At 41.6% G+C, this 576,716-nt stretch overlaps 8 protein-coding genes, 1 long non-coding RNA gene and 1 other non-coding gene across 15 annotated transcripts in view; 6 read left to right on the forward strand and 4 right to left on the reverse strand.

Annotated features, from left to right (window-relative positions):
• Positions 1-67,063: 67,063 nt before the first annotated feature.
• On the forward strand, positions 67,064-320,598 carry SEZ6L (seizure related 6 homolog like). Of its 2 annotated transcripts, XM_031948811.1 has the most exons (17): positions 67,064-67,425; positions 207,648-208,373; positions 215,717-215,850; positions 224,786-224,978; positions 227,569-227,754; positions 233,142-233,307; positions 239,094-239,260; positions 240,603-240,797; positions 246,477-246,615; positions 277,250-277,446; positions 285,567-285,761; positions 289,104-289,295; positions 300,022-300,216; positions 306,296-306,328; positions 308,343-308,457; positions 310,211-310,313; positions 312,737-320,598. In XM_031948811.1, exons 1-17 carry the CDS (start codon positions 67,335-67,337, stop codon positions 312,764-312,766), a joined length of 3,057 nt encoding a protein of 1,018 aa, XP_031804671.1. In that variant the 5' UTR covers positions 67,064-67,334; the 3' UTR covers positions 312,767-320,598. The 2 variants fall into 2 exon arrangements, with proteins under 2 accessions (XP_031804671.1, XP_031804672.1); XM_031948812.1 differs by lacking the exon at positions 306,296-306,328.
• Positions 219,315-219,421, forward strand: LOC111719279. The gene has a single exon (XR_002769480.1). It is a non-coding gene; the product is annotated as a U6 spliceosomal RNA (small nuclear RNA).
• A 27,543-nt stretch (positions 320,599-348,141) lies between the features above and the next one.
• ASPHD2 (aspartate beta-hydroxylase domain containing 2) lies at positions 348,142-366,403 on the forward strand. The gene is made up of 4 exons (XM_031948816.1): positions 348,142-348,270; positions 354,458-355,585; positions 362,450-362,563; positions 363,613-366,403. The coding sequence occupies exons 2-4, from the start codon at positions 354,700-354,702 to the stop codon at positions 363,720-363,722; spliced, it is 1,110 nt and encodes a 369-aa protein (XP_031804676.1). The 5' UTR covers positions 348,142-348,270; positions 354,458-354,699; the 3' UTR covers positions 363,723-366,403.
• Positions 366,404-368,259: 1,856 nt separating this feature from the next.
• HPS4 (HPS4 biogenesis of lysosomal organelles complex 3 subunit 2) lies at positions 368,260-399,453 on the reverse strand. The gene is made up of 14 exons (XM_031948813.1): positions 399,391-399,453; positions 397,038-397,603; positions 392,058-392,148; positions 391,219-391,362; positions 389,727-389,834; positions 389,206-389,322; positions 387,147-387,241; positions 380,544-380,616; positions 378,340-378,376; positions 377,625-377,727; positions 376,243-377,107; positions 372,605-372,737; positions 372,127-372,235; positions 368,260-369,602 (listed from the first exon to the last, which is right to left on the reverse strand). Exons 2-14 carry the CDS (start codon positions 397,076-397,078, stop codon positions 369,431-369,433), a joined length of 2,088 nt encoding a protein of 695 aa, XP_031804673.1. The 5' UTR covers positions 397,079-397,603; positions 399,391-399,453; the 3' UTR covers positions 368,260-369,430.
• Positions 399,454-399,580: 127 nt separating this feature from the next.
• SRRD (SRR1 domain containing) lies at positions 399,581-406,201 on the forward strand. The gene is made up of 7 exons (XM_031948817.1): positions 399,581-399,757; positions 400,344-400,384; positions 403,239-403,492; positions 403,582-403,680; positions 404,209-404,363; positions 405,079-405,124; positions 405,559-406,201. Exons 1-7 carry the CDS (start codon positions 399,612-399,614, stop codon positions 405,742-405,744), a joined length of 927 nt encoding a protein of 308 aa, XP_031804677.1. The 5' UTR covers positions 399,581-399,611; the 3' UTR covers positions 405,745-406,201.
• Positions 406,202-406,527: 326 nt separating this feature from the next.
• TFIP11 (tuftelin interacting protein 11) lies at positions 406,528-422,966 on the reverse strand. The gene is made up of 13 exons (XM_003761158.4): positions 422,785-422,966; positions 420,215-420,433; positions 418,604-418,754; positions 418,165-418,321; positions 416,830-416,957; positions 416,069-416,221; positions 414,486-415,007; positions 414,249-414,355; positions 411,636-411,804; positions 410,404-410,647; positions 408,651-408,793; positions 408,179-408,344; positions 406,528-406,943 (listed from the first exon to the last, which is right to left on the reverse strand). Exons 2-13 carry the CDS (start codon positions 420,421-420,423, stop codon positions 406,588-406,590), a joined length of 2,505 nt encoding a protein of 834 aa, XP_003761206.1. The 5' UTR covers positions 420,424-420,433; positions 422,785-422,966; the 3' UTR covers positions 406,528-406,587.
• A 3,919-nt stretch (positions 422,967-426,885) lies between these two features.
• TPST2 (tyrosylprotein sulfotransferase 2) lies at positions 426,886-488,126 on the reverse strand. 4 transcript variants are annotated; one of them, XM_031948819.1, is made up of 8 exons: positions 488,004-488,126; positions 457,080-457,226; positions 449,515-449,590; positions 437,306-438,227; positions 432,558-432,756; positions 430,394-430,444; positions 428,473-428,520; positions 426,886-427,426 (listed from the first exon to the last, which is right to left on the reverse strand). In XM_031948819.1, the coding sequence occupies exons 4-7, from the start codon at positions 438,142-438,144 to the stop codon at positions 428,479-428,481; spliced, it is 1,131 nt and encodes a 376-aa protein (XP_031804679.1). In that variant the 5' UTR covers positions 438,145-438,227; positions 449,515-449,590; positions 457,080-457,226; positions 488,004-488,126; the 3' UTR covers positions 426,886-427,426; positions 428,473-428,478. The 4 variants fall into 4 exon arrangements, with proteins under 4 accessions (XP_031804679.1, XP_031804678.1, XP_031804680.1 ...); XM_031948818.1 differs by lacking the exon at positions 457,080-457,226; XM_031948820.1 differs by lacking the exons at positions 457,080-457,226; positions 488,004-488,126 and adding an exon at positions 467,889-468,453.
• Positions 488,127-492,940: 4,814 nt separating this feature from the next.
• Positions 492,941-504,336, reverse strand: CRYBB1 (crystallin beta B1). The gene is made up of 5 exons (XM_031951124.1): positions 504,156-504,336; positions 500,933-501,051; positions 496,746-496,878; positions 494,049-494,191; positions 492,941-493,271 (listed from the first exon to the last, which is right to left on the reverse strand). Exons 1-5 carry the CDS (start codon positions 504,333-504,335, stop codon positions 493,091-493,093), a joined length of 756 nt encoding a protein of 251 aa, XP_031806984.1. The 5' UTR covers position 504,336; the 3' UTR covers positions 492,941-493,090.
• An 11,434-nt stretch (positions 504,337-515,770) lies between these two features.
• CRYBA4 (crystallin beta A4) lies at positions 515,771-520,277 on the forward strand. Its single transcript, XM_031948780.1, has 4 exons — positions 515,771-515,928; positions 516,859-517,000; positions 519,242-519,384; positions 520,002-520,277. Exons 1-4 carry the CDS (start codon positions 515,771-515,773, stop codon positions 520,147-520,149), a joined length of 591 nt encoding a protein of 196 aa, XP_031804640.1. The 3' UTR covers positions 520,150-520,277.
• A 48,252-nt stretch (positions 520,278-568,529) lies between these two features.
• LOC111719278 overlaps positions 568,530-576,716 on the forward strand; it is a 19,120-nt gene continuing 10,933 nt past the window's right edge. Inside the window, exons 1-2 of one of the 2 annotated variants that reach the window (XR_004231309.1) lie at positions 568,530-568,926; positions 573,264-573,356. This is a non-coding gene — a long non-coding RNA (uncharacterized LOC111719278). The remainder of the gene's footprint in view (positions 568,927-573,263; positions 573,357-576,716) is intronic. The other variant, XR_004231310.1, reaches the window with a different exon arrangement.

The raw sequence follows: 576,716 nt of genomic DNA on the forward strand, positions 1-576,716 counted from the left end.
CCCTTCACCTTTGGCAGAGAGATATAATGGATAGAGATGCAGCTTTTGTGGCAAGAAGACTTCAGTTCAAGTCTCACCTCTGCCCCAGCCTGACTGTGTAGCCTTGTTCAAATTATTTAACCTCCAATCCCCTTACCACATCTGGGCTAATGGTCTTCAAAGCTTCTGGTGGTGCTGTTGGCATGGATTCCTCCAAGACTCACTAGTTGTGCTCCTGACATCTTGCAGGCCTGTGCCCATCTTTGTATTGTAAATCTATCCTATGGACCTCCTAATTCTTAGACTGAAAAAAATTAGTCCCTCTGATCTTTTCTTTGTTTTGTGTTTCAAAATTAGGTTTGAAGTGCTATTTTCAAGTAGTTAAGAGGGGAATATTGAGAGTATTCATCTGGGTCCTGGCCAGTAATCTGACATTTTGTGCCCAAAAGTTATTAAATAGTTTTCATGAGATTTTTAGGAATTGGAAGAGACTTTAAGACATGGAATGAGGTAAATTTCAAATTCTCCAGATTTCCCCCACAAACAGAACAAATTCATGCCATAGGGATACATAGACTGGTAAAAACCAAAACAAAAAAGATTTGGGACAGAACAGAGGTCCTCCTGGGAAAATCCAACAAAATTCAAAGAAAGACCCCAGACCTAGGATTAACCAGTGTGAAGTGCAAACACCTCCAGGCTAATTCCAAGAAAGAGCCAGCAGCGAGCCCTGGGACTAGCCAGGTTTGGCTAGAACCTCAGCTGTTACTACAGGAACTTTCACCTCCCAGACAGCTTGAGGAATTAGGACTCTGAATTCAGGAAGACTTAGAGAACCTCTGCTAATTAGATATGGCAGGTCCATTTGCTGAGCCCTGAGTAAGAAGGAACCAATATAGTGAGAATGCAGAGGCAGTGGAACAAGGACAGTCCTGGATGTAGGTATTTGGAAGAGGATGGAGCTCTTGGTTTGGGGTTCCAGATCAGAGCAGAGAGCTGAAGTGAAGCCAAAGGCACCATCCTCCCCATCCCAGGTTAGAAGTGCTTACCCTAATACTTCTCATTTAAAAAAAAAAAAAAAGAACACACAAAGTAGAAAGACCCCAAACATAGAAACTTACTATAAGAATAGGGAAGGTCAAGGTTCATCTTCTGTCTAGGAAAAGATATATATATATATATATATAACATGGAGGATATAGCAGCCTTCAAAATCTATAAAGAAATAAGGGGGAAAGGAAATAGGATAAGGTCAAGGTACAGAAGAATATTTAGATTAATAGGAATGGGTTAAAGTGTGTAAATTAATAGGATGAAGAGGGAAGAAGGAAGGGTGGTGGGAGAAGATAAGGGAAGGATACATAGGATGGGGGGAGTTAAGTAATAGCAAGCAAGTTAAGGAACAGAATTAAAATAGAAGATTTAGCAGATATAGGAAATAAGAGATATACACAAACTTTACAACAAGGATCAGGATAGAAAATATTTTTAAAAATAGGACTAGTAACCATTGATTTTATGCAAGATCAAGCTTAAAGATTTAATCATGTGAGAAATATACATTATGTCGGCCCTATTAATATTGCTTTAGATACATGTTTACAAAGAGTCAATGTATATGTATATAAATGTGTGTCTGAATAGATATGAATATGTATGTATGTGTGTTTGTAGATATATGTATATGTGTGGGTGCATTGGTGAGTGTAAATATATATGTGTGTATATATACACATATATACATATATATATATGTATATATATATATATGTATGTATATGTACACATATACATATGCTTAATTGTAGCCTGTTTAAGCGAAGTGGGGGGAATGAAAGAGGAAAAAAAGAATACAATAAAAAGTGCTCAACAGAGTACAAAAGAATAACCTACCTGGAAGCAAAGGAAAGATGGACATTCATGAATATAATCTCTTCTATTATTATTTATGCGTTCTTGAAAGGGAAATTTAGTTAAACATTTTGAATTCTCTCTGATGTTTTGCTGGGCACATGGCAATATTTTGTTTTGTTTTTCTTTTTTTGTCTTTCTTTTTCTATTCGTTTTTTCTTATTTTCACTTCAATGGAAAAGATTTTAAAATTATATGAAAATAAAATATTATATAAATAATATATATTATATAAATATAAAAATAAACATTTCAAGGTTAAAAAAGAGGTCATTTAGGCTAACATTCTCATGATATAGATAAGAAAAATGAGACCCAGAGAAGCTGAATCTGTGAGTCAGCAAACATTTATTAAGAATCTACTAGAAAGCATTCCAGTATCCTTGCTAGGAAAATTCCAAATAGGATCACAAATAGTCTGAAATGACTGGATAACAAGCACCAGGAATTGACTAAGGATCCAAAAAAAAAAAAAAAAAGGCAAAAATTAGCTGATTCAGGATTTGAATTCAAATTCAGTGTAATGACTAAATCCATGTCTTGATTCTCTCCTTTCTAAAAGTCAAGCTCTCCAAGAATCCCTTGAAACTCTAAGGCAGGGGTCCTCAAACTAGGCCCATGGACCAGATGCGGCAGCTGAGGACGTTTATCCCCCTCACCCAGGGCTATGAAGTTTCTTTATTTAAAGGCCCACAAAACAAAGGTTTTGTTTTTACTATAGCTTGGCCCTCCAACAGTCTGAGGGACAGTGAATTGGCCCCCTAGTTAAAAAGTTTGAGGACCCCTGCTCTAAGACAATAGTTGAAGCTACAATTGAACAATAGGCAGGAGCTCAGGAACTGGTCGTTTCTAAAAGAAACCCAAAGAGCTGGGGCTTCCTGGCTTGGAGGAGGGTTTCCCTCTCTGTATTAATGCAATGACTCAGATCCTCCTAGAGGAACAGAGGGAGTTCTTCTCCCACCGATTATTACAGGAGTGTGAGAACAATTCAACTGCTAAAGTAATTAAAAACATAATCTGTGCTATTAAATTCTTCATTTATTTTTCCAGTGTTCTCTCTCCTCCTGTGAACCATTATCTGCCTTCCCTAATCACTCCTGACATGTCAGCTCTTCCCAACTCCCTCCAAAGTGCCATCAATGACAGGGTTCTAGACAGTTTGTTTTAATGTCATCATCGACAGCTCCTGTAATTACATACACACATGCCCGACCGCCCTTATTCTCAGAAATTTACTGCTGAGGAAGGTGTGGGCTTGACAGTTCTGAGCGATTCAGGGGCCCTGGTGAAATCTGAAAAATGCACACGCTGATGTGAAGGGCCTCGATGAATGTTAGAGGATGCTCTGAAAGGGCTTGATTCTTGACTGGGAATCTAGACTGGATTCTGGAACCCCAACTGCCCCAGCCTCAAACTCATCAGGCAAACATTAAATAATTATTTGCCAGACACTGGAGACATGAAGGCACGATTGAAATGCTCCCTGCACTCAAGGAACTTCCATTCTCTCTGGGGAGACAAGAATATGAGTATGCAAAAATAAATTGAAAGCAATTAATGGGGAGCAGTGGAAGGGGAATTAACATTTAATTCAATTTGGTAATGGACATGTCTTCTTCCCATGGAGATTTTCACCTACTCTGTAATGTCAAGTCTTGGAGGGTTTGGGATACTAGATTTGGATTTCTCCAAAGTCACACAAGCACAATGCATCAAAGGTAGGAATTGAATCCAGAGATTTCTGGATCTGGTAGTTTGCTTTTTACACATTACCCTTTCAGTTAGATGAAATGGTAGTAGTAGCAGTAATAGTAGTAATAGCAGAGTAGTGGCAGTGGTAATAGTAGTAGTGCCAGCAGTAGTAGTAGCTATAGTAGTTGAAATAGTAGCAGTAGTAGAAGGAGTAACAACAATAGTAGTAAAAGTAATAATAATAGCAGTAGCAGTAATAATAATAATAGTAGAAGAATAGTAGTAGCAGCAGCAATAGTAGCAGTAACAATAGCAACAACAAAAATTGTAGCTGCAACAGCATTGACAATAGCAGTAATAGTAGCAACAGTAACAGTGGTAGCAATAGAAGTAGTAGTAGTAGCAGCAAAGCAATAGTAGTAGCAGCAGTAGCAACAGCAGTGGCAGCAGCAGCAGCAAAAGTATAGTAGCAGCAACAGTAACAATAGTAGCAATAGTAATAGTAGCAGCAATAATAGTAAGAGTAGCGTAATAGTAGTAATAGTTGTAATAGTAATAGTAGCAGCAGTAGCAGCAACAGTAGTAATATTAGTAAGAGTAGCAGCAGTAGCAGTAACAGTAACAACAGTAGCAGCAGCAGAATAGTAGTAATAGTAGTAGCAGCAGAATAAAAATAGTAACAATAATATTTACATAGCATCTAGTATTGTGCTGAGCAATGTGCACAGATATGATTTCATTCGATCCTCACAAAAACCATGGGAAGTAGGGACTATTAATATTCCCATTTTATGTTTGAGAAAATGGAGAAAATGGAGAAAAAAAAGGTAAATGACCTGCCCAAGAGCACATCCCCACTAAGTGTTTGGCTCCCAGCTGTGAACTCCATCCACTGCTCTTCCTTAGCTTCCAACCAAATAAGGCCATGTTATGGACCAGAACTTGAAATAAGGTACTAAGTCACTGGAAATGATAGACAATGCTTATGTACTTAGTTCACACTAAGTTTATATAAGTATGGGAGTTTATATAAGGAGGAGCCCATTAAAGGACAAGCCCACTAGAGATTCTGGGAGATTCACAAGTCAAGGTTCAGGTGGGAGATTCACAAGTCCAGGAGATTCACAAGTCAGAAAGACAAGCCCACTAGAAGAGGAGCCCACTCTTGGAGGCAAGACAGATTCATTCCATATTCCACCTTTGTGCTGGCTGGAGGCTTTGGATTCGGAGGGAGCTAGAAGCTGAAGCTGGAAGAGACAAAGGACTAGCTGCAAGAGCTCTCGGAACCAAGGAGAGAGATAGGTCTCTAAGAAAACTAATTGGGCTATTTTGAAGGAGACAATAAAGGATCTAGACTTTAACTGCTGACTGAATTTGGGGTGATTATTACACTGAACTAAAAGGAAGGCTGCTCTCAGAAGCCCCACCAGAAATCTGCTCTCAGAGAACATTATATTTTAGAGAAGAGAACAGTACAAGCCCACACTTGCAGAAGGAAGTAGTAATCATAAATAATAATGGAGTCTTATTAAAACAGGAGAAGGCCCAGTGGAAAGAAGGCCCTGGGAGTCAGGAAACCTTGGCCTTAAGTCTTGTTTTTAGCACACACTAACTGTGTGGCCCTGGAAGACTCATTTAATTTTTCAGTTCCCTAAGGCAACTTTCCAAGAGAATTAAGTAGCCTGCTTCCTCCCCAAGCTGACACTGCACTGAGGGTGAAGAAAAATCTTTTGATCCTTCGATTCTCAGTTTATGGCCATTGCTGAAGTCATAGTGAAAAGAGCTCTATGAGTGTCGTTTTCCCCATTTAAGAAATATGGAAATTGAGGCCCAGGAAGAAGACAAAATAAGTGAAGACAAAGTTAGAAAACTGATTTAAATCCCATTTATGAAACTTACTACCTGTATGACCTGGAGCAAAGTGCTTAGCATTCCTGGGACTCAGTTTCCCCATCTGTAAAAGGAGAGGCTTAAGAAAAATAGCTTTAGAGTCTCATCCAGCTGTAAATCTAGAAGCCCCTGTCATGTTACCAAGAAATTTTCAGGCTGCATTGGTGAAGGGAGTTTCCACACATGACAAAATTAGAAGTCTATATTCAGTCCATCAGGGAAACGGAATTATAAGGAAGATTCCCTCAGCCCATAAACTCAGACTCTTCATGGGGAGGCAAGAAGTTTTTTTTAATTCTTTCTGTCTATTTTCCCACTTCTCTAAAGCTCTGGAAACGGGCAGCCTAAAACACTGAGCTTATTGGGATTGTCCAGCATTGTAGATTCATCCTGGGGCCTGGCAGCCTTGACTTCTGTAACTAATTTGCTTTATCCATCAATTTTAGGATCAGTGAAGCTTCCTCAGGGCCATTACCTTGTTTCTCTAAAGGCCAGATCATAAGTATCTCTGAGCCAATAACCTGCCTCACCTCTCTGATGATAAAAGTAAATATAATTAAAAAGTGATTATAATCCGGCAGCAGATACCTAAGCTTTCCCAGGCCTAATTAATAAAAAGCATACTAGCCTTTGCATGGGAGAATTGCTTTTTATCCAATTCAGTGTGATTCAACAAGCATTTGGAGAAGCACGTACTGTGTGTCAGGCATTGTAATGGGCACCGGAGAGGGCACTAACCCTCAGCTGGATGGAATAGGAGATAGATTGCTGGATCTAGAGTCAGGGAGACCTAGATTCAAATTCAGTCTCAGATACTTGCTAGCTGTGTGACTCTAGCTAAGTCACTTGAGCATGTTTGCCTCAGTTTCCTCATCTGTAAAATGAGCTGGAGAAGAAAACGGCAGACCATTCTGGCATCTCTGTCAAGGAAACCCAAATGGAGTCAGGAAGAGTCAGAAGAAACTGAAAGGAATGGACCACAAACCTGTCCTCAAGGAGCTTACATTCTGTCATGTAATTTACTAATATTGTGTAAATTATTAACCACTTATTAAAGCAAAATTAGTACTGTGTGGCTTTCTCACCACAAAGTATGAAAAACTATCGGAACAACACATTGTATGATAGCGTCAGAGTCCAAAAAATAGCCCAGTGAATGGGATCATTAGGTCAAATTTGGTAAAAATCGGAGGCTAGGGACTGAACTTATGATTTCATCAGTGTCGGAAATTCCCTCTGCTACTCGAGGGTGGCCCTTCTCTACAAATTACAGTCTTTCAGAATTGCCTGGAATACAGTGGAGTTCAGTGATTTCTCTAGATTTGTGGTCCATATATGTGACAGGCAGGATTTGAACCCAGGTTTTCTTGGTTCTGAGGATGGGTCTCTATCCACTATGCCAGGGATTCCTAACTTTTTTGTGTCATGGATTCCTTTGCCAGTCTGATGAAGCCTTTCAATCCTTCAGAAAATATCTTTAAATACAGAAAATACACAAGGTTAATATTAAAACACAGTCATAACAAAGTTTACAGACCCCAAGTTATGAACTCCTGCACTATCTATACCCTGCTGCCTCCAGCTTCAATGTCATGGGGATAAATTTAAGCCTCAGGTTTAAGTTTAAAGAATTGGCTTCTCTTGTAGAGGATGAAAGAAGTCTTTTTTTTTTTTTTGAAAGGAGAAAATAAACGTTTTTTTTTTTAATTTTATTATATTATTTTATCAGCTGGCTGCGTTTGAAGTGATTATTACTCTGAACTGAAACTAAGGCTGCCTCCAGAAAACCTCCCCAAGAAACCTGCTCCCAGAGAACCATCATATATTATACAAAAGAAGAACACCACAGACTACTTATTTTATACAAATAACACATGTAAACATATGTATATGTAATTATATATTTGTGAATATGAAGAGAGAAAGAGAAAGAAAGGAGGACAATGGAAAATAAAATGAAAGGAAAAAAGAGTGAGAGGGAGGAGGAGGAAGAGGAGAGAGGATAGGGGAAGGAAGCGAGACAGAGACAGAGACAAGATAGAAGAGAGAGAGACACACACACACATAAGGAGAGAAACTGAGAGACATGAGATGAGAGATGACATCCAAGTGATGATATGAATAAAGTCCTGATCTTGGTGTCAAGAAGACGAGCTCCTTTTTTTTTGACTTATATATATATTTTTATTATAATAACTTTTTATTGACAGAACCCATGCCAGGATGATGTTTTACAACATGATTCCTTGCACTCACTTCTGTGATGAAAGAAGTCTTAGCTAGGAAGAAATTTGTCCAAAAAGATCAAGAGGTTACAGTGGACCAGAAACTCAGTATGAATCAATGGTGTGGTTTGAGAATGAAGAAAAGGCAAATGTGATCTTGGGCTTCATTAATATGACAATCGCTTCCAGAAAGGACATAATCATCCTGCTGTATCCTGCACTGATCTTGCCACGTCTGAAGTACTTCTGAACGCCATGTTTTGGGAGAATCCAGACTTAGGATACAAATTAGGAATCCCATGCTACAAGATTACTTGGAATATAGACTTTTCTCTCTAAAGAAAAGATTCCGCTTTCCATAATAGCTGCCTTCAAGTATTTGAAGAGCTCTCATATGAGGAAGGGATTAACCTTGTTCTACTAGGGATAGATGAGCTTTGTTCTCATAAGGTGGAACCAGGAGCAGTGGATGCAAAGACTTGATGTGAGAAACAACTTCCTCACAATTTGAGATGTCGCAAAGTGGAACACGCTATCTTAAAGAAGTAGTGATTTCCCTTTCACTGGAAGTCTTGGAGCCAAGACTGGAGGATCACTTGTCACGTACATCATAGCAGAGATTCTTTTCAGTTACAGTATAGAGTAGGTGGCCACTAAGGAGCTTTCTAGCTGATATTCTGGGATTCTGAGACAATCACATCACGTGATTCTGCCCCACAACTTCATAGTCTTCACCAGTGGCAAGATAGCATGGTGAATGGAGAGCCAAGTCATGAAGACAGAAAGACCTAAGTTCAAGTACTGTCTCTGAATGGTATTAACTGGATGGCCATGAATTGGCCATGGACTACTTAATCTCTCAGGGCCCCAGACGGCTCTTTGAGTCCATAAATTATGATGAACCCCTGATCTGTACCTGTGGTGGTCATTTCCTTACCAGGATCAATGATGGCACTCATTGTAAATATTACAGAAGACAAAAAGAAGCTACATCTAAGCTAAAGAATTACCACTGGGGGGCAGCTAAGTGGTGCAGTGCATAGAGCACCAGCCCTGAAGTCAGGAGGATCCGAATTCAAATTTCGTCTCAGACACTTAATACTTCCTAGCTGTGTGATCCTGGGCAAATCACTTAACCTCAATTGCTTCAGGGAAAAAAAAAAGAATTATCACTGGTTCCTTTAGAATATATACCCATTTGTAAAATATTTTAGAAGGGAATGGTGGACAATTATGAATCATATCTTATAAAACAGCAAAAAGTGGTCTTAGGGAAAATAAGCTTACAGAAGGCTTAGTGAGAGACCCAATTAAGCCTGCTCATCCCAAGAGCATTTAAGGATGATACTGGAAAGAGGAAAACAAACAGACAAAAGTGGAAAAGATCTGTAGGGATTTCTATAACAAACTCTTTTCTTTAACAAGAAAAATAGAACTGCCACAGCTTGACTCTAACAGAGTCCTTGATGTGCTACAAGGGAAATAAAAGAGGGGTAAGTGAGCAGGAGAGGTCTAGTTTGGAGGGGACAATTTTCAGGACACTCCATACTGATTCTTAATATACCTAAAAAAGAGGAAAATACCAAAAGCCCCAGTCTCACAATTCAGACATTGTAATCACCAAAAGACTAGTTAAAATAGCAATAATCACTTGTCTCGATGCTTATGTAGCAATCTCTACAAAATCTTTATAAGAATAATCTACTTTCTTCATGAAGCTTTCCAGCATTTCCTCAACTGCTAATGCCTTCCTTCCCCAAAGTAGCTTGTATTTAACTACTTTGTGTGCATAGGAGTATATATGCAGATACATATATGTATGTATATGTGTGCATGGGAGTATATATATACATACATATGTATATATATATATATATGTTTATACACACACACACACACACACACACACACACACACACGCAGTCTAAATATAAAGTCTATGTTGTTGCTGAAATGCAACAAAGTTTGATTCTCTGTTGCTTGGGCTAATTTTGGTCTAACAATCAGCACCAAAAAATACAGGTACCCATCAGGCAACACTCTACCATCCCTATGTGCAAACATTGGTTACAGTAAATTGAAAAGTTTTAAATGCTGTAGATAAGTTTATTTACCTTGGCAGATACTTGACAGAAATGTCCAAATTGATAGTGAGGTGGATAGACACATTTCCAGAGCTAGCTCAGTGTTTGGGAAACTTCAAAGGAAAGTGTGGGAGAGGAGAGGTCTTAGTTTGAGTACCAACTGAAGTTTTATAAAGTTGTTGTGCTGAACAGTGTGTCTGTGAAAACTGGACAATCTATCAGCGCTGTGCCAGGAAATGGAATCGCTTCCATTTGAATGTCTTAAGAAGATTCTGAAGATCTCCTGGCAGGAGAAAGTACCAGACCCTGAGGTCCCTTCTCGAACTAAATTGCCAAGTATTCCAACTCTCCTGCAGAGAGCACAGCTCCACCGGGCAGGCCACATTGTTCAAATGTCAAACATACACCTGAGAAAAAGACTATTTTATGGAGAATTCACCCATGGCAAGTGCTCACAAGGTGGTCAGAAAAAGTGATACAAGGACACTCTGTTAAGAACTTTAGATTGATTGTATGACATGGGAGACACTGGCCAAGATGGTGTACCTTTATAGTCCTGTGCTTCATGAGCAAAACAGAATTGAATTAGCTCAGAAAAAGTCACCTCAAATGCTTGTAGGGACTATTTGTGTCCAACAAAAAAATTCTGAGCTTAGTCGGATCAGCCACTGTCAAACACAGTGTTACTTGATTGTAAGCCCAGTAGTAACACTGCTGGATCAAAGGGTGTGCACAGCAATCAAACATTTACTGATAATAAATCACAATTTTGTGATCCCCTTATTCAGTTATATAACCCTGTATTGGGTTGCAACCCACAATTTAAGAGGCTTTGGCCAAGTGGACAGAGTCCTAGAGCTAAGAGTTCAGATGGGACCTCAGATACTTAATGTGGCCAAGGAATAGCAATGGGCAGCCCAGGATTTTAAGAGAATATTACCTGCCAAAGATGAAGGCCATGGTTTCCTCCAACTTCCTCAGATCCAATCTCTGTTTTCATCAAGAGTTTTTCATGGAGGATTCAAGCTACAGTATACTTCACCAAGCTGTATGATCTTAGGCAAGTCACTTAATCTCTCTCTGTTTCCCTCAGTTTCCTCAGCTGTAAAAGGTGATAATAACAGCACTTACCTCCTAGGAGTGTTGTGATGACCAAATGAGATAATAATTTTATCACACCTGGAACACAGTAGGTATTATACTGTGCTTATTTTCTCTTTCATGGATTGATTGATTGTACATGACTTGAAAGGTTATGTGGAGCGATCTACCGCCTGCCATACTTTAGAAAGAACATTGAATTGGGACTCCAAAGTGCTGGATTTTAATCATGTTTTTCCCCACTTCAATTTGATGCAAACCTTTATTTTGTGCCCCCTAAGGGTTGAATGAGAAGATCTCAAAAACCAATTCCAGCTTCAAATCTATAATCCTATAATCCTATAAGGGATGGTTGACCAATTATTTCTACATTGCAGAAGTTCTAGTCTAATAGAAAGCATACTAAGTTTAGGCACTTGTATTCAAGTCTGGGTCTCCTATCTTTGTGAGATGGGGTAGTCAATATCTGGTTCTAAAATTCCTAAACTGCAATAAACAAACAAACAAATAAATGAATGAATGAATAAAATAAATAAACGAATGAATGAATGAATAAAATAAACAAATAAGTAAATAAAATAAATAGATAAATGAATGAATCAATGAATAAATAAATAAATGAAATTCGTTGAACTATATGTTTCTAAGACCATTCAACTCTAAATGGCTCAGCTTTCTCATTTATAAAATGAAGTGGGAGAGCAAGACTGTCTTTCAAATATCTTCTAGTTTATATTCCATGATTCTAACAAAGGATTGAGGGGGAAAAAGAAAGTCACCAGTTGCTTAAAGGATTTCTGCAGAATCTTCATGCTTTAATGACTCCTGTCCTAGTCCTTTCTGAATAGGGGAAGTTTTCTTTAATATTTTCCTCCCTGCCATCACTTTTTATGTTGCCTTCTATTCTCCATTAACTTTAATTAATTTAATTCAATTAATTTCTGAATCATGTCAAGGCAAGTTCTGGGATTGAGAAAAGAATTTCCAAACTATTCATGTTTTATGACTGTTTCAAAACTGGAACCTGCTTTCTGCTACTATTTTAAAAAACCAAACAAATATCAGCTGAATTAGTAAGTGGCAATATATTTTCATTTTTCAAAAATTACCACAAGATTCCTTTAAATAGTAAGATTCCCATGTGTGTTCAAAAGAGAATCTTGAAAAAACAGACATACCAAAGCCACTTTCAGTGGACATATGAATTCCCAAACTTCCATTTTGGAAAGAAATTCGAAATTATGGGGGAAAAAGAAATGATTCACACATTTGTATTCTTCGATCTAGAAATTTCACTAGTAAGCATAAACTTCAAGGGGGCCAGATATAAAGAAGAATATATATCAAGTCCATAGCAACACTCTTTTAAGGACTTAGAAACCATGAAAATGCCCATTGATTGGGGAATGGTTAAATAAGCTTGGTATGTGATGCTATATATAATGTCAAACTCAAACAGAAATGGGGGTCACTAATCTGTATACAATGAACCTTGTGAGCCATATGTTGACTTAGTTTTAAAATCTAACAATATCCATCTTTTTATTGTGCTTCTATTTATTTCACTAAATGGCCCTCAATGACAACTTAATTCAGTTTGTGCTTAGTCTGGGGAATGTTGGCCAACTAGTGTAGTGGATAGTATTGAACCCGAAATCAGGAAGAGGTGTTCAAGTTTTCCTTGAATCAATTTATCAGCTGTGGGATCCTGAGCAAACCACTTAATTTCTCTATGCTTCATTTTCCCCAACTGTAAAATGGGGGAAAAAACCAAGATTTCCACCTACCTCACAGAACTATTGAAAAGATCAAATGGAATAATTTGTATTAAACACTTCGTAAACCTTCAAGTACTGGATAAATATAAGCTATTGTAATCATGACAAAAAAATCATTTGGTATTTCCTTTCTCATTTTAATGAATTACTGCATCTCCTTAATTAAATTGATGAGTACTAGATTGTGTCATTAGAAGAAACATCCTCCTTTTTGTTAATGTTGTTTAAGATGAATTCTTCAAATTTATAAACTAAGGTTGATGGTTTTTCTCTGGACTAATAGGAAATAAAAATGTATCTTAAGTATCCAAAGCAATAAAAAGCCCATCCCTTCCTACCTTTCAGTCCTCCTGGGCCTTATTAGGAGATGGCATTCTACTGTACTCCACTGAGAATCCCAGAAAAGTTGTTTTCTGGGAATTCAGAGGTCCAAGAGTCCTGGAAGCAAGCAGCCAGACAGGTAAAAAGCTGTTTTACTTTTCAAAACAGATACTGGTGAAAGAGGATGTGAGATTGGCCCTATTAATTATCTGAAACCAAAAGTCTTTGGCAGACAATAAGGAGATACTAGAGGGTCTCTGGAAGTCTAGTATTCAGAGCCCTTCTTGCACAAAATGGCTTCTCCTTCATTTCCCAGTCTATGTGCCTCATGACTCTCATTTATAGCCCAATGGGCTTGTTGAATTTGATTGGTTAATCCCCATCCATAGGCTCATAAAATGTCAGATCTGGGAGGCAACTTAGAACAAAGAATTTTAGAACCAAATAACACCTGAGAATCAACGATTCATTGAATGTCACATTTGGGGGGAACTTACAATGCAAACTAAAACATTTCATGTAAAAGTTTAAACCTTAAAACATAGAATGTCACGGTTGTGAGGAATCTTAGAAGACAGAACATCAGAGTTCGAAGGAAACTTAGAATGTAAAATATCAGAGCTTGCAGAGACCTTAGGACATTAAACATTGACTTGTCAGAACTGAAAGTCTGGCCCTTAACTGAATAAGGATCTTTGCTATTATATCTTCAACAAGTGATCATGTTTCTTCATTGGAAAACCTCAAAGAAGGAATTGTCAAAGCAGACAATCCTACTTCTGGATGGTTCTCATCGTTAAAAAGCATTTTTCTTATAATGAATCACATAAGTAGAAGAGCTGATATTTAAATCCAGGTCTTCTGAATAAAATTCTAACACAGGAGTTCTTAAGTTTTGTGGTATTGTGAATCCCATCACCAGTCAGTCTGATGAAACTTTGGGACTCCTTTTCCACATGTATTTTTAAGTGCATAAAATGTAATACAAAGATTACAAAGGAAACTAATTATATTGAAATAGAACTACACATGTAACAGGCAGCTAGGTGGGATCATAGATAGAGTGCACGGTCTGGAGTCAAGAAGATTCCTCTTCCTGAGTTCAAAACTGGCCTTAGACACTTACTATGTGAATCTTGAGCAAGTCACTTAACTGTGTTTGCCTCAGTTTCCTCATCTGCAAAATGAGTTAGAGAAAGAAATGGCAAATCACTTCAGTATTTTTACCAAGAAAATCCCCAATTAAGTCACAAAGAGTCAGACATAACTGAAAATATGACTGAACAAAATAACAAATATATATATAATATATGCATCTCTATCTATTTACATATATAAAGATATAGACTTCCTATATATAAACATGTGTATATATGTATATGTACATATATATGTATAGTAATTACATCTATATTTATACATTACATTTACTTTTACTTTACATTTACATAAATGTAGATAGATAGATAGATAGATGGACACAGACAGGATAAATAGAATAGATAGATGGCTAGATGGATGGATGAATAGATAGACAGATAGATAGGTAGATAGGAAAATAGACTCCAGGTTAAAAGCCTTTGCTCCAATAGTACAATTTGATGACTCAGCCTGAGGGAAGGAGGATTTCTGTCACTCTTGAAATCACCCTGTAAAACAGGAGGCAAGCTCTTTTCTCAGGCCTAAGTTGATCCTAGCCCTGTTTCAATCCAGGAGGAGTAATATCCTGTCAAACATGGGCCTCTTTGGTCATCAGCTTCTCCGGGTCTCCCTGCTAGGTTAATTGCTAGAATCCATTTGCCAAAATGCTCCTTCCTCCTTCATCTCCTGCTGGGTCCTGTTTGTCAATCTGATGATACTGAAATTGACCACAGGTAAGAGAGGCAGTTAGTGAAAAGTTCATTATTATAGCAAAGCACAGACAGATGCCCCAAATCTGGGAGGCTGGCCCAACTCCTGCTGAGATTCATCCTCAAATGATGATGTTTAAATGGCCCAGAAGTAATGAAAGCAATTATGGGAAGAAGAAGAAGAATCTCAGACTTCATCCTACCTTTTCAGGCATTTTAACTCTGGTCCACTGTCTTATGCATCTGAGTCCAGTGCTCTTTTGACAATGTCAAACTATTTCGTGTCAAGAGTAGCCAGAAATCACATGCCCCACCATGTCACTATCTTGCTCTAAAAACTTCAGTGATTCCATAAGATTTCTAAGATGAAATAGAAAATCCCTGATTTGGAAAGTGACCAATGTCACAGGCTTTTGTTGTGTGAGATCAGGAAAGAATATGTTTGGAGTGTCAAGAGAATCGCCACTAAGGCCAATCAAAAAGAGTGGGTCATGGGAGAAACTTACCAATAAGAACAATGCAGACCCCAATGGAAGTTGTAGAGCTAAACAGATCTAGTTCCAGGGCACAGAAGCTGGTGTATAGGATTTAACAACTGCTCATCAGGAAATAAGAGAGCTAAGGTGTTCGGATACCATCAGATGATAATGGCAGTTCTATAGCATTGGAGGTTTGCATTATCCAACCATGTGTTCCATGGCACTTTCCCTTGTAAGAAACATGTGTGTCCTGATATGTGTATCATTGTACATGCTTCTACATTATCTTTATCTGGCCACATGTATTCCCACATGTATGTTCTCCATGTGTTTCTTTGTTTGCCTGAACTGGTGATTTAGCAATCTATGGAAGAACATGTCTAATGTCCATAGTGAGAATCTAACCTTGTCCCTTTATCTTCTCTGCTGTTGATTAATTTTTTTGAGGGAGAAGGGGATTAAGAGCACATATGTTTCTTACATGGATAAGTGCCATATGTCTCCAAGAAACGTAGGGCAACACAGGTCTTCAATGCTAAAGAATTCCCAATGTTCTCTACTAATGTCATAGCATCTTTTGCTGGTTGGGCATTTGCTGAATCCTATTTGGGATTTGTGACTTGTGACAAATCCCTGTGACCCTTGAAAAATGCTCCAAAAGAATGGTCTTCTAATGGCCTCGGGTTTAGATATGCCTTCTCTAGTTGTTGTTGTTCCTGTTGTGTTGACTTATTTCAATCTGACTCTCCATAACTCCATATGGGATTTTCTTGGTAGAGATACTGGAATCCTTTGTCATTTCCTCCTCCAGTTCTTTTTATACATGAAGAAGCTGAAGCCAGTTGGGTTAAGTGATTTGTCCAGGGTCACACAATAAGTGTCTGAGGTCACATTTTAACTTAGGAAGAGAAGTCTTCCAAACTTCAGGACTGACATCCTATCCACTATACCACTGGCTGGATTATTTCATTGTCCTCAGTGACTTCTGGGGGAAGAAGGGATTTGTCCCTATTTTGTGTTGGGCTTAGCCATGCATCATGAATTCCTCCCAAAAAGATGAACTGGAGAAATCAATGGAAAACACTTACTCCACATTCAGAGCAAAAACCTAATCCACAGCCCAGAGAAATATACCTATTTTGTACCTGATTTGAATCTTCCCCATTAGTGTTGTCTACAGTCACACTTACCTACTGAAGAGTTTCAGACTTAACATTTCTCTATTGAAGTCTGAATGAGGTGTAGAGTGAATCTGGGTTATAATATAAGAATAAGAAAAAAACAAGCATATATATATCTATATATATATATATATATTCATTTTATTCATTCATTTGTTTGCTTTAATCTTGGTGCTTGAAAATCTGCAAAGCATCTAACATACACAGGATCTTAGGGGCATAGATTTAGACCTGGAAGAGACCCCCAAGGGCAATTTAATTAACCCCTCTTGTTTTTCAGAGACCTAAACAAGTGTGGTAATTTGTCCAAGGTCACCCAGGTAGCTAATGTCAGAAGTGGAATTTAAACCCACCTCTCTAACTCCAGAGCATGTCTACATCTGGCCACTGGACACAGATGGCTCTGGAGGGGAAAGTGAGGCAGGTGCCCTTGCCCAGCCCTCCCTTACTTAAATCCAATTCACTTGCATGTCATGGCATTACCTCTCTGACATCATGGTCCTCTTTAAGAATGAAGGACAAACAACAACAATAATAGCCCTTCTATCACTATATCCCATACATGATCTTACTTGAACTTCACCATAAAGGAGGTGCTGTTATTATACTAATTTTTCCAAAGAATAATCCAGAACTCAGAGGGTATATGACTAGTCCAGTGTCACAGAATCTGGAAAGTGGTAGAGTTGGAGTTAAAATCTAATTCAATTCAATTAACAAATTATACTTAGAAAAAACAAAAGTGACTTGTCGTAATCCTATTTTGAGTTCTTTTGGCAAAGATACTGGAGTGTTTTGTCATGTATATAGTCAACTCATTGTATAGATGAAGAAACTGAGGCAATCAAGGTGAAGTGACTTGCTCAGGGTCACACAAAAATGTCAGAGGCCAGATTTGAACTTAGTTATTTCTAGCTCCAGGCTCAGTGTTCTTTCCATTGAATCACCTAGCTACCCCATGAATGCAGATTAGTTAAATACAAATGTAATCCTCTCCCTACTACCTTTGGTGTATACTTAATTGACACTTTTGAGTGTTCTTATGAAAGCCTGGAGCATTGAGGAAGCATACAGTAATGAATGGCTCATTACTGGTTTGAATCCCCATGCATGGCTACTGAGTAATTTCCAAGGAGGAGGTCACAGGTCTAATAGGAAGGACAGATGCTCCAGAGGGCATAACTGGAAGGATCCTCCCAGCTCTGAAATTCTCTAGCCCTCTAATTCTAATACCCACGATAGAATATAGGTTTATGGGATAAGCATGAGGGGTAAGAGGATAGAGGGAAGGGAGTAGTTATTTAAGCAAAGGAGATTTTCCTGGAACTTTTCTAGGCTACACTAATTCTACTACACATAAAAAACTGCCCCTCCATGAAGCCTTCCAATTTCTTTTTCCCTTCATTGTAATCAACTTTTTTTTTTTCACTACAGACCACTCCAGAGGGCTTCTCAACACCTAAAGATTTTTTCATCTCTAATGGTATAGAACATCTGTGGGTATATTTTATCAGATTCAATGACACCTTCTGACCAGAGATTCCTTTAGTTCAGGACCTAGAGCCATAGTCTGTCCATCAGAAACACAGGCTGCCAGGTAGAAAAGGAGAAATATACATCCAGCCTGCAAAAACTCTTTCCCGAATCTTCTGATTGACCTCCAAATCATGAATTTGTAGTCTGGGAGCATTCATCTCATGAAAATGAAAACTAAAATCAGAGGCATTGAAAGCTTCAAAGAATCTTAGCCCTCCTTTATTAGAGTACAATTCTTTATTTTTACAGAGGAGGGAACAAGATGTTTGTTTTATTCACCCTAAAATGGACTTTTTAGATTATGATTTCTTTTCAAATGCTAGAAATTACAAGGCACTTTAAGATTTGAAAATTGCTTTGTAAACATTATCTCATTTTATCCTCAGAAATAATCCTGAGAGGGAGACGCTATCATTATCTCCATTTTACAGTTGAGGAAATGGAGACAGATATTAAATGACTTTTCCAGAATTACAGACACCCAGTAAGCTTCTGAGGCCAGATTTAAACATAGGAATTTCTGATCTGTAGAGGGCCACAGATAGTGGGGAACCCTGAGCAAGGGATAAGACCTTTAGTCCAGTAAAAAGAACCCTGCTGACAGTGTCTGGTTTGGCTTGCCATCTCCCCCTAAGGGCTCTTGTTCTTCCTGAGAAGTCAAGGGGTGGTGAGTTGTAATTAAAGCAGAGTGATACCAAGTGGCAAAGAGACATTTACACACAATAGCAAGTTGTTTGTCTGATCCTTTAGTTAGCACATGCACAGTGTGCTATAGTTATGTAAGGGTATTAAAGTATATAAGATTAAGAGAATTTGGAATAAAAGGACTCCATGTTTGACCATCCCATGTGAGTCCTTCTTCATCACTCCTTTTCTAAGATGAAAGACTCGGATAGGTACCAAGAGCCTGCGGAGATCTAGTCTGGACATTACACTGACCAGATGCAACACTTTATCTACTACATATTTGAGCTGCCTCTGATTTCATTCATGAAGGTATGATTACAGAATTGCTTTTTAGCTATGGACCAATGGCACTAACAGATAACTGCGCCCTAATCAAAATAAGCAAACCAAGGAGAGGCTCATAGTACTTACACTCTCCAAAAAAAAATTATCCCTTCCCCATTAGCTTGTCACTCATGTCTAGCATTCAGAAATTAGACATGAATTATCTCTGAATTATTGTAAAAATCAGATCCAGGTACTGGGAGCACTTTCAGGGGTTACCTGACTATTAGGATGGCCTTAAAGTTCAATAGTCTTGATGAAGATGAACTTCCTACCCCAAGCTTCTCTTGGAAATAATAGAGATCATTGTAGGAACAAAGATATGTTTATGACTAGGTGAACTATTACTGTCTGTGGAAAAATAGACAACTAAGTACAAATTGAGTATGCTTGCCATAACTTTACTGTTATGGACTTCCTTCACCTCATACACCAACTACTTGGTTGTCAGTGTAACACTAGGCATCTCCGAGAAAAAAAAATGGTTTAAGTCAGTTTTCCCTGGTCCAGCTAAAGATTATGGTTGCAGCGGAATGAACCCACATCACTCCAACATCTGTGTAGAAGGCACACTTTCCACAAAGGGTGACCCTAGTGTCATCACAGCTAAAGAATGATAGTCATTCATGGGGAAAGAGAAAAGGAAATAGTAAGTTCTTGATTCTAGGGGTCCTTCAGGCTGAGGCTAGATGACCTGCTGTGAGGGACAGTGTCAGCATTTGTAATGAAGATGTGTTGGATGTCTCAAGAGTTGCTGTTAATCATAGTCATGCTATAGTTAATATAAAGCCGATATCGTCAATTCAGTTATAGAGGAGGGCTTATAGGGCAGCAGTGTTTGCATCCTGCCCAAGTCTTTGTTACACAAGATGCCCTCTGAGAACATGGCCTTTCCAATTGTTAGAATCTATGATTCCATGACCTTCACTTCCTTAAGAATAAAAACTATTACCCTGGACTCCTTATGGTCCATCAGGAGAGATCCATCCCCCCCTTTTGACTACAACATAATTCAGGGGAAACAGCAGACTTTTTCTTGTGCTGTTTTCTAAAATGAATAACCTTTTGGTTCACTGCAAAGCAATAATGTCTCCAACATTGTGACAAGACAAAACCTTGAGAGACAGAAGGGAAAAAAAATAAAGCATTGTCAGGGCAAAATGGGATGCCTGCAAAGTTGCCTGGAGCCAGTTTCTTCAGAAGGAAAGCAGAATCCCTGCCTGTGGGGAAAGCAAAGGACACATCGAATTCATCTGCTTCTTGGAAGGCTGGGTGAAAACTGTCATTTGGCCCAGACTGATGAGCGGCGTTATTAGATTCTTTGGGCTTCTCTGCCCAGACTCTGAGGGACCTCATCTGCCCACGCCAGAGAGAGAGAGATGAGCTGCCGATGCATTGTGACAACGCATTAGTGGGGGAGACCTGAGCTGCTTTGAAAGGAGGAACATCAACTGGAAGCTGGGACTGAGGGAGGAAGGTTGAGCCATTTGAATTTCTGAGACTAGGACTTCAAAATTCATTTGGAGCCAGTGAAGTATCCATAGATTTGGAGTCAGAAACTTGCCTTTCTTAATTGCAGCAATGTAAGAGGGTCATTTAAGATATCTAAGTCTCAGTTTCCCAATCTGAAAAAAATAGGGATAATAATTTAGGCACCCTACATTAGAGTATGTAGATAAAAGTATGTATATAACAGACAGTTATTATTAAGAAATACATTTAGAACTGTATTTGAAGTGAAGCATAGTAACTTTGGATTTGTTAAGAAAGATCTTGAATAGCTTTGCAGGAATGACTTTGATACCAAGGTGGAAACTTTCTTTTTTTTATAATGACTTATTTACAGGATATATCTGGTAACTTTACAGATTAACAATTCAAACTGTTCCAAAGCCTTTTCCTCCTAAATTGGAAACTTCAAAACTCTATATGAGGTATTATTAACCTATGGTTTCAATAGTTTCATTGAAGACTTAGAAAATCTAAAGTATTAATCTTGTTATTGGACTGAGTCAGATTGACTTACCCTTTTACCTATGGTTACAGAGTTGAGTTACTAGATATCACAAGAGGGATTTGAACCTGGATATCTCAGACTCTTAAGTCCAGACTTCATCCCATTATCCCATACTGGTTTCCAATGATAATGTAACATTTATGAAGAAATTAAATTAATAAATAGAAATACAAGGGGAGAGAGAGAGAGTGAGGGAGAGAGAGAGAGAGATGGAGAGAGATCTGGGTTTGAATCCTACCTCTGACTCTTTAGGTGTGTAAACATTGGTAAGTCCCTTAGCATTTCTGATCCTTGATTGCATGATCTGCAAAATAGAAAAATCAAATTCTGACATCTAAAACCCCTTCTAGGTCTTAATCTGGGATCTTATGATGTCTAAAATGAAAGGTTAAAATATCTGGAGTGCTCACTTCCCAAATTAGTTGCCTCTTTGGAATCACCATATCATGAAAGGAGCAAAGATGGCTGCCTTTATTCTCCTTCCCATCATGTCCCTGATATTTAAATCATGCCCCTCCTCCAACCCACATTGGACCCTCACTTTTCAGCTACCTTTGGATGCTATTTCCCTTAAGAATGGAAGCTCCTTGAGGTCAGGAGTAAGGTTTTTTCCCCTTATTATCTTCTCATCAGTTAGCATAGTGCTATAGCATATAGCATATAGTAAGTACTTTAAAAAGATTTGTTTCCTTTTTTCCTTGTGAGCCTTAAATAAGATCATCTGCATAAAGTGATTTGGAGATTTTAACCCAAATGTCAATTGTTATTATTGTCCCCAGCCTTCCCTTTTTTTGTCCAACTTGCATTCTCCCCACCAGCTGGCAGGACCCCTAGAATATACCTTACCTGCCTCCATAATTGCTTACATGATTTCTCTTCCCTCAAATGCTCTCTCTGTTTCTTTTTAATCCCTATTCAATCTTCAAAGCCCAGTCCAAATCCATTTCCTCCACGAAGGCTCTCAGCTCTCAGTAATATTTGCCTCCTCTCATTTCTTTTTGCCTTATTGGCTGCACAGACATACCTCTCCTCTCCTGACTGCCTGAAATGGTCATCAGTTTCTCTATGATCCATTTTCCTTATCTGACAGTGAGCCCCATGAGGTCAGGGGCTTTTATATCTCTCACAGCCCCCCAATAAGGTTCATGGTAGATGCTCAAAAAGTACTTTGTTGATGGGCTGATGAACAGGTAATTTATTTCATCCCACCCACTATCACTTAGTGGGGCTTCTTTAATTTCCCCAAGGCGATGCACCTCCTCAGAATGGAGCTGAATTTCAGAAGTAAAGGATCTTTTTTTTTTTAATGACTCTCTGTCAGACTATACCACTACTCTAGTCACAGTGCAGATCAAATCATGTCCCCCTCAGACACAGTGCCCTGCCATACCTCTTCACTCTGAGACATAAAAAACCAATAATGCAGGTATTAACCTTGTCCCTGGCTCACATTTCTTTAACGGGGTGTTGACTGACTCAGAATTCCATGAAAACTGTGGAGTGTTTTATCAGAGAGAATAGCCCAGAGTCCTTCTGTAAGAGCCTCCTTTCCCATCCCACCCTTTCCTAAAATTCATGTATATTGCAAACTTCAGACTCAGCTCAAAACTTATATTAAAATCATAGGACTGAAAACTTTGAGTAGCTGTCTGGTTTTAAAGAAGAGAAACAGAGACCGTGAGAGGGAAAGAGACTTGTCCAGTGTCATACACGTAGTGAGCAACAGAGCTGAGACTTAATCCTAACTCCTCTTAGAGACAGTATGTCCAAAAAAATAAAGCATTGTATTTGAAGTCAATAAGGCCTAAATTTGAATCACATCTCTGTCATATACAAGCTGTACCACCTAGGGACAGTCATGTAATCTTGCTCAGCCTCAGGTTCTTTTTCTGTAAAATTGAGATAAGAAATAATAGTGTGAACTTCCCAGAGATCTGGTGAGAATGGAGCCGGATGATGTATCTTTCTTTAAATTGCTATATAAATGTGAGCTTTTGTTAGTGTTCTGACTCTAAATTCAAGATTCTTTCCACTATACCACAATGCTTTCTCCAGGAAGCTTTTTTTTTTCATTAATTTAACCACTATCTAGTCATTAGGACAGACCCTGATACAAGAGGAATGGTATAGGGTGAAAAGACTTGAGTTCAGATCTCAGATCTGTCAATTTATGTGAGCTCATGGGCACATTATTTCCTGCCCTTCAGCATCCCTTTAAGGTTCAATACAGCATTAAGCAAGTTACTTCCTACTTTGCTCCTTTCTTGATTTAATGTAAAAAAAACAACTTCTTAATCAGAACTATTGAAAAGTGGAATGGTTTTCCAAAAGATAAATGGTCAATGGATATGAACAGACAATTTTCAGATGAAGAAATTAAAACCATTTCTAGTCATAGGTGCTCTAAATCACTATTGATCAGAGAAATGAAAATTAAGACAACTCAGAAGTACTACTGCACACCTCTCAAATTGGCTAAGATGATACGATGAGATAATGATGAATGTTGGAGGGGATGTGGGAAAACTGGGATACTTATACATTGTTGATGGAGTTGTGAACTGATCTAACCATTCTGGAGATCAATTTGAAACTATGCTCAAAGGGCTATCAAAATGTGCATACCCTTTGATCTAGCAGTGTTTCTACTGGGCTTATATCCCAAAGAGATCTTAAAGGAAGGATTGGGACCTACATGTGCAAAAATATTTGTGGCTGACCTTTCTGTGGTGGCAAGAAACTGGAAACTGAGTGGATGCCCATCAGTTGGAGAATGGCTGGATAAGTTATGGTATATGAATGTTATGGAATATTATTGAAACCATCAGCAGGATGATCTCAGAGAGACCTGTAGAGACTTGCGTGAACTGATGTTAAGGGAAATAAGCAGAACCAGGAGATCATTGTACACAGTAGCAGTAAAATTATACGATGATCAATTCTGATGGACGTGGCTCTTTTCAACAATGACATGATTTATGCCAGTTCCATCTTATGATGAAGAGAGCCATCTATACCCAGAGACAGGACTGTGGGAATTGAGTATGGATCACAACATAGCATTTTCCCTCTTTTTGTTGTTGTTTGCATTTTATTTTCTTTCTCGTTTTTTTTCTTTTTTGACTTGATTTTTCTTGTGCAGCAAAATAATTGTATAAATACGCATGCATACATCAGATTTAATATGTACATTTACCATGTTTAACATATATTGGATTAATTGCCAGCTAGAGGAGGGAATGGAGGAGGAGGGAAAAATTAGAACACAAGGTTTTGCAAGGGTTAATGTTGATTTTGCTGGCTCTTGCAAGTTTCAGCTAAAATAACAACCCTCAGCAACTAGAGCAGTGCATACACTGGAGTAGATGCCTTAAAATGTTTGTTGATTTATTAATGCTCCTTTGTCTTCCATGTCTAAAGCATAAGGTCCTTGAAGGCAGACACTTTAGTATCTTGATTTTTGCTTGATTTGGTCTTTGCCCTGTAACTATTTAATAAATATTGTTTTTTGTTTAATGTACATGTTACCCCCTTTGGCTAGATTTTAAGTTTTTGAGGACATGAACTATTTTGTTTTGGTATTTTGATCCTCAGTCTTTAGAACAGTATAAAGGGGTGCTTAATAAATACTAGATTATTGATTTAGGGCTAGAAAAGAGCTTAAAAGCTATCTTGTCCAATTTCTCTTCATTTTTAATAGATGAGTTTCATAGAGGTTAAATGATTTCATTCAGATCATACAGTTAGGGACAGAACAGGGCTTTGAACCCAGATCCTCTGCTAACTTTCTACCATACTGATTTTCATTACCCCATATTGTCTCTTTCTTGAGAAGAGTGAAGTCAGTCACTGGGGAAGAGCAAATCTTAAGAACATTTTTTAAAAGTAGTGTTATATTTTTTCCCAATTACATGTCAATACAATTTTTAGCATTCATTTTTACAAGATTTTGAGTTCTAAATTATTCTCCCTCATTTCTTCCCCTTCTCTCTTCAAAATGGTAGGCAATTTGATGTAGATTATATATGTACTATCATGTAAAACATATTTCTATATTACTCACAGTTGCAAAAGAAGAAACATCAAAATTTTTAAAATCATGAAAAATAACAAAGCAAATGAAAAATGTATCCTTTGTTCTGCGTTCAATATCCATTCCTACTTTATTTGAATGTAGATGACCTTTCCTTTGTATTTGTCTTAGATCATTATGTTTTTGAATAAAGTTGAATCATTCATAGTTGACCATCACACAATGCTGCTACTCATTTTACTATCAGTTCATGTGTCAGTTCATACAAGCCTTTGTCCACACAAAGCAACCTTTCCAGGGTTTTCTGAAATCTGTCTGTTCATCATTACTTATTGCACAATATTCCTCCATTACATTCATATACCACAACTTGTTCAGATATTCCCAATTGAGAAGCCCCTCAATTTCCAATATTTTGCTACCACAAAAAGGGCTTTATAGGTATTTTTCCACATGTAGGCCATTTTTCCTTGTTTAATTATCTCTTTGGGATATAAACCTAATAGTGATATTGTTTGATCAAAAGGTACACACATAGTTTGGTTGCCCTTTGGAATAGTTCCAAACTGCTCTTCAGAATGATTGGATCAATTTTCAACTTCACCAACAATGAGTTGGTATCCAATATCCCCACACCCTCTCCAACATTTGTCATTTTCCTTTTTGTTATATTAACCAATCTGATAGGTGGAAGGTGGTACTGCAGCGTTATTTTAATTTGCATTTTTCTAATCAAAAGTGATTTAAAGCACTTATTTACATGCATGTTCATATCCTTTGACCTTTCATTAATTTAGGAATGGCTTGTACTCTTATAAATTTGACTCCATTTCCTATATATTTGAGAAATGAGGCCTTTATAAAGACATTTGTGGTAAAGATGTTTTCCCAGTTTTCTGCTTTCTTTCTTTCTTTCTTTAATTATAGCTTTTTATTTACAAGTTATATGCACGGGTAATTTTACAGCATTGACAGCTGCCAAACCTTTTGTTCCAATTTTTCCCCTCTTTCCCCCCATCTCCTCCCCGAGATGACAGGTTGACCTATACATGTTAAATATATTAAAATAGAAATTAAATGCAATATAAGTATGCATGCATACAGTTATTTTGCTGTACAAAAACAATCGAACTTTGAAATAGTGTACTATTAGCCTATGAAGGAAATAAAAAAAGTTCTGCTTTCTTTCTAATCTTGGTTGTGTCAGTTTTGTTTGTGCTGAAGCTTTTTAGTTTAACATGATTAAAATGACTTACTTTACATTATATAATTATTTTTATCCTTTGTTCGGTCATGAACCTGTATTTCACTTAACTTCTGCTCTAAGAATTTAGATGTGCCACCAATGAAGAGGAAATTAGAGCAATACTTAGGAGCTATTTTGTTCAGTTGTGTGCCAATAAATCTGATAATCCAAATGAAATGGATGAATACTTACAAAAATATAGACTGGCCACATGAACAGAGAAGGAAATAAATTATTTAAACAGTCTTAGAAAAAGAAATTGAACCCGCTATTAATCAACTTTCTAAGAAGAAATCTCCAGGAACAGATGGAGTAACATATGAATTCTACCAAACATTTAAAGAACAATTAATTCCAATAGTATGCAAACTATTTGGAAAAATAGAAAAAGAAGATATGTTGCTGATACATAAACCAGGTAGGGCCAAAACAGAGAAAGAAAATTATCTATTATAAAATTTTTCTAAGGAATATTGATGCAAAAATCTTAAATAAAATATTGGCAAAGAGATTACAGGAAATTATCACCAGAATAATACACCATGACCAAGTAGGATTTATACCAGGAAGGCAGGGCTGGCCCAATATTAGGAAAACTATTAGAATAGTTGACTATGTCAATAACTAAATTAACAGAAATCTCATGATTATGTCAATAGATGCAGAAAAAGCATTTAACAAAATCCAGGACTCATTTCTATTAAAAACACTAGAAAGTATTAGAATAAATGGAGTTTTCCTTAAAATGATCAGTAGCATGTACTTAAAACCTTCAGCAAGCACCATATATGTTGGAGATAAACTAGAACCATTCCCAAGATCAGGGGTGAAATAAGGTTGTCCACTATCACCATCACTATTCAATTATGTAATAGAAATTTTAGCTTTAGTAATAAGAGAAGAAAAAGACATTAAAGGAATTAGAATAGGTAATGAGGAAACCAAATTATCATTTTATGCACATGGTATGATGGTATATTCAGAAAATCCTAGAGAATAAACTAAAAAAACTACTAGAAGCAATTCACAGGAACTTTAGCAAAGTTGCAGGATACAAAATAAATCCACATAAATCATTAGTATTTCTATATGTTACCAACAAAGTCCAGCAACAAGAGATGCAATGAGAAATTCCATTTAAAATTACTATAGCTAATATAATATATTTGGGAGTCTACATGCAAGACCAAGTGAGGAAATAACTATATGAACACAATTACAAAGCATTTTCCACACAAATAAAGTCAGATCTAATCAATTGGAAGAATATAAAGTGCTCATGGGTAAGCCACGCTAATATAATAAAAATGACAATTCTATCTAAATTAATCTAGTTATTTAGTGCCATGACAATCAAATTCCCAAGAAATTATTTTACAGACCTAGAAAAAAATAATAAATTTCATCTGGAAGAAGAAACGGTCAAGAATTTCAAAGGAACTAATGTAAAAAAAAAAAAAAAAAGCAAATGAAGGTGGCCTTGTTATACCAGACCTAAAATTATATTATAAAGCAGTCATAAAAACCATTTGGTACTGGATAAGAAAAAAAGTAGTCAATCAATGGAATAGATTAGGTTCGTAAGACACAATAGCCAATGACTATAGTAATCTAGTGTTTGATAAACCCAAAGGCCCCAGCTTCTGGAACAAGAACTCACTATTTGAAAAACAATTGCTGGGAAAATTAGAAATTAGTATGGCAGAAACTAGGCATTGACCCACATCTAACACTATATACCCAAGATAAGGTCGAAACGGGTTCATGATTTAGACATAAAAAGCAATACTATAAGCAAATTAGAAGAAAAAAGGATAGTCTACCTCTCAAATCTGTGGAGAAAGAAGGAATCTGTGGCCAAAGAAGAACTGGAGTACAATATGGAATACAAAATGCATACTTTTGAATATTTTAAGTGTAGAGGGCTGAAACTCCAAAAAGGTATGCTTGAATCAGACAACCAAGCCCTTAAGGCTAATTACCTATTCAATGTGAGACAATGACTGTAATATTCTCTTTAAAATGTAATGTTCTCTGTTGAGGTTTTCTTGGGGTCTCTGGGAGCAGCCTTTGTTTCAGTTCAGTAATCACCACAAGTGCAGCCAGGTGTCCAAATACTTTATTGTCTCTTTCAAAGTCCTATCTCCTTTACATGGGCCTTTGCTAGTTTTTCTGAAGGCCCATCTCTCTCCTTGGTTCCGAGAGCTTGAGGTCCTGCTGCCTTCTCTGGCTCCCGAATCTCCCTGAATTCAAAGGTTTGTGCTTCAGCCTCCAGCCACTACAAAGGAGGATGATGGAATGAATCTGTCTCAGCCTCCTAGAGCTTCTAGTACACTTGTCCTTTTTTGACCCTGAGAGCTTCTCTCTTATATGCTCTACACTGAGTATACACCAATTATTGTATCACTAGGAAATCATTATTTGTTGTAGGATTAAATCAATGCTAAACTAGATTAAACATTGTCTCCTCAATTCCACTTAGTAATTCCACTTATTATCTTGTTTCAAATTCTGGCCCATAACATCTCCTTGTAGGATTAAATCAATCATACTGAACCCTGCTAAATTAGATAACTATTGTCTCTATCAATTCCACTGACTTAGTACCTTGTAAGAATCCTTTGTTTCAAGTTCTGGCCCATAACAAATGACTCTATTAACATATGTTTGGATAAATGGCTCTTCTCACCGTTGGCCCTTGCTGAATGTTTGGTGTTAAGATAATGATAGGCAAGGATTGGAGGGCACAGGGAGAGGGGCCAGAGAGTCACTTGGTGGCAGGAAGAGGAGGAGAGAGGCTGGTGACTCAGGACTCCAGAACCTTTGGCAAGCCCAGTGGCAGTTTGCCTGCCTCACTTACTTCTCCCTCTAAAGACCAAGGTCTTTAATTTATCCTGATTCTGGTTGACCCTGAGAACCCTGAATCCAAGGAATTAGCCCATATTCTACATTAAGTTCAAAAGTTTTTGTACAAACAAAATCAATGTGGACGAGATTAGAAGGAAAGCAGTCAATTGGGAAAAAAAAATTCACATTCATGAGTTCTGATAAAGGCCTCAATTCTAAAACATATAGAGAATTGACTAAAATTTATAAGACTATAATCCATTTTTCTACTGATAAATGATCAAAAGATATGAACAATTTTTAGATGAAGAAATTAAAGTCATTTCTAGTCATATGAAAAAAAGTTTTAAATCACTATTGATCAGAGAAATGCAAATTAAGGCAACTCTGAGGTACCACTTCTCACCACTCAGATTGGTTAAGATGACAGGAAAAGATAATGGTGAATGTTGGAGGGGATGTGGGAAAACTGGAACATTAATACATTATTGATGAAGCTGCGAACTGCTCTAACCATTTTAGGGAGCAATATAAAAAAAAAAAAACTTTGATCCAGCAGTGTTTCAATTGGGTCTGTATGCCAAAGAGAAAATAAAAAAAAGAGAAAAAGACCCATGTGTGCAAAAATGTTTGTAACAGTCCTTTTTGAAGTGGCAAGGAATTAGAAACTATGGAATATTGTTCTATATGAAACAATCAACAGGATGTGAACTGATGATGAGTGAAGTGAGTAGAACTAAGTGATCATTATACATAGCAACAATGAGATTATAGGATGATCAATTCTGATGGATGTGGCTCTTTTCGACAACAAGGTAATTTAGGCCAGGTCCAATGTTCTTGTGATGAAGAGAGCCATCTGTACCCAGAGAGGAGACTGTAGGGACTGAGTGTGAATCACAACATAGTATTTTCACCTTTTTTTTATTGTTGTTTGCTTGCATTTTGTTTTCTTTCTCATTCTTTTTTCCTTTTTGATCTGATTTTTCTTGTGAAGCATAATAATTTTGGAAATATGTATAAAACAATTGCACATGTTTAACATATATTGTTACTTATTATCTAGAGGAGGGGATGGGGAAGAGGAGGGAGAAAAAATTGTTATACAAGGTTTTGCAAGGGTGAATGTTGAAAACTATCTATGCATATGTTTTGAAAATAAAAAGCTTTACAAAAAAGAATTTAGATGTAAGACTTCAGGGGGTGGAGCCAAGATGGTGGAGTAAAGCCAGAAAGCAGCTTAAATTTTTTCAGTTTCCCTCAAAAGTCACATGAACTGAGTCTGACGGAATGAAACCACTCTTCAGCTCAAGATAGACTGGGAAAACATCAAGGAAGATCATTTTCACTGGGGTGAAAAGGGTGTTCATTCGAACTCAGACAGACTCTGGGAAAGCCAGTGAGAGGGTCTTAACCACAGCAAATCATCAAATGAGCAACTGAGACATAAAAGAAAAAAGCAAGGGCAGCAATTCTGATTTCAGATAAAGCAAATGTAAAAATAGATCTAATTAAAAGAGATAAGGAAGGAAAGTACATCTTGATAAAGGGTACCATAAACAATAAAATCGTAATACTAAATGTATATGCACCAAGTGGCAGAGCTGCCAAATTCCTAGAGAAGATTTTAAGCCAGTTACAGTAAGAAATAGACAACAAAACTATACTAGTGGGAGACCTCAACCTTCCCCTCTCAGTATCAGACAAATCTAACCATAAAAAAATAATTTAGATGTGATACCTCTTGGAACATATATGTTTAGTGTTGATATTACTTATTTCTTTGTCTATGGTACCTTTTATCAAGATGTGGTTTTCTTTCTTATCTCCTTTAATTAGGTGTATTTTGCTTTTACTTTGTCTACAATCAGTATTGCTGTCTCTGCTTTTTTTTTTTTTTTCACTTCAATTGAAGCATAGTAAATTCTGTTCCAGTCTGCTATCTTTATTTTATGTGTGTCTTTCTGCTTTAAGTGTGTATCTTATAAATAACATTGTGTAGATTCTGGTTTTGGCTCCCCTCTGCTATCCACTTCTATTTTCTTGGAGAGTTCATTCCATTCACATTCTATTTCCCTCCATCCTATTTTCCCTCCTGTTTGTCTTCTCTCCTTTCATCTTTCCCTTATCAGGATTTTTCTTCTGACTACAGATTCCCTCAATCTGCTTTCTCTTTTATCAGTCCTTTCCCCTTTTACTAAATCTCCTTTCCTCCTACTTTTATATGGGGTAAGATGGATTCTATATTCAACTGTTTGTTCCTATCATTTCCTCTTTACATCAGTGCTGATGAGAGTAAGGTTCAAGCAATATTCATCACCCATACTCCCATTTTCCTTTTACTATAATAGATTTTTTGTGCCTCTTCATGTAAAATAATTTACCCTATTCTATATGTCCCTTCCTTCTGCACCCAGGGTATTCCTCTTTCTCATCCCTTAATGTTTTTATGTCAGTCTTTTTTTTCTTTTTATACTTGTATTCTGTGTCTATGTATATTCCTTCTAATTGTACTATTGGTGGAACAATTTTAAAAATCATAAGAATCATCTTTCCATGTAAGAATATAAACAGCTCAGCTCCATTGAATCTTTTATGTTGTACTTTTCCCTTTTCAGCTTCTCTTGGGTCTGAATATTGGAGATCAATTTTTTTATTCAATTATGATCTTCTCCTTATGAAAGTTTGAAATGCTTCTACTTCAATGAGTGACCATTTCTCCCTTGAAGTATTATGATTAATTTCATAGAGTAGCGATTTTTGTAAGGTTCTTTTACCTTCCAAAATATTATATTTCATGATCTCTTGTCCTTTCATGTTGCAGCTGCTCAATCCTGTGTAATCCTGATTGTGGTTCCCCATATTTGAATTATTTCTTTCTGGCCACTTGCAATATTTTTTCCTTGACCTGATGGTTCTGTAATTTTGTCTATAATTGCTTTGGGGGGAGTTTCTTTGGGGGGAGTTTTTTCCTAACTGATCACTTTTGAATCTCCTTTTTCATTTGGCTAATTTTCCTTTTTAAGCAGTTGTTTTCTTTTTGAAGTTGTTGACTCTTTTTTATATAATTCTTTTGTGTCACTCTCATCTCTTTCCCTAGATTTTCTTCCACTTCTCTTTTATGATTTTAAGCCTCTTTTTGAGCTTTTCTTGAAATCATTTGTCATTTCTCTTTGGGATTTTGCCCATAGGTGCTTTGATATTATTGTCGCTTTCTAAGTTTGTATCTTGATCTTTTCTATCATCATAGTAACTTTCTATGGTCAGATTCCTTTTTTATTGTTGTCTTTGCTCATCTTTTTTGCCCCTTTTCCTTTCTTTTAAATTCAAGCTCTGCTTCTGGGGTGGCAGGGGCACCATCTCAGGATTTTTGTGCCAGGGGGATCACAGGCCTGGGCTGTTTACCTGATGCTGAATTGATGTGGCTCTGAGACCCATGGGGGGGCCTTTGTGTCCGGTACTGCTGCACTAAGGTGAGATAGTGGTAGTAGTGGTGGCAGCTGCCACTGCTGGAGACCACAGGGGTCTGGAAGTCCACTTGGTACTGAACTAGGATCCTAGTATCTGACATATTCTGAGGCTTGTGAGTTTCCCTAGGGCTTTAGAGAAGCAGGGCAGCTGCCTGTTTGCCTGAGGCTATGCTAAAACATGTGGTTCTCAGAGCTGAAGTCTGCCCATTCCCCTGGCTATGCTAATGCATGTGGGGGGTCCTAGTGTTGGCATTTGCCTGATCTACCACTGGGGCTCAAGATCTTCTTCAGGTTGGCTTAGATGGGGTTTCCTGCTGGCTTACTGTGATGTTTCCTGGATTTCTTTCCCCTTTTACCCAAGTGAAGCAGACGTTTCTTACCAACCTTCCAAATTTCTTGAGCTAAAAGAATTTCACCTTTTCTTTCTGTTTTCTGTTGTTCCTGGATTTGTTTGGGGACACAATTTTATAGTTGTTTGGACTTGAATATGGAATTATGAATAGCATTGTGGTGATTTACTGTTTACTCCACCATTTTCCTCCAGAACATTTTTGAAGTAAAGCTTGCTTGAATTCAGGCTCCTCTCTGTCCCTCTCTCCACAGATTCGCCCTCTCCAATATCTGTTCTAATGATGTGAGCCACCTTAAAATTCTATTAGTTCAACAAGCATAAGCATTTACTGTATACACGGCACACTTGCTGCTGAGGACGTGAAAAAAAAATTTAAATTGTTACTTTTGAGGTTTTAATGATATGCAGATGAGAGGCTTGGGGATGATACAGCATGTCAAGATCTTTGAAGAGCACTCACTCTGGACTGAGGCAGAAGTGCCATCTGGCTTAGGAGTGATCATGGTTAGATCATTGTCAGATGTTGGAGAACTACACAGTGACAGACAGTGCACTATCCATTGTGCCCCCTAGCTGCCTGGTGTTGGGGATCAAAACACCAGAAGGACAGTGAATAGAGCATCAGCCCTGAAGTCAGGAAGACCTGAGTTCAAATTCAGCCTCAGACACTTAACACTTCCTAGCTGTGTGATCCTGGACAAGTTACTTAATCCCAATTGCCTCAGCAAAACAAACAAACAAACAAAAACTAAAAGGAAATAGTACCTGTCCACAAGAAGCTTACATTCTATGGGAGGAGACAATATGTACACATATAAGATATACATAGGATTTGGTGACCTGACATAAAATGCTAGGTCTGATACTTACTAACAATGTAACCAAAACCAAATCATTTTCTTGTTTTGAGCCTTGATTTCCTCATTTGTAAAATATTCGTCAAAATTTAAGTTCTCTTCCTTGTACCTTCTAGGGTACTTAGAAGAACAATGATTTTTAAACCTAAAAAGGTTAGAGAAATCGAAGTGATTACAATTATTTACTGGGCAATTTGCCCTGCGAAGGTGGCAGACTCAATGGCTTCTGCCAGAGAGGGCTGAATGGGCTGTCTGGCCCTGTCTTGGAGCCTTTGATAAGGTTAACTTCATTGCTAAGAAAATGAGATCCTGCTTCTAGCTTTTATTGGTAATTTTTTCTTTTCTAATGCAGCTGGTTGGTACCCACCAAAGCCCTTCTGTGGGGTCAGCACTGTTCACCCAGCACCAGGGTGCTAAGCAGTCTTGTCTGCAGCAGCTGCCAGACTACCCCTCCCCACCCACTGTTTTGGAAACTCCTCAATTGAAGCAGTCCATCCGAAGAAGGCAGGGGGTGAGAAATCAGAAGTCACACTTCATCAAGGCTTACAGGGCTTCCAGTCTGAAAGGAAAAGGAGAAAAGAAAAAGAAAGAACTCAGGGAAACAGTTCTAACCTTCTCAAATGTTGAAGGGGTTCACACCTTGTGTTAGAATCAGTCTAGGAGTATCAAGGGGAAGACTGGAGGAGAATAACTTCTCTTGGTCTTCTGTCACTTACAGGCTGTGTTAATATGATCAATCACTTAATCCCTCTGAGTCTCAGTTTCCTCATCTGTTAAATGAACAAAATAATATTTGAAGTGCTTAATTGTTACATAGTTCAGTTGTTTTTATTGATCATCATCATCAGACAGCATGGTACAATAATTAAAGATTTTGACATCAGAATCAAGAAGACTGTTTCATATATTGTATCTAACGATTACTGTCTGGATGATCCTCAGCAAATCATAAGTTCTCAATGCCCCCCAAATCCCTTTAAAATTGCAACTTGAAGTGACATATCTGCATTGATAAGGGGAGGTTCTTCACTGGAAGTTCCCTACACTAATAAAATCATAGGTCCTCCCTCCCAACGTTTTATTATTATTATTGTTGTTGTTAATTCATCCATCTCTAGGCTGCACTCTTGATTTATCCATGTGAGACTCATGCCACAAAAATCTCCTCACCCTGATAGCTCACTCCACAGCTGGACAGATCACATTGCAAGTGCCTTTTGTCCCTGTGGCCTCTCTCTCTGATTGGCTGGTTCCTCCCCAGACTTCCATTTTAAGAAGGAGCTCTGATGGCCAAATCTCATTACTGATACTCCTGGATTTTCTCTCCAATACTTTCAATGGATAAGAGCTGGATATCTTCATCTCTTCCCCATCCCATTCTCCTTTTTTGTTTCCTTTTATATATTGTCTCCCCCTCCTTAGACTGTCAGATTCCCAAGGGCATGAACCACCTTCCTTTCTGCTTGTATTTGTATTCCCAATATTTAGCACAGTGTCTGGCACATATAAGAGCTTGTTTTCCTTGACTCTGATGATGATGATGATACATAGGGGAGAGATAGGACTTCCTGTGGGATTTCAAAATAAATAAAAAATCAAAATGTTATGCCCAGAGAGAATCTCAGAAGCCATCTAGTGTAACTTCCCTCAATTTTAAAATGAGGACATTAAGACTAAGAGGGATGAAATGTTTAGTTCTAGATCACATGGGTGCTAAGCATCTGAAGGAGGGTGTGAATCCAAATCCTCTAACTCCAAAGACATGGTTCATTCCACTGTACCCTGAAAAGAAGTAGCACAGAATACTGAAGGAAAAGCTGGCTCTACAGACCAACACTAGTACTGATGTGTCATCTGCCTGTGAGACCTTGGGTCAGTCATTGGATTTCTCTCCCTCTGGAAAAGGAATGGGTTGGACTGGGTAACCTCTGAGGTCATTGCTCTTTAAGGAGCCAGGATGTGGTAAAGCCTTCACAGAGTTATAATAAAGCCCATGTATAATTTTGTGAACAATGTTGGAGAAACTCTCTGGTCAAAAAAAGCCTCCTAGTTATAACATGGTTCCACACACAGAGGCAGCTTGGTCCTTGGTAACAGCCATAAGGCCTGTCACATATGCAAAGTCTAACGTGTTTCAATGTTGCTGCTGTTTATATACCACACACATATATATAGTACATATATAGCATATACTATAGTATATAGAACATATATGTACATATATACATATAGTATAGTACATATATATAGTATATATTTATACATAAATACTATATATATGCTATATGTGTGTATTATGTGCATAAATGTATCTAAACCCAATATACATGTGTGTGCATGTAATAGCACAAATGTGCACATATTATGTATGTTTTACTAAAATTTGCATACGTGTGCATAAACAATAAGTGTATATATGTTTGTGGGCAGCAAGACCTCATACGTGTGGGATGTATAGACACACATGTATGCATGTATTGTATATGTCTATCATCTCCCTACATATATACACGTGATTGCATATACATAATCTATATCTCTATTTGTGTGTATCTCTCTGTATAGTGTGTGTGTGTGTGTGTGTGTGTGTGTGCAGCTTCCCCTCTCAGTTGCAGCCCAAGCTCTCCATCTCCATCTTGCAGACAGAAATTCTTATAAGCACACCTTGTATCTAGCCCAGCCTGGCTTATCTTGCAATTTATAGGAGCTACAATGAGCAAAAGCCTGCAGCCTCTTCGTATGAATACCAATCCCAGAATAAACACACTTGCTCTCGGATGCAACTTAGCCAAGAACAATATTCCTCCTGCATCAGCACAGAGAGGGCCCAGGAGCAGAATTCTTTATCCACAGAGCCAAGGCTAGACAAAGGTACAGCTGACTCCAAGGAGACGCTGCTCTCGGGGAGCAAGGAAATTCTTTGAGACATGAGACCCTTGCTGGTGAACAGGAAATGTCAAAGGGAGACAGAGACCTCCCCACAATTAAAGTGAGAGGAGGATCAGGTGAGGGCAGAATTTGGCAAGAGCTGAGGTTGAGGGGATGGGGAGGAGGGGAGATCATTAGCAATGTTTTACTAGGAGGCAAACACAATTGTATTGGATTTCTGTGGGCTCTGCCAGTTCTGCCAGTTAATGTTGTTAATGTTGTGCCAACAGCTCTTCCTGTACTCACGTTCTAGTCTAAGGCTTCTTCACCTTTTGTGTGTATGTGTCAAGGACACACAAAACTTCCCCCTTTGACAGCCTCATGAAGCCCATGGATTTCTTCTTATTTTAAAAAGAAATTTAATGCATAGAATTAAATGCACACAATTGCAAAGGTAACAAAAATTGAATGAAATTAAAGATGTAATTCTTCCCCATCCATGATTCTAAAGAATCCTTTTTATTTATTCTCATTTCCCTTTTTTCTGTGTTATTACCTATTCTTTTATTCATTCAAGAGGCTCTTGATGAAGAGCCCACTGGTTGCAAAATATTGTTAGTTCTCTGTTCTAGAGTCTCTCCCAAATCTAACACTCAGTTCTGCATCCCAAAGTCTGTTCTCTCTCTGGTTATATTCTCAAGTTCTAAGGTATTCTGCTAGATTTATGTTCTAAAGTTCCTTCCAGTTCAAATATTCAAGTATTCCAAGTGTCTTTCCACCTTAATCTTCTATTTTTATACAGCCTTCCAGCTCTTATAATCTATGTTCTAAGGTCTCTTCTAGCTCTCACATTCCCTTTTTCTAAAGTTTCCTTTCCCCCAGCTCCAGAAATCTATGATGCTGTTACCTTTCTTCCCTGTCTCTCTCTGTCTCTGTCTGTCTGTCTCTCTCTGTATCTCTCTCTGTTTGTCTCTGCCTGTCTGTCTGTCTGTCTCTCTTCCTCTCTCTCCATCTCTTTGTCTTTCTCAGTCTCTCTCTCTCTGTCTCTGTCTCTTTCTGTCTCTCTGTCTCTTTGTGTGTCTGTGTCTCTCTCACACACACAAACATACATTTCTCACAAGCATACACACCCAAACACACATTTCAATAATCTAAGACATAACTTGATTAAATGAAGAGAGGATGATAGGATTTTAATAGAGGTAGAGAAAACTTCCAGCTCCTAGAAGAATTGAGCTTTAAGTGAAGGCATGGAGTAGGACAAAGGGAGTCCCCCAAAGGAGAGAGGGTGGGATTAGGGAAGCATGAGCAAGGACCCTGGGAGCACTGCTGGGAATGAATGAGCATGGTATGCTTAGGGCATGGTCATTGGATGTGTCTGGCTGGATCACAGGCACATCACAGACTGAGGCCAGACTGTAAAGGACCAGACAAGGTAACTATGGCAACTAGGCTTAGTATCTTCCTCAGTAATCCTGACAGTGAATCAAGGACGGGACTAGTAATTCATACATTAAAGAAAAACTAAGGGTGTCTCATTCATTCTCCCCCCTCACACCTCAGTGCTTCTCTGTCTTACTGGAGTGTTCAGGAGGACGGGCACCTCTGGCATGAGGAAGGGCAAGTCCTTTTCATTGCTCTTTATCCACCTTTGGAGTTCACCTGTCACTCAACTTGCACCTGTGGCTCCAAGAAGCTGTAGCGTGCACAGCAGCCACACCCTATAAAACCATTTTGACAAACTAAGCCAGGGTAAAGGTAACTATCAGTTCTCAAACCCAGCAGTGACTAAAGAGGGTGTCTACCCTGAGCATGTGAAGACTTTTCCAGCAGAATGGGTGGATGAGAACAATTAGTTCCAGTGGCCATGAGGACAGGCAATGTGGAATGTTTAGAGTCTGATCAGATGACCAAAATCAGCCACAGGATCCTGATTTTTGTTACTACCACTGGACTTCAGTGACCCTGAAAGAGAGAGTGAGGCTGATGACTTTGCCCAGCTCCAGCTCACTTAAATCCAGTTCGTGTCCAAGTCAAAATATTACCCTGCAATGACACTTGTCCTCTCTGAAAATGAAGGACAAACACTAGACCTCCTCTAGATCATGTTTAGTTCTCTGATCAGGCTGGGACTGCTTGTTAAGGAACACTCTGGCCCTTCCTACCTACTCCAACCAGGCCAGATCTCTGGCTTCTCAAGATAAGACTTTTTTCATTCAAGCCAGCCATTATTGTTTGGAAACTTGCTACAGGCAAAGTCCCTACTTAAATATTGTAGTAAACATTATGAAGAAATGCCCACTGTCCCAAAGAGCTTTACAAGTTAGCTACCAACCAATTAGGAAACATTTATTAAGCACCTACTATATGCTAAAGGGTGGGGAGAAAGACAAGAATGAAGTAGTCTAGTTTACTTCTCTCCCAGCTCTGTTCCTAACTCGACTGAGTTTTACATTGCTGCTTTTATACCACCCTCCTCATATTCATAAGACTCTGTCAAAAACCTCCATTTTAGAAAATATTCAGGGCAGATTTGCTCACTTCTGTTTCAGCTCTATTTTTGGCTCTCTGGACTTTTTAGTCACTCCTCCCACACTTCAGTTTGTAGCTCCCCCTCTCCCCCATTAGAATGTAAGTTCTTTGAGAGTAGAAATTGTCTTTCTTTTGCTTTTGCTTTTATTTGTATTCCTACTATTTAGTTCCTAAGTTCCTGTCACACACTAAGAGCTTAAAAAATACTATGTATTTATCCATCCATCCATCTATAGATAAATAAAGCTATATCTATAAACAGATGTGGTTATATACAAGTGGGGTCAGGGACAGAGATAGAGATAGGGATTTTGGTCTTAGCACTATTGTGCAAGAGAAAGATGAGGCATATGTATAAACAGCTTGACTAAACACAAATACCACCCAGCAGAGATGAAATTCCAGATCCCAGGTCACCTATAACTGAAACCTTCAGGATATTTCACCAAAAGGAAAACTGTTCCAGCTCCCCAACCTGATCCAGACTCTTTTATCTTATATAGGATATTTACTGCCATTTACTGTTTTTTGACAAAAAACATTTTGGGATGAACCCGCCTAAAATCACTTCACTTAGTTGTGTTCCATAGACCTTCTTGACATTTTGGATTCTTGACTTTCTTGGGATACTCACTGCCTGAAGCAGATTAAATTCTTAATAATGTTTGTTGAGGAAGTGATTAGTCCTCTCTTTCCCCTGCTCTTTTATCCTACAGAGAAGGTTTACAAGAGGAGGTGGGGCTTTGTCTGAGTAAGTTTTAAAGGATGGAGGGGGGGCAATTGGGTGATCAGAGGAAAGGGAATGGCTTGCCCAGTGGGGAAAGCTGGTAAAGTAATGTCATTGAAATAAGAAAAAAACAAGGAATAGGCACCAATATGAATATGAATTTGACTGGAATAGAGGGTTAATGTTGGGAAGGAAAAGGAAATAAAGCTTAAAAATTATTTAATGAGACATCCATTCATTCATGAGCAATGGAGGAAAAAAAAATCTGGATTTGAAGTCAAAGCATCTGAGGTGAAATTCCACCTTTCTCACACAGTGCTTATGATAGTTTGGGAAAGTTACTTTTTTCCTCTGGAATTCAGAAAAGGAAAAGTTAGGGAATTGGACTAGATGGTCTTCAAGGTTGTAGAACATTGGACAAGTCATTTAACATGTTGAGTTATGGCCTAACTGGTCTCTAAAGTTCCTTTCAGTTCCAGGTCTAAGCTTTTCCTTGGTTCTGTGTGTCTTGAATAGTCTAGCAAAAACTGAGCTCTCCAAGGTCCTTCCAGTAGAGAGAGTCCTGAATTTCTAAACCAAAAGATTGAGTTCCTCTCCCAGTCCTTTCATTAAATGGCTTGTGACTTTAGTTATGATATTCCTATCTCTGAGCCTCAGTTTCTTCATCTATCCAATTGAAGTGTCCAATCTTGATTTGATCCTTGCATAGAAGTTTAAAGGTTAGTGAGGCACTAATGCACAAGTAAGGGGGCATGGATAATCTCATCACCCTAAATGATCTGCCCATGGCAGAATTAAAGATTACGAGTCCTTTTGGGAAAATCTCTGTTCCCCTGCTGGTCTTCCACTGGAAAGCGAAGGATAGTTCTAGGTGACTCTATCTTCTTCCCAAGCCATCTTTTCCAACCTCTTCCTCATCCAGTTATCCAAAGGAAGGTATTACCTCCCCCTAAGGGCCATGATGAAATACTGCAGCCCTATGTCAGGCACCATCTGTAGTATTCATTGGATCATGGATCTAGAATTTGCGGTCAACTAGTCCAACTTATCATTTTTCGTATGAGAAAACTGAGATGTTTTCCAAGATCTTTTCCAAGCTTTCACAAGCTTTTCCAAGCTCTCACAGATAGTAAATGATAAATCTGGGATTTCAACTCAGGTCCTCCGACCTGATATTCTTTCACCTGAACTATCTCACTTTCAATCCTTCATCCATCCATCTATAAATTCATTTATTGATCCATCTATCCATTTGTCCAATAATGTTTGAGAAGCTAAATGTTAAAGCACGGCATTCCCTGTGCTAAAATCCATGGATTTAGAGATAAGTAAAATATTCTGTTCTCCCAAAGGTCTCACATTCTAAAAGGAGAAATAATATACAAATTACTGACCATAAAATTTATACAGGGTAAATTAGAGGCAATATTAGAAAGAAGACATTAAAAAGACGTGGGGAAGACTTCTTGTAAGAGGTGGAATTTTATCTGGGACTTATAGAAAGCCAGAGAAGCCAAAAGGAAAGATGAGGAAGAAGATCATTCCAGGTATAGGGGATGATCAGGGGAAAGGAATGGAGTATCTACTTGAAAGGAAAAGTAAAAATGTTAGTGTTGTATCATAGAATATGTGGAGGAGATCAAGTATAAGAAGACTGAAAAAGTAAGAAAGAGCCAGGTTATTAAAAATTTTAAAACCCAAACACAGGATTTTATATTAAATCCTTGAAGCAATGGGAATCATTGGAATTTATTGAGTAAGGGGATCAGAAGTCAGACCTGTATTTTAGGAAAATTCTTTTGACAGCTGAGTGAAGGATAGATTTCAAGAAGGAGAGATGTAAACAAGGACGCCAATCACAAGGCAGTTGCAATAGCCCAAATTTGAGGTGATAAGTTCATGCACCAGGAAGGTGGTATTCAGTAGAATAGAGAGACTGGGGAGAAAGGAGGAGTTTTGTGGGGAAAGATAATGAATTTTATTTTGGGCATGTTAAGTTTAAGATGATTACTGGACATCTAATTTGAGATGTATAATAAGCACTTGAAGTTTAGAAGAGAGGTTATGGCTGAATAAGTAAATCTGAGAATTATCAGCATAGAAATAGTATTGAAATCTGAGAGTTGATGAGATAATATGAAAGGAGAAGAGAGCCCAGGACAAATTTGGGATTACTCCCACTTAGTTAATGTGACTTGGATGAAGATCCAGCCAAAGATACCAAGAAGGAGTTGTCGGATTGGTAGGAAGAGAACCAGAAGAGAATGCTCTCTCTCTCTCTCTCTCTCTCTCTCTCTCTCTGTCTCTGTCTCTCTCTCTGTCCCTCTCTCCATCTCCCCATTTCCCTCTCCGCCCTCCCCTTCACACACACACAAGTATATTAAGGAGATGAGGGTGAAGGAAAGTGAATAAGTTCAAAGCAAATGAGAGATTAATAAAGTTATGTATTGAGAAAAGTTATTGGATTTGACCATTAAGAGATCACCAGTAACTTTGGAGAAAACATTATTAGCTGAATGATGAAGACAAAGACAGACAACAAGAGAGGTAAGAAGAGAATGAAAGGGAAGGAAGTGGAAGTACTGATCACAGATGGTCCTTGGAAGAAATTTAGCCAGAAAATTGAGGGGAGATATAGGACAATATTTAGCTGGCATGGACAAATCAAGCAAGTTGTTTCTTTGGTTTTGGGAGGAGGATTGGAATGATTTTTTCTTTCTTTTTCCCAATTACATATAAAATATTTTAAAATTCAAAAAATTTGAGTTCCAAATTTTCTCTCTCTCTCTCTCTCTCTCTCTCTCTCTCTCTCTCTCTCTCTCTCGATTATACTTGTGAAGTTATACAAAACACATTTCCCTATTATCCATATTCCAAAAGAAAACACAATCCTTCACCTCTCCCCAGAAAAAGAAGAAAGTCAGTTGAAAAAGATCTTCTTCAAATTGCATTCACACTCCATCAATTCTCTCTCTGGAGGTGGATAACATTTCTCATCATAAATTTTTTGGGATTGTCTTGGATCATTATACTGCTGTGCATAGCTAAACCATTCACAATCTTCACTGTACCATATTGCTGTTATTGTGCACAATGTTCTTCTGGTTCTGCTCGTTTCACTTTGTATCAATTCATATAAATCTTCCAAGATTTCCCTGTACTCATTTCTCTCATCATTTCTAGTACAATGGCATTCCATCACCACATTTTGTACAGGCATTCCCCATCTGATAAACATCCTTTAGTTTCCAATTCTTAACCGTTACAAAAAGAACTGCTGTAAAGATTTTGTACATGTGATTCATTTCCCTCTTTCTCTAATCTTTTTGGGATACATATACAGTGGTATTGCTGGATCAAATGTTTGTTTTTAAAGGCTGGAGGAGACATAAGCATGTTTGTAGGTAATAGGGAAATAAATCAGTAGACAGGGAAAAATCAAAGAGAGGCAGCTTTAAGTTACTGTAAGGAGAAAATCCCTAACAATAAAAGCTGTGCACTAGTGAAATGTTATGCATCAGGAATGAGTGAGCAAGCCCTCACTGGAAATTGTGAGGCACAGGTGGAATGCTTATTTGTTGGGTGGGTTTCAAGAGAACGCTTGATCGAGCCTGGATTAAACATTCTGGTCTTCTCATTTGCAATTGCTCTGAGTATGCACTCCATTGCCAATTCTTGTCATTTCTTCCCCAGTATAAACTGATCACCTAAAATTTCACTGCCATGCAAATAGACTCAGTGTTTGTTACTCAACATCACAAATCCTTCAATTTCTTTTCCCTTCTGATTGGATAATTGGAAGGTGGACCAATAAACTCTTCCCACAGTCTTTTTTATAAAAAAGCTTTCTTATAAAAGCTAAGAACTTTGCTGGAAACTCCATCGGATACCTGCTTCTCAGCTTGGTTTCTGGTTCCTTTCCTCTTCCCCTCCCTGCCCCGCCACTGCTGGCTTTTTGACTCTTTTGTGTGTTGCTTTGTGTGTAAGCTCCTTGAAAGTAGGGAATAGCTTTCTTTTTATTTATATCACCAATGCTTAACACAGTGCCTGGTGTATAGAAGGTGCTTATTGAATGCTAACTGAGTTGAAATCAATTTCTATCTTCATAACATCCCTGTTATATGTCTTCCATATTTCCTTTACCACTCCTACCACCCTACATGCCTTCAACTCCTCTTCCCTGAACCACTGCAAGAGCCTTCTAATTGGTCTTAATGCCTCAAATACTCCTCCCTCAACCTAATCCATCTTCCAGTCAGCTGCCAAAATGATTTTTTCTAAAGCATATCTAACCATCTCTACTCCTCACTTCCTCCTTCCTTCTCTCTCTGTCTCTCTCTCTTTGTCTCTCTCTCTCTTTCTCTCTCTCACTCTCTCTTTCTCTCTCTCTCTCTCTCTCTCTCTCTCTCACACACACACACACACACACACACACACACACACACACACTCATAATCTATTCAATAAAATCCAGTGGTTCCCTAGTAGCTCCAGTTTCATATATGATGTCCTTCAGTTGGCATTTACAATTCCTCATGACCTTGTCACTTCTTACTTTTCCAGTCTTCTTACATCTTATTCCCCTCCACAAACTCTATGATCCAGCAACAATGGCCTATTTTTGTTTCTTCAAACAAGTCATCTCCCATCTCCTTTCCTTTATCCTCGTTCTTCTCTATGTTTGGAATAACTTATTTTTTCACTTCCACTTTCTTGCCTCTGGACCCAGAGGGCTCCCAGATGGAGGAGATGGTGAAGCTGGTGACTTTGCACAGCCCTCCCTCACTTAAAACTAATTCACTTGCAAATCACATTGGCTCATAGATTGGAACCATCACCTTCCTGTCATGGTCCTCTTAGACAAAGAGGGGCAAACAATAACAACAAGAACAATTCATTTCTCTTTCTTCCTTCAAGACTCAGCTCAAAGCCCAACTTCTGCAGAAGGCCTTTCTGGATCTTTCTCCTACTCCATCACCCGATAGTACCTTTCTTCTGAGATTAGCTCCCATATATTCTTCATATAAACTCATCTATTTACATGTTGTTGTTGTTTTTCTCCAATAAAATGTGAACTCCTTAAAGTCAGGGACAGTTTTTTGTATCCAGAAACAAGTATCTAATATGTGCTTATTGATTAAGTGACTAGAGAGACAACTCCTTTGTTTTTCACAAGGAAAATAAATCCTAGGAAAGTGAATTAACCTGACTCTGATCACAGAGGTAGCAACTAGCAGAATCAGGATTTAAACCCAGACTTCTGATTCTAGATCCATTGCTCTTTCTTGCATTTATTTAACATTCCTATTGTGAAATGCTCTTGAGCGAATGCAAGCTCCTTGAGAGTAGATAGGCATTGCTTTATTTTATTCCTTGAATCCCCAGTGCCTCATTTAGTGTCAGCACACAGTAGGCACTTGATGAACAATTGCTGAATTAAATTGGAGTGCTACTTGCACATAACGAGTAGTTGATATGTTATTTGGCTTCCCATTGTAAATATTTGGTGAACTAAGGTCTTTTTAATTCATTATGTATTCATGCTGTCAGTCACAGATAATGTGCTTGAACTTCAGAAGTAGTTAGTGACTGGCACTAAGGAGAGACTCAGAAAATCATTGGTCTTTGAATAATTCTAATGCCAGATTCACTCAACAGTCTTAGTTGTAATGAAGGCATAGGATCTTTTAAAGCCCTTCCCCCCAAAAAATGCTCATAAATGAATGTTAATGGATGGATTTCCGAGTTTCCCTTCTCTAATTCTCTTTTTTTTTAATTTGAAGGTTTTTTATTTTCAAAACCTATGAAGGATAATTTTTCAACATTGACCCTTGAAAAATCTTGTGTTCCAATTTCTCTCCTTTTACCCCCCACTCCAGATGACAGGCAATCCAATATATGTTATATGTGGTAAAAAATATATTCAAATCCAATATAGATATACATATTTATACAATTATCTTGCTGCACAAGAAAAATCAGATCAAAAAGAGAAAAATGAAAAAGAAAGTAAAATGCAAGCAAACAACAACAGAAAGAGTGAAAATGCTACATTGTGATCCACACTCAGTTCCCACAGTCCTCTCTCTGGATATAAATGGCTCTCTCCATCACAAGATCATTGGAGCTGGCCTGAATCATCTCATTATTGAAAAGAGCCAAATCCATCAGAATTGATCATTATATCATCTTGTTGCTGTATACAATGTTTTCTTGATCTTGCTCACTTCCTTCAGCAACAGTTCATTTAAGTCTTTCCAGACCTCTCTGAAATGATGTTACTGATCGTTTCTTACAGAACAACAATACTCCGTAATATTCATATACCACAATTTACCCAACCATTCTCCAATTGATGGGCATCCATTTCCTTGCCACTACCCAAAGGGCTGCCCCAAACATTTTTGCACATGTGGGTCCCTTTCCCTCCTTTAAGATCTCTTTGGGATGTAAACCCAGTAGAAACACTGCTGGATCAAAGAGTATCCTTCTCTAATTCTTGACTTGAAATCAGAGTATGAGAGTTGGATAGTCAACCCAAAAAACACTTATTAAGTACCTACTATCTGCTTGGCATTGTGCTGTATCCCTAACCTTTAGAGAATTACATTCTTCTCCTGAAGTAGGTGGGTGGGAATGGGGGAATAAAACACATAGGAAGATCAGTTAATTCAAAATATATGGCAAGGAAACACAACTTAATTTTGTCAGTAAGGGCACTATCAATTGAGAGCATAAGAAGAGGACTTTTTTGAAGATTGTGCTTGTGTTGAGCCTCAAAATTAAAGCTTCTAAGAGGTGATGATAAAGAGGAAATACATTCAATCAACCAATCAATAAATATTTATTGATTACTATATAATAAGTATATTGATAATATAATAAGTATAGATATATAATGGATAAGTATATATGATTATATTGAATATTACACAATAAGTATATTAATTATTTAAGTATATATGATTATATTGAATATTATACAATAAGTATATTGATTATATAAGTATGTATGATTATATTGAATATTATACAATAAGTATATTGGTTATATAAGTATATATGATTATATTGATTATTATATAATAAGTATAATAATAAGAGCCTCCTACATGCCAGGTGCTAGGTTGTATGGAGGCAAGAACAAGGAATGAAAGCTCCCTCTTCCCAATCAGCTTATATCCTAATGAGGGTGAGACACACATATGAAAATACGGGGAATATAAAATGAATAAAATATAAAATATATGCAAAGCTGCTAAATACAAGGCAATTTGAAAAAAAAGGGCAGTAGCAGCTGAGGGGATCAGAAAAGAATTCATGCAGAAAATAAAAAGGCAAAAGGACTCGGAAGATGGAATACCAAATTTGAGGCTGAGCTAGTAGAACACTCTGGCTGTGAGTACACAAAGGTGGAAAAAACAAAATAAGGTTGGAAAGGACTGGAGTGAGAAATAAGGTCAGAGGCCAATCAACTCAGCTCCTTCATTTTACAGAGGAAGAAACTGAGGCTCAGAATTTAAATGACTTGCCCAAGATCATCCATGCAATCAGTCTGCGGTGAGATTTGTGCCACTGATTCCACATCGCCTCATAGATTGGAACCAGATGGGGAGGTTGGAACAAGATTGCAAAGAGCTTTCATGCCAAGCAGAAGAACTGGCATGCAAAAATGAACCACAGGAGATTTTTCAGCCAAGTGGTCAGCCTGAAACTGGGGAGGATTATTTAGGCAGTTGTGAGGACATTGCATTGGAAAAGGTCTGAGATGTTGAAAGCAGGGAGATCAAACAGGAAATTGGTTGGTTGTTGAGTCTCAAAGAGATCCAAAATGACATCACTTTGGTGGAGTCAAGGTACAGTGCACGCAATTAGATGATCAGACCAATATGAGTTCAGAATGCTCTACCACAGGTCAGGCACAAAAGACCCATATCGACATTTGGAATGGAGATATTGCTTTAAAAAAAAAGAAGCTACTGTCCAGGTAAAAGGTGAAGGGATTTTACATTCCAGACATGAGCAATAGCTGATCTGAAAACTCAAGATGAATGATGGATCAATGGATGAATGGATGGATGGATGACTGGATGGATAAATGAATGAATTGATGGATAGATGAATGAATGAATGAAAATCACTTATTGATCATTTTCTATGTTCCAGTCAGGGACTGTGTTAAGTGGTAAGGGTACAGAGAAGGGCAAAGGACAATCTCTTCTCCACGACCTCACAATCTAACGGGGAACTTTTTATGACTTTAGGGAAGTCACATTAGATCTCTAGATCACAGTTCCCTCCTTTGAAGGATTGGGGTATGAGGGAGATTTTAAGTTCTTGTTCAGTTCTAGATCTATAATCCTCTAAACCCCATGAGGCGTATGAGGAACAAGTGTATCACATGCCATTTTATGAAAGGAAATAAACTAAAACTAAGATCAAAGTGTCATCAAAGGGAGGTCACTCCTGTTTCTGAAGCTCAACATTCTTTGAACTCCACTCCTGCTAATGGGCAGTGTGGAATAGTGAAGAGTGAGTTGGACTGAACCAGGCTGAGGGAGGTTCAAATCCTGTCTCTAACACATACACAAACTATGATACCCTAGACAAGTCCCACTTCTTCAAGTAAATCTATAAAATTATAAACTGAAGGGGACAGCTAGGATAGAGCACCAATCCTGTAGTCAGGAGGATCTGAGTTCAAGTCTGACCTTAGACACAACATTTCCTGGCTGTGTGACCCTAGGCAAGTCACTTAACCCCAATTGTGGCAGCAAAAAAAAAAAAAATATATATATATATATAAAGTGAAGACATGTGTCTGTACCTTACAAGATTTTTTTTTCATCCCAGGAAATCACAGGTCAGGACTAAACCCACCATCTAATAATAATAAAAACAATAATGATAATAATATTATTTTACTCCCATCTCTGACACACACAACAATAACAACAACAATTTATTATAGAATAGCAGACTTTAAAGGGACCTCTAAGGTCAATTAGATCAACCCTCACCCAAGTGGTTAATTTTTCTACAGCATCCTGAAAAAGGGGCCATCTAGCCTCAATTCGATAACTTCTGGGAAGGGGAGCTCACCACCTTCCCAGGCTTCCTATTCCACTTTTGAAAGGTCCTAACTATTAGGACTTAGCACCCCCCCCCTTTCCCCTCTTCCCCCCCCCTCCCGGCAACACACACACCTTTTTCCTACTTTCACCTACTGTCCCTAGTTCTGTCCTCTGGGGCCAAACAGAAGAAATCTCCCACGTCAATTATTAATGTGGCTAACTCAGACCTGAGTGCACAAGGCATTCGTAAGCTTATATTTTGTTGGTTTTTCCAATCCAGTGTAAAAAAAATTGCCTTCCTTAGGCTTGGAGGGGGAAGGGAGGAGGAAAAAATTTCCTTTTTTCTCCCTTTCTTCTTTCTCCCCTTCCTGGAGGAAGAGGAGAAGGTTCTTGTCTCACTGGAGGTGGGGGGGGGGAGACTCTTTGGATGTAAACTTGCCTTTGCTCTGGCTTCAGGCAGGAAGAAATGAGAAATTACAAATGCAGCTCCCATTGGTTCCCATTGAGGGCAGCTGCCCCTGCCCTTCTCTGGGAGGTGACTCTGCAGCCTGGACTCTTGCCCAGCCTCCAGCAGGAGCGGGGGCCACATGGCCTCCCATTGGCCGCAAACAAAAGCCAGAAAGAAAATCGTTGGCACATCCAAGAATAGCTCAGGCCTGGAGAGCCAACAAAGGCGCAGGCGGCCTGGGGAGCTTGCCCGAGACTCCGAGCTTGGCTCCAGCCCCAGCTTTGCTGAAGGCCACTAGCTCTCCCTGAGGGGGGGCTGCCGAGGCCCTTCTGCAGTGGCTGGTGGAAAACTTCAGCAAAGAGCGTCCTCCCACTACATTAGACTCATCAGTCAATCACTCACAGGCATACATCTGTGGAGACTAAAGGTATACCCTACCAGGGAAACAGCATGGTATCATGGGAAGGATGTGGCTTCTAAAGCCCAAGGTCCTGGGTTTGAATTCTGCCTCCTAACTTAGCCAGTTCCCCTCTTGCATCTCATTTTCCCTATTGGAAAATTAGGGAACTAGAAAAAATGGCTTCTCCTAGTCATCTCTAGCGCTGGGTTTGTGAGCCTGTGGTCCTATGGAGATCAGTATTTGATCTCCCAGGGAAATGGTACTGTGGGTATAGTTGGGGACCGGGGTTCAAATTCTGATCTTTTGTTTCCCATCTCTCTGACCTTGACCAAATTTCCAGCAGATCATAATAAAAAGATAAATTGTATTTAAAGTAACTTAGAAACCTATTTAACAAGACACAGAAAGGAACTCTATGAATACAACTATAGAACACTGTAAAAATAAAAGTAGGTATAAATAAATAGAAAAATATTAAATGCTAATTTTTTTAAATTAAATTTTTAAATGACCATTTTTTAAAAAATGACAAGACCTTGAATAAATACCTTTTTCTCATTGGACCTCAGTTTTCCCATCTGTAAAATGACCTCTGAAATCCCCTCCAGCCAAAGATTTATCATTTATGACATCACTGACTGTGGGACTCTGAGCAAGTCACTTCCTTTGTTCAGACTCCAGTTTCACCATCTGCAAAATAATGGCCTCCAAAATTTTTTCATCTCTAGACCTAGAATCCTTAGTCCTTTGAGACTTGAGATAGAACTTCCTGTGTTGGAGGGAGGCAAATTCATCTTTGACAAGTTATCATAATGTTAGTATAAGATATTAAAACATACTTTGGGGCTAAAAATATTGAAAATATTATTGTATTTGCACAATTTGATTAATAACATAACCATGTTCATATTATATTGGATTTGATTTCGATGAAATCCCTTGAGTATTTAAAAATATATAGTGCTGATATAAGAGGGGAAATCATTTTTAACAGAGCTAACGCATGAGAGGATGACACACTTTAAGAAGAAGGGTATTATATTTCCTTGGAGGTCTTCAAACAAAATCCAGTCTATGATATGGGGATTCCTTTCAGATATGAATTACATTAAATGAGCTCTGATGTCCCTTCTGGGGATAAATCTATGACCTTATGAGCCTTTCCTGGCTGATTAAACAATGGGCATCACTGGTGGAAATAATCTGATAGCTGGCCACACATAGGCTGTCTCATCCAATAGTGATCTCTTCCTCAGTGGAGGTTTCCAAATAGAGGCTCAATGGCACTTATCTTCATGACTTCATCATCTAACCACCAGCACCATCGCCATCATTCATCACTATCTTCGTCACCTGTCCAGAGCATTTTGGTCCACCAGGACTGGGGATATTGCTCACCCCCAGGGCTGGCACTTACCTTAGAGCCACAGCCCCTCCTTATCTGTGCACTGCCCTCGCTTTCCTCCTCCTAATCCCCACAGTATTTCTCCTCCGCCAAATTGCAGGGTGCACCCCAAATCTGGAAATATCAATGACAAAGTCGCCTTAGAATAATAACAGCATCTCTTCTCTCTTCCAGCCAGCCCTGTCACATGCAGCTTAATTATGGTAATTAGGATCAGCATTAAAACATGATTATAACATAAAATCCGAATTAGCCATAGAACACATCCAAGTTTTGTTTTTTTTTTTGGTAGGCTTATTGATTTTTCCATGTTAATCTGAGGGATACAGTAAATTCCAATGGATCTTGTGGTAATTATAAAGGAGCCTGGGACCAGAGTTCCAGAGGAAAGCCTATTAAGATATATCTTTGGTAACTGAGAGAAAGATATTGATGAACATTTGAAGAGGGAATACAGTCCAGCTTTAGAGGAGGGAGCCAATGTGGAAGACAGAAGTGGGCTCAGGACCCACCTCTGACACATTTCAGTGGCAAGTCCCTTCACTGTCAGTGTCTTGGTCTGGGTAAGGTGCAGAGCAGCTGCTGATCGCCATTGGTAGATGGAATTTGCCAGTGGGATTTTCCTCTACCAATAAAGTCACAATAAATTTTCCTTTACCTAAAAAAGAAAGGGAGGGAGGCAAGAAAGGAAGAGGAAGGAGGGAGGGAAGCAAGAAAGAAGGGAAGGCAGGAAACAAGGAAGGAGGGAAGAAGGAAGCAAGCAAGGAAGGAAAGAAAAAAGAAAGGAAGGAAGGAATCAAGGAAGGAAGGAAAAAAGGAGGGAGGGAGGGAAGGAAGGGAAGAAAAGAGGGAGGAGGGAGAAAAGGAGAGAGGATAAAAGATGAAAGGAAAGAAGGGGGAAGGAAGAGAAGAAAGGGAGAGAGACAGATTATTCTGTAGTGGATAGAGTATGATGTTGGAAATCAGGAAATCCTTATTTCAATTTCTGCCACTGACACTCATTATATGATGTGCCTGACCCAGGGCTGCACAATAATTCTGGATATGGAAGGAGGATTGGGTCCAAACCCTGGATTTGACTTTATCTAAATGACCTTGAGCTTGTGGCTTCCCTTTTGTGACTCTCAATTATCTTTTCTGACTGGATTCTAAGGGTCTTTGAGACTCCTTGCCAGTAGAAACCAGTAAAAATCTATGATTTTGTGATAAATCTCTTAAATTCATTGAGGTTCCAGCTACACCCAGGGAAAGAACTCTGGGAGATGACTATGAACCACTAGATAGAATTCCCAATCCATCTATTTTTGTCTGCCTGCATTTTTGATTTCCTTCACAGGCTAATTGAACACTGTTTCAAAGTCCAGTTCTTTTTGTACAGCAAAATAACTGTTTGGACATGTATTGTACTTAACTTATACTTTAACATATTTAACATGTATTGGTCAACCTGTCATCTGGGTGAGGGGATGGGGGGAAGGAGAGGAAAAGTTGGAACAAAAGCAATTGTCAGTGCTGAAAAATTACCCATGCATATATCTTGTAAATAAAAAGCTATAAAATAAAATAAAAGAATAAAAAAAAACTTCATTGAGGTTCAGAAAACTTCATAAAACTTAGCTATGGATTTTGTAGCTATTTATAGAAGAAACTCTTATAATGAGAGAATACCTCACTAAGAAAATCATAGATCATTCACATATCTGCTTATGAGGAGGTCATTTAGGGTCAGGTGTGGGAAAAGAAATAAACTCTTCTTTGTTCCCCTCCTTTTCTTTTTTCCCTCCCTCCCTCCCTTCCTTCCTTCTTTCCTTCTTCCCCCTCCCTCCCTTCCTCCCTTCCTTCCTTCCCTCCTTCCCTCTCTCCCTACCTACCTTCCTTCCTTCCTCCCTTCCTTCCTTCCCTCCTTCCCTCTCTCCCTACTTACCTTCCTTCCTTCCTTCCTTTTTCTCTGTCTCTGTTTGTCTGTCTTTGTCTTTATCTCTGTGTCTCTATCGCTGTTCTGTGTCTCTGTCTACCTGTCTCCCTCCTTCCCACCTTCATTTCTGTCTATGTCTCTCTCTCTCTGTCTCTCTTGTGTCTCTGTCTCTGTGTCTCTGGGTCTGTCTGTCTCTGTCTCTCTCTGTCTCTGTCTCTATCTCTCTGTGTGTGTATCTGTCTGTCTCTCTGTCTCTTTGTCTCTCTCTCTCTCTCTGTCTCCCCCCCCTCTCTCCCCCTCATTTTTGGGTTTCAAACACCACCCTTCCATTTACTTCCTGTATGACTAAGATATGTCACTTTACCTTTACCTGGGTTTTAGAACATATGAGTAGAGAATTTTTTGGGTTGTTCTTATCTTTGTAATTCCAGAATCTAGCACAGGTCATGATGTACAGTAGGTTCTTCACATATACTGACTGAACTTTGACTAATTAATTGTTTAGAGCTAGCGAGTTCTTAGAACAGCAAACAGAGAATATTCATTTTGCAAACATAGAGCAGAGAATGTGTGATCTGGGAGGGACTTTAGCACAGAGAACATTCAGGGAATATCCAAACTGGGAAGAGACTTAGAACAGGGAAGATCAGGGCTGGAAGGGGTGTTAGGACATATTGCAGCTATTGTTCTTATATAAGTCCAAAATGTGTGAGACATTTTGTAAATATGATCTCTGACACTCACAGCAGCACTGAAAAGCAGGTGTGGTGCATAGACCTGTATTTTCTAGAGGAGGAAACAGTTTGAGAGGGGCTAAAGTGCCTTCCCAGGGTCTCCCACATAGTTTTAGAGATTGGATCTGGACCCAGTTCAGTGTACTATCCACAAGTACACATAGAATACAGACTGTCAAAGCTGGGGAGGGGGGTCATATTCCATCCCCATCCTTTTACAGATAGAGAAACTGAGACTCAGAGAGAAGAGATGTGCCCCAAATCACAAAACAAGTAAATGGCAGGATTCCAGAACATAGCTCTTATTTCAGCCTTTCGAGCTTCCTGGAAAAGAATCCTTTGCCTTATGAAGTTCTCCAAAAGCTATAGAAAACAAAAACTAGATATTTCCAATTCAGGAATTCCCAGACTCCTTTTCACAAGTCATTTCTCAAAGAATCCACTTGTCAGCTTCACCATAGGTTTCTGCTACCTACCAGCAAAGATTCATTTCAATCTCCTGCAGCCTTCTGTGCTGGCCTTAATTGACCAAATGTGCTCCAGTGAGTGTAATTGGTCTCTTTGGCATAGACTGTCTTGTGAACTATTATTAATCAGTTCAGACCAGGGAATAAATGATCGTTGTGGCCAATCCCAGAGGTATTGGATCTTAGTTTCTTTGTCTCAGGGAGTGAGGGAAGTGAGGGCAAATAGAAGAGCCCTCAATTTCTCACTCCTGGATGGAAATGAAATGCTCATCAGGTTGCACTCCTCTCACCCACTGCAGAAGAAAAACAATCCACAAGAGTGTGAGTGAATGTGTGTGTGTGTTGCTATGGAAGGAGGAGAGAAATGAAAATGATCAAAAAATGTTATTTGACTTTGAAGTATGTTGTATGATGAGAAAAAAAGAAATGAAGATATATGGTTAACATGAATTTCCTTAGGCTCCCAATTCTGAAATGGTGATCTCTCCATTCCTCTATCCACAGAACCATTTTCTAACTATGTGGGAAAACGAGATTTCCTAGAATCTCCAAGCTGGAAAGGACACAGAAGGAGTTGGGAGGGGCCTTAGAACATAAAATTTGTACCTGGAGGAGACCTTAGAGCACATGACACAAAATTTCAGGGCTAAGGAAGACTTTAGAAATCCCTTAGCACAAACCCATCATTTTTAGGAGACGAATTTGAGGATTAGAGAGTTGACATTGCTTAAGGTCAAATAATATGTTAGTGGCAGAGTAAGGAATCAAAGGTCTCCTGATTTCTAAACCAGGTTCCTGGACACATATAAGCAAGGGAAGAAAAGAGAAGGGAGAGAAACATACATTTATTAACTGTGCCAGACACTGAAGAATTCTATTATTTCATTTGATCTGTACAATCGCCCTTGAAGGAATTACTATCTATTATTATTTCCATTTGACAATAGAGAAAACAGACACAATCAGCAGATAGATGACTTCTTCAGGGTCACACAGCTAATATTTAAGATAGAATTTGAATTCAGGTCTTCTTCACACTAGACCAGCACTTTATTCAGTGTACCATCTAGCTGCCCCCAGAGAAATGCATATATAATAGCATCCATCATAGATATTCACTTTGCATATGTTTTGTATTTATATAGCTGCTTGCACCTCATCTCCCTCATTGGAAATTAATTAAGAACAATGTCTTTGTCTTTATTTCTATCCCTAATGATTTAGCACAGTGCCTGGCTTATAAAGTATTTGTTGACTGATTAATTACTTCAATGTTTTAATATACATGTAAATGACTTTGTGGATGAATATAATAGTACTCTTCAAATTATTTACTCTTTTCAAAATTTGTCCACATGTGTGCTTCCTCCATGTAGTGGGCTCACAGTGTAAAGTTCCACCATCATCAATGTAGATGGGCAAATTGCCTGTTACTTCTAGAAATGTTAAAGAGCTACCTAGAGCAGAGTCAGCAAATTTGTGGCCTACATGTGACCCTGCAAAACATCCATGTGAAGCTTGAACTTCATATAAACGAGAAATGTTTAATAAAATAAATGAAAATACAAAGACATAGATAATGTCAATTTGTGGTTTTCCAAGTCAGTATATGGCCTGAGGAATTTCTTCCTATCTGAGTTTGACAATACTGCCTAGAATATTGAAAAATTAAATTATTTTCCCAGGGCCATTTAATCAATATGTGCTTAAGGAAGGAAGTGAAGCTGGGTCTTCTGAATACCAAAGCTTTTTCTCTTTCCATTGTCCATACTATCTCAGCTATTTATAGACACATATATGTGTATACATATGTTCATAAAACATTGAATATTGATAGAAACAGATTCTGACACAGAATATAAAACATCAATTCCTTTTTTATTAAAACTTTTTATTTACAAAACATATACGTGAGTAATTTTTCAACATTGACCCTTGCAAAACCTTCTGTTCCAAAATTTCCCCTCCTTCCCCTCACCTCCTTCCCTAGATGGCCAATCTATCTACAATCCAATGTAATCCAATACAATAACATCAGTTTCTAATAGATGCATTGTAACAGTTCTAACATTCCATGTTCTTTTTCCCAGTTCTGACATCCCCTGTTCTAAGATCCCTCCCAGTTCTGACATTTTCTGTTCTAGGCCCCTTCTAATTCTGAAATTTTCTGTTCCAAGGTACCACTTCTTCTTCTTTTTTTTTTCTGAGGCAATTGGGGTTAAGCGACTTGCTTAGGATCACACAGCTAGGAAATGTTAAGTGTCTGAGGTCAGATTTGAACTCAGGTCCTCCTGACTTCAGGGCTGGTGCTCTATCCACTGCGCCCCCTAAGAGACTGGTTTTTTAAGACCAGGAGAAAAATCAAGGCTTCCCAGTTCAAAGGCCAAATTTCCAATGAAGTCTCCAGAAAAGTGTTACTGACTGGCTAACAGCATCTTTAGTCATTGCAGTAAAAGAATCTAATTAGTGGGGGTATTTAGGCTTGTTCCTTTTAGCCTGTCACTGTTGGACTAAGTCAGAGTAAGAAAAATAAATAGTCATTCTGTACATTTCTACACAATAAATGCATTGTTTGTTTCTCTTACAGTTACCATGGCAGTGATGTCTTCCCGATAACTTTAGCTTTCTAACATGATAGAAGCCAACAGAATAAAATTGCTCAAGGAAAATTGTTAAACAAAGACATTTCCTTTGCTTTTTACCTCCCCTCCACTACCCATAGCACATGTGTATCTTTGGGGCAGAAAATGATTTCTTCCTGCAATCTGCAATTCTCTGAGGAATCACAGAATCTAAGAACTGAGGGGGGTCTTAAAGCTATAAGCCCTTAGATTGTTAAGATGGAAAAGACTAAGAACCTAAAAAGTTAGAACCAGAAGAAATATTAGAATAGAGATTATCAAAATTGAGAAGAATGTTAGAATCTAGAGTGTTAGGAATGGAAAACATCTTAGAATAGAAATTAGAACACAGACTTTCAGATTTGGGAGAGACTTTGGAACATAGAATGTTAGAAATATAAGGGACTTTAGAACAGAGAATTAGCTTAGGAGAAGATTAGAACCTAGAAAACAGACTGTTAGAATTGGGAGAGACTTCAGAACCTAAAATGCTAGTACTGGAAAAAAATCTTAGGATAGAGATTCCCAGAGTAGGAAAAGATTTTAGAATATAGACTATCAGAAGTAAGGGACCTCAGAAACTGGAGTCTTAGAGATGAAAGGGACTTTGAACACAGGATGTCAAAATTTAGAAGAACCTTAGAACCAAGAGTATTAGAACTGGAAGACACATTAGATCAGAGAATGGCAAGGCTGAAAGAAATATTAGAACATAGACTGAAAGACCTGGAAGAGAACTTGGACTTTAGAATGTTAGAATTGGAAGGGACCTTAGGACAGAAGATGTCAGAGCTTAGGAAAACTTTTAGAATTAAGAATATTAGAACTGAAAGGGATTTTAGAACAAAGATTGTCAGAGCTGAAAAAAAATTAGAAAATAGACTGTCAGTCCTGAGAGAGCCCTTGGAACCTAAAATATTAGAACTGGAAGGGATCTTAGAACAGAGGATGTCAGAGCAGAAAGAAATATTAAAACATAGACTGTCAGACTTGGGATATACCCTGGAAACTGGAAAAATAGAACTAGAAGAGCACTTAGAACTGAAAATGTCAGAACTTAGAACAAAGAATGTTACAACTTGAAGGGTTTTAGAACAGAGAATCTTAGAGAACTGGAAGAGAGTTTAGAATAAAAATTATCAGACTTAGGAGGGTCTTTAGAAAAGAGAATACCAGAAATTAGGAGAAACTTAAATGTTAGAACTGGAAGCAATCTTAGAACATAGAATATCAGAGCTGAGATATAAAGATATTTCTAAAATATAGAAATAGTCTAGAATATTAACATGTAGAGTATAGAATCACTATGTGACTTTAAGCAAGTTGATGTATCTCTCTGAATCTTGGTTTCTTCATCCTTAAAGTATGGTCCACAGAAACATAGAATCTAAGTTCTAGAAGGAAATCTCAGAGCATAGAATGTTGGGAAGGGCCTTAAAACAAATGAAAGGACATAGGCCCAGAAAAGTCAAGATAATTATTCATTTGGTCAATACAGATTCAAAATGTACATACAATGAATCAATCACTGTGGTAAGTAAGGGGGATACAATTACACAGATAAAATATTCCTTGCCTCAAAGAGCTTACATTTTGTTGGAAATAATATTTACAGATAAAGAAATAAAGATAACATAAAATAACTAAATGGTGACGGGGTGGGGGGAGGGCACAAATCAGGAAGGAAATCAGGAAAAGCCTCTTGAAGGAAGTAGCAACTGAGCTGATTTTTGAAGAGAGCTAGGGTTTCCCAGAAGCAGGGGTGAGAAAGAAAGATATTCCAAATCAAAAATGAAACCCATTTTAGCCTCAGTTTACCTATCTGTTGAAGAAAGGAATTAGATTAGGCGATCTATGAGGACTTTCCAATTTCAATCTTATGACTCTGATATTTCCCTGATTCTAGTCAATTCACTCTTTTTTAAGCTCCTACTGTTTTCAAGGCTTTCATCCAGTGACCCTAGATGCCTTTTCCCTGCTCTAAAATGTACGATTTTATGACTGACTTCGAAGAGGGCAAACATCTGAAGGTATCATCAAGTGAAAAAAACATTAAAGCAACCCAGAATTATGTTTTATAAGGCCAGAGGTTTTTATTTGTGTTCTGAAAAATGTGTGTGTCACGTTTTATAATGAGAGAAGTCTCCATAAATATACACTACTGAACCTTTTTATTGATTTTTTTCACCCTTCTGAGGATACCCAGATCTCAATCCTTTGACAGGGCAAACTCCCCTTGACACTGGAGGGGAATTTGACTGAGGTAAGAGGGTTAGAACAGGATCATTGTATTTGTCCTTCCTTCACTAGCTCTCCCTGAGCTCCTGTTGGTACCTACCATCCTATTTCAACCTCAGCAGGCATGCCTCTGGGAATGCAAATCAACCCATCACATCAGGGCTCCTGGATTACTTTGCATTCTGTAAACTTTATTTTGGAAATTTGGGAATTGGCTTCTGGTGAAATCTTTCCCGGGCAGTAATATCTCTCATGGTCCAGAAAGAACAGAGATAACCTACCCTGCATATCAATGGGGGAACCACAAAGGCCTCAGAACATAGAATATGGGCAGATGCACTTAGCCAGGGCGTGAGCTTTCAGCGCGGATCCTGTTCTGGTGAGATAAGTTGGAGTTACTGTTCCCAATGGCACTGAGCATATCTGCTGGTTTTTAAGGACACAGAGAAAAAGGGCTGATAAGAACTTTGATCAGACCCTCCTCAAGAGACTTTTGCAGTCAAATGTCTAGTTTATTCTCATCAAAGGACCCAGAGTGGATTTCCCTCTGCAGTACTAATATTGCTGCAAAGATGGCATTCTCCCTTTTTAAAAATCTATTCCAAGGCTCCTTTGTGATTTGAAGATGAAAGTTTTCCTTTTTTCGCTTTTCTTTTTTGGTATCTAATATCCATCAGACAGTAGAAGTCTGATGAAAGATGGAGATATGGGGGCCATAGGCAGTGGGGTGTGACTTTTACTTACCAGGCATCATGTGGGGTCTACCCCAAAAAGCCTGAACTTGATATCAGAAAGTCTTGGTTTCCTAGATCAATTATATATCTTTCAGTAATTTTTAAAAGCTTTACCCCCAAAAAAAATATATGCATAAGTAGTTTCTAACATTTATTCTTGCAAAATCTTGGGTTCCAAATATTTTTCTCCCTCCCTTCCTTCTATCCCCTCCCTTAGATGGCAAATAATCCAATATATGTTAAACATGTACAATTCTTCTCTGTATATTTCCACACTTACCATGCTGCACAAGAAAAATCAAGTCAATAAGGAAAAATGAGAAAGAAAACAAAAAGCAAGCAGACAACAACAAAAAAGTGAAAATACTATGCTGTGATCCACGTTCAGTCCCCACAGTCCTCTCTCTGAGTGTAGATGGTTCTCTCCATCAGAAGTCATTGGAACTAGCCTGAATCACCTTGCTGTTGCAAAGAGCCAAGTCCATCAGAATTGATCATTGTATAATCTTATTGTTGCCGTGTTCAATGAGCTCCTGGTTCTGCTCATTTCACTTAGCATCAGTTCCTCTAAGTCTCTCCAGGCCTCTCTGAAATCATCCTGCTAATTGTTTCTTACAGAACACTAATATTCCATAAATTCATATACCATAATTTATTCAGCCACTCTCCAACTGATGGACATCCACTCAGTTTCCAGTTTCTTGCCACTACAAAAAGGGCTGCCACAAACATTTTGTATGTGTAGGTACTTTCCCTTTTGTTATGATCTTTTTGGGATACAGACCTAGTAGAAACACTGCTGGATCAAAGGGTATGCACAGTTTTATAGTCCTTTGGGACTATCCATATTGCTCTACAGAATGGTTGAATCGGTTCACAACTCCACCAACAATGCACTAGTGTCCTAGTTTTCCCACATCCCCTCTAACATTCATCATTATCTTTTCCCATCATCTTAGTCAGTCTGAGAGGTGTGTACTGGTACCTCAGAGTCGTCTTAATTTGCATTTCTCTGATCAATAATGATTTAGAGCATTTTTTCATATGACTAGAAATGATTTTAATTTCTTCATCTGAAAATTGTCTGTTGATATCCTTTGACCATTTAGCAATTGGAGAATGTCTTTAAACTATTCTTTAACCTCTCTGTGTAAAATAAGAGTCACAGAACCACAGGATCTCAGACATGTCATTTTAGAGTCTTCTAGTCCAATCAGATTTCCAACCAATTAATTAATTCACTCTTTACCAAGCATTCATTTAAGCAACCACTGTTTCCCAGTCACTGTACTAGGTACTGGGATTACAAATACAAAAATGAAAAAGTCTCTCTAGGAAAAAAAAATAGTCTATTGGAGAAGATATATAGTGTGTGTGTGTGTGTATGTGTGTGTGTGTGTGTGTGTGTCTATTGGAGAAGATATATAGTGTGTGTGTGTGTATACACACACACACACACACACACACACACACACGCACACACACAAAATAAATACAATATACAATCCAGTCTTTGCCTGATGGTCTCCAAAGGGATGAAACCCTACTACCACTGAAGATAGTCTGTATATACTCTGCTAATTCACAGGGCTAAGAAAAGATAAAATGGAGTTAGCCATATAATGACTGTGACAGGATTCTGTAAGTCACAGTATCCTATAGAAATCCAAGAAATTGTTTATATATATATATATATATATATATATATATATATATTGAAATATAGACAGTCCTTCTAGATTCTCACTGTCTTCCCTCTGCCCTGGTTAGACACATCTAGAATGCAATATTCATTTCTGGAGATTGCATTTTAGGTAGGTCACCATATCCTTACTTGTAAAGTGAAAAAGTTGATCCCTAAAGTCTATTCCAGCTCTCAGTTCTAGGAGGGAACTTACTGTAACCTAGAAGTATAATGAGGATGTCCAGGGCCTGGAGAAAATATTCAATGACGATTAGTCAAAGGATCTAGGGGTGTTTATATGAGAAAAAAATGAAGGCATAGGGATGGCAGGAGAGGTGACTACAAGTATTTGAAGTGCTGTGGGATTAGATGTGGTACCCTCAGATCCAGAGGCAGAACCAAGAACACAGCTGGATATCAAAATGACCACGTTTAGATTTGATATTAAGAACAATTCCCTTACAATGACAACTTTCCAAAATGGAATGGGCTATTCTTGTGGGGGAGAGGGGAGGGAGAGTGATTTTGCCTTTATTGGAAACCCAGTTCGATAGTGCCTGGTCCTTCCTAATTCAGGTACCACTAATACCCACCAAATAACAGCACTCCAATATCCTTTGGGTTCTCAACAACTTAGCACTTGGGGGCAGCTAGATGGTGCAGTGTATGGAGCACTAGAATCAGGAGGACACAAGTTCAAATTTAATTCAAATACTTAACACTTCCTAGCTGTGTGACCCTGAACAAATCACTTGACTTCTACTGCCTCAGCAAAAAATTAAATTAAATTAAAAACAATTCAGCACCTTTTGATATTATGATATCACATTATGATTCTTCATGATTTCATTTGGGGTTTGGTAAGATGCTGGAGTTGTTTACCATTTCTTTTTCCAGCTCACTTTAAAGATGAAGAAATTGAACCAAACAGGGTTAAAGTTCTTGCCCAAGGTCACACAGCTTGTAAGTGTTTGAGGCTGGATTTGAACTCACAAAGATGAGTCTTCATGATGCCAGGTCAGACACTCTGTCTACTGGATCAACCAGCTGCTCTTTCGGAGTCAGAAGAGTTTGATCCAAACACTACTGACTGGTCATACAAATGAACAGAGTATTAGTCTAGGAGTCAGGAAGACCTGAGTTTAGATATGACCTTAGACTCTTCCTAAAAAGTTTCCACCTTCTATCTGTCTCAATTTATTCCCAAGGTTGTTGTAAACACAAATTGAATTGATATTTGTAAATCTTTTTGCAAACCTTAAATATAAATGTTAGTTATTCATATACTTTAACATATTTAACATGTATGGGACTCTCTGCCATCCGGGGGGGGGGGGGGGGGGAAGGAGGGGAAAAGTTGGAACAGAAGGTTTTGCAAGGGTCAGTGCTGAAAAATGATCCATGCATATGTCTTGTCAATAAAAAGCTAAAAACAAACAAACAAATAAATAAATACATATTAATTATTCTTGATGATGATGATGATGATGATGATTGTGGTGGTGGTGGTGGTGATGTTGACAATGGTGATGGTATAAATCAGGGCAAATCAATAAACCTCTGGCTTTTCAATTTACTCTTTTGTAAAATGAAGACATTGGACTGGATGACATCTAAGGCAACTTTTAGCCCATAAATCTATGAACTTATGATTGCTGGGAAACCATTGCTTTTAAATTCTTTAGTCTCATCGCCTACTGATCAAATAACAAGCATTGATTAAACATCTATTATATGATAGCCACTAGAAACTGGAGATTAAAAGACAAAAAGTGAAATGAAATCATTCTTCGAGGAGTTCACTTTATGTCAGGGGGAGGGAAAGACAATATTCATGAGAGTGACAAAGATGATAAAAGACAAAAAGAATCAGAGTTGGAAGGGATGTGGAAAGACAGAACTAAGTACTATTGGTGGAGGTGTGAATTGGTACAACTATTCTAGAAAATGATTGGGAATTACATTGGAAAACTCACCAAGTCTTGTCTACCCTTTTACCTACTAATAAAACTAAGAGTATATAAACAAGATCAAAGTCAAAGGCTCTCTCTGTGTGTCTCTGTCTTTGTCTGTCTTTCTCTTTTACATATATCTGTTTATATCTTATATATTATCTGTTTAGATATTATTTATACATGTAAGATGTATAAATAATACATAAACACAATGTATGTATGCATGTATATGTGTAACACATATATACATGTGTATATGTGAACATATATATTCTATATATGTTTGTATATAATCAAAGGATATATACAAAAATTCATAGCAGTACTTTTTGTAGTAGTAAAGAAAACAAAGTAAACACCTATCGACCAGGAAATGATTTAGCAAGTTTTGATGTATTGATATAATAGAATTATAATAGCCAAAATATAGGAAGAACCCAGGGGAACTTAGGAAAACTGATTTGAAGTAGTGAAAAAAAGAAAACCAAAGCATGAAAAGAGTTTACATAAATAATTTTAAAGGTCAATAGCAACAAAAGCCATCAGAACTCTGATGATTTAGAGGAATACCTCGCTTCTCTCTACAATGGGTTAGTGGATTTGGGGCGCGAATTTAGGGTTAGGGTAAATTGTCGACCAGTCCAATACAATTGAATTATTTTGCTTACTTCTTCTTTTAAACAGATAATTTAAAATTGTAGACAAAGCTAGAAAGACACAGGGAAATCATCTAGTCTAATCTTTCCCCTATTTAAATGAGAAGGAAACTGAGGTACAGAGAGGGTAAAGGAATTTGCCCTTGGCCATACAAGTAGCAAGCAACAGAGTGAAGGTTTGCATCCAGGTCTTCTGATTCCAATTATAGCCCACGGTCCATTGCTCAACATTGCCTTTCCTGCCTCTTCCAAATATGAAAATCAAAAATGCAAGTACAGATTCACTCTGAATTGACTTTCTGCCTCTAAGCATCAGGCATTTCTCTTTCTCTGTGTATGTGCCTCTGATTTCCTCTTTTCTCCATCTGTCTCTTCTTTTATTCTGTCCCCTTTCCCCTTTTTTACACATTCAATGTTCAAATCAACAAACATTCATCAAAAGCTGGCTATTTTTGAAGTGTGAGTTCCTTGGTCCTCTATTCCTTGTGCCTACAGGTGTTTCATCCACCCAGTAGATGCCTTTATAGTTCAAGAGATTTCTTAACCATGTCTAGGAACTTTCTAGGGTCCTTCTGTTAGAGCTGAGGTCAGTAGAGAGGGAAATTACAAAGATACCAGACAATCGAATCTATTTCAGCCCTAAGGAATACTGTAGAACAGAAGCTTCTCTCTCTCTCTCTCTCTCTCTCTCTCTCTCTCTCTCTCTCTCTCTCTCTCTCTCTCTCTGTATGTGTGTGTAGGGGTTGGGCAGCATCTTATTCCATTAGTTGTTTTTGTTTTTCGGGTGCATAGCACAGCCCCTGGAACAAAGTAGCTGCTTAATCAATGCCAGTGGAATTGAATTGGGAAAAACAAATGAAATTCAGGGTTCTCCTCTTAGCACCAACAGTATATATTGAGAATGGGCTGCTATGACCCTGGGCAAGTCACTTAACCCCAATTTCCTCCAAAATAGAGAGAATGGATTTAAAAAAATGAAATTGACAGTGTTTCCATGAGAGCAGAATGACTTGAAGACTAAATCCTAAATTCAAAGTCTCTCTCCTCTACTGTGTAACTAAATGACCTTAAGCAAGTAACTTCTTCACTGTAGGCTCAGTTTCCTCTTCTATAAAATGAAAATTGAACCAGGTAACCTCTGAGATGCCTTTCAGTTTTCATCTGTGATATGGCTATGGGTCTCAGTTTCCCTATTCTATAAGGCAAATAATGAATTAGGAGCTATTAGAATGAATTCTTCAATGAAGGTAAGTGCTTCATGATGACATAAGAAATAAATTCTCTCTCTCTCTGTCTCTCTCTCTGTCTCTCTGTCTCTGTCTCTCTCTGTTTCTGTCTCTCTCTCTCTCTCTCTCTCTCTCTCTCTCTCTCTCTCTTCTCTCTCTCTCTCTCTCTCACACACACACACACACGCACACACACGCACACACACAGTCTTTAATAAGGATTTCCAGCTTCACTGCTCCTTCTAAAGTAACATTTCTCCTGTTGTTGCTTGGGAGAATGCTCTCCATCTGCTCATTCTGCCTGCTAAAGAGGCCTGTAGATATACATTCAAACAAATGAGAGGTCTTCTAAATTGGGGTGAGCAGGGATAGGAGAGACTCCATCAATTAAGAGAGAAGGCTTGACCAATGACGGATAGGTTCAAAGCCCAGAGTCTCCCTATCCGATTCCTTTCCATCCCTCAGAGACAGAGGACAAGTCATCAGTGACTCCAAATAAGGCCTTTTCCCAGCAGGGGAAGCTAAAGGCTTTAACCTTTCTAGCTTTATGTGGATGGGAGCTCGAAGTCCTTTGCTCCACCCTGGCTCTGTGGGCTGGGGAGCTGGGGTGAAAGGAAGTCTGGGAGGATGCCACCCCCGGGGAATTGTGCTAACCTGATTAGGACAGGCTACTTGATTTAAATGGGGAAGTAAAGGCTAAGGAGGGAGAGACCTTTTAAGACCAAGTGTCATAGACACTGGATCTGGAGTCAAAGCCAAGGCGTGTGACCTTGCACAAGTCATCTGCCCTCTCCAGAGCCAATTGTCTCCTTTGTAAAACCAGGTGGAACTCCGTGGTTCCGATCCCGTGATTCTATTGGGTGGAGGGGAGAGTGGAAACGGAAAGAAAGGAGGGTGAAGAGGAGAATGTGCAGAGGGGGAGCCCAGGGTGAACTTTGAAACGAGGAGAGACCTTAAAGTGAAAGTCAGAGGAGAGGGCGAGAGCCACCAACTGGGATTCCCTCCGGGGAGGCTGAGGGAGAGGGAGGGAGCCTGGGGGAGGTGGAGAGAGCCTCGAGAAAGGGGAGGAAGGCTGGGGGAGACCAGGCACAGGCTGGGGGAGACCAGGCACAGGCTGGGGGAGGGCACGCTCCGGCGGCCACGAGGAACCTCTTTCCCCCGCTCCCCCTGGCCTCCCCTCCCTCCTTCTTTCTTTCCCTTCCCTCCTTCCCTTCCTGCTCACCGTTTTGCACAGCCTCAGCCCCAGCCCGGCTCCCTCTAACTGGCTCCCTCCCTCCGCCCGTCCCTCCCTCCCTCCCTCCCTCCCTCCCTCCGGCCCTCCCCTCCTCCCTCTCCCTCCTCACTCTGCCGCCCGCCCGCCCGCGCTCGCTCCCTCGCTCTCTCTCTGGCTGCCTCGCTGGCTGGGCGCTCCACAACAGCCGCCGGGATTGCAGGGTTGAGCGCGCCTCAGTCCGCCTCCCGCACGCCTGCCCGGGCTCCCCTGGCCGGCGCCCCCCCCCCCCCCCCTCGCCCCCCCCCCAGCCCGACGTCCCCTCCCCCTCACTTCCCTCCCTCTCTCCCCACGCGCGCCGCGGGACCGACCCGGAGCCTCCGAAAGCCCGAGAGCAGGGGAGCCGGCCGAGCCCCAGCCCTCCCTCCCCCCTCGTTGTCCTCCTCCCCCCCCCCTCCTCAGTGTCTCCTTCCTCGTCTCCGTTCCTTCTGGTCAGTCCGCTCCGTGGGGCTCCCACTCGCTCGGCTGGTGAGCCCTCGCCGCCGCCGCCGCCGCCACCTCCACGGCGGTCTCCTCCAGGATGCCCGGGACCCGGCCGCCAGCCGCGGGGCTCCCGCCGCTCGCGCTGCTGCTCGTCCTTCTGCTGGGGAGCCAGGCGGCTCAGCTGGGAGGTAGGAGAGAGCTCCCCCCTCCCCCATCTGTGCCGTGCCGGGGGGCTGTGGAGGGGGCGCGGCGGGCAAAGTTCCGGAGAGTGGCGGGCATCGAGACGCCGGGGTGGGGGCGCGCTGGGGAGTCGGTCCCGACCCGGGGCTCTGCCACGAGAGGGGAATTCCCTCTTTCCCTGCGCTCGGACCCCACCGAGAGCCAGGACCGAGTCGACTTGGTGGTCCCGGGCTCCTGCCGGGTCAGGGCTGTCCCGAGCTCTCGGGATCCCTCCCCCCTCCGCTACACACCCAGGCGCGTACTCCAGGCCACGACGACCTCCCCACCCGGGGTCCCCGCGATACCAAAGCGCAAACCGGACTCGGGGCGGAGGGTGAGGCTGGTATCGAGGAAGGGTAGATGGGATCGGGACGTGCTGGAACCGTGACAGAAGGTCAAGGAGTTTACCCCGAGACCACTGGTGCTCCCGGCCAGGCGTTTTCCACGAGGAGGTCCCGGATTGGGCGTGGGGGAGGGCTCAGAGCTGGGTCCCCGCTTGCATCCCCGGGGGAATCGAGCTCTCTGCGGGGACACCTCAGCCTACGGCCTCCCAGCAACTTCTAGGGCGTAGCTTCCCGAGGGGAAGGGCTGCTGTGAGCTGGGAACTTTAGGGGAGGGGGAAGGGGGAAAGAGGGAGTCAGGTTCCTAGCTTGAAAGAACTCCCATAGCAGAGAACCCTAGTGAAACTCCATCTCTCCTCCTTTCTCACAGGCTGAGATCTCCAAGCACCACTAGCTTAGAGCGCTGAATAGAAAGTGGAGACTGCTTTCCATGACCCTGCGCTTTCCTGAGGAGATGGAAGGGTTTAAGAGAGCGCGGCTCCTTCCGACCCTCCTGTCTCCCAGTCCCTGACCCCACCCTCTTCCCTACTCTCCTTTCCCCACAGGTCCTTAGGATGGTCTCTTCAGAAAACTCGAGGGGGAGGGGGAGAGAACATTCCTAAACTCAGCCAGGGATGACCCGCAGAGTTAAGGATCTGGGACTCAAGGACTCTGAGGAGGCTCCATTATTATTTCTTTTTCAATGATCCCTAGCTACACACTCCCCGATACCGGGAACAGCGCCCCTCATGTTGAAAGAACTAGCAGGGCTGGGGCGGCCCAGGTTACGGGGAGGGGGAGGGCATCCTAAACAGAAACGGCTTGGAGACGAACATTTGTCTAGTTTCGCTTCTCGTCCGGGCTGACTCTGACCCCAGGCTGTGTTTAAGGGGCTCATCTTTTCTCTTTGGGCAGAGCCCCGGGTTCTTTCACACCTGCGTGTTCAGCACCGGAGCCTGCGGACAGCTCCCTACGCGGGGGCGCCTTGAATTTTCTCCTTCAAGTCTAATTTTTCCATCCAAAGCAGGCTTTTGAATGCATCCAACAGGCACTATTATATCCAGTTGACTCTATGACTACGTGTGCAGACTAGAGAGAAAATAATGCATAACCCTTTGTTTAACAAAGCATATCGTTAAAAGCCCCCGGGGTTGATGAGCCAGTCATATTCCCAATTTACACCAGGCTTGGACAGTCTCCCTCAAAACAATTGCTTGATTTAAATAAATCCCTTCTTGCCACAGCATGCCCCCATCCTAATTAGCCGTCTCTTTCGGCACAAAGACTTAATGCCTTTGAAATTTTCTCTAGCCCACCGGACCACCACCCCCTTTTGAAACTGGGCACTCGTGGGATAAAGAGAACCCACCCCGTAGAGTCCCAAGATCATAGAAGTCATCAACCAGAGCGCACTCTGCCCTCAAGCCATCATTATCTCTGCCCATCGACCCTTTTCTCGTTCTTCCCTGGACTCCCCTCTCACAGAAGGCAGGACTGAAAGATGAGATTATGAAAATTTGCATTAAGCCAGGAATTTTGATGGCGAGTTGCTTTTCCCTTTGGCAGATGAAGAAACTGAGTCCCAGAGAAGTGAAGTGATTTACCTTAGTGCAAACAGCAAATCGGTGGCAGAGTCAGGGATTACAAGACTCCCCAATCCAAGTTCAATGTTCTTTCCACTACAAATCCCTACTCTTCTGATGATGTCTCACATTTTGTCCAGCTTCCCAATGTTGTGTGGCTAGCCAGCATATATTTTTAATTAACTTTAGGTCAGCAACAAATTAAAGTCAACTGATGTAATACTTCCCATTAATAACCCATGCTATTCTAACTTCAAGACATTGACTCATAAGAGAGTGAGTGAAGAGAGCCAAGATATAATTCCTGCTAAGATGGTAGCATCAAAAATGGCTTTCATTGCCTTTGACCTTCATATTAAATTTCTATTTTTAATGTTAAGAGGCATAAAGAAGCAATTCTTTGATGCTATTACATGACCTTGAGAATTATATAACATGACCTTTCTGGACCCAAGTTTCCTCATTTAGCCCAGTGCTCCTTCTGGATCTGCCATCCTATGTTCTAGCTTCAGCCTTCTCTGTTTTGTGTCCTAAGGTTCCTCCCAACTATCACATTTTGTATTCCAAAGTTCCTTTCAGCTCTGACAGTATAAATTCTGTGTTCCAAGCTTCCTTCTAGGACCAATATCTCACACTGTGAGTTCTCTTCTATCTTTCACTTTTCTATCTCTTTAATAAAAGATCCCAAATCCATTCATGCTTGATCTAGAAATAGTCACTGATGGATAAAGTTTAAATCCAGGAGTCCCTTTTGGAGAAAGTTTGTAGCACTTAAAAACTACTTGCTTCCATGTGACTCCTCTTTTGTCCACATGCCATTTTATTTTAAGACATGAAAAAGCAAAATCTGACTTTTGGTAACATATCATGCCAGTGGTGGTATATCTTATGGGAAGACTTGTGGAACAAAATGGTAGAAAAATGAAAGCAGGTAGTACCATAAAGGTGAGGTTTTATTAAATGAAATAGTCCTTCATGAATCTGAAATTTGCTGTTTCTTTGTTCTGAGTTAAAATGCAAGTTCAGCTACATGTATGACCTTGGGCACATTCCTTTCTTTCTCTGGTCCTCAGTTTCCCATTCTGTAAAACGAAAGGGATGCCCTCTTAAGTTCTTTCCAGTTCTAAATCCTTTGGTGCTATAAAATGCAAATTTAAGATTTTGCGGCCACATGTTTTAGCAAAGTCATTGCGAGTTTGTGTTTACTCTATGTTTCTTTATGAGTCCCTTGGATTCCCATTTATAGTTACTTCCCCAAGAAGATCTCTGCCTTTTGGCTGATGGAATCTTACTGGTGTTCAGATGATTCAGTTGGGCACAAATAAGTCAAATGATTCATTCCCTCCCCCCTTCCAGGAATAAATGATGTATCTCATCAGGCTGGGGTGCTTTGTTCTCTACATCGTGTTCCAAGACACATCCCTGCAAGTTGCATGGTGGGGAGTGGGGAAAGCTTATTTTTAGTGACATTTGCATTTTCAACTTCCCAGTACTGATCTCCACTAGGGGGTGCTCAAGTTAAGGGGGATAATAGATTGGAGAAAGCTGGTACAGAAGGAAGACCGATGTGAGAGATTTTGACCCACTCAACCCTCAGGTACATAAATGAAACAAACCATTAAGAGAGAGCCCTGATCTGATTTCAAATTGTTTTTTGTTCCCTCTGAAGGAGCAATGTGGTCTAGGGATCAGAAAACCAAGATTCAGATCCTAACTCTCCTAATTCACTAGCTGGGGATTTTGGGTAGGTGACAACATCTCTGAACCTCAGTTTCCTCCTCTGTAAAATGGAGGGGTTGGACGAATATGATCTATGTTCCTTCTAGCTACAAGTATATTAAAGTCCTATGATCGTCAGTGTCACATTCATATGAAAAATATTCATATTCACCTTCTTCAAGACAACTCAGGTTCTACATATTTTTGAGACATCACTTATAACCAACCTGGTCCCAAATCATAAATCCTCATATTCCACAGGCTTTAATTTGTATGTCTCTTAGTACTTAGTGCTTTTATTATGGTTGTTTTCCTATGAATGATCATCTTCTATTAGACATGAAGTTCCATGAGGACAAGAATCAGGTCATGAAATGCTTAGTATAGTTCTCCAAACTCAGTAGGTGCTTAATAAATGCTTGTTGAGTTGAACAAGAATAAAGATGGTCTTTTCCGTGTCAAGGAGGAAGAAGAGAAAAAAAAGGAGATGTGGGATGGTGATTGGAATGACTATGAGGGAAGATTCTCCCAGAATGCATTTCTCTAACAGCAGGGACAGCATAAATGCACAAAGGTCCTTCTGTCCTTTCACCATTTCACAGCATGCAGTGGTTTAATGCACTGAACTGGTTGTGAAAGGCCATGAATGAGCTATTAAAGGAGCCTGGTTGGCTCTGGCTTACTTCTTAGGGGGCTCAGGTGAGTGAATGCTTTGGAACAGGCAGTCAGAGCCCATCATGAGAGTTGGACCGACACAAAGAAAGCAGACCCCTGTTGCCAGAATGAAGCAGATGGCTGGGACAATTATCTGGGTGAACTGGGCCAAAGTCACGGGGTTTGAGAAGGAGAGGGAGTTGCCTGGATTACCCCACATGCTTGCCTTTGACTGCTGAGAGTTTGGCATTGGTTAATACCGATGATCCAGTCCCTTAGTGCTCAGACTCAGAAACTGAGAGATCCCTTGTCTCAGTTTGCCTCCAAGAAGATATGGATCCTTGTGGACCCTTGCAAGGAGGCAATACACAGAGCAGGCTCATAGTATAGAAAGAGGTTCTGAGCTAGATTGTTCTTACCTGGAAGAAAAGGATAAAAATCCAGAAACATTGTTTAAAAATGCACGTAAAGTAGGAAATGTTTTGGGTACAATGAGATGGAGAGGAGGAGGAGGAGAAATATAAGTGAATATTGACTGCTGGTAAAAACACCAAGCTTAGAATCAAGCTTGTCAGTTTCTCTCATGGGTAAAATGGATAGTTTAATACCATCTATATCAAAAGACTCTTATGGGGATCAAAGATCATTTATCAAAATATTCCAAAATTCTTTTTTAATTAATTAATTTAATAGTTTTCTCCAGTTACCCAAAGTTCTTTATAAATATGAGTGATTATAATATTAAAGCTGGTAGTTTGGTAGACAGGATCTTCAAAGCCAGGTTCAAATACTGCCTCTGACATTTACTAATTGTGTGACCCTGAATGAGTCATTTAAAATTTCTGACATTTCTGAGCATCTGCCTCCAGTCTTCCACTAAAAATCCACTACCTTATTACACTAACTAACCTTCTCTCAGACTGTTTTCTCTTTTGTAAAGTGGGAAAAATAATCTCTTCTCTGCTTTTATCATTGATGGAAATATGATCTTAAAGGGCTGCAAAAATTTAATCCTTAAAGCATTATATAATGCCAACTGTCATCATCATCATTATTATTCAATTAGATAATAATCCTATATTAGACTCTAAGCTCTTTAAGATCTGAGACTATCTTTTGACTTTCTTTGTATTCCCATCATTTAGCACAGTTCTTGGCACATAGTAGGCACCTAATAAGTATTTTTTTGATTGAGATGAGGGAGAGTTTGTTCTGCTTTACAAATGCAACATACAGTAGCGATCATTATTATTCACCAACACGATACACTCAAAGTGACACATCCAAAGGAATGGGAAGGGAGGGGAGTCTAAACAGAAGGAGCGTCTCATAGAACTTGTCTGATTTTGGTCAGGGAGGTGCACTGGGCCCTCAGTTTTCTGCCTTGGATCCCCTAAGCTCAAAATGAGGAAGATGGAAAACTATCAGAACATTTGTCACAGAGGGTGATGTGGACCACTGTCCACTAGAGGTTGTGATGAGACCGCAGAAAGCCTCCTGTGCTCTGGGAATGAAGATTGAAAGAGCTCCAGAGCTGAGCTCCTGGGCCCCAGACGGTCTGTGGTTCTGGGTAAACACCACTTTATTTGTCTGCAATGGGCACCCTTGATTACTGAGTTCCTGCAAACATTATGTACTGCATGTATGTAAATGATGGCTAAAGGTGTAGATAGATGGTGGAGAAAATAGGAAGAAAATTCAGGGGGATCTGCCAGAGTCTAAATGAGAAATAATCACTCAGACTGATTAATGTCATGATTAATATTGACAAGGCGTCTCCCACCTTTCTCACCACTGCCCTCATCCCATAACAACCCTTGGAGATGGCAAACACGGGCATTATTATCCACCGTGTTATACAGAGGATCCAAGATTCAGATTCAGATTCAGATTGGACTTTATCACTTTCTACCTGTTTGTTATAAGTAACTAGATGATGCCATAAGGCATAGAGCACTGAGTCCAGCTGGAATCAGGAGGAGTCATCTTTCTGAGCTCAAATCTGGCTTCAGACACTAGCTTTCTGATCCTGGGCAAGTCACTTAAACTGTTTGCCTCAGTTTCCTCATCTGTAAAATGACTTGCAGAAAGAACCACTCCAGTATCTCTGTCAAGAGAACGCCTAATGGGGTCATGAAGAGTCGACTTGACTGAAAAGTGACTAAACAATAAAAACCTGTGTGACCTTGGGCAAGGCATTTGAATCTCTTAGCCTCCGATTTGGACAAGATTCCAAGGTTTCTTCCATCTCTAAATCTAGGACCTCTGTTTCATAGATTAGCAAACTGAGGCTCAGAGAAGGAAAGTGACTTATTCTGGATCATTCAGTAAGTGCAAGAACCAAAATTCAGGTTCAATTTCCTTATATAAAATACATGTATAAAAAATAAAATTTTATATTTTATATTTTTCTGCATACTGAAGCCAAAATCCACTGGGATAGTTTTTGTGAATCCTAATACCAGAATAAGGGCATCTGGGACTGTATCTGCATCTTGGGTTTTAGACTGAGAGTCAAGAAGATTTTGATTCATATGTCACTTTGAATACTTAAACTAGCTGTGTGGCCCTGAACAAGTTACTTAATTTCTGTTTGCCTCAGTTTCCTTATTTGGAAAATAAAGAGATTGGACTAGTTGGACTCCAAGTTTGCCTTCAAGCCCAAGGTTTTGATCTAAAAATCTAGATACCTATATTTTTATGTATCCCATGATGCTCCCTGAGTCTGCACTGGTACAAAAGAAAGCCTTGTGATTGAGAAGCAATGGCCTGACTTTACTGCTCACTGGATACCCATTGTATTGCCTCTATGAGCTTTAGTTTCCTCCTCTAAAGTGAAATGACTAAACTTGCAGAATTCTGTTCTAGGGGCTCTCCAAACTCTTTGTTCTAAAGTCTTTTCCAGTTCTCATATTCTCCATCCCCAGGTTCCTTTTGGTTCTTATACTCTTATATTTAAGCCTTCCTTTCGTTTTGACATGCCCTGTTCTAAGACTCCTCCCAGTTCTGATATGCCCTGTTCTAAGGCCCTTCCTAGTCCTGACATCCCTTCTTCTCAGGCCCTTTCTTTCCCTGATATTCCCTGTTCTAAGACTCCTGTCAGCTCTGATATTTTCTGTTCTAAGTCCCCTCCCAGATCTGACATTCTTTGATCTAAAGCCATCCCAGCTCTGACGTTCCCTATTCTAACATCCTTTGTTCCAAGGACTTTCTCAGTTCTGATGTTCTTTGAATGTTCATCCAACTTTGGCATTTTATGTTTCTGGGATTCGGATACACTTATGTACAACCCTCTGTTATCAGAGACTGAAACACATCCCTCTTCCCCTTCATACAGAAAGGCCAAAGTGTGCCCTTGCAATAAGCCAACTGCCAATCTTAGGAAACCCAGGAGAAAGAAAATCTCCCAACTCCAAACCTTCTGAAGTCAGGGCTGCAGCAAGGCTGGACTTTCCCAGCACACCACAGTCTTTCCCTATACTAAGTGACTGCATTTCCCTTGGCAGCCAGGAAATTAAGAGGCTGTCCTTGAAAAAGCAAGGCTCACACTGGCCCTTTGTTTGAGTTTCTCCTACATATACTCATCTAGCTCAAGGGATGGACTGCATAAGCATACAGGTGTAGAAATTGTGCAACCAGAGCTCCAGGCAGACTTGTAGGACATGCAGAAGCAAGCTTCCCCCAAATATACAGCAGTCTGAGAAAGCTTATAATTTGCATGACATAGTGTAATGGTTACTTAACTGGCATAGTGTCATTGGTGGGTCAGATGTTTGATTGGCAAATCAACTAGCCAGTCACAGAAGATGCAGGGACATTAACCACATCCCTCTCTCTTTTCCTCTCCTCTTTTCATCACAAGGAGAAGGTCCCAGGCAGCAGATTGAGGATGTAAAGTTTGGGCTGTTACTCCCAAAATGTGGGCTACTCCTGAAGCCTGTGATGGATGCTAAGTGAGATGCTGCAGAAAGCATGCTGGATTCGATCCTTTACTCTTCCACATATTACCTGTGAGACCTTGGTCTTTGGGGCTGGTTTTCCTCACATGCAAAATAAAAGGGATTAGATTAAATGACCTCAAGGATCCCTTCCAATTCTACTTTCTGTCTCTACTCCCCTATTCCTTCCTCTGTTATTGGGGTAGGTAGGAATAGGATCTTAACAACTGAAGTCTGGATATTCCAAAGTGTGACAACATCCCTCAAATGCCCTGGCCAGAAATCTTCATCATGACTAATGTATAATTATGTTAGTCATTAGTCTTCTCCCCCTCACTCTCAATTACATTGATTCTTCTTGGACCTTGAATAAGAACTAGGACCAATGAAAGAATTACAGAAATGCTGATTTTATCCCAGTGAAGAGACAAATGACTAATGATAAACAATGCAAAAATGGAATAGATAATAACCCGTGGGTAGGTAGTGAACTCCTTGTCACTGGGTGTATGGGGAGGGAATGTACTGGATGTGCCTTATATTACCTCTACTGTAGAAGGACTAGACTACATGTTCTTTGAGCTCTCTTCTAACTGAGACTACAGTTTTTTTGGACAGCTTTGGGGTTTTCAGGCTGGTTGCTCACCTTCCTTTGAGAATCAAGTGCCCTGATTCCACAACTAGGATACTATTAGCTGGGTTTTCTCTAGATTCCTCCCCAATTCCATAAAGGATGGAAACTACTTTGACCTTTCAGTAAGTTTGCTCTCCAACCTCTTGCCAATGTTCTGATGATGTCCTCGGAAAATTAATGCTATAGGGGAGAGATCTCCTGCTTCAGAATCATGGGGTTTAGTTCCATCTATAACATTAATGCTATGTGTTATCCCAAACAGGTTATTTTCATTCTGTGTCTTGATCTACAAAGTCATGGGGTTGACCCGGATGGACTTTTAACGGTTCTGACATTCTATTTTGAAGTCCCTCCCGACTATGTTCTAAGGCTCTCTTTAGCTTTGACCTACAGTGGTCACCGCTTAGTGGCAAACTTTTTCCACTCATGACCCTTTTTCACCAGAGAAATTTTTATGTGACCCTTGGGTACATGGGCACATCAAATCCATATACAAATAAAACAGTTACTAATAATGAATCATACTCTCACAGCCCCCAGTTACATGACCCTATGGGGGATCATGACCCCTCAGTTTAAGAAGCTTTGGGATGCATGCTAAGAAGCTCCATCAAGCTTTGCCTCTTAGAGTCACTGATGTTAAGGTCAACCAGTCAAGCAAAAATACTTATTAAGTGCCTATTATATTCTAGGCATCCTGTGGTGCTGGCAATATAAGAGGAAGCCAAAGATATTTCCTAATCTCAAGAAATTTACAATCTAATGGAGCAGACAACATATAATGAAATATATATGTAATACATATATAATAATAATAATAATAAACTATAGTTAGAATAAATTGGAAACATTTTACAAAAAAGACCCTAGGATTAATCAAGGCAGGGGAAGGTTTTCAGTAAAAGGCAGAAGTTTATTTGGGATTTAAAGGAAGCCAGGGAAGTCAGTAGTCAGACAGAATGAGGGAGAGTATTCCAGTTGTAAAGTTCTGAAGAATTCTGGCATTTTAGTTCCTAAGTTCCTTTCAAACACTTATATATGTGTGTGTGTGTGTGTGTGTGTGTGTGTGTGTGTGTGTATATATATACATATATAAAATTTATTCATTTATCAAAATATTAATAATTTAATTAATATTTTAGAATAAATATTAATGATATATTTATATATTATAGAAATATTCATAAAAATTATGTATATTTATGTTGCCTGAGGCAATTGGGGTTAAGTGACTTGCCTGGGGTCACCCAGCTAGGAAGTATTAAGTGTCTGAGGTCAAATTTGAATTCAGGTCTTCCTGACTTCAGAGCTGGTGCTCGATTTTCCACTGTACCATCTAGCTGCTCCAAAACACTAATATTTTATCAATGACATAAGAAGCCTTTATTATATACCTGCTATATACCAGGCACTGTGCAAGATTCTTAACATTTAAAAAATACGAAGAATGAAACGGTCCTTGCTCTCAAAGAGCTTCCATTCTAATACACGAGACTTGTATAAAAATATGTGTGTAAAAATAAAGTTAAGAAATATAAGTAAATAAAAGGTTTATAAGATAGACTGTAGGATACTAGCAGGGTAGCTAGGTGGTGCAGTGGCTAGAACACTGGGTCTAGAGTCAGGAAGGCTCATGAGTTCAAATCAGGCCTTAGTCACTTACTAGCTGTGAGATCTTGGACAAGTCACTTCTTCCTGTTTTCCTCAATTCTTTATCTGGAGAAGGAAATGGCAAATGATTCCCACATTTTTGCCAAGAAAACCCCAAATGAGGTCAGGAAGAGTGTGAAATGACTTAACAACAACAACAAAAGATAGTAGCAGTTGGAAGATCAGAAAAGGCTCCATATAGGTGATGATGCTAGAGCTGTGTCTTAAAGAGAGGGATTTTATGAAATAAAAGTGAAGAGTCCATTCCAGGTCCAGAGACCAGTGATGTAAGATGGAGTGTTAATGAATGAGGGATTGCAGAATAAAGGAAGGAAAAAAAATCATGCTTCAAAGCTGGGTTCAGAACAGGTGGCGAAAGATTTGAAAGTTAGAAGAGTGTGGATTTGATCCTAGGAGACCAAAGGAACTAGCTCCTGGGGTTGATTGACAAGAGTGACATGGTCAGATCTTTAATTAAGGAAAAACACTTGAGCAGTACTATAGGAGAGAGATGTCAGTTTCCCAGTATCCAATAGGCAATATCTAATGGGACTGGATACCAAGATCTTTGAGAACATTCTATGTTCTAGGCTCCAGATTCTAAAAGCCCAGGCCTGATCTGACATTCTGTGTCTTGATTCCATATTTTCTTCTATGATTCCGTTTACTCCAGAACTGTTAGTCCCTTCAAGAGCTACCTATCTTAGCAAATTTCATGACCCCTATGCATAAAAAGCAAGACAGCGCAAAGGGATCTGGGAATGGGGAAATTTCAGGCACTATCTTGGGGAAGGTGGCAAGAGAGAGCAATATCTTTTGACAGGAACTGAATGGCCCCCACAAAAGAGAAAATGGGGGGGTAGACTGGGAAAGGAGAAAGTAGCATAGTTTATTTTTTTTTATTACATATCTAACAGATACAAATGTGCATTTTCCCCCAGGGCTCTATATTTGCTTGATATCTATTTGGCTTAGTTTGCTCATCTATAAAATGGGAATAATAATAGTATCTCCTTCTCAGAGTTGTTTTGAGGAGCAAATGAAATAATATTTGTAAAGCACTTAGCACAGTGCCTGGCACATAGTAGGTGCAATATAAATGTTAGCTATCATCACCATCATTATCATTACTAACCCTAAAGCTTGAGCAAGTCATTTTATCTCCTCAGTTGTTTAGTTTACATATACAAAATGAGGTGATTGACCTGGCTGATCTCTAAGGTTGCCTTTGATCCCTCAGTAGCTAGTGTTGGGCTCAGAGTCAGAAGGACTTGGAATCCCATCTCTACTACTTGCTGAGACAGTTACTGAGCTGTGTGACTCTGGGAAGGTCAATTTCTCTCAAGTTCACTTTCTTCAGCTATAAAATGGGGCTAATAATAGCACTTTTCTCACAGGATTATTATGAGGATTAAATGAGATAATAGGGCTAATGCTTTGTAAATCTTAAAGGTCTCGCTATTATGATCATCACTGCTAAATCTCAGGCTCCAAATATCACCAAGTAGATGGCCACTTATCTTATGGAGAAGGTAGAAGGTTGACACCCCATGGGAGGTTTGAAGCTGAGTGAAAGGGGTCTTTGACCCTCTTAATTAGACTCCATTGTACTGTGTATAACTGAAGCTGACAGAGCTTGCCCATGGGAAAGGTAGACACTGGACAACTGTGTGGGAGACCCTGCCATGAAGAACCGTGCACCTTGTGAGCCCGACACCGAGCTCAGAGGTGAAACTGATTTGGTTTTTCCCAGAAGGCATGTAGCCTTTAAGAGGCAATGCTGACCATTCACTATTAAATAAGTTGTACTTGGTACTTGTCCATTTTTTCCTCTCCAACTATCAGTGTTTCAATAAGCTTCCAGTTAATCACTGGGGGTAGGGAAAAGATCCATTTAAACTTTTCCCCAACTCCCCCCCAACAGCTTCTTTCTGATCACTAAGCTGTCTTTAACCTCAACCTTTGTAATTGTTGTTGAGTCACTTCATTTGTGTCCAACCCTTTGTGACCCCATTTTTGGAGTTTTCTTAGCAAAGATACTAGAGTAATTTGCCATTTCCTTCTTCAGCTCATTTTCCAGATGGGGAAACTGAGGCAAATGGGGTTAAATGACTTGTTCAGGGTCGCACAGTTAATAAAATCTGAGACCAGATTTGAATTCATGAAGATGATTCTTCCTTATTCCAATCCAGTACTCATCCATTACAACAACTATCATTGCTTAATTAAGGAGGTCATTATTCTGGGAAGTTAGGTGACACAGGAAGTCATTTGTTCAAATGTACCCTCAGATTCTTGCTAACTGTATAACCCTAAGCAAGTCATTGCTCATTCTCTTTTAGTTTCCTTCATTGTAAAATGGGAATAATAATAGCACGTTACCTCTCGGTATTGTAAGGATCAAATGAGTTCGTCTATATAAATTGCTTAGCAAACATTAAACCATCATATAAATGATAGTTATCATCATCATCATCATCATCATCGATGGGGTCACTTCATATTTCAAAGCCTTTGCAAAAGACAATGGGTCAGTTCTGCGTAGGTTTCAAAAAGCTTGCTCCTTTCTTTCCTCCCCAGAGATGTAGTACAGATGGCTGAGACCATCCGTGGATATGAGAAGGAAGGTGATATCACAGAGCCCTTGATCTAGAGTGGAGTGTTAGATAACCTGATGTTTCATCTTTTTATTTGCTGTGTGACTTTAAGTGAGTCACTTCTTTCTGAGCCTCAGTTTTCTCTGTGTAAGGTGGGAGGTTAGATTTGACCAGGGCTTCTTGAGGCAGTGAACTTTAGATGGATAGATAGATAGGACAGAAGGATAAATATATAGATGATGGAAGGATAGATAGATGAATAGAAGGAGAGATATATGAATAGATAGATGATAGATAGATGGATAGATAGATAGGAGGATAGAAGAATAAATATATAGATGATGGATGGATGGATGAATAGATGAATAGAAGGAGAGATAGATGAATAGATAGAGAGATATATGGATAGAGAGATGGATGGATAGATACATAGATAGATAGAACAGAAGAATAAATATATAGATGATGGAAGGATAGATAGATGAATAGAAGGAGAGATATATGAATAGATAGATGAATGGATAGATGATAGATAGATGGATAGATACATGGGAGGATAGAAGAATAAATATATAGATGATAGATGGATGGATAGATAGATGAATAGAAGGAAAGATAGATGAATATATAGAAAGAGAGAGAAATGGAGAGATAGATGGAGAGATAGGAGGATAGAAGAATAAATATATAGATGATGGATAGATGGATAGATAGATGAATAGAAGGAGAGATAGATGAATAGCTAAGAAAGAGAGATATATGGATAGATAGATGGAAGGATAGGTTGATTGATGCTGTTGTGTCATTTCAGTCATTTTTGATTCTCCATGATCTCATGGGATTTTCTTGGCAGAGATACTGGAGTAGTTTGCCATCACCAGCTCATTTTATAAATGAGAGTTATGTGACTTGCTCAGGATCCCACAATAATTAAATGTGTGAGTCCAGATTTGAACTCAAGTTTGCCTAACTCCAGGGCCAGTGTTCTCTATTCACTGAATCAGATGGGTAAGATGAGATAAGATAGTTAATTATATTTCAATGAGATTGGTTTCATTTGTAATCCTATTTTATTTCATGCATTTAAAAACATGACTCTGAGATGGAGTCCATCAGCTTTGCCAGATTGCCAAAGAAGTTCATTTATGTCACAGAGAAGGAAGTCACTTCCTTTTGGGGGAGATGGTTTCTCTAATTTATGTACCACTAGTGGGAAGTGGAATATGTTGCCTGAAGAGGTAGGAAGTGAGGCCCCTCCTTGTTAGAAGTTTGTAAACAAAATCTGGTTGAGTGCTTGCCAGCCAGCTTAATGGAGTGATCACAGAATGTAAGCATAGAGCCTTTCTATTCTCTCTCGTGTTCCCTAGAAAAAAGTCAACATTTAATAAATGCTTGTTTATTGATGATGGATCATCGATTAATCAATTTGATTAATTGATCACATTTTATTGAAATTGATTAATTATCGGTCCCAACCTCCTTGCTTCCCAGATGAGGAAACTAAGTACTAGAAACTGGAGCATGCTGGAGCCAGCTCGAACTTCCAATGGATTGCTGAATTTTCAGTCTGAACATATACTCCTTGGAAATAGGCAAATGTTAAAATCAGGGCTTGATTTATCATCTTATTGATTGCCTCTACTCCTTATTGATTCATCTACTCCACAACTGCCTCTATGGCTCTGTAGTCATACGACACTCTTTAAGGGCATCCATTAAATAAAAAGACCTAAGAAAGTGATGGGGGAAATACAGATTAAACTTAAAAGTGTGTCATGCAAACTATTTTTTCTCAGAGAGCTGATTGTTAAATACTCACCAGACCACTCTTGGGTGCAAGGACTTTCCAAAGGTCACTCATATAGTAAGTTTAAAGCAGCGAGGTGGTGCAGTAAAGATAATCTTGGATGTGGCATCCAAAAGCCCTGAATTCAAATCTTGTCTCAGAATTTTACTAATTTTGTGACTCTAGGCAAGTCACCTAATGGCTGTCTGCCTCAGTTTCTTTATCTATAATAATAAGAGCATCTACCTCCCTGAACATGAATAAGATAATATTTTAAAATGACTTTACAAACTGTGAAACACTATATATTTATTAACTGCAGTTAATTGGCAAGCAGCAGAGTCAGAATTGGAACTCAGATCCAAACATGGTTTTTCCTCCATGTAACAAGGCCTTAGAGCTCTTTCTCTTCTTTGCTCTTGCTCCTTGTTTTTTTTTTTTTGTTTGTTTGTTTGTTTGTTTGTTTGTTTTCCCGTTGAATCTGGAAAAAGGAACAAATCCCAACACTGACTTTTAATATTATTGTGTCCATTGACCAACTAACTGCTAACTCTCCGAGTCTCAATTTTCATCTTTAAAATGGGGCCATATTTTGTCAACATTGTTGCCACGAAGGTCACATGAATTAGTATATGTCAATCACTTTGCATCACTTTAAAAATCACTAAAACCACTAGATGAATGTCAGTCATTTTTAACGTTTATGTCATTGAAAGGATTCTCTTTCAGGCCTGGACCAGAAAACCTCCAGGGTCCCTTTTCATTCTGAGCTTTCCAGGATTACATGGTGCTAAGTAAAATCCATTCATAGGAACTAACATGTCCCTTCTAATTCAAATATTCTCTGGTTTTTTCCCCAAGAGTCAGGAAAACAGAAGCATTATTAGTAATGCTAATTAGCATTTATATAGCACTTTATAAATATTAACTCATTTTATACTTACAACAATCTTAGGTGGTACTCTTATTACCCACATTTTACAGATGAAAAAATGGAGGCACACAAAGGTTAGCTTTACTCTAGTTATACAGATGGCAACTATCTGAGGTCAGATTTGAATTCAAGTCTTGCTCATTCCAGCTGCATCCTACCTTTATCTACTCTATTACTACCTCTGTGAACTCTTTAAGGGCATCCATTAAATAAATCAGGTATTTTAGCTATATAAATAAGAGGGATTCACCCCCCCCCAGGGCAAGATTTTCTATAAAAAGATGAATACAAGCCATCTCTGACTCCTTCCCTGTCATCTTGGCCTATGCAGCTTGGAGACCTCCATGGGCCATCTTGCAAGTGGGAATGCTGCCATCTTTACCAGATGGCCCAAATCAAAAGAAGCAAGATAGACCCAAGGAGGATCTGGATGGGCTGAGTGCCAAGGCAGGGATGATGAGCCAGGTACCCTTCCTGAGCTTCCTTGATGCCCTGCCTGAGTCCAGCTGGTGACAGGTCTAAGAAATAGGGCAGGAGGCCAGGACAGAGAAGGAAGTGATAAACACATGGAGGAGGCCTAGAGAAAGCTGGGAATCAGTTACTAAGGGCAAGGGATCCAGGATTAAAAAAAACACTTCAAGGCTGAAGCAAATAGACCGTAGGAGCTGGTGAATATAGGCTCAGAAGGTCAAACTCAGGTGTGAATTAAAAAGTAGAGGGGAAGGAAAGGAGGGAAAATAAAAGGAAAGATAGGGGAAGTGGAGAGGGGGCAGAAGAGAAGGGGAAACAAGAGGAGGGGAGAGGAGAAAAGGGGGAGGAGAGGGGAGGAAAGGGAGAGAAGAAGAGGACAGGAGAAGGGAAGGAAAGAGAGGTAAGGGGAGGGGAAGACAAGAGATGAGTAGGGAAGGAAGGGGAAGGAAGAAAAGGGGAAATATGAGAAAGAGGAAAGAATAGGGGAAGAGAGGGGAAGAGAGGGAAAAGAAAAGGAGACTGAAAAGTACGTAGCTATTGCCTCATCCAGAAAGCCTTTTAGATACTTCTAGTTGGGATCAGGAGTCAATCTCAAGAGTATGATCATTTAATGAACCCATAGCTGAGGTACAGTAAGGAAATATTAAGTGGCATAGCCTTCCTGAAATAGAAAATCAAGGGACAAGGGGCAGATCTTGACATCTGTTGATGGGAGAAGATATCATACACTCCCAGATTAGGCTTTCACCTGAGGTATCCTTGAACTTTGGGTGACAATATCATAAGTTTCAGAGCAGAAATAGTTCTTCAAGATGACCTGGTCTAATCCAGCCCTCCTCATCCTCCTAGAGGAGGAAACTGGAACTTGGAAAAGGAAAGAGATTTGCCCAGGGTCCTACAGTTGCTAAGACTATAACTATTAGCACTGGAATTAGTCCTCAATAAAATGATGGGAAAAAAAGACAAATAATAATAATAATAAATACAATGGTTGTACAGAGTGCACAGAGAGAAGGAAATTGAATTACTCTCTGAAATACTCAGGCAGGTAGTGGCAAAACAAAGTCTAGAACCTAGGTTTCTTGATATCCAGTTGAATGTTCTTTGCTGTATGTTCTGCTACCTCCTATTTTCATATCATCAACACGATTCAGGGTTGAGTATATGGTTGAGTCTATGGAGTATATGGAGAATGGAAAACATACAACTTCCAACAAGTATCAGTACTTCAAGTCCTTTTGGCTTAAAGAGGGAACAGCTATTTTGGCTAAAAGATTCTTCACAACTACCCATGCATGTTTTGTAAATAAAAAGCTTTAATAACATTTAAAAAATAAAATTAAAATTAAAAATCCTACATTTCACAAAAGGATTCAGTCTAGTTGTTTATTGTAGGAATAAGGAATAAAGAGGGAAAGGTGCCATAGCAAAAGGTCAAAGTCCCAACCAAACAAAAGAGTAGTTGTGATTGATGTAAAAGTAATGTAGAAGTAACTGTTGTAAACCATGGGGAAATGAGGCTTTGATTACAAGAAGGTGATCTGCACCCATTTCTTAGGATCACAGTAAAATTTGAAGAATGAGACACAGATGTCCCCATATTGAGTTTTCTGCTACAAAAATCTGGGTGAGCCTGAGAGGGTTTCATCTCCATTATAACTTGCCATTTATGCCCAATTGAACTAAATGGAAATTGTGCTAATTAATCTTACCACATCATTTTTATTTATTCCACAAATTAGTCATAAATCACCCTGTTCTGTTTCCACTCTCTTCATGGTCCTTTCCAGACTGGTTGGCCCTGAATTAGTTACACCAATCTGATCCATTTTCTCTAAATAGGCAATCACAATTAGGAAGCGGGAGCTGAGATCTTGGCTTCCATCTCCATCTGATCCTCAAAAAATGTTTACTGTCCTAGTTACCTGTAAGCAAGGGTTTTATGGAAAAGATAAAGAATATTCATGAGACGGGGATAGGAAAGAAAGGGTACAGGCAAAAAGAGTGGGAGGTTGATGAAACACAATACTATATTCTTGATAAAAAGATGAGAAATTTGTTCCCTTCCTTCTGCAATTCCAAGTTATCCCATAAATAGAATGTTTTTACAAAATTAGCTCCCATCTTAAACTGTGAGCTTCTTGAGGTTAGGCAGTTGGTTTTTGCCTTTTGTTATCTCCCCAGCATTCAACACATTGCTTGGCATACAATAAGTGCTTAATACATGCTTGCTGACTTCAGTTAGCATCAATAAGTGTATGCAGAGAGCATGAAAAATCTATATTTCACCCTTGAATTTGACCAGAGGAGCCCAGTATTTTAACATTACAATTACTGTCAAAGTTCTTGGCTGATGCTTCTTTGTAGTGTGAAGGTGATCCATCATTCCAAAAAGCTATGCCAGGGAAACCCTAACTCTAGCATGTCCTATAAAGATAGAAAGACTTTGAATACCATTACAGTGAAGAATAATTTGTCATTTAACTTGGGGATCGGATGAACTAATTCAGAAAGGTTCCTTGCCGTGTTTGTTCTAAAAATAGGGGTGATGGAATCGATGGCCACAACAGCTCAAGAAAGTTTTAAACTCAGCTCCCGAGAGACCGTGATCTGAACAGGTGGAAGGTGAACCTCCTCACCAAGGAAATTACAAATCACCCAACTATTGGACGAACTATTATCATCAAGGTGCAAGAGCTTCTTAAGTTAGTGATTATCATTCATCATGGAACTTAACAGGTCCCCAAACCCCCTCTAAAATAATAATTTATGTTTGTGGAGAACTTTTTGATTTTTCAATAGATTTTTAGTGGGTTTTGATAAATTTTTAAAATTTATTTTAAATTAAATTAAATTTTAATCTTAAATTCAGAATGAGAAAAGAATAAAAAACATTGTTATGTATGTGGTAGAATATAGGAGAAGATTCATGAGCTCATTTGTTAAGTTTTCTCCAGATTCTTTGTAAAGAGGCCTTTCTATTCATTATCTCATTTGATCCTTATAACAACCATGGGAGGGAGGTAGTACAATTATTATTCCCCACCCCATGACCTTCTTATTTCTTTTTTTTATTTTAAATTTATAATTATATTTTGTATTTTCATCACCACAATTTCTAAATATTTCCCTTCCTTTCCCTCTGTGGATTAAACCTTCCCTTGTAATGAGGAATAAAGAAAATAGGTCAGTTCATCAAAACTGGCAACTCATCTGAATCTAAAAATCCATGCCCATAGAATCCTATATCTTCAAAGGGAATAAAATCCCTTTTCCTTTTCCCTTCCTCTTGGTTAATATACTCACACAGTGTATAAAATGGGCATTTGTTGTTATTGTGGGTCCTTTCATTTATGCTATTATAGTCCTTCTTTGCCTACTTTGTTTCCTGATTCTACTTGCTTTATGCTACATCTGTTCAAGTCCTCCCATGCTTCTCTGAATTTTTCATAGTCACTATTTCTTATGTTGCCATAATATTCCATTATATTCATTTACCACAATTTGTTCATGTATTTCTCAATGGCTATTACCTTCCCATTTTAAAGATAAGGAAACTGAGAGCATTAGTTTGTCCAAGGCCATGTAGGTAGTAGGTGGAAGTGTTCATATCTATGTGATGTGAATCATAAATCCGGTGCCCTTCCCATAACATCAAATTGCATCCTGGCAATTTATGGTCAGCCTCTAGCAGTGACTTGTATTGTTCAGTGATTGTAATTGTGCTTCGAGTAAATTTCCCTGTATGTATGCAAGAGTGAAACTGCAGCATCTTGTTGCCATAATTAAGCAGGGAAAGTTGCTCTCAGCATGCCTGGGCAGCCTTCTATTCTCTTGCTGTGAAATTTTGAAGATTATTGATTACTCACTTAACATCATACATTTATATTTCTCTTTTTAAAAGAATTAACTCGATCTTCCTTGAAATGAGAAAAGACCGAAGCAATTAACTCACCAGTATAGGCAAATTGCCTAGACTCTCTTGCCTTGCCCCATCTCCTATGACCATGCTTTCCATAACTGAGAAAAGCTTTAGAACGGAGAATTCCAGAGCTGATAGGAGACTTAGAACTGAAAATGTCAGAGCAGGGAGAGAAGTGGATTAGAACAGAGAACGTCAAAGCTGGAAAGGACCTTAGAAGAGGAAATGTTAGAGCTGGGATGGGCTTTAGAACATGGAACGTTAGGGCTGAGAGGAGCCTTAAAATAGAACATCAGCACTAGGAGGGAATTTAGTACATAAAACGGTAATGACGTTAGAACGTAAAATGTCAGGACTAGGAAAGTTCTCAGGGCATGGAATGTCAGAACTATGAGGACTCTTAGAACAAAAAATATTAAAATGGAAAAATATAAAATATATTCTTGAGCAGAAATCCAAATATAGAGGTGTGAGATCTTACAACAATAAACAATAAAAGAATATAGCATATATTAATGAATATGTTATATATCAGATTATATTATATATTAGAATATAGAATTATAGAATATAAAAATTTTACTTGGAGAAGACCAGAGTTGTTAAGTTAGAAGGGGTTTTAGAACAAAGAGTGAAAGAACTAGGGAAAGGGGAAATGAGAGATCTTTGAACATAGAATGTCGGATCTAATGGGACTTGAGAACAGAGACAGTGGATTTGGAAAGACAGAGATTGATGTGTGTGTATATATGATTCATCTCTCTGTAAATATGTGAACTACACAGCTAAAATGATGTATATGATAATACATTTGCAAAATACGAAGCTATAGAAATATAAAGTGATGATGAGAATAATAATTTCTGGGATTTCATCAATGTGGTGATTTTCTCTTTCCACTGGGACTGGGAACCATTCTACACATGAGGAGATGATCTTTGAGAGACACCATGGCCAGGCATTTCATCCTGCTGGGGGTGACGAGGAGCCTCTCTAAAGCTCAGCAAGATAGATACCGAATCTATCATGAGGCATGTATTCAAAGCCTTTTCAGCTTGGGAAGAGGTGTGAGAGCCGCTTCCTAGTCATAACCACATCGAAATTATTGTATTTAATTCCAGGGAATCCTCTTTTATGGAGGACATTGATTTGTTAGCTCAAGAGAGCAATCAGAATGATAAAGGAACTCAATATTATGCAATCTGATGACCAACTGATGGATAGTTTGGAAAAGTTAAGGTTTTGAATACCCACAATAGCTCTTGTCAAGTCTTTGAAAGGCTGCTACATAGAAGAAAGTTAGCCTTTTTTCTGCTTGGCCCCAGAGATCAAAGCCATGAATAATGGTTAGAATTTTCAGGGAGAAAATGTGAAGTCTGATGATAGGAAAAACTTCATAACGTAGAAAACTGCCCAAAAGTGGAATGGCCTTCCTTGGGAGATAATGAGTTTCTCCTCAATGGACACATTGAAAGCTGGGTGTATCTTATGCTAAGGGAGGTGGATTTAGGGTCTCCTTTAGTTCCAGATTGGAATACCTAGCCCTGAAGTCTCTTCCAACTTTCAGATTCTGTGCTTTTCTGAAAGCTACAGGCAAACGTCATTCCATGTTGAGGCATTGGATAAGAGCATTAGAGGAAGTGACAACCCTAGCAATATTGATAATAACCGTAATAACCATGGCAATAATAGCCCACCATTCTAACATTCAACAGCCCAGCTCTCATCTGAATCATCTAATGTACTTCTTTCTTGCAGAAGATTCCATTCATCCATCAAAGTACAGACTCCTAAAGTCACTGAGAGCTCCCTTGAGGCTGTATAGAAAAATCGGCTCATGGAGATGCTTGACTTTATTTGCTATTTTCTCTTGGGGCATTGGTTAGGTTTCCTCTTTTTCCTCTCCAAGGAAAATCCAGTTAATTCTTTTTTAATGAAGAACCAAAATGGATCCCATTAAGGAGGTAATCAATAACATCCTCCCCCAACTTTGCATGAGGAGAACACCAGACCGACCAGGCCTGCTGAGAACAACTTGCCTGCCTTTAATTACTGCAACAAGATGTTTCTGTCTCACTCTCTTGCACACTGAACAGAACTGTTGAACAACATTTGTATTTCTGCTCAAGAATCTACTTTGTTAGAATTTGGGAAAAATGGGAATAACTAGTGGGCCTTTCGTGACTAAGGGGAAATCACTTTTTAGGCTGAGGGAGATCCTATGCCTTATGGTCAATTGTTATTAACTGGCTATTGATTACCAGATGGCAGGATAATGAACTTTGACTCAGTATAGACAGAAAATGGTATAGGTTAAAATGTTACCTCTGGCACTTTTTGGCTTTGGAAACACAAACGATTCCCCAATATTTCCTGCTCTTGTCTGTAAAATAAGGATTATAATAGCTGTAGAACCTCTTGCATTGACCTACTGTATTGACCCACTTCATTGACCTACTACAATTCAAACAAGATAGGGTAAAGTGCTTTGAAAACTTTAAAGTGTTATATAAATTTCAGCTGATGCTACTATTGTTATTGTTTCACTTATGCTTATTTTTCGTGTGAGCTTAGGTGATTAATTTAACCCCCCCCCTATAAAGTGAAGGATTAATCTAGGGGACTACAAGGTGCACTTATTTAAGCTCAAGATTTATGGCTCTGGGTCTCAGTTTCCTCCTCTGTAAAATGAAAGAATGGATGACATAGCTACTAAGTTCCCTTTTAGCTCCAGGTCTAGGGATGCTAATTGCTGTAGTGGATAGAATAACGAAATTGCAATCAGATAGATCTGAAGTTGAATCTTAGTAGCTGAGCAAATCATTTCATGTCTTTGTGACTCAGTAGGTTCATATGTCAAATATCAGGATTGAATTTAGTGACCTCTAGTACCCCTTCCAAGTCAAGATCCATGATTTTAAAATTCTCATACAAGAAACCACACTTTTATTGATGACTGTTCCTTTCATTAACTCAGGTCATGACTTGTCTTCATGAATTGCTATGACTGGAAAAATCCAAACTAAAAACTGAATTGGGGGCCATATTTGTGGAGGTGAGCATCTCCAGACTAGATCTAGCAGTGTTTCTCACCTTATCCTTATGGACAAGATGGGGTGATAGAAATTAAATAATGATAGTTAATGGAGTTAGAACTGGTTGAAGACTGGGCTCTTTTGTTGAAGGAGCTCTCTGGTGGAAGACACCGAGCCCTGTATTGTTTGTCATTTTGCTGATGACCTGAATGAGAGCAGGGATGATGTATTTATTGGATTTTCAGATTACGAGACCCAAGGAGGGGCAGCCAATACATGCAATGACAGAGTCCAGATCCAAAAACTCTGGACAGGTATAACAATAACCCAAGTCTTATCAAATATAATTTAACAGAGCTAAATGGAGAATGTTAGGTCTATGTTCAAAGGTACAGGATCAGGGTGGTGTGGTAAGATAATAAATAAGAAAGAAAAAAATCTGGAAGTTTTGACAATCTATAAAGGAAAAAAAGAGATGATTGTTTGAAAAGGGAATCTGAAAAGATACTTTGATAGTAAGATATATGAACAGAGCCTTTGTCTGAAAAAGACAATAGTTCTCCACTGTACACTTCCCCAAAAGGAAAGAAATATGAATTTATCAATCACCTATTATATACCCCACACTGTACTAAGCATTTTAAAAATATTATTTCAGGGGGGAGCTAGTTGGTGTAGTGGAGAGAGCATCAGCCCTGAAATCAGGAGCACCTGAGTTTGAATCTGACCTCAGACACTTAATACTTCCTAGCTGTGTGACCCTGGGCAAGTCACTTAACCCCAATTGCCTCAGCAAAAAAAAAATACATACATAGATGTGTGTGTGTGTGTGTGTGTGTGTGTGTGTGTGTGTGTGTGTGTGTATTTCATCTGACCCACACAACTGCCCTGGGAGACCTTGCTATTATTATTTTCTCTTTTCAGATGAGGGAACCGAGGCAGACAGTGTTGAAGTGACTTGCCCAGGATCCTTATTACCCAGCTAGTAAGTGTCTGAGGTCAAATTTGAACTCAGGTATTCCTGATTCCAGTCTCAGGCCTTTTTGTCACCACCAGCTTCCATGTCTCTGATAAGACTATTCTTGGATCACTGTGTTCAGTTCTTCACACCACAATTTTATAATGATATATTAATTAATACCATAATTAATATTAATATCAAATGACATTAATAATGAATCTATAGAATTTCCTAATATCCATTTATCAAAGCTAGAAGCTTCCAAAAGAGGCTAGCCAGATTACTGAGAATCTTAGAGAACATGTCATATGAGGATCATTTAAAGGAACTGAAAATCAATTATGTGACTCCAGGCAAGTCAGTTCCCTTCTGTAAGATGAAGAGATTGGTCTGTAAGACCTCTTCCAGCTACATATAGTTCCAAACTCCAAAAAGCCAATATTTGTCCTGGAGAAGAAGAGATCCTGGGGGCATGAGAACTGTCATCAAGTATTTGAAGGGCTGTCACTTGGATCAATTTCCTTCCATCCAGGCTTTATATGTGTGTGTATGTGTGTGTGTGTGTGTGTGTGTGTGTGTGTGCGTGTTTGTGTGTGTGTATAAAAGCCTGGATGGAAGGAAATTTTTGTTTTAACATTTGATAGTTAGGTGGTATAATAAATATGGAGTCGGACCGATCTGAGTTTGGATACTCCTCAGATATTCACTAGGTATGTGACCTGTGGGCAGACACAGAATAGATATCATGTTTTAAATGTTTAAATTAAAATTCACAATATTCCAACTGAAACCATATGGTTTGCTCATTGTTCAGTCTGACTCATTTGGGGTTTTCTTGTCAAAGATACTGACATGGATTGCCATTTCCTTTTCCAACTCATTTTACAGATGTGGAGACTGGGACAAACAGGGTTCAATGACTTACACAGGGTAACAAGTGTCTGAGACTAGAGTTGAATTCAAGTCTTCCTGGCTCCATATCTATTGCTCTATTCATCTATGTGCCACCTATAGTTACCAAACTGTTCACTCATCTCAGTTTAAGAACCTCTGCTCTAATTTGATCCCTCATTCTATACTCAGGCCCAAAGAGGCAAATGACTAAAAGTAGGAGGCCAGATGGAGGGTCTATTTAAGACCCTTAAAGAATCCACATGCAAACGGTCAGGTGATGGGTGATGATCCAGCAAAAAAAAAGGAAGGAGAATGGACAGACCAGGAAAGACATTGATATGGGCATCCAAGGGATGAGAGAGTATTCAGAAGGAGGATGGCAGTAAGGGTCTATTTAAGACCCTTAAAGAATCCACATGCAAACGGTCAGGTGATGGGTGATGATCCAGCAAAAAAAAAGGAAGGAGAATGGACAGACCAGGAAAGACATTGATATGGGCATCCAAGGGATGAGAGAGTATTCAGAAGGAGGATGGCAGTAAAAGAATTCAAGAATAAGATCTAAATAAGAAAACAAACAAATGGCTTGTTCGATTTAGCAGCTAATGGATTCCTGGTAACTTTGCAAAGTTCAGTTTCATTTGATTAGTGATTTTGGAAACCAAAGTATAAGGGAATGAGAAGTGAATGAGATGTAAGAAAAGAGAGGCAACAAAATAGAGATGAGATTTCTTATGAGCGTTGTCAGTGAAAGGAGATTGGACAACAGCAAGAGGGGATGACAAAGTCAATTGGTCCTGTCACAATAGGCTCATTATTGTGAGACTGGTTACCCTTTTCAGAATGATAAACCAAGGCTCACACCCTAATGGTAGAGTCTTTGAGAATCCACTGTCACTTCCTCTTCAAAATGGATCTTTAACAGGGGACAATAATAGTTTAATTAATATAATAATAATAATTAATATAATAATAATAATAGTTTAATTAATGAATTTGTTAATATTCTTTGTATAATCCAAATTTAGACTTTAGCTAAAATTTATACTCTCATGCACACATAACACATGAATCTACTTGTTACTCAAATAACAAATGCTTGTTTTTTATAGCTCAAAAGGAGAAAAACGTAGGTATCTTAATTAACAAATGCTTGTTTTTTATAGCTCAGAAGGAGAAAAATGTAGGTATCTTAAACCCCCCCCCCCAAAAGGCAGGGAAATCCTCTCACAACTTCTCTAGGATGATGATAATAATAACTACTATTTATATAGCACCTATATGTGTCAAACATTTTAAAAATATCTCATTTGATTCTCACAACTCTGGGAGGTGATGCTCTCAGTATCCCCATTTACAACTGAGGAAGCTGAGGCAGACATGATGACACAGCTAGTGAGTGTCTGAAGCTAAACTTAGTCTCAAATTTTCCCAACCCTAAGCCTAGTGCTCTAACTATTGCACTACCCACCTGACTCACAAAGATAGCATCTGCATATAGAGTATGTGGTCTTCAAAAAAAGAAACTGCCTGTTAGTCCCCTTACTAGAAGTCTTCATGCGAAGACTGGATGATTGTAAGATACATTGCAAGGGTTTTTTTTGTTTGTTTGTTTGTTTTGTTTTGTTTTGTTTGGACTAAGGAACCTCTAAAATCTTTTCAACCTATAAGATTCTGGGATACTTTGGCATCCATACTGTTAAAGAATGTTAAGAAGTCCCTTGTTGCCATATTTTCCAGAAACATTGGATCTAGAAAATGCAAAAGACCCTGAGTATATTTAGGATGAAACCTCTGGTCTTGCCATAACCGACATGGTTTTTGGGGGGGTTTGTATCCCAAGGACTGGTGTCCTTGGGAGTCAAGACAGGTGCCAGTTAGTCTGTTAAAGTAGTTAAGCTAAGAAACTGCTTATGCAGCTGGGAGTCTTGTAGATAAGCAGACCATCCTATCTTCATGGTCGGACAATCCATGGAAAGTCCAAGTCAAAATCTATGATTTTCAGATCCTAATACACAGAACCACACTTTCATTGCCACTGCCTTGCTCCTCCCCTTTGGGATGCATTTTGTACTTTTTCCATCCTTACTATTCTTTTTCCCTTTCTCTACTCCTCCCCTTTAGGAGAATTCTGCTATCTCCTACTTCCTTTCTTGTATTGTTATAAATATACAATCCTCTATATGGATTATGAACTCTGGGTTTCACATGTATGTTCATAGGTCCTGTACTCAATCTATCTATAATACGATGCCTCATGGATGTGTGATGTTGTTTTTGATTAACAATGGTGAGGTGATGGACAAAATTTTCAGCCTTTCTCTCTGAATACATGACAAGGGAGGCTGGCTATCTTAAGTAGGTACATTTATTCTTTTAGATGGTTAAAAGGGGGGAGTTTTGGGGTGATGAAAGGATATACCTTGAATGGGACCAGAGTGTAAAGGTTCGTGCCTTTCCTCTCTTTTTATTGACTGGCTAAGCTTTTTAGCCCATTATCCATTTGAAGTCTTTTTGACTTGTCTACCTGTGGCTGAGCCACCACCCTCAAACAAGACTGCAGGAGAGATGATGGTTAGATGTGCTAAGAATACATTAGAAACCAATGACTTAGAGCTTCTTGAATGCCAGCAGGGCACAGGAACATCAAACCAGAGCAAGTGGGGTGAGTGCTCGATGATTTCAAGCCTCGTACTTGGGCTGACATAAAAGGACTGGTTTTTTATTACCACGAACAAGAAAAGTTGGCAGAGCGGATGAGAATGGAAATCAGTAAACGATGATTAAAGCTGCTTCCCCCACAGCCCCAACTTGCCTGCATATTTTTTTTTAAAAAAACTATATATTATTGCAAGCTTATGGTTAACGTTGCTGTGTAAATTAAAAGGCATTTATAACAGAGCCTGACTGTAAAATTTGCTTCTGGCAAAAATTAGAAATCCCCAGTCTTACTCAGAGAAAGACATTTTTATAAATGTAAAGTTACCTGAATCAATTTCAAAACCCTCATAATTTTGATTAAAAAGAATGTGAATGTGCCTGGGCCCTGAAGAAAAAGAATGATTAGCTGAGTGAAAGAGGATTTTAATTTTCTAATTTCAATCTTTCCAGCACTCCGAGATGGTTCAGAGTTCTTCATGTTCCCACAATTTTCATTCTTTGGAGATTATAGTAGCCCATGATTTGTGGCCATAGCATATTAAATGTAATCTGGCCAGGACAGGGTAAGGCAGAACTATTTCCTCCTTAAAAATTTTTACCTGTCGTATGATCACATTAGCTTTTTTGGATTGTCCTACTGTACCATTGATCCATGCTGAATTTTGCATCCTTAAGATTCTAAGATCATATCCAGATGATCTACTGTCCAATTTCCCACATTTTACAAAAGTATACATCTTTAATCTAGCCTTCTGAAATTTCATATTATTAAATTTAGTCCAAGGTTCTGGATTGTGAATGTTTTTTTATTGGATCTATCACTGTCGATAAGAGTGTGGGCTATTCCTTCTGACTTTGTGTAATCTGGAAATTTAATGATCATCCCTTCTATACCTTTTTCCTCATCATTAATAACAATATTAAAAAGCATGGGATCAAGTAGTGATTTCTGGGGCACTCCACTCTATATGTGCTTCTAAAATACCATTGGAGGCCTTGTGACAGAGAAAGCCATCTGCATTCAGAGAGAGGACTGTGGAGACCGAGTGTGGATCACAACATAGTATTTTCACTTTTTTTGTTGTTATTGGCTTGAATTTTATTTTCTTTCTCATTTTTTCCTTTGTGATTTGATTTTTCTTGTGTAGCATGATAACTGTGGAAAAATGTATAGAAGAATTGCCCATGTTTAACATATATTGGATTACTTGATGTCTAGGGGAGGGGATGTGGGGAAGGAAGAGTAAAAAAAAATTGGAACTCAAGGTTTTGCAAGAGCGAGTGTTGAAAACTACCCATGCATATTTTGAAAAGAAAAAGCTATAAAATAAATTAAAATACCATTGGAAAATAAAATAAAATACCATTGGACCATTAATGACTACTCTTTGGATCCAGCCATTCAATCAGGTCCAAATCCACCTAATATACTATTTATACTACCCACCTTTCATTATCTCTCCCCCCCCACGCCTCCCCATCCCACCACATAAATAGAGCCTGAGAGATGTTACTATCAGACTATTTCATATCACTTTTAATCAGCATCTTGTTATGGAAAATAACCTACATCTGTACTGCAACCCAATTCATTAAATTTCACTTTAAAGCAACTGTTGTCTAGAATAAATAAATCTGGTTATAGCCACTGGATTTTGGATATTAAAGGCATAGAAAGAAAAGAAATGTCTTCAACATAATTTTTACCTCAGAATCTCAAGAGCCATAATTATAGCTAGAAATTAACTCCTAGTCCTTCCTATTTGTCAACTACCTTCAATATTCAATCAAATTTGCTGGTCGCTGCACATGAACTCCATCTCCCACCTCCATGCTTTTGCATTAGCTGTCACCCATGCCTAGAATACACTCCTTTCTCACCTGTATCTTTCAATCTCTAACTTCCTTCAAGGCCACTTCTTATACAAGGTCTTTTTCTAGTCTCTTTACTTTTTAATTTGCTTAGCCCATTCTTTCTCCAGCAAATTGATCTAGAGATAGAGGATCCCCATCTAGTCCAATTGTCTTTTACAAGTAAGGAAATGGAGGCCCAGGGAGATTGCAGGTTGCATAGGGAGTAAACATCAAAGGCAGATTTTGAACCCAGATTTTTTGACATCAGAGTCAATGTTGTTTTCATTCTGCCCTAATGCCTCTTATTTATTTTCTATATTTTTATATTTACTTCTTTGTCTGCAAGTTGTTTTCCATATAGCCCCTACAATAAAATGTAAGCTCTTTGAGAGCAGAGATTGTTTGATTTTTGCTTTGGTATCCCTAGAATCTAGTACAGTACTTGGAACATAATAGTTCCCTGATAAATGTTTGTTAGCTTGACTGAAATGGAATGGACTTTAATTGCATTTAATTGAAGGTAATCTTCAGGAAGAGTTCTGGGTTTTTCCTGCCCTGCATTTCTGAAGTTGTTCAGTCATGGAGGCAGTGTTCCCCTTCTCCACCTCCTGTTCCCTGAAAGGCACCACAGAGATGTTTGATAGGCAGCTCCCTGAGACTGAAAAGACAGGCAGATCGCCAATTTTGCAACAAGTTGTCATGAATGTCTGGGCTGTGAAATTCCACCCTATAAATATGTACACTGTATACAAAATTGGCATGTGCCAGGCTTTTCTGAGACACAAACATCTGAGCAACGCCGGCCTATTTAACAAGAGAAAGGAAGCTGCCTGACCACTTAGGCTCCTCCCTCCTCTCTGGGATTCAAGTTCTTCCTTTGGAAAGTGAACAGCTTGGATCAAATGACTTCTAAATCCATGGTTATGGAAGGAGGCAGAGACACAGAGAATAATTTTTTTTTCAAAAATAAATATTCCAGAGGGCAGAAATTCCCATATTCTTGTTTATTCTGGACCCTGCCCTTCTGTCCTTCCAGCTTGTACTCTTCTATTTTTATTAGAGCTTGTTCTTTTCAAAACATAAGCATGGATAATTTTTCAACACTGACTCTTGCAAAACTTTTTGTTTCAAATTTTCCCCTTTCCCCCCACCCCCTCCTCTAGATAGCACATAATCCAATATATGTTAAACATGGTAAAAATATACATATAGATATAGATATAGATAGATAGATGTTAAATCCAACACATGTATACATATTTATACAGCTATCTTGCTGCACAAGAAAAGTCAGGTCAAAAAGGGAAAAAAAATGAGAAAGAAAACAAACTGCAAGCAAACCACAACAAAAAGGTGAAAAATGCTATGTTGTGATCCACACTCAGTCCCCAGTCTTTTCTCTGGGTGCAGATGGCTCTCTCTATCACAAGATCATTGGAACTGGCCTAAATCACCTTATTGTTGAAAAGAGTCACTTCCATCAGAGTTGATCATCGTATAATCTTGTTGCTGCTCTTTACGATGGTTCAGCTCACTTCACTCCGCATCAGTTCCTATAGGTCTCTCCAGGCCTCTCTAAAATCATGTAGAACAATAATATTCCATAATATTCACATACCACAATTTATTCAGCCATTCTCCAACTGATGGGCAGCCACTCAGTTTCCAGCTCCTTGCCACTACAAAAAGGGCTGCCACAAACATTTTTGTACTCATGGGACCCTTTCTCCTTTATCATCTCTTTGGGATATATTGGCTTACACTCTTGATTCAGGAGTCTGAATCTCACATAGGACAGCAAATGGGAAGTTTCCAGGATAAACAAGAGTTAACCATCCATCTGTCCAAGTATTTACAGAGCACTCTTAAGTCTTAGTAACCAGAATCACAACAGATGTTGGAAAAGCCTTCTTAGACTCCCATGTGCTCCAATTCGATAATGGGCTGGTGATTTTGTCACATTGGGCCTTCCAAGACTCCTTTACTGATGCAGATAGCAACACTTCTTTGATTTGGGATCAATCAATTAATCAAAAACTAGCTAGCTATTAAGAGCCTACTGTGTGCCAGGCACTATGCTAACTGCTGGGAATACAAAGAAAGACAAAAAAATTAATCCTTAAGGAGTCATTTTGGGCAAAATGTTGGTAATACATAGTCCTTTCCCTTAAGGAGCTCGCAGTCTGATGAGAAAGATAATATGTAAACAGAAAGAAATAAGATTGGAGGGGAAGACGCTGGGTCAGGGAGGGGAATTATTGGGGGAAAGGCCTCTTGCAGAAGGTGGGATTAGGCCTGAGATGTGAAAGAACCCAGGCTATGTTTAAATCCAACCTTCTGCAAGAGATTTTTTTCCTAATCTTCCATTTTAGTGCCTTTCCCTCTGATATTACCACTCTGCACATACCTTGTATGTACCTAGTTAGTGTACTGTCTTTATGAATCACCATGGCCAAAAGATTCATCATCCGGTGGCTGACCCAGTAATGATTAGCCCCCTCTGGTCTTAAGATGACAGCCATCTTTCTTGTTTCCAGGATAATACTCAAAACATTTCCAGAGATGTAGGGCCTGCTAGATTATGTGTTTCACTTCAAAGCTTTCACAAACTCAGGATCCCTGCCTCAACATGATGAGACATCCATCTTGCTTATCTCAACTGATTGCCACAACAACCCTGTGATGGAAGGTAGATAAATAGGATCTAGTAGAAAAAGCTTCCCCAAAAGAGTTGTTTCCCAATTCCAGCTTTGGTAGGCATTGCAGGTGCGAGCCTGGCCAAGTCCCTTCTCTTGTCTAGGTTCTAATTTCCTTTCTGGGAAAATAAAAAAGTGATGACCCCTTCCAGCTCTTAATTCTGTTATTATTATTTCCATTGAACAGACAAAGGAAATGAGTATCAGAGTGTCCAAATGAATTCCCAGTGTTTAAATGAGAATCCTTTCAATAAAACACATTGGCAAGTCCCTAAAACTCACCATTTTAGAGAATTGTAGGGTATGGAGAAGTTAATTAATCAGTCCAGCAAAAACCATTTCTTAAGTGTTTCTGGGTAAACAAAAGCAAAAAACAAATCTGGCTTTGCCTTCAAGAAGCTTACATCCTTGCCAAGGTCACATAGGTAAAATATATCAAGGGCAATACATGGGGTTTTGGGGACTGTAGGTCCAGCTCTATGTTCACAAAGGCAGTGCCTCATTTCAAATGCAAAGCATGAACTAAATAAATACAAATGTAATTCCACCACACTTAAGTCTTCTCTTCTCCAGGCTAAATGTCCCCAGGCTCTTTGTATCCTTCTTCCTGTGCCAGAGCATTCAGTCTACTTCTTCATCCTCATTTAGTACTCAAGGGTTATATGTGTCTCTTACTAATCACCGTTTCAATAGAAAGGTAATAAAAAGGAGCTGTCCAGCTCCAGATAGTGCTACACAGGAAGGCACCTTAATGAGAATTGTAAACATCCCCCTGACGAGACTTCTCCATGTTCCTTTGTTCTGCCTTTAGGTATTCCCATCTTTAATGGAAACAATAACCCTGGACAGATGAGAAAGAATGATAAAGGCTTCTTCAAGTTCTCACTATAAATTGTAATGAGTACCTCATCTGGCAGGAAGCATTTTGATTACCTTCTGAAATGTGAAATAGCAGATTTATCTCCTGTGATCACATCAGGAGTGTTTTTTCCATATAAAAAGAGGTTCAAGAAATGCTGAAAGATTTAGGATAATGAAGGTAAATTGCTCTTACAACAGTAGGAAATTGTGAACAATTTGTGTCTCTTTTAACAGGGAAAAATGAGACTGTTCCCTATAGAGAACAACTCAGAGTTTGTCACCAAAGGATCTATGAGAGAGCAACATGATTCAGATATTTCAGGAATTAATGTGAACCAGGTTGTCAGAGTGGAAGAGACCTTAGTGCACCGAACATCTAAGTTGGAAAGAACCCTAAAAATGCTAAAGTTGGAAGAGAAGCTGGAACAAGGAATGGAGGCCTGAAAACAGAGAATATCGGAGCTACCAGGGGCTTTAGGACAGAATTGGAAGGGACCTGAGAACGTAGAATTCCAGAACAGGAAAAGATCTTAATTTTTTAATTTTATTCAATTTCTTCATTTTGATGGCCACAGGCCAATAACACTGGAAGGACTCATTTTAAACTTTTCAGAAATCCACTTTGTGGCTTCCTTGGCAGGTGATCATCCAGCCCCTGATGGTAAATCTCTAGGGATGGGGAATTCATACCTTTTTGGGGCAGGTCACTCTGATGCTAGACAACTTTAGTTGTCAGAAGTTCTGCCTCATAATGGGCGTAATTTGTCTTCCCACATGTTTTAGGCACTGATTTTAGTTTTGTCCTCTAGGGCCATGCAAAGTAAATATTATCTGTCTTGTTCATGAAAGCTCTTCAGGTATTCAGGAGAATCCCTTTAAACCTATCATCTGTGGTCTCTTGAGATAACAAGATAGGTTAGAGGGAGTGTTTTTTCTTTTCAAAATCCATCTGAGGATCGGTGAAATCTGAAATATCGATCCTTTGGAATAAGAAAGATGCTTTCAGGCTGCCATCAATAGAGATGTTTCCCATTGAAGGCTATCTATGCTAGAGAATATCAATCCATGGCAAACACTCCACTGGAGATGATGTCACAGCTTCATCTTTGTAAGGGAAGTGAATACATGATCTCTACATCCTCTGAAATGCAGGAACGAACAGCTAATGGTGGACTTTGAGCCCCCAAACCTGAAAAACATAAATAACTTATTCATCTGCCGGGTTATTGTCCTGTATTAAAATACTGGTTCTTATTTGATGTATTATTATGTAGCTTTTACCTTCTCCCCTATCAAAAACAAAAACAAAAAATCATCCATAGGAGCTTTCTTTTTCTAGATCAATTCAAATTAACCAATTATTATGCTCCAACTATTTACAAATCCCTGCATAGCAGTGTCTTAGCTATCTTAAGATCCCACTCAGTTTCTAGTAAAGTACTCTACAAACAGTCCTTAGTAAATTTCTCTTGAAGGAGTGTAAAGGTTCTGCTTGTTTACCTTATTTCTACCTGGCCTCATGCTTCTATTCTTGAAAATTTAAAAGCTTCCTTTAACCTCTTTTCTTTTCTTATCAGCTTAAGTTATTTTCCAGGGGTTAAAACATAATTTAAAATACCCAAACAGGATACAAAAAGGAGGGTAAAATATTGCTAACAATAATAAACAGAAAGCAGCAGCAGAGGAGCCTTAGAAAAGAGGGAAGGATTTGGAGTGAAATGTTGACTTTTCTATATAAGAGCTGTGTGAGTGACCTTGACTAAGTCAGTCTTTGTAGGAGTCCAGTTCCTCATGTCTAAAATGAAGGATTAAATTAGATAACAAGGTTTTAATCTGGATCCAAAGATAGATTTAAGGGGATCCATTATCTAGGTGGAAAAAAAGTTAATTAATCTCTGAGTCTGATTTTTTTCCTTCAATTATTTAAAAATCTGATTATGAGAAAGGATCTATAAGCTTTGACAGACTTTCAAAAGAACTTATGGCACCAAAAGGGTCAAGAGCCCCTCCATCTAGAAAGACTCTGAGATTCCCTCCAGATCTAAATATATGAACTTGTGTATTCTGGAATCATGTAGGAATGAGTTCCCTTAATGTTAGTATATGTCCTAGAACATTATCTCCAATTTATCTTATGTGTGGATATGTGTTTGTACATAATTGTTTTCATGTAGTCTCCCTCGTTAGTTCAGTGAACTCAGAGATTTAAATGTTATTTTATTTTACCTTTCTTTACAACCCCAGCACTTAGCACAGTGCCTGACACATAGTAGACACTTAACAAATGCTTGTTGTCTTAGCTTGAATTGGAAATCATTCAGTGTTTTTTTTTCCTTACCCTGAATCTCACCTGCATCTCACTTAGAAGCATCTGAGCTTTTTAAGGGCAAGAGTGGTTTTGAGTTTGTGTTAAAATCTCCTGTGCCCAGAATTGGAGCCTAGTACATAGTCTCTGTTTAATAAATGCTTATTGAATTTTATATAAATCTCTAAGGAGTTCCTATTCTTAAGAAGCTGTGATCCTAGTCTACCTAAGATGGATAAAACACAAGAGAGATTCACCAAGTCCTCCTAAGTAAATCAGGATATGCTTGGGCATTTTTTCACTTGTCCAGGAGAGATCTCTGGTTATAGACAGAAGAAGAAAGGAGAAGAGCAGGAATAAGAAAGGAAAGGAGAAGAGAGAAGAAAGGAGAGGAAAGGAAAGGGAAAGAGAACAGAGGAGAGGAGAAGAAAAGAGAGGAGATGAAAGGAGATGATAAGAAAGAATTTGGTTTCATGATAAGAAATGGAATCCTTGCTATTATTCCTTGCTATTATTGAATTGCTATATTATTATTGGCTGAATAAAGAGTTAATAAATACACTGATGGAAGCTGGCTGGGCTCTGTTGCTAAGCAACTGCCTCCATTGGGTTTTATCCCATGTAAGATAAAGACTTCTTTTTTAATGGAGCATTGGCCTTCTCTGTGATTGGGATGCTACTTCTTAATATTTCTGATCCCCAGTTGACTTGAGAGAGGCAGGAATGGAAGTTGAGTATAGCTTTCCATCTTTGAACATCAGCAGTTCAGTCTCCTCATTGTAAAGTGCCTAGTGCATGGAAAGATGAGCTCAGGAGAGTAGCTTGAAGGAATTAAAAAAAAACCTTCTTTGCCTTTCCTCTTTGAACCCTAGATCATCTTTGTCTTTTCTCAAAGGTAAAATTTGGGAATCTCAACTCTCTACCTTTACTCTTCCTCTGCTTCTTCAATGATGCTTTGGAGGGCTTATAAAGAGTAAAGAATCTCAGCCAATAATTAGCTGGTCAGAGAACATAATTCTCAAAAGAGGAATTGCAGACTATTAACAGCCATATTAAAGATTTCTTTTTTTCATTAATAATAAGAAAAATGCAGATCAAAACAATCTTGAGGTTTCATTCATACCAATCTAATTGGCAAAGTAACAAAAGATTGGAATAGACAATACTGGCAGCACTGGAATAATACCAGTTATTGATGCTTGTGAATTACCCCAACCATTCTGGAAACCAAATTGGAATTATTCTTAGATAATTCTTAATAATAAATTATTCTTAGAAAGTTATCAAAATGTTGATCGTCTTTGATCTAAGATCTAAGTATTGGGCAAATATCCTAAAGAGATAAAAGACAGAAAGAAGTGTCCCCATATATACCAAAAAATTTACAGCAGCACTTTTTGTGATTGTGGAGAAACAAAGTAAAATTCTACCCATTAAGGAATGTTTGAACAAATTGTGGTAAATGAAAGTATCACTGTGCCATAAAAAAAGATAAATATAAATATGTGGCCAGGGTGCAGGCTTAGCACTCTAGAAGGTGCTCCAATTCAACTCTTGCTAGAAAAAGAATCCAGAGATGCATAGACAGGTTTGTGTAAACTGATATAATATGGTGTAGACAAGCCAAAGAAACACATGGAATACATATAATGTCTAAGACTGTAAATTAAAAGAATGAAAAAAAGACTTAATTCTGTTAATGCCCAAGTTTGTCATCAAGGAAGAAATGAAAAAAAAAATAAATGTATCTTCCTTGTTTTTATTTTCTTTTTTTGGTGGACTATGGGTATGGAATTTATATAGTCTATCAGATTTGTGGGTGTGTTAGTTTTGCTGAATTTCTTTTTTCTATTTATTTCTTATTCTTTCTAAAAACAGATAGCTTTTTTTTGTACCTGCTGATATTTATACAGTGATATACAATAATTTCATTACATAATGGAGCATTTTATATTATCCATATATTTTACTTTTTTTTTTTTTTTTTTTTTACTTTTTTGCTTTTTCCTTTTTTTTCCTGAAGCAATTAGGGTTAAGTGACTTGCCTTGGGTCACACAGCTAGGAAATATCAAAGTGTCTGAGACCTGATTTGAATTCAGGTCCTCCTGAATCCAGGGCTGGTACGCTATCCACTGCACCATCTAGCTGCCCCATATATTTTAAAATCATTTATTAACTAGCTTTTACAATGCAATAAGGTTAGCAATAATTTCCAAAATGAACAAAATTAAACAAATTTAAGTGTAGTAGTATTAGCAGTGGTAGAAGTAATAGTAACTGACTTTCTAATGTTCTAAATTTTGAAAAACCCTTTACATTTGTTATTTCATTTAAGCCTCAAAATAGTCCTGTGAAGTGTTATTGCCATCCAGTAACTTAAAGAATAAAAAGGAATGTTAAGTGACTTACCAAAAGTCTCATAGTTAATAAACAGCCAAAACAATATGTGAATCCAGAGATCCCTAACTCTTTTTTTTTTGTTAAAACTTTTTACTTTTCAAAACAGTGGGCAATTCTTCAATATTAATCTTTGCAAAGCCCTGTGTTCCAATTCCCTCCCTTTCCCCCACGTCCTTCCCTAGATGGCAAGTAGTCAATGTATGTTAAACGTGCTAGAAATATATGTTAAATCCAATATATGTATGCATATTTATACAATTATCATGCCATACAAGAAAAAAGAGAAGCAAAATAAAATATAAGCAGACAACAACAAAAAGAGTGAAAATGTTATGTTGCAAACCACACTCAGTTCCCTCACTTTTCTTTGGGGATGTAGATGGTTCTCTTCATCACTGAACAACTGGAACTGGTTTGAATCATCTCATTGTTGAAGAGAGCCACATTCATCAGAATTGGTCATAGTACAATCTTGTTGTTGCCATGTATAATGATCTCCTGGTTGTGCTCATTTCATTCAGCATCAGTTCATATAGGTCTCTCCAGGCCTTTCTGAAATCATCCTGTTGGTCATTTCTTACAGAACAATAATATTCCATAACATTCATATACCAGAACTTATCCAGCTTTTCTCCAATTGAGGGGTATCCATTCAGTTTCCAGTATAGAAAGGGCTGCCACAAACACTTTTGCGCATGTGGGTTCCTTTCCCTTCTTTGAGACCTCTTTGGGATATAAGCCCAGTTAAAACACTGCCAGGTCAAAGGGCATACCACACAGTTCGATAACTTTTTGAGCATAGTTCCAAATTGCTCTCGGGAATGGTTGGATCCATTCACAGTTCCACCAACAATGTATTAGTGTCCCACTTTTCCCACATCCCCTCCAACATTCGTTATTATCTTTCCCTGTCATCTTAGCCAATCCAACAGATAGCTTTCTAGGCAAAGAGATTTAGAAACACGAGTGACATAAATATAAAAAATATCAAAATTTTAAGAAAAAAATTTTTTAAAATAATATTAGAATCAGAGCTAGAAAGATTTTTAGAACATAGAATATTAGGTTGGAATGAGATTTAATCTAATTTTTAAGTTTAGAGGAACATTAGGCCATAGAATATTGAATGTTAGATCTGGAAAGGATTTTAATATATGGAATATCACAGTAAGAAATGCACTTAGGACATAGACTGAGTCATTAGCTGCCTTTAGAGGGACTTAGAACATACATTATTAGAGTGAAAAAGACTTTAGGAACATCATTTAGTGAAGTCATTTTTTTATTATTGCAAAGTCTATATTCCAAACTTACTGGTCAATTTAAAAAGTAATTAAAACAAAAAATTGCCTGCCCATCCGAGTTAAAGTCACAGAATCCTAAAATGTTAGTTTGAAGGATCACAGGGGTAGTTTCTCACACCCACGAGGACAACAAAAAAGGAATCAGAAGATGAGCTTTCACAAAGAGGGTCAAATTAGCATGCCTTCCATTGATGGTTTACTCTCTAGCTTATAAAGCTCTTCCAAGTTCATCCTCATGGTCAGTTCATTCTTCCACCCTTTGAAGTCTACCAGACAGAAATGATTAACTGCATATTACAGATGCCAGACAGGTGATAGGAAGTAACTTTATCTATTTGATCCTTCTCAAAACCTTGGGAGATACGTGCTATTATAATCCTCATTTTACAGATGAGGAAACTGAGGCATGCAGAGGGGAAGTTGACTTGCCAAGACTTATACAACTAGTGTCTGAGGCCATATTTGAACTCAGTTCTTCCTGATCTCAAACCCAGCCCTCTATTTACCATGTCACATAACAACAACATTATTAACAACGTGTCTGAGGCTGAATTTGAATTCAGATCTTCCTGACTCTACTACTGCCACATTACCTTGCATGCATTTATTAAACATCTGCATTGAGCTGTGCCTTGTGCTAAGTACCAGAAATATAAAAACAAAATGAAACAAAAAAAAACTACCCCATCCTTTAAGGAGCTTGATTCTACCAAAGCTCAGAGTTACATTCAAGAGGCACAATATTTGAGACCGGATTCTCTGATCACAAACCCACTGTCTTCATGACACCATATTTCCTTCTTTCCTTTGTCTGGGCAGGATAAGTATTTGCCACTAGCCAAAAGACCACCCTCTCCATACCTAAAATATCCAGAACCTGTGGGGGTAGGTACTGAAGAACGTATGTAGGCTATTTGCAATCCGGGAGAGTCTCAGAACTGATTAAGTTTCATGATTATTCATCTGAATCAAAACCCTGTTAGAACAGCACCAAGCATCCCTCCTTCCCAAATTAAAACTTAAGCAGAGGGCCAAAGACATTTCTTTAATTATGTTGGCTTGATTCATCTACCTGATGCTTACGGGGGGACGTTAATTTAATTGATTTTTCTATTATAAGAAGAAACATTTCCTCCAATGTTGGCAAAACATATTTATGTTCCAGAACTCAAGCTAAGGTACATTCAGTGCCCCGAGCTTGGGATTAATTCTATGCTGTCTCTGGGGCTTTGTAACAGTTTGGTGAATTTGGTTCTGCTGATTCCGGGCTCTCAGCAAATGGAGAGAAGCCTTATTTGCAGTACTGGGGAATCGTTGGATTTTGGACCTTACTGATTGAATTGTTTGTGAGAGTACATTGTTAGCTAATCTGGCCTATTTGCGGTTCCCCTTCCATAAGGTTCTAGGTCCCCCCAGATATGTGGAACACCTTCCCTCGGAATCCCTGAGTACTTCAGGCCTTCATTCTGGCAACGTCTCCTATTCAGGGAGTCTCTTGACCCTCCATTTTTAGCGATAGTGCTTTGCTAGCCCCTAAAATTAGTTGAGGCTAATTTTGGCTCTTCTTTGCCTCCCAAATGGTTTCCATGATTCATCTCTCTCCACTGCCATCTATCCTTCACAGAACTGTCAAAGTGTAGAGCAGATCATAACATCCTCCAGTAATTAAACTCCAGTAGCTTTCTCTGATCTCCAGAATAGATATCAATTCCTCTATTTGTCATTTAAAATCCTTTATAACCTGGCCCCTTTCAATAGTTGCAGTCTTCTTGCAGATTGCTCCTTTCCATGCAATCTACAGTCCAGGTTGGTGATTTTATACTCCAGTTTTGAAGGCCTGAAGGGTAACCCTTCCCTTTAGGGTTGATAGACAATTTGACCCTAGAGGATAAAAATAGCAGCACTTAGATGTCAAAGTGGTTAGAGTGCTGGGCCTGGAGTTCAAAAGACTCGTCTTTGTAGTTCAAATCTTGCCTCAGACACATATGAGTTGTGTGATCCTAGGCAAGTCATTTAACCTTGTTTGCTTCAGTTTTCTCATCTGTATTTTTTCCAAGAAAACCTTAACTGGGGTCCCAGAAAGTTGGACACAACTGAAAAACAACTCCATAACAACAAGAACATAAGATGGATTGGTTGGAAAATAAACTGGAATAAGAGAAACTAGTGAGGAAATTGTTGCAGTAATTGAGGTGGAGAGAGGATGGGTGTGAGACATAAGGGGAATGGAGAAAAGATGGGACTTAGTGAGTGGCCAAGAGCTGGTGCAATGTGGGATGAGCAGAGTGGCAATGAGAAAGTGAAGTGACCTGGGCTCCGTATTCATTTCTGAGAGTGTGGACGAAGGGTGAAGCATCCTGGGAGATGGAGATGGACAAGGGAGAGAGGGATAGGGCAGTACTGAGTATATAGAGTCATCAAAAGGTGCCAGAAGACTTGGGAGGGTAGTAGAAGGAACCAGCCATCTCTCAGGGAAGGACACTGTGGCCTCAGACTCTCATCCAAGGAGCAGGACAAGATCTGAAGGGAAGAAGGGTAGAGTGGACAGGTTTCTGGAGAAGGCCCATGGATCAGGGCAGAAGAGGAGGGTCTAGTGATTGGCCTTCATCATTTTGGGGGGATTAGACATTCAAATCAGCCCTAGGCAGAATGATGAGCTCTCTCATTATCTCTAGAACAAAAGACAAAACCTTCATGTCAGCATTCAAAGTCTTCCAATCCACTTTTATTTTTTCTTTTCTTTTGCTCTTTTTCTTCCTTCCTTACTTCTTTTTTCCTTCTTTCCCTCCTTCCTTCCCTCCTCCTTCCTTCCCACCTTCTCTCCTTTACTCCTTCCTTCCCTCCTGCCCACCTGCCCTGCTTCTCTCCTTCCTTCCTTGCTTCCTTCCCATTTTCCCATCTTCCTTCCTTTCCTCCTTCCTTGCTTGCTCCTTCCTTCCCTTCTTTCCTTCTTCCTTCCTTTCCTCTTTCCCTCCTTCCCTCTCTTCCTCTCTCCTTCCTTTCCTTCCATCCATTCTTCCTTCTTTCCTTCCCAGTGGACACAAAGACAAACATCAAACTCTCCCTGCCCTCCAGGGATGCCCAGGACATTGCAGGAAAACTACATAAACTCACATGAGTAAATTCACACTGGGCACAAAAGAATAGGAGTATGGCATTGGGAAGCCAGGATAGACTCTTTACCCTAAATTTTTGTTCCTTTAATGAACTCCACACCCTGGCAAATTGAGATGCTAACTTTTTTGTATGGAGCATTTGAGCCTTTGCATAGGCTGATTCCTCACTCCTAACATATGCTTCTTCCTCTCTGCCCCTTAGTATTCCCTAGCTGCCCTTGAGTTCAGGTCAGGTGTTTGCTGCCTCCTACAAGAAGTCTTTTCTTATCCCCAGTTCTCTCCTGTTGGATAATATTTAGAATAACTTGCGGGGTTTTTTTTTGTCTGTGTATATATTGCATCCGTGCAGTAAATTGCAACCTTTTCCAGGGAAGAGACTGTTTAATTTTTGTCTTTGCATCTCTAGAGCCCCCTACCCCTCCTGGCACACAGTAGGCACTTACCATTAAACTGAATGAAGTTGGCTTGGAAAAAGTATGTGTGTGTGTCCAAACAAGCTGATTTGGAAACTTGTTTTATGACTCCTGTTGGATCGGAGAGAGGAGGGGGGAGCTTGGGAAATTGTACCAGCTCTTCCCAGACAGAAAATTGAAAATGGCATTGAAGCATTGGCCTTAAAAGGTAATCTCCCATGCTTGATGGATTCTCTGTAATTTATTTGGAAAGCTCAGGGGTAATTGGTTCCTAAAAACAGGCTCAAAATATTCTGTGACTTCTGAACTTAAGAATTTTTCAGAAATCTTCTTTCTTGCCTTAACCCCATCACTCCTTCTCACTTTCCATTACTTCCCCTCCCCCACAGTGTATCTTATTTTTTGTTTAAATCATGATGATAGTGGAATATCAGAGGAACGAGCACCGTCCATCCCGCCAAAGAATCTGGGTTTGAATCCCTTTGCTGTCATTTATTAAATGGCATGATCTCGATTACAATTCATCAATATTTATTAAGTTCCAGACATGGTGCTAAGCCCTGCAGATATAATTCATAAAAAAGAAAGCCAGTTCCTGTTCTCAAGGAGCTTACAACCTAATGAAGGGAGACTACACACAAAAAGAGGCAGGGAGGCACCTCTGTGAGGGCATTTTGTTCCATGGAGTTGAAACTGGGCAAAGCAGCTGATATAGAGTAGAGTGAGCCTTTTCTGTGACTGTTCTTCCTTTCTAAATGGGGTCAGGAAAATGTTTAGATCAACTGATCTCTGAATTGTGTGATCCCATGATCCTATGCAGCCTTAGTAAACAGGAAAGAGCTCCTATATGGATGGGACAGGAGAACTGGGTTCAAATCTTTACAACTTCCTAACTGCGTGATCTATTTTAAGTCACTTACCTTCTCTGGGACTCAGTTTCCTCCTTTCTAAGAGGAAGGGAATAGGCTAAAAGTCTCCAACAACCTCCCACCCCAATTCTAAATGCATGTCCCTATGTTCCTCAGATTAGAAAACCTGAGCTGAAGAGAAAAAGTGGGCTGGCTAGGTCCTGGGCAGACTGGGAAAGGATAGAATGATGGAAGAAACTTTAAATTAATAATCTGATGCTCTGAAAGTTTGAGTCTGACCAGGCTACTCCCCTGCTCAAACTCCAGCTTATTCTCTGTTGCCTCTAGGATAAAATACAAACTCTTCTATTTATCATTTAAAGCCCTTCACAGTCTGGTGACCATTTACACTGGATGTATTTTGTACATGTGTAATAATTTACAGGAGGACTCCCCCATTAAAATGGAAGTTCCTTGAAGGAAGGGACATTGTTTTTGCCTTTCTTTATATTCCCAGAGAATATCATCATGCTTAATCCTAAATTAATGCTTAATAAACCTTTGTTGATTGACTTGCTGACTCACCAGTTACAACCTATGTTTGGAACTAATTGTACATTTCATGCTCTATTCATCCAATCAATCAAAAACAATCATTAAGTGACAGACATGGTGCTAAGGAGTAAGTATATAAAGACAAAAACAGTCCCTATTCTTGAGGATCTTATATACTAGTTGTAGAGACATGTATATAAATTAGTATATAAAAAAACAAGAGGTAATTTCAAGGTAAATTGAGAAGGGAAAGTAAAGGAGGAACTCATACTTAGTCTTGGATGGTTCATGAACCAGTCAATAGTCATTTATTAATCACTTTCTATTGGTTGGCCCTTCTGAGGACTGGGGATGCAAATTAAGTTAAAAATCAGTCCTTTCCCCCAAGAAGCTTATAATCTAATGGAAGGAGAAAATATGCAAGTGAGTAGGTGTATACAAGGTACATAGAGAGGAAACAGTAATCTGGTGGGTCTGCTTGTTTTTGTCCAAATAGGAAATCCCATTTCCTGTAAGGTTCTGGCTAGCTTTCTGTAGGGCCTCGGGATCAGCCCAAGTCCTTGGTCTTAGTGGAAGAGGGAAGGACACAGGAGAGCCACCACAAAGCTGGTCAAAGATGGAATGTCTCATTTCCAGTCCTTCTCAGTCCTTAAATATCTTGATGTGATTACATCATTACAGCCCACTGAGCATGTGTGAACTAGAGAACCATGACATCACCATGCAAAGTACTAAGTGTATGTGAACTAGAAATCCATCATCTCATCAGTTACACTGAGTAAACACCTTGTTGTAAGTATCCTTGTTTTAAGGATTTCTCCAAAGTTCTGGCCCTCTACAATTTCTCATCTCCAAAACTTTGCACATGTTGTTCCCTATGACTGGGACAAACTCCCTCCTCACATCTTCCTTTTAGAACCCTTTCCTTCAGGGTTGCCCTCTAAACCCATCTCCTTCAAAGGGTCTTTCCAGTTGTTAGTATTATTCCCAATGGCAATTTTTAAAAAATAAATAAATATTATATATATATATATATATATATCTTTATCTGTAAATTGCCTCTTCCTTGCCCTTTTAATGCCTCCCTATTTTTTGGTCTTTGTATTCTGAGAAGCCTGGCACACAGTAGGGACTTAATAAATGCTTATTAAATTGAAGCAAATTGAATTAGAGAGAAAAGGAGGAGTAGTTCTGGAGCTAGAGAAGTTGATAAGACTGAGGGGAGAGGAGAAATGCATCTAGGGAACATTATGGCTTCCAGAAAGCTCAGCTAACCAAATTCTACATAAATATATCAAGAAATAGGCATGTTCCTTCCTTCCTACACTCTCTCTTCAAATCAGTCGATGATTTTAGTAGTCTTTCCACATGTCTCCTTGTTGAAATCATCCCCTGCCTTCCTTCTATTTTGTGTTTGCTTATGTGAACCCTCCTAGTCTCAATAGAATATGAACCACATGAAGGCAGGGACTATTTCATTTGTGGTTTTGTATCTCTCATACCTAGCACTCAGTGCTTAACAAATAAGAAGTGACTCAGTGCTTAACAAATAAGAAGTGGATTGAATTGAATTAAAATGGTAAGACTCTCCAGCCAAACCTCCCTCAGGACAGAACCCTGAATGGTTTAAGCTGAAAAAAAAAATCCATCTTTGGTTAGAAACAATCAAGGCTTTGATGGAAAAATGGAGTACCTTACCTCAATTATGGCTCAGTTCTCAGCTGCTGGTGGAGACTTTCCACCAATTGCCCTTGAAATGGTCTGTCTTTCTATCCTACAGGACAAAACATGGGTTGTGTTATTTGCCAGGGTGGCTGATGGGAACTTGTGAGCCCCTACCACGCTATTGCATGATGAGTTTGATAGGTGGCCCTTAGCTGAGATCAGGAAACCAAATTCACTCCTAGACAAGAGAAAGGCACATCACTTTCATGACTCTCTGATCAAAAACCTGATTTCATTATTCTCTCAGCTCTCTATTCTTCTCCAAAGCCAGAAAGAGAAGGAAGAGAAAGTAATGAGATAGAGATTTAAATGAGCTGGTTTCCATGGAGGACAGAACCAGTAGTTTTCCTCTTTACAAGATTGAGATCCTTTTGCAAGGGATATTAGAACACTGCTCTCATGATTAAAAAGCTCCTACCACCCCCACCTGCACTATTCTTGAGTGTAATTCCTAAGACTGAGACATATGGTTTTAGACAGTTCTTCTAGCACTGACTCCTGACAAAATATTCTCTCTATTTCTGTGTCTGTATCTCAAAATCTCTATCTCTGTCTCTCTGTCAAACACACACACACACACACACACACACACACACACATCATACATCATTTTACCATAAGATGGGCGATCAAGTTACATTGACAATGAATTAATGAGCTCTTACTAAAAAGAAGGAGGATTCAAGAAGAAAAGAAGTTTGTTATTTAGTCTAGAGTCCCCAGTCCTGAATTCAAATTTTATCTTTTCCACTTACTGGTAATTCTCTTTCTCCCTTGTGAACGAATCCCAACTCATTTTGAGATTTAGTAGTTTGAACTATGCTCAAAAGTTAATCAAACTGCTATACCCTTTTGATCCAGTTAGTGTACTACTGGGACCTTATATCCTCCAAAGAGATTATAAAAAGGAAAGGGACCTTCATTGTGGCATGAATGTTCTGTGGCTAGCCCTTTTATATGTAGAAACTAGGTAAACTAGAATGGATGTCCACAGTTGAGAATGGAACTTCGCAACTCAGAAATTGATGGATTATGAAAATATGGAATATTACTGCTTCTGTGAATGAAATTACCTCAATTAGGATGATTTCAGAAGGCCTGAGAGACTTTCACGAATCTTGAAATGCTGACGTGACAACTGAGTCAGGTATGCCAGGAGATCATTGATATACTTCAGAGCACAATCTAGCATGATGATTAGTCCCTACTGAGATCAGGACCAATCCTCAGCTAACAAGATCAAACGCAAATCATTTCTAATTGACAGTAAACTGAAACTTCGCAACTAATCTACTCCAAGAAAAAGAACTCTGGGAGAATAGATCAATTAAAACTGGTCCATTACATTGAATTCTAGTTCTCACTCTTTATGCACATCCTGCATCTATTGATGTTCTTCATGAGTCTAAATTGTACTACCACCTATTGAGTCTGATTCTTTTGTATCCTAGCTAGACAATAATGGTTTTAGGCATGTATACTTATTGTGTACTCTGACATAATATTTATTATTTACTAGTCTACTAGTCATCCTCCAATTCTAGGGAGGTGGTGGGTAAAGAGCACACAAATTGGAACAAGACAGGTCTTGCAATTGTCCTGATGCTGAAAGTTACCATGTATATCATGAAAATTAGAAGCTATTAAATAAAAGGAATCAAGAAATAAAGAAGTTTATTACAACTCTAAAAATTATCTTTCAATTACTCATTTCTCCTCTGGGGATCAGTACATATGTGTATATAGATAGATAGATAGAGAGAGAGAGAGAGAGAGAGAGAGAGAGAGAGAGAGAAGAGAGAGAGAGAGAGAGAGAGAGAGAGAGAGAGAGAGAGAGAGAGAGAAGAGAGAGAGAGAGAGAGAGAGAGAGAATTAAAGATTGAGACTAGGTAACTCTGACCTCTAAGATATTTTACACTTGAGATTTATTATCCTAAGATCATCTTGGAACCAAATACTGCTGAACCCCTTGAAACTGCTTTTTAAGTGTAAAAGATTAACATAGAAAATAGAGAGAGGAAGTCCATTTTACTGGCTAAAAAACTGGTCCTAAAGTCAGGAAGACCTGAATTCAAGTCCTTCCCCTAAAATGTACTGACTGTGAGATCCTGAGCAAGTGCTTCATCACCTTAGGCAACTCAAAGACCGGGCATTGTACAAAAGGTCCCAACTTCCCTACAGTATGGAAGTCCTAGATTTTGGAGACAGAGACAAAGAGATAGAGAGAGACTGAAGTAGAGGGGAAAGAGTTGTTATAGTAATTAAATAGGCTGTAAATCCTAGAAACTCTAGGAAAATGAAATATCACCATCATCATGGAAAAAAAGGACTCCATTTGGTTAGAGTTAGAAGCCCTATGTTCCCAAGTTGGCTTTGGCTCTTCCTACCTGCATGATCCTGCTAGCTAAGTAACTTCCCTTCTCTAAGAGGTAGTTTTCTCACCTGTGAAATGAGGTTGCAAACACCAGGAGCTCATAGTCTAGTGGAAGATACTGTTGTTCAGTAGTTTCAGTTCTTTCTGACAAGAAAACTGGGGTTTTCTTGGCAAAGATACTGAATGGGTTTGCCATTTCTTTCTCTAGTTCATTTTACAGATGAGAAAACTGAAGCAAACAGGATGAGGTGACCTGCCCAGGGTCACATGGCTAGTAAATGTCTGAGACAGTTTGGAACTCAGGAAGATGAGTCTTCCTAACTCCAGACCCAGGGCTCTATGCACCATGGTGAGATCTCGCTGCCCAATGGGAAGACAACATGGAAATGACTACAATCATACAGGGCAAATTGGAGATGCTCATCTGAAGGAAGGCACTGACTTCGAGGGGAATCCTGGGTATTGAGCGCCTGAGGGCAATGCCTTGGGCACTCTTCTGAAGATATGACTGTATAGTGTGTCTGTAAGAGACCTGGACATTTAAAGTTTATGGAAACGGCACCAGTTCCTTCAGACAAAAACTGTACGCACAACATTTAAATGTCTTTTATAATTTAAAAACAACTACCATGAAAATAAATGAGGTCATGTGTGTAAAAAGCATTTGGAGGCTCTGGCTTTCCAAGGTGTTGGGAATGTCTGGCACAGTATCCTTCCTTCGTCAGATTTTGCTTTTCTGCCCTCTCTTGCCCACTGCCTGGAGGAATGGGAGCACAGAAAAGGAGGGGTTTGAGCATATTTGAAAAGAAACTACAAAGTGATTTTCTTGGCATTATCCCTACTCTCTGTACCACAGTACTCACTAGAATTAGCCCCAGGGTCCCCCAATCCCCCAATCCTAGTATCCAATTCCACCTACACCAAGTATCAGGCAGAAAAGCAGAGTCCAGCAGTTGGGTTTGAAAATAAAAATCAATCTTAGAGAAACAAGGGCCTGGAAGCCAGGGGCTCTGAGTTCTAATTCATCTCTGGCTGAGTGATCAGTGGTATGTTATTAACCTTTTTGAGGTTAGACACACAATGAGGTAGTGCTGAGTATAATTTTAGACCTAGAGTTAGGAAGTCCCGAGTTCAAATGTGACCTCAAACACTTATTAGCTGTGTGACTTCACCCTGTTTGCCTCAGTTTCCTCATCTGTAAAATGGGCTGGAAAAGGAAGTGATAAACTGCTCCAGTATTTTTTCTAAGAAACTGCCAAAATGGATTACAAAGAGTTGAACATGACTGGAAGCTATTAAATAATAAAAATGAATGGGAACCAAATTTGGAGTCAGAATATTTGACTTCAGATTTCAGTTCTTACCTTCCTGGCTATGGGACTACCCATCTCTGCATCTTAACTTCCTCCTGTTTAAACAAAATAAAGAAGCTGGACTATGTGATCACCGAAGGTCAACCTAATCTATCTATCCAGCTACTCTATCAGTCTAATCTACAAGCATTTGGTAAATGTGTAGCTTGTGCCAGGTACTATACTAAGTGTGAGAGGGAAACAGTCCCTGCCTTCAAGGGGTTTACATTCTAATAGGGGAAGACAACTTAACACATATAAAATTAATATAAAGTAATTTGTCGGGCAGTTTTAGCAGCAAGGGAGATTGGGAAAATCTTAATTATCATGAATTGGAGCTGAGTCTAGAAGGAAATTAGAGATTTCGGGAGGTACAGCTGAGGAGGAAGAATATTTCATTCATGGAATACAGCCAGTGCTAAGACACAGAGATGGGGGGTGGATATGTGTGAGTGTGTAAGGGTTTGTGTGAGTGTGTAGGAGTATATGTGTGAATGTATGTAAGGGCTGTCTATGAATTGTATGAGTCTGATATGAATATATGTGTAAGTACAAGCATGCGAGAGGTGTATGTGAATGTGAACACATGTGTGAGTGTGTAGATGTGAATGTGTGTATAATAAAGAATGGGCCAAAAAAAAAACCTGGGTAGAGTATGAGGTGACTGAGGAGGTACAAATGAGTTAAATTGGGAAGGGTCTTAAATGTCAGATGATGGATGCAAATAAAAGCAAAAACCTTCCCTACCTTCAAGGATTTTTCATTCTAATAAGGGAAGATAACACATCAAAGGGACCTAAAGGAATTGGAGTGGGAGGGTAAGGACCATCAACTTATCTTGGTGGTGAAGTGCAAAGAGTCAGAAAAATAGACAAAAGGAGAATGAAATGGCCAACTTAGGCCCCCAGATGGAGGCCCCCACACGGAACTCATCAGTGGAAGAAGGAGTTTGGCCTGGTGGAGGGAGGCAATGGGGAGTCGATGGAGTTTGTTGATTGGAAGGTGGTCAGACCCACACTTTAGGAAAATCGCTATGGCAACTGGATGGAGGTTGGATTGGATTTGGGAGAGACTTGATCCATGGAGACCAATGATTAGGCTATTGTAGTTTTTTTTAGACAAGAGCTAAAGATAGCCTAGATTAGGGCAGCAGCTGGATGAGTGGAGAGAAGAGGACATCGATGTGATGGTATAGAGACAAAATGACTAGAATATATGGAAAATCAGCATGAGGAGCCTTGGTGGAAATCTTAGTGACCCAAAGGATTATATTTGGGAGACAGGTGATTGGGAGGAAAAGCTGATGGAGATGGGTTTTGAATACAGTGTGTTTGAGATGCCTATAGGTCATCTGGTTGGAAATGTCCAATATATTGTCTGTGAGTTTAGGGAGGAGTGTAGGAGAAAAATCAGGCTGGACATATAGATCTGGAAATCGATTGCATAGAGATTGTAATTGAACTCTTGAGAGTTAATGAGGCCATCAAGGGAGAGACCAGAGAGAGAAAATAGAAAGTGGCCCAGGATGGAGCCTTGGGGAATATCCACAGTTTGGGATGAGATGTGAATAATGATTCAGCAACACAGAGGGATAAGGCGAATAGTGTCATGAAGACCCTTAAAGAAGAGGAGCCATACAGGAAGAATGGGTGGTCTACAACATCAAGGGCTGCCGGAATGATAAGAAGAATGAAGCCAGAGAAAGAGTCTTTAGATTTAACGACAGAGATCACTGCTAAAGTTTAAAAAGAATAGTGTCATTTAAATAATGAGGTCAGAAGTCAGACTGTAAGATTTAATGAAAAAGAGAGAGATGAGCAATAAAGGCATTGGATGGAGACGGCTTTTTCAAGGAGTTTGTCTGAGATTTCAGAACATGGAAATGTCAAGAGAGGAAGTCTAAATTCTATTAGATTAATGCTCTGACACAGGAAGTGACTAACTCTAGTGTAAATAGGTAATGGATGGCAAAGCCAGCACTGGAACCTTTGATTCTAAAGCCTGAGAATCGACCACAGATCCAGAGATAGAAGGAACTTTGAAAGCAATTGAATCATAGGATTAAAGGATCATAGATCTGGAAGTGAAAGTTTTCAGGGGCTCTACTTCTCCCCCGCATTTTGTAGATGAAGAAACTGAGGACTAAGGAAGTTAAGCACTGAAATTTATAGGTTCATAGATTTAAAATGAACTTTAGCGACTATTTGGACCTACATCCTCATTTCACAAATGAAGAAACTGAGACTCAGGGAAATTAAATTAGCAGGTTCACACAGTTAGCATGTGGCAGAACTGGGTATTTGAACCAAGGTCTTCTGCCTTTATCTCAGCATCTATCCCATCATCCCATCTTCCTCAATCCTCAAGCCCAAAAAAGAGTGATTTGATCATTATCACAGAGGTATCAACCAATTAATGCAACAAACATTTTTTGAAAGCCTATTCTATTCCATAGCCTATGTTAAATCTATTTACATGCAAATACAAAAAAAATGGAATAACAGGGAGAAGGTAGAAGAACCAGGTCTTTGAATCCAGGTGATTGACTATGAATCCAGTAGTCCCACACCTTTTGCAAGATCCTTTGAAATGTTTTCTTTCTTTGTATCCCTGGTGCTTAGTACAGTGCTTGGCACATGGTAGGTATTTAATAAATGTTGATTGACAGACTTTGGGCAGTTAGGTGGTACAGTGAATAGAGTACTGGACCCAGAGTCCAGAAGACTAATATCCCCGAATGTGAATCTGGCCTCAGACACTTATTAGTTGTGTGACCCTGGATAAGTCACTTAACCATGTTTGCTTCAATTCTCTCATCTGTAAAAATGAATTAGAGAAGAAAATAGCAAACCACCCCAGTGTTTTTGCCAAGAAGAACCCAGGAGGGTTCATGAAGGGTCAGGCAGTTCAGGCAGAACAGAACAACTGAATAATGACAATTATCTGATTTCCTGACTGACTAATGTGTTCCCTTCAAAAAGGAAAGGGAAGAGATGATCTAAGAGTGAAGAAGTAGATGGAGAAGATAATAGAGATGTCAGGAGATGGAGGCAGAGGGAAGGAGACAGGCTCAGATGTATGCCTCATAGCCGGGAGGGCCTTCTGCCAACCTACAGTGGCTTGTCAGATCTAGGCTTAGGTTTCAATTACCTGGCGTGATTATTTTGATCCTGGGAACCTCTGCAGAGAATGGACACTTAACAGTGATGAGCTGGACTCTGGGGAAAGAGAAGGACTTTGTGTCTGATTAGCCAGATCCACTCTGAAAGGCAAAATTAGGCTACTCTAATGAGACAGGGCTCCAACTTCTCACTGACAGATGCAAAGAACAGGTGTTAGTCTTGCCAGGTCGTTTTCGGGCAAGGGAATGACCTGGAAGCCACACAGAGAGGGTCAGAGTGAGCCAGAGATTGCCCTTTGCCCTTTGACCACCTCAACAAGCCTGTATGGCTTCAGGTCAGGAGACTGAGACAGAACTGGAACTCAGGTGAACAGGTACCTGGGAACCTCTTTCTTCCCCTCCCCAATGAGATATCCCTTGACACAAAGACTAAAAGAAAAATGGGAGAAAGGAAAAATCATTTTAGCAAAACCAACCAATGAATCAAACAAATATGACTAACTTCAGGATCCACAATCAAGGAACCCTATCTCTGCAAAAAAGAGAGGAACATTTTTATCTCTTTTTTGAATAGAAACTTGAGCACCATAATTTTCAGAATTAGATTTCCGAATTAGATTGTTTGCTTTTTTTCCTTTCCACTTATATTGTGGTAGTCATCATCTAAATTGTTTTCCTGATCCTGTTCACTACATTTTGGATCAGTTCATATAAAATCTCCCCATCCTTTTTTTGTATTCATCACATTCGTTCTTTCTTATATTGTAAGAATATTCTAACATATTTATGTACTGTAACTTGTCTAACCATTTTCTTATTGGTGGGTATCTAATTTAATTTGTTTTTAATTTCTAACAACCATAAAAAAACCACTGTTGTGAATATTTAGTTCTATAAGGAAACTCTGGGATTTTGTCTGCCTTAAAAACCTATGGGATTTACACGTTGGATCTCTCTCTCTCTCTCTCTCTCTCTCTCTCTGTGTGTGTGTGTGTGTGTGTGTGTGTCTCTGTCTCTCTCTGTTTCTGTCTCTCTGTCTCTGTCTCTCTCTCTGTCTCTCTGTCTGTCTCTCTCTCTCTCTCTCTTTTCTTTTTTTCTTTCTTTCTTTCTTTCTTTCTTTCTTTCTTTCTTTCTTTCTTTCTTTCTTTCTCTCTCTCTCTCTCTCTCTTTCTCTCTCTTTCTCTCATCTATATGTAGAGAGGGGGGCAAGAAAGACAGAGACAGACATACAGAGAGAGAGAATATACATAATTGTTTTCATATTGTTTCCCCACATTAGAATGGGACCTCCTTGAGTACTTAACACAGTGCCTGATAGAACAGGCACTTGATAAATGATTGTTGATTGATTGACTAATAGTATCTATCTGTTTCTGTCTAGAGGTTACTTTTTCATCAAGTTGTAAAGGTGTAACCAGAAGGGACTGTTAAGGTTATCTAATCAAACACTCTGGTTTTATAGGTGAAGAAAGCAAAGTCGAGAGGAAGAATCATTTGTCTAGATCTCTTAGTTGCCTGATGGCAGAGCCCAGATTCAGACTCAAGTTCTTTTGCCTCTAAATCCCATGCTCTCTTCTTTCTAATATTAGCATACTGCTTTGCACAAAATAATAGTTTCATAAATGCTTGTTAACTAATAATTAATTTCTTTCTTCTATCCTGAAAATTATTTCTCATCTTTAATGCAAGGAAACTCTAATAATGTTTTTTGTGAGCAATTAAGTCATATATGTTAAAGATGTGTATGTATGGGGGTGTGTATATGAGAGATTTAGATGGGTTTGTGAAGAGAAAGAAGGGAGGGAAGGAGGGAAGAAAGGGAGTGAGGGGGACAAGTAGGGAGGGAGGGAAAGAAATAAAAGGGAGGAAGAGAGAGAGGGAAGGAAAGAGAAATATGGAAGGAAGAAATTTGGATGGGTAGATGAATAGATAAATAGTTGGATGGGCAGATTAATGGATAATAGATATGTGGATGGGTAGATGAATAGGTAAACAGGTGAATAAGTGAATAGTTGGATAAATGGCTAGATAAATAGATTATAGCTGAATAGGTGGATAAACAGATAATCTATTAAGTGCTAACTATATGTCAAGCTCCATGGTAAATACCAGAAATACAAACACAAGCAAGGAAAAGCTCAAGAACTTGCCGTTCTAAAGAAGACAACAACATGTAAAGTAGTACGAAAATGAAAGTGGAGCTGGAGCATGCTTGAAACAGCATGGGGAGGGGAAGCTAGAAAATATGATCTTTGGCAAAATAAGGCAAATCTAACCTGATGGAGCTAGGAGTTTTTGGTAGATCTTTGAAGATGATGGCCAGAGGATGGGCAGTATGATAAGGAGATGATTATTGATAAATATCCTTATTTAAATAACTGATTATGATTTTGAAGTCAGAAAACTATAAAGGGAAGAGTCATAGTTGAAGTAAATCATAGTCTCAGTTTTTGTGAAACTTATGGTCTGAGAATAAACCTTAATGTAATTCTTTCTACCTCATAAAATTATCTTGAAGATCAGATGTGATGAGCCTGATGGAGCCCCAAAGGGGCTATTCAACCCCTGGGGCTACAGAAATCTATTTGGGTTCAAGAGCCTTTGTGCATATGATTTGACATTTAATCAAAACCATAACTCACGAGCCATCAATCCCAACTCCACCCACAGTGTTTATTTTACTTGGCTAGTCTTACTGATCTTTGGCTATTCGACCTCTTGTGTGTGGGGGAACTATCTGCTGCTCTCTGCTACCATTTTCTGCGATGCAAAAGAATCACAGAATTTGAGAGCTGGAGGAACACAAGTGGCTGCCTTTTAGTCTAATCATGCACAAAAAAAATTCCCATTATAACTCATCCAACAAGTGGTTATCATACCTCTCTCTCTGATTAGTGGTTACCTTTAAGTTTACGTTCCAACTACTCTTTACTAACATATATATATGTTATATATGTTAACACATATATGTTATATATGTTAACATATATATGTATATATAGTTAGTTAGTTATGTTTCCCTCACTAGGATGTAAGCTTTTCAAGGGCAAGGACTCTACTTTTACCTTTCTTTGTATCTCCAGAATTTGATGTAGTATCTGTTACATGTTGTCGTTATTCAGTTGTTGTTCAGTCAATTCAGTCATGTCTGGTTCTTTATGACCCCAGTTGGGTTTTTCTTGGCAAAAATCCTAGAGTGGTTTGCCATTTCCTTCTGCTCATTTTACAGATGAGGAACCTGAGGCAAACATGGTGAAGTGGCTTGGGTAGAGTCACACAGTGGGTAAGTGTCTGAGACTAGATTTGAACGGAAGGAAAGGGCTTCTTGACTTCAGGCTCAGCACTCTCTTCACTGTACCACCTAGCTGTCCCATCAGGGAGACTTGAGTTTAAATAAGATACGCACTATTGTGTGACTCTGAAGAAGTCACTTGACCTTTGTCTCCCTCAGTTTCTTCATCTATAAAATGAGGATAATAATAACATCCACCTCTCAGAATTGTGAGGATCAAATGAAATAACATTGGTAAGTGCTTTGAAAACCTTAAAGCACTATTTGAATACTCATTATTGTTGTTAATTCAGCCCAAAATTTCATTAATATTTTTGGCTGCTACCTCATATTATTTGCAAATAATGCAAGAAAGACTAAATCTGAAAAATCAGTGATTCTCCTTAGACTGCAATATACAAAGATCAATATCAGTGTTATTGATCACTGTTATGGAACATCATCAATTTGGGATTAGGAGGGACTTTAGAGGTTATTTGATCCGGCCCTCTCATTTTACAGGGAGAAAGACCAAGGTCACACAGGAAGTCCGCAACAGAACCTGGTCTCCCGATTCCTCGTCCAGAGCTCTGGTCCTAGTAGCCCTTGATTGCCTCCTCACTACAGAACCTGCCAGAAGGCCTTAGGCAGGACGAAATTTAGAAGGCACTGGGGCAATCGGCCAGCCTCCCCCATGGCTCTTTATAATTTGTTAATACATTACCCACTGAGCAGGCGAGTCAGGTTTCTTCGCCTTTATATTCAAGGCCAGCAGGAATCTGTAGCACATAATGAAATAAGGAAAATGTATACCCAGGCCCCTGGGGAATGACATATGGATTTTTCCAAAGATGCCTCCAGAAACCCCAGCTGAATTTTGATGTCCCCCATGTTCCCAGCAACCTCCCTGAATCCAACATATAGTCAAATTGGAGACAACATGGCCCAGTAGATAGAAAGCCAATCTAAGAGCCAGGATACCCCGAATTCAGGTCCTATCTCTGATGCTTAATAGTTTTGTGACTCTGGGCAAGTCATTTACCTTCTCACCACCACAAGTAACTGTCAAGAAGTATTTGTAAAGGAGAGGTACTAACTTGCTCTGGTAGAACAACTTTCCTCACCAGGGAGTTTCCTATAGTGGTAAAATAACACTTCCAGTCTCTTTCCCCCATAACTTCAAAGGACAAGCCTCTAGCTATTTAAAGAGACCCATGATCAAAGAGGAAAATAGAACTAGTCAGAAAGGAAAAATTAAGAGACCTAAATTCAAAGCCTATATCTTCCCTTAATTCCTTGTGCCATCTTGAGCAAATCAGGATTCACTAGACCATAGTTTCCTGCTCTGTGTGATGGGGGAGCAGTGTGGGAAAGTCCAAAAAATGCTAGAATTACCATTAAGGGGTCTGGATTCAGATCTTGCTTCTTCCATTTATTGTCTGTGTGACAGTTATCAAATCTATCTAACTTTCCTCAGCCTCTATCACTCTTCTAAACAACAAGGGACATGGAGCGGGATGGGAATCCAGCTGGACAATAAGAATAGTCCAGATTTAGAGTGGGAGATCAAAAGTCTCCTTTATGATTAATTTTCTGTGGAACATTAATTAGGTTTTTCCACATCCTTAGTTATCTGCTTCCTCATCTTAAAATGAGATTGGACGAAAAAGCCTGCAAGGCCCTTCCTGGCTCTAAGATACTATGCTTTCAGGTGACTCAAGGGTGCGTGCTTGGGCAGTGGTGGAGAGAATACTGGGCTTGGACCAGGGAACCTGGGCATGAGCACCTGCTCTGATATTCATCAAAGCCCCGATGATTTCAGCAAACAGTTATTAGGGGCCTACTGTGGGGCAGCAAGCACTGGGTTAGGTAAAGGAAATACCGAGATCAACATGAAATCATTCTTCTCCTCTAGGGGCTGACATTCTGCTGAAGCCTTTTCATCTTTCTGAGCCTAGTTTCCTCATCTGTACAGTAAAGGGGCTGAACTAAATGGTCTCTAAGTCAAAACATGTTTTTCTATCCCACTGGATATTGTGGAAAAGCACTTTCTAAACTTGAATGTTTGCTTCAAAAATCATGACACTGTGTGTATCTTCTTCACTAAGACTTATCACAACCAAATTGTAGTCATGGCTTCATGGAAAGAATACTGGCTTAGGAATCAAAGGAGCTGAATTCAAATCCTGCCTCTGACATTGCCTCTGTGATCTTGGATAAAGAACTTAACTTCCCTGGGCCTCAGCTTCCCCTTCTATAAAATGGGGAGATTGAACTAGGTGGTCTCTAAAATCTCATTATTATTATTATTATTAATTAATCAATCAATAAATAAACACTTATTAAGCACCTACTATATGGCAAGCATTGTGCTAAGTGTTATTATAAAATGTTAAAGGGAATTCAGTACTTCACCAGGCAATTTATGATGATGATTATTAATATTAATGATGATTATGATAGATATTAAGTACATGTTTTATATCTATGACCTCTCTAGGCTTCTGTGTTCTCATATGATACAGGGTGGGACGTTCATCTTCACCAATAAGAGAAGAGTCTCCTATTAATGAGTTTGGGGACAGGAGTTACATATAGAACGGTGGGTTAAATTAGATGACTTCTGAAATCTTAAATTGTTTCGTCTACATCATTTGAGCTTCACAGCAACCCTATGAGATGGATGCTATTGTTTTAATTATACACATTTTACAGATGAGGAAACTGAGCCTGAAAGAGGTTAAGGGATTTATATGCACGTTCACTAGAACGAAACAATGTCAGAAGTTAATCTTGTACCCACTTCTTCCCACTTCCTGCAACACTATATCCCAGGTCTCTGACGGCTGCTTTGGCCAGACATTTTATCCCCCTCACTCTGACAAGCTAGTTCTCCGATGACAAAATACTGCTGCTTTATCAAAGTGTGAGGGACCATTCTGGGTTTCTGGAGTCTGTGCCAGCTGGTAGAAACTCTGTCTGGTCTTTCTCTATTGGAAAATCTCTGACTACAGACCTGGGACTATGCGTTACAGCACCATCCAAATGTGAGTTATTAGTATTATCGACTACCTGTCCAAGCGTGGAGGTCACCTCTTTGTGTATGTTTCTATTTGCTGGCACTGCCCCAATTCCCATCTTTTTTGATGTCCTAACCCCTTTGAAAGGCTCCCTTTTTAATCAGACTAGAAGGCAGCATCCTCTCCCTTAGTGGGAATATAGCAAAACAATCTGTTTGAGCCAGGTAAGAACCATTAGCCTCTCAGGTTTACATGTGGCTCATGGAGAAGGGGAGAGAGGGGGGCTGTGGGCTGCAGAAGGAATGAATGATCAGATTAAGGAACAGATCTGATAACCTCACGGGAACAGCAGCGCTCCTGAAGGAGCTAGTCTTGGAGATAACCACAAAACAAAAATTCGTTCATGTCCCAGCCACATGCAGGCAGCCGAGAACATGAGGTGGAGTCATCAGGAATTAGGGGAGTTCCAGCTGTCAGCGACCCTGAAATGTCACATCTGAATTCTTATGTTCAGGGATGACATCTTAGGAAGGGCATAGAAGAGAGGGATGATGTCTAGAGGGGGCTGACCAGAATGGGAAAGGACTCTAAACTTCTACTATGTGAAGATGGCCAGAAGGAAGCCGATTAATCAGCAAACATTTATTAAGCTCCTACTATGTGTCAGGCACAGTCCTAAACACTGGAGCTACAAAAAAAGGCAAAAGACAATGTCTGAACAATCTCTGCCCTCAAAAGGCCCGTATTATAATAGGGAATGCAACATGCAAACAAATATTATACAAAGCAAGCTCTATATAGGATAAATTCACAAAGGAAAGTCACTGGAATTGAGGGAAAGGGAAATGCTTCTAGTGAAAAATGATGGCATTTTGGTTGGGTCTCAAAGGAAGCCACAGAGGTTGGTAGACAAAGTGAAGGAGAGCGGTCATTCCAGGCATGGAGTCAGTCTGAGAAAATGTCTGGAGTGGAGAGATGGAGGGTCTTCATAGAATGATCAGGAGGCTCGTGTCACTGGATCTAAGAGCAAATGTAATCTGGAAACTGGGGATGATTATCCTGGCATTTGGGGATAGACAGAGGTAGATAGACCCCATTTGGTTTATTATGTCCAGTTCTTTTTTTTTTCAAGGCAATTGAGGTTTTTTCTTGCCCAGGATCATATAGCTAATGGGTATTAAGTGTCTGAGACTGCATTTGAACTCAGATCTTCCTGACTTCAGGGCCAGTGCTCTATCCACTGCACCATGTAGCTGCCTCCATTATATCCAGTTCTATATAGTCCATGCCATATGAAGATTGCCTAAAGGAACTGGAAAGAAGACTCAGAAAAGTCAGGACAGAAAGTTCCGAAACCTGAGAATATGTGAAATACAATGAGGCAGAAGTAGGAGACAAAAAATGACATTCATCTCTAAGTGGAAAGGGCCATTGTAGGGAGGTAATGAACTACTCCTCAATGGAGGGCTTCAAGCAATGATCTTGACTACCACTTGTTGCGAGGCTGTATGGGGGAATATTTTTCGGGTATGGTGTAGACTAAGGAGCATTGTGGGTTCCACCCTGGTATGAGATTTTGTTGATAGATGCCATCAAATATTTTAAAACTTGTCATGTATAAGAGAGAGAAGATTTTCTTCTCTTTGGGTCCAGAAGACAGAGCCAAGAACCACAAAGGGGACAAAATGGCAGACAGATTTAGGCTTGATTCAAAGGAAAACTTCCTAATACTAGGTATTCGCTGCTGGGTGGCTCGGTGGATATTACACTGGACCCGGAGTCAAGAAGACTCAAGTTTCAACCTTCAACTAATAAGTGCCTCGAACAAATCACTAACCCTCTGCTTGCCTCAGGTTCCTCATCTAAAAAATAAAGATAATAATAGCTAATTATTAATATGATTATTAATAAATGCCAGCTATTATTAACATTTAACACTGTTCCAACATGGAATGAGCGTCCTTGATTAGTAATGGATCTCCTCTCCTTGGAGCTCTCCAAGCAAAGACTAGATGGCCAATGTCAGAAGATGATTGCTTTTCAGACACTGGTTGGAGGTGATAGGTTTTCAAATTCCTTCCTGCTCTGAATTTCTATGAATCTATGAGAATGTGAAAAGCGGATTCTATAAATGGCAATATAGAGATGGGAAAGGAAAGCCTGGGTTGACTTATTGAGGCCTGTTCCAGCCCTGAGACTCTCAGAAACGCCAAGAAGACATAATCTGTTGGAGTAAGTGCTTGTTGAAAATCGTTCAGAAGTGGAAGAAGCTGTGAGCTCTGTTCAGCTCACTCTGGCCCACAATCCTCCCCTCCGTGGTTGATGCAGTGCTTGTAGTTGTTGATAATTTTATCTTACAAGAATCAAAAATCTACAACTTGGAGACAAGTTACTTCCATTTCTAGGTTTTACTGGTGAATATATATATATATATATATACTTGTAAACTCATCATGGAGCATCAATTCTGACAGCCTGGAATAATTGAGACTTTGATATGGGTGGAAAACACTCTTGGAAAGGAGAAGCCCCTAGGTCTAGTCCAGCTCTGTGAACATCACCAAATGACTTAAAATCTTTGAGCTTTTATTTCCTGCTCTATAAAAGGAGGAAAATTGAAAAGGATGACTTTTCTAGTCATTTCCAGCTCGGATGTTCTCTGTTCTGAGGCTTCTGGCATTCCCCTTTCTAAGCCCCTTCGACATTCCCTGTTTTAAAGTCCTTCCACCCCTGACATTCCCTATTGTAAAACTCCTTCCAGCTCTGACATTCTCTATTCTAATTCTCTGTTCCCCTCTCAGCTCTGATAGTCCCAGTTCTAATGTCCTCCCAGTCCTGACTTCCTTGTAAAACTCCTTCCAGCTCTGACATTCTCTGTTCTAATTCCCCTCTCAGCTCTGCCATTCCCTGTTCTAAGGCCCTCCCAGCCCTGATATTCCCTGCTCTAAGACCCCTCCCAGCCCTGGAAGCAAAATCACCCCACTTCCATGTGAGCCTGCATTTTTAGCACTTGTGTCCTCCCTCTTCCTTCCTGTAACATCTCCCTCCCTCTGATTGATGAAAACAGGTAACAATGTTTTGCTTCTCTCCTAGGGGAAGTGCATTGTATCTCAAATGCACTGACCACAGCTCTGGTTGCTGGCAGAACCATTTGTGTCTTTGTTAACAGAGTATTGCTTTGTGTGAATGTAGCTGGTCATCTCAGGGGGTTGGTGCATAATATTAATAAGGCTCCGGTTACTAGTTCGTTCCTCGGGGGTGCCAATTAACCCAGTCACTGAGGCTGGATTGCTCATTCCAGCAAGCGCACTGACACGACACAGAACAGCAGAGTTGGTTTAGAGAGATTGGGACGCTATGGATGACTCAGGAAAACCACCCCCTTGTCCTTGTGGACAGGGATGGAGAGACTTCCTAGTGATGAGCAATTATTTTTATCATAATATCAGAGAAAGTAGAAGAGACCTTAGACTGTAGAAGATAGTGTATCAGTTCTCAAAACGAAGGCCAGACAAGAGGCTCATAGTTTTATCTATAAAAAGGACCTTAGATGTTACCTAGTCCAAACTCATGATTTTATGGAGATGAAATTGAATTCAAAAATGATTTTGTCCAAGACCACATAGTAAGCAGAAAAGTCAGTGTTTGAACAAGGTCCCCTGATTCCAAATCTAGTCCTCTTTATAGCAAGGAGAATCCTCAAAGCTTAGAACACTGAATGAGAGTTAGAGCCCTAAAATATAGAATGTCAGGGATGGGAGAATTCTTTGAACAGAGAACTGAGAAGGATAGAACAGATCTTAGAACAGATAATATCAGAGCTGGCAGGGATGTGAGGGTATTGTTGTCTGTCTTTCATTCTAGAAGAGAACCACGACATCAGGGAGGTGATGCCATGACTTGCAAGTGACTTGGATTTAACTGAGGTAGGGGAAGGGCAGCCCTCCAGAGCCATTTGAGTCCAGTGGCCAGATATAGATCAGGAAAATGGTATAGCTCTGGATGAAGTGGGAGACCTTGGCCTTTTTAAGCTATGGTCTTTAATAAGTCTCAGTTTGGCTAAGGCAACACCCATTTAGTAATTAAGGCTAGGTAAGAAATGAGACAGAGAAATCCTTTTACATATATTTACATATGTGTATATATATATATATATATATATATATATATACAGATGTATATATATACATATATATTTATACATAAAATAGTATAAATAATAATATATAATATGTATGTATATGTATATATTTACAGATATGTGTGTATGTAGATACACATGTATATATACATATATACTTATATATAAAATAGTATATAATCATAATGTATAAATATGTATGTATATTTCTATATTTGCAGATATGTTGTACATATATACACATGTATATATACTTATATATAAAATAGTATATAATCACAATGTATAAGTATGTATGTATGTACATGTGTATATTTATGCAGATACATGTGTGTGTGTGTGTGTGTGTAAACCTGGGAAAGAAAGACCAGAAACGAACAGTAACACTGGAAGGATCCTTAGCTCATCCACTAGGACTCTCTCCTATATCGCCTTACACAAATCCCAAAGGAAGGCAGAAAATGGCTCATTTGCTCAGTGAATTAGTGACAGAATGAAGATTAGGATGTACAAAGGAGAGTTAGCAGGAATGCTTTTCCAAGATCTATTTTATGAATAGATTATTTGTAATGAAGAAATAGCCAAATAATGTATTCAGTTATAAAATGCAAATACATTATTTGAATATGTCTTTCTTGTCTGGATTTATTTCCTTACCTTTGAGGTGAAGGAACCATATTTGTTATCTGGCTCCAGTGAACTTATTTGAGCCTGCCAATTTAAAGATGTTTTTATTTCATCAATAGAAAGCTATTGGAAAACCAATAGTTGCCATGAAAAGTAGCTCATTGACAAAACTCATTACTGCCTTGGAGGCAGAGGTACACCAGGATACCCTGGACTCAGGGTTCCTTAACGTTCTTCCAGATCGAAATCTATAATCTCTCTAGGCCTCAATTTCTCTCTATATAAAATGAGACAACCTCCTCTAGACCCAACAGCCCAAAGATGAGCTTCTGAGTAGTTTTCTCCTTTGATTCATTGATTGACTAGTTAATGAGTCATCTTCCCTAGAGAAATGGATCCAATTTCACAACTGTCAAACAATGCCCTCAGAGCCCATACTGTGGGAGCTCCTAATGAGATCCTTCTTTCCTATCCTTCAGACCCCAGACCCCCCCTTAATGGGGCCCGTGCTGTATGGAATTACCTTCTGGGACAAATAATCTGCTAGTATATCATTTCAAAACTACTTCATCTCCTTCCCACATTGATCTCCCATTGTTAGGGCCTCCTCACTCTGTGGTGGAGTTTTTCTGCCTCCTCCCCCTCCATGTCAAGCAGTAAATGATTTGTAAACAAATGTTTAAATGGACTCAGGGGAGCGGCAGCCACTTCCCTTGGCGATGAGAATATCTTGGGCATCCCATCTGATTCATGAGTGTAACAGTTGGCATTCAGAGAATCCTTTAAGATTTACAAAGCACCTAGTGCTTTATTTTCTCCAAAGAAGCACTACAAATCTATAATTTAGAGTCAACAGGTATTGTGATCCCTATTTTACAGATGGAGAAACTGAGGCAAAGTGAGGCCTAAAGGATTCGTAATATGTTTTAAAACATGGATACAAATTATTTCATATACATTATTCCATTTGGTCCCGTTATACAGGATCGACTCTGTTAGGCAGTGCAACTATTATTGTCCCCATTCAGTAAATGGGAAAACTGAGGTTCACAAAAAGCAAATAATTTTGTCAAGTCACTAAGCTACTAAATGACGAGGCTGGACTTTCCATCCATGGCTTCTGATTCTAAAACCGACACCTTCGTCCCTGTACCCGTCCATATCCTTGATAGTAAGTACAGTTGTGTATTCCTTCAAAATCAAGGGCAAGGGTTAAGAAACCAAGTGACTTTGGGATCAGCACACTGACAGCCGGGCCGGAAACAGGGCTGAGAGACCTAGAGTTTAGAGAACATTCAACATATGGAAGGCAGTCAGCGTGCCTTGGGCCCAGCTTGGGAATTCAGAGCTCACTCTATCTGACCTGACATCTCTGCACTTAATGAGAATATTCTCAATATCTAAATTAATTAACATAAAGAACCCTGGTTATTAAGCACTGAGGGATCGGCGGCGTGGTTCTCATCATCTAAAAAGATGTCTCATGACAAGAGAAGCAAATTAACACAACCTGTCTACATTCCCTAGAAAAGGCTCCCCTAATAGTGGCTCTCATTGTCAAGTCATCAGAGGGAGATATCTTACAGTTGGGGATTATGGGAGATGGGGGGAAGGGGCAGGTACAAAGGCAGGATGGGAAAAGGAACATAAATGAATCTTGCTTTGGATCTCTAACTTTCCCCTTCCTCTGGCCACTCTGCCATTTGTGACATATGTGTGACCACGAGCCCCCTCCCTGGGTCTCCCTTTCTCTCTCTGACACATGGGATTGACATCCCTCTGCAATCAGATATTTTTGATCTACCACTTGAGTGGGAATAGGAGACTTCCCATTAGAAGTAAGGTAGCAGAAGCAGGAACCCAAGGATGTCAGTTAGAGATGGATAGAGGGTAGTTAGGAAGGTCAGGGTGTCGGGGAGCAGGGTGAGGGAGGGAAAGAGCTCCCCCCTGATTATCCAAGCATGGCAGTTTCCTTTAGATTCAGCACCCGGGGGCAAAACACTGATCATCCTATCCTAGTTAGAGCTCTGATTACCTCATTTACATATTTATTGTGAATATCAAATGAGATCCTAAGATTATAGATTGAGAACTCAAAGGAACCTTAGAAGTTATTTAGTCTAGGATTTCTTAAATTTTTTCTACTCACAACCCCTTTATATCTGAGAAATTTTTACATGATCCCAAGTATATAGTTATATAAAATAGGTAGATAGATATAGATTTATAAAATAGATACATGTGTGTATACATACATATGTCAAACATTTAGTGATAATAAATTATAATACATTCAGATACAAGACCCCATAAGGGATCACAAACCACAGTTTAAGAAGCTATAGTCCATCCCCTCATTTTCTAATGTTTTAGTGGCTCAACAAGGATCACCCAAGTATTAACTGGATTAAAACTCAACTCCCGTGATTCAAATCCAGGCCTCTTTCCTGTGTACTGGATGTGGACATGTTTTGGAAACCATGTAGGATGGTAGAAATACATAGAAACAAAGGTAGAAATGGAGAAATAAAAAGAAATTGGATTTGAAGTCAGAGTATTTTGGTGCAGCGAAGCCTTGCTGATGCAAAGTAAAGTGAACAGAAACAGGAGAATGTTGTACACAGTTACAGCAACGTTGTGTGATGATCAATTGTAAACGACTGAGCTATTCTGATTAAGATAATGATCCAAGACAGTTCTAAAGGACTCATGATAAAAAATGCTATGCGCCGTCAAAGAGTGATCTGACGAATTCTGAATGCAGATGAAAAAGAATTTCTTTTTCCACTTTATTTTTCTGGCGGGTTTTTTGGGTGTCTTTTATTTTGTGACACGGCTAATATGGAAATGTGTTTCACATGACTTCACATGAATGATCAATAATTGCTTGCTTTCTCAAGGGGTGCAGGAGGGATTGGAGGGAGGGAAAGAATGTTAGGACTAAATTTTTTACGAGCGCTAAAATTAATGTAATTGGGAAACATTAATAAATAAATAAAATATATTCAAAATGTTTTTTAAAGTACATTTAGGTTCAAATACTATCTTGCTTTCCCACTGTCACATCACCTATGTGACCTGTAGCAATCAATTCACAAAAAATTATTAAGCACCTACTGTATGTTAGGACCTTGGGATTTAAAGAGGCCTTGCCTTCAGGGAGCTTATATTCTAAAGGAGAAGATCATATACACTTCTATAGACATATGCAAAATACATACACACTAGATATGAAAACCTTGGAGAATATGGCACTAGCAATTAGGAATGGGGAGAACAGGAAAGTCTTAACGAAAAACACCTGGGACTTAAATTTCTTAATTAGTAAAATGAGAAATTTGGGTTGGGGATCCAAGACCCTTCGCCCTCTTAATCCTATGGTTCTGCTAGGAGAGAATATAAGAACCTTCACTGGACAAGGACTATCTCATTTAGTGGCTAGGTGATATCAAAGGGCACAGAGCACGGGGCCAGAAGTCAAGAAGATATGAGTTCAAATTCAACCTCAGATGCTTATTAGCTGTGTGATCACTTAAATTTGTTTGCCTCAGTTTCTTCATCTATAAATTGGGGGTAATAATAACACCCCCCCTCCCAAGAATTCTATGTGGATCGAATGAGATGTTTGCAAAACACTTTGCAGCCTTTAAAATAATGCATACATCTAGCCTGTTATTATTATTATTATTATTATTAAGAAAGGAAAGTTTGCCCAAGAAATTCAGACTCACCAAAATCAATACAGCACATTTTTGTAATAGAATATAATGGCAAACAATATATCCATTTATATAAGAATATATCCACCAATAGAACGATGACTACACAATTGTGGTATGTGAACATCATGGAACATTACTGTTCTAAAAGAAACAGTGAATTTGTTCATTATAGAAAACATAGGAAATTGTAAATGACCTTATGCACAGTAAAGGAAATAACACGCACAGTGATCACATTAATGTAAATGGGACAACCACCATTATGCTATTGAAAGGGAGGACTGCAAAATTATTCCAAACTTTCTTTTTTCTTTCTTTCTTTTTCCTTCTTTTTTTTCTTTTTCTTTCTTTCTTTTTTTTTTCTGAGTCAATTGGGGTTAAGTGATTTGCCCATGGGTTATTAAATGTCTGAGGTCACATTTGAATTCAGGTCCTCCTGATTTCAGGGCTGGAGCTCTATCCACTGTACCACCCAGCTGCCCCGAGTTCTACGAAATTACCAAAAACAAACTTGCCCCTAAAGAATATCTATAAGAAGACACTTTTCTCTACTTATTTACTGAGGTGAGAGGTGAAAGAGTGGGCAGTAAATAAGCATTTATAAAGCACTTACTCAGTGTCAGGCATTGGGTTAAGTTCTGGAGATAACAAAAAAAGGCAAGGGACAGTTCCTGCCCTCACTGAACTTCATTGGAGGAGATAGCATGCGAAGAACTAGGTGCAAACAGCATATAGAGATAGATATATGTAGATCTGACTGTCTAGTTACAGTTATGTTTTTTATATTATGTTATATTATATTATATTTATATTAGATTATGCTATAAATTGCCATTCAGTTATTCTAATCGTGTCCAATTCTCAGTGATCTCATTTGGAGTTTTCTTGGCAAAGATACCATAGGGCTTTGCCATTTCCTTCTCCAGCTCATTTTGCAGATGAAGAAAGTGGTTAAGGGACTAGTCACACAACTAGTAAGTGATAGAGGCCATATTTGAATTCAAGTCTTCCTGACTCTAAGCCCAGGACTCTATCCACTGTTCCTAGCAGTCCAATTGGCTGTAGACAGCCTTCTTTGGAAGTTTACTCAGGCATGGAGAAGAAATAAAGGATAACAGCTAAGAAGGACAGATGGATCAAGTGAGAGTCTGTTTTTAGGATGGGAAAGAGGGTATGTTTGTAGATAGTAGGAGAGGAGCCAGCCGAGAGATTGAAGATAAGTGGGAATTATGGGAGGGGAAAATCTGCTGGAGAAGACAGGTTGAAATGGAATCACGTGCACAGAGAGGGTTAATGTTTTGGTAAAGAGAAAAGCCACTTTTTAAGGTAAATCAGAGGTGAAGGAGGAGAAGAGGCTGAAGGCCTCATATAGGAGATGAGGAGGAGGGGAGATCTCATTTAATGTCCTCATGTGTTGTTGTTAGTTTAATAAAGTATGAGGCAAGATTCTCTGCTGGGAGAGTGAGGTTGGGAGAACCTTTGAGGATTTGAGGAGGGAAAACTTGGAAGAGGCAGTAAAGAGAAAGGAGAGTTCCCACTCCCTTACCTTAACCCATGAACAATTAGGGAGAATAAGTCTAGTTCTGGGAAGGGAGGCCAGAGAATCAAAAGATGGAAGGAGTGGGAAAGGAAAATACATAGCACAGTTATACTATGGCTGCACAATATTGCCTATGAAATCAAGTTTTTCGATGTATTCATTGGTTTTTCTGATTTCTTTCTTCTTTTCTTCCGAAATTTTTTGAGTTAAATGGAAGTCTAATTCCTTTCTGGAAGGAATGACACCGGAAACGATCTAGATTATGAAAGAAAACTAAAGTTATTAAATAAAAAATTGTTTAAGGAGGAGAAAGCTGTAAAGCCATGGACTTACCTGCCTGTGTGATGATTGGACAAATTGGGGTCATGTCTTTGAACATCAAGTATTGTCTGGTCAGGTACAAGTGATGGGCAGATTCACATCCCAGGCAAAGTCAGATCCATACGTGTGCCATGAGCATCATCACTCCAACTGCCCATCTGCTCTGTTGCCATGAGGGCCAGACAGCCAGACACCACTACCTACTGAGCTTCACAGAAGGCTGAGAAGGTTGTTGTCTGTCCTTTGTTCTTGAAGATGACCTTGACATCAGGGAGGTGATGATGTGACATGCCAGTGAGTTGGATTGAAGTGAGGGAAGGCTGTGCAAGGTCATTTTCTCCTCCAGAGCCATCTGGGTCCAGTGGCAAGATAAAGATCAGGGTGACTGGAGATAATCCTGGATTCAGTGGGAGATTTTGGTCTTTTTATGCTAAGATCTTTAACAGGTTCCAGTTTGACTGAGGCCACATGCATTCAGTGATTAAGACTAGATAAGAAATGAAGCAGAAAATGATTTTTTTACCTAATCAAAAAAAATCCAATTTAGGAGAGGAAGACCCTCAGGATTTCTGGCCAAAACAATTACCATTACATTCACTCTGAGCCAATCAAGGCCCAAACAAATCCAAGTGGGGAGTGGTCTGAGATCTACTATTGTTGATCAGTCTATGAGAGCCAGAGTGATTTGGGTTTAAGACTTGGTCCTTAAGAAAGAAATCCAGCCCACGAACTCCAAGATATCTATCTTGTAAGATCTGAACAATTAAATATTTAAATCTGAGATTAAATTAAGAAGGAGTTCCTATGGAAGACAGGTTAACTAACTGAGGATCTGCTATCGGATTAGAGGCCTATCTCAGGTCCTGTCTTGTCTCCCTTTTCCCCCTATACCTTCTTTCTTTCCCTTTTTTCTTCCCCTTCTTTCTTCTCTGTCTGTCTCTCTCTGTCTCTGTCTCTCTCTGTGTCTCTCTCTGTCTCTCTATCTCTCTGTCTCCTTCTTCCCTTCTTTCTTCATCTCTTTCATCCTCTCTTCTCCTCCTTCTCGCTCGCTCTCTCTCTCTCTCTCTCTCTCTCTCTCCCTCCTCTCTCCCCTCTCTCCTTTCTTTCCCTCTCCTCCCTCTCTTTCCTTTCTCTCCCCCCTCTCTCTCTACTCCTGATGTTTTTAGAGTGGAGGGTCAGTCAGAATCAATTTGCTGGTCCCTGCTCCTTCTCCACTGTCATCCTTATACTCTCTTTGGCTTATATTTCCTGATCTCTGTTTCCTGCCAGTGGAAAACAAAGCACTTTGAGATCAGGGACTCTTTTTTTTATAATGTCCCTAGATTCTTACATAATGCCTTACATGTTGTAAGCCTTAATTTCTAACTTGAATTTAACTTAAAAAATTATTTTTATATTTAATTCAATCTACCAGCAGGTATTTATTAAGCAAGACTTATCATGTGGCAGGCACTCTGCTCATATTCGGAGATACAAAGAAAGACAAAAATACTCTCTGCCCTCAAGGAGTTTAGATTTTACTGGGGAAACAATATATAAATAAAGAAGTCCAGAGACATAGAAGGTAACTTGGAGGGGAGACTCGAGTGGCTAGAAGGGAGAGGACCAAAGAGCTGAATTAGTCCCCTGAGTGGAAGAGGAGGGGATGAGGGAGCACATCCAGGCAAGGGGATCAGCCAGTACCAAAGCATGAAGATGGAAGGTGGATCCTCAGGACATGGAACAGCAAGTATGATTGCATTGCCGAGTAATAGAAGAGAGAAAAGTGCATGAAGGATGGAAAGATTAGGAGAGGGCCAGCTTGTGGAGGGTTTTCAGTGACCAACAGAGGAATAGATTTATATTTGATCCTAGAAGAAATAGAGCCATGAGACTTTTTTAGTGGGAGAGTGTCCTGCTCAGAGCTCTGTCTTCAGAATGTCACTTTGGTGCCTGTAAAAAGGCTAAAAAGGAGGCAGGGAGGTCAATGAAGAGACTTTTGTAAAGGCCCAGGCACAAGGGAATGAGGACCTGAACCTGGTGGTAGCTATAAGAGTGGAGCCAAGGGGCCACATAGAAGAAGTGCAACAGAAATAAAATTTGCAAGATAATTGATTTTTGCATTTGATATTCTACATTGTCTCCATGTACATATTATTCCTTCCTAGTAGGATGAATGAATGAATGAGCACTTAATTGGGGATCTTTTGCTAAGCGGAACACTGTTTTAAGCACTGTAGTCCCTACAAGCATGAGATAGTCCTTGCCTTCAAGGAAATATTTTGTTGTTCTACTGTTGTTCAGTTGTGTCCAATTCTTCATGACCCCAGTTGAGGTTTTCTTGGCAGAGATACTGGAATGGTTTGCCATTTCCTACTTCACTCATTTTACAGATGAGTAAACTGAGGCAAAGTGAAGTGACTTGCCTTGAGTGACACAGCTAATAAGTGTCTGAGGATGGATTTGAACTCAGGTTCTCCAGATTCCAAGCTTGGCACTCTATTTACTATAGTGTCCCCAGGTGATATTCTAATTTAACAATGTAAGAATAGCTACAATTTTTTTTAGGGTTTTAGGGTTTGCAAAGCACTTTACAAATATTTCATTTGATTTTTCACAACAATTCTGGGAAGTAAATGCTATTATTATTCCCATTTTATAGAGTAGGAAACTGAGACAGACAGAAGTAAATTGACTCAAAGTCTCTTCTAACTCTTAGTCTGTATCCTAAGATCTGAAGGAAGAGTCCAAGAGTGGAGCTGTTGCTGAGTAGATGAGGAACCTCCCAGACTAGGTGTCTAGAGTCTAGAATACAAAGTAAGATATGGACAAGAAGTTTTTCATTGCAATTTCCTGGAACATAACAGTCACTCCAAAAACACCTTCTAAATTGAATTGAATTAGTAGACTTGGGAGGGGAGATCAAAGATTCATGGAGAACAGTCCCAGAAGGTCTATAGTTCAGGTGGATGTCAATTTTCTGAAGAATATTACTTTCCCATAATGGGGTAGGTTACTGTGGGAGGTAGTGAAATCCCTGTCACTAGAGGTATTAAAAAAATCCTGATGAACATCTGTAGGAAACTTAAAAAAAAAAGATTCCTGTACTGAGTGATGTGACACTAGAGTTGATTCTAAGATTTTGTCATTTTAAAAGTCTACATTTTTTTTTGCTCTGAAATTAAGTGGTGAGATTTATTCTTTTTTAGGTTAAACATGTGCATTTCTTTTAAACATATTTCCATATTTGTCATGTTGTGTAAGAAAAATCAGACCCGGGGCAGCTAGGTGGTGCAGTGGATAGAGCACCAGCCCTGAAATCAGGAGGACCTGAGTTCAAATCTGGTCTCAGACACTTAACAATTCCTGGCTATGTGACCCTGGGCAAGTCACTTAACCCCAATTGCCTCAGCAAAAACAAAAACAAAACAAAACAAAAAAACAAACTAAACTCAAGAAACAAATAAACAAAAGGTGAAAATACTAAGTTCTGCCATACATTCAGTCTCCATAATTCTCTCCCTGTATGTGATTGGCATTTTCCATTCCAAGACTACTGGAGTCGTCTTGAATCACCTCATTGTTGAAAAGAGCCACGTCCATCACATTTGTACACGGCAACAACAAGATTATATGATGATCAATGATCTGGTTCTGCTCACTTCACTCAGCATTAGTTCATGTAAGTCTTTCCAGGCTTAAAAGTCTAAAATCTTAAGACCATGAAGCAAAAAGTCTTTGTTTTTCTAATTCTAAGGTAATAACAACAACTGTGGCTTAGCTCTCTTGTAGCACAAAATTGCCGAGTGGTCTCAGAATTTCTCTTCATCTTCTTCCAACCACACACAATTCTGACAATGACATTACTTTGCTTCTCTTTCTGGCTTTAAGATTATAAGGCATTTCCTGCTCCCGCCCACCCACCAAGCCCTGTGATCCAGGTATGGGCATTCTGATTTTACAAAGAAGGAAACTACAGTTCAGAGACATGGAGATCAAAAAGTATCTGAACCCCAGGTTTGGAGCATCAGGGTCACAGTCTTGTCAATCTGGCATCCCATCAGCCCCGAGTCATGGAGATTAAAAAGTATCTAAACCCAGGTTTAGAGCATCAGAGTCATAGTCTTGTCAATCTGGCATCTCATCAACCCCAAATCATGGAGATTAAAAAATATCTGAACCCAGATACTTGGCCATCTGGCATCCCATCAGCCCCGAGCCAGGATGCAGTGGTCTCTGGGATGGCTGCTGCCCCTCACTAGAAATTGGCTTTCGCCCAGATAATCGAAGGCACCTACTCTGAGCCCCCAGTCTCTCCAAGTTCTCTGTGTCTGATTGTGAGCAGCAGGACGGCTCACTGACTGTCAGAGGCCATTAGACTTCAGGCTCTGACTAATTTGGGAGAAGGACAATCGGGGTCTCTTCAAGGACAAAGTGGAAGCAGGGGGATATTTCCTAGCTTGACTTTCCCTTAAAAAAAATTAGGGAAAACAGAGATGGGAAACAGTGTTTTTCCCTAAATTGACAAATCAACTGCCTCACCTACCAGGCTGGGAAAAAAAATAATCTCCACAGCTGATGAAAATGGCCCTCCCCAATGGTTAATCACCAGCCTTAACGGGGAGCCGGTGAGACTCCGCCTACAGGGCAATCCAACTCAAGCCAATTAAATCCAGTTCAACTCTGCAAGCACTTATTAAACACCCGCTATATACAACACTCTATACTTTCAGGGAGCAATTAGACCATAGATTGCTAGTCTTGTAAGAATGAGAGGGTCATAGATTTTGAGCTGGAAGGGATCTTAGAAGCCAATTAATGCTGTGTTCCAGGCTGAGCATGTAAAGAGAGATAAAAATCTAGTCCCCGCCTTTTAGGAGCTCCCAGTCTAGTAGATAAGACAATGTGAAAATAACTGGGGACGTACAAGGTATAACCCTCCATTTTGCTAATGAAGAAACTGGGACCCAGAGAAGTGAAATGATTTTTTCCGACAGCACAAAGCTAGTAATTGTTTGAGGGAGGATTTGAATCCAGATCTTAAGGATTCCAAGTCAAGCACACTGGCTGATTTGAATTGAATTTTCTGGGAGGCCAAAGACAGTGAGATGAAAGGAGAAAGTCTGGAAGAACTCTTTCTGTTATTGTCTGCTTGCATTTTTGTTTTTCTTCCCAGGTTATTTTTACCTTCTTTCTAAATTCGATTTTTCTCGTGCAGCAAGATAACTGTCTAAATATGTGCGCATATATTGTATTTAACATATACTTTAACATGTTTAACATGTATGGGACTGCCTGCCATGTGGGGGGGGGGGAAGGAGGGGAAAAGTTGGGACAGAAATGTTTGCAAGAGTCAGTGTTGAAAAATTACCCATATATATATATGTTTTGTCAATAAAAAGCTATTAAAAGAGAGAGAGAAAGTAAGAAAGAGAAAGTGAGAGAGAAAGGAAGAGAAAGAGAAAGTGAGAGACAGAGAGAGAGACAGAAAGAGAGACAGAGAGACAGAGACAGAGAGACAGAGAGAGAGAGAGAGAGAGACAGAGAGAAAGAGACAGAGAGAGAGAGAGAGAGAGAGAGAGAGAGAGAGAGAGAGCGAGCGCTTGGAAGAGCTAGGTTAAATGTCACACAATTCATCAAATGTAGATGAAGAGCCCACTGGTTGCAGGCCCTGTAGTCTATTGAATAGAGGATGGGTCCAGAATGAGGAAGACCTCGATTCAGGCCCACTTCTGACACTGCATTAGCTCAGAATATGTCACTTGGTTTTCTGACTCAACTTCCTCATCTGTAAAGTGGCCATCTCTGAGGTCCCTTTCAGCTACAGTCCTATAAGCTGCATATGTAGAAGTCTTCCTACATGTAGGAGTACAGAACCCTACTGAGAGAGAACTTTAGAGGCAATGTATTGTAATTCTTTCATTTTATACCTGGGCAAACTGAGGCCTTGGGAGACTGTCATTAACAGGCATTAATTGAGCACTTACTCTACTCTGCTAATCACTGGCAATCCAAGGAAACAAACTGAAGCAGTGGGCAGGATAAGAAGATAGAGCCCCAGGCAGAGAGCGCTTGCAGCCATGTTAACTGTCACTCCTGGCCGTGTCTCCAGCAGCAAACGGCGCTTGGGGTTCCCCTGGTCACTGTGGGGTGGGGGTGGGGGACAGCCATCCCTTTCTCAGCGTGACTGTGCCCCATTTGGAATGTCCCTTGGATCACTGTGTGCAGCCCTCTCTCCCCTTCTCCTGCTCCTTTTCTTCCTCTCTCCTTTTCCCTGTTTCTCTGTCTCTCTCTTTAATCTCTGTGTGTCTGTCTCTGTCTTTCTATCTCTGTATCTTTCTCTGTCTCTATCTGTGCCTCTCTGCCTTTCTCTCTGTGCTTCTCTCTGTCTCTTTGTCTCTGTTTCTCTGTCTCTCTCCCTGATTCTCTCTCTCTCTCTGTGTCTATCTCTCTCTGTCTCTCGCTTTCTCTGTGTGTATCTCTCTGTCTCTGTCTCTATGTCTCTCTGTGTGTGTCTCTCTCTTCTCTATCTGTCTCACTCCTACTAAAATACAACATTTTGCCCTTTGTGTTGTAAAGCACTTAGCGCCGTGCCTGGCACATAGTAGGCACTTAATTAATGCTTATTCCCTTCCTCCATCCTCTCCCCCTGAGCTTGCTCCCAGGGCAGTAAGAGCCTGCTGCCCCAGCTCTCCAGAGCTGGAAGGGGTTAGCCAGCAGCCCTCCCTCTTCCCTCTCCAGGCCATCTTCCCTCCTCCCCTCCCCATCTCTTTGGCACTGCTGGGCTTGGGGCCTGTCCTGCCCACCTGGCAGAGGAGATAAAGTGGCTGCTCTCTGAATCAGCATCTGCAGATGTCTGCGGAAAGACTCAGCTCTGCCTTCTCTTGCTAAATTAAACCCTCGGCCGGCCCCAGTAGGCTCTGGGTAATATTTCCCCTGAGCCCGGCTGCCGGGGAAGGGCCGGGCACCAAGTCCTCCAAAGCCACTCTGCCCCCTCCTCCCATAAGAGTCCAGTCTGATTTCTTGTCTTCACATCCAGCTCCCTGGAAATGGGCGGGGTTTCTGGTCATCTCAGGAGAGAGAGGAGGTGAGCTGCATTACGGCAATGAGGAGCCGGCCAGAGACGGAGAGGGGAGAAAGAGGGTTTCAGAAGGACTCTAATATATATTTGTTGGTTTGTTCAGCCATGTCCAACTCATGGTGACTCCATTTGGGGTTTTCTTGGCAAAACACTGGCATGGTCTGTCATTTCCTTCTGCAGCTCATTGTACAGATGAAGAAACTGAGGCAGACCAGATAAAATGACTTGCCCAGCATCACACAGACACACAAGTGTCTGAGACTGGATTTGAACTCAGGTCCTCTTACCCTTTAGACTCCTTTCCAATCTTTAGTAGAAACTCTAGTTCAAGAGGTGAAACCTTTCTGGGCCTCAGTTTCCCCATCTGTAAAATAAAGACTAGGACCACATGAGCTCTGAGGTCCTGCCTTTCTTGAGCTCTGTGAGCACATACTAGGTACAAGAAAGGGCAAGTGCCATGTTCCGTTTCCTAGAAGAGGATACAGACCCAGTGAGTAAGTGAGCTGCCCAACGTCCCTGAGCATGAGTAATGTGGAAAACTCCCGCTCTGGCACCGTCCCACTATGAACGTAAAATCTATTTCGTTTTTTCTTTATTAAAGCTTTTTATTTTCAGAACACGCACATGGACAATTCTTCCACATTAACCCTTGCAAAACCCTGTGTTCCAATCCCCCCTTCCCCCACAGCCTCCCTCAGATGGCAAGTGGTCCAATATATGTTAAACATGGTAGAAATATATGTTAAATCCAATATATGGAGACATATTATATAAAATCTATTTCGCCGAGATGTCGTCTGGCTCTGTAGGGGAAGGAGCGCAAAGGTTGGAGGGCAGAGCTTAGGACAGGGAATTTAGAGCTGGATGGGGCCCAGAAGTTCGGAGCTTGGAGTTATTAATAGAGAACATGAACTCTGAGAGAAGTCTTCGAGATCATCTAGTTTATGTCCCTCCCAAGTGCCTAGCTCTGTGCTGGGTTCCAAGGATGGATACAGAGACAGCTGTCACCTTCCAGTGGCTTAAAGTTCAGCCGGGGAGACAAGATGCTCATGGAAAAAGTAAAAATGCCACCATTCTAAAACAGAAGTTTAAAAATGCAAAAATGATAATGTTTTAAGGCAGAATATAGAGTTTGGCATTTGCAGTACCAGAGTTCGAATCCTGCCTCTGACACCGGCGGCCCGTGTGATCTTAGATAAGTCCCTTCTCCTGTCCCTGGGTTTCCGATTCCTCTGTAGAATGGGGTCAAAAGCCCTTTCTGGCTTGGAGTCTGGGAGCGGGCCAGGCTTCAGGAGGATGCTGGGCCGAAAGATGGGGCGGCTGCAGACCGACAGCGGGGCGCAGAGCCAAAAGCCGAGTCACAGCGTGTTCTCTGCCTGGCGGCTCCTGCAGAAGACCGAGTGGCTCGTAGTTAATGCCCCCCCCCCCCCAATCTGGGAGTGCAGCTGAGTTGAATCATTCATTTGATAATGACAGCGCTCTCTGGCCCTTCGGCGCCGTCTTTAGCAAGGAATCGACAGCCTTGGCTGCCGGGGCCCAGTGCCTGGCACAGGGGAGGGGCTCAATGTGCTGGTGCAGAAAGGATGGCAAATTTCCCATAGAACCCCAGAATTAGAAGGAACCCCAGAGGCCACCTAGACTCAGGAGCATTGTCTTAAGGCGGGAAGGACCTAGCCTTCCATTTTGCAGTTGAAAAGACCAATCTCAAGGACTTTCCCAGAGTCCCACAACTAGTAGGTAGAAGAAGTGAGATTCGAACCCGTCTTCTTGACTCCCTGTCTGCCGTTCTGTCCGCTGAGCAACGCTGCCTTTTTCCTTTCCAAAACAGTCAGCCAGACAGCTCAAAGACTTGCAGTGAGGGGCAGACCACTGGGCATCAAGTCCATTTTGACGTTGGGTCCCATTGTTGTGGTTGTTCAGTCATGGCAAACTCCTCCTGATCCCAATTGGGGTTTTCTTGGAACATACTGAAGGAGTTTGTCATTTACTCCTCCAGCTCATTTTACAGATGAGGAAACTGAGGACTGATAGAATGAGATAGCTCTTAACTGGAAAGGATAGAGGAGATCCCATCATTTGAGAGATGAGGAAATTGAAGCTTAAAGAGGTTAATCCATTTGCCCAAAAGATTTCATGTTAGTTCTGCCAAGGGTTGTGCTCCTAACTCTAGAATTCACCAGCTTCTTTCTCACACTGGGACATCTCAGTGCCTGGAACCTTCTCACCCTGGGCATCCCTTTGCCATCCCGGCCTCCTTCTCCCATTGGTGAGTTCCATTTTGTGAACTCTTCCAGGCTGGCCTGCCCTCATTCTCCTCTGAACTGAGCCTCTGATCACCCAGACTTTGCTTCCTCTGTGCCCCAATTCCTCCAGGGCGGGGACTATTTTTCCTTTTGCTTGTATTGGTATCTTCACCACTTGGCATACAGTAAGTGCTTAATAAATGCTGATTTCCTGATGGCCTCTAAATCTAAGATCCTTTGATTCTACTATCCAAAGTATATTATTAGATTGCACATATGCACCAATCATAGCTAGTCCTAGATTGAGAGCTGAAAAGATTTCAGAAATCACTGGATCCAATCTCGCTCATGTTAGATGTGAGGAAATTGAATCTTGTGAATGTTAAATGATTTCTTCAAGAATCCACGTTGTCTCCACCATGTACGCTCATGCCTTTCTGTCATGTTCTTGAATCAGTCCATTCTACCCATGGACCAGTTCTTTGTACACTGCTCCATCCATTAGAAGCCCTAGTCATCTCTCTCTCTCTCTCTCTCTCTCTCTGTCACACACACACACACACACACACACACACACACACACACACATTATCTTCTCTTGGTTTGGCAACTGGCTTGACTCCAGCCTTCCATGGCCAACCCTTCCCTCGTTCTCAGTATGGATGATCGTCCCTTTTTCACACAGCATGCCGTGAGTGCCTTCTGCCCATCACATTAACAACCTCAGGGAGCCTCTGGTTGCGTTCAGACCAGACCATCATCCACCCAAGAACCCTTGCGCCTTCTCAGATTATAGTCTGAAGGAACTGGATTTCTCCGAGGGAACTCGTCTCCCACAGAATTTGCCTATTGCTGAAACTTCCTCTGTCCCGACTGAAGTAGAAACTTCCCACCTCATCCAGTTAAGACCTCTTGTAGAATCAGAAGTCACGGTTTGTTTTACTTTTTCCCCTTTGCTCACCTGAATCAGGGAGCTTATTAAACGCTGGAGGTGGGAGCCAAGGTCAGGCTTCGAGATGTTCAAACAGCAGGGGATTCATTCTGGATCTGACACTGATTTCAGAAGGATCCAGTATGACTGAGGAAACAAGGGTAAAACCGCTCATTTCCATAGACCTTTGAAAATGCTTAAAAACAAGACTTTAAACAACCAACAACAACAAAAAAGTGAGAATTAGCCTGGTCATTGGAAACGGGCTGGATTTTTTTTTAATGTAAATACTACAAATGTATTACTTTTGGCTCCAGCCTTTGAAATTTAGACCTCTCCAAGTATGGTGGAACATGCTTGTAATATCTACTAAAAGAGGGGCAGTTGGGTGGCTCAGTGGATAGAGCACCAAACCTGGAGTCAGGAAGATCTGAGTTCAAATCTGGCCTCAGATACTCAATACTTCCTAACTGTGTGACCTTGGGCAAGTCACTTAACCCCAACTACCTCAGTAAAACTAACTAAATAAATAAATGCCTACTAAGGGGGATACCGAGACTGGAGGAACCTACTCAGAGATAGAGTAGGGCAAAAGCCAGTGGCTTGGGGTGCCCACAGTGATGGCACCAGTATGGTGAGACCTTTGGAGTGGGAAAACTGACTCAAGTAAGAAATGGAACACATCAAAATTTCTGATCATAGGTGAGAGCGGGGACATCCATGAGTGGCTCCTACATTTTCTGGTCTCAGTAAAGTCAGGGGACTTACTCTCATTATCACCATCATCCCTAGTATCTTATCTAATGCTTTAAGATGAACAGAGCACTTTACATATATTGATTCATTCAACAGGCACAATAATCTGGGAGGTGGGCACTGTTTTTATTCCTATTTTACAGATGGGGAAACTGAGGCACAGATCGCTTAAGTAGATCACATGGCTGATAAGATTAGAGGCAGAATCTGAGCCTCCACCTCTTGAATCAGAGTCCAGCATTCTATGCACTCTACAACTCAGCCTTCCAGTAGGATCAATAGGACTGTCATTACATATAAATTTTTTTTTTGTAGTTTTTTTTTTTTTAATAGCCTTTTATTTACAGGATATATACATGGGTAACTTTACAGCATTAACAATTGCCAAACCTCTTGTTCCAATTTTTCACCTCTTACCCCCCCCACCCCCTCCCCTAGATGGCAGGATGACCAGTAGATGTTAAATATATTAAAATATAACTTAGATTTACATATAAATTTAAAGTGTGCAAAGTGTTTTACAAAACTGATCTCGTTCATCCTCATGACAATCCTAAGAAAATGGTGCTTTTAATAGGCTATTATTGCAGATGAAGAAACTGAGGCAGACAGAATTAAGTGACTTGTCCAGGGTCTTCTAGCTAGCAAGTGCTCTAGACTGGATTCTAGACTCCGAGACCAGGGCTCTCAGCATTAGACCATGACTTTCACCAGCCTCATATAACCAAGGGAGCTTAGAGATTGTAGCAGAGAGGGAAAGAGCATGGGGAGGAACCCCCCCACACACCCACCCACCATGGCCTTAATAAAAGAACTGAGATTTGATCTCAAAACCACTCTGTTTTCTGTCTCCTGGAGCTGCCTTCCTGACTTTTCTGTCACCCCCATCAGTGTTTCTCTATCTTCCTCACATTTGGTGTCTTGCACAGTGAGGGCAGAAGATGGTATCGCAATCCCCGGCTGTTTTGTTTTTTGCATGGGTTGTCCTCCATACTTCAATCACGCTCTGTTCCTATCTCTTCGTATCCTTAATCCTTGTTGCTGATGATAATCTAAGGGAAGTCCCATTAATTCCCTCAAACCCTAACAATTACCTGAATTGCCACCCTCACTTTTCAGATGGGTCTTCCCTGGAGTATCACAGCAAGAGAGGACCCAAGAGAGGATGAGAACTCCTCCTGGCTCCAGGCCCATGACTCTATGCATCATGACCCACGGCCTATTGGCTCCTGTCCTGATTCCTCTTGGGTGCTGGTATTGTTGCCAGTCTCCGGTGACCCCCTTTTTGCATGTTCTTATCTGTTTATGAATGTAGAGGGAAGGACAAAGCAAGTCTTTTTGTTCAGCATTGTTTATCCCCACATAGTAGGCCCTTCAAAAACGTTTATTGACTCACTGATTTGTACCCTGTGGCTTTAGGAAAGTCACTTAAACTATCTGGGTCTCAATTTTCCCCTCTAAAAAATGTCTGTAATGTTCTTCTTTTCTAAGATATGATAGTTCTCTGGGAGCAGATTTCTTGGGGGGCTTCTGGAGGCAGCCTTAGTTTCAGTTCAGAGTAATAATCACCTCAAATAATCACCTCAACAGCCTGCTGTTAAAGTACAGTCCTTTATTGTCTTTGCCTCTTCTCTTCCCAATACCCAGTTCTGCCTGACCACAATTTCTAGCTTCCCAATCTCCTCAACTGACTCCTGGCTGAGGCTCCAAGAGCTTCTTATATATGATCTCATAAAGGTGTGAACTCAAAGGTTGAATCCTCCTCCAAGAGTGGGATTGTGGGAGCTGTGACTTGTGAATCTCTGGACTGAATCCTGACTGGTGAATCTTGTAGAACTCCAATGAGTACTTAAATACATTAGTGAGCTACAGAGCTTGCTAAGTACCATGCTAAATTAGACAACCAACTTACACTTTGTAAGAATCCTAACAAATATCTCCTCTATCAAATGAGGAGGATGGACTTGGCGATCCCTGAGCACCCTTTCAGAGCTAGATCTAGAATTCTAGGGTCCCTCCATCCATGGTAGAAACTGAAATTGCCTAATGAATGCACAAACAGTAAATAAACAACCACTGTTTGTGGAGTGAAAGGGCCTGGGTTCCAACCTCCCCTCTACTCCTTAGCACTTATGTAATCACCGTCATGTTGTTTCCCCTCTCTGGGCCTGTTTTCCCATGTGCAGGTTGTATTAGAGTGCCTCTAGATCAATGAGCCTATAAAAAAGATCCCCAGTTAGCATCTGCTAGAGCTCCTCCATGCTTTCATTCCTTGGGATTCTAAGTGTGTTCTGTAGGGAGTTCGCTTGATGGCTCCCCACAATTCCTTGAATACTTTCTCTCCGGCTGAGACTGTGGGACCTTTGGATGATTCTGCCTTTCCAACTCCCAGAGCTGTGGGGACCATAAAACCCTCTTGTCTTCCTCCCTCTCTCTCTAGGCAATTGTGCCTGTGACTTTGGGAGATGACCTTGGCCCACTCGGCACAATGGAAGCCAAGGAGCCGTTTATCTCCTGTGGCACATCCCCTCCTCTCTGTTCACTCTACTTGACACTGCTGGCTCCTCCCCAACTTTAATTTGGCCTCAGGAAGTTATTTGAGGCAGCCAGAGCTTGGCTTAGTTTTGTTTCTAGAACCTTTGAACATTTATTAACTTAATAGCTTCCTGTCAATCAAGCATCAAACATTTCTCAAGTCAACTGTGTGCCAGTTGCCGGCCATATTAAGACAATAAATGAAACAGTCTCTGTCCTTAAGGACAGGGAAGGTGCGTAAAGACATATGTCTCCTCTATGCTAGCAGAGGCTATACAAAAGCAAAAAGTATATAAGATAATTTGGAGGGAAGGGATCACACCTGGGAGACCATAAAATCTAAGCATTGAAGTATATGGACGGTCAGACTTGGAGTCAGGGAGAATAGAAATATACAGGATCCAGGGTCAAGGGACTTTTAAAAAAAAAGTCTGGCTCCTCCATTCACTTCTTATACATGACTTTGGTCAAGTCACTTTGTTCTGCGTAAATTGAATAGGAATAAATTAAATTAAATTAGAAAAATAAGTAGATAATAATTCAGTTGAATTGGTATACCTGGTTAGCATACCTTACTAAGCAATCTAGGACATAGAGGGTCGGATTTGGAATCAGGGAGAACAGAAATATATAGGATCAGGGGTCAAGGAACTTTTTTAAAAAGTCTGACTCCTCCATTTATTTCTTACACATGACTTTGATCAAGTTATTTTGCTCTGGATAAATTGAATATGAATAAAGAAAATTAAATTAGAAAAATGAGTAAATAATAGTAAATATCACCAGCAAATATGAGAATACTGAGCTAAATGAGCTCTAAGGACCTTTTGGCAATAACTCTATGAACCTTCAGCATTCTAGACTCCCTTCTTTAGATGTTTTCCAGCTTATTAATATCATTCCAAAATATGAGGCCAAAAATAAATGTGATACTTGTAGACATGATTTGACTAGAATAAATCACGAAGGATTATCACCACCTTAGCTCTGGACACCATCTCTCTCTTCTCAATTGAGTGATGCACCATCTTGCTGGTTTATATCAAATTTGCAATCCAGTGGTAAAATCTCTAGATCTTTTTCAGAAAAAGTGCCCCGCTCTCCCCCAATCTTTTATTTGTAAAAGTGATTTCTTGGACCTCGCTGTATAACTTTACATTTATCTCCACTTCACTTTATCCATTTCAACACATTGTTCTAAGCCTGCAAAGATATATATTTATTGGAAAGTGACTCTGTCATTGTGTTAGCTAGCCCTTCTAGATTTGTGTCAGGTGCAAATTTGATAAATGTATCTATCGCCTATACCTTTGCCAAATCATTTATAAAATTATTAAACAGGACAGAGCTAAGAACTAAGCCTTTATTCTAAACTGTTCAAAATAGAGAACTGTCTTTTCTGATTTTTAAGATTTCCAGGAGATAGGATATTTTCCCCATTTCTCCATTCACATACAAAAAACCTACCTCACTACATATTCATATGTAAATATATATGTCTGTGTCTGTGTGTATACATTATGCATATTTATATATGTATGTATCAAACAATAACTCATTACCCCAGGCAAGTACCAGCATTGACAGCTTAGATAATTTAAATAATTTAATTTCAATAAATGAGATGTGGTAGAAAGAACTCTGGCCTGGGAATAAAGAGAACTGGCTTCTGTTCTCAGCTGCACCACTTATCAACTATTCATCAACTGATCTTGTTTAAGTTATTGGCTTCCTCTGGATCTCAATTTCCGCATCTATAAAATGGGCATGATAACTCCTGCCCTGATTGTGAGATCACAGATGAGAAAACACTTTGTAACTCCCAAAATGCTTGATTTGTGGAAGTATGATTATTATTTGAGGGCTTATTTCTCAGGTAGGTGAAGACAAGTATCTTCTCATATCTGCTCTTTTCTGGGTAGGAGAAAGAATACTGAAATAGAAGGGAGGAGTCTCCCCTTAGCAAAATTTAAACTTCTTAAAGGCAGAGCTTGTCATTACTTTGGCTCTAGCACCTAGCACAGTATCTAATATATATAGGCTTATTCACGAATGGGTTAATTTGTAGGTGAATTCAAAGCATTTATTGAACTCTTGCTGTATACAAAAAAACCAATAAGTTCTGGGATAGAAATAGAAAGAAATGATGATCCTTGTTATCAAGGAGTTCATGTTACCATAAGGTAGATAATACATAGAGGAGGGCTCTACGTTGGGACTGATGGGAAGGCCCAGTGATCCCTGGAATATGGTGGCCAAACACATGGTCATACGTCTTCTCTAGAATCATTTTCATTGACAAAACTTTGACAAATATTAAATTGAGTTTAACTGGATTCAAATGAAGCCCCAAGTTTTGCTCCGACTATGAGGTGCAACTGAATGAATAACCCACAGAGCTGGTTCATCAGTGCATATATATCTTGGACATAGCCCATAAATGGATAATGAGCTAGGCCGGAGGAACACTCACTCATTTGCCTTTGGGATATTATGCAGTTCATTTAATGGCTAACAAGCTTCTTTTTGAAATGAAGACCCATTTTCTTAACTCCAGTGTCCTGCTAACGGCCATCATTGCAAATCATGGGACACCACGGTTTCCAAAGAATCAAAGTTGAAGGTTTCTCAAAGAACAATGGAAAAAGGCATGGTAGATTGAGAGGCTGCAAGAATAATAATAATAGTAGTAGTATTTGTATAGCATTTTAATATCCACAAAATACTGGATAAGTTTTATTTTATCCTCACAAAAATGATGTGAGATGATAGGTGCTATTATTACCCCCATTTTTTAGAGGTTAAATAACTTTCTCAGGATGACACATCTAATAAGTGTCCAAGGGGAGTTTGAACTCAGGTCTTATTGACTGACTCAGATCTGATTTACTGATAACTGAGAAGATGGTCTATATTTTTATATTTTTTTTATCTTTTTTTATAGCTTTTTATTTACAAGTTATATGAATGGGTAATTTTACAGCATTGACAATTGCCAAACCTTTTGTTCCAATTTTTCCCCTCCTTCCCCCCACCCCCTCCCCCAGATGGCAGGTTGACCAATACATGTTAAATATGTTAAAGTATAAATTAAATACACTATAAGTATTTTCTACTAACATGTCCTAACAGTTATTTTGCTGTACAAAGAGAATCAGACTTTGAAATAGTGTACTATTTGGTCTGTATTTTTAAAGATGAGTCCCTCTCACAGTAAGGACCAAGTAATGGCTGGCTGATGCGAGCTGTTATTCTCTACACAAAGTCAAAAGATCTAGAAGCAGTGTTGTGAAGTGGTTAGAGCTCTCTACTAGACTCAGAAGGATACATGTTTGGATTCCCCTCATCACTGGTTGGATGTGTGACTCTAGTACATCCATTAACTCTCTAAAGCTCTTATTTTCTCATCTGTAAAATAGGAGTGATTACAGTACCTGCCTTGAAGGATTGTTATAAAGAAGCAAATGAGATAATGTCCATAAAGGGCCACGTAACTTTAAACCATTATTATTATTATGGACTACTAATTATAAAGGAAAGAAGTAACATAGCAAAGAGGGTAGGGATGATAGATGGCCTCTGAGTCAGAAAGACTCAATTTCCTCAAGAGTGAGCTGGAGAGGAGCTGTTCATCTTCATTGAGAGTGGGGGCTTCTTCACTAAGATGGCCCCATGCCAATGAAATCACCAAGCTAGGCCAATTCCATTTACTAGAAGGTCTATTGAGTCTTTGCCAGGGCTCTTGGAGGGGATTTATGGGAGCTGGGCAAGAAGAGTCTGGGCAGATAGACCAGCAGGGAGAGGCTCTCGTCTGTGTCACGGGAGGGAACTCACAGATGCGTGAGGTCACAGAACCAGGGAAGGAGCCACAGTCATGGGCAAGTCACTTTGCTAGCTTCTCAGAGCATTGACTTCCTTGTCCAAAAAGTGCAGTCAATGACCCTTTCACTCTTCACCTCATGTGAATTGCACAGCTCATAGAACAAGCTCATAGAAATGTGGGTTGTCACTAAGATAGAGAAAGAGAGAATGGGAGGGAAGGGAAGAGAAAATAAGAGAGGGAGAAGGAAGATTGGATAGATAGGTAGGTAAGTAGGTAGATAAATGGATGGAGAAGTAGATATATAGATGGAGTAGATAGATGGATAGACGGATAGATGGATAGATGGATAGATGGATAGATGGATAGATGGATAGATGGATAGATGGAGTAGATAGATAGAAGATGGGATGGATAGATAGATAGATAGAAGACAGGATAGATAGGTAGGCAGATAGTTAGAGAGATAAATAGATAGATGGATGGCAGGCAAAATAGACAGAAAGGCTATCAAAAAATATAGGTAGGTAGGTAGGTAGATAGATAGCAGGATAGGTAGATAGATAGCTACATAGTTAGATGAATGGATGGATAGATAGGCAGGATAGATAGATAGATCTATTGATAGATGGATGGATAGATAGACAGATAGATAGCAGAATAAGTAGATAGAGACAGAGATGGAGAGGGATAGGTAGAAGACAGACTAGATGGATAGATAGGTAGATAGATGGATAGAAGAAAGGAGAGGATAAATAAGGAAAGAAAGAAAGAGGGGGAGAGAGAGAATGAAGCGGAGAATAAGAAAGAAGGGGATGGATGGATTAGACAGATAAAAGGAGGGAGAGGATAGATAAGGAGAGAAGGAGATAGAGACAGACAAAGAGAGAGAGACAGAGAGAGTCAGAGACAGACAGGGATAGACAGTGAGAGAAATGAAGGGTTTATTAAGCATGCTGTCGAGTAAGATGCGAAGCATTTAGAATAGAAATACAAACAAAAAGGAAAACAGAGATCCCCTGCCCCGAAGTATTTAGAAGAAGACCCAGTGACTTGAAGTCAGAAGTCAAAATCAGTCTCACATACTTATTAGCTGTGTGACCCTGGACAAGTCACTTTGTATGTTTGCTTCATTTTTCTCCTCTTCGAAAGGAAGATAATAATAGCTCCCACTTTCCAGTTGTGAATATTAAACTGTCTGCAACTGAAAGCCATACATAAATACTGGCTATTGTTATTTCCCAGTAGAGGAAGAGAGAATGGAAAAGGAGCAGGATAGTTGCAGGGGTGAGGAGGGAAATGAGGAAGCAGTCTGGGACAGCACAGTAGGATATCTGGTGTGGGAGCTTCATTCTTATTCAGATCCCGAGTAATAATAGCACATTTGTAATAATAGATAACACAGTCCTGAGCCCTGGGTTTGAATCCTGACTTTGCCTGTCTTATCTATGTGACTTTGATCCTGTGACTTTACCTCTGATGGTCTCATTTCTGGTGTCTGTGAAATGACCTCTAAGGTCTGTTTGAGCTCAGAATCTCTGGTTCTGGGATCTGCCACTTAGTAGATGAGTGACTTTTGGCAAATAGTTTAACCTCTCTGGGCTTCAATTTCCTTGTCTGTAAACTGAGGGTTGTTAGACTGTACCCGGAAGGTTCCCAAGTTCAAATCCGACCTCGGATACTTTCCAGCTGTGTGACCCTGGGCAAGTCACTTTAACCCCGTTTGCCTCAGTTTTCTCATGTGTAAATAAATCGAGGGTGGCTGGACTATATGACCTCTAAGTCCCCTTTCAAGTCCAAACCTGGGCTCTTTCACTTGGCTATGTATCTGTGCATGGATTAGTTCTCTTTTCTGAGCTTTTACTTCAACGAGGGAGACTGGACTGGATGATTCTGAGTGCCCTCCCTCCTCTAGCAGTCTAAGAATAGGAACTACCTAAAGAGAAGAAACGGGGCCATCTGTCTTCTCAGTTATCCCCCCCTTGACAAGTCGGCCAAGGGGCCCCCCGAGCTTTGGCTAAAGAGAAGGAGGGAAAACGGAGCCATCCCATCCCCAGTTTAGCTCCTGGCTCCCAGAAGGCACATCTGCAGAGCCAAGCCTCAGCATGATAAACAGCTCGAGAAGATGCATTGTTGGCGCCCGTTAATACACGGCAATTACGCAGTGTGCTTTCCTCATTAGCTAGAAATTGACACAGAGGCAATCCTACTTTTTAAATTACCACTAATCTCGCTGCACCTGTTTAGAAGAGAGGGGACAATGGCGGCGGGGGGGACTCTGGGTAATAACTGTTTCATGATATTTAGAAGCAAACAGTCCTAGTCGTTCTCCAAAATAGCTCCCCGTTTTATTTTGAGAACATTGCAGTGAATGGACATGACTTACCATGGAAGAGGACTATCATTATCATTGATGAATGTTGAAGGATTGGACCAGAAAGCTAAAAAAAGAAATCTTCAAACCCAAGGGAGTGATGGGGGTGAGTCATGTGACTGGGGGCAAGAGGCTGGGGAAGGGTTCTGCCTTCTTAAACAATTTTTGGAATTGACACCAAGCTAATATGGTGAAATAGAGATGAGTGGGAAAGGGAAAGTGATCCTTCAAGTTGGGCCAGCCTTTTTGATGGTTCACTTTGACCACAGACGAAGCATCATGAGTTCTGAAGTAGAGAAAGGACAAATTCAGAAACTAGCATGGGGCAAATGGGGCTTTGCCCTGGGCATACCGGGGGATATTTCATTCCCATGGCAATCTAACTTCATGTAAGGTCCTTCAATGATGTGTGAGACAGAGGGATGTCACAACCAGAGTCCTGATCCCATGCTCGGACTCTCCCTTTACCCCAATCTTAATGGAATAAGTGTCACAATCTCCAAGAAATGAGCTGTCCCCTGTCCTGAGATAAATGCATCCATAATCAGACTGGCACCTTCTCCTCGCCAACTCAAAACAAACTTTCCTCAAGCACTGTTAAAGCTCGGATTAATTTATCTATCAGAGGATGCACAAATCCCTGAGATACAAGCTATGATTAGAATCTTAGGGTCACAGACATGGAACCCGAAGGACCTTGGAAATCTTGTACTTTTACATGATTTTTGACAGATGGGAAAACTTTGTGTGACCTTAGCCAAGTCATGTGACCTGTCCCTGATCTACTACGGTCACCCAGGCAAGAGCCAGCATTTGACCTCAGAAGAGTTGGGGGCATCCCAAGCTAAGAAGTTGGCAGTCAGGCAAAATTAAAATGCCCCTTAGTTTCCCAAAAGAAACCTGTAGATACAGAGTTATACAGTAAGAGAACACTGAGCTTAGACTAAGGAGAGTGGGGCTGGAGTCTTGACTCTTGATACTTAATTACTATATGACCTTAAGCAAACCATTCTCTGTTTCCTTTTTCCCTCAGTTTCATTATCTGGAAAATGGGGATGATAATATGTATACTTCCAACTCACAACATTGTGGCAATCAACTAGCATTTAATGATTGCAATGCAAATATAAAGAATGATAGAATTTCTAATCTCAAGGCATTTCCATTCTAAAAGTGTTTTAAAAATGTATCAATGTGTATGTGTGTATATATAGAAACATATGTGTTTATATATGTTTTATGTATTTATATATAATTGTATATGTATTTGTTGTTGGGTCATGTTTAACTCTCCATGACTCCACTTGAGATCTTGGCGGAGACACTGAAATGATTTGACATTTCCTTCTTCGGCTCATTTTATAAATGAGGAAACTGAGGCAAAGTTAAGTGACTTGCCTAGGGTCATATAGCTAGTAAATGTCTGAGACTAGATTTAGAGTCAAGAAGATGAGTCTTCTGATTCCAGGACTAGGGCTCTGCGCACTGTGATGCACCTAGCTATCCCACATGTATAATGTTGGTAATATAATTATATAGAAAATGTATACAAAGTAAACTTGGAGGGGGAGGTACCTAGCTATCCCATGTATATAATGTTGGTACATAAATATATACATATATGATTATGTAGAAAATATATACAAAATAAACTTGGAGGGTAGGTACCTAGCTATCCCATGTGTATAACGTTGGTATATAAATATATATGTATATAATTATATAGAAAATATATACAAAGTAAACTTGGAGGGGTAGGTACCTAGCTATCCCATGTGTATAATATTGGTATATAAATATATATGTATATAATTATATAGAAAATATATACAAAGTGAACTTGGAGGGGTAGGTACCTAGATATCCCATGTATATAATATTGGTACATAAATATATACATGTATAATTGTATAGAAAATATATACAAAATAAACTTGCAGGAGTAGGTATCTAGCTATCCCATGTATATAATATTGGTACATAAATATATACATGTATAATTGTATAGAAAATATATACAAAGTAAACTTGGAGGAGTAGATACTAGGATCTAGGAGTTGGAATCAAGAAAAGTTTCATGTAGAAGAAGGGTAAGGAACCTCGGGCCACAAAAGGCCCGTTAAATCATTTGAATAATCAACCACAGGAGATGATGAACTGAAATCTAGTTATAACAACTTCCCACTGCTGGCAGAGTTCTATAAGATTATAATTTTGTATGGCTTGTGAATGATGTTATAAATATCCAAATGACCTTTGGCAGAAAAAAAGGTTCCCCACTCTTGATGTAGAACATGACATTTGGGTAGAGTGTTGAAGAAAAACAGGGATTCTAACAGGTAGAGATGAGAAAGGAGTGCCCTCCAGGCATGGGAACCAGGAGATTCAAAGACAAGAAGATGAGAGATAGAAGAACAGCAAGAAATCCAATATGGCTGAACAGTTGGGTTCCTGAATGGGGATGATATAAAATAAGTCATAAAGGTAAGTTGGAGCCAGGTTGACATGCCCCAGAGTGTTCCTAGAATGGGAAGTTTAGGGAGCTCCTGGAGCAAGGGAGTGACATGTTGTGAATGAGTGCTGGAGTCAGAACACTCATTAGCATCCCATTCCACCTCTGGAGCTTATTACTAGCATGAATAAGACTCAATCTCACAGTGTCCTGAGCCACAGTCTCCTCATCTGCCTTCTAAGGGTGGTGACCCCTTAATCACACAAAAGAGAGGGCTTTTGTGAGCCTCACACAACATGACTTGCAAACTTTAAAACAGTTTATAACGATCGTATTATAGTGCGGGGCTCCCTCAAATGTGAGCTGCCACTGTTTCCTACAGCCCTGCACCCACGGAATCCTTCCCAGTGGGGAATGGAGCCACATACGGCTCCTTCCAGTGCAGGTGGAGGCTAAGGGGAGAGCTGGCAGCAGGTCTGTGGAGGACTGATGGGTTTCCATGGTAACCCTGCTTGGCTCGGAGCCAGCCAGAGATCTCTATATAAATTCCCCAATAAAAATGTCTAAGGCAGGTGTGATTTTGACCTTGAAGCAAGTTTCCTCTGCAGAGGAGAGGCTCCACGGCAGCTACTCTGCGAAACACTTTAGAGCTGGTGAAGGCTAAGAGATGATGTGGGGCTCGGAGGTATCTCCGTGGCCAAATAATCCAACCCCCTCATTTGACAACTGGGAAAACTGAGGGCTGAGGAGATGAAGGGACTTGTACGATATCACCCAGCTATTGAACATCAGAAGCAGCCCTCTACCGTCCCACGTCCTCCTCCCCACCAAAAAATAAGGCTCTTCTCAATCCACCTTGAGCAAGGATTCCTCTGCTTATGGCTTCATGTATTTGGAGTCGTAGAATCATGGGTTCTCAATGAAAAGGGATCCAGAACGCATCCAGCGCTGAACAAGGGTCCCCTCTATAACCTCCCCAACTTGTGGCCATCCAACCGCCGCTGACAGACAGCTCGCTCCCTCCTGAGAGAGCCCCCGGCCTTTTGGATTGCTCAAATTATCCTGAAGCTTTTCCTTACATCGGAACCTAAATTCTCTTCTTTGATAATGCAATCGGCTGCTACTAGTTCTGCCCTGTGGGGCCACCACCATAAATCTACTCTCTCTTCCACATGACAGCCTTTCAAGACAGCGAGCTTGCCCACCTCTTCCACTCCAGGGCAAATCTTTTGAAAATGCAGCCTATATCCTTGGTCCACAAGGGACCGAGTCCTTCTGCTTTTTTAAAATTTTCTTTTTTTATATTTAGTTTTATTATTTTTAAAATGTTCTCCACCTCCCAATGTCCTCTCCTTCCCCTATGGAAAAGAAAACCAATCCCTTGTGACTCTTCTGCATTGTCAAGTAAAACAAATTCTCACATTGGATCAGGCCCCCAAATGCACCTCATTTTGCCTCCGAAGTCATTTAAAAATGGAATGGGGTGCCTCAGGAACTGGTGAGATCCCCCACCCCTTGAAGTCTCCAAGCACAAGTCAGATGATGCTGGGTTCTTGTTCAGACATGGGTTGGACTAGATGGCCTCTGGATGTTCTGATTCTTTATCTGGGAACCTTTATTCCTGGTGTAAGAGAAAGAAGAATGGGTATGAGTTCAAATTCCAGCTTTGTCTGCCACTTAATGCTTGTGTTGCTTAGGGCAAGCCATTTCCTCTCTCAGGGCTTCAGTTTCCTCCCCTGTAAAATCATGGAAGAACCAGATTACCCTGAGATTTTTTTCCAGCTCAAGAGCTTACAATCCTACTGAGAACCCACTGAGGAAAGGAGTCATAGATAACTAGATCAGCTAATTTAACCTTAGTTTAGACAGAAGAAATGGAAGTTAAGTAAGACCAAGGACTTGGCTAGTTAGAAGCAGTAATAGAATTAGAGCCTTGGTCACCTGATCATAATAAAACCTCCCTCTCCATGAATGAGCCCTCTCTTCATGACACATACAGTTTAGCATTCTTATAATTTACAATTTGTAAAGCTTTTTTTTCCCATCTATTGCCTCACTTTATCCCCCAAACAACTTAGTACATTGAGCAGAGGAAGTCTTATTGTTCCATTTTACAGATTAAAAACACTAAGGTTCAGGACATTGTAGTGACTTCCCACATGTTCATAGATAGTGATTGAAATAGCCAGGGGTAAAGAAGGTTGTTTTGATTTTTTTCCAGATGGAAAAAAGGAAAATAAGAAATGGCATGATATCAATGAGGAGTGGATTTGAAACCAAAAGACCTGGATTCAAATCTCAGCTTTGCCCTTACTGTGTAACCTTTGGCAAATCATTTAATCTATCTGGGCTTCACTTCCTCACCTTTAAAAAAGGGGGAAGCTGGGGAAATAGATGGAGGCAGGAGAAACTGAGTTCAAATCCAGCCTCAGTTACTTAATCCTTAGTAGCTGTGTAACTCTGAGCAAGTCACTTGCCTCAATTGCCTTTCAAAAAAACAACAACAACAATAAAAAAGGAAAGCTTCTTGCAGCACTGAATGTGTAAGTTGGAAAAAACGCCATTCTAATTCTGATTGCTTCTGTGTGATTTTGGAGGAGCCATTTACTCTCTGGGACTCAGTTTACTCATCTTTAAAATCAGGAAATGCACTATATGGCTTTCAAGGTCCTGTCTAGCTCTAGATTTAGATTTATATAAGATCTAGATCTTATAAATGTAAGTCCTTTCCTTTTTCTGAGCCTCAATTTCTTCACCTAAAAATGGGGATGTTAGACTAGTTAATCTCTAATGTCTCCTCCCAGCCTAAATTTATAGTTCTGAAATTATGTATGGGGACATCATTGACTAATCAGGATTAGAGTGGGATTGGCTTTTGTATCAGAATGGACTTTCTGGAGATCCGTCATGGCAAACTTTGTGATAGGGGGTCACCTCAGGAGAAATGTGATCAAATTGTGAGTGGGAAAGTTGATCTTTAGCCATCCCCATGCCCTCTTCCTCATTTCACTCTCCTACTGCCCTGTGAAGTCCGGAGCCTTGCATTGCCCCTGCAGAATCAGCAGCTCTCTTCTCGGCAAGAACAAGCCCTCTCTTCATGTCTACATCCTGTAAGCTATCTCTCCTTCCCTGGCAGTAGCGCAAAGGAAAGTGTCTGTGGCAGCCCATCCATCCTGCCTCCAGTAATTGGTAATTCTGCCATTTCTCTTGGCTCCCATTCATTCATCTGTCCTGATGCTATTTCAGACTTGAGATCACCTTTCCATCAGAGAGCCAAAGAGAATCAGAAAGACAAAGGCCTGGGTGAAAAAGGTATTGGTAACAGTAACAAAGAAATAGAAAGTCAGTTTAAATAAAAAAACAAATTATCAACATCCTGGAAGGATCACAGCCTGGCCCACCTCAGTTCTAAGAAAGATTGCTGCTTGTGCATGGTCTCCAAATAAATTAGCAGCAATCCATCAATCAGCCAATCAATAATCATTTCTTAAGGGCCTACTATGGGCCGGGGACAGAGAGACAAAACAATTGAAACGATCCTCGTTCTCAAGGTAGTTCTCAAGACCTAGAGCTGGAAAGGAACTCAGACATTATCCAGTCTGGGCTTTCTTTACCTTTTGGGGGCTTGTTCAATGGAAGAAATGGCATATTGAAAGGGGAAAACTTGGGTCTACTGCTTCTTCCCTGTGTGATCATGAGCACGTCCCTTAAACCCTGGTCTCCAGTTCCTTGTCTGTAAATCGTGGGAGTTGAAATAGATGGTCTCTGAGGAGCCTTTCAGAACGGAGTCTGTGACATACTGTCCTGTAAATGATCTCTTACTTAATACATGTTGTAGGGGAAACAAAGATGAATCATTCTAGAACACAGCCCTTATAGGTTTCCCTGTTGAGTGTGAAGGAGGGGGAAGGAAGGCAAGATGTGTGTATTCGAGTATCATCAACACAAAGTAAGTTTGGAATAGTCTTTTAAAGAGAGAATGACCGGGGTGTTTGGGCAGTCAGAGGATGAGTGCATCCTCATGGTTTTCTCCTAATGTCTAGAAGGCAGTCCATGGGCTAAGGATTGAACCTAAGCATCATGATTATGAGTTACAGGACTTGTGGGTTATGGGATCGCAGAAGAGAGTCTTAGAAGTGACTTGGTTCAATCTTGTCATTTTACAGATAAGGAAACCAAGGCTCAGAGAGGTCAAAGAGACTCGCCTAAGATTAGTACACAGGTTCCAAGTGGCAGAGCAGTCCACTGGCCCATGATTCCAAGACTAGCATTAAGTTGTGTTGCTTATGCAAAGAATATGGACAGTTTTCAAAGGAAGAAATCCAAGTTACCAAAAGCCATATGGAGAGAAAAATGTTCCAGATCTGAAGAATGGGAAATGATTCAGCCAGCATTAAAGAGAGGGAGTCAGAGGGTATGGATTTTACCCCATTCTGGGTTCCAGACCAGGTCAGGAGTAGTCAAAAAAATTGGGGGGTTTCAAGACCCCCTTGTAATCCAATCCATACAAGAAATTAGTCTCTCTGGCAATATATCTACAAGAGATCATTCACCATCTGCTTGGAAAAGGAGAGGGGGAGGCATCTTGGGATGGCACCGTAGGGATGATGATGCCCTCTTACATAAGGCAGTGAGGTGGGCGCTGCTTCTGTGACAACCTGATGCCCAATCAGGCATCAGCTTGGGAGGCTGAGGTTTTCCATTCTCCTTCTATTACCTCCCTAGACCAAAGCATCTGGCAACAATCCACCAGTTCCTTCGTGCTGTGGGAGGTGCTTGGACCACAAATGAAAGCAATATGGTAAACCAGGTGGCCGAGGGAGGCCTGGCTATTTGCCCATTTCCAGTCTTCTGATTCTTGTTATTTTTCAAGGAATCTCAAAATGGCGCCCATCATGAGTTCACGTCTAGAAGTCTGTTCATCACCCTGATTAAAATGTATGTGGGGCTAAAGTCTTAAACTCACTGAATATGGCTGGTGGTCTATTCCTATGGGATCATAGGACAGTAGAGCTGGGAGAGCCCTTAGATGTGAGGCTATCAGAGCCAGGAGGGGTCTGGAAATAGGTAATATCAGAGCTAAGTGAGAGGCTTTAGGACAGGCAACATCAGAGCTGGGAGGGGCATTAGGACAAAGATTATCAGAGCTGGACGGGATTTTAGAATGGGGATATCAGAGCTGGAAAGTGTATTAGAGAATGTCAAAACAGGAAAGGCTTTTAGAACCATTAGATGGAAGGGACCATAGGTGTTATCTACTCCAACAATCTCATTCTTCTCACCTCGATTTAGTTTCAACTCATCCCTCATACTGCTTCCAGACTAAAGGTCATTCTCCTTGCTGTAGTTGACAGCAGAAGGAAGAAAAAGAAAATGAAGGAAAAGTAGAAAATGTGGAAGAGAAGAAGGATGAAGAAGGAAGAGGAGGAGAGGGAAGAAGAGAAGAAAGAGGAGAAAGGAAGAAAAAGAAGAGGAAGAGGAAGAGATAGAAGAAGAAGAAGAAGAAGAAGAAGAAGAAGAAGAAGAAGAAGAAGAAGAAGAAGAAGAAGAAGAAGAAGAAGAAGAAAGAGGAGGAAGAGGAGGAGGAGGAGGAAGTGGAAGAGGAGGTGGACGAGGAAGTGGAAGAGGTGGAGGAGGAAGTGGAGGTGATGAAGGAGAAACTGGAGAAAGAGAAGAAGGAGAAGAAGGAGGAGGAGGAGGAGGAAGAGGAGAAAGAGGAGGAGGTGGAGGAAGAAATGGAGGAGGAAGAAGAAAAGGAGGAAATCTTCATAGAGAAGTAGATAACACATTTATGAAGTGCTTACCATGTGCCAGGCCCTATGTTTGAGGATACAAATGCATCCAAAGAAAAAGACAGTCACTTCCCTCATGAAGCTTGCATTTTCCTTAGGGACAGCAACACATATTAGGGAGCCCAAAAAGAGAGTTGAGGGGAATAGTGAAGTCCAGAGACTCTTCAAGTACATAGGGGGAAGGCACATATCAAGGAGGCTAATTCCTTATTTTTCTAGAACTTATTAGTGTGATGTCCCTCCTCCCCCATCATTTTGTATATATTTGTATTTTATCCATGAACATAGAAATAGTGATTTAGAGCTAGAGGAAACCTTAGAAGCCATTAAGTCCAATCTTCACATTTTACAATTGAAGAAACCAAGGCAGAGGAGAAGTGACTTGCTCAGAATCAAACAGCTGGTAAGTGTCAGAGGCAGGATTTAAACCACTTCACTCCACAGTATTCTACCCATCATACTATGCCAGATACAGATTGTGTCCCCCCCTTTAGAATGGAAACTCCTTGAAGGCAGCAATGTCTCCCATTTATTCTTGAATCTCCAGAGTCCAACTTATTGACTGACGGACAGAAGGAGTTTAATAGATTTTTGCAGTTTGCTCTTGTTCATCCTTTGTTCTCAGAGGACGGATGGCATCAGGAAGGTGATGTCTTGACTTGCAGGTGAAATGGATTCAAGTGAGCTTGAGCTATACAAAGTCATCAGCCTTGCTTTCTCCTCCAGAGTTATTGGAGTCCAGTTGCAAGAAATAGGTCAGCATGATTGATGATGGCCCCAGATGCAGTGGGAGACCCGGGCTTTTTAAGTAAAGTCTTTTCCAGCTTGTCTGAGGCAACATTCATTCATTCATTAAAGGTTGGATAAGAATAAAGGTAAAAATAGGCTCACTAGCCTTCACAAAAGAATCCGTTTGGGAGGGGAAGATCCTTAGAGTTTCCCGCAAAAAGAGAAAAAACTAAAGAACTTCCTAAGTGAAGAACTGTCTCAATAAAGAACGGTCTGCTCTTTCTTTGGTGATAGCAAGCTCTTGGTCAGTGGAGGGAGTTGTTCCAGCAGAAGCAGGATGACCCACTTGTGTGGGATGTCATAAAGGGCTGATTCCTGTTTCATATACAGATTGGTCAAGATGACATCTGAGATCCCAACCAGCTCTGAGATTTCTTTGTTTCCATGGTTGTCCTTGTTTCTAACCTAGATAAACAAAGCCTTTTCTGTTATCTCCGGTGTTTCCCATAAGCCTCAGCAATCCTGGGGCCTGCATCTTGCCTGATACCTTATCTACAGGTTCCATCAGGATAAAATGGTCTATTCCGAACCCTATCCAGATTACTTCAGTGGTTGAGCAGAAGCTCACACTAATCAGGGCTCAGGTTATCTCTAGTTCTCTGATTTAGAGGACGCTTCCTGAGAAACTACAGGCATTTACCTCTAGCCTATGTTCCGAGCCTTAGAGAGCTGAGGAAGGGTTTATCGGTACCTCTGAACCTGATAGCATCTGTATTAGAAATGAGAATCCGGCTGTGCAGCTACTTAAGATAAGATTTAGGTCCTTCTTAAGAACTGCTGAAGAAATAAATGGCTTAAGATGACTGTGGCTGACTTTATCTGACATCTCCAGCTGGCCTAGGGCTTTTTCTCCATCAGTCTGGATGGCCATGAGGCTGCCACAGTAAAGACCCCTTGTGTGAACTATAGCACCAGCGAGTCCACTTAAGCCCTTCCCATGAGCACTTCTGGAGCACCTACTACATTCTAAGGTGCCATGGGAACTGTAAGAATAAATACCATTCCAGATGTCCAGGCGGGTAAAATACAGAGTAGCTGGGAAGTAAAAACCACCTGGAAGAGTTAGATAACCATAGGTAAGATAATATAGGATCAAACTGGTATTAGGAAGGGTTAGCACAATCAGGGAAGGGAGGCAGGAGGGGGAAAGTGGCTAAGATGACAACTGCTGCCAATAATTCTAAGGAGGACACCAGCCTCCGTCTCCTACTCTGCGACTACCTGAAGACAGCAGAAGGGGCAGCACAGATCATTGGACTAGTGTTAATTAAACTAGACTTTATACTGCGGCTGGAGAGCTAAATGATAAACCAGTTATTTATTCAACCAAAATTAAAATGTTTCTTACGTATAACCAAAGGGGAAAGGGGAATAAACATTTGTTAAACACCTACTATGTGCCACACACTATGTTAAACACTTTACAAATATTCTATCACCTGATTGATTTACCTTAAGAGGTAGATTTTTTTCATGATCCTTACTTTATAGTTGAGGAAACTCTAAAATAAAATTCATAGTTGAGGCAGAAAAAGGTTAAGTGGCTTGTCCAGGCTCACATAGTAAGTATAAAAGGCTGAATGTGAGCTCCCGGCCCAGAGTCCTTCCCTGTACCACTCTGGGCTTTGCCATCCATCCTGCTGTTGAATTTTTACATTTCAAGGTTTTTCTAGTCCACCCCGTCCTCTAGCTTTCCTTTCTCTGTTGTGTCCCCCCAGTTAAAATGGGAACTCCTAGAGAGCAGAGACTATCTCCTTTTTTTTTCTGTTTGACTCCTCAGAGGTTAACACAGTGCTTGTCACATAGTAAATATTTAATTCATTCAGTCATTCGCTTTATGTGTGATGTTACACAGAGAATTTATTCTTTTTTTTAAGCAAGCAGTGTAAAATAGAAATTCAGTGTTTTATATAGACTTCCTTCTAAATTTATGGAAATGTTTTTGGGAAAGTGCTTATGTTTAGAATTTTAAAATGCAATTAAATTGTATTTTTAAAATACTATAAATGCATTAGAAAGGCACGGAATGAATTAATATTTGAATCAGGATGGGGAAGTTCAATGTTGATCAGGAAAATCATGGAAGACCTCCTTGAGAAAGTTGCATTTGCACTAGGGACAAAGGAGCTCAACAGATGAAAGGAGCAAGCTCGAATATTCCTGTTATATGAAAATCGTTAACATCAAGGTCTGAAGGTAGAAAGCATTTTAGGGTCAGAAAGTTGACCAGTTGTGTAGAGTAAAGACTTCTAGACATAAACAAAGGGACATAGGTTTAGAGTTGAAGATGATCTTAGAGGTTTTACAGTTGGGGAAACTGAGGTTCAGAGAGATCAAGTGACTTAGTTACTCAGGGAGTAAGTAGCAGAACCAATATATGAGTCCATGTCCTCTATTCAAGAAGTGGGAAAGATCAGATGGCACCAAATTGTAAAAAACATTAAATGCTTAAATAATTTTTGAACAGAGGAATCATATATCCCTGCATACAGCAGGCTCTTAATGTTTGCTGGCTTTGAATGAAATGAAGTGAAACAGCCAGATCTTAGGCAAAGGGTGGGGTGGGAAGAGGAAGGAACGGAAGGAAAACTGAGAAGGTCTCTTAGGAAGGTCTCACTACTAGTCCAGGCAGGTGGTCATCAGAGCTGTACCAGGTTAAGAAAAGAAAAGAAAATGAATGCGATATGTTGAAGAAGTGAAACTAACAGGACCTTGTCACGTTAATAAAAAGCATTGATTAAGCATTTACTGTATCCTAGGCTGGATGCTAAGTCTTGGAAGTACAAAGAAAAGCAATATTCATTCAATCCCTGCCTACAATGGCAGTCCCTCTGTAAAAGAGGAAATAATATACAAACTAAGGACAAATGTGATAGATACAGGATCCTATGTGGAAGGCACAGTGCTAAATTCTGGATAATCTCCAAGGGAAGGCACTTGCTTATTGTGTTTCTTGCTGAAGGGGGACTTAGCAATCGATTGGATGTGAGAATTGGGGGAGAGGGAAAAATCTCAGCTAGTCACAGCTTTCTTGAATACAAGAGAGAAGGCAGAAGCCACAGAGCGAGGAGAGATCCTTACGTGATCCATATGTGATCACAACCCTGGATCAGCCTGTGTGATCAGCCCCAATTTGTAATCCCTTGTGTTTTATAAGATTCCAACTGGTCTCCAAATACTAGAGTGGATCAGTCATCTGGCTAAACATAGACAGATGTGGGAGGCCAGGGGGGGCTGCTGGATTTATACCCTTTGGTCTAACCAACAGTCCACTGGCAAGCATTCATTAAATATTACTGAAGGGAAGTAGGGCTGTTTCCTTGGATGGGGAGAGCAAGATGGTTTGTGTCTGCAAGTATGTGTACATATATGTATGTATGTCTGTGTGTGCCTGAGAATGGGGTGTGGGGGTCAAATTGAGATTTAGGGGAATAGCCCTTTGGCAACAGGAGAACATTGGTAGTGATTAGTATAAAAAATTGAGTTACTGACATTTTTTAAGAACTGAAGTTTGAGGAAAACAGGTAGAGTCAGACAAATAGTCAACTCTTGGTACGCCTTTCATTTCGTTGTCCTAATCTCATACTGCCCCGAGTTGTGTGAAGCAACTGATCTTTCCAACTGTCTTGGAATCCCAGTGCTCTTTATATAAACTAGAATGAATTTGTCTTAGCTTTTTATTAGACTGTTGTTCTCTGCCCAGCTCAGGATCTCCTCTGCCCCATTCTTCCCGCTTCCCACTGCTGAGAGGCTTCCCAATCCCGTCTTACTTCCAGAGGGATGTAACAGAGGGTGCCATTGCGTAAAATTGGGATTCTTGTGGAGACAGTCACTCTGTATTTGAACTCTTCACCTTGTGGAAACTTGGTTCTAAATGCCCATTGGAGGAACAGACTCTCATTCCCTGCTCTGAGATGGAAAATAACTTGACAAAGAGGAAATTTCTGGGGGAGACTGGGCTTTGGTAGACAGTGGTGCCCCTTTCTACTCCTGGACGGTCAGCTGTCTTCTCATTTGTCACTTTTCAATTGGAAAGTGCTGTCAGTCTTGAGATCTATGGGTAATTTACCTCTCTACTTTGGCTTCTTTCACCCTAAAATGAAGAGGATGGCTCTTCTCACAGGGGCTCTTATCTTTAGTTGCATCATGACAGCTAATTAGGGCAAAAGATAGAGAGCTGATCCTGAAATTAGGAATATCTGAATCCGAATCCTCAGATGCTTACTAGCTGTGAAGAAGACATTTCATCTCTGTCTACCTCAGTTTCCTTAACTATAAAATCATAGTCATAATAGCATCTGCCTTCAAGGGTTAAGATGGGAATCAAATGAAATATTTATAAAGCATTTGTCATGGTGTCTGGCACATAGTAGGCTCTTGATAAATGCTTGTTCCCTCCCTCATGGACCCTTTTGACAGGCTGGTAAACTTGGACTCAGAATGCTGTCTGTAAGTAATTGAAAGAAAGGCTAACTCTCATTTAGAAGTCAATGAAAATAAAGATATCATTCTTTTTCCATTCAAGTTCATGGACTCCCTGAAATCTGTGCATGATCCTTGGGTTAAGAATATCTTTTTTTAGAAGCTGTCTGTTCGGCTGGCTGTACAGTTGTTTTTCAATTGTTTTTAGTCATTTCTGACTGTGACCCCATTTGGCAAAGATAATGGAGTCATTTGTCATTTTATTTTCCAGCTAATTTTACAAATAAGAAAACTGAGGCAGAATCAAGTGAGTTGCCTAGGGTCACGCAGCTAGTAAATGTCTGAGGTCAGATTTGAACTCAGGTTTTCCTAAGTGCAACACTCTATCCATTGCATCACCTAGCTGCCTATCTTTGAAAAAATAATAATAATAATAAATCAATATTATAGTTAAAATTGAACAATTGATTTTTGCATCATTATCCTCCACAGACTCATCCCTTTCATTTCTCTCTAGTCTGTATCCCCGTTGTATCTCTAGTCTGTATCCCCAACACTAACCACTGGAGTTTCCTGTCTCCCCACCCCCAACTATTATTGACTTTTCCTCTAAGGTTATCTTTTGTCCACTCTGTATATATCTTATATCAACCTGTTGTATTTATGTGTATCCTATCTCTCGCATTAGAAAGTAAGCTCTGAGAACAGGAACCCTTTCTCAACTTTTCTTTGTATTCTTAGTGTCTGGCATACAGGAGGAACATAATAAATGTTGTTGATTGGATGAGCAAGAAATTGAATCAAATACCCCACCCACTGTGTTCCGCTACTTCCCTCACAGTCTGGTGTTTTCACTTGTCCTTATGTTCACCGAATCTCAGAGATGGGATGAGACTCCTCCCCCCAATAAAAGGGCATCCAGTCCCACATAACAGATTTTTATCCCCTCAACAATATGCCCTATAAGCAGTCAGCTGTAAAGTGGCCTTCCAGCATCAAATGACCAGTTAATAGTAGAGCCACATATATATATATATATATATATATATATATATATATATTACCACAGGCAGATAAATGATACTATGGATAGAGCACCTGACCAATATTTACAAGCTATATAACCCTGGACAGATCCTTCCCTTGGATTTCAGTTCCTTTATATGTAAAATGAACTGGTAAAAGAAATGGAAAACGACTCCAGTATCTTTGCCACGATAATCCCAAATGGAGTCCTGGAGAGTTAGACACAATAAAATGTCTAAATAACAACTACAAAAATACCCAACGTTCCTGAGGTCCTAAGAGGTTCAATGATTTGCCTCATTCTATGCCCACTATGTAGCAAAACTAAGACTTAAACCCATTTCTTCCTTGTAGGGCTCCAAGGCCAGTCCCATATAGAGTAGAGGACTCTGTAAAGAGCCCAAATCCTCAATGAATTGAGTTCAGTCAATATATAAACTCCTTGAGGGCAGCAGCGGTTTTCTTTTGTACCCACAGAGCCTTGCATGGTACCCTGCAATTGAATCCAACAGAATCCAATTGGATTGGATGGAATTGGATCCAATTGAATCCAACAGAATCTTAGATTCTAGAGATTGTCTTCATTTTTATCATACCCATGGTACCCGGTACAGTCCCCGGCACATAATAGGTGCTTAATAAATGCTTATTGAGTGGAATTTAATTTAATTAGCCCCATGCTATCAAAGAGTCAATCTCTTTCATATAGTCTCAGAGTGAATACTACCTCAGGAATAATCTAATCAAGCCACATCCCAAAGCAGGAATTCCTCTATAATATAACCCCAACAAGTTGATCCATGCCTAAATACCTAAATTTACTTAAATACTTAAATTTTAATCCACATCTAAATACCTAAAATGGTAAAGCACTCCCTACCTAGACATTTTGGTTTTCACTCAAATACTTAAAGGAACCTCTAATCCCACCCACAATCCCTACAAGAAACAGACTGTAACCCATCTTTGCCTGCCAATTTTGGACAATTCTTGTGACCCCACATAATTTCAGGCCACAATGTGCAGGAAGTCTTCCTAGATTCCAGTTGACTTGGCAAAGATGCAGAAGACAGGGATGTTCATCAGTTATTTCATGCTCTCATTCTAATGCTTGCAAGTGTTATTTCTCGATCTAAGAAATCCCTGTGATCCCCAAACTGCCTAGCACAGGGGCTAAACCCTTAGGAAACTCCCGAGAAATACCTGAGCATTAATTAGTTAAAGTGCTCCAGAGAAAAGAATACATTAAGTATTCCCACAGCTCCTAAAATCCATCATCATCTTTAAATTAGTAGATGGCGCTTGTATTGACTTTCCTATTCTTTATCTAATGGGATTGCCTTTATCATTTAACTGATGCTGACGGCCTTGATTAGTTTCTGAGATGGTGTTTGTCGAACACAGCAAAATGGTGCTTTGTTGTTCTTTTTTACATATGTTATCTCATTTGGTACTAATGTTGACTTTAAGGGGTAGTTTTTAGCAGGGTTGTCTCCATTTTACCGAAAAAGAAGCTAAGGCAGAGAAAAATGAATTAATCACCAAAAGTCAGAGAGTTTGTAGTGGCAGAGGGGATGATTTGAATCTAGATCTTTCATTCCATAGTAAATTTCTCAAATGATCCACAGGATGACTCCTACCATCCCACTTCTAAGTATTGATATTCCTTCCTTCCTTCCTTCCTTCCTTCCTTCCTTCCTTCCTTCCTTCCTTCCTTCCTTCCTTCCTTCCTTCCTTCCTTCCTTCCTTCCTTTCTTTCTTTCTTTCTTTCTTTCTTTCTTTCTTTCTTTCTTTCTTTCTTTCTTTCTTTCTTTCTTTCTTTCTTTCTGCTGAGGCAATTGGGTTTAAGTGACTTGCTCAGGATCACACAAGTAGAAAATATTAAGCGTCTGAGGCCAGATTTGAACTCTGGTCTTCCTGACTTCAGGGCTGGTACTCTATCCACTGCACCATCTAGCTGCCCCATATTAATCACTTTTTACGAGAAAATATTGTGGTTTTAGTTGTTGTGGGAAAAGACTCATTTTTTTCTGAATTGATTTGGATGGAATTGCTACTCAGAGATGGAAATGACTGAGATACCTGATCACTGAAGACTCTGCCAAATCCTAGGGTAGGAAGCCATCAACCTGACCCTGGCGGGGGAAAAACTCAACTCAGTGACTTGCACATGCTTTCAAATATTCAAATGAAACCGTGATCCCATTAACACCCATAGTTCCTTCAAGATGGGGGCTGCAGCCCATCCCTGCTCACGTACTTTATTCTGTGCTTGTCCATGTTCCTACACCGTTTCACCACTATGGAGCTAACCAATATGCAGGAAGCCTTTGTAAATCTCGTCTGACATTGTGTAAGAATGCTATTGTAGGGCAGCTAGGTGGCACAGTGCATAGAGCACCAGCCCTGAAGTCAGGAGAACCAGAGTTCAAATCTGGTCTCAGACACTTAACACTTCCTGGCTGTGTGACCTTGGGCAAGTCACTTAATCCCAAATGCCTCAGGAAAAAAAAAAAAAGGAGTCATGAGTGGAAAAAGTTTAAGAAGTTCTGATCTAGATATTTGAAAACAACTAGTAATACTTTATTTAAGCCCAGTTGCCTCAGCAAAAAAAAAAATACTATTGTGACAAGAACATGTTATATTTTTGATTCTGCATTTCTTTGATGTCTTTTACTGGACTATTCTTCATGGTTCCATATTGGCTCTGTGTTGCAGCCTTCTTGGACCTACCCATTTCCTATTGCCCATTAAATGATATTCATTTTTATTCTTAGGAGACTAAAAAGTTCTGAGGCTTTAATAATATCACTGGGAGAATACTGATAGTAAAAAGGTACTTATTTTCCAGATTATGACAAGCAATAAAATGAATGGCCTATAGAGTATGTCCATTGGGGTACATGTATTGATATTGATATCAATATAGCTATGTAAAAACCTGTATATCTCTGTAAAAATATAAATCTGTAAATATAGATATCAATTCTACACATCTGCACAAATTAGGAGATTTTTCCCGTCTCAGTATGCCTGTTCTTTGCCTAATGGAACAGCTAGGTGGATAGAAAGCTCAACCTGGAGTCGGGAAGTCATTGATCGGTCATTTTTCATTCACATCTGATTCTCTGAGATCCCATTTGGGGTTTTCTTGGCCAAGATACTGGAGTGGCTTGCCATTTCTTCTCTAGCTGATTTTGCAGTTAAATGACTTGTCCAGTGTCACATAGCTAATATCTAATGTCAGATTTAAACTTAGAAAGAAGTTTTCCTGACTCCAGATCTGCTATGTTCTATTCACTATTCTATTCACTATGTTGCCACCTACCTGCCCCAGTAAGACTTCAGTTCAACTATGACCTTATTCTTGTGTCATGCTGGACAAATTATTTCAACTTTCTGAGCCTAGTTTGTTCATCCATAAAATATGGAAAATAATAGCACCTACCTACCTGAACCGATGTGAAATATTTGTAAACTTCTCTGCAAACTTTAAAGTAATAAATAAACAAACAAACGAATGAATGAATGAGTAAATGAATAGATATAGATATATAACATGATTAGAAAAAATATACACACAAATATAAGAGCTATTATTACTATATAACTATGGTACAGAACAGACATAGATGTATTGATTTATAAGTGCTATTATTACTATATAACTACAGATGCAGAACAGACATAGATGTATTGATTTACAAGTTAATAAGTATTTATTAAGTGACAAAAACTGGGTTGAGCACTGGGGAGTCAAGGAAAGGCAAAAACAATCCCTGCCCTTAAGGAGATTACAATCTAATGGAAGAGACATTCAGAATTAGACATAGAAAGAATAAGTTTATACATATAAACCTATATAACTGGTAGCTAATATTATTATCGAGAAAAATCTTGGACAAATACTGCAAATGGACAATGGGTTAAACTTCTAGTTAAACAGGAAGAGGAAGTAGATTAGATGGCTTTTGGAAAATCGCAATCTCTCGAATGAAGGGATTTTTGTGAGTCCCTGGAGAGCAGGAATTGTTTTTGTCTTTTTTTTTTGTATCCCCAAGTCTTAGCACAAGGCCTGATACATAAATATCATCAGCCTCCCATGAGCTTCAATATAGGTATTTAATAAATGTTAGTTGGCTGATGGATCGGTGAAGCCTGTGGACCTCTTCTCAGAATAATGTTTTTAAGTACATAAAATTAAATATATTGTATAACAAAAGAAGTCAATTATATTGAAATATTTTAAAAAGTTTACCAACCAAAGAAGTTAAGAACCACTGCTTTAAGGGTCTCACTCTTCCCTCCCTATATATCTTGTATATAATAGGTATTTCGAAATTGTTTGTTGAGTGGAATAGAAATACTACTAACAAAAAACCAAGACCAAGATTATTTCAATTCCAGATACGTGGTGGGACCCCAGGCTGTAGATGGCAGACCCAGAATGGGAGGAACGAGGGCACAAAAGATCACCAAGTTGGGTAATAATAAAGACATATACCATTGAGGCTCATGGGAGAAACATGAAATTATAAAAGCCCAATGACCCAATACACGCAAGACATGAATTCAAAGAATACAATATGGAGAGTGGAGATGGGGTGGAATTGTTTGTGTTTTAAACAAAGAGATCCCCAGAAAGAGAAATAATGGGAAACCATGTTAGGAGTCTTTATTTGGATACAAATTGCCAGGGATGTTTTGTTGGGGCAGGGAGGAAAGACCTTCATCAGTAAAAGATGGAGGTTGGACAAGATGAAACTCTTTCCCTGTCTAAATTTGTGAGCCTATGATTTGTAAAGATTCCAACATGTGCCAGTTTCTATCCCAACAGCAAAGCACACACTGTGTGAACATTAGGTTAAGAACTGGAAGGAATCATCTAGGATTAGGATCATCTAGGGATCATCAAGTCCAACTGCTTATTTTACAGAATAGGAAATTGAGTCATGAGAATGGTGGCCCAGATAATTAACTGAGGCAGGATTTGAATTTTGCTTAGGCCATTACACAACTTCTCCCTGAAGTGAAGACCCATTTTTGTAACCTCAGTATTCTTCCCATGATAGACACTGTGTACAAAGTCTTAGAATATACTAGCTCCTGAAGGATTAAAATTGTACACCACCCAAAAGCCATCGGGGAGACACAGAGTGAGTGTGAACTTCTGACCAGCAATTGTAAGGACATTTCATCAGAGAGGTCTACAACTAGAAATGGATATGGGTGCGTCAGACACACAATAGAACAATCAATCAATTCAGCAGCATTTATTAGGCACCTACTACATACCAGGAATTATGCTAGGTTTTGAAGATCAAAAATAAAAATGAAGCAATCCTTACCTTCAGAGAGATTATTTTCCTTTGGAGGAGATAATACACATATATGTAAATATATAGAAGAGAAGTTTGGGGCCCAGCATGGGGTAGGGTCCCCTCTGTGGAGATCTTGCCAATCCCTCGAAGACCCACTTCTGACCATACCATCCAGTGGGCTTTGACTGAACTTTTTAGGTAGAAATCAAGTCAACAATCTTTTCTTTAGTGCCTCATATGTGCCCGAGCACTGTACCTGGGATGGTCTCTGGAAGGGAAGCAGTGTGACCCTAGGAAAAGGTGGGTGAGGGAAGAACAACATGGCGGAGCCTCCTTCCCCCTCCACCCGCGTGCTGCCTCCTAGCCAGCAGGATCCTTGTTCAGGCTTCTTCCCTTCTCTATTCCCTGGATGGATTTCAGAACTGCTGGGGACGTGAAAGTGCCTTCTGGAAGGCAGGACTAGGTGGCAGCAGACGTGGATTCTGAGAGGGGAAGGAAATGACTACTCAGCCAAATTAGGCCGAGCAAACCTGATCTCTCGGAGGGGGAATTATTTAAATAGCAACGAAATCAATTTCCATGGCATTAAATATTCCGGTCTGTGTTTTAATTGAGATGATTACGTATTCCCCAAAAAGAGAAATGCAGAAATGCTATTTAGGGAGTGAGCTCTCTCTCTCTCTCTCTCTCTCTCTCTCTCTCTCTCTCTCTCTCACACACACACACACACACACACACACACAAACACACACTCTTTTTTCTGTTTATCTCTCTGAGTTGTATTTTTTCTCGTCTCTCTCTGTCTGTCTGTCCCTGTCTCTCTTTGTATCTCTGTCTTTCTCGGTTTCCCTGTCTCTTTTTGTCTCTGTCTGTCTCTGTCTCTGTCTTTGTCTTTCTGTCTCTGTCTGTCTCTGCTGTCTGTCTGTCTGTCTCTCTCTCTGTTTTGCTCTCTCTTTGTATGTGTATGTTTGCATATGTCTCTGTCTCTTGTCTGTCTCTCTTTAACTCTGTTTCTCTGTCTTTCTGTCTCTGTCAGTCTCTCTTTGTCTCTGTCTCTATGTCTCTTTCTGTTTCTCTATCTCTCTATCTCTATCTGTCTCTTCTCTCTGTGTCTGTCTCTTTCTGTTTCTCCCTCTGTGTTTGTCTCTCTGTCTCTGTCTCTTGTTTCTGTCTTTGTATCTCTCTGCCTCTGTCTCTGTCTCTCTGTGTCTGTCTGTCTCTGTATCTGTGTCTCTCTGTCTGTGTCTAGCTGTCTGCTTATATCTCTCTCCATCTCTGTCCCTCTTTGTTTCTGTCTCTCTATGTCTCTTTCTCTTCTCTCTGCGTCTCTGTCTCTATTTCTCTGTTTATCTCTCTTTCTGTCTCTCTCTGTGTCTCTTTGTCTCTTGTTTCTGTCTTTGTATCTCTCTGTCTCTGTATTTCTGTGTCTCTCTTTCTCTTTGTATCTATCTGTCTACTTATGTCTCTCTCCATCTCTGTGCCTCTTTGTCTCTGTCTCTATGTCTCTGTCTCTGTCTCTGTCTCTCTCTCTCTCTGTCTATGTCTGCTTATGTCTCTCTCTTGCTCTTTCTCTCCCTCCCTTACTTCTCCCCCATATTGACTTTCATAAACTAATCCTAAGAAAGAATATATATTTGAGGCCTCTAGATTGCTTGTCCGCAGTTAGCCTGCCTCAGATGTGATTCCTCAGCTTTAACCTGAAATTGGTTATACTGTGTGCTATAAGAACAACAAGGAAATAACAAGGATTCAAGGAGCTCAGTTCTGTTCCTGAGAAGAAAGGTTTCAATAATCTTTAAGCTATAATATTTTATGTCCTAAGCTCCCTCTTGGTCTTAACATTCCCTGTTCTAAGGCTCCTCCCAACCCTGACATTTCTTGTTCTAAGGCCCCTCCCAGCTCTGACATCCCCTGTTCTAAGGCCCCTTCCCAACCCTGACATTCCCTGTTCTAAGGCCCCTCCCAAACCTGCTTCCCTTCCCAGTTCTGACTCAGAACCATCCACCTCTCACTTCTCTTGAGGACTTGGGCAATGGTGAGGACTTATCATCGTGAAACTCATTTTTGATTTTTCCTAACACAAAAGTTTCTTTCTGCCTTTTGACACTTCTGTGAACCTTCTGAGGAAAGGACCGCTCCATCTTCCACGTCCATCATGACCTATCCATGCTCCCATCCTCATGCCGTACATCTCCATAGGAATCACACCTTTTGCTCACATATTCCCATCAGTCTGCATGAGAAAAGAGGTGCATGGAGGCTAACATCCGGCTCTCATGACATTCTAGGCCAAGAGGCTGTATACGAAGAGGGATGGATATCCATAGCTACACCTCCTGCTCCATGTCCCTTCTGGCCAAGTCTCTGGGTTTGGTTAATTTGATTTTCAATTGCTTGGGATGGGTAGTTGTACTCCGGATGAGGGCTACTAGGTGGCGAAGTGGATAGAGCGCCAGACCTTGAATCAGAAAGACACTCACCAACTGCGTGACCCTGCACAAGTCACTTCACGCTATTTGCCTCATTTTCCTCATCTGTAAAGTGAGCTGGCGAAGGAAATGGCAAACTACTTGCCAAGAAAATACCAAATGGTCAGGAAGAGTTGGACATGAGTGAAAAATGGCTGAACAATGACAACAATAACACCAGCAACAAGACCACAGTCCTGGATAAGAAGAGAGTGAAGGACAATTCTTCCAAAGAGGGCATTGAACAGCAATAAGAACTGGGCCTTCTAGAGAAAAGAGGTTTATAGACAGGGGTTTTGTAACCATTCCCCATAACCCAAAGTATTTGGTTATACACAATCCTGCACAGGCACAGGCCAAACTCAGCTAGAAAGAACTTACAGAATAGTGTCTGAGTTTTAAAACAGCAGCAAAGGGGAGACAGCTGTGCTCCTGTGGCTAAAGAGCCATCTATAGAATTGCCTGCAATTGCAAACCTGTCCCTGGACCAATTTAAAACACTTTGAAGTGGACGTCACTTCAAAGATGCTGCTGTTAGAGATGTCTTGGTGGAGACAGTCCCACCATGGAGCTGAGTAGAAGGTTACACTCCCATGGAGATGTTTAGGAAGACAGGGGATGGAGAATGAAGAAACATCCAGGACTTTGGAGCCTGGGCAAATGAGCAAGAGAGCCAGAGGATGGTCCAAACCAAAGTGGATTATGGGAATTAGTGGATGGAGGCTGAGGGAATCTTGGGTGTGTGGAGGCTGACAGTGACAGTGAGTTGTGCAGTGGTCTGCAGATCCCCCAAGGATTTAATAATACCAGCCTACAGCAGCAGGTATCAAATAATCATCACAAGAGGGTCAAAAGACTTTCAGATTTAAAGGACTTTCTTCTGGGACTTACTGACTGTGTGGTCTTGGAGGAGTCCCTTGTCCTTCATGGGTCTCAGCTTCTTCATCAAGAACATGAAACATAGATAGCCACACAATCTTTCTGCCTCACCTCAGTGGTCCTAGGAACTGAATCAACAAATTGTTGAGTCTGCAAGGAAAGGTAGAGTCCCTAGTGAAGGAAGAAACACTAATGATTCAGGATGTGAAGGAAAGTTCATAGAATTATCTATTTAGAATTGCAAAGTACTGGGACCTTTCCCAGATCATAGTAACTTCCCCCTCTCAGATTGCCATTCATTTATTTCTGTCCTTGTCTCTCTGTCTCTTGTCTCTCTATGTTTCTGTCTCTCTGTTTCTCTGACTCTCTCTGTATGTATATATATATATATGTATGTATGTTTGTGTATATGTGGTATATTGTGTGTATATATATATACATATATGTATATATATATATATATTCGACTTTGTCTTTCTGTCTTTTTGCCTCTTTCTGTCTCTCATTGACTCTCTCTCTCTCTCTCTCTCTCTCTCTCTTTCTCTCTCTGTCTCTGTGTGTACATATATGTGTGTGTGTGTGTGTGTGTGTGTGTGTATAAAATCAGGCAATATTTTTGTCTTTCTCTGCATAAAATATCTGGTACACAGCCAACACTTAATAAATGCTATTTTTCCCATTCATTCCTACTTCAGACCTCGTTACCTCTCATTTATAAGCTTGGGTCCGATCTGGGCAGGGCTGTCTCCTCACCTGGCCAGCCCCTCTCAGGAGCTTCCTAGCCCAGGGTGCCCAGTGCATCCCTTCCATTCCCTGAGGCCTTAGCCAGTCAGACATACAGAAGAGGAGCGTCGGCTCAGGCTACGGCAAGCCAAGCCTCTGTCCACAACAAAGGGCTGTAGTTTCAAGCCAGATCCAATGACTCTGGCACCTTTCTCGAGTTATTGATTTAATTTCAATTCAATTTCCTGAAAAAAAAAAGCTACTTCTTGCTTTTGGCATGCTCCTTTAGATCCAGCAAAGCTGGCAGATAAGCTTAGGAGAAGAATGGGCCATAATGTGCAATGACATTTCATTTTTTTTTACTTGAGTTTTTTAATTAATTTTTTCAATTAACAAACTTTTTTCTGTCTCACACATCATCCCTGCTCCTATCACCACCACCTCAAGAAGAAAAAAAAACCCTTATAACAAATATGTCTAATCAGGATGAACAATGATGATGAGCTCTGAATAAAATGGAACACTGTTGTGCCTTAAGAAATGACAAGGATGAGAGCAGAATCCAAAGTAACTTGGGACATTTCCTTTAAGAACAATTGGTGCCCTAGAGAGGGCAGCACCCACGATGACCGCCCTACCCCAAGGGAACTTCCTTCAGAAGTTAATGAAGATTTAGGGCTGATTGCTTTTTGTTTTCCTACTCATTTACTTTCTTTTTTTTGATCTAATTTTTCTTGTGCAACAAGAGAATTGTATAAATATGTTTATATATATTGGATTTAACATATATTTTAACATGTATATATATATATATATTGGCTTGCTTGCCATCTAGGGGAGGAGGTGGAGGAAAGGAGGAGAAAATCTGAAACACAAGGCTAGGCAAGGGTCAGTGTGGTCAAATTATCCGTGCATATGTTTGAAAATAAAAAAGCTTTAAAAAAAAAGATATAGAGCTGAGATTTTTATTAGATTTGTAAAGTGCCTCAGTGGAAAGTTGGTAAGGGATCATGGCACTAAAGTTGGGACACTAGAGAACTAGACAGCCAAATGCTTCATGATCTAGATGATAACCCTCTCCGGAAAGAAGAATTAACTTTCTCAAGGTCACAGAAGATACTCAGGAAAAGAGTTAGGATTTGAATCCAGACCCTCTGGTTCCAATAACAGGGCTCCTTCCACTGTATCACCCTGCCTCTCTGAAGTCTCTTCTAATTCTAAGATACTTTAATTCAAGGACAACCTCATTTTTATTGGGCATTCTCCCCCTTCCCACCAAGCACTTCTCTGATACTCTAGATCCAGACAAAAATCTAAAAATAACTAGATTTCTCAGTGGTTAGAACATTGGGCTGGGATTCAGAAGATGTTAAATCAAGTCTGACTTCAGACACTTACCAATTGTGTGACCAACTGTGTTAACCTCTGTCTGCCTCAATTTCTCCATCTATAAAATGAGCTAGAGGAGGAAATGGCAAACCACTCCAGTATCTTCGCCAAGAAACCCCTCAAATGGAGTCACAAAATGTAGAACACACAATTGAAATAATTGAATCAAGAGCATAGTGCCCAGCATTCTAGTAGATACTTGATGAAGGCCATTATAACTAGTATTGTAAATAATAACAATAACCCATCTTTCATTTGTCTGCCCTTCAGATATTTCCATCAGTAGGAAAAACACTTTACTTGGACCTCAAAGACTCAGATATCACTCCTGTGATATCAAAAAGAAAAAAAAAATGAGAAAAAAAGCAAGCAAATAACATCAAAAAGAGTGAGAATACTATGTTGTGATCCACACTCAGTTCCCACAGTCTCTCTCTGGGTGTAGATACTCTCTTCATCACAAGATCATTGGAACTGGCTTGAATCATTTTGTTGAAAAGAGCCACATCCATTAGAATTGGTTATTTTATAATTTCTTGTTGCTCGTGTACAATGATCTCCTGGTTCTGCTCACTTCACTCAGCATCAGTTCATGTAAGTCTCTCCTGGCCGCTTTGAAATCATCCTGCTAATCATTTGATCATTTCTTTTCTTTCTTTCTTTTTTTTCCCCCTGAGGCAATTGGGGTTAAGTGACTTGCCCAGGTCACACAGCTGGAAGTGCTAAGTGTCTGAGGCTAGATTTGAACTCAGGTCCTCCTTATTTCAGGGGTGGTGCTCTCCCCACTACTGCCCTTCTGCTGATCGTTTCTTACAGAACAATAATATTCCATCACATTCATATACCATAACTTATTCCCCAGCAGATGGGCATCCACTCAGTTTCCAGTTACAAAAAGGTTAAATTCTAAGATTACATGGGTAATAAGGTCTGAAAGAGGTTATTTGTTTCTATTCTTCTATGTCATTATATTCCTTGCCTGGAATACTCTTCCTGCAAGTACCTCTGACTTCCTTAAAGGATCAGAATCTATCTTTTTCTAGGAAGTCTCTCTAGATTCCCTTCTATGTTACTGTTCTCTCCCTTTCCCCCAGATGAGCCCATGATCTATTTGTGTGTTGGATCTCAAGATAGACCCAGAGTAGAATCCGATGGCCCCAGTAAGAGGTCATCCATCTCTGCTTGAAGCCCTTCAGGATAGAGGAGCTCACAACCTTCCCAGCAGCACCCCCACTGCAGGACAGCTCCCTCTCATCAGAAAGTCTTCCCTAACATTCAGACCAACTTGCTCCTTTGAAGTTTCCACCCGCGGCTCCAGATTCTTTCCCCCATTTTCCTTTAGGAAGGACTATGAAGCTCTGTAAATGATTTTTAATTGATGTTTTATGTTTTTTCCAGGCAAAGCTTTCCCCAGGAAGTGATAGATCAAGGCAAGCATACTGAGGCCTGCTTCCTAGTTGGTCTTTGTACTTTGGAAGGGGGATTGGAGATTGGGATGGCACTGGTGAAAGGGCAGTGCCTCAGAGTGGTAATGGGAAGAGGGGTGGGGTAGTAGTGAAGGAACTCTACTGGCAATGGGAGGAAAGTCCTAATCATATATAGAAATCAGCTTATGTCCAGGAAAGGACTGCTTCATCTCCTCCCTCAACACTCCATCCTTTACCTCAGCTTGTCCCTTGGACTTTGACCTTGCTTTCCCTTCAAAGTCAAAATATTGTGTTATTTTGAACCATCTTCTAGATAAACATTTTGGGGCAATGAACTAGCACTTCAGGAGTTCAGTAACTAGGGCTCTGAGCTGGACTGGAGTCAGAAGATTGTTTTTTTTTTTATTATTAAAGCCTTTTATTTACAAAACATTTGCATGAGTAATTTTTCAACACTGACTCTTGCAAAACCTTCTGTTCCAAATTTTCCCCTCTTTCCCCCCACCCTGTCCCCTAGATGGCAGGAGGTCCCATACATGTTAAATATGTTAAAATATATGTTAATACTAATATATGTATATATATTTATACAATTGTCTTGCTGCACAAGAAAAATCAGATCAAGAAGGAAAAAAACTGAGAAAGAAAACAAAATGCAAGCAAATAATAACAGAGAGAGTTGTGTTCCACCTCTGTTCCCATGGTTCTCTCTCTGGATGTAGATGGTTCTCTTCATCATTGCATAAGTAGGTTTGAATCATCTCATTTTCGGAAAGAGCCACATCTGTCAGAATTGATCATTTTATAAGCTTGTTTTTGCCATGTACAATGATCTCCTGGTTCTGCTCATTTCACTCAGCATCAGTTCATGTGAGTCTCTCCAGGCCTTTCTAAAATCATCCTACTGGTCGTTTCTTATAGAACAATGATATTCCATAACATTCATAGACCATAACTTATTCAGCCATTCTCTATTATCACTTGGGCACCTCTTACCACTTCTCTCTGCCTCAGTTTCCTCCATTTGGGATCATAAAAGCACGCCCAGGTTGTTGTGAGGATCAAATGAACTATTTGTAAAACATTTAGCACAGTGCCTGGCACATTGTAGGTACTTGATAAATGCTGGTTCCATCCCCCCTTCTTGCCTACAAGAGGACTAATCTTATGTCCCTCATTTCTCAGAGGTGGCCATGCATTTAACGTTTCAGTGGGTGCAACTGCCGATTCCTTGCCCTTTTGGGAACAGCCTTCCCTCACCCCCACCTCACTGGGGACATCTGCAGGAATCAGATGGGGACTTCTCACTGGGAACCCTGACCTCTGACAATGGCTTTTGGCCCCATCATGGATAGCCCTGGGCTCTATACTCTGCTGGAGACATCCATTGGGCTCTGTCTCACTGAAGGAGAAAACTGGGACATAGAGATGTGTAGGAGCCCTCCATGGATCTTATCATCAGCTTTTAAGTTTTATAAGAAGACTTTCAGTGAATCAGCATTCAAAAACTCTGTGTGTGTGTGTGTGTGTGTGTGTGTGTGTGTTTGTGTGTGTACCTTTGACCATCTATCTACCTTTGCTTTGTGGCTCAAGAAAATTAAAGCTGACGTTAGTCTCCAATGTGCCGAGCCCCTAATTCTGCCTTATTTTTCATTTCCTCTTTATGAAGCCGGGCTTCCTCTCAATCACATTTGGATATCAAAGCTGCCCAGCCTCTGGTCAAAAAAAAAATGATGAAACACGGTCTCATCATCAAACTAATAAAGCAGGACACGCCATAACGTCTTAGGCCCCAGAGAGCAGAGGCTGTCGGCCTGTTGTTCAGAGCCCTCTATTAATATTCCCTGCACTTGGTTGCAAGGAATAAAGTATGCTGGGATAGATCAATATTGTATCACTCACCCCACTAATAGCCTTGCAGCTGTAGCCAATGCCTTCTGACCACTGTGTAAAAAGCATGGCTTGAGAGGAAAGCTGGAGAAAAAGACCGATCTAATGAAAGAGGAAGCAGTAAGAGCTAGGGTATAGAGGTGTGCTTTCAGCTGTCCTGCCTCCACACCTTTGCTCATGCTGTGCCTCTGTCCAGAATGACCTTCCTTCCCATCTCAGCTTGCTGAGCCTGGGAAAGTCTCTGAATCCTGAAGACTTGGATTCTACTCTAGAGATCTATAATTGACAACTATGTCACTTCACTTCTGTCTGCCTTAATTTCCTCATCTGTAAAATGGAGATAATAACACTTACCTCTCAAGATAGTTGTGAAGATCAAATGAGGTACATGTATAGTGCTCTGCAAACATTGCTAGCAATCCTCATTGTCCTTGACCTTTCTATAGCATTTGCATGTTGATCCCTCTTCCCTCTGATACTTTCTCCTCTCTGGGTCTTCAGTACCTTCAGTACTCTTTTCTTCCTCCCTCTCTGTCTCCTTTGCTGGATCTTTCTCCAGATCATGTCCTCTAACCATGGGTGTCCTTCAAGGCTCCATCCCAGACCCTCTTCTCTTCTCCCTCTATGCTAATTCCCTTGGTGATCCCATCAGCTCCCAGAGATTTAATGACTCTCCCTATGCTGACGATTGTCCAGTCTACCTCTCCTGCCTTAACCTCCCATACTGCATTTCCAGCTGCCTTTCAGACATCTTGAGCCGTATGGCCAGGGAACCTCAGAAACTCAAGCTGTCTAAAACAGAATTCCTTATTTACCCCTAAACCTAAGACAATTGAGGGCACTGCCATTTTCCCATCTCTCAGGCTCCTGACTTGGGGCTCATCTGGAACTCCTCACTATTTCTTACCCCCTGGTCCAAAGTCTGTCCATTTCGTCTCTGTACCATTTATTGAAAATGTGCCTTCTCTCCTCTGCCTCTGTCGTCCACCCACGCCCAGCTTCCCAGTGCGAACTCCCATCACTGTGATTTCTGCAATAGCTGCAGGAGGTGGTGGTGGGGGGTGGGGGGAAGGTCCTGCTTCCACTCTCATCCTCTCTCTTTTCAGCCACTAAACCGGTTTTCCTAAAACCCAGATCCAATCTCCTGCCCCTTCTGCCCTTCCTCAGGAAACTCCAGTGGTTCCTCAGTATCTCCAGTTGCAGATACAAATGCTGTCTGGTGTTCTAAGCTCTTCATAACCCACCCTCTTCCTACCTTTTCAGTTCTCTTACACCTCCCTCCCCAGTGATTCTGGCCTCCTGCCTATTCCAGGCAGATCCTCCATCTCCCAGCTCCAGGCATTTTCTCCGGCTCTCTCCTATCCTGGAAAATGTTCTCCCTCCTTCACGCTGATGACTGACCTTCTTGGCTTCCTTTAAGTCCCAACTAAAGCCCCATTTTCTATAAGTATCTTCCTTAACCCCTTTGAACTCGAGTGCTTTCCATTATTTCCTATTGACCATGTGGAGTGGTTGCTTTGTATCTGTTTTCCTGTTGTCTCCTTCGTTAGATTGTAAGTTCCTTTGGTGCAGGGACTATATTTTACCTCTTTTTTATCCCCAGCGCTTAGCACAGTGCCTAATACATAGTAGCTGCTTAATAAATATTTATTAATTAATTATTGTAAGTAAAGGGTGGCTGAATTCAGGAAGACCTAAATTCAAAACCTACCTCAGACACATACTAGCTGTGTGACAAGCACTAGGCAACCACTTTTGCCTTCTCTGCCTCAGTTTCCTCATCTGTATAATGGTGACCATAATACCATCTACCTATCGTGGCTATTTTGAGGATAAAATGAGAAAATATTTATAAAGTGCTTTACAAACCTAAAAGTGCTATAGTAAGGTTTATTTTTATAGCTTGAAGACATGCATGGAAGGCACAAACCAAGGAAGCTTTAGATGTAGAAGATCCAAATACAAGGGGTTTCTGGGAAGAAAGAGCTCAGGAAAAGGGGTTCCAGGCTGCAGAAAGGGAAATAGCAAGGAAAGATTAACACTCCAAAAGAAGACAAAAGTTTTTTCAGGCTATATAGGGCAGGAAGTTGGGAGGTTATACCTAAGAAAGATTAAGGGGACCAGAGAAAAATGGTCTGCCCAGAAGTGACAGTAATGATCCTCTTGGAATTGGGAGAGCTGTGTTTCAATTCATCTCCATTACTCCATCAGCTAATGGCACATTGGATGGGGTGTCCAGCTCTGGAGTTGAAGACTTGAATTCAAGTCGAGGTTAGTTATGTGACTCTAGGCAAGTCAATTAAACCTGTTTGCCTCAGTTTCCACATCTGTAAAATGACCTGGAGAAGGAAAGGACAAACCACTATAGTCTTTTTGTCAAGAAAAACCCAAATGGAGACACAAAGAATCTCATCAAAAAAGCAATTTACTTAGTAACCAAGTCTAATCTCTACTCAACAACTATATGGATCCCTCCATGTGATGTGGGAAAAATAATGCTGAAGGTGGAATTGGAGCCCATGGCTTCAAATAACTATCCTGTTCCTGCTGTATTTGTGGACTGGACAAGTCACGGGGCATCTGTGTCTAAATTTCCCCATATATAAAGTTGAAATGTGAATATTTGTACTCCAGAACTCTTATAAGGAATAAATGAGGAAGGATTCACAAAGCAGAAATCGCTACATAAGTCACAGTTGTCGTTAAAATGGAAGCCCACTGAGGGCAAGGATTTTTTATAATTTTTTTGTAACCTGATACAGTGGTGAGTGTTTAATAAATGCTTAGAATTCTAAGATCATAGATCTGGCATTGGGAGGGACCTCAGGGGGATACTGAGTCCAACTCCTTCATTTACAGATGAGGACGGGGACATTGTGATTTGCTGGAGATCACCTGAGTCATAGAATTATAGACCTAAAACTGGGAGGCTGTCTGGGGTGAATCTGGAGTGGACCTCTTATTTTATATATGACACTAAAGACTGGAGAGATTAAGTAATTTGCCCCTTGTGCCCCCTGAATAATTTCATCTTTGCAACTATAAAAAAGTAGGAAAATGCAATGCTGTAAGTTATGTGATGACGACCACAATCCCTTAGCATTATGGAACTAAGCAAGAATTCCTCACAATGGAACTGTTCTATCAATGGAATGGGTTGCCTTGTTGAGGTAATGAGTTTACCATCATTAAGGGTGTTCAAGAATTGGAGGTGCTCCTCTTCTTTGGGGTCCAAAGTGCCTGGCTGGGAATGAGATCAGAAAATCATTCAAAGGCCTTTCCTTCATACCTCATTCATATACTGTTGATCTTTGGGGTCAATCATAGAATATTAGAATATTTATTATTATGGAATATTAGAGAGACATTGAGCTAGGTGACTCAATGACTGGACCTGGAGTTAGGAAGACCTGAGTTCAAATCTTACCTTAAACACTTAGTGCTATGTGACCCTGGACAAGTCACTTTTACCCATATTTGCTTTAATTTGCTCATCTGTAAAATGAATCGGAGAAGAAAATGGCAAATCATTCTAATATTTTTGTCAAGAAAACTCCAAATGGAGTCATAGTCAATCATAACTGAAGTGACCAAATAAAAATACAATATTATAGCTGAAAGGCAGGTTAAAGATTATCTTCTCCAATCCCCTCAATTTATAGATTGAAAAACTGAGGTGTATGGAGGAAACAGACTTGCCCAAGAACATACAGGGAATGAGCTTCAGAGCCGGGACTTGAAGCATCTGCCTCCCAGCCTGCTAGGCTTTCTATTGCACCTCAAGGCTTCATTTCAAGGTGCTCGATCCTGCTGGCGAGGCGTTCCTTGGCACGGCGCCCTATTTCTCGCCTCAGGGATCCCAGTTAATGGAACCTTCGCTCTGTTGGTTTATATCTGAGCCTTGGTTCCATGCCCCATTGGCTTGCCTAAGGTCAGCATTCAACCTTTTCATAATTGGGATATCTTTCTAACACCTCATTATGGAGCCACCTCATCTTATGATTCATTTCATGCTTTGTTAAAGCAAGGACTGACGAAATGCTTGTGTTCAAAAGAGTAATGAGGGGTCTGTTAATGTCTGGGGAGTGGAAAATCAGGATTAAGAGTGACAGGCGTGCCCTTTAAGATGGAATCCACATGAAAATAAAGAGGATCTGCGACCCTGATGGGACACCATTCCCTAGCTTAGGTTATTGTTCATGTTCCTCCCTGAACATAATCGAATCTACAGTTATCTTTTTCGATGTCCAACCCTTCACTTAGGTAGTTGGACACCTTGGGGGCAGCAATCATGGCTCACTTATAATTATATCCCTAGCACTTATCATAATGTGGGGCCCAGAGTAGCGTGTACTCATTGAATCCAAGAGTTTTAAAGACCTTTAGGATAGAGAATGTCAGATCTAGGAGTGTAGAGAGCTGAAACTCTTGTGTTGATGCACTGAGGTCAGGACAGCCGAGAACTTGAGGCTAACTACCGATTGGACAATACTCTATGGGCATATGCTTGGAAAATGGCCCTTCCCACTATCCTGTGCTGGCTCGATGATTGGTGTAAACAGAGGATTGTAGGAGGGACTAGGGGGTGGAGTAAGACTAGCCAGGGTCACTTTTGTGGTGGAAGAGGAAGAAGGTGGTTGTGGAGATCCTACTGCCATCCCCTTCACTTCTACCCCTAAAGACCAAGAATAAAGATCAAGGACTTTTGTTTATCCTGACTCCAGTTGATTCTAAGGTATCCTGGGTGCTAGTGTGGTTGTCACATAGGAGGAGCGAGAATATAGAATGTCAGAGCTGGGAAGGACCTTGGAAGAGAATATAGAATTCCTCCCAATCTGGGGCTTGTCCAGTCCACAAATACAGCAGGAGCAAGAGTAGTTATTTGAAGTCATGGGCTCCAATTCCACCTTCGGCCTTATTTTTCTCACATCACATGGAGGGATCCATATACTTGTTGAGCAGAGACTAGACTTGGTCACTAAGTAAGTTGCTTTTTTTGATGACACTCTTTGTGTTTCCATTTGGGTTTTTCCAGGGGTGGAAGTCTATAACATGGTATGTCAGAACTGGGAAGGGTCTTAGAACAGAGAATGTTGAGCTGGAAGGCTCTTAAAACAGAGGATGTCAGAGCTGGGGCGGGGAATGGGAAGAGGGTAGATGTTGAAGAATATGGAGGGACTTTAGAGTATAATGACATAGCTAAAAGGGACCTCAGAATGGAATATGTTCAATCTGGGAGGGTCTCTATAATATGAAATGTCAGTCAAAGGTGACCTAGAACATGAAATATCAGAGCTTTAGAAGTCTGTTCCAATACTTTTGTTGTATGATAGAGGAAAGGAAGGAAGCAACTCAATGGTTAGCTCTGTTGCTAGAAACCATGCATGATTCTAGTCTCTCTCCTGGATCTCAGTGCACTGAATGTTTCTGAGCATTCTGAGGATGGCTGAGTAGACAGCAAGAACAACCATTTAAAATCAACTTGGAGTCCCTGGCTTCTTCTCATTGCTCCAAATGAATACAGTGAAGAACATGGAGAAGTTATGTAGAAGATCAAGCCGTGATGTCTAAGGGGTAGGAAAATATACTCCATGAAGATGGGAAGGTCACTAAGATTCAAATTTCTCCTTAATAAAACACGAAATGATGTTTAAACTTTAGCGACCATTGGAATAGTGGAATGAGTCCTATTCTAGGAGGATACTGGCTCTGGCTCTAACCCTTGCTCTGTCACAAACTTGCTGTGAGAACTTTATCAAATCTTCCCCTGCCTTCACCCCCATCTTGCAAAATGTTCTCCAAGTTTCCAAGTTCCTTCAATTTCGATGTCTGATATGGCCTGGTTGGGTTCAAAGCCCAGCACGATGAATGACTCCTGGGTCCTGGATATTCGAATCCCTTGATATAGCCTGGGATGACTTTTTATTATCAGACTCATGTCCTTTTGGGGTTCACAGCATGTCCGAACTAGAAGGAACATCAGGGGCCATCCAATGGAAGTGGTAAGATTGGAAACTGGAAAAGAAGTCTTCACCCTATTCATCAAATGGTCGTGTCCAGGCTCTACCAGAAGCCCTTCAGTGAAAAGAGGTCCCTGCTTCTCTCAGGAAATCCATTCATCCCATTAGAAATAGCTGTACTATAAAAAAAAATTTAATTAAAAAAATAAAAATTAAAAAAGAAAAAAAGAAATAGCTGTAATGCTTAAAACCTCAAATCTAGAATTGTGTCTTTACTACTCACACCCCCTATGTCTAGCTGGGCCTTCTAATCTTGTTGAATATTTGAAAACAGTTATCACCTCTCCCCCTTATTTCACCAAGACTTCTCCAGACTCAAAATCCCTAGTTCCTTATAGTATACACTCAAGACCTTTCCTCCAACCTAGGAACCTTCCTCTGGCCACTTTTCAGCTCACTAATGTGCTTGCTAAAATGTGGAAGAACTGGAACCAGACATGATATTCCAAACTATGGGAAACAAGATGGTGGAATTCAAGATCTCCTACTTTCTGAGCACTGTGCTGCTCTCAATACAGCCTGAGACTGTCTCACTTTTCTTGGTTGCCATATGAGACTATTGGAGCACTTTCCAATCCCCAAAGTCTACTCATCTTTCTCAAAGGAACTTCCTTTCATTTTGTAGTTGGACCATTCTTTTTTTTAATATCAATGTAAGATTTTTTATTTTCCTTTATTGAATTTTATCATCATCATTATCATCCATATTATTTGATGCAGTTAAATATACATAGAGCCTCAGGTGTGGCATCAGAAAGATCTGAGTTCAAATTCTACCTCAATTTTTTTTTTTTTTTTTTTGCTGAGGCAATTGGGGTTAAGTGACTTGTCCAGGGTCACACAGCTAGGAAGTATTAAGTGTCTGAAATCAGATTTGAACTCAGGTCCTCCTGATTTCAGGGCTGGTGCTCTATCTACTGCGCCACCTAGCTGTCCCTGATTCATTTTTTTTAAAATATCCAGTATAAGACTTTATATTTTTAAAAATTCAATTACATCATCATCATCAGTATTATTTAATTTACACTTAATTAAGTGTAGATAGAACCCCAGGTATGGAGTCAGAAAGATCTGAATTTAGATTCTACCTCAACAACTCACTCACTACCTGTAGGATCCTGGGCAATTTATTTAAACTCAGCCCTAATTTCCTTATCTCTAATAGCAATGTTTGTCTCCCAGGGTTGTTGTGAGAATCAAATATATGAATCACCTTAAAATATCGAAGTTATGGGGCAGCTAGGTGGCGCAGTGGATAGAGAATCAGCCCTGAAGTCCGGAGACCTGCATTCAAATCTGCCCTCAGACACTTAACACTTCCCAGTTGTGTGACTCTAGGCAAGTCACTTAATCCCAATTGCCTCAGCAAAAAAGAAATAAGTAAATAAAATTATATCTTAATGTTATTTATTCTTATCATTATTATTATATTTTGACCTAATGTTCTAGTCCATTAGGATCTTCTCAGATCCTGACCCTGTCATCCAGTGTGTCGGAGATCCCTCCCCATCTGGGGTCATATTTCTTTAAGTGGTCCCAGTTTCATAGAGGTCTGCAGTTGAGAGTGAGAGATTTTGGGCCCATCCTTCTGCCCACTTGCCCTCTGGAGCCCATACAACTGGAGGCCCCTTCTCCAAAACTTTCCAGGAAAGAACTTTCCCAGCATCCCGTAACTGCACGGTATTGATATCATAGTCTCAGGGCACAAAAGGATTTCCAGTTCCCAGTTCCTGTAGAGAATACAGAGGGCCAAATTCAGCAGGCCCAAAGGAGCCTGTCTGACTATTCTGAGAGCCCTCCCTCTTGGGACTGTTCCACGGAAGATGAAAAAACTACCGCTCTCTTGGCCACCCATCTCACATTGTGTGGGCCAATCGTGGGAGTCTTGGCTGGGGGGAAGGGGAAGTGAGGAGTGTTCGCAACAGCCTTTCTCTGACTTCCTGAGCACTTGCATAATGCCACGTGTGGGTGCGGCATCTGTGCAAAGAGCCAGGTGGACGGCTCTGGAGACTGAGGCCGCCTCTGTGCTCTCTACCCTGCGGACCCAAAACAAAAGGCCTTTTAGTGCTTTCCAACTCCTTCCCACTCCTTTCACCCTTGCTACTCCCCCTTCTCCAGCCAAACTCGGCACCCACCACCTGCCACTGCATCGATACAACCCGCTTGAAGACAGCCTCTGTTCACAACCCCCTCCCTGGCACATTTTCCAGGACTCCTGCCTCTCCCAGACACTGTTCCCATTGGCCAGGAGAGGTGGTTAGCCTTAAGAGGAAAAGTGTTGCCTGGATTTCGAGATACTGACAGCGAGACCAAGTGATTATGAAGTCAATGAGGCAGTGTTTGGTTCCAGGCATCTTGTGTCACCACCCAACCAGCATTGGAGTCTAATGGGAGGGACTGGGGCCTTCTGACATTGACCTCCACTTCTGAGGAGCCCCGATTCACCTGAAATTGGCCGAGGGAGACAGACTCCTACAGCAGTGGTGGCGAACTCAAATAGAAATGGGGGGCTGCTAACCCAACATAAGGATCCCTGCAGGCCGTATCTCGATTTAGTTTTATAACATAATGTCGTCTGTTTCTTTCTTTTGTTAAATATTTCCCAATTTCATTGGAATCTGGTTCAGGCTGCACTCAGGAGTGTGGTAGAGCTGTGAGTCTAACACTTCTGCCCTGGAGGATGATAGCTGGAAATAGGATGACAGATCCATGGCTGGAAGGTCATCTAGTCCAACACCACAATTTTACAGGTCAGAAAACTGAAGCCCGATGGGATTGGATGACTTGCTTAGAGGACTTGCCCCATTAGGAGTGGGATGTGAAAGCAAGTCCACAGAGTTAATGCATTTTCCACTGTGCTATGGAAAGAGGCTTTAAAATGGTAGAATATGAGTTTCCTAAGGGCAGAGGCTATTTTTATTTTTCTTTCTCTCTCCACTGCCTTACACAATATCCCTTCTTGTATGTATGCAGAAGGATAGTGTTTACATCCCAGCATGGAAAATCTCTTCACCAACAGAAATCAGACACATGCCTAGTTTCAAAGAACTTCTTAGGGGCACTTAGAGGTTAGTTAACATGTTTCATTTGACTCATGTATATTAGAAATAGTCCTTCTTTATATACCCAATGCTTAGCATAATTCCAAGAATACAGTGGAGCTTAATAAGTGTTTATTGACAGACTCACTCTGACTTGGTCTTTCTTTCCTACTCCCATTTGTTGGAATTCTCTCCTTCCTCCAAGTTCTTTTGATCATATTTGTCTAAATGACTGTACATGGCATTTCTCCCAATCATTTAGTCAGTTGATCAACAAGCATTTGTGAAATATCAGGCCCTAAGTGAGGCATCAGGGATACAAAGATAAAGATCCTCTAAAAAGGATTTCCATTCTTCTCCCTACCTAAAACATACTATATTCAAGGGGCTGTGCATTTTTGTTTTCACAACTTCAGTCTCATGTACACTACTTTGTACACAGTGGGTGCTTAATAATTGAACTTTGTTGTGTCCTTTTACACTCATCACTAAGGATAAATTCATAAATGCAATTATGTCTTTCATGAAAGCCCATCTTTTTCTTTCATGAGATTTTCCATCTTCACTCAATACCTAGCACTCTTTGCCCTTTATGAAATAGGAAAATTATGATTTTTAGAGACAACCCTCCAAATCAGATACCTCTTTGTCCATACTCAGTCAGAATTCCTGGTAGTAGTTTACAATCTCCCTGAAGGCAAGGAGTGTACCAGTTTTCTTCTGGTGCCTTCAGCACCAAGGATAGGGAGCTGAACACATTGTTGAACTGAATCAAATGGGTGCTGAACTTGGCCCCCCAAAAAGTGTTGATTTTATTCACTTCCTCCCTTTTAACAATGTCTGGTATATCAGAGGTGCTTAATAAATGTCTGTCAATTGACTGGTTCTCCCCATCAATCCCTCTAATGCCTCATCAGGGTGCAAAGATTGCTTTGGTTACTCAAAAGTCATAATAGAAAAGTTTATAATAAGAGCTCTGGTAAGTCTTTACTCAAGCTGGAAAGCCTTGTGAGCTTTACTTTACCTTTCCTGGGGCTGTTATGCCTTTTATCCAACAATCAGCCCCATTAAGTTCAAAGAAGAAAACATGATTCAGTGGAAGGTGCTGAATTGGGTATTAAAGGACCTGGCTTCAAATCCTGTTCTCACCACTTACTATCTGTGGGATCTTGGGCAAGTCACTTACCTTATCATGGCCTCAGTTTCCCCAACAATAAAATAAGGGGTTGGAACTGATGACTTTTAAGGTCACTTTCAGCTCTAAATCTATGATCCTATAATAATTTTCCTCTTCTGCAGTCCTCAGTTTCCTCACTTATAAAATGAAGGCAGTGGATCATATGACCTTGATTAAACATCTCCACCGGCTCAGTCTGAACCTTTGAAAAGGCTAGTCACAGTTTGGCTTGACCAGGCGCTGGAGTTGGAGTGTGATTTGCCAAGTATATTGTGGAAAAGGACTCTGAGTTCATAGAGACACCACGTTTGAAGACGGACTTGGCTACTTATTGGCTGTGTGACTTGTATCAAACTTGTCTATACATACGACGTACTTTTCCCCAGTCATTCATTCAATCAATCATTTGGCATTATGTGTTAGGTCTGACTCGGGGCACTGGGATAGTCTCCCCTTTATTGACCTCAGTTTCCTGACTACTAAAATTAGAGTGTTTACTTGATAATCATTAAAGGCCCTTCCACTCTAAATCCCATGATCCAAAGGAACCCCTCAGAGAAGGCAGGGTATAGAGCAACTAGCCTTGGAGTCAGGAGGACTTGAGACAAGTCACTTAACCCTGATTTCCTCCAAAAAAAAGTAAATTACCCCACAGAGGAAAAAAATCAGAGAGACTGGAGGTGTTATTGATAGAGTATACTCAGAAAGCCTGGGTTCAAATCCTGATTTGATAGTTATCAGCTATATGACCTTTTTTGATCATCACAGCGATCTTGTGAAGTGAGGGAGGGCAGGGATTGGATCTTCATCTGACAGAGAAGGGAACTAGAACTGCAAGGTTCAAGATGACTTGCCCAAGATGATTTGACAGGTTAGTTATAGAGGTGGAATTACAGTAGAATCAATTTAAAACTACAAAGGTTCCTAGAGATTGTGTTCAACATCCATCATTATTAGTAGATGAGTCAAATGAGGTACAGAGAGATTGAATGGCTACCCCGAAGTCACCCAGGCAGGGAGTCACAGACCTAGGGAGCAGATCCGGGGTTTCTGATTCAAAATACAAGGCAATTTCCCTTGTATGGCTACAACCCAGATTTCCTGACTACCAGTCACAGGCTTTCCCACGATTCCTTGTATTATTTTGGGAGAAAACATGGCTTAATAAAACACTTGGGAGTGGGAAGAGGCAGATGTTTTGTTTTCTTGGCCACAAGGTTGACATAATCTATGGTTCTGTTCTTCTTGATTCTTTTTCAAATCAGTCCTAAGCTGTCTGGATGCATTCACATCACAGAGAGACAGACAAACACACACAGAGACAGACAGAAAAGCAGGCAGAGAGAGAGAGAGAAAAACTGAGACAGAGAGAGAAAGAAAGAGAGACAGAGAGACAGAGAGTAAGAGAGAGACAGAGAGACAGAGAGAGAGACAGACAGAAAGGAAGAAGGAGAGAGAGAAAGAGAGAGAGAGAGAGAAAGAAATGCGTTATTGAATTTAGATCAATCTGAGACTCTGAGATTGTGGGCTTCTTTTCATTAGCTGTCTGGTGTCTCTCTTCATCTTCTTAACCTCTCTTTGAGAGAGACTCACTATCATGCAAGGCTGATTTCCATGTACACAAATAAATCAGGGGGTACTCCATTCTGCTTCACTCCCTATCCCACTGATCCGGAATCAACTCATCTCCCAGCACAACCAAAGCGAATGGGTGGGGGAGGAGGAGCAGTGAATAAAGGGAGAGTAAGGTTCCAATGCTAATAAGCTGGAGCTGATGTCACCCTCAGTTAATCAGATTGTTAAAGATACAAGAGAGAGATCAAATCCTGCTGCCAAAAGCTATCTGGGCTCTTTCATGGGGAAGATGGATGGAGGGCCCAGCCAGAGCTCTGATGAGATTTAACTGGACATAAAAGAATGTTCATTCTTTTCTGAACTCAACATGAATTACAAGGGAAGCCCATTCATAGAGGTGAATCTAATACACAGAGGGCAATTATGGGATAATTACTCTGGTGTCAGAAACATGGAAAGGGGATTCTTTTTATGTACAACTTCACACACATAGAGCTTGCCGGCTCCTGAGATGGAGCCGTGTCTAGACTTGTGGATATCAGTCACTGTGGCTTCTTCAAATCACTAATCTGCAACTTGTTGCCCTAATCTTTCCCAAATTCTCCCAAGTATAGATCTTAGTCTGGCTCAGCCAGGAATGTCACTGCCATTTTATTAGCAAGTCACTTCCCCTCTCCTGGCCTCAGTTTCCTCAGCTGTAAAATAGGGGGATTGGATTGAATCATTTCCCAAATCCCATTCGTAGTTGAAATCATGTGAGACAACACGAGGTAGATGAGAAATGTGGTATACTTAGTCACAAAATCCACAATGGCTGTCCCAGATTCAGTTTGAAGCTATTGAAGCCAAGCCTTTTGGGAAACCTATATATGTGTTAATAGATTACCTTTGTCCTGCATCTCATACTCCAGATTGAGAGCTGGAAGAAATCTTTGAGGTACCAGGCTAGCTCCCTCATTTTACAGATTATGAGAGGTCTTGCCTTACTCTAACTCACAAAAACATTGAGATTTGAATCCAAATCCTCTGACTCTGAACATTCGCAGTGGACGGCTATGCTTTGTACTTGGGATAAATAACAATGCTTGGCGATGCTGTCATAGAAGGACCAAGAGCATGGGTCCGATATTGCACAGTGCCAAACAAATGAATGAGAACAGGAAAGAGTCCATCGGTCATGAAAGATGCACTCCTCCTCTATTCAGGAGATTTGTAAATGACTTTTGAAGAGGAAAAGTTTAGCTTTAATGTCAATTAAAGCTATTGTAGTCCCAATTGTCATAGGCTCCTCATTGGACTTCCTGCCTCTTAGCTCCCTCTTCTTCAGACCAACCTCCCTAGATCTGCTCACAAGTCTGACCTTGTCACCACCTGCTCCCTAAGCCCCAGGGACACCCTATTATATCTGATATATAAAGGAAACTCCTTTGTTTGGAACTTAAATTCATACAAAAAATTCCTCAATGCCCTGAATCTCCCTGTGTCATTTCAGGACTGACTCTATTTAGTCCCTAAGGAAACAGTCAATTCCTGGGCAGACTTGTGCAGATAAAGCAACTCCCTTGGCTCTGCCTAAATCCAAGGCATAGATTGAATGAATCCATGGATGAAAGGAGAAAATACCAAGTCAGTATAACCATGTAGTGCTTCAAATTGACCTCCCCATCCCTGGAACATATAGATATTCATTTCCAGGTGGCATGTTTGGCTTTCCTCCAGATGCTCTGGGAGTAACCAGGACAGGTCAGTTCAACTAAATCCTTGATTGACTTTATAGGAAAAGAAACAGCATAGCTAGGAAAGGAAATGGGGATGGAGTGAAGTGATCAATTTGGAGTCAGAAAACCTGGGTTTGAATCTGGCCTCTGATGGTTCCTATGGGAGCTTGAGAAACCTAGCCTCTCTGAGTCTCAGTTTACCTGTCCGTAAAACGAGGAGGTTGGACTAGATGAAATCTAATGTCCATGACAGCACTAAATCTATCAGTTTATGATCCCATAACAACTCTGGGCCTCAGTTTCCTCATCTGGAAAATGAGAGTCTTTGTTTAGGTGACCTCTACAGTCTTTTCTATTTCAAAAGCTAATGAAACAATAAAATCTGTGGCTGAGATAATACTAAACTGTGACTTGTGATTTTGAAGAATGAGGGCTCCAGGCTCCCTGAATTGGATATTTAAAGGTTGAGACTCATTATTTGAGTAGCTTGTCCTTTTCGGGGGACACTAAATTTAACTCACCATCACCAAAGAATGGTACAGATGATGAGTTTGCTCTCCTGAGACTAACTGGGGAAATGGGGCCCAATAGATCATGACAGCCACCATTTCATCATCTCAGGGCCTCTTTAACTCTTTTCCTTTAGTTGTAGTCTGAATGGCTCAGAAACTCTGTGTGTGTGTGTGTGTGTGTGTGTGTGTGTGTGTGTGTATGTGTGTGTGTATATGACTTAGTTTTCTTTTCTACTTGTTCTCATTATTAATTAATCAGTGACAAAATGTTAATTGAGCACCTCCTATGTGCCGGACACTGTTCAAAGCTTGGAAATACAAAGAGACAAAAATGCTGCCCTTCAAGGAGCCCACAATCTAATCTCCAGTAAAGTCTTCATTAGCTAGTAGCTCATTCATCCAAGATAGCACTGATCTGGACCAGCTAAGGAGCCCTAGGTTCTAGTACTTAGTAGTCTTACTCACTACCTCGGTTGGCCCACTTCATAATCAGTAACCAGCAATTTTATCTTCTAAAACAAATATCATCAGTGTCAGTAGCTCAAATGATCTTAAATAACTACATAAATGATGTCCAAATTAAGTTCTTGTGAAAATGGGCAGCTAGGTGGCACCATAGCGGATACAGCCCCAGGGCCAGAGTCAGGAAGACTCTTCAAATCTAGTCTCAGACACTTACTAGCTTTGTGACCTAACACCTTATATGCCTTTCCCTATCTGTAAAAATAAAAAAATAAAAATGGCAAGTTAGGGACAGCTAGGTGGCACAGTGGACAGAGCACCAGCCCTGAAATCAAGAGGATCTGAGTTCAAATCTGGCCTCAGACACTTAACACTTCCTAGCAGTGTGACCCTAAGCAAGTCACTTAACCACAATTGCTTCAGCAAAACAAAATAGGCAATTCACTACAATATCTTTGCCAAGAAAACCCTAAATGGGCTCATGAAAAATCAAACACAACTGAAACTACTAAATAGCAAAAAGATAGTCTTGTTTTCCAGATGCTTACATTCTGTTCTAAACCCCAATCCTGGCTCTGTGGTTCTGAGTTCCAAAAGCCTTCCTAACACTGGCATTCAATGTTCTAAATGCTCTTCTGATTCTAAATCCTAAGATTACTGGGACCATTTTAAAATAGAAGCTACTCTCTGGAAATAAAGTTCATCGCCTACACTGGTCTTGTGGCCCATCAGAAAAGAAAATTCTCATTTTCTACTTTAGCACTTTGATAGCCTAGACTTTCCTCATTACCAGTACCACCAGTATCAACACATCATAATTTCCCTCCATCATCCTCTCATCAAGAGGTTTTTTTTTTCCTGCATAAATTGGAGTCTAAAGGTAACGTAATAATCGCAGTGAATTTAACCTTCAACTTTAAAGCCTGCAGAATCCATGCTCATTTGAGAGCTCTGAGGAGTTGGGGATGTTGAGGAGGAGCGGGGGACAGGGGAGAGCCTCCTGCAGAGCATACTAAGTACATTCCTTAGCAACCCTGGTTTCCATGGAAAGGGCTGACTCTCCCTCTGGCTCAGCTGGATCTCACTTCATGAAACACTTTCTTTAGCTACGATTTCTCCCCCATTTTGCCCAGAGGATCCCAGTGAAGATGAAGCCACTGACTTTAGAGGAAATCTCGAGACACGGGTAACAGAGAGACACAGGGTAACAGTGCATCCAAGAAAACTCTTGGAGAGTTCCAGTGTCCAGAATTAGAGGGAGGACAGTCCTCCCTTTGTTTTGATTAGGATACATCAATAGCATAATATACAGTTTGGGGCTCCATAGATGGGGGTTGGGTATTAATATAAGCAGGAGATCATCTGGCTTGCTTGGTTGGTTAGTGTCCTTCATTATCAAAGGGGACATCACTTTATTGGGGTTAAGGTTCGGTGTGGCTGACGGTGGTTGATCAGACCAATAAGACCTCAGGAAGTCCTACCACAGGTCAGACACAAATAGTCCACGTAAAAATTTGGGGTGGATTCTCTGAACATCTTGTGTTTCTTTTGAGCTACTGAAATTCTGCTTTGCATAGAGCACATTACCTTCTTTTATTTATTTATTTTTTTATTAAAGCTTTTTTATTGACAAGACATATGCAGGATAATTTTTCAACATTGACCCCTGCAAAAACTTCTGTTCCAACTTTTCCCTCCTTCCCCCTCCCCCATCCCCTAGATGGCAGATAGTCCCATCCATGTTAAATATGTTAAAATATATGTTAAATCCAAGATATGTATACATAATTATGCAGTTGTCCTGCTGTACAAGAAAAATCGGATTTAGAAAGAAGGTAAAAATAACCTGGGAAGGAAATAAAAAATGCAAGTGGACAAAAACAGAAGGAGTGGAAATGCTATGTTATGGTCCATACTCATTTCCCAGAATTCTTTCTTTTTTTCAAATCTTTTTTTTTCCCCAGAGTTTTTTCACTGGGTGTAGCTGGTTCTTTTCATTACTGAACAACTGGAACTGAGCACATCACCTTCTTGATGAGGGTGTGCCGTGCTAGGCAGTCCTGTGTCAGTCTCCCGTATCACACAGTCAGTTCCATTCTCACTAAGTTGCCAAACTGGTATTGCTAAAGCATGGATCTGACCATGTCATTCCTCTGTTAAAAAACAAACAATCCCTCTAGTGGCTCCTGCTTGCCTCCTGAATCAAATATAGACTCTTCCATTAGGCTTTAAAGGCCATTCCCAAATTGGCTCCATCTGTTTTTTCCATTGTGGGTAGAGGGCTTTATTAACTGCAAAAGGTGAGGCAGGTTTTGTCACCTAGGGTCTATGAAATAAGAGTGTGTGTGTGTGTGTGTGTGTGAGAGAGAGAGAGAGAGAGAAAGAGACAGAGACAGAGACAGAGAGAGATTATGTGTTACTGTTTCAATTAATTGGTTTTCTTTATAATTCTTTTTTTTTAATTTATTTTATGCATTTAAAATTATTATTATAAGAAGGGAGCCAGAGGCTTCCCCAAACTACCAAGAGCTGGGAGGGACTTTAGAACAGGGAATGTCAAAACTGGGAGAGACATTAGAACAGGGAAAGTCAGAGCTGGAGGACCTCAGAGGTCATAAAATACAGCCCTTTGTGATAAAAACCAGAGCATCGGAGAGGGAAGCAGATGTGCTCTGGAGCCCCCAGGCAGTTAGCCAGTGACAGACTGAAGTCCGGCACTTCTGATTCCCAGTCACAGCTCATCTTGTCACTCTGGCTGATTCTCAACATCACTTAGACTGGGATGATGCTCAAAGCTGCTCCTTTGGGCTAAGAATCCTTTGGGAGAACAGGTGGCCGAATGATCAGGTTCAGCAATAGGGAAATAGATTTAAAGAGACCTTCAAAGTCAATGAGTCCAAACCCTTCCTTTGTTAGAAGAGAAAACAGTGGTCCATAAAACTAAGTTGCCTAGGATGCCACAGGTACCAATCAAAGAGCTGACGTTTATATCACATCCAGGAACTTTACAGTTATTATCTCAGTTGATCCTCACAACCCTGAGAGGGGGGTGCTATTATCATCCTCATCTTACAGATGAGAAAATTAAGGCAAACAAAGGTTAGGTGACTTTCCAGTTACATAGCTAGTGTCTGAGATTTGATTTGAACTCAATCTGCTTCCAAGCCCTGAACTCTTAAGCATTCTACCACCTAATTGTCTCCCCACCCCCAAGGTAGAAAATGGTAGATACATCTGGATTTGAATGCAGATCTTCTGAGTATAGCACTCTATAGCCATGCCATATAGAATAAGTGGCAGAGGTGAATTTGAATCTGGGCCTGTGGTGGTCCAGCTAACACTCTTTAGAAAGACCCAACAAAATCAGCCAACTGACAGCCTCGCTCCCCCTTCCTGAAATCGCTCCCAGACATACAGCCTGAGCACTGGGACCAGGCCCATCTGGGATGCAGACAGAGCCTGTGCTCTCCTGGAATGATGGCTGGATTCTAATCAGTGTTATACAACATAAGCATTTGTTATTGCCAGCAGCAAAGTACTGCAGTCCATATAGAATGAGTTGGAGAGACTCATTCCCTGAAAGCAAAACAGCCTGCCCAGCCGCACTGCTGGCAGAGCCATGCTCCAGGGGCAGTGCCGGGAGAGCAGGGCCCAGCAGTCGGAACTAGGGCTCTGGAAAAATCGGGGTCTCAAGCCCCGGAAATCACTCTTTGTCCAATGTATTCTTCAAGTGTGGACCCTGCTTGAGTGTAGAGGCTGGCGGTGATGGCCCAAAGCGGGCAGGGACAGAGCATCACTGAAAGACGTTCAATGGCTCAGACAGAACCAGGAGGCAGAAGATCTGGGCTCAGTGTAGTTTAACTCCCTGTCTAATGTCTGGCAGGTCACTTTCCATCTCAGCTTCTTTCTCTAAAGGGCTATATATATATATATACATATTTATATATATTATTATATAATAATTATATATATTATATAATTATATATTATATATTATTATATATATTTACTTTACATACATGTATATATTTATATTTATATGCATACATATTTATTTCATATGCATGTATATATTTATATATACATATTTTATATACGTGTATATATATTTATATGTATACACATTTATTTATATATATTTATTTTATATGCATGTGTATATATTTTATATTTATATATACACATATGTATTTATATATAATTATAACAAATAAGATATCTTTCCTGATCCCCCCATTTACTAACATTCTCTTCTCTTGAAATGAATCTGTCCCCACTTTGTTTATCTATCTAGCCATATGGTGAACTATAAAAAATGAATAAGCAATGAGAACCAGTTCTGGAAATGCAGAAATCTCTGATTAAAAAAACTCCTTGTACCAATACAGGTTGACATCTTCCCTGTAACTCATGATCTTAGAGAATTGATATGCCAATTCATCACTTTGTATTTACTTGTCTTTCTATGGTTTATACTAGATCCTTCCAGGTCTAGGTACATGGTGCTCCCTGAATGAACTTGTTGAGGGAAAGCATGATTTTCTTTTTTGTCATTGCATCTGGAGAGCTCAGCCTGTGCCTGGCTTAGGAGTGTAATGAATGTAAATTGAATTGGATTGGATTAGAAATCTAAGGGTCGGTAATTTGAATTAAGTTCAATGTCTGTTAAGTATCTTAAATGGCAAAACCCTGTGTTTAACACTGGGGCTACTTATTTTTTAGGGTTCTACTCTGGATTTGATATATCTGGCTTCTTCTCTGTCCCTGTGGTCCCCTCCTCCCATGGGTTAGTTCTTCCTGGAACCTCCATTATAAAGAAATGGCTCAAGTCAGTCATCTCTTACGCATCTCCCAGATCTGATCCTGAATCTCTGATGTTTGACTGCCTTCCCATCTAGAAGAGCCCTCCGTTGCAGTAATGACTTCCTTCTGGAGCTTCAATTTTGAAGAAGAATCCAGACCATCCATCTTTACTTTCTCCCCACCTCCAGTGCTTTTCAGCTCCCTTTTATATGACATCTTCCCATCTCCATCCCCATTAGAATAGGATGTAGAATAGTATTTGTATTTCCAGTGCTTAATACATAAACTGAAATATAATATGCACTTAATGTGTCATATACTTGTTGCTTTGACTTGGTTATGGTCTACTGAGAGGCTAGGGTATATGTGTGGATCAGTACGATGGGTATGGGAAAATGGAGTGATCCAAAACAGGATAAATGGGAAATGATTAGAAGAACATATTAGAATTAAGAAGAGTCAGGAAAGTCTTTTGGTAAGAGATGGAATTTTAGCTGGGATTTGAAAGAAGCTGGGGAATCAAAGGGGAAAGCATTTCAAGCATAGCAAATAGCAGATGAAAATGTCTTGAGTCAAGAAATGAAGTTACTTGTTCATGAAAAAGAAAGGAGGCCAGTATTACTGGATCAAAGAGAGCACATCAGGGACTAAGATGTTAAAAGACTGAAAAGGCAGGAGGAGCTGGGTTATGAAGAGCTCTGAATGCAAAATAGATGATTTTGTATTTTTTTCTAGAGGCAATAGGGAGTCATTGTAGTTTATTGAGTAGGGGAGGGTGACGCTGAAGGGGCTTGACATGATGGGATTAGATAAATCATTTTGGTAAATAATCAAGGAGTGAGGGTGCAGATCAGAAGATTGAGCAGCTGTTTGCTGATCTGTACAAAGGGAAGAGTTGGGCTAGATGGCTTTTGAGGACTAGATCTAGAACAGTAGGAACTTTTCTGAACTTCAGTTCCTCCCCCTCTAAAATGTGGGGATAGCCTCTGAGTGAGTTCTAGCTCTGTGATCCCATAATTCTATAATAAATGAGTTGATGATGTCAGTCATTTATGAAAGAGATGTTGAGGGCCTGGATTCAAGTGCTGGCCATGGGAGTAGAGAGAAAGGTATAGATTTGTGCTAATAGAACAGGAAGTAAAATTAGCAACTGTGGGAAGTAAGGGAGGAGCTTCCAAACACAAGTGACTGGGAAGACAATTGTGCTAATAATAAAAATATATATATATATTTTTAAAAATTAGTAATAGCATCTCTGGCTTCTATAGTTCCTTGTGGTTAATGGAGAAAAAAATTTTTTTTTGAGTTTCCAACCTCTTGATTCCTAAGTCCAGCATTCTTTTTTGTTACTATGAATAGAAAAAATAAAAGTCGAGGGACAGATAGAGAGGGAGTTTGGGGACAGGGTCAAAACAATGAATTCAATTTTGGACAGGTTGAGTTGAAATCGCCCGCAGCAGATCCAAGTGGAGCTGTCCAAAAATCATTTTTTTTTCTTTTAATGTGGGAAGATATTAGGAGGAGATAAAATGTATAAAAATGGTACCTGAACCCCTGAAAGAAGATGGGAATTCCAAGAGAGATTATGTCATTACAGAAGAGAAGAGGATCTAAGAGAGAGACTTGGGGACACTTACATTTAGGGGGCAGCAAAGAGAGGAGGAAGCAGAAAAGAAGATTGAGTTGAGAGACAAAAGAACCCAAGGAAAAACTAGTGTATTGAGAATCAGGGGAAGGAGACTAAGGAGAAGATAGAAACAATGTCAAATATTAAAGAAAGCTCAATGAGGATAAGGATTGATTTAGCTGCAAGATAAAGATTAAGCTATTTAGAAGTGCCTGATTATCCTGGAAAGGACTTTACATCTGATCAATGGGGTCAAAAACTAGACTGCAAGGAGTTGAGAAGTGAGTGGGTAATTAGAGGCAAGGAGTAGAGACAAGATTATTTTCTAGAAGTTTGGCATTCAAGGGGGAGAGAGATACAGAGAGATAGTGTGAGGGGATGACAGGCTCAAAAGAAAGGTTATCAGCTTGTTTGTTTCAAAGAAAACTTGTACATTTGTGTAGGTTTTGTGCAAGGAGACTAGAGATGAGGAGAGACTGAAGATAAGGTTAAGAAGTTGAGGGTGATTAATAGCAAGCAGCTAGAGGAGGCTGGAAGAGATAAAATCAAAAACACAAGTGGAAAGCTTAGCTGAAGCAGAGCAAATGACTTCCATTATCCTCTCAGACTAAGAACAAAGGATGAGAGAATGGAGAGGGGTTTTGAGGTATGGAAGAGAGAAGATGAGGACTTTCATAATAGATGATCCATGTTTTCTCTGTAAAGTTGGAGGCAAGGATATTTGTGGAGAGAGAACAGTGGGTTAGATGAACTGTAAGCTTGAAGAGAAAGGAGAAATATTGAAATAGGCATTTGGGAAAGGCTGATGCAAAGCCAGTCATATCAGAATAAAACAGCAGTGAAGTCCCGATTTGATTACCTAGCATTAATCTAGAGTAGTGTTCCTCCAGAAGAATTTGTCAGCCCAGCAATGGGAGCAGAAAAGGAGAATGCTGGGAGTGACCTAGAGTTCAGATTAACAAGCTATGTATTCATAGCTAGGTCCTATCAAAATGTAGTGTTTTGTGTTCTAATCCTCCTCTTCTAAGAAGGGGAAGGAAGGAAGGAAGGAAGGAAGGAAGGAAGGAAGGAAGGAAGGAAGGAAGGAAGGAAGGAAGGAAGGAAAGAAAGGAGGGAGGGAGGGAGGGAGGAAGAGAGGGAGGGAAAGGGAAGAAGGAAGGGAAGGAGGGAGGGAGGAAGAGAGGGAGGGAAAGGGAGGAAGGAAGGGAAGGAGGGAGGGAGGGAGAAAGGAAAAGAAAGGAAGGAGGAAGGAAGGGAAGGAGGGAGGAAAGGAAAGGAAGGAGAGAAGGAATAAAGAAGGACATTAAATGGCAAAGATGGGAATGGCCTTAAAAACAAATCTCTCTCTTTGGTCTCTTGCTTGGACATCTTAGGTGTAAGGTGCCCTCCAACTATGACAATCTTCTCTTTCTCTCAACTGCTCCTAATTCTGACAGGCTGTCCCCAAATTCTTTTTATCCTGACATTCCTTGCCCCAATTATTCCTCTGATCTTGGAAAGATCCCTTCTCTCTGAGCCTCAGTTACCTCATCTGTAGATGTGAGCACTGAGCTAGTTCTCTTTGCAGCTGTAAAAGTCCTTTGCCCTAAGCACAAACCAAGGGTTTATTTGGGTGTCTTCTCTTCTTTCCTAGATGCTTCCCCAGAAGGGCGGCTCGGGCCCTCGAGCCTGCACCACCTGCATTCTGAACAATTGGCCAACAACAAGATCAGTAAGGAGAATGCTGAGGGCAAAGTCAGCACCACGGCCAGTGCAGCCCTGCCTGGGGAAGAGGCTGCAGAGCGTGAGCTTGAGGGGACAGTGCCGGCCCACCCTGAGAGCCTGCCTGTATCCACGGCCCTCGCAGAGGCCTCTGGGAAGCACACCTTCCCAGCAAGGAAGAAGCCCCCCTCTCTCAAGCAAGTGAACACAGCAAGGAAGCATTTGAGACCAAAGACTACTCCTTCCATACTTCAGAGAACGGCTTCCCAGCCTGCTCCCTCCAATCCCGGCTTCTTCCTCTTTACCGAAAAACCCCACGTGGCAGGGGACATGGCCTCTGGTTCCCTGGAGGGCAAACACGGGCCAGCTGAACAGCCCTCCTGGCTGGGCCGGAAAGGCGGCGGTGGCCCCACCACCCCAGCTCCCCTGGAGATCTCCCCCTACACCTCACTGCCTCTTCTAGAACACACCTTGCTGCAAAGCCCAGAAGAGCCGGAGGCATCCATTCCCACAGCTCAGGATGCTCCCGGAGAGGATGGAGCCAGTCCCATTCCTCTGAAGGAGAATGATCTAGCCAGCTCAGCCTCAGAGGAGAGCCAAGAGACAACCACCTCCACCATCATCACAACCACGGTCATCACCACAGAGCAGGCTCCAGGTCAGCAGGCCTTCATTTTCTTAAGCTATGGCCCGGGAAACCTTTGAACTTGGTGACGACAATGATGGCTGGTCATTAAGTAGCATTTTTGGTGATCTATAAACTAATCAAAGGTTCCTAGCTCTAGATCTGAAAGGGGATCTCAGAGGCCTCTAGTCCAGCTCTGAATTTGCAGCTGAGGTAGCGGAGGCCTAGAGAGCAGAAGTGATATCCAAGCTCACAAAGATCTTTGTGTCAAAGGCAGGACCTGAAACCTTTGACTGCAGTGCTCTTTCTACTATCACAATGAGAGGGGAGAGCTGAAAAGGAGTCTGAAAAATTGATCCTAATTATTGATACCTTGAAATCAATCCCTTCCAGGATGAGACCTCTCAGGTTCTGATAAAAGCTTTCTGGGACATATTGCTTTACTTTGAGACAATGACTCACTCAATATAAGATAAGATTAAAAAAAAAAAGAAAATAAGTCTAAATCTCTAAGCCCAGGTGACTAGATTGCTTATAGAAGGATGGATAGAGAGGTAGGAGACACCTCAGAGGCACTCAGCTCAATCCCTTGTTTTTCAGATGAAGAAACTGAAATCCAGAAAAGTAAAATAGGATTATAGTTCTAGGGCTAGAACTCTCATTTTATAGATGAAGAAACAGGTCCCCAAAGCTTCAGTGAATTGCTTAGGGTCATACTGGTAGTATATATAAGACATCAAGGGATTTCAACCCAGGTTCTCTGCCTTCAGAGTCATAACTCTTTCCAGTGTACCTTGATCTTCTCACTGCCAATTATCCCAGCCTCCATTACACTTTCTATTTTCCCTTTGACCTAAAAGATGCCGTATTCTCCCACTTCCCCCATCTATATCTCTTCTTCTAGGCTATTTAATGATTTCTCATGTTCATCCTGACCTCTAGCACGGTTGTTCTAAGAGGGTGACAGTATGGAAGTCAAGGTTGAGAGTCTAAAGGAAGATGGAAGGAAAATGGCCGTTGGATTTGATCATTGGGAAGTTTCTTGGGACTTTCAAGAGAGTAGAGTGACAGATGAAGGCCATATTGAAAGAAATTGTTAAGAAAATGGGAAATGCACAAGTAGAGATTTCTAATATAAACTTTGTCAATAAATTTAACCATGTAGGTATAACAATGGGAGGGAAATGGAAGAGAAGGGTCAATAAAGGAGTTATATTAGGACTAGGTGAAGAAGAGGTGGAAGAAACACAGAAGGAACTGGCAGAAGTGAACAGAAAACAGAAGGATTTATACTAGGACTAGGTGAAGAAGAGGTGAAAGAAACACAGAAGGAACTGGCAGAAGTGAACAGGGGTGTAAATAAAGGCATTCATGAGACTTCTACCCAGAGAGAAAGAGAGTTGGGGTGATGATACCTAGAAAACCTTAAAAAGTGGGAGATTGGTGCTGAGGAAGCTATTATTAGCTAGCCTCTGCCTTCTCTGTGAGCTGGGAGGCCAGGCCGAGCCCCAAGTCCCTTGGCTTCCAATCCGCTGGCCTTCTCACTGAGGCACAGCTGCCTTGAGGATGCCTTATGTTCAGTGAGCTTTTTGCTTTTCAAAGAGCCTTCCCACACATTATCTCATTCATTCTTCACAAGGATTCTCTCTCCAAAGACATTTACATGCCGTACACATTTACCGTTCTCTTCCTATCACCCAACAAGCATAATTTCCAAGAGACTTAAATTAATTCCAAGCTACTCCTTATCAATATACAAAGCTCCAGTGTTCAAGCCACCCCTTTCTTTTGTTTCCCTCCCCTCTTTCCTGGCCTGAGCCTCCTTTCCTTCCTTTCCTTCATCTTCTACACAAATCTGTGCTTCAGTGTCTCTGCCATACCAGGCTTTATACCAAAGATACCCAAGATCACAATTCATTGTCCTCCCTCCCGTCCCTCTTTCTGACAAGATCCTTTATCTGTGTTATCAGAGCTTGTCCACTTTCCCCCCAGACCAATCCTGGCATAATGGAGCGAATACTGTTTGTATCTACAAGACCTGGGTCAGTCACTAAGCATTTATGAAGCAGTTACCATGGGCCAGACATTGTGCTAAGCATCAGGGATACAGAAATATAGAGAAAGGCAAAAAAAATCCTCCTCTCAAGAAGCTTACAGTCTAATGTTGGAGATAACATACAGATGAAGCACACAAAGTGTAGACAAACAATATAAATACAGAATAGGGACAAAAGGGATGGAGAGAATTCTAAACCTATAGAATTCCCAGCAGAGAACCCAGTTAACAAATAGTAAAATACTTGATGGGAGTCAATAGTAAAAAGACTAAAAAGCCATCAGAAGTCCAGGGAGTGAAGAACGTTCATTGTCAAACAAAGGGCTTTATATTAGATATTGGAAGTAACCAGGAACCCTTGGAGATTTTGAATGAGAGCTAGGGACATAGTCAGATTTATATCTTAGGAAAAATCACTGTGGCAATGAGACTGGAATAGGAAGAGACTCGAGGCAGAAAAGTCAATTAGACGCTATTACAATAGTCCAAATGAGAGACAATGAGGGATTAGTAAGATGGCGGCTGTGTAGATAGTGAGAGAGGGAGATATATGGGAGAATTATGAAAATAGAAATGACCATATTTGGCAACAGATCGGGGAATGGGGAGTCAAGGATGACATCTAGGTTGAGAGACCAGGTAATCGGGAGGATGGTGTACCCTGGAACATCATAGCTGTAGGTGCCCCATTCAGAGAAAGAAGGGCTGTAAGGAACAGTGAGCCAGGAGGCAGAAGCAGATATTTATAAGCCAGAGAAAGCTCATCTGAGCTCAATGCAGCTCAGTTCAAATCCACCTTGGTATAGAGACAAGTATACAGAACCAAGAATCTAGAGAGCTGGGTTTAAGGTCTAGTTCTGGTGAGAGGCAACTTGGAGAAACAGGACTGGGCATCCAACTTAGATCAGGAAACCCTGAGTTCAAATCCTGCCCTAGAGAGTTTCTCCCTCTTCTTCATCTCCCTGTTTTTTCATCTGTGAAGTGGGAATAATAAAAACACTTATATCACAGGATTGTTGTGAGGATCAAATGGATTTGCCATAATGTGATTTGCAAACCTTCAAGTGCTATGGAAATGTTAGTTATTATTTTGTAAAGCTGTTGAGCCTCAGTTTCCAATTCTGTAAGATGGAATTGGATTATGTGGTGTCTAAAGTTACCCCCAGCTCCAAAACTCAATGTTCTGGTTCTGACATTTCGTGTTATAAGTTCTAATGGGCTAGTATTGACATTCTATGGTATATGTTTTAAGGTCATTTTTTCTCTGCTATTCTAGCATGCCCCTCACCTGTACCATTCCCTGTTCTAAGATTTCTCCCAGTTCTGACATCCCATGTTCTAAAGTCCCTAATTCTAACACCTGTTCTAAGATTTCTCCCAGCCCTGACATTCCCTGTTGAAAGACCCCTCTCAACTCTGACATTCCCTGTCCTAACATTCCCTCTGTTCCCTAACATTCCCTCTGTTCTAAGGACCTTCTCAGCTCTGATGTTCCATGTTCTAATGTCCATTCCAACTGCCACATTTTAAGGTTCTGGGATTCTAATACCCTTGAGCATGGCCCTCTATTGTCAGAGACTAAAATGCATCTCTCCTCCCCTTTATACAGAAAGGTCAAAGTGTGCCCTGGTGATAGGCAGTCTATAAATTCTCAGGGGAAAGAGAAGCTTCAGCCTCTAAGTCTTCTGAACTTGGGGCTAAAGCAAAACTGGACTCTCCCAGCATGATACTGTCTTTCCTTCCAGCTAAGTGGCTACATTTTCCTTTCCCTCGGATATAACTAAGAAATATTTAACGAGCTAAATAAATACACGATACAACATAGGCAATGCTAGTCTGTGGTTTTCTAAGTCAATCTGTGGCTTCGGTGACCCATTCATATTTGAACTTGAGGAATTCTCTTGGCTCACAGGCTCTCAGCACCTTCAGAACGCTGTCTGCTGAACTAACTGACCCTTTTGCCTCTGAGATTCTGTGAATGATTAATGATCACATGGGGACAGCCCCTGACTGTTAAATTAATATAAGTAGTAATTAATTCCACCATCCCTTGAGTTAATCCTTCTCTTTTCTCATTATTATTGTATTCATAGGTAGGAAGGGCCTGCCTACCTAAACTGGTTATGTTTATAAAAGGTTCCATCTTGCTTTAAAACTCTACAAACCCTAACCCCCTCAGCTACTCACAAGACCTGGGGCTTGGTTATATCACATGTACCTCCCCCTCCCGGAATAAAATTGAGATCCCAAAGTGGCACGGAGTCAGAATATATTTCTTATTGGTCAGTAAACATTTATTAAGCATCTACTGTATACAAAGTACTATGCTAAATTCTGATAATACACAGAAAGGCAAGAGACACTTCCTGTCCTTGAGTTGTGAGCACCTATGTATAAACAAACTATATGTAGGATAAATAGGAAATAATTAATCGAAGAAGTGATTAGAAAAGTCTTAATCAAGAAGGTACAATTTTGACTGAATTTGAGGGAAGTTAGAGAAGCCAGATAGAGAAGAGGAGAGAGGGAATTCCAGGCAGAGAAAATGCTCAAAATCCAGAGATGGAGGCTCGTGTTGGAGAAACAACTGAAGAATCACTGATCAAAATCCTCGTACTCTTTTATGAATGAGTAGTAAGGATGCCATTAATAAAATCTAAAGTAAGCCTTAGAGATAGGTGTTGCTAGGCTTTTTATTCCTTAAAATAAAGGCCCTTTCTTCTGGTTCCCAGAATTAGATTAATTCTGGTATGAATTAGCCGAGATAGATTGGGAATGACTTCAAATCCCATGCACATTCCCCCCTAACATAATTATTCCTCCTCATCTCATGCCGCGCTGAGAGTCGTCTTGCTGGAGGCTGCATCCCCTCCACAGAGTCTAACAACCGGTGAGAAATTGATCGTCAAATAGCTTCAGATCATGGCAGTTTACAGCGCAGAGGTAGCTCCTCTGGGGTACTTTCCTTACCATTTTTCGGTACTTGATTGGTGTTCTATGCATCCTCCCTGAAAAATGACCCTCAGAAATAGCCATACGACTTCAGCAAATGAGCCGATTTGGAGGCCAGTTAATTATTTTTCTCAGCATGTTTTGTTCAAGAGCCAAAAGAGAAGGAAAAGTAAGGGTAGAGAGGTGACGGCGGCTGATTGACAATGGGAACCCTTTCCGAATATGCATTCATGTTATATCGTGATTCTGCTGCAGTCTAGGGGCTTCCAAAATTGTTTTTCCCCAACTTCAGCCCCTCTTTTCATTATTTCCAGATCTAAAATTGAATATTCAGTTATCTTCTTTCTCAGAACATGGGGCTTTGCCTCTGGGTACTGGCATCCAGGAAACTCACCTTCTTCTTCATGTTGAACACCATTGTGGTTCCTTGTCTTAGAGTCTTCCAGTGGTTTTTGATTCCATATGGCAGAACTATCACCTGGGTCACAAACCGTAAGGGTCTTGTCACTATGGAGAACCTCTCCTAGGGATAGCCTAACCCCTCTCCTAAGAGGACTCCACCTGGTACATTTTCCCCTTCCCCAACTCAATGCATCCTGGGAGCATAGCTACAATGAGCTTCTCTCTATTTCAATGTTTTCTAAATGCTTGTTGTTCAGTCATTTTTCAAGTATGACCCTCTTTACTCATGATCCCATTTAGGATTTTCTTGGCAAACATACTAGAGTGGTTTACCATTTCCTTCTCCAGATCATTTTACTAATGAAAAAATGAGTTTAATGAAGTTAAGAAGAAACAGACTTGAGTGACTTGCCCAGGATCATATAGCTAGTGTCTGAGGTAAAATTTGAACTCAGGTCTTCCTGCCTCCAGGGCTCTAACCAACTGCTGATGCACAAGAAATATTTATTTATCCACATAACTTTTTCTACCAAATGTGCTTTATTTATGTTCATAAGGCTTAAAGCTAGAGAGGATCTTACAGGTTATCCTCATTGACTGGTGATGAAACTCACAACACAACATGAACCTTGCCCACACTCAGTAAGTATATTTAGACCATGAGTACAAACTTCCCCTTGGTTTCACCTTAACTCATTACTATCTCTAAACCTCTCCTGGCAGACAGGCAAGGACTGTAAAAAGAAACCATTAGAATGAAAGCTTCTTGAGGGTAAGCATTGTTTTAGCTTTCTCTCTATATAAAGCCCAGCACATTGCCTGCCTTGCACAGTATTTGAAGTGTTTGCTGATTGTTTGTTTGATTTGTAAATAGAGAATCTGGATTCAAGTCTTAGCTCTTCCACTTCATATCATTTCACAGCCCTATGCCTCATTTTCCCCATTTGTAAAATTAGGGGGGGGATTAGGCTAGATGAACTGTGAGGGCTCTTTGAGCTATGAACCTCTGATACTCTAACCCCAACCCAACCCTCTCACTTAGACAGAGAAGGAACCTGCGAGCCAGATTGGAAAAAAAATGCTTCCAAAGACCATATGGGGCAGGAAAAGAGCGGTGAATTTGGAGTCTGTGCAATTGGGAAACCATAATGGAATACTGTATGATCCAGGGAAATTCAGCCCTCTTCACAATAAACATTTATTACATGACTATTATGTGTCAGGCAATATGCTAGGAATCAGGGATACAAAAACAAATGGAAAACAGCCTCTGACTTCTAGGGAACTTGTAGTCTATGGAAGGAGAGAAGATGAATATTTCACTTCTTTGGGACTCAGTTTCCTTAGCTGTATAATAGAGATACATCATAGTATAATGGAGAGAGTACTAGATCTGGAGTCTGGAAGACCTGGTTCAATTTCTGTCTCAGGCTTTCACTATGATTCTAGACAAGTCGCTTCTCCACCCTATGCCTCAGTTTCCTCATCTGTAAAATAAAGGACTTATATTCAATAGCCTCCAAGTCCCTTTCATCTTTAAATATGAGATCGATTAAAATGAGGGCATAATCTCATTATGCCCTTAATACCTAAAGTCTTTCTAAGATCTATGATCTAATGTCCAAATTTGCACAAAGATTAAGTAGGAAAGACAAGATTTGAATTCATGTCCTCTGGCTCAAAACTCTTTGCTCAATGGCACTGCCTATCAAACCCTAACTGCTTATTAAAACCTGTAATAGTAATAAAAACCCTAAAAATCCCAAGTCCTCTTTTTGCATCCTGATCCTCTGACCCTCAGCTCCTTCTTTCTCTCTGCCACCTGGCCCTCCAAGACCCCCAAGGCTGAAGCCATAGAGGATGGAGCAGTCAGGGTCGATCATTCTAATCTTTGGAATGGGTTTTGCTGGCCCATGGGAACGTTAGGATGGGGAAACACACTTCTAACTATAATGTCTGCCTTCAGCTCTCTGCAGCGTCACCTTCTCTGATCCTGAGGGCTACATAGACTCCAACGACTATGCCCCACTGCCCCTGCACAGCTTCCTGGAATGCACCTACAATGTGACTGTCTACACCGGCTACGGCGTGGAGCTCCAGGTAACAAAACCCATTTCAGTGGGGCCGAGAATGTTGCAGCTACGTGGGCAAGTCTGCATGTTGCAATAGTGTGGGCATGTATTTATTCTCTAATTAGAACTTGGTTCAGCATCTTTTCATAGAATCGTGGGAACGGCGCTGGAGAATTGAATTACACTCCCTCATTTTACAGAGAAGGAAACCAAAGCTTAGGATTTTTAAGTGATTTGACCAAAGTCATGCAGTAAGATCAAAACATCCTAGATCAGGAGGTAGAAGGGAACTCAGAAACCATCTAGATCAACCCTTTAACATGACAGAAGAAGAAACTGAGGCTCAAAGAAATTAACTGGCTTTACAAAGATCACAGTGGTAGTGTCAGAGAAAAGATCTGAACCCAAGTTCTCTAAGCCCAGAATCAATGGTCTTTCACAGCCATCCTCTGAAAATAAATAAAGCTCAGCACAGTTGAGCATCTGACAATTAGGAAAGCAGGATATATTTTTTCATTTTTGGAAAGATTTTATAAACACAACTATTCCTTGGTCAACCAATAAGCATTTAAGAACCTGCTATAGAACTTGGAGACTTTAGGCCCCCAAATGACAGTGAAGCGGTTCTTGCCCTCAAGAAGTATATACATAGCTACACATATGTAGCTATGTATATTTATATGAATACACACACCCCTATATATGTGTATGTGTGTGTGTTGTCGTTCAATTGTTTTCAATCATGTCTAACTCTTCTTGAGCCCATTTGGGGTTTTGTTGGCCAAGCTACTGGAATGGTTTGCCATTTCTTTCTTCAGTCCATTTTACAGATGAGAAACCAAGATAAACAGGGTTAAGTGGTTTGCCCAGGATCACACAGTTAGTTGGTGTCTGAGGCTGGATTTGAACTCATAAAGATGAAAATTCCTGATTCCAGATCTGGCACTCTACCCATTATACTTTCTAACTGCCTATGTATGAATATACATATATATATATATATATATATCTAAATATGGATATATAATTGTATTTATATATTAACATATAGGATCTAGGTAACCAATGGATAAAGTGCCAGATTTGGAGTCAGGAACAGTCATCTTCATTGAATTCAAATACATCCTCAGACACTTACCAGCTGTGTGACCCTGAACAAGATACCCTGTTTGCCTCAATTTCTCATCTACAAAATGAACTGAAGAGGGAAATGGCAGACCATTCTAATATCTTTGCTAAGAAAATCCCAGATAAAGTCACAAAGAGTCAGACATTACTGAAGTGACTGACAAGAAAAAAATACCATATGTAAGATATGCATATGTACAAATTAATAGTTTGGGAGGGGGGTAGAGAATGACATAAAAAATTTCCCAACTTATATTATGACATGGAGCTAACCCAGAGTTCTAGAAGTCTGTGCCAGTCAAGAACAGTTCTAGCAGGTCCTGTGAAGCTGGGAAAACTTTGCAGAGGGATACAGTGAGGAAATCGGTATCTTTAGTATAAAGCCAAGTCCAGCTCATTGCTGGAAGACTCATCAATAGGTCGATAATGAGGGATATTTTTGGTTTCTGTTTTCGCCACAACAACACTGGAAGACCAGGTTGAAGAATGATGGTGATGTGCCTCAGAAGAAGGGTTACTCTGGATGACAAAATGCCAAAATCTAAAAATATTAAGGTATCCTTAAGAAGCGTGTTCCAGTCACTATATTGTCATATGTTTCAGTAGAAGTACTAAGCAGCTTCTATTATCCAAATCACATCTGCCGTCCAGAGCGCACCTGTAAGAATATTCAAGTATATTATATCTTTGACTATATCTTGATCATAATCTAAGAAAAGTCAAAGTTTCCTTTTCTCGGGATGAGATTCATTCATCCACTTGATAAACATTAATTAAGCTCCTACTGTGTGCAAGGCACTATACAAGGAACTGGAAATTAAAAGGCAAAATTAAAAATACTCATTCCCCTCAAAGAGTTTATATTTTACCAGGGGTACACAGTATTTCACCATTTAACCAGGGCCACAAAGCTCTGGGCTTGCACAGCATAATCCATCTTTGGGAGTTGAATCACAACAGTGATCTCTCTTTCAGACTGTCACCTTCAACTAAAGAAAAAACTTCTAAATGTACTTCATGCCTAGGTTTTCACAAGTCTGGGTAACAGAATTCACAGCTCTCATACAAACACTCCAGGTGACAAATGGCTATTAGATAGGTGTCCATCCTTATTGGATCCCATTTAAAAAACATGTTTGACAGAAAGAGTACCCAGGAGCTCATAAATAAATGCAGAAAACAAATTCAGCATTTAGAGTAGCACGCAATCCATTCCTCCAAAGGGAATTGAGGCTTCCAATGGGACAATATCTTCCCACTGTAGTGAAATCCTGTCTCATGTAGCCTCATATGGCCCCATGATATTCATGGTGCAGTCCTATGTCCTGTATTTTCACTGGAAGAGAAACATATTTGGAGTTTCCATAAAGGCATCTTTTTTCTCATCAGACCTACACTTTCAAAATCATTCACTATATAATCATAGAATCAGTCAGTCAATAAGTATTTATTAAATGTCTAGCAGTATGCACTTAGCAGTATGCTAATAAGCACTGGGAATTCAAAAATCAGACCCTGCTCTCAAGGAGCTTGCGCTGTAATAGGGAAGGCAGCATACAAACAACTATGTACAAACAAACTATAGACGTGATAATTAGAGACAATTAGGAAAGGGAAATCACTAGCATCAAGAGGGAACAGAGAAGATTTCATGGAGGACATGGGATTTTAGCTGACACTTCAAAGAAGCCAAGGAAATCAGAAGGTACAGTGAAGAGAGAAAATATTCCAGGCATAAATGACAACCAGGGAAAATCCCCAGAGCTGGAGATAGAGTGTCTTGATCTTTTATTGCCCCATGATGTGGCTTTAACCCCTTAATCCAGCAGTAGGGCTCATTTGAGAGATCCTCATCAGCTCTCTGAGAATTTCTCAGGAACTCTCTTTTCTCTGTCTGGGGCCAGTTATCCAAACTCTCAAACTTGGAGTTGTTTATGAGTCAACTTCCAAAACTAGCATTTCCCAGGAAAAATCTCTTCTCTGGCTATATTCCAGAATCACATAGCCTAAGAAATCAAGAACCCCCACCGTCCCTCCTCAGCTCAGGCAATACTGGCAGGCGTATGTGTGGTTCTGCCATATGATTCTGCAAGAACTCTTGATACTCCTCCACTACCCTGGATGCCATCATCTCACAGACTGGGCAAAACCACTTTCAGATCTGACAACCACCCAGAAAGCCAAGAGCTAATTATGCAATTCCTATATGCTTCCATCCCAGGGCATCCATGAACTACTTTGGGGAGAAACTGTGACTTATATATTGGCCTTGATTCTATTCCAAAGAACCCAGGTTCTCTCTGCTGTTCTATAGTTCATGTTAGAAATAAACACTCAAAAAAATATTGGAAGTGGCAAGTCACTGTGCTTGCAATGGCAGCACATATACTAAAATTGGAATGATACAGAAAAGATTAACATGGCCCCCGTGCAAGGATGACATGCAAATCCGTGAAGCGTTCCATATTTTTAAAGGCTTTAGTTAAAATAATTTAAAAATTTTTTTTTAAAAGAAAATGGCAGCTCACTTCTTTTTAGTACATCTTAACAAAGGATTGGCTCTCACCAACAATAGTCTATCATCCCAAGCGTTCCCAAGAATCCAACCAAAGACCCTACTAAGCAGTCCCATTCACTGAAATCCAGACTTTAAGAGGCGCCAAGAAGAAGCTCTGGATCAACCAATTCATATTATGTCAGCCTCAATCAAATCTAATTAAAAGAGATAATTAGGGAAATTACATTTTGTTAAAAGATATCATAGACAATGAAGAAATATAAAAAAAATTAAAGCAAATCTCCCTGATAAAGGCTTTATTTCTCAAATATATAGAGAACTGGGTAAATTTTATAAAAATAAGAGACATTTCCTAATTGATAATTGATCCAGGAATATAAAAAATTTCAGAAGGATAAACCAAAGCTATCTCTAGTTAGGAAAAAATATTCTAACTCACTATAGATTAGAGATAGGCAAATTAAAACTACTCTAAAGTACCACCTCAGACCTATCAGAAAAAAATGCTTGAGGGGATGTGGGAAAATAGGTACAGAACTTTTGGTGGAGTAGTGAACTGATCCCACTGATGGTTGCATTCTGGAGAACAATCTGGACTTTTATCCATTTAGATAGATAGATAGGCAGACAGACAGACAGATTCTTTTCCTTTTTCTTTGATTTATTTAGGTTTCAGAACTAGTATATATATTGCTGAATCAAAAAAAAAACAAGGAAGAGAACATATATATATATATATATGAAACTATTTCTAGAAACTTTTTTTTTGTAGTGGCAAAGAATTGTACATTGAAGGTATGGTCAACAATTGGGGAATGGCTGAACAACTTACGTCATATGATTTTGATGAAGCGCTGTTGTTCTATAAGAAATGGCAAGGGGGTATTTTCAGAAAAAAATATGGCAAGATCTAGATTAATTAATGTAAAGTGAAATGAGAACAATCAGGAGATCATTGTGCATAAAAATAGTAATCTTGTAATGATGATCAACTACAAAAGACTCAGCTACTCTGATCAATACAATGATCTAATATAATTCCAAAGGACTTGTGAGGAAAAAAATGTTATTCACCTCCAGAGAGAGAACTTATGAACTCTGAGTAAAAATTAAAGTATAATTTTCTCATTTTATCTTTTTTTTTGCTTTTTTGGGCAATATGGCTAGTATGAAAATGTTTCACATGATATAATAGTGTTTGCCTTCTCAGTGTATGTGGGGAGACATGGGAGAGAAGGAGAGAATTTGGTACTCAAAATTTAGAAAGAAAAGAATTCAACAAATAAAAAAGAAAGTTGAGATGAAACTAGATGATAAAGGGCTCTAAATGTCAAATCAAGGGTTTTCTATGTGCAATAGAGAGACACTGAGGACTTTGGGATGGAAGTGTGACAGAGTAGGATCTAGTTTTATTTTGGTGACTATTCACAGGATGGATTGGAGAGAAAAAAATACTAGAATTAGGCAATTTCTAATTAGGAGTCCAAGTTAGAGATGCCTAGGGTCTGAATTAAAAGTGTGTGAATAGCAAAAAAGAGAAAGATTGAAGAGTTATTATAAAGGCAGAACTGACAAGTGTTGGCAACTAACTTGAATATGAAAGAATAAGGAAGAAAAAAGTGTGGAGGCACTGAAGTTATGAGTTTGGGTAACTAGGAGGATGGTAGTGAAATAGGATAAGGGATCCATGAAGAGAAAGAAGATAATGGTAACATTTTGGAGAAGCTGAATTTGAGATGCTTATGGGATTTTGAGGTAAAAATGTCCCCAGGCAGTTGTTTATTCAGGACTAGACCTCTAGAGAAAAATTGGGGTAGATATATAGATTGGAAACTCATCTGCCCAGAGATGATGCTTGAAACCATGGGTACTGATGAGATCACTAAGCATGAGTATAGAGAGAGAAAGGGCCCCAGGATGGAAACTTGGAAGATATCTTTTCTTAGAGAATATGACTGATGTCATCCACTGAAGAAGACTAAGCATAACAGTTCAGATAAAGAGAAGATTGTGTGTGTATGTGTGTGTGTGAGAGACAGAAACACACACAGAGAGAGAGAGAGAGAGAGAGAGACAGAGAGAGATAGAGAGAGACAGAGACAGAGACAAGGGGTAGCTATTTCAGATCCCTTCCAGCCTAGTGATTCTATTCCACGCTATATTATTCTATGCAGTTACATGAGGATCATTCATGATACTAGGGACTCAATCAGAAGACTTAGGTGGGATATAATGGCTGTAGAAAAGAAGCATATTCTTTAATCATATAATGAATGTGTTGGATTAGGATAAAGTCATCAGATAATCCCTGACATAATGGTTTCTTTTCATTTATTCTCCTTGACCCCCTAAGGAAGAATTCAGAACAATAGAAGATAATAGATGATTGCATCCATAGAGAAATGAGCTTCCTATTTATTAAACCATCCAAAAATGAGATTTCTTGTCTCTTAAGGGAACGTTACAGTATTTAAGGATTTCCATCAAAGGCAGGTGAATTCATAAGGGATGTTGTGGATAGTGTCCATGTTATATTCTATGGACTATGACATCTGTGATCCTTTCCAACTCCGAAACTCTGTGATTCTCTTGACTTGATTCCTGAAATTCACCAACATTTCCAAGATATGTAATTTATCACTGTGGATAGCTTTCTAGTATAGATCCCAATTTCTCTATATCTTATCAACAACTTTATTAGTTACTGTGCTTTCTCTGTGTCTCTGTGTGTGTGTGTCTGTCTGTCTCTCTCTCTCTCTCTCTCTCTCTCTCTCTGTCTGTCTTTTTGTCTGTCTCTCTGTATGTCTGTTTCTTTCTCCCCTCAACAACTCACCACACCCTATCTCCAAATAAATAAAATATATTGCTTAACTAGTTAGGATGGTTCTTCCTTCTCTGGGCTATCTTCTACACCAAGTTCCTCCAGTGGGGCAGGATAACCTCATTGTACCATGGAGATGACATGATTAGTTATGTCAACTTCATAACTTAGTGAGATTGCATAGAACCTGTTGCTACAATGGAAGGGAATCTTAGGAACTGTCAAATCCAATACTCACATTTTACAAATAAGGAAACTGAGGTCCATTAAAATCAAAATGTACAAATTGAGTCCTATTTTAAATAGACTGGAGGAGTTTATTATTTAATGAAAACATAGGGTGACTCTCCTTTTAAAGAAAGATTCCTTTTTTTAATGTAAATCATCCCAACTCTGAATAAACCTTTTTTGGCCAGTTGAGATTTTTGTATATTTAAATCTAGTGCCTCCTGAAATATTTGGAGGCCATAAAACAGATTTTTTTCTACAGATTTTAGCTAAGAGGGCTCAGAATAAGGAAGTCCTAGAAGTGGGAAGGAAGAATCCAGATTCAGTCTTGCCTAGTCCCCCCTTAAACGCCCTTTTGTTTATTGACATATTTGGTACTGAGAGGGAAGACCTCCACTATGGCTAATCAGCCAGCAGATTGTAGAGGTCCAGATGTCATCAGGCTTCTGTTTCCAGTGGTAGAGTCATGCACTTGAAAGGATTGGGAAGTGGATTTTATTCAGAAGTCTCAATGCAACTGTGTGTGACTGAGGAGACAAATTCTTCCTCCTCATATGTTTTGAATCTTTGATCTCTGTTCAAAAATAGATAAAAAGATGAAGATGAGAGAAAGGGGAAAGGAGACAGACAAATAGAAACATATAGACAAGGAGATTTAAAAAACAAAGAGAAACAGATAATAGAAAAGGGGAAAAAACAATAGAAAGAAAAAGATAAAGAGAGCTAAACAAATGCTGAGTCTAGTATTATTTCATGTTTTGTCTGGGCTCAAGATTCTTCCAAAGCCTCCTTTGTTTTATTTATTTCCCTCTTTCATCTTTTTTTTTCCTTTCATTCATTCCCTTTACCTTCACTTGCCCATTGTCTTTTGTTTCCTCCTTATGGTTTTTCCTCTTCTTTTTTCTGTACTCCATTCTTGTTTAGGGTTCTTTTACATTTTTCTTCTTTCTTTAATTGTTTCCTTCTTTCTTTCTTGTCCTCTTCTTTCTATCTTATTTTTCTATCTCTTTTCCTTTTATTATTATTTTTTGTTTTTCTGTTTTCCCTTTTCTTTCCAGAGAAGGGTAAAGAGACGGAGACAGGGAAAGGGAATACAAGAGGGTAAGAGAAACAGAAACAAGTAAAATAAAAGATAAGAGCAGGGGGAAACAGAGGCAGAGAAATAAAGAGAGCCAGAGCTGTTTAAGAGGGGAAGAGAAGAAAAATGCCAAAGGACAGACATTTGCCTCAGTATCATGGGACCATAGATTAGAGCTGGAAGGGAGCTAAGAGATCATCCAGTCTGAAGTCTTCCCCTTATTTAATAGATAAGGAAATTGAAGCCCAGAGGGAGGAGCACAGTCACAGGCACCATAATTATACTTGTCTTATTTATCAAAGAGGCAACAATGAGGCAACTGGATGGTCTAATGAATAGACTGCCAAGCCTGGAATCAAGACGACTTCTCTTTCTGAGTTCAAATCCTACTTTAGCCCTGGACAAGTCACTTCACCTTGTTTGCCTTAGTTTCCTCATCTGTAAAATGAGCTGGAGAAGAAAATGGCAAACTACTCCTATATCTTTGGCATGAAAACTCAAAATGATATCACAGGAGATAGGACACAACTGAAACTCAACAAGCTCAACAAAAGAGGCAACATTGTTTATATAATGAACTAGTTTAGAATTAAAGGACCTAAGTTCAAATCTTGATTCTTCTACTATCTGTGGCATTTCAGGCAAGTACATATCAGGCTTCTATTTCCTCCTCAGTAAAATGTGAAGTTGGATTGAATGACCTAGAATGTCCTTTCCAATTCTAACTTTTATGGTCCTGTGAGTATTCCGCAAAGGAAGGTTAGGGGAGACTTTCAACTTGATGGGTTATATAGTGGAAGGTTTTGATTCATGGTTTAGAAACTCACGATCTTTGGTTCCTTGGACAATTGCCTTGAGTTCCCTGAGCCTTAACCTTTAAAATAGAGGGATTAAACACTGAGCTCTAATGTTCCTTTGAGCTCTGTAATCTTATGATTGCTCCATTGTACAGTTCTTGAGTTCTCATACACAGTGGATGCTCAATATATGTTTGTTTTTTGACTAATTGATGCCACTCAATCTGGACTAAACTTCTGGACAAAGTTGTCCAACTTCTGATTTCTATGAGGCAGCCATCCCCACCATAATCTTATAGAGGGAAGACTAATTAAAGCCAGGCTTATCCTTGTGTCTACTTTCCAAAACTTAACTCATCCTGTCTCTCCTATCCTTGCTCTTTTCTTACTCAGGTGAAGAGTGTGAACCTGTCTGAAGGAGAGCTTCTCTCCATCAGAGGAGTGGATGGCCCCAACCTGGTGGTATTAGCCAATCAGACCCTTTTGGTCGAGGGACAGGTGATCCGAAGTCCAACCAATACCATATCCGTCTACTTCCGAACATTCCAAGATGATGGGATTGGAACTTTCCAACTTCACTACCAGGGTAGGAGCTGGACAAAGGTTGTATTATCTTGTGTTTTGTCTGGGCTCAAGATTCCACCAAAGTCTCCTTTGTTCTCTCTTTTTTTCCTTTCTATTTATTTCCCTCTTTCATATTTTTTCTTTCATTCATTTACTTACCTTCTCTTCCCTATTGTCTTTTCTTTCCTCTTCATAGTTTTTCCTCTTCTTTTTCTTGTACTCTTGTTTTGATCTCTTTCCAGTTTTCTTCTTTAATACCTTCCTTCTTTCTTTTTTGCCCTCTTTTTTCTATCTTATTTTTTTGTCTCTTCTTTTCCTTTTATGATTTTTGTTGGAATTCATGGGAGAGCTGCTGAAATATGTGGGAGCCACCTGACATTGGCTGCTGGGGATCCAACCCAGAATGGATCTCCTCTTGTGAGAGGATAATACAAGGAGACCAAGAGTCAGTTGTTGTTCTCTGACTTCTCTCCTCTTCCCTCTGCCTCCAACTCATCTCATTCCCAGTCCACAACACCTGTGTCAGCAAAGGCTGCCTTGCAAATCCTTCCGATGTTATGATCCACAGCTGTGGAGGCTCTCGGAGAATTGACCTCTCCCTTAACAAAAATAAGGGAGATTTGAATCTTTGTGTTTTTTTTTCTTTTCCTTCATTTTTTCTCATGCATTTTTTTGTTTTCCTTCTTTTTTATTTTATCTCATGCTTATTTTTTTTTCATCCAGCTCTACATTTCCCTGGGGACTTAAACTTTCTATACTCTTCAAGTTGTGTGGGTTTATAGAGAGTGAAATATCTGAATAAAAAGTGAGAATGGTGTCCCCAACACGTGGATAGCTAGAATCATCCAGTTTAATAGCATGTGGACCAAATATATGCGGGCTGACTGTTTCATTTAAGTATTTCTGGACATAGGGCACTGTCCTGTTTTGACTGTTGTTTGTGTGTGGGGTGTGGTTTTCTTACCTGTAACAGTGTAAGGTGGATTTGGGACAGGGATCTATTGAAACAAAGGTTATTGTCTATAACTCTCACTTGTCTTATTTGATTTCTGTCTTTCCTCCAAATGTATTCCTGAACAAATTTCTCACTCAATCAAATATATATATATATATATATGTATATATATATATATATATCACAATACTGTATGTAGGGTGCTTTGCAAACCTTGAAGTGAATGTAAGTATCATCATTATTATAACTGTTATTCAGTAAAGTAAATATACATTTGTTTTCATCATGTGACCTTCCCTAAGAAAACTAAAATAGGAGTAGTAACAGTGTTATTATTATTACTAATTCTTCTACCAAGGGCCAAGGAGAACATGTCTAATAGCATCTTCACATAATAACCCTTCACATATGTGAAGATAGCCATAAAGTCCCATCTCAAGATCTCCATCTCCAGGAGGTCAAATCCTATTCTCCTATAAAGTCGACGCCATCATGTTTCTCTTTCTATAGACACTTTCCAGCTGATCAGAAACCTTCCTAAAGTAAAGGCCAGTGAGATTCTTAAGTTCCTAATTTTATACACTAGGAAGGACACTATGCTATTCTTACATAGAACATTAGAGCTAGAATGGACCTCCAAAAATATCTGGTCCAACCCACTTATTTAATCCATAATTTGTTGCCCGGAACCTGTAAACATGGTTTACAGTAATCAAGCTTAATCTCTTGGGACTTGTCACATAATCATGTTAATTGGTCCATGCTTCCACCGAAGATTTCCCCCAGAAATATTAAAACTACAGTTCACTAGGCCTCTGTAACAAATGGAAATGTGTTGCAAGTACTCATACTAACAGAACATTAAATAAAATATATAGGATAACCTTTTTTTAATGCAATCAGCAATAGGAATTTGGCTTCCCAAACTAATTTCGAGGCAAATGTCACAATCTATCTCACTACCCTACGATATGTGGATTTTTTCCCTCAGGAAATCAAGTCAGGGAAGTATATTTACTCCATTGATATACTCATAGGAATTTTTAGTGTTAGAAAAATGCTGAAAGATAGTGTGATATAATAATATTGAGCTTGGAATTGGGTTCAAATCCCACTCCAACCCTTATTGTTTGACTCTGGTAATTGTTCTTTGGAGCTACTTCAGTTTTGCCTTCCTTATCAAGTACAGCACCTTCTCTGATGCTGATATCAATCACTTAATTACTCTGAGTCTTAAGCAACTCTTGAGGCTATCATTCTTATTTAGTATCATGGATCCTTTTAGCCATTTTTAGCCTTTTTAGCTAATAGTTCCTTTCTCGGATTAATTTTTGTATTTTAATTCAGAGATATATGGTATACCTAAATAGATTGATATATTTAAAGCCCAAAGTTCCTGGACACTAGATTGAGAACCCCTCCCCATGGCGATTATAGACCAGTTGCAATCTCCATTGGTGAAGAACGCTCCCACACAGTGACTTCCTCGAAAAATTTCAAGTCAAGAAACATGATAAAATGCAGAGTCTATGGTTGCCATAAGAGATCATCCTTCTTTATTAGCGCAAATTGGATTTCAGGATTTGAGGTTCTTTGTTGTTGGATTGTATTTTTTTTTCATCTTGCAAAGGGAAGTGTTCGCTGTGTTTATTTATAGCCTTCATGCTGAGTTGCAGCTTCCCCCGGAGACCTGCTTTTGGAGATGTCACAGTGATGGACTTGCATTCAGGTGGGCTTGCTCATTTCCACTGCTATCTGGGCTATGAACTACAAGGTGCCAAGACGCTGACTTGCATCAATGCTTCCAAACCTCACTGGAGCAGCCAGGAGCCCATCTGCTCAGGTATGGTCTACGCAGGCAGATCGAGGTATGTCCATGCAAATGGATGGGGATAGTCAATTCGGGGCCCTGACCTCACCTTTTCTATCTCAGATCTCAGAACCCCAAGGGAAGTGGAAGCAAGGAATATGGTTCTCCAAATTAAAAAAAGGAATATGATTACCCAGAGAAGGAAGGGGGAAGGGCAGGGTCCTACACAGAACTGCAGTTTCAGAGTTAGCAGGGAACTCAGTGATCATATAGCCAACTCATATCTAAGTCAAGTCAACAAGCATTTGCTAAGTGCTTACTATGTGCTAAGAACTGTGTTACATGATGAGGGGACCAAAAAAAGCAAAATGATGTTGTATAATACAATTATTATTGTATTATAGACAAAAGTATTGTATTATAGACAAAAAGTAAATGCCTAAATATATACAAGATACATATTTGGAAGACAATCTGAAAACAAAAGGCACTAATAAAGGGTGAGTGAGGAAACCTGGAAGTCTTCTACATTGTAATATACTGAATAAGTGGTCCTATAGTTTCTCCTGGAATAGTCCCAACAAGGGGGACTCACTGTCTCCAGAGGATGGTTTTAGTCAAGGCTTATTGTTAGATATTTACCCCTAGTAGTCAATGGAGAGCAAAGAGAAATGCTTCAGGAGCTGCTGACTCTGAAGGCAGTGTGGTACAGTAAGAGATAACTGGTTCTAGAGTCAGAGAGCCTAGATTCAAATCCCAACTCTGACATTTACTATCTGGTGACTTTGGACAAGATACTTAATGTCAGTAAGCCTCAGTTTGCTCATCTGTCAAAGGAGGGACTAGATAACTTCTAAGATCCCTCTAGCACAAAGTCTCTGATCCTTTATCTATGTGATCATATGTCTCTGGAATCATTCTATAAAACTGGAGAAAATAGGAAGATAAAAATAATAGTTCCTCAGGATTACAGAACATTGGATATTTTCCAAGACACTTTCATGTCCATTATTCAATGTATTTTTCATATCCATCACTGAGAAGTAGAAATAGACAAGGCAAGTATTTTGTGTTTTTGACAGATAAGGAAACTGAGGCCCAGGAGAGGAATGACTTGTGAAAGATTTCTCAATCAGTTGGTGCAAAGTCAGTTTTAGACCTGACTCATATTCCTAACCTTTCTCTTTCTAACACAAGCATAGAACTTGTCCCAACTATACCACTTCCTAGTTGTGTGATGCTGGTCTGAGTATATTCCTCAGATTACCTCATTTTCCAAATATGGGTCACTACCAACCTCACATAGTTAGGAAGAGAAACAGTTAAAATAATGGATGTTGAAACATTTTAGAAAACTTATGGGTTCTCTAAGAATGACATGTGATGTCATTAATACAATTATTATTGCTTTCTAGATGTGGCTATAATTGCCCTCGAACATCAAGCTAAAACTAACAAACTGAACTTGAGAAAACTTAGAAGGTGGCAATTAAGGGAAAGACACAGAATTTCAGAATCTCAGAGATGGAAGGGACTCAGGAATCATCCCATAGAATCCAAGTTATACCTAAACAAGAATTATTTCTCCAACAACCCCACAAAGTGTTCTTCCAGTCGATTTCTTAAGGTGTCCAGTGAGGGGGAGTCCATATTTCCAGAGCAGCCCATTCTACTTTTGGAAGATTTCAGTTATTAGGAATATTATCCTTATGTAGTTTCTTCTCATCTGATATGAGCCAATCCACATTGTAGCAGGTGGTGACTCTATTTCCCCCATTTTCTCGTGGGAATCCACTCTTTGTTTCTGTGACTTATTTCCTCTTAAATTATCTCTATAGCTAGAAAATCTTGGAATTATTCAAAGAAGATCAAAACTCATATTCAATTAATAATAATCAATTTACTTAATCACATAACGTTTACATAATACTTTATAAAGTTGGCCCATACTTTTCCACTAATGAATATGATATCTGTGAAGAGAACTCATATATATGTCAGTCCCCAAGGTAAGTAGTAAGAGACATCTATTAGAAACTCCCAACTGTGAAACTATGGTTTCTATATCCTCTTTCTGTCTCAGGAATTGTCCATAAAAGTTCTTTCAAGAGCATGGTTTCTGTGTTGAACAAATGTTTTCATTGTTAAACTGGTCTGACCCGTGCTGCTCTGGATTAATACTTCACTATGAATAGCAGCTAAATTGGCAAGTCGATCTTCTAGTTTGCTTCTCTGTTCTACTTCTAAGCTGTTCTACTTAGCAGGACTTACCCCTCGACAGCATCTGTAGTCTCCATCATTTCCAGATTTGGTCTTAACCTTTAACTAAAATGGTATTATTATCTTTTGAGGAAAACGTAGCAAAGCAACTTTATAGTAATATTGGTAAAAGCCTTTCCAACTCTATTAATTTGACAGGATTATTTTCTACCTCTCAGCAAACACAGGTACATTGCAAAGAGTTAGCTTCTGTTTTCTCTTTTGTATTCTACTCACTTCTCCTCCTCCCTTCCTCCTCCTCTTCCTTCATCTTTCTTTTCTCATTCTTGTAAACAAATAACAAAAGATAAAAGCATGTTCTCTCCACTCCTCCTTCCATTTCTTTCCTCTGCCATCCTTCTTCTTGTCAACAATAAATAGCTTAAGAAAACAAAATAAATTTTCTCAACTAGTTCTTCCCTCAGCTTCAAGCTGGCAGTTAAGAGATCAAAGTATATCCTTTCCAACCTATCACATACAAATCAGTAATTGCTGTCTCTGAACATTCAGCAACTAATTTCTTTAGAACTAAGAAAGATTGATAACCCAGACAAGTAAACTGCCCAGGGTCATCCTCCTTACACTTACATAGCTCTTAAATGTGTCCTTCCACAAGTCTCATAAGTTCTGCCCTCTCCACGTGACAGTTCTTCAATACTTGAAGAGATATATCATATCCCACTCTATCCCCAAGCTTTCTTTCCTTTGGGCTAGTTATCTTCAATCCTTTCAAATGATCAAGGTGGAAGTGGAAGTCGAGTTTTTGTAGAGTTTTTATTTGTTGGTTTGGGGAGTTCATTTTCTATTATTCTTTATCACCCTCTTTCTGTCTTCATTTCTTTATCCTCCTCATTCTCCTTTTTCTTCTCTTTTTCCCTCACCCTTTCCTTCTTCTCCTTCTCCTTCTCTTTCTCCTTACAATAATAATAGCTAACATTTATATTGTACTTTGAGGTTTGCAAAGTACTTTATCTACTTTTATTTTTCTTCTTATTCTTTTCCTTTTACCTCTCTTTTTCTGTCTTCTCTTTCCTTCCTCTCCTCGTCCTCCTCTTTTTTTCTTATTCCTTTTTTATTCTTTCTCCATCTTTCCTCTTGCTTCTTCTCCTTTTTCTGTTCTTTTTCCTTTTCTGTCTTTTCTTATTTCTTCTCTTTCTCATTCTCCTTCTTTGCCTCCTCCTACTTCCTTTCCCTTTTCTCTGCCTTTTCCTTCTTCTCTTACTTTCTCTTTCTCTTCTTTATAAAATACCATTTAATCCTGATTAAACCTCTCACATTCATTTTTATATCCATGTTAAATCAGAGAGGAATTAAACCCAAATTGTTGCTAAGCAAGACTGATGAAAAACCATGACCAGTAAATAAAAACTGAATAGAATCATCAGTTGACTTAATAAGGCGAGCAATGAAATCCAGGCACCAAAGGGGAGTTGGGCCAATCTTTCATCAGAAAGAGGCTCGATTCTGACCTTGTCAGGGTCTTCTTGGGAATAGGATACCCATCCCCCAGTCCTTTGTGCTGCATGAGAGAAAATTCTCTAGGAGTTGTTTTCTTCTAAAAGAGAATTACCGATAAACATCAAAATTATAAAATGGAGCGCTGTTATCTAAATGTCCCCTTCCATCTCACAGTGGGTCACTGAGGTCCAGAGAAAGGAAGTGACTCGTCCAAATTTACACAATTAGCAAGTGGCAGAGCTAGAACCAACATGCCAAAACCTAAAGTATTCTGAAGCTGCCTAAGAGGGGAATAGCCTCCAGATATAAAGAGGCAATATCCCTTCCATACTGTGCTTTGGTCAGATCATATCTGGGGTTCTATATTTAGATCTAGGTGTACCATTTATGAAAAATGTTGATAAGTTAGAGCACATTCAGAAGGAGGGCACTCAGTCAATAAGCATTTATTATGTACCTCCTAAGTGTCAGGCACTGTGCCAAGTGCTAGGCAGAGGGGTCGAGGGTCTTAAGTCTACCCCCTTCTCTTCTTACCCCCAATTTATCTCATAGGTACTTTGTATGTTTTTTTTTTCATATATACATAGGTATATAGTATATAGCTATATATATGGAAGAAGTAGCATAATGGAATGAATAGGATGCTGGTCTTCAAGGCAGGAAGACCTGGGTTTAAATCTAGTCTGAGTCACCACCCTGGAAATGACATTTGATTTCTCTGTGCCTCATTTGTTTTATTCTCAAAATCAGAGGGGTTAAACATGATATAGTGGCAGCTAGGTGGCGCCATAGTGAACACTGTGCTGATTCTACAATAAAGAAGATTCATTTTCTGGAGTTCAAATCCAGCCTCAAACCCTTACTAGCTGTGTGATCCTGGGCAAGTCACTCAATCATGTTTGCCTGTTTCTTTATCTGTATAATGAACTGGGGAAACCACTCCAAATAAAACTGCAAATGAAGTCATGGAGAATCAGAAATGACTGAGAACAACAAAAATAAATGCAGCCTCTAAGGTACCTTTTGACATTAAATCAGTGACCCTGCATAAGGTCATTAGTTCTCTCTCTCCTCTCCTCTCCTCTCCTCTTCTCTTCTCTTCTCTTCTCTCTTTCTCTCTCTCCTCTTCTCTCTCTATCTCTCTCTCCTCTTCTCTCTCCTCTTTTCTTCTCTTCTCTTCTCTCTCTCTCTCTCTCTCTCTCTCTCTCTCTCTCTCTCTCTTATCTCAATATCAGGTTTTTGAGGACAATTTTTTTTTGCTTTTGTCTTTGTATCCCCAATATCTAGCATAGCTCCTGGCACACAGGAGATGCTTAATAAATGCTTCTTGACTAGTTGGTTAAATTATTATAAGGATTAATTGAAGAAACAAAGAACATTTAACCTAAGAATTGTGTAAACCCAATTCTTCTGATATACAACCTCGCTCTTTCCATCAGTTTCCCATCCCCCATCAAGGAATTGTCTTGCTGGTGTTCCTGGCTCAATGTGGACCGGCCATACTAAAAAAGAGAGGTCAGGCCACAGATCACTTGAATTCTTTCTGCCTTTTTCCTCTCATGCCCCTAAACAAGTATAAGAATACAGATACTCCAGATCTTTCAGCCCTTACCCAAGGTGAGAATGTGGTGGGGAAAGGGGAAGAAGTGGCCCTTACTTTCTTTGCCTGTTCTCATTGTTGTATTTTGTATCCTTTAACCCAGCTCCCTGTGGAGGGATTGTCCACAACGCCACCATTGGCAGAGTTCTCTCGCCCAGCTATCCTGGGAACACCAATGGGAGTCAAGTGTGTGTGTGGACCATTGAGGCACCAGAAGGCCAGAAACTACACCTACACTTCGAGAGGCTCTCCCTGAGTGATAAGGACAGGTAAGCTCTTCAAGGAAACTACCAGTTCCTGTACTAACCCCTCTTACTAGACTTCAGAGATTCAGTCAATCATTCCACAGAACATGAAATGTCACAACTAGAAGGGATCTTAGAACAGGGGCCTTGAGAAAGGAAAATGTTAGAACTAGGAGCAGCCTTAGAAAAAGAAATATTAGAGCCGGGAAGAGCCTCAGACCAGGGAATGTCAGAGCTAGGAGGAGTCTTAGAATAGGGAATGGAAAGACTTAGAACAGGGGATAATAGAGTTGGGAGGGCCTTAGAACAGGAAATGTCAAGAGTTAAGAGCAGCTTTAGAACAAGGAATATCAGTTCTGGGAGGATCCTTAGAACACAGAATGTAAAGACTTAGAAGAGTGAATGTCAAATTTGGGGAGGGCATTAGAACAGGGAATGTCAGCTCTGAGAGGCACCTTGGAACAAAAAAATATCAGAAATGAGAGGGGCTTTAGCACATAAGACATAGAATTTCCCAGCTAGAGCATACCTTAGAGATCATCCAAATGTTGTGTTCTAAACTTTATAATGTCATGGATTCCTTTATAAGTCCTTAGAATTATGTTTTTCGACACATAAAATGCAATGCATAAGATTACAAAGGAAACCAAGGGTTAATCAGAATAAAGGTATAATTTTTCCCATCAAGTTCATGAACACCTTTAATATGTCTGTGGCCCCCTGGCCAAGAACCCTTAATCTAGACCTACCTCCTCCTTTTCAGGTAGGAAAACTGAGACCCAAATTGTTCAAATTACTTGACACACGCCACAGAGTAAATAAAAGGCAAGCCCAGAGTACAAAAAAAAAGGTTTCCTGACACTCCATTGAGTGCCATCTCTACTGCCCCACAGAGCATCCCAAGAAATGCACAGCATCCCATTGTGGATACCAATGTTTGTGTTTCAGTAACATTAGAAATTCAGTCTGGAAACAGATAATAAACTTCGTTTATGAGACCTAGTAAAAATCAGAGGATAAAATGCCTGTTTATGACTTCATAAAAGAGACTTATTTAGTTGGTGGATTGTTTTTTTTTTTTCCTTTTGCATAATGTCTGAAAAATAGAGATCCTGGCCAAGACCCAGCTTTCAGGTTTTTTTAAAATAATAATAAAAATTACCTCAAATTTGATGAGCACATTTCTTTTCATTTTAAATTAACATTTTATCGACGTCTTTTGTTTTTATATCAGTCATTTCCAAATGTGTTACTATATCTACCCACCCAAATAATCTTCCCTTTGTAAGAAAGAAAAAAGTTACATAAAACCATTAGTGTAGAGATCACAGCTGATGGCATATGTAACATATTGCACCCATACTCCCCCACATCTCCAAGGAATGGACAAAGTAGCCCATTCTTTGTAGCATGTTTTTCTTTTCGTTATTGATAACTTTGGTTATATATCTCTTTCACTTAGCATATGTTCTTCCCTTTCCATGTGATCCATCCCATGTTAAAAAAAAGAAAAAAAAAGATGAAAATGTAAAGATAAAAGGAGGGATTTAGCAAAACCCAAACAAGATATTAGCTATGCCTGACTCACGTGCAAAATATTCCATATCCCTGCTCCAGAATCTCTGCAAAGAAGGGAGAGAAGTGTTTTCTCCAAGACAAATAAATCTTCAAGCTATTCTTTCTTTGTCATAGCCTTATAATAGCACTTTTGCCCCCTTTTCAGAGTAAGAAAACAGAGGACAAGAGTGGTAATATGGTTTGTATGAAGTCATACAAGTGAGACAATAGCAGAACTGGGAATAAAACCTAGGTTTCCTGACTTCCCTTCTGGTACCTTTTCTGTGTCCTTCCCACCTTTGCAAATGAGTTGGGGAAGAATCTTCCCATAACCCTTCTTTGAGGTCAAGTTTGTTCTTTATAATTTCACAACATTTATTTCCTTTTGTTTTATGATGGTTGTTCTTTCCATTTGCATCAATATGGTCTTATCTCAATTGTTTTCTTAACTCTTCTTCACTTTGCATCACTTAGTATGTCTTCCCATGTTTTTCTATATTCATCGCATTCATTATTTCTCAGGGCACAATAATATTCCATTGCTTTCATGTATCATAATTTGTTTAGCTGTTCCCCAATTGATGGACATCTACTTTGTTTCCGATCCTTCTCTACCAGAACAAAAGGGCTAATGTAAATATTTTGGCATACATGGAGACTTTCTTTTTCCTGATGACTTCCCTGGGCATGAGCCTCATAGTGAAAGAGAGTAAAAACATTCTAGTTATTTTATTTGCACATTTCCAAATTATTTCCCAAAACGTTTGTATTAATTCACCAGTCCCTCAAAAACTCACTAGCATAGCTATCTTCCCACAAAGCCTCCAACAGTGGCAGTGCCATTTTTTGTCATCTTTGCTAATTTGTTGGATATGAGGGAAAACCTCAGGGCTGTTTTGACTTTCATTTTTCTTATTATTGGTGATTTGGAGCATTCTTTCATATGGTTGTTAAGTTTTCATTTTTTCTTTTGAAAACTTTATATCTTTTGACCACTTATCTATTGAGGAATGGTGTTTGTTAATGGTAAGAGAGGCAGAGACAGAGAAACAGAGAGAAATATATATACATAGATAGCTATACATACTATATGTATACATATGCACAAAATATGTGTATATATACAACAAATACACATATTTTGTGTATATATATATATATATATATATATATATATATATATAGTATGTATAGCTATCTATGTATATTAAATAACTTTTGGGGAAAGTCAATGCAAAGATTTCCCCCCCCCATTTAACTTTTTCCCTATTTGTGTACCAAGCTGGTATTATGCCAATAGCCAATACTATAACCAATAAAATTCTAGCCATTTCACAACAACTTCCTGGTCCCCATTACTGTAGTTTCATCCTCAGCTCCCCTTTCTCCTCTCCTCTTGAGTCCCTTTACTGTTGATTATTCCAAGCTGTATTGAATTTATCCTGTGCCTTCCCCCCGGGGTCTTTAAACTAAATGGCTACTAAAGCTTTCTCTCCATCCAAAGTCATAACTCTTCCCATTCATCCTGGCACTCTTTTTTAACCACTCTTTTGCTTTTAGTATTTCCTACACGCTTGCTGCATTTCACTGCATGATTTGAAAATTATCCCCAGAGTCCTGACATTTTAGGGGGTTTTGGACTCACTGCCAGACTCTAGGCACTTGGTGTAAAATTGAGAGACTCCTAGAGCCTCAATGACTTTAATGTGCCCTGTAAAAAAGGACACTAAATAGAGAAGTAAAAACTAGCCGTGGAAACAAAAGCATGTGTTCTTTCTGATCCGATCATTAACCTAGGGGATCGGGCAATCAGATCACCCCCTGTGACCTAGAGAAAGGGGAAAGGAAGGAGAACACTTTAATTGTTCACCTCTTTCCCATTGACTGGGGAGATATTACTTGGGAGAAAAAAAGGGAGGGTTTATGGGAAGGACATGGAAAGCAAGGCAAGGGAATGTAAGAAACAAACTATCTTACCAGGAACTCCACTGACTCACTGATGAATGCAGGAAAGATTGATTTTACATTCTTGAAAGAATGGGTGCCTTAGTGAATAGACACACTTTGAAACTCCAAAGGCAGCATTTTATTTCCTCTCCGGATTCCCCATTAATTGGATGTTACAGAAGTTACAAGACATGACTGTCCATCCCTCATTCTATAGCCAGTCCCTGCTCCCAAGGAGCTTCCATTCTAGTAGGGACAGAAAGGACCAAGAACAAGATTCTTTTCAAATCTCAGGCCATCACCCCAGATTACAAAAGTCAGTCCCTGTCCCCAGGAGCTTACATGCTTTGGGGAGAAAATAACCTCCACCCTTGATGATTCTTTGATGTCTTGTGGGTTTTAGTTTTCTAATTTAAGTTTCATTTCTCCAATTTGATTTTCGTAAGTGTGAAAACCAAAATGCCATCCATTTCCCACAGGAAGACAAGGCAAGAGAAGTATTAATGTACATATCAGCTAGAAAAATCAAGGCATCTAAAACTGGGATCTCAGAGACCATCTGCTACAGTGATCTCATTTTACAGATAAGGAAGGAAACTGGGACCCAGGGCAGTGTGTCCAAGGATACATGGGCATTAAGCATCAGGGCTGGGATCATATGATCATAGACCTAGAGATTCAAGGAAAATCAGAGACCATTTATTCCAACACCCTTCATTTTAAAAATGAAGATACTGGGTGGGATAAGGGACTCACCTACAATCATACAAGTAGTAATTGGTAAAGGTAAGATTGAAACCCAAGTGCTCTGACATCATATCTTACTATCCATCACATGAAGGGATATTATAACTTGATAATATATCAAATAAAATTTTAATAATTAAATTTAAATGATTTATATATCATGTTGTTTATTATTAAATTTATTCATTAAATTAATAAATTATTATAATTACATTGCAATATAATAATAAACTATAATAATTAAAAATATTGATTGACTAATTCAATTAAATAAAATTGATGTTAAATTTATTTTATTTATTGTTATATTAAATAATTTAAATAAAAAATTTAAGTAAATAAAAGTAGTTGATGTGACACAAAGGAAAGTACTTTAGGTCTGGTCTTAGAAGACTGGATTCAAATTTTGGATCTGCTATATATTAACCTACTCTTTGGATCAGTCACGCTCTCTTTCTGGGCCTCAGTTTCCCTCTCTGTAAAACAAAGCACTTGGGCATCTGAGATCCCTTCTAGCTCTCAAGATATGTTATTATGATCTTATGTTAATGTTTTGGTAGTCCATGTTTAATATATATTGGATTACTTACCATTTAGGGGAGAGGGTGGGGAAAGGGGGTGGGAATTGGAACACAAAATTTTGCAAGGGTGAATGTCAAAGAATTATCCATGCCTATGTTTTGAAAAACAAAAAGCTTTAATAATAAAAAATGTTGGAATCCTAATGTCAACTCAACTTGAAACAAGGTGAAAACTCAAGGGTGATGTCAGGGTCCTGGTGTTAACTCAATAGAATTGATACAGTGCTTGTTAGTTTACACCTTAGAGCGAATCCTTGCAGGGTGATGGGTTGCTAATACTAATAGACAATAATGTTTGGTTCTAAGAGTTCTTGCAGCTTTGTCCTTTGCTCCTGCCTCTGCTTTCTTCAGCCTCCAGCCAGCACCAAGGTGGAAGATGCAATGAATCTCTCTTGTCTCGAAGAGAGGGCTTGTGTGCTTCCTCCCAGAGTGCTCCTCTCCGACCCCAGTCAATGCTCCCAAGTAACTCTCTCGAGTGGCTCACTGGAGCTGTATTTATGATGCTTCTCCGAGAGTGGGATTGTGGGATATCTCCCAGCATGCTCTCTGGCCCTAAGAGCTTCAAGGGAGGTGGGAATTCAGATATCTCTTTCTAAACCCTGAAATCTCCCAAACATGTGAACTCCAATGAGTACTTAAATATTTCTTGTTTCTATGAGCTCTCTAAAGGTGTGAACACAAGCATTGTTTCTATCAGTTACACATAGTACCTTGTTTCAAGTTCTAGCCCAAAATATCTCCTTCTAAGATCAAATCAATCATATTGAACCATGCTAAATTAGATAATTATTGCCTCTATCAACTCTAATGGCATAACACTTTGTAAAGATTCCAACAAAAAAAAAAGAAAAAGAAAAAACCTGTTTTGGTAGTCCGTGAGGAGAGACGTTCATTCCCACTCGTTGGTCTATAAGCAAAATGAATGGAGAATTCTCTCGCTTTTCCCCTCTTACTTATTTTCTCTCCCTGAACCACCAGGATGATTGTCTACAGTGGCCGGACCAACAAGTCCACTGTCCTCTATGATTCCTTCCAAACGGAGAGTGTTCCCTTTGAGGGCCTGCTGAGCGAAGGTTCGGCCATCCGGATCTACTTCATGGCGGAAGAGGCCAGGGCCACCACAATCTTCAATATTCGATTTGAAGGTGATCTCCCAGCCCCTGGGGAGGGATTCGGGCTAGAGTATGGCTGTCCACAAAGCTGTTTGACCCTAGATCGCGGAAGGGGACATTTGGAGAAGAGCAGGATGGAGGGAGGGGACTCTCAGAAGAAATTTATCCCTGCAGATATTAGTACTTTGTGAAACCAGGATCTAAGTTGGGATTTCCACTTTCAAACAGGAAACATGTCTTTAAAATGTCTCACTGGCTCTCATCTTGGGTCAGTTTATCAGCCTTATCCAACTAGGTCTGTCTCATTCTCCAGGTGACTCTGTTACTGAGCACGGTTTCCAACTTCAAGTCAGAAAAAGAAAATATCCCATTCTCCTCTGGGAGTCAATCCAATTTAGCTTAATTCAATTCAGCAATGATATAGTTACAAAAATAGTAGCCAGCATTTATACAGAGTTATAAGGTTTGCAAAGTACTTTACATGTATTAACTCATTTGATCTTATTCAGGGATGTAAATGCCAATAATGTCCCCATTTTACAGATAAGAAATTCAGCTTGAGAAAGCTTAAGTGTGGCAAAGCTAATAAGAATCACACAGCTAATAAGTATCTGTGGCAGGATTTCCACTCAGGTCTACTTGTCCCAAGGAACTGAGTGACTATCCACTTTATAGCCAGGTACTGTGCTAGGGATTGGGGAGACAAAGATAAAAACAAAACTACTTCTACCCTCAAAGAATTTGTATTCTACTGGACATAAGCATATTTAAGGTAGGTCCAAGCAAGCAGACATAGTAGAGCTGCCAACAAAAGCTATTCCTCTGCCTGACGAAAGCTAAGAATCTTAGAGCTGGAAGGAACTAGACCAAACCCTTCATTTTATAGCTGGAGAAACTGAGGCCAAAAAAGTCAAGTGACTTACCTAAGATCACACAGGGAGTTACTGTGTATAGAGCCAACTGTTTGTGTGTGTGTGTGTGTGTGTGTGTGTGTGTGTGTGTGTGTGTATATATGAAGAGAGAGAGAGAGAGAGAGAGAGAGAGAGAGAGAGAGAGAACACTATATTTTTACTCAAGTTCTCTGACTCCATCACAAGTACACATTTTATTACACTATCTTGATCTCTTTGCTTTTACTTAAGGATACATTTCCTATGGAAAGAGAACAGAGATCACATTTCTGAAAGAATAGAAGGAAGCATATGAAAATTTGACGGAGACAAGAGAGGAAAGAGACCAGATCTATAATTATATGAAATCCTAGGATTTAGGATCAGGAAGGACCGCTTCTCCTAATGGGTGGCCATCTGTGCCATGATATGATTTTTCAATCTGACTTCTCTCCATCTCCTCACGCCTCTTTGTCTCCTTGCAGCTTTTGAGAAAGGCCACTGCTATGAGCCCTACATTCAAAATGGCAACTTCACCACCTCAGATCCAACCTACAACATTGGGACCACGGTGGAGTTCACCTGTGACCCTGGTCACTCTCTGGAGCAGGGACCTGCCATCATTGAATGCATCAACGTCCGGGATCCTTACTGGAATGATACGGAGCCCTTGTGCAGAGGTGAGGTAACCCTCCTGGCTCTCAAACCACACAATCTCCTTTACCACTAGTACCCCCAAGAATCTCTCTCCAGCCTTTCCTGAATCTCTGAGGCAGAAAGCCAATGAAGGTGATGATCAGAGAGGAACAAGGACCAACTCAAAGATAACGATAGCAGCGTTAATGACAGCAAAAAATCTAGAACCCACTTGAGGTCAATTTAATGAGCAATTAAGAGTCTTCTGTGTGCCAGGCATTGATCTGAGTACTGGGATTTTGAAGACAAACTCAAAGTAGTCTCTGCCCTCAAGGAGCTGGTATTCTGCTAGGAGTGAGATGCATACAACATATATTCAGACATGTAGATGATATTTAGTTTAGGGAAAAAGAAATCACTAACAATTTGTTGAATCGTAGAGGGCTTCCTGGAAGAGATGGCACCTAAGCTGAGGCTTAAAGGAATTTTGAAAGGTGGAAATGAGGGGAAAATGTATTCTAGGTATGGAAGATAGTCTATGCAATTTCTCAGAGGAAGGAGATGGAACATTAAATTCTAGGAAAGAGTTCAGTTTTGCTGGAATATAATGGTTGTACAAGGAAGTGCTGTGATATAAAGCTGAAAAGGTAGATGGGAGCCTACCTTGTGAAAGTTCTAAATCAGGGATCCTTAAACCACAGCGCGGGCCACATGCAGCAACTGAGGGCATTTATTCCCTCACCCAGGGCTATGAAGTTTCTTTATTTAAAGGCCCACAAAACAAAGTTTTTGTTTTTACTATAGTCTGGCCCTCCAACAGTCTGAGGGACAATGAACTGGTCCCCTATTTAAAAAGTTTGAGGACCCCTGCATCTAAATTATAGGTGAAGGAATTAGAACTTTTTTTATTCAATACATAAGAGAGGCATTGAAGATTTTTGAGCAGGGGTCTATAGGATCCCTAGAAAATTAAGGAAAATTAATTTGGCAGTTGTATGGAAGATGAATTGAAGAGAGGGGAAACAGGGAGAGTAATCAGGAAACTACTGCGATAATCTCAACCAGAAGAGATGGGAACCAAGAGTAGGGGGTGGCTACATGAGCAGAGAGAAGGGGTTGGTTGCAATAGTTCTTGTGGAGGAAGGATTGACTAGTTTTAGTGAATGGATGAGATTAAGAAGGAAGGGAGAGAGACAAATCAAGAATGACTATGAGGCTGAAAACTTGAGTGAATGAGAGAATGATGTTCCCATAAAGAAGGAATTTTGCAAGATGGGCAGGTTCAAAATGAAGAAGAACTCTAAAACTCTGTAGCAATATTCAGGTGATCATCCAGTTGATAAGCATTTATTAAACTCCTACTATATGCCAGGCACTATGTTAAATGCTAAGGATACAAAAAAGAGACCAAAAAAATTAGTCACTGCCTTCAAGAAGCTTACAATCTAATGGGAGAAAAAAGGGAAACAAATACATACAAGCTACGTAAAGGATAAACAAGAAATAATTAAAATGGGGGAGGCATTGGAATTAAGAAGGATTAGAGACATCTTTCTTGTAGAAGTTAGGATTTTAGTTGGGACTTGAAGGAAGCAGGGAAACCCAAAAGTAGAGAAAAGGAGGGAGAGCATCCCAGGCATGAGGCACAGTCACAGAAAATCCCCTTTGCTTAAAAGAGGGTCTTGTTCATGCAACAGCCAGGAGACCAATAGTACTAGATCAAAGGGAATATGTGAGGAGTAAAGTTTAAGAGGATAGAAAGATGGGGGTGGGGATTACTTTATGAAGAGCTTTGAACAACAAGCAGAAAATTTTGTATTTGATCCTGGAGGAGCCCTTGTAGTAGAGGGGTGACATAGTCAGACCTGCAATATGGAGATGACCAGAAGCTATTGGGGATGTAGGACCAGAGTGGGATATAGAGATTTTGGAATCATTAGCATAGAACTGATGGATAATTCACAGGAAGTGAATACAAGAAGTATAGAAAAGTAAACTGAGGGGAAAGAAGAGGGGGAGGAAGATGAGGAAAAAGAAGAGGAGGAAGAGGAAAGGATGTGGAGGAAGATAAGGAGGAGAAAAAAAGATGACAAAGAAAGAAAAGAAAGGGAAGGAAAAAAGGAGAAAGGAAAGGGAAAGAGGAGGAAGAGGAGGGGAGGAGGAAGAAGGGATAAAAGTATACAGATTTATATTTTTAATCAATACTTTAGATAAAAATATCAAACTCTGATGCTCATCAAATTTGCAGATGCCACAAAGTCGGGAAAGAGAGTTGACTCACTGGATGACTGAATCAGGACTGTCTCAAAACGATAGAAAAATTGAGCTCATTCTTAATAAGATAGTCATAATCCAATAGGAATAGGGATAAATGTAAAGTCTTGCACTGCACTAAAAATTCTATTTCCATACAAAGGGATAAGGGACAAGGATAAAGAGCAGTTATTCTAAGAAAGATCCAAAGATCTTACTGGACCACAAGCTCCATATGAGTCAGCAATGTGAGGTCATGGTCCAAAAAGTGAATGTAATTTTAGACTACATTAATTGGGGCATAACTTTTGGAATAAAAAGGTGGCACTCCCACTACATTCCACCTTAATCAGACTAGATTTATAATATAATTTTTAGTTCTGGGCATCCAGGTTTTTGAAAGATATTAATAAATTTAAGAATATTCATGATAGGATAATAAAGGGTCTTAAGTTCATGATATATGAAGATAAGTTAAAGGAAATGGGAATGTTTACCTTGGAAAAAAGAATGATCAAAAGAGACATGAATAGCTACCCTGGAGAGGAAGAATTAGAAGCATTCTGTTTGACAGATGATAGAACCAGGGGCAATAGGTCAGAAATAAAAAAGAGGAAAATTAAAATTTAATATCAGGAAAATCTTCTTAACAGCTAGAGTTGTGAAATTGGCTTTTTAGAGAAATGGCAGCTCCCGTCCTGAGAGATGGGCACGGAGAGGCTGGTTAGCCACTTGACTGGCACATTATAGAGATTGTTTTTTGGATATCAGTTGGATTAGATGGATTTTCCAACCCTTTCCAAGCTTCAAATTCTGTGTCTCGGAATGAAGAAAGGAGAACCCAGAACAGAATCTTGGGAAATAAACTCATTGCTCCCTGTCTTAGTGTCTCTATGTTGAACAGATCATGTTTTTCTCCTGAGCTAATCACTAGCCTGATTCAGCTGCTTCTCATTCATCATGCTGCTGTCCTCCACTGGGCTGAAGAGGGTGAGAAATCTGCTTAAGCTCATACTGAGCTGCCTAAACAAATTTAAATAAAAAGAATATCTTTCCTCTTTGGCAGAATGAAGTGGTCTGCCAATGCCCCTGGGGGGGGGAGCTGCTTCTGAATCGTTTCCTGTGAATAAAACTACAGGATGGCAAAGGATCCTGCAAAATATCCTATGGCATGAAGAAGGGGGAAACAGAAAAGGAAGAGAAAGGAAAAAATAAATAGAGTCTGGGGAAAGAATAGAAGAAATGGAAGAAAAGAGATTGAAGAAAGAAGGGAGGAAAGATTGATGGAAGATGAGAAAATGCATAAAGAAGGGGAGAAGAGAGAAATGGAGGGAGAAGTGAAAATTGAGGAAAGAAGAAGGGGAGACAGATTGAGGGAAGAAAAAAGGAAGAAAGGGAGGGATTGAGGGAAGAAGTAAGGGAAAGAGAGAAGAAAAGAACAAAGAGAGGAAAGATACTGAGATAACTAAGAAAAAGGGAAGAATTAAAGAAAGAAAGAAGGGAAGAAGAAATGGAGGGATTGAGGAAGGAAAAAGGGGAGTCAGGACTTGAAGAAAGAAGGGAAAAATTGAGATGAAAGAGAGAAAGGAAGGGAGAAAGTTGACTCCCAGCTCTTCATTTATTCTGCCATGATCCTCCAGCCTCATAAAATGCCAGAATGTCCAAGGATCCCATGGATCATTTAGTGCAAATTTTCATTTTGTGGAAGAAGAAATCAAGGTGAATTTAAGGAAGAACCCAGCCCATGCTCAGACAGTAACTTGTCTCATTCTTGCTTTATGCTTTTCTAAAGCACTCGCCCTCCCCCTGCCTTTGTCTCACTTGGGCCAACCAATATACTCTGGGAGGTAGGTAAGGCACTTATTATTGCCCACCATCATTGTTTTTTAAATAGGGAAACTGAGGCTCAGAAAGATCAGCTGATTTCCCCCACATAGTGATACAGCAAATCAGACATAGAACTGGAGGTTTTCACTCTTTCCACTAGAGGTTATGACATCTGTGACATTTGATAACATGACTTGTAGTCAGAAGAATAAAACTTGCCCTTAAATCCCTGGAGTCCCTTTAATACCTTCCAAAGCTGTCACAGACTCCCTCTCCTTCACTCCTCCCCCAGCCCCGGCTGCTAAACTATTAACACCCTGTAATAGACCTGTTAATCCCAAGGACCGAGTTTACACAGCACCCATCTCGGAGGCAATCCGAGGCACTCCTGGTTCTCCCAACTCATCACTCTCCATGTTTAAAGGTGCCATGTCAGCCTCATGCCAGGATAACTCAAACACAGAATAATGAAACAGGTTTCTCCTCTTGGCAGCCATCCTTGCCCGGTTCAGTTTGGCATGAAATCACAGCCCTCGCCGCCGGTGAAAGATTGATCCCCATATTAAATGCGCGAGTTTAACAGAGTGGAATTTATGGGTGCTCTGGCCTGGACCTCAGTCAGAACATTCACTAGGTAAACACAAAGTTAGCTCTGAAATCCGGCCAGCCCCCACTTGGAGTGAGCACTCTGTTCAGTTCCCCAGAAGACAGGGAGGACTTAGTCCAGAGAAAGTGATCGGGATGTCACGGGGGCCAGAGACCACACAATGCTAGCATCTATTTGCAAAAATGGAGATTGCAGTGTCAAAAATTTTTATCTGGAAAGGATAAGAAAGGTCGTCTCATCGGATCGCTTCATTTTACAGATGGGGAAACTGAGGCCCAGAGAAATTTGGCTCAGTGATCTTTCCAAGGTCATATAGGGAAAAGAAAGAAGGAAATAGAGTACAGTGGTAGGATAAAAGATCTTAAGGTCTTAACTTCTCCCAGCCTCAATTTCCTCATCCAAAAATTGAAGAGTAATTGAGTAACCTCAAAGATCCCTTCAGGGACTCTCACTTATGAAGGGATGTGCTAGAGAAAAGAGTTAAGACTTATTCTGTTTAGCCCCACAGGCTAAAAAAGAATCAATAGACAGAAATTAGAGACAATTGAGCTGAATATAAGGAAAAATTTCACCGCAATGAGAGAATCACCAATTTAGGATGAGCTATCCCCGGAAGTAGTGAGTCCCTTATCACTGAAAATATTCAAGCGGAACATGTTTAACCAATTTCCGATTGTTTGCTGTCTTGGGGAGAGAAGAGGGGAGAGGAAAGAGAGAAACATTTGAAACAAGATTTTGCAAAGGTGAATGTTAATAACTGTCTTTTCCTGCATTTGGAAAAATAAGATACTATTAAAATCTAAAAATATCCATTCAAGCAGAGGCTGGATGCTTATTTGCCGAGGATGCTATAGAGAGGGGTCTCCTGCTCAGGCAGGGTGTGAAAGAGGATGTCTCTGACCCCAAGGGTAGAGGGCAGATTTTCTGAAATGCCTAATTCGCATTGGGACAAGCCAATCCATACTCAAAGGGTCTAACTTCCCAGGCCCATGTAGGATCGATCAGATCCCCCTCATGCTGTTTTCTTCTCTTTCAGCCATGTGTGGTGGGGAGCTCTCTGCAGCAGCTGGAGTGGTACTTTCCCCAAACTGGCCTGAGCCCTATGCAGAGGGAGAGGACTGCATCTGGAAGATTCACGTGGGAGAGGACAAAAGGATTTTCCTGGATATCCAATTGTAAGTGTTCTCCTGCTCTTTGGGAAATTGATAATCAGTTCCTTGGATGGTCAGGTTCAACTGACATATCCACAGGTCATGGAATGTCCATTTCAGACGTGACGTATCATCTGGAAGAACATTTTCGGGACAGCGGCACAGCCGCAGGTTCCCATAGATTGAGAACCCCTCTTCTCCTACTGGAAATAAATGTCAATGGCCAAGGATGGAAAGTAGAGATTACAGAATGTCCAACATGGCATATTAGAAAAAGAACTGAATTTGGAGTTAGTGGATCTATGTTCAAAGCCCCACTCTGTTATTTACTGCCTGTGTGCTACCCCCATAAGTTGTTTAACTTCTCTGTGCCTCAGTTTCCCCATCTTTAAATAAGATCATTGGGAGGCAGTTAGGTGGTGCATTGGATAGAACACTAGGCTTGGAATAAAAAAGATTCATCTTCATGAGTTCAAATCATACACTTACTAGTTAGTTGTGTGCCTCTGCCCCAGTTTCCTCATCTGTAAAATGAGCTGGAGAAGGAAATGACACTTTAGTGTCGCTGCCAAGAAAAACCCAAATAGCCTCACAAAGAGACCTGACTGAAATGACTAAACAACAGCAAAAAAAAAAAAAAAAAAATGAGAACATTAGACTAGATAATCTTTAATTTCCCTCCCTTTTCTAATTTTATGGTCTAGATCCCAGCTTCTTAAACTGTGGTCCATGAGCTCAAAGGAAGTCACGTAACTGAATATGGGTGAATTATGACTTATTATCAATAAAAGTTTGATTTGTAGATTTATTTTATAAATCTATATATTCAAGGCTCATAAAAATTTCTCATAAATTTTCTCTCTCAATAAAAAAAGTCAAAAAGGCGTCATGAGGGGCAGCTAGGTGGTGCAGTGGATAGAACACTAGCCCTGAAGTCAGGAGGACCTGAGTTCAAATCTGGTCTCAGATACTTAATACTTCCTGGCTGTGTGATCCTGGACAAGTCACTTAACCCTAATTGCCTCAGCCAAAAAAAAAAAAGGAGTCATGAATAGAAAAAGTTTAAGAAGTTCTGATCTTGATAGTTGAAAATAACTAATAATACTGTATTTAATTTAGCATGTGTAAAATAAATAATTAAACATTTGATGTATATAGATTTATTTTAACTTTTGAGAGGCGGCACCACACACAGAAAGAACATTGAATTTGGATTCAGTATGCCTGGGTGAAAATTATTCCTGCTATCACTCTCTATCCATGGGAACTTAGGCAAATTATTTTACTTCTCTCCATCTATAAAATGAAGGGCTGGTAAGATGAATTCTGAAATCATTTCCTATAATAGACCTGCAGTTTTTATAATTTGCTGCATTTTCTACTCTTAAACTACACACACACACACACACACACACACACACACACACACACATATTATAGAGAGAAGGGAAGAGAGAGAGAGAGAGGGAGTGAGGGAGAGAGAGAAAAAGAGAGACAGAAACAGACAGAGAGAGAGAGAAAGACAGAGAGAGAAAGAGAGAGAGAGAGGAGGAGGAGGAGGAGGAAGAGAGAAAGGGAGGAGGAGAGAGAGACAGAGATAGAGAGAGAGAGAGAGAAAGAGAGACAGAGACAGAGAGAGAGAGGGGAGGAGAGAGAGAAAGAGAGAGACAGAGACAGAGAGGTAGACAGAGAGAGACAAAGAAAGAGAGAGAGAAGAAAGAGAGAGGAGGAGGAGGAGGAGGAAGAGAGAAAGGGAGGAGGAGAGAGAGACAGAGATAGAGAGAGAGAGAGAAAGACAAGAACAGACACAGAGGACGGAAGAGACAGAAAGAGAGTAGACAGAGACAGGATGGCTAGACAGAGGTAGCAAAGACAAGAAGAGAGAAGAAAGAGGAGGAGAGAGGAGGAGGAGGAAGAGAGAAAGAGGAGGAGGAGAGAGATAGAGATGAGAGAAGGTCAGAGGAGGAAAGAGAGTAGGTTAAGAACAACAACACATCAATCATCCACACACTACATCACACAGAGTGCTTTATCTAGACATCAGAAAGTGAATCCCAAATTTTCCCAATGTTGCAGAGCAGAGAGACAGAGGGAGGAGAGAGAAAGAGAGACGTAGACAAGAGGTAGATAGAGAGAGAGAGATAAGAGAGAGAAGACCACACAACACACACACACACACACACACACACACACACAGAGTGCTTCATCTAGACATCAGCAAAGTGAATCCCCAAAAATTACCCAATGTTCAACAAGACAGCATCCTTCTTTGTCAAGTAAAAAGGTTGTTCTCAAAACCTCACTTTCAGAAGATGAACAATCCTACAATGTCCCATTGTGGGATGTGGAGCTGGTCAGTGTCAGGGTCTGGTGTCCATCCCTTCCTTCCTTGCTTCTCTGGAACCAGACCAAGAGGGCATAGGTCATTAAATGAGTGAAGCACAGGGTCTGATGTGGGAGTGGGGGAGGCAGCTGGTTAAGAATACACAAGTCTAAGTTTTCGTTCTCTCCCCACTAATTCCTGGTAGTTTTACTAAGAAAGGAAGTGCACTCTTATCCAATTTTCCTTTTCTAGTGCATACTGCATCTCTTTAGGATGAAAAAAAGATAGACACTGTACTCAAAATATATATAAAATGATCTCAGGAAAAAAGAGCCCCAACATCTAGGGAGGATCAGGAAAAAGCCTGTGTAGGAAGCAGCCCCCGAGCTGAGATTTAGAGCTCAGTGTTCCCAGAAGTGGCTGTGAGTAGAGAGAACATTTCAAGTTTGTTCAAAGGTATGGGGGGAAGGGTCCAGGGGGAAGGCTCCTCCCATGGTGCACTGGGAAAAGAGCTGGATTCTGAGTCTGAGGAACTAAACTCAAATCTATGAATTTCTGATTCCCTGTGTGACCCTATCCAAGTCACCTGTATCTCAGTCTTCTCCTGTGTAACATGATGTTATTAAAATCGTCAAGTTCTTAAGTTTTTCAATCCAATGATTGGCCTCTATTGGGGGGGGTTCCAATGACACTTATGACATCCTTCCCAGAATAATATTTTTGAATAAGTAAGTGGGGTCCATAATAAATTTAGTATTTTACTTCCTTTTATATGTTGTTTTCCTTCTTTACACCATAGAAAAAGGTAAAAATGATTGTAGGAATTGCCTTTTTATTCATTGTATTCCTAGCACTTAGCAGTGTCTGACACATAGTGGGAACTTAAATACTTATTCAATTGGAAATTTTAGTTAGAAGTGAATGAAAATAAAGGTGATTAGATGAGTAATTTTAAGGTAAATAGATAGCACAGTGGATATGCCATATAATACCTAAACAAGTCTCTCAGCCTCAGTTAATTCATCTGAACAATGGGATAATAGTGGCACCCATTCAGAATCAACCCATGCAAATGGGTTGAAATAACCCATGCAAAACCCTTTGTACACTACAAAGTATTGAATATATATGCTGGCATTAGAATTTTCCTGTCTGAGATCATGTATCCCTTGAAATCTACCCTTGGAGCCCCTTGGAGCCCTCATTCTAGGACTCTTCTTGCTCTAAATTTGTTATCCTGTCACATTTGGGGAGAGAGAGAGAGAGAGAGAGAGAGAGAATGTGAGATAAACCTAGAAAAAGTGAGCAAGTGCTAGTTTGGGAAGGATCTTGAGGACCAAATGAGGTGTCTGTATATGATCCTGGAGACTATGGGGAGATACGAGAGTTTACTTACTGAACAGAGGAGTAACATGGTCAGATATTCCCTTTATCCTTTTCTGTTACAAAAGTATTACCAATATCTTTTAAATCTACCCTGTTTCGTGCTTTTATAGACACTGGACAACTCCTGGATTAAATAAAGTCACTCTCTCTCTCTCTCTCTCTCTCTCTCTCTCTCTCTCTCTCTCTCTCTTCCTTCTCTCCCCCTTTCTCTCTCTCTCTTCCTTCCCTCTCTCCCCCATCTTTCTCTCTCTCCCTTCCTTTTCTTCCCCATTTCTCTCTCTCTCCCTTCCTTCTCCCCCATCTCTCTCTCTCGCTTCTTTCTCTCTCTGTTTCTCTGACTCTCTCTCCCTCTTTCTCTCTCGCTTCTCTCTCTTTCTGTCTCTTTTTCTGACTGTCTCTCTCTGTCTCTCTTACGCACACCCCCATCTCCCCCACATAATCATCCCCGTGCAGTATACACAGAAAGTACTCAGTAAAAATGCCCGTGAACTGACTGACAGATATACCAGGCAGAGGGCACCTGGGAACTGGAAGAGGTCAGCTTTTCAGAACCTTTGAATTGGCCTTTGTTTTGTTGGAAGTTGCTGCTGAAAAGGAGGGAGCAACTCCTGAAAAGCTTTCCCACAACCCTTCCAAAAAGCTCCGTGAAGCCTCAGAGAGCAGGGACATGGCAGGCTTGAATGATTCTGGTTAGTTTCTGAGGCAGCAGTCCCAGAACCAATGAATCCATTCAGTTCTACATCAAAGAACTTGGCCATCCGACCTGGCTCCTTGGAGAAAATCGGTCCTAGAAAATGCTTGGCACTTCCTCGCACTGGCAGGAGAAGAAAAGCGCCATGCACTGGGGCGGCCCCTTAGAACCCAGCTACTTAGAGGAAGTCCCAATTTTCTGGGCCCCTCCTGGAGTCAGTTTTATTTAGGTGCCTTCCTCTGGAAGCCTGCTAACCCTCAACTCCCCAGCCTCCCACTTGTTCACCTAAGGGGAAAAGGAGATCTGTTGCTCGTGCAAAGTCAGGTCCGTGTGTTTTTCTTGGGTATTTGATTTAGCTGCATTTCCCAACTGCCTTCTTTCACAGAAATCATGGAAGCATAGAGCATGCCATATCCGAGCTGAGAAAAGGGAACTGGAACTGGGAGGGATCTTGGAACAGGGAATGTCAAAGCTAGAAATGGCTTTAGAATAGGGGATGTCAGAGCTGGGAAAGCCCTTAGAACAGGGAATGTGAAAGGTAGAAAGGGTTTTAGAATAGGGGATGTCAGAGACGGGAGATCCCTTAGAGCAGAGAATATCATCTGGAAGGGCCCTTAGAACAGGGAATGTCAGAGCTGGGAGGGGCCTTAGAATAGGAAATGATAGAGCTAGGAAAACATCTTGGAACATAGAGTGTCAGAGCTGGAAATAGTTCATAGAATATCCATCAAAACAAGGAGGAAATTAATATGATGGCTAATAATTAAGGCAAAATCTAATAGAAATAAATGTAAGTTTTTACACTTGGGTTAAAGTCATTTCCCACATGAATGAGGAGGAACTGGGGGGATACAACAGATTATGTCAGAAAGTTTCAAGATTTGTGAGCTATTACTTCAGTATGTCAGGTGTTTGATAAGCCAGGGTATATTTCCTATCAAAAAAAAAAAAAAAGTCAACCTGATTCTAGGGGATTGAGAGAGGTTCATTGTCCAAGACAGGGCAGGGACACAGTGCTCAGTCCACATTAGACCATATCTTAGAAGACTTACTGGGGAGGATAGCTTTGAACTTTGTTTCTTGTGTTACAAAGTTAAAGGAAATTATAGTTGACTTGACTTAAAAATTGACAGTCATTCAACAAACATTTTATTGAGTGTCTACTGAATGAAGGTAGTTAGGGACTAGTTTCCAAACTAAGCTTCTGATCCCATCCCTACCACTCTCTTTACCTAAATGGCTTCCATCTCTGAGCATATATTACCCATCCATGAAATGGAGATAATCATCCCTATAGTCAGCAGCATGGTGGAATGGAGTAGAGAAGTCTAGGACTCAGTGTCAGAAAGATATCAGAGCTCCTAGCTCAATCACTTACCATCTGTGGAAACCTGGGCCAGACCTTTCTTGGTCTACATTTATTCTTCCATAAAACAAAGTAGTCAGATACAATGATCCTTAAGGTCCCCTCTTAATTTGAATCCATGATCCACTAACATAAGATTCCAACACAATTTTTATAAAAATTCTTTGTAGACCAATCATTTTACAAATGTGATATAGTAGTAGTGGTGGTGGTGATAGTAGTAGCAGTATATTAGTAGTAGTAGTAGGATAGTAGTAGTAGTGTAATAGTAGTAGTAGTATAGTATAGTAGTAGTAGTAATAGTAGTAGTATAGTAGTAGTAGTAGTAATAGTTTAGTAGTAGTAGTAGTAGTAGTAGTAGTAGTAGTAGTAGTAGTAGTAGTAGTAATAGTAGTGGTAGATGACATGATCCTTGAACCCAACCATCCCCCATAGAACTTTCCATTAAAGTAGGGATATAAGATCTGCCTTTGTATCAACAGTATTAACATAACAGTGCTAGGTGCAGTTGAGTGGAGATGGCCACTGAAGACTTCTGGCGGAAGTGAACCTCTCTCTTTCAAAACTATAACAGAGAGGTGAGGAGGAGAGAGGGGCCCTTTCCTGCCAACTATACAAGCAAGTATACAGGCTGGAGAGCAGATCTCCGACTAAACTGAGACATTAGGTACAGGACTTGGCTCATTCCACTGGTATCAAACATTCTAGATTTAGAACTGGTAGGTTCTTGAGAGATCACAGGACCACAAGGTTTCTTTTTTTAGTTGGTTGTTACATTTTAATTTCCAAACTATCTCCCTTCTTCCCTCCCTACCCCATACTAAAGAAAACTGCCATTTGACCCAGATATATAAATAGATAGATGCCCATATATGTACATGTATATACATATGCATATCTGTAAAAGCACACTATGCATACTTTGATTTACCAATTCTTTTTCTGGAGGTGGAGAGCATCTTCCTTCGCAGGTCTATTGTAGTTGATTTAAATATTTATAATACTCAGAATAGCTTAGTTGTTCACAGTTATTCTTTAAACACTGTCTTTAATATAATGTTCTTTTACTTCCATTCATTTCACTCTATATTATTTCATGCAATTTTTTCCATGTTTTTCCCCTAAAATCAACCTGCTCATCTTTTCTTATGGCACAATTGTATTCCATCATAGTCATATACCACAATTTTTTATCCACTCCGTAATCGATGGTTATACCCTCAATTTTCTGGTTTTTGCCACCATAAAGACAGCTGCTACACATATTTTTAGAATATGTAGGTTCTTTCCCTTCTTCCCCAATCACCTGGGGAAACAGACCTAATAATGATATTGTTGGACCAAAGAGTATATGCCCTTTTCTAACGCTTTGCACATAATTCCAGATTGCACTTGAAAATGGTTGGACAGTTCAGTAATATATTAGTGTCCCAATTTTTTCACATCCTCTCCAACATTTGTCATTTCTACTCTCAATCTTTCTAGCCAATCTATTTTGCATGAAATGTCTCAAAGTTGTTTGAATGTACATTTCTCCAATCAATAATGAGTTAGAGTATTTTTTCATATTTTATATATAGCTTTGATTTCTTCATACAAAAACTGCCTACTCATGTCCTTTAACCGTTTTGTCAATGGCAGAATGACTCATTCTTATAAATTTGACAAAGTATATATTTGATATGTAAGACCTTTATCTGATAAACTATAAACATATCTTTTCAATTTTCTGCTTGCTTTATCATCTTAATTACACTGTTTTCATTTGTACAACTCTTTTTAATTTAATGTAATCAAAATGATCCATTTTACACCCAAATGCTGTCTATCTCTTGTTTATTTATAAATTGTTCTTTTACCCATAAGTCTGATGGGTATATGCTCCATGTTCTAATTTATGTATGATATCTCCTTTTATATCCAGGTCATATATCCATTTTGACCTTATCTTGGTAAATGGTATAAGATCTTATTCTCTGCTTAATTTCTTCCAGTCTGTTTTCCAGTTTTCATAACAATCTTTACCAAATAGTGAATTCTTAATCCCAAAACTTAAATCTTCACGGGTTTTTTTTCAAATACAAGATTATTATTATCAATTATCACTGTATAGCACATGTTTATTCTGTCCCACTGATCTTAATTTAAGATGTGATACTGCTAAATCTCCTTCCTTTACATTTTTTCATGAACTCCTTTGATATTCTTGACCTTCTTCCAAATGAATTTTATTTTTATTTTTCTAGCTAAAAAAATAACTTTTAGTAATTCAATTGGGATGTCATTGAGTAAGTAGATTAGTTTAGGTAGAATTGTCATTTTTACTATAATGTTTCTGCCTACCCATGAACAAATAAAATTTCTCCAGTTATTTAAATCTGACTTTATGCTTATGAAATATTTTATGATTATGTTCACATAGTTCCAAAGTTTGTCTTAGCAGATAGAATGCCAGGTTTCTTATTTTACAGTTATTTTAAATGAGGTATTTCTTACTATCTCTTCTTGCAGAGTTTTATTGGTGATATATAGAAATGCTGTTGATTTATATGAGTTATTTTATATCCCACTACTTTGTCAAAATTATTATTTCTACTAGCTTTTTCTACTAGCTCTGATTTTCCAGTCTATTATCATATTGTCGCAAAAAGACTTTTGTTTCCTCATTGCCTATTCTAATTCCTTCCATTTCTTTTTTTTTTCTCTTATTGCTATTGTTGGCATTTCTAAGATAATAAATAATATTGGCAATAATGGACATTATTGTTTTACTCCTGATCTTATTGGGTAGGCTTCTAGCTTATCCTCTTTACAAACAATGCTTGTCAATAGTTTTAGGTACATGCTTTTTATCATTTTAAGGTATCATTTATACTATGTTTGCAAGTGTTTTTAATAGGACTGAGCTGTATTTTGTCATAAGCTTTTTCTGCATCTATTGATATAATCATATGATTTTTGTTACTTTTTATTGACATAATCATTTATGTTAATACTTTTCCTTATTTTAAATCATCTCTGCATTCCTGGTATTAATCCTATTTGGTCACAATGTATAATCTTTGTGATGTACTGGGACCATAGGTTTCTAGCTAGAAGGAACCTTAGAGGTTATTGAGACTGAGCTGTTAATTTTGCAGATGAGGAAATTCAAGCCTGGAGAAATGACATGATTTTCATCAAGGTCACCCAGTTAGCAACTGAGAGAATCAGGATTTGAAACCAGTTCCTCTGAGTCCAATGCCAGGACTATTTCTCCTTAAGTATTCTAGACTGACCCTTTTATTTTACAGAAGGGAAAATAGAATCGCAGAGAAAGGAAACGAGGTGCCCAAAATCATGCTGATAATAAAAATCATAAGATTGCAGATCAATTCTGGGGGGAAAAAAGAGCCAAGATTTGAACCTAAAACTTCTACCTTCAAACCTAGTGCTTTTTCATTATAACATGTTAGTCAAATCTTTTCATTATACAGAAGAATAATTTTTTTCTTTATATAATGTCTTTTTTTATTGCTGAATAGTATTTTGGTTTTTTTCCAATTGCATGTAAAGGTAGCTTTCAACATTCACTTTTGTAAAAATCTGAGTTCCAATTTTTTTTTCTCCCTCCATTCCTTCCTTCTCCCCTCCCTAACAGAGCAAGCAATCTGATATAAATTATTTTAAACATTTCCATATTAGTCATGTTGTGAAAGAGAAATTAAAACAAAAGGAAAAACCACAGAAAAGAAAAAAAAAGAACAAATTAAAAGGGGATGAAAATAATATGCTTCTATCTGTGGTCAGTCTATAGCAGAAAAGGAAATTGAGTCTCAGAGATGGGGAAAGGTTTTCCCCAAGATCACTTAGGTGTGAAGTAGCAGACTCAGGATTAGAATCCATATCTTCTGATGATAAATCCCACCCCTATTTCCATGACATCAGAATGTCAGCAGTGGAATTCTCGTTCAGCACATTGACATCTGGGATATCTCACTTCCATGTCTCTTTGTTCATTGGCCTTTCCAACCTAGAAGGACCTGCCACCTTCCAGCTCCGAGAAAGGGGAGGGAGGGGGAATTTGGCTATCTTGTTTTTCAGTAATTTTCAGTAAGATTAATATGTCTGTGACAGAGACCAGACTCTGTGAGGAAACTCGAAGGCAGGAAATCTGCTTTCCTCCCTCTGGGTGTCAAAGACCCAATTAACCTTCATTATGATACTGGTTTATTCAATTTTCCTTAAAGAGCTGGGAGTATACAAGAATCATCGGTGTGATCATATCTTATGTTTCAAGCTCAACTTCTTCCCTGAGCCTTGCTTCAGGAAAACTCGGCTTGTGATCACTGGCTACAGGAAGTGACACTTCCAAAAGACCCTTGGACTTGGGGCAAAGAGCCCTGGACTTTAATCCTGGTTCATCTTCTTCACTTGCTGTGTAATGACATTGGCTGAGTCCACTTCTTTCTCTGAGCTTCATTTTTTGAAGGATGAGGAGGAGATCTGTGGATTGCATAGTCCTAGATCTCTATCATTATTGACTTCTACTAATCTACAGTAAGTTACTGATCTACTATCCTGTGTTCTGTGTTTTCAGATCTTTTTGAGCTCTGGGAGTCTATATTCTAAGCTTCCTCTCAGCTCTGCCATTCTCCATTCTAAAGCACATTACAATTCTGATGTTCTGTGTCTTGACGGACTTTCTAGTTCTGACGTTCTATGGTGTCAAACCATAAACACCCAACTATTGGAGTATCCAGATTAAAATTTAATTGAGAAATGTTTATCAAAAATAAATGAACATACATTGCAACACAGATAATGTTGATTTGTAGCTTCCCAAGTCAGTATGCTGGCAACAGAGATCCATTTCTATTTTAATTTGGCATTACTGCTTTGCAACAGTAGTACTCTATGTTCTGTGCTCTAAGGCCCCTCCCAGTTTGGATGTTCCCAGTTCTAAAGTTCATCCCCACTCTTGACATTCTCCATTCTAAGGCTTCTCCCAACACTGACTGACATTCACTGTTCTAAGACTCCTCCCAGCTCTGACGTTTTATAATTTTCCATTTCTCATCATTGCTCATAGTGCTGGCAGGTTTACATTCAGATTAAAACAAGTCTACAACCTTCTGGAGCATTTCTCCATTCAGTCATAGCTTGCCATCGGGGGATATTGGGACCTGGTCCCAATGGCAGCTAACATTTTATGACCTTCTAAAGCTATTGGATGCAGATAAAACCCTCTAGCAGGCAGGACATAGTGGGCTGAATTGACCTGGGAGGGGGGGGGGGGGAAGAAACACCAAAATAGCTGACAAAACAAGGGAGAACAAAAAAGAATCAAGCCCCAAACCTGCCCACCTTTGGCCCTACCCAGAGATGAAGACTTATAAGAAAGCTGTCACATTCCCGTATCACTTAAAGGTTGCAAAATGTTTCTTCCCAATGAGGGAAGTGTTTATATCAACAATCCAACAAATGTACACATCCATCAATGTGGATGGATTTCCCTCCAGTGGCGTAGATTGCAATCCAATCATGACTGCCCATGCAGGCGCCCCATCTTGCTGCAGACTCTTCCAGCATTCTAGAGACCTTTGTCAGGTTTCTCTTGATGAAGCAAAACCAGTTGTCCAAATCCAACTCTTAATATGGACCCAATTTTTTTTTAATTTCTCAGTCCTACATTTCTCATTACCTTCTCTACACCACATCTGTGTATTACCTACTTTGTAATGTTTGATGGCCCGCCCTTGGCCACCATGCATTTCTCTCTGTTGTGCAGTTATCTTCAATCTCAGTTTTTCAAAGATTTGGACATTTTATGAATCTCAGAGCCATATAATATCATCCAATTATTGTTTAAAAGATGAACCTTTGTTTAAAAGGAAATCTTGAGGTAATTCGATTTAGTGGACAATTTCTCAAGGGCAATGCAACCTACTCTCCTCTTCCTGTTCAATTCTTGGCCCGGCCAATTGTCCATTAGCTGCAGGATCTGTTCAAGATAAATAGATGGATTAGTTTGATATATATATGGATCCATCATAACATGAACAATAAATATTTTTTCATCCAATTGGTTTTTCCTGTGTGGATAATCAAATTAAGTTCTTTTGAATGCCTGAGTCTTATTTAGAAGATACTGCAGTATTCCAGGTTTGATATCATCATTCTCCATGTCATTAACAATTAGGAGCAGTTATCTTATCATATATAAGCCATCTTATCATATATAAGAAAGCCCTCTTTGACTTGACTTTGAGCTGAACTTTCGCCATGCTAATGACAATCAAAGACTTTGTTATCTTCATTTTAATTTTTTTCCCTTTTAAAGTCTAGATCTATAACTTCATCCCTTTAGGGAACCCCTCCTCCCTCAGTGAGAAAACTGTGTCCACTGATGCTGACTGACAATATGTACATTGAAGAAATGTATATTTCCTAAATGGCTGGGAAACCAAGAAGTTAAACAGGAAGGAAGAAGACCAGTCTTCTTAACCAAGTCAACTGTACTTTTCACAGTAACAAAGAGATTTCTCAAATGGAACTGGTGAGACGTGCCAGATAGCATACCTTCCCCAAACAAAAAAAAAGATTCCATAATCCAAAAGAAAAGAATAAAACACATACTCAGATAAATACATACAGTACAATTGGAGGAAAAGGAATATACTAACAATTGGGGAAATCAAGGAAGGTTTCCATGGGGAATTGAATGTTAATAGAAAAAAAGTACTTAAAAAAGGCAGACTATATCCAGATGAAGGGGCAGAAGCTGGGAAGACATATAAAGACCAGAGATGGCCTGTTAAATCTTGAAAACCACTAGGAGTCAGGTTGGGCTGGACTGTAGAATGCATGTCTTAGGTATAAGAAGTATGGCCAGTTTAGATAGAAAATGCCATCTGCAAACAGAAAAGGAACTAAAGAGACTGAATGTAAATCAACACATGCTTTGTTCACTCCCTTTTTCTGTTTTTTTTTAAATCTATCCCATGGTTTTTCTCTTTTGCCCTGATTTTTATTTCCCAACATAATTCATAAAACAATGCATATTAAAAATAATTAAACTAAAAAAAAAGAAATATAGACAGACAAACTGGAACCAGACTGTGAAGAAGATTGAATGCCAACAGTAGGAGCTGGCATTTTGTGTCTGCGTTACTGTTTCCCTCCCCTGGGACATTCAGGGGAAAAAACAACCTTCCCAATATCTGGGGAACAAAAGGACTAATTTATACTACCATCATTTTCTTATTGTTCTCTAAGAATATAATATAAATAGTATAAAAAACTATTCTTCTTCATCTCTCACACTTTCATTTTTGTTAACCACTTTTCTACCTGTCATCTCACTGGATATTAAAACACTCCTGTGAGGGAGGCAAAGCAGACACTGCTAGTCTCCTTTTACAGAATGAGAAACTGAAGCCCAAAGAGGCTATATGACTTACCCAGGATCACACAGTAAGCTAATGACGGCAAAATCAGGACTGAAATCCAAGTGTATGGAGGGTAGTCACTGTCAATAGATGTAAGCTGAAGGTTGCAATAAACAAATATTTCTTAAGGGCCTACTATGTGCAGGCACTGTCTTCAGCATTAGTCTTACAGAGATAAAAAATAGAATAATTCTTGTCTTGAAGAAATTTATATTCCATAAAGACAACAAACATCATATTTGAAGAATATATATGATAAAAATTGATAAGGCAGTGTCAAGAACAAAAGCCTTTTTATTCTGTTGTTATGATGTTATAGTCTTATATAATAATGATAAGATGATGATAAAATAGTGTCCTCACCTCAAGACATTAGGTATATACATATATAGATTCTCTGCACCCTTTTCTTTCTCTTTCCCTATTTTTTCCTCTCTATTTCTCTCTTTCTCTCTCTCTCCATATGCATATATATATATATATATATATATATATATATACACACACACATACATGCAGGCTGTGTAGGTTTATATACACACACACACACACACACACACACACACAATCTCTTGCTCTCTCTAGAAACTATTTCAATAGAGATAGTCTGTGTATATGTGTGTGTGTGTGTGTGTGTGTGTGTGTATGTATCCAACCTACACAGCCTGTCTCTATATATAAATATAGATTTGACATGTATATTTCTAGGGGAGGAAGAAAGAGAGAATCTGTGCATTTATACATATATAACTACTGTATAGGGTGAAAAAGGATGTGTGTGTATATACATATATGTATATCTTTACATAGAGAAAGAAAAGAGAGAGAAGAGAGAAAGAGAGAGTCAGAGAGAAGAGAGAAAGAGAGAGTCTGAGAGAGGGAAGGAGGAGAGAGAGATAGAGACAGAGACAAAGACAAAGAGAAACTTGTAGGTAGATAGGACTTTATAGATACACCTATATAGTAGCAAGAGGGCTAGATCTATGATTTCATTGGTACAGAGAACTCCAGAGCAAGACAAATCTCTTTGCCCATGCAGGTATGCACCTGTTTTGCAATTCATATTAGAAGATGAGTCTCTCGGTGTCTCTCAATTAAAAGAATGGAAAGACTAAACTACCTCCCTCAGACCAACAGCAAACTTTCCATCTGCTTTGTAACCTAGCCTCTGGAGACAGAAGCAAGAGAAAGGCAGTGTGGAAAGTGCAAAGATTTCTGGACTTGCCAACAGGAAGGAATGGGTTCAAATCCAGCCTCTGCCACGTGACTATGTACAAATTATTTGATCTCTCTAAGTGGCAAACTACTGGAAGCAGCAGGCAAGCTATGGTGGAAGGACTACAGAGTCAGAGGATGTGATTCAGATCTTGCTTGTGAATCTCACTATCATCTTTATGACCTTGGGCATATCACTTTAATCCTGACTCTCAGTTTCCTCATCTACAAAATGAGAAGGTTGGACAAGATGGCCCTTAGAGTCCGTCCCTTCCAGATCTAGTACTGTGGTATACAGTAAGTGCTTAATAGATGTTCATTACTTTATTGCAGGGTGATCTCCAGGTCCCTTCCAACTCTAATGAGCATGGATGTTTTCAGCAGCCCTCCTTGCTGCTCAGGGATGACCCCACTTGTCTTGAAAAAGGATTTCCTTTCCAATGGCCTTTTCGGAGTCCAAAACTCCCAATCTTGTGAGGCGGCTATGCTCTAGAACACTGAAGTAGATATACAGATGGGTTGCAAGCCATGGCATAGGGTGTTCCCACTCTGACAAAATCTGTGCTACGTTGCACCTGTATGTAAGGCTTCCCACAACCAATTACCCTCTAGGACTCTTCACCGTAATATAATCCAACATAAGTAAAGAGGTACACAAAGGAGGCATGACAGGCAGTGTCCCTTCCTGGGACTCCAATCCCACCATGAATGCTTACATCCTCAGACTCAATATCTCCCCCCAAGAACTTAGCCATCATCTAGCCCAATTCTTCTATTTTAGACAAAGGAAACTGAAGCACAGCAGGAACAAATGAATTGTCCAGCATCACGCATATAAGAAATAACAGGGCTAAGCTTTATAGCCAGGTCCTTTAGCTCCACACCAAAGCTCTTTCTCCTATTCCAGGTCCTCTGCCACCACAATCTTGATCCATTTAGAAAGTTTCCTAAGGAAGAAGTGGGATTTCAAAACTGCTGAAGCAGCAGAAGGGAAGGGAGCCCAGGGAGCTCAGGGCGGAGAAGCATTCACAGCCCACAGCTCTGCTCAGGAGAGTGCTCAGAGCCAAAATCTCCTGCTTAGACAATGCAGACCATTGAGTCAGGGCTCCTGGAGGAGATGGGGAGAGAAGACTGTCAATCTAAGAGACTTGCTGGCCCCTGCTAGCCAGTGATACGTCCAAGCCAAGGCCCTCTTTTCTCCAACAACCAGGAAAAAAGCCTCACACTTGGTCTGGGAGGCCTAAGCCCGGCTGCATTTAATTTATTTTTCCTAGCCTTCACTGACAGATTTAGTAAACCAATTCTGGCTTGATAATAAAAATATAATTCTATCCTCCAGGCCGCTCAGCATTGCCTAAATGCTTTCTATTGTTAGTTGTTCACATCAGTGATAGGAAAAGGATCCTGGAGTCACTTTCTAGCCAGCCTAGCGGATCTAAGAAATGAAGGGAGGCTGAGGGAACATCGCCACCGCTGCTGCCGCCCTCATCACTACCACCACTGCACCACCATCATGCCAGCCAAGTCTCTCATGAAAGAATTCTACCACACATTCAGGCAGAAATGTTTGCTGGGGATTTCTGAAAAGAAATTGCTAACACAATATAGCCCTGCTTATCAAATACTTTCTTTGGGAGATTAGAAAGAGCACTTTTCAGTTTCCAGATTTTAATTTTCAGGTTCCAGATTTTAATTTTCAGGTTCCAGATTTCACTTTTCAGGTGTGTGGGACAGGTCAGGTGCAAGATCCCCTTCCCAATCCAATTAACTAATCCGAGACATCATCAGGTACAAAAAAAAAAAAAAAAAAAAACATTTAATCCTTACAGGGAGAGCCCCAAATACTCACCTGGGAACCCTCCCAACCCCCGATATGTGTGGAACCTGTCCTGCTACTGACATGTCTAGGTTTAAAAGACAAAGAACTCCAGCCTTCTCATTGTATAGAATAAAAGGAGGGAACCATCCTTGACCAATGATCATTAATGCTGGCTGCCTCCCACGGGTCATGTCACCTCCTGCAAATTCCTGTATCGCAGGTTCAAAGTTCATTCCTCCGGAGAGTAAATGACCTTTCCAATTCTCAGTTCTGGAAACAGGGAACATGTTACTCAATACTGAGAAACACGTCATCCAATCAGTCCCATTCAGTTGTCAAAGAACCCGAGTTTGAATCTTGCCCTTCTTACCTGATCTCTGTGCATCATGGGTGGGTTATTTAACTTCTCTCTGCTTGTTTCCTCATCTGCAAAATAAAAGGATTGGACTACATTGCCTCCAAAACCCCTTCCAACTCTAGATGTAATGTATCCTGGAGTCCAATTCCCTTAGTCAAGAGAGTTCCGGGTTTGAATTCTTCATTGCTACTTAGTGGTCGGGTGACCCATACTTTAGACCCAGTTTTGTCATTTGCTAGCTCTCTCTAAGCCTTGGTTTACTCCTGTGTAAAACAAATATGGCAGTACCATCCTCTTGGGACTATTGTAAGGATTCGGTTAATGGGATATCCCAAACAGTAACCAACCAAGAGAAACTATGGTGCATTTCTTTTAGTGAGAAACCAGAGTACATTTTGTCCAGAGGGAGGGGCCAAAATTTTCCCAGGCCTGCACCCCCCCAAAAAAAAAGATTCTTCAGTAAATTGGGGGAGGGTCAAAACAAAAAATGAAACCCATTAAGCCTTTCTTGGGAAAAGAAACTGTGTCTCTCTCTTACAGAGCCCTAACTAGCAATTTTGGTGCCTGGGGCAAACAGCAAGAAGTCCTCAAAGCAACTTTTTAATTCAACACTTAATAATACAAGAGGTAATTAAGACAAATGCAGTGGAGCAGAAGGGTGAATTAGTTGCTATAGTGCCTCACAGATGGATGCTATTAACAACGTACTGATCCGCTAGCTTCTGGTTTTAACTAATTATTCGCACTAAGTAGATGCTGTGCTTGGTTGCCTCAAAAGAGGGAAGAGTTTTAAAATGTTTGTTCTAAATTCCAGTGCCCTGGGGCAAAGGCCTGATTGCCCTGCCCTAGTTACATAGCTGCTAAATCATGTGATTTGTGGCCTAGAAATCTAGATAAATACTAACCTTTTTCAGTCCTATAGAATATTTCTTTCTTTTTTTTTCTCTTGGTAACAAAAAGCATAGAAGAAAGAGCAGAAAGATGACTCATTAGTTGCTCATAAAGAAAATACTTCCATCATCCTGCTTAAGGCAAAGAAACTTTTTCCCATCTTCAAGGACCTTTTGGGATTCTCCACCAAGTATCTCCCAAAAGAAGTACAAGAGAAAACACTTCCCAACTTCAGGCCATGAGGAGCTGTTACTTTTGTGGGGTTTACCTCCCTTTCTGGAATTGTGTTGAACCTAACAACCAGGTCCTGATGATCCCTTGAATTATAGTGGTTGACCCCAGCATGCTTCAGGGTCAATGGGAATCAAAGGCCTAGATTCCAATCCTGGTTCTCCTACTCACTCTCTGTGGACAGACAGCCTTGGGTATTCAATCACTTTCCTACTCCACTTTGGTTAATAATAAGGGAACAAAAGGAACAGAATAGGTTTTATAAGCTTCAAAAGTTTCAAAAACTAGGATCCTATAATCTGAGGGTTTTAGAACCAAGTCTCCCATTTAATAGTTGTGCAAGTCACTTTCCTTCTCTTAAAACTAGAGTGGCAGTATGGAGTAGTAGTTAGGAAGACTGCTTCAGATCAAATCATTATCTATGTTGCCTCAGTTTCCTTATCTGTAAAATGAGAGATTAGACTCCAAACTCTTCCGGCATTAACTATCTGAAGGCATAATCCTATGAAAATGAGGGATTGGATTAGAAGATCTCTAAGATCCTTTCTGATGGGAAAGTCCTCCATTCTAAGGTTCTTTCCAGATTTAACTTTATTTCCTTATTTTCAGACCCCTCTCAGTCCTGATAACTCCTATTCTAAGGCCCTCCCAACTTTGGCATTCTCTGTTCTAAAGTCCCTCCCAATTCTGACATTCCCAGTTCTAGGCCCTCTTCCAGCACTGACATTTCCTGATTTAAGGATTTCCTCCCCTCTACCTCTAACATTCCCTATTCTAAGGCCCTCCCAACTTTAGCATTCTCTGTTCTAAAGTCCCTCCCAGCTCTGACATCCCCTATTTTAGGCCCTCTTCCAGCTCTGACATTTCCTGATCTAAGGATTTCTTCCCCTCTACCTTTAACATTCCCTATTCTAAGGCCCTCCCAGCTCTGGCAGCCTAGGAGCTATCTGAGCTCTCAAAGTCTGGAAAGCCTCAGTCAACAGCTCTTTCCTCCCCTCTATTTGGCTCCAGCCATGGCAATGATCCAGAGAAAGGCCTCTGAGCTGCCATGATGGTTGCCATATAAGTACATAAAGACCCAAAGTGTCTTTGGACAAGGCACTTAATTTTTAGAGCCTGGCGTTAACTCAGCACAGATCAGAAATAACAGCCTCTGGAGAAAGAGCTTCCACAGATAGCAATTACACTAGTCCTGTTGTTTGTTATTAAAATGGTTTTATTACCCTAGTAGAAACGGAGCTCAGGTCCATAAAGGGCAGGCCGCTGCCAGGTAAGGAGACATAAAAGGCAGGCCATGGCAGAGCAACAGAACCCTTTCTCTTAGGACTTCTGACTATGCTGGAAGCTGGTTCATCCAGCTGTCCATGGTGCTAGTTACATCTACAAACTGGCTGAGTGGAATTGTGCTAAAATGGGGTCCATGGGAAGATTTGAAGGGGTGCTTGAAATTTGAGAAAAAAAAAATGACTTCTTTATTTTCACTAGTCTCAAAGTGAAATCCAGCATTTTCTCCAATTATGTTTTGTTTTATTTCTTAAATCATGTTTCCAAGAGGAGGTAAGAGGCCTCAAGGGTCTGTATTGTACAAATATTTTAAAACTCATCCCAGAAGGACAATATGCATTGATTAAGGGCTCACTAAGTACCAGGCATTGGGGACTAGAGAAAGGCAAAAACTGACTTGTCCTCATGGAGCTAACTTTCTAATTGGGAAGAGAAGATATAGATAATGATGTATGTGCAAGATATAACCAGAGTGGTTGGAAGAACATATGGGAGAGGAAACATTGGCAGATAGGGGGACCAACAAACAGTCTCTTGCATGAACCAAGTCTTTTTTCCCTTTCTCGATTATAATTTATTTTTTTCCAAATACAAAAAGAGTTTTAATATTCAATTTTATAAGATTTTGCGTCCCAAATTTTTCCTTCTCCCTCCCTTACCTCCTCCTCTCCCCAAAACAGCAAGCAATCTGATATAGACTATACATGTACAATACTTTAAGAATTATTTCCATATTTGTCATGTTGTGCAAGAAAAATCAGACCAAAAGGGAAAAAACACGAGAAAGAAAAAGCAAACAAAAAAAGATGAAAATACTATGCCTCGATTTATATTCAGTCTCCATAGTTCTCTCTCTGGATATGGATGACATTTTCCATCCCATTTCCATCCATCCATCCCTAGTGGAAATTGGGGTCACTGAATTAGTAAGAAGAGCTAAGTCTGTCATGATTTATCATCACATAGTCTTGCTATTACTGTGTACAATGTTCTCCTGGTTCTGCTCACTTCACTCAGCATCAGTTCATGTAAGTCTTCTCAGGGTTTTTTGAAATCCGGCTATTTGTTATTTCTTACAGAATAATAATATTCCATTATATCCATAAACCATAACTTATTCAGCCCTTCTCCAATTGTTGGGCATCCACTCAATATGAAACAAGTCTTAAAGAAAGAATTATAGGAAATCATTGTCATGGAGATGGGGGAAGGCTTTTTTTTAATGGATCTGATCAAATATAATATTTGACATTGATTCATTGTGCTGCAGGAGACCAGTCAATTTCCCTCTGAGACTCAATTTTTTTTCTCTGTAATCTAAGGGGGCTGGGAGAGATGACTTATAAAATCTCTTTCATGTCTAACATTTCATCATCAAAGGCTCTTCCAGCTCTACAATTCTATATTCAGAGGTCTCTCCTGCTTCTGTTATTCTATGTTACAAGACCCCTTTAAGCTCTGACACTCTCTTGTTCTAAGACCCCTCCAAACTCTGACATTTTCTACCAGAAGGTCACCTCCAACTCTGACATTCTATGTTATAAGGTCACCCAAAGCTCTGATTTTCTGTGATTCTGCTTACTTCCAAAAAACCAACGAAATTAATTTTTTTTTCTAAGTTTTCAGTGAGTTTTTTTGGGGGGTATTCTCTAGATAAAATCTCTAAATCCTCCTTCCTGATATAGGTGGGAATCCTATTCCTTCTTTCTCCCTCCTTACCCCACTGCTGCCGCCGCCACCCCCAACCTTTACTCATCCTTTGTCCTTCAGAAACACAGCACATATCCTGAATCTGGTTGTCTCCAAGAGTTGCCGTGGGAGGGTGTGGGAACCTATCCTAAAGCTGGGGACACTGTGTTCACAAACAGACCCAGCTCCAGGCACGGGGTGTTCAGACACCTCTGCAGTTGGATGAAATGTATTAGAAAGCTACAGCTCCATTAAATAGCCCCTGATGTCATGGTGTTGTACAGTCAGCCAGGAAGTGCCTTTTAATGCAATTTGGCCTTTCCCAGGGGAATGACAGGTTGTCAACCCTTGCTGAGAGCCATGGGGCTTTTTAAAGGGATGTGTGTGTGTGTGTGTGTGTGTGTGTGTGTGTGTTACTCTGATTATACTATGCAGATCTGCAAGGCTGGGAAGAGCAGAGAAGATAAAATCAGGGAGCATATATTGAATTGTTTTTTTTTCCCTCTCTGATATCTGAAAAACAAAATTGGAAGCTACAAAAATAGGAATCCATCAGACTTCTGGATATGGTGTCGGGGATACAGAATGACAGAAAACAGATGTTTCTATGGCTATTGGTCTGAGCCAAGAAGGAAGCAAAAGGGTGATGTCTCCTTCCACACTTAAGCAAAAAAACAATCTCCACCCAATCCTTCCCCTCCAAAAAAATAAAATAAAAAAAAAGAGTTGCATCCTTGGATTACACTGATTTACAAAGGAAATAGGCTAAATTTAGAATTAAATGGTTCAGGTCTTTACGATTTTTGTGAAGTTGGATCACTCCTCTGATACTTTCTAGCTCAAGACAATTGAGCCAGAGCAAACAGTCCATCACCAAGAACTTCAGTGTTCTCATTTGGAAAATGGAGCTACCACTAGCACCGATACAGGAGGGTCATTACAAACAGTAAATGAGTTGGTGAATGTAAACTTTGATCTTAAAGCTCTTCATAAATGTGAACTATGATCAGTCTACTCTAAGAACTTCAAGGGGCATGGAAAGAATGAGGGCATATCTGGGGAGGAAATGTAGCTGATGATCTGGAAAGAGAATTGGATTGTGGCCCTACATGTGGCAGTCATCCCATTTGGGAACCATTTGTACTTCAATTTTATCCCCCTGTAATATGGAGAGGGAGCAGGGGACTAGATTATCAATCATAATTGATAAAGTGCCTCCCGGTTCTGACATTCCCTGTTTAAGGCCCTTTCCAACTTCTGATATTTCCTGTTTTAAGCCCCTTCTCAGGTCTGACATTCCCTATACTAAGGGCCCTCCCACCCTGACATCCTCTATTCTAAGATCCCTCCCATCATGGCGTCCCCTCTTCTAAGACTCCTCCCAGTTCCAATATACCTTGTTCTAAGGTCCTTCCCAGCCCTGATATCCCCTATTCTAAAGCCCCTCCCAGCCCTGACATCCCTTGTTCTAAGCTCCCTCCCAGCCCTGATATCTCCTGTTGTAAGGTCCCTCCTAGTTCTGACACCCCCTGTTCTAAGGCCCCTGTTCTAAGGTGCCTTCCAGATCTCATATCCTATGCTTCCTTCAGAACAAGCCCTATTATAACAAGGGCTTTGGATTACAACCAGATGTTTTTTTTTTCTTTCAAATGATCAGGAATTGTGCTGGAATAGTGCTATTCCTGAGCCAGGTTTCCTTACTGTAGCTCTGCCACCGTGTTCCTCCCTCCAGTAACTAGGGCTGATAGGCTCCTGGTGAAACAAAGTCCTCATCAGTACAGGAGGACAGGAGGAGGATGAGCACTAACCGAAGTGTTCCCTGTGCCCGGCTGGGTGTGCGCGCGAAGCTCTGCCCACTGCCTGGCGGCTGATACAATTCATGCCAGGGATTTTTCATGCAGATGAAAATGCTCGTAGCTGTCCTGCAGCACATCACAGCAGAATGTTCCTATTCAGGGTCAAATAGACCCAAAGAAGAGGGATTTCTAGGCCTGACATCCATCTCAGATCCAGTTTTCACCTTGGTGATAAGTGAGAAATCTGCAGAAGGAGAGAGAAGCAGAGGAACTAGAAACCCAATTCCAGATTGCAAACCAGGCAAGGAAGAAATCCAGCAAAGAAGAGTGGGGAGGGGGGTCTGTAGGAGTGTGCAGTGAACTGGAGGGCTGAAGGGAGATTTCAGGAAACCAAGAGAAAGTCTTTTCTTAAGCACCAGGGAAACAAAGAATATCAGAACTAGGAGAACCCTTGGAACTGAAAAATCAGAGCTGAGAGGGGCCTTAGAACAGAATGTCAGAGCTGTGAGGGGGCTTAGAACAGGGGATGTCAGGGCTGGAAGGGGCCTTAGAACTGACGATGTCAGGTCTGAGAGGGGCTTTAGAACAGGGGATGCCAGATCAATGAAGGGCCTTGGAACAGGGGATGTCAGAGTAGTGAGGAGTCTTAAAACAGAGGATATCAGAGCTGGAAAGCGCCTTAGAACTGGGGATGTCAGAGCTGTGAAGAGCCTTAGAACAGGATGTCAGGGCTGGGAGGGGCCTTAAAACAGAGAATGTAAGGGCTGGAAGGGGCCCTAGAACAGAGAATGGGCAAAGAGTATTTTCTAACAGAGAATGTAAGGGCTGGAAGGGGCCCTAGAACAGAGAATGGGCAAAGAGTATTTTCTACCAGTATGCACTTGTCTGACATGGAAAGGTTTTATAGTGCTCTTTGTATGCATAATTTCATTTCATTCTCACAATGGCCCCAATAGATGGGTGATCTGATTATCTCCATCTTTTCAATAATGAAACTCTGACTCAGATGTTAAATTGACTGGCCCAGGGTCACCCAGTTAGTTTGTATCGGAGCTGGGATTGAGCTTCAGGTCTTCCTGATTGAACATCCAGCTGGAGAACTAAAGTCAGGAAGACCTAATCACCAATCCTTGCTCAGACACTTAATAGCTCGGTGACCCAGAGCAAGCCGTTTCACCTCAGCAGATCTTAGCCTCGGTTCTCTCTTCCGAAAATGGGATTAAAAGCACTTTGTAAACCTTGAAGTGCTCTGTGCATACTAATTATTATTACATGTTATTATCCTGTAATGCTTGATTATTTTTGAAATACATTATAATCTATGCTGACATAAGGTAACAGGTTTGAAGTGAAATCATCTGAGCAATGATCTTTATTAGGGAAGGTGACTGATGCTGAATGAGAGAAAGAATTGATCTAAGAATCAAGATTTATTCTTTAATCATTCAGTCATGTCCGCCTTTTTGTGGCCCTGTGGGCCACAGTACCCTTTCTATCCCTTCCCCATCCCTCAAAGTCTGTCCACGCTCATGCTTATTATTTCCATGATGCTCTCTCCATCTCTCCTTCTCTTGTTGCCATCAATCTCTAGCAACATGAGGGTCTTTTCCAATGAGTCCTGTTCTCATGATGGTTCCATAGCATTTACACTTTGGCTTCAGTATTTGACCTTCCTTTGAATAACCTGAATTAATTTCTTTCAATATTGAAAAATCAGGAAACCGAGGTACAAACTTTCCACATGAAACTGAGTATTTTGCTTGACCTTAGTCTCTTAATCTTTAAAATGAAAGGAGTCTTTAGCCTAGGGTACTTGATTAGATTCCAGGGGGTCTAAAATTTGATGGAGGAGAAGAGGAAACCATCGTTTTTGTTTTTGTTTCAATATAATTTATTTTATATTTTATTTTATACATTTAAGAACTTATTGTGAGAAACAGCTGGAAGGTGCAGTGGATTGAGCACCCACCCTAGAGTCGAGGGCCCAAGTTAAAATCTGATTTCAAATACTTAAGAGTTACTAGCTGTATGACTCTGGGCAAGTCACTTCACCCCAATTGCCTCACAAAAAAGATTTTATTGTGAGAAGGAGTCCCCAAGCTTCATCAGACTGAAAAATCCCCCAAAGGTAGGGCAGGAACCCCTGGATTAGGGAATCTCTTTCCAGATCTATCTCTTTGTGGCTAAATCCCAGAAAGGGATTGTTAAACCAGTTCTATAGAAGGCAGGAAAAGTTCTGGTTTAGGAATCAGAAAACTTGAATTCAAGTCCTAGTAGATCTGGTGATTATTACTTTCACAACCATACTCCGTTTTTCTGTAAATCTGGAGAGGTTGGACCAGATGGTCTCTGAGGTCCCTTCCAGCCCCAATCCATGATCCTAATTCTCTTTGGAGCTCCCCAAAACCTTTCACTTTCACTGGCTAGTGGAGTGAGAGAGGGGCAAGATGAAGGGGGATAATACTGACTTTCCCCCTTCTGAATCAGGGAAATGTTTGAGGATTGATATGTAGAAATGGAACAGAAACGGAGTCTAAAATAGCTGGGAGAACAGTGCCCTCTGCTGACAGAAGAAAGACCATCTCTATAGATGCAGTTAGCTTGGATTTCTGTGCTTACCACACTAGATACATAGCCAAGGTTTAATAAATACTCGTTGACTGACTGACTGACTTATTGGCTTTGGCCCAGACAAGAGAAATGGGCTCATGGAACTTGGAGGACATGATTGGGGAAGAATAAAGAGAGGTGAGGCTGTCCCTGTGTAATTTGGATTTTAAATTTCATAACTTCCTTTCGTCCAACCCAAGTCCCACACTTTATCCTGATTTTTGAAAACTATTTAAAAACCAAGAGAGAGAAACATAAGATCTTCTGCTGATTCTTTTCAAAAATGTACTCCTTGAATCTTCCCCTTTTGGGATTATTTCAAGGCAGTCTGGGGCAATGGAAAGTCCACTGACCCTTAAGTGTTGGGTTTGTCCTGCCGGGCTTCCAACTTAGAATCAGATTTAAAGCTGAAATGAGTGGTCGAAGTCATCCTGTCACTCTCATCTCAGGAAAGAAAGTTGAAGCAAAGAGATGTCACGTAGGGTCTAGATGGCAGCACCAAGACTATCCCTATTCCAAACTACTGGGTTTTTACCCACTGTATCATAATTCCTAACTTTACATGGATTTCTAACCCCCTCAGGGTACATGATACAGGAGAAAGAACTCTAGATTAGGAAGCAGAGGACTGGGTTTAAATCCCAGTTGTTCTATATCAAGTGCACCATTTATAGAGTTTTGTATTTCCTATGTAACTTTGGGTAAGTCATTGTAGAAGATTGTAGGAAATTGTGAAAAAGTTGTAGATATGCTTTAGTTAATGAAAATCTGTCATCATGGAGTTGCCTAAGCAAGTGAAAAAGCAGGGCTGACTGAAACCAGGAACAAACTCAAAGAATAAACATATTTAATAGGTTCCAATTTCTGTCAGTCTGTGGATTTGGTCTTTGGCCATTCTTGTGTGATATATATCTGTATCTAGATATAGATCACAACAGAAGCACAAATAAATAGATATCACAAGAATGGCCAAAGACCAAATATATATATACATACATACATATATATGTATTATATATATATATATATATATATATATATATATATATATATACACAGACTATATATATATATATAGCAGCGTGGTGCTAAAAAAGTACTGAACTAGGAGACTCAAACTCATGTATTAGTAAGTTCAAGATTTACTAGCTATGCTACCTTGGGCATAATACTGGAACAAATCTGCACCCTATTTTCCTCATGTATAATATGCAAGTAATACTGCCAGATAGCACAGTGGAAAGAGTGCCTGACCTAGAATCAAAAAGACTCATTTTCCTGAGTTCAAATCCAGCCTCAGATACTTACTTGCTGTGTGATCCTGGGCAAGTCACTTAATTCTGTTTGCCTCAGTTTCCTCATCTGTAAAAACAATAAATGAGCTGGAGAGGGAAATGGCAAGAAAACCCTAAGTGGGATTACAAAGAGTTGGACATCAATGAACATGGCTCAACAACAACAATAAATCCCTTGGAGGCAAGGATGGTCTTTGGCACTTAGTGATTGACTGGTGGATTAAGGCTTTTATATGGAATATATAACTAAAAAAGTGAAAAGAAAAACTTACAAGAGCCTAATTTTCAGCTGAGAAAAGATTTAAACAAACTGGGTCTTTAGCAGTGAAAAAAGACTTTTGGCAACCCAGAGAGGAGAAAAAAGAGAGGAAATCTATAGTAGGGGAAATAGCTAAGTGAGCAATTGAGGTCGCCATTATGTGCTAAGGAGCCCTTCTTCCTTTCATGTTGCTCTTCCTGGAGCAATTCCCAACTCATATATGTGAAGATGGATAGTAATCAGGTCTCCTAAGGTACAGAGTTTAAGAGAAAAGACAATATACAAATGGGGAAAATCGAGAGTCTGATAATGACTGTTATATTTTATTCTATGCGGCCCAGGACTACATGCTATGTAATCTAAGTAATTGAAAGTAACTCTGTATGTGTATGTTTGTCAATAACACCAAGTTCTTAGATCATCAAATTCGAGTCCATTGAATGGGAAAAGGAGTTTTAGAATATAATTGATCATCAGCACTAGGAGAGCTTCAGACATTGAATGTTGGGGTTGGAAAGGGTCATATAGTGCTGTCAGAGATGGAAGGAACATTGGAATATAGAATATAAGGTGACAGAATCAGAAGGGGCTTTGGAAAGGAAATTAAGAGCTAGAAAACATCTACTGCTCAAATGAGGAAGGTCCTTAGGAAAAAACTATCGGAAGCAAAATGGACCTTAAAGACCCTCTTCTCCAACTCCTGCATTTTTAAAATGAGGAAACTGAGTCTCGGAATAAGGAAATTAGTTTCTCAAGATCAAACAGCAGGTGGATGGCAAAACTATAAGAACCCAGAAGTCTTCTCGTCCCCAGATCAGGGTTTTCCCCTCTCCCACCTATATTCATTTGGGGCAATGTGTTTAGACAGCATCTCTGATGGTAATCAGAGCTAACCTGTGTCATCTCTAGAAGTAAAAGCAGAGGGCATTGACCAAAGAGTATGGTTTGTTTGTTTGTTTGTTTTTTCTGCTGATGTCTGGCAAGAGATGTCCACAGGATAATTTCCGGGGAATGTCTCAGAAAATGGGGAAGCAAGTGGACTTGATTCACTGAAATAAATGGGAAAGGGAAGATGCTGGAAGGCAGATTTAATTAGGACTGGATGGAGAAGTCATGGCAGGCAGGGAGGAAATAAGTAATTTATGCTAGGAACTGCGTAAGTATGATCACATTTTGATCCTCAACAGCTCTGGGGAGTAGACATTATTATTATCATCCCCATTTTGCAGTTGAGGAAACTGAGCCACATAAATGGTTACATAGCTGGTCAGTGATCAAGCCTGGACTCAAATTCAGGATTCCTGATTTCATATCAAGTTAAAAAACAGGTATAACTAACTACATAAAACTATATCTAAAACTATATTCCAAAAAAATTGGGATTCAGAGACTTTAGTAAAGATCTTTTAATGACATTTCCTCACCTGTGATAGCTATCACCAAGTAATTAGTGGTACTTCATTGAGACATTGTGGCAGTAGCCACAAAATACACTTCCAAAATGAGCATATGTGACCATGTTGCTCCCCAGCTTAAGAAATTTCAATGGCTCCCGTTTGTCTCCAGGATAAAATATTAATTCCTCTCTGTCACTTGAAGTCATTCATTATCTGGCTCCAGCCTCTATTTCAGGCTTACTTTCCCTTTCTCCCCCTTGAACAGTCTGTTTCATTCAAACTGATGTTCTTCCCATTTCCCATATAGGACTCTGAATCCAAGATTTGGAACTCTAAAGGACCTTATAGTTCCTTTTCCATATAAGGAAAATGAGCGCCAAACAAGAAGTGATGACCAAAGTCACAAAACTGAGATTTCGACTCAGGTCCTATGAAGGTGCTAAAAGTCACTGCTCTTTCCAGTTTTAACTTTGTGGTCCATTATGACCTCCAAGTTTTTTAGACATTGTCAGCACAGTTGATATATTTCTTGATTTTACATTTGTGGAGTTTCCATAAAATCCCTAAATAAACTTCTTTTTTGTCCACATTAAATTCCATATTCAATGTTTTATATTTCATATTTCCCATTCCTACCAAGGTTTCCAATTCTCTGGTGTCTTCAGCAATTGTTTTCTTCCATCAACAATGTTATTTCATCATTGTTTTGTCATTCATTCTCGGAAAGGACCATGACATCAGGGAGGTGATGTCATGACATACGAGAGAATTGAATTTGAGTGAAGGAAGGCTGGGTAAGGCTACCTGCCTCACTTTCCAGATAGAACTCAGGACAACTGGAGATGGCCCTGGATGAAATGGGAGACCTTGGACTTTTTAAGCTAAGATTTTCAACAGATCTGAGGCAACAACCCCTTCAGTGATTAAGTCTAGGTAGCAATTAAAGCAAAGAATCTCCTCTTTCATCAAGTCAAAAAAATAGAAATTAAGGAAAAAAGGAGGGAAGGAGGGAGGGAGGGAAAGAAAAAAGGAAGGAAGGAGGGAGGGAAAGAGAGAGGAAGGGAGGAAGGAAGGGAAAGAAAAAAGGAGAGTATAAAGGAAGGAGAGAGGGCAGAAAGAAGGGAAAGAGGGAAGGAGGGAGGGAGGGAAAGAAGGAAGGAAGGAAGAAGGGGAGAGAGAGAAGAGGGAGTGAGGAAAGAAAGGAAGGAGGAAAGGAAGGGAGACTTTCAGCTGACTAATTCCAGTTTGTGAGCCAGCTTTTACTCATAGAGGCTGTTGTTTATCCTTCATTCTAAAATAGGATCATGACATAGGGGAAGTAATACAACCAAGACAAAGGGTTGGTCTTAAAGCCAGCAAGACAGGGATTTGAAGCCTTTCTTAGGGAATTTGTATGACCATGGGCAAAATTCCTGACCCTCAATTTACTGATGTAAAATATAATTTAATTAATATTAATTCTATTAGTAGCTCCACCTTATAAGGTTGCCTTGGGGAACAAATGAGAGAATGTATATAAGCTACTTTTGCATTATGGAAACTCCATGATGATGGTGGTGGTGGTGATGAGAACAATGATTATATAATGGAAGAGCCTTAAATTTGAATTTAAGAGAGATCTGAATTCAAGTCGTGATTGTGCCAATAGTTCATTGTGTGGGATTGGCCAACTCCCTTTCTTTGGGCCCCAGTTTCTACAAAATGTGGAGCTTCGATTCAGTGATATTTATATATCAAGTGATGTAAATGCCCTTCTGGCATTCTCCTGCAGTATCATGGGACATATTTGAGCCAAATCCAATGAACTGGGTAACTACTTCCCAAGTTAGTGTCTTCTCAGCAAGTACCAAAGGTCTTTTGAACAAGAACTCCAACTGAATTCCTAGCACCTGGGACAGAGGCTAGAGACATAGTAGTCTCTTAAAAAATACTTTGTACGTTGACTGATAGATTGAATCCAATCTCAAGTCTGTGCATCCCTCTCATGGAAAATTATCATATCTTTCTAAATAGCGCCGTGGAGTTGGAATAGCAAAATCCCAAGCTCATATGCTGTCTCAGACACTTCCTTGCTGTATAATCCTATACAAGTCACTTTATTTCAGTCTGTCTGTTTCCTAATCTGCAAAATGGGGATAATAATAACACCTACTTCCCAACATTATTGTGAGGATCAAATGAGATAACATGTTAATTACTTTGCAAAATTACTAGCTATTATTATTATCACTATTATTATTATTATTAATTTGGGTCAGGGCTTCTTAAACTTTTTCTACTCACAGCCCCTTTTTGCCCAAGAAATTTTTAATGAGACCCCAGGTATGTGGGTATATAAAATAAGTATACAAATCAAATATTTACTGATAAGATTTTATAATAATAAATCATAATTTCATGACCTCCACATTCAGTTACAAGACCCCCATGGGGTCACAAATCACAGTTCTAAGTAATATATTCATCTTAGTTTCCCTGCTAACCTGCAAGTTCCTCAAGATCCAACAATGTGTGCAGCCTTGCGTGTAGTATTTAGATTTCTAAAGTAACTACAATTTTATTTAATATCATTTTCCATTCACACATATACACACATGCCATTTCCTTTTGCCTTCCAGCTTAAACCTGAGTAACAGTGACATCTTGACCATCTACGATGGGGATGAAGTCATGTCCCATATCCTTGGGCAGTACTTGGGCAACAGTGGACCTCAGAAGCTCTATTCCTCTAGCCCAGACCTCACCATTCAATTCCATTCAGATCCCGCCGGCCTCATCTTTGGAAAGGGTCAAGGGTTTGTCATGAGTTACATAGGTAAGTATCCCATGTTGCAGCGTATCCTGTTAGTTTGGGTCCATGAGTCATATCTGCTGAGCCCATTCAGTCTTGGAATTGTTAACCCTACTATACCCTGATTTTTACATTGGAGTGTGTACAGGAAAATTATAAGAGGCAACAGCTGAAAAGCAGGGAGAATGTTAAAAGAACCATCAGGAAAACATATTGCTCCCCAAAAGGTGGTAGAACATGCGTGAGGAATGAGGCGTATGTGTTCAAGCAGAACCTCTGGGCTGATTTTTTTTTCCTTCACTCCATTTCTTTGATTAAAAAAGAAGTTTCTCTGGCTGACAGTATAGGTCCCTAGAAGGATCTCTAAAAACTGCTGCACAAAAAACTCCACCTTGGAAATAGTCTTACTTTAACAAAGATTTAAAAGCTGAAAAATAAGTTGGGAAAATGAGCAAACAAAAGAAAAAGATTCTGACTAGAGAAGATTAATTTAGTGACAAGAAAGATCAAAACACAATATTAAAAAATTAGATAAAGTTTAAAATCAATCAATTAAAATGGAATCTTCCATTTCTACTGAGCAAGATCAATCAATCAGAAAATATTTCTTTAGCTCCATAAGCCAGATACTATGCTAAGTATCTCTCTATGCTATGTAACTCTCCAGGAATTCCCAATCTAATGGAGCTCACAATATAATCAGAAGACTTATTTTTTAAAATATTAATAATATAAAATAAAATTAAAAAGAAGTTTCTGTGGTGAAGTATAATGTTCGGGTTAGCTTTCTGGAGGACCTTGGGATCAGCCTGAGTCCTTGGTCTTAGTGGAGAAGTGATGAAGGCAGGAGAGCCATGAGGAGGCTGGTCAAAGATGGAATGAATCATTTCCAGTCCTCTCAGCCCTTATATACCCTATTACACTTACATCATTATAGCAGACTGAGCATGTACTAATTAGACAACCATTACCATGCTAAGTACTAAGTACTAAGATTATATGTGAACTAGAGAACCATCATCTCATCAATCCCACTGAGTTAACACCTTGTTGTAAGCATCCTTGTTTCAAATATACTTCTCCAAGAGTTCCAGCCCTCTACAGTGAAGGTAGAGATTAAAGAGAAATAGCTATGAATGTCTTCATTATCTTTTTTTTTTTAAAGAGGCAATGTTACAGAATGGAGTGGGCACTGAGCTTGAAAGCAGAAAATGTGTGTTCAAATCCCACCTTAGTCACTTACTGTCCATGTGATCCTGGGAAGAGAACAGTTTTGCTATTTTTATATCTTTAGTGCCTAACCTGCAGTTAAGTGATTAATAAATACTTATTCTGATTTGAATCCATTGTTGAAATGGGAAATCCATTCCTTCTTCGGGCCCTGTGTCTTTCTGGGATCTCACAGGCATGATGGAAGAGCGATTCCCCTCCACATGAAATTGCTTTTTACTCCAGCCAGTCTGAGCAAAGAATCTCAGCATACCAAGAAATCTCTGTGTCTGGTTTGCTTTTTTCCAGGCCAGCGATCATGATTCATTCTCACCAATTGTCCTCCCGCCCCTCAGAGAGAAGAACATGGCAATCGATTCCTTCTGAAGTCCTTGTTTATGTTTCTCTGGGGCCTCTTTACTCCCTGATTATGCTGATCTGTAATTTTATTCTCCTGACTCTTGTTTTCTGCCTTCCTACACAGGGCTTCCCACAGGTTCTCTGTCAGGGGTGCCCAGAGTGCGTGATATCAAATCTTGTGAAGAAGGGCAGCTATCATTAGTTGTTTGGCTGAAATGTCCACAATAATTGACTACATCTTTATTCAATTCACTTTAGAGTTAGAAGAGCCCTTAAAAATTTTACAAATCTAGCCTCCCTTGGCTTTTGTTTGTTTGTTTACAGAAGAATAAGACGCTCAGAGTCATACAACTACACAGGAATAAAGCCTGAAATTAAATCCAAGTATTCTTATTCATAAACAAATGGTCATGAATAATGTTTTCTAAATTTGGAGCAAAGTCTATATATGACCAAGCCAATCATCAAGATACTTCCTTGAATGAAGAGATAGATAGCTCAGAGTATTTCTTTGAATAGTCCAGTGACTTTCTTGAATGAACAGAATTTTCTTTCTGAGTCGATTGTCATTGAAAAACATGGTTCCACATCTACTGGTCATCCTGCCATTTAGGGGAGGGGGAGAGGGGAAGGAGGGGAAAAATTGGAACAAAAGGTTTGGCAATTGTCAATGCTATAAAATTACCCATACATATAACTTGTAAATAAAGAGCTATTAAAAAAAAGAAAAAAGAAAAACATGGTTCCATATTCCAACTATAGTCAGAGGCAGCGCAGTAAAAGGAATACTGAGTTTGAAACAATTTTTGGCTCTACCATTCACCATTCGTGGGACCTTGGACAAGTGGTTTTATCTCACTAAGTTTCATTTTCCTCTTTTGCAAAGTGGCCATAATTAATACAAGCATCACTTAACCTCTCAGGATTGTTACGAGGAGACTATTATATGAATGGGAAGGATTCTCCTTGTTGTTACATTCCACACTCTGTCCAATGTCAACATTAGTTGGCAAAACATGAATATCAGCCAGAAATGCCTGGCTAATGTTCAGTGTTGTGGGAAAATAACAGTATGGTTTTTTAATCACTCAACTTTTATGTTGTTTATGTAGCAGTAATAATACTTCATGTTTATAGTATTTGAAGGTTTGCAATATACTTTCTCAAAGCATTATGGTTTTTTACTAATGAGGGGTCTGAGGTTATGAGAGGAAAAGTTTCTTACCCTTAGTTACTCAACAAGTATCTGGGATTCAAAACCAGCACTCCATGACTACAGAGTGAGCACTATTCATTACTCCTGCCAGAAATAATAATAAGAGCTGATATTTACAACAAAAAAAAAGTAAATAAGAGCTTACATTTATATGGTACCTATCTTGTACCAGGCACTGTATTAAGGTCTTTACAATTATTATCTCATTCAATCCCCACAACAACCCTGAGAGGTAGGGGCTGTTATTATCCCTATTTTACAGTTGAGGAAACTGAGGAAGACAAAAAATAAGTGACTTTTTCCAGGATCACACAACAAGTAAACATCAGGCCTTCCTGACTCTGAGTCAAATCTTTAATCCACCATTCTCTATAAATGTGATTCTTGTTTGTTCTTATTTCTGTAACATTAGCTAGTGTAGACTTAAACATGGCCTGGATAATTCCAATATCTGCATTATTTTCCTTTTCCTCCAGTGGCAATGGAGAGGACCAGTTTGCTCTTTGTAAAACAGGATAAACCTGAGACTCAGGGAATGATGGGAACTCTGAATCTAATTGTAAAAGGGGATACCTACAGACCCAGGAGGGAGAGAGGGAGGGAGGGAGGAAGAGAGGAAGGGAGAGAGGAGAGAGAGGAAGGAAGGAAGAAAAGGAGGAAGGGAGGGGGAAGGGAAAGAAGGTGGGAAGGAAGGAGGCAGAGACAGAAGGAGGAAAGGAAGAAGTGAGAGAGGAAGGGAGGGAGAGATGTGGGAGAGAGGAAGGAAGGGAAGAAGTGAGAGAGGAAGGGAGGAAAGAAGGAAGAAAGAAGAAAGGAAAGAAGGAAGGAAGGAAGGAAGGAAGGAAGGAGGGAAGGAAGGAAGGAAGGAAGGAAGGAAGGAAGGAAGGAGGGAAGGAAGGAGAAAGGGAGGGAGGGAGGGAGGGAGGAAGGAAGGGAAAGAGAAGTCACAGTATTTTCCAAGGGAGTCCAAGTTGAACCTCGACTACATCTGAAAAGTTGGGTGAAGGGGGAAATACTTCCTCTCCCAACTTCACATGATGACATATTATGAAGAAAGTATTTTGTAATCTTAACAGTACTAGCTAAATGTCAGTCATTTTGTCAAAAAGCATTTATCAGGTGCCTACTATGTGCCAGACACTATACTAAGTTCTGAGGATACAATGAAAGAAAAATCTAGTCCCTACCTGAGAAGAGATCATAATCTCATGAGGGAGACTATATAAATAATCAGGTATATACAAAAGTCCTACTATGTGCTAGTCACTGTACAAATCACTGAGAATGCAAAGAAAGTTTGCTCTAATCTTGGGAAAGCCCAGGTCAAACGTTACCTCCCAAAGCCATTTTCCCATTTTGGAGAGGATGCATTTGTATGACACCTGTGCCTTTTCTAAACTATAGCTTCAAAAGGGAATTGGGAGACTTTTCAGAAGATCTCAGATTTAAAATTTAGAGGTCATAGATTCAGGATTATTGATTTAGAATTGGAAAGGATCTGAATAGCCATCCAGGTCAATCCTTTGTTTTATAAATGAGGAAACTAATGAGCCTCAGATAGTATAAATAGCATGCCCAGATTCACACAGCTAGTAAATGTCAAAGGTAAAACTGAAACCCAGGTATTCCAGGCTCCAATTCCATCATGTCATACTTGTGGCTGTTGCTGCTGCTATTCAGTCATGTCCAACTCTTCATGACCCCATTTGGAGTTTTCTTAGCATAGACACTGAAGTGTTTTGCCATTTCCTTCTCCAGCTCATTTTACAGATAGGGAAACGGAGGCAAGCAAGGTTAAGTAGCTTGCCCAGGATCACACAGCTCTTGAGTGTCTGAGGCCACACTTGAACTTGGGTCTTCCTGACTCTAGGACTGGTACTCTATCCATTGCAGCGCCACCTAGCTGTTCACCTTCATTTTACAGAGACAGAAAGTGAGTCTCCAAGGCTGATTGTCCAAGCAAAGGTGGTACCAGGACACAGAGTAAGCCAAGCCAAAGAGAAGTCCCCCCCCCAATCTGTGCCTGTAGGTCTATTTGAATTAAATATCCTCACTAGTTCTATTATTTTTCCCCAGCTGAAGGACTACAAAGCTCTCAGTAAAATCTAAATTTAGCTCTTTGGGGCCAAGCTTCAGTGCCCTAGTTTTAGCTCTTTGGCTAAGGTCAGGTAGAAAATACTAGAGCCAGAATTAAAACCCAGACCTTTGGATCCCAGCTTCAGGCTCTACCCTAATGCTCCTCCCTTTCTCCCACATAGAGAATTGTGGCCCAGAGAATAGAACTGACCCATCGATGGTCATATAGCTTATTGGTAACTGAATCAGATCCAGATCCAGGCCATCCCAAACATCTAACCGATTTTTTCCCACTATTTTGCCTAGACAGTGAGCACTTTACAACCTCCAATTCAAGGGCTTTCTTGGAACTTTAAGAGGAATAAATATAGGGTTTCCTATTCCCCAACAAACCATTTTAAAGTTCACTTTCCTGTCCCTGCTCTTCACAGACACCCAAGAGATTGTTTTTCCCAGTTAAAATTGTGATGAAATCCCAGGAAAAGCCACTGCTTTTTTCTTAAAATTACCTTCCAGCAAATAAGCCAGGGCATTCTACTCTTCCTGACTCCACAGAAGCATATAAGGAGAGCAAATTAATTACATGATATAATTAGTTCTCCTTCTTGAATCTGCTTGGTGGGCATTTCTGAGCAAGGATAGCCAAGCTGGCACGTGGGATTGTTACTTGCATAACAGGGCAGGGGATGGGGGAGTGTTAGTGGGAGGTCCATCAAAAGGAGAGTAAGAAGCTCAACTGGAGGGACTTTATTATGAATCAAGAAAACATTTCAAATAAAACCTAAAGAATTTATAGTAGTCTAAAAGGTGTGATAATAAATTTAGAACTGGAAGGGATCTCACTAAGACCAATACCCTCAATTGCAAAAGAGGAAACTGAGGTATAGAGTAGTTAAATGACTTGTCCAGTTAATTAACACAAAGTTAATAAGTATCTGAAGTGCATTTCAAAGCCACAACTTCCTTTTTTTGAGGTACAGCACTCATCTACGACTACTAATAATAGTAATAATAATCATAACTAGGATTTAATCCTCACAACAACCCTGGGAGAAAGGTGCAATCATTAGTTACATTCTACAGATGAGGAAAATGAGGCTGAAATTAAGTGACTTGCCCATATTTATACAACTAACAAATGTCTGAGATTTGGACTCAGACCAGGGCATCTAGGTGACACTGCAATGGATAGAACATCAGGAGTGGAGTCAGGAATACTCATCTTCCTGAATTCAAATCTGACCTCAGATGCTTACTAGCTATGTGACCTTGGGCAAGTCACTTCACCCTGTTTGCCTCAGTTTCCTCACCTGTAAAATGAGTTGGAGAAGGAAATGAAAAACCACTCTAGTATCTCTGCCAAGAAAGCCACAGAAGAGTCAGACGTGACTGAAAGAACTAAACAACAAACAAACTTTCTGCCGACCACCTAGTTGCCTATATGATGCTAATGGAAGAAGAGGAATAACATCGAGTTATCAGAATATTCTTATTCCCCTTTTCTTAACTCTGATCAAACCACCACCCTAGGAAGATTGAGCTCTATTTCAGGTACCATGTTTAGAAATAATAATAGTGATAACAACTCAAATTTATACAGAGCTATAAAGTTTACAACTGAGAGGGCTGCAGTACATCCCTGATAAAGAATCATAAGGAGAACTGTTATATTAAAAATGACTTCCCCAGAAAGAAAAATCAATCATAAAACAAGAGTGAAAGAAGATAGATGAATGTCCTTCATGCTCATGTTTTGTCAAGAAAATCTCAGGACACTCCTGTACACCCACATACCCCTAAGAAGTTAATAGGAAGATATAGATGAGATTTCAGACATAGATGGCTTGTGACCTGATACTTGGAAGAAATTTCTGAATCAACAAAATATAGAGTACTAAAAATTCACTTCAATTCATTCAATCGACTAATCAATAAGAATTTATTAAGGACCTATTATGTGCCAGCCACTAAGTTAAACAAAGAAAAAGCAAAAATAATCATGGCCTTCAAGGATCTTACATTCCATAGGGAAAGAAAATATGTCCAGAAACAGGTACATCTAAAATATCGATCAAAGGGAATGGAAGCAGTACAAAGATTAGAAAAAAGAACTTAGTTCAAATCTGACATCAGATACTTACTATGACCCTGGCCAAGTCACTCAATTCTCCATCTCAGTTTCTTCATCTGTAAAATGGAAAGTAAATGGAGGGTTGTTGTGAGGATAAATGAGATGTTTGTAAAAAAAACTTTGCAAACTTTAAAGGATGATATAAATGCTACCTAATTGTTCAATAAATGAAGGCACGTAGCATAGAATGAAGCAATTGGAGGAAACTTGAGAGAGAAAAAGAATAGTTATTTCTGAGAACTGGAAAATAGGTTTCAATTCCATCTCTGACTTTACTCAGTGTGTGAACTTGATGAGTTATGGGCCATACATAGTTTTTTCATCTGTAAAATGTGAAGATTAATCTTTAAAGTCCCTTCAGTCTCCAGATATTTGAACTATTTTCCTTCCTATGTATGATTCTTCTGGATTCTCTGGGGAGAGGGGACATTCTCCTTTCTCTGACTTCCCATAAGGATGGCAAATTAATTATGTGACATAATTGGCTCTTCTTCCTGAATCTGTGTGGTGGACATTTCTGAACAAGGATAGCCAAGTGGCACATGGGATTGTTACTTACATAACAGTTCAGATGATAGAGGGAGTCCATCAGTGGAAGAGTAAGAAGCTCAAGTGAAGGGACTCTGATTTTTACAAGCTGTGTGATCTTGGGAAATTTACTTAACTCTCAGAGTATCAATTGCCCTCATCAGTTTAGTCAATCAATAAACATTTATTAAGGGTCTAGTGTCCCAGGTACTTTTCTAGGCATTAGAGATACAATGACAAATGTGAAACAGTCTTGCCTTCAAAGACTTTACATTTTATTGAAAAAACTAGCAGGACTCATGCATAGGTATTGCCAACACCATATAAAGAAAATACAAGGTAACATTGGGAGAGAAAACGAAAATAATGATACCAGCAGTGTTTGTTTCATACGGGATTCTGGTGAAGTTCCAATGAGATAACACTTAAAAGCATTTTACAAGTTTTAAAATGCTATACAAATGTTAGCTCTTATTAACATTATTAAATGAGTAATAAATCTGACCCATAATAATCTAAATAATAATTTATAATTATTATATATGATATAAAATATAATAATTACAATAAATAATAATAAGCATAAAATAATTGAAGTCAATTATTTGTATCTTTCTATTAAAGAGGTATCAAGGAATGACTCCTGTTCAGATTTGCCTGAGATTCAGAATGGCTGGAAAACCACATCTCACACAGAGCTGGTGAGAGGAGCAAAGATCACCTACCAATGTGACCCTGGCTATGATATCGTAGGCAGTGACACCCTCACTTGCCAATGGGACCTGACATGGAGCAGTGATCCACCCTTTTGTGAGAAAAGTAAGACAAATCTAAGTTTTTTTTCCTGGGTCAATAATAGGTCTAGTTGTAGCTAGATCCTGGAGTTTGAGGATCTAAATATAGTAAATTGAGTTTAATGATGGAACCCTCAGATTTTCTTTTTTTCAATTCTAATTTTATTTATTTAATATTTCCCCCAGTTATATTCAAAATAAATATTTTTCATTTGTTTTTAAGATTTTTGAATTCTAGGTTTTCTCCCTTATCCCCACCTACAATTAAGAAACTACAAGTGAACTAATATAAAACATTTCCATAAAAGTCAAGTTGTGAAATAAAATATAGATCTCTCATCCTAATGAAAATTAAAACCCTATGGAAAAAAACTAAGTTAAAAATAAAGAGAGGGAGAAAGAGAGAAATAAAGAATACTTTGATCTGTATTCAGATTCGATCAGTTCCTTCTCTGAGTATGGATAGGATTTTTCATCATAAGTCCTTCAGAATAGTTGTGGATGATTGTACTATTGAGAATAGCAAAATAACCTACAGCTGGTCATTCCCAGAACATTGCAATTACTTTGTATACAGGACATTCCAGATTGTTTTTCCTGAGAGCCTCCTGCTCATCATTTCCCAGAGAACAATAACATTCTATCAGAGAAATTTGCTTCAATTTTTTTTTACAATTACTATTGCTAATTGTATTTCCCCCACATTTATTCTCTCTCCTTTACCTTGTCTCTCCTCAAAGGTGTTTTAGTATCAACCCCTCTCTCCCCCAATATGCCCTCTCTTTTATCACCCACCCTCCCTTCCCATATCCCATTCTCCTCCTATTTTCCTGCAGGTTAAGATAGATTTTTCTACCCTTATTGAGTATGTATGTTTTTCCTATTTGAGTCAAGGCTGATGAGAGTAAGGTTCACTCATTCACTCCCTCCTGTCCCTCTTCTCCTCCACAGTAAAAGCTTTTTCTTGCCTCTTTTTTATGGTAGATGATTTGCACCATTCCATTTCTCCCTTTCCTTTTCTCCTAATTCATTCCTCTCACCCCTTAATTTCATTATTTAAAAAAGATAAAATCCTTTCACATTCAACTCATACCCGTGTCCTCTGTCTATATATATAGTCCTTCTAACTGCCATAATAATTAGAATGATCTAATGAATTATAAGTATCATCCTCCCATGTAGAAATGTAAACAGATAAACCTTATTAAATTCCTTCTATCACTTTCCTGATTATCTCCTTATGCTTCTCCAGAGTCCTGTATTTAAAAATCAGATTTGCCATTTAGTTCTGGTCTTTTCATCATGAATGCTTCAAAATCTTCTGTTTTAGTGAATGACCACCTTTTCCTCTGAAGGATTGTATTCAGTTTTGCTGGATTGGTGGGCACTCAAACTTTCTTGATGTGACCTGGGGTGGGACATCAGTGAATCCTTAAGTTCTTGAGAAAGATAAAATAAAAAGGACACTCTTTAGGCTTCCATGTAGGACAACACATGTTTTCATGAAATCAGAATTGGAAGGGAACCCAGAGATCATCATTTCTAATCTGTGGCTGAACAGGAATCCACTCCACAACAGCTATTTTAAATGATCAACTAACTTAATGCTTGAAAATCCACAATAAAAGTGAACTCACTGCTTATCTAAGCAACCCATTCTGCTTTCAGATAGCTCTCACTGTTAGGACACTCTTCTATACCTTGAGCTACTATATGTTGTTCTCCATGTGTGTTTGTGTATGTGTGTGTCTTGCTCTCCTTTTCCTCTTCCTCCTCCTTTTTTCCCTCCTCCTCCTCCTCCTCCTTCTTTCTTCTTCTTTTTCTTCTTCTTCTTCTTCTTCTTCTTCTTCTTCTTCTTCTTCTTCTTCTTCTTCTTCTTCTTCTTCTTCTTCTATTTCTTCTTCTTCTTCTTCTTCTTCTTCTTCTTCTTCTTCTTCTTCTTCTTCTTCTTCTTCTTCTTCTTCTTCTTCTTCTTCTTCTTCTTCTTCTTCTTCTTCTTCTTCTTCTTCTTCTTCTTCTTCTTCTTCTTCTTCTTCTTCTTCTTCTTCTTCTTCTTCTTCTTCTTCTTCTTCTTCTTCTTCTTCTTCTTCTTCTTCTTCTTCTTCTTCTTCTTCTTCTTCTTCTTCTTCTTCTTCTTCTTCTTCTTCTTCTTTCCCACCACCAGCTGTCAGCCTATTCCATGCTTAGCAAGAGAAATATTATAATGTCCTTTGTGACTTTCTTTACTTTCTCATTACTGATATACACGTGCATGTGTGTACAAGTATTTCTTATTTTTTTGTCTAGACATGTGATTTCATGACTGTGGGAAGCACATGGATTAATAACTTGTTGTTCAAGTTAAACATTTTTCTGGAACTTCTCACCTCGGTGAGAAACAGAAGACATAGAAATGTCAAATGGCTTCCAATATTGTCAGAGGCAAGATGACAACTCAGGCCTTTTCTGACTCCAAGTCTGGTTCTCTATTCACAATATAACATGACATCATCTATAAATATAAATAGCATATGTTACGAATATAATTCCTGAACATATGTGTATATGTCACAACTAGACAATTTTGAAATTTTTTTTCACGGCAAAACCAGATATACTAATATATAACTAAGAACTCTGGTAAGATAAGAATGGGAGAGTACAACAAGCTGGGGTAGAGGTCAGGGAGCTTGCCTGGGGCATATCTACCAACAGGAGGAACATCAAAAAGTTTAGAGTGAAGGAGAGGATGGGAGATGCAGGGATCCAGGGAAATAAGTCTTCCATTGTGTGATATTGTCATTCATCATCATCCACATTTCAACACCCTGGACTAAGACCCCAATCAAGTTTCCTTAATTATAGCTCAAAGATTTACTTAAACAATTATTTTGATGAAAGGGCTTGAGAAACATAAATATTTAGTAATTCTAGGAACCCATAGTCTATCTCTTTCTCCTAATCATGTTATATATTTAGCTGGAAGGACAGCAGAGACAGACAGTGGCAGAAAAAGGAAGACAGAAGCAGAGTCAGAGAAAAGAAGAAAAAGGAAGGGAAGGAGAGGAGAGGGCCAGTTGAGATTTTATATAGGGAAAAAATTCTTTCAATGGCTAATTAAAATATCCCAAAGACCACTAAATGGCAAAAATTCTTCCTATCCTTTGAAAATCACTTGGGTTTTTTTTCTCTGATATTATAAGACCTTATATAATACACCCAGTGAAATGTTTTCTCCCCGAGGGCAAGAAACATTTCATTTTTGCAATATGTAGTACAGTTCCCGGTGCATAATAGGTGCTTACTAAGTGTTTCTGGAAATAAATCATATCCATTTGAATTGGATGATAAGGCACTGGAGAATCTTGTGTCTGTTTTTTCTTGTCAGTTATGTATTGCACTGACCCTGGGGAAGTGGACCATTCAACTCGTTTGATCTCGGATCCCGTGCTCCTTGTTGGAACGACCATCCAGTACACCTGCAATGCCGGCTTTGTTCTCGAAGGAAGCTCCCTCCTGACCTGTTACAGCCGAGAAACAGGAACGCCCATCTGGACATCCCGACTCCCTCACTGTGTCTGTAAGTCATGTTTATCGACTGGATTCATATGGGCTCTGGAAACTTTGCTACTGCCTCTTGGCCTGATGTTGGGTAGGATATTTTGAAAGAGCAGATTCTACATTTTGGGCACTCCCATTTTTGGAGAATTGATGAATACTTGGATAAATCAAAAATATTTATTAAAACATTTAGAGGGCAGGGTGAGTGAATGATACAAAGCCATTTTTAGAGAGAAATGAAAAAGAGTTGATTCCCCCTGATATCTTTTGGAGTTCAAAGTCACTCTATATCCCTGGGAAGCAGACTAAGGATGCTAAAATTAAAGATTTTGGTGCTTTGCACAAATAGTATAATATGGATTCTCTTTCCAAAGATCTACTCAAATTATTACATAAAAGAAATGACAAAGCAGTAACTGAGTTCCAAGCTAGACAGGAGAGGGAAGGAAAACTACTCAAAATAGGTTCATACCTTCACCAGAGCCAAATAATAACTCATCCAAAATTTGGTCAACACAGGGTGCATCTAGTGGACCACAAAATTGATGATGCCAACATTTTTCCATTTCCAAATATCCTAAAGACAATTATGGGTCAGGCAGGGACAAAAATTTCTGGCCTGAAAAAGAACTGGGGATTTTAGTAGAGTCTGAGTCAGCAGTGTGACGCCAATCAGTCAGTCAACAAACATCTATTAAGCATTCTCAGTGTGCTGGACTTTGTGCTCAGCACTGGGGAATACAAAGAAAGGCAAAAATTGTGGCTTTGAGAAGTTCAAATTAAAATGGAAAGATGCTAACAACGATATATATGCACAATATATAACATGTACATGCAAAGTTGTCACAGAGAGAAGGCCACAGTAAGGGCTGAGATGGGGACTTGGAAATGTTTATTGCTAAAGGTGAAAGCTAGGGAAGCAAATGTAATCTTCTGATCCATTAAGATCCATTAAGAGAAGCTTAGTATCTACCCTGAGGGAGTGAAGAGTCCTGAGCCTGAAGAAGAGCAAATATAGTATATTATCTTCTATTCTGAGAGCTGTATTTTATGGGAGCTATGGTAGAGAGCCTAAGGTCTGGCCCCATCAAGATCAATTAAAGGAACTAAGGATATGTAGCCTAGAGGAGAGAAAGCTTCATGTGGATACCTAGTAGTTCTGAATAAGTATTTGAAGGGCTGTCATGTGTGAGGAAATTAATTTGGGAGATATGTTCAGCCCCAAAGGGTAGAATTTGGAGTGATGGTGTAAAGTTGCGAGCTTCCAACAATAACAGCTGTCCCTAGATGGGATAGGCTGCCTTGGGGACTGATGCATCCTCTCTCTTCTTCACTGGAGATCTTAAAAGAGAAGCCAGGTGATGACTCCTTCTGGAGCAGGTTGGAGAGAAGATTTTTGTTCATACAGAAGTTGTATTAGAAATACTTTGCTTTGCTTTTTAACTCTTAAGTGTTGGGATACTCTAAAGGCACATGATCTCTTATGCCAAGGAAAAAATGGCCATGGCAAATATCATAGAGATGGGTCCTTCCCCAGATTTCTAAAGAGAATTCTGCATCTCATAATCCTGGAATTTAGAGCTGGGAGGGCTCTCAAAACAAAGATGTCAGAGGGAGGAAGAACCTTAGTGCAGACTATCCTTAGAACCGAGGACATAAGGAAGGCCTGAATGTTATGCTACAGTTTCCTTTGATTGTTCTACCTCAGTTTCCTTAATTGTTCTGCCTCAGTCCCTCTGGTTGCAACCCCCTTCTCCCAACCATTAAGAATGATATAACTTAGGACTGGCTACTCTAGGATCATAAAACTATAAATGTTTAATCTCAGATAAGGGGAGAGCTTCTAATTCAGATAACCTGGCTTATCAGAATGTCCAGTGCTCACTCTGCCCCCTCTTTTGCCTTTGTTCTCCCTTATCACTAAAGTCTTATAAAGAATCTCTGGAATCTCACATTCAATACTGGATACTTTGAAATGTGAGTCTGATCCAGTCAATTAATTAAGCTCTCCGATAAATAAAATATTAAAAACTCTCTAATTACTATCTTGCCTCAGTTTCTCTGGCATTAAATGAAAACAGAAAATGTCAGAGCTATAGGGAGCTACAAAACTGAAGTCAAAGGTAGAACCTTAGAACAGAGAATGTTAAGAGCTGGAAAGCACTTCAGAAACATGAACTTATACAGTATCAAAACTGAAGATCCTTTTTTTCAGAGAAGAAAATTGAAACTCAGAAGAAATTTCCTCTTCTCCAATTGCCTTTCCTTCAAATTCACATTCAGTTCCTTTCAAAAAAACTATAACCAGCTGATCAGCCCTTGTTGGGTTGAAGGTTTGCTTCTATTGACTGGAAGGAGGTCCCTCATCAACCTGTTCCACATGGTAGGAATCATCAGGAATTGATTCAGTAAATGAAATCACCAAAGATCCAGGAACAAAAATTATAAACAGAAGCCTGTTATGAAATGCTAAACAGTGAGATGTTGTTAAAGGGGTGGAGGCTGGGGATTTTATAATGAAGTAGCAGTGTGATGGCCCTCCAGGACCCAAGAGACTTGTGTTTTCTAAAGCCAGGCCTCCGCTGCTCCCAAACTGCCTCCCTATAGGCATTATCTCTACCACACAGAGTTGTGGGGAATTCCTTAACAGTGAATGCTAATGGGTTCACAAGCCATGAGGATGTGAGACATCACTCAGGGCTGAGGGCATGCAGCAGAAAAATTATAAAGGCCTGGTCGATTATGCTGATAAATTCGTCAGGACCATGGACAGGGATTGCTGCTGATCAGTAGCTCACTGCAACTACATAGAGTTTGGGGTTCTTACTTTAGGGCATTTTTTGAGGTTGAGGTAACCTGACAGAGAGTATTTTAAGGTAGTTCTATTAATGAGAAGGCAAAGTATCCCTCCCTGGTAGATGCACTTAGTTAATCTCTGTGGGTTTGGTAAAATCCACTCAAGTCTTCCAAAGCAAGGCACACTAACTGTGCTCGCAAAAATAATAGTGCTAAGGATGATTGGACAAATTGCAATGAGAACTTTATGGGCAGATCTCCAGGAAACCACTTAGTCTGGCTATAGAAAGCATATTCTTGCAGAAGATGCAGACCTTGTGTAACTTCATGACCTTGGGGGCATTTGATGTATAGGAACTAGTCATCTAGTCAAAGTTTTGAGAAGTCACATCCAGATTGAAATTCCTGATGCTTATCTAAGCATTATTGTTTACAGAACACTTTATAAGTATTATCTCTTATGAGTCTCCCAACATCTTTTTTGTTGTTGTTGTTGAGGCAATTGGGGTTAAGTGACTTGCCCAGGGTCACACAGATAGGAAGTATTAAGTGTCTGAGGCCACATTTGAACTCAGGTCCTCCTGACTCCAGGACTGGTACTCTATCCACTGCCTCACCTAGCTGCCTCTACTGCCCCACCTAGCTGCCCCTCTCCCAACATCTTAATAGGAACTATATAATCTCCATTTTGTAAAACACTGAACCTGTTAAGTGATTTGCCCATGGTCACAAAGCTAATGAATACCAGAAGAAGGAATTGAGCCCAAGTCTTCCTGACTGAGTTCAGCATTCTATCCACCATGCAGGAGTTTGGATTTTGGAGTGGGAAGGATGGGTTCCCAATATGAAAATGAATTTAAGTTTCTGATTGAACTCTTTACATGTATGTGACAAGAGGCCTATTATAATTTAGAGACATCAGTTATTGGACAATATGTCACAGACATTTAGGAAATCACCTGAATGCACACACATGAATTCCATCAGAGAGTAAATGTATAGTCAGGGAGACAATATCTTTAGTCATCTGGGAAAGGCCAGGGATAGGAAACTAGCCTTCGAATCAGGGAAATCTGTGTCGAATCCTACTTCTGGCTCTTGAGAGCTTTATGACAATGTATAAATCATGAAAACAATGTGACATTGAATGTTCTATGAGTCCTTTCCATCTTTGATATTTTATGTCCTAAACTCCATTCCTTCTCTGAATATTCTTTTTGGTAGGATTCCTCCTGCTTTGATATTCTTTCTCTTCTAAGGCTTTTTCAGTTATGACATGTTTTGTTCCCTTCTGTGCTTTAAGGTTGCTTACAATTCTGACATGGTGCATTCTAAGATCCCTTCTACCTGTTTATTCAGAAAGTTAGTGAGTGAATATATTCATGTTTAATTATTTTTAGTCATGTTCAAGTCTCTGTGACCCCATTTGGGGTTTTCTTGGCAAATAGAGTAGCTTTCCATTTCTTTTTCCATCTCATTTTATAAATGAGGAAACTGAGGTTAAGTGACTTGACCAGCATCACACAGCTAGTAAATGTCTGAGGCCAGATTTGAATTTAGGAACTTGAGTTTTCCTGAGTTCAGGCTTGCCATTTTATCAATTGTGGTGCCACCTAGCTGCCTATTCAGTGAATAACTATACTTTAAATAAAAATTCTTGAAACAATGGCATGAATCAGAAGATCTATGGCAGTTCAGAGTTCCAAGAAATCAAATAGCTATATACAAGCTGTAGACTACACATGTCCTCAGACTGGTCCCTACAGATTATATTTCATTAGATTTCTCATTATTGAAACAATTGTATTTTCTTTAGTGGATAAAAATTTCCCAACCTTCACCATGTGGAGTCCTAGCATTTAGCTCTGGGCACTGCATCTTTGAAAGGACATTGAAAAGCTAGGACATAGTCCAAGGAGGTGACTAATAGGACAAAACAGACTTGATCCATGTCAAGTAGGAATTGATTAAAGGATCTTAGAATGCTTACCTTAGAAAAGAGGAAAACTTGTTTTTTGAGGGATGGGATGAGCACAAGAAATGAGATCATATATTTGAGCTTCAAAGAACCATGGAATCTTCTACTTCAATCTGCTAACTTGTCAGGTACAGAAACCCAGATCCAGAGAGATTAAATGATTTATGGGGTTCATAAAGCTAAAGGACTAAGTGGTAAAGCTAAGATTTGGACCTCGGTCCTAAAATTGAATCATAGAATCATAAAAATCAAAACCAGAAGCTAAGATTTAAGGGATCTTGTCCAACCCACAAGTGGGGGACAGCCAGGTTTAGTAGTTTACCAAATGCCACCCAGATAGCACCTGTTAGAGATAGAATTTTCCTCGACAGTCTCTGAATCCAAATACCAGATAATCCGAAGAGTTGCCTTCAAATGTTTTGAGAGTCGTCACATGGATCAGAGTTCTTCTTGGTCCCAGTGGGGAGAAATAAACTAAGTAGGGGACAATTGCAAGGAGGCAATTTTGCTTATTATAAATAAGAGCTTCCTGACAAATTGGTGCTCTCCTGAAATGAAGAATAGGGCTTGAAATGTTTTCCATCACTGAAGGCCTTCTACTGAGGCTGAAGGACCACATTTCCAAAATGTGTCCAAGGAGATCCATGCTTCAATCCAGGGGTTGAACCAGATAGCTTCTAGAGTTGCTTCCATGTGAATCTAAGATTCTAGGATTGCAACATTCTATTATGAGACTTTAGGATGCTGAGTTTTAGTGATTCCATGCCATCTGCTGGCATTTTAACAGCACTACACAGTTTGGTTAAAAGTTAAAGCTATTCCAGAGTATATGCCTGAAGTAACAATAATTCCAAGTGAGCATTGTGGTACAGGACATATGGGAAAAGTCTGCTCTCGTTATGATTCAGCTGCCTAGGGAAGGGCATCAGGGCACACTAGTCTAGAGAGTTCCTTCTGATTCCAAATCCAAATCTCCTCTTATCAAGTAGCTGAGGGGTCTAGCAGTCTCCAAAAGAAAGATGGGACCCCAAAGGGGTCTCTTTATGAGGTGGGAGGTTGAATGTGATTTATCTCTAAGGTACCTTTTTTTAACTCAAAAAGCCTAAAAGTGTGCTTCATATCTGGGAGAGACCTCTTCTAGGCCAGTTGTCTGGTTTGAGAAAGAAATCACAGAATCACAGAACTGGAGAATTGGAGTGATTATCTAGTCCAACCCATTCCTACATTCAGTGTATTGTCAACTTGGGACAGCATCAGATCTGGAATCACGAAGGCCCATCTTCCTGAGTTCAAATCTGGCCTCACACTTACTAGCTGTGTGACCCCAGGCAAGTCATTTAGTCCTATTTCCCTTGATGTCCCCATCTATAAAATAAACAAGAGAAGGAAAGAACAAACCATTCCAGTATCTCTACCAAGAAAATCCCCCACAGGGGTCACAAAGAGTTGGATACAATGGAACAATTACCAATATTATACAGTTTCTTCCTGGATAGCTTCAAGGAGAGAGGAACCCACCCCCTCTCAAGAGAGGTTATTCCACTTTTGGACAACTTTAATTCTTCGGAAGTTTTTCTACAACTAGCTTCTTTAAGATTCCCAACCTGATTCTTTCCTCCAGTCAAACATAGCAAATCTAATTCCTCCTCCTCCTTCACATACTTAAAAAGAGTTGTCATGGCCCCTTCTGCATCTTCTCTTCTCTAAGATGAACATGATCAGTTATATTCCTTGATCCTCATATGATTTAGATTCAAGTCCCTTCTTCCTTTTCTGGGTATTCACTAACTTATTAATATCTTTCTTAATCCATCTAACTCAGATAAGACACTTAATGGGATCTGATAAAAATAAAAAACACTAGTGGAACTATTGACACCCTACTCTTAAAAACTCCACCTTTTGGAACATGGCCCAAGACCACATTAGCCTAGAACTCAAAGTTTTTGACAAACTGTTAAGCCCAGTGATTTGCTGTGTAGATAACATGTCACCATGTGATCTAATAAATTCTATAGTTTCTAAGGAGGGATTCCTTAGGGAGGGGGACCCTACAGTAAATCTCATCTATCCAAGGGCATTTCCCACATCACTTATCTACTTGCTGGGATTTGTAAAATATGACGAGTGCCTCAACCATTCTGCCCCTGCTTTATTGAATGATTTCTGTAATTTTCCCTTTCCCAGCAACATGGGGCTTATCGAATCCCACAGAGACCATTTATGAAATATTCCTGCCTCCAAGAAACACCATATGTATACATATACATATATATATATATATATGTCAATCATAAAATGAAGCAAATGATCACAAGAATGAATGAAAGAAAAAGCATTTATTTATGACTTAGTATGTACAAAACATTGTACTAAGTGCAGAATATACAATTTGAAAAGTCAGACGATTGCCATTTCCAAGGAACTCACATTCTAAGGGAAGAAACAGCATACACAGGAGAATAGATAGAGAGGCCGAGTAGTCCATAGTGTAGAGCAGCAAGTGCAGCTAGTAACATTATGATCCCAGTGGCAGTCACAAAGCAAGTGAAGCCTGGTGCTTCTCATTCTACTCTGTGTTCTCTTCCCACTCCTTCCTTGGTTGTCCAAAGGGTTTGTACCCATAGGGAAATCTAAGGAAATCTGCCTCAAATAAATACATATTTTCTCTAAATGCTAGAAGAAAACTAGAGACAGCCCATCAACAAATACTGGTGGGAAAATAGAGACATCTCTATTTTTGCATATATGAATATTAACATTCAGAAAATTCATATTAATATCTATACGATTGAGTAGAATTTCCATTTTGCAGTCTGACATGATGTAGACTCATTTGTCTGACCACAAAAACACAAACACACACAATGTTAGAACTGGAAGGGACTTTAGAAATTATGGAGGCCAAGTCCATTATTTTATGGAGGATCAAATTTGGGATCAGGGAAAGGAAGTCACTTTCCCCTCATCAAACAACTAATGAATTATTTGCTGCAGATTCTGAACCCCAAAGATCAAGTCTTTTCTACTATAATTCTCACTACATAGCATTGCATCTTTTGACAAGTAAACAGTTAATGTGCATTATATGTGTGTATTTATGTACATATGTATGTATTTGTGCGTGTGTGTGTGTGTGTGTGTGTGTGCAAATAGTACTATTTTGTGGAGATTATAAAAAAGATGTGAACCCTCCACAAACATACCAGCCCTCTGGAATTTCCTTGTCAAATTGGTATAATGTCCAGGCTAGCCCTCTGGAGGGCCTTAGGATGAGTCAGAGTCAGGATCAGTCAGAGTCAGGATCAATCAAAGTCCTTGTTCTTTAGGAGGAGAAGTGAAGGAGGCAGGCGAGCTGCCACGTGGCTTGCCAAAGATGAATCCTGGACTCTGGAGTCTGGAGCCTGAAGTCCCCTCTCCTCACTGTGTTGTGACAGACTCAAGTCTTCCTGGTGCAATCCACTTTTAATTCAGAATAATTTAGATTATTTGGAAGTTTTTCCTTTGTCACCCAGGTTAAATTTACTTATTTGAAACATTAACCCACTACTTATGATTTTACCTCTCCATTCTATAGCTCTTTAAATACTTGAAGCAGCTATCACATCCCCCTTAACCTTCTCTTCTCCAGATTAACCATATAAACCACTCTCAGTTCCTTAATGTGATCTTAATGATGGCAGGCATGAAATTGACTCCCCTCTTCATCTTGGTTGCTCTCCTTGGATGTTCTCTGGATTATTAATGTTCTTCCTAAGCAGTTGTGCATGATTTAACATGATATCCCAGAGAGAAACTGATCTGGGAAGGCTCCAGAGGGACTATCTTCCAGCTTTACCATAGTCAATGGTGTCTTTCTTAATGGAATCTGGTATCACATTGCTTTTGATGGAGGGAAAATAAGTCAAACAGGATTCAGTTTAGATTGTACATAGACTCCAATGAAACAGCAGAGTTCCTATTTCAAGGGTCAAGTGATTGGCCTAGGCAATAAGTAATGTAGGATTTTAGATTAAATAGAGATAACTATAGGTGCCAATGATCTAGAAATGCAACCAAGGGAAGGGTTTGCTAGGCAGAAAGAATGGAGGAGCATTCTTGGAGGGTTATCGATGGGAATGATGTCTACAAAGAGATATGGAGTAAGGAATTGAAGAAGAAAACAATTAATGAAGAGACCTGACCATTTAAAGTGGGGCAAAGGAATAGGAATGGAAGGTTAATTTAAGTAGGATAAAAATATGAAAGAATTTGTTGGTACAGTATTTTACATTTTTCAAATAAATTTAACAATAAACATAGAACATCCAAATTTAAAGGGATTTCAGAGATCATCTAATCTGATGGTCATTTGAACAAGAATTTTCTCTCTTAGAGGCAGCTGGTGGCACAGTGAATAAGTGCTGAGATTAGATTCAGGGAGACATAAGTTCAAATATAGCCTCAGATATCAGCCATATAAACTTGTATAAGTGATAACCTCTGTTTATTTCATTTTCCTCAACTTTAAATGAAGATGCTAATAACACACTAGGCTTCTGTGAGGATTAAAGAGTATTTGTAAAAAAGCTCTTAGCTCAATACATGGCACATAAGTGTCTATCTCTCTGTCTCTGTCTCTCTGTGCTGCTAGAGGGATAGAATCTGTACACAAGCAAATAAATAATAAATATGTGCATGTTACACCAAAGTAATTTAAGTAGGGAAAGAGAATTACCAATTTCCATATTGATAGTTCAGGTTAGCACAATGTCTCTAAAGGTCTCAAGAAAGACTATAAGTAGGAAAAGACAAATGAGCCATGCTTTGAAGAAAGGTAGAACATTTGAGGCATAAAAAATAAACCGTACAAAGACATGGAAATGGGAGATAGGAAAATACACCTCTCTGATCTTCAGTATTTGGGAGATCAGCATTATTTACCAAATGTCTGTATTTCAACCTTTTATTCTTACTACCTTAAGGCAGATTTATTCCCATGCTGCAAGATTTATTGTGTGATTCTGGACAAGTCATTTAACTCTTTTTGCCTAAGTTGCTCATCTGAAAAAAAAATCTGGAGAATAAAAGAAAATGGCAAACCACTGTAGTATCTTTGCCAAGAAAACTCCACATAGAGTCACGAAGAGGACATGACTGAAACCCAAAACAACTGTAATACAAAACCAAAATTCATTAGAATGTAAGCTCCTTGAAGGCAGAGGTGATTTCTTTTTTTTCCCCTCCATATCCCCCATGCCTACAGCAGCTTTGGGCATACAGTAGGTACTTAATAAAAGCTTGTGGAGAGAATAAATGGTTGACTTGGTGCTTTGGAATTGATCTTTTACACAGCTGAAGCAAGAGCTAACAGATCATATGCCTGTTTGAAGCTCAATCTTCCTGTGTGCAGAGAGGTCTTTGCTATGTTTTGTTATTATTTTTAACTTAATATTAACAAGAAACAGTTGGAACAATGTTTGCCTATACATGAGTCCCAGATCTGACATTTACTAGCTGTGTGATCGTAAATAAATCACATCCTCGTTCTAGGCTGCTTTTTCTCATTGGTAAAATATGGCTAAAAAGCAATCAATAACAATTACTTACACTTGCTCCTTCACAAGGCTACTCCAAGGAAAGTGTGCCATTAATTTTTTTCCCCTCCAGCCCCTCCCCACCCATTGGGAAGGCAAGCAATATGTTACCCATTATACATTATACATATGAATGCAAAAATGAAAGCAAAGTACTTCATAAATTATAAAGCCCTCTAGAAATAGGGACTTTAACATTACTGGCCCGGGAAGGCAATCTGTCTGAAAACCTCTTGCTCTGAGGCTAGGTAGATCCTGGATTTACTATCAGGATTAAATGCCACTAGCCATGTTGACTAATTACCATAGGCTTTGTAGTCCTCCCGATAACAAGTCCCTGAGTCCCTGCACTACACAGTCACCTAATGAACTGTTACATCCTGCTTTTATTACAGCTGAAGAAACTCTGGCATGTGATAATCCAGGGCTGCCTGAAAATGGCTACCAGATATTATACAAGCGGCTTTACCTGCCAGGTGAATCCCTCACATTCATGTGCTATGAAGGTTTCGAGCTGATGGGAGAAGTGACTATCAAATGCATCTTGGGTCAGCCTTCCCATTGGAGTGGACCACTACCTGTCTGTAAAGGTAAAGAGCTGAGTCTTCATTCATCATGGCCACATTGAAGGGACACTCAGACATAGAAAAGTCATGTACTTCCAAGATTCCGGAGATGATTCTGGTTATGATGGTTATCTCAGAAAGTCAAAGCTGGAAAGGAATCTTGAATGAATGAAGTAATTAATTACAATTTTTTAATACTTATTATGTACCAAGCACAATATTAGCCTGCAAATCACACACAGGAGTAGCATAATAAATGCTTATTCACTGATTAATTACTGAGTTTTAAATACGAAAGTAAGACCATTTTTTACGTCAAAGATTTTCCACTAGGGGAAGACATATATATATATACAGAATATGTCCAGAGAGGAATTTTGTTCTGAGGAGTAAGAAAGATGGTGACTATTACAATAAAGTGGTCCATTACCATAGCCTTTTCCAAACACCAAGATAGCTACTTTACGGTTTATATTTCATTATATTTTATATAAATATTATATAATTATATATATTAGATATAATATTATAAGTAATACATAAATATATATTATATAAATAATATTATATTGTGACTTATTTAATTACAGTTCTGATAGAATAGTTCAGAAGGAGACTGCTAAGGTTGGAAAGAATGATGTGAAGGATCAGGGAGAAAAATATGGCACATGGTCCCAGGGAGTCCAGAGCTGAGCAGTACTCATACTATGTAAACAGAACATAGAGCAGAGGATTTTTAAAGCCAGATAAAGCCTTCTAACATAGAATATTATTTGGAAGTTAGTGATCTTAAAAATCATCTTGTCTAAACTCCTCATTTTATAGAAGAAAATAAAGTCCCAAAAGGGAAATTATTTCCACAAGGTCACACAATGAATCAATGGCAGAGTCACAGCTTCAACTCATGTCTCCTGACACCTCACCCAATAATCTCTCCTCATGCAATGCCACATCCTCGTGAAAGTCCTCTGAACTTGCCTCTAGAAAAGTAGGGAATATTGTCATTCACATCTTAGATCTAGAACAGGAAGGGATCCCAGTGGTCCTCTAGTTCAACCTCTTCATTTTATAGACAAAGAAACTGAGACCCATGGAGATTAAGTGTCATTCCAAGGTCATTCAGGAGGCAGGCTCCAGAATTTTTAAATTTTAAATTTGGGTCCTCTTTTTTCTAGACCTAGAAGAATTTTTCTAGTATACCACACAATTTCCCCTTAAGTAAAAGTACACAAATATAAAAAGGATGCATATGGATGGAGTAGTCAGTTATCTTTGTGATAGAATTGAAGAGGTGGTGGATAAGTCCCTCTCCAGCTTCCATCCCTGAAGGAAAGTATTTATTCATGCTTTTTATTGATTCTTAAAATTACACTATTAAAAATGCATTCATTTGGCTATTAAAAAACCAAATATATGCAGGAAAGGTAATGGGAATGCTTATTAAGTTGCTTATGACTTGGTGTAAATGATTTTTTTAAAAAATCTCTTACTTGAATACTGAATTTTATAGAGGCAGAAGTTGGGGGGTAAAGAACACATAAAAGATAGACTGAAGAACTTTGAAGACTTCCCAGTTTTGTTGATGGAAGGACAGCCCTAATGTGTGCTTCTCCGTAATGACTTGTACTTCCCAGATACAAAGAGATTTTCTCAGAATACAAAGAGTTGAGTTTCAAAGACAAAAGTAATGTATGTTTTCTATATTGTTACAAAATAGCCTATGACCACCTTTGTTTCCAAAAAGTATCCAATATGACTTTTTTTATTAAAAATATTCATACACAACTTTATATATAAAACACCACATACTCTGACAAAGTAGCCTTTAATGCCTACATTATTAGGACATATTCTATCATGACCTTTATTTATAAGAAGTACCATCTCTAAACCTTGCTATTAGAAAGTATCTACTAATTACTATGTAGTTACTATGATACATAGTGCGTTACGGATACAAAAATATCCCCTTATGTATGTCATTACAAAATTGGTTCTAACACAAACATATGTATAGTTACAAGGTATTCTATAATTCCACAATGATTACTGTAAAGTCCGGGTTAGCCCTCTGGAGGCCTCAGAAGCAGCCAGAGTCAGGATAAGCAAAAGTCCTTGGTCTTTAGGGAGATAAGTGAAGGGGATAGACAAAACTGCCACAAGCTCTCCACCAACCTCCCTTCTCCTCGTCCTCCTCCAAAGTGACTCTGGCTTGTCTTACTCCACCCCGTAATCCCTCCTACAATTATCTACATATACCAAAAGATCAAGCCAGCATGGAATAGTGAGAAGGGCTATTTTTCCAAGCATATGCTAATAGAGTTATTGTCCAATAGGTAATTAGCCTTAAGTGCTCCGTTGTCTGATTCAAGCACATCTTTTAAGAGTTTCAGCCCTTTACAATTACTAATTCTCCATCTTGTTAGAACCTAATCTATGACTCAATATTCTTAAAAAATATTCTATCTTTCATATATGTTTTCTATATACCCTAAAGTCTTAAAATGAATGCTATAATTCCCTTTCTTAAAAGATAAATAGATTTGAATGTTAAATTCTCTATAAGAGGAAGAAAATTAATAGATTATTTTCTGGATACATGGACACTAAAAGACAGAATATTGATTCTGACCTTTTCATAGACTCCTGGGTCTTGAACTGTTAGAGCTGAAAGGGAATTTTTGAGTCATCCAATTCAGTGAAAAAGGAATGGAATAGCCCAAAGTAACTTAAATAGCCAAGCTGGCCCAGCCTCAAATTCAAATCTTCTTGCCCATGCTCTCTCCATTCCATCGAGCTTCAAAGAAATCCAGAGTCACCTTACAATCACATCACATCATGAACATTTTTTGGTCTCTGACTACTAACCCACAGTTCTCCAGAAGATGCCATCTGATCTCCTAGGTAACTCTTCCTGTGGTTTCTGATTCCTGACACTCAGTTCTAGCCTAGTGATTTTGGAAATGGACTATTTAGGTCCCTGTCCATTTCCCGGCAATTACAATGAACTGAAGAAAAGGAATTGGTTCTGTATTACAGGTAGACAAGGAAATGTGTGTTCTAACTATGTCTCTCTGTTCTCTGAAAACGGGTGAATAAAAATAGCTTTTTAATGAAAGAGCTAAAAATCGAGAGAGAGAGAGAGAGAGAGAGAGAGAGAGAGAGAGAGAGAGAGAGAGAGAAGGCTAAATTAGAAAAAGCCAGTCTACATGTATTCTGTAACAGAGAAACATTTGCCAAGCTTCACTGGGAAGTTCTGCTGAACAACACTGCCTTCTGAGAATAAGACAAGGTAGTGAGTGGCTCTGGCCCTTCTTATAACTAGTTCATCTTCTTGCTAAAAGCTAATCCCATTCAGTTTCAATTCTCTTCAAACAATATGCATTCCACACCTGCTGTGCATAGAGCTCTTTCTGAGTTTCTGGGGTGGATCTGGGTATGGGGGAAGGCAGAAAAAAAGAGGCAGATGAAAAGATGAATAGGGTTTCTGTACCCTGAACCTGAGACTTGAGATGGACTTTATTGGTTTGAATATAAGCCATCCTCCAAAATTAATTTCTTGGGAAGAAGGAAAGAAAAAAGGAGAGCAGAGATTCAAGGATAAGTGAGAGGAGAAGAGAAAATTGAAGAAGAGAAGAAGGGAGGGGAGGAAAGAATAAAAAGAAAGGAAATGAATAAAACAAAAAATAAGACCTCTAACTTTGAGATCACCAATCTATTTTAGTGTAAAGGTCCATGTAAGAATGATACTTAATTATCTCCCTCTTATCTGATCATTTATGTCTACATAGATATCCATTTTCAAATATGGTTGTGTTACTCATATGTGTATCATATACATATACATGTACATATATGGGTATATACATACACACATGTGGGGAAAGAAACAGGGAATCTCTATCTAAAATTTTCATCAGTGTAGGAAACAATCTCTGTCAATGCAGATGTATACATGCTCAGCAATTTTGAGAGTTGACACCTAAAATTTAAATCAGTCAATCAATCCCAATCTCACAAAGTTGGTCTTGAAACCATGTCTTCCTGACCATAAAACTATCCATTAATATGTGTGGATGTGTATATCTGGATATATTTATAGTTATATTTATGGAATATATAGCATACTATTTTGTATAGTAGTACCAATGCAGGATGCTACTATACTATATATACAATTATGCTCTATGTATACCACACTATACACACAAGTAATGCATATATACACATGTATATATACTTACATATGTAGATATATGTTTCTACAATTTTCTGTATATGTATACATACATGATGTATATACATCATGCACATATGCCTATTTACACACACATATACACACATTGATTAAGGATTGAACTTTTTATTTCCATCGATAGAGGGAACACCTAAGAGAGAACACTTCTGCTGCCATCCATCTGTATCTATAGGTGGTATCAGGGTTAAATAAAATGTTGTTCTCTATTTGCTTAGCCCTCTTGTTGAGTGCATTGGAGTGAAGGTTCCTTTATTTATTGATTGGGCCAGATGGCTTTTAGATCCCTTTTCAGTTCACAAACTCTGTGGTAAAGTCATCCTTAAGAGATGAATGTATGTGCAAAATAACTTATGGTACATGTGAGAAATATTATTGTATGAAGGAGAGAAGGAGAAGGGAGAAGAAAGAGACAGACACAGATACAGACACACAGAGAGCTTCAAAATCAACAAAATCTGAGTTCAGAACTGCCCTCTGGCACATAATAACTATGTGACATTAGGCAAATCATTTAAACTCTTGCTGCCCCTGGGCATTTCTAGATCCAAAATAGATTGAATAGGCAGGGTGTCCAGGAAATTTGTCCTCATGGATGGAACACTGGCCTTCCCTTTTCTACTCTCTCCTATTCTTGTCTCCTTCTCTCCCTTCTTCCTTTCCTCCTCCTCTCCTTTTCTTTCTTCACCTCCCCTCCTTCTCTCTTTTTTCTTTTCTTTCTACTCTTCTCCTCCCTTGCAAACCCACCTCAGACACTTTTTAAGTTGGTGACTTTAACTCCCTGAGCCTTCCTAAGATTATAATAGATACTTTAGATAGCACCCCCTCTTCTGCCAAAATCCTCAATAATTTGCATTTGATAGTTTTGCATATACCAGACTCTGTATTAAGCACAAAAATTAAAATCAGCCCCTTCCCTCAAAGAGGGAGGGTGGAAGTAGGATATGCACCATGGAAAATGATCTATAAATAAATAAAAGGTACTTTGAGGAGAGAGAGAGAAAGAGAGAGAGAGAGAGAGAGAGAGAGAGAGAGAGAGAGAGAGAGAGAGAGAGAGAGAGAGAGAGAGAGAGAATATACTTAGAAGAGGAATCAGAACAAGCTTCCTAGAGAAGGTGGAAACTTAATAAATGTTAAAGAAAGACAATCAAACAGTGGGCATTTATTAAACACCATTACATTCTGGTCAATGTGAAATGTGCTGAGAATACAAAGACAAAAAGCAAGACCAATCCCCCACCTTAAGGAGCTTATATCCTGATGGAGGTGATGACTTATATACAGACAAGTATGTATAAAATACATACAAAGTCAATGCAGACTAATTTTGAGGGAGGAGACAACAGTAGAGATAAGGCAGGAGGACATTCCAGATATGGGCTATGGCTTGTATAAATGCATCATGCATGATGGGAGAGGGAAAGTGGAGTTCAGGGCAAATCTTCCAGAGCAATTTGACTGGAAAAGGCAATAATATGAAATAAGATCAGGGTGGAAAATCGGGGTCAATTTGTAAAATCTTTAAATTCCAGGTGGAGAAAAGTGTACTTCATCCTAGAGGCAATAGGGAGCCCCTGAAGATTTTTGAGTAGGAGAGAGTCATAGTCAGACCTGTGTCCTAGGAAGATTGTTTTGGTGACTTTAATGGAAACATAAAAAGATTTGGGATCTCTGCTACCATGGGGCCATTGTATTGGGATCACATACCCACACAAAGGCACAACAAAATGCCTGGCTCTATGAAAGTGCCTGGTGGGAAGGGTTTTGACCGCCATTTTCTTTTCATACTTCACGGGAGTAGGATGAATGCATTTTCCAGGTTCCAACATTTTCCACTTTCTCTTTCAGTTAATCAAGACAGCTTTGAGCATGCTTTAGAAGGTGAGTTGCACAATGAAAAATCCCACCAAGACAACATAACAATGGGAGAGATGGGGCAGGTCACCATGTGTCTTTTCAAGCTATCGCAAAACCCATTTCCAGCTCCGCCAACAGCTGCATGGGCGGTGCCATTGTGAAAAATAATTGGATATTCATTTCAGATGCCTAAATACACCAGGATAGTGATTTGGCACCAATTCCCTGCACAGGAAGATATAAAAGAAACTGACATTTCATATGTCGGAGAAGCAGTTTATTCAAATAACCCAGTGAAAGATTTTTTCAACCAATTAAGCAATTTGCCTCATCACTTCAGGGACTGCATTAAGCTTCCTGATGATAAGAAGCACACCTGGAAATGCGGACTAGGTTAAGTCAACTCATCTGATGTAATTGATAGTTACTTTTATATGGGCCCAGGGACAGGGCCAGTTATGGAGGAGGAAGGGCAGGCAGCAGCCAGGGGATGACTTTTATCCATCGGAGAAGCTGGAAGTGGTTGACCTTTATGGGAAGGCCATGGGCTGAAGGTGAAAAGGGACTAGATTAGCTATTTTGAACTTAGAGTGACAGAACCTTTGTCCAAAACAGGCATTTGCTGTGTGCTCTTGGTCGAGCACTTCCCCTGCCTAAACCTCAGTTTCCTTGTCTGCAAAGGGTTGAATTAGATGACCTCAAAAGTCCTTTCCTGCTCTAGCTCTATGGTCCAATGAATATCTTACTGCTAGAACCCCTTTTTGTGTATTTTGGGGGGATTAAGCAAGCACTGAATTATGGGAACCTCTGACATGCCTTAGCCACTTGGTAACACCAAAAATCAGTCATGTTAGCCCTTTATCACGAATTTATCATGAATATTTGATAGAAGGATTTTTTTTTACAAGCAACCTCCCTATCCAATTTTTATTCTTACCTCCATAAAAATAATGCTGTACTGGGGTCCTTGGAATCATCCAAGGGGCAAAGCCCTGGGGAAGGGCTCAAAAAGGTGACTTTCAGTGACTCCAAATGCCTGGAGAGGCAAAAGACCAAAACCTCCCACATTCAGCTTCACAAATCACTCTGCCTGGAGCCATAACTAAGATGATGCAACCAGAGCTTTGTCCCAAGCCAAGACAGAGTATAGAAAGACTTGCTAGCTTTTCACAGAATAAAACATCAGAAAGTAGTGCCAAGTAAGCAAGAATAATTAAACACATAGCTAGAGTGCTATCCTTTGCCACCTCTTCACACTTCCTTCCTCTCTCCACAGTGTCACATTATTGTACTAGAGTACCAGAATGTCTCTCTGTATCCCTATTGTGTAATAACATTTTCCCCTCAATTGAGGTGATATTTGATGCTACCACGACTGGCTTTGTGGTACATTTACTGGGTCCAGAACTCTCAGCTATACCACTGATCCCATCCTTTGTTCCCTTCCTTTCTCACTAAGGCAAAATCCCCTTTCCTTCCATTCATTTCAAGGAGACAGCCTAGTACAGTGGAAAAGATGTTTTATTTTGAATCAGAAAACTATAGTTCATGTCTCAATACCATCCCTTGTTTTTTGCCTTTGAGTCATTCAGTCAAGGGAAGGGAAGGGAAAGGAAGAAATGGGATTAGGATGGGAAGACAAGAGAAAGTCTTATGGAGCAAGTGGTGGTTGAGCTGAGTCTTGAAGGAACCTAGAGATTTCAGGAAGTTGAAATAAGGGGTGGTACCTTGGGAACAGCCTCTGAAATGGCACACCCAGAGAAAATAGAGTATGTAGAAAAGCAATAAAGCCACTTTGCCTGGCCCAAAGAGCTCATGAAGGTATATCATATACAATAAGGTTAGATGGGTAGGTGAAAACAAATCATGAAAGGCTTGAAATGCCAAATAGAAGAGATTTATTTTATCCAGGAGGCTAATAGGGAGCCATTGAAATATATCGAGCAAGGAAGTGACACGGTCAGACTTGTCACAGCTCCACAGTGCCTCCCTATGAAACCTCTAAGAAATGAGCTCCTAACAAATGTTGCCTTTTTAGTAGCAGAAGCGGCAGCGGAGACCTCCCTGGAAGGGGGCAACATGGCGTTGGCCATATTCATCCCAGTGCTCATCATTTCTCTGCTGTTGGGTGGGGCTTACATCTACATCACCAGGTAAGAGCCAGCCATGATGGCAGGTTGTATGACTCCGTTAGCCAAATGCCTCCATTCAATTAAGCCACATAGGCCTGGATAAAATGGGGCAGGAGTGGGTACGTCCATTGCTGTCATCTCTGGGTTCTGCTTTTTATTACTATTGTTGGCCAGCAAAATGATGGCAATTGGGTTTCATGTTAGCTAAGGAAAGAGAATATAGAAGAGAGTTGGAAATGTCAAAATCTGGGAATTATCCAGTCAATTAACTAGTGTTTATTAAACCAAAGCTTCTTAAACTTTTTCTATTCATGACTCTTTTTTTGCCTGAGAAATTTTTATGTGACCCCAGGTATATAGGTATATAAAATAGCTATATAAATCAAACATTTATTGATAACACATCATAATTTCATGACCACTACATTCAGTTATGTGACCCCCATGTGGGGTTGCAACCTACAGTTTAAGAAACTTTGTATTAAACTCTTTCTATGTGTTAAACACAGTGCTAAGTATTGAGGATTTTAAAAACTGAAATAGTTCCTGCCTTCAAGAAGTTTATATTCTATCAATCAATCAACAAGCAAGCATTGATATGTTTTACAGTTTAATTATAATTGTAATAATATTGGTGTGATGATCGTGCTAGTACCCAGGATACCTTAGAATCAGCTGGAGTCAGGATAAGCAAAAGTCCTTAGTCTTTATTCTTAGTCTTTAGGGGTAGAAGGGGATGGAAGCAGGATCTCTGCAACCTCCTTCTTTCTTGTCCACTGCCAAAATGACTCTGGCTAGTCTTACTCCACCCCTAGTCCCTCCTACAATTCTCTGTATACTCCAATTATCGAGCCAGCACAGGGTAGTGGGAAGGGCCATTCCCCAAGCACATGCCCATAGAGTATTGTCCAATCAGTAGTTAGCCTCAAGTGCTTGGCTGTCCTGACCTCAGTGCATCAACTCAAGAGTTTCAGCTCTCTACGTATTGGTGTATTATACCAATATACGTGTATATACCAATACACGTATTGGTGTATTATAAAGATATATTTATATATTTACAAAATATTTTCTAAATATTATTTATTATTTGATGACTAAGTGAACCTAAAATAAATATTATTTCACTCACAACAACCTTGAGAGATAAGTGGTATTTCCCCATTTTATGGAAAAAGAAACTGAGCCACTTAGAAGTCGAGTGACCTGCCCAGAGTCACACTTTTACTAAATGCTTGGGCCTGAATTTGAATGCAGATCTAAGCACTGAGTGATCTTGCTCCCTCATTATCAAGCTTAACACTGAGACAAAGGGAGAGTCTCAGAGTGGGACTGTAGGAGATATAAAGAAATCAGACAAATGTAAGGGTGAAGACTGGTCTGTCTGTGAGTGTTGCCTTAATTTTGTAGCATATTAGTCTCATCTTCCATAGCTTTATTAAGCTCCTACTGTGAGCCAGGAACTAACTGAGATCTGATAATACAAAAACAAATAATCTTCATCTTGAAATCACTTTGTAGTTGAGCTGGGGGAGACAAGATGTACACAGATATATACAAAAGATTTCACATGAGATAGATTCAAGATAATTTGGGAGAAGAAACTCAAAAACAGTGGGGATCCAGAAAGGCATTATGTAGAAAATGATACTTAAACTGAGCTTGAAAGAAATGAGGGCTTCCAGGGCACAAGAGCAAGCCTGTGTTTCTTCAGTGCTGTTCCATATTTCCTTGGGAGAATAATTCTTTTTATTCCTCTCGTGTTCTCCTCCAGGTGTCGATACTATTCCAATTTGCGCCTGCCCTTAATGTACTCCCACCCCTACAGCCAGATCACAGTGGAGACTGAATTTGACAACCCAATTTACGAAACAGGGGTGAGTTGATCTGGATTCTTGTTCTGATACCTTCCTTTTCTTGGTGCTGGAATGATGGGAAATTGAAACTGAAGGCTTAATTCCCTATAATTCCCTGGGCAGCTGTCAAACAGAAGCAACCTCCAGACTCTTTGCACTCCCTACCAAAGGTGATTAATGAGATCGCCATTTTGTTCTTTTGAATCTTCATTGAAAAAGATGCTAGGAGGGCTTGGTCCCTTTTCATCAATAGGGAGTGACCACTGGTAGGCTTAAGTAGGAGAAGAGATTTAAGTAGGCTAGCAATGTGAAAGTGATCAATTTTCTTTTTTATTAAAACCTGAATTTAGAAGGTAAAAGAGAATAGGAGCTTCTTAGGGAATGGGTAAAAAATAACAGTAACTAATAGTATTTTTATTGTGCCTTATACAGTTACAAAAAGCTTTATCTCCCTTGGACAGTGAGGAGGGGTAAGGAGAGAGCTAACCCTTGGAGACCCCAAGAGGGAAAATGATTGGCAGGCCCAAGGTCATTGTCCTTAACATCCTGATGAGGACAGATGAGGTGATATCTAAGTTCCTCCAGATATAAATCTTATCATGTTATGTTTCAAGGACTAAGAAAATATGTTAGAGAGTGGCTAAAAGATGGTTGATTGTAAAACCAGGCATATTTAGTCTGAAGAAAAGAAAGCTGGAGGAAGGGAAGGGAACTGGAGGTGTGAAGTATGATAACCATCTTTGGCAATTTGAAAGGCTGACACATGGGAGATGGATGCAACTGGTTCTGCCTGGGACTAGAGGACAGGGCAAGGGACAATAAGGGGAAATTACCAAGAAGAAAATGTAGGTTTGGTGTCAAGAAAAGCTTCCTAACAGTTAGCGCTATCCTGAAGTGATATGGTCTGCATCTGGATGTGGTAGCAACTCATCCATTGGAGTGAGAATTCTGGATGAGCCCTTGTTGTATGGAAGAGCAGAGGCTTTGAAATCTAGAGATGGAAGGATTTGCAGATGTCATGAGTTACCCAAGGTCATGTGCATATATTAAGTGATAGAGGCAGGATCTGGAACTAGACCCCAGGATCATAGATTCAAAGGGGAAGGGAGCAGAGAAGAAACTGGGGTCCAGAGAGGATGTTGTTGTTGCTGTGCTGCTGCTGCAATCATTGTTTTCCAACAATTTGTCATTTGTGTCCAACTCTTCATGACCCCATTTGGAATTTTCTTGGCAAAGATTCTGGAGAGGTTCTCCATCTCTCCAGTTCATTTTACAGATGAGGGAATTAAAGCCAACAGGGTGAAGTGACTTGTCCAGGGCCAGATTTGAACCCAGGAAGATGGAAGATTCCAGAATTGGTTCTCTATGCACTGCACTGCCACCAAGCTGTCCAGAGAGGTTATAGATAAGGAAAATGACATTAAGTGTAGTTAAATGATTTGCCTAAAGTCACACAGCAGTGTCAGAGGCAGGATGGGAACCTAGGTTTTAGGAGCATGGATTGAGAGCTGGAAGGAAATTCAGAGAAAAATGAGGTCGAGTGAGAGTAAAGATGTGGAATCTGAGGTCCAAAGAGACACAGTTACACAGATAGTGGGCCACTGGGTGGCACCCTAGTGAATAGTGCTGTGTCTGGATAGAGAGGACTCATCTCCCTGAACTCAAATCTGATCTCAGCTATAAACTACCTGTGAGACCCTGGGAAAGTCAATTAACCCTGTTGGTCTCAATTTCCTCATCTTCAAAATGAACTGGAGAAGGAAAGGACAAAACCCACTCCATTATATTTGCAAAAACCAAAAACCAAATGGGGTCATGAAGAGTCAGATATGTTGAAAATGACTGAATAACAGCACAAATATGGAATATTGGAGAAAAGAGTCTCATTCAAGTGTGGGTTATGCTAGATGGCCTTGAAACTCCCTTCCAATTCAAATTCTGTGACTGTGAAACCAGTACCAGATTACCTTTATTTATTAAATTTATTAAATTTTATTTTATTTATTAATTTATTAATGAACTTGTGTTTATTAAATTTGTTAAAATTTATTATTTTCATTAAATTTTATTTATTATTTTTAAAGTTATTAAATTCATTTTATTTTATTTATTATTTAGTTTATTAAATTTATTAATTTATTTTTTATTAAAATTTATTAATTTTTCATTAAATTTATTTTTATTAAAATTTCTTATTTATTAATTTATTTAAAAGTTCTGCCTCCATTCACTCCTATCATCTTGTAACTTCTTCATTTTCTTCACTCTGAAACAGGCAGTATAGCTTAGGATGTCAGTGAACGAAAGGGATTTGTTCCAAGGCACGAAGCTAGGATGCAGCCAAGCCACTTTTCAGACTTCAGTGCCCAATCCAGCACCCACTTCCCCAGGCACCATGCAAAATTTAAATTATATACCCATTTTTTTCCTCCTCTCTATAACAGGAAACAAGAGAATATGAAGTTTCGATATAAAGACGGTTCTGCTCAGATGTGACCTTCAAGATGTGAATGACAATAGGACTTCCTCAGTAACTCATCCAGAGACCACGCGGCATTCGATTGAAACCCCTGGCTCTTCCATTGTCTTTCCTTTAGACTCTTTATTGAAGATTTCCTGTTTTCTTCACTGTATTTATTATATTTAAGTGGAAATAGGTGTGCTCGGCTGTTTGGGGTGGCTGTCCAGGCCAGGCACTTGGCACACTTTCAGTGCCAAGGGCGGGTGTGTATGTGTGTTTGGTCTTTAAGGTTAAAGGGAGGAAGATGGGCCATGATCTGCTGGTGAAGTCTCTCTGGATGATGGCACAAAAGAAAATGGTACATTGGCAAGGTTGCTGCGATGTCCAGACTTAGGGACACCAGGAGTAAGGCTGTGAAGGTTTTGGGGGGAGGATGTGTCTCTAGTCAGCTAGAGATGTTACAGGCCAGATGGCTCAAGCTCCACAGGACCATGGTCTGGCCCTTGGAGATGACCCAGGGACATTGGCCAGTTTGATCTCCAATGTGATGCTGTGCTCTCATGCTCATCCTTTAGGTTTTAACGACACTTTGTCGAGGGGTACCAAATCTTACCAGTCCCTGCTCATTTCTTGCCACTTCCCTCCCTCCCTTCGGAGATATCCAAGGGACAAAAACCATTGTTCTCATCGTCCAACATTTTCAGCTTTACCTGTTCATGTCATTGGCTGTTTGTGGAGGTAGATGCTTATTTCCAAAGTCTCTGAAGTCAGAGATATCTTCTCTCTCCAGCTTCGTCCTTGACTCAGGAAATTGGCACGAGAGGGTCAATGATTTCTCTAGGTCTCGGCGGGAAGAGGAGACAAAGGGAAACCTGACTCCAGATTCACAAGCTGCCTATGTGGCTTCCTCCCCTGCTGCCCACTCCATAATGATAAAGAGAGATTTGACATTCACTGTAGCTGCCAGAAATTAGCATGCATTTAGGCAGCAGGGTCTTTTCAACTCTGCTTGCCTAGGAGTCTTGGGGGATGTTTAGCTTTCTTTTCTCATATTTTAAAGACTGTGTCGATCTTTGGATTCCAATTAGGGGCAAGATGTCTTAAACTGAAAAGTTAGCTGAACTGTCTCTGAGCCCGCCCCCCCCCAACCCCTGCCATATATTTCCCACTTTGATTCTCCTTCGTAAATAGGGGATTCCATCAATCAACAAACATTTTATAGCACTTATACCGTGGCTGGAACCTGAGTGATAGAAAAAATAACTATAGAGAATAAAACAATCTCTGCCCTTAAGAAATTTGCATCCACCAAGAGAGGATAGACTGGCTCGATCCATTTGCAAGTGTCTGTAAAGCACCTACTATGTGTCAAATACTGGGAGAAATGCTAGAGACATAAAAATCTAACAGTTCCTGCCTTCAAGAAACTTAACAATCTATGCGGGAGAAGACATATCCATATTGAAGTAGGTGCAAAAGACAGCCAAAGCAAACAGAAAGTAACATGGGTGAGAAGGCATTGGCCTGAAGGAATTCTCCCAGCTGGGTTTTTGAAAAGCACATTTAAAGGTCTAAAACTGCAGTTCCCATTTCTCAGAAGGTCTAAGAGGGAGTGGGGCAAGGAGTGACAAAGTGATGACAGTAAAAGGCAGAACTGAAGCCAACTATACATTTTTTCCTTTTAGGGCATTATGATGTATGAGGCAGGGGGTGGAATCTTGATTAACCACTGGGGACTCTAGTAAAACTGAGAACATAATGTCGTATAAGTTACCTGCTGAATGTCTCCCACGTGGGTCATAGAAATCTCCTGGTAGATATTGATCTACTACAGTTTAGAGACTCCCAGCAGTCAAAGTGATAATAAATCCAACTACCATCTCTTTGCATTTTTCCCTTTTTTCTTCTCGATGTTTCTTATGTTGATTGCCAATGTCGAAGAGGCCCCCACCATCTATCTGCTTTGTCCTCCTCTCCCCACTTGTATCTCAGGGTAATGGGAAGAATGCAGAAAGAATTATGAATTTGTGTGTGTAGTAGACATGGAATGAAAGGAAAAAGGGCATCCATCTAGGACTTCAATCAAGCTGATAATATTCACTGCTCTGCACAACTGTTGAGAGAAGTGACGAAACTTTAGGATATAGAGATTAGGTAGCTTTGGCAATCAGGGAAGGCACAAATCCCCTTTGGACACACAGTACCAGGGCCTTTTTACTGTTCTCCCAACCCAGTCACATCAGCTGGCTATATGTAGCCAGCCAATGTAGAATTCTTTCCCCCACTGAGGTTATCATTCAAATAACACTGGAGGTGAAGTTGAGGTTAAGGATGGGATGAAGGGATGAAGAAACTCTATACTTTGTTTTCCTCCCATTTCTAGCCTAGTGCATACCCAGATCATTGGGACCTGTGTTTACAACTCCTGAGTTGAAATCCCTTGGCATATGTCCCAGGTCAGGGAATGGATTTGGATAGATATGGGAGTTTTTATTATCTCCTGCCTCCAAATCCAAGAATTCTGGAGTAGAAAGGGATCACAGTGATCATTTAGTCCAATATATGTTCTCTGTAATACTTCCAGTCATTCCTTGAAAATTCCAAATGAGAGGGAACCAGTTGCCTCTCAAAGTAACTGGTTCTATTTTAGATATCTCATTATTGGGAAATACTTCCTTGCTTCCAGCTTAATTTATCTCCTCCCAACTTTCCCCACCATTGTTCCTGATTCTGTCTTCCAAGACCAAACCAAAACAATTCTCCCCTGCCACAGCATCAAGATTATTTATTTCAAACTGATTTTTGGTGTTAAAAGCTCCTCTTTTCATAAGAAGAATCCTTTGGGTATCTCAGTTAACAGACTGAAATATCTTGGAATGAATGGAACAGGTTTGTCACCTCCTCTCTGGAAATCTAGACTTATTTCTGAATGAGGCTCGGGACTTTCCCTTCATGGTTTAAAAACATTCCATACCCATGTTATTAAGTTCAACTTCCCCAAGATCTGCTAGTAAGGTCCAATATGAGAACCATGTTTTTGATGGTATTCCCCACCCACTCCTTAAATAGAGTCAAAATCCTTCCTGGGAATGAATGGCTTGTGGGATGTTTGGGGAAGTAAAAACCAACTATAAAGGAAATTCAATGTGTTTTTTTTACAGGCAAAACTCAGTCTTTTATTTATATCTGATGTTTCATCTAACTCTGTGCCAACTGAAATGAAACTATATTCTGAAACATAATGTATTTATGAGGGAAAACGAAACATTTTCCTCCTATAAAGTCTTAACTCTAACCTTGCTCTCCCTAAAGGGATCCAAGCTGGGCATTCCTAGCAATGTTCCTTTGGATGGAAAAGTCGGTGGTATTTTTTGGGGTGCCGATGTCTTTTTTCCCAGTCTTCCTAGTGCAGTATCTGTAACCATGATGACGTTTTAAAAATCTGTTCTAGTCTAGAGAAAGGTAGTGTGGATCCTTGTGATGTAAAATACTTTGAAGAAGATAGCTTTTTTTTTCTTTTTCACAGATCTGACTGTGTATTTGTAATTCTTAAAGGCAAAACAAAACAAAAAACCAGTGCCAAAAATGCACCAGGCATGTCATTTCAGTTCATATATGTCATTTTATAAAGATGATACTAAAATCATTGGGATTAAATATTTTGGATGTGATACTTCCTTGGAGGAATTTGAAAAGTTGAGTGGACATTCCTAATAAGCAAACCATGTATTTAAACAATTGAAACTGAGTTTACAATGATTGAAGCTTCAGAAAAAAAAATGTTGATTCCAACTTATCTGTAACCAGATCTCCATTGTTTAGAAACTTATCTGCTTGGCACTCCCCACTTTGGGTTCCTGGTAATGTTGAATCAACATATTAGCTCACTTTGTCTCACACACAATTCCTCCCAATTAAATGTATGATTTAACTGGCATTAGGAGTCCCCAATAAGGAAACACAATATGGATCACTTACCATTTTGCATCTTATAACCTTAGAGTATTGCCAGGGACAGAGGCAGGTTAAAGGCCTTACCCGGCCTCACACAGCCATTGACGTCACTTCATCTTCCCAACTCCGAGGTGATCTCTCCATCCGCTGTGCTATTACAGCACAACATAAGTATTCCTATAGAAGCTAGATGGATATATGTGATGGCCTGAAATAGCCCTGGATTGGAAGTAAGAGGACTTGGTTCTAAGTACAGTATGACACTGGACAAGTCACTTCCTATCTTTACTCCTCAGTTTTCTCATCTGTAAAGTGATGAGAGATTGGACTCAGCGATGATCTCTAAGATCCATTAAATCTCTGATTCTATGATATTTTTACATGCTTATCTACCTACTCCTGAACAGTTCCTTAAGGCTATAAGTTGCAGAGCAGATGCCTCTTGCAATGGCTAAGAGTTCCTCACTGGGAACTCCCTACACTGATGAAATCATTACTATAGCTAGATGTATATGTCTATATTTGCTACAAATATTAGTCCTTCTGTATCATCCCAAAGGCAAAGTTCAGATGATCCTTTGAAGTATCAGATCAACAGCTTTGGACACCTCCTAAGAACCAAAAAGACCCCTGACACTGAGTAGTCAGGATGTCCTGTGGAATGCTATGGCTGAAGTTTGCAGAGAGCTGTCCGGTCCTTTCTGGAGGTTACTCCGGAGGACACAGTATCTCTTTTTGACAGAGAACAGATTAGCTGGAAATGAGTGGCTCCCAGTATCTCATGGTGGACAATATCTTCTCAGGAATGACTGAGCCAGGTTTTGCCCCATGGATTTTCATCTTCCTTTTCTTCTCCAAATGAATGTGCTCTAGATTTTTAAATCCAGATTTGGGCCTCTAGAATTGGTACCTTAGAACTTTAAAATGATGAGACTGGGCCATTGTTTCCACATCTGTAAAGTGAGGGTACAGGACTAAGACTCTCTGTGTGTCAGTTCTCCATCAGTCATTTCCCACATAATCTTTTAGAAAAGTTCTAAGCAAAATGGCAATACTTTATCTTCCTTTTCTTCTTTTGGAGGTAGTGATGGAAAGAGCATTGGATTTGGAGTCAGAAGCTATAGCTATGCTGCTAACTACCAGTGGGGCCTGGAACACATCAAATATCTCTTGGCAACGGTGCCCCATCTGTAAAATAAGGGCATTGAACTAGCTGATTTTGGTGGGGGGGGTCCCTTCTAGCCATAAACCTGTGATCCCCAAACTGCTTCTATTCTCCTACTTGTAAATATCAACTCTAGTAACATAAATGAAGCGCAGTAAGTTGTACAAGTCACCTTTGTCAAGTGCACGATGGTTCATGGCCAACTGGCATATCCTAATGGTGTCTGGTCTCGATCCAATGGACCTGATATTTAAGCCAATTGGCCTTTTAAGTATATGGGATGTACTAGGGCTGGGCTACAAAACTCAACATGATTCTGAGACCATCTGAGAGGGCAAATTTGAACAAAATGGATTTGGGAGAATTGCTATGATCTAGAGTCATCTCCTCATCATACCCCAGAAAGTGCAGAGAAGCAACTGAACAGGCAGATTTGTTCTGAGGTCCAGGCTTGTGAAGTGGGGCAGGTCACAGCGTTCCTTTCCCCTTGGAATATCACATTAAATGTTTGTATTTTTTGACCCGCCTCAGCTAGTTCCAGAGGTCAGTCAGTCAAATGTTTTCATTTACCTACCACATGCTCAGCACCATACTGTCAACATGCAAATTTATCACTTGGACAACACCTAGATATCACACAGAACATAACAAGCATTATGGATTCACAGAATATCAGAGTTGACAGGGACTTCAGAGTAAAAATAAGAATATCTTCCATAATGTTCTTCTTGTTGTCTTTGTTCTTGAAGAGGACCAATGGCGTCAGGAAGGTGATGTCTTGGCTTGGGAGTGAATTGAATTTAAGTGAGACAGTGTTATGCCTTGATTTCTCCTCCAGAGTCATTAAAGTCAGTGGCAAAATAAAAGCCATGACTTAGAAGTAGTGAATGACTTTTGCCTTTCAGGCCTCAGTTTATCTGACCTTATCCATTTGGTGACTAAGGGGTAGGTAAGAATCAAGATAAGAGATAATTTAATTTACCATAACAAAAATCAATTTATTAAATTGGGGGGAAATAGGAGCCTATCTTTGAAAAATTTCCAAGGAGGAAACTAGTATCTTCTGAGTTGACTCATAGTACAAAATGAGGCTACTGAACCAAAACTTCCCTAATCAATAAGATTAGTAATGTACCAATTTAGGCAATTGCAACACAATCACCAAGATCAACCAAGCGGTTTCAAAGGTAAATAACAACAATATTCAAATGGCATTATGATTTCATTGATTCAAGAGCTTTCTTCAATGATACTAATAATACAAGAGCTTTTAACTTCACTAGTCTAGTTCCAATACATGATTGAGCAATCTCGGATTGCAGTTGCTGATTTCCCCAATCAATCTCATCTTTTAAAGAAAGCTATCCATAATAAGAACCTGGCTTCCGATCTTGTTGACTGACTGAATTCTATGTGGTCATATTGTCACAGCTTAAAACCTGATGTCCGATGAGGAAAAGATCACAGAATTATAGGATGTCACAGTTGGAATCAAGCTCAGAAGGCAACTTTTCAACCTATACCATCATACCCCCACAAACACACTCACACAACAATCCTGAAAGTCATCCAGCCTCTGCTTGAAGACCTCCAATGAGGGGGGACCTACTACCTCGTAAGGCAGCTCTTCCCACTTTTGGAGAGCTGTGCTTGATGGGAAGTGCTTCATTGTCAAATGTTCCAAGGAACCTGTGATTTTATGAATATGGATCTTCCCTCCAGTGATACAGATCACAACCATCCATGCCTTTTCATCCTAGGTGACTTGTCCATGTCCCCCAATGGGTTTGCCACAGGGGCTCTACCCAACATTCCAGGAAACCTACCTCCCTTTCTCTTGACGACATGAAATTTTCCTTCTATTGAGCCTAAATGTGCCTCTTTGCACCCAGTAAGATCATCTGGAGAAGAAATCTTCAGGATGCTAAATGAAGCCAATAGAAACAGAAGTGAAGAACTGAACTTAAATCCTTAAGTGTTCCCCCCAACTTAAATGAAAGATGTGTCATGAAAAGATAGGGAAAGTAGTTGGCAATTTTATGGACTCCATCCCATTCTAAGTTTTAGAAAATAACCTGCTAAAGAATGAATTCATCATTATCTGTAAGTCACATCTCTTTCCTGGGGGGGGGGGTGTCATAAAAAAGGACCCGTGGAATAATAGTGAAGAAATCATAGCCAATGCAAATTCTCATGGCTCAAAATCTCTCCATTTGGGAAGGGAGAATGTGTCCTGTGCCACCATTTTTCTTATGACTCAGTTTGTGACTTTTTATAAGTGGTTTGTATGTAGTATAGGGGTTTCACAGCAGCCTGATTATATAAACTACTTCGTATTTTGTTCCTGAGGTTAGGAGTTTCCTCCTTCACAAGAACTAGAACCGATTTGTAGAGTAACAGAAATGTCTATTTTCATGCAGCTTTTTTTTTCCTGAACGTAAACTACAATTTCCTATTTGCTTTTTAAATTGTCATACAACTCGAATCTTTAATCTCAATCCAGATGAACTGACTGTCTGCAGCAAAGCTTTCCCAGCCTTGGTTCCCATCCCTGAAAATTAGAATAGAGCTCATTCCCTGGCGCTCTCCATGGTACTGAATCCCCTGAGTGCAATAAATCTCTCATTTTTCATCACATCCGATGTGTGGTTATTTATCTTCACTGTCGATTTTTGTAGGATTTACAGGACATTCAGTACAAAATAATCACATCCCCCTTTCTGGCATTTATTTGCATTTCTGTGGTTATTTGATAAATGACTTCATCATCCCAGATGGCCCCCAAAGACCCAGTGGAAGAATAGTGTGGGGCAATAGGAAAAGCTTTAAGCTAGGAGTGTGGAAACATTTGTGTATGAAGCCCAGATATACATTAACCTTTTGTGTTACATTAGTTGGATCATTTTTCTTCCCCCTTCTCCTCATCTGTAAAATGAGAGGGGGCTAGACTAGCTTTTTCCTACGTCTTTCCAGCTCTCATAGTCTATAATGAGAGAAAAAAGAATGTGAGATTAAAAAAAAATTGCTGCTCTAAAGTCGCTATATATTTTATAATATATTCAAATATAGAGTGTCCTAATATAATGGGCATGAAAGGGGTAGTTGGGGCAGATTGCTACTCAATGTATAGCAATCCCTCTAAACAGAAACCCCACAACATATCTAAAGGCCAATTTGGGTGGAAATATTTAGAGCATCTTTTATCACTATACCTGTTATTGTGCCTCCAATTGAGTCCTCATCCCCGGTGTCATCATATTGTGGAAGTGATCTTGAGTTTTCCTAGGCTATGACAGGAAGGTTTGAATTCTGTCAGGGCTCAAAAATTGGCCGATGACGAACAGAATCCCAGAAATTCAGAGCCTTAGGGGACAACTAGCCCATATTCCCCCAATAAGTCTCCCACTGTAATATCCCTGACAAGTCGATGTGTGGCTTAAGTGTGAAGACTTCCAGGGAGGAGCAATCTATTATTTCTCCCAGTTGCCAGTTCCACTTCTAGACTCACTGGAAGGAGATTTTCCCTGATGTCAAGCTTAAATTGGCCAATCCATTAGGCTGAGTTCTTCCCTCTAGATTCAAACACAATAGAGCTCTTTTCCATAAAACAGCCCTTCAGAAACTTAACGAAAGCAATCATGTGCCATCCCTGTCCCCAATCCTCCAACCTACATTTTGCCAGAACAAAAACCCCTATTTCTCCCTGTGTAATCTGATTAGCTAAGCCTAGAGAGACTGTTCATAAAGTCGGCCACAGGGAAATGGATTTCTTAAGGCAAGCAACTTTCAAATACCATCTGAGTCATTGAAGGGAATGTCTCCATCCATTGAATTAACTTTTTTTCCAAGGACAAATATTAATGTTGTGAAGTACTGGACAAAAGAAACACTTTTAAAATATTATTTCAGGGCTCCCTTCATCAATCAGGGCTAGGTGGCAAAGGAGATAGGACCTGGGGATAAAGAAGTCCTGATTTAAAATCCAGTCCTTAACACCTCTTGGCTGTGGTACCTTGGGCAAGTCACCACTGTTTTCCTGTTTCCTCATTTGTAAAATGAATAATGATAGCATCTACCTCCCAGATTTGTTGTGAGAATAAAATGAGATAATATTTTTAAAGTGCTTTACAAGTCTGAAAGTGCTTTATAAGATTAACTAGTGTTAGGTTTCTTATCATCATCAATAATAACTATTATCAAGTTGATTTTATGATTACAAATATTTAGTTATAATTAGATGACTTTTTAAGTCCTTCCTGATTTCCTCTGCCCTCTGACCCCACCATGACAGTCTCCTGCTCTTTGGTAAGATCCATGTCCTAGGAACTACTTCACAAGGAGTGCCCAGCAGTCGCAAAACTCCCCTTATGACTCAACCTGAGATGGAAGCCGGGAGAGTACCTCTGTCCACCTTTTTCTCTGATTCTCCAAGGAGTGAGACCAGGCGGAAACACTCAGCCACAACGCTTACAGTTGTCTCGCAGTTAGTGTTTCCCCATTAAAGATGACTTACATGGGAAAAATCAATAGTCTTACAGAGGAAACAAGGAAGGCAATCACACAAACTCTGTATTCCCCTAGATAACATTGATGGTGGTGGCAGTGATAATAACAATAATAATAAGTAGGTAGTACTCAGGTATTAGAGTATTGGACCTGAAATCAGGAACACTCAAATTCAAATCCAGCCTATGTCCCTAGATCAAGTCACTTTACCTTGTTTTCCTCAGTTTCCCCATCTACAAAATGAACTGGAGAAAGAAATAGCAAACCACTCCAGTATTTTGGTCAAGGAAACCTAAAACAAATGAACAATTATAATACTACTAACAATGAAAAATAAGCTCAAAGGCTACAGAAATATTTTAGAAACCAATAATTATCACTTCACAGAGCAAGCACAAGGGAAATTTAGTGAAAAAATGTCCTGAGTGTGGAATATGAGGGCCCTATTCCAAATCTCAGTTTTGTTACTTACTAACTGTATAACTACAGACAATTTCCTTAACCTCTCTGGCCATCTTTAAACATGAGATGATGGGAGCTGATGGTCTCTGAGGTGCATTCTAGATCAAAATATTAATTATAAAAGAATGATATCAGTAGACTGATTTGTCTCGTGATTATTACTATCTGAGCTCCATTGAATAAGATGAGAAAAATGAGATAGCAACTCTCATTTATATTTACAGAGTAGTAAGTATTGGAGCTGAGTCTGAAACCCAGGGCTTCAGATATCAAGTCAAACACCAAGTCTATTATATCATGTTGCCTTTAAAGAACTCGTATCTGATCTGAGGAAAATGATATATAGATAATTAACTATGGCATGAAACACCCCGAGAATGGAAAGAATATTAAGATCTGAGAATGATCAGAGCAATGTTCATGAAGGAGATAGAACTCCAGCTGAGTCTTAAAGGAAAATAAGGATTCTGAGAAGCAGAGATGAGGTTGGAGTATCCCAGACATGAGGAATGGATTGTGGGAATGCATAAAAGTAGGGATGGAGTATGGAGTTTGAGAAACAGTTCAAAGACTAGTCTTGTCGAAATAGAGAAACTATTGAAAAAACCTCTATAAATTAAGGCAGAAGTGGTAGGTGGGAGCCAGATTAGGAAAAGCCTTAAATCTCAGGTTAAGGAGTTTGCATTTTGTGGATGTGATGAAAATTCTCTAAACTCTATAATTCTATTGCACCTCATAGTGGTCTATTACATAGCACCTTCGCAAACAATTTGATTAGTAGGATTGTCCACATGGTACTTCATGATGGAAGATAGAGAGATCACTGAACTATAAGAGGATTTGTTTTTGAAACCTGGCTTTGCTACATACTATTAATATGACATTGGGAAACACAAATTGGGAGGTTGAGTTGGGTGATTTCTTCCCTTCTTGCTTTAAATCTACAATGCTATCATTTGTTAGTTTGCACAATTTTTATGATTTTTAACGAGGCAATTGGGATTAAGTGACTTGCCCAGGATGACACAGCTAGTAAATGTTAAGTGACTGAAGCCAAATTTGAACTCGGGTTCTCCTGACTCATGGATCAGTGCTCTGTCAACTGTATCATCTAGTTGCCCCTCACACAACTTTTAAGAAATTATAATCTCCAGGCAAGAAAATGAAGAAAATAAGTTATTTTCTTCCCCTTTCTTCTTTCCCCAGCATTAAATTCTCACTTTCCCTAGATTAAGGAAAGATGCCATATCTAACAAAGATCAGCTGTTGCTTGAAGAATATTAATCCCACTAAAAATTCCATTTAATAATTAAATGGCAACTAAAGTTAAGTGAGTGCTGTGTCCCTTCAAACCACCAGATGTCAGCCAGTGACAACTCAGTTTCTTTTCACATCTTTTGAAATCTAAAACAAAGATATGATTTCCTTACCAAAGCTCTGAAATTATCAGAATCTCCTACTGAACACGGAGTATTCACTGCAAGAGCAAATACTGGAGTTCATGTTTAAATACTTTGGCTACATAATAAGAAGATGAGAATCATTTTTAAAAAATCCTGATGTTGGGAAAGATTGAAGGTAAAAGGAGAAGGGAGACAGCAGAGCATGAGATGGAGAGAGAGTGTCGTAGAAACAATGAACATGATCTTGGACCAATTTCAAGAGATAGTGGAAAATAGAATGGGGTGGTATGCTATGGTCCATTGGGTCACAAAAAGTAGATACAACAGCATGTCATGGCTAGGATTATTAGGTATAACACGGAAATACAGAATCTCAGAGATGGGAAGGAGTCTTGGGTTCCACCCAGACCCCAAAAAGATTGCCTTCTAAGGATCTCCCCAAAGTAGTCATCTGGTCTCTGCTAGAAAGCTCCAATGAGGGTGACACAATTCTTTCCCAAGGCAGCCAATTATACTTTTGTTCAGAAATTTTTCTTGATTTTAGGACAAAATCTACCTCTTTATAACTTTGTAAGCTCTTTCCCCTGAGGCTAAACACAAATCTATTTCTCTCTCACATGCCTGAAACTATCACCCATCCACACCTTCACACCATAGATCAAAATTACCTCCAAGCTAAACATGCCAAGTTCTTCTTCTCATCAGCTTGACTTCAGGCTTCTTTCTATCCTCTGAATTCTCTCTAGATAATGAGCATCAAAATGTGGCGCCCAACACTGGATGCAATACTCCAAATATGACCTAATTAAGAGGCTGAGACCAGCACCCCCCTTTTTCTACATCATATTTCTGTTGAAGCAGCCTAGAATCACATTAATTTTTAATGGATTCTGTGTCATCCTCCTGGTTCAAATCAAATTCACTAAAATAATTCACTAAAACGGGGCAGCTAGAGGGTACAATGGGTAGAGCACCAGCCCTAAAGTCAGGAGGACCTGAGTTTAAATCTGACCTCAGACATTTAACATTCCCTAGCTTTGTGACCCTGGGCAAGTCACTTAACCCCAATTGCCTCAGCAAAAATAATAATAATAATAATTCACTAAAACTCCATGATCTTTTAAAGAGGAACTGTTTTCTTGCCATTTCTTCACCACCTAAAAATATGAAGTTAACTTTTTGAACCCAAATGTCAAACTTTGTATTTATTCCTATTAGATGTCATCTGGCTCAATTCAGTCCAGTGTTTTGGCTAAAAAAAAAAGATTCAAATCTTTACTGTGTTATTGATCCCTCCAAACTTTGTGCCAGCTGATAATTTAGGAAGAATACTATCTACTAAATTTCATTCAGTTCAACAACCCTTTCTAGGTACTTGCTGTATAGAAGGCACTGGACTAGGACTTGGATATGTAAAGGCTGAATGAAAAAGAAAAAAAATCTCTTCTCCCAAGGAACTTATACATACATATATATATATATATATATATATATATACACACATATATATACATGTATACACACACAAACATGTTTGCTGAGGCAACTGGAGTTAAGTGACTTTCCTAGGGTCACACAGCTAGGAAGCATTAAGTGTCCAAGGCCAGATTTGAATTCAGATCCTCCTGACTTCAGGGCTGGTGCTCTATCCACTGCACCCCCTAGCTGTCCCAAAGCTTACATTTTTATATAGGAAGGGGGGGAGATGTTATAACATTTAGGCTGATATATAAACACAATCATATTAGAGGAAGCAGATAGCACTCACAGGAAAGGTTTCACAGAAAAAGTGATACTTCAATCTTGATGGAAGCTACTTCAAGATGGAAGTTCATCAAAAATATAACTATGAAGTGTGCCTTTTGCAGATGTTCCAGTTGCATGTTTTCCCGATGTCTGTCTTTCATGGATGATCTTTACCAATGCCCACTCTGCCCACCGACAATGTGTGTATTTGTAGAAGAAAGTGCCCTAGATCCATGGAGGGAAGTTGTTCTAGGCTACTTTTTAATGTCTATTACATTCTATTTCACTCAATGCTTTAGTTTTGACTTAATGGTATCCCCTAGCTAACTTGCTTTTGTTGAGGGTGGGGTGTCATGAAATAGATATGGACCAATAGAAAACCTTGATTCCAGGGTACCTTTTTTGCTCATGTTTGAGAGTCTCCCAGATGTTTTGGATATCTAAAATCTGAGGACTCTAATCGATATTAAGATTACAATTTTAATTCCCACTTCCCCTCCACCAGTTGTCTAGAGGGTCCATAGTGTCAAAGATTATGTCTTATTGGCCTTTCAGTCATCCCCATCTTCTCTGTTATTTCTGGGAAGTATAGGAAACCTGGCTGCTTTCAAATAGAAATGGGCTTCGAACCCACCACTTGCAGTTTTCCAATTCCTCTTCACAAAATAAGTAGCACACCCATAAGCTACTGTTTCTAGGCCTTCTTCCTGCCCTGAATCCCCAAAACAACACATTTCTATCGGGAAAAGTTTTCATTTTCTGACTTTTCTCTAAGGAGGGAGAAGATGGAAGTCTACTGTTATTCAGGGTTGCATTTGGAAGAATTAGGCATTAGAGGAGTGAGATTAGCTGGACCTCAAGAGCACTTCTAGCTCTAGAAAGTGCTGTCTTAATGAGACCTGAAGAGTAAACTTCATCTCATGAACCAGGACTCAGTTTGTTGAATAAGATCATTTCTGTGGAGGTAATCCTGCACTCAAGGCTGCTTTAACTCATGAGGCTGCTGCTAAGGACTGAGCCTGTAGGAGGAGTAAGAGTCTGCTGGTGAGCCCACCATGGCAGAGATGCAGTGCACTGTAGGCAAAGCCACATTTCTTCTCAACCACTCCCAGCTCATTCTTCAGCTCCCTCAGCCTCTCCTACTCCTGCTCCCTTTCCCTCTCCCTCTCCCTATCCCTCCCTCCCTCCTTCTTTCCTTCCATTCTTTTACACACACACACACACACACACACACACACACAACCATAGCCTCTCTGATTTTCTCTTTCCCTCTTGGTCATTTTTCAATCTCTCTCCTCCCCTCCCATGAATCCTCCTCTTTCTCTCTTCTCTTTTTTTCTGCCCCCCCCCCAGGAAGGAGGGGGCTCTCCTCCTGTGTGTGTTTTCCCTATCTCTCCCTGTCTCCCCTTCTCACCTCTCCTTCATCCTCCTCTCTCACACTGTCTTTCCCCCTCCCCATACTATTCCTCTTCTTGGAGTCTTCCCCATACATCCTCCTCCTCTCCCAAGCATCCCTGCATGATCAGAGTGTCCTGCAGCTCAAATTGCTGCCTACCTCATTAGACCTCAGAGCTCTGAATTCTGCTGGGACGGATCCAGACTCTGATGCTGACCAGAGAGATTATATTGGCAAAAGTGCTGTTATAGTTCCTTTGCAGAAGTCCAGGCGAATCAAAAGAAAGAACAGACACGTTTAATTTTCAGCTTTGCCCTCTGTAAGGAGCACCAACCAAGCACAGGCCCGCTCTGAACGCGGGGAGCTGCTGGGCTCTGTTTTCCTAACTGGCCACTTTCCCCGGAGGCAAGCACCCAAGAAGTGGGATTTTATTTACGGTTTGTTTGTGCTCTGAGAGGCTCTCAATGCAGGCCACAGATGTGCAGGGCCCAAAAGCCTGGACAAGACTCTTGTCATTATCCTGCCAGATGGTTTTACACCAATCCCTTGACAGGCGATAAGTGATCTGAAACCGAGAAGTCAGTAGCTCTCACTCCAAGACAGCTGGGATGAAATCCTCCAGTCATCTGGGTCATTTACAGCAGGTGGAGCAAACCCTGAAATCCACCATCATCTTGTCTTTTTTCTAGAGACATTATGAAGGTGTACAATGTCTGGGACATTTCTCCCTCACATTCAATGGTGTGCTTGTAAATATTTAACAACTGGCTCTTCAAAAAAAATGTACACATAACACACTTCTAAATTTAATCTATACCATGATCATTTCCCCATCCATTTCTTAGATCTAGAGTTACAATCAATGAAACAAAATCAAGCCCTGATTTGAATTTTTGAGATGTAAATGCTATCCTGAAATTTTTACAATATACCCTCATTAGCCAACACATCCATGTTTGTATTCCTCAACTTTCCAAAAAAAAAAAAAAAGGGGACTTTGGGGATGAAAGGACATTATAGCCTTGTAGATCGAATGTTCCAGTATGGCTTTCATAGACCTCTAAGAGGCAGGGTGGTGCAATGATGCTAACCTAGAATATCTCACTTCTTGACCTCTTACCCATGTGACAATGGAGAAATCAATGAAGCTACTGGACCTGTTTTCTCATTTCAAAAAAAAAAAAAGGAGTTTGGACTAGATCTTTCCAAAGATCCTTCTGGCTCCGTAGCTATGACACTATGTCCTGACTTCAAACCCCATCTCTGACATTCATTGCATAACCGTAAATGAGTCACTCTTGGCTCGGGAAACCTCATTTTCCTCATCTGCAAAGTGGGGAAAGATGGTACTCGTACAGTATTACTTCCTTCATAGGATTATTTAGAGGAAAGCACCTGGTGGACCTTAAGTCCTTATATGAATGATGTTATTGTTATCCTCGGAGGGGTTTGCAACAATTCTCTTCTTATTTTTGGCATCCTGATTTTCAGTCCTTGGGAGGGAAACCTTGTCGATGTGCTAGAAAAACATCTGGGATGAGAACTCACATCAGAATAAATCGCTCAGGAATATTCCGCCCCCAGCTGCAATCATGTTTAAATGCCTTTGACTGAATTGAGATGGATGACTGGGACATTTTAGAATGTGGAATAATGCAGGAGTGATAAACCGTAGATGGGCAAATAGTTTTTCAACAAAACTCGTTGGGCCGAAATATTAAAGAGCCTGAGACAGAGGTCGTCAAATGGGGCTTTGCTGCCCGTGTCGCATTCTCCAGAGTGCACCTGAATCAGATTAAAATCTAATTGGGAGATAGTTAACAAAATAAATAAACATGTGATAAGTCTTAGATAGCAATGCATTTTAAAACTAGGTCAATATTCAATCCGCAGAAATCATTTTGTATAAATCAGTGCCACGTCTTACTTGTATTTACATTTGAGTTGTTACCACTGGCAGGGAGAGTCATAGTTGACCACAAATTGGAGAATCTCAGAGATGAGCAGGACTGTGGGGTTCGGAAGGAAACTAGGTTGTCATTTATGTCCCCTGGCTCTCTTCAACAATGAGATGATTCATACCAGTTCCAACTGTTCAATGATGAAGAGAACCATCTACACCCAGAGAGAGGACTGGGGGAACTGAGTGTGGATCACAACATAGCATTTTCATGCTTTTTGTTGATGTTTGCTTGCATTTTGTTTTCCTTCTCAGGTTTTGCTTTTCATTCTTGATCCAATTTTTCTTGCACAGCAAAATAACTGTATAAATATATACATGTATATTGGATTTAACATGTATTTTAACATATTTAACATGTATTGGACTACCTGCCATAGTGGAGGGAAGAAGGGAAAAATTTGGAACAGAAAGTTTTGCATGGGTCAGTGTTGAAAAATGACCCATGTGTATGTATTGTAAATAAAAAGCTTTAATAAGAAATAAATATAATAAATATATTTATTTATAAAATAAATAAATAAAATTCAACTAAATAATCATTTATGTTCTAATATTTAGGATCAGAGGCTTTTTAAATGAAGTTATGGGATAAAGTCATCCCTATGTCACTTAATGTGAAAGCAACATCCAACATCTGCTTGTGAATATTCTGGCTGAGTTTATTAAAAATGATCAAGTATATGTATACATATATTGTGTTTAACTTATTTAACATATTTAACATGTATTGGTCAACCTGCCATCTGGGGGAGGGGGTGGGGGGAAGGAAGGAAAAAGTTGGAACAAAAGGATTTGCAATTGTCAATGCTGAAAAATGACCCATGCATATATCTTGTAAATAAAAAGCTATAATAATAAAAAAAAGAAAAAAAAACGATCAAGTATTACAAGAGATGATTAGACTTCAGGTGAATATTGATTATAGGGAGTGTGAATACTACCAAGGCTCTCCTTGTCAGGCGCTTCCAGATAGGAAGCACAATCCATCGGACCTTTATAGGCTTCCATTTGCCCACTCCTGTATAAGCAGCCACATCCATGAAAGTCACTGGATGAGTCTTTAATAGCAATATAGTTTCTCCGTCACTGTTCATTTAGAGACCATTTGCTACCAAATATATGCAACAGTAACTACATTGTGTTTAGTAACAGTTGGTAATTCAGCAAGCTGCTCTAGCTCTTTATTTCTTCTAGATCGAGGGCCTTCTAGGTGGTGCCATAGTGCACAGAGTACTGAGCATCTGAGTCCAAATTTGACCTCAGATCCGTACTAGCTGTGATTCTGGGCAAATCATTTTACCCTGTTTACCTCAGTTTCCTTACTAATAAAATGACCTGGAGAAGGAAATGGAGAACTACCCCAGTATCTCTGCTTAGAAAACCCCAAATGGGATCACAGAGAGTCAGCATCTCTGGGGCTAGGTGGGTGGGGTGGGGCAGGGGATCGCTTAATGAAGAAGCCACAGTTGTTCAAGATCATGCAGATAGAAGGCTCTAAATCCGAGTCCTCAGGATACAAACCCAACTGCACTTTGCACAATTTAACACCGTCTCATGGAGTGTGAACACTACCTCCCTTTACAAAATGGGACTAAGGCATTTAATTACTCATTCAGTGCTTGTAGAGAAAGCCAATAAATAATAATATAAAATATAGTGAGACTTAATAGTGTTCATTAATTTAACCAATTTATTATGAGCCTGTATTGCCAGGTCTTGTGTTTTATTTCATTAGGAAATGATTTCAAGCTTCAAACTATAAAGTACAATATGATACAGGTGACCAAAAAAATGTCATAGAATCTTAGAGCTGCTGAAAAGGACTTTGGGGAAATCATCTAGACCAGAAGCAAAGTTGTTTAGTTAAGAGAGTACAAGTGAGAAGGCTAATGGGTGCCATAGTGCACAGAGCTGGGACTGGAGTCGCATCTTCCTGAGTTCAAATCTAACCTCAGACCCTTACTAGCTGTGTGATCCTGGGCAAGTCACTTTAGCATGTTTGCCTCAGTTTCTTCATTTGTAAAATGAGCATGAAAAGGAAATGGCAAACTTCAGTATCTTTGCCAAGATGAAAATGGCCCAACAACAACAAGAACTGGCTGAATGATCTGGGGACCTATATTATGGTCTCAGCTCTGCCCCTAAATATCTGTGTGACCTCAGAACAGGAGTATGTTAACAAAGGTGTAACAACTGGCTTTCTGAAGGCATTTTATACTTTAAAGTTTAATCTACATTATTACCATTTTCTCTGTTGCTTTATTAAATCTAGAAACCCACAAAATAATGCGTCAAAGTCCTGAATTGTAGGGTTTGCTAATTTCCTATGTATAAGTACTCACACTGAAAATTTAACAATCTGCTGTTGTGAGCTGCTTCAAGCTCACTCCAGCACACTGCTGCCTTGAGCACTTAATATATTTTGACTGAGCCTTAGTTACCTTACTTACAAAAGAAAGAGTTGGATTAGTTATTCTATTAACTGTCTTCCACATCTCTCATGCTTTTTAAAAAGATTTCTTTGAGTTCTATATTCCAAGGGCCATCCTGTCTCTGACATCCCCTGTTCTAAGATGTTCCCATCTCTGACATCCTCTGTTCTAAAGCCCTCCCATCTTTGACATCCCCTGTTCTAAGGCCCTCCCATCTCTGACATCCCCTATTCTAAGATGCTCCCATCTCTGACATCCCCTGTTCTAAAACCCTCCCATCTCTCACATCCTCTGTTCTAAGATGCTCCCATCTCTGACATCCTCTGTTCTAAAGCCCTCCCATCTCTGACACCCCCAGTTCTAAGAACTCACTAAGTTCTAGCATTCAGTGATTTATAGTCCCTTTGAGTTCTAAATAAAAGGTCCTTCTCTATTCCACGGCTTATCCTCATCCAACCCTCTTCTTGATGAGATGAGGAAACAAAGGCCACAAGCCAAAACAAGCAAACAAACAGGGCACCAGCCAGCATAATTCTGGCTGAAACTACATGAGGACACAGGGCCAAGTGGCCTTATTTCTCCAGTTCAAAAACCCAGCCTCCAAACCCCAGTCAGGGCAAAATCAACAGCTCATCCTCTTACATCCTTGAGAATAATACAGCACTTTGCTGCTAGTCCGTGGGGGATTATCTTTTTTTTTCACATGTGCCACACACTTCATTAGGGAGCCAGAGAGGAGGAAGGTCACTAATGGTCTCCCACTGACAGTGACTCATCATTTATGAGTCATATGAATAAGAGGCTTACAGATGGCCCAGAGTGGAGAAACCAATCATGAATGTTTCCTAAATACCAGCAGGTGTTCACTAAAGTAATTTCTCTCTGACAGTCTCTCTCTTTCTCTCTCGGTCTCCATCTATCTCTGTCTCTGTCTCTATGTCTCTTAGTTTCTGGCTGTCTCTTTGTCTGTCTCTGTCTCTCTCTACCGCTCTGTCTCTCTCTGTCTGTCTCTCTTGCTTTCTATTGATATCTCACTCTTCTTTCTCTCTCTCTTTCTCCATCTCTGTTTGTGTCTCTGTATGTCTCTATCTCTTTTTCTTTCACCTACACACCAACAACATACAACCGTGAACCAAAAATGTATAAATCAAGGAAGCAAGCCACCAATAAGCTTTTATAAATACCCACTATGTGCCAGGCCACAGACAAAACCAAAAATGAAATCGCTTCCCTCAAGGGCCTCTCATTCTATTGGTGGAAACACTGTATAAATACAAAATACATATAGGGTAAATGGAGGATGGGGGTAGGGACAAACTACTAGAGAAGCTGCACATAGTATAGTAGAAAGAGCCATGTGGTCTTAACAAGTCACTTTTACTTCTCCGTGCCTCAGTTTCTTCATCTGTTAAATAGATTCCCATTGGGCTTCATGATGAAGGGGTGAGTTGTACATGGCACAGTGGGGAGAGCACTGATCTTGTAGGCAGGAAGACTTCAATGCAAACTCTGCCTTGCCTACTTGATCAGTTAATTGATTGGCTGTTGTCTTTTTGTATTTGGAGTGGAGATGTATCTAAATTTGCCTTGGCTATTGACCCAATGTATGATTGGTCCAAGACATTTCACCAAGGCTCATTTTTCTCATCCCTAAAATGAGGCTCATTATACTTCTAGTACCTCGATATTATTTGTCTATATCACGTCACGGGACTGTTAAGAGGCTCAGTGAATGAATGTATATAGAGAAAAAAAAGCTTTAATAACTTAAAAAAAAATAGTAGGCACAATGGTCCCCTGGTTCCAGAGTCATCACTGTTTCCACTACCCCTGAATTTACTCAGCCATAACATATATAAGGCATCCATTATGTGCTCAATACTGTGTTGAATAATAGAGATACAAAAAAGGGCAAAAACAGTCCCTGCCCTCGAGAAGCTTACTATCTAATGGGGGAGATAAACAATTATGTACAAATGAGATATAGATTGGATAAAATAAGGGCATCTCAGAAGGGAGGCAGTAAAATGGAGGAGGAGGAGGAGGAAAGACTTGTTACAGAATATGGTACTTGAGCTGAACCTTGAGGAAAACCAGGGAAGCCTGGGAAAAATCCCTTGTCAAGAGTGTGCAAGGCCCTGAGGAACTCCTGCAAGAGACCAGACCAGCAACCAACAGATCACTTGTCAAGAGCCGGTCTCAGCACACCAGAGACTTCCTTGCAAAAGCAGCTTGAACAAACCAGGATGTGAGTGTGGGGAGTCCAGGGGAACCCCATGATACCTGCTCTCCCCTAGTGGGAACAACAGGGGATAAAGGGGTCTTGGCACATAGGTGACACCATTTTTAACTTGATCCTGAAGCGGGATGTCATGGACCTCTTGCCACTTCTTCTGCTTCCCAGAGCAAGAATGACCTTGGCTAAAAGGAACTCAGAAATGGGCACCCTTAGCAATAGTTTTAAAAAGGGTGCTGACACTAATTTCCAGGAGTGGCTGCTTTATACTGCACCTGTCACTGACTTCAAAGCATTTCTGGTTTCTATGGCAATACCAAGTACAGACCCCTTTTTCTTTTTCCAAAAGAGCTGCTTAGAGATTCAAGTCAAGATGTCCAAAACTGCCTGTGAAATATTTTTACCACATGGTTAGGCTACAGAAGCGATATCCTGGTAATCATGAGTATACTGCATAATGTACTGTTGTGGAAGGAGCACTGAGCTTTGGGGGCTGTCAAAAAATGGAAAAAGGTTCATTTGCTCCTTTCCTTCTTTCGTCAACACATTTTATGCATCTATTATGTATGAGTCACTGTTGGAGATTTGCTAAAATAATAATAATTAAGAAAATCCCTGTCCTCAAGAGGCTAATGACCTAGTATTTTGGTTCTTGGTTAAAAGAAATAGGGCGATCCCTAAGATAAGATTGTAGAAAAGAGAAAAAAGGAAAAAAGGGAAGAGAAGGGAAAAAAGACAAAGGAAGGAAAGGCAAGGGAAGGGAAGGCAAAATAAGAATGGCAAGGCGAGGGGGGGCAGGGGAAGGGGAGGCAGGGGAAGGGGAGGCAAAGAAAAGGAATGGAAGGGAAGACAAGGCAAAGGAAGGCAAGGAAAGGGAAGACAAGGCAAAGGAAAGCAAGGCAAGGGAAGGGAAGGCAAGGAAGGAAGAGAAGGCAAAAAAACACAAAGCAAGGGAAGGGAAGCAAGGGAAAAGAAGTTAAGGCAAGAGAAAGGAAGGCAAGGAAAGGAAAAGGAAGGAATGAGAAAGGAAAGAAAGGAAAGAGAAGGGAAGGGAAAGGAAGGGAAGGGAAGGGAAGGGAAGGGAAGGGAAGGGAAGGGAAGGGAAGGGAAGGGAAGGGAAGGGAAGGAAAGGGAAAGGAAGGGAAAATGAAGTAAGAATGGCAAGGCAAGGAAAGGCAGGGGAAGGGAAGGCAAGGAAGGGGAATGGAAGGGAAGGCAAGAGAAGGGAAGGAGAAGGAAGGAAATGTGAGACAAAAGAAGAGAGAAATAAAAAAAGGAGTCTTGGATGCTGATTTCTTCCTAATCGCCTACTTCAAAAAAAAATAATCCATAGGAGATACTAGGCAGGACAAATTCACATATTGCTGGGCTCCTGACTTCAGAGAGGTCATTGTTCCCAGATAGCAAGATTGGGAAGGGGCCTCAACGATTTTAAATCATGAGATAACAACAGCAATATGATTGTTAATAAGCTTGCTAAATGAACCCAAAATCTCTTGCATACCAATTTACCTCCTACACACAGTTCTAAAAAAGATATGCTTAACTCGTAAGACATGCATTTCATGGGGGAGAAGGGGAGGGCTGGAATATTTTCCAAGGCAGAATTGTGAAATGAAAGATAACAGCTTAAGCTAACAGCTGTCAGATTCATATGGCAGAAGGTGAGATGGAAGACTCTGAAGGAAGAGAGACTTGAAGTATTTTTATACACAGGTTTAAAAAATAATTCAAAGGGAATATGTATTTTTATCATTTTTCATTCATGCCTCATTATAAGCTTGTCACCCCTGTCCGTTGCGTTTGTCATTTGGCTTACTTTTATTTGAACTATTATAGAAACTCAAGCACTTCCTTGATGGATTTTTTCCCCTCTTATTGATAGAAAAAGTAGAAAAATTCAAAGGTACTTGTTCTTGAAAAAAATCTAATTTTTGCTGCTCTTGAAAATTTCTAAAATGATAGAATTTAGACCTGGAAGGTCAACAATCAATCAGAAACTCATAGGATGTTAGATCTGGAAGAAACCCACCATCCTTATTTTCCAAACGGAGGTGCAAGGAGATAGAAAGGACTTGTCCAACATCACACAACAAGTCAGGGGCAAAGCTATGGATCAGACTCACGTCCTGGGGCTCCCAGCCTAGCACTTTTCAGCATGTGATCTTCCTTCTTTCAATGCTGCCTAATTTACCAATTGCAGTGAATGTCCAGAGCATGAAGGCAATTGGAGTTGCCCTTTTTCACTCTTCCACACTTAATCTTATTATTGATGTTAAGAGCAAAGACAACACGGCCATCAAATTCACAGTCATCTGCTAGTCGAGACCGTACTTAAACTTTTTATGTTTAAGTTGATGTTATGTTAATGTATTGTTAAATTAATGTTGAGTTATGTTATGTTTAAGCTAAATCTTTTTATGATATAGCTTAGTAGAAGACACCACTCCTGATTCTGCTGGCTTAGCAAATTTCTTCTCTTCTCTTGTCTAACATGAATCTAGAGATTTGGTACTTGAGAGAGTCCTCGGATACATCACTTTGTCCAACCACCTTATTTTTCAGGTGGGGAAATTGAGACCCAATGGCTTTAAGTGACTTTTTAAATTAACTCACATAAGTAGTGAATGAATGGCAGAGACCGATTTCGAACCTAGAGCTTCTGCTCTATAGTTTTTCCTACTGTTCCACTCTGTTCATGACTGGATTTAAAAAAAATGTATTCTTCTCCGATTGAAATATGATATCCTTTAGGGGGATGGGATAAGGAAAAAAGAAAGGGAGGAGGAATGGAAAAGAATTGATAAGGGAAAGTTGTAAAGGGGCAAATCTGGTTCCACTGTAAGAAAAAAAAATGTCCCATGAGGGAATGATCTCCCCTGGAACCCTCAGCGGGTGTCTTGACTTGGTAAGTTTTTATGAAAAGATTGGATAATGGCAGGTAAATGATACAATGCATAGATCACCAGCCCTGGAGTCAGGAAAATGTCAACATTTTTTCCTGTCTTAATAACAGCTTTTTATTTTCAAAATCCATGCAAAGATAGTTTTCAACACTCACCCTTACAAAATCTTGTGTTCCAAATTTTATCTCCCTTCCCCTATGCCCTCCCCTAGACAGCTAATATACATTAAACATGTGCAATTCTTCTATATATAGTTCCACATTTATCACACTGCACAAGAAAAATCAGATCAAAAAAGAAAAAAAATGAGAAAGAAACAAACAAGCAAACAACAATAACAAAAGTGAAAATACTATGTTGTGATCTATAGTCTGAGTTGAAATCTAATCTTAGATACTTATTAGCCAGTCACTTAACCTTGTCTCAGAAAGAGATAGAGACAGAGAGACAAAAGGTAGGGGAAGAAAAAGGGAGAAGAGGGAAGGGGAAAGAGAGCTTGGATGTTCATTTGTTGAGTACATTATAACAAATTTTACTTTCACGTATGAGTTGTACTAGATGACAGCTGAGGTCCCTTTTAACTTTGAAAATTGCATAATTCTGTGATTCATCTGTGAAAGGTAAAAGTTAATGATCTTAGATGATTTTTACAGTATTTGGGCAAGTCACATCATTCATTTCTCTGTGTCTCAGTTTCCTTATCTATAGCTATTGAATGCATTAGACTGGATGATCTAGATAGCACCTACTTTCCAGGATAAAAATGAAATAATAATTGTAAAGTATTTTGTGCTATAAAAGCTTATTGGTGGTGGTGGTGGTGGTGGTATAATAGTAGTAGTAGTAGTAGTAGTAGTAGTAGTAGTAGTAGTAGTAGTAGTAGTAATGGTAGCAATAGTAGTAGTAGTACTAATAATAATAGGAGTAGGAATAATAGTAGTAATAGAGTAGTAGTAGTATTAATAGTAATAGTAGAAGTAGGAGTAATAGAGGAGGAGGAGGAATATTAGTACAAGTATTAGTATGAGCAATAGTAGAAGTAATAGGAGTAATAAAGTAAGAGTAATAGTAGCAGCAGCAATAGTAATAATAGTAGCAGTAGTAGTGGTAGTAATAGTAATAGTAGGGGTAGGAGTAATAGTAGTAATAGAGGAGGAACAGGAGGAATACTAATACTAGTATGAGTAATAGTAGGAGTAATTGTAGAAGTAATAGGAGTAATAGAGTAGTAGTAGTATTAATAGTAGTAGTAGCTGTAGTAGTAACAAAAGTAATAGTAGTAGTAGCAGTAGTAGTAATAAAAGTAATAGTAGAAATAGGAATAATTTTACTTCTCTTGTAGTAAAAGAGAAGGAGGATACTATTACTAGTATGAATAATAGTAGGAGTAATAGTAGAAGTAATAAGAGTAATAGAGAAGTAGTAATAGGAGTAAGAGTAGGAATAATAGGAGGAGTAGGACTAGGAGTAGGCCTTTCCACTTCTCCACTGGGACAATCACAACTGGTCAGTCAGCTCACATCTTGTCTTGGAGCAGACCAGAGTTTAATCTTTAGCTCCCTTAGGCTCTCTTGCAAGGTGCTGTTTCCCCAGAGAATGAACCATAACCATCCAGGACCACTGGGTAGCCTTGCAGGACTCTGAAGGGTTGTCAGGCTGGACTGGCTCAGCAGTGGGAGGGGAATGAGGATGACATGATGGGACACTGAAACACGATGTACCTCATCTCAATCTCATCCCCCCCATCCCTTGCCTAGACATATGAGAACCAGATTAACTCATAATAAATCCAAAGGGAAACTCATGCTATACAGGCTAGCACTCCACGGTAAATTATTGCAAAGTGCCCAGGCTTGTTCCGGTGATCTCTGGGACTATCCGATCCGGTCGGGCAGTATTGACCTTGGTATCTCTAGGAATGTTACTAATGATGAGCTCTGGACCAAACAGACAAATGTTTATTCAACGAGCCTCTTCTAGGTGATCCAGGAAACCCTGGCTACCTGCACCTTATACAGGCAGCTTGCCAGAGTCCGGCGTTGGCCAGAGCGTAGCAAGCATTTTCCTTAGGGTGACCCAGATGCTGCTCCCGTGGCAGCTGCAGAAGGGGAGTGAAGTGGGAGGCTTTCTGGTCCAGGGTGATGGGCTGCAGAGGCAGCAATATTCCCTGCCTTCCCCCGTCCCCACCCCCTCCTCAGTGACTCATCTCTGGAGGCAGTATGTATTTTCCAGGAGTTGCAAATGCTTGTAACAGGAGATCAGGAACTTCTCCCCTGGGGAGTCTCAATCACTGATGGGTATGGCCCCCTCGTGGGCAACTCTAAGAGCAGAATCAATCTGACTGATACACCCCGGGCTCTGGACTTACTTTCCCAAACCATACTGGCGCTAGCAGGCCGGGGCTAGGGAACTCAATGGATGTTTCATCCTTCAGGGCTCTACAGGAATCTCCAAAGTGTTGGGGATTGTCCTAGGTGCTGTGGCTCCCCATCCCACCCCAACTGGTGGGCTTCTCCCAAGATTATTGCTTGATATCGATGAGTTAACCAGACTTCATTCACATTTCTGATTGAGTCAATTAACATAAAAAGTAAATATTTACTAAAGTGATATAGGTGATACCAAACATCCCTACCCCACAAACTCTGTGACTCATTCTCCCATAAGTCCAAAGTTTAAACGGCACAAAGAAGGAACTCATAATTCCTGGAAGCCCTTTTCTTAGAGTCCTCAAGACATTCCCCTTCGAGAGGTCATTTTTCCGCTGGGTGTCTTGCAAAGTTTTGAATCCTTAATATGTCTTATTCATCCTTGGATTCCAATGCAGATATTCCTTGCTGTTCCAGGGACACTGAAAGGATGGTGATGAGAATATTTCAATCCTCTTTGGTAATGAGACAAAGTCGGGAGGGAGTGGGGAGAAATAAGAAAAGGAAGTGACCCAGGTCAAAGCTAAAACTGAAGTGCTCTTCCCTCCCACCCACCACCCATATTAATGCCTCAGTGATTCCTTTTCGGAGCTTGACCAAAGGCATCTATCTCTCCATTGCCAGATGCTGGAATACTGATTCCAAATTCACTGATCCATCCACAAGCCCCGATTCCCAATCCAAACTGATTTTTTATCACCCAGGGAAATGATCAGGAATTACTCAGACCTAGTTCAAATCTCAGATGGATTAATTCAATCAATATGTGCGTTCATCTGATAAAAGTATCAGGCTAGGCAGTTCTGGGCAAAAACAATACACAAAACAAACAAAAAAAAACCCCCATGATTCTAATTAGTTGTTCATTCTTCAAAGAGGACCACTGACGTCATGGGTGATGTCTTGACTTGGGAATGAACTGGATTCGTCAGCCTTTTTCTCTCCTCCAGTCATCAAAGGCCAATGTCAAGACAAAAGTCAAGACAAATGGGACTGGTCTGGGATGCAATAGATGACCTTGGCTTCTTTGATGTCTGAACGAGCTCCAAGTGCTCCACAGACTCATGTCAGGCTATTTAAGTTCTTAGGATTGGAATGGTGAAAAAGCTTCCTTCTCTCTCCCTCCCTCCTTTCCTTTTAACCTCCCTCCCCTTTCCCTCCTCTTCCTCTTTCCCTCCCTCCCTCCCTTCTTTCCTTCTTTCCTCCCTCCCTTTTAATGTAGCATTAGAACCAATGTTTCTAAGAACCAATGTAGCATAATGGGAATTGTGCTGGTTTGAACTCACTTTTTGTTTCTTCCCCACATTAGCCCAATGATAATTTCAGATGCCTTTCGGCCTCCCCTGCCTTGATCTTTCTGAATTTGCCATTGATACCAGCTGCCATCCAGGAATATAGAAAGGAAGCTCAACACTTAGTGTGCCCAGGCTTAGGGCTGTGCTGGTTGTTTCTCTTGGTAGAATGCAAGCTCCCTGCTGGAGGGTTCTGTTTCACCTTTGTATTTGTATCCCCAGTGGCCGGCACTAAGCTTAATAGATGGTTATAGACAGATTTGGGAAAGGGGACAACATTGCTGACAAGGTAGCAAAAGAAAACCTTCCCATAGGAGATGGTACTTTCCTAGTGGAAAACTAAGAAATCCTAAGAAAGAGGCAATAAGTTTGGCTGCCTATATGAAGTCATCAGGTTGGTGGGAATGCTGCTTCATGCCTTTGGTCATCTTACTTCTAGGGGGAAGGAAGGGAGGGAGGGAGGGAGGAAGGAAGGAAGGAAGGAAGGAAGGAAGGAAGGAAGGAAGGAAGGAAGGAAGAAAGGAAGAAAGGAAGGAAGGAAGGAAGGAAGGAAGGAAGGAAGGAAGGAAGGAAGGAAGGAAGGAAGGAAGGGAGGGAGGGAGGAAGAGGAGGGAAAAAGGGAGGGAGGTTAAAAGGAAAGGAGGGAGGGAGAGGGACAAGGAGGGAAGAAGGAAGAAAGGAAGGGAGGGAGAAAGAAAGGAAAGAAAAGAAGGAAGGAAACAAACATGTATTTATTAAATGCCTATGGAAATTTGGTATCAAGTAATTTACAAATATCATAACAACCTGGGACTTAGATGCTATTATTATCCCTATTTTACAGATAAGAATTGAGGCAAATAAAAGTTAAGGGATTTTTTTGTTTGTTTATTACAAGGGTTATTTTTTTCTCTTCTTGTTTTTTATAATGAGGGGGCAGAGACAATATGACAAGAAAAAAAAAGCTTGTTTATTGGGAGAGATGCAAAGAAACATTTTTAAAAGAATATGAAAAGAAATCATATGGGATGGGGCATTTCCCTTCCACTAAAACAGAGGTAGATCCAGAAGCTGCTGAATTCTATCTACCCAGTAGAGGGAGCTCCTGATCTATTCAAGAATGATCAATACTGGACAGGTAACCAGAACTCCAAAGAGTTTCCCATTCCTGGGGCCTTTAATCTTCAGTGAGATTTGCCTCCATCACTTGTATTGTCAGTGAGACTCTCTTTTAGGAATACAGAGAAAAGTTAAAGGGTGCAAATCTCCCAAAGAGTATAAAGAATCTTTTCCAGAGGCATATGAGGGTAGATTTCAAGTGGATTTTTTCTCTTTCCCAAAAGGGAAGATATAAATGTGGCCATGTTGGTCTCAGTTGTAAAACTGAGAATTGTCTGAACCATGCACCCCAACAAATCCTACTGTCTCCCATAGCTGGGATGGGCTTCCAGGAAAAAAAGTGAATCTTCCTGGTAAGAATTCACATGATCCAGGTCCTGTCCTGAGGGATCTTGATCCAAAATGAGCATTTTTTTTTTTCTGATTTGATCTCCCTATCTTGCCTAAGATGGAAGATGTGGCTATTTATGGCCTGATCTCATTACTAATTGGCTTGGAAATTTTAACCTACTCCTCTCTTTCCCTACCTGGGCTGTTTCTCCCTTCTTTAAGTAACCTGGTGGGTCCAATACCTGGGCGTTTCAAGCTTTTCTCAAAGCTTTCTGACTTGGGATTGCAGGAAAAAATCTCTACAGCAAATCTTATGTATGGCTCGTGTCTAGGGTCTCCCCTCAAAAGTACTAACACATTGGTTCTCAAAGTCTGGTCCAGAGCATCCTGGGAATCTCTGAAATCCTTTCAGAGAGTCTACAAATTCATAATTAGTTCTTATTTTTAATGTGATCAATATCTATAACTATAAACCACATAAACAAGAACTCTTTGGACAGATCTTCAATCATTTTAAATAGGATAAAGAGATTGAAAACAAAAATTTGAGGACCACTGAACTAATGGGCTTCTTCTATAAGAATTACTGATTTTTTATGCAGAGCAGATAGCATGTAAGATAAGGGATGGAGTGGGTTGTGCTATTTATTTCTTCTACCACAAAAGCAATGCTTAAAACACCCAAGACCTGTTAAAACATAAAGCATTATCCCATCACTGATTGTGATCTTCCAAGAGGTAAAGACAATTCTGTGGGACTGCCAATAGATATTTACTTCACCTCAGACGTGCACTGTCCAAACAACTTTTAAGGCCCATATCTATTGGACATCCAAGGTATTGCTTAGGTTCTCTTAGTCCTCTCAGCTGGGTAAGCTCCTGGAAGTGGTTATCTTTTGCTCCAAGAAGTATAGTAAGCAGGAAACATCTCCCACTGGACGGCCGCTCCTGATTTAGAAATTCCAGACTCCTCAGCCTCATGAGGTCACCTTTAAGGCTAGAAACACAAGAGGCAGGCAGGAAGCTGAAGTCCAGCCTCGAGATCTCCTAGGCAAGCATATATTGTTACTCCATGTGTGCTCACTTTTAGCTGACATCAGTTATGTGGTGGAAAGAAGAAAGGAGAGAAATCCTAATCTGCTTGCTACATGTGCAAAAAAGAGCTGGTAAAGCCTCCAAGCAGTGTGCTCCTAAAAGAGATAGGAGAAACTTTTCTATAGATTCCTATTGGGGTGAGTGGGTGGTGAGAGGGGGAAGGGAGCTCTTCCAGGATCACTCCTCAAGCATCTTTGACAACGTCCCCCACAGTGACAGGGGCCAAAGGACCAATAAGAGCTGCTTTTCTTTTTGAAACATGCCCTTTAGCAGAAGACTAGTTATCCCACTGAAAGAGACCCTCCATGGGAAGGGTCTTCTCTCATCGCTCCTGCTACACCATACATTAAACTTCTTCCATAAAACTGAGGAGTTACTGTAGGACTATACTGTGGAAAGAATATTGATTCTAAAGTCACAGCATCTTAGTTTAATCCTGTCTCTGACATTTATTGTGTCACATCTTTCCTGGGTTTCAGTTTTCTCATCTGTAAAATACTGAATTTGGAACAGATACAATTGAAGTTTCTTTCAGCTCTAGCTTGATGATCCAAGAAATTATTCCTTAGAGAAGCAAAAGTCCCTGTCCTGGGCCTGTCCTCTTGTCACCAAAAATGACCCAGACAGAATGCAAGGCAGTCTAAAGAGAGATCAGCTGGACTCGGGAGCTGTGTATGAATACAAATGTTGCAAAAGGCTTGCTGATTTGGGGGCAAACATTTTAAATTCATAGAGGTCAACCCATAACTCAAGAGGATTTAGTATTTGACAGAACTACTGGAAAACTGAAAAGCAGCCTGGCAGAAAAATAGATGTAAACCATCATCTCCTATCATGTGCTAAAATGATCTCCAAATGGATGTATTTTTTAAACACAAAAGTTGATATCTCAAGCAAATAGAGGAGCAAGGATAAATTATCTTGCTAAGCTGAAGATTGGGAAAGAATCCATGACAAAACAAGTGAGAGAGAAGTTCACAGAAAGTAAAATGGGGAGGGGTTTATTAGATCAATTTTTAAAGTCATGTACAAATAAAATGCATGAAATAAAAAAAATTGGGAAGAAAATGGACAATTAACGAAAATACTCTTTGCAGGAGTTTTTCTGAGAGAGAGCTCATATCTATGATTAAAAGAAATTGATTGAAATTTATAAAAATAAGAGCCATTTGCTGATTGATTGTCAAAAGATATAAACAAGCAACTTTCAAGGGAAGAAATCCAAGCTAACAACTAATTACTATATACATATTTTTTAGTTGTTTGTTTGTTTTTCTTGAACTTCTTTTTCCATTTTATTTTTTGTATGAATCTCTAAGTAGAAATCAGGAAAGGAATATATTTACAAATAAAAGTGATGTAATCTCTTCCTACCCAATGTATTATTGGCCTGATCTCATTACTAATTGGCTTGGAAGTTTTAACCTACTCCTTTCTTTCCCTGCCTGGGCTGTTTCTCCCCTCCTTAAGTAACCTGGTGGGTCCAATATCTGGTTTTTTTTTTAAAGTATATATATATATATATATATGTATCCAATTCACTAATAGAAAATTACAAATTAAATCAACTCTGAGACTCCATGTAAGTCAACAAGCATTTATTGAAACACTGTGCTAATAAAAAGGGAATGTAAAGAAAAATTTTAAAAAGACACAAAATGAAACAAAATGAGTTCCTATTTTCAAGAAGCTCATACTCTAATGAGAAAGACAACAAACAAATAACTAAGAACAAACAAGTTACATACAGGATAAGTTGAATGTAATAGCAGAATGAAGACACCAGCATTAAGGGAAATTAGGAAAGGCTTCTTGTGGAAGTTTTAGCTGGGACCAAGGATGCCAGAAAGACAACAAAAGAGGAAAATGACAAATGTTGGGGGAGCTTTGGGAAAAGATACTAATGCACTGTTGGCGGAGCTATGAACTGGGGCAACTATTCTGGAAAGTAATTAGGAACTGTGCCCCACAGGCCAGAAAACTAATTTTGATCCAGTGATATCATTTATAGGCATATAATATCCCAAAGGGTGAAATCAGAAAAAGAAAAAGATCTCTAGATACCAAAATTTTATAGCATCTGTTTTCATATTAGCAAAAAAATTATTGAGGATGGTTAAACAAATTATGGCACCTTAATACAATAGAATATTATGCCGTAAGAAACAATTTCAGAGGAAACTTGAAAAGACCTCTCTGAACTGATGCAGAGGGAAGTAAGACTCAGAAAACAATTTATTCAGGGACAGCAATATTAGGAAGAAAAAAACAATAACTCTGAAAGGCTTTGCAACTTTGATCAATGAAGTGACAAATCATTATTCTAGAGGACCAAAGGCAAGGCACAGTAACTGCCTCCTGCCAGAAGACTGATGGATTTAAGATGCAGAATGAGACCCATATCTTGGGACATGGCCAATGTGGGGATTTGTTTTGTTGGACTGTGCATATTTGTGGTGAAGGGTTATTTAGGAAAGGATTTCTGTTTTCCAAATGGCAAGAGGGAGAGAAAGAAAATAAATGATTGCTTAAAACACACACAGACACAAAGACTGAAGAAAAAAAAGTGGAGAGTTGGGGGTGGTGTGGAGAGAGGGATGCTAGTCTTTAACCCTTTAGAACCTGCTTCCTTCCCTGTAGATGATGAGGTGCAAGTGATGGTCTTACATGCTATGAAATGATAGATAGTAGCAATTTACTTTGCAGGAGGGGGTCTCCTTAGAGCATCAAAGCTACCCAGGACCGCAGACAAGTCTCATTCTCATCCATTAATGCAATAAGTCCTCCCTCAGCTATCCTTTCACTTCCCTAAGGCAGTTCCAGAACAGGGAATTTGCTCTGGCTGTCAGGGAAAGCCTTTGTCTAGAGAGGGCTACTATTTTGCAGTCACAGGCTGTTCCTGTCTGAGCAAATCCACAGTGAGTTTTTATCTGTGGTTTGTGGACTGTAACAAAGTATGAACACTGCTACTTCCCCTATTCCACCTCCATATACTTTTTATAGGAGGAGGAAATTGAAGCAATAAGAATAGCTTTGAGAAATGACAATCGGGCAGGCAGTTAGCATTTATTAAGCACTTACGGCATGCCAGGCACCGTGCTGAGCACTGGGGATACAAAGAAAGACAAAAAATGGACAGAGTATTAGGGTTTATAACAGAGAGCCTTGGTCATGCAGCAGATAGATTAACAATGAAAAGACTAAGTTTGCCCAAAACTAGACACATAATGTAGGGCGTCAATTACTTCACAGATTGTCAAGAGTTACAAAAGATCTCACAGCTTTTGTGCTCCAATCCTGAGCAGCATGAGGATCCTCTGCATAGGATACAAGGAGATCCCTCCAGCCTAGAGGTCTGCAGGGATGGGAAACCAGCACAGCTTTAGAAAGAACTTTGAATTTGGCGTTGAAAAACCTGGCCTCAGGTCCTATCTTTGTCACTTCCACAAGATCAATCTCCTTAAGACTTTAACTTCCTCAAGTGGAAAATGATGGAATTGAATAAATGAATGAATAAAAAATATCTATTAACTGTCAAAGTAGAGAAGATGCAAAAACAAAAAAAGCAAAGATAGTGTCTCCCAAGCATTCTAATGGGAGTACAACTACACAAGGTGTAGGGGTGACCCGGGAGACACATCCCCTCCAGGAACAGTGGCAGAGTTGATTTGATAATGCATTGGGGATTCCAGAAATGGGGACGGGAAGGAGAGAGAGATACCCTTGAAGGATCAAGGTCAAGGTCAAGGTCATTGGAGGAGGGTTATGAAGGAAATGCCTGAGATAGCCCATTCCCTTCTGGACTGCTGTCATTTCAAGAAAGCGGCTCCTGATGGGTGCGTCTGTGGCTTCCACTCGTTGCCCCTAAGCCAAGCAAATGTATTTCCTCTCCCATAAGGCAGTGCTTCAAATGCACGAAGCCAATGATGCTATACCCCTATGGCTACCCCAGAGTCCTCTTTCCTCTCCAGGCCTGTCTGCCCATCTGTCCAATGAGCGGACGGCCTCGGTCATCTCCGAGGTCCCCCCCCCCCAGCCCTGATGCTGCAAGCGATTCACCAACAGAAGGACGGGGCAAGAGACTGGAGGGGCTCCGGGCTTAACCCGCCGCAAGCTCGGGAGGAAGCCATCTGCTAGATCTCACTCCTTGTTCGGTTATTCTGCTAGATGATGCCTCTCCCCTGTAGGGTCCCGGGGGAAGGATCCCCGGGGAGGAAACCCCCCGGGCCTTTGCCGAGGCCACCCCGCGGGCGCTCCAGGGCCGGGAGGAGTCCCACGCCGGAGAACCGAAGCGGGAGGCGGCCGATGGGCGCAGCTCGGTGTTTCATGGGGCTGGATCTGGGCTCGGCAAGGGCGCGGTTCTCACCCTCCGGGAACACTCCCTGGCCGGGACCCTGAGCAGAGCCCCTCACTCTCTGCCTCAGTTTCCTCAAACGTAAAGCGGGACAACAGCGCCTGCTCTCGGCGTGGGGAGGGTCTGATAAGCTCTTTGCCTACAGCGCGCTAAGGCCTGGGGGGGGGGGGGGGCCTGGGCCGGCTCCTCGGCCACAGGGCCACGGGCAGGGGGAGGAAGGACCCTCCGGGGAGCTCCGGCCCCGAGGGGGAGGGCTGCAAAGGAGGTCCCGAGTCCCCGTCCCTCGGGGCATCCCGGCAGACGCTGCAGGCTCGGGGGCAGCTCGGGGGCACTGGGCGGTCCCGACTCCAGGCTCCCCGGCGGCCCCCTCGCGCGTCCCCGCGTCCCGGCCCGAGTGCCCGGCACCTCCCCCCCGCCCCCAGCCCTGGCGCCCGCGGCGCGCGCCCTCGTGCGCGTTCCCACACCTCACCTCCCTCTCGGCCCCGCCCCCCGTCATCGCCTATCCAATCGCTGCCTGGGCCGGCGCGGCGCATTGTGGGAGTTGTGGTCCCTCCCCCGCCCGGCTCCGCGGAGCGAGCGCAGCGGCGGCGGCGGCGGCGGGGTCTGGGCTGGGGAGGCGGCGGCGTCCCCGAGAGGCGGCGGAGAGGAGAGGGAAGCGGAGGAGGAGAAGGGGCCGCCAGGCTCCCCCTCCTCACACCGGGCGGCCCGAGGGTGGAGGAAGCCCCCGGCCCGGGGCGCGGCAGGAGCCAGGTAAGGGAGCGAGGAGCGCCGGAGGGATGGAGGAGGAGGCGGCGGAGGGATGGAGGAGGAGGAGGAGGAGGAGGAGGAGCAGCAGCCCCCAGGGCCCAGCCCGGCCCTAGGGGTCAGCGACTCTCCCCGCCCTCCGCTCATCCCCCTGCCTCCTCCTCCTCCTCTCCATCCCCCTTCATCCCTCCCCCATCCATCTCCCTCCCCCTTCCCATCATCCTCCTTTCTCCCCCTCCCCATCTTCTTCCTCCTCTCTCAACTATCCCGCCCTTCCCTGCTTTTTCCCTCCTTCCTTTTTCCTTTCTCTCTACTCTTCGGACTCTTCATTCCCTCCTTCCCTTCCCTGCCTCTTCTCACTCCTCCCTTTCCTCTCTCTTCCTCCCCGCCTTTCCTTGCCTCCCTTTTCCCTGCCTCCCCCCTTTCTATCTCCCCTTTCCCTGCCCCCCTTCTCTATTGCCCCTTTCCCTACTCCCCCCTTTCCCTGCCTCCCTCCTTTCATATCTCTTCCCCTTTCCCTATTTCCCTTTCTCTGCCTCCCTCCTTTTCTGTCTCTCCTTTCCCTGCCTCCCCCTTCCCTATCTCCCCCTTCTCTATTGCCTCTTTCCCTGCCTCCCTCCTTTCATATCTCTTCCCCTTTCCCTGTCTCCCCTTTCCCCATTTCCCTTTCTCTGCCTCCCTCCTTTTTTATTTCCCCCCTTTCCCTGCCTCCCACCTAATCCCTCTTCTCTCTCTCTCTTTTCCTCCCAATGCCAGGAATGGGGGAAGGGAGGGAAAATCAGGTCCTGTGGCAGGGCCTCCTCACCTGCCCCAGCCGACTTCCCCTCTTCGATTGACCCCTTTGAGTTAGAGCTTCCAAACAGCAGGTTTTATAATGAGATGAAAAAAAAAAAATTGAACTGGCCCCTAAAGCCCCAGCTCCCCAAATTTCAATTCTGGGTTCTTTGGTTCATGGAAGGAAAGCTGGAAAAGACCTCAGAGATGTCAGAACCTGACCCCTTCTCTTCCTGCCTCTGTGATCAGAGGCAAGTTCCTCAGCCTCCCAGGGCCTTTTTCCTTTTTCCATCTGTAAAAATGGGGGAATGGACTAGAACATGATAAAACAACACACTGGGCTAGATCGAATAGACTGCTGAGATTTAATGGCGAGAAATGTTCATTCTTGCACTTGGGACCAACAAATGGATGTCACAAGCACAAAGTGGGGGGGGGGGGGGGGGAGCATGGTTAGATGGCAGCTTCTATTAATTAAAAAAAGAAATCTGGAGATTTGCGTGGCCTGCAGCTTAACTGGACTTGGTGGTGTGATGTGGCAGTATCTAACAGTCTCCCTCTACTCTGTCCTGGCTGGAAGCGTCAGGAGTAGTGTGCTCCATTCTGGGCATCACTTTTTAGGAAGGGCCTTGAAGTGGAGACAAGCAGCATGGGGAAGGGCCTTGGATCCATGCTCTTATGGGACCATTGAAAGGAACTGGGGATGCTTCTCCTGGAGAAGATTCAGAACTGGCTCATGAAGGAGCTTAGAGGTGTTCTCTTTGGTCCCAGAAGCCAGAACCTTGAGCAGTGATTTGAAGTTCTAAGAGGCAGATATTTAGGCTGCATGGAAGGAAGGGGCAATTTCCTAACCAGCTCCTTCACTGGCTCACTCCAGACAGAGGCTAGTTGACCGCCTCTCTGGTGTTTTACAGAGGAGATTTGTGTTCAGATGGGAGTTGGATTGACAGGCTACTGAGACCCCTTCCTGCCTTGAAATTCTGTGCTTCCCCGAAGCTTCCATGAGTGGATGGTCTTTTAAATACCCTTCCTTCTCCAGATTCTACAGTCTGGACATATCACGTGGGAACTTCTGGTAGACAGCTTATGCGAGATTGCATTCTGTTATTTTAGTGCCAGACTCTGCACATAGTAGGTACTCAACGAGTAGATGTAAATCCCCTGGCAGCTAGCCAAGGCCTGGCCCATAGTAGGCACCTGATCCATACTTCTGGAGTGAATCCTGCTGGTTTTAGGAGAAGACTGTCTGTTACAGCGAAAGCTACCCAAGTCCCTATTTGAAGGTTGGGGGTGATGACTACGGACGGATGGGCAGAGGTTGAAGGGCTCCAGGACTGTCAGCTACAAGGTCCCAGGTAGCTTTACAGTTACCGGGCATCTGGACACACTACAAACACTTATTAAGCCCGGAGACGCAGTGATTTGACGTCAGAAATCCAGCCCTATCACTTACCAGCCAGAAAACTGTGGTCAGATCCTTGAACTTTTCGGAAGCTCCTTTTCTTCCTCTGTCAAAGCAGGTTAATGATCTTGAGGTTCTCTTGACACTCTCTGCCACACAGGTTGTCGAGAACCAAGTGCTTTGTAAACCGTGAAATGCTGTGTGAATACGAGTCGGTGTCGTCATGCCCAAAACACTGTAGCACTCGGGGAGATACAAAGATTTTCCAAAAGCTTCATGAGAGGCAGCCACGAGATTGGGTTAAACTGCAGCCTCTCTGCAGGTCTGGGCCAGTGATGTTAGACTTGCTTTTCCCAGGCCAGAGCGAGCTCAGACTTTTATCATGGTTTGACACTGGGGCTTTAGAGCTGGGCTTGGGTTTGAGGGTTGATTTTGCCTCGTGACCTTGAGCAGATTATCTAATCTGCTTTAAATCTGGGCTCTAGGATTCCTCTAGCTAGGTGGTGCTGGGAAAGTCATAACTTTTCCAAGCCTCAATTTTTCCATCTGTAAAATGGGGATATTATTTGGACTTACTTCCCAGGAATTTTTCAGGATCAAATGAAATACATATTTGTAAAAATATGTAGCCCTGTGACTGGCACAGAACAGATCGAGGCTGAATAAATGCTCATTTCTTGCAAAGGAAGGTTGGAGTCTGACCGTTACTTACCCATTTTCCACTCTTAAAGTCACTTGTGTTGTTACTTCTTCTGCCCTATGTGCTATTAAAGACCCAAGGCCTTAGCTGTTTATTGTGGGAATTAACAGCAGTCCAGTGTGGTGACACGAGCCTTGGACTTCCATATTGCTAACTCCAGGACTTGAGACTTGAGTTAAGATTTTGCCTCAGATACTGAGCAAGTCTCCTGACCTTCTGACCTCAGTTTCCCCATCTGCGTGATGAGAATAATAATAGCAGCTCTCCTCGCAGGGTTTCTGTAATGATCAGATCAGACGAGATAATTTATGTGCTGAAAGTGCTATCAGAAGGTCAGCTATTGACGGCATAAGTTGGCCAGTCACCCAGAACAACTGGTGGCGAGGAAAAGTCCTTGTTTCACACTGACTGTTTGTGATCTTATGGGGAGAGCACTGGGCAGAGAATTGGAGATCTTCCCTACAATCATTTGTTTAGAATTTCAGCCTTTCTCAGTAGGTCTAAGAGACTCTCTTTTGGGTGGAAGAAATCCCTAAATCGGCCACGTTTGTTGATACAACCCCTCCCTTCTGTTAATGTATGGAAATCAGATCAGCATCCATTATTGATGGAATTCTGTCTCATGTTTGGCTGAAACATTTGGGATTTGTTCAGTCAGACATGACCCATTTGCGGTTTTTTTCGTCAGGATACTAGAGTAAATCATCATTTCCCTGTCCACCTGATTTGATAGATAAGGAAATTGAGGCAAACAGGGTGAAGTGATTTATCTGGCCAAATTTAAAGTCAGGTCATGTGCTCTTCCTACTGTCCCACCTACCTGGGAAGCATTTATGATTAGAGACTCTAATTTGGATTTCTACTTAATAGATGCCTATCAGATAAATTATTTTTTTCCCCAAATAATAGTCTTTTAGAGTATTGCTTCCCATTCCCCACAAGAGAAACTGAAAATCCAAATCAAAGAAGGTCATTATGATTCTGTCCTTGATAAAAGTGCCTTATTACCCATTCAGGGAGGCCACGTGCAATTTCCAGGAATCCTTAGTTCCAGGAAGGAAATTCATAAATTGAAAAGCCTCACCTTTATTTGTCTTCTCCGCTCTAAAGGGAAAGCAAACTGCAGCTTGGAGTGGTGGGAGGAGAGCTGGGAGAAAGAGAATTATGGGGAGGGTACCAGAGATCCCCAAATCTTTCCCCCCCAAATTATAAAACATGCATTCCCTCCCCCTTTTCAATAATCCCAGAAAGAACCTAGTAAATCATAAAAGGATCCCCTGGAACAAAACTCATTGCTCATTAGTTTTTAGGGAAAGAAGGTATTTTCCTTGTGTACTCAATGCTCAAATATCCCATATTTACTTTTCTATATTTTCCTTACTAAATATTACATATCAGGTATGTCATTGAAACAGTTGGCCGGTAAGACCTCCGAGACCCTTCCAGTTGCCAATCTTTGGTCCAGTGCCATAAAAGCTTCTGTTCTCTTCCAATATCCCCAATTTTATGGCTCCTAGAAATAAAAATATCATGGTGCTTAATAAATGTTTTTGACTGGCTGATGACCTTGTGTTTAGCTCAGTGTTTATCCATCCCAAACATGGAAGAAACCAAAATGCGATCAAGAAATTTTTTCCACTTTGTTCCTTGTAAAGCTGGGGGAAGGGGAGGGGGGAGTACATTTGGACACTTACCCATTGTGCATCAGTGAGGATTCATCCACTGCTGGCTTATGGTCTAAGCTCGTCTCTAATCGATTATTTATTTAGCACCTACTGTGTGCCAAGATCTGCATTATAGACACCAAAGATGAATCATTCCAGACCCTCAAGGAACTTACATTCCAAGAGAAAGCCCCATTTGCTTTGGTTCTAAAATAAACAAACTTCTGCCCAGATAGTTTCAGTTTTGGGAAGTCCCTTGTTTACACAAGCTGCTTTCTGGGACCGAGAATTGTTCCCTCTGACAGGATTTGTTTTGTCTCCAAGTTTGTTAGTCATGACTTCGTTTCGAAAATCGACAGTGCTCATATCTTCATGTAATCATCTAGATCTAGTCAGCAGGCTAGGCCCCTTGGGATTCAAGAAAACTCTGGGGAAAAGGGCAAGAGCTTTAGAGACTTATTCAGGCAAAGAAATTGTGTTCTGATGGGCACAAACCACGTATTCAGTGTCCGTGTGTGTGCCAGACATGACAGCCAGCAGTCTCAAAGGGAGGGAGGCAACCTACTAGTTTTCTCGGTAGGTTTAGTTTGCATTGTGAAAGGGTTGGGATTTCTGGCAAGAGGACTGGCCTGCTTTCCTGGAGGCTAGAAAATTTAGGTTTCATACTGTATGTTTTTCTTACTTTTACAACCTCTGAAGGTGAGGGAATATTGGGAAACACACACACACCCACACACACACATTCTATAGATATTTATAGTGTGTTATGTAGATAGGTAGCTCTATAGAGATCTATATATAAAAAGAGATCTATAATAAAATACATAAAGATATATAAAATATAGAATTATAAAGAGATCTTCATGTAGATAATTATATAGATCTCTATAGATAACTATAAAACTATATAGTTATCTGTATGTTGTGTGGGTGTGAGTGTATATTATATGTGTATGTATGTATATATTATATTTACATGTATGTATGTGGAGATATTCATCTGTATATGTATATACACACATATGCATATATATGTATAAAGTGCATGCATATATGTATCTACATATGTATGTCTCTGTGTATACACCTATATTTCCAAGTGTGTGTGTATGTTTCAAATCAAAGACTTGGCTCTCAGATTATAAAAAGAAGCACAATCATGACCCGCGCCAGACAGAGCAATGTGGGTAAAATAAAAACAGCCATTAGTGATCCCTCACCTTTAGAGGTTGTAAAGGTGAGGCTCCGAAGTGACGGTGTATAAAGTGCTTTTTCAGTGTGAGCCAAGCCAGTTCTCTCAACTTGTGGCCGACCTTAGGTAAGTGACCTCCTTGTCTAATTCTCAGTTTCTTTCTCTCTCTTGTAAGTAAATGGTTTGGAGCCGATGGCCTCCGAGGTCCCTTCCAGCACTGGGAGCCTATAATTAATCTTAGAAAGCAGAACTTGGGCTCCCTTTAAACAGTCCCCTCTGCCCTTTGTCTGCAACACTTTGGACTCCAGATAAGTCTGTCTGATAAAGTACTACCAAGTACTTCTGTCTCCTAAACATTTATAAAGTAGAAATCAGGGTTCCTGTCAATATCTAATCTAATTGAGGGGCTTGTTTCTGGACATTTATGAGAAACCTATCACACTGGTGACTATTTTTTCCAGACTTGGATGGCTTCAAGGATATTTCAGAATGACTCGGGCCAGCTGAGGAGACCTGGAGCCCCACCGTTTGCCTGGTGCAGCCCGACGCGTTCCCACTCGTCTGGCAAAGGCCTTTTGCCAGAAAGGAAGATGTGATCACTAGCGACGGGGTCTGTCCATGAAGCCTGTCCCGGCCCCCAGGGAGCAGCTGTGGCCATGCCTTCCCCATCCTGAGCCCTCCCTCCTCCCGCGCACCGACCTGCATGGTGTGGGTGCCCCTGGGCCATCTGAGGACGCACCGCCTGACCGTACAACGCCCATCTAACAACCACTGCCCCAAGATGTCGGTGGCCTGGCTGCTGGACTGGTCCTGGTCGCTGGACGGCCTCCGGGACTGCATCGCTACGGGCATCCAGTCCGTGCGGGACTGTGACACGACAGCGCTGACCACGGTGGCCTGCCTGCTGGTGCTGTTCGTGTGGTACTGCTACCACGTAGGCCGCGAGCAGCCCCGGCCCTACGTCACCGTGAACTCCCTCATGCAGAGCGCGGACGTCAACGGGCTGCAGAACGGCTACGTGTACTGCCAGTCCCCCGAGTGCGTGCGCTGCACCCACAACGACGGCCTGAACCAGAAGCTCTACCACAACCTGCAGGAGTATGCTAAGCGCTACTCCTGGTCCGGCATGGGCCGCATCCACAAGGGAATCCGGGAGCAGGGGCGCTACTTGAACAGCCGGCCGTCCATCCAGAAGCCCGAGGTCTTCTTCCTCCCAGACTTACCCACCACTCCCTACTTCTCCCGCGACGCCCAGAAACACGATGTGGAGCTGTTGGAGCGCAACTTCCAGACCATCCTGTGTGAATTTGAGACGCTCTACAAAGCTTTCTCCAACTGCAGCCTCCCGCAAGGCTGGAAAATGAACAGCACCCCAAGCGGGGAGTGGTTTACCTTTTACTTGGTGAACCAGGGGGTGTGTGTCCCCCGGAACTGCAGAAAATGCCCACGGACGTACCGTTTGCTCGGAAGCCTCCGCACCTGCATTGGGAACAATGTCTTTGGGAACGCGTGCATCTCAGTGCTGAGCCCCGGCACGGTCATCACCGAGCACTACGGGCCCACCAACATCCGCATCCGGTGCCATCTAGGTACGTAAGCCGCGGGGGGAGGAGGGGTGCAGGTAAGTGCGGTCACCTCGGGTTTAGTAGAAATTCAGATTAGAAAGCTCAAGTCACAGGCGCGCACTTATCTGTGGTCCCTGAGCCGCTACTGACAAGGAAGCTGAGAGCACGAATGTCGGGCCCACCCTGGGAGGTTCTCCAGGGCCACTCAGGGCCTCTTAGCCGCCATCTGCAGGGCCCTGGGACTAGCAGGAGCCGCAGCGCTGATGATTGTGGCTTCTGCTTAGTGCTTGCACATTTGCTCGGGCTTTCCCCATCTTACCCCACTGAATACTCACAACTCCGTGAAAGGGGGTGCTATTGTTGTATAGCTGAGGAAACTGAGGTTGAGACAAGTGAGCAAACCAGGCCCGAAGCAGCTCATGCCCAAGGGACAATCGAACCCGGGCTTGTCCACTGCTCCGTGCTGAACCCAGGGGCTCTGAGCGGCCTGAGGTGCGTTGTCATGCATTAAGGAAAGATCCACTTGTGTCCTGGGACAGTACTGTTTGTCTGTGGTCCAAGAATCGGCCTCCCTAAGGTGGGAGGAATTAACAGGGAGCCCGCGGACTCCCAGGGGATCGGTTCTTTAGAGACATAGCAGCTCTGGGAGATCGTAAGGGCCGGGGGGGATCATGGTCTGCCTCCAAGGGTAGGTGACCAAGCTGTGCCGAGTCAGGACTATGGCCTTATCAGTCAATTAGTAGAGATTTATTAAGTACCTGTTGTGTGCCAGGCACTGGTGCTGAGCTTTGATCAGTTAGTGAACATTAAGTACCTACTTTGTGCCAAGCATTGGTGCTAAGCTTTATGTCTTCATCAGTCAATTAGTAAACATTTATTAAGTACCTTTTGTTTGCCAGGCACTGTGCTGAGCCTTATGGTTTTATCCATCAGTAAACATATATTAAGTACTTATTGTGTGCCAGGTACTGGTGAAACCTTATGTTATCAATCGGTAAACACTTAAGTACTTATTGTGTGCCAGGCACTGGTGCTGAGCTTTTATCAGTCAGTAAACATTAAGTACCTAGTTTGTGCCAAGCATTGGTGCTAAGCTTTATGACTTCATCAGTCAATTAGTAAACATATATTAATTACTTGTTGTTTGCCAGGCACTGTGCTGAGCCTTATGGTTTTATCAATCAGTAAACCTATATTAAGTACCTATAGTGTGCCAGGCACTGTGCTAAGTCTTATGGTCTTATCAGTCAGTACCATTTATTAAATACCTACTTTGTGCCAAGCATTGGTGCTAAGTTTTATGTCTTTATTAGTTGATCAGTAAACATATGTTAAGTACCTACTGTGTGCCAAGTACTGGCTTTATCAATCAGGAAACATATTAAGTACCTATTGTATGCCAGATACTAGTGCTAAGCCTTATGACTTTAGCAATCAGTAAACATTTATTAAGTACCTATTGTGTGCCAGGCATTGGTGCTCAGCCTTGTTTTGATCAATCAGTAAACATGTATTAAGTACCTATTCTGTGCTAGGCTCTCTGTTAAGCATTGAGGATACAAAAAAGGGGCAAAAGACATATCAAGCATATCTCATTCTTCTCTGGAAATTGCTATTCACATTGTAGTAGCTGAGAAAGATCAGAAATAGCCATCCCCCAGCCATCTGGGTAAGGAGTTTACTGTCTGATGACGATGTGTCTTGTTAACATTCCTGGAAAGGGATACATGCAAAGGAAGCCTCAGCAAAGGGAAGCTTCTCTCAGAAGCCGATCGTTTCTAGCTTATCGGCTTTAGGAAGGAGCAAGGGAAAGGAACAGCTCAGAGGAACGCTTGAGAATCAACTTCTCAGGCTTGAGAGACCCAAGAGAAGACATCGGTCAAATTTGTTGTTTATCAGACACACCTGATTTTCATGACTCGGTTTGGGGTTTTGTTGGCAGAAATACAGGAGTGGTTGGCCATTTCCTTCTCCAGTTCATTTTACAGATGAGTTAACTGAGGCATATAAGGTTAAAGTGTATTACCCAGAGTCACCCAGCTAGGAAGTGTTTCAGGCTGGATTTGAACTCATGAAGATGAGTCTTCTGACTGCAGGCCCTGTACACTGTGCACTGTGACATCCCTTAGCTGTTCTACATGGGACCACAGTCACTGGGGAAGCATCATCTTTGAAGAGGGTGGGAGGGTGGGATAGGATTCAATTAAATTCAGTAAACGTTAAGCATCTTTGTACAAGGCTCTGCGTGTGCACGGTTCTGAGGATAAAAAGAGATGATCTACTCAGCTTGCTTTCTGTTTCATTGGGGGAAGGCAAGAATATAAGTCACTTTGATCCAAATACATTTAATGCAAAGGAGAGATGGGACTGAGAGCTGGACCTGGGATCACCTGCAGGCTGGGGGAGAGGGCGCAGGGATCCAAGGAAGGCAAGTGACACCTGAATGAGGCCTTGAAGAAAAGGCCATATATATCAGGAGCCAGAGCCAACAAATGCTTTCCTGTAGGAGGGATCAAAAAGCACAGACATGACACAGGGCAGAAGGGGAATGGTAGGAAAGAGCAGTTCAGTTTGGATGAAATATAAAATATATATAAGAGAATGATGAATTAAGGCCAGGCTAGTGATATGGCAGAGGGCTTTGAATGCCAGAATTATAACAAAAGCAGCATTTGAAGAAAGTCCATCTGGAGAAATTTGAGGCTCAATTGAAGATAAAAGTTGCCATTCTATGATGACTCCATCTTGTCATATTGCCAGAAGGTTGAGCACAATGTGAGGACTTTTTTTTTAATTGAAGTAACTCATGGAGGCTATTAAGGTGCAGAAAGATTCCATTTTGCATCAGTGGAGGGAAGTCTATACACATATAAAATCTTAGATCTCTGAAGAGCCTGAGTGTTTATGTGTATAAAACACATAAGTCCAACATGGGCCCTAATATGGCCCACTGGTAATCATCTTTTGAAATCTTTTTTGTTTTCAATAGAATTTTATTTTTCCAAATACATGGAAAGATAGCTTTCTTTGTTCATTTCTGTAAGACTTTGTGTTCCACGTTTTTCTCTCTCCCTTGCTTACCTCCTTCTTCCCCAAGGCGGCAAACAATTTCCCATTGGTTAAATATATGCAATTCTTTTAAATGTATTTCCATGTTTGATCAGACCAAAAGAAAAAAAAAACCATGACAAAGAAAAAACAAACAAACAAAAAACAAAATAAAAGTGAAAATACTCTGCTTTGATCCATATTCAGTCTCCATAGTTCTCTCTCTGGATTCAGATGGCATTTTCCACCCCAGCTCTTTTGGAATTGTCTTGAATCCCCACATTAGACAATCATCTTTTTCCAGAGATGAAGGAGGTCTTGCTGCTAGAAAATTATGTGACATTAGGCCCATCCCAAGTCCCCTACATTTCGGCCACTGGGTTTGTAATGGGGGCCACTTTGAGGATCAACAGGTTTTAAAGCAAGGGATCATCCTTGGAGATCATCCAGCTCAAGACTCATTTTCTAGATGGAGAAAGAGAGATTTGAAAAGTCCTTGGACTTCCTAGAATCCCACAGGAAGGAGCTCAAACCTAGATCCACTGATCCTGAATTCAGTGATCCAGTCTCCTCTGCAGCCACATGAGCATAGGTTTTCTTTTAGAACTTATTCCTTGGTTAATTTTCCCTTCCTTGCTTTCGGCCATGTCAGGAAACAAACATGTGCAGCATGGAGAGAGCCCATTGTCCTGTGCCTCTCTTGGCAGGAGTCTCTAACTCCGAAGCTCCCAGGGTGATCCACACAGGTACTGCTTCCTCTGTACCTCTGCTACACTCTGTCCCATGGAACCCACTGGCATTAGAAAAGGGGCAGGACCTTGGCTGCCAGGCTGGTGGACTTGTGCCCCCATTAAAGGGCTCTGCCAAACGCCACGGCCCCCCCTGTCTTATTGGACTGAGTGTGGACTCCTCCCGCCCCAGACTCCAGAGGAAACGATGGCGGCCGAGATGACAGGCCGATGGCCCACATACTACCTAGCATTCCTGACTGAGCCGCTCCCCTGTGTACAGCTGCCTTGCCGCAGACCTCCAAAGTGAGTCAGGGCCTTCTCCCAGACAGCCTTTCTGCCCAGAGAACCAGTGTCAGTGGAACAGGATGCACTTGTGAATGGCTTGCCCTTAGCACAGGCCGAGAACCCCATCAGCTGGCTTACAGCACCGTGATTCTGGTCACCAGCTCGAGTTAAACACAAACATCATTTTTCTCCTTGTGTGATCTTATCAATTTTGGCAGTTCCGGAGAATACCCCACCTGGGTCCTGAGGGAGACCTACAGTTCCCCAAACTAATGAAGGACTAATAGCTAGTGTATACATAGCTTTTTCCAACTGCATCTTCATCCACTGTGGGAGAAACCCCTGTTCTTTCTTTCGAGAGAGAATCTCAGACAAAACCGTACGCTCCTAAACCACAAAGGCCCTGGGAGAAAAACCCTCTCTGGCAGGCTGGAGTTGCTCCCCAGCTTCCAAGCTGCCTAATGCTAACGCACAGACATTACCCAATCACGGAGTGAGATGTGGGGCAAGGACCGTTTCTGCCAGCTAAGCTGATCTCGTTGGCAACAGGACGAAGCGGTAACGGCTAAGAAAGCAAGTGTGGGGAAGCAGCACCGAGCTAGAGATGCAAAGCCAGACGTGTTTTGTTCTCTGATGTGGTGAGTGGTGATGAGTCATGTAGAGGCCGGGAGAAGGAGAGCATCCCTCCTTTCCACTTCAGTGAGAGGGCAGGACAGTTACTGAAGAGAAGATGCCTCCCGGCTTCTCCATATTCCTGGAATTCTGTCCTAGCAGACCCCTAGAACAAGCCCAGAGGAGTCGCCTTCTGTTTGGCCAGGAAGCAGTGGGTGGGATTGTCATAGACCCATCGAACAGACCAATGCTTTTCTCTGGTAAGGAGGAAATGAGACTCCGAAAGGAAAGGGACTGGTCCAGTATCACCCAGACTGCATTTCCTGCTTCCACCTCCCCCCACCCCAAACTTCCCCTTTCCCCATGGGGCTCAGGGGCACCCATCACAGGGCAGCTATACTTCCATCGCCATCATTATCATCATCATCAGTGGGCAATAGCTCATTCTTTGAAATGCATTGGCTGCTTTTGAGAAATACATTCTCTTCACAAATAAAATTAGCTTTAATTGGAATAATTACTATGTGTGAACTTGCTGGGCTCCATCCATTTTTGTGTCATCAACAGAATGAGGCTGGAAGCATGGAAGCGTTATCTATTCCACCAGCTTTCGTGCAGGGGAGGCTGGATGCTGTAATAGAATCCTGGGCTTGGAGTTGGAAGGATCTCGGCCCTCATCTTGATTATGTGACAGCAGAAAAGCTTCCATGGGAGCAATACCCATCCTGCTGCCTCGCAGACCAGGTCTGAGGACGCACTTTGTCTGGCACGATGTGCCATATACATGGCTGCCCTTCTAATTATTGGGGAAATTAAATCACAGAAAGGAAATGAAGGAACTCAGTCAGTCATAGCTGCCACAGTGAGTCAGTGAAACCCGAAATAGCGCTGCAGCGTGCCAGATCCTTGTCCGTGGCTTCCTTCTGTATGATCTTGTGTGCTTCCTTCTGGGTAAATCCTTCCAGAAAGGGGTAGCCTGGTCACTCATAATTAAAGATATTAAAAGGCTGAGCTGTAAAGATTTCACTGATAAATGACAGAGGCAAGGGGTTGCACTCCATCAGCATTTACCAGATACCAGCTCAAGGCAGATTTTTACTGATGTGCAAAAGTCATAACTTGTCAACTTAAAAACTGACCTCACTCCAATCCTGGCCTTCCCATCGCCTCAGCTTTCTTTTCCCTCAGTCCCTGTCCTGTGAGCCAAAGAAAGTCAAAGAGCTGAGGCTGTAAAGCCCAGAATGACTCAAGGAAGGGAAACGGAGTCTTTTCTTGCTCTGCAATGTAGTTTGAGTGGGAAAATACAGGATCACACAATCTCAGATCTCCTTTGTAGCAAGGGCTAAGTTCTAGAGCTTTTTCCCCCCCAGTCTGGTAGTCATATCTGACCCTTAATGACCCGCTTTGGGGTTTTGTTGGCAGAGATACTGGAGGGGTCTGCCATCCTCTTCTTCAGCTGACTTTGCAGATGAAGAAACTGAGGCAAACAGAGTGAAGTGACTTGCCCAGGATCACACAGCTTAGTGTCCAAGGTCAGATTTGAATTTTGCTTCTCCTGATTCAAGGGCCAGCACGCTATCATTGTGCTACCTGGCATCTCATCTGAGTCACTGTGATCCTAGGATGCCTTCAAATCCAGATGACAAATAAACACTAGAGAAAGGGACAGCCATGACTTTATTATTTCAGCGTCTTGCTCCCAGGGTTTCAGTAGCTGGATGAGTTATTATTCTGGCTTTCTTCTCTGTGTCTCCCAGACCTTCAACCAACCTGATTTGTCACTCCTTTGAAGGCCCGCCGTTTCAGGCTCTCCTTCCAGGTCTCCACAGCAGGTGATGAGGAAAGCTCTTCAGGTGGAGAAAGCCGCGTGTTAGGCGTCTGTGGAGGTGACGCATGTGCCATCGTTGCTCACTTCCCTTTGAGAAGGCCACTAGTTGGTGCCAGCTCCATAGTGGAAGACCTGGGCCCCTGCCCAGGACTGGTGCTAGGAGGTACCGAGCTGACGCAGCCCACTCAGAGTCTCAGGGGAAATGGGTTTTTGTCAGAGCAAACGTTGCCCTTTTCATCTTTGCACCTGTGCCTTCTGGGGTAGCAGAGACTGAATCGTAACAGGAGGGTAGTCAGAGTTTTGTAGCCACTTTCTTTGCTGAAGTGCAGGGCCCTCTGGTATTTCCCAACTCATATCTGGCCCTGTTCTCTCTTGCACACGAAGGTCTGAAGACCCCCAGTGGCTGCGAGCTGGTGGTGGGAGGAGAGCCCCAGTGCTGGGCAGAGGGCCGCTGCCTCCTCTTTGACGACTCCTTTCTGCACACCGCATTCCACGAAGGCAAGTATGCCCCTGCTCCTCTTGGCAAACTCTGTCCCCCTGGAGATTAGCCCTACATGGGGCCCAGCAGCTCGGGAAGGATGGGTGCCCCCAAACAACCGGGGCTCAGAGAAACAGTGGACTTAATTTTACCTTTCCCTGTTCCAACTCTAAAAGTCTGGGGAGTGTATGGCTCTCTAAAGTGAAATCCTTTCTGCTTTCACTCTAGTCTCCCATCAAGGCTTGGGTTCGGTTTCTTCTGGGAAACAGGAAATGATGAAAGAGTGTTTTCTTCTTAGGGAGGGTGTCTGTTCACATGTGATTTTTTGCAGTCATGTGTAAACACAGATTCAAATATACTCATAAATATATGTGCATATACACACATATAGAGGTCTGAATTTCTCGCTCTCTTCCTTTCCCTCATATCTCCCACTCCTTCCCTTTTCTTCCTTCCATATCTCTCCTTCTCTCCTTCCATCTTTCCCTCTCTTCCCCCTCATCTCTTCCTTTCTTCCCCCTCCATCTTCTTCCCTCTTGTTCTCCCTCCCTCCCCTTAACCCTTTCTCTCCCTCTCTTTTCCTCGCTCTTTCTCCTCCTTCTCTTCCTTTCTCACTTTTCCCCTATTTTCTTCCTCTCCCTCTCTCTTCCTTCTTCCTTTCTTTTCTCTTTCTTTCCCTCCCTTCTTCTTCCCTCCCCCTTCCTCCCTCCTTTCCTTCATCCCCTTCCCTCTCCCTCCCTTTCTCCCTCCTTCCTTCCTTCTCTCCCTCTTTCTCCCTTCCTCTCTTGTTCCCTCTCCCGCATCCCCCCCCCCCCCATCTCCTGATCTATAAACAGGCCCATATTTGAAGTCTTTCATTGCCGACTTTATCTGCTGTCTGACTTCAGAGTTAGTATTTCTGATAAAACCCGTTTCAGCAGCTTTGAGAGACAGGGCCAGCCCGTCTGCCTGAGGGCAAGCCAAGTAATAGCACGATCCGGACGGAGGAATGGGATTCAATGCGGATGGAGGAATGGGATCTGGCCTGTGGTAGCTGCAGTGTTTCCCTCACAGCCTGTTTTCTCCTCAGGTTCGGCAGAAGAAGGACCACGTGTGGTTTTCATGGTTGATCTGTGGCACCCGAACGTGGCGGCAGCCGAGCGCCAGGCTCTTGATTTTATTTTTGCTCCAGGACGATGAGTGCCTCTGTGCTGGCGAGGGTGAGAGGGACAGGCCTGGCCTAGGAAGGCACTGGCCCAGCGTGCCCCTGGCTGAGGAGGCCTTGCCACGGACACAAACCTGCCTCGGCAGGAAGCTTTCCTTTGGGATCAATGCCATGCTGGATTTCTCCCTAGTTTGGCTATTGTAAATGGAAGTTTCCAGCTCGTATTTCCTTAGATGTGTTGGGTACCCCCCGTCCTCTGCTTCCGGGCTTTCTTTTGGGCACAGCTGTGCGTCCTTTCCCCTCCGTGGCTCTAGTGCAGTCCCCCATTGTGTTACGTTGCTCCTGTGTTTCGCAGTGTTAAGATTCAGAGCAACCACGAGGTTGTTTGTTGAATGTCATCATGTGAAAATTCTTGTGGTCACTTTAAAAACAAACCAGAAAGAGATGAGAACTCAGAGCAGCCGTGGGGCTGCCGGGCTCGGCTCCCACTGCTGCTCCGTCCCGACCACGGCGGCCCCTTCGCCTGCCTGGGGCCAGAGGGACACGACCTCCCACGCCGGCCCCTCTGGCCGCCTTCCCGGGTTCCGAGGCTGCCGAGCGCGGCGCGTCGGCAGCTTTGGGACCTGGGCAAGTGGCTCCCCTCTGCACCCTCCTGGGCAGGCTGGCTGCTGATGGCAAAGGGCATTCAGACCGGTGGCGCTCGAGACTTTTTAGACATCCCTTTCCTATGGAGCTAAAGCTGGTCCCTGCAGGCCCACTCCTGGCTTCCCAAGGCTCAGGCCCAAAGGGCGGGATTCTCTTACCTCACTGCCTCCAGAAGCCCCACTGCCAAACTGGGCACCAAGTATCCCCGAGCGAGTTCTTTCCAGCCAGGTTAGCTGAAAGGAGTCGCTGGGTCAAGGAAATTCTGGGGATGCCTTTCTGTAATGAAACTGGAATCTAAAGTCTCGTTCCGCTTTGGGGTCCTCTCATCCCTTGTCCGTTGCGTAAATGTTTGCTCTCTGGACGTGGCATGGCCTCCGTGGACGGCCCAGACCCGGGCCGGGCCGCTCAGAGTCGTCACTGCCAAAGGATGCAGACTGACCCCCAGAGCCTCTCCCAGAAGCTCCAGCCTTCTTGGAAGGATGTTCAGTTTGCATCTGGATGAAAGGACCCGAGGCCGGTCTGGCAGGGATGGGCTCAGTGTCGTGAGGAAAGTCTCCTGGAGGAAAGCCGTGTCACCAGCCGCCCTAAATGCCTTTATTAGAGAGTGTGTCCTGGTCAGGGTAGATGGGGAAGGAGCTATGGTCCGGCACAGAATAAGCGAGAGGCATTATCCACTAGAAAAAGCACGCCAGGGTTGGACACCAATGGGAACATTCAGGGAATGGGAAGAACACATAGAGCAGAGAAGAGACCCCTAAAGGCCCTTGCATTAGTCACTAGCCAACGTGTAAAGAGTGTTTCTCTAGAAGAAAAATGTCTATGCTTTTTTTCAATAATTAGACGGTGGGAAAAGGCAGAAATTTCAAATACACCTTAAGTATTTTTACACCTAAGAACAACTGAGGTGCATGATTTCTACACACATTGAATACTCTGACATGAGTTGACAAAGCCAACAGTACTTATGGGTACCTGGTTACCTGAAGTCACGTGGAGTGGATATGGAACAGGAGGTTAATAAAGGACTTTGCTGAAAAGGAGACTGAAGTGGTTTTGTTGGGATTCTAGCTTAAGCATGCAGTCTCTGGACTCGATGTGCTTTTGGGCAGGGAGAGAGAAGCCATTAAAATTGTTATTTCTGAGGAAAGAGCACAACCTGATTTTAAAAGAGGCAGGGAAAAGCCCATCCGGTGATGAATCATTTCAGAACCCAAATGGGGGCCAGTGGCTTAAATTCATTAGCGGGAGGCTCGGCTAGCGGGGCAGGGACGGAGACAAAAACTTCCAGATGCCCACTGGCAGAGGCAGGGAGCCTTAGAGCTGCCTCCTTCCCTAAGGCCTGCCTCATGTAGGGGGGTCAGAAGAGGGAAAGTCGCATCAAACATCAGCAACATTCTGGTTTAATACTCTTGGCTTTTTGTTCTTTAAAAAAATAAAATAAAAGGTAACGAAAGGTCTGCAGAAGCCCGGGACCTGTGTTTTCCAGAAGACACTTCACAAGCAATTTGGATTTGCTGTGAATTAATTTACCGGCAGCATACAGAAGAGGAATAAGAACACCAGCCTTGGGGCTGTGAAATTTCTCACCATTCAGATGTGTGTGATCCCAACAAGGCAATTGCTAAAGTCATTTTCATGTTGCTGCTAAGGTGTGCAAGGGGGTAAGTGGGAAGCAAATGGAGCAGCCCAGGTGGTGTGGCCTCCAACCCGGCAGCCTCCGGGGCAAGACCGGAAGGGACCTCAAATGTGACTGGCCTTGGAGCCAGCCCGGACTGGCTGAGGCACTCGGCCAAAGTCTTGTAGTGAGCCCTAAGCAGCAGAAACGGGTCTGAGGCTTTGGGATTCAAGGGCAGTTTCAGGTATAGGCTGTTCGCATAGTCACCCAAGTTTGCCCCAAACTCCTCCTTTTGAGAATAAAATGATTATCTCTCCAGAGAACTGGTGGCCATGAACACTTACTCCCAGGTGGATGTAAGAACGGTACGGGACAATGGATGGCTATAAATTCCCTTCTCTGACAGATGGCAATGGGAATAGCAGAGCAGATTGGAGCATTGTTGGCAGAAGGCATCAGACAAAAGGATTATTTACTGAATGCTCCATTAATAAGTACACCCAGCTCACTGATCCTAATCTATTACCCACCCCTGCCATAGTTTGCTTCTCGGAATATTTAGATAATAATCTTAAACTCATTGTCCTGGAACACATTTGCTTGGGCCCAGGCACAGCTAGGCCCAGGGCTGGGATGGTCCGTCCCTTTGGGGTGTCGCATGACCCCCAAAAAAGCAGGGCTGGCCGGGTGGGAGATGGTTGATGGGAGCTGCGCCTTATGCCCCCAAAACACACAAGTCACTGCCCTTCCTTCTCTCTTGTGCCCCTCAGTATTTCCTGCAGCTGGGACCTCTTCCCCTTCCAACTTCTGCCTCAGTATCTCGGCCTGCGTCCAACCTGGGGATGCAGGGCTGCCACAAGGCCACATCCTCTGATTTCAAACAGACTAAAAGCTTTAGTTCCAGAGAAAGGGTGATCACAAGTTCTGTCAAGGCCCCAAAGCTGCTCATGGGCAGATTTGATAGAAGGAATCTTGCCATGACTTGAAACCTTCATTTTAGAAACTAAAAGGCCATTGATCGGGGCCTCTACTCCCACCAACACCCAGATTAACTGTGTTGGGAGGTGGATGGAGGGGGTAGAAGGTACAAAGAGCTTTATGGTGGCTATGAGGACAAACCTAGCCAAGCTGTCCCAAATAGCGTGGTCGGTCTGCCCAGGGAGCTAATGCATTTCCCCCTCCACAAAGGTCTCCAAGCAGAGGCTGGAAACCTCATCTGCTGTTGCAGGGGATTGAAGTCAGTCTCTTAGCAAACAAGCCAGTCAGCTGTGGTCTCATCATTCGCCTTATTTCCCAGGTTTCTCTTAAATCTGATTAGTAAGATTCAGTTTGGGAGCAAGTGTGCAAGGCAAACCCGCTGGCTCTCTTGTGAGAGGTTTCTCAGGCATCGAAGCATTTTGCAAATAGTTTCCATGGGAACAAAAGCACCTCACCAAGTAGGGCTCGCCAGACCAGAGAGGGATGGGCTGCCTTCCCTCAAATCGGGCACCCGCCAGCCCACCAAGTCACTGTCTCACGCAATGGGCCCCGGTTTGGAAGTGGACAAGGCCCACTTCAAACATCAGCACGAGGCCCAGAACTGCAGAAAGGGGCTTGGAGCTTTAACTTGGGAAAGCTCAAGACTGAACATGTTGGCATTTTGGTGCACATTTAAGCACAAAGAGGAATCTTCAAAAAATGTTCTTTTCTTGGATAAGAATTTTTTTTTTCTCCCAAGCACCCTGAGTTCAAGTCCTGGCTGAAACACTTATTAGCTCTGCCCCCACAGCCAAGGCATTTCACTTTTCAGGACCCATTTCCCCGTCTGTCAAATGAGGGTAATACCAGAATCCCCTACCTCATAGGGCTGAAACTCTTGAGTTCATGCACTAAGGTCCGGACAACAGAGCACTTAAGGGTAATTTCTGACTGGACAAAACTCTATAAGCATTTGCTTGGAAAATGGCCCTTCCCACTATCCTGTGCTGGCTCTATAGTTGGTATATACAGAAAACTGTAGGAGGGACTAGGGGTCCCTTTTAGCCAGAGTCACTTTGGCAGTAGACTAGGAAGACGGAAGGTCGTGAAGATTCTGCCTCCATCCAATTCAATCCTACCTCTAAAAACCAAGAATAAAGACCGAGGACTTTTGCTTATCCTGACTCCGGCTGATTATAAGGTCTCCAGGGGGCTAATGCAGTCATCACACCCTATTTTATAGGGCTGAGCAGGCTCAGTCCCAGGGAGCTGGGGACACATTGGTGATAAGTCTTAAGCCAGGATTTGGTTCTGGAGGAACAAGTTCTTATAGTAAAACAATTCGTACAACGACATAGGAAGTGGCCACAAAACATGTTTACTGACACATGTTGATTCATGTACTTGGTTAGAATGTTGCTGTTCAGGGTGAGGGATATAGGAACATTTTAAACTGTCCACTCATAGGTGTAGAAACTTGTTCACAAACAATACACATCGCATCACTTCCTCCAAGTTAAGGCATCAGTTTACTACTTCCCCATTTTTAATGGCTCAATTAATAAAGAGGAATCCCAACTGCTGCTGGAAGAGACCGAGCCGTGCCTTTGGTGGCTGTTTGGTTTCTCTGATGAGGCACCTGGTGCTGGAAAGGCCCGAGGCTGGTGGTCTAACACATGCCCCCTTTAGACCACCCAGATGCTTCCCAGCCCCTTCACAAAGGCTCCATGCTTAACACTATTGCCTTGTGCCACATATTTGGGGCTTGGGGTGATGAGAGGGGAGTGGAAGGGAGGCTGTTTCTACCTAATGTAGGCACCTAAGAAACCCAGCGGTGCTACCGACTTCATGACTTGTGACTGCTCTCTAGCAGAAGCAGCTCGATTCCCCCACTTTGCACTTTGGTGGCGGCTCCACGTGGCTTATGGCTGTTTCCAAAAACCAAATCTGTGTCCTCCCAACACAGGAATCTGCCCCTCCTGGGGAGCCTCCAAAGAGCGAGCTGTGGGTTCAGGAGGCTATTCCCTGGAGAGGCCCCCAAAATATCCCAAGCAAGAGCAACTCGCCAGGACTAAGTGTGTGTCTCTCAAGGGGCAGCATATATCTTATCTCGTTAAAATCTTATCTCGTTAAAAATAAATCACCATCTCCAGCTTTTACGATCACACCCAATAGGTGAGAGGAAGCTCTGGCCCGACAGCAAGGCACGCAAAGGAGGGCATACAAAGGAGGCCATGCTGCCCCCGCCGCAGAATAATCAAAACTGGGCAGGGAACGGTGGCAGCAAATGGCCAAGGCACCAATGGTGAGGCAGCCAGCCTCCTCCTGTGACTGGGGACTGACTCCATCCTGACAAATACAGGAAGCTCTTCCCCCAACGCCCTTGGTCCCCAGCACAAAGAGAGGCTGGTCCTTCTCCCCCCAACCCCACAAACAGGCGTGTTTCCTCAGGATGGGGCAGGAGCTTGGGGCTGGCTCTGGAGGGGACGGCTGGAGCTCGGCCTCGGCCCCCGCAGGCTATCGGGCTCAGAGAAGGTTCACCCCATGCTTGAGCAGCTTCTGCCTGGCCTTGCCCGGGAGGGCAAAGGTGCCATCCTGGAGGCTGGGGAAACCGGAGCTCCGGGCAGGGGAGGCCAGCTGCTGGAAGTAGGTTTCCTGGACGGGGCTGCAGCAGGCATACACTGCAGTGGAGGCGTTTCTGGTGGAGACAGAGAAGGGGCAGTCAGGACGGGTCCCTGCCGCGGACTGGAAATCCCCACCCACAAAAGGGAGCCTGAGTGATGGTCACTGTTACTGAGTGCGAGCTTTGGGGGCTCTGCTCTTAGAGATGGGAAGTGGGCCCAGCAAGGGGGGGAACGACTCACCCAACATTGCACGTGCAGCCAACAGCTGATGGGGCTCAAAGCCGGTCCCGCCGAGGGGCCCCAGGCACGCCCCGCCCAGTGAGGAGTAGCCATTTAACAGTCCAATAAGGCCCAGGCCCCCCACCTGGCTGCCTCCCCTACAACTACACACAGGGGCCCCTCAGCGGTCTGCACGCCTCCTCTGCACCAGTCACCGTGAGGTGATGAAGACAGAAGGGCCCCTGCCCTCAGGAACCCTCCGTAGGCTCAGGACACATGGGGGCCACTTGAGGTCAGGGTGCCAGGGAGGGCCCGGCCCCAGGGGTTTAAGTCCTGAAACAGAAGCCTGCCAGCATTATCCTTGTGTTCTAGATCAAAGATTTTTAAACTGTGGGTCACATGACTGAACATGGAAGCCAAAAAAGTGTAACTTCTTATGGTAAATGGCTGATTTGTATACCTATATGCCCAGGGTCACGTAAAAATTCCTCGGGTGAAAAGCGGTGGAATGTTCTAGATGAGGAGCATGAACGACCTGCCCGGGACCATGCAGACAACAAGCCTCAAAGGGCAAACTCGAGCCCCGGTCTCCTGGCTCCAAACCCAAGGCATTCCCCACACGGCCATGCTGCCTCGTGGGACAACAGCCCACATCATGCGAGGCACTCCTGCAGGTCCTCACAAGCTTATAAGTCAGTGGTCTTTGGGGAGCAATGAAACGCCTTATTTCTAGGTCCCGCTCCCCAATGCCAGGATGCCCACCTTGGTCTCAACTCCTAACCCACTGTCCTCCTCACGTCCAACTATGGGAGAGAGGTCTCTGGGACGAGGCAGCTCAGCCGACAGGAGCGGACGTCTAGGACAGGGCTCCAGAAAAGAGGGCATCCCTTCCTACCCCCATCCCGGCTCACCGGGCCCAGGAGGCTGCTGCCACCCCCTCCCTTGCAGCCTCAGGGCCAGCTCCTGCTGAGCATGCCCCACCAGAGCGTTCTGTGGGGCTGAGAATGGGATTAACAGGAGACATGGGCAGCATCAGCTTGGATGCCAAAGGCTCAGACCCCCCTGTGCTCTGCCCAGAGGGGGCTGAGTAACAACTTTCGGGGCCTGGCCCCTCAGGGGCCACTCCAGTTTTATGCCCGATCTGCCACGGTGCCCCTGCACATGTGCACACCCGCAGAATACCCCCAAGTACATGCGGGCACTGAGCACAACCAGCCTCTAAGTCAGCAAAACAAACTTCTGTTGCCAGCTTTGGAGAACCTTGAATGGAAGCCCAAGAAGGCCCATGTATTGTGCTAAGTTATATTTAAATACTGGATAAGCCGTCGGGTCCCGGAGGCAGCAAAGGCCCTGGCACGAGCCTTGAACCCTCACCCAGAAGCTCCACATCTCTCTCCAGGAAGCAAAGGCCGCTGCAGCGACTTTGAGAGAACAGCCCTGTTTCTAACAGGGTGCTCCAGTGGAAGGAGGAGATGGGGACAGCAGGACTGGGCTGCTGGGGAGCAGAGGAAGGGGGGGGAAAAAGAACAAGATGTGCTCGGCTGTTCTTGCTGCCTTTTAATAAACTGCACAGACAGCCCTTTCGCTTCCAAACAGAAAGCCTCACCCCTCGGTTTCCTCGTCTGAACAAGGCAAGGAGGAGACTAAGAGCCAAGAGTTCAGGACACACAAACCCGAAGCTCAGGGTGACCCCGGGGGCCAAGGCGGCTGGGACTGCAAGCACCAACCTCGGAGGCATGCAATGGAGGCCCAGGGCCTGCCTCCCTCCCTCCTGTCCCTTTCCTTCCTTGTGACTCTAACAGACATCCAACATGTGCTTGTTCAACCCTTCTGGAGCACTGGGACCTAAACTAAGTCCTGGAGGGCAGAAATACAACTTTTGTAGACAGTTCCAGCAACCAGGTAGGGCAGGGAATAGAGCTGGGCCTGGAGTCAGGAGGATCCAAGTTCAAATCTTCCTTCCTACAATTAACACTTAGTAGCTGTGTGAGCTTGGGTAAGTCATTCAGTCCTGTTTGGCTCGAGTTCCTCCTCTGTAAAATGAGCTGGAGAGAACACGGGGGGCCAAGAAAACCCCCACTGAGGTCATAGGGAGTCAGACATGACTGAGCAGCCAAGCACAAGCTAGTCCTGCTCCCCGGAAGCTCACGTTCTCCTGGAAGAACAAGACACATCAAAGATCCACAACCTTCACAGTGAGACCTCCACGGCCTTTGGAAGGCACTAAGAGCTCAGGAGGACTGGGGCCGGGGGAAGGGACAGGAAAGGCATCCTTAGGACATGGACTCTGAGCCCAGTTCTGAAGGTTCATGGGATTCTTCCCATGGGATGGGAATGAAGCAGTAGCTTTCCCTGGGGAAGTCTTGGCAGAACTCTTACCTGACAGTCATCTCATACAAAGTCGGCAGCTGGCTGAAGTCCGAGTGAATCAGCCGGACGGCCCGGAGAAGGTGTCGGTCCTGGGAGGTGGGGGCTGGGGGCAGGTTGGCTGTGGAGGATTGAAAGAAAATCTGTAAATGTCAAACTGCACCCTTTCCTCCCAACCTTCCCCACTCCTGGGAGAGACTAGGGCACAGAAGCTTCTCTTTGGAGAGATGAACAACGCAAGCCGCCTGCCAGCTCCCAGGTGAGAGCCCAATCTCTCTTCAGGCCCACCCACTTCCCAGAATGCCAAGAAAGGAAGAGTGACCTTTCAAGCGTCACTCAGCAATGGAACTCCATCCCCCCATCACAGAAGCGGTCCTATCATATGACCCTTGGTGTTGGGAAGGCGAATCCCCTGAGAGCAGCCAGGATGCGTTCCCCCATTCAGTGGGAGACTTTTGTGGGGAGCATGATCGCTAACTCTGGCCCTTACCAGTGAGCACGTTCTGAACGCTGTCATAGTGCAGAAAGCTGTACGGCGTGCGGGCCATGGGGGACTCCTCCTTGGGCAGGGTCTCCTTCAGGTGAACCTCGAGCCCATTCAGTGAAGCCAGGCTGCTGTGATACTGAAAAACCAATGGAAAGAATCACTTGGAAAGGCTGGTCAAGCTTACACGTTTTGGTTTAATGCAGCAGTGCCAGGGTTCCCAGCCTGCACTGAATCTCTCGGGGGGGAGCTAAGCCATAACTCCAAGGAGGCTTTTCCGAGGTAGAGTGAGCCTGAAAGCCCCCCTTCTGAGCCAATTACTACCTACAGATGTTTACATAAGGAGCCTCTTAATAGCTCTTTGACAATGCAGGAATTCTAATGTGGGCTTAGAACATCTTGGATCAGGAGTCTGGGAATAAATACTAGGCCCGAATGCTTGACAGCAAGATAGATGGGTGCAGGATGACAGCAGTTCGGCTCTATCTGCAAACAGATGCTCCAAGAGGCTCCTCCAGCGAAGGAGCCCCAGTGAAGGCCGGGCACAGTAGCACGGCCGGTGTGGCAGCCGAGCCAGTCACTTCCCATGGAGTCAGTGAGATGAGAATTAACAGCACGATATGTGCGTCTTTAATGGGCACACAGAGCTTATACAGCTTGATTGTTCAGCTGACAGTTTTTCCAGCAGCTGTGAGAGAATGAAACACAGAATGTGCAACAACTTGGGTGGGATGGTTATGGAAGTTGGATGGGAAGATTCTTAAATCTGATTTTTTTGAGTGTCTTGGGATGACTGTTTTTTGCTTGTGAGAACATCTATCATGGAGATCCACAGCTTAGGATTTGCTATAGACGGTCTTATTTTGTGCATCAAATACTAAATCCACTCCCTCTATAAACTCTGGTTAATTAAACGACACAGCCTTCTCCTAAGAGGACAGTGTCTGTCTGCAGCCCTAAACACCAGCAAGAGACGCTGATAAACGGTCTTCCATTCGAATCAATTTTGAGACATGTTCTTGCTATTAAAAACTAACCTACAGAAGCTCCTGGGAGCTTCTGAACTACTCGGCCCATGGCAACAATCTCCTCTCCATCAAAAATTGCCAAGAAACAGAGAGTTCCTACATGGATGGGCATCATACTGCCAACAGGGAGTTAAAGGAAGTATTTTTATCCCTTTTTTACAGCTGGAAAAACTCAGGTTCAAAGAGATTCGGTGACTTGCCCAGGATCCAGTTAGAAAATGCTGGAGGGGCCATTTAACCCCAGAAATGCCGACCCCCAGGCAAGATTTCTTTGTCCTACACCGTGCAGAGATGGTGACGTCACTGCACCAGTGGCTTGTACCACTGACCAGGAGGACTTTGGTCTCGGGCTCTTTGAGTGCTGAAAAGTTCTCCCAGGGGTTTCTGAACAAATAGAAGGGTCCCATCGGAGCCCAGGGCTCTGATTCTAAGTCCACTGTTCTTCCCCAAAGCATGAAAGGCTCCATTTTCTCAAACCCTTCTGGCCCTGGACAGGCAGGGGACCCGCCCGCTCCAGGAGCTTGGTGATCGGGCTGCGGGGACTTTCGGTAGCTCTATGCTGCCCCCTAGTGCTGGCCTGCTCCACCTGAATCCCACCCTGGCCACCTTGCTCTCTCTCACCCGTGTTTGTTGTGAGATTTTCACACTCACAGCCTGGATGGCCAACTGTGAACAGAGCTCCCGGTGGCAGGCAAAATAGTCGTAGGAAACTCCCAGATGGGAATGATGGTCTCATCTCTTACAACATCCTAAGAACCGGGGCTCCTACCCAGCAGTCTGCGGGGGATTAGTGGGAACGCTCTAGATGTGGGTCCCTAACCCAGGAGGCACCAAAGGACCCCTCCCCCTTAGAGGCTCAGTCTGCTGCGCTCATGGGCTGTGACCGCCAGCAGGGTGATCAAGATGGCTCTTGGACACCATTCCCGGCACCCATCTAGTCCATGGTAACTAGCCTACAGGCACTAAGCCGTGATGGCTAGCCCACAGTAACCTAGCCCATGACTAGCTCATGACTAAACCATGGTGACCAGCCCAAGTCACCAAATTCCCACATTTCAAGGAACATTCAACACCATAAGACAAAACGGGGTGTCCCTTTACGTGCTGGGCCTAATTTATTTTTTTGCAGTCATGGCCCGGTTGTCATGACAAGGCTCAGATAAATCTTAAAGATTCAGATCTGTTGAGGGTTGCTTCTTTCTCTACCTTCCACTGACACTGACAGCCCCCTTGGGGATTTAATTCGGAACATTCTCGGGTCACTGCTCCATCGAGCCGTTCTCCCTCGTCAGGAGGGGACTGCTGGCCTTGTCTGTGTTTTGTGGGTAGATGGTCTGCATGCTGATCACCCATGGGGCCCCAAGAGACGCTTCTGCTATCCCCAAGCGTGGCACCCCAGCCCAAAAGCCCAATTCTCTTCAGTCAGATGCACAAACCAGAGGCAGGACTCTGAGGGGCAGGACTCTGAGGGGCATGCCTACCCGGGAAGGGGGAAACTAGCAGGGAGAAACCGAGAGAGCTCATCTATGTGAGCTTATACCCGGAGGCAAGCGGAACATCGCGAGGGAAGATGCTCGTGAATCTGGCGTCTCCCTCCTATGGGATTTGTGCAGAGAAGGGCCCCTGCAGCCTCCCCCCAACTTATGCAGCAAGGTGACTTGCCCGTTTCCAGAGGGTCACAGGCTTTGCATGCTAATGAGCAAAGCTTAGAATAATATAGATTTAGGAACAAAAACAAGCAGGCCCCACGATACCGCTCAGCCTGCAGCCGTCTCCACTTGCAGTTCCTTGATGCCATCACACTCTCTGCCAGTTAAAGGAGGCTGTTGCCATGGCAACTAACATCTTCCACACAGCCCTCCACCCCAGAGGCCTTGAGGATGCGGAAGCCCATTGGTCAGTGGATCTTCTGAGCCTGGCAAGTCCTTCCGAAGGGAGGCAGCGACTGACCTGACCAGGCTGATCCAGGGCAGACCCGCACTGCTTCAGCCACAAGTTACAAGGTCAGAGGCCACAGGGTCAAGGTCCAGTGCTGGGGCAGTGGGAGGGAGGATGACTGCCCTGGTGCTGCTGGCACCGCCCACATGGCAAACCAGCGCTGGAGGAGCTGTTGCCTGTGCTGGGCTGCTTCCTCCCGCAGCCGTGGGCACAGCCCTCACCCCCCAGGAGATGCACGTGTCCTTGGGACAAGGGCACAAAGGTGAGGAGGTGCCCATTACTGGGCAGGTGGTGGTCCAGAGCAGAGCTGGATCCCAGCACGGCCACTTCTGGCCGTAGGGAGGCTGGGCGGGTCACGTCCGGTCATGTAACACGAGAACACGGCCCCTGCCTGACACAAATTCCCCCAATTCTAACCCCCAAATAAAATTACCAGGGACCACGGGGGCAGCTGAATGGTACAGAGTTAAAAGATCGAGTTTGAATCCAGCCACAGACATTTACCAGCTGTGTGGTCCTGACCTGCCTCAGTTTCCTTGTCTGTAAGACGGGGATAACGAGAGCACCTCCCTGCCATGTTGCTATGAGAATCCGGTGCTATCTGTCATTTGCTAAGCATGGGACCTGGCATGCAGTGGCACTCTGTAAGTGCGTACGCCCCCCCTTGCTCCCACTTACCACGTCCTCGATGATGGCCCCATCCTCCAGGAGTGGCTCTTCAGCCAGCAGGGACAGGACCAGCCCTTTCACACTGTGGGTGTACAGATGCATCTTCACTAGTGCAGACTCAGAGCCCCTCCAAGGGAAGCCCAAGCCATCCTGAGGCCCCAGGGAACCAGAAGGGCTCGACTCCTGAGGGCCAGTCCCATCTACGGAGTGACCGGAGCCCTGGGCTTCAGCTCGCTGCTGTCCATCCCAGGCTCTGGGCGATGATGGTGGGCAGCCCGGCCCATCGGGAGCAGGGCCCCCTCCAGGCATGCAGAACGGGCGGCCGCTCCCTGCAAGGTCCTCCCCGAGTCCTGGCACAGGGGGCTGTGGGAGCCCCTCAGGGGGGCAGCGAGGGAACGTCCTGGGGGCTCCAGTGAGGGACCAGGGTTCTGCAGGAGCCGAGTCCAGACTGCCAGTGTTCTCCTGGCCTGGATTTCTGCCATCAGAGGCACAAACACTTGGGAAGACAAAATGCACGGAGGACGTCTCCATTTCCTTATCTCCAGGAATGGGGAGTGCAGAGGGGAAGGGGAAGGACCTCTCCAGGCTTGGGAGCAGAGCGGGCTCCTTGGCTGGGCCCGGGCCGGGCCCCTGGCTGTTGGCAGGGCTTAGTGGTCTGACGCTCTCTGAGGGATGGCCACACGGATGTCCGGCCCCCTCACATGCTTCTCGGGAGCCATTTGGACAAACCGCGTCCCTCCCGAGGGCGGCTGTGGCTTCCACGGCCAGGTAATCCTCATTCAGGCGGTCGACTTCTCCAGACCCCAAAGAGCTCCGGCATCTGGGAGCAGGTGGCTGCGATTTCTCTCTGTCTCTGGCCAGAGACGTGGGAGACCTGGCAGGAAGACACGTCAGGGAAGTTACCAGATACCTGCCAGTTCAGAGAACAGGCCGCTAGTGAAGAAAGCTGACTCGGTGTCCTAAATCACTAATGCAAAGGCAGCAGCGCCCACAGGCGACGGGAACGAAGAGGAGCCAAGATGCTGGTCCATTGGGGGTGAAAGACCCCATTGTGGAGATCTACATGAACGGACGTGGCTACTCTGATAACAAAGACTTATTAAAAAAAAAAAAAAATGAAAGCAATACAAGGGGATTTCAAAGCTAAAGCCTCAATCCGTAGACTCACAGGACCAGTGAGAGGAACAACATGAGGCCGACCTTAAAACCACTGTGCAGATGCGAGTTTCTGTGACTTTGTCACGGTGAGCACAGGACGGCCTCTGTCTGCATTACCAGAAACGAAAAGGGCCCCAAGGTTCAGGGCTGCATGTGTGGCTATGGAACCCAGTGCCTGGCCTCCCAGGGGAGGCCCCCATGGGATTGATAGCACGAGTCTAGAAGGTTCCCACCTTGTCATCCATTCCACTGGGAAGTCACGAAGACTGACAGCTTCCTCTTCTGTTAGGAAAACTGGGGTGATCTGGACATCTGCTGGCAGCACAGATCCTGGGACTGCAAAGTAAATAAGGAGTGACCGCTGCTGTTTGGGGAGGGCATATGTTCTACCCATACAGACCCCTGGAATGAGCCCCCAACCTGGGCCGCACAGTACAGGACAACAGCCACAGGACACTGCCCAGCAATGTCTGAGCGGTCAAAGAGCAGAGTGGCAGAGAGCAGCCAGCAGCATCGTGGGGAGGAGACAGGTGGGTTACGGCAGATGGGGGTCTCCCTTCACTGAAAGAGAGAAAGCCCCAGCCAGGGCGGGGTGGAGAGGCTGTACCCCCTCCAGTCCCTAAAATGGCTCATAAACAGCCCCTAATAGCAGCAGGCCCCACCGCTGGCCTCAACCCTACAGATACAGGGGCCCTCGGGAAGCTGTCTGGGACTGGTCATGAAGAGTTGAGGATCAGTCCTGGCTTGAAAACTGAGCTTAGAAACCAGCAGTTTCTTGAGGAGGTCTTCCTTCATCTGTTTCTGTCACCTTGTGACCAGATGAAGGAAGCATGTGGGACAGCAGAAAGCGTCATGTATGTGGCTGAGCCTTTAAAGCCAAACATGCCCCTGGGGGGCAGCGGAAGGGCCCGCCACGATCAAGAAACCCTAATGGATCAAAGCACTTACCGCCGTCCTGAAGGGCGTCCCCTCCTGTAGGCAGACTCTGAAAAGAAACACAGACCGGCTGGCTCTGCTTTCTCTCTACGCTGGGGCCTGACCTACCCATCAGGAACTCACCGTGCCATCTGCTCACAAAGTTCCACCGTGCACAGAGAGGCCGTCCCTTGTCGGAACCAAGAGCAGAGCAGATGGGACAGAAGCTTCCCCAAGCTGCTCGGCCAGAAGCATGGCGGGCTCTGGGCAAGGACAGCCACCATAGGCCAGGGAGCAGCGCCTGCCACAGGCCTTCTCTGACAAGTCCAGCCCCAAAAGATTCTGGGGCCTCAGATTCCCAGACTCTCCAGACTCCGCTCAGAACTCCACATTCCCTGTTGCACCATGAAAAAGTGTCACCTAGAAATTCTACTTTGGGACAAAGTGCAGACCTGGAACAGGGAAACCTTATAGCAATGAAGGGCTCATGGAAGTCCAAGCTTCCTCATCTGAGCAACCAATAATCTAGCCAAACATCAGTTCTCTCTAGTAAAAGCCCACGTAAAATACTTTCCTGGGACAAAAAAAAAAAAAACTCAAGAGTACGTCAGAAATCATTCAGCCTGGTGCCCAGGCTGCCCACTACCCAGGGAAGAAAGCTGAAGTTCATGGGGACCTGACCAGGCCACGCAGCAGCCTCAGGGGCTCAGATGTCCTGATGGGAGGCCGGCGCTCGGCCATCCTGCTTCACACTCCCGTTTGTAAAGAGCAAGTCTGTCCCACATGGGGATTCTTTTTTACAAACCCCACAATTTATGTTGGTGTGTTTAACTCTAACAAAGTACCTAAGCACAAGGTCCCTGGGTACTGTGTGTATGTTTCAAACTGCTATTTCTCACCAGGCACAGACACAGTGGTCATACAGACTCGGATCTTGCTTCCTTCTCTCAGCATTGCCTCCCCCAGGACCCTCTGGGTTCCCCGATCTCTCCCTATTTCTCAGTTCGTATGGTATAATAGTGTTCCACCCCACCCTCAGCCCACAACTGGCTCAGCCACGCTGCAATCACTGCACAGGGAAATTATTCTGACTCCGGCCATCAGACAGCAGGTTGCCCCCGACATGCTGGTTTTCATGATGCCAGTTAACACAAGAGGAAAAAGAAATACAGGTAAACTGAACTCCTGTTTCCAGCGCATGCCTCAAGCTCTTTTTACTCTGTTCTACTTCAAACAATCCAAATATCAAAACAGCTGCAAGAGTCCCAGGTCTTATTCTAATATGTACAGGCCTTTAGATCAAAGATCCACTCTTCTTTCCATAGAAATACATGCTCACCAGTAATGAATTGAACCAGCTTCATGCAGCAAAAGAACTCTGGGAGATGACTATGAGCCACTACATAGAATTCCCAATCCTTCTATTTTTGTCTGCCTCCATTTTTGATTTCCTTCACAGGCTAATTGTACACTATTTCAAAGTCCGATTCTTCTTGTACAGCAAAATAACTGTATGGACTTGTATACATATATTGTATTTAACTTATACTTTAACATATTTAACGTGTATTGGTCAACCTGCCATCTGGGGGAGAGGGTGGGGGGAAGGAAGGGAAAAGTTGGAACAAAAGGTTTTGCAACTGTCAATGCTGAAAAATTACCCATGTATATAACTTGTAAATTAAAAGCTATATAAGAAAAATAAATAAAGAAAAAAGAAAAAAATACATGCTCATGGGAAATCACGATGGAAAGACCTAACCGACCAGGGCTGCCACCCAGACAGTCTGGGGACATGGAAAAAAAATCGCTCAACTCAAGTCAATAAATTTCGGCTCAAATTCCAGCCCTTGCCAGTTAGGTCGCTGGTCCTTGGAGCCTCTGATGTCTCTAAAATGAGGGTGCCAGCTGCTTGGCACATTTTATAAATTTTCCAGTCCTACAGAAATGTGTGTAAGACTGTCTTTCAGCAGCTCTAGTGACTTTATGCCTGAGAAATTCAAGGCATATTGAGTAATGGGGCAGAAGTGGGTGCTTGCACTATGTGAAACATCACAAAGAAAAACCATTAGGACCTCCTCCAACTCAAGCAAATGAAGCTGATTATCCAACTATGGCCTGTGGGTAAATACATTATTTAGCAAATGATATAGCATGTATGATAGAGCAAATGGCAATTGCCAGTTCAAGCTGAAAAGAGAAGGCCCAGGGAGTCCAAACACCACACCTTACTGTACCTTGTTAGGAGATGACGCTCCATGGAGGAGGACCTTGGCAGTGAGGGAAGGTGGCAGCTGGGTACTAACAATCCTAAGAGGTGCAACAAGAGACAAGAATGAGTGAGTCCGTGGGCTGTGATGAATTCAACAGCGTATACAAGGGTCACTCACAATCCTTCCCAACCCAGACAGTGGTGAGAATGTAGACCAGAACTCCCCACCTATTCAAGTACTTAAAAATCAGAAGGCTTGAGGCACAGCCCCATCTCACTCTCCAAAATCCATTCTCCAACTATGGGGAAGAAGAAGGTCAAAAGGACATAATCAGAGTAACCCAACTTAGCCGTAGAACCTCCTCCTTCCCAGGTCCCCAGGCTCAGTGCTTGACACACAAAAGGCACCTCCTACTACCTCCTTCCAAACTAAAAGTCATCCTCTAATTCTACAAATCGTCCTTAAGCTTCCTAAATTCCACTGCCATCCACTAGGCTATTCCATTATGTTTTTTGGGATTTTTTCATCATTACCTACAAACCTTCCTACAATTTGTTGTTAAGTGTAGAGAACTCCCAGGAAGCTAGAGACTTCGGTAACTGGGTTGTTCTCCTCCTCCTAAGATTAATCAAAGGTGCATTTAAGCTTGAAATCATGAGAAAACATAAGGTCCTGGCACAATTACTGGGGCATTGTGAACTTTACATAAGACTGAGACCATAGAAAACAGAAACCAGCCTTGGTCACGGAACAATGCTTTTCACAGTAACATATGGTTTTAAGATACAGAAGCAGCATGATTTCTCTTACTAAATGGCACCATTGAATTACCAGCAGCCCCGTCTCCTTATTTTCTGCCTCCACTAGCCCATTTGTGTGGTGCTGGCCACAACAATTAGGCACGACCTGCTCTGTGACCCTGAAGTCTGTCCCAAGCTCAGTTGGTGGCTACCATGACACGATTTCTCCAGCTCATCCTCTGCCATCCCCGCTCTTCTGCCTTCAGGGTCTTTTCCAATGAGTGCTGCCTTCTCACTGTGTGGCCAAAGTATTGGAGCTTCAGCATGTGACCTTCCAGTGAAGGGGCCAAATTAATTTCTTTAAGCAGTGACTGGTGGGACCTCTTTGCTTTCCAAAGGACTCTCAAAAATCCTCTCTAGCACCAGTTTGAAAGCATCGATCTGGCAGCATCCGGCTTGCCTGAAAGTCCAACTCTCACAGCCCTACACTTGAACTGGCCTTGGACCACACAGACCTTTGTCGAGAGGTGATATCTCTGCTTTTTAGTATGCTGTGCAGGTTTACCATGGCTTTCCTTCCAAGGACTTCTTTTATTCTCATGGCTACAGTCACCATCTGCAGTGATCTCTCAGTCCAAGAATCTGACCCAGCTTCCATTTCTTCTCCATCCATTTGCCATTTCCACAGTATTCTCTCCCCCTCCTTCCCACCAATTACTTGGTGATCTCTGGCAGGGTCTGAATCCCTTTTGGGAAACTTTTCCCTATTCTTTTAACTCTCAACTACCAGCCTCTAGGTAGTTTTCTTGCCTTTTTCTAAAAGTCTGAGATTTCCCACCTTACCCCTTCTCATCTCATTAACAGCTTGACACCTCAGTTTCTCAACCTTGAAAAATTCAATTATTTTCTCTCTCCATCCCACTCTGGACTCGCACCGACAGCAACACAGAATCTCTCAGAAATACACAATCTCTAAGACCAATAATCTTAGAACTTTTGGACCACAATTTCCTATCCTTCAAAGTTTCCTACTTTCCCACACACTCAATCTCCTTTTAGCCTTTAACATGATCTCCCATCCTAGGAATTAACTCCTTGGGAGAGTTCAAGTTGCTAGGAAGGTTCTCTCTTCACGGAGCCTGGCTCAGCCAGTCCAAGCAGAACAAGGCTCCTCCCTTTTGTACAGGGTAGTTCCATGTCCAATACTTGAAGACAACAATCATACTTATCACAGGTTTCCTTTTCTCAAGGATAAACAGCTAGTTCCTTGACGTGATCCTCCTATCATGTGAGCACTCGTCTCTGTCCCATTCTGGTCATCTTCTGGACACTGGTCACCTTGTCAGTGTTTTTCCTAAAATGAGCTGCTTGGTACTGAACAAATGAGCTGGACCAAGGACTACAGCAGGCCTGTTGTGTTCTTAGTCTGGACCTGGCCTTTCTTCACGTGGCCTAAAAGAGCCTTAGCTTCCCTTGGCTGCCCGGGAGCTGTCTATCCACTAAAACCCGTAGATCCTTCACATAAATTGCTGCCCACTCAGATATGACTCATCTTGAACTCATGAAGTAAGTCAATGTGCTGAGACAGGGAAACTCACACAACTCTGACAACTGTGTCCCCCTCTGATTTGCGCCTGACCCCCCTCGGGGAGCAGCCATCCCCTTATTTCTTCCCTGTCTATCACGCTACCTGCAATAACCATTCCATTCTCTGCTCTCTTCAGATTTTCTTGCCACCCTCTTCCCTACTCTGAGGCGAGGGTCTCACATCCTACTTATGGAGAAAACTGGAGCCACCCATTTATTGCACGATCCCTTCTTTTTCCCAATTCTACAATTCAAAAATCTTTCCACACCCATCATTCCCCATTTTCAGCTCCTTTACTTCAGACCTCTGAAGAGCAGAGGGGACTTCCTGTCCAGCCCAGGCCATGATTTCTTATGTCCTTGATTCCATGCCCTTCCATCAATGCTTGCTGACTGAAAACGTTCTACAAAGACTGCTCTTCAGTCATTCCCCGTCTCCTTCCCCTTCTCTCCATTTCAATGAGCTGGGTTCCTGCTGCTCACAAGCACATCTAGGCATCCCTGATCCTTTAAGTACATGTCCCTGTCATCCATCCAAGCTAGCACCCTGTATCTTTTCCTTTTCATAGACAAATGCATGAAAAATATTGTCTATACTAATTATTTTTCTTTCCTCATTCAATATTCTTCAACCTGTTGCAACTTGGCTTCTGAGACAACACCCAACAGAAAGGACTTCCTCCAAGGTTAGCAATAATTTGTTAATTACTAAATCCATTCTTCTTCATTCTACTTGACCCCTGCAGTTCCGATTCTGTCGGCCCTCTGGCTTCTGACCTAGTTCTCCTCCCACCTGGTTTCTCCTTCTCCTCATCCATCCCAAACCACAGAGTGTAGGCTTTCCCCAGGGTTCTGCTCTGAGTTTTTTCTCCAGGCATTGCAGTGGATTTTCTGTGCAGACAACTCCCAAATGAACCAAGCAGTCCAGCCCTTCGGGCCTTGATCTCTCCTCTCTCTGGAATTTTAGCCCCACATCACCCCCCTCTCCCCATGGAGCCCATTAGCAGCACCTCAGATTCAATATGTCCAACCCTGAACTCATTATCTTCTCCACCCACACCCACCCCGCCCATGCCCAGCCTTCCTGATATTCCCAGTTTCTATCACGGGAACCACCATCCTTGTAGCCACCCGTCTTTGTAACCTTGGAGTCTTTCTTCTCCCTTCTGTCTCCCTAACCCCACTTCCTCTTTTATTTAATCAGTAGCCAAGTGTGGCCAATTCTATCCCATCACCCCTCAGCTTCCTTTCCCTTCACACAGTTGTTAATCTCATTTAAAACCTTATCACAATAATCAGCCTAAGCATCAATCGGATCATAGAGGATTCTTCAATCTGACATCTAAACTGCAACTTTCCTGTCCAGGCTTAGCACTTCTCTTGTCCAGTGAAACTTTCCTAGCATCAGGTCCCCAAACCTGGCTTCTTCCTGACCGTGCTGTCCCTGAAACTAGAATGCACCCTTCTTTCTCAGCTCCACTCCTTCTGGCCTTTCATTCCCTTCAGAACTCAGGTGTGATACCAGGTATGGCTTCCACAGGAAGCCTTTATGATTACCCCTCCCCCCACCCATGCTCTTTCTTTCAAAAGACCTTGGATTTCTCTGTGCACATGTTGTATATGCATGTTCCTTGAGAGGACAGAGGCTTTGTAGTCCCAGAACCGTTAAATGGGACACAGAAGACGTTCTGAAATGGACCGTTGGAGTTAAGGCTAAGTCGCACATGATAACAAAATGGCCTTTTAAACTCATCTATCTCAGGAACCAAAATAGCAGAGCCATAAAAAATAGTTTCCTCCCTGCTAAAACTCTTCCAAAGAGATCCAGAAAATGTACCAGACAGAATCCAGATGTTAGAATCCAAGACAAAATGAAGGTGAATCATTTTTCCAACCCAGATAAGGTCTGTAGATACTAGGCTAGTGGTCCAGCCAGGAGCCTGACCAGCAGAGGAGTCTAAGCAAGAGATCCCATACCCATGCCAGGTACCCCATGAAGAGTGTCACTTGGCAGGGTGCCAATTGGCAGCTTTGTTGACCAATTCCAGATAAATCCAGAAGAGGCTGAGGAGAAGACCCGAGTCCAAAGTGGGTGTTCCAGCTAAGGAATGGCAGCAAGCCTAAGACTGTATGGGACAAATTCAGAGGCACACAACAGTGACTTGTCTGATTCCAGGAGCAGAGATTTAGTCAAACCTGAAATTTGCAGAGGAATACCCAGGGCAAGAATTCCAGGCCCAAGGAAAGCCTATTATTCTGACCAGTAGCACTTCCCAGCTGGCAGATAAGAGCTGAATCCAGCAACAGTCTCCTGAGACCCAGATCCTTATAGTCAGACCAAGGAGGCAGTGATCAGATGTTGTCCCGAATCAAACAAACTATGCTGAACGCTTGTACGTCTCCAGATTGAGCTGCCCCTAACATCCTGAAAAGTAACACTGAACACTCACAAGAAAACAATAAAACCAGCCTGGACCTTTCTTCCAGAAGCATGACAAATCCCTAACAACAAGTCTAAAGACAGGAAGAGCTTGGAAGAATAAGACAACAAAAAAGAGAATCCCAACATTAAAAGCTACTGTGGTGACAGGGATGCTGAAGATACAGACACAGAAGAAATAACAACAAAATGCCAAAAGTAAAGCTTCAAAGGAAAAACACAGCTTGGGCACAAATTCAACTAGAATTCCTAGAAAACATGAAGCAAGCATTTTAAAAAACATTTTACTCGAAATGAGAGCACTAGAGGAAAAAATTGAAAAATAAATTAGAGTCATGGAAGAAAGAGTTGGAATGGGAATTAACAGCATGGCACAAAAGGTACCAAAAAAACCTCACACTAGCAACAAACTCCCTGAAAATTAGAATGGACCAAAGATTTCATATGATCAGAAGAAGACTAAAACAGAGTCAAAAGGTAAATGGAAGTAAATATAAAGTATCTCATGGCAAAAATGACTGATCTAGAAAGAGAAGATTTAAGAATCAATCAACTACTGTCATGGACAAAAGAACCTGTCAGTCCTGTTTCAAGAAACCTTCAAAGAAAACTGCCCAGATGTCTTAGAACCACAAAACAAAGTGAAAACAAAAAGAATTCTCTGGTCACCTTCTGGAAGGAACTTCAAAATGAAAACTCTTAGGAACATTATAGACCAAATTCAAAGTTTTAAGGTCAAAGAAAAAATACTTCAAGCAACCAGAGAGAAAGAATTCCAGGACTAAGAAGTCAATCAGAATTATACATGACTTAGTCATTAACATGATAAAAGAGCAAAGAGTGTTAAATACGGTATTCCAGGAAGTAAAGGTTACAACCAAAAATAATTTGCCCAACAAAACAGTCTAATGCTACAAGGAGAAAAAGAGGACCTTTAATAAAAGCAAACTTTCAAGCATTCCTGATAAAAAGACCAAACTGAATAGAAACACAAGAGTTCAGAAAAACACACAAAAATAAACATGCCCAAGCAAAAATAAAGGACTAAACAAAAACAAACAAACAAACCAAGAATATACAAAATGTTTTGTATCTTTTTGATATTTCAAGAATAGGAGTCTGGGGAGATGCCTAAAAATTGGGGAAGAGTTGAACAAACTATGATATGTAAATATAACAGAACACTGATATGCTGTAAGAAATAACATGAGAATGGTTTCAAAGAAATTTGAGAAGATTTATATGAATTGATGTAGAGTGAACTGAGAATGAGAAGAACAATCTATACAATGACAACAATATGATAAAGATAAACAACTTTGAAAGAAGTTGAAAGGAAAGCCCTCCTGACTTCAGGGATGGTACTCTACCCACCTAGCTACCCCAAATTAGGAACTCTAATCAGTGTAAGCATCTTCAACAATTTCAGAGGACTAATGATGAAACATGCTGCTTGCCTCCAAAGAGAGAGATGAAGGATTCAAGAAGACAGGATAAGACATTTACTTGACATGGACAATGTAGAAATTTGTTGTGTTTGATGCTATATGTTTGCAACAGAGATTTACAGGTAGAAAAAAATTATCATTAAAAAATGAATTCACCTCTCTCAACTGACCAGTGAAAAATTCCAGCCCTTCCTTCCCATACTCCCTCTCTGGCTTTACTGAATAGGATACACATAGCCCTAAAATCAAACCTAGGGCATCCTCTGTCTGCGACGCACGCCAGCACCCAGAATAGCAGAGACTTGGCTCACTCCCACAAGAGCACACCAGGAGGGAGCTATACAGTCAATGCCTGGCCAAGCTCTGAAGCATGACCATTGCAATAAACCAGATGGGGTACTAAGTTACTCACAGTCCCTGGTAGAGGATGCAGCCAGCCAGAATGTGAGGAAATCGCTGGCAGGTTTGCAGGATGAGAGCTGCTTTTAGTAAGAGGAGGGGCTCCACCTGGGGGGAAAAAATTAAGAGACAGCACCTTAACAAGGTCCAGGTGAAGGAAGGAAGGAGGCTTTGGGGAAGACAGGTAAGTTCTCAGCCTAACTTAAAAAGCTGAGTATGCTCCACGGGGAGATCTGAGCCAATGCCCCGGCCTAGCCTAAAAGTGCTGAGGTCATGAAAAAGACCAACGAAGAGACCTGGGAGCTAGAAGGAATGAGATGACATGGCCCTCCAAGCTGTCCTAGTCCAGAGGAAATGAAGGCATCTGGGGGGGGCCTCTCGTCTCTGCTTCCCTTCAGCAGGAGTGGGAGGAAGTGGCTTCTGCTGCTAGCACTAGTGCTAAAAAAGGCCCACGGCCTCCTACCCCACTCTACCACCTCCCTCCCTCCAGCCCCACTCACTCACAATCTGGTTTGCCTAAGTTTTCTGCCCCTCATGACAGTGCAACCACACGGGCCCCTACCTGCCCACCCTCTGGCACACCCTGAAGAAACAGAACCACCTCCTCCTCAGGAGAGGATGCAAAGCCCATCAGAAACCTCCTGTGACAGCCAACAGGCTGCCTTGCTGGCCACCTTCCTTTTCAGGAACAGTGTCCTGGAAATGTCATTCATTTGTTAGTGCTATGTAAATGCAACCAAAACTTTGGGTTTGGTCCCAATAGGATTCCTTTTTTTCCCCAGTCAGAGACCGAAGCATCTCCCAAGTCCATGGGGATAGTTTGTTCAAAAAAAAAAATAAAAAAAATAAAACGGGAAAAGAGCAGGTGGATTTGCTCAGTGGGTGCTCAGGACTGGAAACTGACTGAAGGCAGCCAACCAATCAGGAAGCATTTGTTCCAATCAGGAACCCGTGTATGGGCTCTAAGTGTTGGCAGCCAGGGTGAGCATCTCAACCCATAGAAGCAAGGAAGTTAATAACAGAGAGAGCAGCCACACAGAACTCAATCCTTTCCTCTGGTGACCGTCAGGAACTTTAGTTTTCAATGGAATATAAATCCCTTTGTTTTTCCTGGATGCTTTTCCAAAGGACATAATGTTCACCATCATCAAAAAGGCCGAGAAGCAGCAAGTGTGGGAGCCCAGGCCAGCTGTCTGCCCAGCCCCTATCTCTCCCACTGCCATGGCAGAGAGATCTCCTAATCAAAAACAGGGACTGTGCAGCCTCTCTCCTCACCCTGAAATCTTGGCTTCTTGCTATTAGTAGTAAAAGTAGATGATGCTGGCAGAGGAAGGGACCTTTCTGACCCCAAACCCAATACCCCTAATGCAACAGGAATAGAAAACACAAATGTGATCCACACAAGTCACTCTCGATCACATGTGGGAAGAGAGAAGCCTTTACAGCTTTACACTAAAGATCTATGGTATTGTGGAAGGGAAAACCTCTCATGGGAATTCATGCCCTGATGCAGATCACAACCTGCGTGTAAAGCAGGCAGCCGGGGGAAGCAATATATGGAGACTGAAAGAGCTACGCTCAAAGCCAGCCTGAGACGTTTACTAGCTGTGTGAGCCTTGGCCATTACATCACTTTTGTCTGCCTCAGTTTCCTCATCTATATAATAGGGATAATAACTGCACCTACTACTCAAGGCTGTTGTGAGGCTCCAATGATATCTGTGAAATGTTTTCCCTCCCTTAAAGCACTATATAAATGCTAGCTATTATTATTAAAAAGAGAAAACATAATGGCCTTTAAAGTCCCTTCCAGGGTCTAAACCTAGAGTCCTATGAAAACAGAGTCTTAGAGCTGCCAGAGACTTGAATCCTGCTTCAGAGGTGGCCGTTTCTCTATGGTACGTGATGTACTCTCTGTAATACTACATGTATGTGGGAGTGTGTATATACACATACATGTGTAGCGACATATACACATACATGTATACACACATTCCATTTTCAAAACAGTCTGGAGAAGCACTTATTCCCATATAGGTGATAAACATGAAGGAGGAAGAGAGGTCAAGTTACCTTAGTTTTGTCCAAATTCCAAAGGGAATTGAATATTCTGTGCAGCTCACTGGTGTTTTGCAGGACATAGTTGATGAAACTGTCCCACTCTCTGTTCAGCTCTTCTTGAGGATGGCTCTAAAACAGGAATGACTGTAGGTAAGAGAAAGCCTGAAGAAAAAAGTCCTCTGCTTGGGTCATTCCTGCTAGCACTAGCAGGAGCCAGGGAGCCAGAGGCTCTCAGCGGAGGGCATGGAGGATGCTCCCTTCCACAGCCCCGAAGCAGCCGGCCACCTTCAGCGGCACAGGCCGGGGAGCCAGAAGCCGAGTTGACGAGGAGCATCTCCTTAACTGCAGTCCTTAAATGACTGCAGACAGAGCACTAAGGGATGAGGTGACTGCTAACAGCTCCAGGAGAAAGAGGACAATCCCATAAACATGATCACAGAGCAGCCCTCGAGAGTTCTGGGGTGTTCTGGTAATATCTGCCTTTAAAAAGGGTCCTACAGAGAAAGGGAGTCGGCTAATCTGTGTCTACATACCTTGTAAGCCAGAGAAATGGGTCCATTATAAAAACTAAAGAATCCAATCAGCTGATCCAGGAATTCCTTGCATCTGACATCAGGAAGCTCTATCGTGCAGCCCAGCGCCTTGGGACACAGAGGGACACCACAAAGCTATAGGTAAAGTCATAGTTCCCCTCACTGGGGCGTTACAAGTCTCTGAGGTCTCGTCTCACAGCCAGCTAGATTCCCAGCACAAGCTTCCGTTCCAGCCCAGCATCTAAAAGTAGCCCCGAATTGCTCTTGACCCTCCTCATCCCAGTTCCTGCTGATCTCCCACTCAATAGGCCTTCCTGGCCTATTGAGGCCAATAGGCCTCTTGTCTCCCAGTCCAGATCCGTAGCCCTCAGGGCCAGGCTCAAATGCGTCTCCTCCACGCCTCTCCTATCACATTACTCTCTTTGCTAAATGCCTATTATACTGATATTCTACATCTCATTAGACTGAGCTCTCTGAGGGTCTAGTTTTTTTTCCCTTTCTCATGGTGTCTGGCACACAGTAGGTACTTCCTGACAGCTTAACAGTTTGGCATCCGATTAGATCCTATTCAGCTCTTTATTATACAGTATCTAGAATAGTTCTAATATTTCCATACATGATTTTCTCATGTCCCCAGCTAGATCACAGACTTCCTACAGACAAGGCCCCTGAGTGCTGAGTGGCATGCTGCTCCCAGGCGACTATTCAATAAATATTTGTTGAAATGAATAACTGCCCTGTTCCACTTCTACAGAAATAGTTTCAAGGAACTACGCTGCCAAATGTAGAGGCTGCCATTAAAATGAGAGACAGACAAGAACAGAAAATTGTCTGACCCCGACCCAGTTCTTTGGCCTCGGAGTCCCTCAATGTTTTCATCCTTGCAGTGGAACTAACTGTGGCCCAAGGTCCCCTTGAGCTGGAAAAACCTTCAATTCTAGAGGATGTATCAGACTGGCTCCAAAAAGCACCTACATAGGCTGCTTATTGGAAAAGAAAACGGCTTCAGTTGCCTTGTGTTTCCAAAACTCAAGGCATCATGCTCCTAAACACTTTATGACTTCTAGGTTACACACCCTGATGAACCAAGGTAACCATGAAGGTGAAATTCAGTTTGTAAATCGGACTAAATGCAGCTCTCAGACTGTGGGAAAGAGAGTCACCTTCCATTCTTCTCTGTGGCTTCTTTCTAACCAGAGTCTCTAAGTAGGTCTCTTTTGCCCAGTATCTGGAGGCGGCTGACTCTTTGATGAAAGAAGTGACATGGTCTAAATACAGTTAAACCATTTCTATCACTAAACCAAACCACAGCCATCATTTTTATACGGCTCTTTACTAAAAATCAGAATTCATATCCTGGCTCTGGGACGTCAAGTTCAGAAAAGGTGCTGACTTGCACTGGCTAAGAGACTCTCCTCATTGGAAGTTCCTTACTCCAGTGAAATCCACTGTCTATTTCTATGTCTCATAATCAGTGTAGGTTTTAACTTACCCAAAGGTAATCTCCATCGACCTTTATGGCAAATTTCAATTTCCTCAGACGAACAAGACTGGGAGGAGAATCAGAAATTTCAAAAACACAGCGGACAACTCCGGCAATATGTCCACAGAGGAACTCCTGCTGGTCAAGCGCAGTCTGTGGGAAAGGAGCAAAGGCCAAAAAAGAGGCTGAGATCCTTCCCCTCCTGCCTGGATCCACAGAGGGCCCAGTAGATGAACGGCCAAGCAATAGAGAGCATTGTCTGGGCCAGTGACTGCTATCGTAGACCACTCTGGGCCAAGGAAGGGGAAAGGGAGCAAGCACTCATTCTGCACCCAATGTGTGCCTGGCATTGAACATGGGAATATGCACAAACACCCTCACCTTTCATGGCTAAAGCCTAGGGACCAGGAGGCCAGAGGGACACAAATTAAGGGACAAAAATGAGGACATTGTCCAAATCAAGCATTGCTAGGCATCAACATCCATTCTGCTAAGGGAGGCTCATAAAGGAAATAAAAGAAGTAGGGGAAAGCAGCGATGGCTGCAGAACAGTGAAAAAACCCAAAGATTTCAAGACCAGAACCAGCAATCTGATGGCTCAGAACTGGGGACAAACTATTGGCTTTATGGATGTCATGAGAACTTTGTATCTTTTCCAAGACACGGCATGACAGCAGGCACAGGGGAGGCACGTCAGAGATCTCTATGGCCACAGCTGTACAAGCCCAAATAAAACAAAACCTCCTTTCCAGATCACACACATAGCTGGAGGCCCCAGTTTTAAAAAACTGCCAGGCAGGAGCAGTGGGTACTGAGTAAAAACTTGAATAAAAAACCACACGGCTTACCTGAGGAGGATAGAAATAGCAAATGCCGGCTCTTGTTGGGTCTCCTTCTTCCTTTACCTTTGAGCCATCATAAAGGAAAAAATAATTCCACCTGGAGAGAGAGAGAGGCAGGATGACGGCGTGCTTTTTGGCATTCTGGGATGCTGCCATTTTGAACCTAGCCTCCCATTTCCATCTAGTCCCTAAAAGGCTCATGATTCAGTAAATCTTTCTGGACTTTCTGAACTACAAATGGGCAGAACTACTGCCCAAGTACAAGGAGTGTCGACCTACAACTATGCCTCTTTGCATTCTGGTCCATCTGTGCAAAAAAGAATGAGAGTAAGAGAAGGAGGAACAAAATGCTCACGGTGACAAGTTGTATTCTCGAAACAATGAGCCTTCCCTTTTCAACCACACCATTCACCACTTTCTTTTGATAATGAAGTTCCTGTAGCATTAAGAGGAAGTTGGGGGCAGCCAGCAATAGCAGCACAGTGGAAGCTGGGAAAGTGCAAAGGACATCAAAGGGAGGCAGAAATGGGATCACAGGGCTATCTACCTGGAAGGGGTTTAGGGCATCGAGTTCAAGGGCCCTTTTACAGTTGTGGAGGCTGGGGCCCAGAGAGGTGAGGGTCACATGGAGGAAGTGAGAAGAGGCAGGATGGGCCTCCAAGTCCCAGGCTTCTTTAAAATTCCCCTTCTGAAGGTGGCTTGATAACCACAAGTGAGTCACTTCAACAACTCTGAGCATCAGTTCCTTCCTTTGTCAAATAATAATAAGCCCTACCTTCCAGCTGGTGGCTCCTAGCCTAGGAAAGCTTTTTTTATATCTTACAATGCTCTGGGCATGGGAGAGCTGTCACAATCCTTAATCCTGGGCACCCGTGTCCTGGAAGGACTATGCCCGAGCTCTTCCCCAGGGTCCTCCGGGCTACTAAAAGCCCAGAACTCTGGGTGGCACAGACGCCGCCCTTATTCACATCCTGCATGTTTTCAAAAGATCTGCCCCCTACGAGTCATGGAACCGAGGGGCAGATGGGCCCAAGGGCTGGGCCAGCATCACAGAGATAGCCAGCACCTAAGGAGGGATGGGCCCAAACTCAGCTCCCTCTCCAGGGGAGGCTCAAGGTGGGCCACTGGCAGCTCCGGCCTAGCTCTCTCCATCTGCCTCATCTCCTTGCTGTGTTCAAAGTCCGTCCCACAAGAAGCCGTCTATTTTTCACTCCTAACTGCACACAGCAAAACTCCTTGGTGTTGGTATGGAAATAGCATATCCACACCTGTCTCTTCACCCAACTAACTCTAAGCTATGTGAAGACAGGAACCATATGATTTTTCATCTTTCTATTCCTAGAATCGAGCAGTTTCCTGCCCCAAGTAGTAACCACTGAAAGGGTGTTGCCTCAAACAGAGACCAAGGTCTCTCACTGCATCCAGAACCATCCTCCAGTCCTCCTGGTCTCTCTCTGGCCATAGGACCCAGATGGCTCTGGAGGGGAAAGTGAGGCGGGTGCCCTTGCCCAGCCCTCCCTCACTTGAATCCCATTCGCTGACCTGACATCACAGGCTTCTCAACAAACAATGAGCGGAGGGATGATAATACTAGCTAGCATTTCTAGGATGCCTGTCGCTCCACACATACCATGTCAGGTGATTCTCACAACAACCCCAGAGACAGGTGCTAGCATTATCTCCATTTTACAGTGGAGGAAATTGAGGCAGAGAGCACATAAGGGTCATAAGAGCTAGTATCTGAGGCAGGTTTCAACCTTAGTTCGAATGTTTGATGGATTAACCTTGATTATTGAATTGGATTGTTTTAAGTTAAAAAAATCTTGAAATGAATTTGGGATTTTGTTTCAGGGAGCTGGCTGCTGAGACCCTTTAAGAGGCATTCTGGCCAAACCTAAAGAATAGGGAAACCCAGCACATCCCAAACATGTTGTCCCTCCACAACAATGGAAATTACTTCATCATAAATAACAATAGCTGATACATCTATTATGCCAGAACACTTCCAAAAGGATTCCATGCAAGGCCTTCCCAAAGTCCTATGAGACTGAGTGAGTTAATCCCCATTTGCCCTTAAGCCAGTCCACCAAAGGTGACCTCCTCATTAAAAGACCACAAAGATAACTTTCACTTTCTGACAGATTTAAGGCATTAACTCTGGGAAATGGCTCACACAGAAGTCCAAAGTATACTGGCAAGAGGCCTGAGTAGTAGGAACTATATGAGCAAAACTACAAAACACTTTCCATACAAATAAAGTCAGATCTAAACAACTGGAAAAATATTAAGTGCTCTTGGATAGGTCAAGTGAATATAATAAAGAAACAACATTACCTAAATTAACCTATTTATTTAGTGCTGTACCGATCAAACTCTCAAGAAACTATTTTACTGACCTAGAAATAACAAACTTCATCTAGAACAAAAGGTCAAGAGTTTCAAAGAAATTAATGAAGAGAAAAGCAAATGAAGGCAGCCTAGCTGTACCAGAACTAATATCATAAAGCAGCAGTCTTTATGGTATTGGTACCACTTGGTATTGGCTAAGAAATAGACTAGTTGATCAGTGGAATAAGTTAGGTTCACAGGACAAAATAGTCAATGACTATAGCAATCTAGTACCCGACAAACTCAAAGATCCCAGCTTTTCAGATAAGAATTCACTATTTAACAAAAACTGCTGGGAAAATTGGAACCTAATATGGCAGAAACTAGGCATTGACCCACACCTAATACCATATACCAAAATAAGGTCAAAATGGATTCATGATCTAGACATAAAGAGTGATAGAAGAAAATAGAATAGTTTGCCTCTCAGACCTGTGGAGGAGGAAGGAATTTGTGACCAAAGAACTAGAGATCATTATTGATCACAAAATAGAAAATTTTGATTATATTAAATTAAAAAGGTTTTGTACAAACTAAACTAATGCAGACAAGATTAGAAGGGAAGCAATAAACTGGGAAAACACTTTTTACATTCAAAGGTTCTGATAAAGGCCTCATTTCCAAAATATATAAAGAATTAACTCAAATTTATAAGAAATCAAGCCATTCTCCAATTGATAAATGGTCAAAGGATATGAAGAAATTGAAACTATTTCTAGTCATATGAAAAGATGCTCCAAATCACTATTGAGCAGAGAAATGCAAATTAAGACAACTCTGAGGTACCATTACATATCTCTCAGATTGGCTAAGATGCCAGGAAGAGATAATGACAAGTGTTGGAGGGGTTTGTGGGAAACCCGGAACACTGATGCATTGTTGGTGGAGTTGTGAACTGATCCAACCATTCTGGAGAGCAGTTTGGAACTATGCTCAAAAAGTTATCAAACTGTGCATCCCCTTTGATCCAGCAGTGTCTCTACTGGGCTTATATCCCAGAGATCTTAAAGAAGAGAAAGGGACCCATGTGTGCAAAAATGTTTTTAGTGGCTCCTTTTTAGTGTCAAGAAACTGGAAACTGAATGGATGCCCATCAGTTGGACAATGGCTGAATAAATTATGGTATATAAATGTTATAGGATATTTTTATTCTGTAAGAAACAACCAGCAGGATGATTTCAGAAAGGCCTGGAGAGACTTACAGGAACTGATGCTGAGGGAAGTGAGCAGAACCAGGAGATTACTATACACAGCAACAAGACTATATGATGATCAATTCTGATGGACGTGGCTCTCTTCAACAATAAGATGATTCAAACCAGTTCCAGCTGTTCAGTGATGAAGAGAGCCATCTACACCCAGAGAGAGGACCGTGGGAGCTGAGTGTGGACCACAACATAGCATTCTCACTCTTTCTGTTGATGTTTGCTTGCATTTTGTTTTCTTAAGTTTTTTTTTTCTTCTTGATCTGATTTTTCTTGTGTAACAAGATAACTGTATAAATATGTATACATGTATTGGATTTAACATATATTTTAACATATATTTAACATGTATGGGACTACCTGCCATCTAGAGGAGGGAGTTGGGGGAAGGAGGGAAAAATCTGGAACCGAACGTTTTGTGAGGGTCATTGTTGAAAAATGACGCATGCATATGTTTTGTAAATAAAAAAGCTTTAATAAAATTAAAAAAAAAAAAGAGTCCTGACTAAAACCAGAATCAGAAGGCCTGGGTTGGCATTTAATGCTGCCACTCATGGGGCATGTCATTTCACCTCAGACCGTCTCTAACGACAATATGACCTGGGCAGGGAGCAGTTATCATGAGGAACAAATGACTGAGAGGTGAAAAACTCCCAAGTTCCAGCCGGGGAAGGCAGGGCTAGACAGCACTTCATTTAATAAAAGATCAAGGGGTCTGATTGAAGGCTTGATCCACACTAACAACTGGAAATGGCAGCCCCAAACAGCAGGCCCTTGAAGGATTTTCCCACCAGCAGAGAGGCCAAGAAGAAGGCAACTGGGCTTGGGGTTAGATGCCACAGTTTAAGAAGGAGATTGACCCTCTAGAGGGCATCCACAAGAGGGTAATGAGACTGGTGAGTGTATGCCATCAAAGAGATGCAATACCTAATGGTCCATGCCTGGGAAAAGGGGCAAGCTCTGTTGTGATGGGCCCCTGAGGTCAGAACCAAGGGCCAAAGGTAGAAACTGAGCAGAGGGAGGCTAAGGCTTGAGCTAAGGAAAAATTTCCTGATCATCAGAGCCATCCTCAAATAGAACAGGATACTGAAAAGGGCAGGTAGTGGGTTTCCCTTTCTAGACGTCTTCAAGCAGTGAATGAGAACATACCAGTCATACTGTTCAGGGATGGTTTGGACCAAACAGCCTCCTGGGTCCCTTCCAAAATTGAGATTCTATAACTTTAAGGAAACACTTGGGATTAAGTGTCTCCTACATGCAAGGTTTAATAAATGTCTGCTGGATTAAAGCTTTATTACTGAATAAGTACACAATGCATTTTAAAAAATAAATAAATAGCAGAGCTGTTCCACAGCTGACTTCACCCAAGTCATATGGCTGATGAGCTACTCACCAAGAGACTGCCTTGGTCCCTGCTGAGACCGAAGTGGCCATTTATTTCAGTCTGTCTTAAATCTGCCTCATGCTCCACACATGAGTTTTCCTCTCCACTAAAAACTGCTCGGCCATCTCTCTTTCCAGCAGCAATGGCAGATATTCTCTCCCTTGATTTCACCAATCCAACGAGATGACATCTAGTAACCTTTATTTTAGGTGTTTCTATTGGACACTTGCTGAACCTGAGTGAAGGTGTCAGACGCTTCCTTCTTCCCAGGCCTGAGGATCTCTTGAACAGCTTAAGCAGAGAAGTATAGTTTTAAGTTTCCTTATCACAGACAAGAGATCTTCTGAATCTCAACAAAACAAAGATCCTTCCAAGAAATCCAAGCGGACTAGACAGCTTCGACAGAATCCTATTCTGCTGTCCTAGGAAATCTCCAAGGCACTTTTCTCCAGCCAAGTCCTATTAAAGGGGTGCATGTTTCAGGCTTGCAGTTACCCCCTCTTTTGCAGTTCAAAGGTGTCCAAATACTTCTATTTTCAGCCAGCTGCTTCCAGTTCAAACTAGTATTTTAGCTCCTAGAGGGAATATAATGAATAAGTTATTTCAAAGTCCATGCTCCTATCATGTGCCTTAACAGACATCAGCGGATGCAAATATTTCCAAAGAGTTTTCTTTGAGATTTAAGTGACTAAGAACTAAGTAAATGGAGGGCAGATCTCCAGTTTCAAAATAATCAAGGATCATGTAAGTGTGTACAATTGTTCTAGACTTGTATGATTATCTTGTTTGCCTATAACTCCCTTGTAAGAGAAGAAAACTAAAGGGCAGAGAGCTCAGAGGGCACATGTTGGTTAAGCTGGAGAGCAAAATCTGAAGGCAGGTTCTCTCTCTCTTTTCTTCCTTCTCTCTTTCCCTCCCTGGAGCGGCTCTCTAGTCATGGAGATGGCAAATCTCTCCGGGATGCAGAGGGTAAAGCAAATTACACATTTAGCTACTCATACATGGCATTAATAAAATAGAGATTCAGGAACTATCCCCTTGGCAACCTGAAACTGAAATGAAGGAAAGGGATGTCATTTCCCCAGAAGTGAGCAGGCTCTGAAACAACAAAACCGGAAGTGGCCAGTCGGGCTTTTGGATCATGATACGCATCTGACAAGGATTAGGGACCCCAGCCCCAGGTTTCTATAAGGCCCCCCGCCAGGCACTAGGAAAGACACAAACGTGAATCGGGAGCATCTGCCCTCCAAGAGCAGAACCTACAAGGGGGATGCGCTCATGCTTTTGCCTAAGGCCAAGGCCAGTGGAAGTCGCAGAAAGCGCCCCGATCGCCACTGCAAGCAACCCTGAGGAAGGGGAGACAGCTAAGCACAGAATCCTTGCTCCCTCCAGCAGCAGCAGCAGCTGGTTCTGGACATTGTGAGCGGGAAGGCTTGTGGAACTGAAAAGAACCCAGGTTGGATGTGGGCTGGAAGTTGGAGGTCCTGGGTTCGAGGTCCCGGCTCTGCCACAGATTTGGTGAGTTTTCTCCCCTGTGGTCAGGCTTCTCTCTGTAAAGGAATGGATCCAGACCCTAGGGGGTCTTCCAGACAGACTTTCCATGTCCCTGTTCTCAGATGCTCTCTGCTGGGGCCCTAAGCCTTCAGCCTCCTGAGTTCTGCCCCTCCTCCTCTCTGCACAGGGCCTCCCGTTTTCTAGGAAACCCTTCCCAGGCCCTCCTCATTCTAGAGGCATCCCCGTGCTCCCCGGTTTGTACCGGGCTGCTTGCATGCTACTTCCTCTTCCGTTTTTTACCTCTCTTGGCAAGCCCAGAATTTAGTACACAGTAGGCATTTAATGCTTGCTGAAAGCTTGGCAGTGCCTGGTGCCCAGAAGGAGCTCAATAAGTGCTTGTTGGCTTTTCTCCCAAGCTCTTAGCACCGTGCCTGGCAAACAGTAAGCGCTTAATAAGTGCAGGCATCGCCAGCACTTAGCATAATGCAGGGTACCTGGTAGGCACTCAATAAATGCTTATTGACTTGACTTGGCACAGAACATGGGACCCAACAGGAGCTTAACAGATGCGCGCTGACTAAGCGGGGCTGGTTCCTTCCCCCGGGACACCCGAACCCCGGCCTCAGTTTCCCCAGACCCAGGGGCCACGTGGGCGCGGCTGCTCCCTTCCCCGCTCGCGGCCTCCCCGCTGCGCATGCGCAGTCCACCCCGGAGGGGCTCCAGCCGCGAACTTGCGGACCCCGCGCGGGCCCGAGAGGCCCAGGAGCGTGCGCCCGGGGGCCGGCGGGGGAGGGAATGGGGAGAAACGGGGGAGGGGTCCTCCTCCCCAGCCCGCCATCCTCCCGCCTCCCGTTCTCTCCCGGGCTACCTGAGCGCGACGCGGAGCGGCGGCCCTCCCAGTCACGCGCAGGGCCCGCCCCGCCCCCGCACGTCCCCCTCACGTCCAGCCCCGCCCCCGCACGTCCCCCGCACGTCCAGCCCCGCCCCCGGACGTCCCCCTCGCGTCCCCCTCCCAACCCCCGCCTCGGCCCGCGGAGGATGCCGGGAACGCCGGGGGCCGGCGCGTGGTGATGACGTAGGCGCGGCGCAATGGCGGCGGCCGCGGTGGGCGGATGGAGGACCGTGCCCAAGCGCCGGGGGAGGCGCCCGAGGCCGGGGCGGGCGGCCGCGGACACCGGCGCCCCGGAGGCGAGCGGGGACGGCAGCGCGGTGCGCAGGCGCGTCTGCCAGGCCCGGTGAGGAGCCCCGGGCACCCGAGGGGAGGGAGCTCGCGCGCGCGCGTGCGGACGGCTGGCTGGAGGACCCGGATCCCGGCCCGAGGCCCCGAGGCCCCGGGGGAGGCGGGATTCCAGAAGCCCCTTTCCCTCCCTCCCCCCTCCCCCCAGGATGCTCTCAGGGACGCGGGCGGGCTGGGGTGGGGGAGAATCCTGGAGAGCAGCCGCAGCTTAGCCGCCCCTTCCCAAGCTCGCGGCTCATTACAGCCCGGGCCAGGTTTCCCGAACCCTCCCTCCCCCATAGCCCGCATCCTTGTTCCTGCAGTCCAGGGGAATCCCGGGAAGTTCCCGCTTGCGGCAGCTTAGGGTGACGGGGAGCAAGTCCGCGCGCAGAGCCTGCCCTGCTCGTGAGGGGCTGACGCTGCGCCTGAAAAAGGGGGGCGGCGGGGAGGTGGCTGCTCTCTGTGGGCCTCTCCTGGAAAGCGAAGCCCTTATCGTGAAGGAACAGGGCGAGAAGAAAGCTTGGGGCGTTTGTCTGGCGCCCATCTCAGGCCGAGGCAGCCTGAAGGGGAAGGAGCCGTAATAACGTTGCCTTTCTCTTTACCAGGGACGACCTGCAAATCTCCGATTTCTGGCACTTGACAGAGGGTAAGTAATGCGCCATTCAGCCCCAAGTACAGAAGAACCGTGTAGCGTCCCAGTGGATCGTGATGAAATCTCATTTATTATGGCTCCTTTTTGTACCCTTATCTTTAAAAAAAATAACATATTTGATGAAATCTCATTTATTATGGCTTCTTTTTGTACCCTTATCTTTAAAAAAAAATAACATATTTGATGAAATTTCATTTATTATGGCTCCTTTTTGTACCCTTATCTTTAAAAAAAAATAACATATTTGATGAAATCTCATTTATTATGGCTTCTTTTTGTACCCTTATCTTTAAAAAAAAAATAACATATTTGATGAAATTTCATTTATTATGGCTCCTTTTTGTACCCTTATCTTTAAAAAAAAATAACATATTTGATGAAATTTCATTTATTATGGCTCCTTTTTGTACCCTTATCTTTAAAAAAAAAATAACATATTTGATAACCTTAGCACACAGTCCTTAGTCATTCAGCGGAGCTCAGCCTAGTTATCCATCACGGGGAAAGTGTAAGAAATCATTTCTTTCTCAGCTAAGTTGGCCAGAATATGATTTTTGTCCGTCGGTAAATACAGCTTGAAAAGGTGCAGCATAGAAAGTTAACTGAATAGTTTTTAAATTTAATAGATGTAACTGGATTAACAATCAAGAAATTATACGTCGCTTTAAATGGTCCAAAAGTGTTTGCTGATGCAAAAGTCCATCTTTCTTTTTTTCTTTTAAACCATTCCCCCAATGGTACTAAATTGGCATAAGAACATGATCTTGGAAAAGTACAATTGCATCGGAAAGATGCACGGCAGGTGTATGTAGGTTATATTCTAGCAATTACTTATGAGCAAGAAGTGGTACAGGAGACATTATTCAAGGCAATAATGCTGTGAGGGATGTGAACTGGCCATGTCATGAGGTCCTGCATTGGATTCAAGAAATATGAAAGAATAGAGAAAGACACCATATTAAGTGACTTCTCTATGGAAGATGGATAGAAAGATATGGGCAGGAGAAAACTACTGAATTGTATGTTCCCTTTGCTCAGTGATAATAATACTATTCCCCAATGAGGTCAAAGAGGAAAAGGGTCTATATGTACAAAATTATTTGGCAGCACTTTTTGTGGTAGCAAAGTATTAGAAACTGAGGGGATATATATCAGTGGGGGATGGCTGAACAATTTATGGTATATAAAAGGGATAGACTACTGCTGTGTGTGCTGTAAGAAATGAAGGGGATGGGTGATGACCGTGTTAGCCCCTGGATACCTTAGAATCAGCCGGAGTCAGGATAAGCAAAAGTCCTCGGTCTTTATTCTTGATCTTTAGAGGTAGGATTGAATTGGATGGAGGCAGAATCTCCATGACCTCCTTCTTTCTCCTCTACCTCCAAAGGGACCCTGGCTAGTCTTACTCCGCCTCCTAGTCCCTCCTACAATTCTCTGTATACACCAATTATCAAGCCAGCACAGAATAGTGCGAAGGGCCATTTTCCAAGTATAGGAGTATTGCCAATTGGTAATTAGTTTTAAGTGCTCAGTTGTCCGAACCTTAGTGCATGAACTCAAGAGTTTCAGCCCTCTACAGGAATGGTTTCAGAGAAGCCTGGGAAGACTTGTGTGAACTGATACAGAATCCAAAGTTTCTACAGTAACAATATTGTAACGATAATCAATTTTGAAATACTTAGTGGCTCTGATCAACACAGAGACCAGCCACTTTCAAAAGACTCATGATGAAACATGCCAGCTACCTCCACACAGGGAGCTAATGGCCTCAAAGCAAATTTTTTTCTTTTGTTTCTTTTTTAAAAATATGGGTAATATAAAAATCTGTTTATATATGTCTGCAGTGGGTTTTGTTCTTGGAGGTGGTGAAATAGAAGGGAGAAAATCTAGACCTGAAAAAGTGATTGAATTTTTTTTAAAAAAATTTAAATTGTGAAAAAGATATGGCAAGAATCACAGATTAGATATGAAAAATGATAGGATCTAGAGCTGGAAGAAACCCCAGAAGCCATCTAGCCCAATTCCCATATTTAACAGAGGAAAAGCCTGAGTCATAGGCAGGGTCCCCCAGGCAGTGGGCATAAGACTTCCGAGGCAGCTGTGAACTGCACAATGAGATCATGGATTCCTCAGTCTCCAAAGTGAAAGTGTGTCCTTCAGTATCACATTGTATAAAACTAACTGGAAGAGGTGATGTGAAAATTTACACCATATAATCTAGGGGGGAAAAAGCATCATGTTAAAAGTAAAACTAAAAGAATGAAAGACTAGGTTAGAAGAGTTCATTCCTAGAGACCTAAAGGCACCTTTTACTTCAGGAGTGGACAAAATAAGTCACCAAAAATCCCATTCCTAGCCTGATCCCCTGTCCTGCTTCCTGCCCTGAAAAGACTTGACTCTCAGAACTGACCCCTCTGGTTACAGAAGTGATCCATTTCTTCCCCAGGCTAAAGAACTCTGAAATAAAACTCACACAGAATATTTAGGCACAATCATTTGCTTATTTGATATTCTCATGTCTCTTCCCTCATTATTGTGTCCTCCTACTTGGTATAGTGCTGTACACAAAGTGCAAGCACTTAAATGTTCTTTTAACTGAATTGCATTTGATAAGGAAGACCCTTAATAAAGGTAGGACAGGGTTTTGCTGCTCTCATTTACTGTGACAACTCATTAGGTGCTTACACTGTCTGGAAGCCCTATTAGGTGCCAAGGACTGAAACTTTGTCATGGTTATCCTGGAAAATCTTTTCAGCTGAAATCTGTCATATTTCTTTCTTTCAAACATTTGATAACTTGACTTATCAAATTACCTCTTCTAATGGAATTTTTGTTTCTTGATATTTAGGAATCATCCAGAAGTGTTTTACAGAACCTCTGGAACAACTACAGGTTGCTACTGAGCCCATTTCAGAAGTCCTTGAACACCTCCATCTCGAACCATCACAGCCAGTTGAGGCCTCCAATTCCAACTTGAGAGGAGACTCATTGAAAAGGGCAAGGTGTTTTAAGTGTGTTTGCTATGGAATTGGGAAGTTTGCTTCATGTGTAATAGCCCGCAATCAACTAGCATTTTTGCTTCTCCTTTTGGAAAAGTTACAGGTAAGGACAGTAATGGATATTGATAAAAGAAATTTGAAATTGAAAGGTCTGGCTGGCTCTGTAGTATCTTCCTCTTTCTTCTTGTGCAGATTCCCAGAAATCACTGCTACATATATGATCCTCTTTTTAACGAACTTGAAATTTCAGTTCTCAATGCTCTTGGTCTGACTGTCCTCAAAGAGAATGAGGTAAGATCTCCTCTCTCCCCCCCTCCCCCCAGGCATTTGGGGTTATGTGACTTGCCCAAGGCCACATAGCTAGGAAGTGTTAAGTGTATGAGGCCAAATTTGAACACAAGTCCTTCTGACTTCAGGGCTGGTGCTCTATCCACTGTGCCATCTAGCTGACCCTGAGGTAAGATCTTAAGAATGGACAAGGGAAAGCTTAGTATCGATCTTCTAAACTCAAGCCACAGCTCTGTACCATGAGAGTCACTTCTCTGAAAAGGTGACTTACATACTCTGGTGGAGCACTCCACTCAGACCAACTCCCACGTGACAGGTAGTCTTTGACCAGTCCCATGGCACTATAAGGTCTGTCGTTCTGCTGTGCAAGCACAACCTTCATAAACTCAAGGTGGTCTCTGTTTCAACAGAATTCAGAGGATCTTCAGGGAGGGTGGGTTAGTTCCTTTTGTTGAATCTAACTGGGGTGGTTTCTATGGAGTATAGCAATCTGCGTTCTGCTCGTCACAGTATTGCCAAATTTGTTCATAGGAAGGAAAACGGAATATTTGTGGTGAACCCACCATTTTTTACATGATCCACTGTGGAACAGCATTGTATAACAATCTGTTATGGAGTAACTGGTCAGTCGATTCCCTTTCCAAGGTGATGATCATTGGAAATAGTTTCGGGACAATTGAAGGAAAGTAAGTGCCTGAATTAATCTGTCAGATTTGAGTTGAAGTTCATTTTGAACATTTTCAGATTGCTCTGGATTGATTTTGAACATTCCCCTTTTCCACCTCTAGCCTTGTTACTTCTCTCCTAGAATTAGTACAACAAAGGAAGACCAAGAAAATGAGCCCCAAAGGCTTTCGTTAATATGAGATAAAACATAAGGAAATTATAGAATCTACACCAAGTAAATTGGCCCCTTGCTTCTGTTTGGTTAATTTGTTAAATGGCTGTAATAGTCGCTGCACTTGTACCTTCCTGGTAGTTATCCATCTGGGTTCAGCATTAGCTCATGATAATTCTTCCTAAGGCATAAAATACTGAAACATTAGAATGGGAAGGGGAAGGTGCAGAGAGGCAAATTTCACCTTTGAAAACGGAAAGCCAACAGTCATCTCAAAATAGAATGGGCTGCCTGTGGTCTTCAAATGGAGGCTGAAGGAACAGTTACTACCTGGAGATGTGGTAGAAGGAATCCCGTCAGATCTGGGTCACCCCACTTGGCTTCTGATGTCCTCTCAGGGATGGGATTCTGGCCTCCATCACTCCCAGCAGGGTTCAAGGAAAACAGTTTCCCTTCCCAGTCTCTTCCTCATCCCAGCTAACCGTTTTAGGAAGTTCTTTTAGTTTAGCTACTCCTTTTGTCCATTTATTCTGTCTCATTCTTAATCATGATTTAATTTCCAGGTTACTAACAAGGATTCTGCAGAAAAAGTACCCCTATGTAGCAAATGTACGTATATTTGTGGTAAGGCTGGGGGATATTGTAATTGTTTTTAGTTCTTCCTCAGTGTTAAAAATTTATGGTTACATTGTGTATAAATTAACCAGTAACTGAAATAAGAATTAAGGGAATATGTGGATAATTTCTTAGGAAGTGATTCAGTTTTATTATGAGTATATTTCAGTTCTGAGGTGACTCTTAACACTGTCTCTTAATATTTCTGTTAAGTTGTTTCCATTTTTTTTTTCTCCAACCCTTAAAATGACACTGTTCTTGGGACTATGAGGGAGGGGTATCAAAGTTTGGTTTTTTTTAAATTGGAAAACAGTATCCCTTGTTAAATTAAGAATATAAAATTAATACTAAATGACTAAATCTAACATTTGCCCAGTTGGAAGAGAATGTTTGAGAATCTAATTGGGTTTTCTTTGAATTCTTTCTAGATTTTAAAAGGAACAGAGGAAATAGAATTTCCGCAGACTTTGCAATACATGGACGTATTTAACGATACTGCCATCCATTGGTTTCCTTTACGAAAGCTGAAAGAGCTCCCTGATGAAATCTGGGCCTTCCAAGAAGAGCCTGATTATTCAGAAAGTGAGGAGTTGGAAATCATCAGAAACCATTAGAAGCCGACTCGACCCTTGCTTGGATGACTTTAATTAGCTGTTACTGCCCAGTGGGTAGAAGCAAAGAGCCAGGAGTCGAGTGGGGCCTCAGAGGCACATTACAGACACTGACCGGCAATATCTATGAGCTGTAGAGACCACACACTGCACCGAGGCTGAACGGGGCAGACTACAGCAGAAAGCTAAAAAACAGCCACCCCCTTAGGGGACATCAAAGAATTGCTTGTTTCTCTTACCCAGATGATCCCGGGCTGGGAGGATTTAGGAAGAGGAACTATGTGACATGCCAAATCTTCCCATTTGGGAAGGTGTACTTGATATTTTATAAACTGTTCTTGAGAATAAATGCTTAGCATTTCCTTTAATTTTGATGTCTTGCATGATAGAAAGTAGTTGTTGGTCCACGAGACGAGACAATTTGGAAGGCTTGTGATTAAACTCCATTACTGAAGTGTTACGTTGGATCCTTGTGGGTAGAAGAAGTACGGTTTTATTTTTCCCCATGGATGGGAGGAGTCTGGGTAAGCAAATTCTTAAGAGAAGGAGGGCAGGAGGCCTGATTCATCTGGGCTGTATTCTGATGGTGATGACAGCCTCAGTTCTGGGTCATACCCACCTCAGATGGATTCTGGTTTAGATTAGGAAGCTTGGCCAATTCGACTGATCACGTAAGTAGATGAGTGTAGTATGACTTCAGGCTACTAGGGCTGTCCCACCTGCACTCCCCAAGACCCAGTCTGGCCATGACCAGGCCTATCACGGATTCAGTGGGGTCCCAACAAGTTCTTTTTAAAAAGTCTTTAATACATCCTTTTTACAACTTTCCTGCCCAAGAGCCGTGCCCTACTTTGCCATATCAATCAGGCTTTGGAGGGAAGTGGGCACCCAAGTCTTCTCCCCTTGCACAAACACAACCCCCCGGTCAATATAGACCACAATCCGCCCAAACGTGTAGAGCTGTTTCCCTTCATGCCTTTTCCCGATAACAGGCATGAAAACAATGTTATGCTCCTCAGCTTTTGTTTGAATGAGGTCTTTAAAGTTCATGGGCACCGCGCTGGCTGCCATGCCTATGCCCCTCTGGGCCATGTTCTCGGCTTCTCGGCGTTCCTGCATGGCTTCATACTGGAAGTCTTTCCTGCGCTCTGTGTGGGTGAGATAGGCAATGTTTTCCCGGGCTCCAGGCTGCATGTAGGCCCCTGTGAAGGCAGAATCGGAAAAAATATAGATGTGATAATGAGGAAGTGCTTCAGAAAGAGAGAAACACAGAAAGTGAGGTGTTTACCTAATCCTGAGGTTAATACAAACTTCCTAAAAAACCCATTTGTCAGCTGTTTGAAGTTTAGCTCTGAACCAAAGTTCTGAAATAAAACGAGTCCTGTCCCTTTGGAAGAAATTTAAACAAGTAGCTTGGCAGGTTCACATCCAATCCAAAAAAGGTCACCGCCTATGGGATGACAGCATTTGGAAGGCCAAGCTGAGAGTCAGCGCTCAATAACACAAAGCAGAAAAGACTCAAAGGCTAAGCCTGCCCCTCCATGGCTGTGTAACCAGAAGCAAATCCCCCAGATCTCTGACCCCATCTCAGCTAAAAAATAAGGGCTGCAGATTTTCTTGTGACCATTAAGTACAGTGCTTTGCATGCTAACACGCTAAGAGCCAGTTCCTAGTTACAAAGAAAATAAATCTGCATGTTTAATAGCTTTAATGGTAAAACTACTTAATAAAACACTGACTAGGGGTTGGTCTGTGTGTCTTAAAAGCTCTCATCCACAGTTGTGGGCAAGTAAAAGCCTCAGTGTGTATTCTGAGTTAAGAGTCTTCTTCAAAGATCTCTGCAGCCAACTCCAGCCAGGACCCATTTAGACCTGATATATATTTGAAGTAGCACTTTATCAAGGTGCCATACTGGTAAGCATGCCACCCTGAATTCAGCCTCAGTACTGCCTGTGAGCTTAAGCTAATCCCTTCACCTCCCCTTGTCTCATTTGCTCACCTGTAAAACAGAAATAATGATAACCTTTAGCTCCCAGGAGTGTGGTGAGGAAAGCATTCTGCAATCCAAGCACTCTTTAAATGAGACCTATCTTTCATTATCTGATCTTCCCCCTCTCTTATGTGTATCATTATTTCCTTTTTATAGATTTGCCTGTGGTCACAGCCAGTGACAAGAGACAGGACTGTGAACCCCAAGTCCAGTACTCTTTCCTTTCCCCTTTCCTAGGCCAGTAGGGTGGGGACTGACAGAGAAAAATGGTATAAGCGCTCGAGCAGAGTTCCTGTCTATGGTAAAGAGGCCTTTCTGGCCAGTCTCTTCTTCTTTGAGGGCAGTGAATAACAAGGAAGCCAGCTTGGGAATCCTCAAGCAGTGTTAGAAGTGCTCCTTAGTCCTCCCCATCCCAGACCTTGGAGAAAAGGGGGCCGACCCACTCACCGACATTGGAAGACACAGCCCGGTTCATGATATCAAGTGCTTCATTGAATTTGTCCTTGATGGATGGATGGGCCAAAACCTGGTCTGAGAACATGGACTTCCATCCCAGGTACCATTTGGTGATCTCTTCATAATTTGGACTATTGCTGAGCCAGGAGCACAGAACCTAGCAAGGAACCAAAAATATTACTACAGGGCCACAGACCCAGGCAGAACGTTCAGACCAGTCACAGCAGTACAGTTAAAGCTCAGCTGAATGACTGCAATGTCTTCTACTCATCACTAGCCCAATTTCATTTTGCAGAGATGGAGTCATACCCACTCCAGCCCCCTAGCCTCTAGAGCATTCATAATTTGTCAGTTAGATATTTACTGACTCCAGGACACTTGATTCTCAGTCCTGTGATTCTTCAATTCCTTTTTTTGATTTTCTCTTCTTGTAGAAAATTAGATCTTTGTGCTATAAACATACCTGAAGCCATTTAGGAAAGAAATGTTTCTCGAGAAGTCCTACTAGGCTGGAGACAGAGATCATCCCTTCCCAGTCAATCACCCAATAAAAAGCATCCATGTGCTGCTGGTGAGGGTTAATGATCAATTCATTAAGACACATTCCTGGAAGAGTGCAAAGAAAAATAGTAACATGATATTAATGAAGGCTCCAATATGACCCTGTTTGTGAGGCTCTCCAAGAAAAAAAAAATTAGGACTTATTAATGGTCCAAGTCCATTACTGTTAGAAGGAGAAGTGGTCTACCTTAAATATCAGTTGTAAGCTTTAGACGTAGCAGATTTTAAACCAATTTTCTTTTAATCTAAGAATAAGTTATTTCAAGATTTTTTAAAGTAAGAAGAGGGCACAAAGTTTAAGAATTCTAATGGATGTCCCACCCTAAGGAATATTCAATGTAAATCTATAATAAAAGCAAAGCAGGTGCAGTTAAAAGTCCAGCACACAGAGTGGTTCGTAGATGTTTGCTGGAAGGAGCTAATACAGAGAAAATTTTTCATTGGGAAGGGGATTGTACTAATGAGAGAACTCCCTTAGGACGCTTCCTCAAGCTGGAGGATTCTAGGATATGGGGAAAGTGTCAGTTAGAAGTAGAGATTTAGGATTGATTTAGGGGCAGCTTCAGCATGGAAGCGGCAATAGTGTGGAAGAAACACTGGCTGTAAAGTCTACCTGGGATCAACTCCTATGACTGATACTGAAGCTGTGATCTTTAGCAAGGGGGACTTATAAAATGAGATTGCCAGATTAGATGAAGCATTTAACAGTTCTAAATCTACAATCCTGTGAATAAGATAGAGCATTCTAGAAAATTGATACTGAAAATAAGTACAAGGGCAGGCATTCATATCATGTCTCCTGTGGACTAGGCATGTGCTATGCGCTTTGTAAATATCTCATTTGATCCTCAAAGCCCTGGGAGGTAGATGCTATTTTGATCTCTATTTTAAAATTGAGGAAACCAAGGCAAACAGGTTAAGTGACTTGCTCAATGTCACACAGCTAGTGAATGTCTGTGGCAGAATTTGAACTCGGGTTTTCTGACTCCAGGTTCAGCCCTCTAACCCTGGGGCACCTAGCTGTCTTTGATTTAGGAGGGAGATAATATTCTGTTAGACTAAAAGCTGTAAAATGGCTAAACAATCTAAAGCATACAAATGGAATATCTGACTATAAAGAGAGAATAAAGAATATTAAAAATTTAAAAAGAACTAGTAAAACTTTTACAAAGTGATAGAAAATAGCTAAAGCCAAAACCCAACACATACAATTACTACAATTTAAATAACATCAGCATGCTGAAGCGGGTGATTTCAGGGCCCAGTACAACCATCAGTATTAATCATTGACTTATAAATATCAAAGGACCCAAACTCTTATGTAGCAAGTGATAAAACTATCTGGAGGGAGTATTCTAAAGTCAGGGCTTAGCACAGTGTTGGGCACACAGTAGTTTCTCAAAGGTCAGCTGAGTGACAGTTACTAAATGTACTAAGAAACGCACGTGTTTGCTAGGAATTGTTTATGTCACAACAGAAGATGTCAATAAAATTTTTTAAGTGTAAACAGTTGTAACAGATAACAGGGATATCATAAGATATAACAACGCTATTATAAGAAGCAAAAATTTGTATCTTAAGACTTGAGGCTGGTCCTCAGGAGCCTCTACACAGAAGCTATCCACCCCCAGGACCCATCCTTCCGATCATCTCACCTAACTTGGGCACGATGTTTTTGACCATGAAAGCCTCCCAGGAGCCTGGAGTAAATACATCCTTCCAGGGCTGGAGGATGAGCTTGGCAGAGGAATCACTGGGATGCCATTTCTGCAGAGCACTGGATAACTTGTTACGGATCGGGGAGTACAAAGGCTCCAAGCGGGACTGCATGAGTGGAAGCCAGGGGTGTATCCATGAGTGGATGGGCACGGTGTCTGTCAGAGGATTCCAGTTTTCAACCTAGAAAAGAAAGCAAGACAAAGCAGAGACACCTAAGGGGGAAGTTTTCAGAGCTGTTCTGTCACCTCCGGGAGAGAGGGCGAGGCAGTCTGAGGCAAACCCAGGAGGCCACTCTGAACCTGCTTTTTCTCCAACAAAGAAGACTTCTGTCTAAAATTCCATCCCTGTACTTGTAATCCTCACAATCTTGGCAAAAAGTAGGCTGCCAATTCTATAGGGCAAGCCAAGGGGGAATGGGCAAGTGTGGGCATTTCAACTTGGACAAAATTGGCCAGTCCTTCCACCCCTCATCCAGGTTCTGCCCCAAGTACCAGAGCAGATAGAGATGAATAACATGCAGCCCCTGTTTCCCTTCTTAATTCTAGATAACAAGACTCTCTCCCTTGGAACCTCCCCTACCTCCTCCACTCCCCAGGATGGCCTGACCTAGACAGGGGAGACAAGCTAAGATGGGTAAACTGAGTAACCAGATGCATTCTAAGAGTTCAGAGGAGGGGAAACTTCAAGGAATAGGGAGGACAGAGCCAAGGAAAGAAGGAAGGGGCACTCGAGGTCTGGGACCAGCACAAGCAGATGGTGAGGAAGTACAGGAGTGAAGAACAAATTCAGAGTTCAGAAGGTCACTCAGAAGCCTGACCCAGGGGCTGGAGGCAGACTGGAAAGGCCCAGAATGCAGAACTGAAGCCTCTGACTTTGTCTGGTCATGGGAAGTGACACAAACATAATCACTGTGCTTTACAAGATGAATCTGGCAGGGCGTGTGGGATGAGTGAAAGGGGAAAGTGCCCAAGGGATGATTAGAAAGTTTTCATAACAACCTAAACAAGCAAAGGGTGAGAAATAGGTGGGGGCAAACACAGGAGAGCTCCCTCATTTGAGAGCCACAGCTATGTTCGCAGGGTTCTGGGGTGCTGCTGCCAAGAGGTGCCCAACATAAAGAGCCAGCAAGTCCCTCCTGAAGGCCACTGTGGAGACCTGATCACTCTACCTCCTTCTGCAGTTTGGGGAAGATGAGCTGGTCCAGTATGTTATCCAGGATCCACACCGGAATAATATGAACCCAACTATCCAAAAAGTCCACCATCGGGTCACAGTTTCTTGGCTGCCACTGAGTTACGATATTTCGAACAAAAGGCATCCACATTTCCCAGATGAGCCTACAGAGTCAGAAGGGGAAGTAAATTACATGGAATTAGAAGAAAGCCCGTGGCTACCTCTCTAAAAACAGATGGACACGAACAGAGGCAACCTGTCACCCCTGGGGACAGACACAGAGCACACGGCAGTTCAGGAAACAGGGCACTGAAAGGGCAACAGATTTAAGCTCACTTTACCCCTGGCACCAACTAAGTGCTAGCACTGGGGTCAGTTCCCACCTGACCTTCTATGGGGAAGATGAGCACACATTAAATGATACACCGAATAAATATAAAGTTAATAAATCCAAATGGACAGAGTAGTTTAATACAAGGTGCTCTGGGAAAGAGGGCACTAACCCTTGGAGAAATAAGAAGAGGATCATGCAGATGGGCTCAAGCTCCATATTATAGGAAGAGAGGGATTCTGAGGGGTCAGAAGGGAGGCCCAGAAGACGGCCAGAACAAAGGCATGGACACATCAAGTGGAGGGTCACTTGTGAAGAGCAGAGAAGGCCACATGGCAGATCTCAGCAGTCAGGAAGCAGAATCAGGCCCAATGAGGCTGGAAAGTGAGGATCGAGCTGGGCTTTAACAGCTAACTAGAGGGGCGTCAAGCTGATTTAGAGACAGAGAGAAGTCACCAAGGGAGGCTGACATGGCCAGGTCTGCACTGAGATAGAGTTAGGCACACATTCTGGAGACTAAGGAAGACACTGCTGCAGGAGGGGATAATGACCACGTGAATGAAGTTATGGGAATGGAGGAGAACCAGATGGGAGGGCTTCTACATCCCAACAGCAAAACTTGGCAAATGGAGGGGAGGGAGACTGAGAAGTCCACAGTAAGCCTGAGGTTATGAACTTAGGAGCCTAAAATACAATGTGCCCTTCAACAAAAACTGGGAAGTTTGAAAGAGGAGAATGTTAAGATGAATTAGTTCTGGACATGGTGGAGCATCTAATATATAATGGGCCACTGATGGTATGGAACTGGATTTCAGGGAGGAGACTGGGTCTGCACAGAGGCAACAGCTAATACTATGGGAGATGATGAGTTTCTTGGGGAACAGATTAAGGATTCTTAACCTGGCTTCTGGATAGCTTTTAGGAGGTCTGTGGATTTTTTTAAAAATAGGTGATAAAATTTGGAACACAAGTTTTTTGGAAAGGTGAAGGCTGAAAACTATCTTTGCATGTATTTGGAAAAATAAAATACTATTAAAATTCTTTAAAAGGGTAATAATTATTTCATTAAAACAGCTCTTGAGCCAGCACTGCCACTAGGGGATCTGTATCCCAAGGAAATCATAAAGGAGGGAAAAGGACCCACGTGTGCAAAAATGTTTGTATCAGCCCTTTTTGTACTGGCAAGGAACTGGAAACTGAGTGGATGCCCATCAGTTGGGGAAGAGCTGAATAAGTTATGGTACCTGATGGTAATGGAATATTATCTTTCTATAAAAAATGATGAACAAGCTGATTTTAGAAAGAGCTGGAAAGATTTACATGAAATGATGTGAGTGGAACAAGCAGAACCAGGAATACATTGTACCCAGTAATGGTAAGAATGTGTGATGATCAACAATGGAAGACTTGGTTCTTCTCAATGGATCACTGATCCATAGCAATCTCAATTGACTTTGGACAGAAAATGTCATCTGCATCCAGAAAAAAATCTAAGGAGAGACTGAATGTAAATCAACACATGCTATGTTCACTTCTTTTTTCTGTTTTTTTTTTTTTTTTTTTTTTTTATAGCTCCCATGATTTTTCCCTTTTGCTCTGATTTTTCTCTCCCAACATGATTTATAAAGCAAATATAAATAAATAAACAAATTTAAAATAATCTTTTCCTTTTTAGACCTATGTGATTTCAAGAGAGAGAGAGAGAGAGAGAGAGAGAGAGAGAGAAGAGGAAGGGAAGGAGGGAGAAAGAGAAAGACATGGGTTTTACCAGACTGCCAAAGGGGTCAAGAGACAAGAGCACAAGAAGGTCCAGTATAGTGAGATTGACCTTTGGGGAACACCTGGAGTTGGGGAGCATGAGACAGAGCGAAGGCAAATCAGGACAGAGAAGTGTGAAAGTGAAGCCCCAGAGTGGAGAGAGGCCCCGGGAGGAGAGGGGAGATGAGACAGCCAGGATGTCACTGCTAACTCTGGAGAGTGGTTTGGGCTGGGTGGCAAAGGGTATGGAGTAATGCAGGTGCTACTCAAGGGTTTGGCAGGGCCAGGCCTGTGGCTCAGTCTTTTGGCTACAAGTCCAGGGTTCGTTCTAAGACACAAGAAGTATTCTAGGAGCAATAAGACCACCATGGGTGGCCCAGTTCTGATATCTAAAAGCCCAGCAGCAAGGGAAGCCGCTGCTGTAGCCGCCCCATCACAGGACAGCTGGCCTGAGGCACAGGCTCAGAGCCCCGAGCACCCCCAGGAGGCACCAGGGAAGCAGCGCACTGCTCATGTCACCTGTGGAAAGCATCCGCCGCAAGGTCTTGGCCCCCGTGGGATAGGATCTGATCATTCTCCAAAAGGCTCTTCCACTTGGCGATGATGCCAGTGCCATAAGTGCAGTCCTAAACACAAAAACACACAGGGTCACTTCTGAGAATGCAGGCCATCCGTGGGCATCAGCTAATACCTCCTCCCCAGAAAGGGCAGCCCAAAGCCACTCGCCCGTGTGTCCCCCGCTGGGCCGGCACTGACCTTGAGGGGATCCCAGTCCTTGAAGTAATCCTTCATGAGCGGGTAGACGATGGCCACCGCCAGGTCCACGCGGTCTGACATGCGGTATTCCTCATAGTACTTATCCTGGAGGGTCTCAAATATCCGGGCACACTCGTCCAGTGTCAGCGGGTCCCGGCAGTCAGGTTGCATCCTTCGCTCACACTCCTCCACCATCTCCAGGACCTTGCTGAGGTTGGTGATCACCGTCTCCTCGTGGGACAGCACCTCGGACATTTTCTCTAGCTCGTGGGTCAGGTTGACGACCATGTCTCTCTCGTACTGCAGCTGCCGGTCGTTCTGGATGATCTCCTGCTCCGTGATGTCGATGAGGAGCTGGAGGTTGTGCTCCAGCTCGGGCAGGGCAAAGGCCTGTGGCTTGGCGTCTTTACCTGGCAGTGGCAGCTGCTGCTGCTGGACACCGTCCTCAGGGATGTTGTGTTTGTGGCTGATCTGGCTGTAACTGTAATAAACCTTCTGCTCTCGACCCGTCATGTCAATCACCTGGTAGGCCACCAGAAGAAAGGGTGGGATTAGCACTGGAGCCCCTCCCCCTGCTACCCCAGGGGGCTTGGTCCCCAAACACCCTCTAGGCAAAGACAACCTTGGGACGAGAGCATTGGGTGCTGATGCCAGTTGCCCCAGCTACTTCCTACTTGTGCCTGTAGCTGAGCCACTTAACCTGATCCTCAGTGTCCCATTTGCATCACCCATCCTGTAGGTACACGGTGAGACAAATGCTGTATAAACTTAATGCCTTTTAGAAATGCGCATTGTCATGTTTCAGATTTAAAACTGGAAGGGGCCCAGGCCAAGCCCTCACTGGATATATGAGGAAGGGAGGCGACCTGCTCCGTGACAGGCCAGGCACTGTCCCAAATAGGAGGTCGGGCTTCTGGCATGAAGTTCAGCACTGAGCCAACAAAAACGTGGACACCAATCAAAGCTTCTCAACCATCCAGTTTGACCTGCGGAACTTTCTGGAAAGTCCTGTGAGAAGCCCTGGGGGAATCCTCAGCCACAACCTCCTAGCCCTTGGATACCCCTGAAAACTGGGCAGCCAGAACCTGCCAGGGCCAGGCCTGGAGTGGGGCATGCCAAGAAATTTTTCCACATATGCTCAAATTCAAGGCTCCTCCCAATGAAATAGCCAGTTTTCCATTTCAACATGACAAGTTACCCGTTTCTTAGTTAAATAAAAATCTCTTATTTCAAACTGGGCTTTGTTATGAATTGTTACCATTATGAGCACAAATCTGTAGATGATTGAATCACAGAATTTCAGAGTAAGATAGGCTCCTGGAGACCACTTGGAATCCCTAACCGCATCAGGAACAGGGAATAGGACGGTCTGGCCCCCCACCCTCCCACCTGCCTGCTGCATGGCTCTGGTGAATCTGGCGCTGTTCTCAGAGCCAGAGGAACGAGGCTCATCCCGCTTCCAAGGGACAGACGCTCACACCCTCCCCCAAGTCTGTTGTTCCAAAGGCTAAACCCACACAATGAGACACAGAGTTCATTCTAAACAATCTCAGGATAAAGTCCAATTTCAAAATTCACTGTACCTTAACCTGGGAAAGCTCCTTCTGGGGGGCAGAAAGTTTCTTGCCAATTCTGCCTTTTGCCTTCAATTCTTCAACTGTCTTATAGGAATATTTAGGTTTCTTCTTGCCCCCACTGGGATCTTTCCGCCACTGGCTGAGCTCCTTCTGGAACTCCTGAGCAAAGCAATAAAAATGAAAATGACCATCTGCATACAGAGAGAACTATGGAGACTGAATGCAGATTAAAGCATACTATTTTCACCTTTAAAAAAAAAAACAGGGATTAGATCAGTCTAGAAAAGGAAAGGACTGATTCACAGCATGACAATTATCGTCAAGCTGCTGAAAGAGATTCAGCCTCCACTGGTAACGCTCCCCGACCTACGACATCCCAAGAAAATAAATCCATGGAACACTGGCAGCAGATGCCCCAAAGTGGCAGAACGCTTCCTCCCACGGCAGTTTGTACCACACGCCCAGCAAATCCAACAAGAATGAGAAACAGTATGTTATGTTGACAGCTTCTCCAGAAAGGAAACAAAGACAAAGACAGTTTGCAGACAAATCTTGGCAGCCCAAGATTTTGTTGACAGTCAAGGCTTGCACACTGTTCGGCAGGAGAAGCCAAAAGGGTTTACTACCCAATGACTGAACCCACAGAACCAGGGAAATAAAGGGGCCCTGTCCCAAGTGGCGCAGCAGATAATGTAAAGACATTCGGGGCTCCCAAGGAGCCAGCTCTGCATTAGAGCCAGCCACCTCCCTCTGGCCTCCCAAGTTACCTCCTCAGCCTCTTCTTCCGAGTCAACCACAGGGAAATCTTGTACTGACTGAGTGGTCCGTTCTGAGCCATAAGCGCCCACAGCACCCTTGCCTTTTCTCTGCTTGGCTTCAATTGGGTTAATGATACCTGTCAAAATGCACAGAGAATGTCAGCTTGGTGACATGGCTCAGCAGAGGAGCCTTTTAAAGAAGAAATAGGGGCAGCTAGATGGCTCAATGGATAGAGCACTGGTCCTGAATCAGGAGGACCCGAGTTCAAATCAAGCTTCAGACACTTACTAGCTATGTGACCCTAGGGAAATCATTTAATCCCAGTTGCATAGAAGAAAGATAGAAGGGAGAGGGGAAAAGAGGGAGACGAGAAAGGGGGAAAGAGGAAGAAGAGGAAGAATAGAAACAGAGAAACACAGTGGTCCATATCTACACATCTCTGCAACCTACTCCAGGCAGTGGCTGACATCCAAGCAAACAGGCCAGGGCAAGGAAGATGATTTAGACTCATCAGAGCATGGGAAATGGGAGGGACCCCCCACCCCACCCTATCTTGTTTAACTGTCATACTTTAAAGAGACTGAAACCAAACAAGAGGAAGTGACATCTCCAGCAGGGGCTGACAATCACTAACAGAACCTGGGTTTCCTGTCTTTCTCCCCAATGTAGGTTCAGGGTCAGAACACAGAGGGGATAGAGGGCCAGTCTCAGAGGTGGGAATACCTAGGTTCTTCTAAATAACTCACTCATCCTCTCACATTTCTAGGTAACTCTGAATATGTTTTAGAGAAGATACCAAACCGCATTAATGGTAACAAAGCTAGTATAGCCCTCCAGGTCTGCAAAGAGCTTTATAATATGCTTTTTCATTTGTTTCCCACAACCCTGCGAAGTAGGTGTGATTATTATGTCCATTTTACAGATGAGAAAAGTAAGGCTGAGAGAATAGTGAAGTGACTGGCTGGAGAACGAAAAGGCAAACCACTTCAGTATTTCTACCAAGAAAATTCCAAATAGAGTCACAGAAAGCTAAACACAAAATGGAAAATGACTGAACATTGACAACGCAGTAACCACCTAATTTTTTTATATATATAATCAACATTTGGAAATAATCAAAGTATCTTTTTTTTTACAATCTGCAATCTAGGATTTCCATAATATAGATAGGTTTTCTCCTGGCCTTATTCTAAATTAACAATGTCATAATATATATTTTATAAATATATTCACCTAGTTTCTCTTTCAAGAGTCTCAATTTTCAAGCACCTTTCAATGCCACATCCCAGTAAAAATTAAAAGGGAAAGGAAAAAAAAAACTATTCACATCCTATTTGACTTACCTTGTGCATTCTTCCCAAGGCCCTTTCCTGGGACATAACCCATCTTCTGCAAAAGCTTCTGGCCTATTCCTTTGGTGTGCCTTTCCCAGCTGCCAAAATCCGTGAAAGACTTGGCTCCCCCTACAAATCCTTTCTGGCTAGGTTTAAAATTGCCACCCTGAGGAGACAAAAAAGAAAGAAGACCTGAAAAGTTTTGCCTGAATCAAAAATTTATTTGCAATACACAATGGAGAATTGGGAGGAAATGTACTTGCGTTCTTAAAAACCCCAAAATGAAAGAGACCTTTTCAGAATAAAATCTGGTGTGCCCCTTCTTCCCTCCTGGATTGACTATAAGCACCTCAAAGCCTGGACTACAAGGCTATTAGTTATAAGCTGTGCAACGTGCAAGATCCTATAAGGATGTGAGCACCTTCCCAACTGTCTGGCAAAACCTTACTGTTTTTAGTTTCTTTGGTCCAAAATCTTTAGGAAAATCCTCCTGCTTAACAGGTTTTTCCTCCTCATCCGAATCCTCCTCATCGGCTTCCTCGGCAGCTTTCTTCAGTCCAGCACTAATGAAGTTCACAGGAGCAGAAAAGTCTCTGGAGCTGAAATATAACCCAAAAGAAGTGATTATAAAGACTGTTCTAGAGAATCCTGTTCAGCTGGCAGGTGCCACCGCAATCACATATGAGGAAAGGCCTCATAGGAAATGTAGCTTTCAAAGGTTTCATTTTAAAAGATGATTAACCCATTTAAATCCAACCAAACAGCTGTAGCCTAGTAAACGAGCCATCTATGTAACACAATGAATACCATCTAGTTCAAAAAAATCCAAGTCTCTGCCACACATTCAAATGCAAACCTTGCAAACAATAATTTTAATTAAAAAAATCAAAGATCCAAAGGATTTGAGTCCATTTGATCTTCTGTTCCACTCAAAAAACCTCCATGAATCTAAATGACCATGGCAACAAGAATAGCCAAATGAAAAGAATCTTGTAGGACAAAGCTCTGACAAAGAAAGCAGAACCATTACTAACAATTCACGTGAGGAAATGATTATGCTAATAACATATTGTGTCTTTAACCACTTGTGAAGCAAAATGTTAGAAAACTGCACAACCATGAAATCAACAACATGAATATTCAAAGGCATAAGAAATTAATGCCACAATAAACACAAGAGGGATTTACAAATTACCTACTTCAGAGACACTTTAACAAATGTTATTTAATCCAATTTTCTTACTGAATAAATACAATTATTTTGAGCAATCAAGAGAAGTTAGGAAAATCTCAAGAATGAAAAGAACTAAAAGTCACTTAGCAGGACAGAGTGGGACATGAGAATCCATCAACTAATATAAAAGTCTCTGTCACGATACCTCACATGTATAAAGCCGTCACTACTGACTCACTGCCAGGAGAACCCTTAGAACTCTTGAAGTGATTATAGTAACTAACCACACACATCAGTGAAAAAGCCAGTTTAGACTCTCTCCCATTCCTCAAATTATGGTGTACTTCCTCATTTATACGCACATGTCACATCCCCTCTCAGAATGTCCATTCCCTAAGGGAAGGAACTTTCTCCTTGCTGCTTCTCTGGGTTATCTTCAGCATCTCTCACAATTCTTTCAATAGCTGACCCTTAACAGAAGCTTTATGAATGAATGAATGCTGATCAGGATCTATAAAATGATGGTGCTTATCCCAGGTCTCTAAGGATCTCTCTTTGAATGGTCTATACAACTACTCATAGATTCATAATCTGTGGCTGCAGGAATGAGTGCATACCCAGTCTTTACCTACATATCAACATGCTCTATTCAGTAGAGTTTACTGACCAATAACCAATATATTAATGAACGATATCCTGCCCTGCAATGAAACCCAGAGCAGAAATGCTGACCTCTTAACTGGCACATGCTCTCCTGAGGAATGACTGAACATGACCCAGATGTGATATTCTAGCTTCTGAATCAGAAGAAGAGTACAGCTGGCTACATCTAATTGGCCCAACTGTACGCTAAAGCAGCCCACCCTGGATGGTAAACCCAAATACCGTTTGCCTCCAAAGCTGGGCCGCTCATCCTCAAGGTCGCGCTCAGCCCAGACTCCGTATGTGGCCTCCTCCTTGGTTTGCCAATGACGCTGGCGGTTCGGATTGAATTCGTTCTGGAGGTCCCAGTCCGTGATCTCAAAATTCTCCATCTCATCTTCTTCCTCATCAATGGCTCCTTCGCCCTCTCGGTAGAGATGAGACAGCGACATGGTGGTAATCCTGGTGAAGAGAGGGAGAAAGAGATGAAAAGTGCAAGACTCTGTGACAACCCTTAAGCCTGGAGCCTGTCTACAGCTGTACAGTCATACAGCATATGACCCTCTGGCTGCCTCTTGAAGAAATATCCTGATAATGAGCTCCTGACTGCTCACAATGAACTCTAATGTCAAATGGTTCTAATTAGTAGGAAGTTCTTCCCTCCGTCAAGGTGCAATCTGCCTTCTTGTACTTTCCATTCATTGTGGATATGTGATAACCGCTTTTAGCACCCAGAGAATATTAGAATCAACCGGAGTCAGAATAAGGGAAAATGCTTGACCTTTATTCTTTGTGGAGGTGAGGGGGAATGGCCATACGAAGTGAGAGCAGACCCAACACGAATCAGGCCAGCAGCGCCTCTGCCTCTCTCTCTCTCCACCCACCAAATCGTCTCTCCATCATCTTCTATACAACACATCAAAACTTGCACAGGGAGTGGGCAGGGCCATTCTTTCTCCAAGCATATATTGTCCAATTGCTATTTAGCCTCACGTGCTTGGAACCTCAGTGCAATGACTCAAGAGCTTCAGCCCATTACATCGAAATAATTCTGCCCTCAAAGACCAAGAAACATTAAATCGTATCCCTCTTTGTTTTTTTCTTTATTTTCTTTAAAATGTTTGAAGATACCAATCATGCCCCCCTTTCCACCCAGATAACTAAAAATGTCAGTCTTACACAACTTTAGGACCTCAATAAATTGGAGGAACATCAGTTAGCTTTTTTTCTGAAAAACTACCGATGCTGGCAACAAACAAAACAGGAGACACTTGTGGAACCTCAGTAAATAGCAAGGATCAATTGAAGGAACTGGAGAAAGGAAGGTAAATATCTTAAAAGAGGGCAGCATAAAATAATGAAGGAAAGTATTGGATGTAAGAGTAAAAAAAAAAAAAAAAATCTTAGAAGCCATTAAAGTTCATCACTGATTTTGCAAAAGAAGACAAGGAAGCTTCCAAGAGGAAGAGGCTTGTTTGAAGCCAACAAGAAACAACAGCAGAAACAAGACTCAGAGGTAATAGGCTGTTTTTGAGAAATCTTCAATTGCTTTCGTTTGGCTCATTCCAGGTTTTAAGTATGGGTGTAATGCAAAGAAAGCCTCGGATGAAACACTTTTAAACAATTTAAAAAATCCTGCTATTACTCACGTTATTATGTGTCTATAACAGAGGTTCTAAAGCAGGGCGTTTTCTGACGCTGACATTTGCCAGAAACGTAATTGTGCACAGGGGAACGACCTCAGTCCCTTCCTCTGCAAAGTAAGAGCGCTGGGTGTGTTGTAGAGCAGTGGGCTGGGGCAGCTGGGGAGCACAGGGGAAGCCCGCCAGCCAGACCACCTCGGACACTCAGAAATGATGCCAGCCTGATGACACATCACCCCGGCAGGGGGTCTGCACTCTGCAACTGACGCTGGCTTGGTAGTGACCACTGAGCAAAATGCCTCCCATCCAAGTTCCAAGGCGCCTCCCAGCCCTGACATCCCAGTTCTAGGCTCCCTCCCGCCCCGATGTTCCCCGTTCTAGGCTCCCTCCCGGCTCTGACGGTCCCCGTTCTAGGCTCCCTCCCGCCCCGACGTCCCCGTTCTAGGCTCCCTCCTGCCCTGACGTTCCCCGTTCTAGGCTCCCTCCCGGCTCTGACGGTCCCCGTTCTAGGCTCCCTCCCTCCCTGATGTTCCCCGTTCCAGGCCCCCCCCCCCGACGTTCTAGGCTCCCTCCCCACCCCTGACGTTCCCCGTTCAGGCCCCCCCCCGACGTTCTAGGCTCCCTCCCCACCCTGATGTTCCCCGTTCCAGGCCCCCCCCGGCGTTCAGGCTCCCTCCCCACCCTGACGTTCCCCATTCCAGGCCCCCCCGACGTTCTAGGCTCCCTCCCCACCCTGAGTGTTCCCCGTTCCAGGCCCCCCCCGACGTTCTGGGCTCCCTCCCCACCCTGATGTTCCCCGTTCCAGGCTCCCTCCCTCCCTGACGTTCCCCGTTCCAGGCTCCCCCCCTATGACGTTCCCCGTTCCAGGCTCCCCCCCCCACTGGCGTCCCCCGTTCTGAGGCTCCCTCCCTCCCCTGACGTTCCCCGTTCCAGGGCTCCCCCCTGACGTTCCCCGTTCCAGGCTCCCTCCCGCCCTGACGTCCCCCGTTCTAGGCTCCCTCCGGCCTGACGTTCTCTGCCGCGCCGGGAAGGACCCTGGCCCTGCAGCCCTGAGACCGCGCTTCCTCCCGGGGGGAGCCTCGCCCCCCGCGGCCTCCGGACTCTCCCCCAGACCCCGGGCCCTCGGCCCTTCCGGAGACACCTGCTCCGGGTCCCCAGCTCCGCCCTTACCTCTAGGGGACCCGGACCCGGGTCTGGCGTCAGAGGGTCCTCGCTGCGCCGTCACCACCGCCGGCGCCTCCCAAACTCCGGCCTCCTCCCGACTGCCCCAGGGTCCGAGCCCAGAGTTCACCACAGGAACTGGCCGCCAACGGAAGACCGAGTTCGGCGCGCCGGAAGTGACGCTAGAAACGCCCGCCCCCACACGGAAGTGGTTACCTTGGGAATAAGCGAAGCTCGCCCTAGAGCGGCCTCATCTCTATGGTTTTGGAAGACCTTCAGTGGATGTGAAAATGAGCCCATTAGCGAAACACTTTCCTAACCCCCTCAATATGCGGGGTTTGGCGGTCTGGGGGGGAGGCTGCCATGTTACTGCCCGGAGCCCGGGTGACCTGAGGCTGACTTCCACGTTTCTCTGTGCACGTCCCGACGTGGGGACTTTCTATGCTGATTCTTTCCTTGGCCCCTGTGCTTTCTGAGAAGCGGCCCCATCCCGGGGAAATGGGCCCAGGAGCGGTGATAGCGCCGGGGCCGGGACAGGCCGCCCCCTCCCCCTCCCCCGGATCGCGGGTGCCGACTGAGCTCCGCCCGCTCCCCTGCGGCCTGAGACAAAGAAAGCCCGGGCAGCCCGGACCTCGCTCCGTTTGGGCCTTCTCGGGCCGAACGGGGGAGGGGGGGAGGGGGAGAATTGGGGCGGGGGAAGAAGAGGGACATTGGAGGTGACCCTGTGGCTGGGAGAGGGAGAGGCAGAATAGCTTCTCCTCTTTTTTCTCCCTCTCCTTTTCTGTCTTTTTGTATCTCCCTCTCTATCTCTCTTCCTCTCATCTCTCTCTTTTCCTGTCTACCTGTCTTCCTTCTTTTTTCTCTTTCCCTCTCTTCTCTCTCCCTCCTTTTTTTCTGTCAATTTCCCTCTCCTCTCTCTCCTCCTTTTTTCTGTCAATTTCCCTCTCCTCTCCTCCTTTTTTCTGTCAATTTCCCTCTCCTCTCTCTCTCCTCCTTTTTTCTGTCAATTTCCCTCTCCTCTCTCTCCTTTTTTCTGTTAATTTCCCTCTCCTCTCTCTCCTTTTTTCTGTCAATTTCCCTCTCCTCTCTCTCCTTTTTTCTGTCAATTTCCCTCTCCTCTCTCTCCCTCCTTTTTTCTGTCAATTTCCCTCTCCTCTCTCTCCTTTTTTCTGTCATTTCCCCTCTCCTCTCTCTCCTTTTTTCTGTCAATTTCCCTCTCCTCTCTCTCCTTTTTTCTGTCAATTTCCCTCTCCTCTCTCTCCCTCCTTTTGTTCTGTCAATTTCCCTCTCCTCTCTCTCCCTCCATTTTTTTGTCAATTTCCCTCTCTTCTCTCTCCTCCTTTTTTCTGTTTCTTTCCCTCTCCTCTCTCTCCTCCTTTTTTCTGTCAATTTCCCTCTCCTCTCTCTCTCCTCCTTTTTTCTGTCAATTTCCCTCTCCTCTCCTCCTTTTTTCTGTCAATTTCCCTCTCCTCTCTCTCTCTCTCCTTTTTCTGTCAATTTCCCTCTCCTCTCTCTCCTTTTTTCTGTTAATTTCCCTCTCCTCTCTCTCCTTTTTTCTGTCAATTTCCCTCTCCTCTCTCTCCTTTTTTCTGTCAATTTCCCTCTCCTCTCTCTCCTCCTTTTTTCTGTCAATTTCCCTCTCCTCTCTCTCCTTTTTTTCTGTCATTTCCCCTCTCCTCTCTCTCCTTTTTTCTGTCAATTTCCCTCTCCTCTCTCTCCTTTTTTCTGTCAATTTCCCTCTCCTCTCTCTCCCTCCTTTTGTTCTGTCAATTTCCCTCTCCTCTCTCTCCCTCCTTTTTTTCCTGTCAATTTCCCTCTCCTCTCTCTCCTCCTTTTTTCTGTCTCTTTTCCTCTCCGATCTCTCCCTTTCTCTGTCTCTTTTGCTCTTCTCTCTTGTCTTTGCCTCTCTACCTGTCTTTCTCTTTCTGTCTCTCTTCTCTCTTGTCTTTCCCTCTCTACCTGTCTCTCTCCCTTTCTCTCTCTCTTTCCTTCTCCTCCTCCCTCATTTTTCCATTTAAAAAAAAAAATTCTAAACCCAGAACATTTCTAAATACAAAGCATAAAGGTCACTCGAATGGTTTCACAATGATGATTTTTTTTCAAAAGTTTATAATAGATTCATGCTTCACTTTCAAACTTTGCAGTTTGAGTTTCCTTCTGAACTTTCTTCTGTGTGATTTTTAAAATGTTAAGTGGCCTACATTTGGGGGAGGAATCATTGTTAACTCTGAGACCTTCCAGATGGCCGAGAGTCAGACAGAGACAGAGAGAGACAGAGGGAACTTCCTTCTCATCCCCACCTCCAGGGTCTCCAAAGTTCTAGTTTCTGTTTGTTGGCTGGTTCTGCTTGTTTGTTGATTGGTTGGAGGCCAAAGGCACTTGAAATACAATGATCCAATTAGCTTCAATCAGCATTGTTAGACTAAAGGTCAATGCAGTGAATATTCTGGGTCACTGGGAGACCAGCTCGCCTTCCCAGATTGTCTCCAAGCTGCCTCCGAGTGAGAAGCCCTCATTTACTTTTGGGGTCTTCCCAAAGCACTGGGCTGGAGTCAGCAAGATTCATCACCCTCCCTTGTTCAAATCTGGCATCAGACACTTATTAGCTGTGAGACCCTGGGCAAGTCACTTCACCCGGTCTGCCTCAGTCTCCTCATCTGTAAAATGAATTGCAGAAGGAAACAGCAAACTACTCCAGCATCATTACCAAGAAAACCCCAAATGGGGTCAGGAAGAGTCAGACAGGACTGAATGACAACAAAAACAAAAGAAAACTTAATAACAGCATTTATGAAGTGCTTTAAGGTTTGCAAAGCACTTTACAAATATAATTTCATTTGATCTCCACAGAAAACAGAAAGTGGGCACTATTATTCCCATTTTACAGATGAGGAAATTGAGGCTGACAGGTAAAATGATTTACACAAGCTCACACAACTAATTTCTAAAAGAGGATTCAAACTCAGATCTTCCTGACCCTTTGCTTTCTCAGAATTATATTTATAGTTCTGATATTCTGAACATGGAAAGCCAGAAGTGGGAGGGATCTTAGAACAGGGGATGTCGAAGTTCAAGTCCTTCTAAATCCAAGTCTAGTGTTTTTCTCCTCTTCCATGCAGCTGCCTTATATACCTCATTTAGTGCAATCTTCTCATGTCGCATGTTATTTGGGAGGTAACTGAGGGCCAGAGAGGCCCCCAATCAGTGGGGCCTGTCCATTATCTACTGTTGTGGAGCTGAAGCATTGCTTTGGTCTCTTAAATGATACTTTGCCTTTAGATTGTAAACTCATTATAAATAGAACTTATTCATTCTTCTGAAATTCTGACATCATTACTTCCTTATAAAAGTGTTGCACAGTTTAAAATCAGTATTTCAGTCCAGATTGAAACTTATCCAGATTAGGAGCATTAATTTCATTTCTTTGAAATTAATTCAGTAATACTGGCCACTGGTTTTAAAGTATTGGAAAAATGCAGGTGTGCACATGCACACACATCACACACACAGAGCTTCCTATAAATGATCAACATTCATTTAACCAGTGCTCTGCACATATTAGGTGCTTAATGTTTGCTGAATTCATTAGGCTAACAGATTACTTTCTGTTTGCAGTAAATGGATTTTATATTTAAAAGGGAATTTGTGGGAATTTTTCAATTACTTGACATCATTCACAGTGATCCAGTTAATTCTGTATTTAGTGTTTAAAATCAAGGTTTAACTTGAATGATTACTGGTTTGGAAATAAACACATTTTATGATGATTTTAAGACTAGTATTGGGATGGATATGATTTAGAAAATTCGTAATATATATATAAACACATCAAACCAGCCGGCTTCTTTTTTTAATCAGCGGATGTTCAGATACTTTTTTTTAATCTTGTTGCTGAAAACATTTTTTTTTCATTTCAGCCCATCAAGTTATAATAAAGTTATTCCTTATACAGAAAAAATTATTTCATTCTTCATACATTTTGTTTACCCCCAGATCTATCACAGTACATGGCACATAGTAGGTGCTTTCATATTGATTACCTTCTTATAAACTAGTTGAGAAAATGCAATAGAGACACATATATAGTTATACTTCAAAAGACACTTCCACTCTTGGTATTAAAACAATATTTTATTTATGGGAAATAAAGTGATCAAATGTATCCAAACTGCCCCATAATATTAAATTCTTAAATAAGTTTCTGAAATTTCTCAACCAGGGAAGGATGATGGTGGCCCATGTTGCGGGGCTTCCTTTGATGACTAAGGCCTCCAAACCAGCCCCTTTTAGTTTTGAAATCCGAGGAGAACAGAGAGACCATTCCGGATACAATTAAAAAAAAAATTCTCAAGTTGACGAAATCAATATAAAAGGTCTACATTGAGAAACCTGAGTTTTTCCCCCCAGGTTCTCTCCTCTACAGAGTCTCCCGGTGAGGGACAGAATTGAGATTTTTTTTGTTTTGTTTTCATTTTCATTTTTCCCCAGGAAGTTTCAAAGATCGGAGGATTTTGCAAAGAAATGCAAAGACGTTCCCCGTAGAGTGGTCCTGAATTGGTGAGAATAGCAAGCAATATGCTTGGAGATCCGATTCCCAGTCAGCTGCAAACTTTCTTCTCTGGTTGTTAAATGAAAAGCCATTTGCAGAGCCCTGAAAGGAGAGGGAAGCCTATGAGTCATATAGTAAATGTCGCCAAATTAACACTCCCTATGGGTAGAGGGACCAGATGAACCACTTGCTAGTCTCCTGACAATTAGAGATTCAGGACTGGGAGGAGCTTTGAAACAAGGAATGTCAGAGCTGGGAGAAGCTTTAGAATAGGGGATGTTGGAACTGGCAGGGCCTTAAAACAGGGCATATCATAGCTGGAAGGGACTTAGAACAGGGGATGTTAGGGCTGGGAGGGCCTGAGAACAGGGCATGTCAGCTATTAATCAATCTTGATATAATTTCCATGGAGTGAGGAACCTCTTGGTGAAGAAATTCCCTTTCTCCAGACAGGTGGACACCTTTTCTACAAATCAGACTCAGAGAATTGCTTAGGGAACTAGAGGTTGGGGATGGGCCGAGGGATGAGAGTCCCACTGCCAGCACAGGATGTCTGAGGCAAGACCTGGATCAGGTGTGTATAATTTTTATGTCTCTGTGCATAAAACATATGCATATGTTTTATGTAATAAAATTATGTAATTATGTTATATAAGCTAGCATTTAAGTACTTTAAGATCTGCAAAGCACTTTACAAATACTGTCTCATTTGGCCCTCCCAGCAACCCTGGGAGCTATATTATTGATATTATCAGAGGAGGTAAAGAATGTCAAGTGAGGTACAGTGACTAGATTCCCAGAGCCAATGAGGGTCTGAAGCAGGATTTCAGTTTGGTTCTCTCTGAACTCAGGGAAATCAGAACTGCCAGGAGTTCAACCCGGTGGGATCCTCCCCAAGATAAGGATTTGATTTATACAGACTCCTGTGCCCACAGATCTCTTGTCTTGAGAACGACCACAAAAAGAATGACAATAATTAAGAACTTGCTCCTCCGTGAAGGGAGCAGGAAAGCTCAAGGACCCCAGGTGGTCAGAGAAGAACCAGTGGGCACAATGATTCAGGGGATACCCATTCCTCTTCCTTGTAAGCCCAGCAGATAAGCCGGCAAACTTTTAGGGTCCTAACAAGAGTCCCGCCTGCCCCATACCTGGAATCATTCGCTTCGTAAGTGAGAAGAGGTGGTGTTTGGATTCACCTGTGGGGAGAGAGAACAGGTAAAGAGAAAAGTCACTCGACTACAGTGTAGACCAGAGATGGTGATTCAGCCAGGCATGGCAAAACTCCCAAGGGGAACCCCAGCCACATTAAAATGGAAGTGGAAAACATATAACAAAATAAATAAAAAGGAAAGACAACAGAGATAATGGAAAATGTGGTTTTCTAAGTCAATATGCAGCTGGGATCAGTTTCCAAATGAGTTTGATACCACTGGTGTAGTCTGCTTGCCTCTCTTTTTTCTGTGAAATATATCCCATCATTGCAAATGTGCTGATGGATGGAAGGAAGGAAGGAAGGAAGGAAGAGAGGAAGAGAGAGAGAAAGAGAGAGAGAGAGAGAGAGAGAGGAAGGAAGGAAGGAAGGAAGGAAGAAGGAAAGAAGGAAGGAAGGAAGGAAGAAGGAAGGAAGGAAGGAAGGAAGAAGGAAGGAAGGAAGGAAGAAGGAAGGAAGGAAGGAAGGAAGGAAGGAAGGAAGGAAGGAAAGAAGGAAGGAAGAAAAGAAAAAGAAAGAAAGTAAAAAAAGAAAGAAAGTAAAGAAGGAAAGGAAGGAAGAAAAGAAAGAAAGAAAGGATAGGTGGATGTATGGATAGACAGATAGGAAGAAAGGAGAGAGAGAACAAATAGATGGATAGATGGATGCATGGATGGATGGATAGACAGATAAATGAATGGAGAGATGGAAGGATGGACAGACGGATGGATAGATGGACAGATATCCACATACACATATATAGTATGTATATATATATATATATATATATATATATATATATAAGATATAAACAATATACAGTATACAATTACACACATAGGTATATATATATGAAAGTATCTATATATATACATATGTAATTGTATAAGTTTATGTGTGTGGATTATATGTGTATACATCTACATGTACATGTTTACATACATATACAGACATAATCTCTCCTTACAAAATATAAATTTCTTGAGATTAAAGACCATTTATTTTCCTGTCTTAGTATCCCTAGCAACTATCTCATTTCCTGGTATATTGTAGAACTACGATAAGCAACACATGTTCATTGAGTGAATGATTGATCCTCAAGTCAATTCAGACATAGTGCCTGCAAGCATTTAATAAATTTTTGATAACTTAAGGATTAGCACAATCCCTAGCACACAGTAAGGGCTCAATGAATGTTTGCTGACTGCAGTTGCTTGCCTGTCACCTTGTCACATTTTCTAGCTCTTTAAGGTTGGCAAAGCATTAATGAGATCTTGCCGTAGATCTTGCCTGTGGATGATGAGAGGTGGATCTTCTCTTCCACAATAATGTCCAAAGAACCCCTCCCAAACTTGAGTCCATTTGGTAAAATAAACCCGGATAAGGACCAGGATCAAATTATAATGGGAAGGGTGAGGGAATGGGCAGAGGAAGACCTACTTTTCAATGGTTTCCATAGAGAACCAGGAAATTGAGAAAGACAGAAAAAAAAGAGGTGTGCTTAAAGAAGGGTGATGACGGACTCATAGAAATATTAAAAATATAAAATACATTAGACTATAGACCACAAAATATAAGAGTTATAAAAGGCTTCAAGACAGGAAATACGAGGTCTGGGAGGGGCCTTAGAACAGGGGATGTCAGAGCTAGGAGGCCCTAGAACAAGGATGTCAGAGATGGCAGGGATTCAATTCTACTATTTTTAAGATGCAATTAAAGCCTAGAATAATTACATAACTTGCCCAAGGTTCACAATAAAATACTAACAGAACCAACCCTTGACCTCAGCTTGTGTCCCCCAGGAAAATGTCCTTTCCATTATATGAGTTGGATATGCAAATAATACAGAATTATACAAATTCATTTACTCGACTTCTAACCTGTAAATGTCCTTTCAGATTTGCTGGTGTTTTAAAATCTCCTTTCATGACCTAAGAAAGAAAAAAAGAAAAATCAAGCAATAGTAAACCAGAATCTGAATGTTTGGCCATCTTCCAGATAATTCATTAGCAAGGCCGTCACAGCAATAAACAATATTAATAGATGGTCGTTCTATAACATCTTAATCATATTATCTCATCTGATCCCTCTTAAGGTGCTGGTAAACTATGTTATACTCATTATACAGATGGGGAAACTGAGGAACAGAAAAGTAACTTGGTCTGGAGTTATACAGATGATAAGAGCTAGAGCAGAGACTCAAACCCAGTTTTTGTTTCCGGTATTTCCCACATATTAAAATTTTTGTCTTGAGAGTTAGCTGTGTGCAGACAGTTCAGCAATAATAGAAAGGTGTAAACTGATCTCTAGAAATAAAATGACTTGCCTAAGATCACAAGGTTAGTGTGGCAGAACCAAGATTCATGGTCTTTTTCTTATGGTTATTATTGATCAGAAGTGAAATAATATGTTAATGTTTTCAAATCTTTAGAACAAAGAATGTCAGTGTGAGAAGGATCTTAGAACATGGAATGTTAGTTGGAGAAGGGTTTTAGAACATGGAATGTCAGTGGGGGAAGAGTCTTAGAACATAGAATGTCAATGGAGGAAAGGTCTTAAAACATGCAATGTCAATGGAGGAAGGGTCTTAGAACATGGAATGTCAATGGAGGAAAAGTCTTAGTACATGGAATGCCAATGGGAAAAGGGTCTTAGAACATGGAATGTCAGGGTAGGAAAAGTTAAAACATGGAATATCAGTGGGGAAGAATCTTAGAACATGGAATTCAGTAGGGAAGAGTCTTAGAACATGGAATGTAAGTGGGGGGAAAGTCTTAGAACATGGAATTCAGTAGGGAACAGTCAGAACATGGAATTCAGTAGGGAAGAGTCTTAGAACATGGAATATAAGTGGGGGGAAAGTCTTAGAACATGGGATGTCAGTGGGAAAAGGGTCTTAAGAACATGGGATGTCAGTGAGGGGAGAAGTCTCAGAACATATTAAGAATGAACTGCTCAATGTGGATTCAGAGGTCCTGAATGGGAATCCCTCTTCTGTCACTTCTGGGTTATGTGACTTGGTAATTAGCTCTGTTTGGGCCTCAGTTTCCCCATCTAGAACATGAGGGAGTGACAGTTGGATCTCCTTCCATGGCCCTTATGGTTTGCCAAGAGCCTTACATACATTATTTCTCTCCAGGCTCACCTCAACCCTTCCGGGACTAGGTCTTAGTTCAGGGGTCCTCAAACTACAGCCCATGGGCCAGATGTGGCAGCTGAGGACGATTATCCCCCTCACCCAGGGCTATAAAGTTTCTTTATTTAAAGGCCCACAAAACAAAGTTTTTGTTTTAACTATAGTCCGGCCTCCAACAGTCTGAGGCACAGTGAATTGGCCCCCTATTTAAAAAGTTTGAGGACCCCTGTAGACTTAGACTGTGACTAAACCCATTAAAGTAGAAGAAAATGACACAAGGAGATTCACCCAAGGTCTCATTGCCAGGAAGTGGAGGAGCCAAGACTCGAACTTGGGTCTTCTGCCTCCAAATCCAGAACCCATTTCAACACCCCAAGTGCTTCATCAGATCTGAAAGGTGGGCACAACTCAGAGCATCCAGGCAAGGTGCCATTATTTCTATTGTCCTGTAGATGGCAATCAACACTTCACTTGCCCGCCAACCTGCAAGGGCAGGCTGGTAGTGCCATAGTGCACAGAGCAGTGGAGTCAGGAAGACTCACTGTCCTGAGTTCAAATTCTACCTCAGATACTTACCGGCTATGAGGAAATCATTGAACTGTGTTTGCCTCAGTTTCCTCATCTGTAAAATGAACTGGAGAAGGCAATGGCAAACTACTCCATTACTTCTGCCAAGGAAATCCCAAATGGAGTGGAAGAGTTGGATATGACAGAAAAACAACAGAACAACAATGATGCTAATTCTTGGATGGAAGTAAAGATACTAAGAATGGGCTTCTAAAAATGCCCCGAAAATGCATTTCTTATGTCTCGAGGCCATTATGAAGTTTTCTACCTGTTGATGGCCTACCCAAGACCTATTAATTCCTCCACACTAAGTGCCCAAATGGAACGTCCAACCCACTTACCCGGTTTGTGTTATTGATGACAAGGGGGTCAGGATTGCCATAGTTGGGCGGATTTGCATAGGGATCATAGCCGAGCCTGGCCAACATGGGGGCAATCCGGGCCATGTCCTTCAGCACGTCTCCTGGAATGTGGCCGGTCCATTTGGACAGAGCTTCCAGGTTCACAGGTTTGATGACCTGGTCGGTTGACCTCTCTATCCTGGGGAGAGACAATGAAATTTCAGTCACAAAGATAAAGGGGAACATTTAACACGAGTCCAAATGAATGGCGTTCGAATAATAGCACTCTACGGCATAAATAAAGTGGTCATCACTGGCCCTAAAATACTGTGAAGTTTGGACGATCCTTACTTGGAGAAAGATGGGTCAAGAGTTAACTTGGAGGTTGAGACCTGCCTCTTGGTTGTGTGACCCTGGGCCAGTCACTCGTCTCTGCTCATGTCATTCATCAAAGTCTCAGGCAACTCTCCATAAGACATAGACAAGGTGCTGTTCTGGATTGGTGGAAGGAGGTCTCTACATGGATACAAATTACAGGTCTAGACTCCCTTTACTCAAATAAAAAGAATCAAACACATACATATGCCTCTATAAAGTACCTGCTATGTGCCAGTTTCCCTAGGATGTAAAGTAACAGATTGGAAAAGTTGATAAACACAGAATCTCTAGTCCAATCTATACTGGAACAAGAATTCTCGCCAGATCCCCAGAAAGTGTAGAGCCTTGCTTAGTCTTCTGGTGAGGGGAAGCCCACTCCCTTCCCTCAGTGGTCCCATGTTTTTTGGATCAATAGTAACTGGTAAGCAGTCATTCTTTTACAACAAGCCGATATTTGGTGCTTTGGAACATCTGCTTATTGATGGCTCCCAGCTTTAATTTCTGGGACCAGAGAGAATAAGTCTGGTCCCTGTTCTATACAATGGCCTTCAAATAGTTCAAATGGACTTCCAATACCCATCCCCAAGATCCCTAGTTTCTCATACAGCATGATCTCAAGCACTTTCATCACCTTATTAGATCTGGGCCAATTTCTAACCTTTGGGCAAGATACCCAGAATCCTCGGGTCTTGATTTTCTTATTTACAATATGGTGGGTGAGAGGCAGCCATCTATAGTGGACAAAGACCTAACTGCCGAGTTAGGAAGACATGAGTTCAAACATGGCATCCAACAAAGACTTGCTTTGGATTGTCATTAACTTTTCAGTGCCCTGGGTCTTCTCTAAGACCATGAGCTTGTAGAGGAAGATTCCTTACAAGGAGTTTTTTATGTCAATAAAATCATCGATCTGTCTCAAAACCAAAAAAAATGAGGAGGTCGCACTAGATGGTTTCTGGGGTCCTCCAGATGTATGATCTCGTGGCTGTTCTAAAATCCATAGCACCTCAGTGTGGTCCACACTACTCCTAAAGGGTCTCAGTGACATGGAACAGCATTGAGGCAGCCGGTGGATAGAGCAATTGAAGGGCCTGCCCTCAGGAAAATCTGAATTCAAATCCTAGTTCAAATCACATGACTACTTATGTGATGTTGGGAAGGTCATTTAATTGCTTATTTTTTAATCCATTGGAGAAGGAAATGGCCAACCAAGCACTTCAATAGCTCTGCCAAGCCCTGTGGACTTGACTGGCATGTTATGGTCCATGAAGAGTCAGATATGACCAAACAAGTACATGTAACACTATCCCACAAAATCCCCACTTGTGCTGATATACTTAAGGAGCAAGAACAACGACCAGAAAAATCTCATCCGGCAGCCATCTTGGTACGTCTCGCATCAGCATCTTGCTCATGGGGGATCTTTTAGTGATATCTCGGTACATTTAAGAGGCTAGAGTTATGGAAGCTGGGTTGGCCTGTGGGATAGTGTTACATGTACTTGTTTGGTCATATCTGACTCTATTATGGAAATATACTCGGAATAAAAGAGCGTCTTCGGTCAAAACTCTCCCCGGAGACTTGCCGACCTGTCTTTCTTTGGACACGGAATCAGGGAATCCTGAATTCAAATCCCACCACTGACACTTAATAGCTGTGATAAATCACTATCTTCCTCAGCCTGTTTCCTCCCTAATAAAATAGGGGAAATGACAACACTCCCAGGGTGATAGTGAGGGGCAAAGAGAATCATAAAGTGAAATGCTCTGCTCAGATTAAAGTGCTAGGTAAATGTCCATTTTAGCATGTCCTTAGGAGGCTTCCAGAAGCGGGACTGAGGCAGTGCAGTACAATGGATTGACTCCCGTGGCTTCCAGTGCAAAGGGCTTCGGTTCACATGCTGCCTTGGGGATTTACTTGATGGACGAAACTGGGAGAGACTTAATTTCCAGGTGCCTCATGCAGCTCCTTAGGACTCAGCTAAAGTTGTTTGGCCAAAAAGCATTGGTCCCTATGTGGCAGGGACTGCAGTAAGTGGAAAGAAATACATAGTTGCATCTAGGAAATCACAGCTGGGCTGCAATTTGCGTCAGCGAAGGCCATCTGAAACCCAGCAAGAGAGACCTGAAATGGTTTAGAGGAAAGAACCGGGCAGGAAGGAGACCCAACCTGGGACTGGCTTGGCCACGTCCTGAGCTGTTTCTGTCCCCACAGGCCTCAGTTTCCCTACATGTAAAATGGAAATAAGGATCCTGGCTCTCTCTATCAGCAGGCTTGGGGGAAGGGGCTCTTGGAGCCTGAGAAAACAGGAGGGGTTATTTTTATGTCAGTGCTTGGGTGGAGACAGAAGCAGAGATCTCGAAGGCCAAGGGTCAGGCGCCCTTCTCGCCTTTTATTGGAGGAACTCTTAGGGTGGCACGTGTGTGTGTATGTATGTGTATGTGTCCCATCTCTTTTTTGTGTGTCAGCCTTATCCAGAGGCTTTAAGAGATTCCCATAGTAGTTTCTCTTTAGCAATACTGAATTTCAGATCTGGAACAGATCTGGAATAGTCCAAGAGAATGCATCTTGTTAGGTCTCACAGGGCTCTCAAATATAGGCTGAGAGAGCTGGGAGGGGCCTTGGAACAAGGGATGTCAGAGCTGGGAGGAACCTTAGAATAGGGTCTTAGAACAGGGAATGTCAGAGCCTAAAGGGGACTTAGAACATGGAATGTCAAGATGGGAAGGGGCCTGAGAACAGGGGATGTCAGGGCTGAGAGGGGGTTTAGAACAAGAGATGTCAGGGCTGGAAGGAGCTCAGAAACACACTTAGTTATTTTATAGATGTAACAGGTTCAAAGAGGAGAGAAAACTACCCAGAAGTGCCAGGGTGGTCGAAAAACAATGTTACTTTTAGAACTCTCCTGACCCGCCAGGCTGGTGCTCTTTCCCTCCACCTTGCTACCTCCCCTCAGATCTCCAAGTCTGACCAAACCTCTCCCCTGTACAAAAAGACTCAATTGCTCCCTACCACCTCTAGGGAAATGCTATTGGGTCTTAAAGCCCTCCCCAGTTTAGCTCCAGCCTTTTTCTTCAGCCATGTCTCACCCTGCACTGTTAGAATCCTAGTGTTAACTCAATGGAATTGATGGAAACAATGCTTAGTGGTTCACACATTAGAGAGAATCCCTACAAGGTGTTAAGTCACTAGAATTGATAAAAACAATGCTTACACCTTTAAGAGTTCACACGTTAGTTCACAAGTCGGGAGATATCCAAGTTTACACCTCCCATAATCCCACTCTCCCAAAGGAGGAGTCAACCTTTGGGTTCACATCTTTAAGAGATCATATATAAGAAGCCCTCAGTCTCAGCAAGGGTCAGTTGGAGATTGAGAAGCTAGGAGTTGGAGTTGAGCTGGAGGCAGAAACTGGAAGAGCTAAAAGACAAGCTGCAAGAGCTCTTCGAACCAAGGAGGGAGAGAGGCCTCTAAGAAAGCTAATCGGGCTATTTGGGAAGAGACAATAAAAGATTGGATTTTAACTCCTGGCTGTATTTGAGGTGATTATCACTTGGAACTGAAACTAAGGCTGCCTGCAGAAGCCTCCCAAGAAACCTGGTCCCAGAGAGCCATCATATTTTTAGGAAAGAAGAGAGCATCACATTTTGGCGCCCAATGTGGGGCTGACAGGACTCTGATCTCAGTGGAAAAGCCTCTGATCCTGATTCAGTGGAAAAGTCTCCTCAACCCAGAAATTAGGGTGAGTACAACAAAGAAATTTTGTTAAAAGAGTTAAAGTAGAATTTCGGCAAAGATGGGCCAGATGTTTAGAAAAGAGCTTTCTGTTTCTGTTTAAGGAAAATGTTTAGAGAGCATTGTCAAGGTTATGGAAAGCCAAGGTTTGATTATAATTTTGGAGCAGATCACTGAACTTTTAGGAATTGTAAAGCACATATGTCCTTGGTTCTCTATGGAAAAAGAATCCTGGCTCTGACCCTCTGATTTTACAGATGAGAAAACTCAGATTTCTCTGAGGGAGGGGGAGGGACAAGGCAATGGGGTTAAGTGATGTGTTCAAGGTCCCTGCCCAGGTGTCTGAGGTGACATTTGAACTCAGGTCCTCCAGACTCCAGGGCCAGTGCTTTATCTGCTATAGCACCACTTAGCTGTCCTTGAGGCCAAGTGACTGGGAGAAGGGAGACCCGAATCCAGGGATTGGGAAAGAGGAGACCCTGTGTTTTATCCTAGAGGCAATAGGGAGTCTGGGGTTTCTTGAGCTGGGGAGTGACCTGGTCACTGACGCATCCCGGGACAAGGCCCCACCCTGCTCTCCAGCCGCCGCCCCCCTGCTCCCCAGCCCCCCCCCCCCCCGCCCATCTCCCACTCACTTGGACAGGGAGACGCCCCCCGGCTTGCCGATGAGGTCCTCGTGGTGCAGCACGGCCTCGCTCCAGGCGATCCCTAGGAAGTTCATGATGGCCTGCATGGAGCGTCGGGGGTGCAGCACCAGCTGCTCGTAGTAGACGGGCAGGCACTTGGCACGGCCCACCTCCAGGCACTGAGAGTACATGACCTCGATGGCTTTGTTCCACTTGGTCAGGCAGTCCCGGTAGCTGTTGAGGTCGAAGCCGGCGATGGTCACCTTGCGGGTGATCATGGAGTGCACGGACGCCCGCCCGTCCCGCACCATGAGCAAGAACTTGGAGTTGGGGAAGAGGCGGGACAGGTAGACGGAGGACTTGAGGGTGAAGGGGTCCTTGTTGCAGAGCACGCGGGCCGGCTCGCCATGCTTGGCAATGACCTCCAGGATGAAGGCCTGCATGGCCGCGTCCAGCACCTCGTCCGTGACCCCGGCCTCGTCCAGCCGCATCTTCTCCCGCCCGGAGCGCGACCAGGCCTGGCGCATGGCCAGCACACGGGGGATGATCCGCGTCTCCTCCCCGCAGCGCACCTCCGGGTGGGCGTCCAGCATGGCCCGCATCAGGGTGGTCCCGCTGCGGGGCACGCCCCCCACAAAGATCAGGGGCATCTCCTTGCTGTAGCGGTACTCCACACGGTCGGCGCCCAGCATCACCAGTTCCTCCTGCTCAGGCCGCATCACGCCGCGGTTGCGGCCCGAGGTCAGCAGCTGCTGGCACGCTAGCATCTGCTGCCCCAGGTGGGTGACCAGCCCAAAGGCCAGTGTGAGGCCGGCCGCCAGCAGCAGCCGCCGAGCGCTCAGTCGCATGCTGCGCCCGGGACAGGGGGAGGGGGCACGGTCGAGGTGCCCACTTCAGCTCTCCGCCGCCAGGCCGCCCGGCCGGCACGTACCTGCGGAGAGAGGGCAGACATCAGGGAGCGTTCTCGGCAAGCCAGCTAAGCAGAGCGCCCGGGCCCCTACTGGCAGCCAGGGACTCGGGTGGGGAGCGGGGGCTCAGCTGCTCACCCGCTCACCTTGCCAGGGAAGAAACTGAGGTCCAGAGGGGCAGAGGGACTAGGACTAGAGAGGGCTTTAGAGGGTGGATCAGCATAAAAGGACTGCCACATGCCCAGGACTCTGATCAGTACTTAAAGATACTGCCTCATTTAATCCTTGCAGCAACTTTATGAGGTGGAGGCTATAATTACCCTCATTTCACAGCTGGGGAAACTGAGGCAGACATAAATTTATGAGAGGGAGGCTATAATTACTCCCTTTTCACAGCTGGGGAAACTGAGGCCGACCTAAATTTATGAGGTGAAGGCTATAATTTCCCCCTTTTCACAGCTGAGAAACTGAGGCAGACATAAATTAAGTGACTTGCACAGGGTAATGTACCTAGTGAGTGTTTGAACTAACTCCAAGGCTTTATCATTGCACTATCTCGCTGCCTCACCTTAGTCTCGCTCCTCCATTTCACAAGGAAGCGGGAGCCTGGAGAATATATGGAGTGACTTGTCCAAAGTGAGCCAAGCAAAGGTGGGATTTGAACTCATGCCCTTTGACTTCCAAGACCTTACCCCCTTACCCTTACTTACTCCCTTACCCCCACTGCCCTCACCTCACTAAGGGAACATTCTTTCCTTCTTCCCAAGTTGTGCCCAGTGACTTCTTCCCACTGGGATTTCTCTTCTCTGCCCTTTATAGAAAAGTACCAGGCCCTCAATAAGTGCTTAGGTAAGTCTGGGATTCTATGTTGTGTCCATTCCTTAGAATTATAAGTTTCCAAGTCTAAAGGGAAGGGACCTCAAGGCAAAGAGTTCAACATTCTCCTTTTATAGATGGGGAAACTGAGTCTCAGTGACATTAAGTGATTTGCCTAATCATAATAATAATTAAAAATAAAAAACAGCTTTTATATAGCACTGACTGTAAGTTCTTAACAAAAATCATCTCATTTGGTCTTTACATCGACCCCAGGAAGTAGGTGTTAGTCTTACCTCCATTTTACAGTCAGGGAAACTGAGGCACACCAAGATTAAGTGATTTGCTCAAGGGCACACAACTGGTAAGTTCAACGTTGAGCAGGACTGGAACTCGGGTCCACCAAACTAAACCGCCTAGCCTCTCTTCACACATGACACAGCATGTTCTCTCCCTCCGTGTTAGGACCAAAGTTCCTAGAGGCCAGCTGGTTTTCATCATTCTGCTATCCTGTCTCTCGCCTCATGCAGCGGCCTCCTGGAGGCTCTGCGGGGTCACAGGTGATGACCAAAGTCACCCCCGCCTCTTCCTCTCCTTTGTGGAGCTGCAGAACAGGGCAGCAAATAGCAGCTTCCTTTGCTCTAATTACTTTGGGTTTTGTTTTGTTTTTACCCTCATTTTTTTCTCCATTTATTTTTTCTAAGGGATGGAGAGGCAGTGTGGTGCAGTAGGTGGCAAGCCGGACTTAAGGTACACCTCCATCACAAGCTGATTATGAAATGCCCATAATGCACCTGGGCACCCAAAGAAAAAAAATCAGCTGGCCACTCCCATAAGGAAGTCACATTCATAAATACCGATATAGGAAATGCTAATTAGAAACAGGATAAATACAAAATAAATCTCACTAGCATGAGATAAATAAAGTCGGAGAGGGATTTGCATACAAAATAAATCAGAAGGGGCAGTTCTCACTAACATGAAGGGGATTTGTGTACAAAATAAATCGAAGTGGGTATCTCACTGGTATGTAAAGGTATATGTAATAATGGCCCACATTTCTAGAGGGCTTTAAGATTTGCAAAGTGAGTTAGAGACATTTAGGAACAATTATCTTCATTTTACAGAGGAGGAAACCGAGGCAGAGAGAAGTTAAGTGACTTACCCAGGGTCATACAGCTAGTAAGTGGTTCAGGCAGGATTTGAACTCAGGCCTTCCTGACTCCAGGTTCAGTGCTCCAGCCACTGAGCCACCTACCTGCCTGTGTGAGAGGCAGGAATTGAGTTCAGCCCAGAAGACAGAGAGGGATTTTCAGAAAAATGAAATACTTCCTATGGTCTAAATAAATTGGGTCGGGGGATCCCCAATTCAGAACTTTCTATGTGTCTTGGAGAAATACACCCCACCATATTCCAAAAGTCCATGGGGGAACGTTGTATAGAATAACATGTAATGTCATTAAAAGCGGCCCTCCGTGCCAGCGGGCGTTTTCCCATTCAGTGCATGCGAATGCCTACTCTGACTTGAGCAGGGAAGGCCTGGAAATGTCTGTGATAATGTAACGAGACGCAAAAGGTGAGGGAGGGAGGGAGGGAGGGAGGGCGGGAGGAAGGGAGGAAGGAAGGGAGGAAAGGGAGGGAGGGAAGGGAGGGAGAAAACGGAGGGAGGGAAGGGAGGGAGGGAGAGAAGGTCTGATGAGGCGGAATAGAGAATAGAATGCTGTTCTTGGAAGATGGGAATACCTGGATTTGAATTCTACCCCAATTTAGTAGCTATGGGACCAGAAGCAAGTCATTCAAATTCTCCAAGACTCAAGTTTCTTCATGGGTAAAATTAGGTGCTGGAAGTCTCTGATCTCTATTTCCTGATGCCATAACTCGAAGACATCTTTGTTTTACAAATGAGGAAACTAAAGCCTGAAAAGGGCAATGGACTCAACCAAAGTCTCTATAGCAATAAGGAGCAAAATTCCTGTCAGCTCTATGGCAATAAGGAGCTCTAATCCTTCATTCCCCTGTTCAGAACACACCCAAAACAAAGATGGGAGCCCCTAAAGACCACCTTGTTTGTGGACCAAAGCTCATGCCTCTTTGGGCTTAAGACAATTCTGCCAGAACTGATTGGTTCTTGCTTTACCCAAACTTCCTAAAACCCAACAATGCACTTCCTGGGTCACAACAAACTAGAAACAGAAAATGAAAACTCTGGGAGAGGAAGGGTCTGGAAGGGAAGCAAGAAGTGACAGCAGATGGTCTCACAGCAAGAGAGATGATAGAAAAACTAAAAAAAGTAGACACAAGACCTACGCTTCTTGCAACTGGGATCCTCAGAGATCAGTCATCTGTGAGATCATGTTGTTGGCCAGTCAATTCACTCATGTCCAATTTTAGATGACCCTACTTGGGGTTTTCTTGGCAAAGACACCAGAGTTGTTTGCCATTTCCTTCTCCAGCTCACTTTACAGTTAAAGAAACCGAGGCAAACAGGGTAAGAGACTTGCCCAGGGTCATTCTGAATCAACTAGAACACTTCTAAAAACAGAGCTTCACGGTAACCCAAAGTCATAAGGAAAATGGCCAATGATGTCACATCCCTGCTTGAGAAGGCAAGGACGGTTGTGATATATTTGAAGGAAGTTTCTCCTTGAAAATCCACTTCCCAAAGAGTCCGTTCCCTGGTGCACCACATTGAGCTCCGCTGATCTGTCCAGGATAAATGGGCCCCACCATTGCCACCCTGTCCTGCTTCCCAGTAGAGTCCAAATCTTGACTGATTCCTAATCCCTAATCTTTCTACCAGACTGTCATGTCCCTGGGTTGAAAAGATGGAGCAGTATACAAGGTGGGAGCTGTCCAACAATAGAATGCTCTCCCTCTCTACTCATCTGTACCTCACAGTATCTCCAGCCTCCTTCAAAAAAGTGTTGTCTCCTGCAGCAGACCTTTGCCATTTCCCCCTCAGTGACAGCTCTCCCTCATGTAACTCTCTTCCCCATCAGAAAAAAGTCCAAATCCTGTTGGTACAGAATAATGTGAAGTCGGAGTCTCTTGTTAACTCATCCATCCTGCGTCCAATCTGGTTAACTAACAGCTTTAAAGATGTTAACAACAATCTTTCAGACAATGATGGGAACTTAGTTTTCCCAGAATGCCTTGTTACCATAAGTTAAGGCGCTCCTAATGTAAACTCTGTCAATAGACTATTTCCCAGACTGTCTTGATTGGCTCTCTTCAAACAGGTTTGGGACCTGCTCTGCCAGGGACATTCTAGCTAGCTCTTTGACCCTCCCTCTTGGGTTCATGCCCTTACTTCTCTGACCCCCTGAGAACCCCCCAAGCCTCTATTTCCCCTATCTGCTTATGATGGAGATCTTTGTGAAGTTCCCTTCAGGACTAAGCCCGCTCTTCCTCCTCCTAGTGCCTTTTCCTTGCTGGTCCACCAAACTCCTCTCTGGATCCGTCAACGGCTTACTCCCACCTCACATGGACTATTTCCTTTCTCCTGATTAATTCTGATTCCCCTTTTTCTTGCTCATTCTCCTGACTCAGTTTCCTGTTTCTCACTCCTAGTGTCTATTTCATCCTTTGTTTCCCCTGTAAACTCTTCTCCTAAATAAACCTTTTTTTGGCAGAGAGAGTGGCTATTGTGCGTCGGTCACAAGTTTATTTCGAAGTATCGCTACCTCGAGCCAACTCCTGAAATGATTTTGTAGTTACTATGTCCGTCTGTATGGGTGGATAAATCCAAAATAGATGCACGTAAACAATACACTGTACCCGTTGTTGCCCTCCAAAGAAATACAGGTTTCTTAATGAAAGGGCCCATTTCCTTTTAGTCGCTGTAATCTCAGAACCTAGGACAGTGCTTGGTACATTTCAGTGTCCAATGAGGACTCTTTAAGGTGTATGGAAGGGGTTACCTCATGAAACTCAGCGACCCCCTCATCCCCAGAAATGGGAATTTGGGAGTTTGGGGAAATGTCAGGGCTGGTCGGGCACTGCTTCCCTATAGACTTCATAGGACCATGAGATTTACAGCTCAAAGGGACTCAAGAGACCAGCTAGAACAGTCCTTTCATATTACAAAAAGGGAAACTGAGTCTTCATTTAGTAGATCTAGGGCAGCCTAGAATCACTGGCCCTAGTTACTCTATTGAAGATAACTTTGAAATTTAGGGAAGAAGAGGTGGACTGTTAGTCTGAGGGGAATGAGAGATCAAATAATCAGCCGACAACCATTAAGTGCCTACTGTATGTCAGGCACTCTCCTGGCTACTGGGATACAAGGGCAAAGGAAGAAACCGTCCCTAATTCTGATAGCTAGCTTTTCTCTCATTTATATTCACTCTAACCCTGGGAGTTGAGCTGTCATTACTCTCCCCTTTACAAAGGAGAAAACTGAGACTTACTTGCCCACGAGTCACACGGCGAGTAAAACTGAGGTGGGAGCTCGCCTGGCCCCCCGAACTTGTCATGTACGGGATTCCCGTACCGCACTCGACATGGGATAAGGTAACTTTTCGGGCCCTTTTCCCTTCTGAGATCTGAGTTCCAAAGGTGGTTCTAGGCTAATTCATGAGCATCTCTCCTTCTGGGCAAGGGCAGAGCAATTCACCATCCAGTGGGTCGAATCACCACTCCCAGGACTCCCAACGTTCCGTTCTCTGGTTATTGAGCCCCTGTCCTGCTTCCAAGCAGGAACTGCCTCACGTCTGCATTTGTAAGCCTGGCGCATCATCTACCCTTCAACATTTGCTGACTGACGTGGCCCTTCTCCCCGCAGGATCCCCAAACACCGGCCTTCTCCTGGGCTTCGCACCCGGCACGCCATCTTGTCTCTTTGCTTTGGCGATATAGTTCTCCCCGCCTGAGTGCTCTGACCCCTCGCCTCTACTGCCTTTGGATTCCTTCAAGACTCAGTTTCCCGGTCTCCCTCCACAATGCCCCCCTTCTTTCCTCCCCACTGTTTATTTCTTCTAAATATCCATGTCGCTTCTACCTCAGACCACGAGCCATTTAAAGGCAGAGACTGTATTTCTGTCTCTCTCTGAGCGCCTGGCACGCGGTAAGTACCCGGCCTTGCCATCCATTCACTCATCCCAATTTCAGGCTAGGGATTAAGCCCAGAGAGTCCAGCAGAGGGCAGAGTACGGCACAGAGCCATCCCAACACAAGGATCAGCAAATCATTTTCTTACTATCCATTATATTCCTAAGACTAGCTACATTCAAGCTCTATGTGTCTTGAGACAACTTTGGGAGCTGCCGCCGAGAGTGGATCCAGGACTCTTCCCCCAGCCCAGTGACCACAAACTTCCCATCGAGCTCTCGGCTGCCTGTGACCACCAATGGTTTCCTATGCTTAGGGGCTTTCCGGGAGTCCCAGTTTCCCCTTCCAGTTCCCACAGACTTCAGTCACATCCGACCTCAGTGGATCCAGGGCCTACCCCTTCCTCGTTCCCGATGCTTCGAGAGGGCTGGCCGTGGGATGTGGGAAAATGCTCCTTTCAGTGTTTTCCATTCAGAAAATGCTGTTGCTCACAGAACTCTGAGATCATTTTCCAGCAGGCAGCAGGAACCTTGCTCCCTTCCGCCACAGAGATCTCGGTTGAGTCCATTACCCTTTCCAAGCTTCAGTTTCCTCATTTGTAAACTGATGAGAACCAAAAGTGACCCTCATTTTACAGAGGTTCAAGGATTAAGATAGTAGCAAGAAGCACTTTCGATAAAAGAGGAATGTGAAACTCGGCAAGTGAAGTGACTTGTCTAAGTACACACAGCAAGTGAGTGGGGGGATAGGGGTAGCAGAAATCATGTCTCTAGACTTCTCTAGCTCCCTTTCTTTTTATACTAGGCTGAAGGGCCAGGGTAACCAGCACTTTGGATCTTTTCCCATCAGCCCATTAGAACGTAGATTTGTGAGTAGCTTGGGTAGCACCACGGAAAGGGTAGATTCTAAGTGAGACAGATCCCAGTTTAAATCCTACCTCAGTTTTACTCGCTGTGTGACTCGTGGGCAAGTCTCAGTTTTCTCCTTTGTAAAGGAGAGAGTGATGACAGCTCAACTCCCAGGGTTAGAGTGAATATAAATATCAGAAATAGGGACAGTTTCATCCTTTGCCCTTGTATCCCAGTAGCCAGGCGAGCGCCTGACCTATAGTAGGCACTTAATGGTTGTTGACTGATTATTTGATCTCTCGTTCCCCTCAGACTAACAGTCCACCTCTTCCTCCCTAAATTTCAAAGTTATCTTTAATAGAGTCACTGGGGCCAGTGATTCTAGGCCTGCCCTAGATCTACTAAATGAAGACTCAGTTTCCCTTTCTGTAACATAAAAGGACTGTTCTAGCTGGGTAAACCTCCTGGTCCTATGAAGTCTATAGGGAAGCAGGGCCCGATCAGCCCTGACATTTCCCCAAACTCCCAAACTCTGCTCAGAAGTTTGCACTTTAATTTTACATAGATATCGAGTGAGCTTGGCCCAGCCATTTCCTGGCCTGCAGTAAATAGGAAGGGAAGTGGGCTGATAGAGCTGACACTTTTTAATGTGGTGTTCATGAGATCTGACGTGTTTTTTTTTCTTTTTCAAAAAATAAGCTAAAATGGTTTGAAGTTTGTATTCATCACAAAGCAGAGCAGGAGCCCCAGAGCCTCCCTGAAAGGCTGCCCTTGGCCCTGGGCTCTTACTCGGGCCAAGTGACCCGCAGAACGGAACCTTCCCACAGGTTTGCTTCTGGTCTGATCGATGGGAGGCACATGGGAACTGCCTGTTCCCAGCAGCGGCTATTTGGCAAGGTCAAAGGTGAAAGGGACCAAAGTCACGGACATAAGCAGCTGAGCACAAACTGCCTCCCAAGCCTGGGCCAGCTGTTTCCTAAGTGCAGGCCTGGGCTCCCACGGCTAAGGAGGTGAGGGGCGGGAGATGACCTAGTGCAAGCCAGTCTGGGAGGGGAAAAGGGGCTTAAATAGCCACACTGTCAGTGAGTGAGAGTGAGCAAATCCTGCCGGGGAGAGAACCTAAGGAAAGTGTGTGAGACAAAAGGAGGAAGGGGTCAAAAAGCAGAAGCAGGCCTGCTGCAGGCCTACCTGGAGCCATGAGGAAATGCTAGGTGGAGGGGCTCAGGCACAGGAGAGGGCCTCTCTGGGCTGCAGAGAGCAGCTGGGCTGGGCCCTCTCCAGAGGATCTTCTTTCCATATTCTCTTTCCCTTCCAGGAACTATGTCCTAAGCAAACGACTACATGACACGGGAGGAAGGAGGCTACATGGGAAAGAATACTGGTTTTCAGGGAAGAAATCTCACTTCTATTACTTACTACTTGTATGATCTTGACAAAAGTCACTTAATTGCTCTAGGCCCATTTCTTCATTTGTAAAATGGTGGGATACATGATGAAAAAAGCTTTCTATCTGGGTTCAGCTGGGTGGTGCAGTGGGTAGAGTACAAGCCCTGAAGTCAGGAAGACCGAGTTCAAATTGGGATTCAAACACTTAACACTTCTAGCTGTGTGACCCTGGGCAAGTCACTTAACCCCAATGGCCCACAAGGGAGGAAGGGAGGAAGAAAAGAAGAGCTGTCCACCTCCTCCTGAGAGAGAACTAATGAGCTCTGAATAGAGACTGAATTCATTTTCCATTTTCTCTATTTTTCTTGCTTTTTTTCTTACTGTTGTGACGTGGCTAATATGGAAATACGTTTTGCATAACTTAGAATGTATAAATGATATCCTATAACTTGTTTTTTTTTTTAATGAGTGAAGGAGAAACTAGACGGAAGGATAGAAATTAGGATTCAAAATTTTAAAACATAAATGCTAAAATGAATAAAGAGTTCAAAAACTGATGAAATTAAATTTCTAGAGCTTTGTCTTCAAATTCTATGATCTTATGCTCTTGGAGCCTCAGTCTCCACCTCTATAAAATGGGCTTAGTAATATTTGCCTTACGTCCTTTTATGGGGATGCCTTGGGGGAAGCACTTTGTAAGTCTTAAAACATGACAAGGACGTGAGTTGTTATCATTACTCTCCCGTCACCCTAAAGACCAGAAGGGGGTGACTGACAGATGTGCTCTGCCTGGACCCATGGGGTGCAATCACAAGCAAAGGAGAGTCTAAAAAACCTTTGCAGTTAGAATAGTCCAAATCCCCAATCCCAGCAACCATGGTTACATCTAGTCCCCTAAAAAAGACAAGGCCTTAATTCCCAGAATACTCTGGGCATCAGAGCTAACAAGCTGCCCATCACTGATGACACATTTTTGGTATACCAGTATTGTGGCCAGTAAGCCTTTGTTCTGGTGCAGGCCTTCATCATTCTAACAGCCTTCTGGTGAGTCTCTTCCCTGGAGTCTCTTCCCTGAAGTCTCTCCCCATGCCAATTCAGCCCCTACTCAGCTGCTAAAATGATTTTCTTAAAGTGTAGGTCCAGCTATATCATACCCCCTACTCAATAAACTTCAATGGCTCCCTATTGCCTCCAGGATCAGATAAAGGCCTTTCTAAACTGTTCTCTGGTTTTCTTTCTAGCTTTCTCCCACCTTATTACTCTCTTCCACAACCAAGTGCTCTTTGATCCAGTAACATCGGCCCCCTTGCTGTTTTAACAGCAATCATCCCCATATCAGAGCACCGAGCAGGCTCCCCCTCCTAACTTCCTTAAAGCTCTTTTAAGCCTCAGCACAAATTCTGCCTTTTTCCAGGAGCCTGAAGACAGAAACTGTGTTTTTTGGTTATTCTTTTTCTTCCTATTACAGTCAGTGCTTGGCACACAGTAAGTGCTTAATAAATGCTTGTTGATTAACTGACTGGGAATTGCAGAATTTAAGTTTAATGTTGGGGAAGACTCCCTTCGAATTAGAGCTGTCCACATAGGGGCTTCATTCCCAGGGCTCGCCAAAGGTCATGAGGCAGACAATGTGTGAGCACTAAATGGGAACAGCGAGCAGGGGGTTTGGGGTGAGGTCGGGGCTAGCCCAGCTGTTTTCTAAGGTCCCTTCCAACCCTAACATCCTGTGATCCACACCTTGGCTTGGTCCCCAACTAGCTGTGTGATTTGGACCAAGTCACAAACTCTACGAGGGCTCATTTCCTCCTCTGTACAATAAACCAATAGGATGCTAGTCCCTCCTGGGAATCCTGGGTTTCATTCATTACTCTGCTCACCACAATCTTCTATAACCTTTCCTGTCACCACCAGTTGCTTTCTGGGGTCAGTCTTGCATGGGTTGTTTCTATATCTTTGTGGCCTTCCCCAGGAGAATAGAAGCTTTTTGACTTAAATGAACTGATGCTAAGTGAAGTGAGCAGAACCAAGAGAACATTGTACATGGCAACAACAAGATTATCTGATGATCAGCTGTGATGGACGTGGCTCTTTTCAACACTGATGTGATTCAGGCCAGTTCCAATGATCTCATGATGGAGAGAGCCTCTGCAGCCACAGAGAGGACTGTGGGAACTGAGTATGGATCACAACATAGGATTTTTACATTTTTGTTGTTATTTGCTTCATTTTGTTTTCTTTCTCATTTTTTTTTTCCTTTTTGATCTGATTTTTCTTGTGCAGCAGGATAATTGTAGAAATATGTAGAGAAGAATTGCAGTTTAAATATCAATATATGTCTAGGGGAGGGGGTGGAGGGAAGGGAGGGAGAAAACCATTTGGACCCCAGAATTTTGCAGGAGTGAATGTTGAAAACTATGTATGCTACTTTAACATATTTAACATGTATTGGTCAACCTGCCATCTGGGGGAGGAGATGGAGGAAGGAGGGGAAAAGTGGAACAAAAGGTTTGGCAATTGTCAATGCTGAAAAATTACCTATGCATATAACTTGTAAATAAAAAGCTATAATAATAATAAAAAATAAAAAATAAAAACAACAACAACAAAAAAGAAAACGATGTATGCTTTGAAAATACTTAAAAAAAAAAAAGAATACAAGCTCTTTGAGGGCACACAAATAGTGCTTAATCCATGCTTGTGGATTGATTGATGATTCTAACCTGGGTAGAAAGGTACCTGAGAGTCTGAAAGTGCTTCAGGAGGCACCAACTAGCTTTATGGTCCTAGGAAAGTCCTCTGACTTCTCAATGCCCCCAGGGAATAGTTGCCCCCCAAAAAGAAAAAAAGCAAATTCTGAAATTACACGGGAGTTGCTGATATGTATTGGGAAAGGATATTTCCACCCGGAGAGCATTGATGGATCTGGACTAAGAAAGCCAAACTAGGAGGAACAGGCAACTCTTTCCCCGCTGACAGCCAATGCTTATCTTTTTTTTTTAATTTTGTTTTCTTACCCACACCCCTCATTTCCACGCTAAATATATAAGGGACAACAACAGGACTTTCCAGCCTGCTTTTTGTTGCTTTCAAGTCCAATAAAATATTAAAGGGCCGGCAGGCGGCCTTATTAAATATTCAGCACATCGCTCTTCCTCACGTGCTCGCAGACCCACCATTCCCGTGACAAGGCCTCCGGAAAAGCCTCACTTACTTTCCCAGGAGGAGTCCATTGTGGTTCTCCTGTTCTCTTCCACAATTCCCACAATAGGAGGGTTCCTGGAGTAGGGCTGCAAAGAGAGAGAGAACAGCTCAGAAATACAGTCCCGTACCCAAAGACATGGGGGGCCAGATCCTGGACACCTTTTCCAAAGTCCAAATATGGGACTTTTTTAATTTTTAAATTTAAATTTTAATTTTAAAAATCCTGCCCCAACCACGCAGGGCCTTTCATGTGGGGCAACGGGCCAGTAATGGTGATGATGACTAAACGTGGGACTCTTCTCAGGGTTTTTAATCCAGAGGAGACGAGCATGAATTAGAGCCATTAAATCCAGAAAGGCCCTTAGAAAGCAGCCAGGGATCAAGTTTCAAATTGCCCACATTTGGGAGCAAACCCCTTGACTTGTCTTAGAGGCAGCTAAGTGGTGCAGTGGATAAAGTGCCGGGCCCCGGGTCAAGAAGACTCAAGTTCAAATGTGACATCAGACATTTGCTAATGGAATAACTCAAATGGGCCTTAGGGAGCCTGAGTCAAGAAGGAAAGAAGTTTATCAAAGTCACTTCACCTCTGTTTGCCTCAATTTTCTCATCTGTAACATGGGAATAACAGCACTTACCTCCCAGAGTTATTGCGAGGATTAAATGAGATAAATATAAATTATTTAGCACAGTGTCTGGCACAGAGTAGTCGTTATATAAATGTCTGTTCCCTTCCATCTCTACCTCTGGGTCTCGGTTTCTTTCACTGTGAAATAAGGGGGTTTGCACAGTTCTACAAGGCCCATGGCTAAATGAGGCATCCGCCTCCTGACAGAGGGCGACAGACTCAAAATGCGTATTTTTCCAACATGGTCAATGCAGGAATTAATTTTTTAATAATTTAATTTAATTTTTCATTCAATAAAAATTGATTTTTCTTTTATTTTCAATGGAAGAGGGAGGAGAGAAAGATAAAATCGATTTTTGATCATTGAAAAAAAATAAAATAAAAAAGAAATAAGGATATCGGGCTTCTGGAAAACAAGTTGGAATTGTGGGGGGAAAAGACATTGAAATATCTATGCCCTTTGATGTAGAAAATCTACTCTCATATTATAAGAAAGTTAAAGACAAAAACAAAAGTTGCAGGTACAGAGTCATAGGAATACTTTCTGCAGTAGCAAGCAGTTAGCCAAAAGATACTCTATTTATTTATTATTATTACTATCATTATTAATTTCTTTTTTGTGGAAGCAATTGGGGTTAAGTGACTCGCCCAGGGTCACACAGCTAGGAAGTGTTAAGTGTCTGAGGGCAGATTTAAACTCAGGTCCTTCTGACTTCAGGGCTGGGGCTCTAACCACTGTACCACCGAGCTGCCCCAATTACTCTTTTTATTAAAGTGGAAATACAGCAAAGTCTCATGTCTTAAGAAATGCCCAAAACTACTTACAGAATGTGACTAGGAGAGATTATTGTGATGGTATCAATGGCAAATATGAGGAACTCAGAAAAATATGAGGAGCCTTGTATGAATTTATATATACTGAAACAGGGAAATAATACACACAATGTCCCCCTCTCCTGGAAACGGAACGGAAACAAACTATAATTATAATGACCAAGTTGGATCCCGGAAAAGGGAGAGGGACAAGGGCTAAATCTGAGATTTCATTGGTTGCAGGAACTCCCGTGTGAGGAAACTCCCTTTCCCAAAGCAGACTGGCCCGACCTCTGCAACTTATACTCTCAGGGTTGCCTAGAGCAGTGAGAAGTTAAATATTCTGGGTGGGGTCACGCAGCTAGAATGTCAAAAAGAACTCAAGTCCATTCCCCCTGGCTTCAAAGCCAGAACTCTATAGCTCTTGGAAACATGAGAAAACACACTCCCATCCTTTTGTTGGAGAGGTGGGGGACAATGGGTGGGGAATGTTGTATTTGCTATTATGACTTTTTTTTTTTGCTGAAGCAATTGGGGTTAAGTGACTTGCCCAGGGTCACACAGCCAGGAAGTGTTAAGTGTCTGAGACCAGATTTGAACTCAGGTCCTCCTGACTTCAGGGCTGGTGCTCTACCCACTGTACCACAAGCATGACTTTTTTAAAAAAATCTTTGGTAAAAGGGAAAGTTTCTGGTTAGGGGAATAGAGGAAGTTCAGAAATTAACAAGATACAGAAACAAAAAGCATGAATAAAGGTTTTTTTATTTTTGTTTCATTTGGTTTTCGTTTTTTTGGTTTTTGTTTTTTGTTTTTTTTTGGCAGAGGCACTTGGGGTTAAGCGACTTGCTATTAAATGTCTGAGGTCAAATTTGAACTCAGGTCCTTCTGACTTCAGGGAGTGGTTCTCTATCCACTGAACCAACTAGCTGGTTGGTTCTAAACCAATTAAAGTTTTTTTTTTTTTTTTTGGTTGTTGTTTTTTTAAGGTTGTTAGAATAGAAAGCACACAATATAGTAGAAAAATTGCTACATGTTTAACTTATATCAGATTGCTTGCTCTCTTGGGGAAGGGAGACATTGGGGGAGGAGGGGAGAGAAGAAAATCTGAACTCAAGGTTTTGCAAAGGTGAATGCTGAAAGCGATCTTTGCATGTATTTAGAAAAATAAAATATTATCAAAGAAAAAAAAAAAAGAAAAAAGTATTCCAGCTTTGGAATATTGAGTCTTGAATCAAGAAGTCCCAAATGCTCTGGTACAAGCCATTTACCTTCTCTAAGGTTCAATTTAAGTTAGTGCATTGGATAGAACACTTTTGTCAGAGTCAGGAGTTCCTGAGTTCAAATCCAACCTTAAACAATTACCAGCTATGTGACCCTGGATAAGTCACTTAACCCTGATTGCCTTCTAAACAACAACAACAAAAAGATTCAGCTTTTTTTTTTTTTTTTTTTTTTAAATCTGTAAAATCAGTAGCTGGGCTAGACGGTCTGAATTCTAGACTTTCTCCCACCTCAGTTGCTCTTAACCTAGAATGGGTCCAGACAAGAGCAGTGACTCATGAGATTTACTATGAGGGTTATATTTTTTCTTTTCTTTTCTTTTCTTTTCTTTTCTCTTCTTTCTTTCTTTCTTTTCTTTTCTTTTCTTTTCTCTTCTTTCTTTCTTTCTTTCTTTCTTTCTTTCTTTCTTTCTTTCTTTCTTGATATTTGGAAAGTGCCTTGAAAACTTTAACATACTATATTAATGCTAGCTATAATACTAATAATAGTAACATTACTATTAATGTTAATAGTTTAAAATTTTGCAATGGGGGCCAATAGATGAGAAGATAGAGCATCTGCCCTACAGTCAGGAGGATCTGAGTTCAAAAGGAACCTCAGACAGTTAACACTTATTAGCTGTTTGACCCTGGACAAGTCACAACTCCAATTTCCTCACTCCCCCCCTCCAAAAAAAAAAAAAAAAAAGGTAAGAAAACAATTTATAAAGTACTTTTCTCCAAGCCACCTATAAAAGTATATGTACCTTTTTATTCCCATTTTACAGATGAAGTAAATAAGAGAAATAATAAATAACAAACTAATCAATTAAATAATAAAATGCTAGGCTGAAAGCCATGTTGTTCAGTAGCTCTATGACTTGAACCTGGATCTTTTGGCTCCAGATCTAGCCTTCTTTCCATTGTACCACTTCCTCAGTCTTACTCACTCAATCAAATTATCAAGCATTTAAGGCATTTTCTAGACAGCACTTGCAGTCAGGAGGACCTGAGTTCAAACACGATCTTAGAAACCAACTATATGTGTGATTCTAGGCAAGGCACTTGACCATGTTTGCCTCAGTTTCTGAGGAAACTTCCTCAGCTGTCAAATGGGCTAGAGAAGGAAATGGCAAACCAAGAAAACCTCAAATGGGATCCCCAAAAGTTGGATACACTAAACAACTAAGGGATAGCCACTGGGAATGAAAAGACTTAAAGGAAATAATCCCTGTCCTCAAGAGGTATCTATTCTATAGAGTATAAGCCCCGCTCTCAGTATTAGTATTTGTTGAACGAATTGAACAAAAATTTCAGAATTCGAACCAGGAGGGGCTTTTCTGGCTATTTCAACCAGCACCCAAAACCCCCAGAGCTCCCTTTGCTAAAAGACTTCTAGTGAATGGGAACCCCCATCTTCCAGACAGCCCATTCCCCTTCTGGGAAGTTTCTCTTACATCCAGGCACAAACGGCCCACATTACGCCTCCCGCCTATTGCACTTAGTTCTGTCCCTGAGCAACACAAAACAATTTAATTCCTTTTTTTTTCATCTAACGACCCTTTCAATATTTGAAAACAGCTCTCCTATGACCCTGAAGCCTCTTCCAAATCAAACACTCCTAGTTCCTTCCAATAGTTCTCTCTAAAAGCCTTCAAGCTCCTGGCTGCTTCCTGGCCACTTTCCAGAGTGTCCATTAGACAGGTTCTGCTTGGCCCCCAGAGGGCAGGGCTAAAAGCGATGGATGGATGAATAAACTCTTCAGAACTGCCCCTCTGGGTCTCCCCTCCCTCTCCCAGGAGGCGACCTTGAGATATTTCCAACAGAAAATGATGGATGAAAAGGGTACCTCTCCTTTCCCTCTGGAGAGATGGGAGCTTGTTTTGTTTTTTTCTTTCCTCCTCTTCTCTTTCTCCATGTACCCCCTTCTTTCCCATGCTGACTGGCCTCTTTCAGGGCCCAAAAATATCAGCTTAATTAGCAATATCTAAAAACCAGATGGTTTAAAGTACTCCAGCAGTAACCAAGGCAACTCGCCCGGTCTCAGCAAAGGTCCAGACTATATAGGATACTGATGAGTGATGCTCTGGGGGTAGAAGAAAGAGAAAAGAACACAGAAATAGGAGAGGACATATTTTAAGGAGAAATAGAACCAATTAGAGGCAGAAACACTTGACTCTCAAGGACCCGGGAGAGCTGGACAGCTCCGGCCAAGCAGCCCCAGCTACTGCCACCCACAGAGCACTTCTCCAAATGCCAAAGTTCATGAGACCCATTCCGGCTCTTAGCCTCTCAGGCAGGTTTCCAACAGAGAAGAGACAAAACCTTTTAACAGCTGGAACCTAAGTGGGGGAGAGAGAGGGAGAGAGAAAGAAAGAGGAGGGGGAGAGAGGAAGAGAGGGAGAGAAGGAGAAAAGGGAAGAGGGGGAGAGAGAGGAAGAGAGAAAGAAAGAGGAGGGGGAGAGAGGGAGAGAAAGAGAAAAGGGGAGAGGGGGAGAACAAGGAACAGGGAGGGAGAAAGAGGGAAAGGAAAAGGGAGAGGGAAAGGGAGACAGGGAGAGAAGGAGTCCAGGCTCGGTTAAAGAGCCATAGGGATGAAGAGAAAAAGCATTGAATTTGGAGTTAGATGGCTCAGCTTCAAAGCATGATATCAAAAACTTAGAGCAAGGAGAAATCTTAGAAATCACTGATTTCTTTACTTTACAGATGGGGAAACTGAGGCTGAAAGAGGTTAAGTGACCTGCCCATTTGAAGATGTGACAGAAGCAAGATTTAAACCCAGGACATGTGACTTTAGAAGTAGCATTTCCCCCCCACACTCCAAGTCCTTGATATTGACTATATGTATAAGCATCCAGCAATTTGGGGAGCATCATCTATAGTCATAAGGATTTTTTTTAAATAGAGAAGAAAATGGTAACTCAGGAATGAATCGAAGGTCACAGAGGTAGCAAAAAAGAGGATTAGTACCCAGTCAATGACAGCAAATTTCTTTCCCCTGGAACATAACAGACCCCTGAGGCCCAGGGAGGGGAAGAGCGACTTGTCCAGGATCACACGGGGACTAAGTGGCAGAATCTGGGAATCGGGCCCAGGTGCCACAAACTCTGCTCTTGCCTCTGAACAATAAATCTAACATGTCCAAGCTGGGCAACAGAGCTGTGAATTTGGAAGAAGGAGACCTCGATTTGAATCATGGCTCTGCTGTGTCCAGGAGAGACACTAATCAAGTCATCCAACGTTGCCTTAGTTTCCCTGAATGTAAAGAGAGTCTTGGACAAAATGATGTCTCTCTAAAATGCCTCCCTCACAGAACAGAAGTGAGTGCAAGGGATAATGTTGTAAAAAATTACCCAGGCATGGGTTCTGTCAATAAAAAGTTATAATTATGAAAAGAAAAAAAAAAAAGAAAGAAGCTAAAAAATAAAATAAAAAATAAAATGCCTCCCTCACTCTCAGATCTAAGGTTTTGTGATTCTCTGCTTTGGGGGGTACCAAAAGGAGTAAAAAAAAAAGGGGGGGAATCCACCATATCCCCCCTTACACAGGTGTTGTGGGAAAAAAATTTATAAACAGCAAAGTACTGTGGACTTCTAAGGTCTGGTACTTCTACACCTGGAGAGATAAGTCTATAAAATAAGAGTGATTATAATTATCATTTTTATAAAGACAGATTTTTTTTTTTTAAACAGGTCAAGGCTGGCCAGGAGGCAGAATGGAAAAAAATGAGATAAGGCTGAACCTGGTGCCGATGGGAGAAGAGATGCCAGGAACTCCAGGAGCAGGGGACTGACAGAGGGTATGCTTTAATTCCTCTATCCCCCCTCCCCAAATATGTTTGTTGATAGGATTGTGCTTTCAAAACTGGAAGGGACTTTAGGGGATAACCTTTGTAGCCACTTTAATTAACAGATGAAGGAAATGAGATATGGGGAAAACAAGGAAATTTACCCAAGATCCCACAAGTATTGCCTGAGCTAGGATTTGAACTCGGGTCCTTCTAAATATAATCCAATCAATGTCCCTATTGGAATCCTAAGGGGAATGTCAACCAACTCCTCCAAAGCTCCACTTAGCATCCCAGTGACTTTCAGACCAGAATGCCCCATGGTGGCTTCTCCATGCTTATCGCCGACTATTAGAATGAATGAGCCATAGTGCACTGAGCACTGGCCCAGAAGTCAGAAAGGCTCATCATCCTGAGTTCAAATCTGTCCTCAGATACTTACTAGATGTGTGAGCCTGGGCAAGTCCCTTCACCCTGGGTGCCTCAGTTTCCTCATCTGTAAAATGAGCCGGAGAGAGAAATGGCAAACCACCCTAGCATCTTTGCCGAGAAAACCCAAATGGGATCATGAAAAAAATCAACTGAACAGTATTAGAATAAAAACAAGGCCTTTGAGGGCAGGGACTAGGGTCTCCCTTTCATATTTGTATTACTGCATTGTACTCAGCATTGTTTCTGGAATGCCCAAGTTATTAATAAGCACTTTTCCATTCATCCTGCTAGGCCAAAAGTTAAAACAAACAAAAAAAAAAGTGTTCTGGGAAAAATCTAGCATGGGCGGTAAAGGATAACAGAGTCCATTGGATGTGAAGTCATGGAACAAGGATCCAAGGCCACGAGCCACTATTTAAAGCCCATGTGACCCTGGACCAACTGTTTCCTCCAATGGGCCTTCAAATCTGAAGCTGAAATTAGAAGTTGTTGACAAACTACCAAGTCTTGTGCCGGACTGTGTAAATAGTCTTGTCCTTAACACGGCTATTTACCAGGGAAAAAAATGTTCCTGCCAGGTGACCTGTACAAAACAAGATAAAGGAGCCCAGGCGACCCCCAATGGAGGTCATCTCCTTCCCTCTGGTCGTCACCCTTACCAGCAGAGACATGTTCTATGTACCCTGGAATGGGAGGAACTCTTCACTCAGCCTTGAACGGAGACCTCCTTAACATTCTATCACCAATGGTGATAGAACCGCTGAAGGCTCCCATTTGCCAAACATCTGGTCTCTTTTTCAATCAGCCTGAGAAAAGAGGAAGAAATTTATCTGAGAGAGAAGAAAGAGCACTGGCTCTGAAATCCAAAGTTCTGGGTTCAAATTCCACTTTTGTGACCCATGTGGCTTTAGGCAAGCTGCTTAACCCACTGGGGTCTCAGCCTCCTTCTCTATACAAAACCTCCAAGGTTCATCCCCATTCTAAATTTTTCTCAAAGAGATTGGTGACCCCAAAGGAGACCAGAAACAAAGCTTAGAAGTGAGTGTGGAGAGATCTGTCTTCACTACACTTCTTTCTTCTTCCTACCTTCCCCAACATAAACCAACCAGGCCAAAAGATTGGCGAGTCCAAACGCAGAGAACATAGGAATGACCATGGACGGGAAAAGGAAACAAAACTTCTCTGCTCAGTATCTGAAGCCCTTCAAAATCCAGTACCACCATTCTTTGCTAGACTTAAATACCATCTGCACATTCAAGGCTCCACATTTGTCATGTGTGGGATCATAGGTTTAAGGGAGAAGAGAACCTCTGAAGGCCAGCTCTGTCCAACTCCCTCATTTATATATATGGAACAAGAAAGGGGAGCTAGATGGACAGAAGATGGACAGATAGACAGACAGCTATCAGAAAGATAGATGGAATAGATAAGATGAATAGATGGACAGATGTATAGGCAGAAAGATAGATGGAATATAGACAGATTTGATAGATAGATAGATAGATGATAGATAAATAGATAGATAGATAGAAAGAAAGACAGGATAGATGGATAGATAGATAGATAGAAAGACAGACAGGATAGATGGATGGATAGATAGATAGATAGATAGATAATAGAATGGATAATTAAATAGATAAAATATGGAGCTCTTTGACAAACCCCCACATTCTGGACTCTTCTAATTCCATGCCTTTGCTCCCACTGTTCTCTATGCCCCAGATGCTTATATTTCTCCTCTTTGTCTGATGAAAACCAATACAAACTTTAAAGCCAAACTGGAATTCACCGGCTCCTCCAGAAGTCTCTCAAGATTTCCTGGTTAATAATCATCTTCTCCCTCAGACCTCACCCAATCAATCGCTGTACAAGTACTTATTAACTACCTACTAAGTGCAAAGCACTGTTAGGTTTGGGGGATACAAAGACAAAGGCAAAACAGTTCCTGCCCCTCAAGGAGCTGAGATACAAGGGCACATGTAAATATATAAAAATAAATGAGGAAATTTGCAGGGGGGGGGCGGGACTAGCAGTTGGGGAGCATGGGGGTTGGAGAAGAGTAGAGGCCTTGTGGGATAACTGGAGCTTGAGCTTGAGTTTAAAGGTAAGGATGGAGGACCCTTCAGTGGCTTTAAGATACGTATCATGCCATACTATACATTCTGACTACCTGTTTCTCATTCCCCGGAGCAAATTAATCCATTATGCTTTGCCTACCAGGCCCAACACACAGCAGGCCCTCAGAAAATGCACATCCAATTGAGCCGAAACTGGCAAGCCTACAAATGAGCTCCCCAATCAGCTCAGCTAAGGACGCAATTCCCCAAAGATGGCGGCTGTCATTGCCAAGGTCAAGTGGGGGATTCTGAGAGGTCCACACTGGATCACCAAATACATCTTTAGCCGTGTCTCATCACGGCTAAGAGCTTGAGAAAACACAAACACTAATAAGCTTTGTAAACTTAAAGTGTCGCAGTAAGACATTTATTATTGGTTATTATTAGCTATTATAGTAACACTAGATTTCTTCCAGAGCAAGGGTCATCTTGGGATGACTCTGCCCTTAGACTTACCCTCCCTTTTCCAGCTTCCTTTTATGTTTTCTCTTCCTCTATTAGAGCATAAGTTACTAGAGTGGACACAAACATCTTTTCCCCCTTACATTTGAATTTGTACTACTTAGCAGTGCCTGTCTCTCTGTCCAGCTGTCTGTCTGTTTATCTGCTCATCGATCTATCGCTGTTGATTTGTGGTTTCAATGGTGTCTGACTCTGTGATCCAATTGGAGGTTTTTTGGCAAAGAAGCTGGAGTAGTCGGTCATTTCCTTTTCCTGCTCATAGATGAATAAACTGAGGCAGATAATAATTAAGCAATGTGCCCAGCATCACACAGCTGTTGGAAGCCAGCTTGGAGCTCAGGTTCTCCTGATTCCAGATCTGATGGTCTATCTGCTGTGCCACCTGGCAGCCTTATCTATTTATCCTTCCTTTTATCTATCTATCCATCTATCCACCTGTCCAACCATCCAAACATTCATCTATCTATCTGTCTGTCTATCCGCCCATCCGTCCATCTATCCATCTGTCTAACCATCTGTCCATCCATCTACCTATCCCTCTATCTATCTATCTACCTATTTATCGGTCTGTCTTTATGTCAGTCCATATCCCTATGCATATGTCTACCAATGTATCTGTCTCTGTCCATCTGTCCACCCACCCACCCATCACTTTATGATTACAATAGCATGCTTTCTCTCACTTGAGTCAGAGGACTTGAGTTCAAAACCAATTCTGATATTTATGCATGATATTCCATTTCCCGCCTCCAGATATTTGTACAGCTGGCTCCTCCTGCCTGGAAGGCCATCCCTCTCTAACTCCCCCTGATAGAACCCCCAGCTTCCTGCAGAGAACAATTCAGGTGCTTCCTCTTCCAGAAGGGACTTTCTGGATCTGTTCTGGAAAAGACATTCTAAGTGTTTTCTTCCTCTTGAGATTATTTTGTATATAATTTCCAGAGAAAAAGTTGTATTACCAATTGAAAGGAAGCTTTTGAGGGCGGGAATTGTCACTAATTGAGGGCAAATCAATGACTCCATTAGGAGCTCTCCTGAACAAAGACAGGTTTCAATCTTTATTTATTCATTTATTTTGCTGAGGCAGCTGGGTTTAAGTGACTTGCCCAGGGTCACACATTTAGGAAGTGTTAAGTGTCTGAGGCCAGATTTGAACTCAGGGCCTCCTGACTTCAGGGCTGGTGCTCTATCCACTACTCCACCCAGCTGCTCCCATAGACAGTTTTTAAAGAAAATCTCACAGGAAGCCAATAATAATAATAATAATAACAGTTAACATTTATATAGTGATTATAATATATCACCCATCACAAAAATGTTAACTATAATTATTTGTGCTAAGTACTTTACCAATAGTATATCACTTGATCTTCCACTTAATCCTGGCAGTTCGATGCTGTTATTATCCCCATTTTACAGATGAGGAAACTGAAGCAGACAGCAGTTAACTGCTTGTTCAAGAGCATACTCATCTCTAGCTACATTTGAACTCAGGTCTTCCTAATTCCAGATGCTCATTCTCAAAGGCAGTCCTGATAAAGACAACCCAAGAAGGTTGTTTTTTGAGGGAAAAGGAGACTCCCAGGACATCCTGGTCAGGCAAAGGCCCACCTATGCCTATTTTTTTTACTGACACCCAGAGGCGGGGGTGAGGGGTGCAGCTAAGGAAGGCCACATTTGTAAACAAGGACTAAGAACAAGGAAGGAAGCTAGAGTAGTGAAACCACCAAATTGGAGACTTCCTGTAGGCTCTGAGAGGAACTCATTCAGATAGAGATGCAGATTGCCCAATTGTGCAAATGGAAGCCCGCTTCCTGTCCAAGTAATACTCCAGGAAGGGAGAGGGGCAGGCTTGATTAACTCCAGTCAGTTCACCAGAGTCCACATCTCTTGGCCCTGCTCCCCAGGAGCAAAAAAACAAACCAAAATTACCTGCTCCCAAGGCCTTCTGGGTAAGACGGCCTGTTTGCCCCTGAGGAAGGATGCTTAATATTTCTGTGACACAGGCCCTTTGCAAGAAGATGAAACTTTATTGGAGTAATGTTCCTAAATATAAAATAAAATCCATAATCAATTACATAAATATAAATATATATATAAAGCTAGCTATATATGTAGGTATAAAAACCTCCAGATTCATGGATTCCAGGTTAACAAGCCCTGGTCTACCCAGACAACTTGCTCTTCTTCCCTCCTAAGAACTAGCTCTGCTGCATTAACTTGCTTAATGGTCATGGGCCCTATTTAAAACTCAATAAGAGGCTGACGTGGGTCCCAGAACCCTAAAGATGCAGTTGGGAAGAAGCTTGGAGGTGTCCGGTTTAATCCTCCATTTTAGCAACGAGGAACCGGAGGCCCAGGAGAATGGACGGCTTGTCCAAGGTCACCCCAGCCTATGTGACAGAGCCAGAATGCTCCCCAAGGTGCTTTCCACTTAGGGAAGTCTGTGGTTTCTGAGAACTGGCTTTGAATTAAGCAAGGCCTCCGGACGCTGGATTGAGTCTCTTCCATGTTCTGAGGCTGCGTCCTCCTCCATGAAAGGAGGCAGCCAGACTGGGCCAGGCGGAGGGTCGGAGTGTCCGGTATCGAGTCCCCGAGAGCGTGGCCCCGTAGCAGTTTTACCGTTACAGTGACTGAATGGTCCAAGTTGCTGGCATGACATCTGGCAATGGTTATACAAGAATAACAGTGGGCAGGTGGTGAGGCCCTATGGCCCACAGCTTCATGCCCGCTGGCTAATTAGGCAACATGTTGTACTGCTAAAGCCTATACACCAGGCCTGCTGGCCTTAGGCTGGCCCAGAGACCAGATGATCCTTAGGATCCTCCCAGCCCTGTTCTAAGACCCCTCCCAGCTCTGACACCCCAAGTTCTAAGGCTCCTCCCAGCTCTGACACCCCCTGCCCACAAGAAGCTTATAACACACTGGAATTATTTGTGTAAATACTACTAATGTGCATTAGTGCTAAAAACAGAATCATCCATAGTACCGTGAATTGGTCAGTGTTTATTAAGCACCTTCTATGTGGTGGACATGGTGTGAGAGGCTGAAAGACAAAAGCTTATATTCCAGCAGGAGGAACGGCTCGTATAAGTGTAAGCATACGTGGAATATGTTGCAGACATAAGGCAGCTTGGGAGGGGAGACATTAGCTCATCATTAGCCAAAAGTCTTGGTGGGAACTGATGGGAAGCAGAAGGAGGAGATGTATAGCATTTCCAGAAGAAAGCAGGTCGTCAATGTGAAACTCAAGGTCTTACAAAAGCGAATGTTGAAAACTGTCTTTAGATGTAACTGGGGAAAATGAAATTAAGTGGGGGGGGGGGAATCATTTCTGAGTCATGGTGGAAAAATAATTGATTTGGAACATGGAGATTGTAGGGGTAGAAGCCCCCAGGAAGGGGGATCATAGTGCAGTGACAGCTCCATGGGAGCTCTGCTGTTTCCTCCTGTTGGGAGATCTTGGGCAAGTCCCCCTCCTAGGCCTCAGTGTCCTTCTTTATAAAATGACTATTTTGCTTCCCCTCAGGCCTCTCATTTTTGATGGTTGCAAAGCACAGGGAATAGAGCAGAGATGCATGGAGTGTGGAAAGCCTAAATAAATGGTGAGACGTGAAACAGCACAGGGCTTTAACAAATGAGAAACAGGAAGAAATGGGAGATGCCGTGATAAGATGTGGAAACTGATACAAGATGAGGGAGGCAGAAGCAGGAAAAGCACAGACAATCTTTAGAACAGCATAGATAGAAAGTTCCACCAAACTAAAACTGGATATTCAGTCTTTCCTCTGAGATTCTTTCCAATTTATATGGTATGTATCTACTTTATCTAATCTATCTATTTTTCCATCCATCCATTCATTCTGTCTGTCTATCCTGTCTACCTATCTCTATCTACTTTATGTTTCTCTACCCACTCATCCATCCATCCTGTTTAACTAGCTAATCTATCCTATTTATCCTGTTTGTTATCTATCCTGTTTATCTATCCATCCATCTATTTCTCTATCTAGTGTATCCTATCAATAGAGTTTGTCCTATCTATCCTGTTTATCTACCTACCTACTTACCTACTTTATCTTTCTGCCCATCCATCCATCCATCCTGTTTAACTATCTAATCTATCCTATTTATCCTGTTTGTTATCTATCCATCCATCTATTTCTCTATCTAGTTTATCCCATCTATAGAGTTTATCCTATCTATCCTGTTTATCTACCTATTTTATGTTTCTGTCCACTCACCCATCCATCTATCTATCCATTTACCTATCTACCCACCTTATCTATTATAATATCGACTTCTCTTTGTCTATACACAAATATATACATATATTACATATACATAGTTGTTTGCGTTATATTATGAACTCCTTCAGGACAAGAAGTATCTTTGCCTTTCCCTGGGTCCCCAATGTTTAGCCAGTGACAGATACTGAGTAGGAACTTAATAAATGCTAGTTGATTGATTATAGACTGATAACTATCCGGCTTGGCTCTGGAGAAGAAATGAGAACATGTGTCTGGCTCCCTTCCATACAGAGAAGAAAGATTCTGTGTTCAGACCATCCCTTTTGGCTGCTGTTTCTTAGCTCTGCCGATCTGCCGACCTCTCCACCTCCCTTCCTCTCCTTTCTGTATTTTAAGGAATGGGGAGAGCTCATTGAGTAGGGAGAAGGAAAGGAGATATCCAGAATTAAAGGTGATGTCACAACAAAAGGGATGGATAAACATTTGAAAAATCAAATGGGAAAGCAGGACTGGATGATTCCCTGAGGGACCTTTCCACCGCTGAGTTCACGATTTTAGAGCCCAGAAAAAAAGAAGCAACAAGGCCCACAGTTGGGGCCTCAGAAGGTATTCGCTTGGTTACCTCCAGGAGACTGAGACTTGTGAATTCTCTAGTGTTAGAGAGCTGGCCCTCCTTTGGAGCAGCAAGTTCCCTGGGCCCTGGGTAATGGAGTGAATCGAATGGTCTAATCAGAGCGGCTGTTTACAGAATCCAGGCTATTTGTTGGGGAAGTGGTCCCTGCTGGGCAGCTTGGAACACTCTTGGACTCTTAAGACCCTTGGTGAATAATAAACTCTTACATTTCTACCGTACTGCCTGTTCCTGGCACCTTCCCATCCATTGTCCTACTTGATCCTTGCCATGCTATGGGGCTAAGTAGAACAGGATTATGAAAGGCAGTCCAAGGGTGAGAAAAGGAGCAGTGGACAGACTCGACACAAATGACCCAGGATCAAGTCTTGGCTGCTCCAGTTAATAGCCGGATAGCCTGGAAGGAGCCACAGGGAGCTGAGGCTATGAAATAAGGATAATGGGATTTTTAATACAGCAGCGATGTCATCGAAGGGGTATATGAGGAAATTTCCTTGGGCAGCCACATGAGAAGAAGATTGGTGAGGGTGGGATGGAAAATCTGGGTTGGAAGGGAGGGCTCTCAAAAGTCATCTGGTCCAACCCAAATCTGAATGAATTCTCTCTGTGGAAAGAGAAAGGGCTTTGGTGTCAGACGATCCCAATTCAAATCCTGCTTCTGATGCTTACTACCCATGGGAACTAGGGCAAGTCAGAAGGAGGGTGGACCAGAGGGTGTCCGAGGTGCTGCCCGGAACCATGAACCTCTTTTCTAAATCATCTCAACTAATGTGGGTGTCCCTGGGTAAATCAGCTAATTAAATTTCAACTCAGCCTTGATTGCCTCTTCTGGTGGACAGAGGAGCTGGGCTCTTAACCCTTTCCTTTCCATGCCATGATTCCTCTGGCAATCTGGCAAAGCCTTCCAGCATAAAAAAAAAAAAATATATGCAAGATTATAAAGATATATATTATAAATACAGTTATCTATATATCTAAGGCTCTGTAAATACTTTGAAAGTTTTCAGAGCTTGAGTTTTGAACCCCAAGTCTAGATGGTCCCTCTCACTTCTAAATCTGTGATGAAGATGAAGATGAGGATGACAATGAGAGCTAGTATTTATCTTGTGCTTTGAAATTTACAAAAGCATTTTCCATACGTTATGATATATTACAAAACTTATGTTACACATCTTCGCAACAATATCGTGAAGCATGTGCTATTATTAATCCCATTTTACAGATGAGGAAATAAGGCTGAGAGAAGTTAAATGACTGGGCCAGAATTAGACAGCTAATAAGTATCTAAAGAAGGATTCAAATGAAAGTTTTCCTGACTTTTGAGCACCGTAATCCTCCATCTAGCAAAGTCATGAGTCCCTGGGTCTCAGTTTCCCAATCTGCAAAATGGAGGGGGGTCTGCACTCATTGACTCTGAGGTCCCTTCTAGCTAAATATTTAAATGCCTATAATACAAGTATTTACCCGGTCTCTTCTTGGAGGACTCCAGTGAACCAGAAGTCAACTATTTCCAGAGAGACCTTGTTAATTATTTACCAGTACCTACAGGGCAGTCACCTGGAACGAGAGTTCTCTTGTTCTGGTGGTTGAAAACTACACGTGGTAAAACTGGCTGAATAAATCAACAAAAATGACACTCTAATTGAAATGGATGACTGTCAACAAAAATATCACAATGACCAGATTAACAGACAAGAAATAGATGACTTAAATAGCCTAATTTCAGAAAAAGAAAACACAAAAAGCCATAAATTAATTCCCAAACAATCACACCTAACAATGGAACTGGTTATCACAGGACACAATGAGCTCCCCTGCCTTGAAGTCTTCATCAGCTATATGACCACTGTTGGGGAATCTCATAGCAGCGAAACTTGTTCAGGTGTGAGTTGGGCCAGATGACCACTGGACTTGCTGGATCCCATAATTGCACGGTGCATTTCAAAGCTTTATTACGAGTCATCACATTTTCATTGAACTGTGAATTGTTATTAGCATTTATAAAATGGGGATGAGAATAGTCATTTTTTATGTATCGATCAGTGGACTCCATTTCTATTTGACTTTAATAGCAATAACCTAGTTCAATTCCCTCATCTAACAGATCAAGAAACCAAGGATCAGAAAGTATTAAAAAATGAATTTAGACTTAAAGTTATGGTTAAGGTTAAGGTTAGTGCTTTGCCCAAAGTTACACCTCTAAGAAATACTGGAAGGCAGAATTTGAACTCAAATGTCCCTGGCTCTAAAGCCAATCCCTTATCTGCTCTGTATTAAAATATGTCATTGCCTATGAGGGGCAACTGAGCTATACCAGCTGTACTTTGCTCCCTAGAGTGACCAATATGACAAGCTTAGTGATAAAAGCTTACACAGATACAGAGCTTTAAATCTAAAAAGGTACTGTATGCCATCAGTCAATCAACAAGCATTTATTAAGCACCTACTGTGTAAATCCAGTCTTCTTGCTAAGGAAACAATCTCTACTGTCAGGTTCTAACCCTCTAGGTTTGACAGATGTTGCTATCCCATTTTACAGGAGAACAACCTGAGGCTTATACAGGTACTTCACTGTTTAGAGAGTACTTTCCCCCCAAAATCTCTGTAAGGAGGTATATACTAGGATTCTTCTTTCCTGAAAAGAGAAGAAAGAAATAGAGACAGAGGGTGCTAACTAAGTCCCCATGCCCCTCAGAAGCAGGGAATCATAGAACGTCAGAGCTAAGAGTAGAAAAGCATCTTAGAATTAGACCGTTCTGTCTAAAGGTCACATAGCCAGGAAGTATCATAGGCAGGATTGGAACCCAGTGTTCTACTGACTCCAAGTGTGACACTTTTTCCAATTTACCATTTTAATTCCCCTCATATGATCTTGGGAGCATAGCAAGAGATCCAAAGTCATTTTCAGGCCTAGCAGGGCCAAACAAGGCCAGAGATGGCTCTGAGTCCCACAGCCCAAGAGAGACATGGAGAGGACAGCATGGGGAAGATAGACAGATGGGCAATCTGAAACAATCTGTTTCAGCCAAATTGACAACTCTTTGGGTGGAAGAGTATGATGAATGAGCCATCCCCCTGGGAATCAGAAAGAAGAGCCTTAATTTAGCTGTGCCATGAACTGGCAATGTGGGACTGGGGAGAAGTCCCCCCCCCCCAGACTTGGGCTCCTGCTTCTCTCATTAATAGATCTCTCCTATACTTACAATAAGAATCAATTAGAAAGAATGCAGCAAACACAGTAATAAGGAAAAGAAATGGTTTGGATTTAAATCTAAAATTATGGATCACTAGAGACAGAAAGGGCCTTAGAATTGAGAATATTTAAAACTGGGAAGGAGCTGAGAATAGGGAAATTTCGGAGCTGGGAAAGGCTTAGAATGGTGAATATCAGAAATGCAAGGAAGCAGGTAATGTTAGGCTTTGTAGGGGTTTTAGACAGAGAGCTTAGAATGTTAAATCTAGAAGAGGATTTAGAACATAGACTGTTTGATCGTAATATAACAGAGACATAGCAGGCCCCAGAAAATGGATCAGAGAATACCAGTACTCGAAGGGATCTATGGATATCCAGAACTGAATGCTCAAGTTTGAAGAGAACTTAGAACTTAGAATGTTAAATCTGAAAAAGATCTTCAATAAGGTCCTTAATATCCAATATTAAGGATTATTGGATCCTTAATAATATCCAAATATCCAATATCCAAATAATTGGATAATTATTTATCCAATAAATATCCAAATAAATATATATCCAAATAAATAATATCCAATTATTTAGATTGGATATCCAAATAAATAATATCCAAATAAAGCATGCCAGAGCTGGAAAACACACTGGAAATAACCTAAGGATGGTAGAATATAGAATGCTAAATGTTAAGTCCAAAGAAGGCTTAGAGGATTCCGAGAATACTTAGATAAAGAATAGAATGGGAAAGGATTTTAGAAGATGGAGTCATAGCTAGAAGGGAGCTTAGAGATTGTCTAGAGGCCCATGGAGGAACTCACCCCAAGAATACAAAGCTGTCCAAGAGTCACCAACGACACGGGTCTCTGTCACAGGTCCACAGTCAGCTCACCTAGTGAGACAGCCTCTCCCAAGGGGCCACTCACTGTTCCTCTATTCCTCCCTTACAGTTCTTTCTATTCTTCAAGAAACAATCACAAAAGTACAATTTCTACTACTCAGACCCTCCCACTAGTCCCAATCTGCCATTAGGGCTGGAGATTATTAACTAGCCCTCCAGTCAACGTGGGTTTCGGATCATCCCACACTATATCCGGAATTCAAAGCTTATCTAGCCCAATTCCTTTATTTCACAGAGTGGGAAAGTGAGATATAGAGAAAGTAAGTTCTTTACCTAAGATCTGATAAATAATCAGTATCACTGAATGGGTTAAATTAAGACTTGTCAAAGACATTAACTTTAAAAAGGTCAGGGTCTCCTACGGCTTCAGGGTCATCTCCAGTGATCCTGACCTCTATCTATAACCTGAACCCAGATGACTGGAGGGAAAAGTTAGGCAGATGACCTTGCACAGCCCTCCCTCGCTTAAATCCAATTCACTTGCATGTCACAGAATTGCCTCTTGATGTCATGGTCCTATTTGGGAACAAAGGCCAAACAACAAGTAAGAAATTCAAATCCAAATTAAGCAAATCCAGCGCTCAGTACATAGTAGACACTTAATAAATGCTTGCTGATTTGCCCTAAATCTTCTAAGCCTCAGTTTATCCACTCTATAAAATGAGGATCTGGATGACTGCCCAAGTTCCTCTTAGTTCTAGATCTATAAGCCTATACTTTATGTTCTTTCCATCAAACTATACTACCTCCCCCAGTTCTTCCCTCCAATGATGTATCCTGCAACCCTATTTATTCTACGAGATTCAGAATCTACATCCAACACTTTTATCTTGATGCATCAAGAGAAGCCGAGCAAACCAACTTAGAATGTCACAGGCTCTTATAATTGGAAGAGAGCTGAGGAATCATATTCACTCACTCCAATGTCTCTGATCCACCATTCTGGCATTCCCTTCAATGATGTAGCCTGAAACCTTATTTATTCTGCGAGATGCTTGTTCATGTCTTTCCATATATTCATCCACAGTAGGCCCATCCAGGCCTAGTGAATACAGTGCTGTACTTGAAATCAGGAATTACACTACTGACATTTACACTGGAAATCTGGGCAAACCACTTACTCTCACCAAGTAACTAGTGCATCATTGTCTTTCTATCTTTGGTAACATCCTTCACTCAGCATCACTTTCACAATTCCCATTTGTAATGTGTGACTCAACTATTCGTTTAGGGGCTCTTCACCTTTTTTGGGTCAATTGGGTAGTCAGTCTAGTGAAGCCCATCAACTCCTGCTCAGAATCATGATTACAAATGTATAATATAAAAATAAATAATGACCATGGAAGCCAATGATATTTAAATGAAAACGTAATTTTCCAACATCCCAGTTCATCACTTCCTCCCCAGATCCATGGAGCTCAAATTAAAAACACTTGCCTTAAATGATCTCTCAGTTCCCTTCCAACTCCAATGCTCATAAAATCACTATAGGAGGTAGAGAAGGTGAATGTGAAATATGAATATGAAAAAAGCATCATCACCATGATGAGACAGAGCTCAGTAATAGTCTAGACTTTAGACATTCCTTCAAACTCCCATAGCACTAAGGATTTGGGTCTGATCTAAACTCCAGCTCCCCAGCACGTACCTAAGCCCATCATGCCTAGGAGATATTTTTAAGATGTTTGTTGAATCAATAGTTAGTCATGTCCTAAAGGATCTCTCGTCTAGAAAATGGAAAAATGAAAGCGGAGGAAGAAGAACAATTTTGTACCATTGTCAGAGCAGGCCGAAGAGCAACCCTAAGGAACATCAAAGCTGGTAGAAAGACAATAGAATGGAAGCTAGCAGAGCTGGGGAAAGGGTTGAGAATGTCAGAAATGCATAACTAAAGGTTACAAATATATAAAGAACAATATTGGCGTGAATCTCTCTGATCTTTGCATTATGGGGATAGAACTGTCAAATTTTTCTTTCCAGTGGATTGATTGGTTTTGCTGATTTGTTGATTTGTTTTTCCTGTTTGTCCTCTTATTTAAAAAAAAAAAAAGTAGGGGCAGTTAGTGGACAGAGTACCAGCCTTGAAGTCAGGAGGACCCGAGTTCAAATCTGAACTCAGACACTTAACACTTCCTAGCTATGTGACTCTGGGCAAGTCAAACTTAACCCTAATTGCCTTAGGAAAAATAAAAAAGTCCTGGAAAGAGGAGGAATAGAGTGATGGGAAGAAAATTAGGCAATATATAAAACAAAGAATATCAACAAAATTTATATATATATATATATATATATATATATATATATATTTTTTTTTTTAATTGTCAAAAATGACTCTTTTATAGAGGAGAAAACTGAAGTTGAAAGAAGCCCAAGTGATTTTGGAAGGACAGATTGTGAGGTGGTAGAATAGCTGGTATTTGAACTCAGATCTTCTGATTCTTAATCCAATCAGGTGAATAGAATGTTAAATCTGAATTCAGGAAAACCAGAGTTCATATTCTGCCTAGATGCTTACTAACTGTGTGACTCTGGGTAAGTCATTTTACCTGTTTGCCCATTTCTTCATCTATAAAATGAGGAAAATTATAGCACTTACCTCCCCGGGTTATTGTGAGGTTCAAACAAGCTAAGATTTGGAAAGCACTGGGCATAACACCTAGGACAGGCACCGTCTTTGAGGGTCAGAAAATAATTATCCCCTCCTTATATAAATCAGGATGGGCCTCTTTTTTGTCCTCCAGTTATCTGTTTAAAAAAAACTTCCAGAGCCTCTTTAGTTTTTGTTGAGCAAGGGACCAGAAGAGGCTCCACCATCCTTAATCTAATATTTTCCCCAGTGCTTGGACAGCCAGGGTGGGCAGTGTTTACAATGGGAGCTTTGGTTCCATGGTGTCAAATGGGCCAATAGGATACAAAGCAGCATACAGAGCAAAGATTTACTGATAATAAATCATAATTTTGTAACCCCAATATTTTATAAGACTCCATATGGGGTCACAAAAGAGTTTAAGAAACTAGGCTCTATATGACAACATCCAATGCTTTGGCTTTTAAATCTCTGCCCAGTCTGGCCCCAACCTCTGTTTCCAGACTGTTCCCTTACCCACCACGTATGGCCAATATGGCCAATCCATCCTCCCTATTCCTCCATTTCCCACCTTCAGGGTTTTGCACCTGATCATCAGCTAGCATGCACTCCTTCCTCCCACCTGCTTCTTCCTTCAGGAGGCAGCTGAGGCATCCTCCTCTGCATGAAGTCTTTTCTGATCTCTTCCCACTTCTCAAGCCTTCCTTCCTAAGATACTTTGTATTTATTTACATTGAGTCAGTATATACTTATTTAGCATTTGTCTCTGTTGACAGAATGTGAACATCCTGGTTTGAGTTGTTCATTCTTTATCTTTGGATCCCCAGAACCAGGCACAATGTTGCCTCTTAATAAAAGCTTGTCAATTGTTGGGTTAATTTGAAGGGCTCTTCTAGCTGTTACATTTTATGTTCTAACAGGATACAGTTAAGGGCCCTTCCAGCTCTAACAGTCTAACTACATTCTGCGGTTCCGGGCTTAAATGTTGTACAATTCTAAACCTCTTCTAGTGCTAACATTCAGTCTAATGTTCTAGCATTAACAGTCTATAATCAGATGCCCTAGATTCTTAACATTGGACATTCTAAGGTCCCTACTAGCATCAGCAGTCTGAATTCTAATGTTCTAACACCACATAATTCTGAGGTTTGATATATAGTAAGCACTACATGAATATTAGTGATTATTACTATTGATACTTTTTTTCGGTATTGTCATTCTAAGACTAAGTGCAAGGGATTGAATGCTGGGCTTGGAATCAGGAAGATCTGAATTCAAATCTGACCTCAGCTATAGCTTATCAACTCTGTGGCCCTGGACAAGCCATTAAAATCTCTTTGTCTTCATTTCTTTACCCATCAAATTAGCTAGAGAAGGAAATACTCTCCAGTATTTTTGCCAAGGAAACCCTAACCCTCCCACTCTAATCATAAAGGCGCATCCATGGGGTCACAAAGAATTGAACACAACTGAACAAATGAACAATACCTACCAAAGCAGATGGCTCATCCCAATTTCTCCAACAAATCAAAGCTATAAATCATTTAAGGAAGTCAGTCACACTGTCAATAAACTTTTTAGTGCCTACTAAGTGCCAGGAATTATGTTAAGGGCTAGCCTAATAAAGAAAGCTCTCAGGGAGATCAAAGTCTCACTAGCCAGCTAGCAAAACAAAAACAAAAACAAAAAAACTGTACAAAGAAGCCACAGAAGATATAAACAGACAATCATCAATAAAGGGAAGATTCTAGTATTAAGGAAAAATCAGAAAACTTCCTGTATTCTCTAAGCACTATTGTCATACAGGAGCCACCTGACGGTGGCTGCTGGAGATCCAACCCAGACCTGCAGAATGGACCTCCTCACGTGAGAGAATGATACAAGGAGACTGAGAGGCAGCTACTGCTCTCTGACTCTTGGCTGAGAGGCCGTTATGTTGTCTGACCTCTCTCCTCTTCCCTCTGCCTCCAATTTATCTCACTCCCAGTCTGCAACACCTGTGTCAGCAAAGGCTGCCTTGCAACTCCTTCAGATGTTATGATCCACAGCTGTGGAGGCTCTCAGAAAATTAACAAAGCACCAATTTCATCATTCATAAAATAGAAATAAAGCATTTTTATTATCTATGATACAAGGTGGTTGTAAGAGATATTTTTGGTAAGCCTTTAATTGCAAGAGAAATTGATTTTAGGTCAATTACTATAATTATCAAAATGAATTTTTTGAATGATTGCAGGGTACCTGGTAGAGTGCTATGCCCATGGGAAACAATCAAAAGTGAACTAGTCCCTGCCCTCGAGAACCTTATATTCTTTTTCCCCCTTCAAATGGCTGCTTGGATTTATTTGCTAGATGCTTAACGTCTTAACACAAAATAAAAGTTAGCCAATATTAAGAGAACGGAAACATTGACTAAAAAAATTATAACAGCTTGAAAGAAATTAGTGTTTACACAAATAAAGAAGTAACCTTAAACATTTTTGGCAGCAAATAGAATATGATTGTAACAGAACTCTAGAAGGCTTTATACATTTACAAAGAAGTTTATATTCCATTAGAGGAATTTATGGTAAATATTTTTTTGTAAATTTTTGTAAACAGAAAATAGATAAAAAGTGATTTGTGGTGGAATGAAGGAATCAATAGCAGAGAGGGCTGGGACGGCAGCAATCAGGAAAGGGCTCATGGAAAAGGCAGCACCTGAGCTGGAACTTTGAAGCAAAGTAAGTGAAGAAATTGCAGGTACATAAAGTACCCAGGTACCAGGGGGTGGGAGAGCGGTTCGCAATGTGAAGAATGGAGAGAGTGACTATTCCCTATCCCCACCTCAACATCCATTCCTCAACAGAGGAATTTTAATTTGGCAGTTGAATCCATAAGACCTGAGTTCAAATACAGCCTCAGACACATGCTAAGTGTATGACCCTGGGCTAGTCACTTAACCTGTTTGCCTCAGTTTCTTCACCTGTAAAAAGGAGATAATCTCCCAGGATTATTGTAAGGACCAAATGTGATAACTATAAAGAGTTCAGTACAGTGCTTAGCAGATAGTAAGCACTATATGAATATTAGCAATTATTACTATTTTTTAATATTTTTTTTTAGTATTATCATTCTACTATTAAGAGTTGAGGAGGCAGAGCATTTCAGACATGAGGAACAGCCTGTTCAAAGACACAGAGGTAGAAGATGAAGAGTATCATACATGAAGAGAAACGCAGGATGTGTGATCATAGGGTTATGACTAAGCCAAAAAATATATCTCAGCAAGGCAGGGGCTCAAAATTTCTTTTCCTGAATCTCAATCCAGATCTCCTTTAACTCTATCCGAACCTCTCCAATTAAAGGCAGACTGGGAGCCTTAGACTAGGGGACCCCCTTCCCCAAGTCCTTATCCCACAGCAAGCCAACATACAGATCAAGAAAGGTCAAATGACCAAGCCAGGGAGCTGAAGCTCCTCTAAGCTAATATTCTTATTTGAAATGAAGGAGACACTGATGCTTATTATCTGTATGACATTGGATAATTCACTTTACTTTTCCTGGTACTTCAGTTTTCTCATCTGGAAAAGTTTGGGATTAGATCAGATGATCTCAAAGTCCTAGATTTAAATAACTCCAATGATCCAGGGCTCCCATATAACCACACCTCCCATTTTCAACAGGAAGGTAAGAAGCTATCTGCCAAGAGAGCAGGAGGATCTTACATCCCTGCACCCCTGGATACACCCCCCCTGCATACTGGTCGTGTGGGAGATGGGTGAGGAAACACCTTGGGAACCCATGAAAAGGGCATGACGCTTCCATCTCTAATTCTGTGCCAAAGCAGTTTTGATGCCAGGTTATTTCTAGCCAAGGATACAACATCTGTGTTGCTGCCAAGATCCACAAACTCGGTTCTTCAGCATTAAAATTCAGTCAGCTGCTTTTGGGTACTGAGCACGCTTCAGCACCTGACCTGCAGCAGAAGAGACAGGGAGAGCTCCCTTGGTTGGTAAAATGCATCACCCTGAAGGGAAAAACCAACCCCTAGACTTTCCTTTCTAATTTTTCCAATAAGCCAAGATTCAGACAACCAAGGACTCATGGAAGGTTACAGCTGAAAGGATCTTAGGACATGGAATGTTAGAGCACCCTCAGATGGTAGAATGTCTCTATCTCTCTCTTTATTGGGAAGTTGATTGTTCTTCCAAATATTCTTACTGAGGAATCGTTCTTTTAGGTACCCCGATCAAAAGAGTCAAATCGACTCTTTTCTCCTCCATAATACTGCCAAATGGACATTCCTAAAACACAGATCTGATCACATCAGTCAACTAATCAATGATCTGCGTTGGCTCCCTATTACCTGTAGGGTAAAATACCAAACCATGGGGACTGATGTGGATCACAACATAGTATTTTCACCTTTGTGCTGTTGTTGTTTTTTCTCTCTCATTTTTTAGTTTTTTGAGCTGATTTTTCCTGTGAAAAGCTTGATAAATAAATATGTTTAGAAGAACTGTACATGTTTAACCTATTACTTGCTGTGGGGAGTGAGAAAACTTTGGAACACAAGATTTTGTTGGAAACTATCTTGGTCTATATTTTGAAAAAATAAAAAGCTAGTATTAAAAAGTCAATAAATAAAATACCAAATCCCTAACTGACATTAAGATCTCCATAATCTGGTTCCCACCTACCTTTCCAGGCTTTTCCTCTACACATTTTCACTGTTCCCCTCTAACTGGCCTGCTGTTTCCCATATATCTAAGCAGTCCTCCTATATGACATCATTTCCAACCTCTAATCTTTTGCATGGGTGTTTCTAATCTCAGGCGTGCATCCATTCTTTAGTTCTATCTCTTTGAATCCCTAAGCAGCAGTATACAAGAGGCCTTTCCAGATCTCCCATTGTTAGTTCCTTCACTTGTCTGAAATTATATTGTGTCCACTTGTGCCTGCCACTTTCCCCAACAGATTATGCTTTTTATGATTACGGACTGGTTCACATTTTATTTTTGTATTCCTAGCAGCTAGCAGAGTATACGGCTTACAATAGGAGATTAATAAATGCTTTTTGAAATGAACTAGCCTTAGAAATCACATAACAACCACCTCATGTTACAAAGGAGGTTCTGAAGCAGTCAAGATTTGAATCTAGATTACATTATTACAAGATCATGGATTTAGAGCCACAAGGGACCCTTAAAGGTCATCTAGCTTAATCCCCTCACTTTACATATGAAGAAACTGAGGTCCATGGAGGTCCATGACTTGCTCAAAGTCATAAAAAGCCAGGATTGAACTTAATTCTGACTCCAAATTTCATCTCTTTCTACCATAACATGTAATGGCAAAAAGGATGTAGCCTTGAGGAATTTAAGACCTGGAATCAGGAGAGACTTGTCTGAAACCTAGCTTTGACACTTAAAAGCTGCAGGATATACAGCAAACAGCTTCACTGATCAAAGCCTCAGTTTCACGACATGTAAAATGGGATAATAATACTTGTATGACATCAGCTCACAAGGAAGTTGTGAGAAAAGTGGGATGTAAAGCTTTTATTACAATGAGGCAATTTTCCCCACACGCACAACTTTGTCAGCCTAATTTTTAAAAAAAAAGTTTGTTTTTTAATTTAAAATTGAAGGAAATATTAAATTTCAGCTGTAGGTCAATGAAAATAAAGATGTGATCCTTTGAGTTGATGGATAGAACGGAAATCAATCTATTGAGGGGGAAGGGGGAGATAAGAATTAGGATCCCAGAAACCCTACTACAGAGACAGTAAAAGGAGAAGGAGAAAATAAGCATTTATATGATAAATGTGTCTACTACATGCCAGACACTGTATTAAATACTTTTTACAAACATTATCTCATTTGATTATCACAGCAACCCAGCAAGGTTGGTGACATTATTATCCACATTCTACAATTGAGGAAACTGAGGCAGACAGAGGTTAACTGAGTTGCACAAGGTCGCATAGCTAGGGCCTACCGGATTCCATGCCTCTATCCACTGAGCCACCGAGCCACTTCAGAATGCATTAGAATGTAAGTTTCCTTCTCTTTATTGAGAAGGTGGAAGAGGGTTTAAGAGAAGGGGAAGTTGAAAGTATAAGGATGAGGGGAAGGAGGGAATAAAATAGAAAAAGAGACCGAGAGATAGGTGATGGAAAGGGAATAAGCATTTGTTAAATGCCTACGATGTTTCAGACCAAATTTACTTGGCCCTTTGAATAGAGAATGTCAGAGCTGGGAAGGGCCTCAGAACAGGGAATGTCAGAGCTGGGAAGGGCCTCAGAACAGGGAATGTCAGAGCTGGGAAGGTTCTTAGAACAGGTTTTGGCAGAGCTGAGAAGAACCTTAGAACAGGATATATTAGGCCTGGGAGGGATCTTAGAACTGGGAATGTCAGAGCTAGAAAGAACCTTAGAAGAGGGAATGTCAGGGCTGGGAGGGGCCCTGGAATAGGGACTATCAGAGTTGGAGGGACCTTAGAGATCAGCCAATCCAATCTCTTTTCATAACCGAGACCAAGGATACCACTGAGGCCCATAAAAAGAAGAGGCAGTTCTAGAGAAGACAGTGAGTTACAACGAAAACTTCCTGCTTCTTACGGTTCTTTGCTTGTCTGTGCTATATTTGGTGAGAGAGGAAATCACCGTAACTGAAGGAAAGTATGAAGCTGCCAATGCCAAGGCTCTTGGGGTCAGTGGGTTTCACAGTGAGTAGAGGCAGGAGGTCACCACTAACACCAGCTAATGGAGGAAAGTGGCTGCAAGAGGCCCGGATACTCTGCTCTGGTTGCCTACTGCCCCGACCTATGGTGTGCTTATGACAAAATGTACTTAGCAGCAGCAGCAGAGCTGCCTGGCTCACAGCCTGCCTTCTCTAGGTCACCGCCCCCCCCCAAACTTTGGTCACATAAAATGCGAGCCTCTTAGTAGGCCCCAGTTTAGCCATAATCTCTCCAGTTCTCTGAGATCAGCCCAAGAGGAAAACATGTGAGTTTATCAAGAGCCTGGGAACTGGCAGCCAGGCCACAGGCAGAAGTTTCTGGGTGAATCACTCCCTTGCCACATGAGGAACCCGCAGACCCAGGAGGAGGCAGGAAACCGTCCCCTCTGCCTTATCAAGCACCCTGAGAGCAGTCAAGGGTCCCTAGAAAGCAGCCTCAGCATGCAAGGAGGCTTCTCCAACCACAGCAGCAGGAAGGGGGGGGGGGAGTTAAGGGGGGAGAATAAGGAAACTGTTACAAATGCCAGCCCTCCAACGTCCTCTGGACTCCAGTGACCAACACATTAGCTCAGATCCCAATGATACAACTTACCCCAACCGTGGTAAGCATTTATTAAACATCTGTTGTATGCAGAGCCCTGGATGAGATGCAGCCAATGACCCCCCCTAAACTATAGCAAATAACCCAAAGAGCAAAAGCTCACAAGAGCATGGATCTACAGCTGGATAGGACTTCTGAGCAATCTAATCCAAACCCTTCATTTGACAGAGAAGGAAACTGAAGCAGAAACAGAAGTAACCTGCCCACACTCATACACATCTGGTGATGCAAAGTGGAAAGGCTCTCAGGAGTCATTTGGGCCAACATGCCATTTTCCAAGCTAGCTTATCTATTTATTCATCTACACATGCAGCATGCAATCTCCCACCTCCCTACATTTGTACCGAGTTCCCAGGCCTGACATGCACTTTCTCCTTCCTCATCTCTGCATCTCAGAATCCCTAATTCCCCCTCAATGTTCAGTCACGTGCCACCTCCTCCATAAAATCTTTCCTAATCCCCTTATCCCCAATCCCCAAATAATCACCAATGTACTTCTCTGCTCACACATCCTCTCTGCCACCTCAATTCCTCTGGAAGAAAGGAAGTTCTATATATTTCTAGTATGTTTAACATATATTGGACGACTTGCTATTGAGGGGAGGGTGTGGGGCAAGAAGGGAAAATTGGAACACAGGGTTTTGCAAGGGCTGATGTTGAAGAATTGTTCATGCATATGTTTTGAAAAATAAAAAGCTTTAATTTAAAAAAAGAAAGTAAATTTTTTTGAGATCAGGCTCTTTTTTCCTTTCTGTAGCTGTATCTCCAGAATGAGCATATGAGAGGCAGCTTGATGGAGGGGATAAAATGCTAAGCTGGGAGAGAATCTGGATGGCCTAGGCTCTGAGACTCACCGACCTCAGACAAATCACTTCCTCTCTTGTGCCTCAGTTTACCCCTCTGTAAAATGAGTGGTTCAGATTAGATGGCTTCTGAGATCTAGATCTAGGATTCTGAACCATAATAGGCTCAGAATCCTTGCTGGAGTCATTTAGAGAAGGAATGACTCACAGTACTATATACAAGAAAGTGGGGAAGGAATTGTGGGAAGACAAGACTAAGAAAACCGGGATATGGGCTACAAAAGGCAAAGGATGAAAAAGTACTTTCACTTAAAAAAAAAAAAAAAAACTCTACTATAAATTGTAGCCTTCCAGGGTAATGTGAGCACGGGATAGAACGGGGTTGGATCTGTGAAGTCTTTACTTGGGGAATTTCTCAAGAACAAAGTCAGGGACTTCCTCTGTAGCTTAGTCTAAGAGGGACCTAGAACACCGAAAAGTTAAATGACTACACCAGGGTCACTCATCCATTAGAAAAAAAGCTCCCCGAGGACAGGTTTTCCTTTTCTCTTTGCACCCCTAAAGTTAATCATAGTACCAAGACAAGAAGAAGTATTTACTAAGAACCAGGCCCCTATCCACTTATAATGGTAAAGCACTGGCAGTCCCCAAGAGCTGGACAGAGCTCGAAGCAGTCTTCATATTCATAATGTATACGTTGCCCAACTCTCTTCAGCTCATTTCAAAGAATGGGAAACCCAGCCCTAGAAAGAAGTGGCTTGCCCACAATTTGCCACACAGGTCACCTGGTATCCCTTTCTTTCTAGTATACTCTAGTATACTTGAATACTTATAGGCTTAGAGATCCAAGTTAAAGCTCATATGTGAGGATTAGGATCTTAAGCTAGCCCCTAGGTACCCAATGAACCCATTTTATAGCAAAAACACAGAGAACTGATGGTACTATGTAACTTTGTTGTTTCATTGTTCCAACATCTCAGTCATGATTCTCTGAGACCCCATTTGGGGTTTTCTTGGCAGAGATATTGGAGTGGTTTGCCATTTCCTTCTCAAACTCATTTTACAGAGGAAGAAATTGAGGCAAACAGGGTTAAGAGACTTGCCCAGTCTCTTACAGTTAGTAAGTGTCTGAGGTTAGTTTTGAACTCAGGACTTCTTGACTTCCGGCCCGGTGCTCTATCCATTATATCTTCTGGCTGCCCTAAAAATCCTAAGTCCTACTGCTTGAGCTGAAAAATTCCACGTCCTTATGGAGTTACAGGGAGATTGAGATCAAAAGAGCTCCTTCCTGAAACTTGAAAGACCTAGCTTCTAGTTTCTTTTAGCACACTGTGACTTCAGAGATAATAAACTGAGCCCACTGAGACTCTGTCTATAATCCAGAAAATGAGAGGAATTGGACCAGATCTAAGGCATTAAGTCAGGTACCATGAACCCATTTTCTTATTATTCCAATGATTATAACTGAAGAGAATTGGTTTACTTTGTAACTGCACATATTTTACTTTACAATTTAGAAATCAAACCACCAGGAGATGGAGTGAGCAATAAATGGCCATAACACTCCTATATTCACCTCCAAACAACCATAAAATAACACTCCAAACTAAATCCTAAAATCAGCAAAAAGAAGTAATGAAATGATCTTTGAACAAGAAACTTGGAAGACAGGAAGGAAAAGTCTTTCTTAAGAAGGTAAAAGGGGAACACAGTCCAGGGCAGTTTTATCTCAGCAAGCCAACAGTAAGCCCTACCTCAACAGACCAGCAGCAGATCCAGAGCTCCAGTGCAGTGGAGCAGGTAGACACCGATACCAGCCCTCCCCCCAACCTCTACCAGCCAGTATAGCCAAGGGAACAAGCAGACTCCAGTTTTGAGAACCATCACATGCTTCAGTGTAGTCCCAGGCAAACAGACAGCCTCCAGGAACCAGATTTCCATGTGCTTCAATGTAGCCCCAGGCAAACCAGTGGCCAGAACAATACATTCTTCAGTGAAGCCCTTAGGGAAATGCAGAAACACCCACCAGCCTCAGCACATGCTGAGCTTTTGTACTTTCATTTCACATCAATAGTAGGACTCCAGCTCAGTACCAGGTAAGCTGCCAGACCACTAGGGTTTCCAGCAGCAGCAGCCACTCCCTCACCCCATTCCCTCAGAACAGCCCCAGACATGAAGATCCTCCACAAGAAGTTTGAGATAGTAACCCTTTTATCATCAGAGAAGAGCCCAAATTTAAAAGAAAGGGAAAAGGTTAAAAAAAAAAAAAAAAAAAAAAGACGAACAAACAACAACAAAATAATGATAATCTGACCACAAAAAATTATTATGGGGGCAGGGAAGATCAAGATGCAGACTCAGAAGAGGACAATGGGGTCAAAACACTAATGGGCAAAACCCCAAAGAAAAATGGGAAGTGGTTTCAAATCCAGAAAAAATTCATGGAAGAGCACAAAAAGGAGTTTTAAATCACATAGAAGAAGTAGAAGGAAAATTGGGGAAAGGATTGAGAGTGATGCAAGAAAATTATGAAAAAAGTCAATAGCTTTGAAAAAGAAAATTACTTAAAAAGTGAAATCGGCCATATGAAACAAGAGACAAAAATCCACAGAAGAAAACAATTCCTTTAAAAGTACAATTAGCCAAACTGAAATGAAAGTACAAAGCTAATTTTAAAAAACAACTCCTTAAAAGTTAGAATTGAATAAGTAGAAATTAATGATTCTCTGATATATCAAAAAATCAATCAAACAAATTCAAAAGACTGAAAAAAAAATAGAAGAAAATGTAAAATAACTCAGGGAAAAAAAAAAAAAAAACAACTCATACCAACAATAGATTCAGGAGAGACAATGTCAGAATACATCAGTCATAATCCAAAAAAAAAAAAAAAAAAAAAAGATCTAGATAACAACTTTCAAGAAATTATAAAGGAAAACTTCCCTGATATCCTGGAACCAGATAGCAATATAAGCATTGAAAGAATCCACCAATCACCTCAGGAAAGAGGGGATAAATAAAACAAAAACTCCAAGGAACATTATGTTCAAATTTCAGAACTACTGGGTTAAGGAAAAAAATACTGGCCAGAAAGAGACGATTCAAATATCGGGGAGCCACAATCAGGATTACACAGGATTTAGCACTGCAATATTAAAGGATCAGAGATAATAGAACATGGTATTCCAGAAGGCAAAGGAGCAGCTAGGACTACAACTAAGAATCACTTATCCAGCAAAATTAGATATAATATATCAAGGAGGAAAAATGGTCATTCAGTGAAATAGGAGGATTTCAAGCTTTCATAAAGTGAAAACCAGAATTAACTAAAAATTTGATCTCCAATACCAAGATCCAATAAAGTTTAAAGAAAAAAAGAAAATAAAGGATTCAATAGAGCTAAACTGTTTACATCCCTTCATGGGAAGATGATATTTATAATTCTTATAAAAAAATTGTGTCACTAATAGTACAGCTAAAAGGAATATACACAGAAAAAAGTACAATTATATGACAAAATTTGAGGGAATGACATAAAAATAATTAAGTGATGAGAAAAAGAGGTAGACAGTGTGCAGATGGAAGGGAGAGGGAGAATGGGACAAATCATTTCACATGAAGAGAGGATGTGAAGTGGAAGGGAAGACGGAAGGATAAACAATGAGCATCACTTGAAACTTACCCTCATCAATATTGGCTCAAAAAGGGAATAATGTACACAATCAGTTAAATATAGAAATCCATCTTATCTTATCCAACATGAAAAGAGATTAAGTAAAGGAGCAGGATGGGATAGAAATGGGAGGGGGGGAACAGCTGACAGAAAGGAGGGCAGATGGGGGAAGTGGTAGATAGAAGCAAAGCGCTGTCAAAGAGGAAAAGGGCAAAAGGAGAAAGGACAAACAAAAAGAAAAAGAAAATGGAAGCAAATAACAGAGTAGATCAAATATCAGAATCCTACAATGTGTTGTTTATGAGAAACACACTTGAATCAGAGAGACACACAGAGAGTAAAGGTAAGGGGCTGAAAATAGAATCAACTATGCTTCAGATAAAGTAAAAAAGAAAAAAAAAAGCAGGGGGAGCAATTCTGATCTTAGACAAAGCAAAAGCAAAAATAGATCTAATATAACATTTTGCGAAAAGGCACCATAAACAATGAACCAATATCAGTACTAAATACATATGTACACAGTAGTATAGCATCCAGATTCTCAAAGGAAAAGTTAAGTAAGTTATAGGAAGACATAGACAGCAAAACTTCACATAGACAGCAAAACTTCACTAGTGGAGGACCTCAACTTTTCTCTCTAAGAACTTGATAAATGCAACCAAAAAATAAACGAAGAAAGAAACTTAGGAAGTAAATAGAGCATTAGGGAGTTAGATATGACAGATCTTTTAAGAAAACTGAATGGGTACAGAAAGGAATATACCTTTATATAAGCAGCACATGGTATCTACACAAAAACTGACCATATAATGGGATGTAAAGACCTCAAAATCAAATATGCAAAAAAATCAAAAAGCAAAAATATTAAAAGTGTTCTTTTCAGATCATAATGCAATAAAAATTACATTCAATAAGGGGAAGTAGAAAGATAGAAAAAAATTAATTGGAAAGTCTAATCCTAAAGATTAAGGGGGTCAAAGAAGAAATCATAAAAACAATCAATAATTTCATTAAAAGAATGGCAATAATGAGACAATATACCAAAATTGTATGAGATGCAGCCAAAGCAGTACTTAAGGGGAAATTATTTCTCTAAACTTTTGCATCAATAAAATAAATTAAAAAAAAAAGAACATACCAATTAATTGAGCCTGTAACAAAAAAAAACTAGAAAAAAGGACAAATTAAAAATCCCCAAATGAGAACCAAATTAGAATCCTGAAAATTAAAAGTAAGATTTATAAGATTAAAAGCAAAACAAACAAACAAAAAATCCACAACTATTGAACTAATAAGTACCAAGGATAAGCCCAGGAACTATATGAACACAATTACAAAAAAACTTTTCATACAAATAAAGTCAAATCTAAATGATTAGAAAAATATCAATTACTCATGGGTAGGGCAAGCCAAAATTTTAAAAAAAAAAAAGGCAATTGTGTCTAAATTTACTTTTTCAGTGCCACACCAATCAAAGGACCAAAAAAATTTATTTGATAGAGCTAGAAAAAATAGCAACACAATTCAACTGGAAGAACAAAAGGTTAAGGGAATTGATGAAACACACACACACATACATACACACACACACACACATACACACACACACACACAGACACACACACACACACACACACAAAGTAAGGTAGTCTAGCAATACCAGATCTCAAATGATACCACAAAGCAGTAATCATCGAAATACCAGAGACAAAGCCCAAAGACCCCAACCTTTAGGATAAGAACTCACAGAACTGACAAAAAACTATTGAGAAAACTGAAAAACAATAGAACACAAACTAGGGATAGATCAACATCTCACACCATACACCAAGAAAAGTTCAAAATGGGTACATGATTTAGATATAAAGGGTGATACCATAAGCAAATTAGGAGAGCTAGGAATAGTTTACCTGCAGATCTACAGAGAAGGGAAGAATTTATGATCAAATGAAATATAGAGAACATTGTAAAATGCAAAATGGGTAATTTGGTTACATGAAAAGTGTTTGTACAAATAATACCAATGCAAGCAACAGTAGAAGTAAAGAAAAAAGCTGGGAAGCAATTTCACAGCAATGTCTCTCATAAAGGTTTCATTTCTCAAACATACAGAGAATTGAGTCAATATATAAAGGCAAAACAAATCCCCAATTAATAAATGTTCAAAGAATATGAACAGGCAGTTTTCAGATGAAGAAATCAAGGATATTCGTAGGCATATGAAGGAGTGCTCTAGATCATTTCTGATTAGAAAAATGCAAATTAAAACAACTCTGAGGAACCACTTCACACCTATCAGATTGGGTAATATAACAAAAGGGGAAATGTTGGAAAGGATGGGGGGAAATTGGGACACTAATGCCTAGTTGACAGAGTTGTGAACTGATCCAACCATTCTGGAGAGCAATTTGGAGCTATGCTCAAAGGGCAACCAAAGTGGGAAAAGGGAAAGCATGTATGATGTGCAAAATTATTTACAGCAGCCCTTTTTGTGGTGGCAAAATATTGAGAATCGAGGCGATGTCCATCATTTGGGGAATGACTAAGGTATAGGCTGAGGAAGCTGCGGTATATGAATATAATCGAATACCACTTGCAATAAGAAATGATTAATAGGTAGATTTCAGAAAAATTTGGAAAGACTTATATGAACTGATGAGAAGTAACAAGGGCAGATCCAGGAAAACATTGTACCCAGTATCAACAACATTGTGCAATGACCAACTATGGATGACTCAGCTCTTCTCAGCAACATAATGACCCAAAATAAGAACAAAAGACTCAAGAAGGAAAATGCTATCCACATACAGATAAAGAACTAATGGATCTGAATGCAAATGAAAACATTTTTTTCACTTACTTTATTATTATTATTTTTTTTGGTGCTTTTTCCCTTTTAATCTGTTTCTTTTTTCACATCTGGGGTTAATGTGGAAATATGTTTTACATGATAGTACATGTATGAGCTATATTCAATTGCCTACTATTTTCAGAAGAGGGGAGGGAAGGGGAGGAAGTAGAAAATTTTAGAACTCAAAATCTTGTAAAAAATGAATGCTAAAAATTGTCCTGACATGTAACTAGAGGAAAAATATTATTTAAAATTAAAAAAAAAAAAAGAAAATCAGACTGCCAAAAGCATCCATGACACAAAAATGGCTAAGAACCCTGTAACTAAATTATCTCTAAGGCCCCTCCCAGCTCTGGCATTCCCTGTTCTGAGGCCCCTCCCAGCTCTGACTTCCCCAGTTCTAAGGTTCCTCTCATCTCGGACATCCTCAGTTCTCAGGGCCATCCCAAGACCTATCCATCAGTAAGTCACATATTTATTAAGTTGTCATTAAGTGCTGACTGTGCTAAGCAAAGGAGCAGTCCCCGCTGACAAGTACACATCCTCCAGCACCAATGAGATGGCCATGGCTCTACTTATGGGCCATTCTAGCCTGGGCAATGGGAGAGGCCCTCCTTTCTGGCCTGAAATACCATCCCCTATTTATCCTTCCGTTTCCACTGACTGAAAATCCATCTTTCCATCCTGGAACCCAGGATGGGTCTTCCCCAGGAACCCTTTCCTGCTCCCTCTTAATTCTAGGGCCTTTCTTCTGAGATTCTCTACACCTGTTCCTACAAAAATCTTATTCATTTGCATGTTGCTCTCCCATCAAACCATGAGTTCTTCAAAGGCAAGACCTGTCTTTTACCTTTCCTTACATCCCCAGTGCTTAGTGCCTGGTATGCCACAGGCATTTAATAAATGCTTACTGACTGATTCTTCCCTTTCTCCCTGCAGGTCTTCTACTAAAAAGGCCAGGGCCTGGATTCAGGAAGAACTGACTGAAAACAGCCTCAGACATGATGAGCATTATCTCAGGCAAGTTACTTAACATCCATTTGCCTCAGTTTCCTCATCTGTAAAATGAGCTGGAGAAGGAAAAGGCAAACCACTTTGATATCTTTGTCAAGAAAATCCAAATGGGTTTGGAAAAAATCAGATGGGATTGAACAACAACAAATTTAGTCTAATACCTTTATTTTCCAGAGGAAGAAACAGCTTAGGGGAATCAACTTGATTTATGAAGCAAAGGGAACAAATCCTTTTCCCCTCCCTATTAATTCTTCTCCTACCTTTCTCTACCCCATACAATGCACACATATGTCCACACGCGCACACACACATGCATGTACATGCACACATCACACATATTTACCCCACATATACACACATGTAAATGTCCATACACCTGTATGTGCACACATGCACACAATGTCCACACACCTGTATGTGCACACATGCACACAATGTCCACACGTGCATATGTCTGCACACTCTTATACACACATGCACACATCTGAGCTTGTATAATGAGGAAACGGCAGTCTTTTGGCCCTCCGTCCCTTGGCAGAGCAACAAGCTCGTTCCAGCATGGCAGCCCCACCTGCTAAGTCACCATTAGCATGAGCAGGTCACCCCCTCCAAGCTGAGTCCTCTGCCTCCAGCAGGGACTTCCCCCTCTGTAGCACTAGTAAATCCAATTCTGAGTCTTGGTGAGAGGACAGATGAACAGCGACAGGGAGAAGGCCCCCCCCCCCCAAGCCTCCTCCCCCAGTGGAGAAAGGCCCAGCCTCCACTCCACACGGAGCTTTCAAAACCTGTTGAGCTAAGCCACAAAGTTGCTCTGAGGTCCAGACCCTCCAGGAACAGCGTGTGAGGGCCTGAAGCGGACACTCCATGAGGCACGGGCGGAGGGGCCCAGGATGAGACCCACGGGAAGACAAGGGAGAAGTTGGGGGGAAGTAGGGAGCCAAGGCGGAGAGAAGAGAGATGCTCGGAAGAAAGTGACAAGCAAGAAGAGACGCGAGAGACCGCGAGGTGCTGAGTGCTCCAGGCAGGGAGGGGAGCAGAGGGAGCCACAGAAGGTGGTGTAGACAGAACCCCAGAGATGACTGACAGGGAGATGGGAGACCCGGAGACGGGCTCCCCTCCCCGCTCAGACGGAACCCCGGCGGGCGCTGGGCACAGATACACACTCGGGTGGCCCCGCCGGGGAATGGGCTCCCCCCCAGGACGCGGAGAGCCGGCCGCTCTGCACACGCGCACAGGGAGATCTCGAGGAGCCCCAGCGTGCGGGATCCTGGCGGAGACATGTACACACGGACACATGCTCACCCGGGGACCAGGCAAAGCGAGCCGGAGTGACATCCTCGGGGCAGAGAGCGAGGGGGAGCCGGAGCCCGGACCCCCGCGCGCACTCGTACATGCAGACACTCACACTCACACTCACTCACTCACTCACTCACTCACTGGGGATGCAGCAGAGGCCGGGCACGGCGTGCGGGGTGGGGGTGGGGGTCCCCGGCGCAGAGAGCGGAGCACGGGGGGGCGCGCCTCCAGTCCCCCCCCCCCTCCCGGGGGCAGCAGCAAGCCCGGGGGCTGAGGGGGGGCAGGCGGGGCTGGCGCCCCGGGCTGGGGGGAGGGGAGGGGCCCGGGGAGGACGGCCGCAGGCTGCCTGCAGAGCCCGCGGGGTGCCGGGATCCCGAACCGGGATCGGAGCACTGGGCTCGGGGCCGGGGGCGCCCAGCCCGGCCGGCGCCCCGGAGCTGCGGCGCCGGCCGGGCTGTCCTGCGCGGCCCACGCCGCCGGCTTACCGTGCACGGAGGGCTCCGGGAAGGTCCGTTCGCTCCCGCCCGGTCCGGCGCGCTCCGATGCGGGCCCAGCCCCCGACCCCGCTCCGCCCCCGGGCTCCGGCTCCTCGAGCCGCCCGGGACTGGAAGGGCAGAAGAGGGAAGGGGACTGAGGGGAGGAGTCCGCGCGCGGGGCCCTGACGCCACGCGCGGCCGGGGCGGGGCCAGACCCCAGCTCCGCCCCCGAGGCCGCCTCTCCCTCTCTCTTCTGCTCCCTCCCCCCAGGCCCGGACGCCGCTGGGGGGAGCGGCCCGGCTCGTGGGCCGGCCCGGCGCGGCGCGGGAGGGGCAACGGAAGCGGGGGCTGGGGCGGCGGCGGCGGGCCGCGTGGTGCGGGACCCGAGTGTCAGTGGGGCCCACGTGGCTGGGCCCCGCCTGTCTGCGCCCCCGCGCTGTCCAGCTCCCGCGGCCCGAGCTCGGGAAAGGCCCTCCCCGGGTCAGGGCCGGGAGCCACGTTGGAACGCAGAGCGCAGGAGCTGAGCGAACCTAGAACAAAGCTTCAAACTGGCCTCCGGGCTCCCCAACTGAGGGTGGGGGTCCTGACAAATCTGGCTACACTAAAAGTATCAAATCTTCCGCCAAGGTAAAAACAGACAAGCCCATTCACCTCATTGGTTTGCACATTTGATCTTGTCTTTAGCTAGTTAGGAAAATGACGTGTACCAAAGGATAGTTTTAAAATAAATTTCTCTCTCTTTTTTTAAACAGGGCAATTGAGGCTAAGTGACTTGCCCAGGGTCACACGACTAAAAGGGTTAATTGTCTGAGGTGGGATTTGAACTCAGGTCTTCCTGACTCCAGGACTGGTGCGCTATTCACTGTGCCATCTAGCTGCCCCTAAAATAAATTTCTTTCTGCTTCATTATTAGTAAATGTGTGATTTTTATACCCATTTTACAGACCTATGCGCTTAGGGTCCCATTAAAATTTCCCATTGCAGAGGGTTCCTGAGTGGAAAAAGTTTAAAAAACCCTAGCCTCGAATATGGAATAGCAGAGCCGACAGAAGCCTTCGGAATCTTTGTTCGGATCATCTCCACAAAAGGAAGTGAATTGACCGAGATCACACAGAAAGTTGGTTGGAAAACAGACTATTTGAGTGATTCCATACACCTGATGTTTCCCGCAGAGCCTGGAAAGATTTTGGGGACTGCTACCCAAGGTTCTGTTATGATTCCAAAAGCTCTGTTTTGGGAGTCTGGAGAACTGAATAAACAAACTGCCTTCTGGAAGCTAGATACCCTGGGCAAACAGGCAGGGAATGGTCTGTCCTTGAAGCCAGTTAATTCCACTTTCCAGCTCAAGGTTCATCTGCAACCCAAAGGTCAAATTTTGTAAGCAAAAGCACACAAAACAGTACTTTCTGAGTCTGTTACATTCATCTCCCTTCCCCAAACAGCCACCGCTTATGGCTGCAGTTTTTGAGGAGCCCATTTCATGGAACAGGTTTTAGGACTGATGGAAGAAAGTCCTTTATACAGTGGGATTTTCATGTTATTTACTGGTGCAATGGCTCCATCAAGGGTTTAGAGAAACACAAGCCTGTTCATTGTCTTCCTCTTTGGACTTTAGTTTCTTGACATGTAAAATGAGGTGATTGTACTAAATCTCTAAGGCTTCTTCCACTAATGTATGTTACAAGGTCCCTCCAAGCTCTGTGGCATTCCAAGGTTTTTTCCAATTCTGCAATGCTGCATTTTAAGGTCCCTCTCCCTTTTCACAGTCTGCATTTTATCTAACATCTCCCTCCTCTCTCTAGATCAAGAGATCATCTTCCCATCTTGGTTCCCTACTCTGGATGATCTCCGCCTTATGAGTATGGTTTTTAAAACTCAGGTGTCCACAACTGAACTCATATCCCAGATGTGATCTGCCACGAGCATATCGCTCAATTCCTGAAAAGAATTTAATTCAGTGCAGCTTATGATCTAAAATATCTTTAACAGGAAGCTTTTTCCAACCTCTCAATTCTAGTGCCTTCCCTCTGTCAATTATTTGTCCATGTTCAAAGACCAGTAACATCACAGAGTCCTTTTTTTTTTCTTTTGCTGTGGCATTTGGGGTTAAGTGACTTGCCCAGGGAGACAGCTAGGAACTGTTAAGTGTCTGAGATCAGTCCTCCTGACTTCAGGGCTGGTGCTCTATCCATTGCACCACCTTGCTGTCCGCTGCCCCCCATAGAGTACTTTCTTAACTCATGTTTCCAGACTTGGACAATCATCAATTTCACTCTTTCTCTTCCAGATTTGTCAAAGTCCAGGAACAAGACAAAAGTCAGAATAAAAATATGGAGTCAGGATGCAGTGGATGATCTTGGCGCCTTCAATAACTGACCAAGCTCTAAGCTTTAGCCACCTTAGTGGCCATCGAAATAAATTGTTCTCATCCACCTCATTCACATGTTCAAACCCAATTCACTGATGGTTCTCAGGCCCATTGGTTACCTCCAACCTGGGTTAGTCTGCTGAGATCATTTACCTGGAGTGTGGCTGCCGGGTATACCACAGCTTCTTGGAATTGTGGGTCAGAATTGGGTGACGGACACCAATGGTTTCATCCCTGAAAGAGGCTCAGCAGCCTTCACACCAGAGGTGTTAGTTCTCCTTGAAGACCCATGTCCCCTGTTAATTGTATCCTATTTATCCTAAATATATCTTGCTTTGTTTGCATGTTCTCTTCCCCGTTAGAGTGGAAGGTCCTCGAGGACCTTTGTAACCCCAGTGCTTGACACAGTGTCTGACGCAGAATAGACACTTAATAATTCTTATTGATTAATTGGTCTCAACTTTTTGGATGGCACATCGAGCTCTGATTCATATCAAGCCTGCAATCCACTATGACCCCGGATCTTTTCCCAACCAACCGTTACCCATCCATGACTCACCCAGTTTTTGAACTTAAATATTTATCCCTCTTGGAATTCCATATTATTGTTTAGCTTATCTAAGGTGAGAGCCCAAGTTTCCGCTTCAGGGTTTAAAAGGATCAGGTCTCAGAAATTGAAATAGGAGCCATCAGGTGGCCAGGTGCAAGTCTACTTTGTAGTTTGCTTTCTTGGATGGAATTGGTTGGGACAGGTGGGAGACAGAGCTCAGCAAACTCATCTTTGCCAGTTCAATGGGTTATCCAAAGCAAGGGGAGGACGCAACCCAAGCAGGTCACCGACACCATCCACCCCCACCTCAAGTAGTGATTTTATGCCTCACACGTCCCTTACTACAATAGGAATAAAAACTCAGAAGGAGTCATAATCAATTATTCTTCCCCACCTGACCTATGTATTCTTCCATATATATGTATGTATATACATAACATATAATTATATATATATATATATATATTCACACACACACACACACACACACACACACACACACACACTTGTCCTTTTGTCTATGACTCCCTCACTCCCATCCAGGTCTGTGGTGAGACAGTTATATCCCCTTCCTCAATCTGTGATATCAAAGAATTATTAAATAACATATAATGTCCAGGATTTTAGGATCACAGCATTTGAGAAGCAGAATTTTTGACTCAGAATCTGGGAAGAAGAATTTTAAATTCATGTAATCTTGGAAGTCAAGTATCATAAAATTTTAGAAAAATGGAAAGTTGGAATCATGGAGTTTTAGGACAATTTAAAATTCATGTAATCTTGGAAATCAAGTACAAATTTTTTTAAAAAGAAAAGTTGAAATCATGGGGTTTTAGGACAATTTAAAATTCATGTAATCTTGGAAGTCAAATATCATAGAATTTTAGGAAAATGGAAGATTGGAATCATGGAGTTTAGGACAATTTAAAATTCATGTAATCTTGGAAGTTGAGGATTATAAATATTTTTTAAAATGGAAAGTTGAAACCATGGGGTTTTAGGACAATTTAAAATTCATGTAATCTTGGAAGTCAAAATCACGAAATTTTAGAAAAATGGAAAGTTGGAATCATGGAGTTTTAGGACAATATAAAATTCATATAATCTTGGAAGTCAAGTATTATAAAAAATTTTAAAAATGGAAAGTTGAAATCATGGAGTTTTAGGACAATATAAAATTCAGATAATCTTGGAAGTCAAGTATTATAAAAAATTTTTTAAATGGAAAGTTAAAATCATGGAGTTTTAGGACAATTTAAAATTCATATAATCTTGGAAATCAAGTATTATAAAAATTTTTTAAATGGAAAGTTGAAATCATGGAGTTTTGGGGCAATTTAAAATTCATGTAATCTTGGAAGTCAAGTATCATAGAGATTTAGAATAATGGAAAGTTGGAATTGTGGGGTTTTAGGACAACAAGCATGAACTCTTGGAATCATAGACTCAACTCATTTTGAATGCAGAATCTTAAAATATGATAAATGAACATATTCTAGAGTTATGATAATTCTAGGAACACAGAATATCTTTGACTTATCAGATTTTGTAATTATAACATCATAAGCTTATAGAATTGTAAAATCTTAGCAATTTAAAATCTGGAGCATCCACCATCCCAAGGTCGAAGGTAGAAATATATTGAGATAAAGAAGATGGTGTGTGTGTGTGTCTATACATATATGATTAGGATGTGGAATACTGAGACAACAGACCGAGCCCTCACTGGCTACAAATGTTCAATGCTATTTAACGGACCCAAGATTAGGTAATGGACTACAGAGAGCCTGGAGAATAAGATCAGAGGACCACAATCTGAACATAGAAGAAACCTTCAAGGTCCCCCTCATTTTACAGATGAAGAAGTTGAGTCCCAAAGAAGATCCCAAACTATTAAAAGACAAGGCTGGATTCCACCCCAGATCCTTAGTCTCCAATGCTCTTTCTAGTGATGACCTTGTGGCTGATGGCCAGATCACTTCCCAGGAACAACAGATTCCAGTAGAAGGAGTGGGTTTGGGCCATGGAAGACTTTTATTCAAATTGTCAAGAGCGTGTTTAGGCACAGTGGAAGGGAAGGGAGCTGGACAGCCCGTCACCCTGAGACATCCAAACGGCTCTCTACCGGGTGGGAGTCTCTTGGGCTTTGGCCAGGTTCTCCATACTGGGGCCATTTTCTCACTTGGGCAGGCTGGTGGGGATGGGGAAGCAGCCTCTCTGGTGCCATTGCATGTCCCTGATTCGACGGACGGACTGGATCTGGGGCTGGTAGGCAGACCACTCATTCCAGTGCTTGAACTCGCCTGGCTCAAACAGATACTGGTAGCCTCGGTAGCCGGGGTACTGGTAGCCCACCCATCTGGAAAGAGGAAAGAGAATGAATAAAAATGGAGATACCTGAGGCCAACATGTGAGTCCTTCTACAGCCTGTCCTCACAGAGTTAATTATCTCCCTTATTAATTGATTGATTATCAGCCTTGTCTCCTGGTGCTCCCCTCCCCTTCCCAAGCCAGCTGGACGGGCCTCCTCACAGACCCACAGATAATCCAGGTTCCTGGCCATCTCTTTAGCTTGTTCCCATGCCTCCTTCCCCTATTTGCAGTGGTCTCCATGTACTCATCCTGAATTGCTTCAAGCTAAGCCCAAGCCCCACCTCCTACATCATTAGATCCTCACAAGCCTCCCCACCCCCACCAGGTTCTCCTCCTCCTCTGACTTCCCAGTGTTTCTAGAATTCATTTATCATAGTCTGGGGAGAGTAGAATCTAAACTCTCAGAGATAGAGGAGGGGGATCCAGGGTTCTGGGAACAGAGAATATCAGAGCTGGAAGGAGCCTTAGAACAGGGGATGTCAGGGCTGGGAGAAGCTTTAGAATAGGGGATGTCAGAGTTGGGAGGGAGCTTAGAACAGGGGATGTCAGGGCTGTGAGGGGGCTTAGAATAGGGGATGTGTCAGAGCTGGGAGAGACCTTAGAACAGGGAATGTCAGGGCTGGGAGAGGCCTTAGAACAGGGCTAGTCCACCACCATCATTTTATAGATAAAGAAATTGAGAGCTCTTCCCCAAAGTCTCCTGACTAATCGGTGTCCCTAGAACCTGAGTCTGGTACCAAAGGCCTGTAGGTACAATACTCACGTGCCACTGGGCACCCTCACACTGCCCACACGATCACAGAAGCCATAGGCCCAGAGACTGGGCACATCATCCTCGTGGATCTCCATCTTGTTCCCCTTGAAGTTGGTACATTCAAACAGGCAGATCTTGTGATCTAGGGAATCCTAGGAGAGAGAAAGGGCCTCAGAGACTGGAGGCAGGAGCTGAAATCCCAGAATCAGAGTCCTTCAGCCACTTTGGATCCACCAGCAATCACTTCTTCCTCACTTCCTGTGTCCTGGACTAGGAACCCAGACCCTGGGGGCCTGCCTTCAACAAGCTCCTCATCTCATGGGGGAGGGACAAGAAACGCATATAATTATGGTTCAAGAGAAGGAGAATATGTGCTCAAGTTAGGATTAAGGTAAAATGTCAGGAGAAATTATCTGGGACCCAAAGATCTGAGAGGAAAGGAAGGAAATAAATGCTTATGAAGCACCTACTATGTGCCAGGTACTGTGCTAAACACCTTGCAAATATTATTTCACTTGATACTGACAACAGCCCTGGGAGATGGGTGCTATTATTTCTAGATGAGGAAACTGAGACCTGCAGAGGTTAAGAATTGTCCAGAATCACACAACTAACAAATAACAGACCAGTGACTTCAGACTTAGTTCTCTATCCATTGTATCATCTGCCTCCAAGGAGAAGATCTTAGATAAAATCTAATTTATGTTTTATAGGGAGGAAGAGATTTTAATTAGAAAGAGATATGGTGATCTCTGGGGCAGACTTTTGAAAGCAGAGCAGGAACTACCAATTTTGAGGCTTGGGACAATTCATTTGCAACCAACAATGGTCCAGTATAATATTAAGACCATGGGGCAGCTAGGTGGTGCAGTGGATAGAGCACCAGCCCTGAAGTCAGGAGGACCTGAGTTCAAATTTGACCTCAGACACTTAACACTTCCTAGTTGTGTGACTCTGGGCAAGTCACTTAACCCCAATTTTCTCAGAAAAAAAAGAAAACGATTAAGACCATAGAGCAGTCCAAAGGATTGGTAGGGGTGAGAGGAATTGGGGAGAGAAACCAAATAGGTGTTAAGTTCAGTTGTTTCCATGTTTCATCCTAAGCAGCCCCCTACATTCTGGTGCCCTGAGCCAAAGCTCTGGCTACGCCTTCCCTAGTTATAGCACCACTCTGAAGCCTGGGGTTGGGCGGACTCATTTTTTTTTTTGGTTCTTTCCCTTCACATAGAAGTGAAGGGAAAGAATACAAATAAGGCTAGCAAATGATGACGAATGAGAGAATTTGTGAGTTAGAAGAGACATCAATAGCCATGCCATCTAATTGTTACACGAAAAGAATCCTTATTATAACATACCCATCGTGTGATTGGCCATTCTCTACTTAAAGGCTTCAAATGAGAAAGAGTGCGCCCCTTACTGAAATCGATCACTCCACTTGGGGATGGCTTTTCCTTACATCACCCCCAAAAAACCTTCTGGGGGCAACTTCTACCCATCATTCCTGATTCTGCCCTCTGAGACCACCAGCACCACCACCACTGACAAAGCTAATAACACCCAATGTAATCCCTTCTCCTGATGTCAGTCTTTGACATATTTAATAATTAAATTATTAAATAATAAAATCTCCCTGAGCCCTCTTTCTCTTTAGGTCAAACCCCTAGTTTGACTAGAGGGTATGTAAAGGGTTTGTCATAAGAGTAGGCTGCATGAGGAGGTCAGAAGGACGATCCAGGAGCCAGTTGATGTTCCCCAAATTGCCTCAAGAGTTTTCCCTTGTGGGTAATTTTTTTTCTAACTGTTTAGCTGAGATATTATACCTATAGTGATTGGGAGCGGAGGAGGAAGTAGGACTGTGAGCACCATTAAGCAGATTTGAGCCATCCAGGGAGCAGTGGGATGTTCTTCCTCAGTCTCCTGTATATTTAAGAGACTATTTTTATCAATTGGATGAAAAGCGCAGCTTCCCCCTGCTAGAATCACCTCCTAGAGCGGGTCATTGTTTTTTGTCAACTCAGGCAGAAAAGGTCATTTATCTAAGCTAAGGAACATAAATTTAGAACTGGAAGGGATAAAGACCATTGAATCCAACACCCTCATTTTATAGTCGATGAAATACTAGGCCAAGTGACTTGTCTAGGATGACTTGGCTCAAAAGGGTCAAGAGACAAGAAACAATTCTAATACTCTATGCACTATATCTATGGACTGTTGGGTAGGTGGGTGGAGGAGTTAGCATCTTCTGAGATGTCTCCAACAGTGTTTGAACAAGAGAGGTTATTTCATGTCCCCTTCCCTCAACTCTCCCTCATAAATTTGTCCCCAAGTACCCTTTTCCTCATTATGGCTTCAAACATCTTGCTCCAGCCAAGCTTTCCCATTGGAAGGGTTAACCTCTGCCTTGGACCCATTGCCTAAGGCTATCTCTAAATGACCCCACTGCAGCGGTTAGTTAGCCTCAGTATTTTTTCTAAAATATGGCATCCCAAACTCAACACAACGCTCCAAATATGGTCTGCTCAAGGCAGAAGACAACCGAACTGTCTGCTGCCTCCTCGGGGACTAATCCGCTTTTTGGTCCCCAATCCGTATTCTTTGAGTGACTCTTACACAGTCGCACATTGTCCCCATCTTTCCCTTTCTTCCCACCCCGCTCCCTTCTTCAGGTCCCGCTTCATGCCCAGCCCTCTGGTCCCCAGCTCTCACCATCTTGATGGGCCGGAAGGACATGAGGCAGTCGCTACGATAGCTGCAAGACCAGGTGTCCCATCGAGGGTACTCGCCCTTCTCTAGGATGAACATCTCTCCCCGGAAGTTGGACTGCTCAAAGGCCACCCATCTGGGCCAACGATCCGGCAGACACGGACCAAGGGGACGGGAGCACAAGGACACCGCAGACAGGAAAGAGGCTGTTAGCAAGCGCCAAGCCATAGCGATCTGGTTTCCATTTCCCTCAGCTTGGGTTGGGGTAGGAGGAAAATATCAGATGGGGAATAAGGGGACTGTCCTTCTCTACTTCTGGATGGAGAGAGGGTGTAGAATAGTGCTATAGGAAAACTTAGTGGGAGGAGAGGCTCTCAAAGCATTATGGTCAGTGAATTCCCCCCCCCCCAAAAAAAAACAGGATTATGGGATTGGGATGAAAGGATCTGACTTCTATGGCCAACCCTGCCACAGAGCAGCCATGTGACCTGGAGCAAGTTCACAGAAGGGTCCCTCTGGGTCTCAGTTTCCTCATTTGTAAAATGAGGAGATTGAATCAGAGCAGCAATTTGTAGAAGTCCATGGATCTCTTCTCAGAAGAACATTTTCCGATGCATAAAATTAAAAATGCATGAGATGAAATTAAAGGTTAATAATACTACTCTCAGACTTCTAGGACATCTTATATTGAAATGCAATTAGCAAAACATATTTTAAAGTTGAAGGTTAAGGGTCCTCAGTGGCTAATGGCTTGGGGGCTACCGATGCTGTTGAACCGAGTTCCAAGGAGAAAGCTTGAGCAAAAGAGAAGAGGGAAGAACTAGATGCAATGAGGGAAAGTGCAGGAAGGAAGGTTTCAGTTTTCGACAGGAATGATTTTCAGATCAGACGCCACATCCATGATGCTTTGCAAACCGTCAAGCTCTATGCACACTCACTATTTGGCCGTTCTTATTCTTGGTACAATTATCCTTATTTTTAGAGTTTTGTTTTGAAGAGGATGCAGACTCAGACCTGCTGATTTCATGGATCAAGGTAAATCCCAGGAAAGAAATTCCCCTCTCCCAGGGCTTGCAGAGAGTTGCCTGGGTGAGAATAGGGAATGGGGGGCACTGAAAGAAAGTCTAGAATCGTAGATTTAGAACTCAAATAGACTTTAGAGCTCTTCTAGTCATCGGGCAGTTAGGTAGTATAGTGGTTAGAGTCTTGAGTCTGGAATCAGGAAGATTTGGATTTGAAAGCAGATTAGACACTTTTCTGCTGTGTAAACCTGGACAAGTCATTTTATCTCTGATTGCCTCTGTGTTGTTACCTGTTAAATGGAGATAATAGCAACATCAATCTTGCAGGGTTGTAGTGAAGATTAAATGAGATAATATTTGTTTTTGTTTTTGTTTTTTTCCCTTGAGGCAATTGGGATTAAGTGACTTGCCCAGGGTCACACAGCTAGGATGTGTTAAGTGTCTGAGGGCAGATTTGAACTCAGGTCCCCCTGATTTCAGGGTCAGTGCTCTATCCACTGCACCACCTCTCTGCCCCATGAAATAATATTTGTTAAAAGTGCTCAGCACAGTTCCTGGCACATATATAGGAGGCATTTATATAAATGCTACCTACTTTCCCCATGGGCCATAGGTAGCAAAGTAAATAGATCATCCATCCTGGAGTCAGGAAAATCCATCTCCCTGAGTTCAACTCTGGTCCCGCATGCTTACTAACTATGTGACCCTGAGCAAATCATTGTCCCCAGCTTGCCTCAGTTTCCACATCTGTAAAATGAGCTGGAGAAGGAAATGGCAAATCACTCTGGTACCTCTGCCAAGAGAACCTTGCAAGGGGTCACAAAGAGTTGGACATGACTGAAAAATGACTGAACTCAACCTTTCCTGTCTTGTATCTAGTCCAATTCTAGTACAGGTGAGGAAACCGAGGCTCAGGGCAAGGGGGTGAGTATAGACTTGCCCAAGACCACCGCCAGCATGTAGCAGAAGCACTACTTGAATCCAGGTCTTCTAGACTTCATGTCTGCCTCTCCACAGTGAGGATAGCCAGACATTTGGAGCTGTCCAACACCGGAGTTCCCCTTTAGATAAAGAGCTTCTGCCACTGAAAAGCTTTTAGTTTTAGAGGAGGTTTTAGGGTCATCTGACCCCAACTCCCATCTCATTGATTTTTGCTGAATTGCCCAAGGTCTCCTGGGTAACAAGAGTCTGAACCAGAGCTCAAAGCCAGGTCTGCTCCAGAGTGAGCGTGCCCATCACCGCATCAGGCCTCCCTCGCTGACAGAGAGCAGGGATGGGGGATGACCTCTCCTGACTGTGTTTATCCTTGATTTCTGTTTTTTAAGAGGAAACAGCAGCCTTAGCTGCAGGCCAAGGCCACGCTCAGCTTTCCTGCTGGACAATCAGCGACCTTATTTTCTTCCAGCAGGACATGAGCGATCAAGGCTTATCCTGGGACAATCAAAGACTGAATGGAGTAGCTTTGCCTCTGACCAGCCTTACCTGGAACCAATGGGAATTGGCCAGAGGTCAGGCATTTACTGCCTTGACCTTAAAGGCAAGAGTAGAAAAGAGCTCTGACCCGATCTAGGAATCAGCAAACCCAGGTTCTGGGTCATTGTGCTGCTGGGTAACGTTGGAAAATTCACTTGCCCTCTCTGGGTGACCGTAAGGGGTCTGGGAGACCACTTTGCCAGGAACATCATAGAAGGGACTCCCTGAAGTGAGGACAGGTTTGAACTAGATGATATTTTCTCCCAGAGAGGGATGATTGCCTTATGTAATCTCTTCCCATGGGGCAAATAGTTTTAATAAGGACCTTTAAGCCCAAGGAAGCAATGCCCAATGGCAGCTCTCAGAGCCCACCAAGGAGCTGCTTTGTAGGCCAGGGGGTCCTTTGTTATTTGACCCTAGTCTCCAATAGTCTTGATGAGCCCCTCCCTGAACGTAAGCTCATCACGGCTGTTCTTGCTTATGGGACCAAACTGGGACCTCCTCATTTGGGTTCTGCATATACTTCTCTCTCAGCAGAAAGAAGAGTCTTAGAAAGTGGAGGCTGCCCAGTGGGGAGCCCAGCTGAAGTCTGGCCCCAAAGAAATGCTCCAGATTTGAGTCACCACCACAGAAAGAAGTTTCAGAAACCTAAAGGTCCTAATTTAGCCGTGGATGGCTCTGAAATCTCTGTCCCTGGCAAGAGCAAAGGGAACAGAAAGCTCTTGGGTGGAACAGGGAGGGGAGTGAGCCCATAAGGTTCAGGGGCTGGAACATTCCCTGGAACAGGCTCCCAGAGCCCACTGTTGGCTAGCTTAGGGTGGGAGGGGGCCTAAAGGCAAAGGTTCTGTTCTTCAGCCTGCTCTCCTTTGCTGTTCCTCTATGGGCAAAAAATAGAGAATGTCGGGTTGGAAGAGCCCTTAGAACAGGGGATGTCAGAGCTGGGAAGGCCTTTAGAATAGGGGATGTCAGAGCTGGGAAGGCCTTTAGAACAGGGGATGTTAGAGCCTTAAAAGGGGGGATGTCAGGATTAAGAGGGGGCTTAGAACAGGAGATGTCAGGGCTGGGAGGGGGCTTAGAACAGGAGATGTCAGGGCTGGGAGGGGCCTTAAAAGGTCCAATGTCTGAGCTAGGAGGGCCTCAGGAAAGAGAACATGAGAGCTAGGAGAAGCCTCCACCACGGGATGTTAGAAGTGACCCTGGAGGGCACCCAGTGAAACCCTCCATTTCACAGGAAGGAAAATAATAGAGTGCCCAGAGAGGCAGAGTGAGTCAGCCAAGAGGCTCACCCCAAAGCCAGGTCTCCAGAACCGCCCAGTTCAGTCGTCACCCCCCTGGGAGGTGGGGGATGAAAGGGAAGGGGGCGGCAGTAGCTCTGCCCGGCCTGGCCACAGGATGCCCTGAGCTGTGGCCACAGGAATGCGTGGCAGGCCGGGCCTGAAGCCCAAATCATGACGGGCACATTTTTGGTCCCATACCACCCTTTCCCCAATCTCAAACAGACGCTCCGTCTGCCCCGCGATATACCTCCCTGTCTGCCCACTTTGCCCTGCAGAACCCCTGCCAGGGGCCATTCTGGGGTGGCCTGACCCTGTACTTGACCCCGTAGGGGGCTCCCCGGGTCCCCGGACGTAGCCCCCGACCCCACAGGGAAGGAGAGTGGCCCTTCTTCTCCCAGACCCCAGCAGGGACACTCACGGTCCCGAGATGACGATGATGCTCCGGACGCGGTCGAAGCCTCGGTCTCCCAGATTCATGCATTCCCCTGAGAATTCCACACGGCGGCCTTGGAAGTTTTCCTGGTCAAAGACCACCAGCTGGCCAAACCACAGGAAAGCATCAAAGTCAGAGCGAAGCATGGGAGAGACAAGGGGGGGGGGGGGCACGCCTCCACTCTCAGGGTCAGGAACCTTGATTCAAGCCCCGCCTCAGACACTGATTTTCTGCCCTTGGTCCAGCTCCTTAAGTGCTCTGTGCCTCAGTTGCTTCATTATTAAAATGAGAAATTTGGATAAAATGCTTCTAAAGGTATTTTTTTTCCAGATCTGAATCTTTGATTTCATGACATATTCCCCTAAGGCCTCCCTAATTCTTAATGGGGGGGAGAACAGATAGACCTGCCCCCCCCCAATTCTCTCTTTATCTTCCTCTCTCAAAGATTCAGAGAATGTCAGGGAGGGAAGGAAATGTCACCACCTTCTAGTCCATCCCCCTGACTTGAGACACTTGGGCCAAGAAAAGTTCCTGGACCTGCAATCAAAAGGCCAATAAGGCGAGAGCAGAGACTCCTCATTTTGCCCAAAGTTTGTCTGTTCTTAATGTCAAAATGCCATTCTTTTGGGAAGCCTTTCTGGGAGTAGAAAAGGGAAAGTACCCTTTGAAGGTGGGGACTATTTTCAGTCCAGCAATTTAATAAACATACCCTTGAGAAGCTTCCCTTCCATATAAAATATATACTAATGTTCGATCATTTTTCAGTTCTGTCTGACTCTTTTTGACCCCATTAGGGGTTCTCTTGGCAGAGACACTAGAAGGGTTTGGCCATTTCCTTCTCCAGCTCTTTTTACAGATGAGGAAACTGAGGCAAACAGGATTAAGTGGCTTAGTTAGGGTCATGCACCTAATAAGTATCTGAGACTGGATTTGAACCCGAAGATGAGTTTTCCTAACTCCAGACCTGGCACTCTGTGCACTAGCTGCCCTTTTTATACACAAAAAGCACCCCAAATTTATGACAAGCCTTGAGAGGAAGGGGATGCCAGTAATTGGTCGGGAGGTCCCATCTGAGATGTGTCTAGAAGAAGTTTTTCTATTCCCAGCTCCAGGCCCGATGCTTTGTACACAGAAGGAGACTGATGAACCTTGGATCCGGGACTTCCTTTGCTTCCCTTTTCTATCTTGGAGCTTGCTCCGAGGCCCTGCCGGAGAGCCAGGTCTCAGAGCAGGCCCTTTCAGGTCCCTCGGCCCCCACGCTGCCAGTGTGGGCCCTACTGTCACTTTGCACATATGTTGTTTCCCATAATCCAGAAAAGCCCCTTTCTGCAGCAGATTTCTGTAAACCAGCTGTGCCTCCAGATGTTCAGCTTCTCTTTCTTGAAGCCTGAGCAAGATTTGAGCCATCTGACCCAGGAAGAGGGACAGAGAGGGAGAACAGGGAGGCTTCCCTCAGAAAAGGCTTCTCTCTTCCACTGGAGGGGTCATTGGAAATCTCCCCACAAAGCTCTTCCCTTTCCTTTCCTCTTCCCACTCCCGTTTCTGCACTCATTTCCAAAAATTACTTAAACCCCAGTATTCTGGGAAATAAAATAGTCACAGGCTCCCAAAGGCCAGCTGGTTCTACCTGTATCTGAATGGGGATCTTCCTAAAACGTCCCGGACAAGTGCACACTTTCCTGTAGCCGTGCAATGGTATCCAGTTCTTCATGCCCCTATTTGGGATTTTTTGGCAGAGATCCTAAAGGACTTGCCATTTCCTTCTTCAGCTTATTTTACAGATGAGGAAACTGAGGCAGACTGGGTGAAGTGACTTACCCAGGAACACATAGTTGGTAAGTATCTAAGGCTAGATTTGAATTCAAGTCCTTCTGACTCCAGGATTAATATTCTGTCTACTGGGCCATCTAACAGGCCTTCTTCAGGAATACTCTTGTATAATATAAGATACACTTGTATTTGAGTGGAATGGTTTTCTATTTATTTTTTCTGCTCATTTTACAGATGAGGAAACTGTGGTAAAAAGTTAAGTGATTAAGGATGTCAGTTAGGAAACATCTGAGGGGTCCCAGTGTGCTATCTGCTACTCCATACTTCCTCTTCTAGTCTTTCTTGAGTCTATTCTATAGCTTGAAAGCCCCCACTCAAGGGGAAGCCCCATGGCTCGAGGCAGCCCATCGTAGTAGGAGACAATTCTTCTGCTGATATGGGACTCTTGACCCATCAAGTCCGGCTGAATATGTCTCTGTTATTTTTCACACGACTGCTCTCCAGACACATGACAACTACAACATGTATTTCCCAAGTCTTCTCCTGGATAAACAACCTCTAGTCCCTTCAACTGACTTTTCTGAGACATAATCTCAAAATGGCGCATGGATAGAGCGCTGGATCTGGGGTCAGGAAGAACTGAGTTCAAATTCAGCTTCAGATACTTTAATAGCCATGTGATCCTGAGCCAGTCACTTTACCCTGTTTGCCTCAGTTTCCCCATCTGTAAAATGAACTGGAGAAGGAAATGGCAAACCAATCTAGTATCTTTGCATCTGGGGTCAGGAAGAACTGAGTTCAAATTCAGCTTCAGACACTTTAATAGCCATGTGATCCTGAGCCAGTCACTTTACCCTGTTTGCCTCAGTTTCCCCATCTGTAAAATAAACTGGAGAAGGAAATGGCAAACCAATCTAGTATCTTTGCCAAGAAGACCCGCAAGGGAGTCAGGAAGAGCTAGACATGACAAAATGAGTGAAAAGCAAAATCTCAAGACCCCTCACCATCCCAGCTGGCCCTTCTCTCTTCCCCAAATTATTAGACTTGAACCCAATAATCGGCATCCGATGTGAGCAAGTTTGTGGCTCTAAAGTCATAAATGGCCTCAGAGATATGTCATCCAACATCCTTATTTATATTAGTTGAGAAATCCCAGAAATGTTAAGATACTGCACCAACATCATACAGCATCAGACAGGATTTGAACCCAAGCCTCTGACTGCAGAGCCAGAATTAGTAGTTCCAATTCCTAGATGATCTATCTCCCAATATATATATATATATATATATATATATATCCCATTAGCTTTCTTGGCTGACCTATCACATTATTCAGTCGCCAGTCCACTAAGATCTCTAAATCTTCTTTTATGGATCCCACAAGGCAGCCTGGTAACCCTGTGTCCCTTGGAGGGAGCAGGGAGGGATCTGGTCTTACCCTGAAGCCTCCCATGGGCAGGTCTCCCACCTTGGAGCTGGGGACGGGAACGGAGGCAGGAGCCAGAGCGGGGGTGGGCCCGGGAGCGGGCACCGAGGCAGGTGCCCCCTTTTCCTTCCCTTCTGTGGCTGGGCTGGCGGCGGTAGTTGGGACCGTTGGGGCCTTTGCGGGCTGGGACATGGTTCCCACTTAAAGAAATCTGGAAGAAAAGCCCAAGAAGCAGGGTGAGCTCAGAACAGGGACCGCTTTCATGTCACGGCCCACCTCCTTCACCCCCGCCCGACACTAACGTGGGAGCTGGGCAAGCTGGGCCCAAATTTTCACCCTGTGCCCACTTCTAATCTCCTTGTATAACAAGGGGCTTTGTTCTAGCTCAGGGGTTCTCCACCTTCAGTCCATAGGTTATTTTGGCCAGATTGGGAGAGAACTCGGAACTTGGATGAGGAAAAAATAAATCCCATCTTTCTTTATATTGCCCCATAAGGGATATTTAGCATTTCCTTCAGTTATGAAAATAGGCCACAAAACACGAGGGGCAGGGGACCGAGCAGACGGCTGCAGCAGCCAATGGGGCACAATTGATAAAAGGGGATTTCCAGGGCTCCTTCCACCTCGAGGCAATTAGGATTCGGTTGGACCCTTTTATTTGTGAGCTTGCCCGGTACCGCGTGTTCATCAAATGGCAGAGCTAAGACCAAGATCGAGGTCTCCTGGGCCCTAAACGTGGGTTCCATGACCTTCTGTGGGCTACAGGTGGAGATAGCAGTGTCTGTCACTAGAGCACCCCTGCTCCCCACATCTGTTGCTAGATTAAAAAAAAGAATAAATTGGATCTTGGAATCTTTCTGGGCTGGGCTATTTCTGCTGATAATACTAGCCACTCATATTTCTATAGCTCTTTAAGGGTTTACCAAAAATATTCGTTTTATAAGAAGCTGGTGCAAGGTGTCCTTTTCTTCCTATTTTACAGATGGAAAAATTGAGGTTCAGAGAGATAAATGTCCCAAAGGTCAAGGTCATTGAACTAGTGACCTATAATAGGAACTCAGCTTGGGAATTCTGGCCCTGTCTTTCCTGGATATATACAATATATATCAGGAAGGGGAGGTAGGTTTCTCAGTGGTTAGAGCACCGGAATCCAAATCTGCTATCTGGGAGTCACTTAAAAAAAACCTCCATCTGGGGCAGCTGGGTGGTGCAGTGGATAGAGCACAAGCCTGAGGTCAGGAGGACCTGAGTTCAAATCTGACCTCAGACACTTAACACTTCCCAGCTGTGTGACTTTAGAGAAGGCACTTAACCCCAATTGCCTCAGCAAAAAAAACTCCATCTGCCTCAGTTTCCTCATCTGTTAAAATGAGGTTAGTAAAGGCACCTGTCTCCCAGGGTTGTTGTGAGGTTCAAAGGTGCTGTTTACAAATTTTAAAGTTCCAGATCTACTTTAGCCACTCTAGTCAGCATCACGGGGCAGAGCTCACACCCGCTTTCCTCCGTTTCCAGTCGGGTTTTGGCTTTTAGCCCCGAGTCCCCTCTGGGAGATGTCCTCTTACCTGGGAAGCGACTTTTGTCCTGAGTGCAGACTCCTGGGCCGGGGCTGTGACTGTGACTTTGGGGTCGCTCCCTGGGTTTTATAGTCTGGCAGCGGCAGGAGCCTGGGGGGAGCCACACAAAGGAGCTGCTGGCTCAGCAGGCCACGGGGGCTGCCCCGGAGACCTGCTCTCTCATCACTTCCTTTGGAGGGATGATCTGGGGGAGGGCTCAGGCCAGGCCCCCCCACTTTGGCCCTCTCGATGCTGAGGGCAGCAGGTCCCATTATGCCCGGCTCACAAAGCTCCCTGGGCCGTTTGCCCACTTCAGCTCATCTGCTGCGTGCCAAGGGCTCAGTGGGCGAGTGGGTTTGCCCAGAAGGGTCCCTTTCCTCCCAGCGACCCTGGGGCATGAGCCTCTGCCTGCCTGTTGCCTGGGTCACCTCAAGGCTTTAAACAAGCTCACTTCTATCTTTGGCTCCCTTTGCTCCTGATAAGAGTGTAAGCTGCTTGAGAGCAGGGAATCATTACTTTTTGTATCCTCATCAGCAGTGTTTGGCACACAGTAGGCACTAAATAAATGCTTCTTTATTCATTAATTGACTATAAAATGAGGGCTAAAAATCTTAGGGCTGCAGGGGGTGCAATCTCTCATTTTACAGACACAACCAAAGGGGCGGAATGACTTGCCCACAGCTTGGGGCAGAGTGGGGACTCTAGTCTGGTCAGTCAATTAACAAGTATTTATTAAGCACTTACTGTATGCAGTGTGCTTTGGGCTGAAACACTGGGGATATAAAGAAAAGTAAAAACAATCCTTTTCTTCAGAGATATATTTGAGTGGGACCAGATTCTAGCAGCTAGGAGGTGCCACAGGGCACAGGGCATCAGGCCTGGAGGTCAGGAGGACTCCCCTTCATGAGTTCAAATCAAACCTCAGATAATTACTGAGTGATCCTGACAAATTATTTCACAGTATTTGGTTCAGTTTCCTCACCTGTAAAATGGGCCTGAGAAGGAAATGGGAAATGACACCAGTATCTTTGTCAAGAAAACCCTAAATGGACCCACAAACTTCCCACTCTGCCTTTGTTCCCCTCCTTCCTCTCAGCCTTGCTTTTAGCATCTACAACTGGAGGAGACTTGAACGAAGGTTCTCATTTCACACAGGAGGATTATAAGTGAGAATGAATAGGAAAGTACTTTGGGTGATATAGACTTTGAGCCAGTGTGGCTGAAAGATAAGCTCTTGAACCTCAATTTTTTCCCTATAAAATAAGGATACTAATATTGGTACCATCTATTTCATGGTGACTTGGAAGAAAGGAAGGAAGGAAGAAAGGAAGGAAGAAAGGAAGGAAGGAAGGAAAGAAGGAAGGAAGGAAGGAAGGAAGGAAGGAAGGAAGGAAAGAAGGAAAGAAGGAAAGAAGGAAGAGAAGGAGGAAGGGAGGAAAAGAAGGGAAGGAAAAAAGGAAGGGAGGAAGGGAGGAAGGGAGGGAGGAAGGAAGAAAGGAAGGAAGAAAGGAAGGAAGGAAGGAAAGAAGGAAGGAAGGAAAGAAGGAAGGAAGGAAAAAGCATTTATTAAGCACTTACTGTGTACCAATCTCTTTTCAGGATAGCACAGTAGCACAGAGCTACTTGAAGGATTGTGGGTTATACTTTGGTTTGAAGCTAGGAAGACTTAAAAATTTCTGGCTGCTGTTGGGCATTTTACTTTACCTCTGTGCCTCAGTTTCCCCACCTATAACATAATTAGAATTAGATGACTTCTAAGTTTGCATTTAGTCCTTTATCTATAATGTTATAAAGAGGACAAGGCTTTCCCAACTTTGTCATGTGTCCTGTTCCCTTACCTAGGTCCATCTCCCCATTCAAAAGGATTGTGGTAGATCACATTTTGGCCTGAGGTTCCTGGAAGAATGAAACGTTAGAAGCCATTTAGTCCTCTACCCCATTATTACAAATGAGGAAACAAGCTTTAATGACCTACTCTCTAAGATCACACATTGTCACTGGTCTTACTGAATCGTGTCCCTAATGTCAAGGAGCTCTTGTAGACTCCTTGACTCGAGGTTCCCTGATGACTGGAAATGTTAGAGCTCAGGTCAGAACTGGGTTTCTTCTCCCTTCTCCTAAAGTCTTCCCTCTGCCCTGCCCATGAAGCTCTGCCCATCCAGCTGCCAGCTCTCTCCTCTGCTCAGACACCTCTGCTCTGATTGTGTCTCATCCCGGGCCAGGAGAAGGGGGAGAAGTGGGTGGAGGAGGACACCTCTCGCATTTGCCTTTGGAGTCTGAGCCAAGGGCTTGTGGGAAGGTTCGTGAGGACGAGGGGGCCACCCACATTTCCTGGGCTTTGAAGTAAGGCCAACTGCTTCCGCAAGCCTCCAGTTTCTGCCAGGATTATTAAGGCTTTGGCTGCCAGAGCTGCTTTGAGAGGAAACTGGGGGGTTGAGGTCTCCAAGAACCCAAGGCAAGTTTTTATCTGACTGAGGGGACTGGGGTTGTGTCCAGGATGAACTGACCTGCCATTTTTCTTGACTTGACACTGACACTCATCAGACCAGTTCTGGTTCTCAGGCCCAGGCTCTCTATAGTGCAATAATTCACCTCCCAGGCTGCCATGATCTCCTGTAAAAAGTTTCTTACTTATGATGCAGATAGCCATCCGCAGAGGCTCATTAGCTGAAAGACCGTCAAACTTGGAATATTAGAACTAAAGAGAAATCTAGAACAGAGGATGTCAGAATTGGAAAGGACCTCCCAACATAGAACCTAGAATGTTAGAACTGAAAAGTGTCTTAGAACATAGACTATGGGTTGTTTAGAACAGAGGATGTCAGAGACCGAACATAGAACCTAGAATGTTAGAAGGTGAAAAGTATCTTAGACTATGGGATATAAGAGTTGGAAAGGACCTCCAAATATAGAACCTAGAATGTTAGAACTGAAAAGTATCTTAAAATATAGACTATGGGATGTAAGAGTTGGAAGGGAATTTCAAATTTAGATGGCAGAGATGGGACATTGGAACAAAGAATTTTCAAACTATAAAGGACCCAAGAACATAAATTAGAAGCAACCTAAAAACAATGAACAACAAACATCGGATGTAACATCTGGAAGGGACCTTAGAACAGAGATTGCCAGACCTAGAAGAGAACATAGAACTAACCATGTTAGTTTAGAGATGGAAAGATCTTTAGAACATAGACTTTTGGATGGGAGAGACCTTTAAATCTAGAATGTCAAGGCTGAAAAGCACTTCACATTAGAGCTAGGAAGGACCTAATGACGTAAAGTAGAAAGAATCTTAAAACGTTAAACATAGGACATGGGAGCACAGAATAGGGAATATTAGAGATAGGAGGAACATCAGATCAGATAATGTTAGGACTGAAAGAGGTCTAAGAACAGGGAAAATCAGAGGTGGGAGGAACCTTAGAACAAGTGTTGTCAGGGTTAAGAGGGGCCTTAGAACAGGGGATGTCAGGGCTGGAAGGAGACTTAGAACAGGGAATGCCAGAGCTCACAAAGATCTTTATTGTTATGGTTCAGTCATTTTTCAGTCATGTCCGACTGTCCATGACACCATTTGGGTTTTTCTTGGCAAAGACGCTGTAGTGGTTTGCCATTTCCTCCAGCTCATTTTACAGATGAGGAAACTGAGGCAATAGGTTAAAGTAACCTGCCCAGGATCACACGGTTAGGAAGTGTCTGAGGCTGGATTTGAACTCAGGAAGATGAGCCTTCCTGACTCCAGGTCCATCTCCACTGTGATAAATTTTCTAATCCAAAGTAAACTTTTTTTTTTTTGAAGAGGAAATTGAGACCTATAGGAAGACTTGCTGAAAGCAAGTGGTGACTGTGCCCTGCTCAGTCAGGGATGGTCCTGTTCTCACACACAATTTAAAAAAAAAATTTAATTTTATTCTTAAATAGTACTTTATTTTCCCAAATATATGCAAAGATAATTTTCAATATTCATCTTTGCAAAAATCTTGGTTTCAGATTTTTCTCCCTCTCTTTCCCCTTCCCCCAAGACAGCAAGCAATATGATATATGTTAAACATATGCGATTCTTCTAAATAAATTCCATATTTGACTGTACAAGAAAAATCAGATCAAAAGGGAAAAAATAAGAAAGGAAAAAAAACCCGAAGCAAATAAACATCAACAACAAAAATATGGTGAAAATATGGCAACCACAAGATTATACAAAGATTAATTCTGATGGACATGGCTCTTTTCAACAATGAGATGATTCAAACCAGTTCCAGTTGTTCAGTGATGAAGAGAGCCATCTACACCCAGAGAGAACTGTGGGAACTGAGTGTAGATCACAATGTAGCATTTTCACTTTTTTTGTTGTTTGCTTGCATTTTGTTTTCTTTCTCATTTTTTTCCTTTTTAATCTGATTTTTCTTGTGCAGCACAATAATTGTGTAAATATGTATACATATATTGGATTTAATGTATATATTTTTTAACATGTTTAACATATAGGGGACTACTTGCCATTTGGGGGGAAGGGAGGAAATTTGGAACACAAGATTGTGCAAGGGTCAGTGTTGAAAAATTATCATGCATATGCTTTGAAAATAAAAAACTTTAATTTAAAAAAGAAAAAAAAGTGAAAATACTATGCTTTGATCCATATTTAGTCTTCATAGTTTTCTTACTAGATGCAGATTGTATTTTAGGTCCTAAGTCTTTTGGAATTTCCTTGAATCATTTCAATGTTGAGAAGAGACAAGTCCATCATAGCTGATCATCACATAATCTTCTTGTTACTGTGGATAATTTTCTTTTGGTTCTGCTCATCATCAGTTTGTCAGTTCATGTAAATATTCCTAGGCTTTTCTGAAATTAGCCTGTTCATCATTTCTTAAGGAATATTCTATTACATTGATATACAATCATTTATTCAGCCATTCTCCACCTGTTGAACATCCACTTAATTTTCAATTTCTTACCACTACAAAAAAGCTGCTACAAACATTTTTGCACATGTGGGTCCTTTTCCCTCTTTTATGGATCTCTTTGGGATAAGATCTAGTTGAGACCCTGCTGGATCAAAAGGTATACACAGTTTGATAATCCTTTGAGCGTAGTTACAAATTGTTCTTCAGAATTATTGGATCAGTTCCTAACTCCACCAACAATGTTTTAGTGTCCCAATTTTCTCACATCCCCTCCAACATTTATCATAATTTTTTTTTTGTCATCTTAGCCAATCTGAGAGGTGTGAAGTGGTACCTCATAGTTGTCTTAATTTGCATTTCTCTTATCAATAGTCATTTAGAGCATTTTTTCATGACTAGAAATAATTTTAATTTCTTCATCTAAAAATTGTCTATTTGTATCCTTGACTATTTACCAATTGGAGAATGGCTTGTGTTTTTAAAATCTGAGTCGATTCTCTATCTGTTTTAGAAATGAGGCCTTTATCAGAAACACTGGTTGTAAAATTTGTTTCTCAGAAGCTTTTTGCTTCTCTTCTAATGTTGGCTGCATTGGTTTTGTTTGTGCAGAAACTTTTTAATTTATCTAAATAAAAATTATCCATTTTGCATTTCATAATGTACTCTAGTTCTTTGACCCTGTTCACAGATCTGAGAGGTAGACTATCACTTGTTCTCCTAATTTGTTCATAGCATCACCCTTAATGTCTAACTCCTAAACCCATTTTGATCTTATCTTAGTATAGGGTATTAGATGTTGCTCAATGCCTAATTTCCTCCATACCATTTTCCAGTTTTCCCAGCAATTTTTGCCATATAGTGAGTTCTTATCCCAGGAACTGGAGTTTTTGAATTTATAAAATACTAGATTACTATAGTTAATTGACTATAGTGTGTCTTATGAAGCAAACCTATTCCCCTGATTGACTATTCTGTTTCTTGGCCAGTACCAAATGGTTTTGATAACTGCTGCTTTAAAACATAGTGTTAAGTCTGATACAGCTGTGTCCTCACATACTATCAGGAGAGGGGCTGAGATTGAAGAGAGTAGGGGTTCGAGTCAATGACCAAGCTGGGATTTAAACCCGGGTCCTCTGATTTGGGTCCAGGTCTCCTCCTGCTGAGTTGCGCTGCCTCTTATGTGATCGTTAGGCATTAAGAGCCTTGAATGTGACCCATCTCAGGTTCTGACAGTACCTGGCAGCTGAAATCTGATGGTCACAGGATTATGTGAGGATCCTGTGAGGATCACAGGATCCAGAGTACCCAGGTGCCAATGTGGACAGAGACTGAGAGTCAGAAAAGCTAGAGTTCAAATCCAGCCTGAGAAATTTACTAACCATTATGATGCTGGGAAAATCTCTTTTTCTTCAGTCCCTCATTTCTAAAAATGGAATAATAATGGCCCCTGCCTTCCCAGGATGTTGTGTTGGATCAAATGAGGAATCTGTAAAGTTCTTCGCAAACTTTAAGGTGATATATAAATAAATGCTAGCCGTTATTATAGGGCTATTCTATGAGAGATTCTCACAACCCACGCTGCTAAAAAGACAATTTCTCCTTTTGGGAGAGGAGTCTCCCTGCTCTTCTTAGGGAAGAGTCTCTCCAACAAGCATGAAATTCACTGTAAGAGCTTCAGCACATTAATGGTACCTGATAATAAGTAACAGTCCACACACATTAGGCCCCATCTTGGTAAGGAAGCAGACCATCCTGTTTCCTAAGGATACAGGGAAAGCTGGGAGAATAAGGAGAACAAGGATGGAATCCCTCTTTCCCTGGGTTTTCTTGGTCCCTCATGGAAAAGGGAAGAGAAGGGATGGCTGCTTCCCTGTGGATGAGAGAGAAGGCCATATAAACCCTGAGCTCAAGCCAGAGACTGAGATGGCCCACATTTGTATGGGGCTGTTTTTTCTCCTGATCCCCTTCTTTGTTCCTCAGCAAGGTCATTCCCATACATCTGCTGACTAGGACTTTTAGAAGCCAGACTTTCCCACCCTCCCACTCCCTCCCCTCTGTTCAAGGGCTATAAGAACCCCAGACACAGCTTTGTCTGCTGGGCCAGCTCCCTGTATTTTCCCTGGGGCCCCAGCTTGGTAAGTGAAGGGTCTGTGGTTAGGGAGAGCGAGACCTAATAAGGCAGGGGGATGGACAAAATGAACTTCAAATTCCTTCCCGTTGGAAGATGCTGAGATTTTTATGTTTTCCTACACTAACATTTCGTGATTCTGTGAAATTTAATAGTCTGTGATTCTAAAGACTTTCTGCCTGTCTGTGATGCTTAGATTTTATTCCAAGGATCCTTCTGGTCAGATATTCTGTGTTCCAAGGTCCCTCCCAACTCTGACATTCTATATTCCAAGGTTCCTGAAAGCTCTAACATTCTCTGTTCTAAGATCCCTCCCAGCTATGACATTCCCTGTTCTAAGATCCCTCCTAGCCCTGACATCTCCTGTTCTAAGGGCCCTCCCAGCCCTGACATCCCCTGTTCTAAGGCCCCTCCCAACTCTGACATCTCCTGTTCTAAGTTCCTTCCCAGATCTAACATCTCCTGTTCTAAAGCCCCTCACAGTTCTGACGTTCTGTATTCCCACGTTCCTTATAGCTCTAATATTCCTGCTTCTAAGAGCCCTTCCCGCCTAGTCCTAACATTGTTTATAGTCTAATGTTCTAGCACTTATTTTAGCTCCAACATTCTATTTTCTATGATCCAAGGTACTGTGTAGAATTCTTTATCCTTGCGAGTCCTTCTTCCTTGTTTGGAGAGAGGAACCTTGGACTGAGAAGTTTCCTGAGAAAGGGCAAGGACAAATCCTCCTCTCCTTGGACAAATCCCCCTCTCCTTGCCTTCTGGTTCCCTCTCTCCTTCTCCTTCACCTATTACCTTTCCTTTCAGCTTCTAGAAGAGAAGTCAACATGTCTCAACAATGCACCAAATCATCTGGCCATTGGAAGGTAGGCCTGAGGACCTGGGGGGATGGAGGGACCAAAGGGAGGCAGCTGTGCTCACTGGCACAAGTGACCACTGGGCTAACCATGAAGTGCTTCTGGCGGCCCTCCTTTATCCCTTTAAAATTTCTCACCCTACCCCAGACTCCATCTTTACCTGCATCAAGGCATCTTGATGGAAACAGAAGACCTGAACTAAGGAGACCCTTATTTGAGCCCAGATTCTGCTGCTCCCTCGCTGTGACCTTGGAAATGTCACCTTCCCTTTTGTGCCTCTGTTTCTCTATTTTTGAAATGAGGAGGTTGAGCTAGGCCATCTCTAAGGTCCTTTAATAAGTTCTATAAACCACTGGTTTAAGATCCCCAGGGACAGGACCCTATAGTCTTCAGAAAAGTACCCCAGAAGTAGCAGGAGCTCTAAGGAGAGGAGAAGAAAAAGGGATAGAGAGAGGGGAAAGAACAATAGGCTTTTGACTTGCTGAAGGCTTCATAGGAGGGCTGTGTCTGAGACTCAGATTTCCTGGCCCCCAGGCCTTTTTCTCCTGGGTCCACAATGCTTCTCTCCATTCCAGAGGAGGAATGCTAACTAGCACAGGGATCAACTATGATTCATACAAGTCTTGGCAGGCTGGAAACATTGGGCCAAATATGTTATATGAAATTGAATGGAGATCAATGCAAAGTTTTACCTTTGGGTTCAAAAAAATCAACTTTCCAATTTCAAGGTAGAAGAGAGAGAGTCAGACAGTTAAGTTTGAAAAAAAAATAAAAAGGTTTAGTGGTCTTCATGCATAATGGAGTCAGTGATATGACGTAGCTGGGACTATGGGCAACTAGATAGGATAGTGGTTAAAGCTTTGGGCCTTGTTGGGTCTTGACCCAACTCATCTTTTTGAGTTCAAATCTAGCCTCAGATAAACTTAACAATTGTATGATCCCAGACAAGTCACTTATCCCTGTGTGCCTCGATTTCCTCATTTGTAAAAGCTGGAGAAGGAAATGGCAAACCACCATGATATCTTTACCCACAAAACCCAAAACGAGGTAAAGAAAAATCAGATAAACTGAAAAATGATTGAAAAAATAAATAATATGGCAGCTTTAATAGCTACTAAGAAGTAGAATATTTAGGATTAGAAGGGTGATATTTCCTTTGTGCTCTATCCTTTGAGTCAGCATTGGGCTGACTGTGGGCCAGATCCGATGCTAGATCTTGGCCAGACCACATCTGGACTATTGTAGTCGCTCTGGGGACCTCATTTTAGGAAGAACATTGAGAGAATTTCCAGAGGACAGTACTCTAGAGATCGTGGTGGAGTAAATGGTGGGCTGGACAGCCTCTGGACTGAAGTCACTGTTCTTCCATTTATTTTTCTGCTAAAATGCGAGTCTTGGGTTTGATGCCTCCTGAGATCCCTTCTGCCTTTGAAGAGATGATCTCATTATCTTCCCACAAACCAAATGGTGAAGGAATGGCCTTAAGCCTATATGAGGATTGGTTGAAAGAATGGGAATATTTAGTGTGTGTGTGTGTGTGTGTGTGTGTTGGAAGAGTAGAGTAGATTGAATATGTTGTCTTCAATTATCCCAAGGACTATCACATAAAACAGAGATTAGATTTGTATTTGGTAGGGCAGCTAGGAGGCGCAGTGGATAGAGCACAAGGCCTGGAGTTCAAATCTGACCTCAGACACTTATTAGCTGTGTGACCCTGGACATGTCACTTAACTCCAATTCCCTTCCTCTTTTCCCTTCTGCTCCCTTCCCCCCCAAAATAGAAATTTATATTTGGCTCCTAGCCCAGAATAGAAGAAAATTACACAGAGGAAAATCTAGATTTGGCCGTAGGAGAAAATCTGGGTTGGCCCAGTGTGAGAGGTAGTGAGTTCTTCACTGGAGGTCTTTACACAGGAAGCAGATGCTCCACATTGGGTTGTTGTGGCAGAGTTTCTTTGGGGCTAAGAGTAGACTACAAGGCCTTTGGGGTCCCTTTCAATCTTTGTAAAATTTAAATGGTTGGGCTTTGCCCGCTGGGCCCTTGGGATTCTTTACCAAAGCTTTTGTCCCTTCATGAATTGTCTGAAATTTGCCCCTCACTTCCCAGCTGGGGGACATGAAGTCCATGCCAGATGTGCTCTTAGCTGGAGGTTGGGGGGGGGGGCAGAGGGCAGTTCGGGCAATGCCAGATCGTCCTCACCATTCTGCCTCTTTGACCCAGATCGTGGTATGGGACCAGGAGGGCTTCCAGGGCCGTCGGCATGAGTTCACAGCTGAGTGCCCCAGTGTTCTGGAGATTGGCTTCGAGACGGTCCGATCCATCAAAGTCCAGAGCGGAGCGTGAGTTTGCTGCGTGGGGTGGGAAGGATCCTCTGGGCAAACAGGAAAAAAATCTCTCTTCCCAGGGAACTAGGCTCCCAGGAATCCAAGCGTCCAATAACATGGCCTTTTGGGTTCCCTTTTTGCATCTGATGTTGGACCTCTTGTAGAATTCTGAGCACTTTATTGAGCTTTCCTGTTTAATAATAGGCATTTACTATTATATTAAATATTGATATTTAATAATCCATGGCAAAGCGCAAGCCATCTCCCTTCCCAAAGTCCTCTGCTCTCCTTTAGCCACAGAGGAAAACTTGAACTGATTCACACTAAAGTGTGACTGACTCTATATGTGTTGCTTAGAAAAGGCCACATGGAGGGGATAGGGCTTAATCCAAAGTCACGAGGGATCTGGAAGTATTTCATAAGCGTGAGGGGATGAGAGGATTTTGGCTAAAGGACCATCCCAGGCTGCTCAGATCAGGCCAGAAGGCAGCCATCGACCCCACCCATGCTTGGATACACAGCATTTTTTGTGAACGTGGACTCGAGCCCAGAACCATTTACACTTTCCTGGTCTCTCATGTGTTACTCGAGCCCTGGGGATGGGAGCACATTTGACATCAGGCTAATGAAGACACTATGGGGTTTAGAGCAGGATGAGCCAAATCAAGTTCCCTTTGCCTGGAGATTCTATTTCGATGGTTCCTTTTTGCATAGGATAGGAGGTGGGGAATAAGATGCAGGAAGAGTGAAAAGTAGAGGGGGCCGCTGGAGTATACAGGGCTTTGAATGTCAGACCAGTTTGTATTAGATCCCAGAGACCACCAGGAGGCTTCTAGGGAATAGGGAGGGGAAGTGTCCGACCTGCAGTCGGGGGAACCCCAGCTGGAGCTCATAGGGAGAAGGGAGAGCTCCTCTCAGTCAGCCTCCCCCTCTCCCCATCTGCAGGTGGGTGGGCTTTGAACATGCTGGCTTCCAGGGGCAGCAGTTCGTCCTGGAGCGGGGCGAGTACCCCAGCTGGGAAGCCTGGAGTGGCAACGTAGCCTACCACGTGGAGAGGCTGACCTCCTTCCGGCCTGTGGCCTGTGCGGTGAGTGGCTCCTCTTAAATCAATCCCACAAGCAAGCGATGGGCTAGGTGGCCACTGAGGGGCCTCTCAGGGCCAGAGCGGGCTTTGGGGATGCTGCATTGGCCTGGTATCCACCAAGGCCCTGTGGGTATAAAGAAAGACAAATAGAGGCCCTGCCCTCAAGGAGCTTACACTCCTCTGAATGAAAATAATGGGTCTGCCCCCAGCCAAGGGAGCCCGCCATTCACGCAAAGTACCCATGGTTATTGGGGGTCAGAGGGTGAGTCAGCATCCGGAGCTGGGGCTCTCGGCCTCCTTGGCCTCTGAAGGCTATGGACCCCCTCTCAGAAGAGTGTTTTTAAATGCATAGAATAAAGTACATAGGAAAACCAATTCTAGAGAAGTACAGTTGTATCTGTGTGCATACATATATACATATATACAACATATACACATATATTTGTGCACATAAATGGGTATATTATATATCTTGTACATACATATGCACTGAGACTTTGGGTCTCCATCATATATGTCATACATGAGACTCAAAATAGATATGTATATAGACATGCACATTTATACATGTAACCAACATATACATATACATAAAGGTGAGCATGTCCATACAGAAATGTATGTATTAGTATATTATATGTCTGTGTCTATATGTATATACACAACAACTATACTAAGATTTTGGGAACTCTCATAAATGGGACTCAAAAATATATATAATCTCATCTATGTTAGATTAATGATATAATTATGATATCAATTGTTACTTTATTAAATTATACAACATTATATGATAGTAATATACAAGTTATTTTTAATGTATTACTTTTTATTATATATTATATAATATATAGAATATGCTAATATTTATTTCTAGATTATATTACTATTATGTTACTATGTTACTACATTAATATTATAGATCATAATATTATATTGATGTTAATGTTAGCCAGAAAGAAAGTCTTTCCATAGGCATTTAATAAATACATGTTTGTTTCCTTCCTTCTTTTCTTTCCTTTCTTTCGCCCTCCCTTCCTTTCTTCCTTGTTCCCTCCCTTCTTTCCTTTTAACCTTTCTTCCTCTTTCCCTCTTTCCTTCCTTCCTTCCTTCCTTCCTTCCTTCCTTCCTTCCTTCCTTCCTTCCTTCCTTCTGTTTTCTTTCTTTCTTCCTTCCTTCCTTCCTTCCTTCCTTTCTTTCTTTCTTTCTTTCTTTCTTTCTTTCTTTCTTTCTTTCTTTCTTTCTTTCTTTCTTTCTTTCTTTCTTCCTTCCTTCTTTCTTTCTTTCTTTCTTTCTTTCTTTCTTTCTTTCTTTCTTTCTTTCTTTCTTTCTTTCTTTCTTTCTTTCTTTCTTTCTTTCTTTCTTTCTTTCTTTCTTTCTTTCTTTCCAATTGGGGTTAAGTGACTTGCCTAGGGTCGCATAGCTAACTGGTGCTCTAACCACTGCACCACCTAGCTGCCCCTACCCAGAAAGTCTTGATGTGGTTGGAGGATATGAACTGAACCTTGAGTAGCCTAATAATGATAATAATTTGAGTATTGATACTATAATTAATAAATACCACTTCACAGATGTTCATAGTTTACAAAGCTATTACAATCTCTCAAAATATAGTGAATTCCCTATTGGTGGCAGTTTCCAAGCAGAGACTAGGTATCTACTTGTCAGGGGTGTTGAAGAGGCTTTATTCTATTTTAGGCCCAAGTTGGACTAGACCGTCCTGTCCTTTCTAAATCAGTGATTCTGTGATTTGGAAAAAAATTAAGTGTAAGGAGTAATGCAATATAATTAATTATTGGGGCAGGTGGTGGCAAATATATAAAGAAGAGAATACCTTGGAACATCCATACTAGAGATTGCAAAGGAGAAATCTTGCTGTGGAAAGATCAATGAGCAAGTATTTATTAAGCACCTACTGTGTGCCAGGCACTGTACTAAGTACTATAAATACAAAGATAAATACAAAAGGACCACTTCTCACAAGCAGTTTATATTCTAAGGTCTCATAGGCAGACTCAGCTTAGATATAGGGAATGACGTTCTAATAATTCAAGCGGCCCATCAGTGGAACAGACTTCCTTGAGAAGGAGGGACTTCCTCCTTCCTAGGACTCCCCCAGGAGAGACCACCTGCCTCCTTACTGGAGAAGTTAAGGTAGGGATTGCCATTGAAGTACAAAGAGCCCTGGATGAGCGCCCTTCCCAACTCCGAGAGCCTCTGGATTTCGTTCTGTGTTTCCTATAGAACCACCGAGACTCCAGAATGACCATCTTTGAGCAGGAAAACTTTCTGGGAAGGAAGGGAGAGCTGAGTGATGACTACCCCTCCCTGCAAGCCATGGGCTGGGACAACAATGAAGTGGGCTCCTTCCGAGTCCATTGTGGGGCGTAAGTAGCTCTAAGAGCCTGATTTCCTCCAGGGGGGGAGGATGGGGGCAGAGAGGCCATTTGGAGAGGAAAAAGGAGACAGAGGGAAGAGCCCGATACTATTGGAGCTTGCAATTTATATATTAATTTATATATTAAGGTTTCCCAAGTGGTTTATATACATTATCTCATTTAATTCTTACATACAAACTTACATACAAACCCCTCTCTTCATCTACTCAAAAGGATCTTAGCACTTAGAACTGGGAGGGTCTTTAAAGATATTTATTTTATTTTATAGATGAGACAATTAGGGCCCAGATAAGGTAAGTGACTATGGGAGGTCACACAGAGAAGAAAGGGTGTTGGGTAATCAAAATGAAAACTTCTAATTCCAGTGTTCTTTTCTCTCAGGAAGGGAGCAATAGTTGACAATTTCCCCACTCTCTAACCAGTTTCTTTGTCATGTCCCTTTTTCTTTGGGAATTACTTATTCAAAAGGGAAGCGTGTTCTCAACCCAGAACCTGGGGCCTCCCGGCCTAATTTCTGGCCCATGATCTCTGGGAGAGCATCCGATTCTGCCTCCTTGGGGCGAAAGGAAAGACCCCTCCCTCCTCAATTTCTGTTTGCTTTCCAGCTGGGTTTGCTCCCAGTTCCCAGGCTACCGGGGCTACCAGTATGTTCTGGAATGTGATCACCACTCGGGAGACTACAAACATTTTCGGGAATGGGGGTCCCACGCTCAAACCTTCCAGATTCAGTCTATCCGCAGAATCCAGCAGTGAGAGTCTCGGCTCCCTTGTGGAACATCTGGCCCAGGCCTCCGAGAATAAATGTTTGTTCAACCTCATCCTTTTGTTTCTTCATTCAACTCTTTCCATGTTGTGCCCATATCCTCCCTGCCACTTTAAGCCATTTTCTAAGCCTTCATCAAGGGCCTACTGTGTGTCATCTTAAATACAACATAACCAATATGGAAGTCACGTGCCTACTGTGTGTCCTCTTAAATACAATATGACCAGAATGTACAATATACTCTGTGCCACCTTAAACTTAACGTTACCAAAACAGAACTCCTCTCTATCAACCCCTTATTTTCCTGAACTTCCTTATGACTTATCAGGGGAACCCCTATTCTCCCAATCATCCCAGCTCTCAACCTGAGCAACATTTATAAGGATTACATTTACAGGCTTTTGTTCTAGAGATTCTAGACACAAAGCCCCAGAAGACTAGGTCTCTTTGCTTTAGAAGGACACAGCCCCTTCTTGGGATGGGAGTTCGTGGGTCGCAAACACAGTCACCACATCCTTCTTCCTCCCATCCCATAGAAGCAAAGCTCATTTGCAGTCTGGCAAACACGAACTGAGGATCATTGAAAGTTGGACTTGTAGCAGCTGTTTTGATCATTAGCAGTAATGGGGTTGCGGAGTCTTTCAGCGGCTTCCCTTGTGACTGCTTACAAGTCTCCATTAGCAGTAAGATGAGCTTCAATTTGAACATGAACTTGGACAGACTTCAGGAGACGGAGGAGGAAAAAAGGATCTGACATGCTCTGGGCCACGAGGTCAAAAAGAGTTAGACAAGACTGAACAATAACAAACTTCAATTCGTCCTGAAAATATTAGATACCGTAGGACTAGGAAAAGGACATCATTATAGCCGTTAGTCATTTGGATAGAATTAACTTGTACGATAACAAAGGAAAAAATGTAGCTAATGATTATATACCATTTAAGATGTGCAAAACACTTGGTTCTCCCAATATTCTTGTAAAGTAGTGGCTGTCCTTACTCACTGGGAAGGGAACCAGCATTTATATAGCACCTACTGTGTGCTAGCACTTGTAAACAAATTTTTTTGATCACATTTCACAGATAGGTAAACTGAGTCTGGGAATAATTAAGTGACTTACTCAAGGTCATACAGCTAGTAAGTGTCTAAGGTGGGATTTGAATTTAGATCTTCCTAACTCCAGGTCAAATACTTCATTTGCTTTTCTACCTTGGTGTTTATCTTATAAGACATTTATAAACCTGTTCATTGTACAGTAGTTTCATTCATATTTGATTCTTGATGGCCCCATTGTGATTTCCTGGGCCAAGATGCTAAAGTTCTTGCTATTTCTTTCTCCAGATCAGAAAACTGAGGCAAACAGAGTTAAGTGACTTGCCCAGAGTCATGCAGTGTCTGAGGCTGGATTTGAACTCAGGTCTCCCTGTCTCCAGATCTAATATTTTTCTACTCTGCCCCCTACTAGCTCAATTTATAAACAAAGCATTTAAGCATTCATATAAAACACTTTCATGGATTTAAAACATAAACTCAAGACTTACTGCCAGTCTAATAACATTATTAGTTGAACGCATCTCCAAATCAGCTACATGGAAAAACCATTCCATCCACCTGCTAATTCTGTTCTGTAAATGCTGCATTTACAAACCAGTAATTGAGACTTTTACTCTTGGGTACTAAGGTAGAGCACTAGCAGTGCTTTATTTAGAACATAAATCAACTAAACTGAATAATAATTATTTTCAGTGAACTTATCTGACTCACTATAAATCCCAATTAATCTTCCTAGCTGTGTGACTTTGGGCAAGTCATTTGACCATATTTGCCTCAGTTTCCTTGTTTGTATAATGAGCTGCAGAAGGAAATGGCAAAGCACTTCACTATCTTTGTTAAGAAAATCCCAAATGAGATCTTGAAGAGTCGGACATTGTTGAACAGCAACTGAACAACCACATCGTTCAGAGAAGGCTACTGGGATCTGGCAAGGCAAACTCTTGAAATAAAGTATAGCCTTTCTTCCTCCCTCATCTCTTCCTTCCCCTGTCACATTACTTTATTTTTCTTTTCAGAGAAGAGTTAAGAGACCACTTAGTTGCTCTGTAGTTCTTTACATTAAGTGAGATTAGCTTTAAACATTACCCTTAAAAATTGGCCATTTTTCAATGTTTGCTTTTGGTATTACTGGAGGAGAAACTTCTAAACTGGCTTCAGTTGTATTTAAAGACTTAGAATATCTTTATTGAACAATTAATATAAACAAACACAAAAACCAAACATTTCTGTCCTTAGCAATGTTCATTCAGGCAACCAAAAATCCAGAGTTCACTCTTAGTTTAGATTAAACAAGGCCCTCTCTAAAAATAAACTTTAGACAAATTTTGAATTTGCATGTTTCATTTCTCTAATGGCTGAAATAGAAACATGGCTTTTTCAGGGAAAGAAACATTTTTATTTGCTCTGTTCCCTGGCTTGAATTTGAATGTCCCCCAATTTGGACTTTTAGTGCATCATGGGAGATCTCTTTTTAAAGCTCACTGACTGACAAAGGAATTATGAATCTAGTTTTATTCCTATTGTAATTCACTGTAGTGAATCTGTTCTTTTTTTTTTTCTTTTTTGCAGGGGGCAAAGCATAGCGCCATCGATTCATTATTGAGGTTCCTCTGATTTTTTTTTAAATTTCATTAAAAAGGGCAGCTATGTGGTGCAATGGATAGAGCACCAGCCTGAAGTCAGGAGGATTTGAGTTCAAATTTGATCTCCGACACTTAACACTTCCTAGCTATGTTACCCTGGGCAAGTCACTTACCTCCAATTGTCTCGGCCAAAAAAAAAAAAAAAAAGTAAATTTCATTATTTCCAAGTTACATGTAGAAATGCTTTAACAATCATTTTTAAAAAATAGTTCCAAATTCCCTCTCTCCCTTCTACTTTCCCTCCTTCTTGAGAAGGCAAGCAATTTAATATGAATAATACATTATGCAAAACATACCTCCATATTAGCCATCTAGGAAAAGAAAACACAAACAAAAGAAAACAATAAAAATAAAAGGAGTAAAAATATTACATCAATCTGCATTCAGAGTCCATCTGTTTCTCTTTGGGAGATGGAGAATATGAGACCTTTGAAAGGGTCTGGATCAGAGTAACTAAGTCTTTAGATGATCAGTTGATCATTACAATATTGCTGTTACTATGTATAATGTCATTCTGGTTCTGCTCACTTCACTTTGCATGAGTTCATTTAAGTCTTCCTAGGTTTTTCTGAAACCATCCTGCTTTTCATTTTTAGAAACATAATATATATTGCATTACTTGCTGTCTGGGGGAGAGGTGGGGGTATATATTTTACAAATAGGCCCCTTTTTACTTTTTTTTTTTATCTCTTTGAGATATAGACCCAGGAGTGCTATATATATATTTGTCTCTGTGTATATATATATATATATATATATATATATATATATATGTCAATAGGTAAATATGATTTCAGTTTCAGGAAGCCACATCTTTGGGCTTCTATTCCACTCCTGACTTTGTCATTTGCTCCCTGTAAGCTTGGACAAGCCATCATCTTTTAGGGTCTCAGTTTCCCCATCTGTAAAATGAAGGGGTATGGACATCCTCTGTGGAGACTCATCCTTCTCTAAACCTTTGAGCCTATGTGCTCATAAACTATCTTATTGAAAAAAAACCAGACACAGGAAAAGAGGTCTATTTTCTATCCCAATGAAAATGGTCCCTTCTAGCTCTAGGTTCCATTTTTCTGAAACTGAAATTGATTGAGCATAAGGGATGGTGAGGAGCCTTATGTGTGTGTGTGTGTGTGTGTGTGTGAGAGAGAGAGAGAGAGAGAGAGAGAGAGAGAGAGAAAGAGAGAGAGAGAAAGACAGAGAGAGAGAGAGAAAGAGAGAGAGAAAGAGAGAGAGTGAGGGAGAGAGAGAGAGAGAAAGAGAGAGAGTGAGAGAGAGAGAGAAAGAGAGAGAGAGAAGAGAGAAGAGAGAGAGAGTGAGAGAGAGAGAGAAAGAGAGAGAAAGAGAGAGAAAGAGAGAGAGAGTGAGAGAGAGAGAGAGAAAGAGAGAGAGAGAGAGAGAGAGAGAGATATCCAGGATAAAATACTGACTGACTTTTGCTATTAGAAAGGCAGAACAGGCACTATTATCCCTATTTTAACAGAGAATATTCTAAGGCGGTGGTTCTCAAAGTTTTGTTCTCACTATCGTTACACTATTAAAAATATTGAGAATCTGTCTAAAGAGTTTTTGTTTATGTCAGTTATAGTTGTAGATATTTGCCACGTTAGAAATAGAAACAAAATTTAAATTTGTAGAATTCTCTGAAAGGGTTTCAAAAACTCCCAGCATTCTCTGGAGCATACTTTGAGAACCACTGTTCTAAGGCTTCAGAAAGGGAAGATTTAATAATCTCGCAGGGATATGTGACTAACACAGAGATGGAGCTAAATTTCAGGCCAAGGGCTCTTTCTCCTCTACCATTCTGGGCTGGATAAGACCTCCAAGGTCACCAAGTCCAACCTCATTTTGCAGGTGAGGAAACTGAGGACAGAAAATGACTTGTCATACAGGTAATAAGGTCTTAGGAACCCAGATGAAGAGCTGGGATGCCATTTAATCCAAACCTCTCACTTTCCAGATAAGGAACTGAGGCTCAGAGATAATATAGTGTGGATTTAGAGGCAGAAGCCCTAGGTTCTAACCTCCCCTCTATCATATATTACTTGCATGACTTTGGCCAAGTCACTTCCTCAGTTTCCTCATTGAGACTTATGGCCTTTAAGATTCCTTCTGACTCCCAATTTATAATCTTAAATGACTTAAGAAAGAAGGGGAAAGACATTCTAAACACTGACCAGCATAAATGGCTGGGGTTGGGAGACAGGGTATGTTATGTGACTCACATGATCAGTCAATTTGATTGGTTACTCAAAGTTCCTTTCTTTGTTGAATGCTGATGAGCTCCCCTAGGTATAGCTCTCTGCTAGGCTCTCCGAGGGGCCCTTCCTTGGTGTGTCTGGGATGTCACATCTATGGATGCGGGATGAGTGGGAAAATTGGGAACTGAACCCAGGTCCTCCAACTCCTAGATGTGAAGGAGATCGCCAGCTCCCTCAATCCTTCCCATCTCCAATTACTTCTGACAAGCAGCATTCTCCAGCTCACAAAGATCCCCCCCTACTCTTTCTTCTTTCATCACTTGGAACGAGCTGGGTTCATTTTTCATCATGGTTCATCGGTCTTTTAATACAATCCCCAGAAGGCATTCATTAGTGTCATGATCTCTTTCCAAGCCTGTACAGGAAATGGGATGGGTGTGGAGGAAGGAATAGAAGGGCTTTTTTTCTCTCTTGAATTAGAATCCCCCCTCCCACCAAACCCTTCCTTCCTCTACTTCTGAACTTCTGGGGCTGGGAGGGTCTTCCAGGTGCAACTCACTATATGCAATCAAAGATCTCTAGAGAGGAGGTTTCTGGGCCACTTTTCACTGGATCTTAGAGCCATAGAGGCGAAGAAGAGTCTGGCAATCTTTTGTTCAATGCTATCATTTGATAGAAGAGGCATCTGAAAGCCTGGGAGATTTCTGTCTAATGTCACACAGATTGTAAGCAGCCAATCCCAGTTTCAAATTCAGCACTTGAGAATCAATGCATTGAAAGCATCTATTCAACATTTACTGTGCACCAGGTGGGCAGTTAAGTGATGAAGTGAATAGAACTGGGCATGAAATCGGGAAGACTGAGTTCAAATTTTACCTTGTGCTTCCCAGCTGTGGGATTCTGGGCAAGTCACTTCACTCTCTTTGCCTCATTTTCCTCATCTGTCCAATGAGCTGGAGAAGAAAATGACAAACGAGTCCAACACTCTGCCAAGAAAACCCTAAATGGGATCCCGAAGACTTGGACTTGACTGGACAATGATACAATTATGGCAGAGTGATGTCCCAAAACTTTGTGAAGGAGACTTCCATAAGGAGTGGTGGCTAAATGGTGTAGAGAGGTTAAGAAGAATGAAATCTGGGGGATAGCTGGTGATGGTGGGTAGAGCACCAGCCCTGGAGTCAGGAGGACTTGAGTTCAAATCCACATTTAGATACCTGACACTTACTAGTTGTGTGACCTGGGAAGTCAATTAACCCTGAATGTCTTGACCAAAAAAAACCAAAAACCAAAAACCAAAAAAAACAAAAAAACTAAATGCTGTATATTTTCCAAGTGGAAGGTAGTACATAAATGGGGTGGTGGTGACCAGGAGGGAGGATTTTAGGCTTAGAATATAGGAAAAATTAATGGAATCATGAGATAGTAGCTTGATATCCCTTTTCTAATAGCAGGGATTTGATTATGATTTCAGGATGGGGAGAGGGAGGCTGGTCAGTCAGCCAATAAATAAATATTTATTAAGCCTCTATTTGGTAGCTACTTCATAATGTGCTAGGTACTGTACTGACTTCTGGGGAGAAAAAGAAAGGCAAGAGCCGCCTATCCTCTCAAGGAGCTCCCTCTGATGGGAGAGACAACAGGCAACCAACTCTGTACAGACAAAATCTATCCTATATAGATGGGATATAGTTGAAATAATGGGAGAAAGGAGAAATAATGGGAGAAAAGGAGAATCAAGGGAGAAACATGAAAGGCTTCTTCTGGCGGGTGGAAGCTTTTCTGAGCTTTTTCTTTTCTTTTTTTGAAGGAAGTCACAGAATCCTGGAGGCAGAAAAGAGGATAGAGAGTGTGTCTGATAAGGGGCACAGCCGGAGCAAATGCCTAGGGCAGGGAGATGGAGTGTGTTATAAAATAAACAGCAAGAAGAAGGGAAAGGGGAAAAAACCATTTATTCAGCACCTACTATGTATCTGATACTGTGCTCAGTATACTTTATAACTGTTATTTCCTTTGATCCTCACAACAGCCCTGAAAGTAGGGGCTATTTTTGTCTTACAGGGGAAAAAACTGAGGCAGACAGAGGTTAAATGTCTGAGGCTGGATTTGAATGCAGATCTTCTTGACTCCAGGCCTGGCCTCCCCTCTCTGTATTCCCTAAATGCCAAGGAATGGAATGCAGAGTTTGTGGGAGCTATAATATGGAAAAAGCCCGGCAAAGTGAGAGAAAGTAGTGTTTCACAGACTTTGAATAGCATTCAGAGAATTTGGGAGCCACTGGAGTTTATTGACTTTTGTGTGTGTGTGTGTGTGTGTGTGTGTGTGTGTGTGTGAGAGAGAGAGAGAGAGAGAGAGAGAGAGAGAGAGTCACACGTAACAAAGAGAGAGAGAGAAAGACCGACAGAGATGGAGAGACACAGAGAGACCGACAGAGACAAACAGAAGGACAGAGAGACAGAGACAAACTGAGATGGGGGAGATGGGGGGAGGTAGAGAGGGAAGGAAAGAGGGAGAGGAAGAGAAGCAGACAGACAGATAGAGACACACAGAGAGATTCAGAGACAAAGAGAGAAATTCAAAGAGAGAGAAGAAGAAGAAGGAGAAGGAGGAGGAGGAGGAGGAAGAGGAGGGGGGAGGAGGAGGAGGAGGAGGAAGAGGAGGAGGAGGAGGAGGAGGAGGAGGAGGAGGAGAAGGAGAGGAGGAGAAGGAGGAGGAGGGAGGGGAGGGGAGAGAGAGAGAAAGAGATAGAGAGTCAGAGACAGAGAGGAAGGAAGAAGGAAAGGGATAGTGAGAGAAACAGAGAGAGATATTTAGAGACAAAGACAGAAAGAGAGATTCAGAGACACACACACACAGACAGACAAGCACACACACCCAGAGTGACAAAGTCAGACCTATGTTTAAGGGGGATCACTTAAGCAGATGAGTTGGGAAATAACTGTATCCAGAGTGCCAAGGAGATCAGCTAGTAATGTCCCTAATTCAGGCATGAGGAGTCTAGGGCTTATACCCGGGTTGTGGCAATATCAGAAGGGGGAAGAAGGGGCCTTGCAATGATGACATGGACAGGTCTCGGCAGAGTTTTGGATGGGAGGGGGCGGTGAGAGTTACTTGAGTTGAGGATGACTCCGAGTTGTGAGCCTGAAGGGGCTGGGAGGATGCTGATTCCTTCAACAGTAATAGGAAAGTTAGAAGGGTGTTTGTAGATGGATGTTTGGGGTAAAAGACAATGAATTCACCTTTGGGCATGTTGACTTTGAGATGGCTGCAAGCATCCCATTCCAGAGGTCCAATAAGAATTAGGAGATGTGAAAAATGGAGGTCAGCAGAAAGGTTAGGGCTGGATAAGTAGATTCAAGAATCATCAGCAGAGAAAAAATAAATCTGTGGGAGCTGATTAAATCACCAAACAAAATAGCAGGGAGGGAGAAGAGAAGAGACAAGGATGGAGTCATGGGAAATATCCATAGCTAATGGGAATGACTTGGATGAAGATCCTGAAAGGAGACTGAGAAGGAGCAGTCAGAGACATGGGGGAGAACCAGAACTGAGAAGTGTCATGAAAATCTAAAGAGAAGTGTGTGTTGAGAAGAAAAGGATGCTTAACCATGTCAAACTGCAGAGAGGCCAAAAAGGATGAGGCTGGAGAACAGTTCATTAGATTTGGCAATTAATAGATCAAAAGCAACTTTGCAGAGACCCATTTCAGTGGAATTATGAAATGGAGAGCCAGACTTTAGAGAATTAATAAGAGAGAAAGGAAGTTGTTTAGTCATTTTCAAGTCTTGTCTCACTTGTCATGACCCTATTTGGTTCTTGGCAAAGATGCCGTCCAGCATCTTTGCTGGAGTGGTTCACAATTTCCTTCTCTAGCCCATTTTATAGATGAGGAAACTGAGGCAAATGGGGTCCAGTGACTTGCCCAGGGCCACAATTAGTACATGTCTGAGGTCAGATCTGAATATTGAAAATGAGTCTTCCTGACTCCAGATCAGCACTCTATCCACTGCCCTACCTAGCTAACCTAAGGAAAGGAAGGAGAGACACCTATTATAGACAGTCACAAAAGGGAGGAGAGATGTATGATAACTAGAGTGATAGATGAATCAAGGTTTTTTTCTTTGTTCTGTTTTTTAGGATAAGGAAGAAAAGGCATATCTGTAGGCAGGAGAAAAACATCTAGTAGATTAAAAAAACTGAAAATAAATAAGTGGGGATGGTGGAGGGAACAAATATTTGAAGATGATGGTATGGAATATGATCATTTCTGTATGTAGGGGGCTTGTTTTGGCAAGGAAGAAGACTTTATTATATGAGAGAGGGGTGAGGGAGGAGACAGTGGCTGAAAGCATTGGATAACCTCCGGTTTTTTCACCCCAGTAAAATATGATGCAAGGTTTTTAGCCAAGAGGATGGCAGGAGGTTTGAGGAGGCATGAAAAGGTTTAGAATTATTGTGGTGAATTGGGATGATGGGTTAATTAAAGGGGCATTAAAGTATTGCCTTTACAAAGTGAGGACCCAGTTGAGATCATGTAATATTAATTTTCAGTGGGGTCAGCATTATTTTACTTGGCATGTGTGTGTGTGTGTGTGTGTGTGTGTGTGTGTGTGTAAGAATGAAGATAGGGGGGATGGTGAGAGTGAGCCAAAGCTGGTACTGGTACTGGTCAGTTTTTTGAGAGCTTTGGCTGAGAGGTGTGGCCGAGAGGAAAGGGAATAAGGCATCCCAGGATAGGGAATGGAGTAGGAATGAATGACCATGGGGATTCACAATTACTAGGCTGGTGATCGCAGTGGCTAATTGTGAATGACTGAGGAACTTAGTTTCCATAAATTTTCTTGTCCTTTGTCTTCAGGTGGAATCCACTCAAGATCTTATGGGATTTGAGAATGGAGAGGGGTGCTTGGAACTAAAGAAATCGTTTGACTACCCTTCCTCTAGCACAGAAAGCAGACTAGAGACTCAATGGAAAAGCTTCTCCTCGAAAATTAGAAAGGTGTTTCTCCTCTTCTGGCAAGAAGCAGGAGATCAGACTTAATTGGATGGTGTTTTCCTTCTTTTTACCAAAGGCAGGAGACTAGTGCACAATAAAATGGCATTTTTCCTCCTGAGAGAGAAGGGAGACCAAGCAGGAGGACCATTGTGATGGAATCACATTTCTTTTCTCCTCTCCCAAGGCAGGAGAGCAGGCAAGAAGCATGGAGTGAGATTTTCTCCTCTTACCCCAGGAGCAGGATACTAGACAGGAAGGAGAACAAGATGGCCCCGGACTAAAATGAAACATGGCTGGCTTAAATATAAATGGACCTTGTGTGTGTGAGAAAGTGTATTAAACCATCTCTTTTTTCAGTTTAATGGAAAATATTAAGCATTGAATATTTCTTCACAGTTTAAAGTTTTCTCTACGCTTACCTGAAGGAAGGAAACTTTATCAGTACTTAATCCGACTGCAGGAAACAATGCCTGCCACTGGAATCCTCCTTCTCTTGCCCATCAGGCCAAAAGCCTTTCTCTTGGGAAAGAGAGGGGGGAAGGCAAAGGAACAAGCACTTATAAAGGGCTTACAATGTGCCAGGCACTGTGTTTGGCTTATTCTGGGAGTACTGGCTCTTCTGGAGGGAAAGCGGCTGAACCCTTTTCAGGATTGTACATCTGTCCAGGGTAACTCATAGGCTTCAGATCTATCCATGAATTAGAAGGATGTTTACCTCCAACCATGTGAAGACTTCCCCTAGAAAGGGAAAATGAGAAAAATTTGTTCCAATAGCTGTATAAGGTTCCAGTCAGTGGGGGAACTCTGGGTGAGGTATAAGACCCTTCAGCCCAGAGGGAACCTGCTGACAATGTCTGGTTCAGCTCCCCATCTCCCCTAAGGGCCCTGGGCCTTCCTGAGAAGTCAGGGAGCGGTGACAACCTGTGAGATTGAAGCAGAGTGATAGCAGGTGGCAAACTACATACAACAGCAAATTGTTTATGTGAGTCCCACGTGTGCAGTGTTGTTTTTGTTATATTATAAAAGGGGAAAGTCCTTGAAATAAATGGACTCCATTTTCCCACCATCCTCAGGAGTCCCACCTCATCATTTCTCCACTAGGAGAGAAGAAGGGGAAAAGTTGGAACAAAAGGTTTTGCAACTGTCAATGCTGAAAAATTACCCATGCATGTATCTAGTAAATAGAAAAGCTATTTTAAAAATACTATTTTAAATACTATGAAAAACAACAACAACAACAAAGTACAGCAAGGGCTGAGGCCCTTCAGTTTTGTTTAAGGGTTAATAATACCTCTTAAACCCAGAAATACCCCTTAATACCCAGAAAATAGTTTAAGGGGTAATAATAATAATAACCAACCTTAGACCCTCAAGTCCAGATAAGACAAAAGTCTTCTCTTGAAGAGATTAGAATAATGACCTACTTAAAGGCTGTCTCTTTTCCCTTATTTCCCCAATTCATCAACAATATTGATCTGAGAGGAAAGAAGTCCCTCTAATTGCTTTAGGTCACCTGGAGAGTTCTTCAAGAGAGTGGTCAAAGAGGAATTAAATTGGCTTTAGAATGGTTCTCCTGGGTCATTCCCCAAAGAATAAATAGCCCTTGCTCTTAGCCAGTCAATAAATATTAATTGAGCATCTGGTATTTGTGTTAAGCTCAGAGGAGACAAAGAAAGCTCCCTGATCGTCACCATTGAAATGGGAAGGCTTTCTGCAAATGTGCAATCCACTGAATGGATTGGAGATAATCTCAGGGGGCTGCCACTCTGTGGAATGAAATAGTATAAAGTTAATCCTAAACTGTGTGACTTTTTATCGGGTTGTGAAATTTTCTTTCTTCAAATGTTACTTCAAAAAAGTCTCTTATGTTGGGAGGATTGGACAAAGATGACTATTGCCATTTAACATTTCACTCTCAAATAAAATAAGTCAACAAATATTTATAAGGTTCTCGTCAGATGCCAGGTTGGGCTAAGCCCTGGAGGCACAAAGAAAGGCCAAAAACAAAATCAAAACAAACAAACTAGCAAAAACCAATAGCTCTTGCCTTCAAAGACCTCACAGTCTAATGGGGAGACAAGATATAAACAATTGTCTTCAGATTTAGACAAACTATAGATAGAATAGATGAGATAATAAACAGAAAAAAGTACTAATATTAAGGAGGATTGGAAAAGGCTTCTTGTAAAAAGGCTTCTTGAAGAAAGTCATAGAAAAACAATGCATGAATTTAGAGTAATCATAAATAAAGAAAAATGGCATATTTGTGACTAAAATGTAAACTATGTTGTTAAATGTTAATGTTAATAGTAACAACGTTCATGTTAATGTTTTCTTTCAACATGAGACATTCACCAATTAGAATAAAGGGCAGGTAATTTTGTTGCCATAGAATGTCCTGTTTCCTTAGGCTGTCATTTCATTAAATGGTTTTTCTTGGAACTAATTGTATCCTTTGGTTTACTAGAGACAAACCAAACAATGGTAACACACCGGTGGGGGCTCATGGTTTATGGTTTGGAGTGGCTGCCAAATTAGAATACCATGAACTGTTGTGGTACTTCTGAGAGCCCCCTATGTAAGGGGAGACTGAGTACAGGCGAGTGTCTACTGTATAGATAGAGGAAGTTGTTAAATATCTTTAAATATCTTAAATTTCCTTGTAACATCCCTGTAAGGTAAGTAATCCAAGAGGTGTTATTTTCATTTTATTAATGAGGAGACCGAGGTCCAGTGTTACAAAAGAGAGAATACAGAAACCAGAAAGTTATAAGACCAGAGATTTAAGGTTAAATGGTATCTTCTTGTTATTTTTTGCCCTTCCTTCTCAAAGGGGACCATGGAAGGTGATGTTATGACATGAGCTGGGTTTAAGTGAAAGAGGGTGGGGCGAGGCTCCCCCAGAGCCATCTGGGTCCAGTGGACAGATATAGTTCAGATTGACTGCAGATGGCCTGGATGCAGGGGGAGGTACCTTAGAGGCCATCTAGTTAAACTCCTACCTTCATACTAATGCTTTAGACACTTATGTATACTTGGTGACTGACTCCTTATTGTCAGAGCCTGTTCCAATTTGGACCAGTGCTAATTGTTAGGAAGTTTTCCCACATGTAGAACTGAGATCTGCCTCTGAAACAGGAAACCAGTTTATTACTTTTCTTTTCATCTTCTGTGACTGAGCATTCGTTGGCAAGAAAGCATTTATTTGGTGGGTTGGGCTAAGTACAGCAGGTTTAATAATCCTGCCAAGTGACAGACCCTTTGATGTAGAGAAAGCGAATAGTTTCCAATCTCACCTCTGATATATTAGTGATATGATCATGTGGACAAATAACCTTGTGTGGTCTCAATTTCCTCCTCTGCAAAATGGGGATGATAATATGTGTGGATCACCCTCCCAGGAGAGTAGTGAAGTTCAGATGGGCTAATGCATTTAAAGTCTTGTGATTGCTGTTGATGATGTTATTATTATTATTATTTTCAAAAATACTGATCTTGTTTCCTGTAACTTTCTTTTTCTACAGGCTAAATGTTGATGATTCTTCCAAGTGTTCTTCATCTATCTATAGCATTTTTTTTTACCATCTTGGTTAAGTTCCAAACCATTTGACAGATGAGGAAACTGAGGACCCACAGCAAATGACCAGCAGGTTTGGGACTCTCTCTTAAATTAGTCTGCTTCTGATTTCAGAGTTTGTTTAGGGCAAGTCATGTTGAAGAAATTGTGGACTTGAGTCCTAGGAAAGGAACAGGGCTTAGTTCTTCTCCCCCTCATCACAGCTGTGGGCAAGCTTAGTCATGCTGAGTCCTTAGAAGGTTTGATGATTTATCTATGTCCCCATGGAGAGAACAAAAGGCCCAGCTTCCCTTGGGGTTTGGGTGACTGAGTCACTCCTCACAGGAGGAAGTTGCTCAGAATGGTCAGAGATATGGTGACCCCATTCTCCAATAAGGAGGCGGCCATTAGCGAGGGGTGTCCCAGAATGACCAAAGATGCACCAGGGAGGGCAGGGCCAGTTCTGGTAACTGAACCTGGACATTGTCCAGAACTGGCCTTAGTTATCATTCTCTCCAGCTTCTTCCATTTCCCCTTACCGTAGAAGCCTCGAGATACTGCCTGGATTTTGTTAAAATAGAATGGTGGCTCAGAAATCTGCAGGCTTTATGTCCCTACCTCCATAAATTCTTTTCTTTCTCCTCTGCCCATTCCCTCTTTCCCTTCCCCTGCTTCCCTGTCTTCTTCTTCTCCCTCTCTTCCTTCTTTTTCCCTTCTCCTACTCCTCTTCTTCTTTCTCTTCCTTCCCCTCTCCCATTCTTCTTCCTTTTTTTCTCTTCTTTCTCTTCCCCCTCTCTCCTCCTCCCAGTCCTCCTTCTCCTTCTCTTCCTTGTTCTTTTTTCTTTCTCTTTCCCTCCTCTTCCCTGTTCTTTTTCTTTTTCTTTCTCTTTCCATCCTCCTTCTCCCCCTCTTCTTCCTTCTCCTCTCCTTCCTCCTACTCATCATCATCTTCTTCTTTCTGTTTCTCCTTCTTCCCCCTTGCTTGTCCCTCCTCCTTTCCCTCCTCTCTCCTCTTCCTCCTCTTCCTTTTTCCCTTCCTTCTCCTTCTCTTCCTCTTTATCCCCCTCCTCCCTCTCTTCTTCCTTCTTTTCTCCTTCTTCCTCCTTTACTTCCTCTTCTCCTCTTTCCCCTATCCCTATTTGTCCCTTTCCTTTTCTTCACCCTCTCTTTTTTCTCCATCTCCCTCCTCTTCCCCCTTCTCTTTCTCTTTCTCCTCATTTTTGGTCTGCCCCTTCTCCTTCTGTTTCCCTTAACTTTGGTCCTTTCCCCTACACAAGAAACAAACCTGTTTGGTTTCCATATTTTGTCTTTCAGCTGGTGCAGAGTTAATCTGGTGTATCACACCATCGATAGAGCAGGAGAAGCCACATAGTCCAATCTGCTCATTTTACATGTAAGGAAACATGGTCAAGGGGGTGAAGGGACTTGAACACAGGGAGTACAGGAGGTAGAGATTGAATCCATATTTGTTGACTCTACAAATGGTGTGCTTTCCCTTTGTCCTGAGAATTCTAGCAATTGTTAGGACTCTCACCTCCCCCTCCCCCATTTATTTGTTTATTTATTTATTTTTTACAAACCAAAATATAGATTTAATGATATCTTGAATAATAAGTGAATCAAAAAACAAATTATTGCAACAATGAACAATATAACAATTATGTATAACAGAACTGGTTTCATCAATTCACAGATCCACCAATAGATACTATTTTAGGATGCCTACCTTTTTATAGATTCACTGATATTGCATAAGTAGGCTCCCCATTTATTTATAAAGAATTAATGATTATGTGAGATTCATAGAATTTTTTAATAATAGCTTTTTATTTTCAAAATACATGCAAAGATAGTTTCCAACTTTCATCCTTGCAAAACCTTGTGTTCCAAATTTTTCTCCTTCCCTTCTCCCCATCTCTCCCCTAGATGACAAATAATCCAATATAGGTTAAATGTGTGCAATTCTTCCATACATATTTCCACAATTATCTTGCTGCACAAGAAAAATCAGATCAAAAAGGAAAAAAAAAGAGAAAGAAAATAAAATGCAAGCGAACAAGAAGAAAAGTGAAAATACTATGTTGTATGATCCACATCCAGTCCCCATGGTCATTTCTCTGGGTGCAGATGGCTCTCTCCATCCCAAGTCTATTAAAATTGGCCCACATCCCCTCATTGTTGAAAAGAGCCACATTCATCAGAGTCAGTCATCACATAATCTTCTTGTTGCCATGTGCAACATTCTCTTGGTTCTACTCACTTCACTTAGCATCAGTTCATGGAAGTCTCTCCAGGCCTTTCTGAAATCAGTGTGTTGATTGTTTCTTATAGAACAATAATATTCCATTATATTCATGTACCAGAACTTGTTCAGCCATTTCCCAACTGATGGGCATCTCCACAATTTCCATTTCTTTGCTATCACAAAAAGAGCTGCAATAAATGTTTTTGATCACATGGGTCCTTTCTCCCTTTTTACAATTCCTTGGGGATCCCTTGGGGATACAGGTGCAGTAAAAACACTGTTGGGTCAAATGGTGTGCACAGTTTGATAGCCCTTTGGGTATAGTTCCAAATTGCTTTCTAGAACGGTTGGATCAGTTCATGACTCCACCAACTATGTATTAGTATCCTAGTTTTTCCACATCCCCTCCAACATTTATTATTATTTTTTCTTGAGCCTCATAGAATATTAAACCTAGGAGTGTCATTAGAATATCAAAGCTGGGATAGTCTTAGAACAGGAAATGTCGGAGCTAGAAAGAATTTAGGGATCATCCAGTCCAATATTTTCCTTTGACAGGCAAATACAACAGCCAGGGAAAAGTAACTTGTCTAAGATAATATACAACAATGATCTGGCTTGAAATTTTCCTTGGGAAATTAATTAATAATTGAGAAAATTAACATAATATCATTGTCTAAAAAAAATACCAAAAACTATTTTAAATGACATTTGTTCCCTAATAGTGGTTATATGATTCTTTTACATTAAACATCAAATCCCCTGTTTGTTACATTATGTATTCTAAGACCTTTTCCTAAGGCCCTCCCAGCTCTGACATCCCCTGTTCTAAGCTCCCTCCCAGCCCTGACATCCCTTGTTCTAAGGATCTTCCCAGCTCTGAAATGCCTTGTTCTGAGGCTCCTCCACAAAAAACACTCTGTTTTACTCCTGAACTTTCAGAGTCTCGTGGCCTTTTCCCATCCTCACTGAGGTTCTGGGAACGATGGAGGGGTTCCAGGGCATGTGTGGAGCTGATGGCAGATACCCAGTGGGAATAGCCCCAGACTTGTTCCGAGTGTTCTCCAATGTCACAGTTTGCCAAGATTCCCAACTCAGGGTCATGACTTGAACGTCAGGGGCGAGTTACTCAGCAGCCAAATCTCTCCACTGCTGCTGAAGTTCCCAGGATTCCTCCCCTTCATCCACTTTGTAATTTCTCCCATCTGGCTCCACTGTCTCACAGGTGTTGGCCCATCTTGCCGCCGGGCATTCTTCCCTGCGCCCTGCCTTGCCCTCTCGTTGGCACCTCTCCGAGGTTCCATAACAATAATTTAGACTTTGAGATTCCTTGGGAACATGGACAGCCTTTTCTACCTTTCTTGGTAGCTATAATGCTTAGCAGTCAACAAACATGTATTAAACACTCCCTCTGTGCCCGTAGAAGACCCTAGTTCAGAGAATTCAGAGCTAAGAATATAGAATATCATCACAGGGCCTGGCACACAGTAGGTACTTAATAAATGTCTATTACTGATTCATCAATTAACGAGCATTTAAACAGTGATTTTGCGCCAGGCCCTTCCCTGGGTGCTGGGGTTAAAAACCAGCAAGCATTTATTAGACATCTAAGTGCCATACTAGCTGAGAGGCGGCACAGTAGGGCACAGGGAGATGGTCTTAATGTCAGGAAAATTGACTGACAGATTCTGCTTGGCCCTGTGTCTCTGGGCAAATCATTTTACTTCTCTATAATCTAGGCAACTCTAAGGCTGTTGATTACAGAGCATAAGCCCAATCTGCTTTGGGGGAAGGGATTTCCTCCCCTGGGAATTTCCTTTAACCAAGGATATCACAGGTCCGGTCCCTATCCCCATGTGACAGGCCCATGTTTGGTTCTGAGGACTCCAAGATAGAATGGATAAATAAACATGATGGTGAAGATGGGGGTGAGAAGGAGTGACAAACTGGGGGCTTTGGGGGTAACATTGCTGTCCCAGAGCCCATATACAAAGGCATAGAGACGGGGAACGATGCTTTATTTATGGGGAAATGAGTCTGGATGGCAAAACAAACCAAAGAGGTTGGTAGAACTAGTATTGACAACCCCATTTAGTAGGGTAACAAGACTGAGACTTTCTACAGGGTCACATAGCTAGTAAGTGTTTCAAATAGGAGCTGAACTTTAATTCTAATACTTTACTTCTACTCTGTGCTGCAGATCCTGGTATTAAATGTGTAGTTTGCTGGGGAGAAAGTGGGAGCCCAGTATCCCAGGAGTATTTGGATATATACGTGAATTTGTCCATATCCATATATATATGTATGTGTGTGTGTGTGTGTGAGATGCATACACATCTATATGTATAAAACACACACTTATACGTGTGTGTGCATAGTATTTATATATACACTTATAGTTTACATACATATATACTCACATCTAGGCTATTCTAAAAATCTTAAAAAATCTTATTTTTTAAATTATTGAAGCTTACAAATATATTGGTTTTTGGAACACTTTTATATATTTCATATATGTTATATATAGTGTAAGTGTATATATACCCTTATGTACTCGTTTATAACTATCCATCTATCTTTCCATTTATCCATCTATCATCTATCTAATCAAATTATAAACCATTTCTCACCATTCACCACAGAAAAGTAGGTGAGAATTTCTGATTCTATGGTTTAATTCTTTTTAAATGTTCTATGATTCATAACTCTAAGGTTCTGACAGCTCTGACATTCTATGTTCTAAACTTCCTCCCCTTTCTTGTTTTCCTGTGTTCTAAGGTTCCTCCTAGCTCTGACATTCTGTGTTCTAAGTTGCTTTCCAGCTCTGATAGTTTGTGTTCTCAGGTCCTTCCCAGCCTTGATAGTTCATGTTTTATATGGTAACCTTTCTCTATCCCTGAGTTTTAAATGCTGTTTTCTGAGATTCCCTTTAGCTCCTACATTCTAGAGTCTCCTGAGGAAAAGGGGTCTTTTTGGTGACTAGCCCGTCCTGACACCTAGTGGTAAGAAAGGACAATATATACAAAGGGACGGAAATCCCTTGGGAAAACTGGGACATTTGTGGGTACAGGGGCCAGCTTGGGGAGTCTAGAGATCAGTCATGGCTAAAGTCTCAGGGTACTTTGCAAGCTTGCATGGTCTCGTAGGAATATCTCCTCCAGATTTCAGGTTAATTGGAGTGTGTATCAGCCACCGAACACATCTTGAAACTTCCCATTTTCTGGCATTTGCTTATATTATTTTCCTCTCTTCCTGTTCCTTGGATCTTCTTTTGCTTGAGTCACACTTGTTCTTCAAAGGCTTAATCAGATGCCACCTGCTCCAAAAAGTCTTCACTTACCAGACAGTAATTTACTTTAAAAACCTACGAAATCTGGTGCTTGAAGAGCTAAACTTTTTTTTTTTTAAGTATTATCTTTTTTTTTTTTTTTTTTTTTTTTTTTTTTACTATTGAATATGAGTATTTAGAGATTTTTTAATTAAAACTTTTTTCCTGAGGCAATTGGAGTTAAACGACTTGTTCGGGGTCACACAGTTAAGAAGTATTAGGTGTCTGAGGGAGAATTTGAACTCAGGTCTTCCTGATTTCAGGGCCAGTGCTCTACCCACTGCTCCATCTGGCTGCCCCTAAAGCTTTTTATTTTTCAAAACATATGCTGGACAATTCTTCAACATTAACCCTTGCAAAACCTTTTGTTCCAATTTTTCCCCCTTCCCCAACTCCCTCTCCTAGATGGCAAGTAGTCCAATATATGTTAACCATATAGAAATATATGTTAAATTCAATCTATGTATACATATTTATACAATTAACATGTCACACAGGAAAAAAGAGAAGCAAAATAGAATGCAAGTAAACAACAACAGAAAGTGTGAAAATGCTATGTTGTGAACCATACTCAGTTCCCACAATCCTCTCTCTGGGTATAAATGGCTTTCTTCATCATTGAAGAAATGGAACTGGCCTGAATCATCTCATTGTTGAAGAGAGCCACGTCCATCAGAATCCATCATCATATAATCTTCTTGTTGCCGTGTAGAATGAAGATCTAAACTTTGAATCCTACTTCACCATGAAAGCCCTATGTGATCTTGGGTCAGTAATTCAGTCAATAATCCTGTACCAAATACCAGGGATACAAAAAAGGGGCCCACAACACAGCCTCTGCCTGTAAAGAGTTCACTTTCTAATGGGGAAGACATCTTGGAGGAAGCAAAGGTAGAAAAAGGGTGCCAGGAAAGACCTCTTGCAGAAGGTGAGATTTGAGTTGAGACTTTAACATTTTTTTTATTTAATAGCCTTTTATTTATAGGTTATACGCATGGATAACTTTACAGCGTTAACAATTGCCAAACCTCTTGTTCCAATTTTTCACCTCTTACCCCCCACCCCCTCCCCTAGATGGCAGGATGACCAGTAGATGTTAAATACGTTAAAATATAAATTAGATACACAATAAGTATACATGACCAAAACATTATTTTGCTGTATAAAAAGAATCAGACTCTGAAATATTGTACAATTAGCTTGTGAAGGAAATCAAAAATGCAGGTGGGCATAAATATAGGGATTGGGGATTCAATGTAATGGTTTTTAGAGACTTTAACATTTTTATTATTGTTGTTCAGTCATTTTAATCACATCTGGCTCTCTGTGACCCCATTTGGTGTTTTCTTGGCAAAGATACTGGAGTGATTTGCCACGTCCTTCTCCAGTTCATTTTACAAGTGAGGAAAGGCAAGGTTAAGTGATTTGCCCAGGAACACACAACGAATAGGTGTCTGAGGTCACATTTGAATTCAGAATTTCTTGACTCCAGGCCTGGAGTTCTATTCATGTGTCACCTACCTGCCTCTTTCCAATTAAGAGATATTTATTGTCTCCCCCAGTTCTCAGTCCCTCCTACCTGTTCCTGCCTCCCCCTCTTATTGGCAAAAAAAGAAAGAGCAAATATGACTAGTCAAGCAAAGCAAATTTCCACATTGCCCAGGCCTGGCTCATTTTGTATTCTCATTCCTTATCCCAGGTCTGGCTCATTTTGTATTCTCGTTCCTTATCTCCCTTTCAGGAGGTGGATAACATCATTTTTCCTCATTATTTTTTACATTTCCTTAAAAATTCTGTAGTATTTTATTTTTCCAATTACATGTAAAGATATTTTTCTTTTTTTAAAAAATATTTTTCAACATTAATTTTTGTAGGATTTTGAATTCCATTTTTTTCCTTTCCTCCTTTATCTTCCCCTCTCTGGGACAATAAGCCATCTAATATAGGTTACATACAATGCAAAATGTACAAATATTTTAAACATATTTCCATATTAATCATGCTGTAAAGAAAACTCAGAACAAAAGGGAAAAACCATAAGAAAGAAAAAACAAGCAAAAAAGAAAGATGAAAATTGTAATCTTGATCTACAGTCAGTCTCCACCATTCCCTCTGGATGCTTATGGTATTTTCCATCCCAAATCTATTGGAATTGTCTTGGATCATTGTATTGCTGAGAATAGCCAAGCCAATAGAATCAGAAATTCTCACCTACTTTTCTGTGGTGAATGGTGAGAAATGGTTTATAATTTGATTAGAAAGATGATAGATGGATAGATGGAAAGATAGATGGATAGTTATAAACAAGTACATAAGGATATATATACACTTACACTATATATAACATATATGAAATATATAAATATCCGCTATCATAGCGGATCATCTTGCAATGTTTCTGTTGTTGTGTACAATGTTTTCCCGGTTCTGCTCACTTCACCCAGCATCAGTTGATGGCTTTCCAGTCTTTCCAGGATCATAATTTCTTATAGAACAATAATATTCCATTATATTTATGTACCAGAACTTGTTCAGCCATTTTCCAACTGATGGGCATTCCCACAATTTCCAATTCTTTGCCACCACAAAGAGAGCCGTAATAAATAATTTTGAGCCTTTCCCCTCTTTTATAATCTCTTTGAGATACAGACTCAGTAGTGGTGCTACCAGATCAAAGAGTATGTGCGTTAGCTCCAAATTGTTCTCCAGAATGGCTGGATCAGCAGAAGATCACTTTGAGAGCTGAGGACCTGGAGTGAGGAAAGACTTAAGACATGAGTTGGATGCTTATCCAGCAAAGAAACTGAGGAGTGATTAAATAAGTAGGAAGAGAACGCAGAGAGAGGAACCTAGAAAGAAGAAAGCTTTAAAAAGAAGGTGATCAACAGGGTCAAAGACCAAGGAGAATGTAAAAAGAGAAAAGGCCATTGGAGAGTACTTTGAACTGACTGATGAGGTCTGAAGCTAGATTACAGAGAGTTAAGAAAGGGGGAAGAAAGGAAGAAGAGACATCTATTGTATGTGGGCTTCTCAAGGAGTTTAACCACCAAAAAAAAAAAAAAAAGACAGGAGAGATATGAGAAAATAACTAGAGGGGATGGTTGGAACAGATGAGGGTTTTTAAAGATGAGAAAGACATGGGCTATGTTTGTCAACAATAGAGAAGCATCCAATGGACAGAGGAGAGACTAAATGGAAGTGAGATAATATAAGGTGACAATCTACTACTGCAAGAGACAGGATGGAATAGGGATCATGTTGGTAATCAGTGGGGCCATCTCTTCATGGGAAACAGGACCAAAGGAGGAAACAGTGGCAGAAGACATCTGAGTGATGTGAGAAGAGGAAAAAGGGAGAAAAGGGAATTTTTGGTAAATGGCCCTGATTTTTTTTTCAGTGAAATATGAGTCAAGATTCTCAGCCGAGAAGGTGGGAACAGGGGAAGCCATGGGAAATTTGAGGAGGGATAAAAAGGTTGGAAAAAGCCTTTGTGGAAACCAGGAGTTGGTCAATTAGAAAATTGCAAAATGATTGCCATTGGGCTAAGTTACATCGCTTTGTAGAGGACCTAGGCAACAGTGCTCATTATTTCCTCCAGTTTCATTAAGCAGCTTGTCTGTGGGAGTAGAAACAGTGGATGGTGGATGGGAGAATACAGGGCATGTTTGAACACTAGACAAGGGGCAAAGAAACTCAATTTTAGAAGGCAATGTAGAGTGGATCTGGCTCACCAAAGGCAAATCTCATCCCTTCTCTTCACCTCAGTTTCTGTATCAGAGGAAGATAAAATTCACTAACCACCTTATAATATTGACAACATCAGAACACAAAAAGGCATGAAATTTGAAGTCAGAGGATCTGGGTTCAGATTCTCTCCCAGATGCTGAATGGAATAAGGAAAATTGAATTTGAGCATTCCCTGTGAAGCTGTGCCTACCAATGAAGCAATGGCCCCTGCTCAGTCAGACCCCTTAGTGTGGAGCCAGAATGCATGTGCCCTTCTTCATGGAATCAAAATGCCCCTGTGCAGTTTCATGGGAACTGCTCTAGACCACCCCTCCCCATATAATTTAATTGTAGAACATAAAATGTAGAACATAAGCGGAAAGGACTCTAGAAATCATTTGTAGTGACCATTATGGATTTATGCGTGGATAAGCCATACTTTGAGAGCTAAAAATCTAGTTCAACCATCTCATTTTATGGATAAAACAGCTCCAGGGAAGTACAATTCTTTGTCCAAGGTCACACAGGTAGTACACAGAATCAAGTCTCCATATTTCAGAGCCAATATTATCTTGAGCAAATAATTTTATTTTTATAGAAAATTTTTATAGAAAATAAAAGAGTTGGATCAGTTGGTCTCTATGGTTTTTCCCCATTGCTTAATTCATAGTTTTACAAATTCTAAAGTTGGAAGGGACTTTTGGACCCATCTACTCCAATGCCCTAAATTTACAGATGATGAAACCGAGGCCGGAGAGAGTGAGTGACTTCCCTAAGAACACACTGACACTATGTGGTCCAGGTGGAATTTAAATCAAAGAGTGCTTAGGTTAGGAAGTCTCTGATGTCCATTTGGCTTCCAAATCATGAGAATCAATAAATGAATATCTGCAATTCTGCAAACAATATGGCGCCATGGAAATGCAGGGACTTAGTTTCTTTTTAACAATCTCTCTGTCTTCTGAAGCCCTACAGTTTTCACTTGTTATAAAACCCACCAGACACTGACCACACACTGTCTGGTGTTAAAGCTTTGGGAGTTTTCCATCTTATCTATAAGGCATCCACATTGTACTTATCTGTATGTGTTGTCATGGAAACAACTGGAGCTGAGCATCTGGAGCAATCTTGGTTTGTATCCTGGCCCTCAAATAGCCTGTGGATTACCTTAACTAAGTTACATCCTTGCTAGAAAACTCATTCTTCTCAACTGTAAAATCTCTCCATGAGGTTATTGGAAGGGAAGTGTTTTCCAAACCTTAAAGAAAGAAAAAAAATGAGTGTTAAGAGGATTTTTCCTAGATAAACAAAGTGAAAGTGATTTTGAGAGCTGAAAAAAGCCTCCAAAGGCCATCTAGATCAACCACTTCATCTAATGGATGAGCAATCTGAGGCACAGAGAAGGTGTGACCTGTTCAAGGTCACACAGCTGTTAGATGGCTATGTCTTCTGACTGACCAAGTCCCTCAGTAGAGCGTAGATCTGGAGCTGAAAGGGATCTTAGAGGCCATCACATCCATTCTCCTTGTGTTATCAAGGAAAAAGCTGAGGCTGAGATAGGTAGAAAGACTCATCCAAGATCACACAACTAGTAAATATCTAAGGCAGTATTCAAAGTCAGGTTTTCCTCTCTCCAGGATCTTTATTGATATGCACTCCCAATCTAATCTAAAAAATTATTAACCAAATATGATGTATCAGGCATTGTGCTAAGCACCATGGATACAATTGATAAGAAGAAAAAATATTCCCTTCCCTCAAAGAGCTTACAATCTAAAAGGGGAGACCACGCACAAATGGAAGAAGAAAAGGAAGGGATCAGGGTGAGAGGAGGAGATATCTTATTATTAAGAGCTGAAACCAAGCAGAGCAGCATAAGCAAAGTGGAGGATATGCTTCCCCCTTCATCAAAGGTCTTCAGGTAGAGGATGGATGACCTCTTATTCAAGATGTTATACTGGGGACTGGGGAGAAGTTAGGTGGCTTGTGTGTAGAACATTGGGAATGGAGTCAGGAAGACCTGAGTTCAAATGTGGCCTCAGATACTCACTAGCTGTATGACCCTGAACAAGTCACTAAAACTTTCAATTTGCTTCAGTCTCATCATCTGTAAAATGGGGATAATAGCAGACCCTATCTTCCAAGGTTGTGAGGATCAAATGAATTGATAATTAAATAGAGAACTTAATATAGTGCCTGGTTCACAATAAATGCTATAAAATGTCAGCTATAATAGTTGATATAATAATTTAATTATACAATTATTATAGAGTTCATTTGTAGATATTTATTTGTTGTCTCACCCATTAAATTGCTAACTCCTTGAGGGCAGGGACTGTCTTTCATTTTTGTTGTCTTTGTAGTCCCTGCTTGGTGCAATAATAACAAACAATAACAACAAAATCCACATTTGATCCACATTCAGTCTCCATAACTCTCTCTCTGCAGCAGATGGTATTTTCCATCACAAGTCTATTGGAACTGTCTTGGTTCACTTTTTTGTTGAAAAGAGTAGCTCACACTTTCATAGTTGATCATTGTTATAATATTGCTGTTACTTTGTACAATGTTCCCCTGGTTCTGTTCATTTTACTCTGCATTTATTCATACAGGACTCCCCAGGTTTTCCTAAAACAGCTCTGCTCAAAATATCAGCTTTTAAGAAAATTAATCATTTCCCTCTGAAATACGATACCCCCGACTTTCTCTAATATCCATTGGAGTCTGGTCATATCTCAATAACATGTATTTACATTATGTTTATCTGCGTGATTATCTTATGATGAGTCAATATTGTGTCTTTGATCTCTCACTATACTTGGATCCAAGAGAAACAGCATAGAGTAATTGGAGTGGGAATTAGAGCTTCTAGATTTGAATCCTGGCTCAGTTGCTATTATTCTCTTCATTTTGTAGTTGGAAATGTGAAGCAGAGAGGTTATGACATAACCACATAGGATAGCACAGCAAAGTCTTGAGTTTGAAAGTTGGACTACTGGAGATCATCTCTAACATTCATCATAACTTTAGATTTGATCTTATTCTTCCCAGCTAGACACTTCCTGCCTTTATGATCCAGGATCATTTCCCTCATTGGGTTTTAGTTTTCTGTAAAATGGAAGTAATTGATTTTTTATTGTCTAATTCATCAACTTGCTATGTTTTGTTTAGCACTTTAAAATGCTATGGGTTTGGGAACTGTTTTTACTTCCTCTCTAGATTACAGATCACTTGGAGGAAAGAGATTTAAAAATATAGGATAGGGTGATACCTATTTGTACAAAAATAGTGATAACAGTTTTTATGGTAGTGGCAAAGAATTGGAAAGGGAGGGGATGCTCATCATTTGGGGGATGGCTGAAAAAGCTGTGGTAAATGAATCGGATAGGATACTATTGTGCTATAAGAAATGATAAGAAGGATATTTTCAGAAAAACCTGGGAAGGCATATGAACCTATGGTAGAACCAGGAAAACATTGTACACAGTAACAGCAACATTATATGATGCTCAACTGAAAATGACTTGGCTATTCTTAACAATACAATGATCTAAGACAATTCTATTTTTTTTAATAAAGATTTTTATTTTCAAATCATCTGCACAGATAATTTGACAACATTGTCCCTTGCATAGTTTTGTGTTTTAGATTTTCCCCTCCTTCCCCCCGATAGCAAGCAATTCAATATATGTTAAACATGTTAAAATAAATGTTAAATCCAATATGTATAAACATATTTATACAATTCTCTGTATAAAAGAAATCATATCAAAAAAAGAAAGTAAATGAGTAATAAAACAAAATGCAATCGAACAACAACAAAAAGAGTGAGAATGTTATGTTATGATCCACACTCAGTTCCCACAGTCTTTTCTCTGGATGTAGATGGCTCTCTTCATCACAAGATCATTGGAACTGGCATCAGTCATCTCATTGTTGGAGTCATGTTCATCAGAATTGATCACTGTATAATATTGATGTTGCTGTGTACAGTGAGCTCCTGATTCTACTCATTTCACTTAGCTCCAAGACAATTTTAAAGGATTTATGATAAAAAAAAATACTATCCACTTCCAGAGAAAGAACTGATGACTCTGAATGCAGATCAAAGCATGCTATTTTTCACTTCCGATATTTTTCATGTTTTTGTTATGTGGGGGTCTGTGTTTTCTTTCACAACATGACTAATATGAAAATATGTTTTGCATCAAACACATGTAGAATCTATATCAAATTGCTTAGCATTTCAGGGAGGAATGTGGAAAGGAAACTCAAAATTTTAAAAAATATTCATTATTTCTACATGCAATTGGGGGAAAACAAATCTATAAAAAAATCAAATCATTGGTAGGCAAAGACTTTTTTTTTCTATCTCTAGTACTGGAGATTAGTGGAAATGACTTAGCTTTGTCCCATAGACCAACCTCCTAGCCAAGGGAATGTTTAATAATCAGTTCACTGAGAAAACAAATCTTGGGGACACATTTTAAAGTATAATCCTCATGGTAAACACTTTCTTTATCTTAAGTCCAGATAATCAACAAAACAAACTACAATTTCTCAGGTTTGCCCAATTCTGAGGTGTAAATGTTCACACAGAAGATTTTAAGTTTGGTTAGCCTACCTTGCATCTTACTTAATATCCTTATGCTTCAGGGAAAACTGAATGTCAGAGAGGGAAAGCATCCAGAATGGAAATTTTTACATCTGAGCTAAGTAGCACAAAGGGCACTTTTAGTTGAACTAGAATGGAAGAGACTTGGTACTATCAGTGGTGAGGAGACAGAGACCCTGGGATATCGGTGTTAAATCGATACGATTTAGGAAATAGGAAAGGAAGGAGGGACAAGAGGCTAGGGCAGGGTAAGAGTTCATCCCAGTTCAAATAGTCTCTAAATATAGGACCCTATGACAAAGCCCTAGTTATTCCACCTTAGGTACAGCTCTGGAAGTTACTTGTCTAAGGACACGCAGGAAATAGAAAGGCCAGAAATACAAGCCAAGCTGCCTCTCTATTTTAAAATGGCTCCATTGAGCAGAAGGTATTTTTGTATCCTCCCAGATGCAAAAAGAATAGATTTCCCTTTTAGATAGCTTTTTAGATCCTTGGGAAAATGTCCAATGATGGTACTGGAATTGGGTTCTGAAGATTCTGGGAGCCCTCCTTTGCATCCAGCTTCCTACCTGAGTCTGATTTTCATCCAGCACATTCTCCTCATCTCAATTTGGAGCTGGAAGGTGCCTTAGAGACATATAGCCCAACCCTCTCAGTTTACAGCCGGGGAAGCTGGGAGTACAGAGAGAAAGAGTGATTTGTCCAGATTTGACAGGGAATACCTGAGCTTGGATTGGAACTCAGAGCCTCTGATTTCAGAGCCAAGGCTCATTTAACCAGAAGTGGAAGAAGTCCAGAGGGGAGAATCCATTTTCCCTGATCTATGAGGCAGCAGGTTTTGGATGGAGGACTTCCAGAAGCAGAGTTAGTGCTCCTTCTAGTCCGTGGGAATCATACAATCCTCACCCCAGAATGGATCTCAAAGTTCACCCTCCTCAATTCATAGATAAAATCAAGGATCTAGGATGCTAAGGGATGAGAAGTCCATAGATTTAATCCTGGAAGATATCTCCTACCATTTTACAGAGGGGGAAACTGAGGCACAAAAAGATTAAAAGGCCTTCCCAAGTTTATACAGAGAGTAAAAGGAAAAATAAGGACTTAAACTCTCATCCTGACTCTGGTGAAGGGACTCTAAACCATGTTTGATGAGGATTCTTTGAAGTAACTGGGATGTTTAACCTGGATCAGACTTGGTTATCGTGGTGAAGTTGGGGGAATAATGGCACCAAGGTAGTATGCTGGTTAGAGTGCCAGGTCTAGAATCAGGACTCATCTCCCTGAGTTCAAATCTAGCTGTGTGAACCCTTAACCCCATTTGCCTCAGTTTCCTTCTCTATGAGTTGGAGAAGAAATGGCAAAACTTTCCAGTATTTCTACCAAGAAAACTCCAGATGGGATCGTGAAACATTGGATGTGGCTAAAATGTGAAGGATCACAGAACGGGGTAGGGTGGGGATGGTGTCTGCCAGTAGCCAAAGGATTGGACCTCTCTCTTTGGCTTGGGGCTGGTTCGGGGAGAAGGAGGGGAATGGGCAGTGCTAGGAATGGCCTAGTGGGAAGACGCCCGGCCCCACCCGAGCCTCTTCCCCCTCCTGCTGCTGTTCTCTGCTGCAGTGACTCTGCAGAGCCAGGCCATTTCTTATTAATGAACAGCATAAACATTTGCAGGGCTTCCTCGGAGGCAATGCAGTCAAGCCAAACCCATGGGGGAGGGCAGAGTTGTGCTGCTCTCCGGGCCCCAGGCCAGAGTCTCCCAGAGAGCAGGGTGAAGCCTGCCGGGGTCCCCAAACCAGCTGCCTCACACTCTCCAGGAGAGCCCGCTTTGACTTTATTCACCTCCATGTGTCCTTGCAGGTAAGTGGTTGGTTGTGGGAGACTTTGACTTTTGCCCCTTAGCAAAAAGGATCTTTCATCCTTATTTTCTAATTTTATGGTCAGAGCAATATCAGCCTTAAGCAGAACATGGGTTCTTAGACCCATTTTATGAACGACAAAACTGAGGTTTGGGTGGAAGAGTATATCAAACAGCTAAACTATTAGATGCTGCAATGTTGTCCATGATATCTCAACGTATACCTTTTAGATACTGAAAAGCACATACTGATAATTATTGCTTTCTTGGTTCACCTGAAAAAGACTTACAAAATTACAGAGAAGAGACCTAGGGTCTGAAGGGACCTCAGCCCCCTCAATTTACAGGAAACTGAGGGAAGTGAAATGAATTAAGATGCTAGACCAATGGCCTGCTGGAGTCGGTTCCTAATGAGCCAATTCTTAAACTTTCAGTGCGAACAGATAGGAAATAGGCAAATGCTTTAAATCAGGGTTTGATTTATGTTTTGTTAATTATATAGACTGGAGAAAGCGATGGAAAAAATATTAATAATAGTGGTTAAATTGAAAAGTGTGTGGGAGCATATTCCTCAGAGAGCTGTTTGTTTAAAGCATTTACTAACACAGTCCTGCCCTTGGCTCACAGAGCTAGGAAGGTTACACAGTCCCTATTCACCTTGCAGATGAATAATTTTCCCCAAACATTGGGTTCCTGATTTGGGAAATGAAAGTGTTGAATTAGATGGCCTTTGGGGTTCCTCTCCCATTTAAATAGATGATCCTGTGATCCTAAGGACTTTCTGATTTTGAGAAAAATTGAATGAACACTCTTGGGAGACTCTGGACACATTCAAGGAAAGAGTAGACAATGACTAACAAGGATATCGCAGTGGGGATTCATGCTTTGGCTGACAGCTGAGCCCCTGCCTGCTCTGAGGTATTGGGAAACTGAGGCCAAGGGATCCTAAGGGATTCATGTGTGGGCCTTCCACTAGCCCATGCCTTATGGCCAGGCCTCTAGCCTTCAGGGTAAAGAGGAGAATTCAGAGGGGATGATGGTCCCTGAAAAGTCTCAGAGTCAGCTATAGATAGGGGAAGGTAACTTTGGGTAAATAAAACAATTGAGCCCCTTCTCCTCTCCTTTGTGAGATATGAGTAGCTGATGAGTGACATTCCCAGGTCCTTCTGGAAATTTACATTGATTACCCTGGAGATGTCTGGGTAAAATAAAGAATGAGCCAATGGGGATTTAAAAGATCCAGTTCTCCACTTAGTCATTGTGTGATCCTGGACAGATACCTTCTCCACCTTAGTCCTTGGGTTTCTCATCTTTAAAATGGGGAGATTGGTTTACAGCAGGGATTTTTGGTCTTTTGTGTGTATCTGTGGACCCCTTCCCAGGAGAGTGTTTTAAAATGCATTTAATGAGATTCATGGTATTACAAAAGAAACCCATTATATTGAATTATAGTGATCAAAATATTAAAAAAAAATTATGAACCTCAGGGCTAGATTCTCTTAAATTTCCTTCTGGCTCAGATAATTATTATCCTAAGATTTCTCCTGGTTTTTATATCACTTATATTCTATATGGTATGAATCTAAAGACCTTTAAAAGACCTAAAAAAATAAAATCTAAAGACCTTAAAAAGACATTTTGCTTTTTGAAGCCTTTCAGTTCTGATATTCTCTGTCCTAAGTCTCCTCTTTCTCCTTCCTCAGCTCTGACCTCTATTTTAGGGCTTTTCCTAGCTCTGACCTTCCCTGTTCTAAGGCTCCCTTAGCCATTTCCTGTCTTAAATGCTTCCTAACTCTGACATTCCCCATTTTGAAGGCTCTTTCTAGCTTTGGCTTTCCCTGTTCTAAGGCCCCTCCCAGCTGTGATGTTCTCTGTTTGAAGGCCCCTGCCCCTCTGACATTTTCTGTTCTAGAGAGTCCTTCCAGCTGATTCATTCCCTGTTCTGAAGCTCCTCCCACTAGCTTTGACATCCCTTGTTCTAAGTCCCCTCCCAGCTCTGACATCCCCTGTTCTAAAATTCTTTCCAGCTCTGACATTCCCTGTTCTAAGCTCCTTCCTATCTGGGGCCTTCTCTGTTCTAAGGCCCCTTCCAGTCCAGATATAGCCCATTGTAAGGGTCTTTCCAATTCGCACATCCCCTATTCTGAATCCCCTCCTACCAGCTCTGACCCTGCCTGTTCTAAGGTCCCTGCCCCTCTGACATTCCCTGTTCTAGACCATCTCTGACCTTCTCTGTTCTAAGGCCCCTCCCAGCTGTGATGTTCTCTGTTTTAAGGCCCTTGCCCCTCTGATATTCCCTGTTCTAGAGAGCCCTTCTAGATCTGACATTTTTTGCTTCTAAAACCTTCCACCCTTGGCCAAACACTCCATCCCACTCTCCACCTACCTTCACAAAGCAGGAAGGACACCTCGTCTTGTTTTTTGCTGTTTGCTGGGGATTATCCCTGTGGTTAGGTTCCTTGCAGGGTTGAGGGTGGGGTGGATTAGCAGTTTAGGGTTGGAGGAGGTGATGAGCAAGAGAGGAAATCCTTGTACCTTTGTTCTATCAATTGGAGTCAACTTTGTTCTATCAATGTGGCTGATGGAGCTTGGGGGAGAATTCATCACACTCTCTTGGATTTTATAGAGTAAATACCCTCGAGCCTCAGTTTCCTCATATGGAAAACTAGGAACTAAATGACCTATTTATCTCCCATCCTCCCATGTCTAAATGGCCATCAAGACCTATTAAATGCTGATTGACTGAGTTGAATGACAGGCTGAGCCAAAATCCCATCTTCCTGGACCCCCTTAAAATAGTAGCTCACTTCCAATGTGGCCTGTATATTTTTTATCTGTGTATTTTTCTGAATTGTGAACTCCACTAGGGCAGAAGCTGTTTTTGTCCTTTTTGACATCCCTAGAGCCTTGGAGATGATGGGATAAGACATAGTGAGAAGTCTAAATGATACAGAGATTGGGAGCCTCTAACAGTAATGGAGAATAGAGGGAAGGGGAGGCTTGGGGGAGGCTATAAAACTAAGATTATAAATTACTAAATTGAATTACTAGAGTGGGCAGCCAGGTGGCCCAATGGATAGAATGGAGTCAGGGAGACCTGAATTCAAATCCAGCTTCAGATACTCACTAGCTGTATGAGCCTGGGCAAGTCACTTCACCTATTTGCTTCAGTTTCCTCATCTATAAAATGAGCTAGAGAAGAAAATGGCAAACCACACCAGTATATTTACCAGGAAAACCCGTAAGGGATCATGGAGAATCATGGCTGAAAAAATCACTGAATATCAAATTTCCTTATGGAGAGGAAATGTCCCCACCCCTGGCCCCTGGAAGTTTCCTCCCAGCTCCCATGGTCTGTGTTCTAGGGCCTTTCCTAGTGCTGACCTTCCATGGGCTAAGGTCTCTCCCAGCTCTGAAGTCATTTGTGCTGTCCAAGGTCCTTGCTCATATTCTGTTCTAAGGTTCTTTAGAGCTCTGGCGTTCTGTGATCATTCAAGATAACCTCCAGAATTTTTTATCTTGAAGGGTGAAGGCTCTAGGGGCCGGTGTGAGCCAGCTTTGGGAAGGGGCGGAGGGGAGGGCATCCCAATATAGCCACTGCAGTGTCTGGGCTGGAGCTGCCTGGCTAGAGATTCGCTGACATGTCCAGCTCTGGGGCTCCATCGTTTACCTTCGGGAACCATTGGAGACAACATTTGTTAAGCAGGCAGTGGAGGCAGGCTGGTAATGAGGCCCAGGAGAGCTGTTAGCAGCCAGTGTTTAAGGCACAGTGTCTTGTTTAGAGCTAAGAATGTTCCATGAGATTAGGATGCTGCTGCGGATGCGGATGAGCCCCGGTCTCCCTGCACCGGTGGCTGAGGCGGATGGAGAGAGGACGGGTGGCTAGCTAGCATCCGTCATCCTCTCTGACAGCAGGGGGTTTAGCTGCAGCGAGTGGGCACAGTGTGCTAGGACCCAGCGACCTCAGAGCCTAGACTTGGATTTATTGGTTGAGTTAGAACAAGTTGTCATCCTTCTCTGGGCTAATGCAGTAAAAAAAAAGAAAAAGAAAAAGAAAACCCCAAAAAACCAAACCATGATTTCAAAGCATTCTGGGGGGAAAACCACACTGTTCCATAATGTTTGGAAAAGAACAACTCAGTAATATTGGGTATATTGGGCCAGCTCTAATACCTCACATCAAGGTAAAACTTCAAAATGAAGAAAGCACTTATCATCTAATTAATATTTAATAGTCAAACAATTGATATTAATTAACATTAATTAGACATTTGAAACACAATAACTTTATTGTTGAAATCATAAAAGCTAATAATAGATCATATTTAAATTGCATTTTCAAGGTTAGCAAAGCCATTTTTACGTTTACTAATTCATCTGAGCCTCACGAATCCACCATGAGATATGTGTTGTGATTGTGCCTATTTTACAGATGAGAAAACTGAAACTGAGAGGGGTTATATGATTTGACTAGGGTAACACAGTGAATGTGGCAGAGGTGGGATTCAATTTCACCTCTCTGACTCCAAATTTAGTGCTTTAGTGCTATTATTCTCCCTCTTTTTTTTTTAAATAATCAATTTAAATAATTAAAAAAGGAAATTGATTCTTGGAGAGGGGCAGTGACTTGCCCATCATCACACAGAGCTGGGATTTGAACTCAGGCTTGGCCTGACTCCAGAATCTCTCCCCTCAGCAATATAACATTTTTTTTTTGGTCATTTGTTTTTTATTTATTTTTATATTCATTTACTTATTTATTTATTTTATTAAAGCTTTTTATTTATAACATATAACATCTTGCAATTAGTGACTGTTGTTATTTGGTCTTTCAGGGATTTAAGATTTGTGTATTTTGTCGACTCTCCACTAAAGATAATCACGGTCCCTCCAAACTTTAGGAACTTATTTTCAGACATTTCCGGAGCTGAGAAAATCAAACCAAACGAAACTCAAACAAAACAAAAACCCATTTGCTATCAAAAATAATTAACAAATCTTACTCAAAATTCTCCCATGATTTCTTCTTACCTCTTGGAAGAAATACAAAATCCTCACCCCAGCAGTTAAAATTCTCTACAATTTGATTTCCACCTGCCTTTCCTTTCCTGTATTCCCTCACCTGCCTTTCCTTTCATGTATTTTCTCTTAGCTATCTTCCTCCATGTGAGATGTGTCATCTCCCACCTCCATGCCTTTGTAATGTACTCCCCCATGTCTGATAAGTACTTCTTCATCACCTTTGCCTAGTGGAATTCCCAGTTTTTCTTAAAGTTCAACCCTACCTGAGACCTTTTCTGACTTCTTGATGTTAACTATTAGCTCCCTCTCCCTTCCGAAATTACTTTGTGTTTACATTATATTTACTTATTTGTGTCTATATTGTACTCTCCCCCTCCATAGGATATAGGCTCACTGAAGGCAGGGTCAGTTTCTTGTCTTTGTTCCCAGCACATAGTAGGTGCTTCACGGATGCCTGGAGAATTGAGTTGGTCAAGCTTAGCTAGGCTGGTTCTCAGAGGACAACCATAAGCTGGTGTTGATAATAGGATCATATATTTAGAGATGGGAGGGACTTTAATACCTTCTACTCTATTCCTTATCATTTGACAGACAAGGAAACTGAGTTCTAAGAAGCTGAGTGATACAACTAGCAAATGACAGAGATAGGGATTTGAATCCATATCTTCTGACTCCAGAATCCAGTGCTCTGTCTCTTGATCTGTTCCAGTCTCTGAAGAATCGTACCAATGGACCTATCAGGATTTGTGGTCGACTGGCTTAATCTCTGAGAACCTATTTTCGACTCAATATCAAGGCTTTAATTTGTGGGTAGAGAACTCTCATTATCATTATGCTCTTCTCATCATCTTAATCTCCTTTATCATCATTATCTCATTTTTCTCATCTTTTTCAATGGAGTTAACACTCTGACATTTACTGTCATTATCATTATCATTACCATTATTGTTATTATGAGTAAGATTTCTTTCTATTTTGTCCTTTGGGGCTACAGAGCAGAGTCCATCCCCAAGCAGATTTAGCGTTAGTATTCTTGGGACACTAGGCCCTGTTCTTTGCGTTTGCTTAATCAGAGCAGAGTTGTCACTGAGATTGTTTCCAAAGCAGCTCTTTTTTGGTTCCCCCTAGTCTTCCTTGAGGTGTATGGGGTGTTCGGGGGGCCCTTTTCAGGGTTACTCATTTACCTTTGGGGTTCCCCGCCACCCAACTCCCATTTGTGGTTCCAAGAAGCTTTGCTTGTGGCCACATCTTGGCAGATGACCTAAATGGGGTTGAGGGTAACTGATAAACTGCTGAGTTAGGATGTGTCTACCTTAAACCCATCAAGATGTCTCCCTGTAGAGTGTGTGGATGAGGATAATTTGTTTTAATGGCAGAGGCGGCTGAAGCAAGTACTGTGGCGTGCATAGACATCAAAGACACTAAGGTCATCCACTGCATCCTGGGCCATCCCTGTTCATCTTGACTTTTCAGTCTTGCCACTAACTTGGATGACGCCGGAAGACGTTGTGCATTTCTGCCTCACTGAAATCCAATTCAGGAGCAAGAGAAGACATCATTCCATGATGCCATTGATCCTTTTTGAAAACAAAAGGTGAACAATAGTTAACCTTCCTCTCTCAGATTACTATCCACTTACTCTGTGTATATCTTGGCTGTGTCTAGTTACCTATATGTTCTTTCCCATTGGAATGGAAGCTACTTGCAAGCAGCCTCTGTTACCTTTATTTATATTTCTGAGAGTGAGAAGGGCCTGGCACCTTAGAGATGTTTAATAAATTCTTGTTGACTGACTGACTGACTGAGAGAGTCTTCCATGAGCTGGCATTTGGAGGACATTCAAAAGGGAAGGTTTTTATCCATTACAAGGTCAACTTGGACCTTGGAAAAAGAGGGCCTGAGTAAGTTGACATTGGATGTAACCTTCTTCTTCTTCTTCTTCTTCTTCTTCTTCTTCTTCTTCTTCTTCTTCTTCTTCTTCTTCTTCTTCTTCTTCTTCTTCTTCTTCTTCTTCTTCTTCTTCTTCTTGTTCTTCGGAAGAAGTTGGGGGGCTGTTAGGTGTGGGCAAAGCTTACATTGTAACTGCTGTGTGGGGAGCCCACACCCTTCCTCTTCCACCTTCCTCTATCTTAAACTAACTCAGATGAACATTCATCTGGGGCCCTTTCAAGGGCCGGGGGCATGGCCTGTGGTTGTTTGGTGAGTAAGACCGAAACTTTCCATCTGGTGCAGGGCAGGGAATTTGCATGGTTGGACGCAGCTGCCAGGGAGTGTGCCCACTACCCTGAAAATGGGTCCAATTTCCGTCAACAATATGGGCTGAAGATGTCCACTTTGCATATCCCCATGATTTAGCAATCAGGTGGGGCTGTGCTTAAAAGGACAGGGAGGGTGGAGGAGGATCCCTGCTTGAAGAGGAGATACAATCATGGCAATCACACTTATAGATTCAGAGCTAGAAGGCAACATAGAGATCATCTATTCCGATTCCTTATGTAATCAGGGAAACTGAGACCCGGAAAGGGGTATTGACTTGCCCAGGATCAAATGATTTTTAATCTGGGGTCAACAGACCCCAATATATCTGTGGATAGATTTCAGGAAATCAGGAAAAAATTTAACTTGGGTGAAAAAAAAATCGTCTTTCTTCTCACTAATTTTAAACAATTATGAATGTTTTTTTTAATTTATTCTGAGAAGGAAGTGTTACATGGTACTAAAAATGTTAAAAAACCTCCACTCTAGCTCATTAGAGCCCATATTGTACAGGGTAGGAAACTAAGGCTCAGAGAAGGACAGAGGCTTTTCCAATTATATATAAAGTGGAAGAACTTGGAGCAAAATACAGACTTCACAGTCTTAGACTTGCAGGATGAACTTAAGAAATAAAAATCCTTAGCTCTGGAATGGGCCTCAGAAACCATCCCAGTTAACCTCCTGTCACGTGCAGATATTTCTTCTGCAATACTATTGACCCTGTTTGATTCCTAAGTTTGAGTCATATTTAACAGCCAATTATATAGCAAAATTCCATATTTATTAACAGGGTATTATGGCCAGGCTCAGAGTTAACTGGGAAGGGGGAGGGAGAAGATAGTAATTTCCTGTTTAGGGAAAAAAAACAGTACAATGGAGAAACTGAGCCAACGGGCTTCTAACTTTTGCCCCTCCCAAAGGACATCCATTCAGTTTTCCCCTGGGATAGACATCCACCTGTAATAGTTCACAGATTGCAGCACCAGGTGTTTCCTTTGAATGGCGGATTATTGGGTTAATAACATTTCAGACGGTCACATCTAAAATCAAATTGAGAACCATATCAAATCACAGTCCCAAGAGATTTTTGCCTCAAATAGCAAATTTCACTAAAAGTTTAGGGCTAGGATATTATTGTAATGATATTTTAACTATGCATTCATAAAGACATTTCATTTGTTTTTCATATATAATACATATGATATATCTATATAATTCTCTCCCTATTGATATAAATATATATTATACAATATTCCATAATTATAATATATTATATGATATATATTTCATATATAATAATCATATTCTGAATACATGCAATGAATGCTTGATAATTCAAAAATCAGAAAAAATGCTGACTACTGTAAATCTTCAAACTAATAGATATTGCCTATTAATGTATAATGCAAAATGAAATCTTTGAAATATAAAATTTCTTGTTACTAAGTTGATTAAAAGATGTAAAGTTCAAAGATATCATTTTTTATAACATGTTGTTGTTCAATCGTATTCAGTCTTGTCGGACTCTTTGTGACCCCATTTGGAGTTTTCTTGATAAAGATACTGGAATGGTTTGCCATTTTCTTCTCCAGCTCATTTTACAAAGGAAGAAACTGAGGCAAACAACTAGTAAGTGTTGGAGGCAAATTTTGAATTCACAAAGATGAGTCTTCCTGACTCTATGACACTCTATCCATTGAGCCACCTAGCTGCCTGTTTTATCACAGGTACAATTTCATACATTTATATAAATGCTAACAACATAATCTTTCAGATAAAGTTCATTCTTACCTAAAACAACCCAGTAAGTTTTCACACTTTGGGAGTGGTCCGAGTCAACAAAGTCACGGGAGCTGATAAGATCTTATAACCAACCCAAGGGTTGAAAGCACCAGGGAACTCATGCAAATAAGTATAACTGAATATTTATTTTTCCCTCTCCCAAACAATAAGTTATTATTATCTATTTTAAAGCAAAATATGTCCAATGAAATATTTAATAGTTTTTAAATATTTGATCACATTTTTAACAACATCTAGATTAAAAGAGAAATTTATTTTAATTGCATTTACAATACAAAAATTTACCAAATTTCACAATATAAGATTTTGGAAACACATATAACAATATATGTGATATTTTGTATTTAAAAATATAAAACAAACCATTACCAATCAGATAAAATCAATTCAGTTGAATGCATTTCTATTTTTAATTCTTCTCATGATTATTACTTTTATTGGACTTTGGTCCTGTTTTTTTTTCTTTTTTTTTATAATATCATATTTTTTTAAATACATACAAAGATTGTTTTCAACATCCCCCCTTGCAAAACCTTGCATTCCAAATTTTTCTCCCTCCTTTCCCACCTCCCCTTTTCCCTAGATAGCAAATCACCCAAAATAGGTTAAACATGTGTAATTCTTCTAAATATATTTCCATATGTATTATGCTGCACAAGAAAAATCAGATCAAAACCAATTTTCTTACATAGAAAGTCATCTTATCTCTTTTTGGGTTTTGTATTACTCACATCTAATCACAGTATAGAGTAATCCAGTATGAAGTAATCATATCCAATTAGAGAAATAATAATAATAATTGCAACTGTTAATATTTATATACCACATGCTGGACACTTTTTAAATACTTCAAAATTATATATTGTTGTTCAGATGTTTTCAGTCATTTCTGACTTTTCATGATCCCATTTGGGGTTTTCTTGGCAAAGATATTGGAGCGGTTTGCCATGTCCTTTTTGAGTTGAAGAAACTGAGGCAAATAGGATATAAATGACTTGCCCAGGCTCATATAGCCAGTAATTATCTGAAGCCCCATTTGAATGCAGATCTTCCTGAATCCAGGACCAGTACTTTGTCCACTGTGCCATTTAGTTGCTCTACAACCTTGGAAAGTGGGTGCTGTTATTATTATTCCCTTTGTGGATTAGGAAATTGAAAATCCTTCAACATCTTTGGGGATGGATGATGCTTTCTTGGTTGACCTAGACATATTGTACAATTCAAATTTTCCCACCCTTCTCTCTCTCCACTCCATTCCCCTCCAGCTGTGGCAAAATACTGCTGACCCAGAGGAGAAACCTCTAAGAGAACATACCTACAGTCAAGTCAGAATACAGTAAGCCCTTAAATATGGCTGAGTGACACTATAGTGCATAGAGTGCCAGACTTGGAGTCAGAAAGACTCAACTTACAGATTTCAGATCCCGCCTGTGTGATCCTGAGGAGGCCATATTACCCTTTTTGCTTCAGTTTCCTCATCTGTAAAATACTCTGAAGAAGGAAATAGCAAATCACTCCAGTATCCCTGCCAAGAAAGTTCCAAATGAGGACACGAGGAATCAGCCATGACTGAAATGACTGAACAACAAGAAGTCTACCCTCCCCATTTAATAATAGAAAAAACAAGAGTTTTAATGACTTGCCAATCATCACACAGGTAAATGGCAGACCTGGATTTTGAATCTGAGTCTTTTGATTTCAGATCCAAAGTTCGTCATTGGAGGCCACCTGCCTAAGCATGTTGGGTAACTGTATTTTGGATTAGCCTTAAGGTATCTAGAACTGTTACGATCTCCAGAACTTCAAACTAGGTTTGGGTAAGTATTAGGGAACTGACAAAATCTAGTAATTTGAGAGCCAGAAAGATCATAGTAAAATAATCTCTGAGTTATAAGGGATTTAAAATGTCATGGAGTAAACCCCTTCATTTTATTTATTTGTTTTTAAATTTTTTAATAGCATTTTATTTTTCCATATACATGCAAAGATAGTTTTCAACATTCACCTTTGCCAGACCTTGTCTTTCATTTTTTTTCTCTTTCCCACACCCCAATGCAGCAAACAGTCTGATGTAGGTTAAACACGTGTAATTCTTCTAAAAATATTTCCTTATTTGTCATGCTGCACAAGAAAAATCAGATCAAAAGGGAAAAAAATAACATGAAAAAGAAAAAAAAGCAAACAAATATTACAACAAAAAAGGAGAAAATATTATGCTTTGGTCCATTTGTAGTCTCCATAGTTTTCTCTCTGGATGAAGAGGGCACTTTCCATCACAAATATTGTAATTGTACAATATTTAAAAATAATAGGAAGTAGGTGCTATTGCCATCACTATATTATAGTTGAGGAAATTGAGGCAAACAAGGGTTAAATCATTTGCCCAGCATCACACGGCTAGGAGGTATCTGCAGCTGGATTTGAACTCAGGTCTTTCAGCACTCCATCCTCTGGGCTATTATGCAATAATCATGTCCAAATGCAACCCTTTGGTTGTAACATGGAAGACATGATAGAATTGTTCTCTTTGCCCCAGGAAGACAGTTGGAATTGGCTTGAATTCCAATTCAAGGAATTGCCTTGAATCACCTCATTAAAATCCTTCATTTTAGAGACATGGACATCTAAGCTTAGAGAGGTAGAGTGATTTGCCCAAAGTCATATAAGGAGAAAATAACAAATTGCCAATATGAACCCAGATGACCTCATTCTAAGTCCAGCTTTCTCCAGTCTTCAAAGAAGGAGCTTTTGAGACCTTCTTCTCCATCTCTTCCCCTTTCCAGTTAGTTCATCTTTAAGAAGAGTTGAAGAGACATGAGACACTTGGAGGTGGGCTAATGCCGCCCAGATTTTCAACAAAACGAGGAGACGGAAAATTTCAGAATCCACAGGTGAGCAAAATGTGAATTTTTTAGTTATTGGTGAACATTTAGAAAGGAAAGAGATGATCACTAGGAGGCAGTATGGGTTTAATAATTATAACAATAGTAATAGCAATGCATATGATGAACTTTGTAAACCTTAAAATCCTAGACAAATGTGAGCAATTATCTCTTGCTTAGAAAAAAATAAAGGTCATCTCAAACTACTCTCATATCTTTTGTTGGCAGGGTTAATAATCTAATGGATTCGATGAATGCCGTCTTTCCACTGGCATTCTACTTTTTTCATATAAATTTTTCATCTGTTCTCTATTTGGATGATTGGTCCATTAAGCTAATTGGGTCTTGCTTTTTTTTTTCTTCCAATAAGTAGCTTTGGAAGGAAGCACTCATAATAAATGTAATGCAACCTATGTTGTCAGTAGGGTACAATTTTATCCATAATTTATAATAGGGAGGATGATGGTAGAATGGAAAAATTACTGATTTAAGAATCAGGAGACTTAGATTTGCTTCCCTACTCATGTGACCTCAGCAAGTCACTGAAACGCTAAGTCCCTGTTCCTCAGAATGAAGGAATCTAAGGTGGAGGAGACTGTTGTACAAGCATTATCTCAGTCTGGAGACCTCCAATGAAGAAGAAACCATCATTTCCTCAAATAGGATGTCTTACCTCTTCATAGCTCTAATTAGGAATTTTTTCCTGACATCAAGCCTAAATATATCATCTCTTTGCAACATCAGCCCATTGAGTTCTATTCTGTCTTCCTGGGGGCAAAGAAAATCATGTCTTCCATGTTACAGCCCTTTAAGTACTTGGACATGACTATTGCATGATGGCCCAGAGGATGGAGTGCTGGGACTAGAGTCAGAAACCCTTGTTTGCCTCAATTTCTTCGACTATAATATAATGATGGCAATAGCACTTACTTCCTATGGTTGTTGGGACGATCAAATAAGATATTATTTGTAAAGCTTGTAGCGCAGTGCCTGACACATTTTTGGTTGTTGTTCAGTTGTTTTTGACTTTTTGTGACCCAATTTGGGATTTTCTTGGCAGGAATACTGGAGTGGGCTTGACATTTCCTTCTCCAGCTCGGTTTACAGATGAGGAAACTGAGGCAAATAGCATGAAGTGACTTACCCAAGGTCACATAGTTAGTAAGTATCTGGGCAGCATTTGAATTCATGAATATGAATCTTCTTGATTCATGGTTTGATGCTTTATGCATTATGGCATCACTCAGATACTCATCCTGGCTCATAGTAAGCATTTAATAAATGCTTCTTTTCTTCTTTCCTTCTCTAATATTATCATTGTTCCTTCATGATGAGTCTCATATGGCTTCAGAAATGAAAGAAGGGTCACTGAACATGGAACTGATAAACAAGTATGAAATTCTTCTGATGGCTTCCAAATCCCATTCTTGAGAGCATCTCATGCCCTGAGTTGACTTTTCCTATTTATTCAATGACATATCAATGACACTTTCTTTTTGAAATCAGCTTTCCTTAAATCTAGGGTATGTACCTGGTTTTTATTTCATTTTTAAGATGGACTATTCATTTCCCTGTAACATTATCATTTCCATTTGTCTTCAGTTCCTCTTTGATGGTGAAAATCCAATCCAGTTTAGACACTGCAAAGAAAAAAATTGAGGTTCGATGTCAGGGAAGGAAAATTTTCCAATGACTTGAGTTGCCCATAAATGCAATGAGACACCATGAGAGATCCCTGACCATTTCTTAGATGCATTATGTCTTTTGGATAGGGGATGGATTGAACCGATTCTGAGGTCTCTTCTAACTATAAAACTCTGTGATTTTTACCCCCTTGAAGGATTAAATTAGCATTAAAGAAAATTAAGGAATTATTTGATATTCTGCTTTATGTGAACAGAGTGCTGGTAGACGGATTGAGTCCCATCACATTACAACTATCTTGCTTTGAGATGGTTTATAGTATATCCTGGAGACAACATGAGCTATTTCTTTCTCTCTTGGTCTTCACTTAAACATACTTTACTGTGTTTTCCCTTCCCAGTTCTTGGCTTATCTCACATGAATAATAGCATATGTTCCTAAAAGATCTATATCTATATCCATGCCTATGTCTGTTCTTTGGATTCTTTGTGTGTTTTTGGTTACTCAAGAATTTTATTTCATTTCAGCAATCATTCTATATGCATTTTTGTAGTCATTGTATATCTTATTCTCTCAGTTTATGTCACTCTATCTCAGTCTATACAGATCTTCCTGTTCTTTTGAATTCCTTACATTTTGCCATTTTGTGCTGTATAATAATATGCTCTTAAATCCACATGCCATTTTTAGACCCAATTAATGGGTATTTACTTTGTTTCTAATCCTTTGCTACCACAAACAGGGCTGCTGTGAATATTTTGTTATATATTGGACTTTGGGTTCTGTCTGACTTTCTTGGAGTGAATGCCTTGGAGTGAGATTGCTGGTTTAAAGCGTCTGGGAAGTTTAATAGTATTTCTTACATAATTATGAATTAATATATAGAAACTAGACCACTTTTGAGCTTCATTAAAATGCATTGCTGTGTCTGTCTTTCTAAAGCCCTTCCACCATTGACCCTTTCAACCTTTTGTCATCTTTGCCAATTTTCACAGAGTAAGATGAAATGTTGGAGTTGCTTTATTTTGTATTTGTCTTTAGTGAACATTTTTTTTTTTGCTGAAGCAATTGGGCAATATGTAACTTGCTCAGGGTCACACAGCTAGGAAATTAGCTGTCTGAGGTCAGATTTGAACTCAAGTCCTCTTGACTTCAGGGCTGGTGCTCTAGTGAACAATGTGGTTATTTCTTGTTTACAAATTCTTTTGAAAATTGTTCATATCCGTTGTCCATTGTTCTATTGGAATCCATTGCTATTCTTCCTCTACATTGTAGCTTCTCTCTATAATGGTATTTAGCATGGTAAATACACTTTTGCAGTTCTATCCTCTTCCTTTCTTTTCAGTTTAAAGCTTTTTGACCAGATTTGTAGGATTCCATGTAAATATTTACCATGCCTTGTCAGGTGAACTCCATCCCTGGCCAGGAAGCTGTCACACTTATGTTTCAAGCTGCGGTCCAGAAATTAAAATCCAAATTTCAGGTGCAATTTTCTTAACCAGATTTTTACTTCTCAAATCTTTCTTTCTTTTTTGAAACCCTCACCTTTCATTACTTCTGCAGCAAGAAAACACTGCACATGCTCCTAAGGTCTTCAAGTGATGCCCTAGAATTAATTGGTCAATCCTTTTTCATTTTAACAATACTTCCTAGATTCCTTTATTTGCATATGTATCATTTGAGCATACATGAATCACCAGAATTGCCTGGTCATCATCTGGCTTGGCAAATCATGAGAATTTCTTTGTCACCTCCTAAATATATGCCTCATGGACATGGCAGACCTGCTACTGTTGTTATTATGGCAACATACTACTACTATCCCTCAGGAGAGAAGCTTCAAAAATGTTTCTACTCATTTCATCTTTCTCTGACACATACTGGATACTTATTCATCTGGTAGTACTTATGAATACACGTCACTATTCCCTTGGAGAACAAACAGATGCTTTCTCTTCAGTGCATACAGCTCCCTCCTCTTAAAAAAGAGACATTTATTTCTTAGGGCCAGGTATTCAATAGCCCTTCATTCCTTTGTCTTTAATGGGTATTCTTCTACCCTCCAGAAACAGGTCAGGATCCCCCTTTCTCTTCAGATCTTTTTTCTTTATGTCAACATTGATACCTCCTCCTTTCCCTCTTTAACTAATCTTATTCTCTCTTAATTCTTATTTTTTATTATGGAGAGTTGACATCATTCCTTCTTTTCTTGGCTTCCTACCTTCTTACACTTTAAGCACAGATAGCACTCAGTTGATTATAGCAGAAATACAACCCTCACACTCGAGGCAAGTCACTGTAAAATTTTCCTACTCTCCATATTTTCTTGTAGAGGGATCCCTAGACCTTCATTTTTCTTGTTACTAAGCTTCCCTGGAGAAATGCTGTAATTCATCTGTAAAGTGAGGAGGTTAGAGTAGGTGATCACTATATTCTCTTCTAGCTGTAAATTCTGTGATTATATATAGATACCATTACATGCTTGATATTGATTTGCTATTTGACATTCTCCCATTATCCCCTTATAGATCAAATGGAGAGGTGTAAAGTGGATTATTGTCTTGTTTTGTGGATTCATAAATGGCTGAACAGCTCTACTCAAAGAATAGTGATTAATGGATTAATGTCAGTTTGTGTGTGACGTGGTCTCAAGTCAAGTGCTCTAAGGATCTGCCCTTGGCTCTGTTCAACATTTTTTATCCATATCTTGAAGGAAGTCGTGGATGGAAGGCTTATTAATTAATTAATTGTTTTTTTCCATTCTTCCTTTTTTCCTCCCTACCTCTTTCTTTCTTTCTTTCTTTCTTTCTTTCTTTCTTTCTTTCTTTCTTTCTTTCTTTCTTTCTTTCTTTCTTTCTTTCCTTCTTTCTTTCTTTCTTTCTTTCTTTCTTTCTTTCTCTCTTTCTTTCTTTCTTTCTTTCTTTCTTTCTTTCTTTCTTTCTTTCTTTCTCTCTTTCTCTCTTTCTTTCTCTCTTTCTTTCTCTTTCTCTCTCTCTTTCTCTCTTTCTTTCTCTCTTTCTCTCTCTCTTTCTCTTTCTTTCTCTCTTTCTCTCTCTCTTTCTTTATCTCTTTCTTTCTTTCTTTATCTCTTTCTTTCTTTCTTTCTTTCTTTCTTTCTTTCTTTCTTTCTTTCTTTCTTTCTTTCTTTCTTTCTTTCTTTCTTTCTTTTCCTTTGGATAGTCATTAAATGACAGGCTCTAGAAACAGAAACATCATCATAAGCTAGAATTCTATGACCAGACCAAAATTTTGAAATTTGATAGAGATGCTTAAATCCCAAGCTTAGAATACACATGAATATAGGATTAAATGATTTAGTTATCAAAATTTTTTATATGCCTACAGATGCTAGGTACTGGATGAGACTAAAAGTTTAGATAAGACATGGTGCCCCTCCCCTCATGAAGTTCATAATTTAGGAAAGATATAAGACTTAAACACAGCCTTACCAAGGCAGCTAAGTAGCACAGTGGATAAAGTACTGGGCTTTCCTCCTGTTCAGGAGGATTCAGGAAAACCTGAGTTCAAATCTAATCTAAGACACTTCCTATCTAAGTGATCTTGGATAAGTTTCTTCACTCTGTTTGCCTCAGTTTCCTCATCTGTAAAATGAACTGGAGAAAGAAATGGCAAATAACTCCAGTATATTTGCGAAGAAAAATCCAAATGGGGTTAGGGTTGAACACAACTAAACAAGAACAGTTCTAGCAATGAATCAACCAGTGAATGATGTATATTTATATACAAAGACATATATATGTTACATGTACACATTCATTTTAACATATTTCCATGTGTCTTTGTTGAGAAGAAAAATCAAAATAAAAGGGAAAAATATAAGAAAGAAAAGAAAAAATATGAAAATAATATGTTTTGAGTCACATTCAGTCGTCATAGTTCTCTCTCTGGATGAGATGGCATTTTCTGTCCAAAGTTTATTGGAATTGCCTTGGATCATTGACTGAACTGCTGAAAAGAACCAAGTCTCTCCTTATTGATTATCACACGGTCTTGCTGTTGCGTGTACCATGTTCTCTTGGTTCTGCTTGCTTCAGCATCAGTTCATGTAAGTCTTTCCAGGCTTTTCTGAAATCAGCCTGTTTGTCATTTCTTATAGAACGATGGTGTTCTATACCATGACCTGGAGTAAGCTTTTATTAAGGCACCCAGCTAGGTAGTGGGGGCAAAAAGACAAAGTAGGCCTTTGTCTTGGTGAGTTTGCATTCTAACTCTAGTACACAAAATCATCTGAAGAGGATAGTAGAAAAACGTGAAGAAAAGTGTGTGTGTGTGTGTGTGTGTGTGTGTGTGTGTGGAAATGGGTTAATTATGAGAAAAAAAACCTAGGGGCCTTATTGAACCAGGAAATCAGTATGTATCAGCAGTACCAAGAGGAGTTAGAAATACAGACTAGACCCATGATTTTATTGGTGTAGCCGGAACTTCTTCCCCCATGACAACTTGCAGGTGTGTGTCCAGGCAGTTGACCTTTGAGTCATGAAGACTGCGGTCCAGGTCCTGACTCATAAGGGTTATGTAGACAACGTACTAGGTACTAGAAGGATACAAACAAACAAACAAAAAAAGCTTTGATCTGGATTAAGGATGGGAGAGCTGCTAGGTCAAGGCTAGAGATAGTTCCCCTGTCCTCTGCCAGGGACAGATAGCTGAGGTCTTGAGTTTGATTCTGAGCCTTCCATTAGGGAGGGGCCATCGAAAAGCTGCGGAGTGTAGAGCCAGTTCTAGGATCTTCTATGACTATGGATTGTGTTGTGTTGTGTTGTGTTGTGTGGTGTTGCGTTGCCCTCAGAACCGGACTGGGAGGACAGGGGAGGTTGGGGGAAGGGAATGTTGCTGGTGGAGACCAGGATTGCCACAATTAAAGGCTTCTTGGGGAACTCTCCCATTCTCGAGCAGCTTAGTGCTCAGCGTAGCGGCCCATCAGCGCAGCGGGCCGGGCCAGAAGAATGGCTGGGGGTGGGGGGGTGGGGGATGAAGCCTGGAAGCGGGGCTTGGTGATGCTCCTCAGCCCTGCGTCCCTCTCCGGCCCGCTTTCCGGGGCCCAGCGCGGCTCCCGTTGCCATGGCAGCCCAGCTGGTCGGGGCAGACCCGGCAAGAATAGGCAGCAAGCTGCCCTGGGGGACGGAGGGGGTTGGTGCGGGGCAGGCAGCAGCTGCTGCTCGAGGGCTCTGTTCAACCTGGTCCAGATGGGCCGGCTCCGCGGGGCTGCCCCCGCCCCCATCTGAGGCAAGCTTTTCTCCTCTCCCCCTCCCATCCCCTGCCCTGGGGCCCGCTGAGAGCCTCGGGGTGGGGAGCAGCAGGTGTAGGGGACGGGGGAATGGGGGCTCCGGGCAGGGCGAGGCGGGGTGGAGGGAGGCCCCGGGGGAAGGGGCTGCAGCCGAGGGGGGAGAATTTGATCAGCTGGAGGAAAGAGGCGGGAGGGGCCCTTAGAAAAGAGACGCGGAGTGGGGGCGGAGGCCAGAGAGCGAGAGGTAAGCGAAATGGGGGGGGGGGGCGGGGGCATCCTGCTCCAGGGGCCCTGCAGAGGCCGGGGGCGGGGCTGGGCGGTGTCTCCCTGGGAGAGCGGTCTCTCCTACGCCCCCATTTGATTGGCGCTGCGCGGGACCTCCCCGCCTTGCGCCAGCCACGGAGAGCCAGAGCCAGCCAGCGGCCGGGACCAGAGGCAGAGAGGCGCGGCTGGGGAGGCTGGGGACTGCGGCTGGGGCTGGCCGAGAGGCGCCCGGCCTCCGCTTTCCCGGGACTTCGCTCCCCCGGGCGTCCCGCCCTGTCCGTCGCAGCGGCCGCTACCTCTCGCCTGGCACACAGCGGCGTGGACGCGCGCTCCCGGCGCCGGTGTCTGCGTGCTTTGGGCGCTGGCCGCGCCGGGCTCACGGACCCCGGCACTCGGAAACGTCCCTGCCTGGCCACCGGCGGGGAGCCAGGTAAGCCTGACGTCGTCCCTTCCCTCCCCGCAGACCCCGATCCCATCTCCACACCCTAAACCATCCCCATCCCCCCTTTCACCTGCACCCCACCCATCTCTTTGGAGCCGGCCCTGTTTCGCCCCCATCCCCGTCCCCATCTCCATCCCCAATCTGTCCCTAACCCTGTCCCCATCGCACTTTCTGATCCCAACCTCCCCTTCCTTATCTTCCTCCCAATCCCCAATCCAACCACCTCCCCATTCCCTTTCGTTCCTCCTCCTCATCTCTCCTCATTTCTGTTCCCCTCCCCCATTCTCCTCTCCCCCTTTCCCCGTTCCCATCCCCTCCCTCCGTCTCCATCCTAAACTGAACCCCATCCCATCCATTCCTCTCTCCTCCATTTTCCTTTCCTCCCCTTCCCCTTTTCCTCCCCTCCCCATCTTCTATTTTATCCTATTTCCGTGTCTAACCTGGATCCGCCCTCATCCCTATTCCCTTTCCCCATCCTCCCCATCCTCATTTGATCCCCATCTCCTGAGCCCCATCCCAATTTTTCTCCCCCTCCTCTTTTTCATTTCCCTTCCCTTCATCCCTTCATCCTTATCCTCATCTCCAAAGGGAGGAAGGATGATGGGAGGAGCTGAGCACAACCCTCCCCCAGGTCCCAGGGATCACACAGAGCCTTGCAGAAAGCTGCCATCCTCCTGAGGAGTGGGATGGGGACTTGAGATACCCTCCCTCCCTCCCCATTCTCCACTGTCTCTGACACACACCCTGGCCCAAGGGATTTGTGCTGCAGCAAAGTGAAGGCGGTCAGAGCCGGTGTAGACTGGCTTTCTGGGGGTCCCGTTCAGGACTCCCAGCTGGCCTCCTGGGGAGGACTGATATGTCCTGCAGCTGAAGAATCAGCAGTAGGAGGAACAAAGGACAGACCATCCACCCCCAACCCCCTCCCCCCCCAGCCTCCACAAAAGAGCAGCAGATGGGCTATAAGGCTGCAGTATGAGGGAGGGGGGAGCCATTTTCTGCTGCGGTTGCTAGGGTGGGGTCACCCCTGGACAATAACCAGGGAGAGGCTTTTGAAGCCTGGACAGCATTTTAAGCAGCCCTTCTCTGGGCTCCTCCCCCCAACTCATGCACCGCAGAGCACCTGCCGGCTTTCTCCTGGCCTCGGGGACCCTGAGATTCCCAAAGATCCACTCTTTTATTTTGCTGCTCAACCTCAGAAGAACTCTTCAGGGGAAGGTTCTTCCGAGGAAGTTCAGAGCTCTCTCTGTCTCTCCATTTTCTCTAGAGATTCATAGCAGGGGGCAAGTAGAACCCAGGCTTCCAGGCCTAGGTACCTGGCCCTGGCTGAGGAGCCATTATATTGTTTTCCTGACTCTGCCTCGGCCTCCACCTCCACAATCTTTAGTTGGGGACCACCCCAGGGAGCCTGCATGTTTGGGGACTCTGAAGGGCTGAGACGTCTCAAACCCCTTCAGTTTCCAAAGCAAAGCCTGAAAGACATTTATTTCCTAAGTCGAGACACTGTTAAAGGATGAACAGGGAGTCTGGGCCTGACTGCAGCAGTAGCAAAAGGAGGGTGGGGTCTGTGGACAGGAGGCCTCAGGCATCCTCTTCCCTCAAGATTCAACAGCTTGAGGCTAAAATCTCCTTCTGGGGTGAGGAGGAGGAGGAGGCGGGGAGATGGCTGGTGCAGCAGCAGCTTGGGCAGGACTTTTGGGCATCAGTGGGCACCAGTGGGCACCGGAGCTCCGACCAATGGTTCAGGCACACGCCCAGACTTTAGGAGACATTCTGGTGAAAACAGAAAAGAAGAGAAGAAAAGGGGAGAGGGAAGAAGATGGAGGGAGGAGGGAAAGAGAGAGACAGAGAGAGAGAGAGAGAGAGAGAGAGAGAGAGAGAGAGACAGAGAGAGACAGAGAGAGACAAAGAGAGACAGAGAGAAACAGAGACACAGAGAGAAACAAAGAGAGGCAGAGACAGAGACAGAAACAGGGACAGAACAGAGATAGAGTGAGAGACAGAGACACAGACACAGAGAGATAAAGAGACACATAGAAATAGAGAGACAGGCAGATTGAATGAGAAACAGAGACACAGAGAGACAGAGATAGAGACAGGCACAGGGAGAAATGGAGAGACAGAGACAGAGAGAGGCAGAGAGAAAGACACACAGAAACAAAGAGATAGAGATAGAGATAGAAAAACAGAGAGAAACAGAGACACACACACAAAGAGACAGAGACAGAGAAAGAGAGTGTCACAGAGAGAAACAGAGACAGGCAGATTGACAAGAGAGACACAGAGACAAAGACAGAAAGAGAGAAACAGAAAGACAGACTGAGATGGACGTCCACATAGAGATAGAAACAGACAGAGAGACAGAGAGACACATATACAGAAGATACAGAGAAACACACAGAGACAAAGACACAGAAAGAGAAAGACAGAAAGACATACACACAGAGTCACGTAGAAAAAGAGAGACAAACACACAGAGACAGAGACAAAGATAAAGACAGAGATTTAGAGCCAGATAGAGTGAAAGAGAGAGACAGACATACCACACAGAGATGCATAGAGAAAGAAACAGAGACAGAGACAAAGATAAAGACAGATTCAGAGCCAGATATCGAGAGTGTGAGAGACAGAGACAGAGACAGGGAGAGACAGAGACTGAGGGTTACTGAAAAAGGAGAAGGAGAAAGAAGAATAAAAAAGGAAAGACAAATATACAGACAGAAGCAGAGTGTCACAGATTTTTTTCAGAGAAATAGAGATACAGAGTCAGAGAAAAAGAGGAGGAAGAAGTTGATGGAGGGAAGAAGATATCTAAAAAGAATAAAGAAAAGAGGAGGAAGGAGAAAGGAGAATGAAATCTAGTAAGATATTCAGAGAGGAGTGAAGGGAGAGAGGGAGTCTGTCAGACTGGTAGAGACAGATAGATGCAGAGAAGGGAGGGAAAGAGGGAGGAAAAGGGAAGGAAGTGGGAAGAATGAGGGAGAGGGAAAAAGACAGAGATAAATAGTGACTTACATAGAGCTGAAGTCTTTGGTCCTCATTCATTTCTGATCTTTCTGCCCCATTAAAGGCTTCCCGGGATGTTCTGCTTTTCAAAGAGCCTTGTCATCCATTCTCTGAAAAGAAAATGATTCCCATGCCCCCTCTGGGATACAGCTAAGGCTGGTGTTGTGTCCTCCATTTTACTGATGTGGAAACTGACCTGGAGAGGTGGATGGATTTACCTAGGGTACAAGAACCCATGACTTCTGGGGTTGAATTCAATGTTTTTTCTGTATCTACACTTTTCTACACTTTAATGGCTGTTTGTGCCTAGGTAGCTCAGTTCCCAAATGTATAATCTAGTTTTCTCCCCATTCACGCTAAATCTCCTACATTCAAGATGCTGCTCTTTCCTCCCTGCTCAGAAACCATATGTGAGCAAAACCGCTAAGGCCACAGATGAGGGATAGTTGTTCCCAGCTTAATATGTATTTAGAAAAACATAGATTTTAGAATTCTAGAGGTTTAGAACATAGAATATCAGAGCAGGAAGGAGGCATAGGACATGTAAAAAGAGAATGTTAAGAGCCAGAAATTACTTTAGAACAAATGTCAGAGTTGAGAGGGGTCTTGGAACAGAGAATGTAACAACTGGGAGAAATCTTAGAATATGGAATATCAGAGCTGGGAGGGACCTTAGAACAGAGAATGACAGCGCTGGGAGGGGGTTTAGAATAGAGAATGACAGAGCTGGGAAGGGTCTTAGAATGGAGAATGTCACTGTTGGGAGGGACTTTAGAACACAGGATGTCAGAGCTGGGAAGGGTCTTAGACCAGAGAATGTCACTCCTGGGAGGAATCTTGGAACAGAGAATTTCAGACCTGGGAATGATCTTAGAACATAGGGTGCCAGATCTGGGAGGGACCTTAGAATAGGTCATTTCAGAACTGGGGATGCGGGCTGGGATGCCGTAGAATGGCATAATTCACATAAATCTGCAAGCTCCCTGTACAATTTTCCCAACCAATCTCCTCTCACAGAAGGACCTCACTTCCATTCTGAGCTGATAGAGACCGAAGTGTGATCTCTGTCTTCTCTCCTGCTTCCCCTAATTTTCTTTTTTCTGAGGGAGAGAAGAATCATGTGTGAGAATTGTGAAAGTCATTTCTTCTATATTTGTCCTGGATCCCACTTCCTTTCATCTCCCTGGGAACAGAGCCACTCACTCATTCTCCCTCCCTCTTCATGTTCAGTGTCTCCCTCTACTCTGATGCCTACGACTACGGCCAGATCTCTGGATCATCACCATCTCCTCAAAATGTCTTCTATCTTTCTTCCCATTCAGAGCCCAACTCCTAGGAAGTGTCCTCTCTATCCTTTCCCTACTTCTTGTGAACTTCTGACCCACATCACTCAACTGGGAACGGCCATCTCCAAGGTCAGTAACAATCCCCCAAAAGTGAACTCTCACAGTGGCTTTTTCTCAGTGTCCTCCCCACTGGGCTTCCTTGCCAAATTGCTAGTGATCTTTCCCTTGCTAAATTACCTTGGATCTATGTTTCCATACATACCTTTTATCCATCCAGAGGAATGGAAGTGCCTGGAGGCAAAGACGGTTTTAACATTATCTGTATTCTCAGCACCCAGCACAGTTCTTGGGACATTGTGGGTACTTAATAAATTAGTGCTGGATTTAATTTACAGGAGGTGTGGTGGATTGAGTTGGGAAAAACCTCATTTTTCTGGGTTCAAATTTTATTTTTACATCTACCAGCTGTGTGATCCTGGGCAAGTCACTTTCCCCTGTTTGCCTCAGTTTTTTCATCTGTAAAATGGGCTGGAAAAGGAAATGGTAAACTAGTATCCCCCAATGAAATCATAAAGAGTTTGTCGTGACTGAAAATTATTGAATGACAACAAAAATTTAATTTGCAATAATAATAGGGGGAAATAAGATGGCCCAATGGAAGGAGCACCAGCCTTAGAGTCAAGAAAACCTGATTTCAAATCCAGACTCAGATACTTGACATTTACTAACTGTCTGACCCTGGATAAGCCACTTAATCCTGATAGCAAAAAAAAAAAAAAAATTATAATAGTAATAAATAGTATTTTTATATACATTAAGGTTTGCAAAAACTATTATAGATATCATAGATCTGATGATCTATATCATATATATGTAGTGATATAGATAATATATAGATATTAGCTCATTTATACAGTCATGGGATCTGAGAAAAGGCCTAGAGGGTCCTGAAATGTCTTTCTTGGCCATTCCTATTACCATTGAATGTGGCAGAATGATTGGACATTAGAGTCAGAAGGGATCTTGGCAATCCTTTCATCCAACCTTCCCATTTAACAGAAAAGAAAGCAAATCTCTCAGAGAGAAAGGGATCTGCCCAAATGGATGAAAGAATTCATGTCTTCCAGTTCTTAAATTGGTGATATTTCTTAAGACTTTATCACTCACAAAACATGGGCAATTTATTTGGATTCAATTTAATTAAAAAAACATTCCTTAAATTTGAGAATGTCAGGGCTGAGAGGGGCCTTAGAAAAGGGGATGTCAGAGCTGGGAGGGGCTTTAGAATAAGGGGTATCAGGGCTGGGAGGGACCTTAGAATAGGGGATGTCAGAGCTGGAAAAGGCCTTAGGGGGATGTCAGAGCTGGGAGGGACTTAGAATAGGTCGTATTAGGGTTGGGAGAGGCTTAGAACAGGAGATGTCAGAGCTGGGAAGGTTTTAGAACAGGGGATGTCATTTCTGGGAGGGGCTTAGAACAGGGGGTATCAGGGCTGGGAGGGGCTTATAACAGGGGGTGTCAGAGATGGGTGGGAGCTGAGAACAGGGGATGTCAGATCTGGGAAGGCCTTAGAACAGAGAATGACACAAATAGGAGAGATGCTAAAGCCCACCTAAGGTAAATCCTTGCTAAATAATTCCTCTATAACATCCCCATCATTTGGATGTAGGATTTTATCCATGAAGGGAACTCTTTTTGGCCATGTACTTTGCCAACTAATCCATGTTACTTTCTTAGTAAGTTAGCAGAGTTTCAGTGACTTGCCCAGAATCACAGTTAGTGTATGGAAGAGACAGTACTTCAGTCCAAACCTTGGGGCCTCCAAGGTGGTCTTCTTTCATGTTGTATCTTTCTAAAGTAATATAGAGAGGCAGAGAGTGCTAATAAAGGGGGGTCAGTAAAAGCCCCTTGTAAATAATTGAATCGAGCCTTATAGAAAGCTCAGGATTCTGCCAGGCAGTAGGGAATCCCTTCTGAGTACTGGGTATGGATGTGTGATGAAAGGTGACTAAAAGACAGCATGACGTATTAACGGGAGACATCCGGGGTTGGTGCTAGTGGTCCACAGGCCCAGGCCCCTCTGGGATTGACCTGTCACACTAAAAGAAACATTCACACTTTGACCAGCAGGCAGAGTGTTCCAGGTGCAGTGTGAACAGCTACAGCTCGAGGTTTCACTCAGTCTTCACATTCTGAAGTGTCAGGGAATAAAAGGGCATATTTACACAATTACAGAGAGGAAGTGCACTAAGGATGGGAACAAAGGAAGCGTAGGGTGGTCAGGAGGTGGGAGAATGGAGATTTAAGGATGCTCGCCATGTTGTTCATAAACTTGGGAACTGACAGGGCAGGATTTGGGGATAAAATATCCAATTTAGCTACTCTGATAAGCTAAGGACCCATGTGAGAACTCTTGTCTGGTTGTGAAAGTGGGAGACAGTTCATCATATCTGAAAGACAGGGCTCCAATTCTTTTTCTTTTCTTTTTGCTGAGGTAATTGGGGTTAAGTGGCTTGCCCAGGGACACACAGCTAGGAAGTGTTAAGTGTCTGAGACAAGATTTGAACTCAGGTCCTCCTGATTTCAGCACTGGTGCTCATCTACTGCACCATCTAGCTGCCCCCTTATCCATTGTTTTTTATGATACAATGAAATTTTTTTCTTAAAATTAAAGGGTGATATGAATTTGTTTGTAAGCAACTGAGAAACATATTAAGAGTGAGTGAAAATTTCACTTTATCCTTCTATCCCCTCCAGATAATATTTCTATCCCTTCCCTCTTTCAATCTCAGTCGAATACCTAGAAAAACTACATGAAATATCCATATATTTAGACCCAGACATCTCACTTCTTGGTATACAACCCAAGGAGGTCAATGACAAGAGAAAGAACCCCCGCTCATCAACATAACAGTACTTTCTCTCTTGTCAAAGAACTATAAACAAATTATGGCCATAAATATTGAGGGGTATTATTGTACCATAAAAAAACAATTTTGGGAAGGAGGAAGTTCAGGAGGAGATGGTCGGTATGGGACTAAGGTCTTATCCAGAGGGTTAAAAAGATAATGGATAATCCTTATGGGGGCTAGGTGTTCAATTTGAGAGAAAAAGCACATCAGATGGCCTCAATGTTTTGGTTTAATTTGGGTTCATGTCTTCTGATGAGATGGAGAGAAGTAGTGACTTGAGGGAAACGGAGACTTGGAACAGATATGGTGGGGAGTGGGCTGGAGATTCAGTTAGGACAGTAAAAGTGATTTCCATGTAGCATGGAGGACCCAGTTGGATTAGACAGGGGGAGAGAGAGGGACTGGATTTGAGAGTTCACTGATATAGGGAATCCCAGATAAGGAAACTCCCTTTATCAATTAAGATCAAGACTTTTTCCGCATCTTATAGTCTGAAACTTGCCCATAGTATTGAGTAGTAAGTGATTTAGTCACACTGTGTGTCAGAGGTAGGGTATGGACCCAGGCCTTCCTGGCT

The sequence above is a fragment of the Sarcophilus harrisii genome, chromosome 1, assembly GCF_902635505.1.
Source record: "Sarcophilus harrisii chromosome 1, mSarHar1.11, whole genome shotgun sequence".
NCBI lineage: Eukaryota > Metazoa > Chordata > Mammalia > Dasyuromorphia > Dasyuridae > Sarcophilus > Sarcophilus harrisii.

Excerpts from the sequence above, each read along its gene's own strand:
- SEZ6L (XM_031948811.1), top strand. The coding sequence starts at position 67,335 with ATGCCCGGGACCCGGCCGCCAGCCGCGGGGCTCCCGCCGCTCGCGCTG. Across the intron at positions 215,851-224,785 it reads GCTACGGCGTGGAGCTCCAG|GTGAAGAGTGTGAACCTGTC; the intron begins GTAACAAAACCC and ends TTTCTTACTCAG. Across the intron at positions 224,979-227,568 it reads TTTCCAACTTCACTACCAGG|CCTTCATGCTGAGTTGCAGC; the intron begins GTAGGAGCTGGA and ends GTTTATTTATAG.
- ASPHD2 (XM_031948816.1), top strand. The coding sequence starts at position 354,700 with ATGGTGTGGGTGCCCCTGGGCCATCTGAGGACGCACCGCCTGACCGTA. Across the intron at positions 355,586-362,449 it reads CCGCATCCGGTGCCATCTAG|GTCTGAAGACCCCCAGTGGC; the intron begins GTACGTAAGCCG and ends TTGCACACGAAG. Across the intron at positions 362,564-363,612 it reads GCACACCGCATTCCACGAAG|GTTCGGCAGAAGAAGGACCA; the intron begins GCAAGTATGCCC and ends TTTTCTCCTCAG.
- HPS4 (XM_031948813.1), bottom strand. The coding sequence starts at position 397,078 with ATGGCCACTTCGGTCTCAGCAGGGACCAAGGCAGTCTCTTG. Across the intron at positions 389,323-389,726 it reads CCATTTCTCTGGCTTACAAG|AGCCATCCTCAAGAAGAGCT; the intron begins GTATGTAGACAC and ends TTCCTGTTTTAG. Across the intron at positions 372,236-372,604 it reads CGTTCAGAACGTGCTCACTG|CCAACCTGCCCCCAGCCCCC; the intron begins GTAAGGGCCAGA and ends AATCCTCCACAG.
- SRRD (XM_031948817.1), top strand. The coding sequence starts at position 399,612 with ATGGCGGCGGCCGCGGTGGGCGGATGGAGGACCGTGCCCAAGCGCCGG. Across the intron at positions 403,493-403,581 it reads TCCTTTTGGAAAAGTTACAG|ATTCCCAGAAATCACTGCTA; the intron begins GTAAGGACAGTA and ends CTTCTTGTGCAG. Across the intron at positions 405,125-405,558 it reads AGTACCCCTATGTAGCAAAT|ATTTTAAAAGGAACAGAGGA; the intron begins GTACGTATATTT and ends AATTCTTTCTAG.
- TFIP11 (XM_003761158.4), bottom strand. The coding sequence starts at position 420,423 with ATGTCGCTGTCTCATCTCTACCGAGAGGGCGAAGGAGCCATTGATGAG. Across the intron at positions 411,805-414,248 it reads GCGGCGGATGCTTTCCACAG|GCTCATCTGGGAAATGTGGA; the intron begins GTGACATGAGCA and ends CTGACTCTGTAG. Across the intron at positions 408,794-410,403 it reads AAACATCGTGCCCAAGTTAG|GAATGTGTCTTAATGAATTG; the intron begins GTGAGATGATCG and ends GCACTCTTCCAG.
- TPST2 (XM_031948818.1), bottom strand. The coding sequence starts at position 438,144 with ATGCGACTGAGCGCTCGGCGGCTGCTGCTGGCGGCCGGCCTCACACTG. Across the intron at positions 432,757-437,305 it reads GGGGGCGTCTCCCTGTCCAA|GATAGAGAGGTCAACCGACC; the intron begins GTGAGTGGGAGA and ends GTCTCTCCCCAG. Across the intron at positions 430,445-432,557 it reads TCATCAATAACACAAACCGG|GTCATGAAAGGAGATTTTAA; the intron begins GTAAGTGGGTTG and ends TTTCTTTCTTAG.
- CRYBB1 (XM_031951124.1), bottom strand. The coding sequence starts at position 504,335 with ATGTCCCAGCCCGCAAAGGCCCCAACGGTCCCAACTACCGCCGCCAGC. Across the intron at positions 501,052-504,155 it reads TGCCCATGGGAGGCTTCAGG|CTGGTGGTCTTTGACCAGGA; the intron begins GTAAGACCAGAT and ends TGGTTTGGCCAG. Across the intron at positions 496,879-500,932 it reads ATCATCGTCATCTCGGGACC|ATGGGTGGCCTTTGAGCAGT; the intron begins GTGAGTGTCCCT and ends TCGTTGGCCCAG.
- CRYBA4 (XM_031948780.1), top strand. The coding sequence starts at position 515,771 with ATGCCAGATCGTCCTCACCATTCTGCCTCTTTGACCCAGATCGTGGTA. Across the intron at positions 517,001-519,241 it reads TCCGGCCTGTGGCCTGTGCG|AACCACCGAGACTCCAGAAT; the intron begins GTGAGTGGCTCC and ends TGTTTCCTATAG. Across the intron at positions 519,385-520,001 it reads TTCCGAGTCCATTGTGGGGC|CTGGGTTTGCTCCCAGTTCC; the intron begins GTAAGTAGCTCT and ends TTTGCTTTCCAG.